Genomic DNA, 576,716 nt, shown 5'->3' on the forward strand with positions numbered 1-576,716 from the left:
ACTACTTAATCTTAAGATGAAAATATTTTGATGTCAACTTTAAAAAACAGGCAGAGGAACAGGAAGAAAGAGTCTGAAGACCACAGACTTAGAGGTCAAGGGTACGAGAGAGTATAAGCAACGGATCGTGATGTTGAGCTGCCAATGGAATAAAAGGAAACTGGAAGCAATGCATAGAAGGTATTTCTATGAGGAGGGCGTGATCATCTCTGGCCAACACAGTACTGCCGAGAGTTTAGCTAAGATGAGGATGGAGAATTCATCACTGGACTTAGCACCTAGTGGTCATAGGTGGCCTTGACAATAGCTTCTTCCAGAGTTGTGGGGAGAAAAATCTAACTGAAGTATGTTCAAGAGAAAATAGCAGAGGAATTAAAAACAGCAAGTGTAGAACAGTCTTTCAAGAAGCATTGCTTTAAAGGGGAACGGCTGGAAGGCAATGAGAGGGCAAACAGGTTTTTTTTACGTTTGTTTTTATTTGTTTAGATAAGAGAAATTAAACATGTTTATATGCTGGTGGCAATAATCCAGATAAAAGGAAAAACACTGGTAATGCTGCAGAGAGGGAGGTTACTGGAGCTAAATTCCTGAGTGGGTGAAAAGAGATGGCATATGGAGGATACAGGGAAGGATTGGCCTTACTTACAAGTAGCTCTTCTGTGGTAAAAACAAGGGGCACCTGGATGGCTCAGTCAGTTAAGCATCTGACTCTTGATTTCAGCTCAGGTCATGTTCTCAGGGTCATGAGATCAAGTTCCGAGTCTGGTTCCTCACTGGACATGGAGCCTGCTTGGGATTCTCTCTCTCCTTCTCTTAAAAAAAAAAAAAAAAAAAAAAAGAAGGCAGATTATACAGATAGAATGGGAAGTTGAGTAGATGTGATCTGAGGTTATGTGGCAGTTCTCTCTGATTGCCTCAGTAATTCTCTTCCTCAGTATAACTGGAACAAGATCATCACCTTACAGCTAGAAGTGGGGAGAAACTTGGGGGGGGTGGTTTGAAGGGAGAGCGAAGCTGTGAAATAATCATCTAGAAGAGGAAGAGTCTAGAATAAGGACATATAGTAGAGTCACTTAAGGTAAGTGGTCCTGGTTCTAAAGTGATGCTCCAGTAAACACAGTTGTCTTTTTCCCTAGCTATGTTCCCTTTTCTCTCTAGCTATAGATAGATACAGATGAAGAGCACGCAAAGAATTGGATTTAATCAATATTGGACCTCGCTAAGCAAGTAGGTCACATGAGAAAGTTGCGAGTGAATGATCAAAATGATGGGCCCGAACTCAATGTAGGGAATGAGGATGAGGAGGAACAATGAAGAGCTCTTAGGACCACTGTAAAATACATTGTAGGTTCTAGTGGGATCAAAGGGTTGCTGAAACCTCCCTGCCCTTCCTCTCTTGTTTTTGCCTTCATTTGTTCCCACCTCTAAATGGCCTTGCTCAAACTACTTAATCTCTCTGTGCCTCAGTTTCCTCATCCTTAAAATAGAATTAGTCTCATTATATTGCTGTAAAGATAAACTATCCCTGTATTTTTATTGTAAAATATATGTAAAACAGTTGGAAGAGTGCTTGGAATCCAGTAATTAGTCTGTCAATGTTAGCTATCAATGTTATTTAATCCTCCCTTAATGCTTTTCTTTCTTTAAATGCTTGTTAAACCTCTACTTTGTTTAAGGTACTGTGAGAGGCACTGTGAGAGGTTACAAAGATGAATAGCACAGGTTCCCTTCCTCTAGGGGACTCACAATGTTGTCGATACTAACCAAAGTGAGTGAATAGAGCGCTCAGGGATCCTACAGAAGTAAGTGCTTAACTGCTCCAGTTGATTTCTTATGGATGAGAAGGAATTAGCCAAATGGAGTGTTTGATGAGGACAGGAAGGGAATCCCAGGAGGACACGAGGGTGGTTTTGAAAGTAATGATTCCTAAAATGGCAATGCTAGAAGGCACAGGAATCCTCATGGTGGGTTGAGCCTGTTCTCAAAAAGGCAAATAATTTCTGAGATTCCAGCATGTGAATGGCTCACATTCCAGAACTGTCCTGATTAGTATACAACTAAAGGCTACTTATTAGTAACCTACTGAGTTATTAAATGTCAATATATTTTGTATATTAGAATTAGCTCATTTTAAAGAGTTTTCTGAAATACTCTAGTATGGTATTATACTGAGAAATCTGGCTTTTAGGAAATGCTTGACAAAGTTTCTGAGCTTCCACTGCATATATACACAAGTAGTCAGAATATTGCTTATTTTTCTTAAGATTTATTTATTTATTTGGGAGAGAGAGAAAGCACAGGCTGGGGGTAGGGGCAGAGGGAGAGGGAGAGAATCTCAGGCAGGCTCCCCGCTGAGTGGGGAGCCCTGCTTGGGGCTCAATCCCAGGACCCTGAGATCATTACCTGAGCTGAAATCAAGAGTTGGACGCTCAACCAAATGAGACACCCAGGCACCCCAGATAGAGTATTTCTGAACAATTCAGAAAAGACACTTTGTTAGCAGTACATCAGTGTTAACTGATCAGTTTCCTCTGCTGCTATTCTTGCAGAACTTTGTATTGGTTTGGGTTTATCAGTTTCAGTTCTGTTGCAAATAATCAACCAATTCTACACTATGTGGCAACACATATCTGTATGTTTGGGAATTATACTTTTCCATTAACTAAACCGTAAGAATTATATGCACTGACGTTTAAATGTAATTCATTTATGTTTCTATCATTAATGAAGATATATACTCAATCTATAAATTCCTAATAATTGACTTTTTCTTGGTGATATGTTAGCTCACACTGAACACTACTCAAAAAACTTGCAACTTATTTCAAGATAAATCGTAATAAAAACACTGGGTAACTTTTAAATTTATAGTGTATTTTGAGGCAGAGAAAGAGATATGACAGTGGAAGAAATCAGAGGGAGATTTGAAGATGCTATACCACTAGCTTTGAAGATGGAGGAAGAAACTATAAGCCAATGAATGTTGTACGTGGCCTCTGGAAGTTGGGAAAGTCAATAAAATATTCTCCTAGAGCCTCCAGAAGGGATGTTTTTCCTGCCTGCAAGTTGGTTTAGAACTTCTGACCTTTAGAACTATAACATAAGTTGTGCTTTTTAAAGCAACTGTTTAAAACTGTTACAGCAGCAGAAAATTCATTCAGTCCAACTTAGAGTATTGTAATCATTAAAAAACTGAGAGGGGCACTTGGGTGGCTCAGTCACTTGGGCATCCCAGCTTCCAGCTCTTGGTTTCTGCTCAGGTCATGATCTCAGGGACGTGAGACTGAGTCCTGCCTAGAGCTGTGTGCTGGGCACGGAGCCTGCTTCAGATTCTCCCTCTCCCTTCCCCTCTGCACAACCCTCCACTCTCGTGCACACGTGCGTGTTCTCAATCTCTCTCTAAAAAATAAGTAAGTAAATAAATAAAAAAATTTAAAAATAACTGAGAACAGTCATGGCAAACATGTTTGAAAGTAGCCAACAGTGAGGCAACAGTGGACCTACTGGACACAAAGAACCATTCGAAGCCAGACTCTGAACCCATCTCTGAGGCTCAGTGATGATCAGTTTCTCTGGGAGAGAATATCAGATAGAATTATGGAATTTGCATCTTTAGATATATAAACACATAAGTCCAGAAATATGGAATCATAAGTTGGTAAATATTTATGGAGTCATCTCTGGTTACGCAGAACCACATTCGTACTCCCATTTCCACCTTCCATGCACATGAACTGAAATAGCAGGTTGGAGAGCCCCTATTCACATCCGTTCCTGAATATGTTTGTTCAACTACATGAACTTTAAATCCAAACACAAGTAATTATTAATTGAATTGCATTATCCATGCCTTTTAGTCGCTCCTAAAAGTGAATAATACAGAGTTACTACACCTACCTTATGGTTTATAAGAATGAAATGCAAGTGGAATATTGTTAAGTAGGTTATTCCAGTAGAAGCCCATAAAAATGCTACTCTGTCAAAAGTCATAAGAGATAGTCTTGGCAACTCCAGTGGAGTGAATATCATGAGGTATAGGTACAAATTTTTTCTAGGGCAATCCTGTGCTCTCTAGCAGTGTTCTCATCTATGCAGATCTACAGATAACTTTAACAAATCATCCAACTTCATTCCTTAAGTAAGGAATTACTGTTTTCGTTTGAAATTTTAATAGTTTAGAGGTTGAGAAATATCTAAATATTGCAAATAGCTTAACCATCAGTCCACTAAGCCTGCAGTAATGGAAATAGCATCTGATTACCTGCTCTGAATGCCTCTATGAACACATTTTAAAAACATTTTTTAAAGTCTCTCCTAGTTGCTTTCCCCAAGTTGAATATTTTAGAGGTATACTAGAGTAACATGTTTTACTTAAGAAGATGGATCTAAATGTGCTTTTAGTGAACAACTCTTTAAGAGTGGCATTACTCATATTCGTATTACTTTTTCTCAGAGATGTGTTATATGCAGTTATTGCTCAATCAAAAGTACTGGAAAACTGACCTTCTATATTTGAGCTGGTGTCTTGGTTTCACGGCAAGTATGATTTGGACACAGGCCTGTCTCAAAGGATGAGCTGGTGCTGAATTTGGCAGTAAAACTTCTAGCTTTAGTCTGTCCGTCATCCCTCGGCAAAGTTGGTTTTGCAAAAGAAAGTAACGTCAGGTTTTTGCAAGTAACACAAAAAGTAACAGTCATATATTACTATGATTACATATTTTATCAAATCATCCCCAAACATGTGGCTCAAAACAACAATTATTTTTCCATGTTCACACATCTATAGATCAGCTGAGTATTGGCTGACCCATGCTGGCTTTGGCTTAGGCTTGGTTCCCTTAGCCAGAGCAAGCCACACAGCTAAGCTCAGTGTCAACAGAATGAGGAAATGCATTGTGTCCATAGTAGGAGGGAAAGGAAAGAGACTATTTGCTAAATGATAATCTAAAATATTAAAGACTCTGATGAACTTAAACCAAAAATCAATTTATTACAAAAATACAATGTAACTCAAAGGATCAAAGGAAAAGCTGAATAATCAAGCTTGAAAAGGAAACAGAATGGATCCACAGGGCTATGTAGGAGGAATCCAAAGATAGCCTCTGTAGGAACTGATCCCTAGGTGGATGAGCGACCATTCCCACTATGTGTCACTCTAATCAAGTTTGAAATTCCAAGGAGAGCACATCAACTTGGCCTTGGGAGATTCATGTGTGTGCTCCTGGGTTAGCTGATCAGGACTTGGTGCTCAACACCAGTGCATTTTCATTTTGTCTTTCTTATGGGCTGTACAAGATGAAGTGTCACCTTAATTTTAAGGAGAGTGCCCCTGGAGTTTGTAGGACTGGCTGTCAGCTTTGTTAGAAGTTACCTAGGTAATTAGATGTCAACTGTTTATATCCTGTGGGAGACAGAAAACTTCTGTCCTACCATTCTAGGCATGCTGGAATTAATTCTGAATCATTGTGAGACCATGGAATTGGAAAATGATGATTTATGCAAAATAATAAGAACCTGTCCCCAGAGTTGGTGATGATGGTCATCTTTTCTCCATTCCTGGATGCTGCATCAGGGAGGAAAATACTCAAATGAACATCTGAATATGTTTATGAGAGGAATTGATACAAGTAAGCAGTAAATTAATAATGTCAATTGCGTGTAGCAATAGCACTGTAAGTTTGGCATTTGCTAAAATCTTCCCTTGTCATTGAGAGATTTATGCAAAAAGTGTACTACAAAAAATACTACAAGAAATACCTCAGTACACAATCCTAAATATTGGTAGAAGAGCACAGATGATAACATTGAGTAAGCCGTACATGGGTTCACATGCCCAAGTTCTCATAGCTGAACAAGGCTTCTCAATATTAAAATATTCATATTACCTTAAAATACATATGTATACTCTCTCTGTCAAATAAATAAATAAAATCTTTAAAAAAATACATATGTATATGTTCTATATGTTATGTATGTCTGTCTACCATACTTACAAACATACATAACATGTAAAACATGATACTGATTCTTTACGTTGGCAACTGCTTGGGCACTGAATGCTAGAATTGCTTTTAATTTTGCTTTAAATAATTGTTACTTAAATATTTTATTTATTTTATTTTTAAAAGGGGGGGAGGGGCAGAAAGAGAGGGAGAGAGAGAATCTTAAGCAGGTTCCATAGTCAGCTCTGAGTCCAATGTGGGGCTTGATCTCAAGACCCTGAGATCATGACCTAAGCCAAAATCAAGAGTCAGAAACTTAACTGACTGAACCACCCAGGTGCCCCTTATTTTTTTTTTTTTTAATTTTAAAATACACCACTTATGTAGCAAAAGAGTGTATCTTTCTTTTAAATTTAATATATAATTTTGAATGTTTTAGAAAAATAACTCCTTGAAAACATAATTGTAACTTTCAATGTTTTTCATTTTCTTTCATTTATGCTTTTGGATGAAGTGTAACATTTTGTGAATTTTGAATAATAAGCTCTGTTTTATTTTTAATTCTTTAGGATGCACAAGTCGAGATTGTGATAGGAAGAGATAACATAAAAGCACAGATCAGAAAAAGAAAATGGAAAATCTTTAAAGGAGTTATCTGCTTAAAAAAAAACCCAGAAAGAATGGAAGTGAACTGACTCTTCTTGAGCATGCTTTGCATAAAATTTGTGATGAGGCATTACACAGTCTTTACTTAATTGAGACTTACTGATCAAAACATTAAAAATAAGCAAGAAATTTTTTTCCCATCAAATCAACAATTTAAACAGGTCAGATGAAATCCCAACTACCTCATGTTCTTTAATAACTGAAAACGTGAATATCAGCCCAAAACAATAAGAATGAAAAAAAGAGAATTGTTCACATCAAATTCACAACTTAGGAGAAACAAATACCACTCTGGTCTCTGCATTAAAGGATGATGAAAAGTACATTTATAAAATAAGCAAATTGAAGGAAAAAGACAAAAATCTCTGGAGTGTTACTGTTTCTTGGATTATGACCCCCAAAATGGCCATCACATCCTTCTGATGGCATGAGAAGGTTTTTAGCAAAACAGAATCTGACTCAAATTAATGATTATGATTTTTTACTTGGATATACATGTTAAAAAAATTAGTACTTAATTTTACAGTAAAATTATTTTAAATGGAGAAAACTGTAGACACTGGCACTTGTATTGTAAATCAATGGCAAAGAATACTGATACTGCATCTTCATGTTTCCCAACTAATCTTTAAGTTTAGCCTTGATCAATGAAGATATCCATGACTAGAGACATGTTTTTGTTTTAAAGAAACACAAAATACCACTTTCCAATAAAAAATAAAAATAATTCACAAATGCAATTACTAGTACTCAAAAAAGTCTGAGTAAACACCAATCAATAAGTAATATTCAGCAAAGATAAATAAATGCCAATATATTAATGCCAATACAGAACAGAATAATATCATATGTTTGATATTAGCTGAGCATAACAATGATTTTGGTGCACAAAGGGAACGATATTTACAGAAAAGAAAGCAGAAAGTTTAGTTTATTAGAAATTATTTCCAAATGTGTTGCAAGCAGAGCTGATCATGTAAAGCAGATTTTAAAAACTGTCTATGATGGTGAAGTAAAAATGAGATTACTAGTTTAATGTGTAATAAGGTAACACAAAAAAATTATAAATAATTATGAAAAGTACATTATAAAAAGTACTACCTAATTTACTTTGTGCCAGGGGCAAAAGTTATATTAAACAACAAGCATTCATTATGATTATTGTTGAGCTCCCAGAAGAAAATAATGAGGTTGATTTCATTCATTTTACATTTCATTCATTTACATTCATACATGTAAAATGTATACATTTTGACCTAAGCACTACAAAACAATTTTCAATTTTCAGCTTTGATATAAAAGATTTTCTATGCCTATGATACTGGTGCTAACATAATTGATAATTAAAAGTGTATACAAGTTAGAATCTGGGCCAAAATCCCAGGAACATGAACAGCATATATAGTTAGATTTCGTTGCTAGGAGACAGAGCCACAGATTACCAATAGTGATGATTCTAATGTTCTTTAGAAAAATCCAGAGACCACATACGGGTTTTGGTTTTGGTTTTGGTTTTAATTCACCCAAAGATGGAACAAATAACTTGATAAACAGATTGAAAACATTGACTGGATGAACACACTTGGACACATGATGATAATGCCAACTAAACACTGTTAAAACAGTTAGATTTCATTAGGCAAGATAGGAAATGTTTAGAAGATGAGAGGAAATTAACAGAAGACTAGTCCTCAAATAAAGAGTGAGACATGATCTTAGGTGAAAATTTAAATTAATACTGAAATGTGCTATAAGTTATTTGTCATGAACTGTTGCTTATTGGTAATAAGGTTAGCAGAAGCTTACCAAAAAAGCCCTGAGGAATCTAAATTTGGCTGTTTTATTTTTAAAAAGTTAAACAAAGTACATATTAAAATTTTTTAGTATGTGTTTTTAAATTTAAAAAACTACACATGAAATATGCAGCAAAAATGACATTGCAACAAAATATAAGATTTTAGAACAAGGAAGAAAAAATATTTTTAGGCCTATAAAGGAGAAAGAATATTACAAATAATCACCAATTTCTCTAGGAACTGTTTTCTGGCCTTTTCTTTTCACTGATGTATTGAGATAATTTCACATACCATAAAATTCACCCATTCAAAGTGATCAGTTCAATGGTTTTTAGTATATTCAGAGTTGTGCGACCATTACCATAATCTAATTTTTGTCATATTTTTAAGTAACAACTTTATTAAGATATAATTCACATACTATAAAACTTACATTTTTAAAATGTACAATTCAGTAGTTTTTAGTATATTCAGAGTTGTGCAATCATGTCCACTATTTAATTTCAGAACACCTCCTCACTCCGGAAAGAAACCTTTGCCTATTCCTCCCTCCAGCTCTGTAAAATACTAGTCTACTTTCTGCCTCTGTGGATTTATCTTTTCTGGACACTTCATATAAATAGAAATATGGCCTTTTATGTCTGCACTAAATGTAATGTTTTCAATTTGCATCCATTTTGTAGCATGTATCAGAACTTCTTTTGATGAACTAAACATATTTAGTTATATGGTTATACCACATGTTATTTACCCATTCATCAGTTGATAGACATTTTGGTTGTTTCCACTTTTTGGTTATTATGAAAAATGTTATTATGAATATTTGTGCACAAGTTTTAGTGTGGACACATATTTTCAGTTGTCTTGGATTTATACCTAAGAGTGGATTACTGGATCATATGATAACTCTATTCTAGCTTTTTGGGGAACTGCCAAACTATTTTTTAAAATAGTTGTATCATTTTACATTCCCACAAGCAATGTATGATAGTTCCAAGTTCTCCATATCTTTGCTAACCCTTGTTATTGTTTGTCTTTTTGATTATACCCAACTTAGTGCTTATAAGTGGAATGTCATTGTGGTTTGGATTTGCATTTCTTTAATGACTAATGATGTTGAACATCTTTTCGAATGCTTATTGGCAATTAGTATATCTTCTTAGGAGAAATGTTTATCCAAATCCTATCCCCTTTATAATTGGATTATTTTTATCTTTTTATTGTTGACTTATATTTCTTGCCCTTTTAAGATTAAAATATAGTCTTTTTATGGAATAAATTTGACATAAAAATTGTGTAAGTTTAAGGTACACATGTGTTACTTTGATATATTTATATATTGCAATATGATTGCCACTGTAACAATATTTATCACATTATATAATTCTAGTGCAATATTGTCTATATTCATTAAACTATGCATTGTATTTCTTTTTGTGTGTGTGTACATTGTACTTCTAAGACTTACTTAATACTCTTTGCAAATTTATACCTTTAAACAACAATTAAAATATAGTCTTGATAAAATAGAATAGAATAGAAATTTGATAAATTTGAACAAATAGCAATGTTCTTTTTGGTTTGCTTTGTAACATCCAACTTTAAAGATTTTGAAAGGACTTAAGTAATACAGTTGGATATAAATATAAAAGATGATGAAATTACAATAGAAATGATAGCAATTAAATACATAAAATGAAAATATTTTAAATATTTTCTGTGATCTGATCATTCATCTATGGGGCCTCTTTATATTGTTTGAACATGACATATAAAATCCATAGCTCTTTCTGAATTTAAGTACTGCTTTACAAAATTTGATGAAGATTTCAGTTACTACTGTTTCTGCAGAGCAAAATTTTTCAAAGAAGAAATTTATACAGGGAAAGAAAATACCTAAACACTATATGGTAATTTAATTTGAGATTACTGTCAGTGATACACAAGTTATGTGGAAATTTTTTACTGTAACAGTATTAGTTAAGGGAAAATGATTTTCTCTCAAATTATGCAATATTTCATGAATTATATATTTTTATTACTAACGTAAACATATCCAGCCCATCAGCAAAGCTCTCAACCACAATCCGTAATAATTAATACAGTTGTCCTTGTTATTTTTCCTTATTTCAATCAATGAAAACCACAGTTTCACTCATGTTTTTTAATTTTGCTGTATTAATGTCAAGGTCAAGATATGAGGATGTGGTATATTTAGTTAACAGTTAGCTTTATTTATAATTTTAAATTATCTATACATGTCCATTTGTTCTCTTGTCCTAGACTAGCCTGGTCATGTTTATTGTTAATGGATTAATTTAACATTTTGTTAAGTGTGAGTGGATTATTATGGTGTATATTTTACAATTATACAAAAGAAGCATTGAAGAGAGGCTAAATATGAGTCTTTCCTTGCTAATCCTAGAAGGCCCTAGTTTGCTACCCATAATTATGTTGAAAGTGGGAGGTGTGAGCATGAGGAAGCAAAAAAACCCACAACCAATCTAAAAGTCTATCAAGAAATGTGAGCAGCCATCACCACATGTTGGCAATGGCACCGAATAGATTAAAAGCCCCTAGAACATTATTAAGAAAATTACACAGAGAAAATATAATCCCAAATTATACATGCCTGAGACTGTTAGAGACTTAAAATGACCTTCAGTCCCCTCTTTTAGGAGGCATGCAGCAGAGTGAGAAAGTCATTCAACCCATAAAGAAAACTTATTCCTATCTAATGCCCATTACAGATGGGGCATCTAGTGTAGAGCCAAAGACCATGGAGAAAAGTAACCAATTTGAAACTCTGCCAGGAAGCAAAATCAGTTTCTAATCAAGGAACATTCCCATTCCATTCTCCCTTCCCAAGGTGGAAGGTCCTCCCCATCTCTGCCAGGCAGGACTTCAGAATTATTGTGGATCAGATTAGTTTCTCCCGTGTACCTGCTCTTCGTCCTCTTCTCAAGTGGGAGAGTTTAGTGCAGTTACTCTGTCCCTGTACTACTATCACGTATTTGGAGAGCATGGAAAAGTAACTTATCTTTTGAGTTCATTAGTATCCAGAGCAAGAGATTCACACTGGAGCTTAATGTGGAGTCTCCTATAATGGACCCAGAAAGCCTAGGCTTCGAGCTTGATGCAATGGCAAAATGAGACCTTTGGACTGACTTCTTTAGGAAAGAGTTGAGTATATTTTGCACATGGGAAGTAGAGTGGGTTGAATATTTGCTGACCTGAAAGTGCTAATCTGTAATGCTGTTCTCTTAAGTATTTCCAGCTTTCGATCTCTTACCACAGGGAGCATTATACATCCTCTCCTACCTGTTGTTGGGTGGATCATGTGGCCAGATCTGGCCCGTGGGTTATGATGAAAGTGGGACGTCACTTTCAGGATGGAGCTTTTTATTGCTGTGGAAAACTCCATGATGACCAGCAATGTTTGAGACAGCAGATGCTCCATCAGCCTGAGACCAGAGAGAGTGACTAAGGATGAGGCAAAGCTCGCTGTCGACCCCCAACAGATAGATAGATGAGAGAGAAAAAGTTTTTGTTGTTATGAGCCATAAAGAGAGGGGAGTTGTTTATTACATTATAGTGTAGACTTTCCCGATGGCTATAGTGACTGCAGTGACTTTTTTTTTTTTTAATAAAAGTAAGTCATTCCTCAAACTAAATGGTTAAACATTTAATGCTTACACTGGTGAGGAAACATTATGAATCATGAATACTATCTCAAATTTATTTTTGAAATTTGTTGGTCTTACTGAAGTTCAGACTCAGAAAAGTGTGATACTTTTCCCAATGAAAAGCAGGTTAACTTTAAAACTTGAGGTCTTTTACTCCATTTACAGTATTTACAGTGACTGCTGGTAGCACAATGATTTTAGAATAATGGAAGCTAATGTGACTCTTTACTCCCAATTTCTCCCCAGGATACTTGGCAGTTTCTCTCAATCTTCTGGTTGCTTTCTCAAAACAGCTGGGACTTAATTCTGAAAAAGCAGAGAGACAACATTGTCCTACAGCTTTTAATTGCCAATTAAGCAGGTTTCAATTTATGAATCCGCCTCATCTGTGATTAAAATGGAGTCTTTTTTAAAAAAGGTTTTTAAACACCATGAGTACTTCTTCCCATTCCTTACTTGAGCAGATAGAGTTAATAAGTTTTAATCTACAGCCATAAATAAAAATAAATGTCTTTATTTAACAGTTGAAGGAAAGCAAACTATCTGTACTGTAATATCTCGTATCTGTGCAAATGTTAATAATATTACCTTATGTTTATAGCAATATCAAGCAGATAGTTACATGAAAAAATCATCATTGTAAATTAATTAAAAGATACTGACTAGGCAAAATGCATAAATATCAAAATATCATATACCTATAAAATATATATATCATATATATGCATATCAGATATATTTGTCAGATATAAGTACACACATGAAATTCTCAAATGGAAATTTTCTTAGAGAAAAAGCAATGGTATACATATGTCTGTGTTCAAAGTAATGTTTTAAGAAGCATTTTTGTAAAGGACCCTTGACTCATATTTGGATTTCATTGTCAGTCTTAAGTAAATTAAATTATTTCAGTCTCTATTTTCCTGTGTGGGTGGGGGAGTGATGTTTATTCATTTAATTGGCTCTGGAGTAAAGATTTCTCATTTGGCTCCTGCTGTACTTCCAAAGTTAAAACATGTATTATATTAAGAGAAAATAATGTCTGAGTAAATTATTATTGAACATGGCTCTCTCGGTTATTAATGGCATATTGATTTGTAGATTGCCCCCCCGCCCGACCTATTTCTCTATGTCTCCATAGACTCCAAATTGGAGGAAGAAAGAGGATTTATTTCTCCTCCCTATATTCAGTATTAAGGCTAGCAAATCCTGATACTAAGACGGTCAGGAAGTTGGGGGGGGAGCCCTGTTTGCTAAAGTAGGAAATCCTAGTATCCGTCTCCACATTCCCCAAGTCTCCTGTATGGGACACCACCCTCTTGCACAGTGGTTCTCAATCTTGGCTGCACAGTAGAGAGATCATGTGGGAGCTTTAAAAAATTCTGATGCCCAAGCACACCCTGAATCAATTAAGTATAAATACTTTGGAGAGTGTGTCAACTTGACTGGGACATGAGGTGCCCAGACATTTGGTCACCCGTTATTCTAGATTTTTCTGTGAGGATGTTTTCGGATGAGTTTAACACTTAAACCGATAGACCGGGTGAAGCAGATTGTCCTCCCTAACGTGGGAGGGCCTCATCCAATTAGTTGAAGGCCTGAATCCAACAACAAAGGCTGACCTTCCCCCGAATAAGTGAGAATTCCTCTTTCATGACTGCTTTGAGCTGGAACATTGTGTTTGTTTGTTTGTTTTCCTGCCTTCAGACTTGAACTGAAACATCTGTTCTTCCCGGGTCTTGAGCCTGCTGGCTTTCAGATTGGAACTCACACCCTCAGCAATCCCGGGTCTCCAGCTTGCTGACTGCAGATCTTAGGACTTGACAGCCTCCATAATTGTATGAGTCAATTCCTTATAATTTCTTATAATAAATCTCACTCTCTCTCTCCCCCTCTCTTTATATATATATATATATATATATATATATATATATATATATTCATGTGACTTTATATAGCCAAAGAAATGTGAGAAGTCATGGTACCTGTATGTCATGTTCAAGAGCCAGAGGGTGAATCTCCATGTAGTTTTTTCCTCTGCTGTAATGATCACAAATGTTTTAGGGACAGGATGCTCAGAGGATCTGGGGGTCCTGAAGTGATGTGAAGAAAACATGCAGTAGAGCACAACTGACCCACAGTGGACATGAAGCATGAGTGAGGGAAGTAAATATTATTATGAGTTTTCTTTAAGAGTTTTATGAAATCGTGTTAAGATACATATATATATCTTATCTACCTGCTTTATCAGCTCTGGGGCCATTCTGCCTCAGAGTGTGTTATGTGAGGTAATATATTTTCTTATGGGATAAAAGATTTGGTCATGGTTTTATGTTGTTTGTATCTATAATCATTCAAATTGTGCACCAGAAATACCCCTCTCAATCATCCAAACCCTACTCATTGTCCTGTCTTCCCTGGCATCACAGGGCAGCATTGTGCTTGTTTCTGTCACACTGCTATACATGTTTTTCTCATCACATGCTTCTGAGTGCTTTCTAATGTCTTATTTTTTATATTGTCTATCTACTGGCCCATGGGCTCCCCAAGGGGAAGATTTATATCTTTTCTATCTCTGTCTCTCTGGTATCTATCCCAGTACCAAGTACCAAACAGGGCTCAATATACATTTTTCTTTTTTTCTTTTTTTAAGATTTATTTATTTATTTGACAGAGAGAGAGAGACAGTGAGAGAGGGAACACGAGCGGAGGTGTGGGAGAGGGAGAAGCAGGCTCCCCGCTGAGCAGGGAGCCCCACGCGGGGCTCCATCCCAGGACCCTGGGATCATAACCCGAAGGCAGAAGCTTAATGACTGAGCTACCCAGGCGCCCCTCAATATACATTTTTCTGAACTAAATCACCTAATCCCTTAATGCTGCAGTGGTAAGATACTTTCTATAAGTGTTGCACGCTGTAGTTACCATTGTATAAGCAGCTGTGCTTTTACTGAATAAGTTTCTTCTTTTACACTCCTGTAATTTTTATCTTTTGTTATAAAGATCATAACCTTAGTTCAAAAAGTTATTTAGAAAAGAGTGTCAAGGGGCACCTGGGTGATTTGGTAGGTTGAACCACCGAATCTTGATTTCGGCTCAGGGCTCAGGCCCTTAGACCTGGTAGTGATTGTATATGATATGGATCCCTCTGAGCTGGTTGTCTTCCCCCCTGCCCTGTGTCATAAGATGGGGGTTCCCTACTGCACAATCAAGGGGAAAGCCCTGCTGGGTCATCTGGTCCACAGGAAGACCTGCACAACTGTCACCACACAGATTAACTCAGAAGACAAAGGAGCTCTGGCTAAGCTGGTGGAAGCCATCAGGACCCAATTATAATGATGGATATGATAAGATCTGCTGTCACTGGGGAGGCAACATTCTGGGTCCAAAGTGGGTGGCTTGCATTGCCAAGTTGGAAAAGGCAAAGGCTAAAGAACTGGCCACCAAACTGGGCTGAGTGGACACTGTTGCATTTTCTGCACATAAGAGTGATAAAAAAGTTCTTTATCAAAAAAAAAAAAAACAGAAACAATAACATGTATAAGAATCATTATATCTATAATATAAAATTTATCTTTAATAATGGATAACATTCAATGAGGACTTTGTGCCTTGCCACACTCTAAGCAATTGACTTACATAAATTCACTTAAACATCAAAATAATCCCTTGAAATAGGTACTATGATGATCCCAGTATTAGAGATTAATAACAAAAAAAAAGAGGAATATTTAAGCCAAGGTCATAAAACTATTATGTTGTATAACCTAGATTGAAATTTGGGCAAATCAAGTACAAAGCCGTGTTTTTAATGACTATACCATAACCACCTTCTAGACATTGACACTGTTTTTAACTTTTTTATTTTGAAATAATTATAAATTCACAGGAATTTTCAAAGACAGTACAACAAGCTCCTATGTACAATTCACCCAGTTTCCCTCAGTGGTTACATCTTAATTGCATGACAGTATTAAAATCAATATGGTACAATATCAAAATCCATGCACACATTTGGTACAGTGTGTGTGGAAAGCTCTATGACATCGATTTGTATAATCACCACAGCAATCAAGATACAGAACTATTTCATCACCACGAAAAGCTCCCGTGAGCTGTCCTCAATGTCTCTCTCCTCCTCCTAATCATTCCTAGCACTTGGCAAGCACTGATTTGCCCTCCACTTCTTTAATTTTGTCATTTTTAGAACATCCCTTAAATTTAACCATATAGTATATGGCTTTTTGGAACCAGCTTTTTCACTCAGCCTAATGCCTTTGAGACCCACCCGTGTTGTTATATCAATAGTGTGTTCCTTGTTATTGTTAAGTGATATTCCGTGGTGGGGATGTATGACTGTTTAACCCTTCTTCTGTTGAAGACCATTTTGGCTGTTAACAGTGTTTGTCTATTACAAATAAAGCTGCTATAAAAAGTTTGTACACAGGCTCTTGTGTGGAGGTAAGTTCTTACTTTGGGGGGATAAATACCTGGGAATGTGATGGCTAGATGGTATGGTCAGTATTTAGTTGTTTTTTTTTTTTTAAGAAAATGCTAAACTATTTTCTAGAGCAGCTGTACCATTTTACATCTCACAAGCAATGCATGTATTCAATTTTTCTGCATTCTTTCCAAGCTTGTTATTATCATTATGTTTTATTGTAGCTGTTCTAATACATGTATAGGGATATCCCATCATGGACTAGCATTGTTTTTGTGTAGACAAGTCTGCTTAGAGGTGGTTCAAACCACTCTAGAAATTAAGGCATCTGAATAGCCATCCTGGCTTTGCCTATTCTTAGTTCTAAAATCTAAAACAGATTTTTAAATTATATGAATTTCTATTTACTTTACTGAAAAATGGGAACAATGACATCCTTGTCACTGTGACGATGAAGGGATGAATTATCTGTGTAAGTATAATTAAATATCACTCTCTCTGGCAACATAATCCCATTGCTTTTAATGCAGGGAAACTTTTAAAATATTCAGCAACTCAGATTTTTTCTTCTTTTTTGTTGTTCCCACTAACCTACCACAACCCAGCCCTTGCCCAGTTTTTGCTTTTCCTAAAGTGAAAAACCACAAACCATTGAAGGCATTTTAGTCTTTGTTGTTATCAATGATGTTAAAATGAAGAAACATTCTAAACACATTTTCCCTATTTGTTCCATGTAGTGACAATAAAATCATAGACTGCTACAGCTTGAATGATATTAGAAGAATCATCTCACCATTTCACAGATCAAGAGCCAAAGGCTCAGCTGGCTTCAATGACCCACATAAGTTCCCATAGCTAATTGAGAACAGTTACAGGCATAACCTCTAAGTGTGTAGAGTTCTAGCTACAGTAGCTTTCTCACTAAAAGCTGTTGGGTCATCTATGACTGTCCCCCTCTTCCTCCATTATTATACTCCATCTACTCTGATTACTGTTCATCTCTTTGTGCACACATTTCCTTTATATTTCTCCTGCACAATTCTGGTTCCCATACCATCCACTCAAAATGGCTGACACCCTTTCTCCCTTCTGGAAATCTTTCCTACACCTTGTCAAATCCTTTTTCTCATACACACACACACACACACACACATGCTCCTCACATTCTTCCCAGTTAGTCTTACTTCCCTTCCTCCAATTACTGCCTTTAGCCACCTTCATACCCTGGTCTTCCTCCTTCTCCATAAGTGGTTCCCCACTCAGGATCTTCAACACCCTTCTCTCTTTCTCTCACAGCCCATAGCCCAAACCCCATACTTATGACTCTTTTTTTTTTTTTTTAAAGATTTTATTTATTTATTTGACAGAGAGAGAGATAGCGAGAGCAGGAACACAAGCAGGGGGAGTGGGAGAGGGAGAAGCAGGCTTCCCGCCGAACAGGGAGCCCGATGTGGGACTCGATCTCAGGACCCTGGGATCATGACCTGAGCCGAAGGCAGACGCTCAACGACTGAGCCACCCAGGTGCCCTACTTATGACTCTTTAAGGACTTTCCCTTCTCCATCCCTCAGTATCTCTGTCTGCAATCCTTAGCCCTACATACTGTTTAGGAATAAAGACTTTTAGTTTTCCTTCTTATACTTTCAATAATGTTATACAGATGGAATAATTCAGTATGTAACTTTTGGTTCTTGACTGTTTTTTCAATTCATAGGAAGATGCAAAGAATGTGGAGGGAGGTCCCATGGACTCATCACTCTGCCTCCCCAATATTAGCATCTTACATATCTAGGGTACAATATGAAAACCAGAATATTAACATTGGTACAACACACAGAATTTATTCATATTTCACCAGTTATACTTCATTTGTATGTGTGTGTGTGTAACTCTAGGCAATTTTATCACATGTGTAGGTTTGTGTATGTAACCACCACCACAATCAACATACTTTACTGAACCATCTCCATAAAGCTCCCTCTTATTACTTCTTTATAGTCGCATCCATTCTCCACCCCCACGTATTTCCTTCACCTCTCTCAACCCTTCTCAACCACTAATGTATTTTCATCTCTATAATTTTGCATAAATATTTTGGAATGTTATGCCTTCTTGGTGGGTTGACCCTTTTATCATTATACAGTGTCCCTCTCTGTCTTTAGTAATTTTCTTTGCTCTGAAATCCACTTTATCTGATATGTATATAGCCCCTCCTACCTTCTTTTGATTGAGGTTTGCATGGTATACATTTTTCCATCCTTTTACTTTCTACCTACCTATTTGTAGTATTTCAAGTGAGTTTCTGACAGACAGTGCATAGTTGAGTCATGATTTTCAATCCACTCTGCCAATCTGTTTCTTTTCATTGGCACATTTAGATCACTTATATTTGGTGTAATCACTGAAATATGTTAGAGCCTAGGTCTGTCATCCTATTTGTTTTCTGTTTTTTTTGGTGGTTTTCCTTTCTGTTTTATTTTTTTTTCCTGGCTTTTAATGGGTTATCTGAACATGTTTTAGAACTCCATTTTGATATCTCTATAGTGTTTTTGAGTATATCTCTTTGCACATTTTTGTGGTTGTTCCAGGTACTACATTGTATAGACATAACTTAGCACAGTCTGCTAATGCTGACATTTTACCAGTTTGAGTGAAGTGCAGAAACTTTACCTCCCTTTCTCCTTACTCTCACCTGTTTATGATACTATTGTCTTCAATATTTCTTCTACAAACACTGAGAATCACATAATACAGTGTGATAATTTCACTTTAATCATCGAACATGATTTAGAAAGTGCAAGGGCAGAAGGAAAATATACTGCCTGTACCTCCATTTTTACTCTTTTCATTGTTTTTTTTCTTTCTTCCCAATGTTCCAAGATTCCTTTCTTTATTGTCTCCTTTTGTCTTAAAGAACTTCCTTTAGCCATTTCCTTAGGGCAGGTCTGCTGGCAAGACAAAATGTTTTCCTATTTTTTCACCTGAGAATGTCTTAATATCCTCTTTCACCATCTGATTGGCATCAGTTAATTGTCTTTTCTCATTCAAATTGTGGTTTTCTCGGTTCTTGGTAGGATGAGTGATTTTTCCTACTGCATTCTGGACATTTTGGTTATGTTAGGAGAATCTTGATCCTATTTAAATCTTCTATTTTAGCTTGTCGTCGCTGTGTTTAGATTTAGCATGTAGGTCCTGGCCTACTTATGTGGACTTTAGTTTTCAGAGGCTTTGCGATGCAATTCTGGTCTGTTTTGCTATCCTGGTGCTGCTTGGGCTCCTGCTCAGTCCCTACTGTGTTGCCTGCAGGAGCTGAAGTAATATCCTGGGTCATCTTCTGCTGGGGGCCAAGGGGAGGGGGCACCACGAGGGGACAGTGGAGAGCCAGAAGACACTGGGCCTGGGTCTCTCATGCCACTGAGTGCAGGGTGGGGAAATGCTGGGTTCCGTCAATGCTTCCCTGGGGGTGGATCAGCTGGCCTGCTGGTGTCCTGATGATTGCACAGCTGCAGTTGGGAGGTGGATCTCAGCCAGCTGATGCCCTAGGTAGGGAGCAGGGGTTCAGGTTCCCCACTAGGTCTCTCTCAGGCTTGTCCTTTCCTGGCCCTATGGGAAAAGAAGGAAAAATGAGGAAACTCACAGCTCTGTCATTCCTCAGTCCTGAGCTTCTCAGCCAGTCCATCTTCTTTTCTTCCTAGCTCTCTGAGCCCTTTTATCATTGCCTGTGGAATTAGCTGTACTTAAAGAGGAGGAGTGGGACTATGTGAGCCGACGCCATCTTGTTTCAGAACCTGAAGTCTCTAAGTGTTTTATGTATTAACTTACTTAATCTCCACAATTTCTTTGAGGTAGGACAATATATCATCTCTTATTTTCCACATATAATAGTTTAAGGAAGAAAAATAAAAATAAAAATTAAGACCCTGGCAAAGACATCCTCAGAATATAAGGTGAAACTTAGGAATGCACACACGAAAGAGTTATCACTGTAATTCTGAATACATTTATCTCCAGATAAAGCTATTTGGAATGAAGGAACAAGCTTTTAGAAGTTACTTTATTTTGATATACTCTTTAAAACGGCATTAGAATTCACATTTAATTTTTCATAATCTTTCATTATATTGCTTGGGCAATCATATATAAGACTATTTTGCAGCTGTGTTATCTTACAATCATAAGGAAGAGCACACAGCTTTGAGTTGATTCTTCTTACACAAGATATGACTAGTTAGCAACACCTGAAGTAGAATTTCTATTTCTTCAGGCATTGTACTGCTTGAAAAGTTAAATTTTTTCTATACTTACAGATTCTTCTTTACATAATGTTTTTCCTAAATTTACATAGAAAATATATTATAGAATCTCCATGTCATTTTAGTGTAAAAATATCCCTTTTGTTTTATTCCTTTTTATATAAGGACAATGTATCCCAAGTCATGAAAGAGAAATGAAAGAATCCCATTTTCCCCTATGGAAAGGAGCTAAAAGGGTTGGCTCAAGTCAGATTATATTCACCCCAATGATTCTTCACTAAATGTTTGTATGTTGTTTTTTGCATTCACCATCCTCAATTAAAAATAGTCACAATGCAAATAAGAATATTAATACATTATTTTACAGTTTATGTAGTTCTTTCATATGCATAGTTTTCATTTTATTATTGTGAATTTCCTAGGATTCATGGATTAGTAAGAGGTCTAGTGCTTTGGCCCCTGGTTGCTTGGGTTGAGAGCCTAGCTTTCTCTACCCTTTCCTAACTGAGCAACCCTATACAAGTTATTTAACATTTCCTGACTTCATTTTACTCATCCCCACAGTAATGTGGGCAAGTTACTCAACATTCTGTCTCTCAACTTCCTCATCTCAGGTAATACAGTTTTCAAGGAGGAGTAAATGAGAACATAAAGTAAAACACTTGGAATAATGCCTGCACACAGTAAATACTTAATAATGTTACTCATTCTTATTTTCATTCTATATATGAGGACCATCTGGTTCAACAGATAAGCACGTGGAAGAAATGGATATGCAACATATCTTGTACTAATTTATTTTATATTAAAATGAAATGAATTTAAATTTTCTTTAAATGCTTTTGCAGAATTGCATTTCAGAGCTGAAGAACTAGAGACAGCAGTAGATAATACTGAGGAAGACATTTACTGCTTGTCACAGAGCAGCCACTTTGGAGCTCAGAGCTTTTATCTTTACAACAACCCTTTGAATTTTAACATAACCCTTTAGGAAACTATGACCTCGCACATCGAATAACCACCTTTTTTGGACTAAGGCCAAGTTGGACCTGTCACATATTTTTTATTGTCAGTGAGCTAAAAACGATTTTTGTATATTAAACTTGGCAGTTGATTTGATGATAGGAAATACTTACTTGGACCCCAATTAAATGAAATGTTATCCCTCTAAAAATAATTCCATAATTCCCATTAAGTAGATCTATATTACAAAAACAATTATAACCAATTGTTATATATTTAATTACATCAGTAAAACATTTGTGGAAATTTGTTTGCTCTTTATTATATTGGAGTCTGCATAATATCCTTAATTTTGCCCATTGGCTTGCAAAGCCTAAAATATTTACTGTTTCTTTACAGAAAAAGTTTGCTAACTCTTCGACTAAGACACTAATGTGACTCTTTCTCTGAGAAAATGGCTTTTTTGGCCATCAGGCAGCCATATACCTTGAACTACAATTTTCTAATGGTGGTTATGAATAGCCTCTGCTAATCAGAGTATTATTATCTAAAATTATAATATTTAGCGTTGGGATTTGAAAATATTTTATTTTGAGTTTATGTTAGACTAGAGCAAATTCTTTGTAATTTTAGCCTGATATTATGACCCTGTAGCAGGAAGGTCAACTTTTTTTAAATGAGCAGGAGCCTGCAGAAAGTGTGAGGGGTTTCTCTCCCTTTGTTCCCAAGTAACACAGGAAGATTTTTTTTTTTTCCTTTCGTGAAAATCCAGGAGGCACATTTTTAGACTTAGTAGAGTCAAAAGATCAGGCAACTAAAAATCATTTACAACAGTATTTCCTTTTTCCTTGATGGTTAAATTCTTGCAAATTTATTTTAACCTCATAAAACCATTAAAATGTTTCTGTATATTTTCCTTTGGGCTCTTCAATGTTAATGTGTTTTTTAACCTGCATCATTGAGTATTAACTATTCCTTTTACTTTTTTTGTTGTTGTTCTTGCCCAAGTATATTATATATTTAATGTTCAAATGCCTCTTTACTCCAACTTTACCTCCCCGAAAACATTTTGGTCTTAATTACATATAGAACAAATCATTACACTCTATACTTAAATGATAGAATTTGAGAAACAGTGTATCGTGATGTTTATAAAATGAGATTTGGGGTGTCAGATCAGAACTCTTATTCCTATTTTGCCACTTATTAAGAACATGATCAACTGAATGAGTTCCTATGAATCCACGTTTTCTTAAGTATAAATAGGGGATCAAAATAGTCTCTAACTCAGATTGTTGTGAGCTGAAAGGAGCTAAGTGTTTGGAACACAGACATTACTTAAAATAAATATATTATTACTAAGCTCTGGGAAGTGTTTATGGTTCAACTGGTCTAATCCCAACATTATATAAATGAGAAAAACTATGGCCAGAAAAATCTAAGGGACATATCCAAAGCTTCCCAAGCATTCCCACTTAGAAGCATATCCAGGTTTTAGACTTTTCATTTTAATTTTACCAAACCACTAACAAGCTATTTTATTATGGCAATGGAAAACCAACTTCACACCTTCAAAGGGTATCATGGGATAGAAGTGTCTTGAAACTAACTGTATCCATCTCTACTCTTTCGCTCATGCAATACTCTAGGCCAGGGCAGGCCTGGTCTTTCTTCTACTCTTAAAGTATAGCCCCAGGGTTTCCCAGAGCTGAGGACAAGAAGTTACCTGATCATTGTAATAGTTAATGGAAATATCTAATCTAGTCTTACAATAGCAATACAATGTTTTAGAAATATTTACCTAGTAATAGCAGTAGTAAGGATGAAAAAAGTGATTCTGCTTTTTATTTAATGAACACTTCGGTCTATGCCAGGCACAGTGCTGTGTCAGTTCGACAAATACTATCTTAATCTTCACCATAATCACGAACAGTGGATATCATTATTTCCATAATATGTAATATTAAACTGGAAAAAAAACACATAAATATGGCAATTTTTTTTTAACTGGCTGAATCATAATAATTAGGGCAGCTTGCTGAGATTGAAGCTCTTTCCCCTTCTTCAGGCCGTTTCTTTGGAAAATGAGCCTAAGCCTTTGTTGCCTCCGTGGGGCTGTACATAAAAATATTTTGGTGCCCCCTAGAGGTTATCGGGAATGTGCGGTTGTCAAATGCCCAGCAAAGAGAAGGCGAAGCCCGCTCAGCAGGCACCGTCCATCACTCAGTGCTGCTTAATTCTCTATACTTAAGTGGCTCAGATGTAACCACAAAGTAGCTCTAGAAATCAGTGGTTCTCAAATTTCAGTGAGCATCAAAACCACTTGGAGGGCTTGTTAGAACCAGATTGCTGGCCTTCACCCCCGGAGTTTCTGATTCTGTGGGTCTGAGGTGGGACCTGAACATTTACATTTCCAGCTGCAGTCTCTGGTCTTTCTGATGCTTCCGGTCCAGGAACCATACTCTGAGAACACTGCCCTAGAGAATCATCTCAAAGTTTAAGCCAACTCCAGAAGCTCTTCAGGTATTAATATCCTTGGGGTGCTGCTGCTGTGGGCCCTAGCTCTCCCCTCCTCTTTTTAGATGACCATAAATAGACCGTGTGGAGAGATGTGAACATCTCCTGTATAATGGTGAGAGTACCTGATGAATTATAGATTCCTTGATCCCTGAGAGTTTCAGAGGGTCTCTAGATATTGTGTGTAGGAGAACCAATTGAAGTTTGAGGTCAGGGAACTCAGGTTCTGATTTCAGCTCTGCCACTTAATCAGACCTAACTGAAGACCAGTGTGTCCTCACCTGAATACAAGTAAAATAGCAACCATATACAGTTACACTGTGGTTTTAACTCCAACAAATAGCTTGGCACTTGGGATGCATGGAAAAATATTTAGTTAAATCTCAATCTCTTTGACTCTGGGGTTCCATATCTGTATTTCAAATGCAAAGATATTGTAAGAAAAATCAGGAAATTAACATGGGCACGTCTTGCAACAATGGAAAATAGCATGAAAGCAGTTAAAGACAGGTAATTATTCTGTTAACTTCGTGAATTTGATCAATGCTATTACTGTTATTATCTTTGTTTTCACTCATATTTACCTCTTTTTCACTAATTCTTTATCTTATTCCCTTCCTCCATAAGTCCCAATTTCATAAAGTTTTTTCCTCCAAAGAAAATGCAAATTGAGAGAATGTTTGCTTTTTATTTTTTTTTAACTGTATGAGGTTTTAATTGTCTAAATTGTTTTCAAATTATCATAGCAACTGGATTTTTTTTTTTTCCCCTCAAGATAATAGGAGACTTGAATGTTGACTCCAGTGGTTTCCACTTCTGTTTCATTCAGGTCAGGATTTATGGAGACCTCATGTGGTGACAAGAGGCACCACAGAAGGCTTTCTTCAAGATGGGTATAACGCAGTCAAAGAGAAATTCAAATCTCATTTGGGAGAACATAATCCAGGAAAATGAAGACCTAGAAGTTAATGGTACTGAAGCATGCAAGGCCTCCAAAAAACACACTACAATAATACTGAAGGATACTATAATAATAGCTTTAGAAATGAGAAACCTGGCCAGTCATGTATAAATTTCCCTTTATTAACTGAAAAGTTGATAACACAGAGAAATTAATGTGCCATGTTGCTCAGGAATTAGTTGCAGTCTTCCTTTTCTTCTTCATGAAATCCTTGGACATAACTTCTAATATAAATGTTCATCAAATTTAAAAATGTGTTCCAAAAGGCATGTTGCTACAAATGTTATTTTCAGTTCTTTTCTTGACTTTACACAGAATGGAAAGTGAAGCAGACAAATAATCAAACTTGAACTCATGTTTATGACTTTCATTGGTGCAACAATATAAATAGCATTTTTTGCAAATATTGGAATGCAAGATATGTTTTTGCAATTAAAATACAGAACAATGATTCTAGGTGGTAGATAAAGTTGAACATAAATACATCTTGTTGCTGACAAGGTATCAGAGTTATAAAATTAAATTAATTAGTGTGGTGTAAACATACTTCAACCACATAATTTACGGGTACAGATTAAAGAAAATTCACTGGGTTTGGTGTAGGGTGGTGGAAGAATCCTTGGTCATTCAAGGCACTTATTCTTTAACTCATTATCTTTACAAGAAAATGTGAGTATGCCTTCCACGTTTTCCTTCTTAAAGAAGTTACATAACAGACCTTTAAGCTAAAATCTAGAAGGACAAATGAGTTAATAAATGTTAAATGTTTTCAAGTCTTTAAAAGAACAGAGCAACATAAATCTATGGCGTTAAAATGAGTAATCCAAAGAGTTCCAGTTTTGTTATCTAATAGGTCCCCTGTCTTTGGAAATGTCCTCAGAATAGCTTAGGATTTCCAGACCTGGCAAAATGAATAGGTAGAGATAGTCTCATTAAAAGACATTTTGGAAAATGTAAGTAGGAAAAAAAGTTAATAGGGATATTCGTGAAATTTCAGGTTGAGTACATTCTTATGATAAGAAAAAAGGGGTCAATTTTCAGGGCGCCGACTATGTGGTAGGCATATTGTTAGATGTTGGAAATACAAAAGTGAATTGGACAGATCCTCTTGCTTTCAAGGGGATGACAGATAATGACACAAATAATTATCACACTATGAGATTGGCATTAAGCTGGGGGCTCGCACTACTTCCTGTGAAAGCTTAGTAAGATGGAATGGGACAAGGAAGAATGAGATGAGGGGCTTTAAAATCAAGCAAAGGAGCTGACACCTCTAGTAATCATTACTCAATAGTCACATTGGTTTTTGCTGGGAGAGTAGTGGGGAGCAGGCGAGTTGTAGCAGTTGCCAGACACCCATCACACTAAAAAGACAAGAGGAAACGAGGAAATTCTCCTTCAAAACATAGTGGGGGGAAAAAATCCAGATCTTCCCCTAAATAAAGGAAACCTTCTGGTTACAATGTGCGTTGCTAGGGATTTAGTTTTCCCTCCTAAGAGAGTAAAATCAGACAGACACATTCAAGCCCTTAGGGTTTTGCGAGCATATTGTATATCCGAGACATCCACTGAGCCTGGTGTTAAGTGTGGGACTATAAAGAAAGGGTTAAACGGAAGGGGGTGGCTCAGAGATGGGAAGGCTGGCGAGAAGGCTGGAAAACTTGCAAAAACTCTGAACTTTTAAGCTCCCAAAAATACACATGTGTGTGTCTGTGAGCGCAGGCAGATCTATTTCGGTAGAATTTTTTTTTTTTTTTTTAAATCACAATCTCTCGGTCTCTCTCTTGCTGCGCTGCAAACACACTGAACAGCCCCTCAGGATCGTGGCAAAAGCTGCAGCAAAGGCACTGGCAGCGATATTTATTTATGAGTCGCGTTCAAAGCCGCCCTCTCCCCATTCCTCCGCTGCGAACAACCAGCTCAGAGGCTGGGGCACCTCCCGGGCCCTGGAGCTGGGGGCGGGAGCCCGGGAACCTCCTTCCTCCGGCAAACTTTGTCGGGGCGTGGGAGCGAGGGAGCGAAGGCGCGAGCCAGGGCGCGCGGGAACGCGCCGCCCGCCGCCGCCTCCGCCTGGCGCTAGCAGCCGGGGCCTCACCTCTCCCCGGCGAGGTGCGGGCGCCCCGCGCGCAGCCAGTGGGCGGTGCCGGGCGGCGCGGGGCGGGGCCGAGGGGTGGGGGCTCCGCTGGGTATATAAGGCCGGCGCCGGCTTAACTTCTGACTTGGGGTTATTTATTTGGGGAGCGCGCGGACGGCGGAGGCTGGCAGCAGCGGTGGCGGCGGCGGTAGCTGCCGCAGACGGTGGTTAAAAAAGGCGGCGGCGGCGGCAGCGGCGAGCGATGGGAGCGCTGTGGCTCCCGGGCGCAGGCGGGAGCTGCCAAGCTTTCCGAGCACGGCGGGAGTGCTGAAGAGAAAGGGGAGCGTCCGGGGGCCCGAAGCCGGCTCCAGAGGCGCGGGTCGGGTTTTTGTTTGGCTGCGCCCAGGGCCAGGCAGCCCGAGCGAACAACTCCAGTTACAACAACAACCCACCTTCCCGCAGCCGAGCGAGACTAGGGCTGCTGCGTCCGTCCTATTGTTTAGACACTTGCCAGGAGCTCGGGAGCCAGCAGAGCCACCGAGTCCCCGTTGCCTGTGGCCGCTTTCCCCCTCCGCCACTTCCCTCCCTGGAGAAGGAGGCGCGGAAAGCAGCCAGGAGAGGGGAAGGGGCTGGAAGGAGACTGGCTGTTCTGGACTGCGGCCGCCGAGTCAGGTGCAGCACCGGGAGCCGGGCGGCGTCGCGACGTCGGCGGGAAGACTGCCACCGTGGCCGTGGGGGACAGGATTCAAAGCCTGGGAAAAGTTCCTGCACTTTGAGAAGGAGGGCTCACTTGCGGGCGGCTGTCCGGGGGGCGGCCGAGGGGCTGCGTCCGCCTAGGAGCCTGCTCTGGTTTCGTCCACCTTTGCCATCAGGTGTCTGCTGCGGAGCTGCGGCGTATCCGGGAGACGCGAGGGGCTGACACACGCGCGCACACAGGACTGCCATTCAGCCGCCTCCTGGGCTCTCCTCGGAGTAGCGGATCCCACCGGCCCACTGCCACCTCGTCATCCCCCAGGACTCCCGGGCAGGACCCAAGACCCGGACACCTCCACCTTGGCCTTTGCACTCCTTCTGGCCTGCCTGCCAGCCAGCCCCGACTCAATCCTCTGAGGAGCTCTGGTCCTCAACTTGGCCTCTTGGATTTCCTCTGTCGGGGTGGTGACTAGTGGATATTGCTGCTGGCTGCGGCGGCCCCATTGCCCTTTTGTCTTTTCTGCGTGACCTCGGGAAAGGCCCTGGTGCGGAGCGTCGCCAAGGACGCTGGGCAGGAGGCGGGATTGCCGAGACGTCCTTCGGTGAAGTGCATGTGTGTTTGCAAACCGCCCTCGGCTGTCGGGAGACGGCGAGGATCTATCCGGGTTGCGGAAGAGCCGCAGGCTGTCGGGAGGCCGCGCGAGTGAGCGGCGCCAGAGCCCCGCAGCACCGCCCCGCGCCCCCCGGGCTGCGCCCCCGCCCCGTGCGCCCCCGCGCGCCATGCCCAGTCGTCCGGCGCGCTCCGCTCCCCGCCCGCTGGGCTCTTGCGCCTTCTAGCTTCGGAGAGCCCACTTTGATCGAGGCCACCATTTCTACTGAGCACCTCTCTTGTCTCCTAGCCTCCCTACTGAAATCGGATTTGCAGAGGGGGTCAGTGGAATCGGAGCACTCCCTTTTCCGCGCAACCGGCCCCTGCATCCCCAGCTCTTTTACCGCCAAGTTGATCTTTCTGAGACAGACGACGCGTGATCTCACCGCAGCTTTGGGGTCTCCTTGTAGCCTTGGCCTGGCCGATTGATCTTCAGGACCTAAAGTTGCCGGAGGAGCGCCTGCCCTGCTGGAGGAGGGTGGAGGGGAGGTGGGAGGCGCGTACCTGTGTCAGCTCTACTGCCCTGAATATTATTACTGTTACTTCCATATTATTTTGTGTACATTTACCCGGACACGCTGGGTTCCTAGCCCCGCGCCAGATACTGGGCCTCAGACACAGCGCGATTCGCGCGGAGCAACGAGCTAAAGAGGAACCCCCCGCGCCGGCGAGCGAGGAGGCGGCGGGGGAAGATGCGTGGCGTCGGCTGGCAGACGCTGTCCCTGTCGCTGGGGTTAGTGCTGGTGATCCTGAACGAGGTGGCGCCGCAGGCGTGCCCGGCGCAGTGCTCCTGCTCGGGCAGCACAGTGGACTGTCACGGGCTGGCGCTGCGCAGCGTGCCCAGGAATATCCCCCGCAACACTGAGAGACTGTGAGTATGGGATCTTCCACCCGCTCCCCCAACACACTGGGTCGCGCGCATCCCCTTCGTCGAGACTGGAGGGATCAAGCGGCACAGGGACATGTGCCTGGGTAGCTCTCTTGCACGCGCATCCTGGGCTAGAACTCCCTGGGAGGGCGAAGGACAGGAGGGCGCTGCACAGGGAGGGGCCGCTGCCCAAGGAGGGGCGGGCCCGCTGGCAGCTGTGCTTGGTCCCTTCTTCCCACACTTGCATCCCAGGGCAGGATACTTCTCTGGGGCTTGGAGAGCCGGGGACGTGGGGACAAGTACTCGCTAGTGCCCCGGGCAAGGGAGCCGCGACTTTGTTCCCCAGACTGTGTAAACGGAGTCACCTTGCGGTTGCCAACACTGGCGGGTCGATTTCAGGGCCAAATCCCAGCTTTTGTCGCCGCGGGGTGGCGCGGGGGGAGATTGGCGGAGGGGACTCAGAAGAGAGAAACCTCTGCTCCCGGCTTAGTGTCACCCTCCTGGGGACGGAGGGGGTGAGGAGAAGGGATCATGGGGCGTCTGGGTCCGCCCAGGGGAGCTTCTGCAGGCCTCAGAGGGAAGGATGCCCCAGGACCTAGGCAGCTCGCTCGGTCGCCGCACGCCGCCCCCGCGACTCTTCCCCCCGCCCCCCACGTCCCCAGGGAGGAGGCGGCGGCGGCCCGCCCCAGGAGACGTGTCGGAACCGGTGATTGAAGAGGAGGACCTTTCCCCTCCCGTGTAGGCTAAGTTAGGGCTGGCTCTCTAACCCGAACCGGCCGAGCGGGGTCCGACTGCTAAGGCGACCCTGCGGCCCTCCGCTGCCCACCCCCCGGCCCTTCCTGCTGAGCCCTAGGGCTCCCGTACACCTTTCTGGCAGTTTCTGCGCCCATTCACGTGGCCTCAGTTCTCCTTCCTTCCCTTCTTCGCGCTCTGCTGCCCGTAGACATCCCCGCCTCCCTGTCTCTGCGAATCTCTAATGAAGAAGTAATCGCAGACCCCGTGTTGACGGCCCACGCGCTCCTTGTGGGGCACTTCCCGAGTTCAGGGAAGTGGAGCATGGAGGCCATTCCCTTTGTGAACGCCGAGGCCGCCGCCCCGCGCTGCCCGAGCGCCCTGGGCGCGCTCCACTCGCCCTTGCGCGTGGGCCCGGCGTGCGCCGGGCGAGGGCGGCGGGGGCAAGCGCGCCCCGACTCTGCTTCCGCGACCTCTGCGCCCCCCGGGTGTGAGGGTTGCGCGCCGCGGAGGGGACCCGCTGGGACCCGCACGTCTCCACCGGCGCGGCCCGCAGCACCTCGAATCGCTCTTCTTATCTAACCCAATTCGTTCTCCCTCAGCTTAAAGGCCAGAGTTGAGCCCTTTCTTCCTTTGCAAATGTCTCCCACACCCCCAGCCTCTCTGGCCTGCCCCCCACTTCAACTCTCTCTAGCGCTGGGCTAGTTGGGGCCCTACCAAGGGTGTCTTGTCAAAATGTGATCTACCACATTTGTCTGGAGCTGTGGGTAGGGATTCATGTTATGTCAAATAGCTCATAAAAGACTCCAACAATTGTAGGAACAAGTTGGTGGTACTTTGCTAGGCATGGAGAGTGGGTTGGGGAGAAAGCAATGCAGAATTCTGTTAGCACTTGTCATTTCGTGCTGTTTAAAAACAGTTAAAAGTTTAGGCACTAACATGTCTTACTCAACAAAAAGGGAATGCACTCAGAACAAAATAGTAATTGAGTTTCGGGTCCTTGAAAAAAATATATCCCTATGAGGGATCAATACAGTTTTCAGAAAATAGTATACTCAGTGCTAGCTTATAGAATTCTATCATTGACAAAATAAGCACTTTGCATACAAATTTCCAAGATGGTGTTTTCTACTCAGAGGTAAAAGAAAACTTACTTCCGTGAAGGCGAACATTCAAACCGCAACACAGCCTGGTTTTACTTGAAATGATTGGAACCAGGGCAAGTTTAGATCTTGACCTAAGATGCCAGAAAAGGGGGTGGTGACTTGAAGGAAACGTGGTGCTGAAATCCGAACAAAAATGTCAGGGCCTGAATCTATTTCCATTATTGCCCCCGCTAGTAGTTTTGACTTTACCATCACAGCGGGGTTCCCTGAGCTGCAAATGAAGAGTTTAGTTTTCATACAAACATAGAATTGTTGGAAGGTAAATGCCTGTAAATGCAAGTCTTTGAAGTGCAGTTCTTTTGATGGCAATATAAGGTTTTTTTTTGCCTTAGGAAGTTTAGCCACCCTGCCACCTAAGGATAGGGTTCTGAATTTTTAAAAATTTCTTCCTGGGTAGTATTAGGAAATTGTTCTTCTTAACTTCCTGAGGGGAACTTTTTCGGGGTGTGCCTAACAATAATAGTTAACTTAGCAGAATACTTGTGAAATTAATAAGCACATTCTCATAAAAACAAAAATTGAAAGCACTCCCCTACAGACACAAAAGAGGACTTCTGATAACATAATCATTTCGTGTTCTTGTCAGATGCCAGTAAGCAAGGACTCTGTAAACTGCCTAAGAATCATTAATATATATATATATATATATATATATATATATATATATGTACATGTATGTATATTTCAAAGCTTACTACTTCCTTCTCTCTTTTTCTTTTACTTTGCAAACTACTTCAGTAACTGGAACTGATCTTTGACTTAAGTTCTTATTAAATTTTTATTTTTCTTTGTTTAACTAGATCTTGATAGAAATAAAATGGAACTTTCATTTTCTTGTTTTTTCTTAGGGATTTGAATGGAAATAACATCACACGGATTACCAAGACAGATTTTGCTGGTCTTCGACACCTAAGAGTCCTGTAAGTATGTTCTTCTGTATTTTGAAGAATTTTCTTTTGTTCTTAAGGTTGAATATTTTGTATTGTTACTGGTCTCAGATTGAAAAACTGTCCCAAGGACAGAAACATAAAATTTTAAAAGGTTTTGGTTTCCTTTCTTTTTTTTTGGTTTATCATTGTATTACAGCTTTTGATGAAAATGTAGGCTTTTATTTTAAGGTTGGATGCTTGCCATTGAAACAATATTATAGAAATGACCTCAAATGTTTGCTATACCATACCCTAAGTGCCTTATGCATATAAATGTGTAGAATAATTGCTTTCACAATATGAATAAGTAATGTGAGACATTTGATACACTTTAAGGATTTGAGATTAAGAAAGAATTTAAGTGGGTCTGCATTTAACTTTTCTAGCAAACAACGCTTAGATGTAATTTCTAACATTAAAATCAAGCAATCCAACTTTCCTGCAGTTTTTGATGGCACATGTTTCTCCTTAAAAATACACTGGTCATATTTTGAATTGTTTATTGTATTTTACATTTCTGTAGTTTTTATAATATTGTTGCACTATGATTACTTCTTTAATTAGTGGGTAAAATTTGTTGTGAGGGAACCATCACTGGAGATTCAATGTAATGTAAAACTGTTTTTACCCACAGATTTGTAAATATTTACATTGCAATGAACATATACTTTTGATCACTGTGTGTTGGGTGTTGATCTTTTAAAGGACACATTTTGGCCATTATGAAATCTTCCAATTTCTGATGTATATCCATAAGTGAATTAAAGTATGTGTATGGTGACATGCTGTATATTGATTCTTTCAGTTAAGAACTCACTCCAAAATCAGTTTACCAAAAATAGCTATCAAAACTGCAGTGTCATGGGTTGCTCCTCAGGATAACTGTAGTGGGAGGTTCAGAGTTTTGACTAGTAAATTTTGTGAGAAACTACATTAGTATTTTCTATCGAAGTTTTGTGATGTGGATGCTGTTTGCCCTCTGTGATTTCTCTCAAATATATCATCATTAAATTTGCTATTAATTCTCAAACCAGAGCATTGCTTAATTTTATAAAGGGAAAGAGGTTACAAGTTTTCAGTTGCTGAACTGAAACTCGCTCAGATGGGGAGTGGTAACATTAAGACCCTATTATACTTTGCATTTCAGTCAGCTTATGGAGAATAAGATTAGCACCATTGAAAGAGGAGCATTCCAGGATCTTAAAGAACTGGAGAGACTGTAAGTATTTTTAATTCCAAAGTTATGACGACATAACTGTATTTTTAAAAAATACTTGAATTTCAAGGGCCATGTCTTCAATTTCATGTCTTAGTCTTTGAACGTTTTACAGAAACAAGAGGTCGAACAAGTGGCTTTCAGGCTAACTTACAATTAGAAATTGTGGAATTTTGCACAAATGGTACTAAATTTTAATAAAGATAAAAAAAAAAAACAGACTTCCTTTCCTGAGACATTGATTTCCTTGTGAATAGCCATTGCTTTATTTGGTACTTAGAGAGGTACATGTTTTCCTTATGGTCTATCTAGTTTTTTATTTGCTTTAATAGGAAGAAAGGTAGTGATTTTATTTGCATTTATAGTATATTCTGGAAAAGAAAAGTTTACTAGTATTTATTTTAATTTTCATGGTGTTGCTTTGTGTGTCATTAAGTGACATTTGAGGACATATTTTAAATTCTTAGTGATACAAATTTGCTTTTTGATATTTATCACTTGTGGTGAACGTTGTTAGTAACAGCTATTCACAACTTTCATTATTTTATAGTAGCTTTCTAAATATTTCTCCTGGAAAAAGAATTTAAAGATTAGTAGAAATGGAAGCAAGAATTATATTATCAAAACATGGTCATTTTAACGTTGAATTTTTTTTTCTTCCCAAGAAGATCATGTGGACTTCAGATTTTAAAATATATTTTATTTTTTCAGACACAAAATCTCATGGATTGGAATATACTACTTGAGGGCCATTTTTAATTTATATCTACAGTATACATCTACAAAGGACAAAATCTTTTGTCTGTAATAATTAAAATAAATTACACACTTTGTAATTTGAAGTATGAATTACATGTCTCATATGTCTTGATAACTCAAGTTTAATAAGTTTGCATTTTATTGCACTTTAAATAACAGCTCTATTAAAAGTAGCAACAATTTCCATGCCTGCTTTAATAGGCACTTTAGGTAAAAATAAAAATTTTATTTAAAATAATGAAATATGAAGTTCATTTTAAGCATAGCACATACTCAGATTCACTAGGCCCAAGGGCAAAAGTTAATTCTGTGTAATTATAAGTAGAAAAAAAATGGCTTGTCAACTTCTAAGATATTTGTAAATATATAGGCTCCATTTTTATCACCACAAGTAAAATTAAACCCAGAGGTGTCTATTTTACTGTAAAATTTTGTCCATGATAAATATTACAATATAGGGAATATATCTGTGGAATTCAAAATAAATGGAAAGTCACTACTTTGAGCTAATTTTCAGAGAGAAGTAAAAACAAGGTAAACATTTGGTTAAGTTCATTACAAAGTTCATAAGTTCATAACCTATCTCTTAGTTTATGAAAATACTCTGAAAATATACTTTGATTACCTTCATAGACTTTTATGAATAGTTAATTCCTAGTGAGTATCTTGTAAAGGTGTTTTTAATTCATCTATTTACAAAGTATCGATATAATTTAAATATTTGGTAAGATGAATAGATAATTTAAAATTATAATTCAAACATTTTTTTCATGAACAATTTTTAGTTATCATATGGAAATATATATATATGCATATGTATATATATATATTTTAAAGATTTTATTTACTTACTTGACAGAGAGAGACACAGCAAGAGAGGGAACACAAGCAGGGGGAGTGGGAGAGGGAGAAGCAGGCTTCCCGCCCAGCAGGGAGCCCAATGTGGGACTTGATCCCAGGACCCTGAGATCATGAGCTGAGCCGAAGGCAGACACTTAAGGACTGAGCCATCCAGGCGCCCTGTATATATATTCTTAAGCAACATCCAACTGAAGGAATTTCAGTGACTTTTCATGCAGTCTCTATTTGGGTTATATTGTAGTTTTAAATATTTTCAGAAATGCTAGAACAGACCAAACTTTTTCATTGTTTTTCAAGTCACTTCAAATATCATTTGAACAAATTCCTTTTTTCTAAAAATTATTAACCAGATGGCTTGTGATCTGAAATTTGATTAGAGTTGTAAGTAGGTACTATTTTTTGACTTTTACTTCTCCTGAGAATGTCACTTTATCTCAGAACAATTTTCAGTTATACTAAGATGCAGTCAGATGTTTCAGAGTGGGAGGAGGATTTGTAATTTTGAATGGAAACTAATATATATGCAGGACTTCTTTAAATCACCCCAGCTGTTGGCCGAAAGCAAATATTTCATATTTGTGAGGAAAAGCTGAGAAAATTCCTTTTGTTTACAACTGCCAAGTCCATCTGATGGAAGCACATTGTTATCTGACAGCCAATTCATCTCCTTGGGACTCTGGAATTCAAAACCATTTCTTAGGAACATTGTGGATACACTTTTCAAATATTTATTTTTTTTAAAAATACATTAAATGGTAGGGCAGTTGTGTTAAAGAATGCATTCAAGTTGTCATGAAATAAACTATTATAAATTTTGTTCAGTATATTATTTAAAAAATAAAAATAAAAAAGCTAACCAGGGGATTCCATAGCAAATTACTATGGCCTATGGGCATATATTCTTATTTTAGTAGGTGGTCATCAACATCACAAAAATTTGCCTTTTTTTCCCAAAAAGTTTCAAGAGACAATGTAAGGAACAGGAAGTGATCAATGAATTAACTTTTAACTAATCAGATATTGTGCAAGCTCATATGATTTTTAACAATTTAGACGTGCATTTTTAAATTCAAACTCTAAATAATGAAAAGGTGTGTAAATGCAGGCTTATGTTACAAATGCCATTCATATAATATTTATAGTAACGTAATTTTCATTCTTTGTGTGAAGAACAAAAAATAAAAATATTAGTTTTATTTGTGTGTAATTTGTGGTTCTAAGTATTTTTCATTTTAAAATGATAAAACAATTCCAAAGTGATATTTTGTGAACATTTCAAAATTATAAGTTTTTTCTTTTTGTTTTATGTTGATAGAGTTTTAGTTTGGTCTAGAGAAAGAAGACAAGTCTGAAAACAGAAGATAAGATCTGTGCCCTTTTAGAAATCCAACTTTTAATCTGTAAGAAACAGATTAGGCTGTTGTTACTGCTGTTGTTAGATTGAATTTAATTTTAGCTTAGAATGAGAAAGTCATTATTTGTAAATCAAAGCATTATTGCTACAAAAAGAAGGATTTATTTCTGCACTTCAAAGAATCAGTGAAATACAGGGTTATCAGTCAAATGTCAAGAAATAGATGGATATTAAAAACCTTCCTCCTAAAAGAAAAAAAACAAAAAACCAAAAAACTTCCTCCTTCCACACTCCCTCCCCTTCTCCTTCCCTCCGTCCTTTCTATTGTGTGGAAAACAACGTCAGATAATAGGATCATCATCAGAATGTGGTTATGATTCACTGTAAAAGGAGTATATCTTTTTTTTTTTTTTTTTTTTTTTTAAAGATTTTATTTATTTATTTGACAGAGAGAGCGAGAGAGCACAAGCAGGGAGAACAGTAGAGGGAGGGGGAGAAGCAGGCTCCCCGCCAAGCAGGGAGCCCGATGTGGGGCTCGATCCCAGGACCCTGAGATCATGACCTGAGCCGAAGGCAGACGCTTAACCATCTGAGCCACCCAGGCGCCCCAAAAGGAGTATATCTTAATCACACTTACACACCATGACCACACATCACTTCCTGTTTCGACAGTTCCGTACTGTACTCCCAGACCTAACGTGTGTGGTGGCAGATTTCCATACTCTCTGTTGCCAGTAGTACCTGCTTATTTGGGAATAAAATGAAGCCTTGAGAAATGTGCCTCATGTAGATGTATTAGGAGGTCTCCCATTTGTTTAATCGAAGTGTTCAACTGAAATCTAATTTAGTTAAGTAACTAGTTAATTCAATGGAAATTCATTAAGGAAAACAAACTACAAATAAACTACAAGAAAGAATTGGAACATTTATGGCATATACTCCTTTATCCTTCAGAGAAGATACCTGTGTATATCTGCAATAAAGTCTCCATGCAAAGTTGTTAATTCAAAGTAATTCTTGGCTGGTGGATAATGTCTTTGAGAGTTAAAAAAAAAAAAAAATCACATCGGGGCTCAGAACATTTGTGGGCTGGTGTAAAATTCTGTTGCTCACTTATAGTTTATGGGATTATGCTGCAGTCATTAAAGCTCTATTTTATGGCCTTTTAAGGAGACCCAGGCCACTTCAGTTTCCACTAGTGAAAATCATCTGCATTTATGGGTTCCTTCCTAACACAAAAGCATGAGTATGAGAAAGTTTTGAAACTGTTTAAGGTTGTCAAAAAAATGTTAGGACATTAAGTCCTAAATGCAGTGGAACACTTATATGCAAAATAAAATGCTGATATTCCTAAATTATGTTAATGAAAACCAATAGTATACCATAGAAGATCTTGGATATTAGGCTTTGCTTTAACTTTACTATCATCTTATACCCTTACGATAAGGAAATTACAGTAGTGATACAGGCAGAGGTTTGGACTGGTTTTCTTTTCATAACGATAACATGTGAGGATGTTCTTTTAAGACAAGTATTGCGTTCAACTCTCCAAGTTTTAGTATCCTTAGATTTGAAATTATATTTTGCCTACTATGTCATTTGATATGCTTTTTTCTTTAAAAAATGAGTCCTGAAGTATTATGATGAAGCCATGTAGGGAATCCTGGAAAAGAAAGCTGTCCACTAAGACATTTTCAAGTTTCTATCAAGGAGATATAAAAAATATACTCATTTTAGTTTAGAAAAGTCTAAATCCCTTTACATCAGAACCTACATTTGACCAAACACTGCACTCCCAGGAGAGGATATCTAAAGGACACATTACTTTTTTTTTAATGTGGTGCTGAATTAGTTCTCCTGTGTGCACACACCATTCATAAGCATGTGACAGCCAGTGGGAGGTGGAGCAATTACGGTGCTCTAGGAATTTTGTTGTAGGTCTCTACACATGAGTTCAAGTAGAGAATATTTTGTGGAACAGGTCTGAAGGAAAGCACCACTTATCCCCTGTTCATCAAGGATGTAGAGAATCCCTCTTCTAGACTAATCCTACAAGTTTACAGGCAACACATAACACATTCCTTTTCTTAAAGTAAGGGCAAACCAATAGTGCTAATCTCCTTGGAAAAGAATGCAAGCTCATCTCAAAAGAATTGTTCTCTGGCTGCTTTATACTACCAAGTTTAAAATCACAGCAGTTATTTTCTTGGAAAATACACTTTGTCTTTCAAGAACATATCAAACTTACTCACAGAGGCCGAGTATATACCCTGCATGAGATGAAATTGCCGTAGATGATCAAGTGTGTATCACTTAATCTGCAATATCTATTAAATGTGAATTATTCTCATTTGTTTATAAGCGATACTGGACTATTTTAATTTACACTGACTGATCATAAGGCTTTAATGCACGTGCATTATGGAAAGTTTAGCAGAACATTGAGTCCATCTTGAAAGGGTTTCTCATGCATCGTTTTTTATGGGTCTTGAAGTTGAACAGTGGCAAGAAGGCCTGTTTGCTCTTTGTGGACCATTTTATACATTCTGAAGCAGCAAGGCTGTTTATTTTTCCCACATCTGTTTTGGGCTCATCCTTTGTGACAGTGTTTGCTGGATGCTGTGTCCTTTATACGTCCTCTGAAATGAGTATTTTAGTTTGCACTGTTACAATGTATTTGTGGAAGCAGTGAATGTCAAATATTTTACATTGAATTCTGTCTTTCATTCATGTTGGATACCTTTCTGCTTGAATTATGCCTGCTAGACGGAATTTCACAACTTTACGTGGAAGGAGAGCTTTTTCTGCATGGACTTTTATATATTGCTCTTATCTTTTTTCAAAGCAATTTATATCTGCCGGACTGCAGGCAATATTGGCGAGAACGCTTTCAGAATGACAGTTTGGTAACAATGGGGATGATTTGGTATTGATGCATTTGGAATATTACTTTACGAGAACATTTATAAAAAAATTATCTGATTGTCATCTTTGCAGTATCCGTCTACTTTGGATGCAGGTGGGTAGTTCTGGAGCCCCCCACTATGTGCTGCTGTTCTAGCTTCTGGCAGTGAGCAGAGGGTGCAGAGAACCTCGACTCCCCTCTGCTTAGGCACTTTGTAGTTTTATATGCTATTGCCTGGCATTCTGTAGAATGTGGCAAATACTCATTGATTGTATTGTTGTTTATGCTCTCTAAACAGACACAAACACCTATACCCCCTTTTAAAATCAGAAACTCTTAAGTGACATCAGAAAACTCTTGCTTTGAGTTAGCGATAATCATGCCTCCGATAAACCTCATTGTCTATTATACTGCTACTGCACAAAACTGGAAAACCTTTGGTTTCAATTCCATCATGAGATATTGATCAGATTGCTTGATCTTTCCAAACCTGTTTCCTCATTTTTGGAACAGAGATAATTATACTAGCAGTCCACGGTTTAAGTAAAATAATGTACATATAGTTTCACAAAATGCTTATCACATGGTTGGCATTTAAAGAACTATTATCATGCATTTCAACAACTCTCCTCTTTTTCAAAGTTCAGTTTAGGCATTATTTTATCTTATTGAGCTAATAAAATGTGTACATAATAAATTTGACTTTTGTACATTCATATTTACTATCGTTTTCCTTCTGATTTTCTTATCATGGCATATGGCAATAGAAGAGATGTGAAGAATGTACAAAACTTCCTTCAAGTTTTGTTTCAGAGTATTTCTCATAATTGCTCTGAAGATGTAGAGAAATGCCAAGAAGTAAGGAGAATGAAGAGGAAGCAATATTTTTACAAAAAGTTTGATTTATCCATCTAAATAATGCATAAATGTTAAAAATCTTTGCCTTAAAAATGTTAGAATAAAAACATTAGAAGAAACAAGTAGAAGTTTACCTGAAAAGAAGGCATTTTTATATGACAAATAGGAGCTTGTACGTGATAAGCCCATGAAGGCAGTATTTACTGAATGCGTATTACAGACTGGGCACACTGCTAAAATACTTTACATTCACAACAACAGGAAAAATTGTTTCCATTTTACATTTTGAATTGGGTTGAAGGCTTCACATACTCATGGAATTGAGGTAAAAGTTGAAAAAATAAGAGACTGTCACTTTTACCAATGGACAAGACATAGAAGCCGCTGACAGATCATTTAAAGCAATGCTTGTCGATGATGCTCAGGCTGCCCTTCGCATTGAGGTTAAGAATCAGCATTTCAGAGGCCAGTGGTGTTTTGTGCGACACAGAAAGATCCTTCACCCCACTGAAGGTCATGCTCAAAAATAGCTGTAACACAGAGGAAATGGTTATTGGGATCCTGTCATCTTTGCCCTAAGAAAAAATGTCTTTGAGATACACTTGACACACCTTTCTGAAGTCCTGAATTGCCATCCAGAGGATCTCAGTTAGCCCTGAGATCTTGTGGGCAGATTCCATCTAGCTGGTGATGGCTCAAGGGCTACATGTAACTGTCTTTCCTTTGACACAATGGAGTGTCCTTGCTCTGAACAATAGGTAACTGACCCAACTGGTCAGCTTAATGGAGCCAATGTAGGCTGGCTCCCATAAATCCTCCTCAGAGATACATTTAGTTCACTACATGCAGTTTTTCTGTTCTGGGACCATCAGATTTTAGTTTCTTTAACTCATTTACATGAGGATTATTATGGCACTGTCCTCGTCAAGCTACTGAGAAGTATTCTGTGTCATTCGAAGATGCTAGCTAGGTTATTTATTTTCCAGCCCTGTTTAGAAATTGTTATGCACCTTAGTGGTCTTTAAAATAATTCTGGATTTTAAAAAATTCCTCTTTAACTTAAGAATTTAATTTCTGGTCATTTTACAAGAAATCCCTGCTTTAAAATTTTTCCCTTCATTGAATATTTTGGGAGAATTTCACCTTTTATTTTAATGTTTGTATTTCCACTTATTCTTAGCACTGATGGAAGAAAGAACAGGAACCCCAAGTGTACTGATACTCATTTATAGGGGAAAAGGATTCGTACTGTGTTTCTATGCCTGTTATCACATCACTTATTATCTGCCCTTCTGGTACACTACCCTGTCTTATGCTCCTGTTTGGTTTAGACAATGTTAAGATCATTCACAATAATTTTCATGAAACGATAAATTACCTGAATTCAGAGAAAATGATTTTATACACATTTTCATTTTTCTCTCAAACTTCAGGCATTTTAAACAGAACTTTAAAACAGTGAGTTGAATATTGAGTTCGTTTTTTTTTTAATTGTTTTTTTTTCGAGTGGTTCATTCATAGATATTAAAGAAATAGACTCTATAAAGCTATGTTTTTCCCAAGGAAAGGTTCATGAGAAGTACAATTTCAGTATTATATTATTTTGAATTAATGTTTAGAAATGTTTGGTGTGTGTCTCTTTGATAGAAGTGATTCAGAGGATACGTTCTCGAATCACCCTACCTGAATTCAGAGTTTAGTTCTACTTTTTATGAGCTGTGTACCCCTCTCCAGGATGGCAGTAACAACAGTACCTACTGTTGGGGTTGGTTCTGAAGAATGAATGAGATAATTCATGCAAACCTCTCAGAACAGTGATCATCACGTAGTAGCTTAGTATATGTTAGCTATTGCTCTTAGAGTGAATTAAGAATGGCTGGGAATATGAAAGGAATAATTAAGAAAAGACACTGCTTGTACCCAATCCAAAATATCTACTTCTCAGGATCTCTGAATTTGTTTAGACATACTGGATTCCTTCCAACTTCTAGATGATGTTGAGGATAGCGGGGGAGGGAGGTTGATGGGAGGGAAAGGGGGTAATTGCTGTATAGGGCCCATGAAAGCAAGTTTGGTGGTGGGGCTTTGGTTAGCTAGAGAGCGGCATAAAAACTAAGGCAGGAACCTCAGAAAGCAACCCAGAGGAAAGTTGGCTGAATATAAAATGCATATGCTAGCGTTTTGCTGAGCTATATCAAAATGCAAAAAGAGAAGAATGTTCTCGTTTAGCATTTCCTAAGAACCCACTGAGTGCCAGAGAATAAGGGAAAGGATACAAAGATGTGGTCTTTATACTTGAAGAGCTTACAGTCTACTGGGAAACAGACGAGTATGTGAATAAATACAATACAATGTTAAGGGCCCTTATTTATCAAATGCCATGGGGGTATGGGGATACAGCCAAGGGAGGAACTACCTCTGTGTAGGGGAATCAGGGAAGCTTCACATAAGATGTAAGAAAGTACCATCTGAAAAAGGAAAGCTCCCCAAACAGCAGGGACTAGGGGCTTGAAGGAGCATCCTAGTTGTGGCTGGAGAATCCTGGAGGATATTTGTTAGTCCAGTGGTTTGGGTGAGATTACGATAGCCCATGTTGCCATTTTAGAAATCGAGATTGGCTCTTTGAATAATGGGAGTCTTTCCAAGAGTAGTTGCTTCCCTGGAAAAATTATAATTGCTACAAATATTGAGTATTTGTAGTTGATTTTTTGAGAGAAAAATGTAACAAGGTCATAATTAAGTTGCATTTTATCAGAATTGTATAATAGTAGATTCTGGAAGTACTCCTTCCTCAGAAGTACTCCTTCCTTTCTCCATGCCCAGCAGAGAAAAATAAATGAGTAATAGCTTTTGGTTTCACTTTAAATTTAACCTTGTTATATGCTTTATTTATAAAAATTAGTGTAAGTGGGAAGAAATTCCACCCTTTCACCACTAATTTTATTATTTTCCCCCTAATTGTCTTGGCATACTTTTTTATGAGTGTGCATTTTATTAAGTGTTGAGAATGTTTCTGTAGGTGATCAACATCTTCATAATAGGAGTTTATGTAGTAAAAGTTACAGTTTTCATCATTGCCTCATGGCATTTTGGAGTTAGAAGAAGTTCTGGAGTTCACCTGGTGCAATTTTTCACCTAATGCAGGATTTCTTTTATTATGTCCTTTGCAGGAAAAACACACAAACAAACAAAACACAAAGCCTCTGCTTGAATATAAGTGGAATGAAGAGTTTAGAGTTTCTCAAGGCAGATCATTCCATTTCTTCTAATCCTTGGAAATTCTCTAATTCTTAGAAAGGTCTCCCTTATCATCTACTTTCTTAAGAGTTTTATAATCACTAGTGCCATTTCTGCCCTCTGCATATTAAATAAGTATAATTTTGCTCCTATCTGATGACCGTTTATGTATGTCAAGATTGATATGCCTTCTTTTCCTGTCCTTTTAACGTTATATTTAAGACTCAAGAAATACCTGTAGTTTCCTCAAAGTGACATTAGTTTTCTGGACCTTCTTACTCTCATCTACAGCTATAGCGACCTGTAAATCATTTAAATGTACATTTTTGTATCAGCTTGTCATTATTTTATTCAAATTTGGGAAAAGCAGAGAGATGGACATTTATTTTTACTGAAATGTTAAATTGTCCACTTAAAATGAATGGGGTTGGGAGATTAGTACATCAGCGCCAGAATCTACCTGCTGTTGAACAAGCATGCACACTCCAGAAGAACTTAGTTACATGGCATCACGGCTTAATTGAGTTAGGGTTGCAATCACGTTTTTTTCCTAAATTCTAAATTTAACTTCATATCAGGCAAACATTTTAAAAAGCATTATCTAAACATATTTAGCCACCACAGTTGGTTATAACCTAGCCTTATCTTCAGTGAAGGCTCAAGAACTGTGGGTTTAGGTTTGGAGTTTGCAGTTTTCCTCTGCTTTCGCCCATAGGGACAAATCGTGCTGACATTTTCTCACACTTTTTTTCCACAACTAAGCAAGATGCTAACAAAATTGAAATTTCCATCTCCCCCACTATGCCTTGGCTGAAAATTTAGGTCATCCAGGACAGCGTGTGAATTATTTTAGGGCACCGTTTACTGTGTACAGCACTCGCCTGACCTAGACACCGGAGTCTGAGTCAAGACATCTTTTTTCATTGTGTGTATTCTGGATGACTGATGTTGCACAGACAGGAGGTTAGGGTTTAGGCCCGGGGAATCACCTGAGTAAGCGTAATGGAAAATTGCTTTTAAAGAGTCAGGTAACAAAAGGTGTAAGCAACTTCTGATTTGCAATGCTTGAATTCTTTTGAATGTCATTTCTTTCTTTCCCGAAATACAGGATGAGGCATGACACGACCAAATCACAGACTCATTGTTGGGTATTTTTTGTGTAACATACGCTTTGTTTTTGTTTTTCTCCAAAGGCGTTTAAACAGAAATCACCTTCAGCTGTTTCCTGAGTTGCTGTTTCTTGGGACTTCGAAGTTGTACAGGCTGTAAGTAAGACAGAAATAGTTACTGTTGCTTTGGGTAGTACCTTGTATTTTATTAAATGTATTTTGGATCTGTTTCCTTGGGCTTTCCTGGAATCTATTCACTGATAGATTAATGGATTAAAAGCTTGCCTTTTTTTTGTCTTATGGAAATTTGATTGGTTTTCCAGTGGTTCCCGTTGTTTTATTTGGTTAGCATTTAGTGGTTTATGTATGGGTCGTTGTGATTGTATTATTCTTTCTGGGTTATGTGATAATGAGGAGATTTACCTTATTTCTTTACGGAAACTTCTGATTAAGTTCTGAAGGGGAAAATTGCCACTGTACTTCCTCTTCAGAGGAAGTTTGGCGGTGTTTTCTTGTAAAGTTAGGGTTCTTAATGTCAGCTTTCTTGACATTGTTTCTGTACTGGGGTGGTGTTTATTAGTCTGGAAATATTATTATAAGGTATTTAAAGAGGGCTGTAAATTTCCTCTTAAATGTTCCCTTTAAAGCCAGAGTTCCAAACTCTGCAATAGGAGTGACTGTAAAGGTTTCCCAACAAATACGTCCTAGACTGTTAACGGAAGTACTTCTTTGGAAGGAGCATAACATGAGTTTTAGGCAGAATTAGTTTTTCCTCCCTGGAATGCTTGTTCTCTGACCTAATATGTAATAGTGGAAACACATTTTCAAAAGCTTTTAAAATGAGATTTTCCACCATATGAGTGATTTTGTGCAGATGGGAGATAAGCTACAAAGTGTTGGAAAAATAAATAACAATGATTATTGACGTTCATGGACATTGTGACAGAACTGTTGGGATATACAGAATAAACTGCTCAGCATGGCTCCCACTGGGATGATGGGATGTCCTGTAGCTTCCTGTTTGTAGGGAAAGTGAGCACGTTGCTTTTTTCCGAATTTGGCTTCATCGTAGCCTGTTAGTTCAATATTGTTGTTATCAGTTCCAGAAGGAGGAACCTCTCAGAGCCCTCCCTGCCTTGTGGCCAGGATCTTTGTTAGGTCCTCCTGATGCCTTAGCTCACTATAGACAGAACTGTCCCAGTGGGCAAATGTGCAGCCAGCTAACACACGCCGTCTCCTCTCTAGAGTTTGACCTTCTTGGTACTGTTCCTCTAAGGATAGCCAAAGTCACCTGGCAGGATTTCTCCTTCTTGTGCTCCCTGCTGGTTAACTGGCTCAATTTAAGTAAATTAAAAAAAAAAAAAAAAATCAAAGAAGAAACCTGAAGATTGACTTTAAGTAAGAATTCCGTAAGGACTATTTTGACCAAGGAAATAGGATCTAGGCTATTATAAAGATTATATATATGTATGTAAGTTGATACTTATATTTAAATATTTCTGCCTAGTTTCCAAGAAGGGCCACAGAGATGGTTTTAAGAGTCATTCTAATTTGTGCTTTAAGTTTTTGTGATTGAGGAGACTGAAGCCTAGTGTACAATGAGGCATATGAAACTACCACTTTGCTGAGTGTCCATATAAAAGCAATCCACACCAGTCTAGGTAATTTTACATTTTCTATGTAGCTATGAAAATATAACTTAAATGAATGACTGTCATCTACAATTAAAAGTATTACGCTAAAGAAGGGAAAATTCTACACTGCCTCTGAGGAACAAGAATATGTGTTTTTTAGTCTAGAAGTACTTGGATTAATTTTCTTAGGAGGCTTCAGGTGGTGTAATCCAGTGCAGAATTCTCTTATCAGCAAATTATATTCTGTTGATCATTTTTTCCTCTTGGACAATATCACATAGTGGACCAACAGATTTCTTTTATGCTGTTGTGATTTTGTAACTTTAGGAAGCCACTGGGTGAAGAGAGAACTGACATCTTCAAGAAGTAAATTATAGAAATAGAACCCATAAAACTCTCAGGCAGTATTTTCTAGTTAATTAAAAGCATGTAAAAAAATGGGAAAATGGGCAACTAGAAAATGCATTCAGAGTTATGATTTACCTGTTTGGCTCAAATGATTTCCTCTGGGTAGTTTTGGAAGATAAAGTTTTATTTCTTAGGGTTAGTGGCAAGAGGGACTCGAATGCTTTGATGTTCCCAAAGTTACAGATTGATGGCTTAATGTTTAATATTGACTGGGAATTAATACCTGACATAAGCACTAAATACATGTGAAACATAGTGGTGTAATTTTTTTCTGCATCCTCACGTCAGGAATCTTCTTTTGAGTTGAGGCACTGTTGTCCCACCTGAATTAGATTTAGTGAATTGTTACCAATGATACTTCTCTTGAGAGGATAAGTTATAAACTACATGTGACCACTTTTTTATGATTAATTGGATTAATTAATTGGATTAAAAAACCACCATTAAATGTGTTTAGTAAATAAAGGAACAAAAGCTTGTGAGCCTAACTGCCTGGCCAGTGTAATTTCCAAGAGGAAGGATTCAAGTTCAGATTTTTCTTCATGTGATATAGGTGCCTAGTAGTTCACCTGAAACAAATGTTCTAACAGATGGAAAAATGTGCATAAATCTACAAACAAAAATGTCCTCTAAAATGTTCATTGAAAAATGAATCTTTCTGGGATGCCTGGGTGGCTCAGTCAGTTAAGCGGCTGCCTTCGGCTTGGGTCATGATCCCAAGGTCCTGGGATCAAGTCCCGCATCAGGCTTCTTGCTCAGTGGGGAGTCTGCTTCTCCCTCTGCCTGCCACTGCCCCTGCTTGTGCTCTCTCTCTCTCTCTTTCTGACAAATAAATAAATAAAATCTTTAAAAAAAATTTAAAAAAAGGAAAAATGAATCTTTCTTTCACAAGAAGGATAAGTGACAGAACAAAGGACTTCTGATAAATAATAAAGAAAATATGTTGGGGCAGGGAAGGTATTTGGCTGGTTGTTGCATATACAAATTAAGCAATCCGTAATTGCCCTGCTAGATAATTTAGTAGAGACAGATACATCTAGAATTCGTGAAAGAAACAAATTTATAATTTATTTTCTCTTTATCAGTTGTTGCATAATTCTCATTAGTATCTCTGTTTCTTTTTCTAACTTACTGTACCAGTTAATATTTTAACCTTATTTAATACTTGTTATCCTAGTATATAACTAGTGAAGAAGTTTACTAGATTATTTAAAGGGTAGCTCATACTATACTGATGTCTGATTTTTATCATTATTTACTTAGATTAAAACTAGTCCGATGTACTGGACATTATGCAGATTTTCTTTGCACTTTTTAACAAATAATCACCATTTGACTCCTGGCTGAAAATGAGATGCCGGGTGAAGAAGCACACATGCTTTTTTTGGACTCTAAATGCAATATAAAAGAAAAAGAGGGTACGCTGTATATGAATTATGATTTGACACGGTTGATTGCTGCTAGCGGCCAAATATGCTTTTCCTTTGCTGTCTGCTCCAATTTCTCTTTGGACGGGTTGAGAAAGCACTACATGTTCAGGTCAAGATGTTTGCTCAGAAATAGTAGTACAGTTGCAGCTGTGTTTGTTGGAGCAGGAGACTAGTTTAAATAGCATTACCATTTATCCAGTCCATTAACAGAACTCTGTAAAGTAATACCAACTCTGCATAAACTACAGGACAGTGTAATAAAATTACAAGCACTTGTTGACAGATGGAAAGTGTAAGTAAAGGGAAAGTAAAGGGCTATAGGTTGGAGGTTAAAAGAGACAGCACACAGTTTCCTTAACTTATGTAGAAACGCCATTCTCCCTTTTACTCCTCCTCCAAAACCGGCATTGCATTTTTATTATCAATTTAAGAGTGGAGAAGATTATTTTTGAAACAATCTGGAGCTGGTTAACTGTCTGAGATTTTAGTGACTTTTGAAATGGGCGATTGTGATTGATTGAAATTTATGAGTGGCAATTATATATATAAGTAGCATAAACAAATCTTCCTGATAAATGTAACCTTAAAGTGATTTACCAGTGAGTGATTCACACTTTTTAACTTGAGTTTGCAGCTACTAATCCAGGCTCGTTAGAGAGGAATTTCATTGGTACTACTGCGGTCGAACATTTGGTTATAAATATTTGTTTTGTGGTTTTCAGTTTATTTCTTTGAGTATCATTATATTTACCCAGACTTCTAACATAAGTTTAAGTATGCAAGGCGTATTGCAGAAACTCATTTTTCACTTGTATCTACTGAAACAAAACAAAACTAACAAATTAAATGCATGAGTCCCAGTGATCCATTTTCTCTACTTCTTTGAATGAAACCTTTTTATTTCTGGTTCACAAGTGGCATTTATTATTCCCCAGTGAGCTTTGGAACCTCTAAATTATCTAACATTATAAATAGTATTTTTAAACTCAAGGACTCTTTTTAGGGCCTAGTGACTACTTACCTGAGACAAATAGATTTTGACCACTTAATTTGATTGGTCAGGTCAATTTGATTAGTCGTTGTCAGATAAGATCTCAGATGCTCAAAATTGTTTCTGATAATAATCGCGCCTTTTTTTTAGAAGAAAACAAATTTTTGTTTTATTATGGTAAAAATGCATTTGTGAAGTAGAACAAATACACAGTGAGGCTGTCTTTATTTGCCTTTCGTCTCATCCCATAGAAGGAGCTTTAGTATTTATTTTTGGTTTTTAGTAGTTATGAGAGTAACGTATCCTCATATTAAAAAGGTTTGGATTCAGAAAAATAGAAAAGAGGAAGTGGAAATTATTCATTATCCCACCATCCAGACATAACCACTAGTAAACTTGTCGGTTATTATTAACCTAGTTTTCATTTTCTATGATTATGCGTGTAAATGCTGACATACATTTATTATGAAAACATGTTTTGTTTTGTTTTGTGTTTTTATGTCCCCAGGGTCTAGTATTAGGCTTGACCTTTAGAAACCTCTCAGTAAGTGTTTGATGTATTGGATTAAATCTCTGTTGGGCTCAGGGTTTGTAACGTGAATGAGCAAACAGTTAACGCTGGGAAGGCATTATGAATAATAGAGAGCCAAATTAAACTTAAAGGGTAACTTGGCTAATTAAATGTTTAGTCCCCTAAACCTTGGAGGGTTTTGGTAGACACAGCAAAATAAAAACAACCCAGTTTTCACTTACGCATAATATTCGTTAACTTAATATAATACTGCATTTCTATAACACTATGTAAGTTAGTCTCATAGGATTCGTGTATCCAGGGATGAAAGCGGCAGAGCCCGTGTCAGAATTCCTCTTGAATTAATTTCTGCCAGCTCTGGTTCAAGTGTGGGCCCCTAGAGGTGTCAGGTGCCATGGTTTCCTGCTCCGTTTTACTCTGGGCCTGTTTGGCCCCTGCCACAATAAATCCGACAGTGGTTGTGCAGGAATTGCAGGTTACGGTTGCTACGGTTACCGTTGTCCGGCCGGATCCACATCATTACTCATCTAGTGAGCTGCCATGATGCTTTCCATGGCTGCGGCTGCCGAAGGGCTTGGTGTGCAGAGGGGGAAGGTTCCTCAGAGGTGGTGGCACTGTGTTCCATTCGGCGCAAGGATACACTCTCTGCGCTGGTAATACCGATACTTTGCAAAGGGGAACAGATTGACTTTGAAAACCAGGAACCCCTCCGTGAGATAAAACTTAGAGACGCGGGGCGCCTGGGTGGCTCAGTTGCTAAGCGTCTGCCTTCGGCTCAGGTCATGATCCCAGGGTCCTGGGATCGAGCCCCGCATCGGGCTCCCTGCTCCGCGGGAAGCCTGCTTCTCCCTCTCCCACTCCCCCTGCTTGTGTTCCCTCTCTCGCCGTGTCTCTCTCTGTCAAAAAAAACAAAAAAACAAAAAAACAAAAAAAAACTTAGAGACGCGTTCACTGTCCTTGATTAAAACACCAGGTCCCATTCTTTGTTCAGTATCTTATTAATGACTTATTATTATTGGGCCCAAGGGACTCTGTTCTTGCCATTTAAAGAATAGAGATATAGGAGGACCATTTAATTCCAAAAGATTCCTATTAGATAACCAAAGGTTTGTTTTTAAGTAGGTAGACAAAAGCCTTGATATACAGATATTAGCCATTACCACTTGACATGAAGAAAAGAGGTGCGACATTAAGTAGGACTTACTTTTGATTTTGTTTTAAAATCCACATGTAGGGGCGCCTGGGTGGCTCAGTCGTTAAGCGTCTGCCTTCGGCTCAGGTCATGATCCCAGGGTCCTGGGATCGAGCCCCGCATCGGGCTCCCTGCTCAGGGGGAAGCCTGCTTCTCCGTCTCCCTCTGACCCTTCTTGTGTTCCTGCTCTTGCTGTGTTTCTCTCTGTCAAATAAATAAAATCTTAAAAAAAAATAAATAAAATCCACATGTAATCCTATGATTTAGAAGTTATAAACGCAAGGAAGATTAACATCGTACTTGAGATTTTTGCCGGGCCCCATGCTGATAGTTTTATTTCAAAGAGATTACAAGTAGAAGGTTTGCTGCTGAAGAAAGTCAGAAGTTGGTAGGTTTCTGCAGCTGCCCACCCACAGAATATACTCTGCGAGTGTGAAATCCACAGCATAATTAATTGCATCAAGTGCAAGAATCTTTCCCCTGCCAGTGTACTTGTTTAAATGGTTGCTTTCTCAAATGTAAATGTTTTTATCTCCACCAACAAGTACTGATGGTAGGCCAGTTTGAATTTGGGGAAGACTGTGATAGATGCTGGTATGTGGTATTTGTGGGCCTCAGCCATTGCAACATCTGACCTGTGATATGTAAATTAAAACTTAGCTCCTCAAGAGTGGTTGTGTTTGCTGACACCTGAATTTAAGTTTATGGTTTTCATGTCAAAAAGACATTTTTCAATACACATCATCAGGGCAATATTTTAAAATTTGGTGGTAAATCATAAAAATGCCACTGCAGTCTCAAGGTTATATAATTCAGTGACTGAAGTTTACATAAATAATTCTAGGAATAAGTATCCATAGGATTTTAGTTCTATTTAGCTAATTTTAATGTATTTACATTAGGTTTTAAGACACTGAAATCAATTAATTTATAGCATAAGAGAGGGGACATAAAGCACTAGTGTTTAAATACCTACTCCGATATTAGCAACTCGGCTATTTTTGGAAATCAGGTGACACCTCTGGAGTCAAGTTTCCTTATCTTTAAAATGGGAATGATCATATTTTCCTCATGGGGATATTTCAAGTCATACTATAGATTCTGTATTCAAAAGAACATTGCCAACTTTCCAGTATGATAGAAATTGTATTGTATGATTATTATCTTGTCTTGCAAAGTAAGATGAAATAATAGTCACACAGATGTCTTTGCAACTTGCCCATAGTCAGCAAATCTCCTTGTTCTGTTTCACCTCTGCCTTGCAATTATTTTCAGTGTAATAACACATACATAAGCATAGCCACATTAATTTTTCTACCACTACAAATTAACATAAAATTTGCACTTGCATCATTTTGTTTCTCCTTACTTGGCCACACAAGGTACATTAAGGCCAGAATGTTCTTAATGAGATCTTTTACCCTCTCCCAGTTGATGATTCATGTGGTTTTAAAATTCCTGTATAAAATGAGTTAGCTATAGGAACAGAGACTGTGACTCAGAAACTAATGTTAATGTACATATTTGGGTGGTTGTTTTAATGATGTTTTTTCCTAAATAAATGAAGTAAAAGTATAAATTAGTTCGAAAAACTGCGTAAACTCCTTAAACTATGGGTTAACTGTTCCAAAAGTTATCAAGAAGATTTGCGCATGTTACTAAAGGACATTTTTATTGCTAATTAAAATTTCAATCTTTAAAACCATCTAAGATAATTAACCCATTGATCTTGTAATATGCAAATATGATGTGATCCGTGGAACATTCTGTCATCTTTACATAAACTGCATATGTGATTGTAAGTGCATTTTTAGATTAAACATATGTCAAAATGCAGTGCAAATTGCAAATCGCTTAGCACTTTGGATTTAAACAATATTTGATAATGAAGTAGATCTGAGCCAGAAGCTATTTTTGTTTTGTTATGTTTTTATTATAACTCCAATACTTTTCACATGTACATAAGCTTTGCAGGCAGAGGCAATGTGATGTATATCCTCTTTATTACCTGTTACCCATAACCAAGTTAATTGTTGTCTCTGAATTCTCCATAGGAAGTTGAAAAATTGTGATAAATATTTGATAAATTGTGATCTGTATAAGAAACTTTTGGGAAGACGTGTTTCCCCCCCCCCCCCTTAAAAACTAAATTCTAGAGAAGGAAGCAATGAAAAGTAAAAAGGCCTGTTGGTGGCAACACCCGTGGTGTAGGGTACGACATGGCTGTGTGAAATGTTATTAAGAGAACATCTGCGCCTCTTGAAATCTCCCCCAAATGAATGTGTACAGCTAAGTATGGCAACTTGATTTAAGTGTTTAAAAAAAAATCTTAAAGAAAAGAGAAATAAATACGTCTGGAAACAGAATGGGAAAAGATAGCTTTACCCCTTCATGATAGGTTTCTTCTACTAGTGAAAGATTAAAGCTTGAAGTATGTGAATAGCTGAGAACAGCACAGAGAAAGGTTGATTGCTTCCCCTCCAACAGTTCCAATTGATTGAAAAAAGCCTAATTTAAAGTTCTGTTTGTTCTATGTCTTAAACCATCAGAATTCTCTTTTAGGACCGGAGGAATGCTCTGGAGGAAAAAGAATCCAAGGATAAAAAGTCATTGCAAGCCAACAATTGTTCCTAATCCTCACAAAATGCTGGAGAAATTAAATTTATTCTTTATTGCTCAAAGTGTTACCTAGGTCACTGGGCGATGGGAAAATTGGACTGGAAGTCGAGTAGGCGCAAGCTTTGTTTTGTGTCTAGATGCTTAACCTTAGACACGACAAGGCATCTTAGAGTGTGGTGGGAACTTGGTTCAGAGCGTTAACACCAAGACTTTTATTACCCCGGATTTATAATAGGCTGTGCTGTCAGGAGATGAAAATGTTGTGTTTACATTGCAGTGTTAAATGATCATTTAATTAACACCTAAGGAAAAAAAAACTTGTGAAATTCTTAGCAGCTTTTATTGTTAGTTTCCTGGGAGGTTTTAATATCCAAGTTTCATTGAGATTTCTTTTTGTAAGTAGGGACACAAAAGACATTATAAACTTTTTAAGGAAGACAAACAGTTTAACCTTGACCCCTTTTTCTAAAATATTAATTTAAATTACATTTTAAATCTGGTGTGCTTATTGAAAAGGTTTCTAGACTAATATATTAAAAATATGTCTTAATTAAACACTTTATTTTTGTGTCAACGTGTAACATTTAAATATTATTTACAGTCTACACTTTCTACTGCAAAACATCTGAAATTGCCCATTAGTTTTTTGTAAGAAGTTTAAATATGTTTAGCCTACTAATGATACAAATTTTTACATCTTTTAAGCCACTGCTGTAGTTACATTATTTTAAAATTTGGGGTCAAAATATGTAATCACAAGCAAGCAAATTATATGGGGAAAAAGGTCTCATTATTATATTCAGATAAAAAAGTTTACGGGTAGACAGGATGAATGACACCATTAATATGAAAATTCAGATGCACTTCATTAATTATGAAAAGATTAGATGTTATCAAATTCCTTAATTTATTTTTGATCTTTTATAAAAAACAGTTACCTAAAAGGAATGTTTTGAGGCAAACTGATAACATTTGGAACATATGATATGTAGGGCCAAGGGCAGCTGCTCACTCACAGTAGTTTTTCTAAAAGTATTACTAGAATTTATATCGTAACTCTTTTCATTTTATCTGTATATGCAACTGCATGTACAGATATATGAAACTTTAAAAATTATTTACAGTTATTTGCTGTTAAAGTAAAATCTTTCTTTATTTTTCCAGAAATAAATGTGCTGTTATAGTGTAGTTTTTCTAGGGACACTACTTTTATTCATATTGAAACTAAACATGTTTATTCCTCTTTTAAAAGTTTAAATTCAGGGGCACCTGGGTGGCTCAGTCGTTAAGCGTCTGCCTTTGGCTCAGGTCATGATCCCAGGGTCCTGGGATCGAGCCCCGCATCGGGCTCTCTGCTCGGCGGGGAGCCTGCTTCTCCCTCTCCCACTCTGCCTGCTTGTGTTCCCTCTCTCACTGTCTCTCTCTGTCAAATAAATAAATAAAATCTTTAAAAAAAAAATAAAAATAAAAGTTTAAATTCAGATGCCTCAGGATAAAACCTGTTTTCTGTATTATTCATGGTAAAAGAGTGCAAGAAGGATTGAATGTTATTAAAATCTCTTAATAGAAAGCCCTGCTTTGAACCAAGAATTACATTCACAAAATACTGCTGAACATAGTATGGGCACTTTCTACAATGTTATATGTTCTCCTTCTATCAAATTTCAGCTTTTTTCCAAAACTTTACTCTTTTTTTTTTTTAACCCACATTGATCTTTTTCTTCTCAAAGCTCCTTCTCAACCCAGAGTCGAGTAACAAAAACCGACAAGTAGGAATATTGCTTAAATTTTATTTCTTCCACATAAGGATCCACCTTTTAGATTGAGGTAGTTGCAAGACACAAAATGCTCAGAAGTTAAAAATTATGAAAGAGAAAGAGAGAGGTAACAAATTTTGGTTATTTAACATATTGGATAGCTAGTATTTTCTAAATGATATAGTTCATTATACTAATAACTATTCCAAGCCAACCGGTGTTGTGTGCTTGTGGGGTGTGTGTGTGTTTGGAAAGTGGGGATAGCTATCAGTGAGAGGTAGAGAATCATAAGCATTTTGTGAATGTTCAAAATGCTTGAGGACTAGAAATTTAAGGAAGTTTTAGGACATTTCACTTAACATAGATAATTATGTTGCTTTTATGCTAAAAAAAAAAAAAGGCAATGTTATGCTCTTATATTGAGAAAGTCAGTGTTAAGGTTTATACATTAATTATTTGGAATCCCTGACTAATAAATAAAAAGAAAGATCTTAGGATTTATCACAGGTAAAGTCTCCAAGTTTGCTTCTTAAAAAATAGGAATAACTGCTCTAAATACAAACGATTATGCTGTAACAAATATATTTGATAGTTATTCTATTGGAACCATTGCATATAATGAGATTGGGAGATAGGATACCTAGAAATACTCTGTATCCTACTCCACAGGGATTGGGTGAGTTAAAATTAACTTCCCTTTTGCATAAAACTCTCTTGCCTGTCTTTCAAGACCAATTATAATTTAGTTCTATATTACTTCTTTCACTTTATACCTGCTATCACAGCTTGCACGCTGTATCCTGGGCAAGCTGATTTTGCAGTTACTCGCCAGAAGTTCTCAGCACATTTCTGGCCTCCATTCTTACCTCCAATTTAGAGTAGCATAGTTTACTTGTTCATATAATAAGCCTCACCTCCTTTATGAAACCCTTCTCAACTGCTTCAGTAAGTTACATCCCAATGATCATTGATTATAAGATAGTGGTTATGACTATAGATTGTTGACTGCATGGGAGTGAATCACTTAATGTGTAGCCTTGAGAATGTCATTCAATTACCTGTCCCATGCCTCAGTTTCCCCTTGTGTAAAAAAAGGGAGGAAAATAGAATTTACCTTATGGAAGTGCTGTATGGAGTAAATTATTTGCTAAATAAACAAGGATTAGTAGGATGCTTGATATACCGGTAAATGTTATATATTTTATGTTATTTTTATTTTTGTTTTATTTTTAAAACTGTTATTTTCTGTGTCCTATAATATGTGGTTACATATTATTCTTTAATCATAGTGTGTGTGTTAACAGAGAACCCTGTGTCATGTTTTACTTATAGGATCTAGCCTAGTGTAGGTTGCTTAATCAGTACTTTCCAACTGAATGCTTGTTGGAAATTAAGCCTGAAAAAGATTAACAACAGCTTGAATTTGGAATGAAATATATTGTGTTGTGAAGAGAACACTGGATCAGAAGTCAGAAGATATCCTAGTTACATTCTTAGCTCTTTTGGTCACCACCAGCTGCAGATACTGAGCAGAGGTACTTGATTTCTTTTTTTGAAGATGAGTTTCTTTGCTTATAAAAGTGTATAGTAAGTCAGATACGAGAGTGACCACATCTGGTGTGTTCACCATCCTATCACCAGAACTTAGCACAGACTTCCTGGTCTCTAGGGGATGCTCAAACATAATGCAGAGAAGGGAAGGAGATTGAAATATATCCCATAATTCTAGCTCTTTTTTCAAAAAATGTATAGGAAACTCTTCACAGGACTTGCAAGAATTATGATGGTGGAATTATTCATGGTAATAAACCAGGAATTAGATAATTATATTGTGGATGAGTGATTTCTAGATTGTTCTCTCCCCTATTAGCAATTTAAAAAATAAAGGCAGTTTCTTTTCTAGATAAATACAGCCTGCTTATATTTTGCATGGCTTTGGTATTAAATGTGAATTGTTTGAAAGCTTAGGTTTAAAAAAAAAAAAAACAATTAAAGGAGATTTTATGGTTATGCGTTATTAAGTGGTTATCCTGATACATGGTAATCCCTCAATATGAGGATAGTGGTGTACAATTGAAGTAGTTTCAATAATCACCTGCCTTTCAAACATCACTAATGGTAGCATGAAGAGACGAGTTAAAAATCAAACAAGGCAAATCAAAGGAGAAAAATGGCGTTGGTCGATGCAGGTTATGTTCTTGTTTGTGTTATCAGCTTTTGATTGTAACAGGTTTGAGAGTAAGAGCCATCATTGTCTATAATTCTGCCTAGTAAATGCATTGTGCACTCTGGACATTTCCCTGACCTTTTGAGGAGAATAGAAGGTATAGAACTTGAATACCCTGAAGGCAACTGAAATCTGGAGTCTTTTTCCAAAAGGCGAGCTCACTTTCTGAGTTGGTATGGTTTTTTTTCCCTGTCTTTAAGCGGAATGAATTCCACACCTAATTAATAGTTTCAAGGAAAGTTGTTAATCAGGTACTCCAAGAGACCACCCTGGATTCTTCTGTTATTACATAGGAACGTGATGGAATGAGAAAGCAACATAGTTACATTACCTTTTTTCCTCTCCCCACCCACCATGTAATCCCCTGGAATTTACTTGATGCGGGAAATTACTGCGGCAAATAGTGTGATTAAAAAAGTGAAGTTGTGTGAACAAGAATAACACTTGTAGTTATAATAATTACTTGAAAAATCATGACATATATCAATTATCATATTTCAGGGCAAGAGTTTTCACCTAAGGGTGTAGGGAAAGAATTTTTCTTCATTCTTTTCAGTCTTACAGGGAAGCCCAACTATTACCAACGTTACTTTTTGTTCTTTTCTGAGTTATCAGACATCTTTCTATTGTCCCAAGATGGGATACTAGATGAAAATCAGATAAAAGCTTGAACTAAGTATGACAGAGGGGCAAAGAAGAACTATAAATATTAACAGAATGTTTTTAAAATAGACAATCTTATTCTCCTTCTTGTTCAGAAACTGTACATTGACTTAAAGAGAACAAAGTGGTTTAAAACAACAAGAAAATCCAGATATTGGTTTATTTTTATAAATTGAGTACGCTGAAACTATTAAGCTGTAGATAAATATGTTATTTCCAAATGTTATATCCATATCATGAGTGTGATGTCTATTGCAAGGTAGTTACTTTTGTTATATTCTTATAAGATGATTCAGGTTTAGATGTTTTATAAGTATAGTTGTTTTCCCCAGTTCTCAAGCATATTTTACTTTAGTGCCTTGTATTTATTTCTACACTGATTATTTTATGTTTATTATATTTCAAAACAGCTATTCCTAATGTGTGCTCTCCAGTGATCTAAGAGAAATGTATTCTGTGGTCAAATGTGTTGGAAAATAATGAAAGTCCTATCCCCTTGGTGACTGCATGTACATTTGTATATTTATCTACAGGGTATCACACAGTAAAGAAATCTTTTTAATGTTTAAAAATTTGCTTCTCAAAGTTATTTGACTATAGGTCCCCCTCTTACCATCCTTCCCCCATTTATACCAATTAATTCAAATAACAACAGCAAGCTGTAGCTTTTCTGAGGAATGACTGCTTTTCCAAAAGTAGTCCAAAAGTAGTTCCAAAAGTAGTCCAAAAGTAGTTCCAAAAAACATTTTTAAAAATGTTTTAGGTACAACTTGTGGATGATCAATGGGCTTTGAATCAACATACAATTTCATTTGTTCAGTATTTCTTTCCAAAACCTATCTCTCTGGGACTAAATGACAAAACAACTTAGATATGATGGGTTAGAGACAGGAATAAAAGGAAAAAAGAATTAATAGTATTATAAATCTCCTAAGACAACTTTTTTCATATATCTGATAGGATCTTATCCTGATCTGTACTGAAAATTATGGTCCCTTCTCTTAGTTCCATGGCATGCTACTTTGACTGCCAATTCTTAATTAAATATTGAGGGATTTCAAAGAAAATACCACGGTATGGCTAAAACAAAACTACTTCAAAGCCTGATATTAAATGGGTTTAATCAAATAATTTACTTTACATCTTATCCAGTATTTACAAACACATTTACTTTCTGGATTTTATTAAAAGCATAAAATAGAATGCGTTTTGTAATAGTTTAGGTTCCGTCTGCCTAAGTAAGCTCAGTACCCTAACCCGCTCTTCCCACTTCTCCATGTTCTTTTTCTCTTTAGGCTCCATCATCACTATCATATTGTATGTTTTATTTATTTATTTGGTTGTCTTTCTCTCCCAATTAAAATACAAATTCCACAAAGGCAGAGAATGGTAGTAGATGCACGAGAAATATTGGTTGAATGAGTGAATATAAGCTTTGCAACAGTCTGCCAGAATTTGAATCCTAGCTTCCAAGCTTCCTGGCTGTGTGACTGGGAACACGTTACTTAACCTCTCTAACTCAATATCCTCTTCTTTAAGATGGAGATAATTAGAACATCAATGTCAGAGAGTCCTTGACAGGATTAGAAGATGTAATGCACCTGCCACAGAGTTCAATGGATGTTAAATATTTTTCATAAATCAAACACTTCTTGAATTGGTTGAAGAAAAATTACCAAACATTTGCCATCATCTATTAAAATCGTGTGTCATTGCTTTCTGGTTTTTAGCTGAGACCCTCCCCACCCCCTACCGCCACCCCAGTTTTAGAATGGGAAAATGAACCATGCAGAGAGACACATTAGAAGCTACTTGTTCTTTCCTTCTTTCTTTTTTCCCATGCTTCATGAGCTCTCCATTTTCAGAGTTCTCTGTCTTCCCAGTTCTGCTTCTGGAATGTTGAAATCACACCTGGCTTTTCCACTACCCAGGCCCTGCTGCCATTCGGAGCGTGCCTCCACCCTGCCTGGTTGGCGGGGGAGGTCCCTTCCTTTGTGGGGCTGTGAAAGACCAAATACTAGCCACCTTCCAGTAGGCAGATGTTTTCACTTACTTTTGGACATGATCGATTCACACACCTCTAGCCTAGGAAATTAAAAGTATTTGACTAAGTCTAGTATATATAATATTTATATATTGTTTGATATCTATATTGTAAATATTAGTTTGTTCACAAAATCACCTCCCTAGGCTGTAAATGCCTTGAGGGCTTGGGCATATCCATCTCTTCACCGTAGAGCAGTATTCCCATATCTGGACACTCAAATACTCATCGGCTGAAGGGAAAGTGCAGATAGTACGAAGGATCCATAGAGCCATCTTTCATGACACATGAGCCTCAGAGAGCATTTGAAGCTTTAACCTCTTAATATGTTTGCATTTGTTGTCCCTTCATAGTGTTTATGTTTAAAGAGAGTAACAGTAAACTTGTTCAATCAATATCTCTTGTATCTCATATCAATATAAGATATGCACTGATACGTGGGTGGCTTTTAGTAACAGTTTACTCACTGTGATATAAAGTGTCTGTTCTATTTATGGAAGCCTGAAAAAAAGATTTCTCTATGCCTTTTATAGTATGTATCATTATTTCCTAATATTTTGACACATTTGTGTGCCTGTGTGATTTTGTTTAACTTGCAAATAAAACAAGAGTGCTATAAAATGGCTACAAAGTTGAAATGGCTGATTTGAAAGGAAGCAACTGAGGCAGCTGGTTTAATGTTGTCACTTTGTATCCTTCCAGGAGTTGCTAAAGCCCAGCGTACATCATTCAGTGCGCTTCCACAATTCTTTGCCATCCTAGAGTGTGTACTTCTGACATTTTTATTAGGCTTTTGTGTTTGGTCACTGTATTAAATCCAGCAATTTATTCCTTTCCACTTAAATTGTCTTCCCTGTCCAAGGAGTGGAGAGGAATTCACAGCGCCTGCACATAAAAGGCCATTATCTTATCTTAGCAAATCCAGCCCTACAGAGACAGTGAATCATGACAGCTCAGCTGGGCACCTGGGAAACGGGGAAGTGCATGAGGGAGGGTAAGGCAGGCGAGGGAGTCAGCGACGAGGCCTGCGGTGTAGGGCACCGGTGAGTCTCTGGGAAGCAGCCCTTTGCTGATCCTGGCCCCGTAGACTATTTAGCGGACGGACTTTGGAAGTTGGCATCCAGGGCGTGTGCTCTGCCTATAATCTTGAGTTAGTTGAAGCTTGTAGAAACTACTTAGGAGACCGTACTACCCATTGTTATTTTTCTGGCCACAAATCAAAGCACTTTTTTTTTTTTTTTAATAGGTTAAACAGAGACATTTGTGTGTATTGCTAGAGGCAGCCTATAGAGCAAATATGTAGAGACTTTGGTGCCTTACTCTCATACAGCCTTCATTCCACGAAGATAAATATTTTCTGATTGGAGGGAGAGATGGTGATGAGGAGGGAAGGGTTGAAGTCAGCTGAGTAGCTCCCAGCTAGGTTCTTCATAGATTGAGTACGTGACCAGAGAGCTCTTCCAAGCACTTTACTCATATTCATAGTTGCTCATTTGATCTTCAACAATATGAACCAAATTACAGATGAGAAAACTGAAACCCAAAAGATGGTGTAATTTGTCCCAGTGGCAGGTAGAGGGCTAGTAAATAAATAACAGGACGATTATTTTTCTCTAAAGCTGTACTAACACCTAGTGTCTGTGGTCTAAACTCCTGCTGTGATCATTCTCATTTCCTGATGTTTTCTTATTATACCATGTACTTGAAGAGTTACACAGGTAAGTTAGCTGTCCTTGAGCCTCTGGAGTTTTGCTTCTGATATTTCCTCCGCCTTTTTCCCCCAGGCAAACTTCTGTTTACTACCCAAGATCCAGACCATGCCTCCTCCACCAGGAAGGCCTACCTGATTTCACAGAGGAAAATGTGACCCCATGTACTCAGTGCCTCAGGCGAATAGCGCTCTCCATTTAGAGTCTCACACACTAGGCTAGCCCACATGAGCCTTCTCCTCTGGAGTGTCTGCTCCTTATCCTGTGCCGCCTGACAGAATATCTCCCATCTGCTTTTTTGCTGGTAGTCTGCCTTGTATCTCAAGAGGATGTTATAGCAGGGGTCATACTTTATTTATCTCACTACCACCTGAGGTCCTGGCCCATGGTTGGAACTGCTTTGTTGGCTAAATGAGCTTACTTTAGGACTGACCATAATGAACTCCAATGTGTCTTTCTTCTGTGAGTCTTTTTTTGGGGAGAGCTTCATCTGAGCCTGCTCCCTTTCAGCCATGCCTCAGAGTCCTTCTTATGCCACCGTTAGTTTTATGGAACAGCTGTTTTATAGGACAGTGAGTGTGTTCTTCTCTCTCCTTGAATTCAAGCTTCTGGTGGCAGGTCCTAAGTCTTTTTCACTTCTGCGCTTCCCAAAGCACCTACCGTAGTGTTAGGTGCATAGTAGGGGCTCCATAAATAAAGTCTATTTATTGTTAAATAGACTTAATGAGGACTTTTCATTCTTTTCCTCCAGGCCAGATTTCTATCATTGAAACAGAAAAATTCAGTCTGAAAAAAAGAGTAAAGTTGAAATAACACTCTATGTGATTTTTAAATAGTTCATATTTGAAACAAAAAACACAGCATGTGTAGATGTTCAGGTAAACAAGTCTTGCAGTTCTAGTGTTTCATCATATTTATTATGGGAACATGTTGTGTTAATTTATTTTAGAATTTTAAAAAATGGCGTGTGAGTCAGCATGCTGTAGTAAAAAGAGCCAAGTTTCAGTGGCAGACAAGATGGTGTTCAAACTCTGGTTTGCTATTAGCAGTGTGCTTGGTGGGAAACACCCTTCTGGCCTGGTTTCCTTACCTGTTAAGTGTGCTTGAAAATTAGAACATTTCATTTAAATTTTTGAAATGCTGGGATGATGATCCTATACCCAGAATAATATTTCATGTCAGCTGGCTTATTGTGAATGCCTGCAGGAAAAGCTCTTTGATACTAAGGTCTTATTTTCTTTAATGTATCATTGAGACATAAATCATTTAAGTATAGAAAATAGGTGGTCATGATTAACGGCTTAGTTATGTGCTTTTGGTTACAAATAACTGACACCTGTCTGAATCTGGCTTCAAAAGTCTTTTTTTTTTTTTTTTTTAAGATTTTTTATTTATTTGCGAGAGAGACAATGAGAGACAGAGAGCATGGGAGAGGGGAGGGTCAGAGGGAGAAGCAGACTCCCCGCTGAGCAGGGAGCCCGATGTGGGACTCGATCCTGGGACTCCAGGATCATGACCCGAGCCGAAGGCAGTCGCTTAACCAACTGAGCCACCCAGGCGCCCTGAATCTGGCTTCAAATAGGGAAAATTGTTATTTCTCAGAGCAGGAATTGCCAAGGTAGGTCCAGCCATAGCTTTTAATTTCTTTCTATTTCTCCATCCTTAGTGTCAGCTTGTCCTACGACTTTGTCCCGGTCTCAGAATGGCCATCCGTGCTAATTAAGGCTCCCTGCTTCCTGGTTCATATTCAATGGGAGAAAGAGAGGGGAAAAAAAAAAGGTGTAGAGAAAAGGAAGAGAAAGTGGGAAATAGGAAGGGAAGGAGATATCTCTCCCACTATCAAATGAATTCTAAATCCCTTTCTTGAATCAGTTGAACCAACTTAGATGAAGTGCATAACTTTAGACCAAGGGTTGCCAAAGAAATGCCATATAGTGATTGTTTTAAGTGTGTTAAGACATCTTTCTGGACTTTTGGATGGTTGGGTGACTGAATCAGATCAGGATTCTATTAGGAAAGAGGAGGGGGTGCTGACTGATGTGAGGAAGTAGCCAACAGTGTGCACCACAGTTAAGAACTTACATTTTAATTTTTCATTTGATTTTACCACAGGAATTAAGACAAATATTGTTTTTATAGCAACTTTTAGTTTAGGTGTGTAAAACTGAACCTTTTAGAATTGTTTATTTCTTTGGGTTTCATTTTCACATATCAGGGTAATAAAACCTACCTTTCATGTTTTTGAGGTGATTAAAAATAAAATTTATGCAAGGTACAGTGCCAGACCCATAACACAGGTTTGCTTTAAGTAGCTGCTATTGTATTTTCTTGGTTAGAATTTCTTTATTTCATCTTTGCCTCATCTGTACTCCAGTTTCCACTTCCTAAGTTTCGTATTATGAATCCACAGGTACCTCATTGCCACATCCTAAGTTAATAGACCCAAGGGAAAACTCATAAAAGTCTTTTTTTTTTTTTTTAGCATAGCAGTTTATAAATATCTGATCATACAGTCTTACAGGATCCTCAGAGAAACCCTGCAGTGTAGAAATAATTTATGCCATTTTACAGATTTTTAAAATCTGTCTTCTCCTCTAAATCTGAGCTTCATGAGGACGGAGATCCTGTTTTCTTCATGGTTGTATCCTCAACATTCTAGATAGTGCATCATGTGTGGTAGACTGGTAGATGATTGATCAGTGTTTGTTGAAGGAAAGGAGAGATGGGAGGGAAGTGGGGGGGCTGGGGGGGTTGGATGTGACCTGCAGAGGTTGAAGGACTCTCTTTGTTCATGACCTTGCACTGAAGATAGAAACCCCCATTCATAGTGGGCCAGTGAGACCCTGTACAGGCAATGAGACCCCTCATGCTTTAGCTTCATTCTGCTTTCTTCACTTTCCTCTCCTCTCTGTACATTCTAGCTGTATAAGCATTTGCAGTCCTGTATGTGTTGCTTTCAATTCCACAGGGCCTTTGCATATGCACATTCCCAGGCCTATCGCTCTACCTACTCAGCCACCTGCTGCCTTCTTATTCCTGGTCATTGTCCCATAGTATCCCTGTTTGATTCTGTTGAGATCTTCATATTTCAGTTCAAACACCACTTCCTCCGGGAAGACTTCTATGATCCTCTAGATAAATCTTCTTTTTATACATCTCCACAGTATAACGATTACCTGGTTTTAAATATATGTGTATTGTATGATTATTTTGTGAATGCTTTTTTTTTCACTAGAGCTTCTTGGAAACAGGGGATGGATTTTTACTCATTATTGTTTCTCTAAAGCTTGAGCAGTGTCTGGCATATCGTTAAGCACTCAGTAAATGTGTTGAATGAATGCCACCAAACATTGCCTTGTCAGCCTATTTTCATGTGTTTCTCACAAGATTACACTTACGGTTTGTAGAAAAGGGGTTAGTGTTCCTTATTTAGTTCCTTATTTTTTATATAGTTCCTTATTTTTCATATGTCTTATTTAGAACCTAAATACTGGAAAACAGTAAAGTCTTCAGGAACGGCCACTGTTTTCCCTGCCTGAAATCCATATCCCCATTTCCTTCTCTTATTTTAGGGCTCCGATTAGACTTTACCTTCACTGGGCTTCGCTTCACTGAAGCTAGAACAGGTGTCCCTCATCTGGGCAGCCCCAGTACCCTGTTAATATTGTCATCACTCATCTGTTTCTCTCATTTGTGTTTCTGTTGACCTGAAAAATAGACTGAATATAGTCCTGAGATGCTTGCCCAGTGCTTAGCATAGTACTCGGCTTGGGTAGGGCCCAGAGAGACTTTTTCTAAACAATTAAATGTATTTCTTGCACTTCCAAGATACTTTCCAGATATCTAAATCATTCCTGAAAAAGCCTTCTGTAAACAGTTGTAATTTAATTCAGTGTCTTCAGTGTGGCATACGCATCCTTCAAGGATTGCTTAAAATAATCTATGTTTTAGTGATCTTACAATTGTGGTGCATATTGCACATTGCATGACAGTGCCTGGCTGATGAGAATGGGGGATGAAATCCAGCCTGCTCCCTGCTACCTGTGCTCTGTCTGCCTCTGAGAGGCTCCTTTAGAATTTTTTCACAGAGGCACTATATGTAATAGTATGGCCCGAGACAGGAAGAAAATGTTAAAATTTTCTATTTAAATCTCTATTTAAAATTTTCTCTCGATTCTGAAAACTTTCTACTTTTGTCTATATTTTAAATATTCATAGTATATTATATATAGACATAGCATATTGGTAAAGTAACACTAATTTAAAAACACATGAATAAGTTATAAATGGGAGGGGTGTGCTCAAAACATTGTACTGATGGTGATCCATGAGCAAAATAATTATGGAGAACTTTGATTTCACGAATAATTCCAATGTCATGGTAGTTTCCAAGCTGATTTGCAGCTTTTTCTTGATGTCATTTTCAGATGCCTTAAGAAAGGGTCGAGTGAGCTCTGGGTAATGACATCCAGGACGTCCCGTGCCACAGTGTGTGTGTGTGTGTGTGTGTGTGTGAGAGAGAGAGAGAGAGAGAGAGAGAGAGAGAGTCACATGTTTACCAGCTATTCCTATGCATGTGCTGTGGACGAGAATGGTTGGACTGTGGCTAAGGTTTATCTTTGATCCACACTCGCATCCATCTCCACGTCTTCCTTTCTGGGAAAGCAGATACACCGATATCAAGATTCATTAGCCAATTCCCCTTTCAGATGAGTAGTTTATGATGAGCCTTTTCTTCCTTGTTCCTTGGCATCCTCTAAAACTGCAGGTGTGAAGCAACTACTTCATTTCTTCTCCGCCTCCGGGACATGATACTAATGCATGGATGGTAGGATTCTAATCATAAAATAGACAGATAGGCTTGGAGTCAGAATATCTGAACTGGAACCATGGCCCAGCCACTTTCTAAAATGTGTGATTTGGGCGACATTATTAACCACTCTCAGCTTCAGTGTCTTTCTCTGTAGTTTGAAAATAATAATTAATTCAAAGATTTGCTATAAGAAAGAAATAAGGATATGTGGAAGTGGCTGGCAGAGTTCCAAGTAGACTGTGTTTATGGAATTTTTTGAGTTTCAAACATATTAATTGCAGAATCCTTTTTCCTGTTTATTAGCAGTAATAAAATCACAACTGTTCGTATGAGGTCTAATGTGATGATTACTGATTAAAATAGAAGTTTGTTCCTTCTCTGTATTATACTAGTTAAAATGTGACTATTTGGTTAGACGATTGGCTAATGGACTAATCTATTTTCCTAGGAAACAACAACCTCCTAATCTTTTTTCGACTACTATTATGTGATTGAGTGATGAGAAGCTCCATTAGTGTCCTGGATAATGTTGAGTCATTCGGGTGCTACAAGGCTCTAGAAGAGTAAAAATCATTTCTGACTGCAGAACTTAGGAAAGCAACACAGGGATTCCATTTTAAATGGATTTCTGTACTTTCCAAAAGCGTAAGAAAAAAAAAGCATTCTTATGAAGAGAATGACATCAGTTGAAATGGTTAAAAGATATGTTTAGCAACTAAGAAAATTTCATGCATTTGTGGTATTGAACTAAGGAGAGGTAATCTATGAAATATAAATTGGAACCATTTTAAAGGCTTTGAAATACTAGGCTAATAAGGACCTCATTCAGACTTCATTTGGTAGGCAGGGGTCATCTGATCAAGGTAATGTTTTGGGGAAGGATTAGGATTGTGACTTGAAGTCGAGAGAGGCTTGAAGCCTGGAGATCAGTCACAAAAATAATGACATATTCCAAAGTCCCAATTCAGGGTAATGCTATTTTAGGAAAAGAGAAAGGTAGATCTTTTATAAAGAGGTATTTACAATGAAATTGCATGTAGAGTCATGATGGTTTTAGGTAGAGAACAAGATTTTAAAATTTTTTAAAAAGCCTATATAAACAACGAAGAAAGCCAATTCCCTAAGCGTTTTGATTAATTGAGTATAAATGATTATCAAATGAAGTTCTTAACCTATAGTAGTATTAATCTTAAAAATAAAATGGCCGGTTATTTTACCAGCAAAAAGTATTTATTCAGGAATAACAGAGAATTGCAGGCAAGCTATGGCAAAACCATAGCCAAGTCCAACAAACCAAGGGGAAGAACCTTATTTTATGGAGAAGAGGATGGAGTTGGGAGGGGTTATTTTGACTGAAAGTCCATTGGAGGAAAGAGGGGGGTTCTCATAGGCTGAGTTGAAGGGGTAGTCGATTTCTTGTAGATGCAATATACATCTTTCCTTGTTGCCGCCTGTAATTGATGATTCTTTCTTGTTGCTTATTCTTCTGTTGGGGTCTGTAATTGACAATTCTTCCTGTAATTGATGTTAGAGTCTACTGCTCCCCCTGTGTCTACTTTAGTGAGTCTTCCCTTTATTCATTTTCACAGTAGCATGAAATAGAATCATGAATAGAAAAGCATTACTGCTGTTTCAGGGTTTGGAATCACTTCTTACCTTTATTCCCGACACATAGACCTATTTCCCTTATTCTGTTGTCCAAAGAACTAGGAGTAGAGATATATTAATGGGTCTTCATTTTTCAAATGAGAATACAAAGATGATATAATTCCCATGCTGAAAAGCACCTCAGAAACTGTGCCAGAAGAAACAGGTGCCAGAAATGTTATGTGACCTGCGCAGGGTTGCCCAGCCTATGGGAGAGGAACCTTCCCCCTGGCTCATGGGTCCAGGCTCCCCATGTAAAGGTCCTCTTGAGACTTTATGCTGTCTGGTCCAAACCTGCTCCAGGGCCCAAGACCCTTTTTCTTTCCTTTTCTTACCATTTTGTACTGTTTTCATTGCTATTTAAAGGCATCTTCCTGAAATTCACAGAATTGTACACGATGCTTATCATTATTTTTTTTGTCTTTAGAAAGTACTTATGTGTTAATGGTGCTGGGCTCTGTATAAAGCCAGGTAAACATACAAAGGCCTTAGCTCTACTGTGTCTCATGTTTCATACATTGAGTTTTTATCCTGAGGCCACTGGGTAAATGTTTAAGTTCTCTCTCATAAATTCTCCATTATTACTTAGAAGGTTTTTGTTTTGTTTTTAATTCTGGCTAATAGTTTTGGCTCTAAGGAAAAGGGAAAGGAAATTCACATGTGTTTGTCTTTCCTAAGAAGCTGTAATACATGGATTTTCAATTTATACATGTAACATGCTTTTAAGAAGGAGCTGTTAGAGGGGCAACTGGGGGTGGCTCAGTGAGTTAAGCTTCTGACTCTTGATCTCAGCTCAGGTCTTGATCTCAGGGTCGTGAATTCAAGCCCCACATTAGGCTCCACACCCTGTTTTATATATATATATATATATATATATATATATATATATATATATATATATGTAAAATAATATATATTAAAAATATGTATATATAATGTGTATACAAATATATAAAATAATATATATTAAAAAAAGGAGCTGTTATATCCCTTAGTTTATAGATGCAAAAGCTTAAAATTGACTAGCCTCACTATAAAAGGTAAAGCCATGTTTGGAATTCATATTTTCCATAAAATAGGCCATTTCATATTGAGACATGACATTATAATATAAACTGAAAGACATTCAGAGAACAACAGAAGGTATCAAAAGGCCTGAATGATATATGAGAATCAACTGAAGAAACTTGAGTTATATAGAAGAAAGAAATAGTTATCCAGTTACTACTTCATCAAAAAAATTTTAAAACCTCAGAGGTGTTATCCTCTCAGAGAAGAATCAAATGCTAGGTATAGATAGCTCAACCAAAGTAATTTGGTGTTGGAAGTGACTGCTTCAGAAGGCCCTTGCAGAGGGATTGGCAGCCACATATTTCTCACTACTCTGCTATTGGAAAATTGCATAAGAACTGTGTCTTAATGTCTTAAATGTTTCTGTGTGTGTGTGTGTGTGTGTGTGTCTTACATGTTTCTAATTTTAATTTTTCTGTCCCTGAATTCCATTTAAAAGTGAACCTGGCATACAAATATATATATATATATATATATGTATGTATGTATATATATATATATATATACACACATATATATATATGACATAGATTAACCAAGATTTCTCTGCAGGAAGGCTGATACAGACACCCCTACTTTGGAAAGCTCCTGAGGCTCTTCTTTGAAACGCTGTGTATGCAACAATCTTAATTTGAACACCTCTGGGGTAAATAATTTCCAAATTCCACTTCAATGGAAAAAGATTAATTTAACTTTAATTTAGAACAAGGTCAATTCGTGCAAGTGACTTTCTTTTAAGTTGAAGTATAATTAACATACAATATTGTATTATTTTCAGGTGTACAACATATTGATTTGACAATGCTAAACATTATTCAGTATTCACCACGGTGAGTGTAGGCACCATATAACATCAACGTTATTACAATATTATTTATATTCCCTATGTTGTACTTTTCATCTCTGTAACTTATTTATTTTATAATTGGACATCTGTACCTCTTAATCCCCTTTATCTCTTTTGCCCATCCCCTCACCTACCTCTCCTCTGGCAACTCTTGATTTGTGCATGACTTTTAGGGAAAATCCTTACTCAGGACTGTACTTGGGCAGAAGACACATCAACTGTCTTAATGGCTAGTCAGTCCAACTCTATTTATTGCCTGTTCAGTCTAAGTCCTCCCTCAAACCCCTTGAAAATTATTTGAGCTGCCCAAGAAGCTTTTTATCTCAATAAAGTGAGAAAGAAAAAAAAATCATCTGCAAAGAGTGAGAGTTTGACTTCTTCTTTGCTGATTCAGATGCCTTTTATTTCTTTTTGTTATCTGATTGCTGTGGCTAGGACTTCTAGTACTATGTTGAATAGCAGTGGTGACAGTAGACATCCCTGCTGTGTTCCTGACCTTAGGGGGAAAGCTCTCAGTTTTTCCCCATTGAGAATGATATTCGCTGTGGGTTTTTCATAGATGGCTTTTATGATATTGAGGTATGTACCCTCTATCACTATACTCTGAAGAGTTTTGATCAAGAAAGGATGCTGTACTTTGTCAAATGCTTTTTCTGCCTCTATTGAGAGGATCATATGGTTCTTGTTCTTTCTTTTATTAATGTATTGTATCACACTGATTGATTTGTGGATGTTAAACCACCCTTGCAGCCCAGGAATAAATCCCACTTGGTCATGGTGAATAATCCTTTTAATATACTGTTGGATCCTATTGGCTAGTATTTTGGTGATGGGAATGCAAGCTCGTGCAGCCACTCTGGAAAACAATATGGAAGTTCCTCAAAAAGTTGAAAATAGAGCTACCCTATGACCCAGCAAATGCACTACTGGGTATTTACCCCAAAGATACAAGTGTAGTGATCCAAAGGGATACAAGCACCCCAATGATTATAGCAGCAATGTCCACAATAGCCAAACTATGGAAAGAGCCAAGATGTCCATCAACAGATGAATGGATAAAGAAGATGTGGTATATGTGTACAATGGAATATTATGCAGCCATCAAAAGGAACGAAATCTTGCCATTTACAACGGCGTAGATAGAACTGGAGAGTGTTATGCTGAGCGAAATAAGTCAATCAGAGAAAGACAAGTATCATATGATCTCACTGATATGAGGAATTCTTAATCTCAGGAAACAAACGGGGGGTTGCGGGAGTGGTGGGGGGGGGGAGGGGTGGGGTGGCTAGGTGATAGACTTTGGGGAGGGTATGTGCTATGGTGAGCGCTGTGAATTGTGTAAGACTGTTGAATCACAGACTTGTACCTCTGAAACAAATAATATATTATATGTTAAAAAAAAAAAAAGAAGTTAGCAGGAGGGGAAGAATGAAGGGGGGGAATCGGAGGGGGAGATGAACCATGAGAGACGATGGACTCTGAAAAACAAACTGAGGGTTCTAGAGGGGAGGGTGGTGGGGGGATGGGTTAGTCTGGTGATGGGTATTAAAGAGGGCATGTATTGAATGGAGCACTGGGTGTTATACGCAAACAGTGAATCATGGAACACTACATCAAAAATTAATGATGTAATGTATGCTGATTAACATAACATAATAAATAAGAAAATAAAAAAGAGCAGTTATCAAAAGTTATCAAAAAAAAAAAAAAAAGATGCTATGATACTTTATGTGGAAAACCCAAAAGACTCCACCCGAAAACTGCTAGAACTCATACAGGAATTCAGTAAAGTGGCAGGATATAAAATCAATGCACAGAAATAAGTGACATTTCCATACACCAACAACAAGGCAGAAGAAAGAGAAATTAAGGGGTCAATTCCATTTACAATTGCACCCAAAACCATAAGATACCTAGGAATAAATCTAACCAAAGAGGCAAAGGATCTGTACTGAGAAAACTATAAAATACTCATGAAAAAAATTGAGGAAGACACAAAGAAATGGAAAAACATTCCATGCTCATGGATTGGAAGAACAAATATTGTGAAGATGTCAATGCTACCTAGAGCCATCTACACATTTAATGCAATCCCTATCAAAATACCATCCACTTTTTTCAAAGAAATGGAACAAATAATCCTAAAATTTGTATGGAACCAGAAAAGACCCCGAATAGCCAGAGGAATGTTGAAAAAGAAAAGCAAAGCTGGTGGCATCACAATTTGGGACTTCAAGCTCTATTACAAAGCTGTAATCATCAAGACAGTATGGGACTGGCACAAAAACAGACACATAGATCAATGGAACAGAATAGAGAGCCCAGAAATGGACCCTCAACTCTATGGTCAACTAATCTTTGACAAAGCAGGAAAGACTGTCCATTGGAAAAAAGACAGTCCCTTCAACAAATGGTGTTGGGAAAATTGGACTGCCACATGCAGAAGAATGAAACTGGACCATTTCCTTACACCACACACAGAAATAGACTCAAAATGGATGAAAGACCTAAATGTGAGACAGGAGTCCATCAAAATCCTAGAGGAGAACATAGGCAGCAACCTCTTCGACCTCAGCCGCAGCAACTTCTTCCTAGAAACTTTGCCAAAGGCAAGGGAAGCCAGGGCAAAAATGAACTATTGGGACTTCATCAAGATAAAAAGCTTTTGCACAGCAAAGGAAACAAGTCAACAAAACCAAAAGACAACCGACAGAATGGGAGAAGGTATTTGCAAATGACATATCAGATAAAGGGCTAGTATCCAAAATCTATAAAGAACTTATCAAACTCAACACCCAAAGAACAAATGATCCAATCAAGAAATGGGCAGAAAACATGAACAGACATTTTTCCAAAGAAGACATCCAAATGGCCAACAGACACATGAAAAAGTGCTCAACCTCACTTGGCATCAGGGAAATCCAAATCAAAACCTCAGTGAGATACCACCTCACACCATTCAGAATGGCTAAAATTAACAAGTCAGGAAACGACAGATGTTGGCGAGGATGCGGAGAAAGGGGAGCCCTCCTACGCCGTTGGTGGGAATGCAAACTGGTGCAGCCACTCTGGAAAACAGTATGGAAGTTCCTCAAAAAGTTGAAAATAGAGCTACCCTATGACCCAGCAAATGCACTACTGGATATTTACCCCAAAGATACAAATGTAGTGATCCAAAAGGGTACGTGCACCCCAATGTTTGTAGCAGCAATGTCCACAATAGCCAAACTATGGAAAGAGCCAAGATGTCCCATCAACAGATGAATGGATAAAGAAGAGTGGTATATATATACAACGGAATATTATGCAGCCATCAAAAAAATGAAATCTTGCCATTTGCAACGACGTGGATGGAATTGGAGGGTATTATGCTAAGCAAAATAAGTCAATCAGAGAAAGACAAGTATCAAATGATCTCACTGATATGAGGAATTCTTAATCTCAGGAAACAAACTGAGGGTTGCTGGAGTGGTGGCGGGTGGGAGGGATGGGGTGGCTGGGTGATAGACACTGGGGAGGGTATGTGCTATGGTAAGCACTGTGAATTGTGTAAGACTGTTGAATCACAGACCTGTACCTCTGAAACAAATAATACATTATATGTTAAAAAAAAAAAAAAAGTAGGAAGGGAAAGGCGAAGGGGGGAAATTGGAGGGGGAGATGAACCATGAGAGACTATGGACTCTGAGAAACAAACTGAGGGTTCTAGAGGGGAGGGGATGGGGGAAAGGGTTAACCTGGTGATGGGTATTGGGGAGGGCACGTACTGCATGGAGCACTGGGTGTTATACGCAAACAATGAATCATGGAACACTACATCAAAAACTAATGATGTAATATATGGTGATTAACAAAATAAAATAAAATTTAAAAAAGATTTTTAAAAATCTTATATTACTTTCAGGATTTTAAGGAGGTATCTACAGACATCCTTACTGTGCACAATGATCTTTTTTCTTCTAAAAATCTTAAATCTATGTTCAGTTGAGAAGGCATAATTGTAAGTAAATCTACTTAAATTTATTGGCTTGACTTTTCTTAACGGACCACTTTTGAGAAGTAATGGAGAACAAGGAAGAACATATATTATTAAATAAAGTGTAAACAGTTACATGCTCAGATTACCATGTTCTTTGATGCAGAATTTTTAGAGGAAACTGCATTTTCACTTTATTTGTTTGATGTTTCTTGTCATACATGAGATCTCTTCAATCCAAGAAAATGTCTAAAACCGGTAGCACATTCAAAGAAATTTTCTTGTCCACTGACCTTTTACATACTCTAGATATTCTAAAATAGCAGCAAGTCAAACAAAGGTCCATCAGTTCCTCTTGTGATGTTTATGAGAATAAACTAGTATTATGATTCACATTCTTTCACATTGAACACAGAGATATTAGTTAACTTATTTTATTACTCCACCTACTTAAAATGTCAAATGTTAAAAAAAAAAAAAAGGTATGGAGAGTGGAATGTTGCATAACAAAGAGGATAAACCAAAAATAAACCAGTGACCTGAACTGGAAACAAGTGGAAAAAATGTATTTTTTCAGTTGCACAATAGTTTCCATGGCATTACCTTTCCTTTTGTGTCTGCTGGTCATTTAATTTAGTAGTTTGAGAAAAAGTGTCTATGGCTGTGTTTAAAATTTCTAATTACGGCTATTGGTAAAAAAGTTTCCAAGTACAAGGGGTATTTGTACAGCACTGGTGAAACTGACAAGTGATTGACGTGTAAACAACCCCACTGTGCCCTTATATTCCATTCCCTGATGCTGGACTATAGATACTGAGTAAGCCTCAGGAAGTTACCACTATCCAAGTTTTATTAAATGTGTGGCTTCCTGGATGTAAACAGCATTGTGCTTGAGCTGCCTGAATGTGCCACTTTCTTTTCCGAGGTCACGCCGCCCTCCCTCAGAGTGGTGGAATATCTGTGAAGTGAACAAATGGGAATTTTCCTTCAATATGTTTAACTAAATTTAAACTCTGAAAAGGAAAGCAAAGTGAAGATTTCATCAAGTAGATTGAAACCACCTAAAAGTGAGTGAAAGGGATAGCTTTTCTAACTTGAGATTTTCTATTTATGACTTGCTGGGGTCAGTGTGAAATTGCCCTTTCTTGTCTGGTAATGTAAAGGTGATAGCTCAGCAGGTGCACACAGCATTATGTTATGAGCAATCAGAAACTCTTGTAATTGTCCTTGGAAGTGGTTTACTCTTAATATATCTTGATTTTCAGAGTGACTTTTTTTTTTTTCCTATCTTGGATCAAGGCTTTTTTTTTGCCACTTCTTTATGTTTAATTCACACACATTTCCTTACTGTACTTCTTAGTCCTCATTTCTTTTTATTTCTTTTTAATTTTTAAAAATGATTTATTTATTTTAGAGAGAGAGAGAGTGCGTGCATGAGAGTGGAGGGGATGGGCAAAGGCAGAGGGAGAGAGAGAATCTTAAGTAGACTGACTCCATGCTGAGTGCTTGGAGTCTGAGGGGGGCTGGATTCCAGGACCCTGAGATCACAACCCTGGGATCATGACCCTGAGATCATGACCTGAGCCGAAACCAAGAGTCAGGCGCTTAATCAACTGTTCCACCCAGGCGCCCCCGTCATCATTTCTTTTAAAATAAGTCTTTATTACAGCCTGCTTTGATAAACTATTTTGAAATAGTTAATAAAAAAGTACTATTATAAATCATGATGTTTTAAATGTGGTTCACATTTTTTGTAATAGATTCAAAATTAAAGGATTTATCTGAAGTGAAACTTTGTTTTCCTGAATTTTAAAGTTTGCAAGAAATTCTTCAGTTTGTAACCATTCTGTATTTCTAAATGTTCTAATAACTGCCTCAGAGTCTGGAGGCAAAATGTTCTTTTTTTTTTTTTTTTTCCCTCTTCAACTTGAATGCTAAGAACTTGGATGTTTTAAATGAGCTATTTGCCAGCAGATGACGATTCATTCCAGATAAAAGAGAAAACAAGTATAGTAAAATCTGTGTTTGCTAACCAGCAAAATCTGGAAGATTACATTTTTGAGATTCCCCAGGCAAAATCCTCAAACCAATACATGTCAGTAGAGCTAACTGAAATAGGGTAGGGTGGCTATGGTGGAATTAGATTAAAGTTGCTAGAGATTTTTATGTTTTCTTGTTGCAAAAAATTATATACCTGTGTAAATCATGGCATTTGCGTTCCTATGCCATCCAGAGGAGGAAAAGTGGGAGGTAAAAAAAAGTTGTCATGAATTGAATCCAAGTCAACTGTAATCTATATCCTGTCTTCATCATGTGTCTCTCAACAACCAAAAAAGTTCTATCAGTATATTCAAACCTTTGTAAGTTATTTAGAATTTGGAACATGTTTTCCCATAGAAACAATGTTGTAAACATTGGTTCAGTTCCCAGGCCAGTGCATTCAGCCTATTTAATCCATATGTATCTAAGATACAGTACCAATGTTTGCTGGAGCGCTGGGTCCTAAAGGCATATGCGCAAGAAGGAGAGCATTGATGGGTATTTTCTCTCAGTTTTCTGGAAAGAAAATGGTCCCGTAGGAATTTTCAGAAGAAACTGATACTTGTACCTGCCTTCTGTGCTGCTTAATCAGCAGTCCCTGAGCCTTCCAGGGACCCTGTCGTGAAGGCAGGGACCACAGTTTTAGCTCACCTGCTCTTTAAAAGGAAAGCAATCAGCTTTCACAGATTCGCTCTTATGTCATGGCATTGGGACCCCTTTACTGCTCTGGACATTTTGATAAGGCTTATTAACCTTAACTTTCTAAATGACCAACTTTAAGAAAAGTAACAAAATAAAGTTAAAAAAATGACTTATGAAGAATGAAAAAAGAAGTAGGATATGAAAGAAATATCTTGATACGTTGCTGGATATCGAAGGTCTTTAAGGCTGACTTGTGATTTTTAACTTTTTTCCATTTTTGTCCCCCTTCAAAATGCCTCATTTGTATAAAAATCTTGTTGTATTTTACAGTAGCCCTCATAAGGATGCTGGTAGAGCCTTTACTGAGGAGAGGAGTGTGGTGTCATGGAGGTTGATAAATACTTTGTTTGCAAATTGGGATTGTAAATTTTTACTTTCACTAACATAAACTTGTTATTCATAGTTGTAATTTCACATTGATTTCAGTGGCTGTAGTACTTCGTGTAATATGCTTCCCCTCCTGCGCCACGTTCATAAGCAACTAGGGATTTTGTCTCTTTGCTCTATAGGAATTTCCACTCTTGTCCTACAAGACCTGCTTGGGCAGGCAGGCTAGACAGCCCTCCCACGGGTGAATCATGGCAGCCATTCCTAAGAGATGTAACTGTTTCTTAAGAAAGATAAACCTCTGCATTGCTCTGAGCAACAAGAATGTACCATTTATTTTTATTTTATTTATTTACTTTTTTTATTATTATGTTCAGTTAGCCAAATATAGTACATCATTAGTTTTTGATGTAGTGTTAAAAAAAACTTCTTTACATATGAACAAAGGTAAAAACAAATTTCATTACAATAACATTATTTCAGACCATATTTTGAGTGTAGGAATAACTGTTCTGTTTTTTTGTGTGTATTTGAAAGGATGACATGTGGGTTTGTTTTTTTTAAGATGATGAAAGAACACAATAACATTCATGAAATTATATACCTCATTTGGACATTTTGTCTATTTCACAAAATTGAAAATTAATTCCGATTTTCTTCAGTCACCATATGTTGATTTTCATGATTTCTTTTTATCTAAAAACAAATACAAATAAAATAAAATAAAATCTATCTAAAAAAACATAGATGTCCAATGTACTTGTAGATCTTTAATTTTGTTTACATTGTTCATTTTGCTTTTTTTTATTATTATTTTTTAAGAACTAGGATGTGATGGCCAAAAATGTGAACTTTTCAGGCCCAACAGGGGGAGCCAATTCCATATTCTATTGAGGTTGCTTGGCATCATTGCTGTTGCCCATTTGTCAAAGCAAAAATACTTTCTTTGCCTTGGGCATTTACAGAACACCGTAACAGATACTCTTCATTAAAAATGATGCAGTATTAAAAAAAAGATGCAGTATTTTATACTGATTATCTTTTAACCTGTAATACTAAAATTATTAATCTATTATGGTCATGCCTAGGAAAGTCTGAAAAAAAAGGTTATTATTTTCAAATGTATGATTTTTTTTCAAATGTATGATATTTTTATTCAAGATAATCTTACAGTCTTTTCACAAAATCAATGTAGAAAATACAGAACATTTTAATGCTAACAAAAGTCTTTTGGATACAGTATATTATGATTAGGTTAATAAGGATAAGAAAATAGTTTTTCTGCTTTTTGAACTCATCGAATTTATAAAATAATTAAAATTACATGATACTGTTATATGAAGTCTTTAAAAACCCACATACTTTGCTTTCTTTACAATAAAGATTTTCACCTGAGTTCAGCGTCTGCAATGAATCATTTAAGGTGGTTTTGAATTTCCATAGTTGTTTGGTTCTGGGTTCTAGTTTCAAGGAAGAAAGTAGAGTAGTTTTGCTTATTTGAATTAGGTTAGGGTATATTTTGTCAAAAAACATTTTCAGAGAATATAAAAATTTCCAGTTTGATATTTACATTTATCTTGATAAAGGACATGAAATTGTGCAAGGACATTGTTTTTACAGTTTAAAATACATGTTTTATAATTTTCTGTGGAAGTATAATTTTTTGAATCTTATTTCACTAGTTATCTACATATCTTTATATTCTAGGTGATAATGTATAATTGTATTTGGATTGTCTCAAATTTAGACATACACACACACAAATACATAGCCTTGTGGTTCTCAGTTACAAAAAAACTTTGGTCTTTATTTCCTTCTTATTTGGTGGTGAACATAGTAATAGATGTATATTAGGTGCTAAATACCTAATTACTTGCTTTTTTAAATTTCAAGAGAAATCTCCAGCTTATTGTTTGATTTTAGCAAAAAAGGAAATTTACATATATTTTCCCCTATAAAACTTGCTTTTTTTTTTTCTTTAAATTTAGCCTTTGTTGTGCCTAGATCTTCATTGGAATATTGTTATGCTATTAGGGAACTAAAATACAATAACGCTTAGTGAATTTGCAGTTTAAAAAAAAATTGGATCTGCTACATGATTTTCTAATGAAAAGATTAGTCTCCTTAGTCTTTGTATTCTGTCAATGTATAGTACAGTGTTGGCCACATAGTGATACTTTGTAAAAGGTGGATAAATGAATGAATGGTAAGTGAGTGAATTCTTACTGGCTGTGGACCTCGAAGAGTGTATTTACCTGTTTTAAATTAGAGGCTCACTGCCCTGTTTGCTCACAAAGTTGTATGAAAAAGCTTTAAAAATTATAAATATTTTAGGGACACCTGGGTAGTTCAGTCAGTTAAGCTTCCGACTCTTGGTCTGGGCTCAGATCACGATCTCAGGGTTCATGTTCAGCCAGGCATCTGCTTGAAGATTCTCTCCTTTTCCCTCTGCCCCTCCCCCCACTCCATGCACATGCACTCTCTCTCTCTCTCAAATAAATAATCTTTTAAAAATTATAAATATTTTATAATTGTGATCGTATGAATAATGATAACACTACAATTTTATGATTCAGAATATTGGCTATTTTGTATATATCTTTATTACAGTCTTAAGAAAGAGATAAGCATATTGTTGCCTATTTAAAGTTTCAATATAAGAATGCCTCCTTTTTGCAGCGTTGCAATGAATCATGCTTATAGGAATGGCCATGTAGATTCATGTTTGCTAAAATGAGATCCCTGTTATATCCAATTACCCTTTTGTTCTTCATGCCTCAGGATGTCATTTTGCCCCAATGGCCAAGCATTAATGGGGCATGCTAACTCTATTGTGCTTGCTACTTATGTAACATTAGTTCCAGACTCCCTGCTTTTAATTGAAGTGCTACATAGTTAAATTCTCATGCAGTGAATTCTAATTCCCTAGGAGAGCTAAGGAAGAGAATTCTATTGAAACCTTCCTCAAATAAGATTTATTTTAAGTTGTTGAGAGTATTTTGAGTAATGAGATATTAATAAGGATGAAGTGTTTTCATTCGTAAATAAGAATTGAGTTTTAAAAAATTGTTTAAAAAGACCATTTTAGAATAATCCTATCCCTCATGAGAAAAGTTGTCTTGACAACAGTACCATTTATAATTAGAAATGATGAATATTTTATTTCTCAAAGGAAAATTCTCCCTAAGTATGCTAGACAGTGATTGGGCTAAATGCTCATCACGCTCAATCATTTCTAATGCAAAAATACACTGTATATCAACTTTTTGACTCAATAAAAAAGAAGGGCTTTACATTTTAGCTCAAGGAAAGAATTTTCATATGCATTTTCATATGAGGAATCTGTGAGGTAAGAAAAGGAAATATTGTTGACCTCATTTTACAGAAAGATTTCATATCTAATAAGTGGCAAAAATAGAACTGGAGAAATGCAGATTAGTTCTTTCTTTTCATCCTTTTGCCAAAGGGTGCAGAAGCATATGACACATTTTAGAATTGTGCTTTCACTCATATTATAGTCTATTTTTTCATATCCTATAATTTATATCCTTTCCATTTGTAATATTTTATTCTAAAGTATATGAATGAAGACTTAGCTAAAGTTAAAATATCCAATACAAATGTCAGTCCTTTTATTGAGTTTTCATGATTTAAGTAAATGACTATTCAAACTGAAAGACAAGATTCAAACTTCATTTTATGCAGTCATTTGTTAGATCGGTCATCAAACATTTATCCCATGCCTATGACATGCCAGGCAGTGTGGACTGTTCAAATTAAATAAAACACAGACCCTATGGGAGGGATGGAAGGACACCTATACAAAACAGTGGTCAACCTTCAGAGTATTGAAATCAAAACTGCGGCATGATGTTGAGGATAGAGCTTCCATTTACAGATAAAGGGTTAATGAGGGCTACACAGAGGAAATGACACTTGAGATGGGTCATGAAAAAGGAGTTGTATTTGTAGAAGGAGGTTAAGGTGGGGGTGTAATATCCACTAGAAGAGATGACATCTGCAATCCGATGGGGTGAGGGAGCAGGAGAGAAGAGCAAGTGATTGGGGAAGAAGATGGAATGTTAAATGGGGCCTGACCCCAGGAGGTCTTGTGTTTCTAAAGCCAACATTTATCATCCAATAAGGTCTATTACCTTACCATGAATTCACTGGCTGATTGAATTACCCAATTGTTTGTATCTGATTACATGTGATATGGAGCTTGCCATGATATAAATTCACATTCTGTCATCATCTATATGACTATGTTAAAAATCCATTCACTTACGGAAATCTTCTAACTACATTACAATTAAAGCTGAATAGGAGACATATTTTATCATTAATTCAAATATACATTTGAAAACTTCAATGGATATATCCTTATGATGAATTTAAAATGAAACTAGCATTATATGGGATATTTTAGTTTTATACTATGTAAGGCCTGCTTTTAATATAGGTTCACTGTTTAGGTTCTCTTAATGAAGATGTCAAATTTAATTCAGAAGTGTTCAGTGGCAGTTTTAGAGAGCATGCCCTTATCTTATCAGCACCCTTGGAAGTCAGCCATCTTGCTTATTATAAGGCATTGAAACAGGTGTAGTGGCTTTTTATATTTCCATTTGATTGATTGATTGACTTTCACTGAACAGGAATTTATTAGCCTCCATTTTTCATTAGAGCACATTTCATCCTAGAGAAACTCTCAGGTCCTAAATTGATATGTAACTACAACTGTGATATTTTTATTTTGAAGATAGTGAAGAAAAGAGAGTACATTTCATAGAAATGAAAGAAATTAAGAGATCTTTTTCTTTCCTCCTACAAACCAAGCTGTATCAATAGAAAATGCCAAGTTGTATAACTGTGAAGATAGTGTCCTCAAAGAGTCTACAGTCCCTGGAAAGGACAAACGTGCAAACCACACGGAACAGCACTGGTGTGATGTTAGAGATATGTTTGCAGCCTGTGTAGGCATATATGTGTGATTTGTTCTTTTTGTCTTTGTGAAGATCTCATAGAAAAGTACTTAAGTGTGGATATGAAGAGAAAAATTACATGTTCCTGGAGCTGAGGACTGGAGAAGAGCATTCCAGCTAGATGCAATGGCAGGAAAAAAGACACGGACCTACAAAAGGGAGGAAGAGGCACGCTGAGGAGAAGTGGTAGGAGATAAACCTGGAAAGGGTAGTTTGAGGGACCTTTCATGACGTGCTCCAGAGTTTGGGTCTCATCTAGCAGGCTGGAGAAAACATGGAAAATACTTAGCAGGGTTGTGACATGTTGAAATCTGGAAAGTAGGAGGGCAGTTTTGAGGGACTGGGGGCATCTGTTAGGAGGGCCTTAGCTGTGAGGGCAGAGGAAGAATTGTGTTCAGTCTCGTGTCACATATGGTTCCTAGTACAGTGTATTCTTCACTACTACTCAACACATGTTTACTCATTGAATGATTGCTGCTGTTCTTCCCCCAACCCTTTTTAAAAGCCCAGCTAGATTTTAGCAAAAAAAAAAAAAAAAAAAAAAAAAAATGGGGGGTGTCGCCTGGGTGGCTCAGTAGGTTAAGCATCTGCCTTCGGCTCAGGTCATGATCTCAGGGTCCTGGGATCGAGCCCCGCATTAGGCTCCCTGTTCAGCGGGGAGTCTGCTTCTCCCTCTCACTCTCTCTCTGTGCTCTCTCTCTCTCAAATAAATAAATAAAGATTTTTAAAATAAAAAAAGATGAAAGAAAGAAAATGAGAGGGCGCCTGGGTGGCTCAGTTGGTTAAGCGACTGCCTTCGGCTCAGGTCATGATCCTGGAGTCCCGGGATCGAGTCCCGCATCGGGCTCCCTGCTTGGCAGGGAGTCTGCTTCTCCCTCTGACCCTCCTCCCTCTCATGCTCTCTGTCTCTCATTCTCTCTCTCTCAAATAAATAAATAAAATCTTAAAAAAAAAAAAAGAAAAATTTCTTTAAGAAAAAAAAAAAAGAAAGAAAATGAGAAAGAGAACTGCAGATTGAACTAAGGACAACTCAGAGGTACTTGTTGGTGAGGGAGAGGGGGAACTTGTGGTAGACTGTTCTAGTCATCCTGAAGAAACACACCTCCCAGTATTCATGGCCATGTGTAGTCCCTTTAGTTGAATCTAAGTTTGGCCATGTGTCTGTCATTGGTTAGTGAAACATTAGCAAGTGAAATGCAAGCAGAGACTTAATAAACACTTGCCTTTTGGAGATTGTCCTCTTGGAATGTTTGTGGTTAAAGTGCGCCTTCATAGAGCAGCTCCCGTGCCATGAGGAAACCCAGGAATGGACGTAGAGAGGCCTGCGTGGAGAAACCCCCAGGTCCCCAGCCAACAGCCCCAACTTCGCTCCTAGCCTCTCGCCTGTCAAGCCTTTCTGCCACTCCAGCCATCCCAGCACCCAGCTACTCCATGGGAAGCATACAAGCTGCCTGAGGGAACCACAGAATTTAAAGAGATAATGATTGGTTGTCATTTGAAGTCCCTAACTTTTGGGATGCTTTGGTATGTGGCGATGTGTAACTCAAAGAGGAATCTAAAAGGATTATAATGCCTTCATTTAGCTATGAACAGAAATGCAAGAGTTGTAGCCCCCTTGCTAGTACACTAGACTGAACCGAAAAGACGAATAAACATTTTTACTGCATTTTAGCACATAGCAGGTACTCAAAACTGTTTGCTGATGCGGCATTGAAAGAAAGCCCTACTTAAGATAATGGTGTGCTGTTTGATCCCTGTTAGACTGAGAACTTTCCAAATGGCTTTCTTTTTTATTTCTGTTTTTGATTATCATCAATCCTTGTGACCTAACATACTGTATAGTAACAGGAAGTATAAAGAAACCACACACAAACACACAGAGCCCAAAAAGGAAGACAAAATACTTGTTAAATTGAAATTAGCTGGATCACAACACAAGGAAAAAAAAGACTTAAGTTCCGTAGCACGTGTTAAGAAGCTGAAATTAATGAACAAACTTCAGTAAAATAGGATAAGCCAGGCTTATCCTTTGTATTTTGTGTAATCTAACATATGCAGAATACCATCTATGGGAAACCTAATCATGAACACAGATTATATACTTGGACTCGAAAGTTTGGGACTCCATTTAAATGAGAGGCAAATGGTGTGTTTGGGGATTGGTTACTGCTTTCTGATGAAAATGTACAACTGACAAGTCCTAAATAAGTTATGATGTCCACATAGGATTACTTACATGTGCTCGACTTTCCTCCTGCCACGTTTTGTATCATTCTTTTACTTTCATTGCTATCAAAATTTCATTTGGCTAAGAGCCAAGCACCTAAAATCTTGGTCATCATGGGAAAAAAGAAGGGGGGGTGGGGGAGGAAGAAAGTGAAATGGTGAAATCAGTTAAATCAGTGAAAAATGAGGAGAGGAATATTTTGGTTTTGTTTTAAACTTCAGAAACTTAAAACAGCAACTGCTGTAAAAAAAAAAAAAAAAAAAAGGGAGCGGGGCAGTAGAAGATTTTGAGTATGTAACCGGGAAAGGACTGGTCAGTGGAGAAAGACATTGGTGTCTCTCAGGAAGCATTTTTGTCTTATTTTTACTTTATTTCTTATGCAAAAGACTCTCTTTGATCATACTCATTTTTTTCTTGTTCTCACAATCCTGCAAGCTGGGGGTGAATGGTTGGTCACATATCATCAACACAAATGGGAAAGGAGACTCACCCATTTAGAAAAATAGCCTTTCCTCCTGTCTCAACTAAATCAGTAAATAGAACTTGCTTCCATGCACAGTATACAATACCAATTTGCGTTTTAATTCCCCTTTCCTCTTGTGTATAACTTTGTTTGAAAATCCTGATAAGTGGAGTAGAGGGGCTCAAATCAGGAAGCATGAGAATTAGTAGCCAGATAATGAATCAAGTGTTTAATTTTTCAATACATGTGCAGGTTTCTTTTCTCTGCAGTTTGTCTTTATCCCGTAAACTTTCTCATGCTTCTTGTGCTTTGGCAAGTCATACCAACCAGTCTCCGGTCCCAGGGAAATCCTTTGCCCTCCTACCTCTGTGCCTTTCTTCACACTGAACATTTTCCCTAGGATTTCCTCTCTTGCATACCCATGACTCCAACTTATAGTCACTTCTTCAAAATTTATTTCAGGTTCCAGATGTTTGGGGACCACTTCTGGTTTCTCCCCAACCAAAGCAGCTGCACCCCCACGCTGGATTCCCCATAGCAGCATCCATGCACTTAGCTTATAGTACTCAATTTTCCACCTTATTAAAAAAAAAAAAAGGTCATCATTTGAACAAAATTATTTTCCCCACAGGATTGTCAATTCTTTGCAGAAAGTCACCTTTCTGACACATGCACACAGAGTTTACTAGAGTTTCTCATTCTTCTTACACATTTGAGCAAGATTTGTTCCATCAGTAAATGCACGTAGCCTCATTTGTTCAATCAGTAAATGAGCTCTTGCCTATCCTGCATTTAGGAATTCAGGAAGGTGGAGGGGAAAGGACAGGAAACTTACGTTTATTAAGTACTTAATTGCATATTAGGGACTCCAATTTCTGAGTTGGTTCTCTTTAGGTCATTGTAGCAACTCTTGAAGATAGGTAATCTTATGTCCATGCAGATGAGGACATGAGGCTCACAGGCAGTAGCTTGTCCAAGCTCACACAGATAGTGTGAGACCCACCCACCTCTCCCCTCACCCTCTCCAAAGCCCACGGTGTTTTCTCTCCACAGCAGACGGTTATTTATTATCTACTATGTGCCACACACTGCTTTATGCACTATTGATTCTACATTGAATAAAATACTGTCTCTATCTTGGAAAGGCTCACATTCCAGCAGGGGAGAGATTAAAGTAATTATTATGATTCTGAGTGATAAGTGCTTGAAACGTGCCCTATGGGTACCAGGCGAGGGGACTATTAGCTCTGCCTGGTGAGAGATGAGCCTCGTGCAGAGCTGGAGGTCAGATGTGGGAGGTGATGGGGCTTTGGATGATTAGCACTTCACCAGGTGGAGAAGGTAGGAAGGCTGCCCAGGCGGAGGCATGAGTCTAAGGTCAGGGAACTGGAGGGCACAGCGTGAATATATCAGTTCACAGACTGGGAGTGGGCTTGACAGTTTGGAAGTAGTGAGAAGAGAGTGCAAGTTGCCCTCACCCTGCACTCCAAGGGGCCAGCGGATAACTGACTGTGTCACCTCACAGTGCAGAGGGTTACAGTCTGTGGCTTTAGGTATCAAGGTGGTGGTTTCTACTGCATCTGCAGGGTCAGCCATGAAATACATGAGAGGAAGAAACATAACATGGTGAAGAAAGCATGGGCTCTGAAGCCAAATAGAAGACCCAAATCCCAGCTCTGACATTTTTTAGCTACATATGTGATCTTGACTGAGAGCCCAACTTCTCTGAGTTTCAGTCATTGCCTTTGTAAAATGGGGATATTAACTCCCTCAAGACTTGTGGTGGGGATTGGAGAACAGACAGATGCAGCGCCCATAGACAGTGGAGTTAGTAAACATGGGCCTCTGTAGAGGCTTCACTTTTCTGCATATCAGTATACTTGTAGAAATATTGGGAAAGCAGTTTTAAGTTTCTGGGCTATATATTCTTTATACTGACACATAAAGTAGTTCCAAGGTGCTAGTTATATACATACATCCATATGTGCATAAATATACAAAAAATGCATATATTTATTTTTATGTACTTTAGTGAAATTCTGATGTTGTAAAAGCCAGAAAGTTCACACGCTTTTCATTTTCTTGCATTTACTAGCATGAAATAAAAGTGATTTTGTCATTCTTCATTGAGTCATATTTTGGGGAGTTTTGAGAATAAGTCTAACTTTGTGCCATTCCTAAGACATTGAGGCTTCTAACAGCAGATTCAACATTATTATCATTATTAACTCAAAATTATAAATTATATGATTTTTCATATAAAAAAATTTCATACTGGCTTATAAGCCAGTTTCCTTGGTTTTCAAGTATGGATAATTATCAATAGTATGGGGCCTGTAACTCAAATAATGTCTCATCGAAGTCCTATTTGAATTTTTTTTTTTAAGTTAAAAGAGTGAACGGTCTTTTTTTTTTTTTTTTTTTTTTAAGAGAGGGAAAGAAAGGGAGGGAGAGGGAGAGAGAGTGAATCTTCAGCAGGCTCCTTGTCCAGCATGGAGCCTGATGGGCGTGGCGGGGGGGGCAAGGGCTGGATCTCACAACCCTGAGATCATGACCTGAGCCAAAATCAAGAGTCCCATGTTTTTGGGCTCCATGCTCAGTGGGGAGTCCGCTTGAGATTCTCTCTCTCCCTTCCCTTCTGCCCTTCCACCCCCCCCCCCGAATACATAAATACATCTTTAAAAAAAGTCAGACGTTTGACTGAGTCCCTCAAGTGCCCCAAAAGTGTGAATATTCTTATTACAGTGAAGCTATCCTTATGTATTTCACAAACAAGTGAAGGTTCTCAAATAAGATACCTGTGAAATTATGCATGTGTTCAAGTAAGAATTCCCTGGGCTAGGAACTTCTCCACACACTGAATGTCCCTACTTTCTATCTCGAATAGAGCAGTGTACCCTCTTTTGCTTATAATTAATCTCTTTTTTTCTTGATGCCCTCTGGTTTATTTCTCACCAATTATTTCTATTTGTCTTTTACTTTTAACTTACTAGTTTTTATGACCTTTTCTCTTCTGCCTGTGCATATGGTCAAGATTCTTCAGTCCTTAGGAAAAGAAAAAGGAAACAGCAAGTAAAATCTCTTTTTTTCCCCAGTGTTTTTCTTTTTGTTAAAACCTTATAGCTGGGGCACCTGGGTGGCTCAGTCATTAAGCGTTTGCCTTCGGCTCAGGTCATGATCTCAGGGTCCTGGGATCGAGCCTCACATCAGGTTCCCCGCTCAGCACAGACCTGCTTCTCCCTCTCCCACTCCCCCTGCTTGTGTTCCCTCTCTCTCTGTGTATCTCTCTGTCAAATAAATATATAAAATCTTTAAAAAAAAAAACTTATAGCTCTCCACTCTACAGCTAGACATGTGGGTATAATTTATTTACTCTATCGACTACCTAATTTCTAATTAATTTTTCAATCCGCTGTGAGAAACCTCTGCCCTTCGCCACACTGCTTCTGCTCTTTTTATATCAAAATCATTGGTAATCTCCCCAGTCCCCACTTACTAAGTGCAGTGACCCAATCTCAGTCTTCATCTGCTACACTGGACATGATTTACCATCATCTTCTCATACACGCTTCAGTGTTTTCTCAGATTTTTCTTTTTTCTCTCTTCCTTTCCCATTCTGTACATGGTTTCTAGACAAGCTCACCAATTTTCAAGTTTTAAACTACTACCATCAACTGAGAGCCCTAAAATGTAACTCTTCATCCCAGAACGTCAGATTCACACATGCAAATAGCACACAAATTTGGATGAAACATGAGCAACTCAAACCTAACCAGCACAAAAAGCTCTCTTTCTCTGTCTGCGCTGCTCTTCTCTTCTTTCATCCTTGTCAAGAATGTGCTCAGTTCCTTGTATTTTCTTTTGCAGTTCCCAGCACCTTCATTCTCAATGTTACCTAGGACGCAAATCTGGGTGTCATACTCAGACTTACTCTCTTTCCCTCAACCAATAAACCTTTGTGCCTGTCCATTTGACTCCTAATTACTCCTTGAATCTTTCTCCTCCTCTCCTATCCTGTTTACTGTTGCCCTGGATTGTTGCACTGGTCCCAAATCTTCTTGCTTGCTAGAGAGATGCTGTCCATCAGTGAATTTGCTGCAGAGTACTGTGTCACAAACCCATGTAAATATCCTGAAAGCTCTTTCATGCTACTTGGCCTCATTGTGTAACTGAATTTTCAAGTCAGTTTCCACTTACAGGTCTTCAAAAGAAGGGAATATGTTTATTATTTATATTCTCAGAAACTATCACAATATAGGTAGTCCATCATATTTAATGGCTATATATATTTATATAATATATATAGGTAGTCCATAAATCCTTGTGAGCTAAACTCAATATTTTATACTAAGATAATTTTTTAAAGTTTTGATTTAAATTTCAGTTAGCTAACATACCATGTAATATTAGTTTCAGGTGTACAATTTATCAATTCAACACTTAGGTACAACACCAGTGTTAATCACAAGTGTACTCCTTATCCCCATCACCTGTTTAACCCATCTCCCCCACCCACCTCCCCTCTAGTAACCATCAGTTTGTTCTCTATGTTAACCAACAGTTAAGAGTCTGTTTCTTGGTTTGCCCCTCTCTCTCTTATTTTCCCTATGCTCATTTGTTTTGTTTCTTAAATTCCATGTATGTGTGAAATCATATGGTATTTGTCTTTCTCTGACTGACTTATTTCGCTTAGCATAATACCCTCTAGCTCCAGCCACATCATTGCAAACGGCAAGATTTTGTTCTTTTTTACGGCTGAGTAATATTCCATACACACACACACACACACACACACACACACACACACACACACACACACCACCCACCATGAAAGACCCTGAGTAGGCAAAGCAACCTTGAAAAAGCAAAGCAAAGCTGGAGGCATTACAATTCTGGACCTCAAGTTATATTACAAAGCTGTAATCATCAAGACTGTATGGTACTGGCACAAAAATAGGCACATAGATCAATGGAACAGAATAGAAGACCAAGAAATGGACCCACAACTATATGGTCAATTCATCTTCGACAAAGCAGGAAAGAATATCTAATGGGAAAAAGCCTCTTCAACAAATGGTGTTGGGAAAACTGGACAGCCACATGCAAAAGAATGAAATTGGACCACTTTCTTACACTATCCCCAAAATAAACTTAAATTGGATGAAAGAGCTCAATGTGAAACAGGAAACCATTAAAATCCTAGAGGAAAACACAGGCAGTAACCTCTTTGACATTGTCTATAGCAAGCTCTTACTAGATATGTCTCCAAGACAGGGGAAGGAAAAACGAAAATAAACTATTGGGACTTCCTCAAAATACTGAGATAATTTTGACAAAAAAGTGAATGTATAGGGAAAGTTGGAACATTAAAAAACAGTTTTGAACTTGAAATTCTACATCCCATTTTCAAACCATGCTGTTATAACAAAATTATCCCTCAGATATTGTGTTTACAGGTAAATATTTAAAACAACTTATTGAATGTATGATGAAATACTGTGGAATATATTTCCATTGTATTTAGATGGTAGTGTTATAAATTTAACATGAGGTAATAGTATAGGATTCAGTGCATTGTAGATAGACATTCTTATTGTATTTTAAATACAAGTTGGCATGGAAACATTTTGATAAGTTTTAAACTTTTTATAGATTTTTTTCAAACCTGTATTACAAACTATTACTGGCAGTGAATAGTACTAGTTTGGTTGAAAGCTTTTGTTGTGTTTTACTATTATAAATCAGAATGGACTATTCTTTGTAGAATATTTAGTAAATTATACAGAATATTGAGGCTTGATTGCTTGCAAAATTCATGTATTTTTGTTTGAAATATACTCTATTAAGTCACTATAAATGTGTATTCAGTGATTTATTTGAATTTGTGCTCGGATGAAAACATATTGAGTTTCTCTGGGCTTTCAATATCAGTTCTATTTCTGTATGACTTTAGCTTTCTAATACAAGGAATGTAATTTGAATTGTTTACTGCTATAAGCCACTGGTTATTTTCAGGCATAATGGAATAATGGTGTTTAGCCACAATGTGGTATTTTCTAAAAGCACATGAGATATTTCACGAATAAGATTAGCGAAAGAATTTAGTCTCATTTTATGACCATGACAGTTTAGGTGTGCAACATGAGAAGTTTGTATTTTCAGAACAGTTTCTCAGAGTGTTATTTTAAAGAAAATGAAACTCTTTCTTATAGGATCAGATATTGGGTTTCCATTAACTGTGTTAAATGTCTGGTTTTAAGTTACAGTATGGAAAATTTAGGTTACTCACTTATTTAGGCATTTTAATGTGAACCAAGAAGAGTTTAATAATTATAATCTAAAGCTGTCATGCATATATGATAGTGTGACTGCAAATTATTCTTTAGTGAAATACTAAGGATTTTATAATTTCATCTTCCTCAGAATGTCTTGGGGACTTTGTTTCTTGCCATCCTCTCTTCTCTCCCCACTTCCTCCTACACACAGTTTCTATGGAAGGTCTGAGCCAGACGGTTGGAGGAAGCATGGCAAAGGAGGGGATCAGTTCTGGGATGGCTGGGCCAGAGGTGAGACTCTGGAACATTCTCTTCTCTAAGGCAACAAGATCTCAGCAGTTTCTTTCCATCAAAAAGAAAATAAGCCTCAAAGAAGCAAAGTTTGATATGTCCTATCATGATTGAATTTTAGAAATGGCAAATTTGACTCTATTTAAATTCTGGTAGTCTGTAAAATAGATGTGTCTCTGCTATTGTGAACATTTTTTAAAAGCACAAAGAAAGAAAGTACTTTTATAAAAACATTCATAAAACTCCTAGAAACATCTTCTGGGAAAGAATGTTACAGCTTTAGTCATATCAGTAGTTTATTAAATTGACACTATTTCATAAAAAGTAAATGAATGCCCTTGTGATAAAATATTAGAATAAATATGAGAAATGATTATTTTATATTACTAGATAGGCATTTCTTTTCATGATTAAATCATATTATGAGTTCCTCATTTAACAAATGGAAAATTGCCTTTTATTTGTCTCATATATACTTCATAACTTTACACTGAGAAGTTATAAACATTTTGTGGTTATGTATTATATCCTTTGAAAATAGGAATGCTTGTATGCCAGATAAATATAAATTATTTTAGATTATCATTTTCATTAACATTTGCCCAACATTTTCTTGAGTAATTTCCATTCATAAAATCATATAGATTTATATGTTATAGTTTTAGATAAAGTTAAAATACATATTAAGAGGAAAAAGTATTATTTAAAGTAGAACTTATAATATTTTCATCTCTCTTCAAATGACAAATTTATAACAGGTTTTCTTGGTTTTTGATAGCTGTTATTCTGGTAGTAATCTTAATGGGGTTCTGTCTATAAGAAATTATGATTTTTGATGCTAAATTTTCAACATAGAGATTACTGTTCAACTAAAATGTATGTGGTTAACATTAACCTTTAATCCAAGCTTTCTTTGTTTTCTAACAATGTTCTTTCACACAGAAGATTGACAAAAAGGAACTCTAACCCTAACCCAAGAATAATGCCAAAGGTTTTGGATTGCCACAGCTAACTGTGTGACTTTTGGATAGGAGGGATTTTCATTCAATAGTGTTAGTCAAATGATTCCATGGTAATATCGCATTTTAGCAGTAATTGTATCCCCTGACCCCCAGACATGATAACCACTGGTGTTTTGCTTGCTCTTAGTTGAGAGAATTGTATTTTGATCTAAACAGAGGGTGCTGAGTCTGGAATGTAAAATTAAAAAAAAAAAAATCCAACGTTTTTGCCTGTAGAAATTTTTCTACCATATCTGCTAACTATAAAAACATAGGTTAACTTGTGATAGCCAACACTAATAATCCCTGGCAATTGTTATGGCAAATAGCATTTAAAAAAATAAAAAGAAAAAACTTAATGATTCCACTACATGAATAAGAACATTCTTGAGTTACAGAAAATAGTCCAATCAATGATAATCAAATTTTATTCAGTAGAAATTATTAAATTATGACACTTAATATAAGTTGGAAGATTTTATATATATACACATACATATATTTTACAACGTCCCTGTAAATAATTCAGATTTAATTTACATACATGCACACAAACTTGGTTAATGAACTTTTTGTATCTTTCAAGTTATTTTAAAATTTATTTTGTAGCCAGAAATGCTTTTAGGCTTTTGCTATTAAAAATGTGTATTTGACAATCTCTATATGATTGTGTTACAATTTGACATGATTAAGATATTTTTCAGTTCTATGATTGGGATAGTGTTTCTGGACTGGTTTGCAGGATTTTGTTCCTAAAACACGTTGATTTAGTTAATCACATTCTCCTGTAGTCTCTTGGGATGAAATTTGGCTTTTTGTAGAGAGCAGCCTTCTGATTGCTTTCTGCCTCCTATTTCTTTTTTATTTTTAAATTTATCCACTTCATTGCTTAAGTGTTTTAGAGCCCATGTTTTTATAGCTATTTTTAGGGCCACAAAACCAAATATTTTATGTATTATGACTGCAAATAGGATGCTATTCTTGGTTCATAGATCTTAGATTATTTCTCAGTCCCAGGGCATTTGAAGTTGAAAATTAGATGATAAGCATATTTCTCCCAGCCCCAGGTCAGATACTCATGCTGAAAGGCAGGATGACATAGTGGAAAGTATCTGTCTCTGTTGTCAGAATAACCTGGATTTATGTCTCAGCTCTCTTATTTATTGGCTGTGTTATCTTGGACAACTTTCTGAGTCTTGATTTTCTCATCTGTAAAACAGAAATAAGAATATCTGCCTCTCAAGATTAAGTGGGATGTTTGGATGTGCTAAAAATAAGACACACAACCTTCCTTCCCATTTGGAAAATGAATATTTTATAGTGTTAGAGGTTGATACACAGTTGACCCTTGAACAACACGGATTTGAACTCTGCGGGCCCCACTTGGATGTGAGTTTTTTCTGATGATACAGTACTGGAAATGTATTTTCTCTCCCTTTGGATTTTCTTAGTGAGCTTTTCTCTTCTTCACTTTGTTTTGTTGGGAGACTACAGTATATAATATATATAACATATAATGTATGTGTTAATCAACTGTCTATGTTATTGGTAAGGATTCTAGCCAACAGTAGGCTATTAGTAGTTAAGTTTTGGGGGAGTCAAGAATTATATGTGGATCTTCAACTGTGTGAGGGATTGGCGCCCCGAACTCCCCAGTGTGGCTCAACGGTCAATTGTGTGTACACAGACAAACACACACACACATTTATTCAACAAATTTTATTGAATAAATGTAAGTAGATATTTACTGAGTTCTTAGTATTTGCCAGCTCTGTTCTAGATCCTTGAGACACATGGTTTAATGAAACAAAGACTCCTGTCCTTGTAGAGATTAATATTTTAGAAAGTGAATATTGCAAACTTCCCTTCAATGTCACTAATGTTTATTTTAAACCATTCCAGCAGTCTTGGCTATCCGTTTCGTTGGTTCACATTATATGCATGTTCCCATAAACTCATGGAAAGGAGAAAATGTAGCACAGGATGGCAGTTATTTATTTCTCATATTAAAAGAGGTCTTATAAATCAATTCAAAAAGATAAGCAGTGAGCATAGTGTACTCAATAAAGGTTCATTTCAACACCAGTGCATTACTGTATGAAAAATGTCTCCAAGGCTGTTCTTCATCAGTGTTTGTGAAGGCAAAAAAATGGAAAAAAATCATAAGTTTTCATCAATAATGGAGTAGTTCAGCAAATTATGGGGAACCCAAAGTATGCAGCATTATATCAATATTAAAAATGATGAATTAGAGCTATCAGCATTGACTTACATGGATATCTATGATCTATGAAGTGAGAAAAGCAAGTGGGATTGTGACAGACTTATTAGTATGACCGCATTTTTGTATTAATATTTCGCTATGTATGGTTATTTCAAATTTGACGATGTTTTATGAACATAGAGAAAGATAGGCAAGAATGTACACAAAGTGTTACACAATTTACCTCATGTGGGGGTTATGGTGGGAGTTGTTGATGGGAGATGGAAAATCACGGCACTTGAACTTCTTTGTGATTTCTTTTTTTTTTTTTAAGATTTTATTTATTTGAGAGAGAGCACATAAGAGAGAGCACGAGGGGGGTGGTGGGGCAGAGGGAGAGAGAGAAGGAGGCTCCCCACTGAGCAGGGAGCCCATGCAGTTTGATCCCCGGACCCACCCCCACCCCAGGATCATGACCTGAACCGAAGGCAGCTGCTTAACTGACTGAGCCACCCAGGCGCCACCCTTCTTTTTGATTTCTACGAGTTGTTACCATTATCATGTAGAATGTTGTAATAAAGAAATAAAAAATACAAAAACTAAAATTTCAAGCTATTAAGAATGGTCTATTTAGGGTTTCATTGGTATATCCCTTATCAGTGTGGAGGTTAATACAGAATCTACTGTAATGCTTTGTTTCATAGCAGGTATTTACTAAATATTTCAAACATTCATTCATTGAAATGTATTGAGAACTCTGAGGGCTTTTAACACATACGTGTATGTAAGTGTATCATTCTATATATAATATTTATTACTTAAGGTTATATATATAATTATACATTATATATTATTGTATATCATTATATTATATAATTATATGTTATATATTTTATGTTATATATAATTGTATATTATATTTTGCTTATGATTATATATTACAAATAATATATATATTACATATTATGTGTTAATATATTATTGTATATTATATTTTGCTTAATATATATATATTACAAATAATACTTTGAGGGCAATTGTTTGCAAGATACCTTTGTCTAGAAATGATTTTCCTGCTTAGTTTGGACTTTTATTTTCTTGGTAGTGGGAGTGAGCCAAACAAGGACAGCAACAGAGCCCATAATAAAGTCACCTCCTCTGGTTTCCTCCTACTCCCCAAAAATGTGAGCTAGGCAAAGCATAATGAACTTTATGCATTCATTCACTCAGTTCTTCCAAGTTTTATTGCTTGCTAAGCCTTGTGGGGGAAACAGATTTATTCATGGGTCTTTTACCTACAAGGAGTTTACAGTTCTGCGGGTTATAAACATGTCATCAGTTCCTTCTCACTTAATTTTTTTCTCTTTAGCATAGATTAAGGTTTTATTACATACTTATTATCAACTTTTACAGAAAAATCAAAAACCCCTTCACTCCTAACCACGAAATACAAACTCAGTGAAGGAACTGAAGCAAGGTGTGATCTCACTCAGAAACAGCAGAAGATATGTAAAAAAAAATAATAAGATACAGAAGGCAGTTTAGGCATACTATCAAAATGGCTATGGGGCACCTGGGTGGCTCAACTGGTTAAGCGACTGCCTTCAGGGGCGCCTGGGTGGCTCAGTTGGTTAAGCAACTGCCTTCGGCTCAGGTCATGATCCTGGAGTCTCAGGATCGAGTCCCGCATCATCCAGCTCCCTGCTTGGCAAGGAGTCTGCTTCTCCCTCTGAACGGCACTCCCATGCTCTCTCTCTCTCTCTCTCATTCTCTCTCAAATAAATAAATAGAATCTTTAAAAAAAAATGGCTATCATGGGCATTAACCTCATTGGGTCCTAATATACTCAGGAGCACATTCTAGTTTAATAAGCCTCCCTTAGATTCATCTGCTAAAAATCTTCCATCTAATAAAAGTTTCACTCTTTAAGTCCAGAATTCTCAGTAGAAGAAAGCATTCTAATAGACAATTATTCCTAGGATTCTAGTGTGAAAGTATTGGCTTTTACTATATTTTTAATTTTTATATGTTTATATTTAAATGTATAGTAACCAAAATATATGTAACATTATATCAAATATTGCTTCAAATAGTTTAAATATTTTCTATAAATTTTATTTTATAAAAGTTATATATTATATATTTATATAACCATTTAATATAATATTTAATAGTTATTTAAAATAATAATAAAATTTCTAGTAAAACCACCTTTTTGCACCAAAAATAAAAAAACAATGTTATCTTTATGTTTATATTTATATCTTATTATATATATTTTTGTAATGAATCTACTAATGCTAGAACAAGTGCTATGATTTTTTTATTTACCTATGCATTCGGGCCTTTGGTATATTATGCGTTTTTAATTTTTGTGAATGTTTTTGGATAGCATTGTTCTCTCTTCTTTCTGGCCAGACTTGCGATTTTTCATTATTGCTAGGAATTCTTCCTGTTTTCTAATTCATTGTTTTTAGTGTATTGTGAGCAAAGAAAGCAGATAACGGAGTTTGCTGAATCATGTTTAAAAGAACTGTTACTAAACCCAGAAGGCGGGCCTGCAGTTTTCTCCTATGTGTGAAAGGCACGGCCTTCATTGACAGAATGTGTGGAGTATTTTGATTGCCAGGGGGCGTGTTATTTAATTTGTTGTTTGCTATTTGTTTTACTTACCAATTCTCAGCAATTTCCTGAAGAAGTAAAGGTAGTTGCCACAGATACATGATATATTATAGGAGAGTTTACTATCTCCTTGAGCTTAAGGTGCTACAAATTGTGAGGTTCTTTCCACGTACCACACGGTATCAGTGATGGCACGGTATATTTAGAGCTAATTTACATACAACGAAAAGGCGCTTCATTGTTGAGCTCACATTTGTAAAGGAAAAAAAAAAATTGTCTGAGAGGCTTCAATTCCCTGTAGAATTTTGCTGGTAACTTATTAAAATGATGTTACAGGAAAGTCTCCTGTCCTCGGAAGGCACAGTGGAAAGGGGAGGTGCCTCAGCTGTAGGTTCCTTCCAGACCTGAGTGGGAATCATCGTTTCTTTAGTAAGTGATGGAGAGTGAGTTACTTAACCTCTCGGAGCCTCAGTCTCTCCATCTGTAAGATGGGCTATCAATACTTCTGAGTGTGTTGTGGAAAATGATACTTGTCACATACGGTTAGCCCTGGACCAGTCCCTGTTTCTGTCAGTAACTGGTGGTTTAGCATTTAGTTAACACATACCGATACTGTTTGTAATGAATTACCACTGTAAAGGGTAAAGTCTGACACTGGCTACGGGAATGGAGGTTTCAAAATCATTCTTTTTCTTCGCATTAGAAGATAAAAAAGCACAAATGGTGAGACAGTCCTAAAGAATGCACATCTCCATGTTGTGACTGATTCTCAACAAAAGGGCAAAGACATTTAAATAAAGGATTTCTACTGGGTTTTTAGCTGTAGACAAGAAGCCGTTTCCAAATCGTGGATATGTTATAATTTAATGATTCGTTCTTTGGGGAGATGGTCCATTTTTTTTTTTTTTTTTTGCGTATTCAACACGGCTCTAAAACTGAGTAAGGATGAAAAGCATGTAGTGCCTGCCTTGTTCTTACATCAGAAGAATTTTTTCTTTTGTCCATATTATGCTTGTTTCCAAAGGCTTAAAATGAAAGCTTTGTTTCTGCAATAATGGCTTAGTGTAGGCTTACATTGTTGATCCCCTCAGTAGATGCAATGTAATCCACTTTGGTAATGTGAATTTTTAAACAATCACCGGCCTTTGCCATTAACCCTTCTCTACTAATGATAATACTCTACAAAAACTACAAAGGAACGCGGGCCCAGCTTAACGTTAGACTTGGAGCACACTTAGCTGAATTTGCATTTCTTATTTTAGTAGCAATGAATTGCTGAGCATATGTTGAACTTCATCAATACCAAATGTAGAATAGGTGATTGTGAAACTAATGTTCAAGTGCAAGCATTCAAATACAAACACGGGAAACAAGAAGAAAATAATGATGAAACGAAGCAAAAGTGCTTTCCAGCCCAAAACTCCCCTTGAAGGGGCTTCGGCTGCTGTGGCTTTTTGGAATATTTTTTAACATGACCTGTTGCTTTGCTTCGTTCATTGTAGTGCAAATGTCTCAAATAAAGCTGTACATGAGTCATTTTTTTTTCCTCCTCAGTTCAGGCTACTTGGATAATAGCGCACTTTGAACACAAGCATGGGAACCTATTGAATGTTTCCTGCATTAAGCCTTCAGAGCTTTGCTCAGCAGCTTGACATGTTTCTTTAGGAAAGAGAAATGGTAAATTAGCTAAGAGTAATTTTATTCCATGACATATTTCCAAACTAACTTTGAGAACACATTTCCCACTTAGTGTTTGGATTCCACTTTGGGGACTTAGAAAAGGTTTCCTGCATTTGGTTAAGTAATATAGATGGTGGATGGCTAAATTAAGATGTTCTTTGGGGATTTGTAGATATTTAAAGTTTTACCTAAAGTAGAGAGGACTTTACTGCAATTCGCGTTGGAGCTGTATTGAAACTGCGGTACTGTATGCCTTCAGGGCTGTGGATTTAATAAACAAAAGATCTGTCACTGAGCTTGGTGCACAGTAGGGGGTAGACGTAATTATATACTTTAAAGGGGAAAAGACTGTTGTTATTATTTTACATTTATTGAGTGCCAACATTTTGCAATGTGCTGTACCTAACATAGAATTAGACACAGTCCTTGCCCAGTGGACTATCTATTTAAATTAGACACAATCTAAATATTTCTCTTAAGTAGTTCCTGTGTTTTCAAATTCGTTACCCAGTGCATTGTACAAGTAGAGAAATATTATTGTACTTGCAAATGTTATTTGAAGCTATAAAGGCTTTCAAAGACAGGTGGTAGAATGAGATGTGATTATTAGACTATAAAATTGCTCATGTTTTTCAGGTCTTTTCCTTTAACTGTTATTATAGAACTGACTTTAAATGGGGAACGGGAGAGGTATTAAGTTCAGGAAATGATGGATGCCTCCTTTTGATTTTTGCCTTGGAAAAAATTGCAGTTTAACGATTAAAAATGCCACTTCCATATTTAGTTCAGTTTGGAATTACACTTATTTGTGTGGATTTTAATTAATTCCAGTCTGAAATTCCATGACGGCCAGTACTCCATTGTCTGGCCCAGCGCGTCGCGCGTGTTAGGCACTCACTAAAAATTGTGGAAGGGTTGAATGAAATGGGTTTGCCAGTGGATTTCCATGTCAGCCATCCTTTTCTCTGCACTCTCTTTTCTGATTATAGAAGCTGAGGAGGCAGGGCTGTTCTGGCTTAGGGCCAGCACTAAAAAAAATAAATAAAAAACAAACAAAAAAACCCCCGAAATCTTCCTGGAAATACCTTCTAAAAGCCCTGGTTTGGAGCGTCTTCTTTCTGATAAAGATGTTTCTCGTCTCTCAGCAAGGCCTAGATCTTTGAGAGCCATGAGAGGCCTCAGAATTACCCAGATCCCTGCCAGTGATCAAAGGGCCCTTTCACCCCGGACGCCTGGTTTCAAGGGAGCTAGCCACCTTTTACAGCCGTCGGCTTACTGGTCTGGGATGCAGACACACACAGTCCCTAGCACCTGTATTACAAGTCAAACTGGGATTAGGGAAAATGTGCAGATGAATATAGAGAAGCATATATAACTTGGTCTCTTTATGTATCTGTCCTGAGTATTGGGACCATTTTCCACTGGCTGCCGAGTCCCCGGCTCCAGCATGTGCACTTGGTCTCTGGTCTCCTATTCATCTCATGTGTTGCCTATCAATTCTCAGCTGCAAGACTGTAGCTCTTCCCTCAGGAAGCAGAAAGGAGGATGCCTGATAAGCACAGTGGAGTCATCCAGTCCTGAGTCTGCATCTCTGGATTGCCACTTACTATCTCTATAACTGAAATCAATTCTTTTAACTTTCTTAAGCCTTAGGCTCCTCGCATGTGCAATGGCATTAATGAGAATACTGAGCTCTTAGAGTTCCTGTGGAAATTAACTAGCTGTGGAAAGTGCTTTGAACATAACTATCATTATTATAGGCAATCTATCTATCTTAAATTGTCATGGTCAACTATAAATATAAAAAATTCTATTGCATGTATCTTACTATTTTTTGCATGTACCTTATTATTTTAATGTAAAATACAAAACGTTGATACTTGAAAGCACTTTTATAAGCAACTATATTTCTGATCTACCAGCAGTGTAAGTGGAAAGCTTAGGAAATGGGGACACAGGTCCCCTTTTGACCACAACATCCACGCCGCCCACACCCTCGTGCCTATGCCACCTGTTCCTTATGTTCATTACGACTCTGCTCCTTCCGCGTGTGCTTCCTGTTCTAGCTCCCACCTGCCCTGAGTCGCCTTCTGACCCAGCGAACCGTGATACTTTTCCACATAAGCCTTGACTTCTTACTGCCAGGATGGGCCTCACTTTCTACTGTGATGAGCATCTGACCTAATTTCCTGAAGTATTTCTTCCATTTGCTTCAAACTTTCTTCTGTGTTCCTCTATCCCTTTTGTCCTCCCTCCTGTTTCAGAACACAGAGTGTTTCTGTGACAATCAAAATTGGTGATTATGTCTTATGTCTTCTGTCCATTGCCCCTGTAGTCTTTGCATGTCCTTTTTCCCCCCTTTTCACCTAGTGTCTCTCTTTTGCTCCCAAGAGTCCCTTGATCTACTTGTATTTCATATACTCATCACACGCTTGCTCTTCTTTCTGCCTCTTGGCTGAGATTGTGTTCCCCAAATTCACTGTGATGTTCTCATCGCCAAGCCTGAGGGTCTCTGTTCTCAACTTGCTTTTCATCACCCTGCTTGCTCCCTGCTCCTCACCCCTGCTTTTGTAAGTTAATGGAAGGATTTTCCTCTTAGCTTTTGAGCTTGCTTTCACTCTTCCTTCAACCTTCACCAACATGTAGGCCTTAAATATCAAGTATTATGTTTATGAACATGATGCACAGAAGTGTACATCCCAGTCCAATCTATATTTCAAGTTCCAGACCTTTTATCTCCAGTGGTGCTAGACGCACCCACCTGTCTGCATTTGAGGTAACTCCTCCCAACCACTTAAAAGCCAAACTTACCACCTTTTTTCCAAACTAGCTTCTTCTTGTGGTTTTCCCATTTTTCTTAATGATCCCCAAATTCTCCTTAGACGAAGTTCAGGCTACAAACCACCAAGTCATTTGATAGTCAATTAATTGCCAGAATTCTCCTGATTTTTCCTCCATATTGTCCTTCGTATGTACTGCTTTCCCTACTTTCTCTCTCACCAACCCATACCACTTCTTGCCTCTGCTGGTCAGCCTGAAATTCCTCCCTGGCCCCTCCATTTCTAGTCTTTGTGGAAAATGAGAAGCCATAAAGTCCAAATGATTTTTACCAGCCATTCAAGGTGCTGGTCTGCAGTGACTAACTTCTGACCCAGTGGTGAAGGGACCTAAATACATGGAGAATATTCCCTAACTCTAGGGCCTGATTAAGCTTCATAGATGAGATACCTTTCTGTGAGAAATCAAGAGAAATACTGTATTGGGCTCCCCACTGGATTGGAATCATGAGGAAGGATTCACAAAGTGTAAGGAACACACGAAGCATCCTCCTCAGTACAGGCCAACCAGATCCCAGCTTGTTTCCAACTCTCCTCTCTCCCCCGAAGCTCTCCTTCACAATTTAGCCCTTTGTGAACATAGGCACCTCTATGCCTATCATGTTATATCCATCTTCCTTTCTGCATTTTAAATCCAATCATTTCTTCGTAACCTTGGCTTATGTCTCACTTCCACAAAATTTCTTTGAAATTAAATCCTATAGTGTTTATTCAATAGTGATACTATTTCTTTAAGAGTGATCATGCATTATTCCCCTTAATCATTGTATTTTATGTCTTAGCCCCAAAAAAGCTCTAGGAAAAAAAAGTCAATGCCCAAGCCCCGTTGCAATTCCCCGTAGTGTCTCCTGTAAGGCTTCTTTATAGTCTTTGATGATGAATTTTCAGGACTATGCAGACTAATGGTATTGAGCATTCTGGGCTCTTTATTACCCCTTGTCAATATGATGTCACCTCTTAACAACCGGCTCTTAGAGACACTATGTTTATAAGAGAGATCTTTTGGGACAGTGGATTAGGTGGATAAGTACCATTTTAATGTCACCTCCTAACCACCAGCTCTTAGGGACACTATGTTTGTAAGAGAGATTTTTATGTCAGTGGATTAGGTGGATAAGTACCATTTTAAAGATGCTTCAGAGTTTGCAAAGTTCTTTCATAGAAATATGTCATTAGATCCTCAAAAAAATTCTGGGATATGAATACTTTCATTATCCCTATTTTGCAGACGAAAGCACTAAATATCATCGTATTTGAAAGTATTATTCTCTATGTGAGAATGGAAGGACAGTGGAGTTTAGACCAGGAATCTCCCACATAGGCCAAGATACTAACAATTCAATTTTTTTCTGTAGAAGATTTCAGCTGAAGAATATAATGTGGCCTTGGATTTCCAGAGTGTTTTATCCATTTCAGGATTCTGATGTCTTGCTTTCCAGGCAAGAGTAGCCTATCCTTTCGAGGTAAATGTTGAAAAGAGTCATAGAAATGGAGAAGAGAATGGATTCTGTCTTTGGATAAAGACATTAACATTTAAAGGATTGGGAAATAAATGCAGATAAATAAATATCAGAAAAATCAGATTGTGAGCAATTATGGGGGAAAATTGAAAAGCAAGTCAAAGTGCAAGAGTAGAGACAAGTGGAGCTTGCTAAAATTATCTGGTTGGCCAGTCATCATGGGACAAACAAACCAATCCGAGGACTGAATCTTGTGGCATTTGAGCTCTCTGGAGTAGAAGCTGTGGAGTCCCTGCCCAGGCATGACAGCTTGGGTTGTACTGTTTTCATGTTCCCAGTGCATAGAGGCTATTTGGATGGCCTGGGATGTTCTATTAGTCAGCCACTGCAGCCCTCACCAGGACTTCCTTGCTCTCCTTCCATTGGTGTTAAAGCACAGGCAGTGATTATGGGGACAACAATTCTTTTTTAGAAGCTCCTTAAAATAGTAGAAAGATGTAACTCAAGGGCAAAAAAACTGCAAGTCCTCAGGAAGTTCTGAAAATAGACTCATGGATTGAAAAGCCAGTGAAAACCAGCCAACCTTTTCTTTCTTTCCATTCTTCCTCCTTCTCTCTTCCTCTGCCTTGCCTCTTTCCTTCTCCTCCCCTTCCTGAGCTCTTTTCCCTCCTCTTTCCCTCACTCTTCTGCCCCTTTCCTCCCTTTCTTCCCCCTTTCCCCATCTTTATCTTCCACCAGGTGCATAGAGAAGCATTGGTAGAAGATGGCTTTCTAACTGCTCTCAAGTTTATCTCATTTCTGCTTGAAGGAACGGCACCAGTTCATTGAGAGTATTTCAGAACATGCTGTGGTCTAAAACAAAGAAAGAAAAACAAACAGAAAAAACCCTTACAGGTCAGTGACTCAGCCCTTTATGTTAGAGAAGGTAGGGATAAGGTGGGACAGATTTTTTTTTAGAAAAGAAAGAAGAAGAAAGAAGAAAAAGAAAAGAATATATGAGTTTGGGCTCAGCAAATATCCTGAAAAGTAGCTGATATACCATCCATTCTCCCAAATTACTATATCAGATTGCCAGAATGAAGCTTACCTACATCATTTGCCTTTATAGAAGTATAACCAGATATTTTGTCCTCAGCTTTATCAAAGTTGGTTATAAGCCCTAAGTAGAACATGTACAGTTTTTGTAATTTTGCTATAAGGATACCATTTATTCTTTAAATTCTGGTACCAGATTACTAAAATGGAGTATACCTGCATTATTTATTTTAAAATGTTGCCTTTATGTAATACACACACACACACACACACACACACATATATGTATGTATGTATATATCTATATTTTGCCTTAAGTTTTATCAAAGTTTAAGAAATAATCCTCACTTAGAGCAATTTCAGTTTTTGTGATTTGGTCATAAAGGATATCATTCCTACCTCACACTGATTGGGATCTCTCATTTAAATATCAAAACAGATTTCTCTTTGAATTCAAAACTAGAAAGAGATTAGCTATTGATGAACTAGTCTTTTTCCTTATTTTGGACCATAATTTTGTACATGCTATGGGATCAATAAATATTTGCTTCTTGATAAATTAAGGAATGGAAGAATTTGTCTTTCTTAGCTTGTACTCTGGCTACCAAAAATCCACTGCTCAGTTTTGTGTTAAATGGCAGTGGCTTTTCTTAGTTAAGTGTTCCTGCTATATTCTTGCTCACCCTCATTTACTATTTTAATGTTCTTTTATGATTTTACTCTGTGCCCTTCAAAAATCTGTTTTGGAAGTAGCTGGTGTATAAATAGCATAAAAATAAACTGCATATTCTGACATTTACAGTTGTAAGGATAATTCTGTGTTAAGGATGATTCAGTCTGCAAGTAAAGTCATTGGATGTCTATCTAAATGTGTTTTGGAATAATTGTGACCATCCCACAGCTCTCCTAAGGCACCAGTGTTTCTTGTTCTGTTGTTGTTGTTTTACCCATCAAAACATTTCTCTCTCTACCCAAAAATGCACGATGACTCAGATTGGCTAATTTTATCAAACTGTTTTGAAGGGCATTTCACTCTCCGGAATCCTGTCACAGGTCCTACATTTTCTTGATTGTACTAGCCCCAGTGTGGATTGCTGTATCCCAGAAAGCATAACTGCCCATCTTGCTCATTTCCATCTTTGAGATTTATTCTTTCTGGCTCTCTTTGCATTTGCTTGCAGCTTTTTCTTAGCTTTTCACCCACTGCGCTTCTGCCTTGTCTCTCAAAACCTGGCTTAGGTCTAACCTCTTTTGGTTAAATTTACTTAATGAACTCCAAGTGACTCCTATTGCACGTCTCCTTGGAATTATCTACTCAGTTTTTACTCTATTAATTTGCCCTTATTTATATGACATGTTGAAAGCATTCTGAAGCCTTTTTTTTTTTTTTTTAATTACGAGAATGAGTTCTGGCTCTCCAGTTAGAAAATTTACTAATTGTTTCTTAGACTGTGTCTTCTTTTCCTTTTTATATTATCCCTAAACCACATAATTCAATGTTCTATGGGATGAAGGAATGCCATTAAATGATGTTGGCTCCTAGACTCTCAAATGAAAACATGGAATATTGATTGTTTGTCTTAACATATATTTTATTAGGAATTAAGATGGGAATTGTTTCCAGAACATTTAAATATAACTCAGAGAGGTGCAGCACAGTGTTGGATATGGTTATACATTCAACCATTTCAAACAACAGTTTTCTAAGCTGGTTTCTTTGTTTCTCCTCTATTATTCATATTCTTTCCAGATTGATGGAGGCATATGGCTTTAATTATCAAGTATATGCTGAGTACATGCAGAGCTACAGCTTTTTCCTGACTTTTCTAATGAAGCTAGTTCCTAACAGCAACATTGGCCAGATTATTTTATTGTATTATGACATTAAACATGGACCAGCAGAGGTCTGGCTAATTGGGAATGATACCTTTTCCCCTCGAACTGCTTATTTATTTTCCAGGAAACTAATTTAGTTTGGTTATAAAATGAAACCTCATAATTCAGTATAAATGAGTTTGGTCATGCAATATCGATAGCCAGGCTGGGTGAAATCCTATAAATAAACAAAGATGCGGAAAAAAATTGTATTTAAAAATGAATAAATGCAGCCTTATTGCTTTTGTTTACTACCTATGCAACTGAACATAACACTGAATACTCATTGCTCTTCCTTCTTTTAATGAATTGGCAAGCATTATTTGTAACTAGTGGGTTAATTATATATAGGCAAAGACTTGCTAAAGTGCTTTAAAATTAAAAATAGTTATTTCATTTCACTGGAAAGTAGGCAAAACTCTTATGCTTAAGTGATAAAATTAAGAAAACTTTTTATAAGTCAAATTCAGATTATAAATGTTTCAAATATAATTTAGATTTATTACGTACCAAATGTTTAAAGTTGCTCAAAACCATACAACCCTTGTCACCGACTGTTCACCCCACTCATTAGCATCATCTATCATATTTTTATTGTGGCTCTCTGACTTCTGTCAAGTCAGATCCTATGTTGTTCGTTTCATATATGTTGAAATTTTAAAATGAGTGATATTACCTTGAAAGATGTTTACGAATTTAGACTTTAATCTTACGGTCACACATTAATTTTATGAACAATCTCAATGATGGCATGAGACATGACATGTTTAGCTAATTTTAGAGCACCTTCTACATCAAAGAATGGTAGCATGTAGGGGCTAGGATGAAGGAATTTGCAATTGTACAGGAAAGACAGCCTAAAAACCGACTGTGAGTGATGGTGATGATGATGACTTAATGGATACATGACTTGGAGCTGGTCCTTGAACTGAAAAGAAGTGTTCCAAGAAGAGTGTATGTGGGTAGGGGAGGGAAAGAAGAAAAAGACAGAAGGAAGACAGAGACACATAGAAATATTGGTTAGCTGATTTGTGGTAATGTTGCTAAACCAAATTATGGAAATTGAAAATAGAGCAGAAAAAAAAAATACAGTAGAAATGGAGATTAGGACATGCCCCAGATATCTGTACCTGGACATATCCAGTAGACAGAACATAGCTTAGCATTCAGGCAAGAGATCAAAGCTGGAGATATTTGTTCGTTCGTTCATTCATTCATTCATTCATTCCATAAACATTATTGCTGTTAACTCTGCCTCAGGCATTGTAATAGGCAGTATGCTAGGGAAGGGAATACAAAGATGAAAAGACAAGGATTATTTATTCAAGAAATATGTAGTCCATCATGGGGACTGACACGTAAACAAGCAGTATGCTTTAATTATTAAGTGATTTATAATAGGGGTGCCTGGGTGGCTCAGTCGGTTAAGTGTTTGCCTTTGTCTCAGGTCATGATCCCAGAGTCCCAGGATCCAGCCGGGTGTTGGTGTCAGGCTCCCCGCTCAGCTGGGAGTCTGCTTCTCCCTCCACCCCTCCCCCAACTGACACTGGCTCTCTGTCTCCCTCTCTGAAATAAATAAATAAAATCTTTTAAAAAAAGAGATTTATAATAAGCAATTATGTGAAATAAGAGAGATAATTAAAATCTGATGTGTAATCATGATAAAATAATTATATGACTTATAATTGTGTATAACAAAATTATATTGCATTATAATTCAATGATGAGAATTGCTTTAATGGAATATTTGCTAACTCTGTTTATTGCATAGGAGGTAGAACAGCTTATAATGCCTGGAAGGCTTCACAGTGGCGGTAGCATTTTTACTGAGGATTGATGGATGGTTTCAGAAGTCACTTCTAGCATACTAATAAAACCTTGGGAGTAGATGCTATCTAAATATACCAATCAAGCATATATTTGGATTGAAAAATGGATTTTGCTCATACCTCTCAGACTTTAAATCCATCATAGACAATGCCTCTGTGGTTCCTGTAGTGGTCTGAGCCGACTTGATAGTATATGCATAGAACAACGCTTGCTTTTTCATGGACAGTGAGGATAATCAGACAGATACTAATTATTTGCCTGCATATTGTGCTTATGGACATAAATAATTCCTAGATGGCAAGCCACTTTTCATTGTATCCTACTCATCTTAAGAAATTACATGGGCTACCTTTCAGAGGGACAGGCTTTTTGTGGCTGGCCCATCTTCTTTATGGTTTTGTCAAGATCTGTGGCCACTCTAATTCTATCATCTTTTTATTTTCTTCTTTGCATCTTTATTTTCCTTTTCCAACTTAGGTTTTTGTTTTGTTTTGTTTCCCATTTAAACCATACACTGTTAGCCCGGCTCCACACACATTCTTATTTTTACCTCTGTGACCACAACTTTTGCAGCATTGGCTCTCCAAATCTAGCTAGATGGTCAGTTTATTTGGTAGTTCTCTTCTCCTCATTGACTGGTATATAGATTTTTCTTTTCAACTAGTTTAATAAATCCGTATTTCAGGAGACAGCACAGCTCATCAAATGGGTCAAGTGAACTCCCCTCATAGAACTTGGTATTGGTTTAAGGTCTCCATCTTAATCTTAAATCTTAATCTTAATCTTAAATCTTAAATGTAATTGTGCAAAGCATTATAAAAATAATATATTTGGTGATAATGATGTGGTTGGTATTAGATTAGCATGATTATGAATTACTCCTCATTTATAATGCAGAATTAGTTTTGGATTTGGAGAAACCAGTTATTTTCATTTGGGTACTATCCTAGAAGATAAAGAGGGAAATAACTTGCTGATTCATGGTATGTTTGGAAGGAAAATTAATTAATAGCTTTAAAGCACCTAGAAAGCATGAATCATTATATACATAGTAATTATATAATCCCCCAAGATATTTATGTTTGTTAGCATATACTCATTAGCTGTAATTTCTCACACTCGGTTCTGGGGCTTTATTTTAGGAAGGGTATTTTCTTCCCTCTTTAAAAAGAATTATGATGTGGGATAAAACTTGTATAGTCTTGAGGATTAATTCATTCTAAAAGATAATCATTCAGAAGTTAAGATGTCAAATCATGACCTTATGGAGTTTAAAAGAATCTTGTAGATCATGTAGTCCAATTTTTGACAAGGAAACAGAAGTCATCAAGTGTAGGTAAATTTATAAGGTTGCAGAGCCAAGACTGGTCCGTCCCCATGCTTATATTAAAATTTGGTCTCGAGTGGCAGCTGTCTTTAAAGTAAGGTTATAGGAAAGTCAGCAAAAACAAACAAAAGCTCTATTAGAGCCAGTGGTTGTTTAGTTATTACTCAGTGTCTTTTATGACACCAGGCATGTTTTATAATGTGTGATTTTCGGTAAAATTCCATACGGATTTCTATACATTCACATAAGGAAAAACATTACAGAGAAAGGAAATTATGATGATACGGGGAAAATACTGTCCTACTTGTAGACAAAAAAAAAGTGTGTAGGAAGATTGTACTTTCTAGATATAAAGCTAATGAAATATATTTTACAAATGTATTTTACAACTATTGCTATGGAATGATATTTATTTGCAAAGCAGTATTATGGATTTCCAAGAGTTAAACAATGGATAAGAATATTGAATTCATCTTGGAAAAGAGAAATTAAATGTCCTATATTAAATTACTATAGTTTAAAAATTAATTTTGAAAAGGGCGCCTGGGTGGCACAGTTGGTTAAGCATCCGACTCTTGATTTCAGCTCAGGTCATGATCTCAGGGTTTTGAGATCGAGCCCCACATCAGACTCCACGCTGGGCATGGGGCCTGCTTAAGATTCTCTCCCTCCCTCTCTCTCTCTCTCTCCCACCCTCTCTCTTCTCCCACCTTCTCTCTCCCCCACCCTCTCTCTCTCCCCACCAAGAAAATTAATTTGAACAAATACATCTCTCTCTCCCCATAAAACTTAATTTTGACAAATACATTTGTTTTCTTTTTTTAAAATATTTTATTTATTTATTTGAGAGAGAGAGTGAGAGAGAGCACAAGCAGTGATGGAGGTGTAATTCACATGCCATATAATTCAATTTTTAGAGTGTATAATTCGTGTTTTTTAATACACTTTTAGAGTTGTGCAGTCATCACCACCACCTAATCTTAGAACATTGTCATCATCAGCAAAAAGAAACCCAGTAACCCATTTGCAGTCACCCTGTCATTCTCCTAACGCGCTTGCTCCTGGCAATCACTTCCTGCCTCCATATATTTGTTGATTCTCGATATTTTACATCAGTGGGATCACATATATATGACCTTTTGTGACTGGCCTCTTTAACTTAGTCTGTTTTCGGAGTTCTTCCATGGCGTAGGCTGTGTCTATATGTTACTACTTTTTATTGAAAAATCATATTCCACCGTATGGATTCACCACATCTTGTTTATCCTCTCATCAGTTAATGGGCATTTGGGTGGTTTCCACTCTTTGGTTTTTGTGAGCCATGCCACATTAAACATTTATGTACATCATTGTTTTTGTGTGCATCATTGTTTTTAATTGTCTTGTATATGTACCTGGAAGTATAATTGCTGGTTTATATGATAACCCTATGTTTAACATTTTGAAGGACTGTTTTAAACTGTCTTTTAAAGTGGCTATACCGTGTTACAACCCAGCAAACAATGTATGAGCAGGGTTCCCATTTATTAACATCCTTGCCAACACTTGTTATCCTCTTTCTTTTTGATTTTAGCCACCCTACTCCGTGTGAAGTAGTATGTCATTGTGGTTTTGATTTTTATTTCCCTAATGACTAATGATATTGAGCATCTTTCCTGTAGTTATTGATCATTTGTATATTTTCTTTGGAGAAAATGTCTGTGCAAATCTCCCCCCCCCCATTTTTCAACTGGGTTATTTGCCTTTTTATTATTGAGTTGTAAGAATTATGATTTATTTGTGTAGTATGGATACAAGTGTCTTATCAGAGATATAATTCATAAACATTTTCTCCCATTCTGGGTGTTGTCCTCTCATTTTATTGATGGTATACTTTTTAGGACATGTGTTTTTAATTTAGATGAAGTCTACTTATCTTTTTTTGGTGGATTTTTAATTGTCATATCTGAGAAACAGTTACCTAATCTAAAGTCAGAAGATTTACTACTATGTATCTGCTAAAATTTTATAGTTTTAGCTCTTACATCTAAGTCTATGATCCATTTAGAGTTAATTTTTGTTTATGGTGGGGAATGGGTTCAAACTTTATTTATCTACATGTTGGATGCCAGTTATCCCAGCACCATATGTTGCAAAGGTTACACTTCTCAACTTAATTGTCTTGGCACTCTTGTTGAAACCAATTGCTTATAAATGTAAAAGCTTATTTCTGGACTTTTAATTCTATTGAATTGATTATGTATATGTGTGCATACCATTTGCCAATACCACATTGTTTTGATTTCTGTAGCTTTGTAGTCAGCTTGAAATCAGGAAGTGTAAGTCCTCCAACTTTGTTCTTCTTTTTCAAAATTACTTTAGATATCCTTGGTCCCTTGCATAGCCACATGAATTTTATGTCAATTTCTATAATAAAGGCACCTGGGATTTTGATCAGGATTGTGTTGAACCTATAAACTAATTTGGGAAATATAATATTAAGTCTGATCTGGGCACAGGATATCTCTCCATTTATTCCGGTGTTCTTTAGTTTCTTTCAGTGGATGTTTTGCTACTTTTAGCGCACACACCTTGCCCTTCTCTTGTTAAATTTATCCATTAGCATCTTGTTCTTCACAATGCTGTTGCAAATGGAATTGTTTTCTTCATTTCGTTTCAGATTGTTCATTGCTAGTGTATAGAAATAGAATTGTGTTTTGTATATTAATCTTGCATTCTGCAGTTTTGCTGAATTAATCTGTCCTAATTGTGTGCATGTATATTTTATAGGATTTTCTATATACAGGATAATTTCATCCATAAATAGAAGTAGCTTTACTTATTTCCTTTCTGATCTCGATGTCGTTCATATCTTTTTCCTTGCCTAACTGCCCAGGCAGACACCCCCAGTATAATGTTCAAGAGACATAGTGAGTGCAGACATATTTGTTTTGTCCCTGATTGTTGCTCTTTTTCACCAGGATTGGTCATGCAGCCACTGGTTTCCAAGCCTACCATGGAGCTGGGAAGATTCTTGCTACTTTTATTAGAAATTATTATTTTGTTCGAAACAAAAAAAAAGTATTAGAGGAGAATATTCATATTGATATTAACTTAATATGAAAGTGAAAGCTGTTAAACTTTTTAGTATATTGTTAAATTCTTCTGGAAAGAAAAGAAATTTTCAATATATTGATAATTGACCAAGACACTTTCTGTGTTTTATTTGGTGAGCTGAGAACTTGGATTTCAGAAGCTTAGAACTTTCTGGTTGTCAGCATACTCTATTTTTAAACAATCAGAATTTCTTTGGGTGGAGTAAACCTGAAGATAAAATTCAGTTTCTTACTGCTAATCCAGAATATGCCCTTGAATCATTCTTTAAGCACTCATTCTTAAATCATCGTATGATTACATGCTCTTCACCTTTCTTTCTCTTCCCTTCCCTCCATTGAGAACAGATTGACTTTGGAACACTGTGCAGTTTGCTTTGCCAGTCACATTCCAGCAGCCGAGAAACTTACTTTGTTCTGAGTGAATCTGAACCAAGAGTGTAGCCTGTTCTCCAAATGTGTTCACTGACAAATGTTTCTCTGTAGTCCTCTGTTGCTACATAAGACAAAGAGAAAAGATGCTTTGGCTAATTGGAGTTGCCAAGAAATTGATTTTCCAATATTTGTTTCAAGCTGGGAGGCACAGAGCGTTTCTTTGTTAATTTGTTTTGAGAAATAATAAAGACCCAGTACCCAGTTTGGTTTCATTTCATGTGTATAGATAATGCTCATTTAGGAGAAAACATGAAGAATGGATTCAGAAGACAACTTGATGAGGAACTAGTTAAAAATATTTTGTCATTTGCATTTATTCAAAATGTTGCTTAATAGATAATAATCGGCTTCAAAGATTGGTGCCTTGATGTTCTCAAGTTGGAGCACAAGGAAGAGAAATTGCTAGTTAAAACAATTCAGGAGCCAAAGGATCAGCATTGGCTGATCAGATTTCAAGTCAGAATAGTAGTACTAGTTATTTGGATATAAGTATATCAGAGAGGGATGATAAAGCCACTCAAGGATTTTTGTTTCAAGGCAAAATTGATTTGGCCCTTTAGACTGAGCTAGACCAACAGATGGGAAAATCAAATGAATACTACTGTCACGGGATTACTAGTATGAATTAGAAATAGAAATAATAATAATAATATAATTAATAATACCTACCGTTTAGGGAGGACTTACTCACCACATGCAGACATGATGCTAGATACTGTATAATTCAGATCTATGATTTTAGATCCAGTTGCCCTTGTGACCTGGAAAAGGAGTTACATTATTTTCCCCAGTTTGCAGATTAGGAATCTGAGGCTCAAAATAGTTAAGTTACTTCTCCAGAATCATACAGTTACTAAGTTTTTGGAGGGAAGGCTGTCACCCATCATTCTGGATGCTGTGTTCTCCCTGATTTGCAGTACCTCCTTCCACCTCTTGCAGTCCAGCAAGCTATTAGTTTAATTCCTATCCCAGTTCACTCATCTCAATTTTAGTGTCAGATCTTACTTGTCACCTTCTCATCCCTGAAGTCAGGGATCCATCCTGGATTGTGCCATGCTGTAGCTGATAACGTTGAAAACTTCTGTTGCCTATGATTATAACTTAGGCATGCATTCACTCAAGCCAGTATTGATTCATCTCCCATTATGTGTTAAGGATCAGCATGCAGGTTGCTTTAGACACAGAATGGACCAAACAATCTCCTGCTGTCCTGTAGAGGGGCGAGACATTGTAAAAAAGTAAACAAATATAGTACAATATCAAGGAGTGGTAAGTGCTAGGAAGACAACAGAAATGAAGACAAGGAATCCTTGGAGATGCTGTTTTAGCTAGATTAGACAGGCAAGGACCTTTTGAAGAAGTGATATTTGAGAAAAGAAAGTATGTGAATATCAGGGGAAGGAGCATATAAGGTTGAGTGAACAGAACGTGCAAAGGCCCTACTTAATGTAAGACTTGCTTAATTTCTCTGCTCACATCCTTAAGGTGAGGACAGTACTGCTGTGCTATACAAACAGCATGCTTCTAATATGTGACAGATGTAGAAAGAGATGGAAAGCTGAGTTTAGCTAACCAATATGCCCTTGATATATCTAGGACAGAGATGATGATGTCAAAAATCCATCGAGTTGTATTCTAACATATAGGGTGATAGTGTCTGCCTTCTCATCCCAAGGTGACATGTAAGCACATCAAGGTTTGCACAGAGCTCACGCAGTTCATCAGCATATTGAGTTTTTGTGTTACCTCTCGAGCCCCCACTTCTCTCTTCTAATGAACTGAAATTAGTTTCCCCTTTAAAATGTTCAGATGTGGACCTATACATAGAAGCGAAAAATACAACTGAGGAGTAGTTTTCAACGTGCGAAAGGGCTGCCTGCTCCTGGTTCACCTTTCAGCTACTTCCTCATTATTACTCTGCTCATTTGTTCAACATCCACAGCATCTTTAATTCAAAAGTGTTCACGCCATTTAGGACTCCGACATTATTCTCTGAACAGTTTTAGTGCCTTATAAATTTTTGTTTGGGGTTGTTTCCTGATAAAGGAATTAAGAGTTTTACACAATTTTTTTTTCAGGGGTCTAGTTCTTCACTGTTTCTCTCACAAGAATTTTCAAGGCATCTTATTAGAATTATTTCAGTAAATGACAGTAATAGAAAATATGGCTATTATTTCACTTTTTAACAAAGGGTAGGTTAACTAGAAAAGAGTTTAAGTAATAGCCACTAGACCAGCTGGGTAGTTAGTTGTAGAGTCAGGACTGAAAATGAGATAACTTGGCATTTAATTTAGTTGTCTTTTCCGGAGCTCAGTGCTAACACGTAATTACAACACCACACAATCAAGCCAGAACTGGATGACTAGATACCATTAGGTGAATATAAACCTGCGTGGGCAAGAAGCAAAGAAGCAATCTCAACAGGCAGCCCATGGCTTCTGTATCCTTTTCATTTTTTCTTTTTTTTTTTAAAGATTTTATTTATTTATTTGACAAAGAGAAACACAGCGAGGAGGGAACACAAGCAGGGGGAGTGGGAGAGGGAGAAGCAGGCTTCCTGCTGAGCAGGGAGCCCGATTCGGGGCTCGATCCCAGAACCCTGGGATCATGACCTGAGCTGAAGGCAGACGCTTAACGACTGAGCCACCCAGGCGTCCCTCTGTATCCTTTTCTCAACTGATCAAACATTGACCTTTTCCTCTTTACTTCTTCTGGGTTAAAAAGAAACAACCCTGTAGAGGTCCCAGTCAATTTATATTTTCAAAGAAAAAAAAAAATGATGCCATGACAATAGCCAGATTTTTCAGTGGATCAAAAACCCTAAGTTCGGAGTGGTTGCCTGAAACCCGCTTAATCAATTAATTGTAAATCCAAGGGAAAGGCAAGAAAACCACTCCTGTGAAAAAAAGATGCTCGTTTTAGATAAATTATTAGGTAATTGTTCAAGGATATCACTCACAAGTAAGGATTTTTTTTAGTGTATTTAAATGATTCATTTTCAGTCTCTCATAAATGTTTAAATTTTGCTCATTCACATTGTCACAGCCTGACAGGGTTGCTCGTAAGGGTTTATCTTCCCTTGTATTAAGATTACAAAGGAAGAAAGTACTTTTAAGTATCTGTTGCTGGGGGGCAGGTGCTGTCTAGTGTACAATGGTCAGTTTTACCCTATCAATACGTTGTGGTCATAGTGACTCCCTTTCTTATGGCAAAAATTACTTTGATGATATTAAAGTGGACGAAGCGGGTGCCACAGTCTGTCCCTAAAAGATTCAGAACATGATCCTTTGATGATAGCTTTGGGGCAGAATATTCCCAGCATCACATTTAGTCAGAAATATGGAGGGTATATGTTAACATGATTTGCATATCTCTCTCCTGTGGAGTCTTGTGGTAAATAATAGAAATGGGCAAGGAGTCCTGTATGAAGGCAAATTCACGTTATTTCCTGACACACACAGTGAAGCTTATTTTGGGATAATGGCTACATATGTTCAGAAAAATTGGGCTCAGGAGCCCACTGTCTGAACGTTTTCCAGAAAAAAAATGAATGTATTATTTGAAAACATCAGGAAGGGGTGCCTGTATTATTTATACACTCCCTTTGTATAAGAACAAATACCAACAATCTATTGTTCCCTTGATCAATAAATGGACTATTGTGACTAATTTAATATTTTGACAAAATGACCTACATTATACATTCCATGTGGATTGCAAATGTTTGTAATATTGAAAAGATAATCACCAGCTCTTTCCCATGGCAATGCAGCTGAACCTGATTTAAGTCTTATTTTAGGGGGTTAGTGAGGTTTCTGAAAAGGCAGTTTAGAATTTTACAGTTTCTCAGGAGTCTACTTGCTCACTTGCTCAAGAAATATTTGTTAAAAGTCATTGCATGCCAGAAAGAATCTAAGTACGGGGGATGTGAACCGTAATTGAACACACTCCCTACTCTCCAGCAGCTCAGATGTAATATCAAGACAGGCACACAAACATGGAATTCAGGAGAAAGGAAGGACGTTCCTAATTCTATTTGTGCTATTTGGAGGGGTCTTTAGAGGAAATGTTTAAAAACAAATCTGTTCTTAGCCAATGAATGCATTTGTATGTGGTTTGCATGTGGTCTCTGGGGCAAAGGGCATTCTAACAAAGGGGGACAAATGCAAAATTAAAGACATGAAATAGCATTACCCTATTCTAGGAACCACAGCGGATTGGGTGTGGTTGGAGCATAGATGGTTTTGAAGGAGTGACAAGGTCTGAACCTCCAGTCTCAAGACAGGCCAAGAACTTATCCTGAAACTGCTTGCTTGTATTCCCTGCCAGCGTCTTGGATTTTGATCCTGAAGGCCCCAAGTCATTGAAAAACTTGGAAATCAGTGTAAAAAATCTCTAGCTGAGGTTCAGAAGTACCATTCTGGTTCTTCCCACATTGCATATTGTCATTATATAACATTGTCACTAGGAGCATGCCTAACGGGAGTGTCAAATGAATCTAAGCATCTTTCTAATCATCCTCAGATTTTAGTAATTTGTTCATACTCCATTGCTAATCCCCTTTCCCGAATTCTGAATACCTTGCCCACTGATCTTGCCTTTTCTAAAACCTTGTTTTCTCCTTTATCCTGTTTCTCTCTTAATCTAAGTTTGTCCCTTCATTGCTACCTTCTTTCTTTCATATTCTTCCAATTCGGGGAGGAGAGGGAGATATGACAACCAAACCCCCAAAATTCCCTTGACATATTCAGTTGTGTGTTACAATTATTCATTCATTGATTATCATCTCTTTTAAACCAAAGGAGCATCTGTATCTTGCTCATTAAATATTTATTGAAAATCTTCTAGTACTGCTTCTCTTTGGATGCTTAGGATGTAATGATGAACCAGATAACCAAAGACGCCTGGCCTCATGGACCTTACTTTCTGGCCAGAGGAGATAGATGATAGACAGGACCAATACGTAAATTGCATAATATATTAGAACATGGTAAGTTCTATGGGGAAAAAAAAAAAAAAGATATTATACTGAGTCCGTGTTTGGACCTCAACTTCTTTTCCCTCAAGCAGATAGTAAACTAGATGCTAAAGCTACTTACACAGCTCCACCTATAGTTTTGTTGACTGTAACTTTTGGAGCCTCATAAACACATTTCCCTGTGCATTTTAATCACCTTGTTTTCAAAGAGACTGAAAGGAAATGTACTTAGGGCATTTGTCATTGCTTATTCGACACAAACCTGGTGCAGGGCAGAAGAGAGTGGATAAATCCATCTAAGAGTTAATTTAGTGGAACACTAGTGAGCACGATTATTTGACAGAAGCAATTACGGCCTGGGGCAGTGTTCAGGCCTTCACTTTATGGTAATCGTCCTGCTCTCTAAAATTATATGAATTTGAAAAATAACAGCAACATCAACAAAAATTTCACTCAAGTGAGTAATTAACTCTTTATTGACAGATGAACTATTTTTTAGAGATTAGTAGGAATTCAGTCTGCTACTTGCCCACACTAAATACAGTTGTGGCTTCTTTTGGTATAAGGTAGATTCTCTCATTTGTGCCTTCCACTCCAAATTTTAAAATCATTTATAAATTTACCGATTTTAGATTTCTGTTTTAGTTAATATGTCAAACAGGATGTTATAATTTTTTGTATAAAATTGCACTTTGTCCAGATAGTTTTCTTCAGTTTTTCTTATTTCAGAGTCGAAATCAAAGATAAATTTATTAGTAATGATATTAAGGTGGAAAGGCCATAGAACAAATTTTGTGTTCAGGGGGTTGAATTCAGTTGCTATATTCTTAGTATAAAAAGGTAGATTGGTACATGACTTTTAGAAACATGTACAATTTATAATTACTAATGATTAATCACATTTCTAGGAAATTAGTGTTTTCTCTTAACTTTTCATCTACTGTGCCTTTAAGTTATATGAACATCTGTTTAATACTATGCCCTAAAATCTATAGTTAATAATGTAGATTGTATAGGAACTGTTTTTCCTGGTTGGGAGAAACATTTAAAATAATGGAAATAAAGGAAAAATTTCCAGTATTTTTGATAATATAATCAATAATTCGATGCTAAAATGACAAAATGAAGAAATATAGTGTTGTTTATTTCAATCTTGATGATAAAGAATAATCAAGACCCGTCACATATGTTAACAAGCTTGTACCACATCATCCTCCCTTCATAGATTTTCTGCATAACTTTAGATGTGAGGAGGGTAGGGTGTAGAGTTTGAACCATACAATATCTAAGTGCAAGCTATATATCATGACAAAATTTCATCAAAATTTCAACAAAATTTCACCAGCTAATGATTAAAGGCTTAATTAGAATTTAGCAAAAATTCTAATTGATCTAGGGTCTAGGACCAGAATCCAAATTTGAATGTGCTGCTTTAAAATAAGAATATTGATTTATTTCATTTTTTTCCTAAGCTTTAAAATAGCTATCTTATGGTTATTGGAATTAGTCCTGCCATTCAGCAAATCTTTACTGAGTGCCTCTTCTAGTTGTGACTCCAGGTTCTGGATAAACAGGCATGATCAATAGCACAGCTGCAGATAGACAGCTAATGATTAAGGCTTAAATATTTAGGGGGCCTGGGTAGCTCAGTCGGTTGAGCATCTGACTCTTGACTCCAGGTCAGGTCATGATCTTGGGGTCATGGGATCCAGCTCCATGTTGGGCTCCATGCTCAGTGGGGAGTCTGCTCAAGTTTCTCTCTCTGCCTCTTCCTTTGCCCCTTCCCGAACCCGCCCTTTCTCTCAAATAAATAAATAAATATTAAAAAGGGTGGGGGAATAGGCTTAAATGTTTGCTAGGAAATCAGTCAATTCTCTATTTCTGATCATGGATTTCATCATCAGAACCACACAACTTTTTCTACAATTTTGCATTGACATTCATTCAGTAATCTTGTTTGTTTGTTTAAGACTTAGTCTGTGCAAAGTATCTTTTCAAACATAATCCAAACCTCAAAGAAATAAACCTAGAGTCTTTTTGCCCTCATAGCTTACAGTCTAGCAGGGCAGGGTTGATGGACATGGAGAGAGCCCCCTCTCTTTAAGGTGACAGTGATGTAAGTGTTATAAAGAGAGAATAACTTGCTATGGATTTGGGAGAAGAGAGACTTCATTCTGATAGGGCAATCTGGGAAGATTCTTAGAGAGATTTTCTTAAGTATTATCCACCTTTCCGTGATCTTCAATATTTTGATGATTTTCTCCCTCCTCACCTCCTGCATTGAAACACTGCTAGCAGAAAGTGTGCACGTTGCCTGGGCAGATGAGGGTTTAGATTTGTAGAATAGCCATATGTTGTCACTGATTGAAGCAGGGAGAGTGGATATATAGTCAACATTTCCTCTTTGCTTTCCTTTTACTGCCAAACTCCGCACACATGGTTTGCATCCTTTGCTTGTTTCCCTCCTTTACACCCTGGGGACTTTCACTCCATTCACTCTAGTGAACTGTTTTCTGAATGGCCGCCCTTGACATCCAGCTAGCCAAATTTAAGAATGTGTAATCATAGTAATTCTGCTTAACTTCTGGGTGAAGAGGCACTGTGGTAATCCGTGGCTTCCTAAAATCCTTTTCCCTCTTAGGAGAGTATCTTTCACATATCTGTTCTTGGCTTTTCTTTTGTTTAAACATGAAAGCTGTTTTTTTTTCTCTACTATAATACATTTTTTGGAAGGAAAAGGAACCACACTTAATTTTATTTCCTGTAATGCCTATCTTGCCAAGAATATAATAGGTGCTCCATAAATACATGCAGATTCATTTTGGGAGGGATTATATTGGTGGCACTCACCATTAGTTATTGCTTGTAGAATGTGTAAGGGACGTGGATAGTATTTCACTCATTTTTGTAAGAAATATCACTGTCTATCTTGAAAATCAAGTTAGAGTTTAAAGCCACATCCCACAAGACAGATGGGAGGTTCAGTCTCAGTCAAGATGCATCCCCCAGGATCCTGTATTAATGGAGGGCATAAGGCAGTCCCAGAGAAATAATGGCAGGGCCTCTCTCTTTAGTTCATCTTGGTCACTGGTGTATTTTCCCCTCAGATCCCGTGGGTCATTGAAAACCTGTGGCTCTTTGGCCCTGTGCCTTAATTAGGGTACACAAATTTTTGCCAATGCTGAGAGCTTGAGTGTCAGGGTCAGCATCCTATTGCACATGTGGACCTTTTCCCTGCAGATGTCCTACCCCTCCCTATGGGTGCTTTAAGGACCTTCGGCCCTTTCCTCACCTGGAATAAACTCTCCTTCCTATGTGAGTGCTCTTGACCCTGTTTCTTCTAGCTTGATGCAGCAAGCTTTCTGGAAGGAGATGCCTAGGAACAAGAAGTCTGCAGACAAATTCTGCATTTGTCCCTGCAACCCCAGGCTTCTCAACCTCAGCCTTATAGACGTTTTGGATCAGATCATTCTTTGTTGTGAGGGGCTGTCCTAGTAATTGTAGGATGTTTAGCAGCATTCTTGGCCTCTACCAAATAGATGTCAGTAGCATCCCCCAATTGTGACAATCAAAAATGTCTCCAGATATTGCCAATATCCTCTGGGGGGCAAAATGCCCCTAGTTATGAATCACTGTTATAATTCAAGCTTACTTAAATATGAAAGACTCTCAATAAACTATATTGTGACAAATATGTAGTTAGGGGATATTCTCCTTTAGAAAAATATTAGAAAATTAGTTGGATTAGTAGCCGAATTGGGGTGGGGGGTAGGTCATGAAAAGGAAGGGGAATAGCATTTATGTGTCAGCAAGATATTATTCACATTTTACAGAACATGGAGAGACTGCATCCCCGAGCTGCTTATTTATTCGGCAGAGGAGGCAGGCTTCAAACCCACATCCATCCAACCTCAGAATTCAAGTACTTTTCATGATACAATATACTATTCTAGCTCTGCAGTTTGCTTTGCCAAATATTTTAGGGCCCTACTTAAGAAGGCTGCATTCTTTGCTTTATTTTGTAATGCTGTCTTTTGTAGTGGGCATGAGGTTACAGGCATAGAAATAGGTCACTAAAGATAAGTTAGAATATGAAAGGCCCATCAGTTCATTCAAATGTGAGTACCAGATCTGCCAGGGAATCTTAGGGGCTACAACTTTTTTTTTTTTTTTTTTTTTTTATTAGGTTATATTAGTCACCATACAATACATCATTAGTTTTTGATGTAGTGTTCCATGATTCATTGTTTTTGTATGACACCCAGTGCTCCATGTAGTACGTGCCCTCCTTAATACCCATCACTGGGCTAACCCATCTCCCCACACCCCTCCCCTCTAAAACCCTCAGTTTGTTTCTCAGAGTCCATAGTCTCTCATGATTCATCTCTCCCTCCGATTCCGCCCCTTCATTTTTCCCTTCCTTCTCCTAATGTCCTCCATGCTATTCCTTATGTTCCACAAATAAGTGAAACCATATGATAATTGACTTTCTCTGCTTGACTTATTTCACTTAGCATAATCTCCTCCAGTCCCATCCATGTGGATGTAAAAGTTGGGTATTCATCCTTTCTGATGGCTGAGTGATATTCCATTGTATATATGGACCACATCTTCTTTATCCATTCATCTGTTGAAGGGCATCTCGGCTCTTTCCACAGTTTGGCTATTGCGGACATTGCTGCTATGAACATTGGGGTGCATATGGCCCTTCTTTTCACTACATCTGTGTCTTTGGGGTAAATACCCAGGAGTGCAATTGCTGGGTCATAGGGTAACTCTATTTTTAATTTTTTGAGGCACCTCCACACTGTTTTCTAAAGTGGCTGTACCAACTTGCATTCCCACCAACAGTGTAAGAGGGTTCCCCTTTCTCCACAACCTCTCCAACATTCGTTGTTTCTTGCCTTGTCAATTTTTGCCATTCTAACTGGTATAAGGTGGTATCTCAATGTGGTTTTGATTTTAATTTCCCTGATGGCTAATGATGATGAACATTTTTTCAAGTGTCTGTTAGCCGTTTGTATGTTTTCTTTGGAGAAGTGTCTGTTCATGTCTTCTGCCCATTTTTTGACTTGATTATTTGTTTTTTGGGTGTTGAGTTTTAGAAGTTCTTTACAGATCTTGGATACCAGCCCTTAATCTGTAGTGTCATTTGCAAATATCTTCTCCCATTCTGTGGGTTGCCTTTTTGTTTTGTTGACTGTTTCCTTTGCAGAAGCTTTTTATCTTGATGAAGTCCCAAAAGTTCATTTTTGCTTTTGTTTTACTAGCCTTTGGAGATGAATCTTGAAAGAAGTTGCTGTGGCCGATGTCAAAGAGGTTACTGCCTATGTTCTCCTCTAGGATTTTGATGAATTCCTGTCTCACATTGAGGTCTTTCATCCATTATGACTTTTTTTATAGAGTATCTGCCTAAGAAACATCAAACTTAGCTCAGAGCCCATGCTATTTACTATTTTGCTAGATTCTGGTTCTTTTAGGACAAGTAAGGCAACTGGAATAGAAAGTGAGGGACTTCAGCAAGCCCAGATTGGATCGTAGAGGACTTTTAAAGGGAAAGAATGGTGTATAGAGATGGAGCAGATGATAACCACCGAGCATGCAAAATGGCACATACAACAAATACAAAGGATGCAACGAGGGACATGAATCTGTAGGGTTTGGAGGTGGGGTCTTTTCATGCTACACTAATGAGCTCTGACTTCATTCTCTAAGCACTAGGGAGCCACTGAAGTATTTTAAGCAATAGTGTTTCATGAACACATCTGTGTTTTAGGGGAAAAATAGCCCCCAACTATTACTGTTATAATTCAAACATTGGATATAAGCAGGCACAAGTCTCCGCACCAAGATAGTGTCAGTGGTGAATCTCCACTTATTTATTGATTGATACTGTCTTTTCTAATTCCCAGGATCTCAGACTTTAGTGTGTGTTCAAATCACCTGTGAAAATGCAGATTCTGATACGGTAGGGTCGGAATGAGGCCCAAGAGTCTGCATTCCTTACAAGCACAGATGTTGTGGGGGTTACCAGTTCATGGACAGTATTGTGGATATCCAGGTTCTAAATGAGAACCGCTGTGCTGGATACTGGAAGGAAGAATAAGATAAAGGCAGATAGTGTTGGCTATGTGGCCCCTGGTGCCTGGAATATGGGTGTTCTGACTCTGTCATTAGGAGTTCCTTTGTCTCCCTCTCCAGCTTCATTCAACCTTCCTTTGTCCGCTGTATTTTCTGGCTCCATGCAGTAGCCTTTTACAGCTCTGGGATCCCTGCCTCCCGGGTTCAAGTTTGGTAGAAATACATTACTTGTCTCTTCCCCAACAGTTGTACTGAAAAGTCTCCCGGCATTGGTTTGGCTCCAATGAAATCATATCTGCTTCTGAACAAGTCACTGTGGTAAGAGGAGTGTGATCCTCCAGTTAGCGTGGCCCGAGTTTGCCCAGGCCTGGGATCAGTAGCAACGTCTCCTCCTTCCAAAGTGCTTGCGTGAAAATGGAGGAAAGTGTGCCAGTCCCAAGGGAAACATCAGAGCACTGAATTGAAAAGGCAATTAGATTTCCACAATATACAGTGATTGGAGCTGTATCAGAAGTTTCCAAATGTTCTTGATTTCTTAGGAATTTTTTCATAGTGCCCCTAGTCCAAAAGAAATACCTAACAGTTAATTTATTTGGTAGTTAGATCCTAACAACTTAACAAGGATTTATGTTGTGACAACTTACTAAAGTTCTATTTATTAAGTAGTTAAGTCCAAACAACTTAATAAGATTTATGTCCCAAATATTAAGTAGCTGTTTGATAAAATAATACATGTAAGTCGAGAGAAAAATATTTTTGTTTCATTCTTTAAAAACCACAATCACTTCCTAAGGGGATGTGTACACCTGTTGGGCTCAACATAACTTCTTGACCTCAGATTAAGATTAGATGCTGCTAACCTCATTTCCTGTTCTCTGTTGACTTTTGTGTAGTGATTTCCCTTTATTCTAAATACCATTCCCTAAATCCCAGCTTTACAAGATAGGATGTCACTGAAAGGAATGTAGTATGAATGCCATGTTCTCGGAACTGTGAACTACCTTAAGTTAAGTGTTGGTGTTATCTCCAATAGATGTTGAGTATCACTATTTCTCTAGAACTTAAAAAAATATCACAAGAGCCCTTGTGAAGTTCCTAAGTACCTTGGTGCATAGTTTAAGAGCCATGGTCTTAGAAATTTTATATTTGAATTTCCGATTTGATGTCTTTGGAGAGATGGAGAGTCAAATGTTTGCTGTATGGGTTGAATTGAGGTAAAAGGTCTGGGCTGGTGGCCCATCTCAGCCCAAAGACCGCTAGGATGATACCACACATCTTTCCCTTTTCTTCAAGAGAAGAGTGACGTCTGTCTCCTCAGCTACAACACAGCTTCATGGTGCCCTATTTTACTCTTTGATGTTCTGAATCCTGAATCTGTCTAATTGATGTCCTCCATGGGGTAGCTCATCTCAGTATTTGCATTTCACGCTTGCATCTAGTAAACTGCACCAGTAGTGATTTTTTTGTCTTCTAAGCTCTGAATTGTTCAGATACTGACATAAATAACAGAGGTGGGCATCCATCATGTATTTTTCATTCAGATTGTAAAGCCTCTGAAGTTTTAGACTTTACCCCTTTAAACTTACCCATCTGTAACATAGGACTGAGGACTGAGTAGAACATGCTTTTGATCTTGAATGATTTTTCCTGCTTAAAGTAGTTGATAGAACATTTTCTCATTGATTATGCTTTCTTCCTTGCTTGCTTATTGTTTTAATGGTGTCGTGCCAACCTGATTTTTAAAATAACTGAAGTGTCATCTGTAACCAGTAGATTTCCCAAAGCATATGCACATTTTGGTTTACTAGAGTCAATAATCTCCCTGGTTTATGTATGAGATATAATGGGTTATCATTATAACATCATTACCTCACTGCAGATCATCTCAATGTTACTTATCATCTCCTGAACCTGTCACTCCTACTGATTGTGCAGAATAACTTCTGTTACCATCTCTTCCCATAGTCCAGAAATAAAATTTATTGAGAATATTAAGTACATCACTGTTATGTGACTATGTAATTTTTTAATTAAAAATCAAAAGCTACTAACAATTATTCAGTTGTCAGAAATACTGGTAAGTTTTTCTCTTTGGATATCCAGATTATGGCAACTTTTACTTATAAAAGCAAAATAATGTAGACCGCTTATTTTTTTCTTTTAAGTTCTCCTTTCAGTGTCTTTTAATCCTGCAAGTAAAATATTTGAAAAGCGATCAGCCCAACATTTATAGGCAATTATAGTAGACTTTGAAACATAACATCATTGTATGTGATTATTTTTGAGGTCTGGTGTAGTTTGTTTCTTAAGTGGCATAAACATTGCTTGGCTATGACATGCAGTCTTGATATTATGATTTTTTTAGGACATGTGTTAGTAATGAGTGTCTGTGAGTACTTATCGTGTCACCTAAACAATGGTGCTTTAATGAGGTGTTGAAAAATACTCCTGCTCAGGGAGCTGAGTTTGTTTGTAATCATGAATGTCAACAGAGTTCCCTACATGATAAAGCAGCTTGTGTTTCGATGACTGTCTTCCCGATGGGGGCTCCTCATAGATGTTCTTATTTCTTGTCTCAGCATTTATTCTTGATTGACATGTGACAGTCACCTTCCTGGGTCCCACTTGTGTGTGTGTGTGTGTGTGTTTATCATGCAGATATTTGCATTTCTTTTATAGGAAGAGAATGACATTGCATCTGTTGCTTGTTGAATAGACTCTCAGCTTCTGCTGGCAAAATGTCAAAGCCGTATGCCTCTATGTATGTTATTTTTCTTTTGTACAGCCATTTCTCCCTTAGCATTCCAGTGATTGGTTGAATGACTGTGTTGTAGCAGGTATTTAAGGTGTCAGTTACTGAACTTCAAATTGTCGCCATAGTTCATCACATGACACTACCCATCCTCTTTTGACCCTGTCACTCCTAGGGCAGAATAGAAGCCCTTCTCACCATTTCTTTTTTCTTACTGTAACAGATATAGTTCCTATGTTTTATGCCTCTGTTTTAACTGACAGTTGATCATTTCTCTGATGTTGTTTATTAGGAGTTAAGATATCTTCTCACCCAGGTTAACACAAACTAAAAAGCAGAGCAGTTTGTTAATGCATATTAAATATTGATCGCCAAGCTGGTGATTTTGATTGTATAAGTATGTCGAATTGGGTAAACAGTGCTTAATATTTTGGCTGTTGGAAAGGGACTATTAACTTCAACCTTCATCTTTACTAGTTTTCAGAGCTTATTAATTTCATAGCCGGCATTGAAAGTCTTGCCTCTTCAGAAATATTTGATTGAGTAAACCCATTTACAACAATACAGACAAAATATTATATACTAAATACCTTTATAAAATCTGCTGTGTGATCAGGAGATGCCACATGAATGTAGTGTGATGTAATAGGGAGAAGAAGCCTCCGTTGAGTCCTCAGAACATGGCACATCCTGTCTTTGTTTAGAGTAGGTTTTTTGACTTAAAGGTGTTACAGTAGGAAAAATAAGTTTGTACGATTCAGATTTGAGAGGCATCTGTGACAGGTGTAGAATTTACATGGTTTCTAACAGCAAGTTAACACTTGGCAAGGGAAAACTTTAGGCCTTCAGGAAAATGAAAGTTTTAACTTTAGAGAAAAAAAAATACTTTTATTTTAAAGCCTGATGAAATTGCTGAATCAGCGCATACTCAATTATTTCATTCTCAACTTGAAGAAGATACTTCCAAAAGGAATCCTTGGGGGAAAAAAAAAGCAAGTAAAATGACAGTGATATGAAGCTTCATTGTGATATAATAATTTTTTTACTGTATCCAGACATGTTATAAAAAAAAATTCTTTCCAAATTGCATAATCACAAAGGCAGAGGCCAGTGCAAATAATGCAGACATTTAAGAATAAAAAAAAAAGACGGCATTTTTACTTGGAGCAGACACATGCATCATTTACTACGCTCTACACAAAATATTTTACGACCCTATTATCGACCGTTTTTTTGCACTTGGAGAGCTCAGGTAAAGACCTCAGGACCTTATGGGTCCTGAATGCAGCTGCAGATAGAGTCTCTTAGAAGAGACAGTGCAGCTGCTTTCCCAGTCTCTTTTGTGCCAGACAAGGAAGTGACTTTCCTTAGAGAAGAGGATTACAGTTATATCCTTAAACGGGGAAACTAGAACCAGATTTCTTTTGCGAACTTGCAGTGGGGATACTGAAGAAACTTTGCATGGAACTTGGGCTTCTTCTAAACTCAAGTCACTAAGATTTTGGTGTAACACTGTACATTCAGCTTTGCAAAGTGATGGGACCACAGAATAATATGCACTTCCATAGCTTAAAAATAATCATGCTCCCTGCCTGGGATAAAATGGTGAGTTATTCTAAAACCAGAAGAAACTGCAAAGAAAAGTGAACACTACATTAGCAGTTACTCAAATATCCTCTCAGTTGTTTCTTTAATTTTTGTAATGAATGTTTGCATTTGCCCTCAAATTAAATACTGGGCAGGAATTATTTTCTCATTTTTGTATATTGTATAAAAGCATGTAATGCTAAATTAAGATGGAAAGATAGTGTTTTACCTTCCCTTTCTGGAAAAAAAAATCAAATATTTATTAACTGCTTTCTATTGTTGTCCTTCTCTTTAGAAAGTAATTTGTGGTCAGTGGAGCCCAGCGGGGAAGCTCCCTTTCCTCCAGATGGCTGTGACATTTGAGAAAACCTTGGAGGATTAAAGGCACTCTAGTGAGCACTCACTGCAAAGTCCTGACACAATTTGACAGTCCTAATCTGGGTCCTGAACTGATTGGATGACCAAGGGCACAAAATTCTCATCCAACTGTGCAATCACCATGCACATTTTTAAGGGCACTAAACATGTCCCAAAGTTTTGGTGACTGTTTTAAAAAATAAAACTTTTATTCATGGCATGTGCTTGGAAAGGAAGTACCTTGCATGGCTTCAAAAAAAAACCAAAAAAACAAAAAACCTGGCAATATTTTTGCGTGAATGAGCACAGCATGCTGTAAATGTCTTTACTCTTTATTAAGTAGGGTTTGCAAACAATCTAAATGGTTAAATAGTAGAGGAAACTATAGAAATTGATCTCAGTGAGCAAAGCCTACCAAATCTAATTATATATTGTCACCATCTGCTGAAATATGATAACAGAATTCATACAATTACTGTCAGAATTTCAAAGAAAAAAACTTTTGAAAGAAACTGCATATGTGTGACGTGAAAGAGAGGAAGAGAGAGAGACAATAATAGGAGCAAGAAAGAACAGCATCTTATATGTTCCTTCTTTTTTACTTTCCTTTCTTTTGTCAATTATTGTTTAAAATATAATTGGAAAGACTTTTCCTAATTTTTGAGTTGATTAAAGTTACCAAGTTTTGGTAATGTGATTTTACTGGTTTGGAATTTTAATTATATCCACTGCAGCTTCCAAAATTACCATGGCAACAGGTGTGTAATTATCAACATTGCACATAGCTTCAATGTGTAATGCATTTCTTCCGGTTGAATGAATATTAAATCATACTGCTTAACACCTCCTCTCCTAGTAAAGAGATAAAGCTTTGGCCATGGTCTGTAAATTGATCCTGCTTCTATAGATTCCTTTTACTACAAAGCCATTGAATAGGGTAATTTGTGCCTTTGAGGGTTTTCTGAATTTATTAGAGCCTGACAGAAAGCTAGTTTTATTTCATTTAGTGGGGAAAAAAAGTGATGTGTTTAATTACTACTCATATTTCCTTTGGTAGAATTTTCTCTGAGAGAATATACTGCTATTGTTTTTGGTTGCAAGGTATGTGTTCATGACTGATGACATCTAAAAAAAAAAAGGCTTTCTTAAGAACACCTTGCATTTTAAGGGCTAGTGTTTGTAACAAATGCAGGTGGTCTTTGTATGAAGCACATAGGAAGTGAAACCTTTGAATTAAAACATAAGATACTGTGTTTTCATTATGTAAAATATGTTCTGTATGATATAATTGAAACATAAATATGTCTTCTAATGCATATCAAGTGTAAGAAGATAGTATAATCCATGATTTTTTAGTGAAGTCTAAACTTCACATTGTTTCTAATTTCCCAGGTGGTCTCTTCAGACTGATTTCCACCTGTAAAGGCCAGAGGGTGAAGATTATCTATCAGATACTGTTTTTTATATACCTCTGCTTGTTATCGAACTCAGTCTTCTTCTTAAATAGCTAATAAAATAGACAACAGTTTACTTTCATTATTATTACTATTATTTTTTGGTCATCCAATGTCATTTAATTTATAAGCCTGTTGTATACATTTGACTGAGAAAAGTGAGACTTTAAAGAGCTAGCATTGCAAGAAATCTACTTATGTTTAAAATAGATAGCTCAAATAAATGATATTATAAATTGCAGTAGCTGTTAATAATATTGTTAAATAGGAAACCAGCTAAACGATTACAAAGCTATCTGTATTGTTTTATTATTCAGTCTCCATTTTTAATGGCCATTTTATTCTGGAATGCCTTTCAGGGACTTGAGAGCATTAAATGAAACATAAGTAATTGATGTTAGAACACAAGCTAGCATAAGTAGATATATTTAAAACTTGGGGTCTAGGCACTTGGGTTTCTAAAAGAAATGATTCTACGAAAGAGTACAGAAAGGCTATAGGCTATATGTGACCTTCTACTCAACTGCTCCCTTTCTATCTCAGCCAAATATCCCAGAATAGAATACCACTTAAGTATCATTAATTTTCATTTTACTCTGTTTCCATTTTCACACTGAGACATGTACCAAAGTCCAGATTACCAGCAGTCCAAGATCAGATCACCTAGTTCCATATTGGTGCTTTGTAAAAGGTAGCCTAACACGCTGTAGTCATAACATGGATTGACAACTAAGGAAGAGGTGAGTGTTTTATTCACACAAATAGGTTGGCCATTGCTGAAATAGTGTCCATTGCATTGAAAGCCATGAAAAGAACAGGGAGACTATACTGATTTTCTCTCAACGATTTTCTCTAGTATTTCTCTATTACTTACTGTAGCTCATATTTAAACTGTTTTTTTTTTTTTAAGAAAGGATAAATACACACACACCCAGTGTATTTCTGTAGACTCCCCTTTAATGGATCTGTGCCAGTGTTAGGCATTGTTTCAGTTGCTTGTGGCTACTCAACTGTGCAAGGTTGCCTGGAAACGCTCCTTCTTCAGCTCAAAGCTCTTCAGCCACTTTCCATACCTCCCAGGCCAGGGCTTAAGGATTCAGGAAATCTAGCCACTGGTGTTTCTTTCGGAAATCTCTTTAGTAAACTAATGATCTTGTACATGTAGAAAATAGCTTCCCCGTTTATGGGGTGTGCATGTTTGAAACAAAGCAAGAACTTTCAAAAATTTTTGACATTGTTGTTACAAGTTAAGGCAAATTGAAATTTTTCTTCTCAAGTAAACTTGATACAAAGTTTTGTGATCCTAGTATTTTGTAGTGTATAATATTGTTTCAAAATATTTAAAATTAACACCTACTGCAATCTCTCCATCTGGAAATTTGACTCTGTTCCCATCAAGGTTGCATCATATCCCCATTACCTCTTTAAGTGGCAAAAGGTTGAAAATCAGAGACTTTGATTTGGAATCTTAATGCTTTTATTATGTTTAAAAATAAGTACCAAAAAAGTACCATTATTAGGTAACAGAACATGATAATTATTCACTTTCTTCCTTGGTTAAATTCGTTTGAGTTAATCTTGAGGATTTTGGGAAATTGGCGTGATGAATAAACAGTATTGATATAACTGTCTTAACTGGCTTCATATTAAGTCATTTTCTCCTTTAAAGTATAACTCAGTCACTTTGACAGCAAATTGAAAATGCTTTTGATTTGAATTTTTCCACTATTTGTCCAAATTCCTAATTCTGAAGTATGAAATGGGAATATTATAGCATCATGCATGAGTTATATGTTACTACATAATACCTGTATACCATTATTAGCTTTAAAAAGAAAGTTTCTTTTTCTTTTTTTTTTTTTTTAACATATAATGTATTATTTGTTTCAGAGGTACAGGTCTGTGATTCAACAGTCTTACACAATTCACAGCGCTCTTTTTTTAAAAGCAGTAGGCAATTTTCAGTCTTTCCATTTTGTTAAACGAAGTAAGAAATTATTGGTTTGTGATACAGGACAAGAAAGGAAAGATGTGCTCTGAAATGTTTGAAAGACATACTATCATTAGATACGTATAACCTAAATTGAAAATTAGTTAGACTTTGGTCTCCTAAGAGTTTTTTCTTTTTCCAGGTTACCTTCAAATTCTGTCAGTAATTTTAATTGTGCAATGTTATTATTGCCAACAATACACCCTTTGGCAGCTATTGGTAAATTACATAGACTAAATTAGTTATTAGATATGGAAATTTCTCTGTGATATCATGTACATTCAAATTTATTTGAAGACTTTCCCCTAACTGATTTATTACTTCTGATGCATGGATTTTAGTTGCTGAATAATGCATCTTAAGGTTATTCACAATGCTAAATTTTAGTTTTAAATGCCTATGTGACCAGTGGTTTACTGATTTGGATTTATTCATTATGTTGTTTCTGAATTTAAGAATTTAAATCATTGGTCAAAAAAATCAGAAAATCAGAAAATCAAATTCTTCATATTCTCTTTCTCTCTATCTTCTTAAGCCTAAGTGTCCCTCAGGATAGATCGTTGGATCTGCTTGTCAATTGCTGATGAAATTTTTTCAGTTAATTTAAGTTATATTTTAGATATCATAAAGTGATCAGATTACAACAGCATATTGGGAGCAAAGCAGAAGAATAAAGCAGAGACATATCGCTACCTGTTTAAGTGTGCATCCACTTTATTTTTAATGCAGAACAATTAATTGTGGGCTACAGGTTACTGTAGTAAATAGAAATGTGGTGTTCTCGTTGTTATTAGGGTGAGAGTCAGATTTTCATGTGAATTTGAATTGGTAAAGCAGTTGGAACATCAAAATAAGCTTATCGTGATGATTTTGAAATAATTATCAAGGAAAAAATGAGAGAAAGAGTTCAAGTACTTACTCTTTGTAAGATGCTCTGTCTCCAATGTGCTTTATTATTTTACCCTGCTCAATCCAAAGAACAGCCCTGTGATTTAGTATTGTTACCATTTTGAAAGTTGAGAAACTCATGCTTACTAAGGTTAATTAAACTCAGATTCCTCCCTGTCATTTCTGATTCCAGAGGATATTAGTTTCCACTACATCTCTAACTACCTCATTAATATAAGAAGAGATGAGTTCTTCCATGGCATACAAAATGATCACCTTAAATAATCTGATATTTCCATGGAAACCAGGAAAAATACTCTGGATCTTTGAGGATCATTATATGCCAAGCCCATAACAAGAGAAGCAGAGATAAGTTAAGACATGGTTTCTGACCCCATGGAACTTCTACTCATGAGAATTAGAACTGTAAAAAGTCATTATAATCTACTATGATAATTGTGAAGGCATGGTTTAATGGGCTGTGGCAGGATGGAATGCTTCATTGAGGAGGTGGCATTTGAATAGGCTCTGGAGGGATGTGTTCACTGGGTAGTGAAAGGAAGAAGGACATTTCAGGCTGGTGCAGAGGCACAGACAGGTTGGTGAGCAGTCCCAATTGCCAACAGAGAGTGTATTTTGGTAGGTCAGGAGAGGTTCCTGGTTAGGTCTGTAGCTTGAGTATCACAAAGGGCCTTGCCTAATGCTGAAATATTCACATGCCACTTTGTTGGATAAAAAGAAGATCTATAAAGCACTTACTAATTATACACTGAAAAGTTCAGATGTGTCTGTTGGGAAGATTGCATTTATGGTAATCAAGGGATATGGTTAAGGGTAAGAGTTTATAGTATATAGTAATATACTATTACCTTTTTCTAAGGATCTTGGGCTCTAGGCAATTATTCTGGGGCTTGAACCAAGCACAGGAATAAAACCAAAGAGGGGTATGTAGAAATCTTTTTCTTTTTTTTTTTTTAAAGATTTTATTTATTTATTTGACAGAGAGAGAGATAGCGAGAGCAGGAACACAAGCAGGGGGAGTGGGAGAGCGAGAAGCAGGCTTCCTGCCGAGCAGGGAGCCCGATGTGGGACTCGATCCCAGGACCCTGGGATCATGACCTGAGCCGAAGGCAGACACTTAACAACTGAGCCACCCAGGTGCCCTGCAGAAATCTTGAATCAAAGTCATTTATATATTTTAAAAACATCTTTGAGTCTTTGCTTTTAATTCTTTGAGGTGAGAGGTTTAGATGTGTCTGAAAGTGGGAGGGAAGTCAGTTCACTTTTGGGCTTGATCTTCCCCTTGGAACTTCCAAAGGGTTTCACCAGCTCATTTTGTCCCAGACCAGTGCAGGAGTGCCTTAATATGAGGAGAGCCTCACAAGTCCAAATTATGGATATAAGCCTTCCTTTTGACAAGCTGTTTTTTAAAAAAATAAAGAGGAAAAAGGGGAAGAAAGAATGAAGGAGAGAGAGAGAAAAAAAGGAGTCTTTGAATGGCATAACATGATTTTTAAATTAGTGTACCATCTCTGAAAGTAGATCCCAGAATCCTGAAAGTTCTGTGACCTTGGTAGGCTGTTTAAACTCTCAGGACCTCAGGGCCCTCTTTTATAAAATAAAGGTAATGATTGTATTCCTATTTTGTGAAATAAGCTTTTTTCTACTCACTGCAAAGTTCTCAGTGTGAAAATACTTTGTAAATTTTAATGTGCTTTAGCAAATGGATTTTTCTCCTGCAGTGAATCCTTAAAGACAATCATTTTGACTTCTTTGTCATCTACTTTAGAGGGAACATAGTGCCTCAAAGAATTCAGGAAAATTGTTGTACAAATTGTGTAAATTATATGAAAGTATATGTGATAAGTTAAAGCCAGAATGTGCAATAGATGTTAGATTTGTTAATATAATTTACTAAAAACTGTGTAATGATACATACTGTGCCCTTAGAAGCAATCACAGTTGCAAAGGATGATACACTTTAAAAAAAAAAAAAATGACTGAGGACCATTTTTTGAGAGCTTACTATGTGCTAATTACTGTTCTAAACACACTGCATGTATGAACTCTAATTTTTATAGTCAGCCTGGAGCTACATCCCTATTTTATAAACAAAGAAAATGAAGGTTAGAAAGTTTAAGGAATTGACCCAACATTAAACAGCTATTACTTATTATGTAAAAATGAATCTGTATTCTCATTTTGTTCATCAATGATCTCAATAATGCTAATCATAGATTATTTAACAAATGATAATTCACATGTTTAATATTTGATATTTCATTTGCCTTAAGAGGCTACTCTTAATTTTTACAGATTATTATTTATTTTAATCTTCAACAGGTATATTAATATAAAGACTCCTTAGGTGAGTGGTTTTCAAATAATGTCCCAAGGATCCCCAAGAATTTCTTGGAGAATATCGTATCTTCATCCAGATTCTTTCCAGGTATATCTGTTTTATATATTAGGTTTCATTATTAGAGCCCATTCCTTCTTTCCTTTCTTTCTTCTTCCCTCCTTCCAGTCTCTGCTTCTGTCTATCATGCATCCCTCCATTCAGCTATCTGTATGCACATCCAGCCAGTCAACACAATCAACCAGCCGACCAACCAGCCGACCAACCAATATAACAAATTTGTATTGGACTCTCCATATATACTAAGCACTGTGTGTGGATAACAGTTGCGTTCTTACAAAAGAAGGGGGATCTAAAAGATTTCTTTAAGTTTTCAAAAACCACAGAGAGAGACTTTAAAGTATAATTTTGTTTAATAAAACTAAGTCCAGGTGAAATATTTTGGAAAAACATTTTTTATATTATACGTTATCCTTTTCATTAGAGTAAAAGAAACACTCTCCTAAGAGGGAGAGGTGTAAGTTGTGTCCTTCTTTGAGGAGTTACATAGCCCTGGGCTATGGGAAAGCAAATGCACTTTCCTGTATGGTACAAATGATAACTTCCCCTTTTAATTTTGTATGTCCTTCAGGCCAAAAAGTGTGAAGTTTTTAAAAAACATCAGGCCTTGATGGTTTGATTGACATGATCTGAACTCACAATTTATCAATCTGAATTGACATGTGGTGGGAAGGTCATTTTTTAAAATGAAAAACAATGGTTTCTGAAGGGAGGAAAATTCAATGAACTATATTTTTACCCTTAAATATCTAAAGTATGTAGTATTTTTAAAAATAAACCTCAAATTGGAGAACAGACCATTTAAAATGTACCATCGCATTAAAACCTTTGGCCTCTCCTGATTGAATATATCACATTGAAATGCAATAGTGAAAAAAGACAAGACAAATGTACTAGCGAATTTTAAAGTAGATAAGACCTTTAAAGATTCTACAACAGGAAAAGTTTTTTGAGTAAGAAGTCTTAAATATCTCTCAATATTTTTTCTTAATATACTTATTCAGAAACTTTAAAGTGATTTTCAGCCTTGACTCAAAATTCACCATCCATGATACATTTCTTGTTTTCTTTTTTGTCTCTTTTCCTGTTCAGTTCTGCCACACTACATTAAGAAAGAAATACTGAGCAAATGGCTGGTTTCCCTGAGCTAAAAGTACTTTCTGAGGAACAGGTTAATTAGCATATGCCTTCCCTCTCCCCCTCTCCCTGCCTCCTCTCTCACACTAGATGGTGACCTCCCTGAGGTAGGTTGAGAGTCTGAAACTACACTTGAGATTGTTAGACCAGAACAAAGGACATACTGATTTCGCATGAAGAGTTACACCATCTGAGTGACGCTGGTTCTATTCACCTAACTTAAAACTTTTGATGAGCTTGGAGTCTGGGAGTGGAGAGTGGGTGAGGGCAGAGGGGAGACCATCATAACAAGAACATGTTACAGAATCTTGGGGAATGCAGTAAGGGTATAGGGTACTTGAGACATGGCGGGCTCTGATTGAATACTTTTACTGGATTCTGAGGATTTGGGGGGAAGATGGATAAGCTTGTTTTTCATGGTTTAATTTTTCTAAGCCAGTTTTCAAATTGTCATAATTTTGATGTGTATTTCAGTTAATTTGTATATTCTGAAAGTGCTATGATTTAATTTTTTGTATTTTGTTTTCTCAACTTTGTATCTGTTTTCAGTCACCAGAAATGTGTATATTTTCTTTAAAAATACACATTTTTATATCTAAAGCTGTATCTAAAATACGTATGCACGAACTATAAGCTTTTCTCGAACTTTATTCTGAAGATTTCGCTTTCCTGTCTATTTTTTATGCATTAATTTATTTCAACCACAAACTCCTGTTATGCAACTTAAATATTGACAGTTTTTTTTCTTAATATTAAAATGTTTCCTTTAAACATTCATTTTCCAAAAGAATGAAAATGTTTGAAAGAGAGATTTGAATGTTTAGAAATCGCTTTAGGACTCGGTCTGTAGGTTAAGTACACCTTTAAGTAGTGAAAAATAATAGCACTTATGGTCTATTAAACTGTGATATATGAATAAAAGCAATGAAGTAAAAACAAACCTGGGAACTAGATTCTGCTTCGGATGTCTTACTAAGAATATGTTTTATTTAGTGGGTAATTTACAGCAAATCTCATGAAAAAGTTAATATAGAGTAAACAATCATGACTTTAAAATCAGAGAATACAAATTTGTGATTTACATTACTTTCTTAATTTGAAACATGTGTATGATCTTTATACAGCAAAAAATAAAAACATAATTAAGCCAGAATGCCATTATCAAAACAAAATGAAGATATATTCCATTAATCTGTGGTGATAATTTAAACATAATTATTTCTGCAGACAAGAAGCATAACTTGGAGAGAATTCGTATCTATATTTGCCTAATTTTGTTTCTGTCCTTGGGTTTCACTTCTGTCCCATGGTAATATGTAAAAGTAGGACCACCTGTTTTCCACTGGGCATTTAGTTTGAGTAAATTCTTACGACACAGCAATGTATTCTTAATCAGAGTTCTTCTGGAAATCTGAGGTAAGTTAATGATAACTATAATAATAATAATAAACTGCAGTCAATAAAATGAAAGTCTTCCAGCAAGACTCTACTCCTCAAAAAAAAAAAAAATGTATGAATAGACACACAAACATGCTTCACAGACTTAAAAAGCTTTATGAATCAAGTTTATGAATAAAGATATCAGTTCACTTCCATAAGGATCCAGAAAGAGAATATTTAAATGTAAATATTGATAGATATGATCTAGACAGCATGTATTTTCCTACAACAAATTATAGGAGAACAGATCATTCTAGAGTAGTGTTTTTAATGAGCTGGAAATATCTCTGTCTTCAAAAAGATTGCTGTAAGTTGCAGAAGGTAGAGGAAAAACTGTTTGTGCTTGACAAATTGCAGCAGTATTTTGGAGTAGTGTTTCCCAGTTTCTATTTTAAGTTAGCAATAGGGGAAGTTATTTTCTGGTATATGTGTCAAAAAAAAAAAAAAAAGATCAGAAAGGCCATCTCCAATTGATTTTTCAACTTGAAAGGAACAAGGAAGGGAAAGTTGGTCTTTGCTCTTGTCCATCAGGGTATTAGTCCTGTCAGCTTGTGTGCAAATGATTTATTCTAAAAAAGTAGACTTTACACCTAGAGAAATACCAAGTTGGAGCATTTGTGTCCCATGGAGTGTTTCCGAATGGAATAATGCATCTGCAAAGCCGGCTTCTTGCTTCCCGTCCACCTTCACTTAGGCGAGTGTAAGCATTCATTTCAAATAATGGCTCAAATAATTGAAAAAAAATAAAGGGTCTGCAAAAAAATAAATAAAAAAAAATAAAGGGTCTGCATTTCAGGATAGTTGGACTATTCATCCATTAACTCTGCACTACAAAGAGGAAAAGAAAGCTTAACAGCCCAGTTTATCATTTTAGCAGTTAATTAAGAATAAGAAAGTTAAAAAAAAATCTTAATTCAAATTAAGTTGTATAACCTAAAGATCAGACAGCAACCGTTTTATCACAGCTTGCTTTCTAGTTTCCATTTCCTTTAATTGGAATTTTTATGCTTAATATTTTAACTTCCATTTTGTGTAATTATATTTGAAATTGTTTCATGTAAGATGCTTTCCCATTCCAGAGGTTATTTTGAGAAAAGCTCGAACTTCATTTTCTCTCACTCAATGCATGTAAATTAGCCAATGCAAGCGAATAGCTTCTGTGAGAAGCCAGGTGTTTTCAGCCACCTAGTGACTTATTCCAGGCTATGAATTTTATAACCTAAATACTCTTCAGTTAATTTTTAAAATGTACTTCCAGGGGTGAATTGAGGGCCTAAGAGGTCACAGAATCAAACTGTTAGCATAGCATACTGTGAAGTTCTTCCTGGTTTACATGCTAAGGTAAGCAAATTTCCGAGAGCTCTTCTCACTCTTGCGCTCAGTTCATCCATGACTATGTCATGTTTCATCCACACATACGTAGAAATGTTATAGCTTGTCTGCTAAATAAAGTTCTACTCCTCATTTGAACCTTAGGTCCCGCACAGTCTAGTGCCAGTCTCTTTCCAGCTCCAGACCACTTAGTTTACTAGACGTTGTGTTATTCTGAGTGGTCGTCCTCAAATTATTTAACAACCTTTTCAGCAGAGGTAAACACCAACAGAACAGACACGTGTATGCCCTGTGAGTGTTTAACTGCCAGATCTCAGCCCTGATTTTTCTCATATATATACTCTGTAGTTTCTGACATCTCTGTATCGGTTAAGAATGATTCATGTAATAGAACCTACAATTTGCTGAATCTTAAACAAATTGATGGTATTTATGTCAGAAAAGTTTAGAGGTAGGCAGTAAGTTCAGGGCTAGTGTAACTCATCAGCAGTGAGTTCAGGGACCCAGGCTCTTTCTGTTTTTATGCTGTACCATCTTGAGTATGTTTGCTTTTGTCCTCATGATTGTTACCTCATGTTCACAATATGGCTGCGGCATCCTGACTTTCCTTCTATATTCCAGGCAAGGGAATGGTGAAGTAGAAAGGGGTAAGAGTAAAGGGTTGTGCCAGCTTGTTATTGTCTTTTTTCTTTGTCTTTTTCCTCTCAGTAAAGTAGAAGCTCTCTCAGAAGCCCTACCCAGCAGTCTTGGGCTCACATTTCATTGGCCAGCACTCTGTCATGGCTACCCCTATCTGGAAGATGGCTGAGGAGAAGGAAATGCCAGTGGGGACTGGCTCACTGAATGAACAGTGCCTGACACACTGCCTTTCACTCACATTCATCCCTCCACTTGGAATGCTCTTTATATCATCTCTCATGTGCCTTTCGTCCACGTCATATGTACATGCTGCCAACCTTCTCCAGTTCCATCTGAGGGCCTGTGAGCCGCTCTTTGTATTTTCCTATAGAATATCACTTTGTAGCCTTCATAGTAAGAGGGAAAATGACTATAACTAGCTATGTGCAGCTGTGTCTTAACCTTAAGGTCCAAGAGTATATGAATCAGAACTTTCTCAGTTGCAAGTATCAAAAAATAATTTTAACTAGATTATCCTGTAATTCATTGGTTCATTTAACATGGAAGTCCAGGAATTGGCTGGCTCTGGGCTTTTCTGGAACCAGAAGCTGAAATGATGTGCCCATTATTAGTAATTGTTTTTATTCTCATTCTCATTGTCTTCCATCCGCCTTCCCTCCCTCCCACTCTTTCCCTCTCTCTACTCTTCTACCTCTCGTTTCTCTCATTCTTTATACTGATTTTTCTGTTTTGCTCCATTCTAAAATAGGTTTTCAACACACTGTGTAAAATATAGCTATTTGTGGCTATTAACTTAACTGGTTTTTCATTATGCCAGAGTCAGGAACCCCTCTTATTCCCAAGCCCATATGTCAAATGTTTCCGGAAGACTATGACCAGCCTTTTAGTGGAAGGACATTACCACCCTTTGACTAGTCACTAGGAGGAGAATAGAGTGTTAAGATTGACCAGGCTAGGCCATGTGACCGTTCTGGTGGCCCAGGGGTAGACAAGGACTGAAATGGATGATCCCACCACAACCATACCTGATGTTGGAGAAAATGCTGTGCAAGCAAAATCATAGCTAGTGTTTTTCCTATCTTTTTTCACTGCATGTGAATGCCTCTGATGAAGTAAGTAGGAGCTTGGTAGGTATTGGAAGAAGGGAATGGATAAATAGAAGAAGAACTGAGCTGACCTGTGGGCAAGAGGAGAAAACTGGGTAGCGTTTCAGTGTTTTGGGAGTTATATTTAGATCATGCAATGCCATTTTATATTTTGAATTCATATGAATTCCAAGTAGATAAGTTATTCAAATTAAAAAGAAATAAGTAAGAAAATGCAGGCCAAAATCACATGCAAAAGTGTTACTTTTTTTTTTTTTTTTTTTTTTTGCTCTTTCAGCAAATATTTATTGAACAGCCTATTCTATGCTAAGGCACAAACTGGAAGGTGCTTTATTCTTTTGGTGAAGGCAATTGAGATGTTTTTCTCTGTACTTAATGAAAATGTTAATTGATAGAGAAAATAACTGGCAACACATAGTTAGCAAGTAAAGTATACCCAGGGAACCACTGGTCTCTTTAAAGCTTCTTATAAAACTGTGCAGTGTTGTGTTTAACTCCAGTGTATAAAAATAAGCTTAGAAAAATGAATTCAGATATTTATTTATTCGAACCCAATTAAAAAAGGCATCTGATGCATTTTTAGGTCTCCCAGAAAGCATCCTAAGCATAAGCATATAACTCCAAATAAAAGAATTTTATATTTGCACATACTATTTCCCTTTACCCTGTTGACCGATTTAGAAGAGTTCTGACATGGAAAATTTGAGCATTTCTTTCTCCTGACTTTTTTCTACTTACCTTGAATAACTCAGTTTGTTCAAGACCTCTGAAGGTTGCCCCCTGTCTTTGCTGTATTTGGGATGAGGAAAGGAAGGGCTTGAAGCACGGTGTCCTCTTTGTCACTCCCCCACCTAGTCAGTATCTCTCCAGAAATCAGGTGGACTCTGTCAGCCACACTCCCTGAGGCTGGACCCATTCAGCCCATTCTGGCAGGGATAATAAAGCTGGGAGTTTATTTCAGTCAGCTGGCCCTGGAACAGCTTTCCTCTTAGTCGTCCTTTGAAGATTGATGGGTTTGCCAAGGGAGACAGATAACACAACTCTCCTTTCTCACTTTCTCTTTTTTTCCCCACTTCTGAGAACTCGATAGTTGTATGCACTAAGAAGTCTTCCTTGGCAAATTTTGTGTCCCTGCTTTATGTAGTTCTCTAAACGTGATTCTTGAAGCTGGGGAACTTTTTTTTTTTTTTTTTTTTTTTTAAAGATTTTATTTATTTATTCATTAGAGACAGAGAGAGAGAAGCAGAGGGAGAAGCAGGCTCCCAAGGAGCAGGGAGCCCGATGCGGGACTCGATCCCAGGACCCTGAGATCATGACCTGAGCCGAAGGCAGACGCTTAACCATCTGAGCCACCCAGGCGCCCGAAGCTGGGGAACTTTTAATGGGACTCTTTAGCTAAGCAGAAATTGCTTATATAATCCAGCTCTGTATTGTTTGCTTTTCTGATTTTTGATATAGTGCAATGGGATAGAAGAAGCTAGAGTGGACAGGGGGCAGGAGGAGGGAGAGATGCCGAGAATTTCTAAGACTTGTCATTTAACAGACTGACTGAAAGTTCTCAGTAGCCCTCTGGGAAGAGAAATTTCTTTTTTTTTTTTTTTTTTTTTTAAGATTTTATTTATTTGCGAGAGAGAGAATGAGAGACAGAGAGCATGAGAGGGAGGAGGGTCAGAGGGAGAAGCAGACTCCCCGCCGAGCAGGGAGCCCGATGTGGGACTCGATCCCAGGACTCCAGGATCATGACCTGAGCCGAAGGCAGTCGCGTAACCAACTGAGCCACCCAGGCGCCCTGGGAAGAGAAATTTCTAAACAAAATTTTTGGCCTTTTTTTAAGGTAATTAAAAATAATTATGTGTTTGTGGTCAACCACAACAATCTCCCTATATTACAGTATTCAAAATAGATGCCACAAGAACGAGTTAATGAGGAGGTGTCACGGCAATAACTTTAATTCTTGTCAAGGAAAAATCAATTCAAATAAATCCAGATAAAATTTGAACACCTACTCTGTGTTCTGGGCTGCTGCTGGGATCTGGAAAATTCCTTTTAAGTCATACCTGTGAATGAAGCTTCAGCCTAGTGGTAGAAGTTTAGAAAAGTAAAGAATGCTCATGACAAACTTTGACAGGGGCTCTGAGTGTGATACATATGAGGAATTAATGGAACCTCTATTTGGATGTCGTGTGCGCTGAGGAAGTATTTTGTATCCTGACCCCAGTTTTAGGAAGGTCCCTGCGAACTTGCAGGATGACAGAAATGGTATTTTTTCTCTTATAATGGCATAGATATTTACACATCACACTCAGACATATAAAAACAATATTCTGTTTTACTTACCAGTGAGTGGGGCCTGCACAAACTGATGGAGAGAGAAAATCATGTTGCTAAATAAAGCTATTCCAGCCATATTTTGTTTCTATTGGTCTCTTTCAGATGCATGCAATTGCAGTTGACTAAACGCTCAGTCAATGTGAAGATTCTATTCTATGTCAGGAATGTGTCTTCTCTCAATGAGTCCACACTCCTCTTTCTTTCCCAAGATGGCATTGAGAAACAGGACTACATTCCCATGTCCCATGATAAGAGAGGGAGATGCTTCTGGTCTATGCACTGTGCGTGTCCTCTTTGTTTTCCTCTGGGATCAGAGATACTGTCTGGTATCGTCTGGAGACAGTGCCTTGTATTGCCTGCAAATATCTTGTATTCTTGTCCATTTGGGGATGATAATTCTTACATGGGCTGTGAAAGATGGAGGTTCTTTTGCTTCTGTTTTTCGAGATCCTCAAAAGAGAGGAGCCTCGTGGTTTATAGTAGAGGTGGGCAAACTACTGCATGCAAACAAAATCTCCCCCTCTGGGCCAAATCCAGCCACACTAATCCATTTACATATTGTCTCTGGCTGTGTTAGTTCTCCAACAGAGGTGAGTAGATTCTACAAAGACTACATGGTACAAAATCCTAACGTATTGATTAACTAGCTCTTTACAGAAAAAGTTTGCCTATCCCTGATATGCAGAGTCCTTGGATTGACCATTCTTTGCCTGCCCTCCTTTTTGACGTATTTCATCTTTTCCAGGGCACACAGGAAGGATTGGGTCTCATGCCCAGCATCCTGGGCTAGACAGGATCAGGGAGCCATGTCAGGTGCATCTGTCCAGAGATGTCCCTGTCCCTCTCCTGCCTCACTGCTTTTGCATCACACCAAATATAAAAAGGAAGCAGAGGACCAGCCAGGTCTCAGCCTGCCCTTCTCACTCATCTTACGTGGGGGGTATTGGAAGTGGCTGTATGTTAAGTTCCTAACCCCTTGGCTGAAGGTCTTTGGGATCTTCTTAGAGACTCATACATCATTTTCAACCCAGCTGTGTCCATTCCAAACTTCCTTCTTTCCATGACAGGCTTTCTACTTTGTATTTGGCAGGTGGTAAGAACTTCCCTTAGATGAATGACCCTCGGTGTTTTCTCTGTGCCAGCAACATCACATCATATGAAAAATGGCTAGAAATGAAACCACTGAGTCAGAGCCTCTGGGGGAGGGGCCCAGCAAGCTGTGTTTCGGCAAGCCTGCCAGGTGATTGTGGTATCCACTGCCTTACACCATATCTGCAGCTAAAACAAGATGATCTGCATTATCCAGGTTTCATTCCTGATATGTGAAAGAGAGCTTTCAAAATGTAGAAAACTCCATTCTCTCTCTACAAAGATAGACTGGAGTAGCCTAAAAAAAATCTGTTTTTTTTTTTAATTAATTTTTTCTCCTTGCATTTCTGCTCTATTTCTCATTCTTCCCGAGGCACTCAGTACGTCTAGTTAAATAGTGATATACACACAGGGAAGAAGCATAACTATCTTAGGAGGGTACAGTGTTTCCGATTACGGCTCCTGAATGCACTCATGACACAGATTTATCTAGATGGAGTACATGCCTGGAACCAGCAGCACTATTGGCTGAGTCAGGAGTTTTGGCTCTAGGCTCTAAGTCTAACAGTGGTTCCCAGATCAGAGTCTTCAGCTTGCTCAATTTCATTTAGACCTGCCATGGGCATCTCAAACTTGGTAGGAGTGAAGGGTAATTCCTTGCCTTTCCCCTCAAACCACCCTGTTTCCTGAATTGCTGACCTTTTGGTGGCTAGCTGTGGGACAGTGACTACAAGCATCAGTTCTGGGGTTGGCCTGATCTAGATTCAAATACCAATTTCATCCTATGTTAGTGTTGTGATCTTGGACAACCAAACTTTCTAAGTCTATATTTTGCTGTCAAAGGAAGGACATTCCAGCTCCCAGGGGTAATTCTGGAGATTTGGAGAAAACATACGACTGCTAAGTGATATTTGGTATCTTAAACGTGCCCCCTCGTCCACATCCTCTTAGTAACCAAATCACTAGACAGTACTATGTGTTCTTTTCCAGAAATACCTTTCCTTTCTGCAAATTGCCACTAGTAACAAAGACCATCTCCATTATTTGGGAGATGGTGTGGTTCTTTCTCCCTCCAGGTGAGTTCCCCTCTTAGACCTCCCAGGTAGGATTATGTAGGCTCTAGAATGCACAAGAGCACCGCATAAAAGGGGCACAGTTCAGATGTCAGTGAGACTTTGTAAAGGTTGTCTACACACACACACACACACACACTCACATAGTGATGCATACACCACACACACTGACGTTGACATTGAGATTCACACACATGTACGCACTCACACAAACTCTGAGATCACCCTACCACACACACCCACTCACACTCATTCACACACACATTTGTATATGCATTATTCACAAATTCTTCAACAGAATACACATTTCTGTAACTGCAGTGAGGAAGGAATACCTTTCTTCAGTCCACATGGAGGTGTCATAGGGGCAGTTCTGCTGTCCTCTCCCCCCTTTTCTTCGAGAGCCTCCACAGTGGTTCTCTGAGATGCCACCACCCCTCTGGGTCCTTTGTACCCATGTTCTCCTAGCGGGCCATGCATACTGCAGTTATAGCCTCTTGTACAGTGTATCGTTCTTACTGTCCTGCCGCTCACCCGAGACTGAACAATCCCTTGAGATTATCCTTGCTACCCCCCCATGGTACCTGACCAAAAGGAAATGTGTAACACATTATTCTCATCCATTGAATGGGCAATGAATATTGTTTTTGGAGCTGTTTTCATTATAGGTGGATTCAGCTAAAAATACTGTGTTCCTGTAAGAATTTCTTAATTTACATGGTGATTGCATATTTACTTACTTTAATTATAAAGGAGGACTTGATAAAACATACCTAACTACTTCTTAGCTTTCATTAATGACTATCCTGGGTAATACATTTTTAGCAAAAAGAAATTCCAGTTCCCCTTCCCTGTTCTCATCATTGTGTTCCCTTGAGTGGATTAGAGGGTTCTGGCTGTCTTTTCTTTCAGCCACTTTTAGAGTCATAATATCTAACATTTACAGGGCCCTATTTATATGTCCCACCCACGATACCAGATAATTTTGAAGACTAATTTCATTTAGTCTTGAAACCAGTCCGGGGGGTTGGGTGATTTTTATTCTCATTCTACACATGGGAACAAAATATTTTGAGAGGAATTTGCTTGATGTCAAATGGTGCATAAAGCGCAGAACTTGACTTCAAACCCAAGTGCATCTGCTTTCAGAGTTTATGCTTTTTATTATCATGATTGCTGGACATTGTTTTTTGCCCTCATTAAATTTTATAAAAGTGGAAAAGGAACCCAAAGAGAAAAGGTGAAACACAGTTTAATATAACCATTCTTTAGACTTTTAAGGAGAGCATGATTTTATATTACCTATAAAATCTAAAAATCTATGTGTATATTGATACTCCTACTTCCACAGTTAACATTGTTTTATTTGTAAATGTAAATGGTTGTTCTGAGTACTGTGTTCTATAGCATGGATCCTGCTTAATTTTGACTTTTATACTGGAAGACATCCTTATTTTCTATTTACGTGCTCCTTGTTGGTATATTTACTCTGTTTTGGCCATTAATTCTGCAAAGCCTGGATAGCAGAAAGCAAAGCATAGAGAAGGAGATGTTTAAGCCGCTTACAGCTTCAAGTCTCATAATGCCAAAATTAAAGGCAAGGAGTTTGATGTTGAGTAGTATTTATCTCTAGAGTTCAAAAGATCTCTTAGATAGTATCTCTTTAATTATGAAACATGAGTTTGTTTTAAACGTGTCTACAGGGGCTCCTTGGTGGCTCAGTCCGTTAAGTGTTTGCCTTCAGCTCAGGTCATGATCCCAGGGTGCTGGGATCAAGCCCCGCTTTGGGCTCCCTGCTCATCAGGGAGTCTACTTCTCACTCTCCCTCTGACCCTCCCTCCCGCTCATGCCCCGTCTCTCTCTCTCTCTAATGAATAAGTAAAAACTCTTAAGGGGCGCCTGGGTGGCTCAGGTGGTTTAGCATCTGCCTTTGGCTCAGGTCATAATCTCAGAGTCCCAGGATCAAGCCCCGCATCGGCTTCCCTGCTCAGCTGGGAGTCTGCCTCTCCCTCTGCTTCTCACTTGTTCTCTCTCTCTCAAACAAATAAATAAAAATCTTTTTTAAAATCTTAAAAAAATAAAAAATAAACATGTCTACAATGGGATCAACATCTTATAAACCTAATAGAGAGGAGAAGTTGCCTTTAAAGGAACTATATGTGGATATATTGAGGGAGCGTGTTTACATGTACAGATATTATTTTCCCATCGCCTGCTCAGTTTCTTGTAAATAATAGGTGCTAGATGCTAAATATTGTTTTCTTTATATGTGAAGCAGAATTTCTACTCTCAAGTCACTTCTTTCAACTAACACATCTGTCCCTGGCCTCTCTCCCCATGGCATTTGAGAGTTGCCAGGGAATTTATAATCAAAATTAATTTGGCAGCTTTCAGAAAGATAGAACTGAGTGTTCCTCGCTGGAAGAAAATCATCAACTGACTCTGCCTCCATTATCACACTCAAGTCAGCAACTTTTTGCCAGAGTTTATTCTGCTGGTGCCTTGCATTAGATCAGCTCCTCTGTATTTCAGTTTACAATGATGTGTAACATGAACCCCACCATTTGAAATGCATAACTCATTAATGTGTGTGATGTTTCATAAACAGTCTATTCCATTTCCTTTGAAGGAAAGTTTTAGAGAAACTGAAGTGTTCCCCTTTTCATATATAAGTCTAATGATGACCAGTATTAAAGTCATGGGATGAGTCGTTTTAATATATTGTCTATCTTGTCATATAGCTAATATGTATGTGCGTTTAATACACGTGGGTCTGTGTTTGTGTTTAATAGAGTTAGCTCCCACAAAACTCCTTAGGGCTTCCCTTGGCATTAATTTACTCATATGACAAATATGTATTGGATTCTTTTGATGTGCTAGCTTTCATTAATGACTATCCTGGGTAATACATTTTTAGCAAAAAGAAATTGCCACAAGTAACAAAGTGGTTCTTTGGAAGATGGTGTGGTTCTTCCTCCCTCCAGGTGAGCTCCCCTCTTAGACCTCTCGGGTATGATTATGTAGGCTCTAGAATGCACAAGAGCACCGCATAAAAGGGGCACAGTTCAGATGTCAGTGAGACTTTGTAAAAGTTGTCTACACACACACACACACACACACACACACACACACACACACACACACAGTGATGCATACACCAGCAAGCTGTGTTTCGGCAAGCCTGCCAGGTGACTGTGGTATCCACCCGAGTTTGAGAACCACTGCCTTACACCATATCTGCAGCTAAAACGAGATGATCTGCACCTTCTAAGCACCACAAATATAAAAACGACCAAGTGTGACCCCATTCTAGTTCTTCCAGGAGCTCAGAATCGACTGGGAGAAACAAACAATTGAATAGCAATGATAATACCACGTAGTACATGCTTCTCTGGAGTAACACACAGAAGAAACACAGCCCCATTCCAGGAAAGACTCTAAGAGAAAGAACAGGTAGCTGGGTCCATATGAGGAAAGAGGGCTTGGGCAGGGGGAACATTGAAAGGGTCTAGAAGAAAGAAGCAAATCTTGCATTTTGTTTTCTAGAAATTGTTGCATCTGTGAGACGCAACATGTATAGTGATTAAACTCGTATACTCTGAAGTAAGTAAACGATGTCAGTTTGAATCTTAGTCCTGCCATTTACGGAATGTGAGTCATTAGCATCACTGTTCTGTGTCTCAGCTTCTTCATTTGTGCAAAGCGGGTTTTAGAATCATACTTACATGATGAGGATTATATATCAGAGTATGTGCAGGGTGCTTAGAAGAACGGACAGCAGGTACATAGTGGGGACTTATACTAGTCTTCCAGGGCTGAGTTTCAAAGTACCACAGACCAAGGGGGCTTAAGCAACAGAAATGGAGGCTTGAAGTCCCAGATCAGATTGCCTGCAGGGTTGTTTCTTTCAGAGGCCTGTGAGGGGAGGATCTGTTCCCGCCTCTCTCCTTGGCTTATAGATGGCCCGTCTTCTCTCTGTGTCTCTTCACATCATCTTCCCTCTGTACATGTCTCTGTGTCTGAATTTCCCCTTTTCATAAGGACCCCGCTCATACTGGATTGGGGTCTACCCCGATGGCCTCATCTTAAGTAATTACATTGGTGACAACCCTATTTCCACATAAGGTCACATTCTGAGATCCTGAGGGTTATCGATGAATTTGGGGGGGGGGGCAGGGGCACAACTCAATCATAACCATGCCCAATAAAAAAGTGCTCATTTTTTATTGTACACTAGGTGAAGGTTATGTTTTTAAGCTGTGGCGGAAAATGGAGATCCGCAATTCCAACCAGCGCACTTGGAGAGCAGCGGCAGAGGAGCTTGGCCGGTGCGCCCTGACTCTCCACCCTCTGACCTCTAAGCCCCTGGAAGGTCAGAGGGTTTCAGGGGCACACAGCATATCGTGTGCTGTAGGCACTCAGGTGCCTCAGCAACTTTTACTTTGCTAACCTCCTTGTTATTTGTATGAAGAGAAAGATTGCTTACCGAACAGATGAACTGAAATTGCACTTTAATTTGTCGCCTTGTTTTACCTTAACTCGTCCATGTTTGTGGACTTTTGATCTCAATTGCCATTTCTCTGTTCTTTGTCATTGAATTAGCCTCTTACTAAGTAGTTCAGTCCTTTTCATTGCCTAAGAGACAATAGTGCCCTGCTGACAGTGTAGCTGATAAATCAAATCTTCGGCTAATTGAGATCTCCTAACCCATTTCTAGTGTTCCCTTCCTGCCCCACCTTCTGCTCCCCTCTCTCTCCCTTCCCCTAACCATCTCCCCTCCCCTTTGCCCTTCCTGTCATCCCTCCTCTTCCTGTTCCTTCCACAGCCAGGAAGTAGGAAGCATAGCTTCAGGCATTCCTGAATTTTTGTGTATTAAGACCTTGAAGAAATTGTTGTATAGTTTCTTAGCTGTGACAATATATAAATTCAGAGTTTATGTACACTCAATACGTTGATCACTTTTCTGCCAGATCTAAAAGCCACAAGTGTCAATAAGCCATAGAGTTGAAATCCATTAACATCTCAGACATAAATAGGCTGTTGTCACATTTGAGATTTAGCCTTTTGTTTCTATTGCAGTTTCTTTTTTTATAGCATCATTAATGTCCTAGTTAGGAAGAATGGAGCAATAATCCATGGAGAAACATTAATTGTGACAGGGCTAGTGTATAAGTGGTTATTAAACAAATAGTCACAATTAGTGTGATTTCCCTAATTTGTAGCTTGAGGAAGTAGACCATTTTTACATTACTTACCGTGCTTTTTCCCATTCGTATTTTAAGTGGTTTAATAGTAGGACACACCTCCATCCGTTGTATCGTTGTTGAAGGAAGACTAGCATCATCAGTCCTTCTGAGGAGTTTTGTTCCTCAGGTTCTGTTGTCCCTCATTGTATGTGATGGCAGAAAATGTACAAAGAAGACTGTTGCATAACTAAAATATGCAGATTCTGTAACAATGAACATGTACAGCTTTGCCTACTTTTATTTTTTTAACCAATTTTCTTTTTCCTGGAATATAGAGACCTGAAAAATATTTAGCCCGGCTTTTTAGAAGACACTGGATTCTTCTATCTGCTTCTGTATCCAAACTGTTGTGATATCACACAACATGTAGCCTTCTGGAAGCTCAACTGTATACTTGTGATAGATTGAGAATGAAAAAGCCATGGCACTAGGGCTCCTGGGTGGTTCACTGGGTTAAGCATCTGCCTTCGGCTCAGGTCATGATTCCAGGGTGCTGGGATCGAGTCCCGCATTGGGCTCCCTGCTCAGTGGGGAGCCTGCTTCTCTCTCTCCCTCTGCCTCTCCTTCTGCTTGTGCTCTTTCTGTCTCTCTCTGTGTCTCTGTCTCTCAAATGAATAAATAAAATCTTAAAAAAAAAAAAAGAAAAGAAAAGAGAAAAAGCCATGGCATCTTAAAAATTTTGTGAAAATAATTTTGAACCCAGGGACCTACTGAGAAGTATCTCAGTGACCCCAAGAGGTTCTGGAAATATGCTTCAAGAGCTACTGTTCTATAATTTTTTTAACATGAAATAATTCTATTGTAGAAAGTGTGACTTCAAAATTTGGAATTTTGATGTATGATTCAGTTATTCAGAATGTCAATTTGACTTTTAATACTGAAATGATAGAAAACATCTCCTGCCTTTGCATCAGTTTTTCTAAGTATATGATGAGTGACAAACTCGGCAAATACTTTTCTTCCATTTTCACCAATTTAAGAAATCTTTTCTGTTCATATATTAGTGTTCTTCACTTGACCATAAGCTCCATAAGGGGAGGGAGTATTCAATACTGTAGCTTATGTAGTTCACTGCTAAAAAATGTACATTAAATGACTGAATGAAAGAAAAAGGGTAGGAAGGAAACAAATGAACATATTCACATACCTTGAACAAAATGCCAAGTCTTTGCTTGAAGTAGTTCTTAAAATGTCTAAATCATTCTTGAATGGAAAAAAAAAAAGTGATCAAATTTTAATTTACAGTAAGTACATGAATAATTTATAGTCTCTCAGGTGCCATTTGAAGAAACCCACTGAAAGTGAATATATCTACTAAGAAATTTCAAATGGAATTTTAAAAAATCTCTAAAGATGTAGAAGTATATGCACCTGCCTGAAATGATGGAAATATTTACTTCTGTATATATTAGGCAAGAGGAACTATTAGTATTATAAACTAATAACCATGAGCCTTATCCTCCCCTGCTAGGCAGACTTGTATTAAGGAATCCATAAAAAGTAAATAAAAAGCACTCATTTCACTTGAAATCAGATTTCCTGGATTTTGGTGTTGATGGCACGTAGCGATCTGATCAGAAACTCCTTATTCAGCCTGTCTGGATTTATGTTTTTCCACAGGAGAACTTTCCAACCATGGGAGCACTTTAAGATGTAACAGCTGCTTGGGAGGGAGATGAATTCCTTACTACAGAGGGGTTCAAGTCCAAGTAGGTAGACCAGACCTCCAGGATGTTGTTGACAGCATATAGGGATCCATGCAAGTTCGGTTGCTCAAAGTCTAACCATTTGGTTGCTCAAAGTCAACACCATTTCTGCCCATTAAGGACAATAGCCAACATTCTACATCAGAGAATAGAGGAATTGGGAGCAGAAACCAATCCACTGTCACCAAGGGCCCTTGAGATGAAACTTACGTTGAGAGCAAAGGAAAACAACGTGTCAGGCCAATGAAATCAGTGTGTAATTTTAAATGTCTGTTATAAGTCTTGTAGAATGAGGGAACCCTGAAGGTGTACATGGGTGAGGGCAAGAGGTACCTGGAGAATCTCTGTACCTTATGCTCAATTTTGCTGTGAACCTAAAAACTGCCTAAAAACCAAAGCCTGTTGAGGAATCTGGGTGGCACAGTCGGTTAAGTGTGTGACTCTTGGTTTTGGTTCAGGTCATGATTTTAGGGTCATGGGATTAAGCCCCACGCCCTGCGTCAGGCTCCGTGCTCCGTGCGGTGTCTGCTTAGCACTCTTTCTCCCTCTTCCTCTGCCCCACCCCTCTGCCAATGCAGGCACTCTCTCTCTCAAATAAATAAATAAATCTAATAAAAAAAAAAAGAAAGAAAGAAAATAAAGCCTGTTAAAAGTTAGGGGAAAATTTCCATTACAAAAAAAAAAAAGAAAGAAAGAAAACTACAAACCAGTATTTCTCATGTATGTAGATATAAAATTCCTTTATAAAAAATTAGTAAATTAGGGGCCCCTGGGTGGCTCAGTCGGTTAAGTGTCTGCCTTGGGCTTAGGTCATGATTTCAGGGTCCTGGATCAAGCCCGCGTGCGGCGGGGAGTCTGCTTCTTCCTCTCTCTGCTCATGTTCTCTCTCTCTGTCTCTGTCAAATAAATAAATAAATAAAATCATTAAAAAATTAGTGAATTAGTATAGCAACAAATAAAAAGGCCAATACATCACGACCAAGTGGGGTTTTTCCTAGGAATGCACGGTTGCTTTAACATTTGAAAAATCAGTCGCGCAGTTCAACATATTAACAGATTTTTTTTTTTAATTTGACAAAAATTAGCACTCATTCATGATAAAACCTCTCAGCTGACTAGAAAAGAAGGGAGCTTACGCAAACTGATAGTGGGCTTCATTGGAAAACCTATGGTTGACATCCTCCAATATTGTCAAATGCTGTACCTCTGAGTTCAGGAACAAAGCCAGTATGCCCACTCCCACCGCTCCTATTTGACACTGTTTAGAATATCCTAGCCAGGCCTGTAAGTCTCAAAAAATAATCACGCAGCTTGGTAAAGAAGCAGCAGAACTAACATTGGTGGTTTTGTAGAAGCTCTAGAGGAATCCTCGAGAAAACTACTCAAACTAAGTGGGCTTATCAAGGTTGCAATATGCGTATGGCTTTCTACTCTCGGATATGTTTCTGAGAGAAGTGAAATTTTTGTCCAGACAAAAGTTGATGTGCAAGTCTTCAGAGAAGCTTTTTAAATATTAGCTGAACAAGAGAAAAGAACTCATTGTGCATCAGCTATCACCATGGTTAAACAAAGGTGACAGTATGTGCAATGGAACTTTACTACACCGTGATAAGCAGGACCAAACTATTGCTACCTATCACAATTCTCACAAGCACGATGTTAAGTGAAAGAAGATAGACATAAAAGATCCCACACTGCAGTTTCATTATATGATATTGTAGGGGAGGCAAAATTATAACGATAGAAGTAGATCAGTGGTTGCCAGGGGTCGAGGGTCGGAGGAAGGATTGATGGCGAGTGGTCATGAAGGACCCTTCCAGGGTGATGGAATAATCTGGCACCACGATAGGTTCATTGGTTACACACCTGCATACATTTGTTAGAACTCTAAATTATATACTTCAAATTAGTTTATTTCTCATGAATTATACTTCTGTGGAGCTAACTAAAAATAATACTTAAAATCTACCTTCAGATGCATCTAAACAATTATATTGACAGAGTGTCACGAAGGGTATTTTTCAGGAATTGGTTCAGAGTTGTTGGCTGGTAAATGGATTAAAGCAAACCAAGGAGAGAGCTTAATATGATTTTAGAAAGCAACTGTTGAAAGATGGTCCTGGAATATAGCACTTAAGGACACCAGTAAATCCTAGCCAAAAGTTTAAATCTTCTGTTATTTAATGAACTTGGGCCAAACGGTGGTACTTGTTAGTAATTATAATGGTGGCAGTGTTTCATAGGTATTTACTTTATAGTTTTGAAAGCAAGTTAGATATGTTACTGTATTATGTGGAAGATCTTAAGGCCTGAGACATGTTTTGACCATGGAAGCAAGAAAATATGTTCACGGGTGTAAGGCAGGCATCATCCGACATTGGAATGCTATTTAGATTGCAAAAGATCTTCTCACATCTTTCCAGTCATTCTGCTTCTGCTGCTCCTACTTTCTGAGCATCTTTTTTTTTTTTGGACAGTCCACATTCTGACTCTCTGAGACAGGATTTGATTGACCGGGTCATTCTCCAAGATAGAGGATACCCACTGAGGAGAGTGTTTGTGCCAGATCTGTTCATTGCCCAGGGTAAGGAGCTGTTTTGGGGACAGTACCTGCTCTGCATAAGTGTGACAAATCATATGGCACAAGCACGATCATGACATTCTATCCATGCCGTTTTTATCAGAAGGAATTATAGCCTGATTGGCATTTAGTGCAGAATTTCATCTGATCCTCAAAGCAGATACTTTAAACTTTTCTTTTTTTAACAGATGAGTCTTTTTATCTCCTTGTCCAGTGAGTGGCTCTTTGTAGGCACTCAGTAAATATTTGCTGAATGAATTTATGAAGAAATTAATGAATGGACTGATGGAAGGACAAACGAATCTGTGAGGTCCACAGATGTTATATAGCTTGGCCAAGGTCACAGAGCCTGGCACACATTAAAGGGAAGGCAGTTAGAATACACTGAGCAGTTAATCATACAGGCGTTGCAGTCAGATCTGGATCGTAACTAAAAAACCTTCAACTTTCTCATGTTGACATAGAAAAAACAATTGTACTTCCCTTTGGATCTTAAAAAGCATTAAGTGAGAAAATGTTTGCAAAACCATCACCACATGCCAGGCACTTAGGAACTACTACATTAAAATCCGGGACCCCTGATTATAATTTTTATGATTCTTGTTACAACATCATGCTTGTGAAATAAGTGTTCTTATTACAAGTACAAAAATGAACAGTTTTCGTCTTAGCAGAAATAAAACCATAATTTCTTTATGTTCCTTCTGCAAGTTTTGCTCATTATGATGTATCTATTTGTGTGTCCTTTTGTGTAAACTTTTTGTCACAATGGGATTGTGGATCTTCTCAAGTTTAGGAAAACCTATTTTATCCGGAAACTATTTATCACTTAATTTCAGCTATTTAAGCAGAGCCAAAATCCAGGAAGTAAGGAAAATAATTAACCAAAAAAAAAAAAAAAAAAGTACTTTCACCTCTCTCCACATAAATGCCATAATGTGTATGATGTATGTGTAAGTGTATGAAGACCCACACATTTGACTCATAGGAGAATAAGTTGAGCTTTAGTCAAAGCTTGTTGACTCTTTTTAAACAAAATTCTATTAAGCTGAATTTGCGGATTTTTCCACACACAGCCAATTGAATCTAGCCAATTAAAAAGAGGCAAGAAAACTGACAACGATAAGAACTAATAATTTTTCACAGGCTATGTTCTTCATTAACCTCAATAATATAATGTTGATGACTTCATTGGATACATAAATATTATTTATACTAAACCTGTTTCTTTGATAAAGGGTTGTGTTTGTGTTAAGCAACATGTACCTTTATATCCATCCCAAACATAAATAACTCTGAGAATACTTCATTAAACAACATTCCACGTTCTACAAATTTAATTAAATGTATTGAAATATGGATAATGAGGAGCCCACAATGGAACTATCTAGCAGCACGATGAGCAGATCTCATTTTTCCATATTTAAACATAATATCAAAAATCTGTTCTTGAGTTCTCAGACACTGATTTATTGAGAACTACTTATAAGCATCATGCAGTCCAATCTCTCTTTAACAGATACTGGGATAGATTGATACCAGTCATAATTTGGAAATGTAAAAATATAAATATTTAAGAGGATAATCTGGGATTTACCACCAATAAGGACCAAAATAATAGAGAGATAACAGTTTTTGTGAGTGAGATACATCGTGACCTCTCTTGTATGTAGTTTTAAGTATTTTGTTCTAATTGGAGGAACTGAAACGTAACATTTTCAGTGAGGCACATTCGGTGAACTCACAGAGTATGTGGTGGGTTTTTGTTATAGTTTTAGCTTCCCAGCCTCCTGTATACTTTTCCTTTGGGGGAAAAAGTGAGTCTTGATGGACTCGGGGTGTGCCTTCTGTGGTGGTCATGTGGTGGTTCCTTTAGTATTTCCAGCTGTCTGCCTTATAAGATAGAACTTCCTAGCTGCCCTTAGGTAGGATGAGTCTGCTACTGGCCAGGCAGATATGAGCAACAGTGATGGGGTCTTCTGAGCCAGACCATCTCATTGCTGGTGTGAGACCTACTAGAGCCTTTCTTAAACTTTTTAATTGTACTTTTGTCTCAGGACCTTTTATACTATTCAAAATTTTTTGAGGGTTGTAAGAAGATTTGGCTTATGGTGGTTATATGTATATGTTATCTGTATGTTATATCTGTATTTACGCTATTAGAACTTAAAACAGAAAATGTTTAATGTGTATTAAATCATTTAAAATAGCAAAATAAACCCATTACATTATTTATGTCATAGTGTGTGTGTGTGCATGTGTGTGTGTGTGTATTACTCTGGAATGAATATATATTATGTTATGTTATCTAGTTATCATATAATTATATATTGTATGATATTATATAAATATATATATATTATATGTATATATATTCTGGGAAACTCCATTGTACATTAATTAGTAAGAAAATAAGAATGCTAAAGGAAAAATGAGGCCCAGCAGAAGAGGAAGCAGAGAGACGTGCAGGCATGAGAAGTAATTAGTGTGCTCTTGCTGGATCTCAGGTATAGGGACCCATGTGCAAGGTGCAGAGAGGGTGGCCCCCAGCTGACACAGCCAGGAAGTGTGAAGACCTCAGTCCTAGAACCACATGGAACTGAACTCTGCCAACAACCTGAATAAGCCTGGAACTACATTCTCCCCTGGAGCCTCCAGAATGGAATTCAGCTCTGCTGACACCTTGATTTTGATCCCGAGAGACTTGAAGTTCACTGGACTTTAGACTTGCAGGCTGTAATGTAATAAGTTTGTGTTGTTTTAAGCTGCCACCACCACCCCCATATCAAAGAATGTAATTCATCATAGTAGCAAACTAAAAAGGAAAACCATACGCTCATCTCTGTACTCATAGAAAAAGCATTTGACAAAATCCGACATCCTTTCCTGATAAAAATCTTCACAAAACCAAGAAACCAGGGGAACTTTCTCAGTCTGATAAATGGGTTTTTTAAAAAAATAAGCAGAACATTATCATGTTTACTGACAGAAGACTGAATACAAAGATTTCTTAGATATGATACCAAAAGCACAATCCTAAAAGACCAAATTGAAACATTAGACTTTATTAATATTTTAAAAGTTCTGGTGTCTGAATGACACTGTTAAGAGAATGAAAACACAAGCCACAGAGTAGGAGAAAATATTTGCAAATCTTGCATCTAATAATGAACTGATATCCACAAGGTATAAAAAATTCAGACTCACAAATAAGAAAACAAATAACCCAAAGAAAGGTAATGACTTGTGAGCTAAAATTTAAACTACACTTAGGTCATTGACAGAAAAACCAGGCGGAAAAGAAAGAAGTGAATTCCCAGAAAGAGGAAGAGCATTAGAAATATTGTGGAGATATGAACATAATGAAAGTTAAAAGACATTTAATTAGTTTGCTATAGCTTGAACTTAAATTATCTGTTCTTGGTCCCCTTATCTTTGAGGTTTGTGTGTGTGTGTGTGTGTGTGTGTGTGTGTGTGTGTGTGTGTTTATGGTGAGTAGCTATTAGTATTTATCTTTCAAAAAATACAGTAATCAAATGAGATCATTTCTGTGAGTCTAATTTATAACTCTATATTGCCATAAAAAGGTATTGTTATCATTAGTATATCATTTTAATTACTATTATGGGGTATTATTATCATCAATGTATAATTGTAATTATTACTGTTAAAGATAAGTTGCTGTATCATCAAAATGAAACAAAATACAGACAGATAACCTCTTAATGTTATTATGAGGATAGTTTGGAACTTGCAGATCCCCAGGAATCCCTGGACTCCACATGATGATCAGTATTCTAGGACTCTTTCTCTCGGACATGGCAACTAGCTCACCTGGCTGTCTTCATTTAGGTGAATACATCGTGTAAGGTCCTCAGCTAATGAATAATGGGGTGCATAGCGAGAGTGAGAAACAAAGATTTTTTTTTTACCGCTGAGATTTGGAGAACGTTTGTTTTTCTAGCATAATCTAGCTCGTCCTAACTGCTACACTTTACAAAACAGAAGTGGAAAGGTCCAAACACCCACTTTTTTGAAGCTTTAGTGGCCAGAGGTGAGCACAAGCCTCATTTGCAGCCTATTAGATATTTATACCCAACATTTTGAGTTTAGAACAGATGTTAGGGAGGAGGTACAGGTAAGAGTTTATCCTACGAGTGTGGTGGCTATCGAATCACCCAGGGACCAGTGACAGCAAAACCAGTGGTACCCACAGCCTTGTTCATGTCTCAGTGATTAGCAGTGGATACCTCCTTGTGGGACATTTAGTGGATGTCTGTTTTTTTTTTTTGTTTTTTTTTTAACTAAACTTGAATATCTTTGTTCTTTTTTTTTTTAACATTTTTTTTTAAGATTTTATTTATTTATTTGACAGAGAGAGAGATAGCGAGAGCAGGAACACAAGCAGGGGGAGTGGGAGAAGGAGAAGCAGGCTTCCCACTGAGCAGGGAGCCCGATGCGGGAATTCGATCCCAGGACCCGGGGATCATGACCTGAGCCGATGGCAGACACTTAACGACTGAGCCACCCAGGCACCCCTTGAATATCTTTGTTCTTACCTGTTTATGAGTTTGGTTCTCCAGTCTTCTGGTAAATTTCTTCCCTAATTAAATTACCCAGAGTTCTATTCTTTGCATCTAAGAACATGAGCTAGCTTTGTACAATCAGATAAATGAGATTTTGCTCTGTAAGAAGTTAGAATTCAAAACTCCCCGGGGATCTCCAAACTTCTTTGATCATATTTCCTATCAGGAAAAAAATGTGAGCATATAACCCCAATATATCTCCCTGCCAGAAAGTTAGATCACTTTTATAGACCAGCAAATCTTGCTTGATCAGTATTCATTATTCTAAAATGTAACCTTACTATTGTAATGAAATACAAAGTCAGATGTCTGATAGGAATGCAGAATGAGGGGGAAAGCTGCAGTGCATTGAATAATTGGCACTATTGATCTAACCTTCACCAAAAAGCATCTTTAAATATAAAATAATACTGCAACGGTTGTGACAAATACTAACACGGAATTTTCCAGCTAAACCTTTGCTGTGGACTATAGGAAAATTGACACAGAGATAGTATTAGGATGCAAGCTGTATTGGCTTTGATATCTTCTGACAGAGGGGTTCCAGGGCATGGACTGAGTTCCTAAAACCGTCTAGTAGTGATTTGAAAAGTCTTTTGAAAAATACATCACAAAGTTACTACGGCACTGCAGGCCAATTGAAAAATGAACTACTTTAGGTTTTTGTCCTATTTTTCAACTAGAAGTAGTGCTTCTTTAACATTTTAAACCTAAAATTTATTAAAAGGAGGTAAAATTAAAGCTTAACTTTGAAAATATCGGCATATTATTTTTCAAACTCATAACTGTTGAACATTTTGAAAAGATTTGTTTTTATAATATACTAAGTTAATTACACTATTCCTAAAATACTCTCAAAGGGTGCTTTTGTTTTTGTTATTTCATTGAAAAGTACTGAAGCTCATTACTTAATTATATGCTACAAAATTCTTAAAACAGTACCTGGTTGCTTTCAAGTTAATTTTCAAGTGAATTGAAACAAAAAGCCCACATTCCCAGAATTCATAATCTTACATAATTTTGTTTCCAGCATTGCACTTTTATAGTACCCATAAATAATCCATTTAAGGATGGAAAATACACTGTACCTCAGGGAGTATCCAGACAAGTTGCTTTTATCATAAATATCTGTTTGGTTCTAAAAACCAAAAAGCCTTTTTGTAAAAACTGTTCGAGTTATCGGAGCAATTTTTTTTCTATATAAATTAAACCACAGAACTTGTTATAAAACCGTACATTGGTTCTCCAGGCTTCTCTTGTTGGAGATAATCTTGTAGGTTTTGAAGTACATCAGCCACAATGCATATAAATATAACCCATCTCAGGAGCATCATGGTGTCCCTGATGCATGAAATGACTCTTTTGAACAATAGGCAATGTGTGGGAGATGGATATGTAACAGACAGCGAAATACACATGAACAGAGGCCACCAAGAGAACGGCTAGTAATTTCACTGCACCAAGTGTTTATTTAACTGTGGAAGAGATCATATTTGGCATAGAAAGTACCTTCTTTACAGAAGCTGACTGCATTGTTCAGCAGATAAATTGCTTTCATGGCTAATACGTTAGACTGAAACTGGAATTTTAAGGATGCAATTAAGTTGTTGAAACCATATTGTTGAAAATCTGAATACCTTAAAGTACATGGTTAAAAATATGTTTTCGCATGATTTCTGACTTATCCAACTGTATAGTACTGATGATAGTACAATGATTGATGACTTGGTTATCTTACTGAATTGTAGGTTCTGAGAACTCCTAAACTGACTCATGTGGTCAAGAGAAGTTTCTGAATGTGATTATTTAAAAAGATAGACTCAGTAAAGATTTCTTGGCATCTCTATACTTCTTTCCTTATTTGTTTTGAAGATACTTAGTTTCACGAAAACATGTTCAAAGCAGGTATCCCAGACAGCACTAGTGTGCTGACCCCTAGAGGAAGAGACGGGGTACTGACTCAGAGGCACGAATGCAGGATTGTAAGGGGTGCCAACCATCATCTCTCAGTTCCACGGAGACTATAGTAAGCCAGTGTTCTTCAGGTGAAATAGATAGTATGCCCATTGTCAACATGACACGTTTATACCTAATAATTAGGAGGCACATATAAATGCTTTCTTGCTCATACTATTTCAGTTTCTTCTGACTTCTTCCATTCTGAGAATCTACAGAGCAAAGAGAAACCTGATTAGATTTCTTTGCTTCTGGTCCCCTCAGTACCCTGATACATGGGAGTGAATATGGAGGCAGCAGGGGGCATTGACCGGATGAATGGGTATAGATGTCTCCTGGCAAAAGAAATGTTGCCATTATTACCTGCAGTTAGCATGTTTTGTCCCGTCCGTAGGTTATTTTTGCTCTTGAATCTTGAAAATCTTTAAAAACCCTGACTATTTGATTTTTTTATTATATTTTCACCCTCTTGGTTGAGTTAGAGAAGCCACTCTGCCTTGTTTGGGGCCCCCCTGGCTCCATGTCATATAGCTGGTGACAACGGGCATGTGTCTCTAGGAATGTAAACTAAATGAGTGAGCCATTGAGTTATGAGACTTCCAGATGCCACAGTGCAGGCTCGCCTGCTTTCATCATGCTCCTTCTCTGCTCATGCTTTTCTTTCCGCAAGAGCTTCCTACATAAGAGGATAAAGCCGTCATCATTTTTTTCGACTTTGAAAGCTTCTTCTCATTACTGACAATTCATGGCTTGTCAGGCTGAACCAGGATTAGCTGTTTTGCCTGGCAAGCCACGTGCATCAACATTTACTATATTGGTGATCACAAGGACAGGGAGCAGAGCTCTTTACTGGGACAGCCCTGCAGGGCTGAATCAATCACATCCTGTTGTGCGTGGATCTGTATGCAGACTGCCTTTGCACAGCATGACTTAATAAAAGATGGTTGGGTGGTATTATTTTATTATAATTATGATGACTTTCCTCAGCTGTATTAGCATCAGCCTCAAGTGCACAATAAAAGAATTCTTGGTGACAGGAGGAGGAAGTGTGAGAACTGCCATCATTTGACTACCTCAGAAGCTATACTAACAATCCTTAGATTAAATTCAGGCAAGTATAAAGGGTTTTTGATGAACAAAACACATGAGAAAGAAATTTGAAAATATATTGCGGCTGAGGAAAATAAAGTTTCAAATTTTTTTACAGCATAAACCCGAGCATGTTGTGATTTTTTAAAAAAGATCTCTCAATCTTTCCTTAGACATGTGTATATAACTTTACTAAAGATTTCCTTTAAATTTTCGAAATTCTGTAAAATCCCTGCTTAGAGTGTTCATTGGATTACTGTTTCAGAATAACAAGGTTTTACCCCCATCGGTGTGTTGACAGCATTACACCTCTCCAAAAAATCTACTAGTCTTGTCTCTTCAAATTAGCATTTTTTAAATAAATTGAAGACTGCTATACACATATCCTTTTACTCTTAAAACTATAGGAGCACTTGGAGAGAAAGGTCCAAACTTTCCTAAAGTACTGTAGCTTCCGACTTTTTCATGCTGCCCAAGATGAAATCCATTAGAATTCTCCATTAGAAGGAGTGTGTTCCCATCCTTCTTGCCTGTCAGCATACTGCATTTCAGTAACCAGCCAGAGGGCATTTTTATAAAAACAGCTTTCAGGATCTATTCTTGAAAAGGCATTTGTATACTCATTACGCAATTCTATCATTTGTCAGTAAAGAGTTCTGTAAATAAAGCACTAAGGTCTCATACTGCAGTAGCTGATGGCAGTAATCTTGGACAGAGTAATTTCTTTTTCTTTGTATATCTTGATAGTTTGTAGCCGGTCATGAAATAATCTCAAGGCTTTGTTGGTGGTGGTGGCGGCTGGGCTTTTTGGATAGTAAACGGTGATGGCTCAGAGATTCTCAGAGCAAAGCGTTGTTTTTTCTTTGCATACCCACCTGTCCACCATCCTGAACATCTTTTACTCAAAGATAAGCAATATGGAAATATGTTTACCTTAAGTTTTTGACCATGTTCCCATTTTAATCACATAATTATCATTTCTTTATATACTATAAACATTAAACATTTATGAGTGGGTATTTCGCTAGATAACATAATTAGAAGGTTATTTATGAGCTGATAAATAGACCTTTGTTGGTCCACTCCAGCATAAGGAGACACACACAGAGATTTGGAGGATGGGGAGAACTTGTGTCTGGGGAAGTGCTGTTTTGTCAGGTGCCTGTAGGGGGCAGTGTTTCTGAAGATAAAGATGATAAGGTCCTGAACCAAAATGTTTTAGATTTTATCCTGTAAGCATTAGAGACCTTGGAGAGACTTTTTTTTTCTTTTCAGGAGATAAGTGATGTGGTTCAATTTACCTGTTAGGTAGAGCATTCCAGCAACAGTATAGAGGTGAGCCATTATTTTAGTCTCTTCCTTGATCAGTTAAATAAGCATTGCATCATTAGTCAGATTGCAAATAAAAATATTTATATTACCTTTGTAATAGCTGCATGTTAGCTCTTAGCATAAATCATTAATTTTTAAAAATTTTAACTGGTTAACTGTTGTCATGCAGACCAGATTTTAACTGTCAAAAATATGAATCCCATATTAAGTCAAACCCTGACCATACATCTTCATTAAAACTCAATTATAGAAGTTTTTAGAAGAAAACTAACAACAACAACAGAAACCCCACACTCTTCCAAGCAATTTATTATATGATTCTGGAATTTTTGAAACAGCTTGGACAAGATTGTTTTGGTTTTTTAATGTCAAACAATATAATTAATTAGTATAAGTAAAATAATATTTTTGAAAGATGAATCATAAGGGTAAACTAACTATAGTAAATATTTAGATGTACTCCCAAACTACATTTTATTGTCCTTGCATCCTTCTATATGCGTACCTTTGAAATAATTTGGCATAGAGCATATAATAACAAAAACAAAAGTAGGTCACGGCTTTGTTTTACCTTTAGATCCCTGACTTTGAATTCAGTAGGTATTTAATAAATGTTTTATGTCTGAATGTATATACTTAGCAAATACCATGTAGGCCTCCACTGTGTGCAAGATACTGTTCCTGGCACTTCTTTAGGTTAATTTATTTAATTAAAAGAATAAATGAATAAAGGTGAACAAGACATGCTAATCAAATAGATCATTAATGCTCAAATATTTTTCCTCATTCTTGAGAGATTGATGATTCTGTTGCCTAATATGTCATACTTCCTATGGACCTCTCAGCTAGTTATAAAGGTGGCTGAAGTGTTTCATTTGGCTCTTTTCACATACATGCCATATCATGCTCATAACAATCCTGTGCCTGGGTGTCGTTATTACCAGAGAGGTTAATAGTTTGCAAAAGAGATAGAGATACAGAGAAGGAACCTTTTCTTCTGAAACCTTATCTTTTATCTTTCTTGTTTTAAATTTTATTTTATTTTAAGGACACAACAAGAGATCTACTCTCAATAAATTTCAAAGTAGCCAATATAGTATTGTTGATAATAGATACAGTGTTGCACAGTTGATCTCTAGAAGTTACTTATCTTGCTGATTGAAGCTTTATGCCTTGATTAGTACCTCCCCATTTTCCCCTTCTCCTAGCATCTGGCAACCATGATTCTATTCTTTGATCTTATGAATTTGACTATTTTAGATAACTCATGTAAGTGTAGTCATGCAGTATTTGTCTTTCTGTGACCGACTTACTCACTTAGTGTATGTAATGTCCTTGAGGTTTATCCATGTTGCAAATATCAGGATTTCTGTTTTTTATAAAGGGTGAATAATATTCCATTGTATGTGTATATGACATTCTCCTTATGCATTCTCATATCCATCTGCCGATTGACATTCAGGTTATTTCCATGTCTTGGCTATTGTGAGTAGTGCCGTGCAGTAAACAAGGGAGTGCTGATATCTCTTTGAGATCCTGATTTCAGTTTTTTTGAACAAATGCCTACAGTGAGATTGCTGGATCATTAGGGCTAGTTTTAATTTCCGAGGAACTTCCCTACTGTATTCCAGCGCAGCTGCACCATTTTGCATCTCGCCAACAGTGTATAAGAGTTCCAATTTCTTCATATCCTCGTCATTAGTTACTGCCTTTGTTTTTTTAGTAATAGCCATCTTGATGAGGTGTAAGGTGGTATCTCATTGTGGCTTTGTTTTGCAATTACCTGATGATTAGTGATGATGATAATTTTTTTTCATATGCCTCTTGGCCATTTGTATATATCTTTTTTGGAGAAATGTCTATTCAAGTCCTCTTCTTTATTAGTCCATTAGTTATGATAATTGGGTTACTAGGGTTGTTTTTGCTATTGATTTATAGGAGCTCCTTATATACTTTGGAGATTAACCCCTTACCACATATGTGGTTTGCAAATGTTTTCTCCCATTCTGTGGGTTGTCTTTTTCACTCTATTGGTTGTTTCCTTTGCTGTGCATAAGCTTTTTAGTTTGATGTCATCCCACTTGTCTATATCTGTTTTTGTTGTCTGTGCTTTTGATGTCACATCCAGGAAATCATTGCAAGACCAATGTCATGAAACTATTCCCCTATGTTTTCTTCTACGAATTTTCTGATTTCAGGTCTTATATTGAATTTTTCAAATCAATTTTGAATTGATTTTGTGGATGGTATAAGATAAGGGACAAAATTTCATTCTTTTGCATGTTGATATGCAGTTTTTCCAACACTATTTGTTTAGTAGACTGTCCTTTCCTGATTGTGTATTCTTGGTACCCCTCTTAAAGAACAGTTGACCCTTTATTTATGGGTTTATTTCTGAGCTCTCCATTTTGTTCCATTGGTCTATATCTCTGTCTTTATGCTGGTACCATATTCTTTTGATTCCTATAGCTTTGTAATATATTTTGAAATCAGGAAGTGTGATGCTTCCAGCTTTGTTCTTCTTTCTTAATATTACTTGGCTATTTGTGGTCTTCTGTGGTTCCATATGAATTGTAGAATTATTATTTTTTATTTCTGAAAAAAATGTCATTGAGATTTTGACAGACATTTGTGTTGAATTTGTAGATTGCTTTGGGTAGTAGGAACATCTTAATATTAAATCTTCCAATCCATGAACAGAAGATGTTTACCCTTTTGTTTGTGTCTTCATTATTTTTTTTTATTATGTTATGTTAATCACCATATATTATATCATTAGTTTTTGATGTAGTGTTCCATGATTCATTGTTTGTGTGTAACACCCAGTGTTCCATGCAGTACGTGCCCTCTTTAATACCCATCACCAGGCTAACCCATCCCCCCACCCCCCTCCCCTCTAGAACCCTCGGTTTGTTTCTCAGAGCCCATAGTCTCTCATGGTTTGTCTCCCCCACCGATTCCCCCCCTTCTTTTCTCCCTTCCCACTATCTTTTTTTTTTTTTTTTTTTTAACATATAATGTATTATTTGTTTCAGGGGTACCGGTCTGTGATTCATCAGATTCACAATTCACAGCGCTCACCATAGCACATAACCTCCCCAATGTCTATCACCCAGCCACCCCATCCCTCCCACCCCCACCACTCCAGCAACCCTCAGTTTGTTTCTTGAGATTAAGAATTCCTCATATCAGTGAGATCATATGATACATGTTTGTGTCTTCATTAATCCTTTTACCTTTATTACATCCCAGGGGAGAGACAGGGACAAAGAAAGACCAGTTCATGGCCCTCTATGGGTGCTCCTTAACAGACTGCTTCCAGGAGAGATTTTCCTTTTTCCCCCACTCTGTATTCTACACAGTATATTATTAGTCACTTAGTTATACCTACTCTTTATTAAAATTAAAATTAAAAGGCCTGGGATTAAACCCTGGCTTGATTTGTGTATTATGTGATTAATTATTTTATTTCTTCAACTCACATTTTCTGAACCTTTATTTTATGCTAGTGGGTGATCCCAGGAATAAAGGATCTATTGGGTAAGACACCACTGTGTACTAAGAATTACTTAAGTGCTGTATGCAGAGACTTAACGTGACAACTTTGGCCAGATCACTCAAATAATCTAAAGCTCATTGTCTTCATTTCTCATTGATAAAATGAAGACAATAACATTTGTCTTCCTATGTTGAAATAGAGTTGTGGTGCTAATTAAATAGGATGATAGATATTTAAAAATCACTCCCTCAATCCAAAAGTGTTGTGTTGAATAAATGATTTAGTAGTTCATTGCTTCTCAGGGGTTTTTGTTTACTAAATAATTTTTTCTCTTATAAGAAGCTGAAAACTGCTTCTCTATGGTTTCGTGTAATGAATCCTGCTTTGCTTTCCTGGGGCCAACTGACACCTCTACCTTTTTCCTCTCTAATTTTATAAGGCAGTTATCATGACTTATCTTAATATTTTCATGAAGACGAATATTTCAAGTGTCTATATCTCTTTTTATATGACATAGTTTTAAATCTCTCACCATTAGCATTCTTTATATTCCTGGTTTTTGTTTTTAATTAATAAACTATTTTTAGAGTGGTTTTAGGTGTACAGAACACCTGAAGCGAACGTATGGAGGTACCTATATACCCACTTCCCTCATGTACAGAGTTCCACATTTATTTATTTTTATCACATGTGGTTGTCACAATTGGAAACATTATTCTAGATACAGTCAAGAACTCACTTTACATGGAGACTAAAGAGAGGGAGGAGTCAGTGATGACATCCAAGCTTCTGGCTTGTCGAATCCTACAGGTGGTGCAATCATTTATTCATATAGATCTCCTGGAAGAAGAGCAGAACTGAAAAGTGTAGAGGATGCTTTCAGTTTCTGATAGATGATGTTTGAGACATCTGTGAGGTACTCCTAGAGACATGTCCATGAGGCACTGACAGGGGTTCGAGGAGCTTAGGCGAAAAAGCTCTTGAGTAAGAGGGGACAGCCAGAGTTATTAGCATGAAAGTAACTGAGGCCCCGGAGGAGTGTGATTTAGCATGGAAACAAAGGGGAGCTAGCAGAGGACCTAGGAAAGGCTGGAAGACAATGGAGGAGGAGAAGGTTGCAAGAAAAATCGGGTTTTTGTTGGTTTTGTTTTGTTTCTTGCCGGGAAGTCAAAGGAGAGAAAGAATCTTTGCATTGGGTTTGTCGGTTCCAGCCAAGCATTCACAGTACAGTCTCAAGTAGGTTCAAGAGTTATGGGATGTAGCATAATCTCCTCCAGTCCCATCCATGTTGATGTAAAAGTTGGGTATTATGCTAAGTGAAATAAGTCAAGCAGAGAAAGTCAATTATCATATGGTTTCACTTATTTGTGGAACATAAGGAATAACATGGAGGACATTAGGAGAAGGAAGGGAAAAATGGGGGGGGGGATTGGAGGGAGAGATGAACCATGAGAGACTATGGACTCTGAGAAACAAACAGGGTTTTAGAGGGGAGGGGGGTGGGGGGATGGGTTAGCCTGGTGATGGGTATTAAGGAGGGCACGTACTGCATGGAGCACTGGGTGTTATACGAAAACAATGGATCGTGGATCACCACATCAAAAACCAATGATGTATTGTATGGTGAGTAACATAACATAATAAAATTAAAAAAAAAAAAAGAGTTATGGGATGTAAAGAAGTAGGGACAGGTGGTACAAATGAGTCCAGAATTTGGGGATTGAAAGGAGGACAGAGAATTAAGTCTTTGACAATGACACTGATTGTCAAGGAGGTAGAAGTAACAGGATGGCCAGAATTTGGGGGGAATGCTTTGTGTAATTTAAGTTGGGCCATCTTATTTATAGCTAGACTTTCTCATGGGACCTGATGCCATAACTGCCAGAGTGTTCTCTGGTTTCCTCACCCAAGTGTGCGCTGTTTTTTAAAATCCCCATTTCCAATAGAACACACTATTCATTTGTATATTGATTCTAGGTTTTAGTTCTGTTTATACATAGATTCCATTCCGCTAGTCTGAGGATTCCTGTGTCAGGCATCAATTATAATTTCCAGAAATCCTGGAACAAGGTATATTTCATTGTATAACACCTGGGATATATTTCAATTCTATTTATGTTTAGCTCAATCAATAATATTCATCCTTTGGATAATACAAAATCCTAATGGTATTATAGACTAGTTTAATTATATTTTTAATTAATTGACAATTTTACCATGATAAATATATAAGGTTATCACTGAATCAAAACATATAACATTAAATAAAGGATTAACTTTAGGATAATACAAATACACTTTGTGGCATATGAACAATGTTATAAAAACGGTAAGTAGCTTAATGTTAAGCTAATGAAAAATATTCAGCATGGTAGAAAAAATTATAAGAAGTGAAAATGTATCAAATGTTTCACTAATGGGAATTGTTAAAATTTATTCTTTTCCTACTATGGCTGGATTATAAAAGGACAGAAGTAAGTAACATAAGTTTTCAATATTAAACTGTTTGGTTTAAGAAAATATTCTGTTCAAGTTGTGAAGAATATTTATTGGGTTAATATTATAATGAGGGTACACACACTACAGTCTTAAGTCCGGAACCGGACTATCTGGGTCTCAATCCTGGCCTTAGCACTTACGAGCTGGGCAAATCACTAAGCATTCTGACCATCACTTTCTGCATCTATAAAATGGGGCTAATAATGGTACCCATCTCATAGGAAGTTATGAATTTTGATTAGATTAATATATGTAAAGTGATCAAAACATATTTGAACATATTAAGTGTTCTGTGTTTGCTGGCATCATAATTCAATTGCATCTATGCCCAGCTCTTTCAGTGTGCTTGTCATTATATGAATATCAATGGGAATAGCATTTTGTCCTTACATGATGCCGTTCTCATGATGGGTAGCTCAAACTCAGGCTTAGAGGACTGAACTGTTTTGACAAATAAAGTTAAATTGATGATAGAGTTCTAAAACTCAATTATATTCTATTTAGAACCTACATGAAGTATGTCTCACATAGTATGTTAGCAGTTAACATGCATTAGTTGAGTCTCATCTCTCCCCTACTTTTCCTTTTAGGGACTCAATCAACCAGTGTTCTTTGAATACCTAATATGTACCAGGCATTATACTATGATCTTAATGCTTAAGACAGGTGCAGTTGTTGTCTTGAGGCAGCTTGTATTCTGAAAGGCAAGAGTTTTATTAAACCAGTGCTACAAAGAAAAAGTTACAGTGGTATTGGATTATAAATGAGGGCATCTCTCTTAGTGCTAAGTCACAAAATCCACCCAAATGGAAGTGCTATACTGTGTTAAGCTGAGATCAAAGAACAAAAGTTTTAGCTAAATTAGACTTACATGTTTAATGGGGGGGTGATTCAATTTAACATTCTGTGTTTTTGAATTGTATGAATGTGATTTAATGAGCATTCCTATAAATCCTATAAACTGTATTTTAATGATTACTCTGACTACTCTGGAAAAATTTATTGATTGGGAGATGTGGATGTGGAGAAAGCAGGTAGAAGGCAATTTCGAAACCCAGGTGAGAGATTATAGCATATTGGCCCAGAAGGATGGCTGGAGGAATGAAGAAAAACCTACACAGATTTCAGAATCTTTAGGAAAGAATTTGTAAGACTCGGTGATTGATGGGTTGAAAAAGAAATAAGTATACCATGGTTATTAGGTTTCTGGTTTGAGCTTATGAAATATGAAATATACCTGATATGGAAATCTGATCAGGTGCAGCTTTGGAAATGGGAACGTTTATCAGTTTAGTACTAAAGTTTATTTTCTCTTCAGATGAGGTCTGGACTACTTACGGAGTAAGCAAAATGTTGAGATGGGTGTATGGTTCTAGAGTAAAGAAGAAAGCTCTGAACTGTCGATCTAAATCTATGTCATAAACATAACAATGCAAATTGAAGACATGGAAGTGGAGGCTGTGAGGGAGAAAAGGATATGGAAGAGTCCTAGGAATACCTGGTGCCTGAAAAAAAGCCAGCATTAATGATTTATTAAAGAAGGAGAAACTAGTACAGGAAGCTAAAGGGAAATGCATGGGAATGGTGTGCCTTAGGTTCTATCAGGAAAGAGTGAGCCTACTGGGTGAAATGCTGCTGATAGATCAAGGAAAAGGAGGGCTAAGGTATTTTCCACTAGATTTATTGAAATGGGTATTGAGGCCAAGTGATGAGAACACATGAGGAAAAGTAATGAGAACAGAAGAAATGTTGGAATAGTGGAATGGGATATTTGACTTTGAAGGAAATGAGCAAACATGAATTTCTGGAAGAGGAAGGGGAATTGAGAAGTGTGCTTTTGTTTAAAGATGGGAAGTAAGATTTGCTCATGTATGGAGAGGATCCAATAGAGAGCCCCAAGACAGAGGAGAAAATTGCACAGTAGACATCTCCAGTATTCTGGGAAAGTAAGAGGAATGCAGAGCACAGAAGGGAAAGAAAAAAGGAGCCATGCAGAAACTGATAAATCCTGCCCAGAGGTGGTGACCATAAATTTTATATAGATGCTAACTGATCCTGAGATTCTTTCATGGACACTCAGCTGCCAAGATGTATGTACAGAGAATGTGGGGAGCTGGATTCATTTAGGGTGAGGATTTTAGGGCATGAGCAACAAAAACTCAAAGGGGCAGGTGATTTTAGGTTATTGGTGAGGACATGGTAGCAAGGATGAACCACTGAATCCAAGCTGGACAGGTTTCATCTTTGTCCTTCTTATCTTTGTCCATCTTCATCTTCTGAATAAAGATGGAATTAAAGTCAGAAAGACCTGTGGAAAGGAAGAAAGTAGAAGACATGGTTGGTAAAGGGTGAATGATTTTCCCATCTCATCATGCCTCTATCACCTCTAGGACACTTTGTTGAAGGAACACTGTCTCTCCATTCAGTTCTTGGGAAGAATTGTAGTTAATCATATTGGGCAGAGCTAGACATTTGTTGAAGCAAATTTTGCTAGCAAGCCAGAATATTGTACCTCAAAAGAAAGAGCCAGTTTGGGCTGATTCTTTTGCTATTACCTACCTTCTGTTCTCCTTCATTTGCTTGCCCTCCTTTTGGTTGAATACTCCCATCCCTGCTTTTCTAGGATTGAGGCAGAGCTGGAGAGGACTTCTCCTTGGCTGGGAAAGCCTTCTTTCTGTGTGCGGACTCTGACCTGCTCCATTCAGCAGACTCACATCCTCATTCCTGAAGCTGGGTGGGTGGGTTCACTTATACTCAGCTCTGTGATGTCTCTGCAAACATACCTGGGAGAGCAGTTCCAAGGTCCAGATTTAGAGTGGAAGGTAAAAGATCCCTTTCAGCCTTACGTCTAAACTTTGTTCTCCTATCTGATGTAATTGGATAGGTTATGAATGGTGTCTATGTCTGCATTCGATCCCTCAATATGGGACTTTGACTAAATTACTTCATTTTAAAAAGTGAGATATTAATGCCTATCTCACAGGTTGATAGTGAAAATTGAACAAGTTAATAACATAAAGCCTTTACCCACTGCCTAGAGCATCATATTTAACAAATATTTTTTTAAATTAATGATTATTTTATCAATAGGTTCATAATGGTGGTTTAGAGGGTATTTAGATTTTTTTTAATTTTTAAATTCTTATTTAAAAATGTTTGTTTTACTCTTTTCTTATGTGATTGGTGATCTTTGAATTTGTACCTCTCCTTTTACTCTGGAGGGAAAGGGGCATAAGCTGGAACATGGGGTCACTCTGAACTGCTAACAGCAGTGGAACAATGAACATCCTGGAAGTAACTGAGCAGATAAAAGGAAGAGACAGAAAGATGGCGCTGAAGGATGGGCGCAGTGAATAGTGTGCTTCCAGTCACACAGCTGGAAGACGTGAAACCCAGAATTTGAATCAAAGACTCAAAAGGCTCTCAAGTCTTTATCCACCCCCCCAATGCTGTTATCAAGTTGTTTTCATTGCACCTAAGAGCATTGAGTTATAGTTAACTGCTTCAGTCAGAAGTGAAAACCAGATTAAATTATCTGTGTAAAACTTGAATCTTTCTAACCAGCTGTGTTTGTTTATTTATTTTTTTTTTTAAGATTTTTTTTTATTTATTTATTAGACAGAGAGAGAGAGAGAGAGAGAGAGCACGAGCAGGGGGAGTGGCAGGCAGAGGCAGAGAGAGAAGCAGGCTCCCTGCAGAGCAGGGGGAGCCTGATGTGGGACTCCATCCCAGGATGCTGGGATCATGACCTGAGCCAAAGGCAGTCGCTTAACCAACTGAGCCACCCAGGCGCCCCCAGCTGTGTTTGTTTAGTTGGAATAAGAGAAAATATAGGAAAAGAATTATAACTATTTCTTATTTAAAAAACAAAATTAGTGCTTACACGTTTCATATTTACTTATTGGTTTTCATTGTTGTTATTGCCATAGCACATTTTTAGTTAGCTATAATGTTTTTAAAATGAATATATATTACTTATCTAATTGAAAAATATATAAGAATTTAGCATTATTGTTATACCAAAAATAAGCCATTTATCTGTGTATGGTGAATAAAGTGGGAGGCTAGTTTTAGCATGCACATTGCCTAACTGATAGAGCTTTTATCTCCTTCATCACACACTTCTATCCTTCCTTCCCTACATAATTCACCTTGAGCCTCCAGGATAATTTAGTACACACTGGCGTATTCATTGCTGGGTTATATACCTCAGGAATGCAGTTAGTAGTCAAGAACTGAGAGACCAGAGGTTTACTCCAGCCTCATCAGTCATCAATAAAGACCACTTCTCACCTTAGATCCTCAATTTTTTTAGGTAAAATGAAGGCAATAACATAACCCTTCACAGAGTCACGATAAAAAGAATCAAATGCCTACATGAAAAGATGCTAGTATGTTTTTTTTTAATTTTTAAGTAAAGATTCTAAATGTGGAAAATTATAAGAGATCATACTTATTAAATCAAGACATAGTGAAGGATTTGATTTAGAAGCTACTTTTTTAGTTTTTAAAACAACAAAATAGTGAGATACTAAAAAATTAATGCAAGTTAGAAGTACTTAGTAAGCTCTAAATCATAAATGCAAGACGATATTGCTAATGCAAAAATATTCATTTGTATAGAGTTCTCAAATTTCTTGGGGTGCCTGGGTGGCTCAGTTGGTTAAGCATCCCTTCGGCTCAGGTCATGATCTCAGGGTCCTGGGATTCAGCCCTGCATTGGGCTGCCTGCTCAGCAGGGAGCCTGCTTCCTCCCCGCACCCTGCACCCCACCCCGCAGTGCTCTCACTCTCTCTCTCTCTCTCTCAAATAAATAAATAAATAAAATCTTTAAAAAAAGAGAGAAGAATTCTCAAATTTCTTAAGAGTTCTATCTCAGTTAATTTCATTTTAATGCCTTTAGTCATTGTTCACACTAGATTCCATTTGGACCTAAAATATGTCGTTTCATAGACATATGCATTTTAAAAGTAGTTGAGGTTGTTAAAAATGAAGGCTAGCTATATTTTATCTTTTGAGGTTGAACAATACACAATTGGAAAACTAGAAAGAAAACATAGTGATTTAAAATACTGCTATTTCATACCATTTTTGCTTAAGTTGGTTCAGGAAATGCAAGTAAGTGCCATTTAATGAAAAATACACATAGATGGTAAGTATATTAATCCAGGTATAAAATGATGCAATAATGCTCCTGTTTTGAGTTACCATGAATCTTTGCTTAATCGCATATATGAAAATGCCATTGGCAAAACACACACCAATTTCCAGGAGTTTCCGCTGGAGACCGTGTGACAAGAGGCCATTGGACTTTACTTTTTTGAACCTTTGTTGTTGGGACATTGGTTTCTGGATTGCTATTCTGTTCACATGATGAACTAATTGACCTAGCGGGACTCCCTATAGACTAGCGGCTTCTGCTTAGTGCATCAGGAGTACAATTTGTTGTTTCATTTCCTCTTCTTGTCCCATTGGGGAAATTGAATTGTGAAAAGACTACCTACTGGGAGCATTCAGTGCTCATGGCTGAATAAGTAACTTTATTTATTTATTTATCTGTTTATTTGGTACTATCTTAATTAGCATAGAAGGAAGGACTTTATTAGGTAAGAATGTGCTGTGTTTTGATACAGATGAGTAAGTGCCATTAGCCAAGCATGTGACTCATAATAATCTTTTCAAAATCAGAGCCCTTTGCCGATACAAAGATACACAATTTTAATTTGCTATTCTAGAGCTGCTTGAGGTTTTAGTGATTGTTAGTCACCCAGTGCAGAAGTTAAGGATAAGTCAATGGTGGATTGACTGGTTTAAAACAAAAATCTTTTTAAAAACATAGTTGTGGAGTTTGGGAGATTTATTATTTGGACCATACAGACTTTAAGTTTTAATTTTTTTCCAATAAAGATGAATTGCTTGTCCATAGCAGTGTCCAGATGTGGCCTCGAACAACTTGTCCTTAAGTTTTAAAGACTTCACATTTTTCATTAAAGTGTGTGCTTTTAGGCAGCAACAAAGATCATTAAGACCTAAACATGGTAATGAACAAAGTGGGATTATATCTTTATTTTACATCTTCTTTAGAATTTAGTGCTAGTTTTGACTGTATCTTAACAAACTCTTAAGTGTAGTCGGGAAATTTTCTGGGATTTAAACATACTCTAAATTAAAACGTCAAATGTTTTCTAGAACACTAGTGCTGTAAGCTGCTTATCCTGGGTAGAGGCAGAATAGTGTAGTGATTATAAACTCGGCTCTGGAACAAGACAATCTTGACTCAAATCTCTGCTCTGTCCCTCACTAGCTTTGTACCTTAGGTGAACACCTTTAATTCTCTGAATCTCATAGGTTATAAGTTAATAAGGATAATGAGAGTTAATACAAGAAAAGTACTTGGAAGAGTGCCTAGCACACAAGAACTGCTCAGTGGGTTTTAGCAGTTATTATGTATATTTATAGGTAATTTAGCACAAAACTGGGTGCAAATTATGTGCTCAATAAAGAACTCATTAATGAATGAATTAATGAATGGGCAAGAGGAAGTGTCTAGAAAACCTAGAATCATTAAAAATCCACATCTGTCCTACACATTGAAACAAAACAGCACATTTCTGTATAGTTATAAAATTATAGACAAATGTAGGAAAGGTTCTAAAGACCTTAAAATCTATATTTAGATACTAGATTATTATCCCTAAATCATTACTATAAATTTTAAAGAATTTAAAAGTTAATTTGTATGTTCTATGAACCTGGATGACTAGAAATAGAATTCAAAGAATACACCATTATTAAAATACTATGAAAATCTTGCAAGAACATATCAAAAACATACCTTACAGTCCCTATAAAAAGAGCTTGTTTGTACATACTTCCCTAATGTCTGAAGTGAGGAGGGTGGGGAAAGACGCTTTATGGACTGAGTTCCTTATCAAATTCTGTGCCACGTACAATGAGTATTAAAACAACAACAGCAACAACCACCACAAAACAAAACAAAATAAAAACAGCAACAACAAAATGCTAAGCCATGATCCTTTCTCCCAAGAAAGGTATAATCAATAGGCAGTTAAGCACATAATATTCTTTGTGCTTGTCTGGCCTGCCTTCACTACTTTATTTTATCTATTTTTTTTAAAGATTTATTTATTTATTTGAGATAGCACAAGCAGGAGGGGCAGAGGGAGAGGGAGAGAGAATCTCAAGCAGACTCAATGCTGAGCACAGAGCCCAACGAGGGGCTTGATCTCATGACCCTGAGATCACGACCTGAGCCGCAACCAAGAGTCAGATGCTTAACCAACTGTGCTACCCAGGCCCCCCACTACTTTATTAATTCATGGTTATCAGTGAAAAAATTGAGATTACTGTTATCACACAGTTAGAAGGTGGTATTGATGTGTGAAGTAGTTCATGTTGGTCACAATGAAACTTCCACAAGATGATACTTGAAAACCAACTAATTTGGCTAGTTATTTTGCCAGCTAATTTTAAAATATCAATCTCTATTTGGGTTTTTCTTAAAAAAGAAGATGTTATCGTTTAATCTCCCCAATGCATAAATAGTAAAATGATTCAGAAAGCATCTTTTCCATATATGACAGAAATTATCTTGGCAGGTGGGGGAACGGGGTAACTGGGTGATGGACATTAAGGAGGGCATGTGATATGATGAGCCTGGGTATTATATGCAACTGATGAATTACTGAACTCTGCATCTGAAACTAATGATACACTTTATGGTAATTAATTGAATTTAAATAAAATAAGATAAAAAGAAGATGCTTCTAGTTCAATGAATAAAGATGTTAGTTGAAAAAAAGAAATTATTATCTTGGCAAATATGGCAGCAAAAATAATATTCACAAATATTTCATTTGTTGATCTTGTGTTCTTACCGTTATTTGGGTCATGTGACTAGATCTGGACAATAGCAGGTGATGGGTGTTCCTTCTGGGAACTCGGTGTGTGTGACACTGTAGTCTCTGTCCCTCTGCTATAAGGAAATAATATTCTTTATAATAAATAGTCCCAGGTCAATTGGAGTTACAATGAAAATATCTGTACTTACTTCTTATTTGAGATATACACAAAAATCAATTTCAGGTAGCTTCAAGATTGAAATGTGAAACCAAGCAATATTTCTTTTTCTTCTTTTTTTAAAGATTTATTTTCTTATTTTTTAAAGATTTATTTACTTATTTTAAAGATTTATTTTACTTATTATGGGGGTGGCGCAGATGGAGAGGGAGAGAGAGTCTTAAGGAGACTCCATGCTGAGCATGGAGCCTGATGCAGGGCTTGATCTCACAACCCTGAGATCATGACCTGAGCTTAAACCTAGAGTTGGATGTTTAACTGACTGAGCCACCCTGGTGCCCCAAGCAATAATATTTCTTGAAAATGTCATAGAATATTTTCAAAATGTTTGGTTTGGCACATGTTTAAAAAAGGAGACATATAAAGAATAAATCTTTAGATTAGAATATTGACAAATTGGACTCTATTAAAACTAAAAACTTGGGGTGCCTGGGTGGCTCAGTCATTAAGCGTCTGCCTTCGGCTCAGGTCATAATCCCAGGGCCCTGGGATCGAGCCCCGCATTGGGCTCCCTGCTCAGCAGGAAGCCTGCTTCTCCTTCTCCCACTCCCCCTGCTTGTGTTCCCTCTCTCGCTGTGTCTCTCTCTGTCAAATAAATAAATAAAATCTTTAAAAAAAAATAAAAATAAAAATAAAAACTTACCTTTATCAGAGATACCATTGCATGAAGGGTAGTGAGAGAAGTATATTTGTTACACATAATAACTGAAAGATTTATGTACCTTTATGTATATTTTTTAAAACTCCTAAAATAGGAAAAAAACCCCAGATAACCCAATAAAACAAAAGAGAGGGGGACAAAGGTCCTAGCAGACACTTCAAAATAAAAATAGGCAAATAGCCAATAAACACATTTAAAAGTACTTAACATCATTATTTATCAGGAAATGATTAAATTAAATTAAATCCATAGAGAGATACCATCACTTATCCATTAATATGGCTATTAAAAACAACAAAAACAAAGAACAACAAAAAATGATTAAACCAAATATTGGCAAGGACCATAGAACTACTGAAACTCTCAAAAATTTCCATTGGGGGCATACATTGGTCTAACCAATTTGGAAAACTGCTTTGTAATACGCACTGAATAACTGTTTTGTAATATCCAATAAAACTAAATGTACTCATTCCCTGTGGTCCAGCAGTTCTACTTCTAGGTGTAGGTGCAACAGAAATAGGTAGATTTGTAGTTCAGAAGATGTGAACCAGAATGTTCATGACAGCAGTATTTTTAAAACCTTCAGTGGAAACAACCTGTCAATCAACAGTGGAACACAAAAAATACATTGGAGAATGTTTATACAATGGATGACTCTTCAGCAATTAAAATAAACAGGCTCTGGCTACATACAACAACATGGACTCTTACCAACATAATGATGAACAAAAAATGTCAAGCACAAAGCAAAAGGTACAGACTACCTGGTGTGATTTATTTTCTATAAATTTTATTTATGGAAAGTCCAAAAATAGACAAAGTCAGTCTACCATAATAAAAAATCAAAATTATGTTTTCCTTTAGGGAGATAAATGAGTCATGGGGGAGGAAGTAACTGGTAGTATTTTGTTTCTTACTGTTGTTACGGGTGTGTTCGTTTTGTAAAAAGCCAGGGAACTGTATTCTTGTAACTTAGGCACTTGGACGTAAATATGTTATATTGCTATAAAACTCAACACTGAATCACTAAGCAACTTATTTATAAAGGCTACTTTGATAATTACACTAGAAACAGCTCCTCTCTCCTCAAATCAGCCAAGTCTTACTACTTTTAAAGTCAGAATTTTGTGTGGCCTAAATTTGGTTCCCATGTGCACTGCTCATGTTCCCAAGATGCTGCTGTCTCTAAATACACAGGATTACTTTCCCAAGATTTCAAAGGGATGCAACGTATTACACGAACACTAGTAGCTTGTTTGGGGATGAGAAAGGCTTTTAAAAGCACAGACCGTCAAACTGTCTTCCAAATACTAGAATTTAATTCCCCAAACCCTGCTCTTCCACTTTAATTTCTGTTTTAGGTTGGGGTTTTGTCTTTAGGGAAAACAAATAAAGGGATCAGTGTGGGAGAAAACGGACAGACATACATGCTTAGATATGGTAACACAGAATCACCAGTTAGTATAATCTGGGTCAAAATACTTATTTTTCCAAGTTGTGAAGCACAAAACTGGACTAAAAATGTCCTAGAAATTTCTGTCACTTTTAACCAAATAATATCTTCTAGTTCCACCATCTTCTCGACTATCCTAATTCAACATTGCCACTTGGCAGACAGTAGCAGGGAATGCGGAATCTCAACAGCGTAGGCTTAGATAAGCCAGCAAAACATCAGGTCACTCGGTTGGCAGGAGCATGAACGTATCTTTAGAGGGGCGAGTGACATAATGTGAAATCTCTGTTTGCTCACTTTTTTTGTCCGAGTCGAGTCAGTGGGCAGTGATTTCAGCAGAATATGAGATGCCCCTTATTCTTTGGCTTTTGATTGAGTTCTGGACTTGGAAGTAGCTGGGGAAAACTAAAAATTTCTTTGCAAAGTTCAAGTTCTTATGTATCCAGTGGAAAAAAAATTAGCATTATAGAGGAGAGCCAAACACCAAAGATTAGATCTCCTGCACTAGGAAAGGCCCGTCCTGTGACCAAAAGCAAAAAACAAAACAAAGCCCTTGGATTGGCAGGGTTTACGACAGCCTAGTCTTTTCAGGCAGATGCTGAGATGGGACTAGAGATTAAAAAAAAAGCAAAGGGACATTAGAGCACGGTGGTGATCAGCCGTGGTTCCTGATACCCAGCTGCATAAAAATAGTAGGTGATCAATGCAAGCAAATTATAAAGTTTGAAATGAAGTGCAGTCAGTTTCAAGCTTGATGTTGTTAATTTTATTTTACTAATTCCTTCAACAGAGACTCATTAAATATCTTCTGACATCAGTGATTAGCTGGGGAGACACAGTATCTATATATAACGTGGCACCTAGCTCAAAGGGCTCACAACCATGCCGTAGGAGAAAGAAGTTGTAGAGAAACAAGTTCTTACCTCACTGTAATGAAAAGAAATATATTTAAAATTACAGTTAATCCACCAAGAGAATGTAGTCCCTGAATCCAGGCTCCTACCCAACATCTCTTTTCAGGTCTCCATCTTCTCTTACTTTCTCTGTTTGAACCTCAGGGCTCTTTTGCACACTCTGGTTTTTATTCCAAGGGAGAAAGTGTGAGACCTCAGCTCCTTTCTCTACTGTTTGTGCCCAGATCTCAGCCTAAGCAGTGCTTGGCCCCAACGTTGACCCTGATCCTCTTTGTCTTACAGGCTAAAATTTCAGTTTACTGACTCTCCCCAGTGCTCTTTACTTTTACTCTCTTCTATTCCTATGAGGTTATAAATTCCTTTGGGGGCAAGGCCATTCTTATTTAATTCAATGAAGAAACCCAGCTTCTGACTCTGGAATTCAATTTATACTTGTTGCATAAATAATGAGTGAGCTCAGTCTAGGAAGCTGAGGGGACACCATGACTCAGTCCACCTGGTAGAGCCAAGGAAAATGCAGGAAGAAATAACTTGTATCATGTAGCTCATGGCATTGCTCTAAGTGTGACCGGTGTCTTATAGGATTTTTGTCCTACACAATACATAGTGGAGAAAAAAAAGAATGCTATCCACCTCTAAAGTATGAGTTATTTTGACTCAGACTCAGCTATTTTTTCCCATGGTAAAATATATGGATGTACACACACATATTTGTGTATGCATTTATATTCAACTCTTGCAAACTAATGTTTCAGTTTTAGATTCCTTGGTTAATAAAAAATTCATAAATGCACATCTTATGGTTTCTTTAAAAACTGTGCATAACAAATTTACCTGCTCTTTGAGTCTCATTTTTCTTATACATTAGGTTTGTTCTGTAACTGAATAAAATTTGGTGATTATGTTATGTGATTAATTTATGCTCCTAATTCATTAGGTATAGTTTAATGTAAACATTTGTTAAAATAATAAGGAAGAGAAAATATATTCATAGTACTGTATGTAAGTTTATTGAAAAAAATCCACACAGGCCAGCTGTATATGAAATGATCTTAAATGATCCTACACTAGAATGTACCACTGGGAGGGACAGAGACATTTTCTCTCTTAACCTGATATTTTGCATGTAGTGGGGTTTGATAATAACTCTCTATTGAAGTAGTATATGAATGAATGAATCTATACATAGAAAGCTAAATAACAAAGCAAACATCTTTTATCTGGTTTAGGAGCGTATTTTATTCCTTGGGTCGTTACTTATTTTCATTCTCTGAAGTTACACAAATAGATAAAGTGATCCGGAGAAGTTCTGAGTGATAATGGAAACTGAGGCAAGGAATCAAAATGTATTGTAGTAAATTTGCAAAATAGCTAAAACACCCATGGTTAACTAAGAACGTGCTATCTGTCATCTTACAGATATATATATATAAGAAAATGTTTTCCTCTGTTATATTTTGCTGAAAATTCGGTAATGCTGCATATTACATTCGCTCTCATTCCAGAAGTCTTGTTACAGGTTGAGGGTAACAATTAGATCTACCATGGGATATATTGAATATTTAGTTTCCTTTTGATATGTCAAAAGTGAAAGCTTGAGGATGATTTCACCAACTCAAACCTGCTGTTATGTGTCACACTGACTACGACATCAAAGACTTATTAAATACCAGTGAATTTCCTGGGAGAAGTAATAGCACATTAGCTTGAAGAACAACCCTTGTAAGTTGTTACTTGTTGAGCTTTGTAATTACTTATTAAAATTATGAAATTTTAATACTTAAATATTCATTTTTAAAGTCACTTCTCATATCTGGCTCAAGTTAATTGTAGGAAAAATAATTCACACACACACACACACACACACACACACACAATGATGTCAAATTAAAAGGGAGAAAACAGATGTGTGAGAACTGTGTGTCGGGAACTTTTTGCTTCCCAGGACATCAACTGGACCCATTAAACCCCAAAAGAAAAAACACTAATTAATGGAATTTCTTCATTAAAAAAAATAACAGAGTATATTACCTTTTCTTTTCCTTAAATGCATGCCATGGTATTATCTCTATTTTCATAGTTCAGTAGCTTCCCAGTAGATGGCACCATTGTGACTCATAATGTTCCATATTGATAAGGAAGCATTAAGAAACACTTTCAATTTGAAAACATTTGTACATAGTGCAATATAGTAACACAGTGTTGCCTTGGAAAACAAATACTCCTACAATATCTAGAAAATGAGCCAATGTAGAAGCCAGTAAATCTCACAAGAACCCCCCCACCACAATTTGCATATCTAATGATTTCATATCTAATGATTTGGTTATTTTAAATTTTAACTATTTTAATTATTTTTAGAAAAGAATATGAATGCACACACGTTTGTTTTTCTCTTCTCTTACAGATTCTGAAACCCTTCACAAAGATTTCTGTTAACTGCTCACATTCTTGCATGTTTTCCAAATACCTGTAGCCATGCATAGGGTAAATGTATGAGGATCATTAACGGTACCATTTTTCTATCTACATTCTGCTTGATTTAGCTTTGTCCTACCTGTATGCACACGAATTACCTAGAGTAAAGAAGGCTTCTAGATCTACAAATCCATAAATCTCTGAAAGTTACGAGATTTATATTTGGTTATCTGTGCTTTCAATATCATAGTAATATCCAATCAGACTTTGCTAGTAACTTAAAAACAACTCCCACATGTTATGTCTTAAAGTTTTATGGGCAACGTTCCTATTTAAAATTTCGTACACATTTTTTTTTTCTCTAGGAACAGCATTTTAATGATTGGGAGGTTGTTTGGGTATTCCATAATGATTTTTTAAGCTGTGATCTGAGAACGCCTCCAGGATTTTGAGACAATAGGGCATTTAGTGGTTGGAAATCAAATGATTGGTGTCTGATAAATATCAGGGGATGTTAGCATCTTCCCAGTTAGCTATTAACTTATTTGCAATTATTTACTTACATTATTTACTTACTCTGTTATTAATTATTTTAACTAAATGAATATTGGAAAGTCACTCAAAGACACTGAAAATCCCCATGGGCTTCAGGGCACCTGTGGCCCCAGTTCTGGGGGCAGGGAAATGGGATAGTGATTCCAGATGTGGACAGCACTGGGCACCAACCCCAGCTCTTCTCCTTGCTCCCTGTGTAACCTAAAGCTCTTGGCTCTGAGATGGAGTTTTTCCGTCTTCAAATTGGAGGAGATGGTACCTCCCTGGCTGTGTTGCTGTTAAAGATAAGAAGTAGACAAGATTTATGTTGTGTGTGCACGTGTGTATGTGTGTGTGTGTGTAGTGTACAAATGTATACACCCAGTGCCTCTTCAAGAGTGGACGTTCAAAACTGATGCTGCATTACTATTCTACTTGTCCTGAAGTGAAGTATTAAAAATAGGAGATTAATTATGGGAGGTTTTATGACCTCACACTGTTTTCTCCATCTTAGAGTAAGTCCCAACTTTCAGAGATTTCCTCTGGCCTGTGTCTCTCCTTTCCTTTATCTGAGTCGTGGGAAACTCTAGTGCTTTGACATAACTCAATGTAACATGCAAACATGGCTCATGGGGGTTCAGTGCAGCTGTCTGTATGGGTCCTTTGAATAAAATAGGGCTGGGCTAGGCATTTTGAACAGAAAATTCTAACAGTAAACAGTAACCACTTTCTCTAATATCCAAAACATTCCACGCTCATCCTTCTTCACTGGGCTGACAATTCATTGCACCATCTTCCTAAATAATTACCAAAGACAAAACCCCACTTCCCCCAGCCCCCATTTACATAGGTTTAGCAACAAGCTTTGGTTAGGGTTTCTCTGTATGTGTACTGCAACTATGGGTACATGACTGTCCAGAGTTCTGACTTGGCCCCATAGGGTTAATGCAAATTTGTAGTTCTGAGGATCCTTTGGGAACCATATTATACCTGTGGAAGTTCTCATTATGTTTCTCTTTTGAAATGCTTAGTCTTTCATTCATTAAGTCATTCAACAAAGATTGAGGGAGGACTTCATATGCCAGTTACTACATCACGCACCATGTGGTGCCCTCATGGTCCTTCACCTTTGTCTAAAAATATTACCCATCATTTGTTGAGCACATACTGGGTGTCAAGTGTTTTACAAATATTACCTAATTTTATCCTTGTAGAACTTTGTGAACTAGGGATTATGGATTACAGATGTGGGAACTAAGAGCAGAAGATAAGAAATTTACAAAAAATAAAAAAGAAGGAAGGGAGGAAGGGAGGAAGGGAGGGAGGGAGAAAGAGCAGAGGGAAATAAGTTACAAAAGAGTGAGTAGTGGTACTACCGTTCCAGTGGAGGGTCCTCTGACACCGGAGTCCATGCCCTTGCCCACTCTGTGTGCTGTGATTGGGCACTCTACCAGATGCTGACATCAAAGAGGTCTTCTGATGTTAGATAGTAAGGATAAGCCATATTAAGTAAGTTGACATGACATACTGTATACATAGATAGCAGCAAAGACATAACGGAGCTAAGTTTATTGAATATACAGGCTTACACGTGGTTGGGAAAGTTACAAGAGCTTTTGAAAATAATTTTTGACCCCTTGCCCTTAAGATGAAGTCATGAATAGGGATCAATAAATGAATAAATGACTGCATACTTACATACATACATATGTACAGCCAAATTATTTTGAAGTCATGTGTGTAAACTATTGTTGGAAGCTGTAACCTAAAGATAGTGCCTTATTTTCAATCTGCTAAAATTTTCTTCCAACATTTTCAAGTTAAGTTTTTTGGCTTAAAGGCAAGAGTATGCATTTACTAGCTGTGTGACCTTGGGCAAGTTACTGAACAGCAGTTTAGTTCTTTAGTTTCCCAGTCTGGAAAATAGGGAATATAATAGGACATATCTCTGAGGGTTGTGGTGAGCAAAAATAATGTCAGTGGATTTCTTCATGGAAACATGGTTAGTATCACAGGAGGGTTAACCATTATTATTATTTTCTTCTTTTATCTTTGAAGGGTGGTTTATTCCATTGCTTGTCTTTAAAATTCTCTCCAGAACATAGAAAAAATTCTCTTATTCCTAAATGTATTCAGGTATTTCAAAGAATTGCTTATAATACATTGTAACAATTATAAAAGCCCCTGTAAGTATGTATAAGACAGATTTTAAAAATATACTTGACCAGTAGACACCAAGATTAATGAGGTTCTAGGCTAGGATAAGCATTAACGTAAAGATTTTATTTAGCCCTAGGGAGAAACAAAGATGGCTACTTTGAAGACAAAGACAAAAAGGAAATGACACAGCATTGTTTGAGGTTGAGAATAAAGTCAATCAAAGCAGAGAGCTGCTCAACAGGTGACAGTTTGATGTTGGGTCAGCTGTTCTAAAGAATCACCATTCTCTGGTAGGAAGAATGGCCAGATGCCAGGACCAGCTTAGGGGATACAAGTTGAGATTGGAAAGTCTAGGGGATATCTTAGATTGGGTCCCTTAGAAGCAGACTCTGACACAAAAATTCATGTGCAATAATTTGTAGGAAGTGTTTTTGAGAGGCGAGAAGGAACTGGGAACAGGATGGGTGAAATATCAAGCAAAGTTGGGCAGAGGATAGCATTGGCTCAATCCCACAGGCGGGCGCTGGGGACATCGTAGGTCTGACCAAGACTGGTTCTGCCCAGGGGCTCTCGAGCTGCAGTTTGGAGTCAGTCATTGGTGAACGACCAGGTACAAGATCCATTCCAGGCACTTCCTGTTCCCTGTGCACACAGGCAAAGCATGTTCTGGCATTCAGAGAACAGTCTGTTGGAAGAGAGTCTGTCGGTTGTGGAGAATGAAAGCATATTGAGGGAGCGCCTGGGTGGCTCAGTCGGTTAAGCGTCTGCCTTCGGCTCAGGTCATGATCCCAGGGTCCTGGGATTGAGCCCCATATCAGGCTCCCTGCTCGGCGGGGAGCCTGCTTCTCCTTCTCCCTCTGCCGTTCCTCCTGCTTGTATTCTCTGGCTCTCTCTGTCAAATAAATAAATAAAATCTTAAAAAAAAAAAGAAAGCATATTGAGAGCTGGCATGAACAAAAATGATAAAGGGGGCCCATCTCAGGTGACATGGCAGAGCACTAATAGCTTCTGCGCCTGAGGGTGTGGCACTTTATGTCTAAATGTGGGGGGAAAACGGTTGTAAGGTACTAAGGAGTCATTGTTACTCCATATACTTTTTAAAAAATTGGCTGTGGTGACTTTTGTGATTCCATTTTCATCCCTAGGGAGAGCTCATTATGTGTTCTTCCAGTTTTTAAGGTATGTCGTTCCATGGTTTTGCTTTGGTTACTAAAAATAGGAATCAGAGAGATCCCTTGGATATGTGTATTAACTAAAGTGCTCGCATACATATTTCCTTCTTGAACCTGTAGCAACTCTATGAACTAAGAAAAACATGACACCCTACTCTCATTTCCTGAGATGAAGTGCTAATAGTTAGGTAACATCTGAGTCACAAATGAAACCCAGAAAAATGTCCTTCCTTGTCCAGCAACTTACGCAGACTGAGAACTGAAGGACAGCTCTAGACAGTGTGAAATGCTTAGTTGCAAGACTTTTGATTATTAGCCGTATTATACATCAATGAGTATAGAATGGATACTGTGTTTATTACATTTTAAATACAGAAAATGTGATAAGATCCAAAGTCTCTGCCAGGATTCTGTCTCCTGAAGCATTTGATGTCATTTATGTAACTCTTCAGGTACTGGGTCAATTTTGTTTTCCGAGGAAATTCAGGTCTGCTAGAGAAACCTGTATATTTTGATTGTTAAAGATAATGAGAATGTTAAACAGCTTTTAGCTGAGACCTTGGATGTTCCACTACCATCACGCAATTGTCAGAAGCCATGTTTCCGCTAGAAACCACTCACTCAGAGCAATATCAACACTTATATTCAACAGTAAGTTTTGTACACTCCTATTGTATCTTAATTTTATATTGTTCTTGTCTCACTTCTACCTTTCCTAAATCTTAGGAGTTTTCATAGTTTCAGCCAGTCTCTTTCCATGTGCTGTGGACTGAATTGTGTCCCTTTCTTCCCCGCCCCATTCAAATACTGAAGCCCGAATCCCGCAGTGTGACAGTATGAAGATGGGGCCTTGTGGGGAGTGATTAGGTTTAGATGAAGTCATGAGGGTGGGGTCCCCATGATGGGATTACAAGAGATACCATCCTCTCTCTCCCCCCATCTGCAAGTCAGGATAGAGCTGTCACCAGAAACCAACCATCCTGACACCCTGATCTTGGACTTCTCAGCACCTAGAACTGTGAGAGAAAATTCTTCTGTTGTTTAAGCCGTGCAGTCTGTGGTATTTCATATGGTAGCCCAAGCAGATTAAGACACCATTCTTGGTCTTCTGGAACTAACTTGGAACCAGAGGGAATGAAAAAGAAAAGTTCATCAGCACTGTCAGCCCCTGGCCCAGATATTAAAGTGGAGATTCCCTTCAGTTCCCTAAATTTAATGGAGAATCTGATGAATGCCATTATATTGAAATATTCATCAGACGTCTTTTGCCTTTTCCAGGAAGTCAAGCACAGCTTTCAAATCTAGAGTATGTCTGAAAGGGACTTAAGTCTGATCATTACATGCCACTCAGAATGCCCAGGCTTGCTGGTGGAACATTTTGTAGTAACATTTAAAAATATCAACATTTTAGGGGCGCCTGGGTGGCTCAGTCGTTAAGCGTCTGCCTTCGGCTCAGGTCATGATCCCAGGGTCCTGGGATCGAGCCCCGCATCGGGCTCCCGGCTCCGCAGGGAGCCTGCTTCTCCCTCTCCCACTCCCCCTGCTTGTGTTCCCTCTCTCGCTGTGTCTCTCTCTGTCAAATAAATAAATAAAATCTTTAAAAAAAAAAAAAATCAACATTTTATTTTTCTTTTGCAGTGAAGAGAGCTGATTCATTATGAATTCCTCTGTCCCTCTCTTCACCATCTGTCTCCTCCTCCGTGTTGATTTCCTGTTGACATTAAAAGGAGCAACACATTTTAAGAAGTTAGGGTGGAAGCTTTAAATTTGATGATTAACTTTTCAAAAAGCATGGATCACATTTTCTTATAAAGCCATTTAAAATGCATTGTGAGTCATTTAGTTCATCCTGTAGAACCTCATACTGTATTGGAAACATCAATATTCCCTTTACCCCAAAAGGCTAAGAAAAATATCATAAACAGATTTATTTCTACAACGTAATGAGAGGAAGGGGATCCTGTGAGAAGCTGATAAGAGTGTTATGATTCAATAACACACAGCCTATCAAATCCAGCTCTAATGTGGAGGCTCTCTTATAATTCCCAGTGGAATGTTTCTCTTGCCTTCCACCTTCTTCCTGTTCCCCATCTGACAGCACTTATGCATGCCCATGCAAGGTTATTTAGCACATCTAGTGTTGGTTTCACATTCATTTTTGTTGGATTATTCATACTTAGAAATCGACAAGAACTGTTTCAGACAATTCTGGATGACAATAATGGATACGGGCATGGATGCCATCACAATATGTTCCTTATGCCCCTGTGCCTTGTCATTAGGAGATAGTCATATTTCAAAGGTCATTTCTTTCTCGTTTTTGATCTTCCTGGATCCTTCATAAGTCCTAATACGTTTTGAATCGTCCTCTTAGTGAGATGGCCCAGATTTATATATCAATATGTCTGTATCACAAAAGGTGTCACAAACTGGATGCTTTTGAGTGTGAATTATAGATAATCTGCTAAGAAAATTTAAAGTATTTTCTCTCCCTCTCCCTCTGCCCCTCCCCACTGTGCGCCTGCTCTCTCTCTCTGTCTCTGTCTCTGTCTCTGTCTCTCTCAAATAAATAAATCTTAAAAAAAGGGGGGGGGGGAGTTCCTGGGTGGTACAGTTGGTTAAGCATCTGACTCTTAATTTTGGCTCAGGTCCTGATCTCTGGGTCTTGAGATTGAGCCCTGCATGGGGATCTATGCTGAGCATAGAGTCTGCTTAAGACTCTCTCTCTCCCTCTCCCTCTGCCCCTCTCCCCTGTGCTCTCTCCTTCTCAAATAAATAAATCATTAAAGTATTTTCTAATTCGTCCACCTGTTAATCAAGATGTCAATATGAAAAAAAATTAATCCAGGCATAAATTAAAGTGGTTTGGATATTTAACATGGATGGGTATAACACTTCAATCTGTCTGCCTGTTTTGGGAAAAAGAATACATGTTAGAGTGAAAATAAATGGATGAACTTCTTATCAGTGATACATTTTTACTCTTTTATACATGTGAATATTAGGGTTTGTTTAAAGATTTTATTTATTTATTTATTTAACAGAGAGAGAGAGAGAGAGAGAGAGTGCACAAGCAAGGGGAGCTGCAGGCAGAGGGAGAGGGAGAAGCAGGCTCCCCACTGAGCAAGGAGTCCAATGCGATCCCAGGACCCTGGGATCATGACCTAAGCAGAAGGCAGTCGCTTAACCGACTGAGCCACGCAGGTGCCCCAGAGAATATTAGTTTTAATTATAGAAAATTGCCAGTATTTGGCCATTTTAACCTAAAAACACACACACACACACACACACACACACACACACAAAACCTGTCAGTTTCAAGTGATTTGATCTAATAAGATGGTACCTTTTAAAATGTGTAATTGCTGTTTGTGCTGTCCTTGGGCTATTTGAATTTTGATATGCAACATTTTTCATACAACCCTAGCTTCAAGATTTCAGCTTCTGAAAAGTCCAATACTAGGAGAACCCATAATTGAAGATGCTAAGTCATAGTTAAGCAATTTGGTAAGGAAGAGAGAGCCAATGAAAACTCTATTCAGTAGATAATAAACAGTCTAAATATTGATGAGATTTTTGCATTTTAAATTACAAATAATGAGTCCTTGCAACATATTGTATTTCTATGTATCATTCTTGTTGGTAAGGAAAATTTGAAGATTTCCCCACTTGTGTTCCTCTCCTCCATATAGATGTAAAAGCAATTATTTTGTTTAATTGTAAATAATATGCATAAAAGTCATAGTTAGTACTTACCTCTTTATTTCCTTCATTCGTATTGTGTGGTATGTACTATTCTAAGCACCAGTCATTGATGTGGATGGATCAATCAGGGATCCTGCTCCCAAGAGTCTTACATTCTAATGTAAACAGCTAAATACATGAAGATGTCTTCTATGTAATGAAGGACAGTGGCCAGCAGGGGGTGGAAGAAGCTCTTTCAGATGAACTGGTCAGGTTAGGCCTCTCTGAGGAGACATTTGCACAGGGGCCTCAAACAGATGGAACAAACCTGCCGCAGAGGTGACTTCAGCTCTTAAGGGATCTGAGACAACAAGGGGACAAAAAAAATACGTTTTAGGAAAGAGAAAGAGAGCCAATGTCTATGAAGCGGGAGAAAGGTGTGAAATGAGGATGGAGGTAGGAGGTTGGAGCAAAGTGGGTGTACGGAATATTCGTTATCTTTCTGATTTCTTTTTTTTCCATCTGGAGCTATTATGTCCAGCAATTCTATTTAAAATGACTTGAAGGGAAGACAGTTTAGATCATGTGTATCTAACTTACTCACCTCGCTTTCGCTTCCTTTCCCTTAAGTCCCTTGATGCTTTCTAAGACATTATTATCCCATTTCTGCTACAGCTCAGCCATCTGGTTTACCCCATGTTCCTTTTGTGTCTCTCTTCTTTTACTCAGAAGTGACTCACAGTCCGTATGCAGTACAACCAAATTTTTAGAGTGCACTCAAAGTAAATTCACATATAAACATAAAAGGAAACATCGAGATTCGGTGGGATCTTTATTTTGTTATATTTCCCCCAAACCGACTTAATTGGGTTGGAGGAGGGATATTTAAAAACTAGAAAAAGAGATTTGGGGCAATGGAAAGATAATAGAAATCCTTAGTGAACATATCACAATACTCATTTTGTAATCTTTTGGGAACATTCCTGAATATTTACCAAAGTAAAGAACCTCTAAAGTAGGTATTCTATAGTTTATTATCTTAGTGTAAATAAAACAGAATTTGAGAAATACAGTGTTTAAAATGTTTATGCAGTTTTGTCATTTAGAATTTAAATTGTCTTTCCAGGTAGAGGAGGAGGACACTGTTCTGATTATAAATAGTTAAGTGGTAGCATTGTCATTTGCCATGGGAGGTCTGCATTTGATTCTCACTGCTCATAATTTTTTTTTAAAGATTTTATTTATTTGACAGAGAGACAGAGATTGCGAGAGCAGGAACACAAGCAGGGGGAGTGGGAGAGGGAGAAGCAGGCTCCCCGCCAAGCAGGGGACCCTGGGATCATGACCTAAGCCAAAGGCAGACGCTTAACGACCGAGCCACCCAGGCGCCCCTCACTGCTCATAATTTGACAGGAGACTTTCCTCTTAAACTTCTAGTGCCATGGTTGACACTTAATTATTTACTACAGTAAATATTCACTTACTGAACGAAGGAATGAAATAGGGGAGATATAACTTACAATGTAAATACAGATGTTTAGTCACCATGCCATGTCTGAAAATTATTTTTGTGAGTAAGGATAGTTGTAAGTTTAATACGTATTTATTTACACCATGAACAAGTAATGGTGATGGGTTTGTTTAAATGTTTGGAGTTCTAAGTGTAACTTTGCATTACATGTCTTTTTTTAAAGGAATGTAATCTTGGCTGGTGGTTGATTTCCTACACTACTTGTATGGGTGAAGGAGCTCTTGGCAATATCTGTCTCTCTCTTTATTGGTTGACTTTTTTAGATTGAGTTTTCAGGCAAAGGTAGTATTTTGTGTTGTTTCATTAGAATTAGTAAATTAAGTGTATAAATGAAACAATTTGTTCATTGTCAAGTTACCCATAGTTGGCATAGAAGTAAGGTAGGTGCATGGACTGATGTTTTATTGGCATAGTGACTACACTCACTTTACAAAAATGTTAAATTGAATCAAGTGAGTATAAACTAGCCATAAAACACTTTTATCTGCTTATCAGCTTCAGAGTACCTTAACTTCATGAAAATGACAAAGTCTCATTGTTCTCTGACAGTTCTTGGTTCCAAATTAGATTACTTACCCATCGTAATGTCTGTGGAATTCTAGAATAAAATTCTAGTAGAGAAAGATTTTGAAAAATAATTTGAGACAATAAGTCATGAAGTGAAAAGGATTTAAGAGGCCCATGAAATTTGTCATAGCTTTAAAAATACCAACCACATTACAGTGTCTTATATAAGAAAAGTTCATATATATGGTTTTTTTCACATATTGTAGTGACCATTTATTCAAATACAGCTTGAAAAGTGGAACTATTATCCAAATCTATATTGTTATAAACTGGTATTTCTTAATGATCAATGGTATGCTTAGTTCTACTTGAAGATCTGTACATGTTATTTTTTTAAAGATCTGTACATTTTATTGTAGATTCATCCATTGGATTTCAATATTTAAAACACCCAAATACTTTAAATTAGCATTTTCTAGCAGTTACCTATTTCAAATATCATTTTATATTATTGGCTAAGTTAATTAAAATATTTAGTATTAACCAAAATACAGTAGTCTGTAGAACTCAGTTTTTTCTTTGGATTTGTTTTAATACAATATTTGTCCCTAAGAAACATTTCTTTTAATTATTTATTTTAGAGAGAGCCTGCATGTGAACGGGGCAGGGAGGGGTGGGGCAGAGGGAGAAGGAGAGAGAGAATCTCAAGCAGACTCCCCGCTGATCCTGGAGCCCTAAACAGGGCTTGATTTCACGACCCTAAGATCATGACCTGAGCCGAAATCAAGAGTCAGATGCTTGGCTGACTGAGCCACCCAGGTGCCCCGTCACTAAGAAACATTTAAAGTCAATGTATTCATCTCCTTTCTGGGCATTTATATCTTATATAAATAGTCATAGAAATGTTGGTTAGGACACTGTGATACACCATCCTGCTTTCAGAAGTTTACCCCGTTTTCCACCTCCAGGTGTGGCTTGGTGGTTATTTTCATATCCATCAGTCCTCATTTGCCCCAATTGCTCAGTCGCTCAAATTTTAAAATAGCAGCGAATGAGACTTTACAAACATCAAATTTGCAAGTCCAAATAAATTATGTCTGTGTATTTCCCTTTGTTCACATATTCTTGTTTAGTACTTCAGTTGATTGGATAAGGTATGATTTGCCTTATGAAAACCTTTGTCTGTTTTCCAAGGAATTTTGTTTGCTTATTTTCTCTGAATATCCTGTGTATTTTAAACACTGAAGTTGGGGATGCCTGGGTGGCTCAGTCGTTAAGTGTCTGCCTTCGGCTCAGGTCATGGCCCCAGGGTCCTGGGATCGAGCCCCGCATCGGACTTCCTGCTCCGCGGGAGGCCTGCTTCTCCCTCTCTCACTCCCCCTGCTGTGTTCCCTCTCTCCCTGTGTCTCTCTCTGTCAAATAAGTAAATAAAATCTTTAAAAAATAAAAAATGAAAAAAATAAACACTGAAGTTCATCATAAGTATTCCAGGAAGCTTTGTTTTAGCTCTAGCTACTTCTACATTGTTAATGACCTTCAGACTTTATGGACTTGAGCAAACTTCATGTTTTTAATAAATAGCTTTTCTTTTTATAGAAAATGATTTTTTATTTTGCCACTAAGTCTTATGCTTTGTTCTAGTTATTGTAATTTTGAAGATTTTTTGTCATTGCTTTGAGGTTTCTTTAATGTCATTTTTTTAACCTGTAGCCCATTTTATTTTCTGAGTTTTTAACAATTTTTAAATATTTTTTATTATTATTTTCTAAATACTGCCCAAGCTTCTGGTGGCTTTTATTTATATAAATGAAATAGTGTCAGGGGGAAATTAAAGGTCTATAGGTGTGTGTATAGGGTATATCTATTGTAGAGAACAAAGTTTCCATTTTAAAATACATTATATTGATTAGATACAATTAAAACTCCTCAGAAATTATTTTCTAAAGATATGTTTCCTAAATATTCCTGTTTATAAATCATTCTGAGAGAAAGAAAGGGCACTTTCAATTTTAAGTTTCTAGGAAGTGCTTAGAATCTTTAAAAAAATCAGAAAAGATAATAAATTTTATGTGGATACTTTATGATGGAAAGTGGCTCTTTGGCTGAAAGCTTAAAGTATTAATATATAGAGAAAACTCAAGTTTGAGTCGACTTCCAGCGACACTGAACCATTTGCATTCCCCAGGTGGCTCCCACATTTTTCATAATGGCTTCCTTTCCCCGAACCCCCCCCCCCCACACAATCCTTTGTACATCCATGTATTTTTCAGGATTCTTTTGGAATATCCCTGACCCCTCAATTTTGGCTTTGATGTCACCTTTGGCGCTTCTCTGGAAACCTGCCTTGTCCCCTGTCATGCTTAAGTGTGAATGAGTATTTTGGTCAGTGCTTCTTTCTAGACTGTGAGCTCCTAGAGGGCAGGAATGCTGTCTTCGGGGTCTTCATCGTATTCCGATACAGTGACCCACACAGGTACTGGATGGATCCACACAGGTAGCGGATGAAGCAGCTCTGAGTCTGGGAGACTGGAGGCAATAAGGAAGGAAAGGACTGTTGAGAGGTGAGCAATGCTGACAAAACCTTCTCTGTGTAGGAAGCAGAAGAGGAGGAATTGTAGAATGCTAGATATGAACTCAGAGTTGAAGCCACGAAAAGAATGAACATAGCAACTGGACCAGGGAATCAGGTTCTTCAGAGAAAAAGGAGTTTAGCATCAAGGAAGGTGGTAGAAGAAAAATAGTTTTCCAAAATCACCCTATTTCACTTGATTTGGCAGGGGGTTATCTGATCAGAGATAACCCGGAGAAAATTCACTGTACAATATTGTGTTAATGGAAACAACTCCGGAGTCTGCCAGGTAGGGTCATTTGTATGCTGGTGGTAACTAAAATTGTAAGGAACAGATAGATAGTGTCACTTTAGATGCTGCAAATTTATTGAAGAGGAGAAGTAAAAGATGGAGAACCTTAAACCGTTACCGAAGGGAAAGGAGCCGAGACCAAGAGGGCAGGACAGGACACTTGGCTGCCCAGCCACTGGTGCAAAATAAAGATTACCTGGTGTTTAGCAGTGATAATGATGGTGACTAAAGAATATATGATGATAAATAGTGTATAGCAAGAGCCAGGCTTATGTCATTTCATTCACGCTTCGGGATCGCCATCTGGGGAAGATTTCATTGTTATCCCCAAAGACATCAGTAGTGGCTGAGAGGCAAGTACCTTGCCCAGGCTCCAAGAACTAGGAAATTTTGGAGTGTCAGGAATGACATCCAGTTAGAGAGTCTTAACCACATTCCATGCAACATTTGTGCTATAGCTGTCCTGGGCTTAAGAAGTATGTTTCCTTTATCTCATTGGATCCTCAGGAAATCAACGAGAGAAGCAGAGAGGTGTGATCATCTTCAACTGAGAGGCAAAGAAACAGACTTAAAGGAAACTGAGAAGTAGCCAGATACCTGCAGCCTGCAAATGCTAGCAGTCCGGCCTGAACCAACCAACAGCTTTTAGTCTGAGTAACATCGCACTTCCCACTAAACCACGCGACCTACCTCCACAGAAGGTGCTTCCACAGGGAAATAGCAGCCACATCGGTATTTTTGTTATAAAAGAATAAGCGTATAGTCTGGTAGATACCATTTCACCATATTCAGAGGTGTTAACCTTAAAAATAAAGCTGTCAGTTATTTTTACCAATAAAACAGGTTTATTGGGGAATAACAGAGAATTGCAATTCAAGACATGTAACCTATGGGAAAAGCATAGGCAAGTCTCGCAAACAAAGGAGAGGGATGTTATCTTATAGAGAACAGGAAGGGAGGAGTTGGGAGGAGTTGTTTTGAACGAAAGCCCATTGGAGAAAAGCAAGAGCTCAGGGTGATGACGGTTTCTCCTTGGCTGAGTTGCGGAGGTACGGGATTTCTTGTAGGAGATGCAGTGTCCACCTTTCCCCATGGCCTGCAATTGATGGTTCTTTTCTGTTGATGATTCTGTTGAGTCTGTCACTGATGTTGAGTGGTATGGCTCCCCCTTCCAGCTTTAACTTCCTGCCTCCTAAGTCCACTTCAGTGAGGTTTCCCTTTATTAATTTAACAGAGGAAAAATTGTATTCTTACATACTGGGTCTGCACATCCAGAGATGAAAAAGGTGTTTTGTGAAGAGTTTTTATCATTGTGGATTGTCAAAGTTGAAAGCACATGGCTGTGTTTTTAAAACCTCTGTACCTGAGGTACTGGGTACCTCATGAGTATCAGGAGTATGGTACTTTGTGTCCTAAGCTGCAGGCCAGGGTTCTTGCAGGAAACTTGGCTGTGTTCCAGAATCACCAGTGTGTTTGAACAAGGGCAGCATCACTGCATAAGGAAAGTTATGAGTTTGCATTCTCCTTTTTAAGTGAAGCCTTACAACAATGTCAGATGGTAACAATAGTCCCTTAAAATTTGCCAATAGTGATTAGATATGATCAGCAGATTATTGCTTTTTCTCTCCAGGTCTTTTTTTTTTTTTTCCCCAATGCATACAGAATGTTCTCTAAATCACTTCTTTTTTTTTTTTTTAAGATTTTATTTATTTATCTGAGAGAGAGAGAATGAGAGACAGAGAGCATGAGAGGGAGGAGGGTCAGAGGGAGAAGCAGACTCCCTGCTCAGCAGGGAGCCCGATGCAGGACTCGATCCTGGGACTCCAGGATCATGACCTGAGCGAAGGCAGTCGCTTAACCAACTGAGCCACCCAGGTGTGTTCTCTACCACTTGTAACCATGTTTCCATTCATGTCTAAGGTTTTTGACTTAAATTACTAACTTGAAGTAGCTAAAGAAGAGAGGGCGGTTGGGCATGAGAAATGAAGAAGACCCATTCAGAGGCCAATCCATGATCCCTGTTGTGCTAATTGTCTTCACATTCATCTAATCCACACCACCACCTGCAAAGTCAGTATTTTTATATCCACTTACACCAAAAAGAAAACAGAAGGTAAGGTAGAACAGTAAAATAACTTGTGCAAAGTCTCCTGGGGAGTAAGGGAGGTAGATTTAAGCCCAAGTTTGGCCCTTGATGCCATGCTTTTTATCTCTATGCTTAAAGACCCTTGCGTTCAAATTCACTCTTGGTATGTATATTTTTAAAGTTCCTATTGTGAAATGTCATCGTGGTTGAAAGTAGCTAATGCCTCATGAAACACACACACACACACACACACACACACACACACTATACATAAAGGTACAGACTGATTTAAAACATACCTAAAGGCCCACCTTCCCAGGAAGAGATGGAAGCCTGTCATCACACTACATGTGTCCCCTGGTGTCTTTTTTTATGATGACACTCTAGCCTACCTGGAGAAAAATAATTTCTCCTAACTCATGGCAATAACTTAATTGTTTTTCGTTTCATTAAAACGTGTTTTGAAGTTTTTGTTGTTACCTAACTAAGAAAACTTAGCTGCGTCCAGGTGAGAAGAACTGATACTCGCTAGGAAGGTATGCAGGAACATCCTTATGCTTATGATACATCGTTTTCTGTTCTCACATTGAAGATCAAGAGTCTTAAACTTGGGACTCAGATGACCATTTCTCAGCCTTTGAGTGCCCCTAAGTGGCCAGAACAAAAAATACAGCATTTTACAACTCTTGGGCTATCCTTCCAGCCAGCAGCTATGTATACTTTCTTCTGGGTTCCTTGTCTCACTTCTACAATGTTCTGCATCCCCCATCTTCCCTCTCTATTAAGCAAGGGCTCCTAGGACTTTAATTTGACTTTTCTTACAGACGGGCATTTGTGCAGTATGAATTTTAAACGGGAAATTGCTGGCATGCTGAAGTGGCCGTCTGTCCTGCTCCCCGCTTAGGACTCCATGAAAGCCTTGTCACTGCAGTTGTTATATCACTTGGGGATTAGGCAGGGGCTGTGGCCCTCAACCTGATGGTCAGCAAATATGCCTTGCTTTTCCTTCGTGTTCACGGAGCTTTGTGTCTTAGGAACAAGTCCATTTGCTGTGGTTTTGTTATGAGCTGTCAGGTCGCCTAATGCCACAGATGGATGTTTTGATTTTTATTCCCTTTTGAAGCTACTTCATGGGGATCAGGCTGCCTCTGAACACATGCAGTTTGTGGGCATTTCCTCGGCATGGGGAGGTAGTTTTAGTAATGGAAAGAAAGTAATTTAATAGCACTTTTAAGACTTATCCTTGGTGGGAATTTATTGGTTCCTCTGTCTCATAATCAAGGCAGAAATTCCTTTTTCATATGTCTCCATGGAGTCTCATATGCAACTCTTATTTTTCTAGAGGCTGAAAAAGTTTATGCTACTTTAAGTTATTACCCTATATTTTGAAAAACATAACCTTTCTTAGTGGGAAATCTGGTTCATTCACCTACTAAGCCAATGTTTATGGAGGGATCTATCATATGCCAAAGTCATTGGCATAAACAAGACAACAAGCTTCCTGTTTTCATGACACCTAAATTCTGTAGCAGAGAACCTAGAGGTGGTGACTAAATAAATGAATAAATTAATATAGATGAGGTAATTCCAGATAACAGTAAGAAATATGAAGAAATGAAAAAAGATTCTTCAGTCGGAGAATGAGTGGGAAGACAGAAGAGCTATTTTCGATGAAAAGCCAGGGAAGTCTGCTCTGAAAATAGGACATCTGAGTTTAGTTGCCAGGGCAGAGTGGGAACCAAGAATTGAGCAGTGTTTGATACAGAGAGACCAGAAAATGCAAAATCGCAGCAGCATAAACATATTTGGATGCATCTGAGAACCAGAAGATGATTAGTGAGTGAAGAAGAGAGTAGTAAGAATAAAGTTGGAGAGTGAAGAGGGACCAGGTCCAGCCCCTTCGGGCCCATGCGTGGTGGTTATTCTGCAGATGGTGGTCCTTACAAGGTGCTAAACCCAGAGGCACCTGTAATCGACCTGGTTTTAAATAAATGGCAGTAACAAATTACATTTTCATTGTAGACCCTTAAAAGAAAAACCACAATTAATACGAAGGTTTGTGAGTTCTTTAAATCGTACAGGATATAGGATGCTGCTTATATCACAATGAAAGAGACACAAACCAAGCAAGCCAGTAAGTACAATATAAGAATTACTATTTTTAGGTTAGCATACGTTTCCTCTTTTTTTTGGTGTTTCTTTCACATTTTCCTTATTGACACGTTCCCAGGTTTTGAGACTTAGACAGTATCTCACGAGCTAGTCTGCTGGAGAGTTACATGTTCACGTTCAACTGTGTGGTCTTTTTCCAGCATAAGTCCTTGCTACCGTGCCCTTAGCTTTCTAGAGGGATGTCCTAAGGAGCTGCTGCTACCCTTGCTCTCATATTTATGTAGAAATGTTCTTGAGGATTATGTACCTTCTCATCATGTGACCTCTTAGGCAGTTATATACTCTGCTGCAGCTTCGAGGGGGAAAGAGGAGTTTTTCCTGGATAGCTGGAATGCTTTTAATCTCAAAGACAGGGTGTGTTTCCTCTTTGCCAGGGACAGAGAACCAAGTCCACCTGTTGCTTGGGACAGGAATGTCTGTGAATGAACATCCTTTAACCTGTTCCACTAATTACCTACCCTCTTATTCATCTTGTTGTATCCAGCACATTTCTGTGAACTACCTAGAATCCTTTCTCATCAGATCACAGAATCTAGAGATCGCATAAAACGTGCTCACCACCCCCAGGGCTGTATTCTCATTATTTTCAAATTGCAGCTAACAGGGACTTAGCACTTTCTTTAGCCCTGTAAATTTCCCTAGTGCAACAGGCCATGGCCAAGGGTGGCGTATCCTTCCCTTTCCCCACAGCCTGCACATCCTTCTCTAGATAGCAGCGGCCACACAGGGTCCGCACACTGACCTCGTACACCAGAGACTGTCGGGGGAAACCCAACCTTCTGTGTCTTCATCCGACTCTGTCACGAGAAAGGTGACAATAAGTCAAAGTACACGCACTTCCTACTTGAAACATGTTAGGTTGGCAGTCTGCTATCCTTACCCGAGGCATCTGCCTTTCCTCTTGTTTGTAACATCTTTCTCAGACCTCACAAAGATGTTCAAGGTGGACTCTCCTCTAACGCAGCATTTCTAAAACTATCTTTCTTGTGCTTTCAGGAACAAACAAACAAACAAAAAAGAACTCAAGGTCGAGACACTATATTATTAATGTAAAAAAGTTGACTTTATATGCCAAGAACATAAAAGACATTTTTTTGTAGGTCAAGTAGGGGGTTGCGGGGCCGGGGGCAGCTAGGAAGACCAGATCCTTGGAGACCGTGGCATCCTGCTTCTCTAGGTTTAAAGCAAATACTTGTTTTTTGGGTTTTTTTTTTTTTGTGTGTGTGTGTGTGTGTTGTTGTTTTTTTCTGAGACGGAGTGGCCAACCCAGAGCAGCCTGCCTGGCAAAAGCAGAAATGGAAGGGCCGAACGCGTCTTTTATGGAAGTCAGATAAATTTCATGCTCTTTAGCATTGCCTCTGACTGCAGGCCTTTCACCACGGTCTGGCTCCCTCCCCAGTGGGAACAAAGAAGGAAAAGTGATTAAAGTTCCCTCAGTAATAGACAGCAGGAGGCAATGGTCTTGGCTTCTACAGAGGGGAGAGAGAGTGTTTAACAAGACTTGTGAGAGTTCTTTGAAGAAAAGAAGTTAAGACTCGCAGGGCTTGGTAGAGGTCTGTAACATTTGTTCATTTCCTCTACTTCGTAAGGCTTCTTTGACTTCCTCCAATAGCGTCACCCTCTTCATTAAAATGTCTGCGATAAAAGAAGGAAAGTGAAGTTGAACTCCTAGCTGAGCCAGGGTTCAGCGTGCTCTGCTGTGAGTAGGAGCGTTCAGAACTTGACTTTTATAAGGCAATCAAATAGATACTAATGATTACTAAATCCTCCGTGTGTGTGTGTGTGTGTGTAAGTGTAAGAAAGAGCCAGAAAGAACATGAAGGAATGAATGAGTATCAGGAGACTATTTGTTCTGTATGTCAGGTGGCCTGGGATTTGGGATGGCCAGAATTGTCTTTCCCTCCATCCAGTGAACTGGCCAGAGTACCCCCTCCTTCCCTCCTTCCCCCCTCCAGGACCAAACCGCTGGACCTTTCCCTTCCTTTAAAAAAAGAGAAAGAAAAAAAGGTTTGCAATCAGTATTCAGACATTCTTATAACTAATAGGATTAGGGACGTTACAAAGGGATTTGAACAAGATAATTAGTTTACTGCTTAGTGGACAGTGGAGCAAGCAAAATCCTTCTGAGAAAAGGCAGACAAAATAGGTCAGAAAATGTGTGGGAAATGAGGTAAGACCTCTCAACGAGGACCCTGATCAACTTGAATATTATGAAAGGGCTCCAGAGCCTTCATTCATTGCAACAGACTGTTTGCCTTTTTTTTTTTTTTCTGAACTTGGCCACCAGAGGTGTGAAGAAAAGTGACTTACTTAATTTTAGAGTTAACGGGTGTTGTTCCTGGACCCAGAGTATTCTGTTTCAAGGGCATAAACGCTGCCTTTACAGTATTTTTCACAACGTGACATAAAGGAAATGTTTTGGAAAATATGAAGAGCTCTTATCAGGCATTTTACAAGCTGGAAAAAATTATACAATTAGGAGAACTCATTTTTTTTTAATTCCTGATTTTCTTGAATAGATTCATTACTTTCATTGCTCCCCCCACCAAAAAAATCTAGCAAACAGAAATGTGAGGGACGTGTTCCTAATTAAAGGGCTTACTTACGTACTTTTGCTCTAATTTGGACCGTTTTCACTCTGGTAGGATATACTTAAGAAACATTTGAATTTCTTAAAAATTACAAGAAGTCATTTTTTTTCTCTTATACTCACATCACATTCTCCCATCTCCTCTCCATCTTCTTAAGAACTGGCATTAGCAACTGTACAATTACTGTCTGTGAATTAAAGAATACTTCCAAAAAAATAGTAGAAGAAAAAAAACAAAACCTTCAGAGTATCTGTGTATGTGGACACCATATACTTCATTTAGTTCGTGTCCGAATCTTTTAGCAACCACTGGCCAGATCAAAGCCACCAATGGTTGTTAGAAGGCTTTTTTGCCTGGCTTTGGCACAGCCTTGACTTAAGGCTGGTAGAGGAAACGACAGGGATCTTTGCCTCATGAACCGTCCATTGGCTCCTGAGATGTGGCTCTACCCAGAGGCCAAAGAAGGCTAATTGACAGACGAACCCGTTGGACAAGGGAAGCAATCAAACCACTCTAATGACAAATCGTTAACATATGACATCATAATTAGCTTAAATAAAGAAGGCCAAATGTCTGTTTTCATATTCCCAGAGTTTGGTGTGTTTATATTCCTTTTTCCTGTTTAGACAGAATGCACTGTATGTTCTTTTCATGCCATAGTAACACATCGTGTTATTTTCCTTCTCCAAATATATGAAGCTATTTTCTGCCATCCTATCCTCAGTCCCTGGTTTAGTTTTAGGATGCAATTTGAAATTACTGTCTTAGGAAAAAAAAGAGTAGTGTAGGCCATTTTGTATGGTTGGGCCAATTACTCTCTGAACGAAGTGCCCAGTTGGCTAGTGGGTTTTTAACTCCAACTTTCCACTGCCGGCAGAAGGAGTGCCTTTGTTAATTTATCTGTGATTTATCTGCCTCTTTCTCATTTACTCAAAGATGCTTTTGAACAGTATGATGGATTTTCAGTGATTGGTACTTATCTTTAATTATTGTGAAAGATACGTATGTTTGGAGGGTAAATTTCCTCGAATAACCAACTCTGACCAAAAATCATTGTATTAATAGATGGTTTCACACAAAGGTTTTCTTAAACTTCACTTAGGACTTAGGACACCAGATAACTACCTAAAATTTAAATTGAATTAAAACCATTATAAACTGTCTTGGGTATATATCCCTGTGTTTTAGACGTGGAGAAATACCAATGTGAAGAATAACAGGGTTCCCAAACTCCAGAGGAAGGCCACATGGAGAAGGCCTATACTGACCTTGTAAAGAATGGCAAGGTGCAGAATGGGATGCACACAGAGGAACAGAAGGAGGTGGAGTGGAAAATTCGGGGAAGGAAGTGCTCTTGTAGGTGGTGGGATTAAAATCCTTGGACTTCACCATTAAAATGAGAAAAAAAGACTTGCAGCTAGTGTTGGATGGGTAGGAGCCTCGGGAAAATGTTGAGGGTTGGTGATGAGGTAGGGGAGGCAGGTTCAGTAAATGTTTGGACTGGATCATGGTTGTATGGAATCTGGCGGACTAGAAGAGGAAATGTAGGATGGACTCATTAGAACAGAAATTTAACTGCCAGGATGCTACTCTGTTTGGAGAACCACTCACCAGCTTTGGAGAAAAGCATGACTCTATGAGGTTCATGTTTAACAAGTGACAGCACAGTCTCTTAGATGCTTTCATTTCAGGGCTGAGGGGTAGAGATTTGAAAGAAACAATTGGAGTTAGAAAGTCTATGTAGGAAGCTAATATATTCCAGGTGAAAAGTGGTAAGGCCTGATAGAGAGTAATGACCATAAAAATAGAAACGAGTTTACAGATGCAAGGAACATCTTAAAGTTATCTAAATTCTAAAACTTGAGGACATACCACATATGGAATTGTGTCTCCCACATATTCGCCTACCATTGTAATATGAGCCCATTCTCCTATTATTAATTATTCTTGGAATTGTTCATTTTAATTATTATCTGATTGTATTGAACTATAACTTATGTATCCTGTCATCTATTAGTAGACATTTAGCTTGTTTTGTAATTTTTCTTTATAAAAAGTGCTTTGAAGAACACATTTACCCATAACATTTTTGGCAACATTGCTCATTATTTTGGGGGCTAGGTTCCTAAGATCATTCATTCATTATTGCACTCATTAGTTGTGAGTAGTACTGTGTGCAGCCTTTTGCTAGGGAATGGATTATAAATGCTCTCTGGAGTCTAAGACATCACAGTTTCTAGTTGGTATGACAACCAAGAGGCCATGCACACCACAGACATTGACTGATCTCTGCATTCAAGGAAGTATCCTGGATTCCACCTGGAGGAAAGATGAAAAACATATGGTTCTGGACTTGAAGGAGTTTGCAGTTTATTGTGACAGTATAATTCTCTACCAAAATGAGTATGGCTTGGAGAATAAATGCTTAGGGCTTTAGAGAATAGTGCTAAAATATTGTAATTAAGTGAATGTGGTTCAAAGAACAAATGCTCTAAGATTTTCGAGGAGTGGCTAAGCATCACAAACTAGAGTGGTCAAAAGGGCCACATTGAACTAGGTCTGGAAAAAAAATAGACATGCTTTCGCTTCATGTACAACAGGATGGAGGAAATTTCGTATGGGAAGAACGTGAATAAAATCTTAGAAATGAGCTGGGGAATTTTTGATTTGAAGAATAATAAAGGATTGACCCTAACTGGATCAGAGAATTACAGATGATGTGGTATAGACTGAATGTTAGGGTCTCCTTCAAAAATTCATCTGTTGAAGCCTGAACCCCCAGTGCGATTATAGTCAGAGGTGGAGCCTTTGGAAGGTAATTGTGTTTAGATGAGGTCTTGAGGGCAGCACCCCCATGATGAGATTAGTGTCCTTAAAAGAAGAGGAAGAGACACCAAAGTTTCTTCTCTCTGCCGCATGAGGAAGGACACAGCAAGAAGGCAGCCATCTACGGGCAAAGGAGAGGGCCCTCACTGTGAACTCAGCCTGTGGACACCTTAATTTTGGGCGCCTCAACCTCCAAAAGTGTGGGGAAAAAATGTCTGTTTTTTAAGCCACCCAGCCTATGGTCTTTTCCTATAGCAGCCTAAGCTGACTAGGACATGGAGCCATAGGCGTAAACAAATAGGTAAAAATGGGCTGTGGCATGCCTGGAAGGTCAGGCTCAATGTAACATTCAGTCTATTATTAAAAGTTGACCAGTGTCGATTTTGTACAGAGATCAGAAATTCAGTTTGCTGGCCATTTGTAGGATAGCTAGGAGAAGAGGGAGAAGAAAAGTAAGATACCATGGAATTGCCAAAAATAACTGAAAGTTAATAAAGGTGTGGATTATAGAGTGAATTGAAAAGCTGAATACAAGATAGTCTGCCTTGAATGAGTAAAGGAACAAACAAATTTCAAGTGCCTGCTTTGTACCAGGCTGTTTGCCATGCTTCGCACAAAGTTTAACTAGGTTGAACCTAGTCTTCTTGGTTTGCTTAGAACCTTTTAACTCATGTGAAACATTCAAATCATACAAGGCCTCTGGATGTCGTGAGACTTCATATTAGGAACAGACATTTTCCAGAGTACAGGATTAAGTACTCACGTCAACACAGTGATCACCCTGAACAAAATGTCTATCAGCATCTCCAAAGACATACCACCTTTTACACAATTGAAGTAAATATTGTGTGGTTGCTGGGCAGGCGGCACTCCAATACATGTACCTCTCCTCCTTCTTCCATCATATTTCCATCCCTAGAATGCTTCTGTATGAAAAATCTGGAGTCCTCTCAGGTAAAGCCCAGCAGGTCATGGTTTGTTTGGTTTTTTTTTTTTTAATGGAATTTTCTGGATTCCGGGATGCCCTGAATCTCAAGACCACCACAATATGAAATCTCTGAAAGCATCTACTTCGATATTGAACATGACTTGCTCACTGGAAAGTATTGCACTCCTTTGCTGAATATTCGTCTTCTGATTTTATCAACATGAAACAACAGATCAAATCAAGTCATTAATTTAGATCAGGGGGTCTGCAAACTACAGATCACAAGATGAACCTGCCCTTCACCTGGTTTGATAAATAAAATTTAATTGGAATACAGCCACACCCATTTTATGTCTAGTCTATGGCTGTGTCCTCACTATGACCATGGCACTGAGAGTAGGGTAGTTGTAACAGGTACTGTGTGGCCTGCAAAGCCTAGAATATTTCCAATCTGGCTCTTTGTGAAAAAGTTTGCTGACCCCTGCTTTCAATACAAAACAATTGCATTGAACTCAGTTAGGTATGATCGGTAGTACTTCTATTCATGAAAAACAGCCTTCTTTGTAAAAGTAGGCAAAGTCTAAAACTTAAGGAGAATGGAAATTGCAAGCTATAGAATTACCATAGGGTTAGCAGCAGGGATTAATGAGATAACATGTAAAACATGGAGAAAGTCACCTGGAATGCAGTAAGCACTTAAAAAATATTAGCATTTTTGTCCCATTCACTTAGTTATCTCATGCAGTTTTTATAAAACTTAAAATTCTCCAGGGCCCGGGGTGGCAAAGTCTGTTGAGCAGCCAGTTCTTGATTTTGGCTCAGGTCATGGTCTCAGTGTCCTGGGGTCAGGCTCTGAGCTCAGCGGGGAATTGGCTTCAAGATTCGCTCTCTCCCTCTGCCCACCTTAAATCAATCAGTCAATCAATCTTTTAAAAAAAAACTTAAATTCTCTAATGACTCCCAAATTTATGTCTCTAGCCAGGCTCTGATCTCTAAATTCCAGAGTCTTGTCCCACTGCCTACCCTCCATCTCCATTTGGATATGTGAGAGGCAGAATCTCCATCTTAATGTGCAAAACTGACTCTGTGGTCCTGCCTCTCAAACTGGCTTTGCCTGTGAATTTTTTTCTTCTCGTTAATGGCATCCTCTGGTTGCTCAAGTCAAAAAACCAGGGGTCATCCTTGACTTCCCTCCTTAGCACATACCCCATATCCAGTCCTGAGGCAAATCCTGTTAGCTCTACATCCAAAACATATCCAGAATCTTACCACTTCTCCTCTCCACTGCCTAGTCCAAGCTGCTTACAGCACTCACCAAGTTATCAGAATAACTTCCTAAATGGTCCGTCTGATTCCACTTTACCTCTTGTTCTATGATTTTCCAAACAGTAACGGCTAATCCTATTAAAACATAAGTTTGAACACGTCACCCTCCTCTGCTCATAACCTTGCAATGGCCTCTAAGCAGCCTATGGTTCCATTATTATGAGGCTGCTAGTCCCTGCCTTATCTTGACCTCCCCAATCTCTCTGACTTCACATCTGACTTCATCTGCTACAGCTCTCACCCTGCTCACTCTGCTCAACAACACTTGCCTCCTTGCTGTTACCACAGTATGTCGGTAATATTTCCACCTCAGGGCCTTTGCACTTGCTGTTCCTTCTGTCTGGAATGTTTTCCCCCCAGTTAGCCACATGACTTGCTACCTCCTTCACAGGGTTTATAAATCTTTATTTTTTCTCATTTTGTCCATACAGACAAAACTATATAAAATTTTGCTTCTTCATCTTCTTGCTTCAGATTTCCCTTCTCTGCTTTATTTTTCTCCATAGAGTTTATCATCTGACATGTTGCATTGTTTACTTATCTGCTATTGTCTGTCTTGTGCCCCTAGAATGTTAGCTCTGTGAGGGTTAAATCTTATTAATAGCTATTTCCCCAGAGATAAAGCAGGGCTCTGCACAAAAAAATGGGGGCAGAGGGGGTGGATGGATTGTTCAGCCGTGTTTGTTGGATGGATTGTTATTTTCTTTGTCACTTTCAAGGCTACCATTTATTGAGTACTAACCGTAGCAGTGGTAATACAGTCCTAACTCAGGCTCAGTGCTGAGGTATTATTTCTGTCTCACAGATAAGACTCTTAGAGGTTAAATGACTTGTTCTAAGCCAGTGTATTAGTTTGCTAGACCTGCTGTAACAAAGTATGGCAAACTGGGTGGCTTAAATAACAGAAATTCACTGTCTCACAGTTCTGGACCTGGAAGTCTGGGCAGAGTTGGTTCCTCCTGGGGGTTGTGAGGGACAATCATTTCCATGCCTCTCACCTCACTTCTGGTGCTGGCAATCTTTGGCGTCCCTTGACTTGTAGAAGAATTACCAATCTCTGCCCTCATCTTCATGTGGCAATCTCTCTGTTGTGCATCTGTCTTTGTGTCCAAATTTCCCCTCTTTAGGAGGACACCAGTCATATTGGAATGGAGCTCACTCTAATGACCTCATGTTAACTTCATTACCTCTGTAAAGACCCTTTCTCTAAATAAGGTCACATTCTGAGGTGCTGGGAGTGAGGATTTCACTGTGTGAATGTGAGGGAAACACAATTCAACACATAGCAGTTATTCATTTCATTAGTAGAGGTGCTACAGTTCAAACTGGGGTCCAAAGCTCACTGGACCAATGTCTGAACCCATATGTGTGTCTAGTCGTATTTATTAAATGCCTACTTTGTGCTCTGGACACTGCTAGGAACTATAGATAGACATTAGCCCCTGTCCTTGAGGAGCTCACTCCATAGCAGGAGGAAAAAACATAAAGATAAGACCCATGGCCTAAAAGCACCCAGAAGACCCCTCGCCTGCCATTTTTAATTATATAGAGTTTTCCATCTATTAGGTTTATTTTGCCAAAGCCTTCTAATGAAATAGTTCCACCATTTAATTTAATTCTCAATGGGGTTGCCAGAAGTGCAATTAATTGATAGAAGTTCCAACTATAAAATTTTGCTTTGGAAAGCAGTCTGCCATATCTTTATATACCATTAAATTCAATCATATGCTTGTCATCTTGGCAGAACATCTTGATATACTTGAAGAAACATGGTAGTGGAGATAAAAAAATATATATATATATATATATATATATTGTCAGTACTACACTGTTGGGTTTCCAAATACAAATGTTAGCCTGATTGGGTTATACCGATCCATCATTAGGTTGCATCTCTCTGGAGCTGAAACTACATCTGAGCTTGGCAAGGATGCATTATCACCAGTCAGAGTGGGAACCATGTGTCAGTCTCCCAAAGAAGATATATAGTCTTGTGTACTCTTAGGATTGGATATGCTTATGTTGCAGACTTTAAATCAATTTCTGAAACCTTTCTACAGATGTTGACTGCTGCTGGTCTGTAAATAGCATAGTGTATTGTGAAACACAGCTGATGCACATAGCCTCAAAACACTGAAATATGGGGCAATAGAAAACAACACAAGAATAAAACTGGGCCGGCACGAAATTTCCTGAAATGGGCTCCTCTGTTTAATGATGTCCTTTAAACGGTATTACCTCCGAAGTTGGAGTTGCCATTTTCCCTGATCAGTGCAGAATCTTTGTGGTTTCTAAAGTCTAGAATATTCTTTTGTGGACCTTATTACTTAAGATGGATTGGATTTGTTTGCAAAGTGTGATATATGCTGATAATTAGATACCTTTCATTTTTTAAATGTCCAAGTCAAACGTATTTAATTGTGCTCTAATATGTAATAAGTATGCTGGGCATACTTTTAGCAGATTTACTAGTGAAAAAGTCAGAATGCCCTAAGTCAGGCCCTTACAAGGAATTTTAACTTCTTTGAACATCTGAACACAGATGTTCCCTTCAGTTAAAATTGTACCCCACACTGGACAAAAAAAATCTAACTTTGCATTGACAAGACTTCTTACTTAGGGCCACAATAGGGTTATTTGAAAGTGGTTGAATCTTCCATATACAAAAAAAATCCTCTTCATAAACAGCAAACTTTTAATTAACAGACAATGTGATCTTAATATAGATTTACCCCCTCAACCACAAACTGGTAAAAACCTGTGGTGCCCAGTGTGGCACGGCAGGGGGTGGGGGGGACAGACAGATCCTGTTCTTTTATGACCTAAATTTTATGTCATTCACTGATGCCTTTTTTACTTAGGTTTTGTGCTCCATGCACAGATAACCGTTTTCTTAAATCAGGTTTCTATGCTTCTTGTGAAGAATTTTCAACCTTTTGTTTAAATTTGCCTCAGGTACACAATTTTAATGAAGTCAACAGCATGTCTAGGTCGGTTTGCTTCCTTACAATATGTATTTGCTGCAAAATAATAGCTGTACTGATAATGGAGGGTGATGCTTCTCTCATCCAAACACACACTCCCTCTCTCTCCTCTTCTCTCTCTCTCTGTTTCTCTATTTCCCCTTCTCTCCCCATTCTGTTCCTTTTACACACACACACACACACACACACACACACACCCATAATCCCCTTTCTGTCTCTCTGAGTTCAGGACAGTATAGCCCTTGAGGGTTGCTTGGAAAAGTGTAACTTCCAAGCTGAAGGAAAGCTTTTTCAAAGTCCTCCCCGCTCACAGGTCACTCACTGTGATTAATTCCCTTGCAGATTATCAAACATTCCATACAACAGTCCAGAACTGTCTTTTAACCATAGATTTTCCACTCTGTAAGGACCATAAAGGACTTTGTCGAAAAAAACATTTTCTGTGTAATTATTATGTCCCAGGCATGATTGAGCCTCGTCAGAGAACCCAACTCATATTAAAAATAATTTTAGTAAAGCAAGAACATCATAACATTAGTAACCACGTAAATGAGTCCATCAAGGGATGCATAAATTGCTATGCAAGACAAAAAGAAAAAAAATGCACATTTTATGGTTGCAGGTGGGGAGGAAAATGGTTGAGGAAAGGCAAAGTGGGTTCGGATGTGGTCTTAATGAGCTCATGGTTTCTCTCCACCGGAGAAAGGAGGTGTGGGGGGAGGGGCAGGTGGACAGAGTAGTTTGTACAAAGGCACCAAGCCAGATGGGGGGAAGCAGAGCACGTTTAGGAGTGGGGACCACTTTTGTGAGGGGTTTGGAGGGTGGATCAGGTTATAGTGTGAAACGGGGGGAAAGGGCAGAGTCACACCCGGCAGACTCTGAAACCTCTGCAGCACAGGAACGAGGTGACTGTGTTTGTGTTTTTCAAGTTCCTTGGTTAGAGATACGGACGAGGAACAAGAGAGGGCATAGATTGGAGGCACCGATTTCACGTTCCGTGTAAGATTTATCTGGAGAGTCAAGAGAAGAGAGTAGCAGGGTTCACTGTATTGCCAACTAACTCTGTGGAATTTTCCCCGCAGTTGAAAAGATGGCTAAATTTTGAAGCCTACTTCCTATTTTTCGAAGAAATGTTTAGACATGTTATGGATTGAGACTTTTTCAGATGAGAGAGATGGCTGAGGAAAATAAATGGAAGTGAAAATTTTGCTAATAACACATTGAAATGGGAAAAGGCAACTTTTCTTGCTTCGGTAGTTTAGAAGTGACTAGAATAAGTCACTTGAATCCAAATCTTAGAATTGATATGGAATTTTGTTTCTCATAGGTCATAGCATGTCTCGGAAATCTCCAAGTTCTTTATAGCAATATATCAGGGAATGCAGTGACATTTTCAGTGTATACTGTTCACATTATTTGTGCATCCACACACACAGCTTTGGTGATTAGAAAGTCTTTTATTAAAAGATGAAGTATTGAGTAGGGCACAGAGGATTCACTCTGGTCTTTTGAAAAGGGCTACTGAAATTTTGACTTACATTTCCCTGTGTGCAGACACAAACAGATTGGATTTAATTTCTTTGCCCATGAGAGATAGCTGCCTTCTTGGAAAAGGCTTAAAATATTTCTTTAAGGGTAGAACCTTGAAAACTTAAAGGTTCAAGAGATTGGTGCTTTAGGGGACAAGGCATGGAAATGATACATTTTCTCATAAAGTTTAAATGCATTTTGGCCCAAGCAGATAACTTTTGGCTCAAGGCGCTTGAATGGATCATTCATTCATTCATCACAGCTTTATTGAACCATGGCTAAAGTATCAAGGCATCAGTTATCGGGGGAGAACAGGAGAAAACTAAAAAAGAAACTAAAAATGTAATTTGGAACGAGACCACAAATAGCTTTGTAATCATGGTTAGCAAGTATTTATTGAGCACTTACTATAGGCAGTCCTGGGTGCTGGTAGTCCGTATTGTAGAAGTCTGCCTGGAATATCTGAGGGTAACTAAAGCCTTGAAAGTAGATGAGGTAACTCACCAAGCTCCACAGAGCATCATGATGCAGCAGTTTCCGTGGAGCCGAGAAACAAATGTGAGATTGAGGCGGAAGAGTCAGTGTGTAAGAAGAGCACCAGGAGACAAAGACAGACATCCAAGGGAGACAAAGGAGTCAAAGGCATCAGAGGCAGGACTGAAGAGTGCGTTGCTTCGGCAGTGACAACAGCATTTGGCTATAAAGGACAAAGGAAACACTAGTTCAGCGCCTGCTGGAGGAGGTCTGAGTTGATGTGATATAAAGAGTGTGATCCTTGCAGCCCAGGAGGAGCGGGGCAAGGCTTACTGCAGGTGTAGATAACGTTTATCAGTGTGGGAAGGGAAGGGAAGTGCTCCCTGAAGGCTTCCATTTTTTTTTAGCAAATTCGAAGACAGCCTTGTTTTCCTGGCTCTAGGAGACTAAGTATAGTATGAGAAGCTTAAAGAGAGTGGTCAAGCGACCCATGGCTGCCAGCCACCACTGTGGCAGGTGGCAAATGGCAAGGACAAGATGGGTTCAGGGAAGGAGGACGGCCAGGGGCCCCCCTGAAAGGGAAAGCCATAAATGTGTCATAATGTTGTTATCTGATTTGATTTTCATCCTCCTGTTTTCCCCACAAGTGGTCTTTTGGGAAAAAAAAAAAATCAACTTAATTGATATTTAAGTTTGTCTTGTTGGTTTTAGGGTAGTTGTGATGGCTTTTCGGATGGGTGGACTTCCTGGTCCCCAGGCTCCAGGATCAGACACACCTGGGTTAGAATCCTGGCGGAAGCTCTAACATGGAAGACTTTATTGGCTATAAAGGGAAGATGTTTTCATCACATCACAGTATTTTCTTTTTCCTTTTCTCCTTCGCCTCCTTCTTCCCCTTCTCCTCCTTTCTTCTTCTTCCTCTTCTTCTTCTCCTCCTCATTCCCCTCCTTTTTTTAAAATATTAGTAATAATGTAACAGTCGATACCCCAGGATAGCACCAGTGCAATAAATGTTTCCTATTGCCTTTGTCTCTGTCATTTTTACCCCCGTCTTTTAGTAATGTAGCGCTGCTTTCTTATTTCATTTTTAAGAGAAAAATTCTTTCAAGTCTCTCTGCTGGCTAATCACTCAATGCTGTGTCTCTGCCTTCTGTGGCATGTAAATATCATTCAAATGGCAGGTTCACTTCCTCCATGAAGCCTTCCTTCTCTGATATTCCAGGGCTTCCAGTGCCTGTGTCTCTGCAACATACCTTGAGGTTTAATTGCATTCTCTGTATGCATCCTAACCCATACTCTCTTTGTCTTTGCAATAGCATCAGCCCCGTTATTTGGACACAGAAATAAGGGTCTTCACCTTATCTAACGCATGCAGAGGAGCTGCCCAGGGGAGACTCAGTAGGGCGCTGGCAACACTGATCGGCCCCAGCCTGCTAACAGTCATGTCCATTCCCTCCATCCTTCTCGCCCCTTTGCCGGCCATTAATGCAGAGAACACTGCACCCAAACCTGTTATTAAATTATCTGCTATTAAAATGATAAATTGGTTTCTGCTTCAGTAATTCAATATGCTTGAAGCCTACTCTTTCCAGAATCTTGTTTTTATATTAATGTGTTACTTTATTTTTTTTATTTTTTAGCTTTTTTTATTATTATGTTATGTTAATCACCATACATTACATCATTAGTTTTTGATGTAGTGTTCCATGATTCATTGTTTGTGCATAACACCCAGTGCTCCATTCAGTATGTGCCCTCTTTAATACCCATTACCAGGCTAACCCATCCTCCCAACCCCCTCCCTTCTAAAACCCTCAGTTTGTTTTTCAGAGTCCATAGTCTCTCATGGTTCATCTCCCCCTCTGATTCCCCCCCCTTCATTCTTCCCCTCTGAAACAAATAATACATTATATGTTAAAAAAAAAAAGAAGATAATGTGTTACTTTAAAAGGAGATATTTCTTACCTGAATATCAAATTCTCCTTTTTATTTACTTTTATTTACTTTTATTTTTTTTTACTTTTACTATTTACTTGTTTTATTTAGTTTTTTAATTTTTTTTACTTTTATTATTAATATTTACTATTTATTTACTTTTATTATTAATTTGGACCCATTTTTTAAAAGATATTTTAAGGAATGTTTTAAAATTTACTTTTTTTATTTACTTTTATTATTAATTTGGACCCATTTTTTAAAAGATCTTTTAAGGAATGTTTTAAAATTAAATGCATTTTCTCCAAGTGAGAGCTAGAAGGATGCCCGTTGCAGAACATGTTAAAAAGGATTTACATAGAATCAGAAGACATCCCCTCCTTTAGACATTGCCACTTCTTTTCGGAGGTATTGTTTTCATCTTGTAAACAGGCCCAGTGTTTGTTGTTACCTCTGTTAGCAGAAGCACACTTCACTTAACAGATGATTTATTGGGATCGGTACTTCACACATCAGCCAAAAACATGTGTATGACCTTGCGGGTGTGTCCATGTGTATTTTTCCAGGATCGGGTCCACAGAATTTGTAAGACTTTCCAAAGGTTCTGAGCTCCCTTTTCTCTCATAAAATATAAGAATACCTGCTCTTGTGGAAAAGACTTTTCAGTTCCGTAAAATTAAGTTCAAACACAAGTTCTACCACTTACTAGTTTGGCAACCTTGGACGCATGAAGTGACTGCCTAATCTTAGTTTCCTTTAGGGTTCCCTAAGGATGTCGTCAGTAGGCTAGAAAATGCCAGGTATGCAAAGCCCTGGCCCATGGTGGATGCTTCATAGACACTTTGGAGATGTCTTCCTTCTAGTCTGAAAGTCATCCTAGCCATGCTAGCGTTGCTCTTGTTCATTCGCCATCAGAGATGGAAGCCAGCTGCTCTAGTCTCTGCGCACAACAACTGTCTGTGTGCTTAAAGTACTTCAGCAAACCATTGCCTCCTTAACTATGGGTTAATTCCTTTGACCCTTCTTCGTAGCCAGTTGTCAGATAAGAATTTTCTCAGTGGTTTGCCCACTTAAGGCGATATATCTCTGGAGGCAGGCAGTTAAAAGGCAAAGGTGGAATTGTGAACAACAGAGCTCAGCCATGAGCTTGGTGTCTTGTTTTCATGTGCTGTGCCCCGTCGCCCAGGGGGTCTCTGCTCTGTGGTAAGGGAGCGATCAACTCAGAATGATGTCACACAATTCCCATCAGCCCCGGACGCCACTGGCACCTAGAAATGGGGAGTAAGTGTGAGGGAATGTTTTTCTTTAAGGGATGCATAATAAGAAAGAAAGAGTGAAGCAGAAATAGTGGGAGAAGTTTGTGGGAAAGGCTTTGAATTGTATCCAGCATTTCCCAGCCAGTCTGGAGCCAAGAAAAGTAAAAAATCAGTATGCAAGCCTAACCATCCAAATACCTCTTTCCTTACTGTCAGAAGTGAATCAGTCAGCTTTAAAAGCAAGGACTTTACAATTCCAGAATTGTAAATTAAGAACAGATAAAAAAATATGAATTATTTTAAATGAATAGCTGCGGCAGAAAAGGCCCCTCTGCATGTTTATCTGTTCAAATAGTTAACTAAATTTTAGATGCAAAATATTACAATCCTAGGGGCGCCTGGGTGGCTCAGTTGGTTATAAGCATCTGACTCTTGATTTCAGCTCAGGTCATGATCTCAGGGTTGTGAGATTGAGCCCCGCCTTGGGCTCTGCACTGGGCTTGAAGACTGCTTGACATTCTCTCCCTCACTCTGCCCAACCCCCACGTGCACATGCTCTCTCTCTCTCTCTTAAAAAAGAATTACAATCCTAAACTACAGACCAGCTATTCATATTATCAACTGTATGTACAGAGAGTATGAATAGGTAACTCCACCAAAATAAATGATGTTCCCAAAATCCAGCCTATACCCACCTCCTCTTTATTATATCAAATGAGAAAATTAGATGAAAATATCTGATCTGTTTTAATTTTTGGTCTGATTTATTGTTAATATTTTTCCAAAACAAAGGCAGGAGAAAATTTAGAGGCAAAACCTAGCCGTCCATGATATATGGGGATTGTGAGCAGGACAGACAAAAAGGTGACCCTGATGAATACTTGCTGCAAGGAGGTGGCTTACAGAAGGTTAAGATATTCTTTCGAAGGCCATCCTCCTTCCATTTGAGTCACACACTATTCATAAGATTCTGACTTCCTACGACTATTAATAAAAACACTAGGGTTTTGGCAACAACTTCCAAGCCCAGCAGTTTTCCCTGTCAGATGGGAAAGCAGTGGGGTCTCTGAAGAACCAGGATGGAGAATGAGGGATCTGTGCATCTGGTGAGCAAGGGAGAAGGGGTCAGGCAGATGTAACTGTCTTACTAGAGAAAGATCCAGAGGTTCTCACTGGGCACTACCATGATCAGTTGTGCGCCGCGTCATGAGTAAATTAAGAGTTACAATAGCCAAAGTGGCTGTATTTCAAAAAATTACATTTTTAAAAGTTTATTGAAGGTTATCCTTATGCTAATATTGCTCTCATTTGAATCCCAACATCCTTTCTTGATTTGGGGAGAAAAAGATGGAGTTAATCACTAAGAAATTCTCATAAGAGGGTGCCATAGTCTATATTTCATGGAAAGAAATGGATTACAGATTGCTGATGGAAGCCAATAGGCAAGTGCTCTGCTCTTTCTGCATGAGAGGGGGACTGAAAAGGAGGGATGAACATCTTTATTTGCCATGGCATGGTTAGATTGAAAGAAAAAAGTAAAACCTAGAAGAATCTGTCTTCCTCCCTCTCTCTCAATCTCAATCTCTCTCACACACACATGCACCTGCTAAATAGCTCCCCCCCCCAAATTCAGAACAATTACTTTGCAATAGTAATACAGTGAAAATCACTGGGGTTCTCAATCACTTTGCTCACTAGGTATTTGAGGAGAAAAAGGGAATGAGAAGTAGTAGTATAGAGATATACAGATCTTCCTCAGTGGGAAGATATTAAGAATGAATCTGAAGAAAGAGAAATCACTAGTCAAAAGGAAATGGAAATTTTAATAGGCTGGGATTTTACCAAGCCTATACCCACACAGTAACATTTGGAGCCCAGGAAGCACATGGACCAATCTGTGTCAATAGACTTAACCTGCTATCCATTGTCTTCCTGAGAGACTTAAGAAATCTACCTATTTCCTAATCTTTCAAAAATATTCACTATTTAGCAGTACTATATATCCAGGTTACGATTTAAAAGTTTGCCCTTTTATATGATCCAGTGGCCATAGTTGTTTAAATATCCCAGAGTATGATTTTTAAGAATTAATTTCCTTTCAAGAGTAACCGGTGGAAAAAATATTTCAACCATTATTAGAAGGGCTTTCAGTTTCTACTTGTGTATCAAATTGTGAAGATTCATTGCTTTTCTTGAAAATTACCTCATTTGCTTTTAACTAGGTAACTGTGAAAATAGTGATCGTCTCTATGCCCAGGAACAGAAAGAACTGTAGGCAGGAGCTTTTGGAAACTTAGTTTAGTTTTTTGTGTATTGGGAAACTTTGTCTCTGAGGAATTACTGAATATTTTCAGTCAATGAGATTCTTTGAAAAGGATAGACAATGTATAAATTTCATTTTATTTCATTGTTTTACAATTTACAGAAAGAAATTTTTTTGTTTTGATTTGGTTACAAAGAAGAAAATAGAACATCCATAATACCCTTATTAACTAGACAATTAAGGAATTAAAAATAACTGATAATTAGAAATTAGAAAGATTATAAGGAAACATAAGTATGGGAGCTAGAGCATTTAAGTTTAAAAATAAAACTATGAAAGCTGTTTTATTTATAACTGTTACTAAACAAATTAAAATATACTCTGGAACCCACTGCTATGATTTATTTTAGGATTGATGTCTCAGTGCTTTTTTTTTTTTTTTAATTCCTGAAAACATGATTTGAAATGTCAGACCTGCCAAGAATATAGTCAATAACTGAGAACCTGTGGCCCTTTTTTTTTTTTTTTTTTTTTTTTAAGTTATCAACATTGGTTTCCTGGATAGAGGCAAAGTACCTTTGATAACGTCTGAACTTGATCAAAATACAGTTGGGCAACTGAATCTTCAACATATGTTAATGCCAATTCTTTTATCTCTAGCAGACCATTAGAGAATCATGCCTCTTCAGTGTCTCCATACATAAAATAAAAATGATACCGCTTCCCCTCTCTAGTGATGCTACAAGAACGATTATGAAATCCCATCATGCCTATGCCCATGTATGGGCCCTATGGTGTTGGACTACGTTTCATTGAATGGAACATTAAAAAAAGAGCATCACAAATACACTTTCTATTAGATTTTTAGATTTTAAACCTCATTTTATATAGTTACAGTTCTATTTTCATTTTATTCTACCTGAATTTCTCCGAGTACACCACTCTAATATCAGAAAGCGCAAATGATACTCACTGGAGCAAAAGGAACCTGGACAGACACTAATTTTGTGTTATCTTAATCTCCTTACCTACTGTCAGAGACCATGTAAGTCACTCTGACGGATAGGAGACCATGTCCTATTTTCAGAGATCTACTCTACCGAAACACTTCTGCCCATATTTCTGATGAAGGAAATCTTTGATCCCCAGCTAGGTTTGCTAATTTTTATTAATTATACAAATAATACAAATAGGATTTTTAAAAATTTTCTTCCAGTTTTAACGAGTCTTTCTGCTGAGTCAAGATGTCATGAAGAATTACAGGAAGGTATTTGCTCATGATGTGTATCTGGAAAAGCCATAGTGTAAATCTGACATTCAATTTGGAAGTGTGTTACTTCTTATAATACAGTGAAAGTTATGCTGTGCATTTGGCAATTTACAATTTAGTCAGTTGCAGCATCTGAATCCATATTTGTGGGATGGTTAACTTGAGTAAGAAAATGAAAATAAAAAGAGAGACCCCAGTATTTGTCTCAGAATAATCTCTTTTAACAGCAACAACAACAAAAGTCAAATTCAGCCAAAGCAAAAGAATAAGAACTTTAAAATACGCAGGTTTGGGGGTTTGTCTATAAATACATGTTTTTTTAAACCTCCACCAAAGGATTTTGTTTTCTTCAGTGTCAGGTGAAGCTGACAGCTCTCCCTGAGCACGTAGGTCACTGGCGTCCTCACAGACCTGGCTCTGCTCCTGTCTCACTGGCCATAGCAGGGCTGCATGTGTGTTCCACATTCCTGAAGTTTCCCCCACTGTCAGTAGCTGTCAATCAGTCCTGCTTTCTGATATGACCCATGGGACTAGGGGGATCAATAAAAACCCCACATATCCCCCTCATTGAAAAGGTTATGATCTTTTTGGAATTAATCCACTGACCTTTTTTTTTTAAGATCTTATTTATTTGAGAGAGAGAGAGAGAGCATGAGCTGGGGGAGGGGCAGAGAGAGAGAGGGAGAGAGAGAGAGGCGGACTCCCCGCTGAACAGGGAGCTCGATGCAGGGCATGATCCCAGGACCCCGAGATCATGACCTGAGCCGAAGTCAGATGCTCAACCAACTGAGTCACCCAGGTGCCCCTATCCACCGACTTAAAAAAAAAAAAAAATCTAGGTCACTACTGCCTCTGCAGATGGTCCCTGTGTTGCCTGCTAATGCAGCTAAAAAATCCTGCCGCTCAAAAAAACATGAGTTAGGACTCATGACTGGTTATTGAATTTTGTTAAGATGGATAAAATTTTCCAAGATCTTGGAAAAAGAAAACCATTCATACTTTGTTGCTTAATTTCTTACTAATACACATGTAAGTGGCACGTATGTGTTACAATTACTTGATTAATGAATATTTCTCACAAACATATACGGAGGCTGAGAACCATTCTCCAGTGTGAGCCCTGAATCTGCTGGGGTTAATTTTCTATGTATAAAAACTAAGTATAGTTTATGCATATATCATTTTATGCAGTACTTTTGTAGCAAATTGACTTAAGTGCCTTTTTGGAACAGTTGTTGGGCAGAATTGATTTGGTGGCCAATAGATTGACTTACACAGCAAAACTGTGTCTGGGTGTATTCTGGCATCTAAATAGAGTTTTAAGCAAATGGAAGGGTCAGTAATGCTGGAGAGCGGTTCTCCATCAAGTCAAACTGAAATACTGTGACAGACGTTATTAAAAGAGATTCAGTAAAGTATGGTGGGTGAAACTACCCACTGACAGCTGGCAACAACAACCCCTCCAAAAAATATATTTGAGTTGCATTAGACATTTTCAAGGAAATTATGTCTCATTGAAATTGTATAATCTGACATGGTCAAAGTAGAATTGATGAGATGTTCTAATTGCAAAATCTCTGTCACAAGATAAGGAAACGTCTTTCCAGAGTGGACAGATGGGGATGGTGGGGTAAGGATGCATATTAGATGCATTTGTACTCTCTTTCAGTGCAAACTCGCCACATCTTTTCAAACCCAGGACAATACCAGCTTGGAGCACTTTGGGTTTAGCTTCCTGAGGGCAGAGACTTTGTTCTGTTCCCTTCTGTGTCCCCAGGACCTGTTACATGTCCCATCAGTTGGTTTAATTTCTAAAGATCTGCTTCCTCATGTAGGTTGGAGATAACCATATCCGCTTCGTGTTGCGAACACTAAATGTGTGATGTGTGTAAAGCCATGGGACAGTGTCTCAGAGTAGAAACACATTCCTACTAAGTATCTGAAAGACGCAAGTTGGGCGGTTGAAACTGTTGGGCTCTGATTCTTTCCTCTTCAGCACAGTTGGTGTTGTCTTGCTGTTTGTTTTTCCCTGCACCTTCTGTCACTGTTTCCTCTTCTCATCTCTCTGATTCTGTCCCTTCTCTGTCACATCTTCTCCTGCCCATCTTCTTTTCTCTCTCCTTCATATTTCCACATAGTTCTCAGTCATTTCTTTCCTTTTCCATGTCTTGTCCACTTCTGTCTGCACTATGGCAGTGTTCTTTGAGTCCCTTCAAGATGGCTGCAGTGAGAAGCACCTACACAGCTGCTGGGGGTGGAGGGCTTCCTGATGGCGGCATGACGCCCACTCCCACCAGCTGTGAAACCCCACCCCGGGGTAACTCACTGAATCTAGAACCGGAAATTGCTTTTCAGATTTTTATATCTGCGGCTAATTCTCTTTTAGACAGAGTTCGGAAATCATGGTATCATGAAAATGGGGCTTCAGATCTCCTCAGTGTCTGCTCGCTGCATAATCAAGGGTGGTTTGTACATTAAGTGGAGACGTTAGCTTAAGATTGCCTTTCAAAATTTATAAAATGGCTTTTTGCATTCAGAGCATTATGACATACTCGGATATGGGTTATGAACCTCTTATCCTTCTTTGTAATTCAGAAACTGTATATGATGAATTTAAATTTCCTGAATTTAAAATGTATCTTAAAATAGCTAAGTGCTTACTGGGATTGTTTTAAGTATTTTTTGATAATGATGGCAATATAATTCCCAGGTCCTGTGTTTAACTATAAAAAAGACTTTACTGTTTTATCCAAAATTGAACTTTGATATAGATATAATGGGCATGCTAAAAGTTTACCTAAATTATGGTACATCTTGTGAAATCTCTTCATTGGGATGTATTTCCATATCGAAATGGTAATATGGAATCTTACTGAATATTATTAGTATGTGTGAGGTCCCGGGTTAAATATTTCATATAATCTTTTCAACAGCGCTGTGAAATGTGTTCTAAATATTAGTTTCACTTTGAAGATTAGGAAATTGAAGTTTAGAGAAGTTAAAATTTTTTTTAAAAGCCCGACACAAGGTCGTAGAGCTAATAAATGGCTCATCCAGGACAAAACTCTTAGATGGTTATAGCAGAGACCAAGCCCTAGAAGTTCACAATGAAGTGGAGGTAACAGACAGAAGCCTGCAGAGTCGCACACAGCTATGGCAGGTCCAACATTTATCGGGCACTTGCTTTGTGCTGAGCTCTCCACTAAGCATTGCACAAGCTTTATTTCAGCTCTTCCAAGCAACGACCGTAGGAGGGTAGTGGTTTTATTTTTGCCATCTTTCAGAAAAAGTGGGTGAAGGGTTAGAGAGGTAGAACAGCTTGCCCAAGTACCAAAACCAGTGAGTGGCAGAGCCTAGATGTGGGTCTAGATGACCTGGGGTGAGTAGGGTGGCTCTCAGACACGGTTCTCTTCTTTGTGTTCACAGGGAGATGTCTGATTGTTCTCACCCAGTGCATGTCACATTTAATTAACATTGAACTCGCCCTTCACAACCATGCTTCCTTTCTACTTCCTGTAGAACTAGCTACCTTGAAGGGAATTCTCAGGAAGGAGAGAAAACATTGAAAACTCCCCAGTCTTATATGAGTTCTTGAAAGGCAACCCTTGAGATATTCCAACAATACCAGATGATTCTTTGACTATGTAGCACAAGACTGTACTACATATAAACTAGCCTTCCTCTTGAACTAATGCAAACATCTCTCCTCTGTGAGACTCATTTTTTCTTTTTTTTTGTTTTTTGTTTTTTTTTTTTTTTAAAGATTTTATTTATTTATTTGAGAGAGAGAATGAGACAGAGAGAGCACATGAGAGGGGGGAGGGTCAGAGGGAGAAGCAGACTCCCTGCCGAGCAGGGAGCCCGATGCGGGACTCGATCCCGGGACTCCAGGATCATGACCTGAGCCGAAGGCAGTCGCTTAACCAACTGAGCCACCCAGGCGCCCGAGACTCATTTTTTCTTATCCTCACACAGCTATGTGGATCTTCAGACACATGAAAATAATTCTCTTCCATTAAATGTATTATTTGATTATATATTATAACAAAGAGAGTTTCATTAAGTAAACTATACTTTTTGGCAAATTAGGGATTTAGGCTGTGGTGACTTTTACAGGTTAACATAGTCGTTTCACACCCACATTTATATTTATTTGCTTCTCTAAGTTAAAATCTGGGCAAATACTCATTTATCATTACTCAGTAGTTTCCAAAGTAGTCCATGGAAGTACAGATTTATGATATTCCTGGTCAGACTCTAAGAAAGGTTAAACCATGGAGGAAAATAAAATTACCAGTAATTAAATTTACAGGCAGGTTTGCCATCAAAAGCAAATTTATTGCTTCATAGCGAAAGATAGTTTAGACACTTTCACATAAAGCGAATCCATTTTTACATGATATAGGTATTATACATTGCTGTTTCAATTTATATAATTAAAATGATATCATTGCACTCTGAGGTTAATGGGATACTCAACTGGAAACCATACGTTGTGAGTAATAAAATAGCAGCATGGCAGTATTGGCTCTTTTGTTAAAAGCTGATGCAGTATTTCAGCACCATTAGATTACATTCTACCTTTTAAAAATCTTTAGAACAAAATAAGAAGCAAAGGCATGCTGATTTTAAAAAGCACACTCTTGAAAGTTGTCTTTATTTTTTAGGAATAGAAGGATTAAATGAGGATCTATAAGGAGTGCTCAGGATGAGCATGTTTGACAATGATTTTCATTTTACCTCCTTTTAATTTTTTTTTCTAGAGACTACTCCAGAGAGTCTAAAATTATCATTGCTCCTTCCTCTCCCACTCCCCCTGCTTATGCTCCTTCTATCACTGTGTCTCTCTCTGTCAAATAAATAAAGAAAATCTTTTAAAAAAAAGATTTAAAAAATAAATTGCCTTCAAAGCCTATTGCATCTATCAACTGAGGAGCAGCAGATAAACAAAAAGTGGTATATCCATACAATGTAATATTATTTGACAATAAGAAAATGAAGTTCGGGTTCATGCTACAACATGGGAAGGGAAAAGGGAATGACTGCTTGTGAATAAAGGGTTTTGAGGCACCTGGCTGGCTCAGTCAGTAGAGCAAGCAATTCTTGATCTTGGGGTTCTAAGTTCAAGTCCCATGTTGGATGTAGAGATTACTTAAAAATAAAATCTTAAAAAAAAAAGGTTTCTTTTAGAGTAATAAAAATGTTCTAAATTTTAGATTGTGATGATTATTACACAACTCCATAAATAATCTAAAAACCACTGAATTATAATTCAAATGAGTAGACCTTTTGATATATACATTATTTCTCAATTAAAAGCTGCTACAGTCTATTGCAAAATTTTTCCTTTTTGGGAGGATCATAATTTGTTGAGATTTGATGTTTGCCAATTTTATTCATAAATTCTTGATTTGCAGGTGTTTGTTTCAACTGAAGCTTGCCTTCCATTGACCTTTTTTTATTATCAAGAATTACTTTGCAGTTGAAATTGGTAAATTTTAAAAGAAGTCCTGATGGTTGACTATCTTTATAGATCACAAGATTTTATAAAGTCAGAATTGAGTACAGACATCCACACTGACTTTTCTTTGACAAACATACATTTAAGAACACCCAGAGGGAGAGAAAACAACACAATTTGTTGTTCTTTTTATTTTTATTTTATTTTTTTTTTTAAGATTTATTTATTTATGAGAGAGACTGGGGGGAGGGGCAGAGGGAGAGAATCTCAAGCCAACTCCTTGCTGAGCTTGGGACTTAACACAGGGCTCAATTTGGGGCTCAACACAGGGCTTAATCTCACAACCCATGAGATCATGACCTGAGCTGAAATCAAGAATCCAGACGCTCAACTGACTGAGCCACCCAGGTGCCCCAAAACTTGCTGTTCTGAAGTAGTTAAATATTTTGCTCTAGTTCTTGCAGATTTCTTTTTTTTTTTTTTTTTTCTTTTTTTAAAGATTTTATTTATTTATTTGAGAGAGAGAGAACGAGAGACAGAGAGCATGAGAGGGAGGAGGGTCAGAGGGAGAAGCAGACTCCCCGCCGAGCAGGGAGCCTGATGTGGGACTCGATCCCGGAACTCCAGGACCATGACCTGAGCCGAAGGCAGTCGCTTAACCAACTGAGCCACCCAGGCGCCCCTAGTTCTTGCAGATTTCTGAAGCCTTTATTTCATCTTGTTTCACTACTTGCTCATCTTGTTTCTTACTGCTAATAAGATTAGCTGAAAGCTTCATAGTCATCTTATTTGATGTTCTGGAATCCCAGCACAATCTCTTTCTTTCCTTCTAATTATTTGTTAAATGCAGCAAAATTTTTCCTGCCTACCATTCACTCCCATTGATGTCACCCTCAGGATACCTGTGCATATTGTCTTCCCACGCTGGTCTCTTCTTTAGAAATAACTTACCTTTTCTTCTTGCCAAACCACCTCTACCATGTTTCCTAAGACCCAGCTCAATACCCCCCTCTTTGAAAAGCATTTCCTGATTTATGTACCACCTCACTCTTGTTATAACTCATTTATTTAATTTTCACATGCATATCATTATTATTCACATATGCATGCCTGGTCTTTCTTACTATATTTGCAGTTATTTTGATGAGAAAATAGGAGAACATTTTTGATGCATCTCAGCAAATGAAGAGTACAACTCCTGAAGCAAAGGCATGGGGTTATGTTCAGGAAATGATTATGTCTTAGTTGGCACCCCTGTTATTTGACTAAAGTATGAAACTCACACATACTCCTGCACCCAATATTGAGAGAATTAAAGGGTTTTAAAGCTCATCAGCTGAGACTAAGACTATAGTTAAGACTGAATAAATGCTTTCAATGACTGGTTTCCATTTAAAATATGTGCTACTTATGCTAACACAATCATTCTAACTTTGCTATTACCTTTATCTTCTTGATCTCAGTAAAGATACTTGGATCACCAAAAACAATATATTTTACCATACAATATTTTATCATATCTTTGGGAGCCAAAGAATAAATAGTACATCATGGTCTTAATTTACCACAGTAGAAAATGGTATTTTCATAAACTATATCCTAAGGAAGACATCAAGTACCTGCAGAGAACGTAAATGTCAACAAGTAAAATACTAGTTTTACTTTGTTTTGTATGTTTTTATTTATGCTTTATTGACCACAGGCTGGCACTATATTAGGCATTGGGGATACAACAATGAATTATTCAGTATCTGTTCTCCGAGAACTTTCAGCTCTCCTGGGATGTGTCAACAAGTAAGGTGTAGCAATTATAATCCAGAGTATCAGTTAAGTATAACATGTTACACAAGCACAAAGAAAGACAATCTACTCCAGTATTAGGATATTTCAGAGAAAATTTTTAGAAGAGAGAATATTTAAATTCTGCCCCAGAGGGATGAGTAGATTAACAAAGTGAGACAACATGTAAATATTCTAGGCAGAGGGAAATACGTCTACAAAAGCTTGACAGGAAAAAATGCATGTATATTAGATTGTGTCTGCATATATATTCCATGAATCCATACCTAAACATAAGAAACACCCTAACAAAAGTCTTCCATTGTTGTCATTTATTTGCTTTTTACTGTCATCTACCATCCCAGAAGTTCAAGCAATGACAAAATGGAGTATTTCCTCCTTTGCTATTTCGGGACTTCATATATTTTTCTACTGTTTTTGTCGGTTCAGGAGTGTGATGATTACCTTACCTGCCTGCTTCTTGAGAGCAGATGTGTCTTATTATTTTTTATTTTGACGACTAGCAGTGTGCTCGGCACACTTTGCTTTTAACAAATAATTTCTGAAGTGAACTGAATTGAGCTAATGGAACTGCGGGAAAGTAACACGTGAGCACCTTTGTGGGCAAAGCACCTCATACCTTCACAGAGACTACATCAGATTGTTCAGTCCTCACAGTAACCCCGACACAGTAATGCTTGGTGGTTTTCTAGAGTTAGGAAAAATAAAACATGATTTAAAAGATCTCAGTAACTTGACTGAGATCACATGGTCAGGTCACATGGTTTTAGGAAATGGAGCTAAGGATTTTTATCCAAACCTGATTCCAGGTCAGTCCCAGTAAGCCACCCTCAGGGATGCCACGTTAGGCATCTGGAAGTGTTTTCAGGCCATTGTGGTTTTACCTGTGTGCTTAGATGTGACAAAAAACATAGGTTTTCTTAAAACGTGGGTTACTAGCTCAATGGTCCTTCTCATAAAAGGTACAAAGGGAGGTTTTTGTTGTTGTTGGTATGTCCATATGAGGTATGTCCTCCTTGAATGTATTTAATAGGAGTATTTATATGTAACACAAATGGCAGCTTAAATACCACTTGGAATGATCAATGTTAATATGAAACAGTATTATGGATACTATTTTGAAGAGAAGAAATAGAAAGAGTAAAAACTACTTACATTGTGAATTCTTTATTTTTTCAAGATTAGTATCCTGGTTGGGGCGCCTGGGTGGCTCAGTTGGTTAAGCAACTGCCTTCAGCTCAGGTCATGATCCTGGAGTCCTGGGATCGAGTCCCACATCGGGCTCCCTGCTCAGCTGGGGGTCTGCTTCTCCCTCTGACCCTCTTCCCTCTCATGCTCTCTGTCTCTCATTCTCTCTCTCTCAAATAAATAAATAAAATCTTTAAAAATAAAAAAAAAGATTAGTATCCTGGTTGTGAGATTTTTATTACATATATTTTACAACGATTGAAAAAATGGCCTCTCTTATCCAACTTTCTTCTTTGTCCAAAGAACTATATATATTCTAGGTTTTAATGGTGCTTCTCATTTTTTAATTTTCTGTTAGCATTCCCACTAGATGCACATAAATGAACACCATGTTTAAAAAACAAACAAAAGCTGGAAGATATTATTTATCAGAGATGGTCCAGTGGGCTGCTAACATGGGGTTCAAAGACAATGGGCATAACAGATACCTAGGAGACTTGTAACGCAGGTTAATGGATATCACCCCTAAAGAGTCTGTTTAGTATTTCTGGAGTGGAGCTCAGAGGTCTAGTTTTTAACAGCCTCTTCAGAGGGTTCTTATGGGTGGTCCTCAAACCACATTGAAGCCACAGCACCAGGGTGATGGCCCCATGAGGAGTTGCCTAACCCCTGGAAACCCTAGTTCTCTGTCTCTAAATGAAAATAAAAGAGTATATCCTGATGTGATTATAGAAAAATTAAATAAACCAAAGTGTGTTGTCTGGCAGTTAGTAACTGCCCAATAAATGTTAGCTTTGACTATTAACCTATTTCATCAATTCTAAAGTGCAAACTCTTCACACTTAAATTTCTATGGAGATTTTCAATTGTCAGTAAGTTGTGTAAAAAACCTTCTATTGACACTTTTTATTAAGAGCAAGAAAGCGGGTGCCTGGGTGGCTCAGTTGGTTAAGCGACTGCCTTTGGCTCAGGTCATGATCCTGGAGTCCCAGGATCGAGTCCCGTATCGGGCTCTCTGCTCGGCAGGGAGTCTGCTTCTCCCTCTGACCCTACCCCCTCTCATGCTCTCTCTCTCTCATTCTCTCTCAAATAAATAAATAAAATCTTTAAAAAAAAAAAAAAAGAGCAAGAAAGCACTGTTATCAAAGTATATTAGAGAACAGAAGAAAAATAGATATCTATTATTACCATTATGTTCAATAAAGCTTTGGTTACTGAGTACTAGAAGTTATTGCAGGTTCTCAGTAACAAAACATTTAGTGGAGGAACAACTAAAAAAGACCATTCATGCATCTTGACAAGCAATGAATCTATTCTATATGGGATCATATAAAGACCTGGAAGAGAAAGGACATATGTAGAAGAGACAGCCCTGCTTATTAAGAAGCAGCAGTCAAGTTGGTGGTTAAAAACAAGATAGGGGCCCCCAGGTGGCACAGTTGGTTAAGTGTCCGACTCTTGGTTTCCATTCAGGTCATAATCTCAGGGTCGTGAGATTGAGCCCCACATCCAGCTCTGTGCTCAGCACAGAGCTGGCTTGAGATTCTCTCTCCCTCTTCCTCTGCCCCTCCCGCCCATGCTCGTGTGCTTGTACGCTCTCTCTCTCAAATAAATAAATCTTTTTAAAAATACCATAAAAAAAGAAGAAGATAGCAGGAGGGGAAGAATGAAGAGGGGGAAATCGGAAGGGGAGATGAACCATGGGAGACTATGGACTCTGAAAAACAAACTGAGGGTTCTAGAGGGGAGGGGGATGGGGAGATGGGTTAGCCTGGTGATGGGTATTAAGGAGGACTGGGTGTTATACGCAAACAATGAATCATGGAACACTACATCAAAAACTAATGATGTAATGTATGGTGATTAACATAACATAATAATAATAAAAATGCAAAAAAAATAAATAAAAATACCATAAAAGAAAAACAGAGAACTGTCACAAAGCAGTGATTATATCAGATTTTATGCTGTCAATAAATACTTTTGAAGGCATGAATGAGAGAACAGAAGGGAGGGTGGGAGAACTCGGCTGACTTTCCCACTTGCAAATAGTGAAATCTTGAGTACGCTTAGCATTGCTTCTTGGGGACGATAACCTGCAAATCCGAAATTTGTCAATGCATACCATCAGAGAGGAGATTTAGATATGCACTGCAGGTTCATTTCTCACCGTAGCACAAGGACTGATTAATCTGTATTTCTTTCTCTGACCTCTTTATTGGCTCTAGTCTCATACGTTCATTGTTTTGTGGAACATTGTGGTGAATTCAGCCTCTTGCATTGCCATGATACCAGTATATATAAAAGTCCTCTCAGAAGTCCAGTTTTATTTCCTGATTTCCCCTCATTGAGTCTACAGTATTCGATGTTGCTACTCATCAGGGCTGCCACCACAGGCTTGTACATAGTGAGCTGTGTCTCTTATTCATATCCATCCAGTAAGTTAATTCTTCAGAACTTCTTTTTCAGTCCCTACCTCCTTTACACAAACCTTTGCTTACTGAATTCCTGTCATATGCCAGGAATTCTGTAGAAATAAAATGAACTAAAATCCCTGGCTTCATTTATCATATTGTCTAGCAGAAGACAGTTATCTAAGAAAAAAATTTCAACTGAAATTTTTGAAATGTTATAATAAAGGTGTGAGCAAGTCGCCTAAAGAGTGCAGAAGAGGGAATGACTGACTCCCAAGTAATAAATAATTATATTTGGTAGTTATGCAATAATTAAATGACATTTAATTATTTAAATGGTAATTTGTATTAATAACAATATTGTCATTTGGACCAGGCAGATTGGCTCTAAGAGATATTTATACTAGCTCATTTTACAGATGAGCAAATGGAGAAAGAAACTAAGTGCCTTGCACAGCATCACATAGCTAATAGGTTTCAGAGATCTTGGCACTAGGTTTAGCTGGGAAATTGGAGAAAATCTATGTTGAAGTAGGTGCCATTTGCTCTGGGTCTTGAACAATTCTTAACTTTCCATTTTTTGGTGATAGGAACTAGGTGCTTAAGACAAAAAAAAAAGATTATGCAAAAGCTGAGAGATTTGGAAAAATGATTTTAGAAAAGATGAATTGAGAACATGGAACTCATGAATGAAGGTCTGAGGTGGAAACAGAGGCAGAAAGACTGTTAGGGGGAGCCCCTGAGTGAGAAAATGTTGAGTTCAAGAAACTCAAGAAGGCCAGTGTGGTTGGAGAAGGGTGGATAGGAAAGAGTAGAAAGAGATGAGGTCAAAGATGACCATGTCAACCAGTGTGTTTGGAGCCTGGTCAATCTTTGTGATGCTCTGTGCTTTCTCTTGTGGTGAGATGGGACATCAGAGAAGTTTTGATCAGTGATGTGGCAAGATATGGTTATTGGAAGACAAGGAGTGAAGTAGAGCGATAGCTGGAAGGCTTTTAAGATCACCCAGACAAGAAGGGTGCTGGCTTTGTCGGGGAAGCAGAAGTACAGGTAGGTCAGATTGTGGATCTATTTTGAAGAGAGAGTTAAGAGGATTTGTTGATGGGTTGGATGTCGGGTGTGGAAGAATATGGAATGACAATGAAGACTGCAAAGTTTTTGGACTGAAAACTGTAAAGATGGTGTCTCCTTAACTGAGATGAGGAAGACTCAGGGAGGAGGTGGTTTGATATGATTTCAATTTTGGAAATAAAACTGGTGCTAATGTGGAGCATGCATTGGAAAGGATCATAAATTAAGTCAGAGATGAGTTTGAATCTCATTCATGTCCAAAACGGTGATGAATGTCCTAGCAGTGGCTATGGCAGTGGAGAATGATAGGATGGGACTTGATTGGAGACACTATTGAAGTAGTTTGGGGAATGGGTTGGATGTAGTAGAAGGGGGAGGATCTAAAATGGAAAACTCCAGGGTTTCCTGGCTGATGACCATGAGGGCCACTACTCTGGCCTGGCTCTGGGGGTCCTGAGTCTTTCCAATTTGCAAATACCCAGAATGTAGAACCTTTTCCATTGGAACGACTTATGTTCACCCTCATTCATATCTTTCTTATCAAGATTAACTTCAGGATCAGACGGCCTTTCCAGCTCTTTTCACTTCCTTGTGATCTTGGAAAGTTGAATAAACCAGGCTTTCAAATTCAAGATGTTCAATATTTTTAATATTGAACATAGCACTTGCAATAACCTTTTTGGGGGGTGATATTTTCCCCAGTTTTATTGAAATATAACTGACATACAGCATTGTATTAATTTAAGATGTACAAGAGAATGATTTGAAATATGTATTTATTGAAAAATGACTACCACAATAAGTTTAGTTAATACCCATCACCTGACACAGTTAAAAAACTTTTCTTGGAAGGAGAAATTTCAAGATCTACTCTCTTAGCAACTTTCAAACATACTATACGGTGTTATTAACTATAGTCATTATATACCCAGAATTTATTAATCAAAACCTGGAAGTTTGTACCTTTTGACCATATTCACCCATTTCCCCCATCCCCACCTCTTCTCTGTCTACCACCAGTCTATTCTCTGTATGTATGAGTTCTGGGTTTTTTTTAGATTCCACATATAAGTGATATCATACAGTAATGCAATATTTGTCTTTCTCTGACTTATTTCACTTAGCATAATGCCCTCAGAGTCCACCCATGTTGTCAAAAATGGCCGAATTCCCTTCCTTTTTATGGCTAAATAATATTCCACTGTATCTTTTTAATTATGTTCATTTCTCCCTCCACATTTTCTTTATCCATTTAATCATCAAAGGAATTTAGATTGTTTTCATGTCTTGGCTATTGTAAATAATCCTGCGATAATCTTGAGAGTGCAGATGCTGCTTTGAGATAGTGATTTCCTTTCCTTTAGATAAATACCCACAAGTGGAATTGCTGGATCATAGAGTGATTGTATTTTTAATTTGGGGAGGGTCCTCCACACTGTTTTCCACAGTAGCTGCACCAATTTATATTGCCACCAACGGTGCACAAGGATTCCCTTTTCTGTACATCCTCACCAAAATCTTCTCTCTTATCTTTTTGATGGCAGCCATTCCAACAGGTGTGAGGGGATTTCTCCTTGTGGGTTATATATTTCATTTGATGTGTACAGTCATGTTGAGGATTTTTTCATGTACTTGTTGGCCATTTGTATGTCTTCTTTAGAAAAAAAAAGTTTATTCAATATAGATGCAAAAATTCTCATCAGAATGTTAGCAAACCGAATCCAACAAAATGCTTAAAAATATCATATACCATGATCAAGTGGGATTTATTCCTGGGATGCAAGGGTAGTTTAATATTCACAAAATAATCAACATGAAATGTCTCATCACTAAGATACCTTTTAATGAGACTGGGTTTTTTTTTTTTTTTTTTTGCCATTGAGTTGTATGTGTCATTCATATATTTTGGATATAAACCCCTTATCAGGGGTTATGATTTACAAATATTTCCTTCCATTCTTAGGTTGCCTTTCATTTTTTGATGGTTTCCTTTGCTGTGCAGAAGCTCTTTAGTTTGATATAGTCCCACTTATTCATTTTTGCCTTTGTTTGCCTTTGCTTTTGGTGTCAAATTGAAAAAAATATCATTACTAGGACTGATGTCAAGAGCTTACCTCCTACATTTTCTACTTGGGGATTTATGGCTTTAGGTCTTATGTTCATCTTTAATCCATTTTGAATTGATTTTTGTGTATGGTCTAATATAGGGGTTTGGCTTCATTCTTTTGTATGTGGCTTTCCAGTTTACAATACCATTTATTGACTAGACCGTCCTTCCCTATTGTATATGCTTGGCTCCCTTGTATAGATTAATTGGATATATGTGTATAAGTTTATTTCTGGGTTCTTCTGTTACATCAGTATATGTGTCTGTTTTTATGCCACTGCCATATTGTTTTGATTACTATAGCTTTGTAATATCGTTTGAATTCAGGGAGTGTGATACCTCCAGTTTTGTCTTTCTTTTCAAGATTGCTTTAGCTATTCAGGGTCTTTTGGGGTTCTATACAAATTTTAGGATGGTTTGTCTTATTTCTATGAAAAATGGCCTTAGAATTTTGGTACGGATTGCATTGAATCTGTAGATTCCTTTGGGTAATAAGGACATCTTAACAATATTTTAAAAAAAGACATTTTAACAATATTAATTCTTGCAATTTATGAGCATGGAATATATTTCCATTTACATGAGTTCAAAATATCACAAAACTAAACTAGTATCCTTGTCTTCAACCCCATTTCTCCAGTTTCTACACTTGTCTTCCCCACTTTTTGCACTTTTGTATTTTGTTATTTCCTTAATCAGAAAATCATCTCTCCCTGAGATGAAAATAACCTTAACTTGCATGGAGGACCTTATATTTGGACCTGAGCCAAACTCAAGTTTATTACTTAATATTCACCAGAAAGAATTTTCTAGTTAACTAGAGACCCACAGTCTCTCTCCACCAACACTGCCCAATACCAGTTCTCTGCCCATTGTCCCTGCCTGCTCCAAAATTCAATTTCCAGATTAATCTTCCTAAAAATCAACTCCAGTCAAGCCATTTTCCTACTCTGAAACACATTTTTACACTCTACTGCCTAGTGATATAATTACAGACTCTTCCCTTGGCAGCTCCATCCTGCTAACTCAGTAGTTCTGACTCATTTTTCTCATTCCACACAGTTCACAGAACAGCACCTTCCCATCAGTAATGTCTCACATCGCCTGCAGTGGTCTTCAAGGAACAAAGTAGTACACTCAGGGGCACATAACAGTCTCTGAGTAAAACAGTTGTATCATGTATATAACCAACACGTCTGTGGTGCTTACTATGTGCAGGTACTTTCTGAGCGTTTTTTATGAGCATTTTAAAAGTATAAACTTGGGGCTCCTGGTGGCTCTGTCGGTTAAGGGTCTGCCTTTGGGTCAGGTCATGATTCCAGGGTCCTGGGATCAAGCCCTGCATTGGGCTCCCTGCTCAGCATGGAGCCTGCTTCTTCATCTGCTTCCTCCCCCACTCCATGAACCACCCCCCCGATAAATAAATGAAGTCTTTAGAAAAATTAAAAAATAAAAAAAGTATGGACTCATTGAATTCACCATACAGTCCTATGCAGTAACATTATCATTATTCCATTTGCAGATGAAGAAACTGAGGCACAGAAGGGTAAGCAGTTCTTCCAAGGGCATGTGGTTAATAAATGGCAGATAGTCTAGGTCTGCACTCTATGCCCTTAAATCCTTTGACATTCTGGCTCTCTCCTTGGATTCCAGCCAACCACTTTCTACCATCCCCTTCTCTAGTACTGAAGGCTGAGAATTACTGAGCTCTGTCATTTTCATCAAGGTTCAAAAAAAATCCCATTCTATTTTGAAAGTGGCCTGAATCCATCTAACCTCCAGTGACTTACTTCTTTGATCTTCTAGATCACCTTTCTCAGCTACCACACATGTTTTACTTAGCATACACTGTCTTTGTTGTCACCAAACTATGTGATATATCCCATCTTTCTAACTGGATTGAAAAACTTCCCAAACCAAACTCATAATGAACACTGCAAATGGCTCTTCTGATTTCCCAATTTTATTAACACTACCTTTAATCTAAGTTCAGAGTAACTTCTGTCTCCTTTCTCTCCCTTGCTGAGTCCATATCCACCTACAGTCTACTCCTGAGTTTTGTTTTTTCATGCATCCCTGATACCACTCAATATTCTCCACCTTTGGGGAGTAGGAGTTGCTGCAGTTATTAACTGGCCCATGGTAAGCAAGTGATATATTTTTGGTTGTTTTATCGCTTGATGTTCTCACTACCCTTTCCCCGACTATCATAGAAGTCTTGTATCTGGTCTTCCAGACTCAAGTCTTTGACTCCACGTATTCATCCTAAATCCCATTGCCAGTTTAGTTTATCTGAGGTCCAGCCTCTGTCCTGCTCCTGTCTACCACCCTTCCCTCCCCACTATTGTGTGCTGAAATAAGAATGCACTTCTCAGTTGGTACCAAAAAATCTACTCATCACACCTTTGACTTAACCTTCTGACCTCCCCTCCTATTACTCTACTGTAGATGTTGCACCTTCTAAGCAAATCAGACCAAAGGCTACTCTCATGAAAAGTTCTGTTTTCTCCCCTCCATATTTCACTTGTGACATTTATTTCACTAGAAGTGCTGTCCTCCACTCCTTCACCTTTACATCTGGACACATTCACATTACCTTTTTTAAACTTAGTGTGCTGTCTTGCTTTTGTAGACTCACGATAACTTGTTTAAATCTCTCAGTTGGCCTTCTGTTTGGCTACTTGCTTATCTTCTTTACTGGATTTGAAAATTCCTGAAGCCAGGAAATAGGCCTTACCCCAGTTCAGCAATCCTGCAACATCAGCCAATACCTTGCATGTAGTAGATCTTAAATGAATATATGTTGGATTGAAATAACTAGTAACCTCCCCTTGATTATATATAGAAAATATGAGTCATTTCTAACACAGTCCAATCTATCATTTTGCAAAGGACATAAACCAGAGGCTATGATAAGTTAAGGAAAAGCCTTTTAAGTTCTGGGGCACAAGAAGGACATATTGAGATTGATTAAGTAGCCCCTTGTGTCATCTTTAGAATTCCTCAAATCCTGACTCAGTATTTATCTGTATTTCTTATATATTTACTTAAACCATTTGTCTCATTGTTTAGAAATAATACCTTACATTTCTGAAGCTTAATTTCCTTTCCTATAAAACCAGGATAATGTTACCTACTTGGCAAGATGGTTATGGGGATTAAAGGAAATACAGATCATATTTGATAATATATTATTTATAAAAAAATAACTATTGCATACTGTAGGTGCTGAAAATGTGTTGTTTCTTTCTCCTGTCATTGATGAACATGGTCCACTTAACTGAAGGGGCCTGTGATCCAGAATTGAAGTTGCCTGCCCTGGTGGACTGGACACAAACACAGAGAACCTGTAAACTAGTCTGGGAAGCAGTCTAGTTGGGGGCAGCCACACATAAACCATTGACCTAGGGGAGTAAAGAGGCACTGAGATTGGCAGTTGACAGTTTCTCATTCTTCCATAAAAAGAAAAGATTGGTAAGTGTTAGCAGTATACAACCCTTCCACATCCTCGAATTCTGCCTATGGGACTCAGAAGCTTCTACTAAAATCCATTTTAGAAGGAATGGTCTTCTGACTGTGCATTTCACTTTCTTCAGTGATATCTCTATGAACCACCTAATACCAGCCCTCTGACTTTCCTCCCATCCACCATCTCCCCATTGAGAACACGACCCTAGGAAAAACTGTGCGTAGAGACTGAGCAGAGCTGAGACTGTAGGTGGCAAATGAAATGGCCCCAGCCAGCTGGATGGAAAGACTGCAGAGCCTAGAAAGCTGGCAAGATCTGAAGAAACAGCTCTGCCATTTTTATCCACCTACAGCCTCCAAGGCAGTCTTTGTCTTAGGAGAAATAGAGAAGCATAAGTGATGAGAAAACATTGACTTGACAGAGACAGCAGTAACAACACCACTGTTGGTTTCCATGGAGCATTGCAGATTCAAATTTGCTTGGGTTCAATGTTTTTTCCCTCCTCATTTCTATTACGTTCTGATTTTTTTTTTTCCAGTGTTTTTCTTTACTTTCTCCTTGCTCGGTAGCCTCCTTTCAACACTTTTTCCAGCATCAAGGCTGTTAAATATACACTGTTAAACATTCTTAACCTGATGTAATTAAGGGAAGGAAGTCAGTCTGGATCAATGACAAGCTGGAGAAATAAGCAATTTTTAAGGAAATGAAGTTTTATTACTCTTAGGGATATACTGAAACCATTGAAATCAGTAACGGAGCTACAGAACTTAGGAAATGGATGACTGCCTTAACTCCTACATAAGCACATATTATAAATTTACTGTTTGAAATAAAATGTGTGTTTTGCTTTTTTCTTTTTTTCCTAAAGACCTTTACCCCTTAAATAGACGAACATTTATTTCTTTACAAATTGCTTAGCAAACATTTTTTATTTGGACGTTGAGAATATTGAGATATGAATGCAAATATCAGTTGTTTAAAACTTGGTGCTAACGAGGTCAGGACCACACACTAAATCTCTCTATCTGCCAATTATCTCTATTGCGTGGCCACAAGTATATGAACGATAAGCTCTGGTCATAAGAAGCGTTAGGGGAGAGGATGGGGATGAATCCATCCCATACACTCCCACATAATTGGAAAATGGCTCTGTTTTCATCAGCTAGGCACCCGTGGTTAGTAGTTCCATCTTTCTTAATGAGCATCAGCTTTCTTAGAATTTTAAAGATAATTTTAGCACCATCATTGTGACTGTAATAATTTGTTTATTTGATATTTCAACTTTCTGCTGTGTGGTAGTGTGACTTAAAATTAGATGAGCATTTCTCTGTTTTCAGTTACATTTCCTGCACGTATATTTATATCCTACTTGTTAAGGCTAATACTATGTAAGCTCATTGAATTTGTCTGAACTCTGAGGGAAAAATAACGATCCGTTTCGTGAGATGAGTGATTTTTACAAACTTCTCACTCCAGCTGAAAAAGTGCTTTATTTCCCCCTTGATTAAAATGTATTTCTCAATTAAATTAAAATGCAAACATAGACAGTCTGTGTTTATGGTTTTAATGGAATTATTTAAAGAAGGTTTTAAATCAACCTGCTGTTAATATTTCATGCAAGAACTGTTGCTTTTATTGTTGGGCTGGTACTGCCGTGTTCCATTTTCAACATTACTTAAAGCGCTGCGAAAACTTAATCATGCTGCCTAGGTTTTATCAGTTTTTGGCTGCTCTTCTCTAGGATGTTAAAATGAACTTCTTTCCTATATACTTTTTAAGTTATGCCAGTGATGTTGGAGAAATATCAAGTACTAAAATTTAAGAACCCCCTGAAATTGAGTTATGAACAATTTACTATTTTTTTGTTTGCTTTTTGTTTTTTGGGTTTTAAAGGAATAGTGTATAACACAGAATTGAATTAACTCAAATTTAAGAGAATCATATTTTATAATTTATTATGAAATTAAAGATCTGGAAAAGTACTTCAAGAAACCACTTAGTTCAACCTTTAATCTGTATTATGAATGTAAATTATTTGTATTAGAAATTGCATCTGATGATACGGATTTAATTATGATCCTGATAGTATTTTTCCAGCTATTTTAAGAGGTGTTTTATTATTTGTCAAGCACATTGATTAAAATAATTTTTAAATGATATTTTATAACTTGACCTTTTCCTTTTTTGTCATTTTCAGTGATCTCAGTGAAAATCAAATTCAGGCAATTCCAAGGAAGGCTTTCCGTGGGGCAGTTGACATTAAAAATCTGTAAGTAATTTTTCCAACTTATACTGTTGTTTTAAAGTTATCTTTAAATTTATATTGAATAATGTGTCAGAAAAAAAAGTGAAAGCCCTATTTATCTTTATGCTTGCTTAGGAAAGCTTGTAATAATAAGTCTTAAATTGTTTTCACAAGCTATCTGGAGAAATTCTCATGTAAAAGATGTCTTGCGTCTGAAGTTGTTATCAAATTCATTCTTCAAACTTTGTGATTAATCTTGTGAAATCTCAAGAAAGGATTTGATTAAAAGGTATTTACAGCATATTTTCTTCATTTTTACTGTCAACTTACATCAATAACTCCCTTTTATGTTGTTATCAGTGTTTATTGGAAATGAAGAATATAAAGCTATTTTTTTCTAGAAAGAGTAGATATTTTCTTGTTAGAGATGCCTGGAGCCTGGAGCTATAGTGTTTTTGTTTTTGTTTTTGTTTTTGTTTTTATCACTTTTAGATCACTGTTTTCATTACATGCCAAAAGTGAGAATGAGAAAATTATGTCTTTCCCTTTGTGTGAATATTTTTCTTACGTATTTTCCCCTCATATCTTTATGAAGGAATATGTGTATAGCCCTCTTTAAAAAGAAAAAAAAGCATGATGTAAAGGAAACCATGTTTCTGAATTTTCCTTTTATAAATCCAGTGTCTTGTGTAGAAGTGTTTTTTTGCAAGTGCCTATTGCTTTGAAGATACATATCAGATTTAAGATTTCAGTAAAAATCCTAATTTTGTCAATATGTATCTTATAAATTCTAAAATACTACACAAGTCTTTGAAAATGATTGTTTTTGATTGACTGCAAATGCTAGGACATAAAGTGTTGTCCGTAGCTTTTACATTACTTTGGAATGTAGGGGGAAAAAAGCCTCTGTGTGCTGAGATTAACTATCAGGAATTCAATATTTCTTAGCTAGTGATAAACAATGCAGGCACTTTTCAAGAATTAACTTATATTCGACATTCTCCATGGTGGGATACAACATTATTTTTCCAGTAGGAAGAGTGAGACAGATGTTTTCCGTCGTCAAAGAGGATGACTGTTTATAAAGCTGCAAGTTTTCGCCTCTGCATCTTCTCCTCAGTGTAAATGATTTTTGCGTTAAATTTGTACTTTCTAAATGTACAAGTAAAGACAGAGAAATATAGACTCTAGATATAAATGTGTGGAGCCCTTAAAATTCTGGCCCTAGGTTTTCATGAATGTTTGCATGTTAAGAGGATTTTGTTTGCTTTCGTTTTATCTGCTCTTGCTAGGGTTTGAGGAGGTCTTCAGGCAAATTCTGAGATGTAAGGTGTTCAAAACTACCTTTGTGTCCTATGTCTGGTCAGAACTATATGAAGATCCCAATACAGCACCTACTCAAGTTGCCTGTATGTCACTTAAAAGGATAATCATGGCTATAGTTGACCACCCTCTGGGAATGCCACTTGCAATCTTACAATAGTATTATCTCTAAATCCTTAAAACAGGTGGCTTTTAATCTTCTTAGTAAAGATATTCAGGGAATCCAAGTCTATAAGTAGCCCATCTTCCATATTTAAGGATACATTTGGTAATGGGATACTAATCATGTTGGGATTCCTCCTTATGTCCTCTTTATTTATCCTTAAAGACTGTGATTTTAGAAGTTTAAAGATAAAAAGAAAAGTGAGATGCTAGCCAGTGTGCTATGAAGAATGCGATATTGATTTAGCAGGATCTTGAAAATCTTTTTTTCCCCTATATGCATCGTTTTCCCTCCAAATTTAAGGGCAGTTAATATGTATACAGAGAGATGGGTTTAGGACTGGAGAGTTCGAATCTCGCTACTTACTGGATTTGTAGGTATGACAAATCAGTAAACTCCATTGAGTCTTAGTTTCACTTTTGTAAAATGAATATGATAATTGCTTGGGTTTGATGTGGTTATTAGGGAAAGAAGATATGTGAAAGGCCTTTTAGTAAAATGCTATAAAATGGAGTGTATTATTTCATTCTGTAAGTATTCACTAATCAACCACTAGAAGTTAGCCCTTAAAAAGATGTAGTAAAGATTTAGGAAAGTAGAACATGAAGTAGTTTGCAATATTGGGCATGGTTAGGGTAGATCCGTGTCTAGTATGGGTCAATTGGACATGGGGCTAATAAGTGGAAAAAGAAAATATAGCAGAAAGTACTAAATATACACCAGACCTTGATTTATAAGCAAGGTATTACATGCTACAGGTGCTGAGGAAAGAGATAAAAAATATGGCTTGAGGTAATCAGGGAATCGTAGGAAAGAGTTCCTGAAAGAAAATCTAAAGGAATCTTCAAGGATTCAAGGATATTGATTCATGTTATGTGTTGGTGAGTCGCAGCAGACAAGGGTGGATTGAGGAAGTTAGAATCTATTAAAGAATCAATGCAAAGTTAGAATCGATTTCTACTATTCTTGCTGCCTTCCACGTAACAATGTCAAAGATCTTTAGAGCAACATTGAAATACCACAGTGCATTTATAGGTTTATTTAATTAATTAGGATCATAGCTACAATTTTATAGAATTTTACAGTTAAAATGCATGTTTCTATAATTGAAACATAGTTCAAACTACATTGTTCCAAAAAAAAAAAAAAATAGCAGTTTCATGGGGCTTTGTATGAAGATGAGTTTAACCATTAAAAGTTAAGCAGATGTCTGGTAAAATATGTTAGAACTGAGGGTAAATTTTAATCCGTATTATTATTCAAGGTAACCATCAGTCATCAAGTAACGACTCAATAAAATGACTCAAAAATTAACATTATTAATATTCAGCGTGGAAGGAGAGGTACAGTACTCTGTCCTATTTATCATTCCACTGTATGCATTTACAGTTTGCATAATCCTGCATAGTGGATGTCTACTGTTCCAACTCATTCCCAGAATAAAAGAGAAAAAAGAAGTCTAGACAGAAGAAATGTGTTCTTTACTGCATTACAACAATATGACGATATTTTGTATAGAGCTGTCTAAATGCCCAGTCTGGTGCACTGTAACAGGTTTATTGGATTTACCACATTCAGGCTTTATTGAGAGCAAATTCCAGTTATCAGAAGATTTTCACTGGAAGCACTTACTCTAATCTTGTGGATTGGCTAAATATGCTCAAGGCAACAACTTGACGATATGAAACTGATGCTGTGAAAATTTTGCAAATTAGCAGATCTTATTCCTCTTCCCCCAGGCAAGCCACACTAAAACTATTCTAGGCAGATGGACATTTATCTTGCTCTTAAACATCTCCAGGGAGGAATTCCCATAACTTTTTGCTTATTGCTATTAATTTCTTAACTGGAATAAAACCCTGTATATTTTATTTTGTTACCTAATTTTCTCTAGCGGCAACTTAAATCGCTTTCTTTTTCCTGACATTTTAGATGGTGAGATCTGAGAATAACAAGATCATATTAAAATACCAACTAAATTATAGTGTTTATAATAGTCACTGGCAACTTTTCCATAGTATTTACGTCTGTTTTTAAATTCCCCACTCAAGTCTGAATTAAAGTATCGATACCATATGATTACCAAGTGATGCCTCACCAAAATGATAATCAAGGTTTATATGATTTTTCCTTATAAACTTTCTATATGTGTTTAATTTATTGAAACACTGATGCAGTAAATCCTTCTTGCCTCCTGATCAAATTTCAAATTAAGACATGTTATATTATTTAAACTATTTTGTTTACAAGTATCTGTGAGGTATTTCCAGTTAATTGAATAATTTAGGAGAATACTTAATTTAAGCCTTGCTTTCTTGCTGAGACTTGTGAGCTTATTCTCTAAGCATGCACCTTAAAGGTATAAAGATTTTCCAAGTCTCTTGTTTTTATGACAAAACATTCCTAGTTATAATTATCCCAAGATTTAAGCAAGAGACTGTACAAATATATGAACTTAAAATTTCAATAGATTGCTAGTTGTTATTCATATCACAAAAGTAAACTTTAACATATTTTTAGTTTCTTTAGTGAGCGCAACATTAACACTTAAAACATTTAAATTCCAACATGTATTATTTTAGATATACTTGTAAGATAAATCACACCTGCTTTTTTCTTCTTTTATTTTGCAGTACGCCCTCAAAATGTGCTCTATGTTCCAGGCAAACTGTAGTGTTTATTGTCTATAAATAAATACATGTCCTTCCATTTGCTTGTACTATCCCAATTCCCTTAACCCTATATGAGTCTTACCCACCTTTTGCAGGAAAACTGCCTCTTATTAAAAAACAGATTAGGGAAAATATTTATATTTATCCTTTTTAAAAATATTTAAATTCAATTTAGTTAACATATAGTGTATTATTAGTTTCAGGGGTAGAAGTTAGTGATTCATCAGTTACATATTACACCCAGTGCTCATTACATCAGGTGCCCTCCTTAATGCCTATCACGCAATTACCCCATTTCCCCACCCACCTCCCCTTCAGCAACACTCAGTTTGGTTCCTAGAGTTAAGAGTCTCTTATGGTTTGCCACTCTCACTGTTTTCATCTTATTTTATTTTTCCTTTTTAAACATACATTAATTTATAGACAAGTGTCAGGTTATAAGATGATTTAGTTTGGTTTTCTTTGAGTGAGTCATCATAGTATTTGGGAAACAAATATGTATGGCCATGACTTTTTAGGAAACAAATCACTCAATTTGTGTTGCAATGATTATTGGAGATAAGAAGATTTGGCAAACGGGAAAGACAGAGTTAATCTGTATGTTGTCATATAGCTATTTATATTATTTAGAAATTTCATTTTTTTCTGGAACTCTGTCATCATCAATTTATTTTATTGATGGATCCATTAAAACCCGTAGAAGGAAAATCTGCCATTCTAGACTAGGGACACAGAAAGACTTCTGTATTTTACTTTATTTTTTACATTTCCCTGGTTTTAAATACTAGAGAAATGAGTATCCCACTGGATACTTCATAACAATAAAGGAACAAGTGTTGCTCACATATTATAAAATCAATATGTGACAATTAGAAGAGTGCATTATATATTTTACCATGCAAATGCAAGATTTCTTTTAGCTGTGTCTTATAAGTTGTCATAATTGCAAATTATCTGCTATAATCAGCTAGTTTTCATGTTTAGTTCATTATATTTCTTACCATACTTATATACTTAATATATTATCATAAAAATAAAATTCATTGATATAAAATTTAAATTGTATATTTTATTCCCCCCAGCTCCTTCTTAGAGTGTTTTCAGTAAACCTGAGGCTGAAGAGACTTTGAAGGGGTGGTTGGTTTCTCACTCAAGGGACCCTCTATCCTTCCCGTTAAATTAAATGCCACAGGTCTTCAGTGGGATGTAGAACCTTCTGAACAAACCTGTAGAGATGGCTCTTCATTTAGATAGATAGTAAGGAACTTAAGTTTCATTTCAATGAACAGAGCTCCTCTTAATATCCAGAATATTGTCTGTAGACATAGGGGTAACCAACAGTTGTCTGGGTACTCAGCAGATGCTGTAAGTACCACGGGAACTGTCCATGGTCCTGTAACCTGCCTGATTTACACTCCCTTGAAAGGAATCCTAAATTGTAATAATCCCCAACAACTATGATCAAGTTTGCTACCAACAGCCTCTCCAACTTTTCTTTTTGCTCTGTCTGCAGGGTGCCTTAGCATTTTTCTTCAATGATATCATTCTATTATGTGAAAATGAATCTATATAACATATCTTCATAAACACTTTGCAAAACAAACAAAACACAAGACTATCTGATTGAGTGACTGGGAATCCAATTCACATATGTATAAAATAAGAATTGGCATGATCTTTCTATGGCTGCCATGTTGTCCTTGAGATAGAACAGATCTTTAGTTTTCTTGGTTCCCCAACCCTAAACAGGCACACTTTGCTACCTCTGAATTATTACAGCAGTCTACTAATTGAATTTTGATCTCCAATCTATAGTCTCATTAGATAATTTTAACATTGCAGACAGATTTGTTTTTATAAAGCATTGTTTTTTTAATCCCATCACACCCTGGCTCAAAAATCATTCAGCTTATCAAAAACAACAACAACACATTGATTTGGCCCTATGGCAAAACCTTGGGGATATGGCAGAATGTTGTGATAGTTTTATAGGTTCTGAAGAATGTAAACTCTTTCCTGAGAAAACAGTGGCTTTTATTGAATAGCATGCTCTCTTTAGATATTCTGCCTAGTCCTAACATTCTGACATCCACCCAGGCTCCCAGCCCCCTCTCCCAGTGAATCTGCCCACAAGCTCTTTGCTCAAGCCATAATGGCCTCTCTCTTGCAAATATTCATTGTGAACATTGTAGAACCTCTGCTCACAACTGTTCTTGATTGGGTCTTTTCCCTCCGCAGAGAATACCCACTTTATTTTCTTTCTTTCTGGATTCTACCTGTTTTTTAAGGTTCAAGATTTTTCCTTCCTCACACAAGACTGCTTCAGCCTAGGGTAATCTGTTCCTTCCCTGACATTCTATAGCACTCTTTATATGCTGACTTCGCCTTTGAAATTTGGCTATCAGAGATTGAGCTGAAGCTTTCATTTGCAGAATGAATAGCTCCTGAATCTCTTTCCCTGGACACTTACTATTGAGTGGGGGCTTCAGCAATACATAGATTTAAATTGGAATTAAGATTTCACTACATATTTATTATCTACTTTGAATAAGTTATTAAACTTCTGTGAACTTCATATTCTCTTCTGTAAAATCAGAATAATGAGAACATTTACCTTTTTAAGTTATTGTGAGGAATAATGAGATAGCATATCTACAGATCCTGCCATTTGCTATGCATTCAATAAATGTAAGCAATTGTTATTGTCAGTTTCAGTTTCTACCACCTTTGATTAGTTTACAAGAGCTACTAGAACATGAAGGACTACTTAATTGTTGTTCCTCCATTTTCTGGTACCATGTCTCTTAGAGCTTACCCTTTGGCTTTTCCCTAATAAATTAGCAAGTGGATATAACTTTATACCATAGATTATTCCAATAAAAACTGAGATTCTTTATTCCTATGCAAAAACAAAAAACAAAACAGAAAACAAAAAACAAAACCCACAACATTTTGCTTGAAAGATTGCAAAAGGGCTAAATTCTCAAATAAATTATTTTGCATTCCTCAGGGGATAGTCCTTACTTTGGCTGTTTCATTCACTCATACCTGGGTTAGCGCCTATGTGTTTTTATGCTGAGGTTAAATGACATGGTTGCTGAAACTTCGGCCTAGGGTGTTCATTCATATGGGTCAATTTATATTATTCTTACGTTCTTTATCCATTATAACTTAAATCTTGTACTTCTTCTTAAAGAGTCATTATTGGCATAAGATTTGTGTATTTACGCACTTGTATTGACTTGAATTTTATACACAGAAGGGAAGAAATAGAACAGATTATGCCCATATCCTTAACATTTTTTTCTCCCATCTGATTTATATGTTTTACCAGGGTTCTTTCCAAATGGCAAAATGTTGTTACTCCCTCCTATTGATTCTAATCACTTTGATATATTATTTTAAGTCAACTAAACTTTTGGAGTTTGCCATTTATAGTAATATGAATATGAACTAAACTTCTATTTCTAGTACCTAAAAAACCCTGGAGAACCAGAGCATAGTTATAATACTTTTGTTGAAATACTGAGAGACTCTGTCTGGCTTTAAAGTTATTTTTTTAAGATTTTATTTATTTATTTTAGAGAGAGAGAGCACAAAGTGGGGAAAGGAGCAGAGAGGGAGGGAGAGGAAGAGGGAGAGAATCTCATGCGGACTCCACGTTGAGCTCAGAGCCCAACACTGGCTCAATCTCACGACCCTGAGATCATGACCTGAGCTAAAACCAAGAGTCTGACGCTTAACCGACTGAGCCACCCAGGCGCCCCTGGCTTTAAAGTTATTAAAGACTTTTTATGTTCAGTATTGTTTCAGAGCTAAGTAAATTTTATGGCGTTCTAATACTTACAAAAAGAAAATCAGTTGGTAATAAGATCTTATTACTTGGACCCCGTAGTGCAACATGAATTTTCTATGGGTAAGGACAAAACGAAATGAAGTTAATTCAGGAAGGTGAGTTTTATATATGTAATTCAAACACAGTATGTATCCAAATTTTAATAACTGAAAACAGGAAATCCCTGAAAAAAGCAGAAAAAGTAACAGAATGCAGTGTCTCCAATTATATTTTGGGACACTAAGTAAGCAAATGTCCAACCTTTCTTTTACTTAATATGCTTATTTCTAAAATTTATACTTAGCAGCATTATATATTGTTTCTCACACCTAGAATTAATCAAAATCTGAAACTAGGCTAAATCATTTTTTGTCTTAAAGAAAATCAGATCTGCTTTGGAAACTTCATGTTTGCGAGGCTCAGAGCAACACCTCTTGATAAAGAGATGCTGCGTTATCAAAGACTAAATTTACCAGGACTAGGAAAAATTAAAACGAGCAATCTAGTGTTATTCTAGAACAACATAAGAGAAGTAGTGACCAATGAAAAGAGAATCATAGAATGTTAATGCTGAAAGAGACTTTGAAGGTTTCTATTCTTTTTAATATTGTCAATTTCATGAAATTAAAGATAAAGCACTTGATTCAGAATGCACACTTACAAACTAAGACAGTGAAGGATCAGATAGAGATGGAATTTGGAACTCAAACAGAAACAGAGGAGGTTGGAGGTAGGAAATAGAGAAGAGAAGCCACAAAATTCTGTGCTAGGATACGTCGGCTGAAGGTCTAAAAGAAGTCGCCAATAATACCATCTATGCCACTCTTTCTTTCCAGAAAATAAGAAAAGTGCTAGCTTGCTTCCCCGTGGGATGTGACCCCCGTACCAGGAAAGGATCCTGAAACTGTCCCTAATGTATCTTAGTGCCCTTATTATCCAAAGATCAACAAATTTACCCTATGTTCGGCTGAACAAATGTAATATTACTTTTTGGAGAAGTGAAAAAAAAAAAACAACTCTCCTCTTACTAATGCCTTAATTCAGAATAATTTCATTGTATGATTGGAAATCACATCTAAACAGAATCAGCCTGTCACTAAATGCATGGCTGAGAACAGATCCTTTCCTGTTTATAGAAAGCAGAAGTGCCTGGGCTTGGAAAGGTAGTAGAGAAGGAAGTGAACTGGGTGAGAGAAACAAGGTACTGAAAAATAGTCCAGAATCCCTGAAATAAAGTATGCTTTTGCATGGTTTTGACACTCTTTATCTTGAACCATATACAGACAAATGGAGGTTTGTGTAGTGAGATTTTCTCATGAGCGCTCAAAGTGGGCACAACACTTTCCTTAAACATTCCTTTCAATATAATGAAATCCACCAGTTGATGAAAAAGTTATTCATTTTGATTGCCCTTACATAGAAGTAACTTTTTCACACAATACCTTCGTTTTCAGAAGATCGATGTCCTGAGACATGATGGCATTCAGAAAACTTTTAAGGAAAACTTTGGTCCTATGAGAGCCAAATATTCTTAATGCTTTAGCACCAAGAAGGACTTAGATTTCTGTTAAGAATCAGAAGAAGCATGTAACCACGAGCAGTGTTGAAGAGGGGTGAAATTACCAAGTTTCCTTCAGTGTCTCAATTTCTGGTGGTATAGGGAAAGTAATCTGGTTTTCAGTCCCTGTAGAACAAGATTTGCTTGAGTGCTTTCTAGCATGCTAGGGCTTCCCTTTTGTGCATGATTTAAAAGAAGCAGTGTCAGCACTGATTTATACATTGACAGCTAAGGATAATAAGATATGGGCAAACATACAGCTCACCCTTTTACAGATTAACCTGGAGACTGCATTAGGCAAATTTGATAGCATTAAAAGATTTTGCCATTTTGTCTGGAAACAATTTCTCTTTTGTAGTGTGTCAAGGGTAACACTTCATGCCATTGTACTAATTTAAATGGCTTTGATAAATTGTTCAAGAGGTTAGAGAATAGTAGTGTAGATATATATTTAGCACTTTAAAATAAAAAGGCTGTTAACTTAATTGTTAAATGAATTTAATCTGTAAAAATCAAAAGTGCTCAAGAATGTAAGTGTTTTCTTGGAACCACAGCAGCCATATTACATCATGAAGCTTTAAAAGTCTTCTTAGAAAATAAAATTATCCTTCTGCATTACTTCCTAATAAGTAGAAATGCTTTAAGCTATTACAGTAGCATGGATGGCACCTATTATTTGGGGTAAGCCTGAGTCTATAAAAGCAATAAAACCATATCTGCTCCAGAGTTGGCCTTCTTTTTAATGTTGCATGTCCTAGATTGTACCATTTGCATGACATCAGGGTAGTCTCTGTCCCCTAGAGACCTTCTTAAAAATGAGATGTATATTTCATGAGACATTCTTTATGTACATAATTTCTAAAGTAAGAATTTTGAAGAGGGCCCTCTGAAAGTCACTGGATTAAATCATTGCACCTTTATTCAGTAGCCTTGTGAGAGAAACCGTTATTTTATGGGAATGTTGAAACAATTCTTTAAGAACACACCTCAAACGTGAATTAGCCCTTTTGGTGAATTTTGCACTTGAAACGAGGACAGGATTCATTTGTATTATGATCATAGTATTAGCCCTGTATATCTGTATTCCCTCCCAATGCATGGAGAAATGACAACTCACCTGACTGTTTCATCAAGCATTTTGTTTCTGTCTCAAGTGAAGCATTAAAATACTTTTCTTTACTGGAATAATAATATCGTTAAGCATCAAGCTACTAGACTTAAACAACAACTGCTTATTTGTTAAAAAAAAGAATTTAAAATAACATAAAGATAGGACAGATAAGACTTAGTACTTAGCTGTTTATTTCAACCAAATAAATGCCTTAACATGGATAAAGGAAATTTTAATTCCAAAATAAGTGGCAGGAAAAAGCTGACTTAACCAAGTTTGGAGTAACTTTGTCTTTTCATCTTTGAATTGTAACAAATGAGTGCTCAAACTACAAGAGAAGATTCATTTGTTTGCATTTTGTACTATTTAGAAGGAACTGATAAGGCTTTTAAACTTTCTACCATAGATACATGTAGTGTTTTAATGATGTTGCTGCAGTATGCATTCTTCGCATTTGCAGCTAAAATTAGCATCTTTGAGAAAAGCAAAAAGATTAATTTCCTAATGCTTTATAACTTATTTTCTGGAAATTTGGGGAGTTTCTTAACTGGAAAGTATGCCATATTTACAGTGCAAAGAATTCACATATAATGACACACGGTGCAAATCATGGAAATAGCGAAGCTTAATGCAGAATAAGGGCTCGCTTTCTAAAGAGTATTCCTGGTTGGGAATTGCAGGGAGGTACGTGGGACCTCATTTCTCTCTCGCTGTTGGGAGTTCTCGAAGGAAAACTGCTTTTAAAAGAAAGAAACCTAAAAGTAGTCTTGCTCTTTTTTCCAAGGATAGTGAAATTAACATGCAGCTGGGCTTCTCTGATAAATGGATTCTGTTAGGTCACTGAGGGGGTGCATGTGACATTAAGTGATTTACAGTCCTTTACCTTAATGAAATTGTTTCAGCAAGATGACGCTGAAAGCTCTTAATGGATAGCTTTTCTTGATGTAATGAAATTGCATTCCTATGGCATTTAATATAAGGTGCAGTTATTATTTACTGGAGCTTTCCAAGGGCTGCTATTTGCACAGACAGTTCAGAACAAAAAGAGATCTCAGTAGCGGCACTAGCGAGGCGAGAATGGCTTGTGACATTCTTAAGCAGATGAGTGTATTTGTGAGAGCATTTCAGTTCTCCCAGCCAGGGCTTCCTAGACCCTTCAGGGAACTTCCTTTCACCCAGCCCTGCTAGTCTGCAGCCTTTTACATATATTCTTCTAATCTGTTTACAGGCAACTGGATTACAACCAGATCAGCTGTATTGAAGATGGGGCATTTAGGGCTCTGCGGGACTTGGAAGTGCTGTAAGTGTTGCTTCTTTCTCTTACTCTTCTGAACAGGAGCTTTGTGTCTGGGGAGTGCTGATGTGGGAGCTTATCTGCTAGCTCAAAACCTTGTGTCAAAATGGTCTCTTATAAAGATACCTTAATAACTCCTGGGGAATACACAGAAGACTTAAAATGTGTGTGCACACAGCCGTGGGTATCATTTCTGTATGCTTAGGTAAAAACGTCTCTTGCAGGAGGACATTCAGATGTTCACAATACTGTCCCTTATGTGTTTCTCCTTATAACAAAATATTCTCAGTCACAGGATTTGTGAGAATTCCTAGAATTATTAAATATTAAGATAAAATCAGTGTGTCGGGAAAATAACAACAAAAAAATAGACCTCTTCAGTCGCTGATAAGTTGAAATATTTTGTAGTTGCCATGCAATGGAAAGATGTTTTCTCATTTTAAGATGTCATTTTTAACTGGATAACATCATTTTTGAAAGGCGATTTTTGAGATCTCCTTTCTAATTGTAATAAGCTGCCCATTGGGTCCATTTTAAAGTCTTCACTACTGACTTAGTAAAGCACAGCACGCAGATCTGAATTGTAATTGGCATCCTCTCTCTTTCCTTGCTGGGTAGACATGGCTGACAGAATGGGTTAGAGACAACTGAGTAATCTCTACAGAACTTTGACTTGGTAAAATAGTTTTAATGAAATTATTATGATGAAAAATAATTTTAATGTAAACTGGAGTTACTAAAGTGTTTGAAGTTGCCTGTACATTTCTGGGATTTTATTCCAGCCAGAGATTCATATGAAATATATTTGCAGATTTCTCCCCCAAGTAAAATATTTTTCTCTGCTACAATTCATCCCTGACTAAATTTATTCAGAATCCAAAATTGAATTAAATTTGAAGAGGTTTTGAATTTTTAGTCCCTGTGGTAAAAGTTATCTGGGAATCATGAAATCCTCCTGAAAAAAAAAAATTCCAAAATTGAGTTTGAGGAACAGAATGTAATTCTGAAAAAAGTTTGATGTTTCGACAAGATGGCTTATTTTAGCAATATTTTCTATATGATTTTGATTTCAATTGCAAGTAAATGCCTAGAATTTCTAGCTGCATCATGTGTAAAGTTACTGATTATTTTTAAGGAGTTAACATATAAGAATTAGTTGATTGAGATAAACTGTTATAAGAATATATACTGTCATCTATCCACCTTTATTTCTGTTGATAACAGTCTAACTTTCTCTCTAGGAAAAACATTCAGAGTGCTTATCATACACACTGTAGTTATAAGACCACTTTTTATTTGTGTTCCAGACCCATTAATATACAAAGCTCACTTTGCTATTTCAGAGTCAGAATAATTAAGATACAACTATGATCTCATGATAGTAGTCTGATGTCAAAACCATAGTCAAAGTCATAAACTTGGTATATGAAGAGACTACCATGGGTGTTATTTAATTGAATGGAGCTGATCAAGCCAAAAATGTGTTACTAAGTCAGTGCTTCTAACTGGAATAGGAATGACACCAAAAATTTTATGGAAAATTTGCTGAATATTTTGGATGGACTAAAATCAGTAAAGTACTTTGTTATTAATAAAAAGAGCTTCAATACTTATTAGATATGAAATAATTCATCTACATAATATATTGAACATATATTGAGTGTGTGTATATATATATATAGGGAGAGAGAGAAAGCTATACATACACCCAAGCACTGTGCTGGGCTTTGAAAATTCTTTACCCACAAATACAATAACTATTCATTTGATTCATCTGCTTATTTGTTATAAACTAAAATCACTGTTTTTAGAAGAGTAAGTTCATGAAACCACAATCACCGCATACATTGTGTTTGTCATGTTAGCAAAATATCTAAAAGATGACTTGAAACTACTATCTTGAAACACACCAAAGAGTGAAAAATGTCTTATGATTCATGGAGTTAAAATCAAAATCCACAGTGTTGGGAACTCTTTTGAGGACCTTAATACATAGGTTTCAAAGAGATATATAATGGTGAGAGTTTGCTAAAAAGAAATAATTAAAAATCAGTACGTGATACAAGAAAATGTGAATTTCTTTTGAAATGACTTAAATATTTTATATCAAAATTTGATAGTCAAGCAGACATTCTTTTACTCTGTGTTAATTTTTTAAATCCTCGTAGTTCATACAACCTTTAAAGGAATTAATTGATGAAAAAGTTAAGGTTGATTGGATAAAGTATTCAAAAGACTAGGATTTATCAAGCCCAAATCTCTTGTCAAGTAAATCAAAAGTTCTTCTATTGTAGACTTTGGTTGGGGGCTTTTTTTATAGAAGGTTCCAGAAAGAAAATTGTGTTTTGCTTATTTTTACCATGTATGACTCTTTACAATATATCTTTTTATGTGAAACTGATGAAGGATTAATTAATTTGCACATCACCTTAAATTTATAGTCCCAATGTTTCAGATTTTTTTTTGTTTTTTGTTTTTTTAATTTTTGGTTCCATGAGCCATTTGTGAATGTATGATTACACTGAGGCAAAACAAGAGAAAATGGAAGTAATCATCCTGGACCACGGATGAAACTTTGTTAAATTAAGATATATATTAGGGTAGAGAGAGTGAATAAAGTTTAAGAAGGAGAAGTCCAGGTAAATGAAAGCAAGGGAAGGCAGTTTATCACTTGTATGTTCATGGAAACCTGGCAAATTGTGGAATCCTGATTGACACAATTCAGAAGTGTTTATTTTTTAAAAAAATGTTTATCTTTTGAATATGAAGATACCATCTCAAAAATAACATTGGAAACTAAATCTAGATCAATGTTTTCTGTTTCTTTGGACAGCAGATTCAGAAATGAAATACATTCCTTAAGTTGCTAGTTTTGTATTTTTTTTCTTTTTCCATAAAATAGGCATAATTTTATTTAACTGAGATGTAGAGATTCATATCGGAAAAATATCAGACTCTCTGCCAAATACTATGCTGAGCACTAAGGGAATAAGAAAAGAATAAATCAAGATCTAAGTCTGAGAGGACCTACATGACTACCAAGACTCACATTTTGTGTTTACACATAAAGATATCCTTTGTAGAAGAATATATTCTCATTACAAAGAGAAAATCTTGAAGTTGAACATAGAAATACACTTTCATATAGGAGAAAGTGTTCACAAATAAAGAAGTACAGTAGATAATTTTGCATTGTTTCAGAGTAGGAATTGATCATGACCATACAGATACATGACACCATACATAATTAACACATATTTATTATTACTTTTAAAATAATTTAATTTCATTGGTTCCACATACTGCTCCATTACCAGGCATCAATATCAATATTGTTTTGCCAACATCAATACTGAATAAAAAACACTAAGATAATTTATTTCTTCAGTTGTGTTATGCAAACTAGTATTTTGAGAAAAGACTCCAAACTTCTAGACACCAGTTTCAGCATTCAATTAAAACTCTCTTTTGTGTGGAATCATAAGAAATTATAGTTCAAAATTAATGCATGTCTGCTGCATGTGAATTACTTTTGAAAGAATGTTATCCCTAAAGTCACATTTCAGTATGTTATGCACTCTAAAGATTTTAGCCATATAAAGTCAGCATAAATTTTGAGGGTGGGAAAAGGGGTGATTTGAAAGCAAATCCCTTTGAGAAGTGAAACCTTTTAGTTCAAACGTCAGGATATATTTTAATGGCGTTTGAAAAAAAAATCTCATTTCACTTGAGTACAGAAAAATGCTACAGGCTTTTAGATAACATGAGGCAACAAATTCAGTGCTTTTTAGGTTCTTCATAAAGTGGGTTTTTTTTTTTTCTTAAGCAACTTAATTCAAATCACTTGGATTCGTTCTTCTATCCTTCAATACATTGCAAAGCTGGGTAAGACAGGAAGTCTGCATGTTCTGGATCTGTAGCCGCCGTGCGCTACTTCGCTGAGAAGTTTAAGTGCCCCCCAACACCCCGAATCACACCAGTAACAACTGCAGCTTCCGGCTGGCCAAAAGTGGCCTGGCAAACCTATCTCGCTCAGTCCAAACAGACTCAGTCCGCAGACTCTTTGAAATATCTGAATTAGTTGCCAGTATTTAAAAATTGGGAAGATAGAGGTGAAATTTTCCATTTCTGGCTTCTCCGGGGAAAATCCAATTGTTTGGCAGCCGCCCGTTACAGCAGAGCAGAGTTCTGCCCATCAGAACTGAGTAGTAGCTGGTACAGCACAGAGTATCCTCGCCAGCTTACCAAGCTCTTCCTTGTCCCCAGCTCTCTGCCTGCTCCTCTCTATCTCTCTTCCCTGTTCTGTGTCCTGTTTCTGTACATACAACCTGTTTCTCTACTTTTATGTTCACTGCCTGGCTTCCACTGGCAAGAGAGTTTGCAAAGTCTACTGCAAACCTTTCTCCATTATCGAATGGCATCCACTGGCCGTGGATCCTGGCGTCTTGCCTCCTTCAGCGACTTGCACGCTTCCCTCACCCCGCCACGCTGTCTTCTCTCTACTAGAATCATTTGCTTCTTTGCCCCTGCACAATCACAGCCCTGGGGTAGCTGTCTTCTCCCTTTCTTGTCACAGCCTGACTTCCCCGAAGGGAGGGGAAAAAAAAAAAAAAAACCTCTTCTTAATCTCATTAACTCTAAATTTTTATAATTTGTGTACTTCATCTCCCCAGTTGGGCTATATGCTACTTTAAGACAGGTACTATGCCTGATTTATTTTTATACCATTCCATGTTGCCCTAAAATTAAGAGCCATTTAGGAAATACTAGATGAATGAATGGCTAGTAGTCGTAGTAGAAATAGCTAAAAAAATACAACAAACAATGCCTGTGTTAGGGGAAAAGTAGGAACAATTTGAACCAAGCAAGAATGATGCTTATTTTCACCATCTCTGCCTTGACCCCCCATCTTCTTGACTCCAGCATCGAGAAACCGGGATCACTACCACACCACAGTGAGCAAAGGACAACATATGTGCCTGGGATGTGAAACTGTTAGAATGTATTAAGCTTTTAATAAACTGCTCCAGCCTGACACTTTATCCCTATGCAATGCAAATACCAGATACAGATATCGTTCTTGCTACTTAAATTTCAGCAGCGGCGCAGCCAATGTCCACAGTATAGAATACTTAACAGGACTCTTTGGGAGATTTTGAATATCTTCATTTACTCATGACTCTGATTACACACAGTGCCCCTCTAAGGAAATGCAACTGTCTGATTTTACTGACTGTTGACTGCCTCGTGTTAATTCCTTAAGCAGTGTCATAAATACACATGCATTCATGCACATGGTGCATAAAGCAACATGTGAATAGTCAAAGATATTATGGCTAAAGACATAAATCTGCCATAAATATTTGGTAGAGCTGAATGCATAGCAATGTGTTAAAGTATAACATTTATTTATCATCCTGCTTATAATATAGGGCATTCTTTATGCCGTCTCTACCACATAGTTGTCCTGCATAAACATAATTGCAAAAGGTTTTCTCTATATTATTAGATAGAATGATCAATGAATTTTCATTATCTAAAATGTCTAACTTTTTTTTTATTCTACAGCACTCTCAACAATAACAACATTACTAGACTTTCTGTGGCAAGTTTCAACCATATGCCTAAACTTAGGACTTTGTAAGTAGCCACAATATATATATAAAGGTCAATTTAATCAGTTAAGGGTTCCTCTAAAGTACTATTTTTTGTAAACAAAGAACAGGATTCATGAGTTCATAATGGGGTAGAGAAGGAAAACGCCACTTTTTAAAAAAAGTGCTAGATATGATATTTGAATAAATGAACTATCATTCTGAAAACATGAAAGCTTTCTTTTAAATGATACACATTATGGGAAGGTGGGGGGGGAACGTTTACTTTGAGCTATTGTGGAGGTCACATTTCATTAAGAAATGTAAGACTCCTTGATTGGCTGTCAGAAATGATAAATGGTAAATCTTTATGATTTTATTACTGTACAGCAAGCAGACCTAATAAAGCTAAACTGAATCTCCTACATTCTTTGTAATGTAAAATTACAGCATAACCCTCCAGTCCTTCTATAACGAAGGTTGTGGCAGCATTGTATTTAAAAATATCTTTTCAGGAGATGAACATTAAAATATTTTAGGTGAATAAAAACTTGTTCTCTAATAAAGCATTTGCTACAGCTATTTTTTTTTTTCTTTTGGGGAAAATTAACTTTAAAGCCCAGGGTGGGGATAGTTAGTTAAAGCATTTTCAGAGATAAATCTCGTTTGAACTGGGTTTAAGAATCACCCTGGCCTCAAAAATATGTTATATACAACATGTGGGAAATGGTGGGAAACATAAGCAAAGCATTGAGCTTCTTGAAAAAAATATGTGCTGCTTGGGTTTTCAAAATAATTTTCAGTTTACCATAGTTTATAACTGGAAACATATTACATTTATTTTTTCTCCTTAATGAAAAAACATTTAATTGCCAGCTTTTTAATGGGTAATACCAATCTAAATGTCCTCTTTTTTTGTCACTAAAATGTGATGTTCTATGTATGATACAACACATCATTATCTTTTCCTTGGAATAAGATTTAACAAAATAAAGGAATTCTGAAAGTATGCAGGTATAACATAAATTCCATTTTTTTGATGCTCCTAATCTGACCAAATGAACAGATCAGTTCACTCAGACTATATTTGATGAAATTCGTTTCTTAATCATTGACTTTAAGCTAATTTTTTTTTAAAAAACACACAGTGGACAACCTCTTTAGTGTCAAAAGCGAGGCCACTAAGAATGTGGAAGTGTCTATCATCTGCATTTCTGATAGTGTGCCTATTTTCCTATAGAAATCCATTACAGTTTGTCTTGCTAATCAGGCTTTATGTACTTGTCTCACTTCAAATTTGTACACACCGAATTGAATCATTATAACGTGCTTGGTTCAGATAAAAATATTTCTAGAACAATGAGGTGGCGTGTGCTATGTGGTTTCCAAAGGATGCCGCTCTAACTTCCAAGCAAACTGAGCTGGAGGTGACCCAGCTTTCGCAAAATGTAGCTTTTTGTTCTGTGGCACGTCGTTTAAGTTTTGATGCAAGACAGTCTGTTCCATATCTTACAGGCTCAAGGAGAATGTAAAACAGTCATCTAACTTGAAATTCCCTTGCTTTGGTTGTTTCATTATTCTATATTATCATTGCTACTTAAAAATTCCATTTTTATGGTCCAATTATCTTTCTGGACTGAGTTCCATGTTTTAATATCCATTACTGTTATTGGGTTAGAATTGAGCACATCAGCTAAAAAGGACTAAAATGGTATTACTGTGTCATAGATGATTCTGGAAATGATGCTTTGATTTATAGCTTTGGATGTCCTTTTCTTTAGTTTGAGAAAACATAAAAGCCAATTTGAAGTCATTTACCTAATTTAGTGGATACATTTGTCTGATATTTTATTAATGGAAAAGTGCTATTTGCCACTTGGAATGGATCCATGCTCTGGTGTGGATCCCTGCCAACACAGAGAGGGGGGCTCTCTTAATTCCTTCACTCCCAGCCATTTATGTCTTTTCATTTCAGTTCCTGCTCTTTGAGAATAGGGTCCCAAGAGCCAAAAGCAGCTAATCCCTTTTTTCTGCTATTAAACAAAAAGAAGGAAATCAGAATAGGGACATGAAAGAAGTGTTTTTTATTGAATTATTATTCTGTCTTGTTCCACAAAAAACGAAAGTGACCCTCTAAAAAGATTTTGCAAGCAGTTCCTCCAGAAACTAACAACAGCAGGACTAACTGATAATTCATATTGGGAGCCACAACTTCTATTAACATGCCCCCACCCCTGCCCTACCTATTACCTCTCCTTTCCCCCACCACCCCAACTGCCTGTCAGTATATTGGGACTGCAGAGCAATTCGCCTTGGACATCTCTCTTTCTTCTTACCCTTTTGAGTGAACATAGAGAAACCATTCTTATGGACATGTTCAAGCTCCTGGATGTTGGCTTAGCTCAGAGGTAAATGAAGAGAAATTTGATTCTGTGGTTTTACACCAGTTTAATTTTTAGAAAACTAATTAGTTTGGGATTTCCTATGCTTTGTCTACTGACATGTTAAGAAATAAAGCTATAGATTATTATTCTTTTTCTTTTTCAATTTTTGAAGTAACCGTCTTCTGTTTTCTTGCTTTAAACTTGTCTTTTTCTTCTTTAGTCGACTGCACTCGAACAATCTGTATTGCGACTGCCACCTGGCCTGGCTGTCTGACTGGTTGCGCCAGAGGCCCCGGGTTGGCCTCTACACTCAGTGTATGGGCCCGTCCCACCTGCGGGGCCATAATGTAGCTGAGGTGCAAAAACGCGAATTTGTCTGCAGTGGTAAGGGAGAATGAACCTTTACGTTGTCGTCTTATTTTACAGAGAACTGTGGAGAATGCATGCTCTCAGAGTTTCCATGTTGCTCACTAACGTGTGCAATTGTGCACTAATCACTCCATGGGAGTCCTCGGTTTTAGCGCCGTTGAGAACAGGTTCTAAGATGTGTGTGCGTGATTGGCAAGGACAGGGTCCTCTGAAGTTAGGATGAAAGATTTCTAAATTTTTACTCCTGGGGAAATCGAGGAAATTCCTAGACTTTAATTCTGTTTGCTGCTTATTTTCCCATTAAGTAATAATGTCCATCTGCTTTTCTGTTAACAATTGGAAATATGGTTAATCCTGGATCGCTGCTGGGAAATTTTAAAAAAGTAGCTCAACTGTAGTTGCAGAGTGGCAAAGTACTTTTCGTGAATGCTAGTGGTTCACGTCTACTTCTAAGAGATAAATGACTAGCTTTAGTGATGAAAATCTGGAAACAAAAATAAGGCATCACCTATGTAAAATATCAGGAAGTCACATTCACTTAGTTCTTTCTATCTAGGTATTTCACATATATGTACCTCATTTCACCTCCCTCATCACAACTGTAGTGAAATGTAATATTATCTTTATACTAGAGATGAAAACGCTGAGAAAAAGATGCTAAGTAGCCTTGTCCAAGATCGCATAGCTGAGTCCAAGGATCTCAACCTAGGCAGGCTGGTTACCAATGCATATATATTGATATTTATGTTTATATTTATATTTATTTATAAAATAATATGTTAATAGTATCTGATACATATTAACATATATCTTATTTTATAAATACAGGGCTGGCTCTGCTTCAGAAGTGTCTGTTCAAAATACAGTAACACAAAATTTTTAAATATACGTAATGCATCAAAATAGTTCCTTAAAGGAGGCACAAGAAGAAGTACTTGCAGAGGATTCTGATTTATTGTTGTCTTTTAGAACTTTTTATGTATTTTTCCACACTTTTTATAACCCAGACAAAATTTTCCTATAATGTCATGGAATGGGAATGTTCTCTTCAGGTCTGATTGCTTTTTTAAAAAATTAAATAATGAAATGACTAACAGTTCGTTACTAACCACTTTTTTCTCTCTTCACTTTTCCCTTCCTGTTTTCTAGATGAGGAAGAAGGCAAGTTCACCTTTCTTTTTTAGACTGAGACTATTTTTTGTAAGGTTTGAGAGCTTGTTCAGAGGGCTTGGGTTAGTAAGGAGCCTGCAGCGTCTCCCTGGCCTACGCGACCGCTCAGGCCCTCTTGCTGCAGATCAGAGAGGGCTGTCCCCTTGCTCCAGTAGCCAAGTGTGTGCAGATGCCCATTCCTACAACACGGCCGACATTCTGTTGTTCGTCATCCCAACAGTGAAATCTCATTTCAAAACAGTTTTGTTTCCAAATACTGAGTAGTAAAAATATATACCTGCAGGTAACTACTTAACGCTAACGTTGTAGACCATGTGAAGCCGAATAAAAGAACTATCTAGATTAACAATTACGGAATGGCATGTTACAAATTATTATAACTTCAAAGAAAGCGCAAATGTTGAACCTCTCAAGACATCCAACTTAGCAAGATCTAATTTTCCCCTCATTTATTGGTGCATGATTACTTACTTAGAATCAACAGTTATACCCTCCAAGAGGAAAATGTTACTGTTTTCCTTTCTTTTTTTGAGGGTAGAGTAAGTTATGCTACTTAAGTTTAATAAAAACCAAACTCTATTTAAGCGTATCGGAAGTGAAATCTAGGTTAGTCTGAAACTGCTGCTTTTTTTGGAACTCAGAATAGCTTTGAATCAAATTCCAGTTTCAGGTCTGAGGTTAGCCTTTCTTAACAATTATTTCAACTCTGAAAAATGATCATTTTCATAGTTTTAAGAATCTCATTTGCTTCATCTGAGTGTTGGCCCAGAACTATAAATGCATGCTGCCTAAAATATATCCTAGAACTACAGGACCAATTTTATGCTCAGATATTTAGAGAAATATATTTGTGTTAAGTAACATGCTTTGGTTGTTTGAGATAATCTCATGTGTTTCACGATCTGCGGTTTCGGGAGGGAAAGTATCATTGCCATCTCTTTCTCTTGCAGGTCACCAGTCCTTTATGGCTCCTTCTTGCAGTGTTCTGCACTGTCCAGCTCCTTGTACGTGTAGCAACAATATCGTAGACTGTCGTGGGAAAGCTCTCACTGAGATCCCCACGAATCTGCCAGAGACCATCACAGAAATGTATGTGCCCTGAAATTTCCTCTCATCTCTCCACCTCCACAGTGACCCAAACCCTGACTTTCTTTAGAGCTTCTAGGTTTCTCGAAGGCCAATGGGATCAATCAGTTTAGACAAATATTCCTTTCAGAATTACATTGAGCCTGACTCTGCTTAATGAAATATCTTGTTGGAGGGGCTAGGGTTTTTCTTTCTCCTAACATAGGTAGAATGAAAAGGAACGTGTTTGAAGGATAAATAGTACTTGCCCTTTCCTTGGGAAGGTGTTACCAGGTTATTTAGGAAAAATAAGAGTAGGTATATGTAGTCTGACCATTTGGGTCTATAGATCTGCTCCTTCTGTCCATGTTTAGCTTTTAGTGAGGAAATAGTAGAAGGACTGAACTGAGGTAATAAATCATAGAAACAAGATAACTGGATGATGTTCTGCCTCCTCAAGAGCTCGCGTTTTAAATGCAGTTTCACTATTTTGTTGGAACTATTGTATAGTCTACCACAAAGTGTAAAAAGGATAAAATTATAAAGTCAGAATATATAAGATTTTTAAATTAGTGAGCATGTTAACCTATGTGACCCAATGGCTAATCTCTATCAAAAGTTAAATTGTTTTGACAAAGTATTTCTATTTTGTATGCAGCTGCTGTGTGCATTTGTTCTTGCCAAATATAAGTCATGTGGGTAAAACAAGGTCATTTAAGATGTAAAATGAACTGCTCTTTCCACCTTGAGAAGTAAGCATTAGGGAAAATCTTTACTTCAATATCTATTAACTAAGACAGCACCTCTTAACCTTTCAGCCTATCATGTTATTGTTTTAGAGGCATTTTAGTTTAAAATGATAAAATAAGCCTAACTTCATTTAAGTCTACATAGTAGGCGCAAAAATTAAGTTATTTTCAAAAACTATTAGTTTTTTGCCAGTTCGTTGCTTTAATTTACTTTATATGAGACTGACTAATTCACAAGACCCATTAACATTATTTAAAGTATCTAATAGGTGTTTAAAAGTATGCTTAGAGCTTTGCAGTGTGAGATCTTTTGCAGTGTAATCTGTAAAGATTCTAGAATCTGTGGAGGTTTGACACAGACATGAAATAACGTGTGCACATAATCTTATTATCATCAAAATTTTAGTTTTGCTCATCGAAGGCATTTATAAGTATTTTTTAGCTGATCTTTGGAAAAAGAATAATATATGGTTTTGGAAGAGGCAGGTGACATTCCATAAAAGAGAATGAAAGACGGAGGTGGTGGGGAGCATTATGTTTTAGAGATTGCACAGTCAAGCCTAATTAGAGTAACAGGTGCATGTTGGGGCATCATGGAAAATAATACCTCAGAAAAGACATAGCCATATAATTTTAAAGCCGCAGATTATTGAAGGACTTTTGTCTTAGGCAGAAGATGTAATATATGTAATATATGATAAACTAGATAGCAGAAAGACATAGTAAGTTTTCAAATAGGGGAATAGTATATTCATCTATTCAGGCAAGAGCATTTATTAAGTAAACCCTTACTATAGAAAAGGCAGCATGAATTTTCCAGAGATTTTCCAAGTGACTAGCAAATTTGATGTGCAAATTAAAAGCTATGAAATGAGGTACAAATTAATAGATGTTTGTAAGAGAGGAAGAAATGAAGTTCAAGGTAGCTAAACAGAGGCGTAAAGTGGAGGTCAAGTTACAGTGGTTAATCAAAGGCAGCAAGCTTTAGTCAGACCCACAGGTCCACCTACCATTCACTGTCTGTGAGACTGTAGGCAAGTTATTTATCCTCTGTGAGACTGTCTCCTCCTCTGATACTAAGGGTTGTTGTTAATTTGAAATGAAAGAACACACGTAGAGCTTTATGTGTTTAGTAAATAGTAGTAATTCAGTAAGTGATAACTCCATCGTCGAAGCCTTCATATAAAAAGTAACATCTGAGGTAGGCCTTGAAGGATGGGCAGGGAATGGAAATGCAGAAATGCAGAAATGAGGAAAGGGCTTTCAAAATGAATAGAATATCAGAAGCATTGGCAATAAGAATGAAAATGCAAGACACAACCAAACAGGAGCTCAGTGTGGCTTTTGGAACCCGAGTGAGTGCAGGAAGATAAAACTGGAAGGGTAGGTTGGAGCCAATTCATGGAGGGCCTTGTATGGTGTAAGGACCTAAGTCTTTATTTGGAATGCATTCGATTGCAGGAGTTTTCATCTGAATCTTCAAGAATTAATCTGACAGCTGTGTGCCAGGGGTTGGCGAAAGGACAGACTGCCAGGCTGAGGCCTCTTCAGGTGGCTATCATGTTGATGGAGGGGCAGGAGCTAAGTAGCAGTAGGAATGATGATGCGGAAATGGGTATGGTAGTTAATACAGGAACAGAATTCATGGGATTTGGCATTTGGTGAGATGAGGGACTAATGGAGAAAAATGAACCAAAGATGATGTCAGAATTTCAAGTATTAGGGATGGGGAATTGGTGGTTTTATCATTGGATAGGATAGAAGAGGCTGAAGGATAGGACAAAAATTGGGAAAGAAGATGGTGGTGAGTAAAACGTGTGAAATCCTGAGGTGCCAATGGGATTTTTAGGGGACGGTAAAATAATACAGACCATAGTAGCCTGGAGCAAGACAAGAACTTGAGGCAAAGATTTTGGAGTAATTAATACTATGAAATAAAAGTTGGTAGTTAAATCCATGAAGTAGTGAATAGAAAGGAGTGCGATAGAAGAGAAACCCAACAGAAGTAAGAGCAACAGAGGGCCAGAGTGAGCGAGGAAGGGGCCGAGTTTGGCTGAGAAACTATGTATGAGAAAGGGTGTTTTGAAAAAAAGACAGTTGTCACTGTAAAGGACAGACTTGGATTGATTTGAAGATGCAGAAAGCTGCAGTCATTAGGTAGTCAGAGACATGGGTTTAGAGAGAGAGATGAGAGTGTGAGAGTTAGTAAGATCTCTGTGGGAGCACAATCGTCCTGGACACAAAAGTGTGTGGATCAAATCCTGATTATAGGAAAGAACAAAACACCGCCGTGGGTTGACAAAAGAATAGTGAGTTGTAGATATAACAGACCGAAAGTAATGTGTGACATTTAAAGTAGTTTATCTCATGTAGTCTATTTCATTTTTTGCAACAGAGCGTTTCTTCTATTTTGTATGCTCTATAGATTTTGTATTATCGTGAAATTTAGTAACTTAAAAGTTATACTAAATAATAATGTCCCATCAGGTTTGCCTGTATTGAGGAGGTGGTGTATCAGATAAAGCTACAATAAATTAAATTTATAAGTAGAGATGACAACATATGTGAAGCTCTAGGTGAATTTCATGTCTCTGATTATTACATTATCAGCTTTATCAGTAGAGCATCTGGTAATAAATCATATTGATCTTCAACTCCAACAAAATACCCCATTACCATTCATTATAGTGGCATAACTTACTGGCTTAGTAACTCATTTCTTTTATTACTCTTTTATTTTTATTAGTATAAAGAACATCAGTTAGATTCATAAAATGTGGAAGTAGAGCTATACAACATCTTTCTTCATTTTTATAGATTCCAGTTTTTTAATACATGATGAGCTGAAAATTAAAAACTCCCCCCATATTTTCAAATAAGTTTTAATCTAGATTTTACCATAAGTTATAAGTAGAATTGCTTTACTGCAGTTTATCAGACATTCCATTCAATGCTGTTGAATTGATTTCCTTCTGTGTGTGGTATGCCTTTATTCCTGCCACTGTCTCATAATAGAATTGTAACAAAAAGAATGTATGTGCTCCATGTAGGAGTGATCTACTGCCTATTATTCTAGGTAGAAAAACTTGACTTATTCTTTTCTTTCTTCTGCGTTGGGCTTACAACCATAATTTCACACTTCTGGTACTTGCTCAAACAATTATTTGTTAAGGTAGATGGGAAACGTTCTTTTAAAGTTAGAATTGGAATAATTTGACGAAGAACAGATAGGAGACCAACATTTATCTAACAGTGTTGGATGCTGTACACACATTATATCATATGATCTTCTCATTGACCTTTTTTTTTAAATTTTATTTTATTATGTTATGTTAATCACCATACATTACATCATTAGTTTTTGATGTAGTGTTCCATGATTCATTGTTTGCGTATAACACCCAGTGCTCCATTCAATACGTGCCCTCTTTAATACCCATCACCGGGCTAACCCATCCCCCCACCCCCTCCCCTCTAGAACCCTCAGTTTGTTTCTCAGAGTCCATAGTCTCTCATGGTTCATCTCCCCCTCCGATTTCCCCCCCTTCATTTTTCCCTTCCTACTATCTTCTCATTGACTTTTGATGTGGGTATTTATGGAAATTAAATAAAATAGGAAAATCAATGCAGGGACATATGCTAGATAAATGTTGGTGGATTTCTCCAAGAGGCCTTATCATCCTAATGATCATACTATGCTCCAGGATCTGTCATCTCATTTGCAGGCTAGGAATCTTATTTTGACTGCACCTAGCTATTACATTTTGTTTATATATGTTTATATATAATATATACGTTACTTATATATTTTATATACATAATATTGTGTATGTTCATCGAAACGTCTGTCTTCCCTACTGAAGTAGAAACTCTGAAGCTTCTACTGAAGGCAGAGGCAGGAATGAGTTCTGTTCTGATCACCACTGAATACCCAGCAACAAATCTAGTACATGGCACATGATAGGCAGATGATAAATATAAAATAAATATTTACTGAGTAAATGGATATTAAGCATTTACAGCAAATTGATCTTTAAAAGGAGCTAGAAGTGGCTGGCTGTCTCAGTCAGTGGAGCATCTGCCTCTTGATCTCAGGACCGTGAGTTCAAGCCCTACGTTGGGCATAGAGCCTACTTAAAATAAAAATAAAATAAAATATGTTTAAAAAGTAATAAAAGGAGCCATATTAAACAAAATTAAAAATAAAAACTGAAAGAACAGCCTTTTCTCTCCCTGTAGGAAAAAAAAAAATGGTGCTTTTTAAGCATACAATAAGTAAGAGAAAAGTTAATTAATAGGATAGTTAATGGAAAGAGCTAAAATGGGCTATAAATATTTAAAATTCATTCATTAAATTTGCCTGTTCCCCATACTGGCTTGGATTCCACTCTCTACAGGTGTCTGAGAGCTCCTTTTTTCTCTCTTCTAGGCTGACCCAGTCAGTATCCAATGGGTAGCCTCCTTCTTTAGATACATTAATTGATTCAATCATCCTACAGATAAGTCTTAGATGTCTTCTTTCTCTAAGGCCATATTTCTTCTGTGATGAAGCCTATAGACATTTGCCTCAAATCCCTCAAAGACTGACAACTTCAGTCTGCTGGGGTTTTTTTGTTGTTTGTTTTTTTGTTTTGTTTTGTTTTTTAATGAAGTCAGAAATGTTAAGAAATCTTGTTCAAAGTGTTAAAATTGTGAAGTGGCTAAAATGGCCTCAGTCTGAGATTTATTTCATTCCATAGCTCTCATGTTCTTTCACTGATCTAGCTGCGAAAGAAAGGTAAACATGGCATGGGCTTGTTGGGATATTGTAGAAGAGAGAATTGAAAAAATCAGAAGAAAAGGCTGACTGATACTCAGGAAAAACAGGGCAAGAAAAGCTTTGAGAAACTTACATATGAAGAGAACACAGAAGGCGCATAAAGACAGGCATTAAAGGATAAGAACGTGTACAAAAGTGAGAGCTGTTTCACGTTACTTTCTACCAACAATTATCATAGTGTCGTCTCTCCTATTCTCTGTGACATATTCTCATACCTCCCTGGATTTTATCTGCATAGAACTTATCATGGTGTAATTTGATATTGGGATTAATGTCAGACTATGCTGAATAGACTGCAAACTCAGGGCAGGACTGTCTATTTTCCTCACAATTTCTGCACCGACACTTGGTGTAGTGGTGATGGGGAAAAGGACAATGTTGGGGACAAATAAAAGCGGTCCAGTGCACACATTCTGGAGAGCCTCCAAGCCTCCATTCTTCATGGTAAACAGAAAATGTGACAAAGGAATACAGACTAATGAAGATAAAGAGGGGAAAATAGAACATGTATAGTATAAAGTTAGTTTAAAAGAAAGAAGCTTTTGCCCTCCCTGAGATCTTCCCAGCACTTTGCTGCTTTGAACTCTGCTGGTTAAAACCTTCTTTTCATACAGATGGAAAGCCTGAGGCAAGTCTTCAGAATCTGGCCCATGGCAACAGAATTATTAGTAGCAAATTGATTTTCTATACATCACATCCTCAGAATTAATTTCTTAAATCATGTTTGAGATATAAAATTTTGAATATGAGATGATGGATTGTTATAAAGTAGACATTTAGTTCTCTTCAATCTAGTTATAGATTTTCCGTGGCATATCACCTGTTCAAACCATTATGCAGAAGTTCCATAAATCATGGAAAATAGTAAGAACATGGGTTGTAACAATTTAGTACATCTTGTTTACTCTTCTGCCCTCCTGCCTTCACTCTTGGTGGCTTGTTTAAGGCTCAGAAGTTGGAAACCATGCAATTCTTTTGTTTAGAGAAGAAGGTCAGGAAGAAGTTCAAATTATGGGAAGGGAAAAGATGGTAGCAAAGTTCTCAGCCCAGGTCTTCTGCGGGTTGTTTCAACGTTTTCTGAGATGGATTGGAAATTCTCAGAAGCTATAATACATTTTCTTGGGCATGCCATTCAAATAGATAAAATGGAAAGGAAGCTCATCGTTGTGTAAACTACTGGTCTGCTTTTACTCTGCCAGCAATAAAGAAGGTTCTTTCAAAGAGATTCACAATGATGGAGGTTAGATGTGAGGTTTGGGAGTACTTTTGCTTCCTTTGTTACCTCTGGATCATTTGCATGCATAAAGAAGTGAAAGAAAAGAGGGCTTCTGAATGTTATATTGTATTACAACCTACATTTATGATGCTGAATATAACTTCTAAAGTGCTTGTTTTTTCCCTCCATTTCTGTTTAGACAAACACTCTTCCCATATACATTTAACCTTTTTGCAGACTATTTCTGTATTTGCCCCTTCCAAATTTTTGAATCCTTAATTCTAATAAATAATACTTGCCAAATTGAATCCACATACTGTAGGTCAAAGTCATCGGACTTTCTATAGGTAGGGATACCGAAGTTTGATTTGATTAACATGTTTTTAAATTGTGCATTCTATACTAGATTATTATGAGAGTTATGAAATCAAGGGTGACTTTTTAATTATTTATCATGCACTTAGTAATGTCCCAGCTAGTAGGACGGCTATCATGTTGTATAATTGGCTGATTTTCTACTCATATGCCAAAATTTTGAAAATAAATTTAAAAAATGCAGCATGCAGTTCAACTAATATTACAGTACCTGTAAATTACCTTGACTTTACTATCTAGGCAACAGAAACTATCTAAATAAAGCAAATGATACCATTTTTAATGTAATTTGGTGTGAAAGAAAGATATAGTCCATAATCTGAGTTTGCCTTGATAAATAAAAAGTAGGTTGATAATTTCAAAGTGGCATTGTTTTCACTGTGAAAGCATTTAATTGTTTCACTATGAAAGTATTTAAAAATTTAGAGATACATCCAACTTAAGGGTTCTTAAGTGCAAGAGAAAATAGGTAGAGTTAAGAAAATATTATGAGTGAAAATTCTAGCAGTTCTACTTTAATTGATAGTTTTACTAGAGCACTTGCTAACCACTGAAGCACTCATTAGCATTTTGCAGTTTTACACATCCCTGATATTTTTCTTACTTCAGACCCACTCACAGAATTGGCTAACATATAGCATGACTGTTGGCTTTAAATTTTATGTTTACAGTTTTGTGCTTTGCAGGCTCACTGATGTGACAGCATTCTCAGTCTATGCCTAGTAGAAATATTTATGACCAAGTACTGTTAAAAAAAATCATCTTGCATTGTAGGTAAGCCTTTTTTATGATAAAGAAACTTCCTTCAGACCTACTGAAACAGAAGGTAGGAAGCTATATGGTCTCTAAAAGTTAGCAGAAACCTTTTAATTCTTTTGTAATGTAGAAAATAATTTTGTAAGTTTTTACACAAACCTAATTTCAAATATGGAACTATCACTCTACATATCTACTTTGATGTAGAAAATTAGAAGTACATTTACATATTTGGTTCTGAGATCCTTCCAGTAGCACAAATTTGGTATATATCTCCCAAATCTCATAAAGAAACTAGCTTTTCTTCTACCAAGTAATAGAATTTTGTCTAGAAATGTCATTAAATAAACAATCCCAAGATCAAAATATAGCCATCATCAAAATATATACATAAATCAGTAATTCAGCTCTGATTATGTGCTAACATAGTTAATGATTAGAAAAACAAAATAGTAGGATTTCTTTCTGACAATATATTTTATGGAATGAGTAGTCATTTGATATAAAAGAAGTTCATGCAAATGTTGTTCATCCTTATTTTTATTTCCTCATGTTTTTGAATTATATTTTCTTCAGTTTTCATACTATGATTCCATCATGAATTAAGCACCCAGAAAAAGACATCATAATTTAGCTTCCTACAGATTGCAGAGAGCCAATTCATTGTTCAGTATACAAAACAAAGATCTCTATCATGTTCCATCAGAACAAATATCTCATTTTCTTGGTTATCAGTAGCCATGCTTAGTGTAATCCCAACAGCAGCTCGCATGGTTCCACATAAGATAAATAATGTAAAATAGATTTATAGATTCAGCTCTACTTGTAGTTCCATAGGCCATTATTGATAATAATAATAATAATAATAATAATAATATTGGAGTGCTCTCATATTTATTTTGGCAGAATTTTCAATTTCATATGTGTATCTTGAACAATCTTTAATTGCTATTGAATGAAATAGTGAAATATCTTTGAAAAGCTACATATATCCATTACATGCACAGAATCAGTTTTTATTAAGAATATGTGTTCATGATAAGAAAATTATTTATTACCTATTTCTCCCAACTTCTTCCCCCCCCCAGTTTTATTGAGGAATAATTGATAAATACAATTGTATATATCTAAAGTGTATGACTTGATAAATGTGTTTATTGTGGAGTGATTGTCAAGATCAAGATAATTAATACATCCATCACCTCACATAGTTAACACAGTTAACTCTTTTGTGTGTGTATGGTGAGAACACTTAAGATCTACTCTCGGTATTTTATTATTAACTATAGTCACCATGCTGTACATTAGATCCTCAGAACTTAACTCTTTTTATAACTGAAAATTTATTGCTTTTGACCTACATCTTCCCATTTCCTCATCCCAACAGCCCCTGGCAACCACCATTCTATTCTCTGTTTCAATGAAATAGGCGTTTTTTTAAGATTCCACATACAATTGATAGCATACAATATTTGTCTTTCTCTGACTTATTTCGCATAGCATAATACCCTCCAGTTTCATCTGTTTTGTTGCAAATGACAGGATTTTCTTTCTTTTTGTGGCTGAATAATGTGTATATGTGTGTGTGTGTATATATATATATACACACACACATATACACACATATATACACATATATGTCACCCCCACATATATATACCACATTTCTTTATCCATTCGTCCAAGGACATTTAAGTAGTTCCCATATGTTGGCCACTGTGCAAAAAGCTGCAGTGAACATAAGGGTACAGACGTCTCTTCAAGATATTAATTTCATTTCCTTCAGATATACACCCAAGAGTGAGATTGCTAGGTCACGTGGTAGTTCTGTTTTTAATTTTTTTTAGGAACTTCTGTACTGTTTTCCAAAGGGGCTGCACCAATATACATTCCCACCAACAATGCACAAGGGTTTTCTTTTCTCCACATCTTTGCCAACATTTGATATCTCTTGCCTTTTTGATAATAGCCATCCTAAAGTTCTGGAGTGATATCTTATTGTGGTTTTGATTTGCATTTCCCTGATGACTAGTAATGTTGAGTTCTCATGTATGTATTGGCCATTTGTATGTCTTCTTTGGAAAAATGTCTATTTAAGCCCTTTGCCCATTTTAAATTGGATTATTTGCTTTTTTGCTACTGAGTTTTATTAATTCTTTATTTATTTTGAATACTAACCCCTTACCAAATATATGCTTTGCGAAAAGTTTCTCCCATTCTGTTAGTTGCCCTTTCAATTTATTTTCTTACCTGTTTGTTATTTGTGCCTAACTTCACAAAAAAAGCCATATATGTAACATATGTTAGATGTATGTATACACACATACTTTATGTGCTTTTTTGTTGAGATGTGTGATCATTTAAGCAGAAAGCTATAATGGCTTTCTTAAGAGAAAGACACAGAAGACTGAATCAAAATTTTATAATATTAGTTAAGAAGTGAAAATAAGTATGGTAAAATTATAAATAGATGGGCAAGAAAGAAATACTAAAACAACTAGAGTGGAGATTAAGGTGGTAAGGCAAGTAAGAAACTCCAACTGGTTTCTCTTAAAAAAAAAAAAAAAAATCCAAAGAGTCTGATGAGTATTATTGCAACAGAAGAAGAACATGTTGAAAAAATAGCATTTTCTTTTCATGCACTACATACTCAACAAAAACTTTTGAGTGCCTACTCTGCATCAGTCATTATGGATGAAAGGACACACTCCCAGTCTTCAGGATGTTTACAGTACAAAGAATTGAAACCACACAAAGAGAAAATTTTAAAACCATGTGATAAGTAATAAAATACACATAGGGAATACAGAGAAAGGAATACCTTGGCTTGCCTGGGAGAATCAAGGAATCTCCAGGCATGAGGATGTGTCTGGCAGGCAGAGAAACTGGGGGCTCCATAGACAGAGGAAAAAGCATGGGCAAAGTCCCAGGAAAGTTAGAGGTAGTATACATTTGAGAAATTAAAGCAGTTTTTAGTAGCTAGAACATAAAGTGGAAGCCTGATCTTGAAGAATCACCTCTCCTAATAACAATAGTATAGTATACAAAGAAGCATTTGGAGCGCGGTAGTAGTGTGATGAGATAAGTTAGAAAAATCACCCTAAGATGGAGTGGAGAATGGTTTTGGGGGAAAGAGTACACTAAGGAAGTGATAGCAACAGTCTGTAGGGTGTGGTGAAGGCGGGCATAGCATCAGATAGGGATGGAAGAGGATCCCAAGAAGTGGTCGATTCGCTAAAAGCTTCTACAGAAAAGAAAATGGAGACCCATCAGAGGTAAAATAAGACCTATGTAGACTTTAACATAAAAATGAAGACAGCTGGTGCATGGTCAAAGTGTTCTTTATTATCAGACAAATCACCAGCTGTGTTTTTTAGGGATTAAGTTATAGATTTATGGTGTATAATCATCTGGAAAGATTAAGTTGAAAATGCATACAGTTCAAATACTACTATTGGCCACATTGTTACCTAAATTCGAGGAAAAAGACATGGATAATTTGGACAATGAATCAGTACAGGGGAAGAAGGGCAATTGCTATCTACTCATTGAGTAATACTGTAAACAAGCGATGTGGAAAGACAATTTGCATAATGTTTTTAAAACTAAAATTATTACCAAATGGGCAACTTAGCTCCATGCCTGACTCAAAGTTAGTGTCCAAAAGGTTTTCATCAATAACGAAAACCAAAGCAGCAGAACATTTAACTATTTTTCTTCCTTGAATTGGTAAAGAAAAATTATATATGAAAGCTTAGTGTTATTGACATTATGAATCTATACTCTGTCCCCCTGAAGTCAGTGAACCATGTGCCTAAGCCCATTTTTCCCCCTAAATCTAAACCATGTGATTGTGCGTTTTGAGTGTATCTTTGCATTTGAATATATATCCACATGAATACCCCCATGAAAATGTTAACCTTCATTTAAGTCACTGCCTGAATACGAAGTCAGTAAGAACACACACCCTTGCGCAGACACACACACATTTGCTTTTTAAATGCTTAAAGACCAAATGGAAGAAGAGTTATTTCTTCTATGAAAACATCAATTGAATTTAACCTCAGGGGCATGTACCCTAGAATGACATCACAAAAAAATAAAATAAAATGAAGGAAATGGACAATATTCAGGAATAAGTCATCCCAAAGCAGGAATGGCTGATAATCAATTAGTATGGACACAGTCCTAATGCAGAACTGCTAGCTATATGCATAATATGTCCCTCTAGAGGCAACTATTCACCAGCTGCTGGAGATATTTATTAAACTTACAAAGTACTAGAGAGACTACAATTACCTAACAGAAATTGTATTTCAATCTAAAATATCTTTCGTCATTTTATATAGACATATGAAGGATTTCAAGGCATACATTTACTGCTAAAGCTAGAGGTAATAGTCCAGAAGTATAAAATACTTACTTTAGAATTATTATGTAATAGGCAAGAGAATCCCTAATGTCAAAGGAATATAGCTGCTTCCTCCTTTTCAAATGTTGGATTGATGTTACCTATGATGAGAATATTTGGCTACACTGAGCAGTCCAAGATTCAGAAGCTAGGGTCATTCCACAACCCCCCCAACACACACACACCCCATTAAATCTATGTTCTATTCTCTGGCAGCTGTTTTTGCCATTTATGTTAAAAGCAGATGGGGAAAATGCAAAGAACTGTCAGTTTTATTGCCATGTATAATCAACATCTGGGCTGTATGTTACAATCAATCCAAACTCATACTTTACTGGTGCTGTAAAACCTTTTTGAGTTCCTAAGACAGTTTCCAAATTTGAGGAAATGCTATATATTTTAATCATGTTGATCATGGAAATTACAACATTATATATTTTTTTCAGCTTCCATGTGAATGATGTATGCGTGTATGTGTTTAATATATAATTGCTGAGTTATCTGCAAATCTGTACCGCTAATTTGTTTAACAATGTCTTTTGGAATCATATATATATTTATTTTGTACTAGAGATCAAATCATGTATCAGATTTATTTCTTTACTATATAATCTATATGTGTGAAACTAACATGTGTTATAAACGTTTTATTATATAGTGCTGCTTATTATATGTGTGAGTACATATATACCCATGAGTATCCTCATATTTTTATTCTTTCCCCATTTTTCATGCAAGAAAAAAAAGTGTTTTTTCTACATCTCATAATTTTTACAAAAACATATTTTACAGGAGGTTTTATTTTCCTCATTTTTTGGAAAGAGAAACTGAGACAAGGAAGCAAATTAATTTTTGCAAGGTCTACAGAGTCTATCAGTGGCTGTAAAGCTCATACTTTTAATCACTAAACCATACATTTTTATCTTTATGTACACACATATATAAAACATAATACCTCTTGGAGAGGTTTCAGCTTTGTCATGTGGATGTTATTTTATATGGTTTGTCAACATAATTTAGTTTGAAAAATATTGAAAATAATTCCTGAGAAATGAAAACTAGTGAGCTGGAAATGTCATTTAAAATAAACTAATATTGTTTAATATCTCATAAATGACTTCAAACCAGTTGGAGTTTTTACTTCCCAGGTTGGACTGTGTTGTATGCTCTACTGATGTGATATCTGCTCACTAATAACCATCATAGAGTATCTTCTGTCGCAGGGCTCAGAGATACCTGTACATCACTTCCATGTTCTAAGGGTCTTAGAGCAGAGAGATTTCTTGATAATTTTCCATTTTCTACAATCTTTAAAATAGGCACCAGAAAGGGGTATATATTGGTTGCAGCTCATTCCCTAGGAACTCTGTAAGTGTGAAGACATGCTTGATTTATTTTTTTTTTAAGCAGTAATTAAAGAACAAGAGAAAAAGATGTATGTGAGTGAGGAGGAAGGTTTTTATTGGTTAAACATACTGTACTTCTGAAATTTTTGATGGGGTAGTTAGAAAATTGTTTCCATTTCTTATCTCATGGAATGTCTAACTAAAATTTCCTTGATTCCGTGATTTTGATGAGGTGGTAACAGCAGGTTGGTTTTATATAAACTATACACACACACACACACACACACACACACACACACACACACACACACAGAGTGATAAAATGTTTTGGAATTACTCACATACATTCTGTGGAGAAAAAGGTTCTGGCTACTTTTACATGAAAAAGATTTCCATATAGATGTAATTGATAGAATGTTCTTCCTCCCTTATTCAGTTTTTTTAAATATATTTTTCCTTTGAAATTCAAAATATGGAATCTTATGTTTATGAAGGACTAACATTTGGAAGTCTCTTAATTATGGTGGATTTTACCCACAGCATGCAAATATATCTTAGCCGTGACACTATCTGTTTTTGTAATCCTGGAATGTTTTTAATTAGATTCTTCATGGAACAATGGATTCAAATTTGCACTCTATAAAATTCAGCAGATTTTATGCTATTAAAATAGAAGATTAGAGGATAGGAAAGACAGAAAATGTACATTTCATTTGCTTCTTTATTTAACCTTCACCTAAATGCTCTAATATATTTCTGCCTTATGTTTTATAATCTGGTTGAAATATGTTTCTGTCTTTTCTATAGGAGTATGAAGACCATTTGAGATGTGTGTTGCTTGTAGTTTTTAAAATATATCCTAAAGTTCTCGTAATGAAAAGTAGGGTCCTAGACATCTGAGTTTAAAGGAAGTAGACATTAGTTTATTGTTTGCCCACTAAAGAGGAGAAAATGGACATTTTGAAACATTTTAAAATTTATTGGTTGACATCTGTCAGTGGTAGAATATTTTCTTGCTTGAGAATCTGTTTGAATGAAGGAGGCAATTATATTTTGCCTTAATGGACTGCTGGTACAGCGCCATAAAAACCAATTAGCTGCTGAGTCAGTGTAAATAACCATATAAGCGCTGTTTCAAATACTTTTTTTTTTTTGAACAAAGGTTGGAAGCAAATAGATAAATAAAGAAAAGCAAGCAAATCCATTTTACATGTCATTGTTCAGCTTTCTGTTGCATATGTTGTAAATGAAATGGTTTTCAATGTGAAGTTTAAGTCATGGTACACTGCAAGAATGAATGATACATACAACATCACTGTATTATCTTGGAATTATTATTTTTGCATGAAAGTTTAACACTATTTCATCATGAATTGTCCTTGTTTTATAATTTTCTGTGCATGCATTTTCTAAAAAATATATAACCTCACTTATGTATCATTTGTTTGCTTTAGTAGGAATATTTATCAATGGCATGAACTGTAGATTAGACACATAAATTTGTGGTTATACTAAAATGTATTTGAGTGCCATTAGGACAGTTAGTGATCATTATAAGAATTCTGGCTTCAGAGATTATAAAATAATAAATGAATTTTAAAATTTCTAAGAAAGCTCTTCAGTTATATTAGATGATAGAATTAGTTTGGCCACATTTGTGAATTAATGTTATTGATATTTCAGTGCTGAATATATCATTTTTAAAAAAGTTTTATTGAACAAATTAATCAGAAGTGTAACTGCAAAATTAGACACTTTATCAATAAAACTTCCATGAGGGCATAAACATGTTTGCTTCTGATCACCATTGAATTCCATTCATATAGTATATTCTGTACAGGCAGAGTACAGAGGGCGAATGAATGAATGAATGAATGATTACTGGTTTTGTTTTCATGAACTTGAAATGATATTTATGAAAAGTAATGATATAAACTAGTTTTGCATTACTGTTGCGTTGAAAGAAATCTACAAGACACTAAGAATTTAAATTTTTTCTCATCATAGCTTTATATTATTTTGAGCAAATATTAAACAAAATTAAATGATATTTCATTGCCCTAGATTCGAAGAAGGTCCTCCAGTCAACAGTGTTGTGTCTGTAGCTTGCTCTCACTGTAATTTTCATTGATTACTTTTTAAACTTCTTAAGATCTAAATACAAGAATGGATCACAGCAAAAACAAAAACAAACGTGTCTCTAAACCATCAATTTATAACATTCTAATCAATAGTGTAACAGTGAAATGATTTAAATGCCCTTTGTTATATTTAGAGCTTTTGAAAAAAAGTACCCTTTCTCAAGACCTAGATAAATAATCCAGATGCCAAATCCATATTTTCTTCATATGATTTATTTCCTGTCTTCTGGGGCAAATCTGCCCCTGAAAAGCCAACAAACCTGGTGGAGGAGAGATATGTGAAAAATGACTAGAATACAGTGAGATAGAGAAGCACAGAGAAGAGAACGCCCTTGGGTATATAGAGAAAGATAACACGTAACCATACCTGAGAAAATCAAGTCAGGCTTTAGGAGGAAGCCATGCTTCAGTCGTCTTAAAATACCTAAACAATACAATTCATAATAACGTAAAATTATTACTAACCTAAATGGGCTAATAATAGGGAATGATTAAGGAACTGTGGTCCATTTTGATAATGAGATGTTATAAAGACCTTAAAAATAACATCTTCCAAAATATTTAATGATATTAAGAAAACATGTACGGTATGATATTTGACATAGGTGTACAACACAGAATTCTCTATACAATAAGACTTTAATTAGATAAAATAAATACGCATACCAAAAAGACCCCTAAAACTCACTGATCTGAGTGTTGCATTATGAGCAGTTTGAATTTTCTTCCTCATATATTTTGTAAATAAACTTAAATTTATCTTGAATGTGAACAAAATAATTTCTGCTTTTTGGAGGAAGATAATCATAACTAGTGTTGCCGATTATAGAGAAAGGATTTTACCTTTTGTGTGAGAGAGGAAGGGATGGTAACTTGGGGAATAACTGGATTTAGAGGATTAGAAAGCAAATTTGGAAATTGAGAAAAAAGAAGAGAACAGAGGCATAGAGTGCCTCATCCATGCAAGAAGTATTGTTATGTCAAATGCTACAATGAGTTCAAGAGCAATATTGTCTGAGGAAACCCATTGCGTATAGAAATAAGGAGGTCAGGGTGAACCCTGAGCCTATTGAAGAAAGCCAGGAACTGTGAGAAGGACTTTGGAATTGGATAAGACCAGAATTTAGGCATTTCTACTTAGCCTTCTGGGGATATTTATTTGTTTTGATTTGATGTTCATTAAGTGTTGGTAATACCTACATGTTCAAGTACTACTAACATTGAGTAAAAATGAACCAATGTGTATGACACAGTATAGTCAATATACATATATATGTAGTTATTGTATTTATACAAAAATATATAAATATGCCAATATAAATATTTATACCTGTCTATATATTTGTATATATGTTTTTTAATCCAGGCAGAAAAGTGAAGCTCCTGCCAAGTATTTTAACAGAGGAATTTAATATGAGGAATGAATTCAGCAGTTGTGAAGGTGACACAGAGAATAGAAAGGTGCTTCTCCCTCCAGGGCTACAAAGATCTAAGAAGAAAAGGATATTATACAAAGTCAGGAGGTGGCCCCAGCAGGAGCTAAAATTAGGAAGGAGATCTGGGGACCACTGCTGGGGACATCCCCTGAGGCAGAGGATGGGAGGATATCCTGGCTTCTGGGCTCATCCTCCCTTCAGTCTCCACCACTGCCTCTCATTGGCCAAATTCCACCAAAGCCAAAGTGAGCCTGGGATATATGGTTCCCAAGAGTCAGTCTCTGGGATACAAAGAGAAGAGGGGAAGGGGATGGGAAATATTTATTATGATGTTTACATGGATAGAAATGAAGCTGAGAGGCAAAATTTTTTGATGGATAAAATATTTACAAAAACACTTAATGAAAGTTATTTCTTTGTGTCTTTCAAAACTAAGTGGGGAAAATTGTGTCTTTCTCGATAACAGAACCAGAGAGTAGAACACTTGTGTTTGAATGCACCTTGCTGCAGTGGTTTTCACACAAAATATACAGAGTCCAGTCTCACTGAAAATACCTATGATACTTAATGGATTTGGAATTTAAGATTTACCTCATAAGAAGCTGCAAAATTATTTTTCTGAGTGTAACAGTTTTTTCAACCCATAATATGCTTTCTGTAGAGGAAATAAAAGGTTTATAAAATTTAATATTCCAGCAGTAATTTCCTTTGTGAAAGAGTTATAGTTATCTCTAAAACATCATGTACATCTATTCAGTGTTACTACATATTTCTCTTTCTGATATAGAGGTTATTAAAATGTACTCTGAAGTTAGTTTCTTACAGGTACTTTCTCTTTTCTACAAAGTCCAGACTTAAATATTAATATTCCTGTAATGCCTAAAAATCAGGAGATTTTTATTCATTGTATAATTGCCTTATTTTTATTCCCAATCTTGCTCCACATTTAGGGCACAGCGTTATTAATTTTAGTAGTCATTTTTGAGAAAAAAAAGAATCACTCATGAAGAGCATCAACTTTGCTTCTTGACATGAATCCTGGGCTTGAATTAAACATCCCTGAGAACTCACGTTTCCATTTAAAAATTGAATTTTTTCATTGCAGACGTTTGGAACAGAACTCAATCAAGGTCATCCCTCCTGGAGCTTTCTCACCATATAAAAAGCTTAGAAGAATGTGAGTGAATAATATTCTAGAATATATGTAATTTTAAAAATTATACAGGTCATGACCATGCAGACATTCACTTACGTATGAATATTTGAGTGTTTGACAACTTAAATATTAAATGATGTGACTTCTGATTGCTGGTTGTATAATACTATAATGTTAAAAGCTAAACTATGTAATATTTTAAAGTTCTCTGAAAGTTAACATACTGATTCACACCCATGTGAATGTATGTGATCAATATAGTATGCAGTCAAATCTTAGATGTTCTATTTTCAAAAATAGGACATGGCATCTCTTATAATAATTTCAGAAAAGAGCCAATAGTTGATTTAAAAGTCTGATTTTTTTAAAATTGAAGATGCTTCAGATGTTTTAGGTTGCAAATTATATACATGTATTGATAGGTGCAAAATCGACACTTAAAGGCAGTAAATAGCTTTCTCTTGCTGTAAATCCTCCCTGATGTTCTATTTAATTTAATCTACCCTATTTCTAATCTTAGTGACCTGAGCAATAATCAGATCTCTGAACTAGCACCAGATGCTTTCCAAGGACTACGCTCTCTGAATTCACTGTAAGTATTGACCACATCACTGAAAGAAAGCAGAATACACGACTAATAATGGTTCCATTTTTTAAAAAATCTGAATTTAAGAAAAATAATCCTTTAATTTTTCCTATGAATTATTAATATATTAATTATTATCAATCTTAATGAATTTCATCATTTTTATGGAGGACTGCTACCTGTCACTAAAATCAGCCTTCCATAAAATCAGCCCATTTTTAAAGGTATATATTTTAGGATTTGATAGTTTTGCTATTTAGAGAGAAGAGTAAGAGCCTCTTTATTATTCTATGTTGATATTATTGACAGTTTTTCTGTTTCTGAACTAAAGAGGAAATGTTTATTTTGGAACACTTTGGTCATTGTATTTATAATCCTTAAGCCAGTAGCCACTCTCTGGGGACAATATCAGTCCCCTTTGGAATGACGTTCAGTGGTCTTACAGAGAACAGTTGAAGATGCCTGGTGAGGGGCCCCCTTGACTCCCTGCTTCATCTCCTTAAGACTTCCCTGAAAGAACCACCTTTACTCTCTCAAAGAACAAAGATAACAAAGTATGACAGCTTTTTAATGTCCAAAGGATTTTCAGGCAGATAACTACATACATTAAAGTGATTGTTAAAAAAAAAAAAAAAAGGATAAATGCTGTTATTCTTTCAAATTTGTAAAAAAATCTTCAGAAGGCCACAAGTAAGGTAAACTGTATTTCAGATTTTAACTTTAAAGTTTGACCATGGAGGGTGGCATGTATTTTTTCTAAGAGTATGCGCTTAGAGAAGGGTTCTTATCATTATAAATGATGGCAGGGCTCTCGAGAATTTCAGAAGTCAGTGGTGCCCAGTGGGAGTTCCAAGATACACATGCGGGAGGCCCAGATAAACACCGGGGGCTTATGTAACGCTTCACACTCACTCATACGTAGGGAGAATTCATCTGGGCACATGGCTATTTCAGGTTGCTGTGCTGGTTTGCTCAGAAAACTACAGTTTTCTTTGAAGAAAGGAATTGAAAAACTATCACTTCACCTTTCACCTGCAGTATCTACTTAGGTTCATTTTTGTTTGTTGTTGATGTTGCTATTTTTTTTTTTTTTTTTTTTTTTGAGAGAGGGAATGGGGGCAGGGGGAGCGGGAGAGAGGGAGAATCTCAAGCAGATTCCTCACTGAGCATGGAGCCCAACATGGGGCTTGATCTCACAACCCTGAGATCATGACCGGAGCCAAAATCAAGAGGTGCACGCTTAACTGAGCCACCCAGGCACCCCTCTTGTTGATGTTGCTTTAGTTAACTAGAGGAAGTCCAAGACCAGAGGAACAATTGTTGGCAGAAAATGCAGAGTGCAGACCAGTACTGCTCTTAGGATGGGCTATTAGATTCTAAAATAACAAAGTTTAATGTAAAACTCAGTTAAATTACTCGAATTGTCCATGAAGTACTGTGTATGCCATTCTGGAGAGTAACATTGTCCAAAGTAAATACAGACCACATTTCAGCCACACAAAAGGACAGAACACAAGTCAAGTCATGGTACCAATGCCTGGTCCTTCAAGTATCTGTGCCTCAAAGAAAACCAGTAAATGTCAAAAGAGAGAGAAACGGTTAGAGAATTCTTATGTAGATCTATTTGCTTGCAGTTTACTATTAAGCTATTGCCTTAATGTTAATTGACACTTTCTGGCTGTGAGAATTAAAATAAATGATAAAAAGAAATAATAAGAAAAATAAATAATAAATAGAACATATAATTTGTTTCTATATTTATTATATTATAGATTATATTTAATATATATAACACATTTATTAACTACTATGTTATGTATTTTATTCTACTATATATTACACATTATTGATATAGTAATGTGTTATATTAATATTATATATTAGATTTATTAATAAACACATAGTTACAACTAATTTTATAAATTATTACATACCTACCCATATAAATATAATAGACTCATAGCAAATAATAAGAGAAATAACATATGTAAAAGAACATACTTGCTGAAATGAGATCTTAATCTTCCTGACCAGAGCGCCATGTACACAGTTTTTTTTCAGAAAGCTGTAACAAAGCGTTATCTTTCCCTATAGAACTGACTTTTAGTCAGGGCGTTAAGTCACTGGGGAATTTCTAGTTCGAAACCTAGCAGTATGCAGAAGAGTAGGAACTGTTTTCCAGAAGTGGAATTACCCACATACTGCCCCGTAACATCAGAAAGCAGATACTTTATGAAGAGTATCAAATAGCTATGCTAGAGTCCACATATTACAGCTGGTATCATTTTCCTCATTGTGTTCAACTTTTGAATTGACCTTCCAAAGATTAATTTATTTACCCCTTCATAAAGTATATAACTCTCCAGACCTGCAATAGCCTTTCTCTTCATTTCACCAAAATCATACATTCCACAGAGATGTGTAGGGACCCTGTTGTGTCCTAACCCTACTCAAGGCTCTGGGGATGCATGAGTGAACAAAGTACAAAAGTCCCTCCCTCATGGAAATGACCAACGATAAACTAGATACTGGTCAGATGACATATTATATCTGATGATTATAAAATGCTGGGCGGCTCACTCGGTTAAAAGTCCAACTCTTGATCTCAGCTCAGGTCATGAGCTCAGCATCCTGAGTTCAAGTCCCGCATGGGGCTCCATGCTGTGTGTGGAACCTACTAAAAAAAAAAAAAAAAAAAATGCTGTGAAGGAAAATAAAGCAAGCAGAAGTGATAGGAGTGCCAGTGGGGAGGAGAGCTGAAACTTTAAACAGGATGGTCAGTAAAGGCCTCCCAAGAAGGTGATACTGGGCAAAGACCTGAAGACTCCAGTTGTAGGAATGAGCTGTGCAGATGCATAGAGAAAGAGCATTAGAGACACAGAGAACAGCTAAATATGAAGACCCTGAGACAAGAGTGTGCTGAGGGTTTCAAGAAAGTGCAAGAAAGGGGTTCCTGGGTGGCTCAGTCGTTAGGTGCCTGCCTTCGACTCAGGTCATGGTCCCAGGGTCCTGGGATCGAGCCCCGCATCGGGCTCCCTGCTCCGCGGGAAGCCTGCTTCTCCCTCTCCCACTCCTCCTGCTTGTGTTCCCTCTCTAGCTGTCTCTCTCTCTCTCTGTCAAATAAATAAATAAAATCTTTAAAAAAAAAAAAAAAAAAAAGAAAATGCAAGAAAAAAATGTGACTGGAGGGAGGCAGAAGGTTGAACTTGAAATTATGCAGAGGTTGAAGTTGTTGATAGCGGCAAGGTCTAGGACACAACCACGAGGATGGAGGGACAAAAGATGTTGACAGATTATAGGTTTGCACGAAAAGAGTGGGGTTGGAGAGCATAATGTAATAGTGAGCCAGGGTTTAAATCTTCCAAAAGGAGTGGAGTGACTTCCAGGGGAGGGTGTGGGTAACTGCGAGAGCCATGCAGATAGGCAACCCTTCTCTTTTTTAAATCAAGTGTTTACTTGTACAAGTTTCTCTCACATGTCTTTCTAGAACTGTACTCACGCACATAGCCATTTTAATGTAGTCACTGCATTTGCTAAAGAAGCAAAAATAATTAAAGGTGATATGATGCCAAATACCTCTAATGCATTTTACTAAATAAAAAGAACTATTTTAAATCGTTACTCAATTACCAAAATAGTATATCTTAGAGAAAATCGGCCTTGATTTATTGAATGTTTTAAAGGTCTCTCCTATTAAGGGTGCCTGGCTGGCTCAGTCAGTAGAGCATATGACTCTTGATCTCAGGGTCATGAGTTCAAGCCCCACTTTGGGTGTAGAGATTACTTACATAAATAAAGGTCTCTCCTGTTAAATAATTGCATTAACATTTATTTTGATTAATGTTAAAATTTATTTTATTACATATTATTACTATATGTTATATTATTGATATATTAATATATTTCATTATTAACTTAATATATTACATATTAATGAAAAATGTCATTCGGAATACATGTACTATTGGATCCTTTTATCCTCAGTGCTTTTTATTGCCCTCTTTGAGACATCAACAATATTTCTATAATATTTAATAATAATTTCTTAGGGATTCAGTATATTAGCATATTAGGCATTGTCTGTAAACATCTTTTACTGTTTTCCATTGACTGGTTGGGAAACATAATTTTATAGTACAAAATAAAGAAGTTTTTTAGTAGTATAGCACAGTGGCTAAGCAAGATAGTCTTTAGGACACTAAGTGGCTGGTGTTCAAATGCTGACTCTAAGACTTCACCAGGCACATGGCTGAAGTAGTTATTAATTTCCTTGTGCCTCAGTTATCTATTTCTAAAATGGGGATAAAATCACTCACTTACTGGCCTTGTTAAAGCACAGACGAAACATTCCAGAAATAACAGAGAGGGCCTTGGCAAACTCTTCTCCTGAATAGATTTGTGTGTTTCTCAATTTCGATTATCCCAGAAAATGTTTTTGCCTCAACATAATAGTTTTCCTCTTATTTTTTTTCATTAACCCCTTGCAAACTATTGTAGTGCTTATTCCAATTTCCCTCTTCACTAACTAGCACCCAGTTCCACAGAGGTCCACAGATGGCTGCATTTTAATTTGATTGCTCTATTAACAATCCCTACAATCTTTTCTTAAATGTTAACCGCCGAGTACTTTACATTTTACTGCTGGTTTTCAGTGAAAATGTAGCAACTTCGTTTTCTCTTTATCATATTATCTTTAAACTTGCTTAGTGTTTTAATTCTCAGATATACATTGTTTTTGATGTATAAGTATAGCTCTCTGACATTTATTTGAATAATGAAGTCTGCCCATAACACCTTTTTCATGATAGCCATCTTACAGGTTTCCGTTCTGAAATTTTTTTTTTCTCTTTAGTAGTAGATCTGTTTTCTGCCAGCTTTCAGCAGGGGAAGGAGATTTCAAAGACCGGCCACCAGCTGTTGGTATCTCCCACTATCTTAACCTTGAAGCTTACAGGGGTGAAACTTGGCTTAGAATTCTTAGCCTTCCTTCTGGTAGCAGGTACAAGAGCTGCTTAAGGTTTCCGGGGGCGCCTGGGTGGCTCAGTCGTTGAGCGTCTGCCTTCGGCTCAGGTCATGATCCCAGGGTCCTGGGATCGAGCCCCACATCGGGCTCCCTGCTCAGCGGGAAGCCTGCTTCTCCCGCTCCCACTCCCCCTGCTTGTGTTCCTGCTCTCACTGTCTCTCTCTCTGTCAAATAAATAAATAAAATCTTTAAAAAAAAAAAAAAAAAGGTTTCCTTAAGATTTCCCTATGGGTCCAATGGACTGTAAAATAATTCTCGATCAGCATACTTGTATACAGTATGCTGAATATAACTTATGTCTAAGAAAACTGTAGAGAAGCTACCCAACTTGTCACTGTTGGCATTTGGATGATATTATCCAAATCTCTTAGGTATTTATTTTCTTTTCAGCTGAATCCATTTTCATCTTTCAATTTCTTTTAAAATTTTCTTTCCCTCATAGGAATGTAGCACAAATTCTCACTGGCCTTCTTGCACTTTATATCTTTATGTGATGACATGTCTTTTCCCCATTTTTATGGATTTTGGCCCTATTTTTTGACTCTCATCCAGCTTCTCTGTCCTGGTCTTTGGATTTTTTATATTTTCAACTCCTTTTTCCTTGTTACCATTTTGATCTCATTGTGTGTAAGAAAACTATACCAGCTCTAGTATTGCTATACCTTTTTGTAGAGAAATCTCATTCCCATCACATTTAGTATTTATTATTTTTATGATTGACAGTCCATATACCCAAATAATGCCTACACAGATTTCCTTCATCCTTTTGTGATATCCTCCCATATTTCCCCGTGTACCCAAATTGTCTGATTAACAACAAACATCTATTTTTTTAACATGATCTTAAAGAAAACAATGATTTATTGGGAAAAAACTAGTTTCACAATATAAATAAGACACACCTCCTAACTCAACCTCCATTCGTGCTATTTGAGCTAAGCTTTAAAGCAAAAGTCCCAAATGAACAACCTACTAAATTATTCATCCCTTAATTCTTTTTTTCCCTTTTATTTTTTTAATTTTAATTCCAGTATAGTTAAATACAGTTATTAATAATATAGTGATTCAACAGTTCTATACATTGCTCAGTGCTCATCATAAGTATGCTCTTGATCCCCTTCACATATCTTACCCATCCCCCCACTCACCTCCTCTCTGGTAACTATCAGTTTGCTGTCTGTAGTTAAGAGTCTGTTCTTTCGTTTGTCTCTGTTTCTATTTGTCCATTTGTTTTGTTTCATAAATTCCATGTATGACTGAAATCATATGTTATCTTTCTTTCTCTGACTGGTTTATTTCACTTAGCATTATACTCTCTAGATCTCTCCATGTTATTGCAAATGGCAAGATTTCATTCTTTTTAATGGCTAATATTCCATTGTATATATAACCATCTCTTCTTTATCCATTCATTTATCGATGGACACTTGGGCTGCTTCGATCCATATTGTGGCTATTGTAAATAATGCTACTAATAAACATAGGGGTGTGTATATCTTTTTGAATTAGTGTCTTCGTATTCTTTGGGTAAATAGCCAGTAGTAGAATTACTGGATCATACGGTAGTTCTATTTTTAACTTTTTGAGGAAACTCCATACTGTTTTTCACAGTGGCTACACCATTTTGCATTCCCAAGAACAGTTCATGAGAGTCCCTTTTTCTCCACAACCTTGTAACACTTGTTGTTTCTTGTCTTTTTAATACTAGCCATTCTAATAGGTAGGAAGTGATATTTCATTGTGGTTTTAATTTGCATTTCCCTGATGAGTGATGTTGAGCACCTTTTCATGTGTCTACTGGCCATCTGTATGTCTTCTTGGAGAAATGTCTGTTCGTGTATTCAGTCCATTTTTTAATTGGATTATTTGGAGGTTTTTTGATGTTGAGTTGTGTAAGTTTTTTAAATATTTTGGATACTAACCCTTTATTGGATATGTCATTTGCAAATATCTTCTCCCATTCAGTAGATTGCCTTTAGTTTTATTGATTGTTTCCTTTACTGTGAAGAAGATTTTTATTTTGATGTAGTCCCAATAGTTTATATTTGCTTTTGTTTCCCTTGCCTCAGGAGACATACCTAGAAAAATGTTGCTATAGCTGATGTCAGAGAAATTGTTGCCTGTGTTCTCTTCTAGGAATTTTACGGTTTCAGGTATCACATTTAGGTCCTTATCCATTTTGAGTTTATTTTTGTGTATGGTGTAAGAAAGTGGTCCAATTTCATTCTTTTGCATGTAGCTGTCCAGATTTTCCAACATCATTTGCTGAAGAGACTATCTTTTCCCCCTAGCATATTCTTTTCTTCCTTGTAGAAGATTAATGGACTATATAATCGTAGGTTTATTTCTGGGCTCTCTATTTTGTTCTCTTGATCTATGTGTCTGTTTTTGTGCAACACCATACTGTTTTGATTACTATGGATTTGTAGTATATCTTGAAATCTGGGATTGTGATACCTCCAGTTTTCTTCTTTTTCAACATTTCTTTGTTATTTGGGGTCTTTTGTGGTTGCATACAAATTTTAGGATTATCTATTCTAGTTCTGTGAAAAATGCTATTGGTTTTTTTGTTTGTTTTTTGTCTTTTTATTTTTTATTTTTTTCAATTTTATTATGTTATGTTAATCACCATACATTACATCATTAATTTTTGATGTAGTGTTCCATGATTCATTGTTTACATTCCGTATAGCACCCAGTGCTCCATTCAATATGTGCCCTCTTTAATACCCATCACCAGGCTAACCCATCCCCCAACCCCCCTCCCCTCTAGAACCCTCAGTTTGTTTCTCAGGGTCCATAGTCTCTCATGGTTCATCTCCCCCTCCGATTTCCCCCCCTTCCTTTTACCCTTCCTACTACTATCTTCTTTTTTAAAAAATATAATGTATTATTTGTTTCAGAGATACAGGTCTGTGATTCAACAGTCTTACACAATTCACAGCACTCATCATAGCACATACCCTCCCCAAAGTCCATCACCCAGCCACCCCATCCCTCCCAGCCCCCACCACTCCAGCAACCCTCAGTTTGTTTCCTGAGATTAAGAATTCCTCATATCAGTGAGATCATATGATACATGTCTTTCTCTGATTGACTTCATTCACTCAGCATAATACCCTCCAGTTCCATCCACATCGTTGCAAATGGGAAGATTTCATTCCTTTTTATGGCTGCATAATATTCCATTGTATATATATATACCACTCTTCTTTATCCATTCATCTGTCGATGGACATCTTGGCTCTTTCCACAGTTTGGCTATTGTGGACATTGCTGCTATAAACATCGGGGTGCACATACCCCTTTCGATTCCTACATTTATACCTTTGGGGTAAATACCCAGTAGTGCAATTGCTGGGTCGTAGGGTAGCTCTATTTTCAACTTTTTGAGGAACTTCCATACTGTTTTCCAGAGTGGCTGCACCAGCTTGCATTCCCACCAACAGTGTAGGAGGGTTCCCCTTTCTCCACATCCCCGCCAACATCTGTCATTTCCTGACTTGTTAATTTTAGCCATTCTGACTGGTGTGAGGTGGTATCTCACTGAGGTTTTGATCTGGATTTCCCTGATGCCAAGTAAGGTTGAGCACTTTTTCATGTGTCTGTTGGCCATTTGGATGTCTTCTATGGAGAAATGTCTGTTCATGTCTTCTGCCCATTTCTTGATTAGATCATTTGTTCTTTGAGTGTTGAGTTTGTTAAGTTCTTTATAAATTTTGGATACTAGCCCTTTATCTGATACGTCATTTGCAAATATCTTCTCCCATTCCGTCAGTTGTCTTTTGGTTTTCTTGACTCTTTCTTTTGCTGTGCAAAAACTTTTTATCTTGATGAGGTCCCAATAGTTCATTTTTGCCCTTGCTTCCCTTGCCTTTGACGATGTTTCTAGGAAGAAGTTGCTGCGGCTGAGGTCGAAGAGGTTGCTGCCTGTGTTCTCCTCTAGGATTTTGATGGACTCCTGTCTCACATTTAGGTCTTTCATCCATTTTGAGTCTATTTTTGTGTGTGGTGTAAGGAAATGGCCCAGTTTCATTCTTCTGCATCTGGCTGTCCAATTTTCCCAACACCATTTGTTGAAGAGACTGTCTTTTTTCCATTGGACGTTCTTTCCTGCTTTATCGAAGATTAGTTGACCATAGAGTTGAGGGTCCATTGCTGGGCTCTCTATTCTGTTCCATTGATCTATGTGTCTGTTTTTGTGCCAGTACCATACTGTCTTGATGATTACAGCTTTGTAATAGAGCTTGAAGTCCGGAATTGTGATGCCACCAGCTTTGCTCTTCTTTTTCAACATTCCTCTGGCTATTCGGGGTCTTTTCTGGTTCCATACAAACTTTAAGATTATTTGTTCCATTTCTTTGATAAAAGTGGATGGTATTTTGATAGGGATTGCATTAAATATGTAGATTGCTCTAGGTAGCATTGACATTTTCACAATATTTGTTCTCCCAATCCATGAGCAGGGAACGTTTTTCCATTTCTTTGTGTCTTCCTCAATTTCTTTCATGAGTATTTTATAGTTTTCTGAGTACAGATTCTTTGCCTCTTTGGTTAGATTTATTCCTAGGTTTGGGGTGCAATTGTAAATGGGATCAACTGCTTAATTTCTCTTTCTTCTGTCTTGCTGTTGGCATATAGGAATGCCACTAATTTCTGTGCATTGATTTTATATCCTGCCACTTGACTGAATTCCTATATGAGTTCTAGCAGTTTTGGGGTGGAATCTTTTGGGTTTTCCACATAAAGTAACATATCATCTGCAAAGAGTGAGAGTTTGACTTCTTCTTTGCCGATTCGGATGCCTTTTATTTCTTTTTGTTGTCTGATTGCTGTGGCTAGGACTTCTAGTACTGTGTTGAATAGCAGTGGTGATAGTGGACATCCCTGCTGTGTTCCTGACCTTAGGGGGAAAGCTCTCAGTTTTTCCGCATTGAGAATGATATTCACTGTGGGTTTTTCATAGATGGCTTTTATGATATTGAGGTATGTACCCTCTATCCTTATACTCTGAAGGGTTTTGATCAAGAAAGGATGCTATACTTTGTCAAATGCTTTTTCTGCATCTTTTGAGAGGATCGTATGATTCCTGTTCTTTCTTTTATTAATGTATTGTATCACATTGATTGATTTGCGGATGTTGAACCAACCTTGCAGCCCAGGAATAACTCCCACTTGGTCGTGGTGAATAATCCTTTTAATATACTGTTGGATCCTATTGGCTAGTATTTTGGTGAGAATTTTTGCATCCATATTCATCAGGGATCTTGGTCTGTAATTCTCCTTTTTGATGGAGTCTTTGTCTGGTTTTGGGATCAAGGTAATTGTGGCCTCATAAAACGAGTTTGGAAGTTTCCCTTCCATTTCTATTTTTTGGAACAGTTTCAGAAGAATAGGTATTAATTCTTCTTTAAATGTTTGATAGAATTCCCCTGGGAAGCCATCTGGCCCTGGGTTCTTGTTTGTTGGGAAATTTTTGATGACTGCTTCAATTTCCTTAGTGGTTATAGGTCTGTTCAGGTTTTCTATTTCTTCCTGGTTCAGTTTTGGTAGTTTATACATCTCTAGGCATGCATCCATTTCTTCCAGATTATCGAATTTGCTGGCATATAGTTGCTCATAACATGTTCTTGTAATTGTTTGTATTTCTTTGGTGTTGGTGTGATCTCTCTACTTTCATTCATGATTTTATTTATTTGGGTCATTTCTCTTTTCTTTTTGATAAGTCTGGCCAGGGGTTTATCAATCTTATTAATTCTTTCAAAGAACTAGCTTCTAGTTTCGTTGATCTGTTCTACTATTCTTTTGGTTTCTATTTCATTGATTTCTGCTCTGATCTTTATTATTTCTCTTCTCCTGCTGGGTTTAGGCTTTATTTGCTGTTCTTTCTCCAGCTCCTTTAGGTATAGGGTTAGGTTGTGTATTTGAGACCTTTCTTGTTTCTTGAGAAAGGCTGTATCGCTGTCTACTTCCCTCTTAGGACTGCCTTTGCTGTATCCCAAAGATTTTGAACAGTTGTGTTTTCATTTGTTTCCGTGAATTTTTTTAATTCTTCTTTAATTTCCTGGTTGACCCATTCATTTTTTTTTTTTTTTTTTTGCTGGTGTTAACTTTTTAAAAAATTTTTTATTGTTATGTTAATCACCATATTATACATCATTAGTTTTTGATGTAGTGTTCCATGATTCATTGTTTGTGTATAACACCCAGTGTTCCATGCAGAATGTGCCCTCTTCAATACCCATCACCAGGCCAACCCATCCTCCCACTGCCCCCCTCCAGAACCCTCAATTTGTTTCTCAGAGTCCATCATCTCTCATGGTTCCTCCCCCCCTCCGATTTCCCCCCCTTCATTCTTCCCCTCCTGCTAGCTTCTTTTTCTTCTTTTTTTTTTTAACATATATTGTATTACTTGTTCCAGAGGTACAGATCTGTGATTCAACAGTCTTGCACAATTCACAGCGCTCACCATAGCACATACCCTCCACAATGTCTATCACCCAGCCACCCCATCCCTCCCACCCCCCACCACTTTAGTAGGATGCTCTTTAGCCTCCAAGTATTTGAGTTCTTTCTGACTTTCCTCTTGTGATTGAGTTCTAGTTTTAAACCATTGTGGTCTGAAAATATGCAGGGAATGATCCCAATCTTCTGGTACCAGTTGAGACCTGATTTGTGACCTAGGATGTGACCTATTCTGGAGAATGTTCCATGGGCACTAGAGAAGAATGTGTAATCTGTTGCTTTGGGATGGAATGTTCTGAATATATCTGTGAAGTCCATTTGGTCAGTGTGTCATTTAAAGTCTTTATTTCCTTGTTGATCTTTTGCTTAGATGATCTGTCCATTTCAGTGAGGGGGCTGTTAAAGTCCCCCACTATTATTGTATTGTTGTCCATGTGTTTCTTTGCTTTTGTTATTAATTGGCTTATATAATTGGCTGCTCCCATGTTAGGGACATAGATATTTACAATTGTTAGATCTTCTTGTTGGATAGACCCTTTAAGTATGGTATAGTGTCCTTCCTCATCTCTTATTATAGTCTTTGGCTTAAAATCTAATTTGTCTGATGTAAGGATTGCCACCCCAGCTTTCTTTTGGTGTCCATTAGCATGGTAAATGGTTTTTCACCCCCTCACTTTCAATCTGGAGGTGTCTTTGGGTCTAAAATGAGTCTCTTGCAGACAGCATATTGATGGGTCTTGTTATTTTATCCTATTTGATACCCTGTGTCTTTTGATTTCCTTTTTGATTTCAACTTGGTTAGATTTTAGTTCTTTTATTTCTCCAGAAAGGGTTTCTCTAATAATTTCCATGCTTTTTTCAAGCCCAGCTAGTATCTTTATAATCATCATTCTGAACTCTAGTTCTGACATCTTACTAATGTCCATATTGATTAGGTCCCTGGCAGTGGGTACTGCCTCTTGTTCTTTTATTTTGAGGTGATTTTTTCCGTCTTGTCATTTTGTCCAGGGAAGAATAGATGAATGAGAGAACAAAATGCTAACAGGGTAACAATGACCCCAGAAAAATATACACTAAGCAAATCAGAAGAGACCTGAAACCAGGGGAAAGGAAGGGGAAAGAATAGAAAAAGGAAAGAAAAAAGTTTAAAAAAAAAAAAAAGAATATGATCAAATATGATCAGGCTGGTGAATAGATCAGTGCCACACACTAGATTTGGGGCATATTTTGGTCTGTTAGAAGAAACTGCCTCCCAAAATTTTAAAGAAAGAAAAGCTTATATATGTACAAAAATAAGGGTAAATATGATGAAGGGATGGAATATGAATGTAAAGATGAAAATTATCAAAGATTTTATAAAAGAATATAAGATAAGAAGTTGGTTAAAAAAAGAAAGAAGAGAAATTAAAAAAAAAAAAAGGAGAGAATGCCATCAGGCAGGAGACTAGAAAAAAGCCATGCACTAGAGATTTAGGGTATATTTTGGTCTGTTAGAAGAAACTGTATCCCAAAATTTTAAAGAGAGAACAACTTACATATATACCAAAAATAAGGTTAACTACTATGAAGGGATAGAATATTACTCTAAAAATGAAAAATAAAAAACATTTTTATAAAAAAGGGATTGATAAGATGTTGGTTGAAAAAGGGAAAAAGAAAAATTCAAAAAAAAAAAAAGAAAAAGAAAAAAATTAACTTTGAGAGACTAAAGAATCATGGGGAAAAAAGCCATGAATTCTATTTGCTGTATTCCCCTAGCACTGGAGTTCTGCCGTTCTCATTGATCCGTAAACTTGGTCTTGGCTGGCTGTTCTTGCTGATCTTCTGGGGGAGGGGCCTGTTGTCGTGGTTCCCAAATGTCTTTGCTGGAGGCGGAATTGCCCCACCCATGCCTGTCCGGGCTAAGTCATCTGCTCGGGTTTGCTCTCCGGAGCTTTTGTTCCCTGCAAGCTTTAGTACAGCTTTGGAGGACGAGAGTGAAAATGGCGGCCTCCCAATCTCCACCCTTGAGGAGCCAAGAACTCGGGGCCCCACTCCTCAGTGAGCCCCCAGAGAAAAGCAGTCAATCACTCCCATCTCCCCGGTCTCTGGCCACACTCCGTGCTCACCCGGCCAGTGACCGAGCATTTCTGTCTCTGGCACACGACCCCATGTGGAGTCTCCAAACCCAGCAGATCCCTGCAGTGCACTCCCGTGCCACTACTCCTGGGGGAGGAAGGGGAGTCTCCCCAGATCTGCCCCTTGTTGGGTCCCTGCTGGAAGATCAGTGGCCCGACTGTGCCGCGGATCATGGTGTATGGCAACCTTGCGCTGAGAGCCCACTCCTTGGCTCCGTCTCTGCAGCCGGCTTCCCTGCTCCAATACCTGGGAGCTCTGCCGCACTCAGGCACCTCTGGTCTTCCTGTGACCCTGAAGGTCCTGAGACCACACTGTCCCAGTGAGGGTTCCACCCCTGCTTAGCCACTGGAGTGACATCCCTCAGTGGACCAGACTTCTAAAAGTTCCGATTTTGTGCTCCGCTGCTCTATCACTTGCCAGTAGCGCCTGACGGAGGCCCCCTCCCCTTGTGGTCTATCTTCCCGAATATCGCCTCGGATTCACTTCTCTGCACGTCCTACCTTCCAGAAAGTGGTCAATTTTCTGTTCATAGAATTGCTGCTATTCTTTTCTTCGATCTCCTGTTGAGTTCATAGGTGTTCAGAATGGTTTGATCCCTATCTAGCTGAATTCCTGGAACAAGACGAAGTTTAGGTCTCCTACTCCTCTGCCATAATGCTCCTCCCGGTATTGTTTTTTTGATAGGGATTACATTAAATCTGTAGATTGCTTTGGGTAACATCAACATTTTAACAATACTTATTCTTTAATTCATGAGCATGGACTATCTTTCTATTTATGTTGTCTTTAATTTCTTTCATCAATGTTTTATAGTTTTAAGAGTACAGGTTTTCATCTCCTCTTAAGTTATTCCTAGGTATTCTGTTCTTTTTGCTGCAATTGCAAATAGGATTTTTCTCTTAATTTCTCTTTCTGCTACTTCATTATTTAGTGTATAGAAACACAACAGATGTCTATATATTGATTTTGTATCCTGCAACCTTATGGAATTTGTTTATCAGTTTTAGTAGTGTTTTGGTGGTGTCTGTAGGGTTTTCTATATATAATGTATCATCTGCAATAAGTGAAAATTTTACTTTTTCTTTACCAATTTGGATGCCTTTTATTTCTTTCTCTTGGTTTGATTGCTATGGTTAGGGCTTTCAGTACTACACTGAATGAAAATGGTGAGAGTGGACATCCATATCTTGTTCCTGACCTTATGGGAAAGAATCTCAGTTTTTCACCATTGAGGATGATGTTAGCTATGGGTTTTTCTTAGATGGCCTTTATTATGTTGAGATGTGTTCCCTGTAAACCTACTTTGTTGAGGGTCTTCATCATGAATGGGTGTTGTAATTTGTCAAATGCTTTTTTCTGCATCTGTTGAAATGGTCATATGGTTTTTACCCTTTCTCTTATTGATGTGATATACCATGTTGATTGATTTGCGAATATTGAACCACCATTGTATCCCAGGAATAAATCCCACTTGATCATGGTAAATGATTTTTTTAATGGATTCAGTTTGCTAATATTTTGTTGAGGATTTTAGCATCCATGTTTATCAGAGGTATTGGCCTGTAGCTCTCTTTTTTTGTAGTGTCTTTATCTGGTTTTGGTATCAAGGTAATGCTGGCCTCATAGAACAAATTTAGAAACTTCCCTTCCTCTTCTATTTTTTGGAACAGTTTGAGAAGAATAGGTATTAACTCTTCTTTAAATGTTTGGTAGAATACACGTGTGAAGCCAACTGGTTTTGGACTTCTGTTTGTTGGGAGTTTTTTTAAATTACTGATTCAATTTCATTGCTGGTAATCAGTCTGTTCAAATTTTCTATTTCTTCAATGAATCATGGAACACTACATCAAAAACTAATGATGTAATGTATGGTGATTAACATAACATAATAAAATAAAATTAAAAAAATTTTTCTATTTCTTCCTGATTCCATTTGGGAGGTTATATATTTCTAGGAATTTATTCATTTCTTCCAAGTTGTCCAATTTGTTGGCATACAGTTTTTCATCATATTTTCTTATAATCCTTTTTATTTTTATGGTATCAGTTGTTATTTCTCTTCTGTTTCTGATTTTGTTTGAGTCCTCTCTCTCTCTCTCTTTCTCTCTTTTTGATGAGTCTGGTTAAAGGTTTATCAATTTTGTAGATCTTTCCAAGAAGCAACTCCTTATTTCATTGATCTGTTCTATCGTTGTTTTAGTTTCTATTTCATTTATTTCTCCTCTGATCTTTATTCTTTCTGCTGGTTTGGAGTTTTATTTATTTTTCTTTTTCTAGCTCCTTCTGGTGTTAAGTTAGGTTATTCATTTTAGATTTTCTCTTGCTTTTTGAGGAAGGCCTGTGTTGCTATAAACTTCCCTCTTAGGATAGCTTTTCCTGTGTCCTAAAGATTTTGGACCATCATGTTTTCATTTTCATTTGTCTCTGTGTATTTTTTTTTATTTCCCCTTTGATTTCTTGGTTGACTCATTTATCATTTAGTAGCATGTTATTTTACCTCCATGTATTTGTGCTCTTTCCACATTTTTTTCTTACAGTTGATTTCTAGTTTCATAATTTGCTCCTTAATTCTTTTATGGGTCCCCCACAATTTTTATGCATCCTATTTCCTTTTTATATTTCAATGGGCTCAAAATATGAAATTCCTTCAGTATTCAAAATTGCTATTTTGGGTTGCTTTTTGAAATAATACTTCATTCACCTCACTTGTATTAGTCTGGTGGCACAAGGGCAAATGATGATCATTCAACAAGTAACAGTTGGATTCAGCTTAACTGGACACCAAGCTTAGAACCTAGTAAAGCTCTTGGCACATAATAAGTATATGATATCTATTGTTAAATTAATCAGTTGAATGATATTGCATTGAATATCCTGAAACGGTGTTGCCTTGATCTGCTCATGTGTGTTTCCGAAAGCCCTCTCGTCTCTTATTTCTGACCTTAAATAATACAATTATTGTTGCTTATCCTTTTTAATTCCCTTACCTCTTTGACCCTGACAGTACAGAATTCGCTCTTTTATTCTTTGATTTTTTTAAATGGCTTCTTCTCTAATGATTTACCTTTTCCAAAGCATCTATATTCTGCACAAGTGAATTTTTTGTTATACTATATAACTATACCACTGGGATCTATACAAATGGAATGCCTCCTTACACAATATAGTGTACAGCTATATTTATTTATTCCCTTGAGAATTTCCTTCCTATATTGTAATACATCCCACCTCTCACTGACATCTTAGAAGGAAACAACAACTTTCCCTCACTCATATTCACTTCTCTTGTATTGTTATTTTCTTCCTTTCCAAACAGAAATCATGTACTGTTGCCAAACATATTAATTATTTAGATTTTATTTCAGCTTTTTCCTTTACATATTATGACATCCTTCATGTCCTTTCCAAGAAATTATTTTTCTCATTTTTAGAAGAAATAAGATCATTGCAGAGAATATAAAAATAAAGAAAAATATATAGATGCAAATTAAAATCACCTCTGAATAGCAAATTGCCTGCCATCCAGAGATTTTCTGCTTTTTCCTATGTATACATGTATATATTTTTCTAAACAAAATTAAGATCATACTATAATATACTACTTTATTATTTTTTTTCAAATTTAACATTATATCAACACTTTCATGTCATTACTCTTCAAAATACAATTTTTATCAATGTGAAATATGCATTTAATACCTTTTTTGGGACTTGGAGACATTTTATTTGTGTGTATTTTTTCATTGTTATAAATTATAGTATGATTAACATTTTGTGCATAAAATATTGTGTCTTTCTCTGATTATTTTCTTAAGCTCTTAAGAGTGAAACGAAGTAAAAATTTTTATAAATGTCCTTACAGCTCTTGATATATATTGCCATATTATCCCCCTAAGGACTATAATTTCCATCTTTTCCTATTCATAATTGTGGTTCCCTTCTTTTGGGGGTTAAAAGTAGATAAGCATCATTTCAGAATTATTGTTAAGAGCCGATATGATGAGTCAACATATTTCAATTCATTTGTTGTTGAAATCCCCTCATTTCACCCAGTTTGTTAATTATTCCTTAATTTGTCCCCTTGCTAATTTATTTCTTCATCTCACTCATCCAACAATGATCACTCATCAATCCAATGTTACAATGTCACTGCATACTCAAATCAACATTAGGCGCCAAGTGTACTTGAAGGGTCTAAGCCATGTGCTTGCACTTGGTGGCTACACTTAGTGGTTGATCAGAGGTGTATACCATGAGGATGCATTCCTGTTCATATTTTTGGAGAAACGTACATTTCAAAAATGTTTCTGTAATCATATTAGTGATCACTTTCTTCACAGATCTTAACATTTCTCAAACATACACATTATGTAGCAAAAACCTTACCTTTATCTAGATTCCTTTCATTTTTTACCAATATGATAAGCCTAAAACTCATCCCTTTAATGAGTAATGAATTCCACATTTAGTGTTCTCCTTTGTTACTATAGTATGCACTCATTATATATGAACTGTGTGTGTGTGTGTGTGTGTGTGTGTGTGTGTGTGTGTGTTGCAAAACATGACAATTGAACAGTGGACATTTCTAAGAAAGAGCAATAAAATTATGAATTGTGTTCATTTTTATTAATTTTTCTTATTTTTTAGTGCTTTATTTTTTTAAAAGATTTATTTATTTTAGAGAAAGAGTGTGAGCAGGAGGAGGGACAGAGGGAGAGAGAGAGAGAGAATCTTAAGCAGACTCCCCACTGAGTGTGGAGTCCAACTCAGGGCTTGATCTTATGACCCTGAGATCATGACCTGAGCCAAAATCAAGAGTTGGACGCTTAACTGACTGAGTCACCCAGGTGCCCCTGTTTTTCAGTGATTTCTAAACTCTCTGCCATAAGCATATATATGATCTATAATCAGGAAAAAACACATTTGCAAATTGAAGTTCGTTTACTCAACTGTAGCTTTTATGATAAATGGAGTGCTTACTAACCTCCTATATGCCTGAATACATATGTGTTGGATCAATTTGTTACGCTGGCTTGATGTCTAATATTTTTTTCATTTAAATCATGTTTTTTCAGTGTCCTCTATGGAAATAAAATCACAGAACTCCCAAAAAGTTTATTTGAAGGACTGTTTTCCTTACAGTTACTGTAAGTATTTGATGGTTTCTGATCTGTTGAACCAAGCGTTATATTTTAGTCAGTGTACACTCTCATGGTTTCGTGGAGACTTCAGAAAAGCTCAACCCCAAATGACATAGTTTAATGAAATGGAAAAGATTAGTATAGTGCAACTAACATTGATGGGTGTTATTTATTTGAAGACATGGCACTTTGAAGTTGTCTTAAAACCTTTCTGTCCACCCTGTCACAAATGTAGGCTTCTTGGCTACTCTGTCATTAAAAGCTTGTGCGGTCTCTGCCCTTTGTGAAACTCTCTGTTTTGATTTGACAATAGTTGGGAAGGAGAGTGACATAGTGAGAGGTTTATCCACCTTTGTCCAAAGCATCTGCAGGAGGGACAATGCTGGAATACCGTGCCCCCAACCCAGAGGTCCCAGAACACAGCAGGAGCACTCCAACTGGTGTTTACTCCGAAAATTATCTGTAAATCCCTGGCCTGCATCTTCTAAAAACCATTCTGCTTAGAGAGTAGCTACCTCTTCTTTGTCTCAAAAGAAGAATGCACCATACATATATGTATAAGAACAAAACTTGAACATAGGTGTTTTAGTGAATGCTCATATGAAAAGGAAATTGGAAAACGCTAGTCTTAAGATGGTTAGTGTTAGATCATCAAATTCTCTTCAAATCACCAAACATACATAGAATTCCTCCTTTGGGGCTGCTGTGGATACAAAGATGAGTATGATGTACTGTCATCTCTCAACTAGTTCATAGTCAGTCTACCTTAAAATTCTCAAGTTTAAAATATTATTTTCTCTTTTGGTGTATACATTTGTTGGTGTTGGGATTTGTATCATTGATTTGGCAAAAATTTACTCCTAATCCCACAGATTTCCCAATTGTAGATCTTTTTCCTTACTTGATCAATGTAAGTTATAATTATATCCTAATATTCATGTTTTAAATTTTCATCATTATCCAGAAACATATTTTATATCACAACCCAGTTTTCCTACACAACACACAGATGCACACAAATGAAGCAAATTGTTAACAAAACAGTATTTACCTTTACTATGTATAGTACTCTCCATTTTACTGCATTCTCTGTCTCTCGCTCTGGTCTCTCTTTTTGTGTCTCTTTAGTACTGTGCAACCCAATAAACTGATTTTACAACAGACCAGTAAGTCATGAAAAATACTGATCCTTATGACCTAATGTCTTTATTTGGGTTTCAAATTATTTTTTAACCTTTGAGGTGGGCTCTGCAAATATTGCTTCTGATCTTTAATAGAATGACTCTATATACATTATACACATTATAGGTATATCTGGATACTATAGCCAGGTATTGCCTGTGTGTTATTTGCTTCTCTGTCATTCTTCTACCTTTTCCTAGCACTATTATGTTTGCCATTTACTTGCAATCTCTTGCTATCGCTTGCCTGTCTAGTACTAACACTTAAATAGTACCTTCTTTTTCCTTCCACACATACTTATTGGTGGCTGATGTAACAACCAAGTTAATAAACCATGGGATCTGTATACAGATAAATCTTACTTAAAAAGCTATCTTTGTCCCTCAGCCTGATATGTTATCTCTAGATGAAGGCCAGTTCCTAAGCCTGCCAGGGCTAAAGCAACACAATTGTCTCTTTCTGGCTAGCTGAGAACTTGGTTAAGCATCTTAGATTTGCTTGAACAGATGAGGTACTAGGGAAAAGAAGAAGGTAAATGGAAAGAGCAAAAGGAAGTAGTGTGTGCAACACTTTCTTTCTCCTACTTTGCTGACCACATAATTTAAAGTAAGTACAAAATGCTCAAAACAGCACTTTCGTCAATTGTCTTCAATGCTCCCCACTTTTTCCTTTTCCTTATTTCTGCTCTCTGACTCCTTCAGTTAGCTGACAGATTGGGGAACACAGTCAGTGTGACCTGTGTTGTGGCGCAGAGTGGAGAAATGGGATTACCAGTCCATACCTGAAACCAGTTCCTAAGCTTTTAAGAAACATTATGAGGACCACAGAGAAGACTAAAATGTCAGGTCCTAAAGGGAGGTTAAAAAAAAAAAAGAGCGAAGAGAATTATCCCGAGGAAGTCACAGCTTTGCATGTGTGTGGATACCTAAAAAAGCAAGTAAAGCAGAAGAAATACCCTATGTTAATTAAAAATAGAGATTCTTGGTGGGCAAAAGGGAAAACATTTTTCAGTGTGTTAAATAAGAAGGCATACAAATCCAAATGACAGAGCACATATTTTTTGAGCTACTAAATATTTGTTTAAGTCTTAAGTATCAAAGCAGTAAAATAAATGCTAATAGAGATAAAAGTATCAAAAAAAATTCTCTGCCCAAGGAGGTCACTAATCCACCTTTGGGCAAACACGTAGGCCTACGGAAAGGAGGTGCCAAGACTAAGTAGCACTGAATAAGTTCCTTAGGGACCTAGGGGAAGAAATACTTTAGTTGGGTAGAAGCTTCTGGAAAAGGTGAGCTTACCGTGCAGCCATGATAGGCCAGAGCGTTGAGGAAGGTGGAGGGCAAGGCAAGTGTATTCCCAAAGGGAGCCCAACATGCATAAAAACCCAGACACGATCCCATACAACCTACAAGAATGGCGTTTGCCAAAGTATGATTTGTAAACCACAGTTCCATAGAATATTGAAGTCAAATATTGATAGCATGTTGGAAAAAAAATGAGTTTGTGGCATATTGTGTTAAACCAAGTTAAATGGGTATTTATACTGCAGAACCAGGGCCTTTAATAGGGTTATGAATCATGTCACTCTCTAAGAGGTTCATAAAGTGTTCATTCAACAACATATTTATGGAGCACCTTGTATGTGCTTGGCACAAACAAAAATGCCTATCTGGGGAGAACTTACAAATGGCAGCAATAATGTAATAAGTAAATCATATGTAACAGAGAGAAATACGTATTTAAGAAAATAGAAAAAAATAAACAGATCATAGTAAAGGAATTGTGTGTGCTAGAGGTTGAGGTGGGGCAAACACAGGTGATGGTATTGAAGAGAGGAGTCAGGGTAGGCTGAATTGAGACAGTAAGATTGCAACAGACTCAAAGAAGCAGAATAGTCAGACCTCAAGGGAAAGAACATTCCAAGCAGAGACCCCCACAAAGAGACATGTGTGGCTGGAGCTGAAGCAGCCAGGGGAGAGGTATATAGAGGTAATATAATTAGGTATTATATTAGAGGTATTAGAGGTATTAGGAGTTCAGAAGGGGGCGCTAATGGTCCTACTGGGCATTGAAGCAATTTGTCAGGACCTTGGCTTCCCTCAGAACAATTTGGGAGTTGCTGCCTGGCTTTGAGAGAAAGTGGCCTGTGTTTTAAAAGGCCACTCTGGCTTCTGTTTTGAAAATAGACTGAATTTCTTCACAGAGCAGCTAGAGAGACTAATGTTCTATGACACTTTTTATGGCATCCTTGACAGGAGACGTTCGGTCTCACCCACCTTTGTCTACTGCCCTACCTCTTCATCTTCCAGAGAATATGTTGAATAATTTTTATTGAATAAATGTGTAAGTACCACTAGATTTAGGCATTCATTAAACCGCATGACCCTTGCTTTATCTGGAATATCTTCCACCTGTGGTACCTAAATTATTCCAGTTAAAATGCTAGTGTTGAGGTTCAGAGAAATGTTATTTCTTGATTTCTTGTATTTCTCAAGAAGGACAGAATCTTGAAGGTGGGTTAACGAGATGCTACACTTTAATTCTGCAACTATTTGATCAAACAGATTATTGAATGCCAACAAGATAAACTGCCTTCGGGTAGATGCTTTTCAGGATCTGCACAACTTGAACCTTCTCTCCTTGTACGACAACAAGCTTCAGACCATTGCCAAGGGGACTTTTTCACCTCTCCGGGCCATTCAAACCATGTATGTATATATGGCTTGGATCAAATATGATGACTGCTGTCCTCACTGAATTTGAGAGTTGAGTTCATTGCAAGTCATGTATAAAAGTGTTCTGTCTGTGTTTCTGAAAGGCATTTGGCCCAGAACCCCTTTATTTGTGACTGCCATCTCAAGTGGCTGGCGGATTATCTCCATACCAACCCCATTGAGACCAGTGGTGCCCGCTGCACCAGCCCCCGGCGTCTGGCAAACAAAAGAATCGGACAAATCAAAAGCAAGAAATTCCGTTGTTCAGGTAATTTCTTACTTCATGTGATATTTCCCCTGTGTTACCAAAAACAGTGATTACGGAGACCTAGAGACTGCTGGTCTTCAGATGAATTACCAAACATTGTAGAATATACTTTTTTCTTCTGTCTATAAAGAACAAAATAAAGGGAGCTATAGACACAATTCATATAGCACTCCTATAGCTAATATTTTAACACTATATCCAGCATAACAAATAGGTTACCAGCCAAGAAAAAATGATGCTTGGATATTTCATACTGTATTTTTAGGGTTCAAACTAAACAGGGGCCTTTTAGCAAGCTCAGAATCCTTTTTATGTCTGTTAAGTCTCATGCCTGTTGTATTATTCTCCACTGAGAAACTTAAGGTAATCAATCATGTTCTCATTTCTTCAGAAAGTGAACTGAGACTTGGTTATGTGATTTGCTCAGGCTCAGAAGTAGGGGGGAAAAATTTCCCGATCCCTTGCTTCGCACACTAAATGTGTTTACTTATTTTTCACCCTCTTATTTTAAATAAGACTTGGATAATTTTTTTTTTGCCAAAAGGCCATCCTTTAGCATTTGGGAATATTATATTTATTTATAAAAAGCCAAATCTAGATCCATTATGTTACTATTATATAAAAGGCTTACCTCATTGAAATTTTCTGTTCACTTTGGTCTCATCTTTTCTGTGTTCTTATGATAAAATACATTCTGTATGTTTTGAGTAGTATGCTATCTAACTATTCCAGGGGTATTTCACATTCGGCAGTTAATTCATACTAAAAAGCTAATATCAAAACAAAGCTGTTTATTGTCCATGGTTCTAGAGACATTTACTACTCACTGTACATTGTTATACTTCAGCCACTGCTGTGAATATAATTCACTTAATTATCTATAGTACCTATAGTCCATTCTTAATCTAATATAACTCATATCTCTGCTTGCTGACATTCAGGTGCATCTTCTATTTTTTTTTCTCTTTTTTTATTTAGCTAAAGAACAGTATTTCATTCCAGGTAGGTTTTGCTCGGTAGTAGGACTAACTGCAGACACCCTTTCCTCACCTTATAAAATATAGCTTCTGAAACTTTGATATGCATGCGTTTGAAAGTACAGTGGGTACTCTGTAGATAGATTGACTTCTGCATAGATCACTTGTAGCTGTTTCCTGAAAACCTGACCTTTGCATGCAGCTTCTGATGTTAGACATATATATTATTAAACCCCCATCTTTTTTTTCCTCTCTCACTTTGGCACATTATCTAAAATTTCTCACAGTAGCTAAAATGTTTGAACCTATAGCCTTCTACTTAAATCATTTTCTCTCCTTATGTTGTATATCTGATCTTTCAACCTGTTTTTAAAATATAGCTTATTGAGCTGGTTTTAAAGACAGAGACCTTTCTGTTGTCAAAGAACTAGTTCTGCATGAAATCAGTTACAAACACACGGAATTCTCTTGTCGACCATGAAATTTACTTTTTTTAATATAATTCTTTATACTAAGAAAGTGTCCCTTACTTTTTGCTTTATTTTGCTTTACTGTTGCTTCACTTTTTATACAAAAACAGCAACTTACTGCTTGTTGACATCCAATTATACATTATTTGTAACATTGTTGCAGACCTGGGGTGATGGTATAACTCCACAGAAACAATACTGCCCTACATCCTGAAAGCCTCAGATGTTCCTGGGCACTAAATGCCTTGAATAATTTAGGCAGATGAATGAAAAGTTTTTTAGAAAAGTAATTGAAATGTTTTACCACTACAATCTTGACACTCTCAAGGCTGATGATTCTGGAACTAGCTCTTTGAAACATGTTTACTTATTTTTTTCCTTGCCTGCCAATTGTGTAAAATGCCTCTTGTTTGTTTTAAACCATTATATAAAAATATGTGTTAGTAATTGATTGGCTACATTTACCATCTCCTGGGGATATTCTAGACTATCCTATATTTTAACAGCTACCAATAAGAAGATACTTATATGGTGTTAGTATGCAAAAACCTTACTGATTTTTTAAAGAAGAGTTCTGGGTTTAGTCTCTATTTTAAGGAGATATGTGTTATTTGCCATTATTGAATTATAATTTGAATAATTTTATGCATATGACAGATTTTGTTTTATTACTTATTTTGAGCTTGAGTGATCAATAATATTTGTATATTACATGGGCTGCATAAGAAAACATGTTGAATAGAACAGTTGATTGGCCTTCAGAGGCAATCTTTAAAATTCATTATTTTTACCTCATTGTTAAGCAGAAAGTCATCTGATAACTATTACTTATCCAGAAAAAAGCCATATTCTAAATACCAAAACACCTATAGGATAAAACATTAATATTACTAAAATCTTCAAATTATGGCAGTTGATAGAATTGTTATCAAATTATTCAATAAATTACATTTAAATATAATGCATTAATAATTTAGAAATTAATATTTCTAATTCACAAATTAAAGATCCAACATCAGATTGTTTTCATAAATTCTGATAGAGTTTTGCCTATTATTGACAGCAGTCAAAATAGGTTTTTTTGGAAACACACTGTATATGTGATATCATGGCTTAATTGTCAATTATTTCTGATCATTCAATTTACATTAAAGCAATAACAATAGAAGTCAGGACTCAGAAGGATTCTTTGGTCCTTCTCTCCTTTTTCTTCCTAGATTATATTAAAATTTTAGCTTACCTATAGAGTCTTCATAAAAGAAACATCATTGTCATTACAATGAATGCAGACTATTTTAAATATAAGATACCTGATGTACCTGTCATTTAGCCCTTTGTTCCCAGTATTTCTTCATTTCACTTTTAAAACGAAAGCTTAAACTACAGGAAAACAGTTCCTCAGTAAATGCCCTGGCATTAACTGTCAAGTCTAATGAAATGATTATATTCAGCTTTGAGATTGTATGAGGTTCTGATTTCATTTCCACTAAGTGACATTATTTGTAAGTTGGAAAGGCCATTAAAAAGCAAGTAAGCCACAACAGTAAGGCTTAATCCAGATGTATTTGTTTTTGAAGATCTCCATGATTAGTTTTTCACTTACGTTTGCATGTTTACTTGCCTACCACCATTCTATATGGCATTCTAGATATTATAGTGATAACTCAACAGAAAATCTATCTTGCAGAGAGCTCATCATTTAGAGGAATCGACAAGAACTTAATTTGTGCTGTGCATCTCGTATGCCATTGCTTTTCCTGTAAGAGCACTGTGCTTCAAAAAAGTACTACAAACATTTGCAAAGCATGACAATGGCTGTCATACTCTGCCATCCCCCCTATAATTGCCATAGTAAGGAAAGAAGGAAGAGACCTTCACTAGTTTTGTATATGTGTTGATTAACCTTAATTGGGATTACTCTTTCTTTCCTTCTTGGTGATCTTTACTTTTGCAGGAATTCACCATTTTGGCTGTAAGTAAAAGTGTCTGATCTGAAACATAATGCCCTCCCTTTTCAATCCTGATGTACTTCTTCTAGTCTCGGTCTTTTGCACCTTTTTTTTTTTTTTTTTTTCCCAAGAAGCAACCACAGATCTTTTGAGCTTCTCTGTTGTCCTTGTAGCTCACCTTCAACTTCTTCCTGGATGTTGTTCCCGAAAGCTGTTGTTTCCATTCTGCCGTTCTGAGGAACAGTGGAGGCACCTTTCAGTGTAGCCCCTTCTTTGTGTTTCCAGGAAATCTTCGGTAGTAATACTCTTACTATGGTCATAAACATTCTGCGGGAAGAATGCATGTCATGTAAACAGTATTACGTTTCCAGAGCGTCTGTAGCTTTTTCTCCTGCTTCCCTTCATCTTTCCTCTCGGTCTTACCCTTGGCCTAGTGGATGGTGTAGTGATTATGTAGCGAGATTTTCTGTTGTGCTTGATCTAACCATGTGGTTGCCAGGTATGAGTAAAACATGGTTCCGTCAAGCACCATGGAACGTCACGCAGCTTTCTACAGCATGACAAGCTGCTGAGGCTTAAATCAGGATTTACTTGTCTCCTTTTATAAAATCAAAATGAAAAAAGAGGGCTTTTTTAGGCATTTCCGAAGATTATGTGAGAGGGAGAGAATAATATAAGACCATAGAAAATTTAAAAACCTGAGTACATCTATTTGCCTTGAAAGCCCTAATTTAAAATGATATATAGGAATATGTTTCTTACTGGATACATTTTAAATTCTTGACTCAGAGAAAAAAATAAACTTTGTAACAATTAATAGCCATTGTATGATTAGCTGTCAACTAGGCTAGAATGGCTCATAACTGGATCAGCAGAAAGTACAGCTGTGAAAAGCTCATCTCTATTAATGTTTTCCTGTCCTGTGAATCTGGTTACTCTTTTTTCCAGCAAATTCCAAGCCCTTGTTTTAACCCTCTCCTGACATCCATTGACCAAAAATTCCCCAAGTTGTCTCCCTGCTGCATAATCTATAGTTATCTTACTATTTTTCTTCCTACAAATTAATGACTATTCTAACCTTTAGACTCAGTATCTTTTTTTTTTTTTTTTGCCTTGAATCCTCAATAGGTACAGAAGATTATCGATCAAAACTAAGTGGGGACTGCTTTGCAGATTTGGCTTGCCCTGAAAAGTGCCGCTGTGAAGGAACCACAGTAGATTGCTCCAATCAAAAACTCACCAAAATCCCAGACCACATTCCCCAGTACACTGCAGAGCTGTGAGTTCATCTCCCAATAAAATCCAGGTTGGGAGGGAGGGAATGAAAGCATCATAGCTTTGCAATTTTTGTCTTTCCCTTTTATTTTTAAGAATTACATTGATTTTAAATAACACACATGGCCATAACTCTTCTTTGTACAAGGATATATTAGAAGCTATCTTACTTCATCTTTCTGGTCCAAGACATGACTACAGAAATTAATTTATGTCTCAAAAATTCAGTTAGTTCTTAATAATGCTAATAATAAGAGCATTCCTTTGATATTTATATCTTGGGTATTATTTATGCCCGCACCCATTTCTAAACATGTAATAGATTTCTAAGGCATATAGTCTTTTGCAGCAACCACATAAAATAGTTGGTGAATCACCATTTTGAATCTCTGTTAATTATGAATTCAGTCAGAGAGCCTTAATTGGCTTTATTACCTCACTGAGTCGAAGGTGGTAGGATTCTGTGATTATCAGGCATTTAAAGCACAGAGGATACTTTTTCCCTGAACAATGGATAGCATTGCAGGAAAAGCTGAAAGGACAACGAGATCAGATTGATATTTATAACCCTACCTCGAGCCTAGCACATACTAGGTGCTAAAATGTTTGTTGAATCATCTATAGACTCTATGCCAAGTATGGTTTGCCTTTAGTGATTTTATTTATAAAAGTCATACTAGTTTTCTAAAAATTCAAGAAAAACTTGGTGAAATCTCATTGTTTTCTGAACATCTTAGCAACGTTTATGTATAGCACCATCTGGTATTTGCTATTAACTGCTTTGCAAAGTTGGTTGTCCTTTTATGCTTGTATAATCCTTTTGTCTTCAACTAGCTTGTAATTCCTTGATGATGGGGATTGCGTTTTATAGTTTATCTCCCACTGTGCCTATACTCATGCCTGTTACTTAATGAATCCTAAGCAATTTGAATAATTAAAAATAATGTAATGCTTTCAAAGAGATGACAGAAACTACCCTGTGGCTATAGTGGTACTTTTTTAAAATTATTATTATTATTCCTGTTAGTTTTTGAATCTATTTAAAAGCTCCAGGGTTTTTGTTTTTGTTTTTTGAGGAATTTTTTTTTTTATTATGTTATGTTAGTCACCATATATTACATCATTGGTTTTTGATGTAGTGTTCCATGATTCATTGTTTGCATATAACACCCAGTGCTCCATGCAGAACGTGCCCTCTTTAATACCCATCACCAGGCTAACCCATTCCCCCTACCGCCCCTCCCCTCTAGAACCCTCAGTTTGTTTTTCAGAGTCCATAGTCTCTCATGGTTCGTCTCCCTGTCCGATTTCCCCCCCTTCATTCTTCCCCTCCTGCTATCTTCTTTTTTTTTTTTAACATATAATGTATTATTTGTTTCAGAGGTACAGGTCTGTGATTCAACAGTCTTACACAATTAACAGCGCTCACCATAGCACATACCCTCCCCAATGTCTATCACCCAGCCATCCCATCCCTCCCACCCCCCACCACTCCAGCAACCCTCAGTTTGTTTCCTGAGATTAAGAACCAGGGTTTTTTGAAATGTGTGGAGACCATGCATGCAGTAAAAGGCCTGAACTCTATTGCTGTGGTAATGCAGGGAGTTTTGTTTATTTCCAATATTATTACAAACAATAATGCAATTTATATCTTTCAGCATGATAACAGCTTAAATAGGCTTACTTGTCAATTAAGAATTACAGCACTAACATCTAATTTATTATTCAGGAAAATGTGTGTGTGTTTTAAGAAATTAAGGATTTTGTAAATTATGCATTTAAAAATTAGTACTGGGAGGAAAATATTTGTAAATCATATATCTGGTAGGGGACTTATATCCAGAATATATAAAGAGTTATTACAACTTAACAATAAAAATGTACATTACCCAATCAAAAAGTGCTCAAATTATTTGTATGCACATTTCTCCAAAGAAGATATACAAATGACCAATAAGCAAATGCTTATTATCATCAAGCTAAAAAATGCTTAGTATCATTAAGCATTAGGGAACCCTAAATCAAAACCACAATGAGAGCCACAAAAACAAACACACAAATAAAAAATTGGACCCCTCATACATTGCCAGGGGAATATAAAAATGACAAATCTTTGGAAAACAGCTTGGCTATTCCTCAAATTATTAAATATAGTTTTACCATGTAACCCAGCAATTTTACACTAGTATAACTATTCAAAGGAATTGAAAACATACATCCTTACAAAAACTTCTACGCCAGTGTTGGTAGCAGCATTATTCATGAAAATCAAAAAGTGGAAGGAACCCAAATATGTATCAGCTGATAGATGAATGAACAAAATTGGTATACCCATACTATGGAATATTATTCAGCCATAAAAAGGAATGAGGTACTGATGTATGCTAAACATGGATGAGTCCTATAAACATTATGCAAAGTGAAAAAAGCCAGGCAAAAAAGCCACATTTTTTTTATGACTTCACTTATATGAAATGTCCAGAATAGAAAATTCCATAGAGACAGAAAGTAGATTAGTGGTTGCCAAGGACTGAGGCGGGGAGGGAAACAAATTGAAAGTGATTTCTGATGGGTATGAGATTTTTCTTTTGGGTGATGAATATGTTCTAAAGTTAGGTAGCAAGGACAGTTGCACAATTTTGTGAATACACTAAAAAACACAAGATTGTACACTGTAAAAGGGTGAATTTTATGGCATATAAATTGCATATCATAAAAGCTATTAGTAAAAAATATATAGAGCAAGTGATTCGGAAAAAATGGTCTAAAATGCTTTCTGGGGTAAAAATACCTTTGGAGGAGGGGCAATAGTGGAAAAAAGGTTTGAAAAACTTTGTTCTACAGATTACTGAATGAGAGCTGGTTTTGATTTTTGATTATTGGTTTTCTTTACTGTGTACTTCTTAATATTTTATTTTGAGCATTAAAATTTGAGTGAAATGGTGAAAAAATTAGTGCTTCCACAGATTTTCTGTGACATGTATTCTGTTTTACTTTAGAATAATCACAAAATGATCTTACATTTCTGTATGAGAAATAAAAATCCCTGGCTGTTGGTGATGAGACTTTTGTTTCTTTTTTCTCTGAGGCGTCTCAATAATAATGAATTCACAGTGTTGGAAGCTACCGGAATCTTCAAGAAACTTCCGCAGTTACGTAAAATGTAAGCTGTGCATTAGCCACCTTTTAAAATTTCTGTGGTGTTCTGTTGTGTTTTTCAAATCCCTGTGCAGTTTTATTCAGATTTCTTTGGAAATTGGAAACTATAAAAGATGTGGAGAAATTTCCGTACAGTGACTACCTGTGACATGAATTTAGGGTAATTTCTGAGAGGAGCCTGAGTAATCACCTCTTTTCTGTGTATTCAAGGATGCCAGCAACCTTTTCTGTAGCAAAGCCCTCGCATCCTACTTTAATTCAGACAGCTGGTTTGTTATGTGGCCACAGCAGGAATTCGGCAATCTAAGCTCATTAGAAATGGGTTCAATAGTGTTTTGTAACTTCCTTTACTATTCCCTAAACCATGCTGTTATATCTCTTTCAGCACATTCATGTCAACTATTTGACTTTTTGCTTCATTAAACTTTCATTAGAAGATAGTCAAAATTAATGATTGGTAAACTGGCTTGATAGCTCATCTGTGTTACTACATATCCACAACTCATATTTTAAAATAAGTTTATAAACTCAGCAGTTCCAACATCAATCAGACAGTATTCTTCTCCCCTGAGGAGGAGGGAGGGAGGGACAGAACAGAGGTCAAGCATGTCAGGCCAATGGAACAACCTTCATACAAGAGAAAACATCAAAAGGAGAAAAGGAGTGTTGCTTTATAATATCTGTGCTTTTCTATGTGTGAATGGCCCACGGTCACATTGACTATCCGTGGCAGAGCAGACTACGTCCTGTTCACTTGACCCCCTTATTATACTGCCTCCCAAAGAGTTTCTTATTGTTTGATTGTTCTCATTTTCAGTGACATTGATTGCTCTTTCGTTTTATTCATACCTTTCGATTCAACACATATTTATGGAGCAACTATTGCATGCAATGCTCTGAGAGGAATGAAATGATCCATAAAAATGACCCTTGTTCTGGGGGCATTCCTGGTCTTGGAGTGAACAATGAGAAAGAGAAAAAATAGAACCTGTAGGAAGGTGTTACCTCACCTGGATATTTTTGCCCTTTGGCCAAGCATTGTCCTGTTTTGTATCATACAAAATATGGACAGTTAAGTTGGATGTTTTGACACATGCTTACAATGAGAGGTTTAACTGGGAACAAACCCATATTCAGATACATTTCTGATGTGATCTAAGTGCTCACACACTTAACCCATCCTTCTTCTTTCTACACAACTGCCTTCTTTTAGTTATTAATTCATTCAATAATTTTTATCAGGGGCACTTATTTTAAAAGTTCCTTATCAAGTTTTGTGCTGAACATTAAGGTTTATACAACTCAATACCAGACCTCAAGAACTTTATATTCCTGGGGACTCTTGCAGGTCATTTTGACATGGATTTGGCTGGTATTTTTCACCACCCACTTTCTCCCTCAGTACTATCAACAGTTTGACTTGATAAAAGAATAGAAAGTGGTGTCTTTACAGAGCCTTGGGTGTGTTGGGCAGTGAAGAGCTTGGAAATTATGAAAGACCTTGCTCCCTAGAAGAAAAGGACCAAACATGTTGTCTCAGTGCCCTCGTTGTTAGAAATAGCTTAAAATCTTGTTTCAACGATTTTTTTCATTTAGAAACTTTAGCAACAACAAGATTACAGACATTGAAGAAGGCGCATTTGAAGGAGCTTCGGGCGTCAATGAAATACTTCTCACGAGCAATCGTTTGGAAAATGTCCAGCATAAGATGTTCAAGGGATTAGAAAGCCTGAAAACGTTGTAAGTATTCTGATCTGCATCGTGACTTTTACCACAGCGTTGTAGTTCACTGGTCATTATAATTCTGGGCTGGGGACTAGTGCGGACTTCTCACCCTCCCATCTCTGTGTCTTTCTCACAAACACACAAACACAAAACACATGCACACACACACATTTTGTGGCATGCAAACATTCCCTGACTCGAATACCCCTGACTTCAGTGTGTTGCTTTACAAAGATCAAAAATGTCTCCTGGCTGCTGCTGATTTCTCAACAAAAAAAGATTGCCCTTCTTCCAATGCTGGTACAGATCCCCCCCCCCCCCCGCCCCTTCTGCCTCAGAATGTTCATCCTCTTGCATTTTCCTCAGCCTCCATCTAACATTCGCTTTTGGCCCCCGGGCTTGAGCTTCAGAATCCAGTCGAAACCCTGTGGCAGAATAACTAACAGTTTATCTGGAAACCACCTTCTTTCACTCCTGTGAAGTCTTAGTGAAAAAGAGAGACTGACTCATGGTAGATCTTGTACTGTCTATTTCAAAGAAACATGCTAAGAGGTATGTCTACTTGTTCAGGGGTAGGGAAGTTAGGAAAAAGAAATTCTGTATGTTTCCAAAAAAGTTGTTGTCCAAAGAGGACAGGGATTGGATTGAATAGCAAAAACAACACTTTGTTACTTGAATTTTCTACAGTGCATATGTTTAGTTTTTATGATCTCTAAAGTATATATTATGTTTGACAAAAGTGGCAACCTAAAAATTGGAAGAGACACAACCCAAAACTTGGAAGCCTTTGGAAGACGTGAAGGAAACTACTTGTAACCAAGAAGCTGCTGATGGTGATTGCAGTGGAGAGAGGTCCAAGCTCCGCCATGTCTCTAAACCATCACCCCGCCCCTCAGAGCCACAATCAGGGTGACTGTAGCCGAGAAGCCCCCTGCCTGCTCAATATCAGATGCAGAAGGAGAAGACCATTTCCCCAGCCAGTGTGGATGTGTTCATAGCTTCCTAAATTCAAATCCTCCTGAAAAATCTCTGCCCGTGAACGTAGACGTGTGCTCCTTGAGCTTCACAGGGAGAGCGTGGCATTTAACTTCCAGTAGGTCCTGCCTGCAACCCTTCCACAGACTAACTTGAGCCCCTTCAAAATGTTATGCAAATATTCCTTTAGCCTTTTTATGGAAGAGATACCGAGGAGAGGGGAGGGGAGAGCAGAGAAAATGCACCCCAGGTGGGTTCATCTACTCCTGCTCCCCCTCTGCCCACAGGGCTGCCTCCGGCAACTCAGCAAAACAGGAATCCAGCAAGCAGAAACCTCCTTTGTTGGATACTAGTTGGGGGACTACTTGTTACGGGAACCTTCTCTTTGGAAGGGGCAGCATGAGGGATGGGGAGAGGTGGGGAAGGAGGTGGAAGGAGTCTGTATCCCACCTACGTTAGTCTGCCTTGGGCTGCCATAACAAGATACCTCAGACTGATGATTCAACAACAGAAATTTGTTTTCTCACAGTTCTGGAGGCCAGAAATCCAAGATCAAAGTGCTGAGAGGGCTGGTTTCTGGCAAGATCTCCTCTTGGCTTGTAGATGGTGCCTTCTCACTCTGTTCTTATATGGCCTTTCCATGTGTGCGGAGAGAGTGAGCTCTTGGTGTCCCTTCCTCTTCTTACAAGGATGTGAGTCCTAACAGATTAGGGTCCCACCCTTGGGACCTCATTTAACCTTAATTACCTCCCTCAAGGCCCTCTCTCCAAATATAGTCACTTGGGGGTTAGGGTTTCAACGTATGAATTTTAGAGCACAGAGTCAAGTTCATAACACCAAACTAGGCAGCTCATTAAAGTGTTTTTTGGGGACTAGTTCCATTTACAGGACTCTCCCTGAGACAAGTCCTCCTTCATTATATTTCTAGAGATGTTATTGTGCCTCATATTTGGCACGTAAGACAGATGCCCCTGGCTGTCTCCTTCAGCCACTCTGCTACACAAGAATAATAGAGCATTTTAGAGCCAAGCTCAGAGTATTCAAAGGACAAAAGTAGGTTTGTCTGGACATATATATTTCTCCAAGTGTTATCTCTCAGCTTGGAACTGTGAAGATTGTGACAAGGCGCCCCACTATCCCTAGACTTCTTAACTCTGTAGGACTAGTAAACCTCTTAGTAGTATGTGCACAGATTTCAGTGAGGCTGAATATTTGACATTGCAGGCATAATGTAGTACCTATGTGTGCTTCTGGATTTTTCTAGCAACAGAAAGCAAAGCTTTCTTCAGCTTCTCCCAGGGGTCCATGACTTCACCAAGATTAAGACCAAGTATTCTTTGTCACTTACAGCAAATGATAGTGCCGATAGAAATACCTTTCTGTTCTGCATTTGCTTCCGAACATAAAATGATGCTTTGATAAGGATGGCATCATTCTTTCTCTCTATCTGTGACTTAGCAGATCACCAAAATTGATATTTCTTATTTATTTCTATAGATAAGATAAAATTCTAGAATTTTAAAGGAACACTCTGTTATTCATTTCTTTTTGCCTGTTTTATATACTGCAATCTTCTAGTAGGGTAGGGTGGTCCACACATGTCTAGAAAAATTAAGGGAAATAACTTTTCAGCCTTATTTCTCAATAAGATTCATGGCAACTATTCATTTTTACATGGGGGTTTTTAAGGAATTTTTCACTCCTTTTCTAAGCCCCACAAATAAATAGTTCAACAGAGAATTAAGAATGGAGCCAAAACTTCAGCAGTGATGAGGAAATGACAAGTGTTAATCCTCTTAATGGCAATGACTAAAAAATGTTTTAAAAAGGTCAGAATTCTTTCAAGAGAAGCCTATTTAAACTTCACTGTGAACGACTGGAATCTGTTAATGATTGCCTCTTTTTAAGTTCCAAACTTTAAAACAATAATTTTCATAAATAAAATAATTTGTGCAAGAATTGTGGGTGCTCCATCTCATTTGGGTTCCCCAGCTCGTGCTAACATGAACTTGGCCTGTGAGTCCTTGAGGTGCCCTCAGTTCTTCATCTGCTGTGACTATTGATTCTTCTCTGCTTCCTCTCTGTTAAACCTCGGATGTAATGCTACCGTGAATACACAGATCACATGGCTTCAAGGGCTCAGAGAGCTGTAGGTGAATTGGGACATTATGTAATCAGGCAAACACAGTTACAGCATCAGAGGAAAGAACATTCTACCCTCATCAGACGGGAGATGGGGCCAGGAGTCCACACGAGGCTCGCTGGTCTCTTCTCTAGCACAGTGTGATCATTGTAAGCTACGCATTTTATTCTCACGCAGTTGTTGGTGTACATCTGCAGTGATTCCTAATGACAAGGAATCATTCAGAAACCAGTTAACGAATGTTGCACATTTGCAAAGAGGGGTTATTTGGGTCCTCGGATAGGCAAAGCGGATTGCTGGATGCTTTCTCTCCATAACCATGTTCTCTTTTCCCTCAGGATGTTGAGAAGTAATCGTATAAGCTGTGCTGGCAATGATAGTTTCGTAGGACTGAGCTCTGTGCGTTTGCTTTCTTTATATGATAATCAAATTACTACCATTGCACCAGGGGCATTTGATACTCTCCATTCTTTATCTACTCTGTAAGTATGAAGGATGGTGTTCATTTATGCATGACTGACCCAGTGTATTATATTTCTTACTTTTATTAATAGCATTTTAATGCATTATTAGGCATTTCACAAAAATGTAATTGAGTGTTTATGGATCGACAAAATGTGTCCATGTTCAGCTTATTTTAATTTTTCTAAAAATATTACCTACTATTTTATATTAAAATTTAGCAAAAATTTAACTATTTTTCCATTGACTCTTCTATAATAATGTGATGTGACGTCATTTATAAATTTTCATTTTATTATAACTTGATGGCACTGCACATCACAGAAATGTTGTAGATTTTCCCTGGTGTTCTCACATTGGAGTCTTTTCAGCCCAAGTATCATAAAAACAGAGCTTGATAGGGTTATTGCCAACAAACTATGCTCAGAAGGATCATTCGCGGTGACAGGAGCTACATTAGGATGACCCAGACCAACAATAAAAACTGTTCACTAGAGGGCATTTACTATGATATTAGGAAAATATTGAAGAAATAGGTTGAGCCTGTCCAAGAGGACATTTTATGTAGACAGTTAGAAAATAAAGAATATTTGTTGGTCTATAGACACTCAGAAGGTGTTTGTTTGTTTTTTTTTAAAGCCCTCTAAACAATGTATTTCAGTTCTCTTAAATGTCAGTATCTAAAAAGCGATATTTGAGATGATAAATCTTATAACGGATTTGACTTCCTAGTAACGATGGCATCTAAATATACTAATCTAACTCAAAAGGTAGTTAGAAAAAAAAATGTCCAACATAACTCAAGTCATTGAAGAAATAATTTGAGGGAAGCATCCATCCATCAGTAAAGTACTTAATCCTCTTTCCACATAAAATGTGACACTTTACATCGAGTGACTAATTTGTGCATATTAAAGATAGCATGTTTATAAATAATAAGGTTGTCAATAGGTTTGTGCTGAAGTGGTGAGATGCCAAAAGTATTGAGATTTGTAGAAGTAAATTCATTTTTATAACTGGCATTTAATCAACTCAGCTGTCAGTTTAGATGGGAAACCTATTCTCTGGAGCAAATAAGAGATGGAAATCTTGAAATGACAAATTAATGAAATAGCTGTTGTCAGGTTAAACTCAATAATATAAGGTAATCAGCCTTCATCTTTATATTAAATTATTGCATTATCAGTGAAGGGAAGTTTGACAGCAAGTCAGATCGCTGATGAGTTTAAATTATCTCTAAATGAGATCTCTATCAGGATCCACTGCATAAACCCCAAAATCGCTGCCTTTGCTTTATTTTCCACATGAAATTATTTGAAGAATTCTTATGTAAAAGTGTTGTTATTTTTTTAAGTTCCAAACATACATATTTTAGCCAAAAAAAATGCATCCCATATGTTGTGTGTGATTATGAATGGGGGAAAGAGATGGGGAGGAGCGCGGGGAATACAAAGAATAAGAATGAATCATTCCAGCAGAAGAAGTGTGGGGAAAAATGGTAGCATGGTGTTTTGAGAAGGAACAAAGTGAAACCCTAAACTCAACCCTGCCTTGTTTGCATGCGGCTCTTAGAAACCTGTTGGCCAATCCTTTTAACTGCAACTGCTACCTGGCTTGGCTGGGTGAATGGCTAAGGAAGAAAAGAATTGTAACCGGAAATCCTCGCTGTCAGAAACCATACTTCCTCAAAGAAATCCCCATCCAGGATGTCGCCATTCAAGACTTCACCTGTGATGATGGTAAGAAAGCCTTGCTAAATCTTCCGGCACCAGGCGTTCACGTGACCAGTCTGATGCTCTGGGGCCTGGCTAGAACAGTGTGTCCTAGTTCAGGCAACAGATAGTTTTGTGCATTTTTTGCTTTTGTTTTGTTTTGTTTTGTTTTAGAAACAGGGCACATACTTCCTCAGACTTGCTTTTACATCCACGTCCCCTTGATTTGTGTTTCTGAATGTTTTATTTAAATTTTCCAGTTTCCAACTTGTGGTTGGTACTGTTTATGTAGTTTCATTTTAACTTTATTATTCTATGCCTCTCTTTTAGTGACTGCCATTTTCAAAGGAGAAAAGCAATTGACTTAAAAAAATAGAAATTCTAGGAAACCTAACGAAAATAACAGTTTTCACTTTTTAATGCTCTGTATGTATCACCATATTTGATTCTCGTAATAGCCTTGTAAGGTAGCAGGTTTTGTTATTACTGCCAGGGAATGGAGAGCCCCTTTGAGCCTTATATTTTAAAATGGGGGGGCCTGTACATTTTCTGCTAAACACTTTAATCTACCCCCTTTATGTCGCTGCATGTCTGTGTCTTTATAATTTCTCCATAATTCAGTGTAAATTTACATATTCTCATTATAAGTGTAATTTGTATAAATAACCTAACAAAGAAAATTACTGTTATGATTGGAGGGATGATATAAATTGTTGAGCTATTTTCTGGAATTCGGCCCTAGGCAATCTGAAAGCGGTGCTGTATCCGATGGATGGCATCAGTTTGTAAACATTCCATGTGCTGTGTGTACTGAAGTGAGCTTGTGGCTCAAGACTCTTGTGTTTGTTAAGCTAAAACCATAACATCCCTTCTTGCATTTTCAAAGCCACACATCTGGGTTTTCCTGTATTTCTTTTGGCAAATCAGGCAATGATGAGAGTAGCTGTTCTCCACTCTCTCGCTGCCCCACGGAATGCACATGCTTGGATACAGTGGTCCGATGCAGCAACAAGGCCTTGAAGGTCTTGCCCAAAGGTATTCCCAGGGACGTCACTGAATTGTAAGTAGAGCTTGCCTTTCTGTTTCCTTAACAATTAATATTTCAACAGGGGAAATGGAAACCAAACAAAAATCTTCAGAGTCTTATTTCCAAATTCTATTCTACAGGCCATTAAATAGTATCATGTAAAACCCTAAACAGATAATATAATAGCCAGTTTAGATACACTTGGGAAATGCTGGTTGTGTGTGTTTCTCTCTTATTCATTGTAGGATTTCTCAGTGTCTATATTATGCTAAGGTGCACTATGAAGCTCCAAGAGAGGGTGGTAAAATATAAGATAGCTCCCATACTTGTTTGTCCCTATAGTCCTTTTCTCATGGACCATCTTGCAAGACTCATGTTCCATCAAATACACCTTGGGAAATGCTGTTTATTTAGTTTATCTACATTGTCTGGGATAATCCATATGGTTAATTATTCTTTACCACTGTGTCCGCTGGGAGAATAGCTTCCCACATGGGATACATAAATATCTAGGATGTAGAAGAAACTGGCATAATCTTTATCCTTAAAAAAGACGTACTGCCCTTTGGACTTGAATTAGAATCCTTTAGATCATGAAGGGTGTGAAGCCAATTATCCCTAACATTTTCATATCTGATATATGACCACAGATGACCTGGTCAGTGTATACTCATCTAGATACCAAGCACCATGCACACTTTCTTAGCTGCCTCGTGTTATAAATGTGGAATGGAATAAATCCAAGAACAAGCTGCTTGAATAATATGATGCATGCGTGCTCCATTCCATTACGTAACTTGTATACTAATGTACCAGGAACAAATGCTTGGTATGAGTGCAGTTGAGTCATTTTGCCTCTGTTTATATTTTTTCTGCGTGGAACTATGCATCAAAAATGATTTAAGTTCCAATGTAATTTGTGCAGATGTGTCCCTGTAATTCATGCCCATGTGTGCAAGCATTCTAAATGAGCAGCTTTGATAAACTTTTGGCAACATGGAACATAGGTAATGACTTTCAAGAAGATGTCACTTCAGTCATCAGAGAACTTATTTGCAAATCATGTGCAGTTCTGTGAACCCTAATTTGGTCCTGAATTGAACACTTAGGGGAAAAGAAGGTGTGATCTTAGCACACATACACAGAAGGTCCCTCTTAGATTTGAACAGCTGTGAAGTGTTCCGTTTCTCTCTTGCACTGCCAGTCACAGTTGTTAATTGACTATAAGCACTACTTTGTGTGTAATTAAATACTTAATTCTTATTTTAATAATTATTTATTTCAGAAGATTACTCTCCATCCAGCTAGATGCCTTTAGAGTATTCTGTATGCAAAGCATTGATTCTGGGAACACCCCAGCCAAGAACACAACACTCAGCATAACCAGATTATCTTGAACTCGGAATCCCTTCTTTTTACCTGGCCCATACCTTAGTGCTTCTCCCCCCGATGCCTATCAAATAATTTTAAACGTTCTTTAATTTCCTTATTAAACTACATCTGAGAACCTTTTTGATTCATATCCTGTCTATGCCATCCATATGTTTCTTCTTTCAGACAGTTGACTCTTCAATCTGTTTCTTTACAAAGTATTAAAAAGTAATATTTTTCTAAAGAAATATGTTACAGAGATGAGGAAGATATTAACTCATCTCTTGTGAATTCTAGTTTTACCTCCCCAAGAGCTTATTCTTAGAATCATACCAAGTCAACAGGATCCTTCTCTACAATCAGGTACATGCATGTATTAGAAAAATTTCATTGCGTATTATATTAAATTACTAAAGAATTTGGCAAAAATGAGGACATATTAGTGGACAGTTTTGAACAAATGGTATCTCTTATTTTTAATCAGTTCCATATAATTTCCCTCTTAGATTGTTTTACATGTAAACATCCATAGCACACATTCTGAATCCTTTTAGCTTTCTGTTATGACATTTTCCAAAATAAAGGGAGAATACTGAAGTCTATGGGATTATGCTTCCCTCTAGTGGTACCAAGAAATATGTAGGTGGAGGAAAGAAAGGAGTCAAAGAAATCCGAAGGCAGAAAATTTGAGCGGGCATAAGTTAGAAGTCATAACACATGCCCTCTTCTTAGTCCCATATTTACTACATATTTTGATAACTTGTGCCTTTTATATAACTTTTTATTTTGAACTATTCGAAATAGATTATTATCTGAGGCAATTTCTCAGCTACTTCTGTATCCAGCAAAAATACAAATAACCTCAACCTTAGATCTCAAGATGGCCCATGACACTGGGGGAGGAGGTGCCCTCTGCCCAGTGGGTCAGAATTGTTTGTGGGCACATCTACAGCCAGACAGCCCACGTTGCTGAAAGACATTTTAACCTTCATCGTCTATATTCTGGGAAAATACAGCCTTGTTTGAGATGGAGTTTATTTTTCTTTTTGTGACATTATGGACGGAACCTAAAGCATTTATTTATTTTTATGCCTTGGTAGTTAACCCAGTGTCTTATCTATTTTCAGATTATCCTGCTGACTTTAATCAGAAAAGGAAACTTCACATATATGTGGTTATTTGATTATTACTTTTACACATATATGTTATATTTGTGCCCTTGATAAAAGTTGTGATTTTCTGTAAAACCTTCTAAAATTATTATCACAAAGCAGATACACAGTGGTTAAAAACTATTTTTAGGTTATTTTTAACTGAAATCTAATTCGAGATCCTAAGTATCTCCTTTAAAGCATCGATTGTTATTTACTAAGTGTATGGATCCCAATAAGGTGGTGAAGAGTGGTCTCGCCCTCAGTAGCAAGGTTCTGTCAGTAGTGAATGCATTTCATGGTATTTTCCCCACGTAAATAAGAGCAGACGGGAGGCTGACGGAAAATATGGCTGATTGAATGAACCTTCTTCTTGATGCACAAATGGTTGGACACGTGACTCGCGTCATTACATAAACCACGAAGAATTGGGCTTACCAGTCTCTCCTTGGTTTTATAATTTACACTAAGTGATTCCACAAAATAATTCTACTGGATTGGACAACTGCACTTTTTTTTCATTTACTTCTTTTAAATAACAATCCCAGCTAGGGCGAACATGATGTCTTAAAGCCAGAATTGCAAAGTGCTTCCTTGCCTCAGTTAAAAGTGAAACTAAGTTATGCCACACCATTGTTCCTTTAAAAAAAGATAATATTGTTTCCTTGTTTTTAGGTATCTGGATGGGAACCAATTTACACTGGTGCCTAAGGAGTTCTATAACTACAAACATTTAACACTCATGTAAGTAACGTATTGTACTTTTTTCCATCTTTGACTTATTCTAGTTCACCAAAGTGGGGGTAGCAAGGGGCAGAAGATTTAGTGAACCTTTCAGATAATATAAATCATTTACAGTTAGATGCTTCCCTCCTTCCTCATTGCGGTTCTGGATCACTAGGTGCATCTTCATTGAATATCAATCAGGCATCTTAGAGAAAGGACCTCCTCCATTCAAAGTACAAATATGATAAAGTCTAAGTATCAGAGAACTAGAGAAATGCAGTAAATTCGACACTTCTACTGATAATGAACATGGGCTATTTTATGACAAGCCAAGAAAAGAAAGAAAGAAAGTAATGGCTTTATTCTTCTTGACTTTAAGCAAAAGATTGTGGATGATAATAACTTTACTCATAATACATTTTATTAGGTTTGATTTTCTTATATAATACACTCTAAGTTAAGTTATGGACTTCCAGTATTCAAATTTAATTTTATAAAATTCATTTTTAATTATACAGTATTTAAGTAAACTTGACAAAGATGCTGACATTCTGAGCATAAATTTCAGACACTGACTTTTCACTTTGCTTTGATGCCCTCGTAAAATAACATCTCTTTCATCAATGTAAATGATTTTTAAGTGATAATACAAGGTTATATTTAAATATACCAACATTTCGATCTAGTTATATGCACAATATTTTTAAAGAGATAATCTTACTGTGTATAATGTCATACTTAGAGTAGCCTTGTTGATAATTGATAAAGCTTCTCAAAAAACAAACAAACAAAAATAAGCAACAGGAGTAAATATAAAGGGAAATACTTTATCTTTAGTTTAAGTCCTATCTTATTTTAGAGTAAATATGGCTGGCTGAGGAGGCCAATTTCTAGTGTTCCTACAACAAGGAGGTTGATCCCTAATTAGTGAATTCTAGAAATGTAAGTCCCAGAAAGTGTTACATTTCTCAATGTAATCTCGGCCCTAGGAAGGTTGTGGTTGGTTAAAACACTGTTAATCCTTTTCAGTTTCCCTTAAACATGTAAGAAAACCACTTTGTAGAAAGTATGTAGGACTGTTTAAATGACAAATGATTAAATTAAGAAAGAGAGAACATCCCCTAAGATGTCTTGTTCTGCCTGCCTCTCGTTACTTATTTAGTAGCAGCAGGAACTGATTACATACATTTTGTTCTGTTAAATAAACCATTAAATTGCTGCAATTTCCAGAGGGTCACTTCGGCAGAACTGGGTCATTTGTGGGACAGTATGCAATTATTTAAGACCAGTTTGGAAATGAAAAATGAGCATTTGTAGATCCAGAAATGGCTTTACCAATGACTCATTATGCTACTCTAGGCAAATAACTGCTGCTCATATAGACACACTTATTTACTTTCTGAATTTAGGGATAGTACTTCAGCAGCCGAGAGGATGGATCATGAAGCTACTATAGCATTCCTATCATTTCTCAAGTTGTATAGGTTCATTTTACTGATATTTTGGTCATTTTAATAAAGGAATGGATAATCTTTGGTTTTTCTGCATTTTACATTTATTTATATATTTTGCTTTAGGAAACAGTAGTGAATATACACACATATAGTGATCATAAACCATGACCTAGAATTTTTCATTTATTCATAAATCTTCCTTTTATTTATGTATTTAGCATTCTGCAGTAGAGAAAAATTAGTGAATATATACATATCACTCTATGACTATGTGTATTTATATACTCACTCATTTCTTCCTATTGCAAAATTGCCGAAGATACATAATATGCCATTATATATTATATATTATTATATTACATTATATTGCAATATAATTATAGTTACAATATGTATTACATATGTCATATCATATATAGTCACAGATATATATAATAAAAAGAAGATCAAGTTCACTGAATATAAATCACAGCCCATAGTACCAGTTATACTCGGCTATAAATAGCCATATAGCATTGGTTATAAAACCCACATCTCTCTTATTTACTTATTAATTAAACCGATATTTATTGAGGACCTGCGTATTGTGTGCCAGTGACTTTGCCAAGGGCAAAATTTTTCATTATGGCATTGCAAATGTAACCAAATGAATGCTTTTAGTTATCAAATTTGCCTGTGTGTACCAGGGAAGCTGAAGAATATGCAACCAATGGAACGTTCAAGAACGAAGGTGTATCTCTCACACGTAAAATGGGTCCATTGTGAGGGGCCTCCCCATGTCTTCGCTCTGGGACCAGGACGTAGGCCCTGGTCTTGCAGAAGAGCGAGCAGAGAGCGATACGGGAAGCGTGAGCTTGTTCTAACCTTCGGTTCTGAGGTGGCCGTACTTCCTTCACTGGCCAAAGCAAAACATTCTCACTTCTAATTTCAACAGGCAGAGGCGTGGATAATTATGCCTATTACAGTCCATCCCAGGCGTTATCCAGCGTTTGGTTATTTTCAGGTAAAAGCTGAGTGCTGCCAGTGCTCCTGTGACCCAGCAAGAAGAGCGCTCTCTTTGGAAGAATCACTAATATTTCACCTCCTCTGGTAACAGTTCACTCCATTTGTTTCTCTTTTCTCTCGTAGAGACTTAAGTAACAACCGGATAAGCACCCTTTCTAATCAGAGCTTCAGTAACATGACCCAGCTCCTCACCTTGTGAGTATGAAAATCTGGTCCTGAGTATTTATTAATTCACTGGACAAAATGCATTTTCCAGGCACTTGGACATTCTCTGTTAACAAGACAGATAGAGCCTGCTCTCAGGAAATATAAATATTGTTGGGAGAAAGAGACAAGAACAACTTCAATTAACAAACAACTACAGATATTTTAAAAACCTGTTGGGTTCCAGAAAAGAAACAAAGAATAATTTACGTTTGTGGTGGGGTTGGGAGAGATCCTTAAGAAGTCTGTCAGCTGAGGGAGGGAATAGTTGAGGCATTAGCATCGGCCGGGGCAGGAAGCATTCTAAACTGTATTTAGAAAGAAATAGGCTGTATTACTGAAAACACAAACAGTCACAAAATACTATATATCAATATTCCCAGTTTATAAAATGCTGAAACAACCTTTTTCTTAGTCTTTTTATTTTTAAAATGACATTTGGCCATTTGGGGGTATCTGAGTAAAACAAATCTGCTATGTATGCTTTCAGAATTCTTAGTTACAACCGTTTGAGATGTATTCCTCCTCGAACCTTCGATGGATTGAAGTCTCTCCGATTACTGTAAGCATCTTATGGTCAACAAAATATCTCTTATCTCAGGGATCTGAGTTTGGGCTTGTGTTTTTTACCGATTTAACTGCTTTTTTGATTCTTGGGCATTTTCAGACATATATATTAGGATTTACTACAAATTTGGAAATAGGAAAATTACATCTTTTCCTGTATCACTACTCTGCAGCCTTTATTTGGACGACACCACATTGTTGCTGTAGTCATTGATTTGGTAATAGATAATAGTAAGATGTATGTTTTATACAGATCCAACTCACTTTGGACAAAATACAAGAAATTTTAATTTCTTTAAAAATTACATAATCAATGAGTACATTTTTACTATTAAAATGTATTTTATTTTATTTTAAAGATTTTATTTATTTGACAGAGAGGGAACACAAGCAGGGGGGAGTGGGAGAAGGAGAAGCAGGCTTCCCACTGAGCAGGGAGCCTGATGTGGGGCTCGATCCCAGGACCCTGGGACCATGACCTGAGCCGAAAGAAGATGCTTAACGACTGAGCCACCCAGACGCCCCTAAAATGTATTTTAAATATACGAAGTGAGACATGATCCCCAATCACAATCCCCTCCCCCAGAATTAATAAACAGTTCTATGTTGTCTTCTGGTCCTTTTTTATATGCATTTGTTTTTAGATGCTGATACACGTATGCCCACAGCTCTACACTTTCTAAACAAGCGTAAATAGGATTTGTTCTTGTTCTGTCATCGGCTAATTTTTATTTAACAATATTCTTTACAGTATTTCCATTCCATCATATAAAAATATTCCTTAGCTGTTTAACTCATACAAGAATATTCCATAGGATGAAGGAACCATAGCTTACTTAATCATCCCCATCTTTAACTCTCATGTGGTAGTTTTTTGGGTTTTGGGGGAGTTTTCTGTTGTTTTTTAGAGAGGGGGGGAAGGGCAGAGGGAGAGATTGAATCTTAAGCAGGCTGAATGCCCAGCACAGAACCCGACACGGACTCAATCTCACAATCATGAAATCATGACCTGAGCTGAAATCAAGAGTGAGACGCTTAACCGACTGAGCTACCCAGGTGCCCCAACTGTCATGTGGTTTGAGTCCAGATTTTCATTATTCCATACAGTGCTGGAATGAACATCCTACACATTCATTGTACTGTCAAGTGTGTTGTGAGGATACCAAAAGTAACTGTGAGGTTTTCCCTCCAAAACAAGAATTTGTCAGTTTACAAACTTATTTTCCACCAACTCTGTTTTAATAGAGTACTGTTACAAAGCACTCTGGAAAATATTGAATGGTATTCTTTCATTTTTGTTCTATGACAGATTGAGTACCGATTTTAATAAAGTACCTATTTCAAAGCACTCTGGCAAATATGGAATAATATTAATAGTTCTATGACAGGTTGAACATTATTTTCCATTCCTGTTTTAATTTGAAATTCTAATAACTAGAGCATTTGTGTATATTTTATTTTTTTATTGATTACTTGTGTTTCTTATTCCATGGGCCTGATCATATCATTTCTGATTTTCTATTGGGTACCTTGTTTTTTCCTTATTAACATACATGTCTTTATGCATCTACTATTTGACTCTAACTTTGCAGGTCTTTTTACAAATGAATTAATCCTTGTATCTTATATATATTGTCAATATTTTCCGTTCTGTTACTTATATGTTATCTTTCATGTTATGGATATATTTTGTGTTGTCAAAAATGTGTTACTCTTTTCCTTTATGGTTTCTGACTTTTATATGGTGCTTTGAAAGCCTTTCCCAGGGCGCCTGGGTGGCTCAGTCAGTCGAGCATCTGCCTTCGGCTCAGGTCATGATCCCAGGGTCCTGGGATCGAGTCCCATGTCAGGCTCCCTGCTCAGTGGGGAGTCTGCTTCTCCCTCTGCCTCCTCCCCCTACTCCTGATCTCTCTCTCTCCCTCAAAAAATAAATAAAATCTTTTCAAAAAAAAGAAAGAAACCCTTTCCCATTCTGTGTTTATAAAAAGGAGCTCTTTCCTGTTTTCTTTTCGTATATTTTTAGTTTTGTTTTTACATTTAGCTCTTCAATCTAGAATTGACTTTATGCATATGATGTGAAATAGGAACTTTTTGTTTTCCCAAATAGATACCCAGTTACATCAAGACTGTGTATTAAATAGATCATATTTTCTGTACTGACTTAAAATGCTTATTGTAAACTAAAGTCTCACACGTGTGAGAATTTTTCTGAACTCTCTGACATGTAAGAAATTTAATACTGCTTTTTTTTTTTTTGCTTTTAGTTCATTACATGGAAATGACATTTCTGTTGTGCCTGAAGGTGCTTTCAATGATCTTTCTGCGTTATCACACCTGTGAGTACCTAGTTCGTGAATGTGGGTTTAGGGTCAAACTCACACACAGTCCTCTGCCATCCCTTCTATTGTCACAACATGAGATGTGGTTGGCTCCATCTTTAAAGAAAATGTGAAGATTTTCAACCTAGCTACAGGGCTTTCTGCAAGATAGCCTTCATTTATCCTTTTGGCCCTTACTCTCTATTATCTAATGGAGTTGAATTCTCTTTGCTTAGCTAAAATTGTCTTCTTACAAACATGGCTCTCCAGCTTCCTTGCTATGCCTTTTCTCTTAATGTTCTCTGATTCTAGAATACCAGCTCCCTTTCCATTCAGTCTGCCCAAACCTTGTATTTTCCAGGTGACATTCTAAGTATCATGTCCTTTATGAAGCCTATCTTGATTTGCTCAAACTGGATCCATTTATTTAGCAAATATTATTCAGTGCTGGCTATGGCACCGTGGAAAAATAAATTAGAGATGGTTTAAGCCTTTATAGTATGATAGTGGGGAAACTGCCAAATCCTCATACTGGGTGAAATGTTTTTTGTTTGTTTGTTTGTTTGTTTGTTTTCTTTGTGCTCTGTCTCATAACAGCCTGTTTGTATCTCCTTATTTTTGGAAAGTACAACAAAACAACATAAAAATATGTCATACACTCTTTTGGGTCAAATTCCATTATTCCATTATTTATAGGGGTAGTGTTGAGACCACAGCAAACCTAGAAGGAGGATCCAGGAACAGATTTAGGATCTAAAACTTTCTTAGCTCAGGTCCAGTTTGGTGCCCCCTGGTGGCAATTATGCTTCAGATTAAATAGCAGGTGCTATCAGTTGCCTACCAGTTCCCCAGAAATTGCCTGCCATATTCTCTCTTGGCTTTCTCCTCCCTCCAAAACCCAACAAATCCCAAGAAGATACGTTTAGAAAATTGAGAAAGGGGATGGGCAGAGGATAGGAGCCAGGAGTCAATCATGCCATATCTGAACGTGCTTTATGGGGCTCTGGCAATCACTGTAGGTTTTGTGTACATCTGTCTACCAGACTCTTTGGTGCCTACTGTTAATATCTCTCTCACTAAACTCTAGGGTCCCAGGAGGCAAAACCTCCACTTTTTTGTGTGTGAACCCCAGCACCTACCTCAAAGGCGACATCGCCCCCCCCACCCCTCTACAAATTCCATGGATGTCATTTGCATGAGATACAGTGTGATTAAGCCTTCCAGCTCAGGGGTGCAGAACTCGGCACTGTCTGGGAAAGTTTGCAACATTAAGAAGAAAGTAGTCATTCTGTTAGTGTTTGGGTGATTTATCCGAAAAGGCAGCTTAAGGAAGGCGCTGCCCGAGCTGAGCAGATCTTTTCCTTCCGTGAGCGCCCCCCACCAACAGTAGGAACAGTTCGAATTGTCCTTGCCATGTGTCTTGTCTGTCCTGTGTTTCTTTTATGCATTTGTCTTTGATTCTCTAGATCATAAAGAGCTCTGCTCCATTCACTTTTTCCACTGCGTCCCTTCACATAGGAAAGACTTAGCAAATGTCAGTAGAGATGACATTAAATGACTCCAAAACATCATTTTGCTCATTTTCAATTTCATAGAAAAGTTTGAATCTGAGCATAACATTTACTACACTCCAATTCTTGATTAGAGTTGGGCATTAAAACTGCTACCATATAAAGTATTATGGTTTCACAAGTATATTTTGGGATTTTCCTCATGAAAGAATAGGATTAATTTTGCTTGGACTACAGACCTAGAAGCATTACTGATCACAAGTTAATTATATTTATAATTAAATCAGAATTAATCCATTTTTAAATGCCACCTTATGCATCTACTACTTGCACCAAGCTTGGCAAGTTTACAAAACCCATAGGTTGACGTCTCTGGCCTCAGTTTCTCAATCTGTAAAATGAATTATTAATACTATTGACCTCCTAGAGTTGTTATTTAGGGTAAAATGGGGTAATTCATATCAAGTGGCTCAGCACAGTACCTGCATTTTGCTGCAATAAATGTTAGCTATCATCTTGATTACTTTTTCTATTACTGCTACTGCTTATGGGAGTGGGAAGCCAAGTTCTAAAATGAAGGACTTTGTAAAGGGACAGACATCTAGTGAAGGTCCAGATCCACTCTAGTGAACTAGCTCTATGTGTCTTTATTATCTCATGCCCTTTCTTATCTTGGTCCCTTCACACTTACTGGTCCTTTACCCTGAAACATCCTTCCCAACCTTTTCCACCTCCTTAATCTAACGATGTAAAAGCTCAGGTTTTTAACCACCAGTCTCCCAGAAAATTTACCCCTCTGTTCACAGTCACCTCGTAAATACTTTTACTGTAGCACTTACTAATGCGAATTATTTGCATGTTTGAGAATGTGTTAATCACTTTCCCAGAAGCAGTTCTTTGGTGTTAAAAATAATGTATTATTTATAATTTGGGGCCCCAAAACCTGGCATAGTGATTGGGTCCTCAGTAAATCATTAGCGAATGAAGGAAGTATTAATCTGCGCGTCGGGTATGCATGTACCCAATATAAACCTGTCTCTGCAAATACAAGAACACCTTGTGGAGCCCAGGTAAATTTTTAAGGCTAGTGACAACCCTCTAAGTCCCAGCTGCCCATAATTCAGGAAAATGAGGAATCCCTGATGTCTCCATTTTCTTCTAAATTGTTATCAATACATCTGTAGGGCTTTTCTCCTGAGCACCACTTTGAGTTATGTTCCTTTAGGAAATAACAAAACATCCATACTGTGTGTGTGTGTGCTTCTGTGGTGTTGTTTTCCAGGGCAATTGGAGCCAACCCTCTTTACTGTGATTGTAACATGCAGTGGTTATCGGACTGGGTAAAGTCGGAATACAAAGAACCCGGAATTGCTCGCTGCGCTGGTCCTGGAGAAATGGCAGATAAATTATTACTCACGACTCCCTCCAAAAAATTTACATGCCAAGGTATGATTTTTAACCCTTTGCCCTCCTGTAAATAAAAGTTCACTGTATTCATTTAAAAGGAAAAACATGGCTGCTAGACCTCAAAGGTACAGCTGAAAAGCCCCTAATAAATCATGGCTAATGACTAATGACTGCTTGCACAGGACCGAGCAGTTCCCTGAGGAGCCCCAGTAAAGAACTGGGCTTTTCAAATAAAAACTGCAGAAGTGATTAATTGGAAATGTCGAAGTTTTCTTTAAAATGTATGGCGAAATGAAGAGTACGCGATTTCTGGAAATTTCTCTCATAGCCTCTAACAAGTACAATATTTTGCTTTTGGCTTGTCTGAACCTGTGCCCGGCTCCCAGGGCTGCCAGGGCCCTGTGGTTTCCTGACGCCAGGTAAGGAGAAGCAAGCCCTCCCAAGTGGTCAGGCCAAACCCTCTGACTCGCCTCCCATGTTGATGTGGGTGTCTCTTGCTTGTTTGCATCCCTCTCTTTTCCCCTTGTTTTATGTATCTGTGGATTCTAAATGGTGCCTTCGTGACAAATACGTTTTCTTCTCTTATTACAAGATAATCCGTGCCCGATATAGAAAATCCAAATAGGAAAATGTTAACGACAACAAACATTGTATGTCTTCGAGAGCTAAAATTATGCATTAATCACAATACCCAGAGATAACCACTACTGAACTTGATTTTATTAAATATGTTTTATGTGTAAAACTATATCCTGGTATTGTGGAACTTAGAGAGGTGTACAGTATGGTCTTGCCTTCCAAGGCTTGCAAACCTAGCTGAAGAAAAACTTTCCACACTTGAACATTTTAGGTAGGAAAAACATCTAAGTAGGTGATACTGTGCACTGGGTCATGGTGTGAGTTTCCAGCTTCACGTTCCGATAGTTAGATAACCTGAGTTTAATAGATTAACCAGCCTGTGCCTCAGTTTCCTCATGTGTAGGCAGAGATGATGATAGTACATACCTGAAAATGTTATTGTTAAGATTAGATGTTACTACGTGTGAAATCAAAAAAAAAAAAAAGAAAAAAAGGTAAAGAAGATGCCGATGTCACAGAAACAGAATAGAATAGATTGCAGGGGTGGAGGGAGGGGGGAAATGGGGAGATATAGGTTAAAGGGCACAAATGTTGAGTGATAAGAATAAGTTCCGAGGATCTAATGTCCAACATGATGAGTGTAGTTAATAATACGATATTACGCTGGAAAGTTGCTGAGAATAGATCTGAAGCGTTCTCACCACAAGCACACAGGGTTTAACTATATGAGGAGGTGGATATGCCAAATACTTGGATCTTATTAATCATTCCAGTGTATGTATATATCAAATCACCACATCGTGCCTTTTAAATATATACAATTATATTTGTCAGTTACTCCTCAGTACAGCTGGGGGAAAAGATTAGTTGAATTAATGTGTGTAAAACACCTTGCCTTGCACACAGTATTACTCGGTATAGGTTAGCTGACAATTTTATTATCATAACACTTTAGAACACCAACAACACTGTGATGTAGGACAAGCAATGTTTTACTGACCAAAGAAGGAATTTCTGAAAACCATATTCCCTCGAAGCATTTTTTTAAATGGCGTCTGATGTTTTTTTCAGAGCTATAAATGGCTGCAAATGATGTATTTGAAGTGCGTTGTAAATATTGACATTTTGAAACAAAACTCTTCCAGGGGCGTCTGTGTGGCTCAGTCAGTTATGTATCCGACTCTTGATTTCGGCTCAGGTCATGAACTCAGGGTCATGATCTCAGGGTTGTGGGATCGAGTGTAGGTCAGGCACTGCGCTGAGGACAGAGCCTGCTTAGGATTCTCTCTCTTCCTCTCCCTCTGCCCCTCACCCCCACCACCCTTAAAGAAAAAACAAAACAAAACAAAACTCTTCCATTATTCTTCTAAATATATTTGATGGAATCTAAATATCACAGCTAACTTAAAAGAGACAAAAACAAGATCCTCTTTAGATTTTACATTGTTCTTTTTCCTTGAACTTCTGTTTTTCTCCTTGAGTTTCTATTTCCAGTACCTTGGAGAATTGTCTCATTTTTTGCTCCAAAAGTATATATATAATTTGAATTTTTAAAATGTCCTTCAACCAAAAATCTTTGAGTTTTTAAATTTTTCTTAAAATTGAATTGCTGTTAATACTCAGGCTCCATTGCTTGGGACAGCATAATTATTTATCAGCATGTTAATATTTTTATTAAAAATTGAAAGTAAACTTAATTGGAAATGCCTCTCTAGGATTATGTGCACTGATTGCAAGAGGCTTTGCAGATAATCAGTGTTTTAAATTATTCTTTTGTAACCGCAGATGTTTCTTTGGGGCAGTGCCCCCAAATTTCTGGTGTGCTGAAAGGCATATCGTTGTTTTGGGAAGTGGAGGAGATTGTCAAATGGGAGATAGGGAAAGAGAAACTGGCATTAAAACTTTCTCTTAGGCATCATCATCGGGCAGATGTATTTTAGAAAGCTGATATGGGGGGGCGCCTGGGTGGCTCAGTTGGTTAAGCAACTGCCTTTGGCTCAGGTCATGATCCCGGAGTCCCGGCATCGAGTCCCACATCGGGCTCCCTGCTCAGCAGGGAGTCTGCTTCTCCCTCTGACCCTCCTCCCTCTCATGCTCTCTGTCTCTCATTCTCTCTCTCGCAAATAAATAAAATCTTAAAAAAAAAAAATTTAAAAGAAAGCTGATATGGGGAAGTTGAGAAACTATAAACTGATTTTGTTATATTTCTTTGTAACCAGGGATGCTTGTTCTTTCTGAAAAATGCTGGTGCTTATGTATGTTTCTCAAAGGTTAGAGTTCCCTGGAGATATTTCTTTTAAAAATATTTCATGATAATATAAATTTGAGAAAAGCTACATACTTGCATTCAATTCTCTGAGGGACATTGTTCACAGTCATTTACTATATGTTCTCAGAAGTCCGACACATACAAACGTACACACATACCTAAGTGACTGTTTAACTCAAGATATAGCTAACTGATTTGACCTTTTTTTCTTTAAGTTTATTTATTTATTTCAGAAAGAGAGATTAAGCGCGAGTGAGGGGAAGAACGCAGGGAGAGGGAGAAGCAGACTCCCCGCTGAGCAGAGAGCCGGATGTGGGACTCCATCCCAGGACCCTGAGATCATGACCTGAGCTGAAAGCAGACGCTTAACTGACTGAGCCACCCAGGCACCCCGACATTTTTTTTCTTTAATAGCCTCTTGCTTAGTTGTTAGTGTGGCATGAATAGAAATATGCCTGAGGGAAAATTAGTCTGGATCAGTGATGCACGATAAGACTTTCTGCAGTGATAAAAATGTTCTGTATCTGCGCGATCAAATACGGTAGTCACTGGCCGTGTGTGGTTGCTGAAAGGTAGCTAATGCAACAGAGGAAGTGGATTTTTCATTTTATTTAATTTAAGTTTAACCTGAAAGAGCCAGGCTCAGCTACCGGCTCCCATGTGGGAGAGCGTGGTTGCTACAAAAGTTCAGAGGAAGAAATTGTGTCAGAGGAGAGTGGCTGTGAACAGTTTAGTGCAGGTGTATCTAAGCCAGTTATTGGGGCGGGATGTCAAGTCTGAGGATGGTGCCACGGGAACAGAGCTGTGTTGTAGGAAAATGCTGGAACTGTGGTTTAGTTTAGTATTCATGAAGTTCTCAAGTCAACAGACTGCATATATTTCAAGCCATACCCTAAACTGGGTAGCAGATAACGTGGGTGTAGGGCAGGTGACAAGAAGTGTAGACATTCAGAACTCAACAAATAGAGTGTAATTGCATTTAGCAGACTAAGATTTACTGTTTTTCTATAACTTAATCTGCTTTTAGAGTGATAGCAGATGTTGAAACTCATAATGCCTTTTGCCAGCATTTCTTGGTAGTTGTCAAAATACTGTGAAGTTTCATTGTCTTATTAAGACTCTTCTAGTTGAAGATTTATGACAGTTCATACGGCATCTTTGCCACTACTATTACCAAGAATAATAATAGCAGTAATAATAACTAACAACAGCTTATATCGAGGGTCTGCATTATGCTGAGGATTTTACATAGATCCTTATCTCTTTTAACTTTTATAGCATTCCCAAAATAAGTACCATTATTTCCCCATTTGGGAGATGCAAATATTATAATTTAGAGAGATTAAATAATTTGTTCAGAATCACTCAGCTCCTAAGACAAGGAGCCAGAATTTTTGACTCACTGACTCCAATGCTTACCACTAAAATTTACTTTATAATTTTCAATAAAAATATTCTCAAAACAAATCAATATAAGTAAGAGTGCCATTCTACTATTGAAACATACTTAGAAAATGAAAGTTTTAGACCACTTTCATATGCTTTGCTAGAAGTATTTATTGATAATAAGTGGATTGGTAAAAGGCAAAGTACTCTGATCTACTAATTAAAATAATTCACTCAAAGAAATCTACTGGGTACTGAGTTTTTGAGCTATCAGGCCTTATGAGCTTAAAAGCAGTAAAATGACACTTCTTTAAATATTTTATAATTTGGCTTTTTAATATTTTAACTTTTCCCATAGTTATGCCAGTTTAATATGTTTTATTTTATTCATGAAAATCATGTAAGTACATGCTCCTAATATTAAGATTTGTAAATATGTAATTTCACATTACAGCAGGAAGATGACTATCCTTTAATTGAAGATGTGCTTATATAGCTATATATAAATACAATTTAAATGTTTTCTCTGCTAAGAAGGGCTAGGCCATTATTTTGAGTAATATATTCAGTTAACAATTTTTATCCTACATTTTTCAGAGTACTTTCCTTATGGTATATTATCATAGTTTCAGGGCACAACAAATAAATACATTGGATGAAATAGATTATCAGATAATATTTAATTAATACCCAGATTAGAACATTCTTGAGTGAGAAGCAAAGTGACTTCTCTTGATAACCCAGATTTCTAGTCTTCATCTTTTAAATATCAGGTGATGCTAGAATGATCAAGCAGTCTGTAGTAAAACAGAGATTTTTGCCTTCCCCGTGGAATGCAAAATATTGTTAATTTCTGATATTCTCTTTATTGCTCTTGGTTCAAAAAGATTTAGCTATACAGATAACTAAGTTGTTCACCTTTAATTTGATAGACATTTATTAAACACTTAAATGTGCCAAAGAATGAACAGTCTAGTGGAAATGAATGATATATTCCTTCTTTCATTCACCAAATGTTCTGTGAGTTCCTGTTACACGCCAGGCACAGTTCCGAGGTTTTAAGAATCTAGTTCATGTCATAAACAGGACACAAAAAGATGCTTGTCTCCATGGAGTTTATATTCTACTGATAAATACATTTAAATAGATGATTTCAAAACAATATGGAGGTTTGGCAATAGAAATATATATAAGATACTAATAATGTGGGTGCCCGAGTGGCTCAGTCGGTTAAGTGTCTGCCTTCGGCTCAGGTCATGATCGCAGGGTCCTGGGATCGAGCCCCCACATCGGGCTCCCTGCTCGGCGGGGAGTCTCCTTCTCCCTCTGCCTCTCCCCCCACTTGTGCTCGCTTTCTCTCTGTCTCTCTCTCTCAAAAATAAACAAATTAGATAATTAAAATTTTAAAAAAGATACTAATAACATATATCCAAATCAAACAATCATGGAATTGTAACTGATACCCCCAGGTCCATTAGGGCTTCAGGAGAGTCTCATAGTGAGTCAAGAGGAGCCAAGAATGGAACACAATGGAGGGGAAGAGGCCCAAATGGACAGGTGTCTGGTAGCCATGAACTTAAACAAACAGGAATATGATGCTCAACATACTTCATTATTTCATTTATAAAAGTTAGATAAAGGGTCAGAAAACCCGGGACCTTTTCATATCTCAAGATTATCAACATTTCACCACCACATGAATCTCTTCCACTAATATTATATGTTAAGATTCCTCTAGATTCTGGAATTCCTGGGGAAAATTCCACATCTCTCAGCAGTAACACGGTAATGCTGTCACCTTTTTCAGCAGGATCAACATCTTCCTTTTGGAGAAGTTCTTGACAATCTTGAGGTCTTTGTTTTGTGTCTCAAAATTATTGGTTGATATTGTCTTTAGTCATTTAGGCAATTAAATAATATAGCCCAGGGGTGCCTGGGTGGCTCACTCAGTTAAGTATCTGACTCTTGATTTTGGCTCAGGTCATGATCTCGGGGACATGGGACTGAGCCCCGCGTCGGGCTCTACCCTCAGCAGGGGTCTGTTTGGGATTCTCTCCTCTCCCTCTGCCCCTTCTCTCTCTCTATCTCTCTCTCTCTCTCTCCAATAAATAAATCTTAAAAAGAATTAAAAAATAATAAAAATATAGCCCAAACTAGAAGTAATGAAAAATTCACTAGATCAGTTTTGAAGTAGTATTTAGAACTTGGTCAAATCCTTTTTACATTTTCAGATTTATTACCACCAGCACATAATTATAATTTTGAAATAAACTTAGCTTTTTGGGGATTATGAATTGCTCACTGGCCAAAGAAAATATTCAGGTTTGTACGTAGTTATTTACCAAAAGCACCATCTTTAAAAAACAAATAAGGACTATTTTTCTTTTCTTTTCTTTTCTTTCTTTTACTAAGGACTATTTTTCATTATACTTTTGAAAACTTAAAACACTGGAAAAATTTTAACAGACATTAATATTAATAGGTGATGAGAACCAACAATTCATATTCTGTTCTTAAATACTGTACATCCATATTCAATCTGGTATGATAAAATTCCATAAAATAATTATTGCCCTTTTCCATTCAGCTGTGACTCAAGAAGTTCATTTATTGGCCTGAGGTCACATGTGTATATAGCAAATAGCCAAGCCTAGTGATCCCAGAGGTGTAATATGCAACATTTGTGTTTTTGTTAAATCATTTATGTAACTCAAATTTATAAGATTTTAACCCCCTATCATCTGTTGACCGTCCCCAACTCTACAGTGAAACTACAGGGATTCCAGCAATTTGCATCTTGCTAATTTCAATGGCTTCTTTTTAGTCCTCTTTGTTTTTCATCTTAGACGTTGGTAGCGACTGCTCCTTCTTGTACATTCTCTTTGCTCTTTCTTCATTCCTTTGCTGACATCTTTTTCTTACATTCTTTAATATTGACATATAGCGGATTCTCTCCCTACCCCTATTAATTGATTCCAATCCCACAGCTTCAAACGTCAGCCATGATTTTTCTAATGAACTACAGATTTAGTATTTCCGTGCAACTAGTGAATTCCTCCCCTGTGTAGGCTTGTAGAAACTTAAAACACATATTCCAAAACATGCCTTTTCATTTCCCACATCCTCTTGCAACTGCATTCTGTAGTTGATGTATACATGTCTCTAATACTGAACTGTAAGTTTTTCCAGAAACTTTGGCATTTCACTTACCTTTGAACTCCCAAAACTTAGCTGACTGCCTGGCACAAAGTAGATCCTCAATAAATATTTGATAACTGAATGACCGAATGATGGAATGTTGTTTAAAAATATGCATTTGATATTAGTGCTTAAGAAATGCAGTAATGTAATAACAAGCAGAGCTTAGGGTTTGGGGGTTTTAAATAAAAACCTCCTTTTAGTTAATTATGCCCAACATCAAATACCCCCTATATTTTTCCTGAGCTGTCTTTGATGTACCTTTGACTTTATACAAGGGCAGTGCTAGAGGATTCTCTTATTTGACTTATGTTTCCAAGGGATGCCAGAATGAAGGCAGACTCTGGGATATAGTTAGAAATTTGTGTCTGGAGCTTTTAGTAATAAATCAAAGTGAGAATGCAATTCTCAGTGGGTGGTGATATTGGTGTCAGGTGTATAGCTAGTGATTTCAGTCAAGTAAGCAAGTCTGCCTACAAGCTTTAATAGATTTGAGGTCCAGCAGTTTGTCTGTTAAAGATTAGAGTAACTGGCAAAGACAAATTGTTAACCAAACTTTTGGCTCATTTTCCCCTTGAATTATTAAGCTAAACACACTTCCAATCCATACAGCTGATGCAAGAGGGCTCTTCAAGACCAAGTCTTAAATCAACCTAGTTATCCTAGACTGCCCTCCTTCATTTCAGTGACATTAGTAAACATCTGTATTCCTGAAGCTAGATTTTTTTCTCCTCTGTGGCACACATTTTACAAGCGCTAATGGGTTGGCAAGAATTTAAAATTTCTTGAGACTAGTTAACTTTGGGCAAGTGGAAAGATTGAAGATTGGTGAGGTTGTTTCAGCAAGCAAGCTGTAGTTTCTTGCCAAGCAGCAGTGTAAGAACAAAAACTCTCCTTCATAATGTTGTAATGTTTCTGGTGGCTGTCCATGCCAAATTTACAAATCACAGTTGCAGTCCTTAAACCCATAAAATCATTAATTCTTGGTGTTGTTACCCAATGGATAATTATCTCTCAGTGCTCCCAGCCATTCCCCCATGATTCTGATAATAATAGTCCCTGCAGTTTTCCCAAATTTCAGCATCTCCTGGCATGGACAGAAGGTACTCAGTGAAACCTAGAATGAATGAATGAATGAATGAATGAATGAATAGCAAGCTCTGGTTTGCCTTTGTCTATGCTAAAATTGGAGCAAACAAGCAGAGGAAGACTTCCTTTCTCCTTCTAAGTGAACCACTCATGTTCTCCTCAGCTACCTACCTTCTTTGGAAGTCTAGGGAAGACTGTCAGAACTTGCTGTGGCTTCTGTGCTTGCTCTCACTGTATTCTGTACTCAAAACTCATGAACATTTCCTTTAATGCTTAAAGCAACCCATTGAGATGGCTACCATTGCTCTAACTCCACACACTAACAAATCTAGATTACTAACTTAGTTTGATGGACCTCAGATTCTCTGTCCAAGATTACTTGCATTATGATAAAAGACTTGTCTAATTCCTATTCCTGAACATCTTTCATCTGGGAATAGTCAAGTGTGCAAAATTGTACCTGTGTTGTTTTTTTTCCTAAAGAGCTGTGCTCTTTTACCATTTTGTTATGACTTTAGCATCACTCTTTAGCTCTGATATCATCTCCTCGTTATAGAAATGGATTAAAGATGTCGTTCCCCTTGAATAAGAACTTTGCAGGAAAGGATCTCAGAGAAAGTGTCCTGGGTAGAAAATAAATCACAAATTGAAGGCAAAGAGAAAATAGAAGGTAGACCTAGAAGAGGAACAATATATTGGTAGGAAGATGAATGAGAGGAGAGAGCCAGATACAAGGGATATAATTCTGAGGGTTTAGAATATAGAAATGAGTAGATTTAGATAAACCAAGTGGATGTTAAAATCACATTATAGGAAGGATGTTTAGTTAGGTGGAATCATAATCTAAATAAGAAAATAAAATAAGTAATAAAAATAAAATAAATAAGAATTATATAATTTTTAAGGTATTTGGGGATATTAGAGACTATTTGGAATTGATAACTCACAAACATCTTTTGAATTACCCTTCATTCAACCTCAGGAACTAGAAATAAGAAATCATTTATGAAGCATTGACTTTAAAAGAAGGGTTTGTAAAAGAAAAAGTGAGTAGAAGGGTAGCTGTGGTAGTCAACTTTACAAACCTGAAGAAGTTAGAACTCAGTATTTTAGAATGACAATCCTAATTTTGATGCCACCAAAACAGTTCGCAGGTTTAAGAAATAGATCAAGAAAAGCCTGTGCATGTGGGAGAGGTTGTTATTTTGATTCCTTTAGATAAACTGACTATATATGAGGGAGCAATGATCTCATGTGGTTTACCCATAAGAAATTCCAGGTAATGAAAACAGTTGAGCAGGATTAATTATATAGGAAACCAAATTTGGTCCTGGAAAAAAGTGCAGAAGTTAGTGCTTATTGGTTAATATATTAGGTATAGTTCAGTGGATATTTATTAAATAAATTTTGGCTCTGTGCTAAACTGGATTACTTCAGTCTGGCAATTTTGTTATCAGCATACTCTATTACATTCTTCAAGATGTATTTAATTGGTTTTCTTGAAACAATCTCTGGCTTCTCATCTAAACAGTCAAACATAATTTTTGAAAAATGTCACATTCCAGAGAATAAACATAGAAACTGCCAACCCTGAACTCCTCTATTCAAACGGCAGTTTTACAAGGTTGAAAGCACAGAAATAGACCAAGAGACAATTTTCCTCAAGGTCTTGGGAAGTGGCCAGATGAGTGTTTACAGTCCTCGTATTTGCTGATGTTCTCTTTTGCTTGTGTACATTCTTAGCTGTTTCCCCTTACGCCTTTTTTCCAAGTTAGATTCTTCTCTCTTCTACCCGAGCTGAGGTACCCACTACTTGCTTTTCTATTGCTGATTCCAAGCATGATAAGGTTAGCAGACACAAGGCTATTTATGGTGTGGTATTATCTTAATTTAACTTACTGCTTTAACTAACTGCCACTATTTATTTCTCCAATTTGCTGAAATAGCTAAATTTACTTGATAAACACGTTGGGGCAGGGGTGAGAAATTAAATGTCTCTGAGCATCACTTTGGTATTGATCCATTAGTTACTCTGGTCACCCAGAAAAAATGAAGGGGACACTGGCAAGGCCTCTCTAGTGACTGAGGTGTCACTAGAAGTAAACACCACCCCTCTCCATTAATGCGGTCATCCCCAGGAGTGTCGTCCACTTCCAGATGGTTAAAAAAGAAACAGGAGGGGTGCCTGGGTGGCTCAGTCGTTAAGCGTCTGCCTTCGGCTCGGGTCATGATCCCAGGGTCCTGGGATCGAGCCCCGCATCGGCTCCCTGCTCCGTGGGGTGCCTGCTTCTCCCTCTCCCACTCCCCCTCCTTGTGTTCCCTCTCTCTCTCTGTCAAATAAATAAATAAAATCTTAAAAAAAAAAAAAGAAACAGGAATCTCTTTGTAGAAAGATTTCAGGGGTTTTGTTAATAGAAAAACTGACCAACACAGAACAGTATCCTCTTTTGGATTTCACTCCATAACCATTAAATCAATGTGGACTGGTATTTTTCAGGGGTAAAGGAATACACAGATATGAAGAGTTCTTATGCCTACCATGATAATTCACATTTTCTTTCTGTTTCTGTGAGTACACCAATAACTCACAAACATAAACTCTAATCTGTAGAAAAATCTGATGAACGATAGTTTATATGAGCAGAAATCCTACAATTGTGGGGTGGAGCTACCTTAGAAAGTTAGATCAGCGATAGTGGGAAGGGGGGCATGCTGAACAGTCAACTCAGATAGCTTTGCTGGAAGTTGCATGGGATGAACTATACAGCTGGGATTATCGCTGCTTTTTCCAGTGAGGATAAAGAACTACAGAAATATTGCTGATGACAGAAATATAATGAATATATTTATGTTATAAAATATGTGTATTTTATATATATTAATATGTCACCCTGATATTGTCCTCATTGGTTGCCAAGAGGCAGTCTAATTAGCTCTCAGAAATATGGCCATAAGTAGCCTCAGTGGAACATAATTTTATCAAAGACAGTACAGTTTCCACATTGTTAACCATTTATGGAATGAATATGTGCAACAAAGGAAAATGGCTGCAAATGAATCTGCCTTTAATCTAAACCTTTCATGGGTCAGGAGATTTTTAAAGTGTGTATCCCAAGAGGTGAGATTGCAAGTGAAGATTATTTCGACAGTATTTTCTTCTTGGAGGGGAAGAAATAGAAATCTCACCCACTACAGGCCTGTGCTAATGTGTTAACATACTGAACCAAAGGGCTATGAGGGAGAATATGATGGAAATTACCTTTTTGGTTTATTTCCAGGTGCAAAAAAGTGGCACTGTTTTCTATCTCCTGTATGAAAGTAACACTACTGGACTAATGATAGGCGAGCAGGTGCATACTACTGTATTTTTAATTGCACTGACTGTTTCTATTTATGCATTAAACTTGTCCACACATCCCCCAACCTCCCCCCCACATACACACACACACACATGCACACACATAAAGTCCTCTTTGGGATCAAAGGTATGCATTTCCATGACAGCTGGCTGAAGTTAAGATGGTGACAATGGCCATGGAATGCATCCACACAGGCTAGTTGGCCATGGGGGGATTGACCCTGGGACACTGGCATCACTAACATCAGATCCTAACCACTTAAGTTCACAGCCCATAGTCCCATTCTGACATTGGGCACTCTCACCATGCCTCTCAATGAGATGGTCTCCCGTTGCATTCTTGAACATTATACGATGATGCTGATTTCTGTTCTATTCATGGAAGACATACACATATAGATAGGTGACCAATATTTTTTATACAAAATCTACTGTTACATTAAGGCATTTAAATAATTTAAGTGAACGAAAAGTACAAAGCATCAATTTCTTATACGTTTTAATTAATTTTCAGGTCCCGTGGATGTCAGTATTCTAGCTAAATGTAATCCGTGCTTATCAAACCCATGTAAAAATGATGGCACCTGTAACAATGATCCAGTTGACTTTTATCGCTGTACCTGTCCCTATGGTTTCAAGGTCAGTAGAAGCTTTTGAGGGAGCCCTGATCTGAAAACATAGCTTTCTTTGGTGGGTCCTCATTATTCTGTTGTGTTTTCTCTCTGTACTGAGATCTCCTTTATTTACACTTGACTTTACTTGGCCATTCCTTCTCTAGGGGCAGGACTGTGATGTCCCGATTCATGCATGCATCAGTAACCCATGTCAACATGGAGGAACTTGCCACTTAAAGGAAGGAGAAAAAGATGGATTCTGGTAGGTCATTAGTCTATAATATTCTGTCTGAAGCATTAGGGCAAGAATAACTAAGTAAACATTCGTGTTCCTTTTCAAATCAAAAGGTGTTATTCTTAAAAGAAGCCAGAAATTTATTCATAAGGACAATATGTATTAGTCCTTCTCAGAGATATTGTAATATGAAAAACAAGACATTACAGTATTCTCAGCTCAGGATGCTATAAAATCAAGAAGTTTTTAAAACGTACGTGCGTGCATTATGATTCATACACTCAGATTAGGTCAAGACAAAGTAGTAGCTCTGTTATGCTAATTAATAGCCAATAGTCTCCTCTTCAAGTCATATATTCATCTGTTGCTTTGTGTATTGCTTTAACAGACAGTTTGTAATGATAAGATGTAGGTCCCACTGAAACAGAAAATTCATGATTTATTTCCAGGACACAAAATGAGTAGACAAACATGCTGTGAACATTTTTAATCTGGAGTTATTTAATCATATGGTACAATTACTTCAGATGTACTTCATGAATTATGAAACACAGTTCTTATAATGACGGTAATAATTTCACATAAGAATGTTAATCTACTACAAAGCTTGTTGGAAATACCACTTTTTATAATAAGTATTCTTCATTTCTGCATTCTGTCATGAAATGGTCTCTTTTTCAGTAAGGCTACTCAAAGATTATTCTGATACCTATCAAGGTCAAGTGTACAATGTGTTATTGTCATGGAAAAATTGTATCTGTTGAGACTTAACGAGAACATTTACATTTTATAATGACAAGGAAGATGTAATTTTATTTTCATATTTCTTTTTTGTTTTGAGACATGGAAGACAGTATAGTTAGGGTAGGAGGTATTGTAATTTTTAAAGTCAGAACCAGTTCCTCTTTATTTATGAGCAGAGAAGCATGAATCATTTTATTAGAGCACAAGTTGAGATTAAGATACCTAGAGCTGTAAGCTTTGCTTGTGTTTTAGACCTGCCAATACATTGGATTTATTGACTTACAAGACCACGGAGCCATTTGCCCTCTTGCAGCCAGCATAAATTTTCTTTTTCAAATTGTTTCTGATTTAGGGGATACTACCTTAAATTCATGCTTACTACATGTCATTTAAAAACATTTTTTTAAAAGATTTTATTTATTTATTTGAGAGAGAGAGAGTGAGAGAGCACAAGAGGGGGGAGCGGGAAAGGGAGAAGCAGACTCCCCGAAGCAGATTCCCCGCTGAGCAGGGAGCCCGATGCGGGACTCGATCCCGGGACTCCAGGACCATGACCCGAGCCGAAGGCAGTCACTCAACCAACTGAGCCACCGAGGCGCCCCTGTCATTTAAAAACATTTTAAAGTTCAGTTTCTTACAGTTAAAACCTCTGTAGTTGATGAGTGTGTTTAGCTTTTTTCAATTTTTGGACCATATGGCTTTAAAATGCAACATGAACATGGGGTGTTTTTTTTTTGCCTTTTCTCCCCCTGGTGTTCAGGTGTATTTGTGCTGATGGATTTGAAGGAGAAAATTGTGAAGTCAATGTTGACGACTGTGAAGATAATGACTGTGAAAATAACTCTACATGTGTGGATGGAATTAATAACTACACGTGCCTTTGTCCACCTGAGTACACAGGTAGGAAGAGTAGGAAATTCTGTGCCATCAATAGTGTATCTGTTCGAAAGCATCACTGCCAATGTGCTGTATATGTGTAGTAAGCCATTGTATTATTCAATAACTGGTAGGTGTTTTGAAAATTAGATGTAATGTGAATAACAGAGTTAAGAGGGTTTCAGCCAACCAAATGAAAGACCAAGCAGGCATCTACATAAAGTCATGCTATCCAGCTGAAAAAGAAGTTATCATTCTGAAGCTTTTCATCACAGGGTTGCATAACATTTTTCATGCAAAGAATTTGTCCTGTGCAAACCAACCCACCAATACACAGGTGAAAAGAGGGGCATATTTTTCACATAGTCGAAACATAACTAAGCATTTGAGATTACTTGTGTCCATGTGTTTCTTCACTAGTGAGTGTTTTCCTCTAATAACTCATGTCCTTCAAAATAAAATGTAATCAGGAGGATACTAAGCACTTTGGATAATCATATAATTATCACTTTTTTTGCTGACATTTTGTATCTGGGGGTAACAAATTTCCTAAGTCTTTCTGAGCTGGTAAACTTCCCTGCACAAACCAATTTGCTGTAAAGGCCATGTCAAGTTTAGACCTACCTGTTATGTCAGAATATCTGTTTTGATTGATTTTGGGGGCTATGAATAAGAAGCAGAATAGTTACAATCTTGTTACTGTAATAAACCACTTCATTTTACAGTTGATAGAGAAAAGGAGAATGTTACACATTTTATTTGTAAGAAAAGGTGGGGAAGTAGATTCTGTCACTCTATTCAAAATTACCATTTTCATTTTCATGGGTATTTTTCCTTAACCATATATTTCCTTACAATTTTAATACATAGTTAAGAATATCAGAGGGTAAAATAACTATGTAGATGACTGAGGTTAACATCTCTAAACATGAAAAGATGAGAGCACATCTGTATGATTCACTTTCCCAGGGATTTGTCAGAATAGCATTGAAATTTAATCTTTTATGGAGTACTCAAACTTTGCATTTTAATAAGTACTTTTCTTGGTAGGAAAATGCTAGGTAAAATAAAAGTGTTCTGTTTTGACATCCCAGATCTGTTTGAGTGCCTTCAAACCTGTCTTTTCCATGATATGTTTTTTTTTTTTTTTTTTTTACACCAGTGAAGCATATAATGTAATATATTGAGTTTCTAGGAGAAATGTGAACATGTTGTATCATAATTGTTCTATTACATATATGCAGCCCTTGGGCCCCTTAGTGGCTAGTTTGAATTCCTTGATATTGTGCATTAATAAAGGATAGCAAGTATATTCAATAGGTACCCATCCTAAAACTGTTGGGAAGTGTAAGTGCTATATAGCTTTCACATTCACACTAATATTACTTGTGTCACACCTCAGACATTTGCCACTGGCCTGAACGCACAGATCCTGGAGCCCTTGGAGCTACCCTGAGAATTACTGGCTGAGCTAAGTTAGACTTGTACAAGAACCCAATGTTTGCACTAAAATCTGTTACCTAGTACCTTCTTAGGATGGAATAATTCTGTTTTCCGATCATTGTTCTAATCATTATTGAAAGGGCTTAATTCACTTAATTTTGGAAGCCTCTTTAAACCTACACCCACACTGACCCGGACAAATTGGACCCAAGCATTTCAAGCACACTTGGGTTAGCCAATGAGCTCCTGAGCACAGAAACAAAGAATTTATGTATATCCCCTGATGAAACCCTAGGCTTGAAAGCACTGTGTATTTAGTTCTTACACACCTTTTTTATGATGATTTGCATCAGGTGGCAGACTCTTCTCGGTTGATTTGGAGGGGTGCACCTGCTTTGGCTTTAGATTTGCTAGATGTTATTCCTAATCCATTTCTTTTGAGCCTTACCTTCTCTCCCTTCATTTTCCAAGCTTCCTTCTAATACCTGCTCCTCTTGAACACATTTTCTCCATCCCAAGTGATTCAGTTCAATGCCCCTCCCTCTGAGAAGTATCATGAAGTCTCATTTCCCTCTGTCAGATCTTTGAAACATATTTAAAAACCCTAAGGCTTAGCAAAAACACTTTTTAACCAAAATATGACATCTATAAAAGCCATCATGCGGGGATCTGCCATGACTATCTGTCCAGAGTCATTTGGCTCTCAACAAGAACTGAGGCTGACATGTTTTTAGTCATAGCTATTGCAAATACCGGTTTGCCTTAATTTGGGCAAAGGAGAAACAAAAACATTGAACTCAGTAGCAAGCTCACAGCATACAATACATGAAGATATTACCACTGTAACTTGCTGGGTCTTGTGGGCAACAAAGAACTTGACAATTTGGCATCAGAGCAGATATCTATACGATGCACATTTGTAACCCATCCATTAGCTGTAGTATTTTTGTTCATATGTGAAATGAGCTCATTTACAAAATATCAAGCAACCATCTGCAGATTTTGAAATCAGTGGTGCATAAGTGGCCTTTAATTATAGGAAAGCATGAATTGGACTCTAGAGTTTCATATCATGCTTCATCCAAGTCTGTAGTGAGGGAGGAATTTTTTTTTTTTTTAATAATGTGGCTGTAATGTTTTAGATTTAAGATTGGAATCTGATTAATGAGTAGGAGACCTGGGAAAAGAAACCCCTGCTGTGCTCAGGGAATATAATCATGTTGTCATTGCTTAAAAATCACTCAAGTCATAAGTTGCTTTTCTGTTTGGAGATGTTTTACTCTATACTGCCAAAGGCAAACAATGAGAAAGGGAACTGTTTAGCAGGAACAAATAAAACTTCATGGGAAAAGGTTGTAAATTATTATGGTGAAAGGTTTTATATTTGGCACCCATGTCAAGAGTCAGAAATGGACATAATGTTAACAGAAAATTCAGAGATCTGAAAGCAGTCCGACAGAGAACTCATGATGTGATGGGCAGGCTATAAAACAGAGCTAAAAATACTCAAAACAAAATGAACCACCATTGGGAAATTAAATTTATTTAAACCCTTGTGACCAAAACATCACAGTAAAAAGTTATTGATTTATTAAAGGAGAAAACTCGCTATTCTTTCCTGCTGCAGGGATTGACAACATAAATTTTAAGGGTCAATATTGTTTTTTATTATCTAATCCTTGCTATGCCTTCCCCACCCAAGCTATCGAAACTATTCTTTTCTACCTAACCCAACCCATTATCTGTCCTTCTGGTTGTATAATATGACCGTTGGTTGCTAGTATTTTTCAGATAACATTAATTTTTGGAAAGTTTAATTCACTGTGATTTTAAATTAACCTTACTATGTTAAGGATTCAGGAAGTAGGACTCTGGAATTATTACACAAATAATTTAAAAATTCACTCTAGGGTTTTAATTTTAGCTTGCAAGATTATTTTTGTTTTTGTTTTTAACCATTAGTATATCCTTCCTAAAAACAGCACATATCTTGGAGCTATATTTTCAAGGAATCCCTCAAATTAAGCTCAAAACCTATAAAAGTGAAAATTGTAAATATGGCATCCCTGCAATGTTGACAAACTTGACACCTACTCTGAAGCTCTGGTATGAACTTTAGGTGTTGAATCGAAAAATATGTTTTTGCAAGTTTCGCAAGTCAGAACCCTGGATCAACTCTGTCATGATGATGTTTCCTAACACTGTTCTCATGGGACCATATACAAAGATGACACAAAATTGATCACAGGATAAACCACGGTAGTATTAATGGGGTTATATAAATTCAGTGAATGAAAGCTTCCATACAAATTGGGCATGTAAAGACTTAGAATGTATTTGGTCAAAAATATCCAGACCATTTTAGTTTTTCCATTTTGTACCATTATTCCTTTGTTTTCCAAATCTCCAACGCCCACACACAAACCATGAAGTGCACATCTTAAAAAGTAGAGCTGCTGGTGGGTAAATGAACTGGTTTAGACACAGACCTCTGGCTCCCTGTGATGGCGTTTACCTTTTGCCTCATTTACTCCATGTTTGTGCGTCTGGCCCGGCTGTAGGTAAGAAATCTAAGGCTTGCTTCAGTTTGCTCTCACCCTTGGCTTCTCTGTTGTTACTGCTGCGCATTGGCTTCGTGTGCTCCGTTGTTGTACTGCAATGTAAAAAGTCTTTTGTCTCTTCTGTCTTTGTCGCTGCCAGCTGATAATCTGAATGAGGTGGAAAAAGGTTAGTTGCCTTTTAAGTCTATTATGATTTTCATTTTAGTTTCCCTCTTTCTTTTAAAGCTACATAGATTTCATTGCGTGTACATGGTAAAAGGAATGTTGGCAAAATCTGAAATCAGTATGTCAAGTCAGGCATTTGGATCCTTGACATATGGATAGCTATGCCAAACACTATAAAAAGGGCATCTGAAGTGCACTTTATCAATTTCTAGAAATCTATGAAAGAAATTCTCTGAGTGGGAAGATGGGGTGGCTAAAAAGAAGGACTAATACTTTATACTTCCTACTTGTTTGTATGCTTTAAAGATATCGCAAACAGGAATTATTTTTACAATGAAAAACATAGGTCACTCAGTATAGTTTTAGATAGAAAAATTTTTAAATAGTGGGAATTTTCCTATAACTCTAAACTAACATCTTTAGTAATTTGAAACATGGAAAATATTGGAAGATGTATATATTTATTAAAACATTTTATAAAATAAGTAATGACAAAGCCAAAGAGGTTGATTTTTAGAATCACATTGTCAAAACATCATAGGATAGCATGAGTATTAGGCAGTATTTTCAAATCATAAAAAGAACCATATCTAATCATTGACATCAACATGGTCCATAGAGCTCCCCAAAAACATCAGGGCCCAGGAAAGGACGTCCTAGAGTAATTACAGTGATAGGCATTTCTGGGGAATTATCATGAAACCTTTGTGAAATTCCATCTTGAAGATTCAGAATTATTACTAATAACATTGGATTTTTGCTTATTCAGCTGACCAGACATCTCCATGTGTCACGTGCAGGCACGGCATCCTAAGAGAAGCACAACATGTGCTTGTCTTGACATTTCCGGTTGTATGCGAAGCATTTGCAGTAGGATGATAGGGCTAACATGGAATGCATTATATAGCAGCTCTCTTTGTCTCTGCATACTACTGATTTCATTATTTTTTCTGTTGCATTATTCAGGTGATATGCTGTGTTTTGTCACTTACTATGTACAGAGTTAAGTTGAAAAACATGAAAAAAAAATGGCTGTGTATTTTAGAATCTTAAAATATAGCCTGTACAGTTCTCAGAGGATTAATGAATCCAATACTATTCTTGGGCAAATGTCCTCTTTTCTTTTTACAAGTAAAGCAATTGGTAGTCTGGGACAGGAATGTTTAAGGTTTGATTCTATCTCAGAAACACAATGGCAATTGTTCTGTTATAGGATTATGTCCTTAAATAGTTATATATACTCTCAGGAACAAGTTTGGCAGTGTGATAGTGTTTTAAATCACCATGTGGTTTCATATGTTGACTAAATTTCATGCTTATGTTTATAAAAGATGCCTTCTATTTCCAAGACTCTGCTGCTGACAGAATTTGTTTGAAAAGCAGTCAAATTTCTCTAGTTTTTAATCCAAAACTTAACTAGAAATTAAATTTCAACTTCTTTATAGCAGAGAGTAGCTTTCTTAAATAAAAAGAAACTCCATAATTAAGTGACATATTGTTAATTTAAAAGAACACTGTAGATGTGAACAATAAGGATCTAAGCAATAACTTGTATAAAATGAGAAAACATTAACCCAAGGATACATACCTTTTAAGTAAGGATCCAAATGCAAACCAATGTCTAACTGACCCCAAGGCATACACTGTGATTTGGGGGGGGGACCTTCCACTGGCATCAGTCCCTTCTTATCTGCTGCTATCTTCCAGTTGGAATGTTTTCACATCCTACAGTAGCTTTGCCTAATCGTTTATGGTAAACAAGCTCTTCTGCTGTCTCTTCAGCTTGCTGTATATAATTGTCTTTTATGTACATTTGAAAAGAGTAAAGCTATAGCCACAAAATTCAGGTGCAGGCAAACAATCTATTTTATCTACACATGAAAAAAAAAAAAAAAAAAAAAGGAAGTGCCTAATCAATACGTGCACAGTTAATTAATTATTTCCCCTGATGATTAGACTACCTTCCATCATGTAGGGCAGGTGGGGTACTGATGAATTTGTGTAGTTAATGGGAAAAGCTCAGGTTTCTTATCCTGGCACTAATATTATCAACTCTGGAATCTCTTGCAGTCTTTGCAATCTTTCCCCCCCAACCCCAGGAAACAGGGATAATGACATCTGTCCCACTTCACATAGGTGTTTGAGAATAACATGGAAGAATGTATGGGAAAACATCTTACAGTGTTAAATTTCTATACTTCAGAAATACCAGTGGCTGCCATTCTAATGGCATAAGAATCCTTAAGGGAATTTTGATGGAGAAAATCCTACCTAAAGTAAATTATATGTGTGAAGGAAATTTCTCTCCCAATATTTTTCAGTATATCTTTCTCTAAATTATTATTTTGTAATTCCATTTTCCATGCACATTTCAAATAGAAAGACTTTAGAAATGTCTTTGGTTCTCTTTACCCCCTTACTCGACTTTGAAGTATAAGAAAATATTAAATGCTGAAGAACTCTTGGATTTCACTGTTTTTTTTTTTTTTTTTAGGCTTTGTGTATATTTTTAAATTGTTATGATCTCTAATTAACAGTGACTCTTTCTATTAATTCTGCCTCAAAATGTATAACACTTTATGTCAAAGTCAATATAGCTACAATCATGCTTGCAGTCTAACTAGAGAGAAAATTCTGGGAGCCTAACAAGATAATATGGTTTGCCTTCATCTTCCTACCTTTCAAAGCCTTCTTAAATTTGAATCTCAGAAAACATTTTAAAGATCCTATTTGCTCTTTAGTTAGTAGGCAGGGCCCACTGAGCCCAAAACAACAGTTTAGCTTAACCAAGCCTTATTCAATCTAATTTGGATTTATTTATTTTGAAAACAGAGTTAGGGCGCCTGGGTGGCTCAGTTGGTTAAGCGACTGCCTTCGGCTCAGGTCATGATCCTGGAGTCCCAGGATCAAGTCCCGCATCGGGCTCCCTGCTCAGCAGGGAGTCTGCTTCTCCCTCTGGCCCTCCCCCTCTCATGTGCTCTCTCTCTCTCTCAAATAAATAAATAAAATCTTTAAAAAAAAAAAAAAGAAAACAGAGTTAAACATTTCTACAGTTTCAGTAGATGTTGGAATTGGCTACATTATTTAGCCCTGATGTTCCAATGAGGAAGTGCTAAGAAATACGTCCTTTTTTGTTTAGTTTGGGGAGAAGTAAGGTTTTCATTTTAAAAATTCAAAAGATATTTATTGAGAAAATACCTTATGCAGGACACTGTGCTAAGCATCAAACATGATTTTGTTAAATGCATAAAACATTAACCTGTCTACCAGGCAAACTGTTTGGCTTTGTTTCTTCACTTCGAGTTCAGTTTGGGTCAGTTATTTCACCAGTACAAAGCCATCCTCTCTCATATCCAAGAAAGTTAGCAGCATAATATAGTTACTTTATTTTCCTTGTTTGAAACATCTTATTATCCACATTTATAGAATATTTTCTTGAGCCTTCCTATTTTGAATTATGATTAACTTTTTCTCATGAGATTACTCTGTGGCAGTGTACCCTTCTGCACGTGGCCCATTTTGCACACCTCTTACATCCAGAGGACATTTATCAGTGTCTATTGGATCTTCAAGAACTCACGGCCCCTCAAGATCATTTCCTTATATAGAAATATAACCAGTGGAATTAATTAAGTTTAGAGAAGTGGGGAGGATCTGGGTAGTTTATTGATCATATTTTGGAGGTCAGTGAACTTTCTAATTGATAGGATGAATTTCAGTTTAGTGAACACAAATAAGAAAGCATCATATTATTAAAAAGGATCCTCAGAAAGAGTTGGCTCTTTAAAAAGGAAGGAAGGAAGGAAGCAAGGAAGGAAGGAAGGAGAAAGAAAGAAAAAGAGAGAGAAATAGAGAGAAAGGGAGGGAGGAAGGGAGGAAGGAAGGAAGGAAGAACAACACACTCTTAGTGAGGAATAAAGTCAATTATTACCATCATCATTGATAAGGATACCAAATATTCAGATTGGAGATAAGGCATCTGTTCATGTTAATGTGCTCTGGTGCCTGGGATTCTCACCTTGAGCAGAAGATGTAACAAACAGGGCTGGACTAGTTCAGCAAAAGAGGAGAAAATAGAAATGCACTTCTTTCAGGTGTAGTTCAGTTAACAGTTCCTGGGATGACTCCCATCATCCCATCCTGCCCTCTACTCAGTTCATCCATGTCCTTGCTACACTGAAACATCTGTGGGAGGAAAGAGAATGTTTTTCTTTATACAAATAAAGAACAAATGGGAAATGCACAGTTTTTTTACAGGAATTGGATGGAATTTTAAAAATGTTGGTCATGAGAAACATTCAGGTCCATTTATCTTACCTTTTCAACCATGCCACTTGAGTGCCGACACAGAGACTTCTACCATTCCTGAATTCACGCTCCCCATTTCCAATCGGAGCGGTCATTCTTTGGTAGATGGGATTACAGGGATATCAAAGAGTCAACAGGCTGTGCATCTAGTCCAGCTTGCAAGGGCGCCCCTCAGGCTGAGGTCTCAGAACACAGATCTGCTGCTGAGTTTCCTTATTCTCTGTTCTTCCTTACATTGTTCTTTATACCACCTGGGTCTCTTCATTAATGTTTTTAAAGTTTTTTTTCCTGTGAAAAGCAATCAAGTAAGTGCTGTCTTTCACATTATTCAGCAGCCATCGAGTATCTAGTTTGTGCCAGGCAATTTGCTAGTCGATGGAATGGGAAGGACGACATGTAAAAATATCAATCAAGGCATCCTTTGCCCTCAAGTAGTATACCTATCAGAAATTAAATCTCATTTATTTCGTCCAATAGATTACTGTTTTTGATACCTTCCCTTGCTGTGCCAATTCAAGTAAGGTAAAATTAGTACCATTTATTCAGGATTTTCTTGAGCCAAGCAAGAAATCTAAATGCAGATATTTGAAGAATGATGCATTTGACCCTCCAAAACTCTGTGTCCTGGGGATGCAATCAGATTTCCTTCCCTGTTACAAGTATATTTGAAAATGTCATAACAGATTAAGTTTAACACTAGAATTCTGGTTCAGTTATTCAGATTGCTGTCATAAGTTCCCTTTCTATTATTACTAATATTAATGATCCTTTTGTATTTAAAAGAAAACAAGTTTGGTTAAGAATTTATAAATAGGAACAAGAACAGCCTGCAGTGTCAGCCCCAGAACCCTCCCCTCCCCCTTCATACATCATGAATCACAGAATGGACTCTGAGCCTTTTTTGGGGGGGGCATTCACAGAAAAAGGAAATCTGGTTACGTTAGCAAGAACTAACAATGTCTAAGTGTTCCAGCAATGCTGTGTACCCATATCTAACATTGCTTTTGTTGTAGAAATCCTCAACCTGAATTTATAACTCTTAACTTTTGGAAAAATTAAAATATGATACTTATTAAATCAAGTGTACTTTTTCCTATTGCTTTATCAGTATAAAACAAATGAATATTTTAAACAGAGTGATTTGAAGTTGAAAAATTTCAGAAATCCTAATCCAGGGACCAAATAACCAACCTCTTTTCTGCTCAGCAGGCTTTGAGGACTGAATAAGCCCAGGTGAGACATGCTGTTGCTCAAATTTCTTGGCAGATAGAAATCAACTAATTGTCCATCTGCTAACTCTTCATAAATATCTTCTTCCTGAAAGCATAGTTTACCTTGAATCCCTTTAGGGGTAATAATGGATTTGGAGACTGTGTTGTAGAGTTTTTAATAACAAATTAAAATAATAAGTCATTCAGCCAGTTTCTAAGCCAGGATGCTGTCCATAATTTAGTCACTAAATGAAACCCAAGGAATACTGGAAAATTAAGCATCTTTTTTTCTTCTCATTTATCCAGATTGTAACTTCTCCAGAGTAAGGACTTCATCATGCATCATCATTCATGTCCTTTAATCATTGGCTGGGACTATCTCAAAATATTTCTCCCCAACATTTTATTATGAAAATTATTAAACTAAAACAGCTTTGTATTTTGATCAAATAAGAAATTCTCACTCCAGAGTACATGTGAATTACTCCCGTTATTAGTGGTTGATTTCCTTAATAAAACATATTATTATTTTTAAATTAATAATAATGTAGATAGTTGGTAGTTATTAACTGTAGCTCTCTGCAAGTTCAAGGCAATCTCTGTATTCATTGTAAAGTTGGTGAAACAAGACATTGGACTCACTTTTCTCCCTCTCTACAAGACACAGTTGCTTGTGATTCTCTTGACCTTTGTCACTTTTAATACCCTAAGGGGAGGAGAATCTTCATTACAGTCCGGGTCCATCTGTCCTGCAAACCCTAACTGTTAACACCAGTTCCCCTTGTAGAGAGACTGAAAGGTTTGGTCCAGGTCCACCCAGACTCAGTGCTTTGCAGATAGACTTCCAGCCCCCACAGCAAATGTAGAGCCCACCTATTCAGCTGTGCTCTGCTGGACCTTGACTCTTGCAGTGCAGAGGTCATGGTCATGGGTTGCTTCCTATCCTTGTGCACCACTTATTCTAAACTCTATTAGAGAATCTCAGAGACCTAAAAGAAAATTTTAAGCCAAGGAGAGGACAGCCACATGAAATGAAATAAGAAATGAGACATAAGAGCCAAAAAGAAAGAAAAGAAACAATGGCATAGATTGAAAGTTTTGTTCCCCACTATAATCCTCTAATAATTTAGCATTTACCACCTGTGTTTGTTTTCTAGTGCTACTATAACAAAGTACCACAAATGGGTGGCTAAAACAACAGTAATTTAGGGAGGTAAGAAGTCTGAAATCAAGGTGTCAGCAAGATTTGTTCCTTTTGAGGGTCCTGAGGGAAGGATCCCTTGTGGACTTCTCTCCTTGGCCTGTGGATAGCCATCTTCTCCCTGTGTCTCTTCAGTCTTTTCTCTCTGCCATATTTCCCCTTCTTATAAGAACATCAGCCATAATGGATAAGGGCCCACCCTGTGACTTCATTTTAATTTGATTACCCCTACAAAGACGCCATCTCCAAATAAGGTCACATTCTGAGCTGCTGGAAGACTCCAACATATCTTTTTTTAGGGGACAGAGAGAAGGAACACAAGTCAACCCATAATACCACATCACTATATTTTAAACTTTTGATTTTGCCCCAGAAAACCTGGTCATTTCAGTATTTTCTATGTCACTGAAAGGTACTTCCTACTATACATACCAGAAACCTAGAAGTCTGAGACCGCTCCTTCTCTCTCCCCTGCTCTCATCCAACCCATCACAAATTCCCACAAATTTTGTTTCCTAAACATCTCCCCAGGCCATTCATCTCATCTACCATCGCCCGAGTGCAAGCTGAGTCATCTGTCATGTCCATTTTTATCTGCCCTTCTGTAGTCCATCCTTCAATGGAGCCAGAATGTTCTTTTCAAATGAGATTATACCATTATCTTTTCAAAGTGCAGATATCATCTGATCATCCCCCAACTTAAAAACCCTTCCATGGTACCCATTGCCTATGGAGTAAAGACCTTCTACCACATGGCCCCTGCCAACTCTGTGGCCTTCTCTGCTACCTTGCTTCCCCAGGCTCACTGCCAGTCTGTCAGAGCTAAGATTTTCTGTGCATACAGCCTCCTGCACAGAGACTCTGCCACTGCTCTGCACTCCCCCTTCACCTTCACCTCCCAGTCTCACTTCTTCTGAAACACTTCCAGCAGGGTCTGTCCCCCTCCTAGAGCACCAGGACATCTTCTGCTTAGCCTCTATCACACAAGCAATTTTATGGTTACTTTAGAAATTATTGACTAATATCTCTCCCCTCTCCCTTTCATGTATGAGCTCCATGAGAATACAAATATCATTTTGTCGTTGTAGTCACAGTTCACCATTTTACTCCTAGAATTAACACAAGTCCTCGTACAGAGTTGACACTCACAGTGTATGGTGATGTTAAAAATCTGATTTGTTACCATCATCATTAGAAAAAGCTATAGGTGTGCCTGGGTGGCTCAGTCGTTAAGCGTCTGCCTTCAGGCCAGGTCATGATCCCGGAGTCCTGGGATCGAGTCCCACATCAGGCTCCCAGTTCAGCGGGGAACCTATTTCTCCCTCTGACCCTCTCCCCTCTCATGATGTTTCTCACTCTCTCTCTCTCTCAAATAAATAAATAAAATCTTAAAAAAAAAAAAAAAGCTATAGGGAGATCACTCCATATGGTATCATGGAAGAAGTTTGTGGAATAGTTCTGAAACTACTTCAGTAAGTTTGGTAAATAAGAAATGTAAACAAAAGGATAAGTTAAGATGCCAGAAGTATAAATGCAGATAAAAGGAAGGGCCCCCCCAAGAAGGAAGGAACATTAAGATCAGCTAGGTTCATAGATCTGAGATGAAGCAGGAGGCAAGGCCAATGCCAACTGCAGGTACCCTTTACCATAACAACCACTGAAATGCATTGGGATTTCTGCCTCATTTTAATAATATCACAGTATCACAACTTCAGAGGGTTCTGGGCATATGCTGACACTTTGTTCTTACCACTGAATGCAATAATGTTTTGTGCAGCTCAGGGTGATGCTCCCTCTGCTAACTTCCTGTCTACATTATCCATCTTTGTAGAAGCTTCTTCCCCCTTTTTTTTTTTAAATATTTTTTAGAGCCACAGTTGACCTTGCACAACTTCCATTCCTGAAGATAATTTTACCAATGAAGAATTGGGGCCCACAACAACAACAACAAAAAAATAGTTCACTTTCCTGCAACCAAGCCACTGTTTTATACAGAATAAGTCACAGAAGGCCATTTTAAACAATAACTCAGCAACCCAAATATCATTTCACCCATTAAGAATACTTACTCCCCAGGATCTCTATGCTGGCTCACTCCTCACTCCAACAGAGCATTAATTCTGATGATCTTCCTTCTACTGTTCCACCTACAAGGTGACCGTAACATTTATCATTCAAGTCAGGGCATCTGTGTGAGTGCATGGGACACTACTGATAATTACCTTGAGACAACAGATAAAAACCAGGACAGTCCTGAGCAAGCCAGGATATGTGGGCACATGACCATTATATAAAATTCTTCAGAAAAATCACATTTACAGGTGTTCAGTAAGTAGCGATCATATTTCCTCCTCAGGAGTGGGCTTTGAGGAGCCATTCCCTTTTAGAGAAGAAGGCATCACTCTTGCCTTGCTCCCTCACAGCTCATACTAGTATCACTGTGGAACTTGTCTATTTCCAAGCCCACCCTCTGCTATACTTACCTGATAGATACAATCAGGAGGAAGTGATCCAAGAACTAGATGTCACTTTCTTACAAAAAAGACACCTGTTTAGAAGATGTGATACCTTTTCTTCACAAGTTATAGCAGATCATTCACTAGCCTTTGTTACTCTGAAGAAATAATCGTAGGCTTCCTGTTGGACCATTTTCCATTTCTTCTCCAAAACATAGATCTCTCTCTCCCCCTCTCTCTCTCACGCAAGCACACACACACACACACATCTTTTTTTTAATTCTCGCAAAAAAAAAAAAAAAAAGGAAAAGAAAAAAGCTTAAAACTCCAAGCATAAGGCGAAATCACACTGGGAACTTCTAAGGGTATAGAGCTGAAAGCAAATAAAAAATAGGATTTCCTGGGATTTAGCAGAGTGGGTTGGAGCTAAATTATGGAATCAATGTTTGTCTAGACCCCTGTCTCTTGAGGGGTTCATGGGCACTGAAATTTAACCAGTATTCAACTCCATTGCCCTTAACCACTCCAGTGAGCTGACTTATCTTTCCTGCTGCCATGTTAAAAATATAAAGACCTGCTTACAGGATAATCGATTATAACATTAACCATGTATAGTAGAATAAAGAACATTCCCACCTTTCCTTTCTATCAGTTCATGCTTTATTATCTCAGGAAGGAAGCTAGACACAGATGATACTGTCTCAGGCAGGCCTTGGACCATCAAAAGCTCAAATACAGTTGCCTTATTTCCTATTATTCTCCCCTGATTTTTTTTTTCACTAATTTGGTACTAGCTGTAACTACATATATACACAAGAAAGAAAGAAAGAAAGAAAGAAAGAAAGAAAGAAAGAAAGAAAGAAAGAAAGAAAGAAAGAAAGAAAGGAGGAAAGAGAGAGAAAGAGAGAGAAAGAAAGAAAAAATAGAAAAGAAAAGAAAGGAAGGAAGGAAGGAAGGAAGAAAGAAAGAGAGAAAGAGAGAGAAAGAAAGAAAAAAATAGAAAAGAAAGGAAGAAGAAAGGAAGAAAGAAAGAAAGAAAGAGAAAGAGAAAGAAAGAAAAAAATAGAAAAGAAAGAAAGAAGAAAGGAAGAAAAGAAAGAAAGGAAGAAAGAAAGAAAGAGAAAAGAAAGAAAAGAAAGAAAAAGAAAGAAAGAAAGAAAAAGAAAAGGAAGGAAGGAGGGAGGGGGAAGGAGGGGAGGGAGGGAGAAAGAAAAGAAGGAAGAAAGATTGCATAATGTTCACTCAATATTGTGAGTTTTAGGAGAAATTTTTCAATAGTAACTAAAAGCGTATGAGTGAATGACTGTTGGTGAATTTTATTTCTATTCTTCATGGAAAACCAATGCAGCTTTCAAATATCCAAACTTTCTTGACTGGTTGAGAAGTAGATATAAATAAAGTTCTCCATTCATCTGTGGAGCTTTCTACAATTCCCATCTTATATTGAGCTCTTGAGTTTCACCACTGTGGGACAGTATTTGAACTTTAAAATCTGCCTTCCCCCAAATACAGCAGAATCCAATATAATTCAAAAACATTAAAGAAATAGTCCAGTGAAAACATTTGTTTTAATAATTGGCCAGAGAAAATTTAAAGTAATATTTAAAGGAAAGTTATAAGCTATTTATTATTAAGATGGGTGATTAATTATTAGGCAAAAATTAAACAAAAATATCTAAATGCTAAAATGAGATCCAAGTTGAATATAGGTCAATAGGATAGAGCTCTAGTATCTTTTTTCAATAACTATTATTTTAGTATGTCATAAGATCATACTTTATAGAGTTATGAAGACAAATATGCCCTAGAATACTGCTCTCAGTGATCTTCCAGTCAAAGAAAGGGAATGAGGTAAACGCCATAATATCCATGACATCCAAAAAAAGGCAGCCTTATTACCTTTCCTTATTAAATGGTTCTCATGAACATTAAGTGACTCTATATTTGTATAATGTTTAAAACTATCTGATATATAGTAGTAAACACTATACAAATATTTATTAAGTCAATAAATACATACATACAATATGTGTGCCGTAAGATAGGCACAGGCAAACATGAAAATTATAGATTGATATAAAAATTGTAGATTGATAACAAATGGTTGAAAAGATCCAGGAAGATTTCATAAAGAAGGGATATATAATGGGTGGAAAAACTGACAACAGAACTTATTAAAGTTACTAAAACAAAAGGAAACATCATTAATCCAGACATGAACTTGAGATAAATTCGTAAAATCATAAATAGACATAGGAGATGAGTATAGCTTGCAAGATTTGGCTTTAGAAGTGAATTAGGCAGTAGTGGGATGTAGAGGATGCTTTTGTAATATTTGTTAGTATTGTAATATTTGGTGACACTTAACGGGAGACAAATCCTTTTTGAAGTAATCAACCAATCTTAACCAGAGTCAAATGTGTAACTATGTATTGGTAACAAAGAACTATCATACATGACTTCAGCAATGGTTAATATTGCTGCTTTGCTATTCTTATAAGATAAATTCCTTATAAAATAAGGAATACCTATTTTATAAGAAATATTGTATACTTATTTTATAAGGAAAAGCTATCAATAGTTTTTTTTGTGGGTTTTTTTTGTTTGTTTTTTGCATTCAAATTAGCATGTTTAGTGCTCGCTTCGGCAGCACATATACAAATTAGCATGTTTAGTCTTAAAGCTGTTGACTAAAGAACGGCCAATCTGTTTAGCCAACAGTTTCATAGAACCATCTCCTTTCTCACTCCTTTCCACATCAAGTTTATGGAGAAACACCTAATGGAAAATAAAGGGTCAACTCTAATTTCTTCTCTTAGAGATTAATTTCTCTTTCTATGTTCTATCTCCAGCTCAGACTCTCTACTGGTTGACTGGGAGCTGACTGAGGGCAGAGTCCATTACATCTGTCCCTGTAGCCTCAGAATCTAGCCCAGCATCATATAGTAAATCCTTAACAAACTGTGGCTTAGGTCGGCTTGATTGGATTGGATTGAGTTGGGTTGGATTGGATTGGATCCAAGTGAATAAGATGTCAAACATTTCCCTTGTTCTTATAATTTTTAAAACAATTTCTTATTTGGGTATAGAGTGAAAAATACATAGAGTATTTTTATCTATTATATATCTTAAATGGTCCCTCTCTATCATCAGTTATTACAAGCTCCTTTGTCTACTACTGTAAAAAGCCTGTATCCAACCGATTAGATTTGATTAGAAAACTAAATATGAATTCATCATGGTAGGCTGATAAATTACAATGAATGAATTCCATCAAGGGGTATTACTTAAAGTAAAACTAATTGGAAGTGAAAAGCTTTAAATAAATGCTGTTTAAAAATAGCTTATCATGTAGATGTTGTTAAAACCTTGTTGTATCACAAATCTAGAGATGCAGATAGCCTTCTTGAAGAAATATATGAGACTTTTGGTGTAATTAGTTCACTTTAAGAGACAGAAAAAAACCTAACTTACCATACACCAAACTGATAGAATAACTGAGTACATTTACATATTTGCATCATGGATACAGATCTTGAAGTATAAATAATATGCCACATTGAGTTGCTAAGCAACTCTTTCTACCAGGTAGCAAAGTTTTTCCTTAAAAGGACAGTCTTACAACAAAGGAATGAGCTGCAAACTCCTGATTTTTAACCAATACTGTTTAAATCCACACACTTTGAATGAATGAAAATTCTAATAGTTCCTTGTAAATGAACAGCTCGGTGTAGCTCTGTCACTTTATTCATTCATTTACTATATATAACACAATTAAAAAGTGATTTAGAGCTAAGGTAGCAAAGGGGGAACTTTTAAATTTTATATCTTTCTAGTTATTATCTCACACAATGATTGGGAAAGTCTCACTGAAAATCATATTTGGCCTAACACAAAATAGACCATATTATTTGTAACTGAAGACATTTAAGAGGTTTTCAGATATGTAATTCAACATAAAGTGTCTAGAATCTGCATGGTTATGCTTTCAGCTCTCATGTATTGATAAAATTTATTCTTTATGAGCTAGCTGATACTCGGGGGGAAAAAAGTATATGTCCTTTATTCCCATTGATTCTCCTTTTGCTGTTTTCCATCTTAGTGGATATAACTAAGGAGTATTCTGTTGAATTGTTGCAATTAAGTCATAAGGGGGAAACAAAGCCTTTTTCTTCCAGACTTTATAAGACCTTGGAGACTATGAAGATATGAGGATTGTTTTTCCAAATGTAAAACAACAGGATAGGCAAGACATAAATTGGTACCTACCAAATGATTTTATTTATGTCACATTCAGAAACAGACACAATTAATATTTGGTCCAGTTAAGATAGTTACTTACCCTTGGGGTCAGACTTTTGGGATGCTGGTGAATGGTGTGTGTCTGGATGTGGATGCTGGTTACATGAGTGGGGTGAGTTTGTAAGTATTCACTAGCTATTCATTTATCCTTGGGGTATATGCTATATACCTCAATAAAAAGCCCAAATCACCATAAATAAAACAACAGAAATGAAAAGCATTCAGATTTCCTTTTCCTCATTCCAATAGTATATTCTAAAGGGGCTCATATTAGTTACAAACCACAATAGTTGTGTTGTCCCAAATCATAAGCCTGGTTAGCAGCATAACCAGCATTTTGGGTCTTCTGCTTCCCTATCTTGTGATTTATTTTTTCCCCAGTCACAAGCTGTGCTAACTTCTGAGGCCCATGACAGTCTGCTGGCAGGAAGCCTGTTAGCCTTTCCCTGTGAACTAACACTGTTTGCCATGTTAACAGGCGAGTTGTGTGAGGAGAAGCTGGACTTCTGTGCCCAGGACCTGAACCCCTGCCAACACGACTCCAAGTGCATCCTGATGCCAAAGGGATTTAAGTAAGTCAGAGCTGTCTGGGGCTCACAATGCGGGACACTGTTTTTCTTCAGGGAACTGTCTTCCTCACCTTCCTTTTAGGACCTCACTTCACACCTTTGCTCAGGATGAAAGGAACATCCTCCAGTGTCAGTGGCATTTTTATAAACATTCCTATACAGCATGGACTTTTTTTTTCTTTTTTTTAGTACAGGAAAGAAAATAAAAGACAGCATTTCCATTTGTTTCCTGGCTCTTCCTGGGAAGTCATACATGAAATAAAGTAGCCTTTGACTGTGTTTACTTAAATGTATTTGAAAGCCAAATAAATTTGTAATATATACTAGGTGCTTAATTATCTGAATGTGAGTTTGTGGTAAGTAGGAAGTTTAATTGAAAGAAACTGAGATTTTTTTGGCCAGCACCAATTCTTAACTATCCAAGGTGAGGAAGGTGGAGGGACCGACCGTATGTCCAAGGATGCCCGGGGACAGTCCCAGTTTATGCTTATTGTCTCAGCATTGTTATTAATAGTACCCCTTTCACCCTACATTTGTCTTGTGTGGGATGATAGAGCAGACAGTCATTCTAGATAGAGGGCTCCCTCAAGTAAACCCAGAACTTTAAAATTACTTCTTTTTCCTCCTCAGTAATCTTCCTGAAATATGTTTGGTATCAAATTAAATTATTCCTTTGCCACAATCCTGAAATAGTTTAAGGGTCTATCAACAGCAACTTCTCTTCTTAGAGTGGACAGTAGTTTAGAGATCATCTGGTCCAAAATCTTCATTTTAAACATGAGGAAAACAGGACCCAGACAGGTCGGTGGCTGTCCAAAGATCTCAAGGTTATTCATTGGCAGACGTGGGAGCTGGGTTTTCTATTTCCCAGTTGGGTGATTTTTCGAATACAGGTTACCTCTAAGACATTTTGTAGTTTATTAACATTACTGTTGGTTTGTTATAGAAGGTAAGTTGGATTCTCAGGAATGACACAATTGGGTTCAAGAGTGGAGCTGTGCTTATATCAGACAACTAGCAAATAGAATGATTTTTTCTTTTACCCAGTATTGATTGAGCACCTACCATGGGTCAGGGTACGTGGTAATACCACCATCTTATGTAGTGTTTTATAGCTACTCACATTCACATACTTTATCTTCTCAGTGAAATGACCCAGGCATAATTGCCATAGGATTCAAAGAATTAAAGATTGCTTGGGTGGGGAACAGTTTTATAAGATGGGAATTGAGCTGGAACTCTAATATTTTGATAGTTGTCCACAGATTATCCCATACTCTAAGTTGAATGGGAGGTAGGGTCAGTATCTCCAGACCTGCTTTTCAGAGATCAATCTGAATAAAATGCTTATTCTCATTTTATTTACAGAATATTTTTTATTCACTTTGGTTTAAAATATGGTTTTAGAATATGCAAACACAGTTCTAGAATATACAAATACAGGGGTGCCTGGGTGGCTCAGTCGGTTAAGCTCCAACTCTTGGTTTCAGCTCAGGTCATGATCTCATAGTGGTGGGATGGAGCCTGGCGTCAGGCTCTGCACTCAGCATGGAGTCTGCTTCTGATTCTCTCTCCCTCTCCCTCCCTCCCTCCCTCTTTCCCTCTCTCTCAAATAAATAAAATCTTAAAAAAAAAAAATAAACAAATATAGTTCAGTACCCATTGATTCCATTTGATACCTTATTGAAAAAGAAAGAATATCTTTGATTCTACTTTCCATTATATTTTAGTTTACAACCCTATGCAAAAACCTGAGGTCTTATTGAAATATTTATTTATACAAGATTCTGCATTGCATTTTGTTCATCCAAGTACTGTACGTAAATTATTTTAACTCCTAATGTCTTTGATCTGCCCACAATTGAATTTAGCAATATGAAAATCCACCACTTACAAAAAAAAAAAAAGAAGGAAAAAGAAAAAAAAGGAAAAGCCACCACTTACATATATAACAAATATTATCATTTCTCAGAGAAATTCGTCAGGAAAGCAAGTGGTTTTCCAGAACTGCTTATCTGCCATGCACATGTCACAGGGCTTTGTGCATCATAATTATAAGATAAAGAATCCGTAGGACTTAAAGGAAACTATTAAAAAATAAGGGAGTTTGTCTTCTAAAAGACTACTCCTTAATTCATTATCTTCTCTTTACCATCGATTAAATTACACACGCAGAAGTGCATCTTACTGGCTTATGTGCAAGCTGATTTGGACACCCATTATTTTCAGCAATTACTTGTGAGCTTGTTTTATAGCTGTATTAGTTTAACAGAACGCAGGTAAAGTCACGGTGTATGCTGTTACTCTCATATTATAAGCAACTGCACATTTTGAGAGAGGGAGTTGCAAAAAAGAAAATGGGCTTAAAACCCAAAACTATATGAAGCTGCTAAAGAAACCTCTACTGACAAATGTTGTTTGGACAAACTGTACTGTTTCTTCAAATTCATTTTCTTATTACTAAGCTAACAGAGCTGGTTTTACTTTTCTTGCTTTATTATATACCTCATAAATCTCCTAAATTACTTTGAGATATTTTTAGACCGTGATTTGCCATAAGCAGTATTTTCAAGCATGCATCTTTCTTAGTCAGCTGTTGGGCTTTTCCACCGAATAACTTATACTTTTTGCTTTCTTCCTCACTCCTTGGCAGATAATAGAGTTGAGGGAGTGGGAGAGGTTTTATTGATAATACAAACCTTAAGGAATTCTTAATTAAATATTTTCTTCTGTTTTGAAATTTGATCTGAGGAGCAAGAGAAAGACAAAAAAAAAATGGTGGTCATAACGTGACTCCAAGTTCTAATGGGCTTGAAAAATAGTATTTGTTGAGAAGAGAATATAAAATAGCTCTTAGCCACTGGTGGTGAGTGTGTGGTTCTCTTATCTTTTACTTTGATTTCTTTTCTCAGATAAATAATTCAGAGTGTTTCAAAGCATTTCTTCTTTCTTTTAATGCCTGGCATTTCAGTGGTTCTGCTCACATTAACATTGATGGAAGCTCTCTCCCCAGACTTTGTCCATCTATTTGAGGACATATATGGCCACTTAAGATCCATTTAACTTCAGATGTGTTGTTTACTTTGCTGTGTTATGATTTAGTATTAAAACCACTGGCTCTCGAGCAAGCATGCTTCTGCAGTGAGCTCATTTTATTTCCTAATTCATACATGCAGAGCTGAAAGTCTATTCTCCTTAGAGGCTATATACCCCCATTTATTTTAATTCATCAGCCCTCTGGTAACTCTTAAATCCTGATTTTGCATTTTTCAGAGAAAACCCTTGGTGTTCAGTAATGTCCACATTCACTTCGGCATTTTTAATTATCCTCGTTCATTTAAATCCTAATGGCTTTGAAATAGAAAACTGGAAAATTAGTCAAGACTAAACCACAAAGACTTTTATAGAATTATGAAGACTTAATAGAATTATTGTTTAAATCCTTACCATTTATTGATCATGCATTATATATCAAACCACTATACTGAGTCTTTTACAGATAGTGTTTTATTTAATCTTTTAACAAACCCATGAGATGAAAATTATTTTGTACCATGAGGAAGATATGAACACCTAGGTTTAAGTAAAGTTAGTCAGGATTGCATAAATGTAGAGATGAAGCCAGGATACAAACCCAGTTCTGTGTAACTGCAAAGTCCAAATTCTATAAAGCTTTAAATAAACTGTAGGTTCCTGGTTTGTTTGTTTTTCTAGAGTCAATGAGCCCTCTCTTAAACCCCAAACAGAAATGCTCATGGAAGCCCAACATGTAAAACTAATAAATCCAACAGGAGAGTGTTGCAGGAGAAAGGAGGGAAGCAGGAAGCTGCCAAAAGCCTCCTTCCCTTCTCTGGTCCCTTATCACTCCTCAGAGCATCCTTTGAAAACCACTGCACCTGACACACTGCTTTTTCCTCCAGCAACTATAGAGTGCTTCATCCTTCAGTGGTTAGAAATCCAGGCTCTCTTGCCAGATTGCTTGGGTTTCCTACCTGGCTGTGGCACTTACAAGTTGAATGCCCTTGGGTAAGGTCCTTAACCAGTTTGTCCTTCAGTTCCCTCATATGTCAAGTGAAATAGTGGACCCTGAAGAAGGATTCAATGAATCCATGACCCTGGAGAAGGATTCAGTGAATCCATGTATGCCAAGTGGTTAGAACAGGGCATGGCACGGAGGATGCGCTCCAAGAACGCCAGGTGTATATTATCTCTAGTTCTTCACCATCAATGAGGCTGGGACCCCTTCTTCCCTTCTGCCCCTAGAGTAAACAAACAAGCTCAGAGCTGTCAGTGGAATTGACCCCAGGAATTTTTTAATTTTTTTCCCTGTCCTACTCCATTAGGTCAGCCCAGCTCTGACATAATGATTATCTGGATTCATTATGAATTAGGGTGTCCAATGTTGACATAAATTTTTTTTCATAAAATTCTATTTTATTCCAATAAATCCCTTCTCTATGAGAAAACAAAAACATTAATTATTTTTAAAATATGTTTAATATTCTTAGTAAATTTTACAACATAGCATTTTTTTTTTTTTTGGTTTCCACTGTTCAAAGGAATCAGAGCAAATGAAAACAGAGGACACTATAGGCAAAAATAGTGGGGACAGAGGGAGGGAGGGGAGAGAGGATAGAGGAGGGAGGGAGGGAGAGGAAGGGAAGGAAGGTGGAGGAGGGGGGAAGGAAGAGGGAGGGAGGAGGGAAGCAGAAAAGCAAACATGATAGGGAGAAGGAAAGAAGGAAGGATGGGTGGGAAGGAGGAATACAGGTGCAATGCAATTCTGTGCTCATTGGGATTGTGGATGCTCACTATCATCAGAGTCCTAACCATCCCTCCGACAGATCACAGTGAGAAATCATGGAATAACTTTTCTAGGCATCCATTAATTTCAGGGCTCTAGCAGTCTGTTCACGTGAGTTTTGCATTTTTTGCTTTCATTTTCACTTATTTTTATTGAAGTATAGTTGACACACAATGCTACAGTGGTTTTAGGTGCTCAAAGGTTTGTAAAGACAGTGCCTATTTTTCTAGATGAAATGCAACCCTTTTACTTACTTTGGCTCAGTTGGGTGTGAAACTATTTACGTGCTTGCTCAAACAGGTGCGACTGCACACCAGGATATGTGGGTGAGCACTGCGACATTGACTTTGATGACTGCCAAGATCACAAGTGCAGAAACGGAGCCCACTGCACGGATGCAGTGAACGGCTATACGTGCATCTGCCCCGAAGGTTACAGGTAAAAGTAGAAACAGAGGTTTGTATTTAGAGTTCGGTCTCACAGAAAGGCTTCAACTCATCTCGGCAATTAAGTAAAAACAATGTGCTATTGCTCTGTTTTCTTTAGTGGCCTGTTCTGTGAATTTTCTCCACCCATGGTCCTCCCTCGAACCAGCCCCTGTGATAACTTTGATTGTCAGAATGGAGCCCAGTGCATCATCAGGATAAATGAGCCCATCTGCCAGTGTTTGCCGGGCTACCAGGGAGAGAAGTGTGAAAAGTTGGTCAGCGTGAATTTTGTCAACAAAGAGTCTTATCTTCAAATTCCTTCAGCCAAGGTCCGGCCTCAAACGAACATCACCCTACAGGTAAGCTGTGCCCCTGGGAGCAAGAGCTGATTTCATCCTAAACCACCTTCAACTTCAAATCATCAATATCAGTGGTAGTTCATGAGTGATTCTTTCTTAAAGAGACAATTACCATCCTCATAACACAAAGAAAATGCTCTCTGTGTGAAAAGCTTTAGTTATTCTTCTCTCCAACATTTGTGTTTTTCAAAACTACAGGGGAACCAGGTATTTTTATTCACTACTTGATTGTGAAACACAGAGAGAACAACAAAACATGTTTTGTGCTCTGGTGAATGGGGCAGGGGCTCTGCAAGGGGTGGGGGCTTTTCTTAGGAGACCTGCAGGTGAGGAGAGCACAGGTGAGACCACACCTTGACAAAATATTCAGCCAGCGCCTTTGAACTCTTTACGCAGAACCTTTAAGAAGTGACATGAGGGCACCTAGGTGGCTCAGTCTGTTAAGCGTCTGCCTTCAGCTCAAGTCATGATCCCAGGGTCCTGGGATTGAGCCTGCTCAGCCAGGAGTCTGCTTCTCCCTCTGTTTCTCTGTTCCTCCCCCCGGCTTTGGTTCTCTCGCTCACTCTCTTTCTCTCTCAAATAAAAAATCTTAAAAAAAAAAAAAGTGACATGAATTGAACAAACTCAAATGTTATTGTAAGACTTTTCACCAAGTCACCTGTCCCTTTGAGCAAGTTAGTCAGACCCGTGCCGAGGAAGTGAGACTAGATGAGGAGTTATGAATTCAGGACACATGGGGCATATTGGGGCTGCATGTTTTTTTTTTTTTTTTTTAATCTGGTAAGAAAAATATTTTAATGTATTTTGAATTCAAATGACTTTAGCAGATTTCCTATAGATGCCACCCCTTATTTGGTTTACCCTGACACCCCAGTGTCATGAGGAATGGGACTCAGGAAGACAGGCAGGCTTTCTTTAAAAAGCCTGTCTCCCTCCCTTCCAACATTTGCCTCACCAGATTGTTACAAGAAGTACCTAGCGGGGTTCAGGTGTAAGTCCCAATTTTTAACAAATTGGTCCTTTAAAAGCCCAAAAAGGCCAAAAAGCAGGAGAAAAACAGAGATTTTCCCCTGTTCATGCCCTCACAGTGACGAATAGGAGCAAAAAGACCGGGTAAATGAAAACCTCCAGCAGAGAAAGTTTTAGGTACGTCCCAAGGTGTTTCCTTAAGTATCTGTTACTGGTTTTGTTTTTTAATTCTTTATGAACTTATCTGCATCAAAATAATTTAGGAACAGGTCACCTTTCAAGTCCTCATTTCCGTCTGCCTTGCATTATTACTTTCTCACAGCATAAGGGAAAAATCAGCTAAGAGTAAAAACCCTGCACTGAGCAGTCTGGCTGCTTTTTGGTGACTGTGCATCCTGCTAATGTCAGGGTTACTTCCTACCAGATTGCCACAGATGAAGACAGCGGAATCCTCCTGTATAAGGGCGACAAGGACCATATTGCCGTCGAACTGTACCGGGGACGGGTCCGTGCGAGCTACGACACCGGTTCACACCCGGCTTCTGCCATTTACAGGTGAAGGTCTCTCAGTTACTGGTAGAGGCGAAAAGCGGTTCAGTGAGAAGCCGTGGCTCCTCTGTTATTCTGTAATGGCGAGCGGAGGGAATAATTGGGCCACAGCAGCCGTTATGATAAGTGTATTACTTACGGGCCTGGCAGGAACAGATGTCATGCTCAAGTTGGATAATGGAGGAGAGAGTCTCAAGGGAAATTCTTATAAAGATTGTTAGCGTACAGTAACCGGGGGGCCAGTAACGAGGGATACAGCTACTCCCCTCCCCATGCTTGAAGGGGTGAGTGGGGGCAGCAGTTATGGAAATCCATGCTCAGAATAGGACTTGTGTCTCCGACTGCCTGGCAGCCGCTGTGACCTTCAATGAAGGGATGAAGTCAGTCCTCAGAGAAGGCACCGGGGTTTTAAATATCCAACCTCACTCTTCTTCTGCCCAACAAGGCCCTGCCCGGGCTCCCCTTTGACCAAATCAGATTCCAGAAAAAAAGGAATCTGCTGATTGCAATAATATAATTTGCTCATGAGCCTCCCAGGGCCCAAAGCAGGGTGAAGACAGGTGGAGAGTAGCTCTAGAGAAGAACCTGCAAGATACCCAGCACAGTGAGTCATTTAACATTACCTTTCATGCACCGCATATTTACTGAGCACCTACTATGTGCCAGGCATGGATCCAGGCTTTAAGGAACAAAGACCTTGCTCTTAGGGAGATTACACAGAAGAAGCCAATGGACACATACAGTATGTGATTGGTAATGTTATTTAATTTGTAAGTTTTCTAATAATTTAATAAGATTGGTGATATTTTGAAGTTATGAAAGGAGTGGTAGCCATGGGACATAAATTTTGCTGGAAATGTGCTTTTGGCATAAGATTAACCTTCAGAGCCCTCTGTTGGATCTCAACACCAATTCACCATCATCTTACACCAAGTTACCTAGTTTACTTATCCACCTGTAGAAGTAACTCACACCAGTTAGAGCAAGGTCACCAAGTCATATACGGTCAGTTTCTTTTCAGGCAGGTAGCTTAAATAAACTAATCAGGCCAGTTGCTACAGAAGAATATGTTCTCATCATTTGACTCTTGAGAAGATCTAACTTTTTAAGTTACATTGAGGTTGGTAACATAATAGGAGCCTTTGTGTCTGGAGTGAACTAAAAGCAAACTTTTGTCAAAACAGGGCCAGACTGCATCCACCCAGTTTTCCCTGAATGCTGCCATGGGAAAATGTGGGCCCCAGTTTTACCAGAACTCTTATTTTTGAAGGAAAGGCATAAATCTGGATTTTTTTTAATATAAAGTATTCCATCCTTTAAGTATTGATTGACATTTTTGTTAAATACCGTATGTGGTGAACAAAATGCATCTGTAAGCCAAACATGATCGGCAACAAATTTCGGGGCATTGACTAGGACATAAAGTTGGAGAAACTGGCCTCTACATTATTGACGTATGTATTGATGTGCTTCAAAAGCCTTCTCATCCTATTTGAGCCTTTATAACAGTTCCAGGAAAGTAGATGCCAATTGGTGAGTCCTTTTGGTGGTGAGCTAACCCACTTGGGAATATATAGAGCATGGAAACAAACACATAATTACTGGTTTCCAAATGGAATATGAATTTCATCTCCAAATGGTGATGAATTAATGCCAACATTTTAGATATTGCTAGGCCTTAAATTATGTAGCCTCAATTTGTTTCAGCCCATCAAAAAGTTTCAGAATATTGATTTTGTGCTCCTTTTTTTTTTTTTTTTTTACTTTTTTGTTCTATTGTATGCAACGGAAGAGCATAGAACTCTCTGAAACCATAGTAAAGGTTCTTGAGGTTGGCTTATTAAAGTTAGTGTTCACATAAAATTATACTTAAAATGTTTCTAGATAAGTTGTAGAAACCCACATGGTTATATCACAATGAGAAGTTACCATAAAGAGCTTATTTTGAGTTTTGAGTTTATATTCTTACCATTTTTGCTTAACAAACAGTAGAGCGTACCATGGGATGTTTACAAAAAAAGAATTAATATCACATGGTACGCTTTTCATTATGAACTAGAAGTCCAGTTCTCTGTTTGCAGATCATCTAATGGAGACATCTTGGTTTATGGTTTATGGCACAGAAACCAAGAAAAGTCATCACATTATTTTTAAGTAAAAGAAAAGTAGCAATTACTTGGACTCAGGTAGAGAGATGATTGATTGATATGGATTATGTATATAAAATGTGCGTATTACATATAGAGAGATATATATAGATATATTCATACACCATTATGGAATAGAAAAAATGCTTCTTCGAAATAGAAGCTATAGAGAACAATTAAATTATTTCAACACACTAGGAGATTTAACCTTTGACAAGTAAAAAAACATAGTGGCTAAGATATGTTTTCAGATCTAGGCTTGGCCAATTACTAGTGGATAAACTTGGAGCAGATACTTAATCTTTCTGTGACTCAGAAATCCTGTCTATAAACAATAATACAGCACATACCTGGTTAGGTCCCTCTGAGGATGAAATTCCAAACTCAGCTCCGTGCTCATTTCTCCACTCACATTGTCCTCATTCTCATCTATGTTATAGCAAGGCAGGAAAATTTTTCTGGTATCTCTTTCTGGAGTATAGCAGAGGACTTGAAAGTGGATCTTCTAGCCTTATACCATAACACGAGAAGTACAGATTGTTTACAATGTCTATAGAGCGCCGTTTGAAAATAACTATCCAGATTACAAATACATTTACTCCCTGACCTATGAAATCCCCCTTCTGGGAATTTATGCTACAGATGGACCTGAAGATAATTGATATGTGCACATGTACTCGCTGTGGCATTGCTTGTAAAAACAGAAGTTAGGAAACAGCCCAAGTTTCTATCTAAATAAACTATGGTACATCCACACAATGGAATGTACTGTTAAAAAGTAAAGGGAGGGAGGGAGGGAGGAAGGAGGGGAAGGAGGAAGTTCTCTATGTAAGATACTGGAAGATTTTCAAGGTATATTGCTCAGTTGAAAAGGGAAAAAAAAGGTGAAACAGTGTCAAAGGTGGATAAATATATATTTTTTTATTTTTATGTATTTGCATAAAGAAAAACTAGGAATAGAGAGGAAGGAGTGGGGTGGAAGCAAGATTTGTATATGAATACCACTTTACATCATTTTGATTTTTGAACCATTTGAATGTCATTAGCACTCAAAACGAAAATTGAATAGGGGCGCCTGGGTGGCTCAGTCGGTTGAGCGGCTGCCTTGGGCTCAGGTCATGATCCCGGGGTCCTGGGATCGAGCCCTGTGCCGGGTTCCCTGCTCGGCAGAGAGCCTGCTTCTCCCTCCCCCTCTGCCTGCCTCTCTGCCTACTTGTGCTCTCTCTCTGTCTCTCTGTCAAATAAATAAATAAAATCTTTAAAAAAAAAACAAAAACAAAAATTGAATAGAAAAGAGCAGATGCTCTAAAGACAGCCTGCCTTGATTCAGGTCTCAGCTCTGCCATCGATTCACTGCGTGCCATGAGTAAATTGCATAAGCTCTCTGGGCCTCACCTGGTAAATGGGTATAGTAAATCATACTTCCATCTTTGTACGATTGTGGTAAGAATTTTATGATTTGATACACGAGAAAATATTTAGAACAACACATACCAAATATTAAACAATGCTAGCTATTAGGATCATAAAGTTAGAATGTCCAAAATGGAGCTCATTTCCTTTGCTTCACCCAAACCCATGTCCCTGTCACATTCCTAATTTCATTGAGAGGCAGCACCATCTTCTTGGGCACATAAGTGTAATGGAGTTATTCTTACTCTTTTTCTTTCCTTTACCTCCAACTTGAAATTTGTTCCAAGTCTTAACTCTGCTCCTACTGTTTTCTGGTATTTATTCAAATGCCTCTGACCTTGCTCAGGACTTACTAAAATGTGACCTCTGATGACAGGTATTACCTCTCCATCGTTATGGAGAAACCCATCAATAACATGTTGCCATCAGCTTCCCATAAATTGCTTAATAATTATTATGTTTGGTTGAATTAAATGTTCGAATCTTGATGTGTTTCTGCTTTACATAACATTATTAAAAGTACACTAATATTTTAAAAGGGAGTATTTTTTACATATTCTTACACCAGAGAATTTGTTCAGTTTAATGGCATGATTTTATGTTATATAACATTGACTTTAGTGAAAACTCATTTTCCAAATTGTGCATTATTTAATGTGCTGTTGGAAAATTGCATATGGGAATAATTTTGTGTATCAGGTTGTCTTTTCAGTTGCCTGGTTACTCTTCAACATGGATGGAAATGGATTTTGTTTATTTTAGTAAATGAAATCTGATAAAATTAGGGGAAAATAATTCTACATTAAGTTAGTTCTATATGTTTTTTTTATTTTTTATTCTTTTTGTTTTTTAAAAGGCTTCATTTTAGATGTCAGTGTGTTAAATGAATTGACGTGAGAACCATTATTTCATGGAATTATGTCTAGAGAGAGTACTTAACACAGCTCTAAGTGTGTTTAAGAGAACCCAAGATGTAGTAATTATTCCTTTTTCCCAGAACTGAAGTAGCATGTGCACATTTTCTCGTTTTATTTCTTCTATCTGACAGAAGCCCAGCATTTCTTACAGACCTGCATACTGCTCACAAGGCCAGCTCTGCAGGCAGGGGTGAGAAGCTATTGTTTTCCAATAACGTGCATCAAAATCACCTGAAAAGTGTGTTAAAGAACAGATGACTGGTCCACCTCTCGTTTCTGATTCAGATCTTGGATGAGCCCCAAAGTGTCATTGTTACAAGTTCCCAGGTGATGCTCTGGTCAAGGGAGCACAATTTGAGAACCACTTGTAGAAAAGGAATATATTTGAGCTGTGCTCTGAGAGCCCGTGGTGTGCATCTCTTCACATATCCAAATTCCAAGACCTCATGCTTGAGGTTGGCCTTGAAACCAGCCCTGCTGGGAAGACGTCCACCGCAGAAGTCCGCAAATGCTCCGAGTCCGGGCTCTTTTTCTTATCTCAGAGAGCCAGTTGTTATAGATTTGCCAGCACCTGCTGTCTAAAGAATCAGCAAAAACAGAGATGACATAAGCTACTTAACAAGTGAATAAAGTAGAATATCACACACATGCCAAATTTTTATAGTGCTTAGCGAATAGCATAAAGAGCAACTTGGTAATAATGCCATGAACGAATGACAGCCCTCAGGGGTGGAGTAACACATTTTTTTTTCTCAAGTAGACTAATAATTGCCTTTCAAAGTGACTTTTTTTTTTCATCTAAATAGGCAGAAACTTTAAAAAAAATTAATAAAAATGGCATGCTTCTTTCTTTAGATTCAGATTAATGTAATTTTCCAAATCAGACAGCTTCTTTGGAAACACGGTCAACTACTGTTTAACAATGAGGAAATCAGGCTTCCGGTTATGGAATGAATAAGTCACGGGGATAAAAGGCACAGCATGGAAAGTATAGTCAGTGTTACTATAATAACGTTGTGTGGTGACAAATGGTAGCCACACTTGTGAGCACAGCATAATGTTTAGAGTTGTTGGATTACTGTTTTGTACACCTGACACTAATGTAACATTGTGTCAACTAGGCTTCAATTTTTAAAAATTAATTAACGTTTTTAAATGTGGAAAAGAGATGAACCATCTTACAAAGGGGCAGGACTGTACCATTCATTGAACAGATTTGGTATTTAGGGAACAGTACAACATCAGGGGACTTTTCCCTGCCAGTTGTTAGGTTTGGTTGGCTATATAGTCTCTGGGTTATGCAATTTACAGGTTTACATTAAAAAAAAAAAAAAAAGGAGGGAGAGGAGGAAGAGGAAGCAGAAGAAGAGAATTGAGTCTCATTGGAGAGACAGACAATAGAATACCCTTGGTCTCATGTCCAAGACACACACTCAGCCATTCTTGAGATGCCATATGGGAAGGCAGCACTGTTTGCCAGCTTTGGAACTTTGAGCAAGTTACTTCACCTCTTAGCGCTTCCATTTCCTCCCCTAAGCAGTTGGAATCATACCTGTTTTTTACATGTGGCTGGGAGAATTGGAAGTAACAAACATAAAGCCCCTGCTGTCGTGCTCGGCACAGAGTAGGCTCACAGTAATTGGTGATGTTGCGGGTTTATGGCTATTCTTGATGCTCAGATATCCAGATAATGAAGAATAAATGCAAATGTTATTGCCTTATGTGGCGCTCTTACTGTATGTTCAAACGTACAAGTCCCTTTTTATTTTAGTGCATTTTTATTTAAATGAGGTAATTTGCCTCAAAAGTACTTATTAAAATGTAACTTGACTTGATCCATCAGTCATGTTGTAAAACATCCTTTTGAAAACTCTTATGCACATGCAATTAATACCTTTAATCCCCTTTGACCTCCTATTCCTTTTGATTTGAATAGGTAGGCAGGGAAATGCTGTATTACCATCCCCACTTCACCTCATCCAGGAGGTAATCAAAATGAGATGACCAGTTGAATTTGTCTGGTGTCTGACAGAATATGCCAACAGACACTTTAAATTTTTAAGGTGAAAAGCTAGAGCTCACATAAGCCAAGTGAACTGCTTCTCTGTATTAAACTACTGAATTACTTTAAGATTTATGCCTGAGACAGAATGATAAAAATGCCACTGTTGATGTGTCCTGCATAAAGAAAGAAAATCAGAGGCAAGTTAGAGCCCCTCTTCTTTTAATCCCTGAGTTTTTAAGCTCTTTTTCTATAGCCAACCACAAGACCAAGCTTTGTTTTCATACATCCACTTAGAAATTCAAGAAACCAAAATCTCTGCTAATAGGTAAGTGTAGTAAAACTAAATACATAATAGTGGTAATAAATTCAATGTACATTCCCAGGGGAAAGGCTCAGTGTTAAGTGGTTCACTTGCAACTCTCCTGAGTCATCAGCTTTAGAGTTCCCTGGGGAGTAGTGAAAGAGAGCTTATCAATATTTCTCAGAAACCAAAAGGATGTTATGCATTGTGAGTGGATAGGTAGGAATGACCGTGATAGACTGTAAAATTGAGGATGGTTCAGTTGTATCATGTAACAACTGGTGTGTCAACCGCTGCTTTTATTTTAAAGGGCATATAGGCAAAGGATTTCTGGACATCCCCTGCTTAATCTCATGCTTTAGAAGACAGCATGAAACACCGATTTAGAATATTCTTAGTTCTCAAATATTCTATTTAGACCCATACACATGCTATTATCCTAAAACACAAAGACTCTAAAAATATTAATTTTATAATACCTATCTGTCAGAAGCCATGGTGAGGCCTCAATTCCAGGGAAATATAAATGGAATCAGGCTTAGTGACAACTCCGGCCAAGTTCAGGAATGATCAGATTAGACATTTAAAACTTTGGGAAGGAAAAATATCTAATCAGTCTAAATTTCACTTATAATTGGGAAAATAGAATCCAAATCCACATTTGAATTCTATATACCTTATATGTATTCTCATAACCTTCAAACACTTATTATGAAATTATTACCTTTTTTTTTTTTTTTACAATTCCATGATTTCTGGTAAATGTACCAATTTGTGCAACTATCATATAAGGTTATTTTCTTTTTTTTTTTTTAAAGATTTTATTTATTTATTTGAGAGAGAGAGAATGAGAGAGAGCAAGTACATGAGAGGGGGGAGGGTCAGAGGGAGAAGCAGACTCCCAGCCGAGCAGGGAGCCCGATGCAGGACTCGATCCCAGGACTCCAGGATCATGACCTGAGCCGAAGGCAGTCGCCCAACCAGCTGAGCCACCCAGGCGCCCCATATAAGGTTATTTTCCATAGAACTTTATTCTTGGGCTATTTGGGAGAAAAATCACCTATTAAAGGCTTGTTAGTGGTGAGAACACATGCCATTGGTATAGTACTAGGTACTTTTCAGGTTTTTTTATTCTAAAAGTAATGCACAATAATTAAAAACACATACTCTAGAAACAGGGATTCCGGCTTCAAATCTCATTAGCCACTGGCTGTGCCACCTTGAGTACCCTAAGTGCCCAACTCTTAGGGCTGTTGTGATTCTTTTTTTTTTTTCGAAGATTTTATTTATTTGACAGAGACACAGCGAGAGAGGGAACACAGCAGGGGGAGGGGGAGAGGGAGAAGAAGGCCTCCCGCCGAGCAAGGAGCCCGATGTGGGGCTCGATCCCAGGACCCCGGGGCCATGACCTGAGCCGAAGGCAGACGCCCAACGACTGAGCCATCCAGGCGCCCCAGGGCTGTTGTGATTCTGAATGAGTTAAGACACATAAAGTTCTTAGAACATTACCTGGCCTGTAGTATGTGTTATGTGATTCTTTGGTCTTAGTATTTGCATTTCCCTGATGAGGAACACAGAGAAAAATGACCTTAAGTCACACCAATCCAGTGTCACACTAATCCAATGTCACACATCTAATGAGACTTGGGACAGGCTGAACAAGATGTACCTCCCAGCATTGCCTTTAGGATATGACTACTGAAAAAATCCAAATTTTTAAATAAAATGCATATTTTAGATGTCCTTCCCTAAGGACATGCTTGAAGCCTCTTGACTATAACTGTAAACTGGCTAGTAATTACTAAAAAAACTCTATGTTATTCTTGGGGCACCTGCGTGGCTTCGGGTCCAGAGACCCTATCTCTGGGTCCTGGGATCGAGCCCTGCGTCAGGCTCCCTGCCCCGTGGGAAGTCTGCTTCTCCCTCTCCCACTCCCCCTGCTTGTGTCCCCTCTCTCACTGTCTCTCTCTGTCAAATAAATAAATAAAATCTTTAAAAATAAATAAATAAAGTAGCTTACTGTGTTGTACTGCACCAAACCACTGTCATTAGTGATGACATACCAAGATTGATGGTCGAGACCAATGTGTGACCAAGAAACCATTTTCCAGTACAAATGGCCTTTTCTTTGCAAATGTAAAGGAAAAAAAGAGGTCCCATTATTAATATTTACGATTTAATCAAGGTCAGTGTTCATAGAGCAGTCCTATAAAACCACTTACATGCTGTATATGATCACAAAGGAAAAGCAGTTGTTCACCCCTCTATATATATCTTCATTTTAATATTTTGCTTAAAACTTTAGTAACTTGAACAAGATATGCCCCCAAAGAAGTTATTCTATTTCTGCCAGTCTTCAGCATTATTTTATAATTCATATCAAAAATCAAGCTAACTAATTTCTTCCTGAAGATACTGAAATAATACTGGATTATTTATATGATGACAATGGTAGTGATGGTGATACTGACATCTAACACTTGACTTTGCACTTTCTATATCTGGATGTTTCACTTTGCACTTCTTAAAAATCATTTTATACAGACCTCAAATTAATCATCGGAGGGAGAAATATTTATTAGCCTTAACTGAAGAGAAGACTGAAGTGTGTAAGCAATTCAGTAACTTATCTAAGGTCAAACATTTCATAAATGCAAGACCAGGATTCAAATCCAGGTTTATCTGACTCCAAAATCTGCATGCTTAACAATTCGTTGATATTCCCATCCAGTATCTTCCCTTAGAAGACAGTCCTATTTAAGACCACTGACAGTTGGTATGCAACTTTATTTAGTAAATGATTTTCATGTATATCGTTTCCTCTGTTGGTTTTACTGGTATAAAGTGTTGGGATAATTAAATTTGTAGAGGGTAAAAATATTCATTGGCATATTAGTATTTATCATTTAAAAAAGATGATATCTGAGACAGGTTATCAAAGATCCCTGTACATGTGGACTCTTACAACCACTTAAGACCAGCGAACTTCAGATGTTTTCACAGTTCTGCAGAATGGTTTATACTGTGGTCGAATCACAAAAACCTTTTTAATCTCTGTTGGCAAACAAAGGAATATTATTAGACACCTGTGGTGAGAACCACACAGAAATGTCAGTACATTTTTCTATTATTTTCCAGGCTTGCCCTATTTGCAAATTTAAGTATCGGCACCCAGAAATTTAAGCCATCATCTTATGTAGGGAATACTAGGTATTCACAGTTTCTTTATCCTATGCTCCCATATTTCCATGTTTGAGCCTTTTTTTTTTTTTCAGACTGCCTAGTCAATATACCAGTATGCTAGCTCTTTAATATTCACTATTTATTTTTGACCCCAACTTCCATTTTGCCGTATTTTTGCCTCCATGGTGAGAGGTAAGTATATCCCTGACACTGCTGTGTATGGATCCTGTTTTCTGCGTTGGTCCCGTGCTCATCTTTGCCTGCTGTTAACACTCGTGTTAGATTTATAACCACACTTCAAAACCATATAGAACCTTCCTGCTAATTGTGCCCAACTTCCTCTTATTTTCAATCCCCATTTTTCATTTACCTCAGTTTCTTAATCTTTTTGTTTTTATGCGTTTTATGAATTTCCATAAGCCCTCTCAAGTTTTAGAATGACTGCTAGACCTGGCCCTGGAAGAATATGATTGGATAGTGATTAAATGTACCCATTTCCACTTCTCCCAATAGGAAAACAAGCTTAATTTGTATCCATTCCTAAGAAGTAGAAATTGATTGTATCTCCCTGAAATATCTTCTATTTTTAAATCAGCTATTGGTCTTTATCTTTATTAATGCTAGGTAGGTGTATCTTTTCCTAAGAAGTGCTTATTGGAGTTTGTATTTTAACTTCTTTGGGTTCATAAAAGGAAAATTGAAGCATCAGCTAAGTTACTTTTTCTTTGTAGTGTGGAGACGATCAATGACGGAAACTTTCACATTGTGGAGCTACTTGCCCTGGATCAGAGTCTCTCCCTCTCCGTGGATGGAGGGAGCCCCAAAATCATCACCAACTTGTCAAAGCAGTCCACTCTGAATTTTGACTCTCCCCTCTATGTAGGAGGTAAGCTCTGTTCCAAATCCAATAAGTCCCCAAAACCCTGTGATTCTCATCATAGACTAACTCTGAAATTGTTGATCCCTGGTGTCATGGCCGTCGACCCATAGTGATCAATCACTGAAAGATGGACAGCAAGGGTAGAAAAGAAAGAGCCCTGGATGTGTGTTAACAAACCTGTTTTGTGTCTGTCTCAACCTATTAATAACCAATGTCATGGTTGGACAGGTTCTTGTGGTTCTTATGATGATTGCAAAGTACCCATCAGCAACAAGCATCAGGAAACTTTGAAGAAAAATTAGAGGTTTATTACTTACAAGACCTGAAAATTACACAGCACACCTGTGGCACACAGCAAGGTCTTAAGGAAGAAGAGAGGAAGTGAGAGAGCGCACGTGTGAGAGCAGGGACACATAGGCCTGGAGGGCTGCTTTTATCGTGTCATGCTAGAAAGAAAAAGAAAAAAGTTCTGTCCGATCTTACCATTCTAGATTGTCTGTGCTACCAGTTGTCAACTCATAGATGGTAGGAATGATTATTAACAAAATCGAATGATGAATGAATGAATGAATGAACAATTGAGTTAAATATTCAGCTTGTATTGGGGGTAACAGGAAGTACTTCTGGTTAGCTAAGACATTAAGGTGAGTGAACAAGACAGAGGGTTGGGAAGGTGGACTAGGGGTTGGAATGATAGAATGAAGATTCTGGACTTTATTTGTAACCAACCAGAAGGCAGTTGAGGAACAGGTGAAGAACAGAGATGTGGGCAATGTTCTGAAGGAGCCCAGAGGAGAAGACCCGCAACGGAGAGAGCTTTCCTCTATTGGGGGAAAGGAGGGAAAATGTAAACTGGAGATCCGGAATTTCACTTTTCAGGCAAAGGAGCAAGAAAGCATATGATGTTGAACTGAGTAGCATTGAATTAAATCACATTGGATTGAGGTGAATTGAGTGATAAAATTAACTCATTTTACAGAGAAGTAAGCTGAAGTTTCTGCACAGGTCAGTGTAACTGATTTGCTCAGCAGGACAGGCATTTTCACAATGTTTGCATTAATTTTCTGCAAAATAGTAACCTTGGGATTCTACATATTTATGTTATCCCTTCAGAGACTTCCTTGAAAGCATTTTTGGAATTATCCTGAAAGTCCAGAGCACTTCCATATTTTTGTAATTTTCAGCATTTGAAGATCTTAACACTTTGAAAGAATTTTGGATTTTTAGAGACCATTAAAAATCTTGGTTCAGTTCCATAAATATTTATTTAGTACCTACCATGTGCTGGAAATGAAGTTAACATAGGTATAAAGGTTACAACGTTGAAAAAGAAATATCCCTTCTTTGCCCAGGGGAGTGGGAAAAGCCGACATGTCTTCAAGGAACCATAGTGCATTGGAATAAAAGTATTGCATACTAAGTCTGCTCAGCAAGTTGACTGATCTCATTGCTTCATGGGAATCACAACTAGGAGATGCATTTACAAACAGCAGCCTCCATTTCTTGCCTGCACTACTGTTAACAGCCATTACATTGGGATGGGTAAAGCAAGTCACACATAGATATATCTGTGGTTTGAAAGAAAAGAAATTATACTCACTGAACACATTTGATGTGTCCAACACAATGCTTCTTTACAGTCTTAATCCTCAGAGACTTTAGGCACCAGGTATGATTTTTTGTTTCATGATCCCGGAGGGACAGCTGCAAGGACTTTACAAAACGTGTCCAAGTTCACAGAGCCATGAAGTAATAGAGACCTCATTTGAGTCCAGGTCTGGTCTGTCTGACCCCAAAGCCATCTATCTGCATTGCCACTCACTCTTTAACATAAAGCAGAAAGGGAAGCAATCTAGGTTTTGTGGCTTTTTGTTTATTTCTGGACTTGTCCTTCACTTGATTTATTGTGCTTTCATCAGAAACAATTTCACTGAATCTTTTAAAACTCCTTTACGATGCAGTGAGGGGGGGTGGGGGGACCCTTCAAAATGGGAGTGCTTAGGTCAGAACATTTCTCAAAAAAGGAAAAAAAAAAAGAGCTTTACATTCCAAACTGAAAAGTGCCAATCTTTCTTAGGATAGAGGGTCTGGAAGAATCCAGATAGTACCTCTGTCCATCCAGGCCTGAAGGAAGCCTCACTGCCAGAGAACATAGTGGGCCCATTTCCTTCCAAATCAGAGTGCAGGGTAATTCAAATTAAAAAAAATACAATGTAATCATAAGATCCCAGCCCTGAATTCGAGGTGGCAAAGGCAGAAGAACCTGACTTAGCAAAGGAGAGGGACCTCGGTAACTAAGCTCATCTTTTTCTCCAAATTTGAAAACGCACATGTCTGAAAAAAAGACCATCCTGGTGTGGACTTAAAGTCCACACATTTATGATGAATGGATATGATAGAGTTAGAAGAACTTATCCCAGAACAAAGAATTTTCTTTTACGTGGGCTTTCCTGGAAATGGTACATTTCAGATTTTTTGAGCCCGCTCTAGAAAGCAACTCTGTTCCCAAGGCCAGACGGACATGGACTGAAAGTCTGAGGTCATGGAAGTTCAAAGCCAAGACCCCTAATTCGGTACCTGTCGAAGCGTGACCAGGGAGCACTTGCATCAAAATCAACCAAGCTGCGTGTTAACATTTAGATTCCTGCACCCACCCCTTCCTACCAGTTAGACTCTCAAGGCAGGAAGAGAATTTGGCCTGGAAAGCCGCCTTCTGAACATGGACCTTCGGTGGATCGCAGAAACAGTTGTTCTGGTCCACCCACTCACGCTATGGATGAGAAGACTAAGCCCCACAATGGTTGGGAATAACTGGCTCGTGCCTACACAGACCAACAGTAAAGACATTGACCTTGAGCCTACCTGGTGGTTTTGTACATCTACCTGTCTGATGTTGGTGCTGCTAGAACCCAAACACGGCTCCTTTGAACAGAGAAGGTGATACAGCCACAGGGCAGGCCCCAGCATTGCTGAGGGTCCCGGTCTTTAGAATCAACCAGCCAACCCTCTGGAGAGTGAGAACAGAGTCTTCCCCAGCCTGTACCCTCCAGCCAGTAGCTCAGAGCCCAGGCAGAGCGAGGGGGTAAGCGCCAGGGGGGATCATCAGCCACCCTGAAGGCCTCTGGCTCCCTCCTCTTACCCCACTGCAGTCTGGATGTTTGCCTCGGGTAGGATCCCATCCAGGAACTATTTCAGGGTCTGGCTTAGGCCATGGAAAGTTTCCTCAGTTTTGCCAAATGAAGGTTACCAGATGACTGTCACCAGTGGAACTTACATATGCAAAGACTGCAAATTCTGTTTTTGGAGGAATTTCTTTTGTATTCCTGATTTCTTGGCATATGAACGTTTCACTCTCAATTAGCAAGAAAATGAAAACGACGTGAATGAGGTGCTGCCATGATAGGAAGCATGGGTGAGCTTCTCAGACGCCGACCAGCACTGCTGGGCTCAGGATGTTGCCGGGGGTGAGCCGGATTGGTTGCCAGCTTCGAATTTGGCAGGGCTGGGGGGGAAGGTCACTGTGAACCCAGATCTCACCCCCTCAGACTGGATGGACGGAACCATGACCCTAGAGATTGCGAGGCTCACTCATCCACTGATCTGCAGCCCGGTCTTACTGGGTGACACTGAGCATGTCGCCCCAGGTATCACTGTGCTTTCTGGAGCTTGGCTTCCAGGGCGTGTGTCCAGGCTGAAGAGGTGGCTGGAGAGAGGGCGGAGCCCAGATCTCTCCTCAATTCCTGATCTTGCCTCTAGCTACAATAGGTCTGCTTTGAGGTTTTATACATTGATGCCTCCGTGTAAGATTTTATTTGAAACAAATGTGAAAAATTAAGAGACTGGCCGCCAATGAACTTAGTTCTTTATTCTAGCTGTGCATTAGAATGGCCTGGAGCATCTTCCAAAAATCAAATGCAAACAAAGAACCAGCCGTCTCTTCTCCCTTCCCCCACGCTGCCCAGATGAAGTAGGTCTGGGCAGAGGTTCCAAGCTTCAGTATTTCTCTGAAGATCTCAGGTGATTCTAACGTGCAGCCAGGTGGAGGGAGAACCACAGGCCTGGAGGCTGATGATCTCTGGTTGTCCTAAAGGAGTGTCACCCTGACTGCTGCCTTGCTGGCAGAGCTCAAAGGGTCTGGGGGGGTGGCGGGCAAATTGCTGAGGATCCCCCCGGCAAAGAGCCAAACCACTGACCCGGTGTCCCTCTGCAGGTATGCCAGGCAAGAACAACGTGGCCGCGGCCCTGCGCCAGGCCCCCGGGCAGAACGGCACCAGCTTCCACGGCTGCCTCCGCAACCTTTACATCAACAGCGAGCTGCAGGACTTCCGCAAGGTGCCCATGCAGACCGGCATTCTGCCCGGCTGTGAGCCATGCCACAAGAAGGTGTGCACCCACGGCACGTGCAGACCCAGCAGCCAGTCGGGCTTCACCTGTGAATGTGAAGAAGGCTGGACTGGGCCCCTCTGTGACCAGAGGACCAATGACCCCTGTCTTGGAAATAAGTGAGTTCGAGCTGCACACAAACACATAAACGCCAGCCCTCAAAGCAAAAGCCAGGAAGGGAGGGAAAGAGGGACAGAGGAAGAAGGGAAGGAGACGAGGGGGAGGGGAGAGAGAGAGAAGAGAAGGAAGTCAGCCCCTTGGCCCATCTCCTCCCTACTCCTTCCATCCCCTTCCTCCATTCTTACCCCCTCTGCCTAATGCGCGTGCGTTCTTGCCTTCCTCCTCTACCGTAGATGTGTGCACGGCACCTGCTTGCCCATCAATGCGTTCTCCTACAGCTGTAAGTGTCTGCAGGGCCACGGCGGTGTCCTCTGTGATGAGGAGGAGGATCTGTTTAACCCCTGCCAGGCGATCAAGTGCAAGCATGGGAACTGCAGGCTCTCGGGACTGGGGCAGCCCTACTGCGAATGCAGCAGTGGATACACTGGAGACAGCTGTGACCGAGGTAAGCCGACCCGCCTGGGCACCACCCTTTGAAGCAAGAGCACCCCCCCCCCACCATCTTTGAAAAGAGAGAGAAAGGGAGAGAGACACACAGAGGAGTGATATGAGGAACACCGGGTCTAGGCATGGCCTATAGTTGCTGCCGTTGATTGATTTCCCAGCGGCGTGAAGGCACCAGATGTGAAGTGTCCTCAACCTCCACGGCCGGAATTGACACGGCCTTCAGTGACGTGCCGTGAAAAATACTCCTTTTTACCTTTTGGTGCAGCACATTTACTTCCCTGCCTTCTTACCTTTACCTGCCATCCTCATCCATTTATATAATTAATTCGTCTCTGGCACAGAGAAGAGGCAGCTCATAATTCTGCTCTAGGTTTAAGACAAAGTCACCTTTGACCTTACAGTCAACTGATTTATCACAGCTCGGCATGCAGGTGAGAGGGATGGAAACGTGCCGACTTGCTGGCCCACCTTTCTCCTTCTCCCCTGTCTGCGTGACCAGAAGGCGCCTCGCCCCCAGCTGGCAGGCCTTGAGGTGGGCGTATCGGAGGGACGAGACCAGAGCAACGTGCCCGTGGAAGCTTTGAGCACATGTCTCTTTTTGAACTGGTTCATACCAGGGTAATTTATGAAGTTAGTGGAATGTTACTTGTATTAAGTAACAGATTGAATGATATTAAACCCCAGGTCTAATAAATTAAATTGCATACTCTCTGAAACGGCTCCTTGTGGTAAACGAAACCAGCTGTTAGTAGTGTAAAAACAGAAGACGCGCATGTCTGCAATAAAGGAAAAGATTTAGGAATCCAATTTTCTTGTCAGTCCAACAGCATAGTATTTACAGTCCACATCTATAGTATTCACTTTGCAGAAAATAAAGGCCACCCCAACAACAACAACAAAAAGTATCTTTCAAGGAACAGCAAGCTGGGCCCCCCGCCCATTATATGGAGTATAAGCAGGCCCGTGACAATCACACTTACCCATGGCAGACAAAGACGGCACCTCCTGAACTGGCTTGTGGATCCACGGCCCCTTTGTTGGGTACTCATAGCGACTGCCCTGAAAATGCTTGTGCTTCTTGTTCTTTTCTAGAAATCTCTTGTCGAGGGGAGCGGATACGAGATTATTACCAAAAGCAGCAGGGCTATGCCGCTTGCCAGACGACCAAGAAGGTGTCCCGGTTGGAATGCAGAGGTGGGTGTGCGGGAGGGCAGTGCTGCGGACCTCTGAGGAGCAAGCGGCGGAAATACTCTTTCGAATGCACTGATGGGTCTTCGTTTGTGGATGAGGTCGAGAAGGTGGTGAAGTGTGGTTGTTCCAGGTGCGCCTCTTAATCGCGCCCCTGGCACCTTGTGTCTTTGGGGAATGTTGTCTACTTCTCGACCGCGGTGGACTCATTAATGCTTCATAGTGGAAATATTTGAAATATATTGTAAAATACAGAACAGACTTATTTTTATTATGAGAATAAAGACTTTTTTTTTTTTTTTCTGCATTTGGGGAAAAAAAAAAAAATGCTTGAACTAACGCTTCCCCGGTGAGAGAGAAGTAGGAAGAGAGAGAGAACCTGGAGGCCTCGGCCCACGGGTGGGAAGCGTTGCGACGCGAATTCATCTTTGCAACATGCTGAAGACGAGCAGAAGCACAGAGACGAGGGAGAGCCGAGCTACTGTGTGCTGCGTGACATCAGCACCCAGACCGTAAAGCCCCTGTGGCCTCGTGCCCATCTCTGTGGCTCACGAGGACACACCGAGCACCTGTGTGGGGTTGAGGATGGTTGAGGATGCAAGGCGGAGGAATGGAACTCGAGAATTCACCGAACACGCAGTTGAGAAATATTCGGTGCAAAACAGTGTCCTTGAAGACCTGGGTTCTGTTCATGAGAGGGATGGGAGAGCTAACGTAACAGGTGTATCTTCTTTTTAAACGTCAGCATGTTAGCCGAAGCAGCACACAGAAGTGTTTATCTACCGTTTTCCAGTATTAATTTTTTTGTAATATAAATGATAAAGGAGATGATAAAGAACCAATAGATTATTGATAAATAAATTAGTAATAATATGAATTTTTGTTTCTATGAGTTCAAAACAGCCCTATACAGTATGCAGTTCCGATGAGAAATATTTATTGTATCAAAGGACATTGTACTTAACATGGTAGGCCATTCTTTTACTGTTTCTCAATGCTTTAATATATATTAATTTATGATTGTCCTGATATTTTTGTATATTTTTCAAACTTAAAAATCAGGATTGGGGTGGGGGGGGTTGGCCATAGTACTAACATAGGCTGTTATATTGGGATAAATATGTGTTGATCGGTTTGTTTACCCTGACATCTGACCACTGGTGTCACCGACCTACTGGCCTCATTCAGGACACCTGCAGAGAGTATGTAAAGTCTATGCGTGAGACGGTCTTTGTACAGAAAGAGGGGCCAGCCCCTCTGCAGTGTGTCCTCCCAGAACAGAAACGGTGTGTAGCAATCGACACTAGAAAAGTAGATATTTTACAAATTAATATTTCCTTGACATTTGTTGCCCTTTTATCAGGGGCGGGGGGCAGAGAAAAAAGGCTGTAATGTCAAGAACTGTGATTTTTTTTTTTCCAAACAATAAAGCTCCTTTATTACCTTAATGTTCCCATGTTAACATGTTTGCTGCTAAATTACAATGTAGAATTGATAATGATTTATAGTGGACTGTGCTCTTCCCTTATGAAAATCCCAGGGTACCCTGTGAAGATGCAGATGTTCCTTTCCAAAAACTTTTTTTACGCAGAAAATTAGATGTACATGTATAATTCAGTGTGCTTTGTCTTTCTCCAGACTAATATCAGTTATACTACTGATGTTTGTAAATTAAACAGATATTTACTTCACTAACAGCTTGGTGATTTTCTTAGAAATTACAAAATATTTAGAGTCCCTCCTTAAGAATCTCTTCATCAAAGTGATACAGAATGGACAGGGAAGAAAACCTGTATTGTGTTGTTGACAGAAATTGTTTTACGATTAGCATATTGTCGGATCGGGGGACTTTGGAATGGCCATATAAAAGAGGTGGATAGAACACATCCTTTGCCATGAAAAAAGTACATATCCAACTAATTTCTTCCAAAAAAATTATAAGGTGAAGTCTAACTAAACTACAAACGGTATTTTTGTTTTTGTTCTTCTTTCCCCTCAATTAGAACCAGATGGAAAACAATGAAAGACAAAGAGTGCCTTTCTCCACAAGCACTGGAGGCAAAGCTTAGAACAGGGAAAGAGCATGGGTTATGTGGAATATTATTACTTAAGCACCATGCCGGAATGTCTTCATTTTCCTGTAAGAAAATCCTGCACATGCGCACACATATGCACGCATGCACACATGGACACAGATGTCCGTTTATTCATTTTTGCTTAAAATGTCTATATTTTCATTGTATAAATATTATATGGTCTTGGTAAAACATTTATTTATTCCCACTGTTTGTTTCATTTTTTTCAAGGACTGGGAATCACTCGTTAAGCAAAGAAACATCTGCAAAGATAACAGGTGTTAGATCTGTGTTTATAGGTATGTGTTATCTCAAGAGCCACTATTTTTGAGGGCTTATTATATTCCAGGCACTATGACAAGGGCTTTACATGAAATATCTCACTCTTCTCTCACTATACACCTATGGGATTGTTGAGCTCCCATTTTGACACAGGCAAAAAGAGCTCAAAGACAGAAGAGCTGAATTCACCCGGGCCTCTCAGACCACAGGGTCCATGTTCAGGGGATAGAGGGGGCATCCTCTAACATGGGACTATTAAACCCTGGAACCTTATTTCCACAGCACAATTATTCTCCCTACCGATCATGTCAATTGAAGTGGTCGAGATTAGAGATGTTTGGTTTTTTGTTTTTGTTTTTTAAGGGAAAAAAAGTGAAGTCTTAGTAGCTTCCTGACTGTATCCTTTCTTCTTCCTGCTTCTAAAGGCACAAAATAGAATTATGATTGCCTGGGATTTGGGCTGAGTTGGCAAGTTTCTTAGGGGATCGTTTACCTCGTGATGAGACTGCATTCTGTACAGGACCCTTCTTTGAGAAAATCCAATAACCAAATAATTACTAGCAAATGAGACAAATTAAGGGCACTTATGCATGTTATAAAAAGCTCCTCACTTATAAAGCTTTGACCATAGGATTCCTTTAAATAAGAAACTAATCTAGAGCATTTCCAACAGAATTCAATAGGTTAAAACAAAAAACATTTTGCCCATTTTGGAATCAAAGCTATTACACACAGCAATGGATGTTTGTAATCTGAAAAGATAAAGTGATTAAACATCCCTAATGTGTTTACTTTAAATTCTCACATGAGTTGAGGCACCATCAGGGGATTTGACGTGTGTTCATTGAATAATAACTATCTCAATCTTTGGAATTTGTGCTCACCCTACCTTTCCTGAAATTATTTCTAAGCAATGATACACTAACCTCAGTTTTAGAATTGCTCTGAGCATTCTGGTTTTTGGGGGGTTTTTTGGATGGTTTGCTTTGTCAGCAGCAGCTCTTTCTAGAGAAATGATTGAAAGAAAGACTGTTGAAATTGATTCAGGTCTTACAGATCTTGAGCATTATGGAGTCCTCTACTCCATAGAGTGACCATTATATTAAAACTAATGTTTGTTAAAGGATATAAGCTATAAAAATATGTGAAGCTTCATATAAAGCTTTTTATAAAGCCAATAAAACAATATAAAATACATAAGCTATATTCATTCTTAATCCCCTCTATATACTCAAAAGTCATTTGACAACACATTTTTATATTTTTATCTCCTATCCTATGCAAGAAACTATGCTAAACTTTCAATATATAGTTCAGACAAACCAGGCATCACTTCTGCCATCTTAGAGCTCACGGCTCTGTGCACTTGGAGTTGAGGCTAAAGTGAGTAATAAATATTATACAAAGGACCAAACTACATATAATTTCAGATTGTGGTTAAGTGCCCTGATGGAAATTATGAGATACTAAAAAAAGCAGAGCAGAGGAATCCAGTTAAATACATATTGGGAGGTCAGTGAATGACTCTGTGAGGAAGTGATGAAGAATAAAGTAGGATCCAGAATAGAGACTGATGGAAATATGTGAGGGTGTCAAAGCTGGAGGTCAATGCAGAGACAGCAACCTGTGTCTCAGCCTGAGGAGGGAAGGAACTCCTATGTGATTAAGGAAACAAAAGAAGTTCGTGTGGCCAGAGCGAGGCATAGATTTCTCTTCTGTGTATAATACAACACAGGCCGTTTTCTGTCTTCATTAACTCACCTTTAATAGTCTATATTTTTCTTTTGATCATCTGTTTGCAGTGATCTTTCAAAATCACAATAAAAATGGATTTCCATTTTAAAACAACAAGTAGTTAGTTTTGTTTAATGTGGTTCCTCAACCTCCAAATGAAATAGCTCTGAAGACACAGAGAATATGAATACTTAAAATAGCACTGAAAATTAAGGATAATATTTCTGGAATCTCCAAGGAATTTTCATGAATTCAAAAGTGCCTGAGGCTAGATTGAAAGAAACAACTGCTGGCCAACCCATGCTTGGAGACTCGTGTGCATTCCTTTCTCTGTACACCAAGACCAGAGACTCAGGAAATGAGTCAACTGGAAAATCATCAAAAAATATTCGTGCATTTAGGTGTCACTTTGTGAGTTTGCCAGAGGTCTGTGCCTCCAACCAAGGAGGTAAAATCTTCCTTCAACTATTAGGATGTTCCACTTCCTGTCAAGGAAACCAAAACAGTGCAAGAAATACTAGAAGACCAGTTGTGTTGTACCGAGTACTGAGAGATGTAGTCCCTGTAAATAAATTATTGTAGATGTGCACTGAGCCTGGAAGAGCCACAGTAGTAATGCTTGCTTAGAATGGTATGGAGGGGCGCCTGGGTGGGACAGTCAGTTAAGCGTCCAACTCTTGGTTTCGGCTCAGGTCGTGATCTCGGGGTCATGAGATTGAGACCCATGTAGGGCTCTACACTCAGCATGGAGTCCACTTGAGATGCTCTCTCCTTCATGCTCATGCTCTCTCTCTCTCTCTCTCTAAAATAAATAAATCTTAAAAAAGAAAAAAGAAAAAAAAAGAATGGTATGGAAAGAGGGAAGTACCTTACCGATTCAGAAGACCAGAGAAAAGTTGCATTATATTGACTCACTATTAAGCTAATAAAATGGTGAAAATTTACAGGCCATATTTGGGGATGAGGTCTACGAAGTTCAGGAAACTTTAGTGGGCAATGGAAGTCTATGAAGATTATCTCAGTAGGAGAATTGTTCACACATGTGTTACAAGAATTTTAGTTGATAGCATGATAAAAAGTGAATTGTTCAGGTGGCTATTTCTTAAGTCTGAAAAGAAGGTAAGAGCCGAGAATAAGAAAGGAAAGAAAAAAATGGCAAATGAATCAGAAAAGACAGAAGAGACTGCACTGTTACGGTGGAAGAATTAATATTTCACGATGACGTTGGGCATGTTTGGCAAGGAAGAAGGGGAAGTCGCGTATACCTCCTTGTTTTCAGCTTCTCTATTTCTGCTGTTTCTAAAGCACAAGAATTGAAATCTGGGTGTATTTGTAGCAGAGTTTGGGTGCCTGCATGAGGTTAGAAACAGACGAGTGGCTGCTTGGGAAGCCCCAGCTTTCCACCCTCAACCCATCCTCCTGTCTGCTGAATGAAACCAATACATTCCTCCAGATGATGTCTTTAATGTCTTTAAAGATCTTAGATATGTTCAATCAACTCCATCTATAGGATTAAATCCAAACTCTTCACTACGGTGCTCCAGATTCCCCACGAAGGGATATTTTCAAGCCTACAATATATGCTGTGAAATGGACAAAATGGTAGGAAAGGATATTTTAAAGTATTTATTTTTAAGATTTTATTTATTTGACAGAGAGCACAAGCACGGGGAGCAGCAGAGGGAGAGGGAGAAGCAGGCTTCCTGCTGAGCTGAACAGGGAGCCCAACACAGGGCTCGATCTGAGGACCCTGAGATCATGACCTGAGCCAAAGGCAGACGCTCAACTCACTGAGCCACCCAGGCACCTCAGGAAAGGATATTTTAAAACAGATGGTGGACTGAGATGTCTAAAACCATAGATGTAGGATTTATCCACACGGAAATGGTAATTGAAGCCCAGACAATAGATAAGTGGATTTAGACCCAAAAGAGTGAACTTGACCGCAGGAATAAGATGCATCTTTCGACAATGCTGACGTCTCTAGGACACCTTGGTCCCAGAATGGAGATGAAGAAAGAGCAGTTTTAATAACGGAGTGATAAGGTAATAGCTGGATAGCCAGGGGTTAGGAATGGAATTTATGAGCTAATACGATGCCCTCTCACTAAGTCTGATAGCAAAAGAAGAGGAGAGTCAGGATAGCAACTGGAAGAGTTGCTGAGGTCCTAAGGTTTGCATTCAACGGGTCAGTAAGTGTCAGTTTATCCCCTGTAGTCACGGCTTGTGAAGGGGTGGGGCAACCACTGCAGACATGTCCTGGAGGGACTACTGAGGCCCAAGATGGAAGAGCAAACTGGGTCATCAATTACGTGAGCTGGTTAAACAATGGGAGGTAAAAAGTGGGGCCCAGCTACAGGGGGGTTGAGGAAGCAGGATGCCCAAGAGCAAGAAACCACAAAATCATCCAGAACGAAGACAGTAATATAGTATATGCAACAATTATTTTCCAAATGAATGTCTCTGCCTCCCTCCTCTTTCTCCCACAAAGGGGAAACAGAGGACACTCACAAGTGTTAACTGTGTCCACAGATACAAAATTCAGCAGAGTGGAAGCATTGTCATCCTGCCTTTGGAGCCAGCTTTGTCTTTGTGTCAGTGTGTGGGCAGCTGAGTTTGGATTCCAAAGAAAATCAGACATAAAAAAAGCACATACACAAAACGAAGGAGTGGGAGAAACAACCACAGAGACAGTCATCTACAAAAACTTGCCATCATTAATCTTCCTTCCTTTCTCGAAGTGGCTAGAATTATTTTCAGGGTGTTTACATAGATTGTGGCAGAGAGATTAAGTGACTTGCCCAAGGTCACACAATCCAGTTCTGACTCCAACCATAATGCAATATTGATTTCACTGAAATTGGTAGGCACCGTCTGTGGACGGCCTCATGAGGTAATGCTACAGGAATGACTATGTCTCAAAGGGAGTTATTTTGTTTTTTTTTTTAAATGCCCATGAATAGCACTCACTTTCCCAATAAAAAACACTATAAAATCTTCTTCATTATCTCTCCTTGGGTAAAGGAAGATAAATAATAATTTTAACTGCAGTTTTGTTCCAGGAACTGAGACTGATCAGAAAGAATGAGTTTTGTGTGGCTGCTTAAGTATTTCTGGTCATCGTTCCGGTCAGGTGTGCCTTGATAGAGTGGGCTGACAGGGAGCAATTGAATTCTGTTGCAACGATAGTCACAAGGACAGGATCGAACATGCCCGAGTCCAGCTGTATCAGTTGCAAAGTCACAGCCTTGGACTCATTCCAGGTCTCAAGGTATTCTTTGTAAGGAAATTAAAAAAAAAAAAAAAAAAGACTTGGAAAAAAACTAGAGAGGAACTTCTCTTTGAATGAGCGCGTCTGATAACATCTCTGTCCACCGTCTCAGAGGCCCGCATTATCCCAGAAAGGAGAGAGATGCACATCTGTGAATTTCCTAATCTCACAGTTACCTGATCCTACTTGGTTTCTGCTCGCAATATTACCATTCAATTACCTTGACCACCAGTTCTTGCTTTCAATTACATCTCCACATTGATTTTTTTCATTCCTATTATTCCTACGTTCGCTACAATTCTTCTCTTCTGATGCCTGGCAGCTCCCTTTTGGAGCTGTGAAAGGAGCAGGAACACGTTTCTGAATGGCGCGCACAATACTCTGATTAGGAAATAGATCTCTTATCATTTGGCAAACAAAAGCATGGTGGTCTCATAGCTCAGGAAAGGAAGTGGAAATCCCTGTATCTCTGTCTCCTCATTTAACCTTCTTTTCCTTTTTTGCCCTTTCTTCTAAATGCTTCTGTATTTTAGAATATTAACATGGGGTTGTCCCAAGAGGAAAGCGAGTCTGAGAACAGAGTTGGGAGTGTAGCGATGGACATCGCAGCTGCATCAAAATGGAGGACACTCACCAGCCAAGCACACGCAGGAGGCAAGAGGATCAGTCAGTTCTGCTCAGTCACCTGGAGCTGTTCCTCAGAGCCCTGATGCACAAACACACACACACACACACACACACACACACACACACACACTGTAATTTCCTAGAACAAAACTTCACTTACACACTCACTAATTCCAAAGTCAGAATCAATTAAGGAAAGCCCTATGATATCTTGTCACCTGAGCCTTTTGCCCCAGCTAAAGAACCTACATTTGCAGATCATTTGAAGGGCCCAACTCACAGACTGGTTGACACGTCAGCTCCTGAGCTGAGGAAGACAACCAGGACTCCAGAAATCTCATCCTCCCTCACATAGGAATAAAGGTAAAATTCCTCAAGGAATAAAGATATTAAATTCCTTGAGGAATTGGCGGAGGTCCAAATCTAAAGGAATAATGGCTGTAGATTTGCATGCTCCCATTTTCTTTACTTGAATCGTTTTCTTTTTAAAAGTAGAATCCTCATACACAAGAGAACGATTTCAGGAATGACTGTCGTGACACAGTGTGGAACCCGACCAGTGGGTCTGTGACAGAAAAAAATGCCACATCTGGAGGCATATCCTTGACCTGAGAACATCAGGGGTTTCCTTCTCTAGGCTCCTTTTCCTCACCTCAGCTTGGATCTTGTTCTTTCACATTATAATTTAAGGGAAGTATGGATCCAACCCCCGTCCTTGGGGTATTACTAGCACGCCCCAGCCAATCTCATGTGATCATGCTATGACATATCTGCTGGAAATACTTCAGGCCCGAAGGGCTGACCCTGTCACCTACTGGACCCTCTGCCAGTAGACAGCCCTCAGCTCTTAGACCCCCATTAGACTTGCCTTGCATGAGAGAAACATTTTTTCCAAGGTCACACATTCTCTCCAGGGTGGTCTCCATGCAATGCCTAGAGGCCACAGGCATTTAAATGCCTGCTCCCCTCTCCCCAGTTTGGAACATGTGTGAAGGACCACCCCAGCTGCAGGGCTCCCCAGGGGTCAGCCGAATCCTTCTTGAAGGTTGCATCACAGTGGGGAGCCTGGGTGGCTCAGTCGGTTAAGCGTCTGCCTTCGGCTCAGGTCATGATCCCAGAGTCCTGGGATTGAGCCCCCACATCGGGCTCCCTGCTCAGCGGGGAGGCCTGCTTCTCCCACTCCCTCTGCCTGCCACTCCCCCTGCTTGTGCTTTCTCTCTCTCACTCACTCTCTCTTTCTCTCAAATAAAATAAATTAAAAAAAAAAAAAAAAAAAGGTTGCATCACAGTGCGACTTCTCCCCTCTGCCCAAGCCTGCTTCCTTACTTCCTTTCCATGGGTGACAATTCTAAGAGCGCTCTTCATAGCCATCATGCATGCAGTGTCGGCTTCCTGGAGAACACAGCCCGGGATACTCCTGTCTCCACTAGGGAGTGAACAGGAGACTGCAGTGGAGCAATGAGATGGCTCTTTGAGGTGCAGAAAGTGGCAAATTTCCACCTCAGGGAAACCGGGGGGCGGGGGGGTAATGGGTGGTATTTCTATAATGAGATCTGATGAGAGTGGCAGGGTGCTTGAAGGAGCCAGTCATTACTGCTTGAGCCCCCATGTGACTAGTGCTCTAGAACCTGGCAGAGATCCCTCCTTCACCTTTGGCCTTGGCCATAGGACTCGCATACCCCTCAATAAGGGATGCAGGTTTTGGTCTTACAGATTCAGAATCCCAGTATTTTTCCCTTCCCTACTCTTCTTGCAAGGTCCAGCATGGTCTTCATTCAGCCTCCCAAATATAAGAAATAATTACCACCCCCTCGCTGGAGAACTAAGCTTCATTTCCCCAAAGGTCCTGAGCTTGGCAATCCAAAGGCGTCCTATGACTCAGGCTGTCTCATTCTTCCAAAAGCAAGGAGGAAATTGTCTGGTGTCTTAGCTCAGGCTGCAATAGCAAAAGACCATAGACTGGGTGGCTTAAAGAGGAACTGAAATTTATTTGTCACAGTCATTGAGGCCAGAAAGTCCAGGATCAAGGTACCAGCCAATTCAGATTCTGGTGAAACTCTTACTGGCTTGCAGATGACCTTTCTCTCTCTCTCTCTCTCTCTCTCTCTCTCTCCATCTTCCTGTAAGACCTCTAACCATTGTGTTGGCCCCACCCTTATGTTCCAAGCTAATACTAATTACTCTCAAAGACCTTACCTCCAAATACTATCACACTGGGGGTTAGGGATTCAAAATATGAAGAGCTTATTCCTCAGGCCCTCAGCCACTTCTAGTCAAGCCTTCGGATGATAGCAGCCCACAGGACCAACAGTCTAGCCCTCTCCCAAATTCTGTACCATAGCAACCGTGAAAGATGAAAATGATTACTGACGTTTTAAGCTACTAAGTTCTGGGATGATCTGTTAGACAATTGTTGACTACACCGTCTCCATGTGAGTATCTGATTGGCCGGAGCAGTAAGCATAGAGCATTGGGCTCATTTTTTGCCCTACCTGTGGCCAACACAAACCACAAAGGATCATAGGCGGCACCAGGCCAGAGAGAATTTGATTCCAGTCTCAGCCTTGATGAGAGATATTAGGATGGAATATTTGTGTTCCCCCAAACATATGTTGAAGCCCTAACCCCCAACGTGATAAGTGGCCTCTACCCTTGTAGAACGTACATTCTAGTGGGGAAACCAGCAAATCGAGTAAACCAGCAAATATACGCATAATTCAAAATTGTAATCAGTTCTATGAGGGATACTGGAATAGAAAATAATAATAGGAAGGAGCCTTTCTTAGGTCAGGGGGTTAGAAAAGGTTTCAGTGTAGAGACAATGTCTGAACCGACCCCTGACGGAAGATGATGAGCTCAACAAAGAAGGAAGCGCATACCAGGAAGAAGGAGAATCAGCCTATGGAGCCCTGCTGTGAGAAAAGTGTGTTTGAGGAACAAAAAGAACGTGTGAAGCTAAGATACAGAGAGGAGACAAGTGATACCAACCGGGATAGCAGAGGGTAGCCAGGGCTGGCCTGCTTGATCATGATGGGCTTTGTAAGGGGCAGAATTTGCAATTTTATTCAAAGTCAAACATGAAGTCATTGAATATTTTTAAAATGAGAGTTTGGATATTAAGTGAAAGTATAATCACTCCCCCAAATATTCCCATTTTAAGAGAAGTTATGGAGAACATCTATTTCCTTCCCTTCAGGAACCCTGCCCTTCCTTTCCCTGCACCAAGTCAAGCCAAGTCTCCTCCCCTTGGAACAAGTATTCTGTGATGAAGTCACATGTTCTTACTGCTTTTCTGGAATGAAATGGAGATGGTAGCAGAATAAAGCTTACCTTTCATTCTGGGGGAGAACAGGGGGGCCAGACTCAGGTCTTAGCACAGCGTTGCCTATTCCTCTAGAGAGACCCCATGAGTACCACCAGCTGCGAGGCACACAAAAGGTGCCCTCACAACACAGGGAGGGATTTCCTCCTCCTTTCTTCTCCTAGCCCAGACCTTACCTGCTCCTGGAGTCAACACCAGCATCATTTGCTCAAAAAAGGTTAACATGCTAGATCAGAGCCTGTAAATTTTTTTCTGTAACTGGCAAGATAGTAAATATTTCTATCCTGGGGCCCAAAGGTCTCTTTTACAACCAGTCAGCTCTGCCCTTGTTAATATGTAAATGGCAGCCACAGGCAATATGTAAATAAAGAGAGGCTATATTCCAATAAAACCTTTATGAGCACTGAAATTTATATTTCATACAATTTTCATTTTCATGTTTTGTGAAAAATTCTTTTGATTTTTTTTTCAAACATTTAATACTATCAACACTGTTGTAGCTCATGGGCCAGATGAAAAATAGGCAGCAGGCGACATTTGGCTCACAGGCCAGAGTTTGCTGACCCCTATGCCCGATAACTGGGATATAAAATAAATAAGCTGTTGTTCTCTGTCTTGGAAGAACTAATAGTCACATTGGAAACATGACACATGACCAAATAATTGCCCCATAAAGTGGTAAGTAAGTACCATAATGGCAATATGGCCAAAGAGACATAGAAGATTAGAGAGAGAATTCTCTTCAATTCAGTAACATATTCTTGCTCCTGGGTCCTCTTCTCTGCTGTCGCCCTGGGAGAGTGTGGTGTCTGGTACCGGGATGATGCCCAATAAATATTAATTGAATAAGTAGATGAGCTAATGAAAAAAATATCTCAAGGAAGCTTACTGGGGATCAAGTAAACAGAAGTGAATACTCTGGGACAAGCATCATCAAGTAATTCTTCGTTTGGTAAGGGAGATGGGTATTTAGGAAATAAAGAATGGCCCAGTCTGATAGGTGTAGGGGAGGCAAAATTCAACCTTTACCCATCTTGGGTTTTTAGCTGGGGTTCTTTAACAAGAAGACAAATTAACAAGAGAAAAATGAAGTTTATTAGTAGGTAGAGCACACATCATGCAAGAGAAACCTCAAGGAAATGTAACTCAAAGCAGTGGCTTAGAAGTTCAGCTTATATGACATCTTCAACAGAGAACAGTATATTTGTAGAGAAATGACAGGACTGTGCAAAGCAGTGTTGGGCTCCCAAGGGCAGCAGACTGTGGGAAGGTAAATAAATGGGAGGAAACTAATAGAGTAAGGTGTGTTCGCAGCTTCCTCTAATGCTGTCGTTAGGGTATCTCCAATAAAAGGAGAATGTATATCCTGCCTATGGGCAGAAAGGGAGAGGGTAGAGAGAGCTCTTCCTGCATTGGCTGCATCTTAATTGCCTTCAGCTCAAAATAATCTTTATATCAAAGAGGCATATTTTAAACTGGTATATTCTGATTTCCTTCATAGGTATAAGTAAAATAATTAGCAGGAGAGACAAGGGAGTGAGTGATAAAGTCAATTGGGTCAAAGAGAGTTAAAAGAGGCTTCCTTTATTTGAGAGAGAAAGAGTGAGAGAGCACAAGCCAGGGGAGTGGCGGAGGGAGAGGGAGAAGCAGACTCCCGGCTGAGCTGAGCAGGGAGCCTGATGCGGGGCTTGATCCCAGGACGCTGGGATCATGACCTGAGCTGAAGGCAGACGCTTAACCTACTGAGCCACCCAGGTGCCCCGGTAAATAAATAAATCTTTAAACAAACAAACAAACAAAAAGAGGCTTCCTGGAGGAGGCGGTATTCAGTCTGGCAGAAATAATGGGGAAAGGAAGTTAGATGTCATTGTTCCATATTGGCACTGAGATGAAGAGAAGGCCTTGGGGTTGGGGTTGACAGTGGGGACAGAGGCCCGTTGTAGGGCAACTGCAAAGGTTGTCCACCTGGGGATGCCAAATGCAAAAATAGATGGGGAAGCCCCAGTCTGTGCTTTTAGGGCTAATTGGGGGTCATATTTCCCAAGAAAAACTAAGTGCTAAGTAAGAGGAAGGTTGTCTTTCTATTGACTTCATCCTACCCCAAGCTCTTAACATTATGCCCCATCACTGCTGCCAAGTTGGGGCCTAGAAATGTAGCCTGAAGGAGTTGGTAAATATATTCGGTGCCTTTAAGAAAGGGTGGGAAATTGATACTTTGAAGATGGACTTTAATTCAGTTATGTTTCCAGCAATATGTCAGAAAATATTTCTTTTAAATCCCTTTCATCACAAAATACCCAATATAACAGAAAAATATACAATTATCCTTTTAAATCCATAGCTGAGTATGTGAGAAAGTAGAGAAAGCACCAAGAGCCAAACCAAAGAGGAAGCTGAGAAAAGCTGTAACCACAGGAGTGCCTTCATGACGGTTGAGTTTTAAATTTGCATTACCTCTCAATAAATTAATTTAAAGTGGTCTTAAGTTGCTAGCTTTCAGGGAGCTTGGCAGAAACAAACACAAATTCCCTCTATAGGAGGAATCCCAGCAATTTAAACATTAGCTGAAAATCAAAATTATAGAGTATAAAACACTAGAGAAAGTAAACCAATCAGTAGGGTTAAAAGGAGTAAGAATCAACAAAATTAAATCCATTTTAGCATTCATATATTTGAATTATAAGATATAAATATGGGAAGAATATATCTAAAATATTGAAGAAATTAAAATATGCATGAGGAACAAGACCGGGCAGGTCTTGTTTCAGAAAGAACTGAAGAAACATAAAAAATATAACTGTTGAAATAAAGCAACAATATGAGTTAAACAACATAGGAGATACAACTTCAAAGAAAATTAATGAATCAGAAAATACATTTGAAGAAACTACCAATGTAAAGAGACAAAGAAAGATAGAAATATGAAGGGTGTGTCATGATAAATGGTTGATAGTATGAGAAAGTCGAACATGTCTATTCACATCTAGCATATCTACTTAAGTTTTTGGGAAAAATAAAAAGAAAGAATTGAAAAAGAGCAAATATTAAAAGAGATAATGGTTAAGAATTTTCCAGAATGGGTCCAAAATATGATTCCTTTGACTCAGGAAACACAATGAATCCCAAGCAAGATAAATAAAAGGAAATTAACTTTGTAACTGTAATCAAATTGTTAAACATCAAAGGCAATAAGAAGATCCTAAACCCAGCCAGACAGAGGAAAAAAGACTACCTACAAGGTATGCAATTATTCACAATTTTCTGAGGGCATTTTTCTCGATGATAATAATGGGATTTAGAAGACAGTGGCAATGAATTTTCCATGAGGTGGGATAGTTCAATTCAATGTGAATAGACTAGAGGTAGAGTGTTGGCCCAATGGAAAATTGTGGGTAATTACAGTACCACCCTCATAGGATTGCTACAAGCATTTAATGAGTTAGATATGAAAAAGCTCTTAGCCCAGAGAAGTGATTTTATGTTTATAATTATTATAAGTAATTAAATATTTACTATTATTAGTTATGATTATGTATTGTAGTCAAAAAGACATAGAAGTTGGAGATGAACAGATCTGGCTTCAAAGTGAATCCCTATCTCCCATTTATTGAATGATTTCATGTTTGTTATTTAGGCTCTCAGATCCCCAGTTCCTCATTCAAAAAATGGTACTTGCAGCCTACATCATAGTATCGGCGTCATGACTCACTAAGGTAGGGTAAGTGAAGCTCTCAGCACAGTACCAAGCTTACAAGAGAGACTCAGTCACCATCACATTTCTTACCCTCCCCTCCCTCCTTTTTAGCTGTCATCTTGAAATGGTATTAATTTTGGGGCGACTGGGTGGCTCAGTCGGTTAAGTGTCTGCCTTCGGCTCGGGTCATGATCCCAGGGTCCTGGGATCGAGCCCCACATCAGGCTCCTTGCTCAGCGGGGAGCCTGCTTCTCCCCTGCCTGCCACTCCCCCTGCTTGTGCTCTCTCTCCCTCTCTCCCCCTCTTTCTCTGTGTCAAATAAATAAAAAAATCTAAAAAAAAAAAAAAGAAATGGTATTAATTTCTCTGAATTTAAGTGTCTTCATCTGACAAAACTTAATAATAGCACCTCCTTCATAAGAATCACTAATTGTTCACTTTAGCCATTCAACACGCATTTGTTGAACATGGACTTCCTTTGTGCCAAGCCCTGTGCTGAGTTCTGGAGATCCAAAGATGATTAGGTGAATTGACAGCCTGGGGACTGGGGGTAAAATGAGGTGAAATAAGGCACGTAAGGTAACTAGCACCATGCCTATCATACGGAAGGCTCACATTCCAGGCTGAACCATCAGCCCTTCCTTTCCCTTGCCCTGTGTGCCAGGCATCATTACCCATCATCAGTAGATGAAATGATGTATGAGACATGGTTCTCCTGCTCAGGACTTGGGAAAGTTTTGCCATGTGGTTAAGAAGGCAGGTCTGGAAACAGCGAGCCAACTTCAAGTTCCTCTTCCCCCAGCATTGGCTAACTGTGTGCATTTATTAGTTTCAATGCTGAAACACAAAAGTTGACACAGATGTTTAGAGGCAAATAGTTTATTTTGGAGGTAACCCCGTGAAGCATAAGAGGAACCAGGGAAATGAGAGAGTGAGAGGAAAATTAAAGAAGTTAATAAGGAATATTTTATGAGCAGGTTACTGCTGGACAATTAAGAGTCACGCTGTGGTCACTCTGACTTTGTGGGGCACATCTCAGAACTGTGGCATGGAGGGACAGAGAATATTGGGTAATTTATACATTGACTCTTGCCCCCTCATTGACCAAGGCTTGCTCTGGGACCATTAACTGAGCTGGCCAACCCTGCTCCCATGGCTGGAAATCTCTCTCAGACAGAGATTCTAGGAAAGTGGTACAGGAACTGTCTGTTAGGGTGTGGTGTGTGGATGGGGTAGAGACAGAATCCCCTATGATGACTTAATCTCACTAAGCCTGTTTCCCCACTTCATAAAATTGACTGAATAATGTATTACCTGTGTTACTTATATTTCCTCTAATACTTGTAACACTGAGTGCCCACCGAACTCTATTCTCTTCTTCACCCCTAGAAAGGACTTGTGCCCAGTGAGACTACATTTCCCAGACTCTCTTGGTGTTGAGTGTGTCTTAGTGACGAAGTTCTGACCAGCGGAATACAGTGTGAAGGATGGGCACCTCTTTCAGATATGGGAATTCAGGTATCAGGCATATTTCCCCCCATGCTCTTTATTCCCATCTAGACAGCTGAAACACAAACAGAGCAGAGACCCAGCTCTAACCCATGCAGATGAGGATGATGCCCTGAGAAACCCAGACGAAAGGACCTGAACCTCTGAAAGGCCACACAGAGCAAAGCTGAGGCAGCCTATCCAGACCCCTTCAATCAGGATTATTACAGGAGAGAGAAATTATACGGGTTTTTTGTTTGTTTGTTTGTTTTTGTTTTAAGATTTTATTTATTTATTTTGAGAGAGAGAGAGAATGAGCGGGGGTGGGTGGGTGCAGAGGGAGAGGGACAAATCAGGCTCCCTGTTGAGCAGGGAACCTGACACAGGGCAAGATCCCAGGAACCTGAGATCACGACCTGAGCCGAAGGCAGAAGCTTAACCGACTGAGCCACCCAGGGGCCCCAGCTACTGTGTTTTGAAGCCATGACATTCTGCAGTCCTGCGTGACAGCACCTTTCCTTATTTTCACCACTGCATTCCTTCATGACGTGGTTTTGGATAGTAAATGAGATAATCCTTGTACATACGGTGCTTAGAACCATGCCTGGTACCTGGTAAATTTCTGGTGAATAATTACTTGTTATTATTATTACTGTTTGTTAAGGTATGATCTTCTAGCATGATCTGGACCACTTAAACTCAGTGGGGGAGGAATGGGACCCCAAAGAAAATTAGAGGTGTTGCTATAAGAACTACAGGCATTAGATGCTGTAGAGACCAAATCAGCAATGTCTGTCACATACTATAATGCTGACAGTGCTTACCATTATCGAGGACCCACTATGTGCCAGGTCCGGCACCAGGAGGCTCATCTATATTATTTTATTCACTCTTATAGCACTCTTATGGGGATAAGTATTCATATACAAATGTTCCTGTTGAGAAACAAACACCATGGAAATAATGGAGCATTAATCTTAAAGGCTATTATCGTCTGGGAAAAAGAAAGAAAAGAAACCCTACCTCAATCAAGATTCTCACTAAACTTTAGAATTTTGGAAATGTAGCTGACTTTTAAGAGGATACGAGAAATGACAAATGTACGGGGAGTTTCTGAGCCATCTGAGGGAATGTTAGGTAACATGCAACATTTTAATTCCATTTTGTCTGGCTCCTCCACAGCTCACTCTTAGGGGATTCTAATCATTAATCACCCAAAGACTTCGTGTCTACGCTCAGGCTGCCTTTTCTGGGAAAGTGATATATCTTGAATTTTAAAGTCACAGTAATGGTCCCCGAATGAGGCCAGAGTACTGATTTTTACCATTACCCACACAATCAATGAATCTAGTCCTACAGGACAGTAGCATTTTTCTCTCCTGGGTTATGACTTTGTATAAATATGCATGTGAACATAATAGGACTTTATAGGGAGAAAGTTTTGCAGAATCACCACACGGACTCTGTATTTTCATTAAGGAGATACCCTGGGAGCATGAAGGCAGCTCTCAACTCTGTGGAGTGAATTCTCTGATATTTAGAACTCAGGAAATATTTTACCAGAATTTTTTTTTTAGCCCTTGTGAGCAAGTCTTCCTTGCTCCAAAGACTTGCTCACAAGGATAAATCCCCAGCTAAGCCTCCCCTCTCCGGGGCAGCCATCAAGCATTCCCACCCCCACTCTCCTTCCTCTACTCCTCTTCTCCCTGGCCTTGGACCAGCCCAGGACAAATGCAACCACTGCCAAAGGAAGTGATCACTCCAGGTTGCAGATTTCTCAGTCTCCAAGAGGGAGAGAAAAGGGAAAAGTTTACAGTCTCGGCTGGAAAGAAACAAGGGGAGTCCAGGGGCCCTTAGGACCTCGCGGCAGTGGCCATGACAAGGACTTCTTCCTTGACCAAACTTTAGTCAGGCTCCTTTGAAGTCCTCTTCTTCGCTAGGACTTGTGTGCCTGCAAATCCCAGTTTTAACAAAGAATCCTGCTAAACCAGTTTATCAAAAACACCCCCCATCCTTGATAGCCAATTAAGCTGCTCATCTCAAACCCTTCATCTCCTACCCCCCCTCCACCTGCAGTACCTAACAAAATTCCACCTGGTAATTTCCCATCCCACCCCTCATCCTGCCCAGTGGCCATGAATCCCCCTTGTTCCTGTCGTATTCAAAGTTGAGTTCAATCTCTCTCCCCAGAGGCAAGAGTCTTGAATGAAGTCTTCCTGGACATTTTTAACCAGTGTCCAGGAAAAATTTTCCTTTTACAGCCTTGGCAAATAGGATTGGAAATATCTCTATTCTGTGGGACTATAGTGGCCTGTGGATTTTGTGTAAACTATCCAGATAATGTATCCTAGACGGACGCTCTCAGAGCCAGGTTATTAAACACCTTGAAGGAATAACCCGAGTTTTCTTCTTCTCTCTTACTGACCTTCTGATACCCCAGGCAAGTTGTTCAACCTGGACAGGTGTTATGACTTTGTTAATTTAACAACTATTAAGTGGAGCACAGGGTGGCCGATGTTGAGTGGCATTCCACAACGAACCACAAGAGATGTTGCCATGGAGAAGTTTATTACCCACAGGAAGTACACGGCATGCTTCCAGGGGTCACCCTGGGAGGGGAGGGAAGACTTGCTCACAAGGGCTATTGGGGAAGTCATGTCAGGAACTTACATTTGCTTGAGACTCTGTGGGCTGCTATCTGGGGCACATGAGGGTCTACGTGAGGGGCTAGTGTCAGTTTAAGGCCCCTGCAAGCAGCTTGGCCACACAAAATGGATGCCAGGGAAGCAGCACCATGGAGTGGCTTACTAAACTCTCAACCACTGGATTTCCTCATCGGTTAGGGTAGGTAAGAGGGGCTGCCCTTCCCAAGTCAGAGAGCTGGTCCTGAGGCTCAGTGAGGAAATCGAGTGAGGCTGCCTTATGAAGACCAATGTATAAAAGGGAAGCTGTGGTATTTCCTATGGAGGGAAGCAAATATTCAGATGCGACAGAGACATTTGGGGAAACCTCACAACCTATTAAGTGAATAAAGCAGGCAACAAAATGGCATAAGCAGTATTATCCTAATTTTGAACTAGACCCTGCAAAGATAAAGGTAGGAAAGAAAAACAGTCAAATGTAAAAAGTGATTCTTTGGTTAATGAGCCTATTTTATACTAGCATGCATTTTCTATATTCTGTTCACTGAAGATTTATACTCTTAGGATGAAAAATAACGAATAATATATGTGAATTGGAGTCGGTGGTTGGAAACCCTGTTTGAGGGGCTACATATACTAGGGCTTAAAAGAGGAGGTTGAATTTCAGAGCTGGCCCTCCTTATCTCCCACCCCTCTCAGCACTTCCACCCTTCCTCTCCTCCCCCACCCCTCCAGCTCCCTTTTGCTGGTCCCCAAAGAGAAGGCAAATGTTCCTCTGTCTGAAGCAAAACTGTTTCCCTCACACCCAGGCCCCTTCCTCTGGCTCCTCTTTAAATCAGTCTGCTTCTTTCCCAAAATGCAATGCCCTTCCAGACATGAATCCTGTTGAATACACTTTTCTCCATCTCATTATACAAGAATATTAATCCATGCACTCCCTATCTCATTGCTATTTTTTTTGCATGTGAATATGAAAAGGGCTATAGCATGTGAAAGCACTTTATAAACTGCAAAAACTACTAAAGTAGAAATTAGCCATTTCTCATCATTCTTGGTTACTCTCATTGTAATCCTTATGATGCTGCATTGGTTGAATTAGAACTGAAAGTTTCCTTGTCTTTCTCCGGTTCCAGACCACAAGTTCTGTGAGTACCAAGGGTATTGTCTTCTCTGTGATACGCTCAAGGCCTGGCATGGGATAAGTGTTCAAAATATTTGTCAAATCAAAGAATCAACATATTTGGTGAAAAATGGAATTTAACCTGAGGATCATTTCCTTCGTAAGAAATGGGATTGTGGAGCAGGTCAGAAGCTAACTGGCCAGGGTTCAAATCCCAGCCCCACCCATGCTGAAATTGTGACCTTGGGCTAGTCACTCAAGCTCCCCACACCTGTTTTCTCATTGGTAAACTGAAGATAAGGATATCTGCTGCCATCCAGGTCATTGTGAGATTATTAATTAAAATACCCCAAATACTTAGAACAGTTCCTGGAACCCAAGTAAGTCTTCATTAAATGGTAGTTTTTATTTTATGGTTATATTTAAGGTTTTAGTACTTTCCCAGATCAGAGACACAGAGGTTCAGACATGCCCCCGCCATCTCCCTTCCATTCCTAGCCTAGACGGCTTCCTCAGAAACCAAAATCAGAACTAATATGTCACACCCCAGCAGCTTCAACCACTTTCTACTTTTCCATTGCTCTTACTAATATATGACTTCTTCCCTACCAAAGGATCAATGTAGTGGAGGCAGGTTTTACATCTGATTTCTGTTTGGATTGCCAGAAACATTTAGCTCAGTGCTTCACACATTGTAGACTTCCAAGACTATGTGATAAATGGGGAAAATAGTGGGTGTCTGGGTGGCTCATTCAGTTAAGCGTCTGCCTTAGTCTCAGGTCATGATCCCAGGTTTCTTGGATCAAGCCCTGCAACAGGCTCCCTGCTCAGCTGTGAATCTGCTTCTCCCTCTGCCCCTCCCCCCTCCCACCCTGCTCATACACTCTCTCTCTCTCTCAAAAATAAATAAAATATTTAAGAAAAAAATTAAAATAAATGGGAGAAGTAGTAATAATGGGGCTGATTTGAGAACCCAAGGAAAGGTAGGAGTAGTTTAGGAATGTGGGTAGGAGATACTGAGTGGGCACCCATAAGGTGATGCAGGTCAGTAGTTTTCACATTGAGGCCATGGGGGGCTGTGACACTGTGGTTTATGATAACAGACATTTAGCTTTCCTCCATTGTTCCTGGCACAGACATCCTAAAACTCTTAGAATATCCTAGTTGATGAGAATGGCAGAGTATCTTTTGTTATGTTAATGAGGTGACTTCAGGACCCCCACCTGAGGATGGGAGATTGGTTGCCAGGGAAACCAACATGTTGATTCAAGGGTTGGAACTTTCAGTCCCACCCCCTGATCTGGGAGAGGAGAGGGGCTGGAGGTTGAATCAATCACCAATGGCTAATGATTTAATCAATCATACTTATATAATAAAGCCTCCTTAAAAACTAAAAGGACTGGGTTCAGGGGGCCTACTCTGAGAGGGCACAGAAGTTCCCTGTGTCTTCCCCATCCCTTGTTCTATGCATATCTTCACCTAACCAATTTATATTCTTTAATATTCTTTGTAATAAACTCACCATCTAGTGAACAAATAAATAGACTCCAAGGTGGGGAGGGGTGTGGGATCCCCCTCAGTCAGAGGCAGAGGTGGCAACATGGACTTGTGACTGGCATCTGATGGGCATAGGGGGCAGCCTTGTGGGACTGAGCCCTTAACCTGTGTGATCTGACACTATCCTTAGGTAGACAGGGTAAGAACTGAGTTGAATTGCAAGATTCCCAGCTGGTGTCCTGAGAATTGCTTGGTGGTGTGGGGCCCTTCCCCCCACACCCTGCCCCCAACCTATGCATTGCAACTGGTTGGTAGAATCCTTAAGGTAGCCAAGGGGGTGGAGGTGGCATGAGGAAGAGGCTGACTTCCAGCACACCGCTCCCATCCTTCCCGCTTTAGTGAAGGCAACGTCATTGTTAGTTTCTTCTATCTCCCTTTATAGAGGCTTTCATACCTGCATGGGAGTCTTCCACTTCACAAACATAGAAGAATGATCATTATCACTTCATACCTAGTCGAGTGCTGGCTCAATTAGATAATATGATCCTTGGGATTCACCTCAAGTCCCCATTGCTGCCTGTGTTGACTTGAGAATGTTGTAAGCATTTATTATCATGGTCTGGAATTAAGGGCAATGTGTGTTTCCAAGGAGAAACATTTCTGATGAATTCACTGTAGACTTTTCATTACTGTTGCAGTGTGATTTTCAAAAAGGTAAATGCAAGTCTCTTGTATAAAATGAACACATGACAGGTTTTATTTAACACGTTAGCTAATGAGGGAGCCTGTAAGATATCAAAACCAGCACATTTCTTTCTATTTATTTGTTTATTTATTTGTTTGTTTGTTTGTTTGTTTATTTAACTGAAGTATAGTCGACACACAATGTTGTATTAGTCCCAGGTGTACACCATAGTAAACCCAGCACATTTCATGTGTTCCAAAGCTGCATGTTGCTTGTGGCAGTCCTACTGAACAGTGCAGGTAAAGAACATTTCCATCATCACAGAAAATTCTATTGGAAATCATTGTTCTGGATCATGGTAAGTTCTATGGATAACTGGCTGGTGAAGGAGGGAGGATGGTACCGGCAGATTGAGGAAGCTGTGTGTGGTTTCTTCCGGGAGGAAGTGGCATTTGAGTCAAATGCCAGAGAGTGCCCTTCAAATATAATGCAGGGCTGTTTACCCTGATAGTTTGTGTCGAAGCTCTGAGTCAAGAAGAGCAAGAAAGCAGGAGGAATAGAAGGAACGCTAGACAGAGGGACAAAAGGAAGGTTCTAAACTTGCATGGAATTTGCTGTCTAACAGCAGCGGCCAAGTTTTTCTTTCCTTCTTTCTAGAAGGGCTCACTTTGGTAAACCTTGCTGTCATGCTCCTATGTCAGGGATCTATTCTTTCATTTTATGGTAGTCCCACATTTTGATGATAAAATCCTAATACCAACGCTGCACACAAGAATGTTAATTATTTAGTCATGTGAAAGAGAGGGAGGGCAGATTTATTGCCCAGGGCAGTGGTGGTTCTGGTTAGCGTGGGCTTTTTTTCTATTCTGAGACATTTGGATTATTCAGATATTTCTAGATTTTTCTCTGGAGGTCTGGCATAGGGAATTGTCCTGGGAAGGAACTGGAAGAAGAGGGGACTGTGATTTGAATGCGGCTACTGATAGGGCTCTAGACATAGGAATGTCCCAATGGAAATATGTGAGATGGAACCTAGCTGAGAAACTTTCAGAGACATGAAGTCCATGTCTCTTAAAAGTTTTCTTCTTTTTGTGTTGTGATTCCCTTACTTACTCTATTTTGATTATTACTTACTCTATTTTAAAGTCTTTAGTGATACCCATTAGCTCTATGTTAACACTGACTTTTGAATAAAGTGTGGTTAAGGCAAACTAAGGAAGGCTAAAGCACCAGGGGATGAAGTAAGGATGTGACCAGGGGCAATCAAGAAGAAATCTAGGACAGTCATCAAGAAAAGGTAATTCTCCTCGGGGCACTTAGTAGTCTTGAGAGGAGGCTAGAATTCCTGCAAGATGGAATGTTACTCAGAAGGCTCTACAGTCTGATGATACTTGAGTTACATAGTAATCATGACAGTAATTACCATGATGAGTAGAATACATCCTATATCCCAGAAGCCATATTTACATGCATTGTCTCCTTTAGTCTCCACTTAAGTTACATAGTAATAATTCCAGTAATTACCATAACAAATAGAACAGCTCCTGTACCCCAGATGCCATATTTATGTGCATTGTCTCATTTAGTCTCCCCAATAATCCCGTGGAGTGGATACCCCAATTCATAGAAAAGGAAATGAACCATGATAAGAAATAACCCCAAATCTCAGAAGCTTTCTGAAATAGAAGTTAATTTCTCACCCAGGTAAAATGAAAGGGGTATTCTTCATGAGCATGGAGTTTTCTTCCAAAGGCTGGCAAGGACCCAGACTCCTTTCACCTTGTGGCTCTGCCATGATCAACAGGCTGCAGTGATAATCCGCATCTCCCTGGAGGAAGGGAGGTGAGCACCGTCCAGGGAGGGCTTTGTGGGCCTGCCCTAGAAGCACTGCCTGTAACGTCTGATGACAGCCATTGGCCAGAAGACAATCTCATGGCCACACCTAACTTCCGTGGGGCTGGGAAAGGAAGACTAGCTGTTTCCTTGGGAAAAAGGAAATGAGTAGGTGAAATGGGTACCTCGTCTCTCCCATATCAGGCAATTGTTCTTGCAGTTGATCTAGAAATATCAGAGGAGGGATTTAAAATGACATCTTTTGTTTCTCTAGAGTCCGCATGATGTTGCTTGTACACATAAGCTTAAAATTGGGGGTTGTTTGGTTTATCCTTATTGATTTGTTGATTTATAAGCCTCTGTTTCTAAACTGGACTTCAGGTAGTTTACCAAATTACATTGATAGCAAAAAGTGGAAAAACAACATTAGCGTTGGAGCCAATAAATCTGGTTTTCTTCATTGATAAACTATAGTGAGTAGTGTGTGCTTTACTGGGTAATTGTTACAACTATATAATGCTTGTAACGTCCCTCAAAATATGCCTGGTACATAGTACAAGCTCAATAAATAGTTGCTCTTCTAATATGATTGTCCTAATCAGATAAATAAGAATAAGGTGAAATGAGGTTTAATTAATAGGAGAGAATCAAAGTATTTAACACATGACTGTCTTAAAACTTTGAAAAATGGTAAAGAGGTTGCACTTAAATCCCAAGAAACCTGGTAGCCAAAGCAGTGGGAAATATGATCACGGCCCACGTATAGAACATGAAAACGTATCAGTTGTCTGGAAAAACCCAGAATTTCCTGACACAGAAGCTTGAGAGAAATTTCAGGATATGGACAATGGTTTGGGAAGTGGGTCACTTTCTCAACCAAAGCCCTCAAATGAGTAACGAATGTTCTAGAACCATCTCTTATTGTCATAATTTCTCTCATGGGCACAATACCCAAACCAAATTTGGGGAGGAAAAAAAAAACCAAACACCCAATTCTATAAAGATGAACAAAATGAACTCCAAGTAGCATTCTGATTATTTCACCTGACCCAAAGACAACATTCAAACATCGACAAAAATGAGTGAACACATCCTTTGTGCCTTTGCTCCCCCCAAAGGGGGTACAAATGCCCTAGAATGTGTGCAAAAATAATCCAGAGGGCAAGAGGAGAAAATATTGCAACTTCCAGCTGCATTTATTTTTATCCAATCCTACTCTGTTTCTATTTGTGTCACAGCATAAGCATTTTCCTAGTACTCCATCCATATAACTTATTAATAAATGAATGTACCAGTATTGGTCAAATATGTTCAAAAGTGTTTCTTTTTAATTTATACGATCAGAACACATTGTGGGCCTCTGTTTCAGTTAATCATCCATAAATACTGAATTTCATTTTTGCTCATTTCATCTTTTAATGAAAATTGCAGAACAGGCCACTAAGGCTACGTACTCTGACCAGAGCCTATAAGATTTTCATTTTTTTTAGTTTCCCCTACTTTGGGGAGACACTACGATAAGTGGAAAAGGCACCAATAATAGAGTAAAATACAGTGGTCATGTTCAAATACCACCAGGGGCAAATACAGGTGAGTGTCCTGAGCTATAGGGAATGATGACGCCATCCCCACCGTATGTTCTTCACATAGTGCATGGGTGGGGTGGTTGGCATTTATGTTAATGAGGGTGGTGCCCTAAAGTGGGTGTTTGATGCATAGTAGGTGCTCAGGGTAGGTCACTTGCATCTTCTTAAGTGTTCTTAAGGACTCGGCTGCTTTACCTCCATCACTGAGCCTCCATCTTATTCATCCCTGGGGTAGCTTCTCCCCAGAGAAATATTTGGCCAAATTTGGCTAACATAATTCTGTTAAGGTGATAATCTCATCATGATATCAGGACCATGCTAAGATGTCTAAAGTCAATATTGTAGAAAGCAGAGTTCCTGTCAGGTAAAAATTAAACACTGTGATAAGGTAATACTCAGTTCTCTTCCTCCCCCTGGAGTGAAGTTCCCTAGTTTATTGTAAGGAGTGCTGAGTGAACAGAAGCTGTCTGAATACACCACTGCTCTAATATGCAGGCTCTGCCATTGTAATATGATGGCTAGTGGGCGGCCTCTGATGTCCAGGGTCTGATTTTCAACCCCCAACTCCAGCATACACCCACCCTGTAATCTTAGGTCAGTCCGTTTACCCCTCTGCGCCTCAGTTTCCTCATCTGTAAATAGCACCCACCCTATAGGGTTGCTGTGAGAGTAAAATGGCATACCATTATGGAGTACTGAAAATAAGTACTTATTAAACTGTCAACAAATCTTAGCTGTTATGATCAGTGATTCCGTCTCATTCCCTATGTAGAGTGTTCATGCTGAAAATGGATTTTTTTTGGGGGGGGGCAGGGGAGAGCTCCTCTCCCCTCAGAAGGGAGATTCCAAACCCGACACGAACACGTGAGAGCATCTTCATCCAGGGCTTTGGTGGCTGATTTGGAGCCACCTCCCCTCAATGGTTTTCTCCTGGATCATGAACAAAAACCACCCTCCTATTTTTCGGAATTTCTGGTCAACAAAGTTGCTGTACTGACCACACGGACATCTGCTTCCTCTAGCGCATTCGGTGCTTCTAATCTTCATCCCTACCACATGTGTTGTTAAGGATGACATGAAGCAGGGGCCCCTTTCTCTGTCCAGCCCTCTGGACCACAATCCCCACGCCACACAGGCATGCTCTCTTCCTTTCCAAACCTCACCCCAAACTTTCCATTTTGCTTCACGTCATGAGGGGGGCTCAGCCCTGCCCGTTTAGACTCTGTGTATTTCTCCTGCTTCTAGACTCTTCTTGAAATTATGTTGGAAGCGTCTCTTACTTCACTCTTCGTAATTTTTCTTTTGCTTAGCTTGACAGTATTTAGAGGCAGTTATTTCAAAAGGCTTCTAAGTAACCCTTTGTCTTTTTCTACTAGGGCCAGGATTAGGAAATATTTTGAATATGAAGTAAGAATTACCCTTAATGGCCAATTAAGTGTCTTGGGGCTGGCTTCATGGAGCCCCACGTGTTGGAAATCCACTGGGCACTCACATCCAGGTCAAGGGCTGGACCACAGTGATCGGTCAGGACACTTCATCTTATAGAACTCAGCAAATTGTAGAGGAAACTTTTAAGAATGTCACATTTTCTTGGGGCGCCTGTGTGGCTCAGTCGGTTGAGCATCCAAGTCTTGATTTCAGCTCAGGTCAGGAACTCAGGGTTGTGAGATTGAGCCCCACGTCAGGCTCTGTGCTAGGCATTGAGCCTGCTTAAAATTCTCTCTCTCCCTCTGCCCCTGCCCCTGCTCACTCTCTCTCTCTCAAAAAAAAAAAAAAAAAAGAAGAGAAAAAGAAAAAGAGAGAATATCACATTTTCTTTAATACCATAATAGTGGTTTCTATATCAAAGCCTTCCCAGTCTGGATTCTCAAACCCCAATATTCTAATTAGATAATTAATAAAGATTCAGAAGCTATGTGAGATTGAGACTTGAGATTCAAATCCCAGGTACTAGCTGAGAAGGGCTGAGCAAGGTTTTCCCCTTACTGAGCCTTGGTTCTGTATCTGTAGAATGGGGATAAAAATGTCTATGTCACAAGACCGGGGAAGGATTAATGAGAGGATGAGTAAGGTGCCCAGAACCACAACTGGCATATAAAAGGTGCTTAATAAAGAGTTATAATTATTTTCAATAGCCCGGGACAGTATAATTTATTTTCCTGCCATGAGTCTGTACTTTCTCCCCTTTTGATTGGGAATTTATGAGCTCAGTGTCCTGACACTGGTTAGCTCATGCTGACCAAAAGCTATGATCAACAGTTATAGATGTCTGTACTTGAAATCAAGAAAATAAATTATTTTGGGGTATACAGTGGAGTGAATCTTTCACACGATGAAACCCATAGGTGAAAAAATTATACAAGTGAGCAATGACAAGTGGGTGTTGGAGTTTTGGAGTCTCTGTCTGACCACCAGCAAGCCTTTGAACTGCTCGGAGATTTGGATTCATCATCTGAGAATGCTGATAATATACTGTGCCTTCCCTGGGGTTATTGTGATGGAGAACATTGAGATAGTATGTAAAGTTCCTAGCCCTGGCCGGAGACACAGCAGGCTCTCCACAAATGATTGGTTTTCAGCTCTCCCTTTGTGGCAAAATGGTGGGAACCAGTGTTCTCTCCCTGTATTCTCTCATGAATGCACACATGCCTGGGAAGGAGTTTTCTTCCTGAGAATGACAGCATCATATATCATTAGTAACAGGTGATTAGGTTAGACTGCAAGCCTGGGTTCAGAAGATTCAGAGCCTGCTCTCATAGATCTAATTAATCTCACAGCGCTGTCCTGACTTCCTAAATAGGAGGCCACTCTCAAAATTCCTCCAGAAAGTGCATTTCATTTTGTTCTCCCACCCACATTTTTAACTTTTAAAATGGACTTTGTTAGCTGAGTTTACCCCGGCATACTCCACTGGCCACCAACTCGCCTCTTATCCTAATGGGCTTCTTAAATCCTCACGAAGCTTTTTTTGTGTGTCCATCAGCATCCACCATCTCCCCTTTCTGTCCTTGAGAGAAAAGTGCTTCTGAGAACTGGGGTGGGGTAGAGGGGGAGGGGGAGTGTGCTGGGGGGAAAGCCTCAGAATTATCCTGGCTGAATTTGGTATTTTCTCCAATCTTTGATCTCGGATGCAGGAAAGTGTCAGCCAGACCAAAGTCATTTTATATATAGGCCTGCATTAAGTGAAGTGGAGGGACTTCATGGTTAATTGATTAAATAAAACGTTCCAAAGAAGGTGCAAGATCAAAGGACCACTCTCTGGTTTTATATTTCTCTGGGGTCCCACAGGCCATGTGGGTGACACAAATGACCTTGGGCGTGAGAGTATTCAGAGGCTGATGTTTGTTTGTTTTATTCCAAAATGCGATTTGTGTTTCCCAGGGCTGCCTGGTGACAGGTTGTATTGTGGGCTCCCCAGGGCCCCCGGTCTGTGTTCAGAGGGGGCCTCATCTGGAACAGCATCCATGGGCAGGAGGGCATGACCTTGTCATGTTGCCACCAGCACCTCTTTCTGCCAAACCCCAAGGAAACAGACTCCATTATGTTACTGGAAGGCAAAGACCACAGTCTTCTCTCTCTCTTTTTTTCTTATTTCCAGTAAGAGTCAAGGAAAAGTTCACAAAGTGCATGGTCAGTGCCTGGCACGGAGACAAAAGAGAGACCAGAAAACTTCCCATTGTCCCAGTCGTCCTGATAAGAGGGGCAGGAATCTGCTGGGCAAACATTTGTGTAAAGGTCCTCCAGTTACAGGAAACTTAGCCCAGAAGGAAGAAGCCATGGGAGAGGAACCTGCCGGCCAGGGGAGCATCACACACCATCTTTGGTGCCACCGAGAAGAAGCCATGGAGTTGCAGCTACCATTTATCAAGTGGCTACTGTCTATAGGCACCAGCTCTAGATGCCACAGACCCCTGGCAAAGTCTCATCTGTCCTCCTTCACGGCAGACAGAACTGATGCTAGGTGTGGGGGTGGCTCCCCTGAGGTCACACAGTCGGGGCTGAGATTTGAACCCACGTTGGTCTGGCTCTGAGGTCCACAGCTCCTCAGTGTCACCCTGTGCGGGGCTGAGTTGTGTCCACCAAAGATTCGTATGTTGAAGTCCTAACCCCAGGATCTCCGAATGTGACGTATTTGGGGATAGGGTCTTTAAAGAGGTATGTAAGTGAAAATGAGGTCACTGGGGGGGGGGAGGCTCCTGACTTGATATGACTGGTCCTTACATAAAGGGGAAATTTGGAAGAAAGACCATGTGAAAGCACAAGCAGAAAAGGGCCATCTGCCAGCCAGGCAGGGAGGCCCCAGATGAAACCAATCCTGCTGACACTTTGATCTTGGACTTCCAGCCTCCTGTAGAACTGTGAGAAAATAAGTTTCTGTTGTTTCAGCCACCCAGTCTGTGGTACTTCATTATGGCAGCCCAGCAGACTAATACACACTCCTAGACTCCATTTGGTTTCCCACTGGAACAACCCAGAGAGACAGGTGCTAGAAAAATGCCCCCCGCTACATGCTCTGTGTAAGACACGCACAATGAAGTTATCAAAGACTTGCTTATTTTAAGGTACTTGAGTATATTTCCTGCTGAAACAACATTGGCTCTTGTATGGGGAAGGCCTGATCATAATATGGGACATGTTGGGTGAGAATTTTACAACCTTTGAGAAGCTTTTCATAACCCTACAACTCCAGAATAATTGAGATGAATCTCTCTCTCTCTTTCTCTCTCTTTTTTGTTTTTTGGTACCTGAAGACCTGGTGCATGCCTCCTTCTTAGAAATTAGTGCCCTTTCCTGCAATTACTCATTTAACTCATTAGGTTAATACAATTAGTTCAGCACAGATAAAGATTCTTACTCTGGAATCAAGGAAACCTGAGTTCACATCATAGCTTCAGGGCTTCCTAGCTGGGAGACTTTGAACAGGTCAGTTTTAATTCTTCAGATGTTAATTCCCTAGACATAGGGATAGATAATAACACCTATCAAATGTGGCTTCTGTGAGAATTCAGATAAAATGTATACCACATTGAGCAAAGCACATGACACAGTGAGCACTCAGTACAAGACTTTTTTTTTTTTTAAAGGTTTTATTTATTTGACAGAGAGAAAGACAGCCAGAGAGGGAACACAAGCAGGGGGAGTGGGAGAGGGAGAAGCAGGCTTCCCGCCGGGCAGGGAGCCCGATGCGGGGCTGGATCCCAGGACCCTGGGATCATGACCTGAGCCGAAGGCAGACGCTTAACGACTGAGCCACCCAGGCTCCCCCAGTGCAAGACTTTTAGGATCATTTGTTATTTTTATTATTTTATCATTACCATTAATTATTCGAATAATAATATCATACTGAGTGACTTCAATATTCAAAGCACTATGATGGATGAATATGAAAATTAATAATATATTTCTTACTCTTAAATTCCTGTTTGCTCAGGCTGCTACAACAAAATACCATAGACTGCGTAGCTGAAAGAGCACACGTTTATTTCTCAGACTTCTAGTGCCTGGAAAATCCAAGGTCAAGGTGCCGGCAAATCAGGTTCCTGGTGAGGACTTGTTTCTTGGCTTGTAGATAGCTGCCTCCTCACTGTGTGCTTGTATAGGCTTTCCTCTGTGCATGCATGGAGAGAGAGGGAGAGAGAGACTGAGAAGGAGAGAGAGATCTCTGTTTTCCTCTTCCTCTAAGGGCACTAATCCCATCGTGCCGGCCCCATCCTCATGACCTCCTCTGATCCTAACACCATCCAAAGGCCCAGCTCTAAATACCATCACGTTGAGGGCTAACGCTTCAACATAGGGATTTGAGGGGACACAAATATTCAGCCTGCAATAGTTACTAAAACTAAAAAAAAAAAAAAAAAAAATTATATCATCCACACCTATGCAGAATAATACAATGAAAACCTCAATATACTATTATCTATTAACCTTTTACTATAAGTGCCAAATTTTCTAAAATCGAACACACAAAACATTTCCCATTTTTACTTCAACTTTTTGCAGGAGGCAGCAGGGATATGCACACTCAGTAGAGACCTATTTTCTTGGAAAATGCAGGATTATTTGGCCATAAGACTAGTTACACTGGCGAAGAGACAGCAAGTTAAGACATCGCAGAACATACCAACTAAAAAAAAAAAGAAAAAGAAAAAAATTGCCAAGCCGGCATATCCACACCAGCCTCTATTTTGATCAGAGCCTAGGATTATTGTTCACCTCTTTCCAGGCTATGCCTTTGCGGGTAAAGTCTTCAGCTAAACATTTTAACAAGTGGTTAAAAAAACTGAATTTTCGAATCTGTGAAGTCATTGCCTCTTCCCAACCCGGAGACAGGGAGGCAGCTCTGCTGTCAGAGGCTCGCTGGTGAATTCCTGGGGGTGGATCTTACAGCTCACAGAGCTATTCATCATTTTAGTGAGCATCCTCAGAGGGGGCCCCGGTGATTTACATGCTCCAGATAAATTATGATGCCTCTCATGATGTTATCATCATTTCGGCTCACGGATTTGAACACTTTCTGGGAGAGGACTTTTTTCACCCTTTCTTAAATGATGAACAACTCCCAGACAGATTATATTGTAGTTGTCAAGTAGAAAGATATAGGTATGTTTTCTCAAAGATAAACAGCTCAGCCACCACAGCTAGTCGGCCTAGCAACAGGAAAACATTGCCCACCGAGAGTTCACTGTTTATCCCACCTGGAAAAGATCGTCAAACTTGCATGGTCTTTTATTCTTACTCTGTCTAATGATGAATTTTCTCCCATAGTTTTAGCAGACTATTCTATCTCTATCAGGGGATGACTTAAATAAAGCAAAAAAAGTCTGCTTCTCTCTTCCAATAAATCCACAAGGTATCAGGGCTCAACTTTGAACTCATTTGACCTTGAATGGACTGGGCTTTGCCTTCAACCCTGTCCACAGACCAGTTAATGGAATGGGCATTTTCCTCTTCTCAAGTGTATGTTGTAAGATTCAGGTGGCTTCCATGGGTGGTACCTCTCATCAAAATCTTTTGAAACTAGACCATAAACTTTCAAAACAAGTATGGCAGATAAAATAATGCCACAAAATGCCCATGTCTTAATCCCTGGGACCTGTGAATGTGTTACGGTACCCAGCAAGGGAGAGTTAAGATTGCAGATGGAATTAAGTTTGCTAATCAGCTGACCTTGAAATGGGAAGAATATCTTGGATTATCCAAGTGAGTCCTTTATAATTCCAGGGGTCCTCAAAAGTGGAAGAGGGAGACAGGATTATCTGTTTAGAGTGATGGGATGTGAGAAAGATCTGATGGGCCATTGCTGGCTTTAAAGATGGGCAGGCAGGGTGGCCACAAGCCAAGGGAAGTGGGCAGCCTCTAGAAGCTGGAAAAGGCAAGAAATTGAATTTCCCCGCAAGCCCTGGGAATGGAACGCAGCCCCGCCAACACCTTGATTGTAGCCCAGGGAGACACATTTGGACTTCTGACCCTCAGAACTGTGAGATAATAAGTTTGTGTTGTTTTAAGTCACTGTCTGCTTTAGGAGACAATGTTTTAGTTTTCTTCCACATCCAAAACCCAGCCCAGTGCTGGCCCCTGAATGAATGGTGTCCAAATGTCACAAAGCAAACTCCCTCTGTCTTTCAGGGACTCTGCTCTTGCAGCTATTGGGTGCTCTCTGTACATGCTTCTAGTTCTCCTTTCCCCTTGCCCAAGGATTGCCTACCATGCCCTGAGCCCCGTGAGCCAGTCTGCTCCCTCTGGCAGCTCAGCCCCTGCCCAGATTCCTTCGATGACCCATCGTTACTTTATTTTATTTATTGGGGGGGGGGGCAGAAGGAGAGGGACAGAGAATCCCAAGCAGGCTCCATGCCCAGGCGGCTCCATCTCACAACCCTGAGATCATGACCTGAGCCGAAATCCAGAGCAGGATGCTTCACCGACTGAGCCACCCAGGAGCCCCGACCCATCGTTACTTGAAAGGGAAGTGTCAATACTGTTCTCACCTCTGTAGCCTCATTCCTACTCTGCATTTCACACTTGGTGTTCAACATCCCTAAGATGCCTGGGGTTTCCAAATACACCATTTGTTTCACACCTCCGTGACACATATGCTGGGTTTTTTGGTGGGGGCCAGAGGCTGAAGAGGAAATTTGGTTTTGATTTTGTTTTTGTGATGTGTATATCCTTATTCTCTCGGTTCATTGGTTCAGGTCACTAACTCATATTTGTCCTTCAAATCATGCAGTGCATCCAGGAGACTTCTTTGACTTTTTAGATATAATTATTCAAATCTTCCTGTTGGCTCTATTTTTAAACTTCCTTATCGTGGTTATTGCTGACTTAGGGTTCACTGTATAACTCTGCTTCATCCTTTTCTTCTCGCTCATGTTAGTGTCTACAACCTCATGTCCAGTAACAATATCTCTTACACAGCAGGCTTTCAATCACTATGTAATGAGTTAATAAATAAGTCTTATTTAGGAATCTAATCTTTGGAATTTTAAAGCAAGAAGATATTTACATCTATATAAGGAAGAACAGACATAATTTTCACATAGGACAGAAAAACAAAAAACAAACAAACAAAACAACTGTTATAGTGCCCTGAAATGGGAAGACAAGACATTTCACTTTATTTTTTAATAGTATGTATTTTTTTCACAAATGCAAATCACCAGTATATTGTTAGGAAAAATTTTGTTTAAGTGTTTCCAGTTGTGAAGTTGCGGTTGAATTGCTTAGAGTATGGTATTTAATACAGAGTAGATGTTTTCTGTGATTAAGATTTTGTGTTGTATGCTTTTGTTTAGTAAAAAGGAAAATAAGAGTTAAAAAAAAAATAGGATTCCTAAAGCTAGGAAATCGTGTTTAATGGAATCAGTTAAAATTATTGGTGTGTAAGAGCAGATTCTGAGAAAAACATTACCTCTAAAAGTTCTCTTATATCTGTTAAAATCTCTTTGAAATAAGCACAGGTTGAGAGGAGGAGGTTAAGGTCAAGTTTATATAAGTGAATCACCTGACTTGATGATTATTTTGGCTGTCCTCATGATTGATTTCTCTGTGTCATTCAGAATTAATCAGGAGAAAACTCAGGTAATCAGATCAGCTGAGCCCGAGTCTGGTTCAATGACCATATGTGACATGGCTAAGGAGTTATTTTCTTCACATGCCATGTCCACTGATCATCAACCAGAAGGGGAATTATTGGGTTTTCCCCATGGAACTGTGATTAAGGAGGGAGAAGAGACTGAGTTTTAGCTGCATTAGAGCATAAAGGAATCAGCAACTATGCACTTTGCAAATGGTCGATATCACAGAGCCTTTTTTCAGGATATTGTGGGTCCATAATTTGAAGCTAGAGTTCATAAGGTACCTCCTGAGTGCAGTAGGCAGTACATCAGTCTCGGAGAGTTCATGACTGCATTATTTTCAGTGATGAAAACATTCCTGTGGATTTAATTATTTTATGCGCATTTATTTTATTTAATTATTTTATGAGCATCTCTTCATTAAAGGAGAATCATCCATGAATCACCTGAAATGAAACTGTTCTTAGTAACATCACTTAAAATGAATTTTGTATTAAAGGAAAGGCCCTTGCCGGAGTAGCACTACGGTTGTCATACTTAGCAAATAAAAATACAGGGCACCTTGTTAAACTTGAATTTCAGATAAACCACACTTTTTTTTAGTACAAATATGTCCCATATATTACATGAGACCTACTTATGGTAAAAAAAAAAATATGTGTTGTTTATCTGATATGTAAATTTAACTGGACTTCTCTATTTTATCTGGTCAACCTCACAAGTACCCTCTGGAACATACTCTTTAATATTTTTAACTGTAATCTTAGCAGCAAGTATGTGAACTCAACTAAATGCCCTTTTAATGACCATATTTAATTATCTGATTAGTGGAGTTATAATTTAAAGGAAATAAATACGGATGAAGGTTCACATGTGTTTACTGAAAAGTTAGTAAGTAGAATTTGGAAAGACAATGACACTAAGTAATGACTCTGGGAATTGCGCTGGAAAAATTTATGACAGGCATGTAGTCCTTTGTATTCTGTTTGATAAATTAGATGGGATTACTGCCATACACTGAGAAGAAAAATACACCTCTTGGATATTTTGGTAGCTATGATGATCGAGTGAACTTGTTTGAGGAAGTGTAGGGGGAGAAGCAGCACTGTAAGGTTGGAGTTCATCAGAATAGCAATTACCCAAGTGGGTCAAATCCTTTTTCTTTTTTTTTTTTTTTTTAGGAAAATAGATTTTGATAATTGAAGTCCAGGAGGGAACCACCTGGTTCATCCAAAATGACCTTCAAAATACAAATACCAAGGGATTTATGTCATTTTTAAACTCTGTATCTCCAGTTAATGGCTCTTCTCTAGATTATTTGGGGAGTAAACAGCTGGCTCTTGTAATTATTATTATGGGATTTGAATTGATAAAGAGAAGACACTGCTCTCCCAAACATTTCTTATGCACCTTCATAGGCAAGTTCCGCCCCGGCCCCCTAGCTATCAATCACTGCTCTACTTTTAACCATAGGCTGGCTCTATAGAACTGAAAAGAGGCCAGCCAAGGAGCCAAATACTTAGCCAGTCATCTGGATATTCTGTTTACAGGATTCCACGTATCGTTTTTTTAAAAAACATCTGGGTGTTTGGCCATAATCAAGTGAGTTGTATCTTTTTTTTTTCATTGAGACTATTTGGCCTCGTAAAGACAAAGACATAAATTCACAAGACCAAAGGTGCTAAAAACATTATCAGAGGAATCCCTTGCTTCTCAACTGGTTAATGCCTAAATTAAGATTTCTAAATAGCAGCGCTAGTGACATTTTAGACCAGATAATTCTTTGTTTGGGAGGTGTCCAGCGCATTGTTCAGCGTTTAGCAGCCTCTTGGCGTCTACACACCGGATGCCTGAAGGCCCTTTAGCTCCTGGTTGTGACAACCCAAAAGGTCTCCAGACATTGCCGAATCCCCCCCTCCCCCCGCCGCCCCCAGGGAGGACAGTTGAGAACTAGTGGGCTAAACTATCCAAGAGTGATAGTTTTATGCCTGTACCATCTAGCCTGGGGGGTGGCAATAAAGTCGAGTCTAGGGATCGTAATAGAACCACAGGAAGGGGAAGAGGATAGGGTAGTGGAGAGTAGAAGGGCAGGTGCAATAAACTGGTAATGGCCCTAGCTATTTCGTTCACTCATTCATCCATCAGTCTTCATTCATTCAATCATTTGCCCATTCAACAAATCTGTACTGAGGGCGTACTAAGTAGAAATAGAGCACACTTAATGTCCTGAAGGCTGGGCATTCAGAACGAAGCCAAAATAGATCCTCTGCTCTCATGGAGCTTGTATTCAAATGGAGTGTGGAGGACAATAAATAAGAAGATAGCTAACGTATCTGGTATTAACAACTGCAATGATGAGAAGTCGTGCAGGAAAACATGGCAGTGCTTAGTCAGGGTCTGGTCAGGGAAAACAGAAAACACAGCAGCCATTTTAACAGTAAGAATGGCATACGAGGAATGGATTAACAAGCTCTTGGAGGATGACAGGGGCTATAAATGTGGAATTAGGACACTGAGGTCACACACACAAACTGGCCCAATGCAGACATGAGCAGCAAGCCGGCAAAAATGGGCCGGTGGCCTCCGCACCTCAGCTGCCTTGCGGCCTCCCTCCAGCACCCTCTAACGATGGAGTTAAATAGGGAGCCAGCCAGCGTAGGGAACAGAGCCCCAGCTTCACAAAGGAGAGTATGGAAGGGGGACTGAAGCTGAGACAGAGCCTCAGAACCAGGGTAGGGAGGCTACCATTTTATATAGGAGTTCCTCAGAGCCTACCCTAGCCTGCTTCGGAGAATGTCTTGGTCATTTTTCTCTGCACATGGATGCGCTCCAGAAGAACCATCCACCGTTCTATAAACTCCTTCAAGGAGTTTATTTATTGTCCTCCACACCTCATGTTATCTCATGTTATCACAAACTGTTTGTTAAGTGAATGAATGAATGAATGAATGAATAAGTGAAGTGATGCCTTTAACATAATGCTATTGTCATTTTCTCTGAATTACTTCATTTGATGGCTACCTCAAGTTTTTAACTGTTAAGTTTAAAATGAAACACAAATGTCATCATGGAAATTAGGCAATAAAGCTGCAATATTACTGGCCTATACCTGTTAAGACTGTGGCATTAGCAACTTTTGCAGCCTGTGTTCTACTGGTGTGTGTGTGTGTGTGTGTGTGTGTGTGTTGTGTGTGTGTGTGTATCTGTGGCCAATTCAATCTCATTCAGTAAATATTAGGCACCCACTAAGTGCAAATCTCTGTGTCAGATGCTACATGGGACCCAAAAGAATTGAACCCAGTCCCTAAAGGACTCAGAATATTGATTTCTATGTGTGCCATCTGGTACTTATCACTGTTTTTAAATGGTCTTTTCCTTGATTTATTGAGACCTCTTGAATCCTGTTATTTTCTGTTTTTAAAGATATTAACAATGCACGTCTACCCCCACCTTACTTCAGCCTCCAGCTTCATCTCTTTTAAGAACAGAATAAAACAGATTTCCTCCCAGAAGTAACCTTTTGGTAGTAATTGTCTAAAGGGAGAAATTAACTCTTTCAGACTCCCAGGGCACCATGGCTAAAGGTTCTGTAAAACTCTTTCCTAATTACCACCTGGAGAGAGACTTGGCATCTGGAGAATAGCATCCAATATGTATACATTTGTTTCCTTCATTGTTATCCCAAAGAAGGGCATGAGTTCATCACTCCAAAGAGAAAGAAGCCTCAGAGGTTCTTATTCATAAATAAGAATAGGATGGGGTTGTGGGCTGGGGAATTACAGTTTCCCAACTTACTTGGAAAGTTTGGCTCCTTAGATATCCTGAGTATTGACCACACCGCTGAAAAGGGCAGAGAGAAAGCCAAGGGGTTGGGGGGCTGCTCCCACAAGGCTATTATGGGAGCCCTGATTGTTAAAAGTGGTCTTCCCTACCTCATCTCCAAAAATACCAACAAATACGTCAGATGCTGCTAAATTTACCCATGTATCTTGCCTCTTCTCTTTGGAGAAGCACTCTATTGAACATTAATCCTCTCTTCCTGTGTTGTTTAAGTACGATTTTAAGGCCCACGAATACCTTGCTCAACATTTGTGGTTTTTAATATTCCTTAGTCTAGGCTTTCAGGGAAGAAGGTCTACAGCATTCTTTGGATTGCTTCATTATGGAGAGTCCCAAGATCTTCTCCACTTATATTATCACAGACCCTAATGCATTTTAAATTCAGAATTTTGCCTCTGAAAGGTCTCAAAAAAATAGCATAATATCATCCATGTCTTGAATGATTCCTAACCGTAGCTCTACCTTAGAATCAGGGCATCCCTGAAAGACCATTATGAACCACACTGAAGGTTTTATACAGGTTAGAACAGGCTAGTGTTAAATACAATCCAAAAAACCAAGCAGTGCTAAAATTTAAATTCTGGGACCCCCAAGCAAATTTTTCTTAGATGGACCATTTTTCTTTACTCTGAGGTAAAAGTCTTCAGCAGCAAAAAAAAATCTCTCTTGACATTTGTAAGCTCTACTAGTGTTCTCGGGAGCAGGAAGCATGAAAATGCAAATGGTCTATTATATGTGGTCAAAAACAATTTTTCAGAGCAGCTCAGCAGATGTATTATGTTATCGTCATTCCCCTCCACTTATTATTTGGTTAAGATAAACATTCCTCGTCAATGCTGATTGCATTTAGCCCGATCATACTCTTTGTACATGTTTCAATGCTGATCCTATTTCCTGCTTTTAACCGTGCAAATATATGACAATAAAGAAAATAATTTTGTTAGCAATTGAATTACAAAATGTGTTCAGTTCTCCATTAATAAAACTTCTACCTTGTTCAACATCCTCAGTAAATAGCCTTTATATTTTTCCTCTCTTCAATTTGCCGGCTGACAATGGAAAGCGTTAACTGAAAGACTACAAAGCAAAAGAGATGGTTAGCTAGTGCCATCTAGTGGGCAAAACAAAGTTTGACCAAAGTTTCTGGACCTTCCTTTTCTTTAGCATAGAGAAATAAATGCTGGGGCTATTTTATCTAATATTTTAAAGTATTTTGATTCTTTTAAATATTTGAATAACAACCCTAATATCCAATACATGATTAAATTTAAATGTATTACTGCACTATTCATATCTCAACAATACTAAGTCAGGTAAGATGATCAATGTGGACCAAACAGTGAAAGCAAAAATTGGCAATTATCTGATAATCTTCCCAGTGGAGACAGCTAATCAAGAATGTTTCATCCTAACTGTATTTGGCTGTAATCAGAAAATATATAGACATCACTGATGAAGCTAACTTAGTCATTTACCTTCACTCTGCTCTTTGGACCCATTCAATTTATTCTCAGCTTTGATCTCCTTCTTTAAACCAGTGTGGGAGCCGGAGACCAAATTCGGCCAGTGCCTTTCAACACAGAACAAGTATTTTAGAGATTCTAGGGGTGGGAGGTAGAGGCTGGGATCACAGATTAACTTTTTATAGAGCTTTGAGACTGCTTTTCAAGGCTGCTCTGCAGGGCAACTGGAATTTACTTCACAGCGTGGAGAAATCTGGTGTATTATTTTCCAGAGAAACGGAACTGAGAAGATGTGTTAATGTACAGATAGTCCCCTACTTATGATGGTTTGACTTACAAATTTTCAATTTCATGAAGGCGTAAAAGCAATGTGCATTCAGTAGAAACTGTACTTTGAGTATTGAGTGTGGATCTTTTCCTGGGCTGGTGATATGCAGTGCAGTACTCTATTGCGATGCTGGACGGGACAGCAAGCGGCAGGTCCCGGGCAGTCAGGGGATCGTGAGGGTCAGCAACCAATTACACTTACAACCATTCTGTGCCCATGCAACCACTCTCTTTTTTCATTTTCAGTACAGTAGTCAATAAATCTTATGAGAAATTCAGTACTTTATTATAAAAAAAGGCTTTGTGACATCATTTTGCCCAACTGTAGGCTAATGTCAGTGTCGGGACACATTTAAAATAAGCTAGGCTGAACTATGATGTTTGGAAGCTTAAGTGTACTAAATGCATTTTTTGACTTACTGTATTTTCAATTGACAATGGGTTTAGGGAGCTCTTCATAGAAACATTTATTTTAAGGAATTGGCTGATGCAATTATGGAAGCTAGCAGGTCTACATCTGCAGGATGGCCTGGCAGGCTGGAGACCCAGGAGGGATCTGATGTGGCAATTCAAGTCCAAGGGCTGTCTACTGCAGAATTTCCTTTTGCTTGGAAGAGGTCATTCATCTATTCTCCTTGGGCCTTCAACTGATTGGATGAGGCCCACCCACATTACGGAGAGCAATCTGTTTTATTCACAGTCCACCAATATAAACGTTAATCTCATTAAAAAATACCCTTACAGGGGCGCCTGTGTGGCTCAGTCATTAAGCGTCTGTCTTTGGCTCAGGTCATGATCCCAGGGTCCTGGGATTGAGCCCCGCATTGGGCTCCCTGCTCAGCAGGAAGCCTGCTTCTCCCTCTCCCACTCCCCTGCTTGTGTTCCCTCTCTCTCTATGTGTCTCTTTTTGTCAAATAAATAAATAAAATATGTAAAAAAAAAAAAAAAAAAACACCCTTACAGAAACATCCAGAATACTGTTTAACCACATACCTAGGCACTGTGGCCCAGATAATTGGACACATAAAATGAACTATCACATCAGGTGAAGTGTGCACCAGGGAAAATGAAGGATATGGGAGAATTTGGGAAAAGCTTTAAAACCTGCTTCTCATCCACCTCAATAAAATGATTACTTTGTGTCTAAACAGCATCTCTATTTGCTACTGACACCTCAAGCAACATTGGATCTGCTGTATCATATGGCCCAAGTCGTAAGCCATAAGTTTACATGGCAGCCTGGACCTGCTTTCTGGGGCCCACTCAAAACTAGCTGCTTTTCAGGTCACTCTGTAAGTGGGCCAGAGTAACACACCCAAATGACAAATATGTTGCCTCCAAAGTCCAAAGAGGCCCAGTAGGCGTTGTGCCTCTTTTTTAGTTGTAGGAAGGGTCAGATGCAACAACTTAACTTCACCTGGGAAGGAATATCTTGACATGCCCCACATCACTGGACTCCTAGAAATTTCAAAGGTCGAGGCAAATGACTTACCAATAAGTCCAGAGTAGTTGCTACTTTTTGTTCACTAGGTCCAATCAGCATATTAATTGTCAGTGTAATAGACCAGTATGCTATCTTAGAGAAGGGAAATGTCCTTGGTCTGAGATCAAGATCCTTATAGACTAAATTATGTCCTGATATAAGACAGTGAAGGTATATTGGTGGCCTTGCCAAATGAAAGCAAACTCTTTCTGGTGAGCCTTACGGAAAGTATGGAGAAAAAGGCATTTGCCAGATCAATAGCTGCATGCTATTGATCCCTTATTGATTCAACATATGAATCTGGGGGGAGATAAAACTCAACCCTCAACAGCCCTCACATTCACAATATGTTCTTTCAGTGTCATCTTTGGCTATATCCCTATAAAACTATGATGCATTATACCTCAATGGAGAGTTACATTCTCCCTCATTTTGATATTGTATTTTTTATAATAATTTAACAGGAACAACTCTTTACCATCAAGGGATAGTTTCTGCTTCTCCCTCACACATGCCTAAATCAGTGCTTCTTAATCTGTAAAATACATTTCCTCATCTGGGGAATCTTGGTAAAATGTAAAGTCTGATTCAGTAGACCTAGGGTGGGGCCTGACCTTCTGTATTTCTAACAAGCTCCCAGATGATGATGATGGTGGTGGTGGTGGTGGAGGTGGTGGTGGTGATGATCTGAGGACTACACTATGAGTAGCAAGGACATAAAGTTTCCTCCACAAGCCATGGATCAGAAATTAAGTTCTCTAACAAACTAACAATTGTCTCGGCAAAAGACTACATTGGGTACTCTTAACTGTTGATGTTATATGGCTGAAGTCATGTGAACAGGTTTTCAATTATAACTTGACATCATCACTATGGACACCTGTCAGAATGTACAAAGAGACAAAGTCAGGGCTTTGCATTTCTTTTAGCCCTGTTGTAAATGACTTTATGAAGGAAGAATCATTAACCCAAGATATAGCAGTAAAAGAATTAATTTCTGATAGACATGTGAGAAGCCCATTCCTTTCTCATCTACCCCTAAACCTCAATTTAATAAGCTATAGTTGAACTAAGTGTGATGAAACACTTTAAATGGTATAGTATTCTGACTGACACTTCAGAATAAAAAAATCTTTTAAAATATCCTAAAATAAATTAAAAACTAATATAATAGTTTCTATAAAAATAGTATTTCCTGCTACCTCATGATACTTTCTCCGTGCAGACTACAGCTGGAGTATTTTATGCCTATTGCCTCAGAGAGGGGGACATCATTATAAAAGTCCTGACAACAAGAGTCAAATTCTTGGCCTTGAAGTTTCAACAGCCAAGTCCCAGGACCAGTCGTTATTTGGAAGAGATGGAAGAATAGTCCATCATTCAGAGTCACGGTCCAGAGCTGAGTGTAAGGAGGCAGTGTGCCCTGCCCTGCCCACTTTTCAGCTGACCCCCAGGACAGTGTCTCAGAACTAATGCCCCCCGACACCCTCTAGATACTCCTGAACCTTGTAGGGCACAGGATCAGAAGAAATAGCCAGGTGATCTGCCTAGGCAAAGGACTCAAAGGCAGTCTTACAGTTTCCCATGATCCCCACTGTGTGGAAACTAACACATGAGTTTTTCTCACTTCAGATAGAAGAATAGACTATTTCCTGGGCACTGAGGAGGAGAGTGGAATTGGCTATGAATGAGAACTTGGAATAAGAGAGATGCATGAACAGTCTACGTGGACAGAGGCTATATGACTGAGGACCAGAAAAGTCTAAGTACTTTTTGGCAGATGGTGACACAGGCAGAGGACAACAGAGGACCCGATGCCTGACCCCTCCAAGCTTCAGCACTCCCTCTCCAACACATCTCCAAGGAGAAGATTATGTTTCCTCCAAAGACAAGAAGGGAATTTGGAAAAGAAATGAAATTCCACTATGAATCATAGAGGAAGTTGTTAACTGCATGGATTCTACAGAGATTCATAAAAAATTAATTAGTTTTCTATTTACATTTTGCATTGACCTTCCAACATCAAATGGTATATTCTACACGAAGCGTGTGCTCTGTAACTATTCAATACACTCCATTTCTTTACTTGGCTCTATGTTTGTACAACTATGTTAGGCCATAGCTCTCTCTTCCCACTCTCCAGTCTGATCACCACCAGCCACATGTGGCTCCTGAGGAATTGTGGCTAGTCTGAATTGAGATGCTCTGTAAATGTCAAATATGTACCTGATTTTGAAGATTTAGTACGATACAAGAATGTAAAATACCATGCTAATATTTTTTGTAATCATTGCAGATTGCTAATATTTTGGACGTGTTTGCCCATTTTTATATAAACAAGATATTCATTTATATAAATATGAAATATTGTAGAAAACATAATATAAAATATAATAAGTAAAATACAGTATTAAACTTAAGTTCACCTGTTTGTTTTTACTTTTTAAAAATGTGCCTGCTAGGGGGTTAAGCGTCCTACTCTTGACTGGGGCTCAGGTCGTGATCTCAGGGTCCTGAGATGGAACCCCGTGACTGGCCCGTGACTGGCTCCGTGCTTGGCACAGACTGCTTGAGATTCTCTCTGCCTCTCCTTCTGCCCCTCCTGCTCGTGCTCTCTCTCTCAAATAAATAAATAAATAAATCTTTTAAAAAAATGTGCCTGCTAGGAAATTTTAAATTTCATATGTGACTCACATTATATTTCTATTGGAAAATGGCGGCCCTTGTATCCTCATTCCTGTTGATCTCCTTTACTTTCACCTAAGTAGCTACTATTACTGCTTAATGTTTTCCATATGGGAAAAATTAAAATTAAAATTAACTTTTCCATGTGGGCTCTTGATGATTATATAATGATAATGTCTAACATCTCCTGACAGGTTGTACTAGAAATAACATTAAAAAATAGCTTATATCTCATTGCCTGATAATTGGGAATGATCAGTTGGTCTGTAATTTGTACAAAAAGGAAAAGATTTTCTTTAAAGTAATTAAGGCCAAACCAATAATACCTCTGATATTTTCTTAAAAATGTTTGGTGACTAAAGAAGTATAATTAAGACACTTTCACAAGTGAAATAGAAATCAAAACAATGAGAAAAATATCTGATTTCTCAGTTTTGATTAGACTTATCTAATTCATAATCTTATACAACATGTAGTGATACATTAAAATAGGATAATTAGGCGAGGATTTATTTACAAAGGGACTATTTATTAAAGTACAGGGTAACTGCAGAGACAGTGCACTAATCAAGGGCTAGTATAGCACCTGAGATTTGGTACCTGTAGTCCTGAATCTGGCCATTTAGAAAGGAACTGTGACCTTCATTCAGGGATATAGCCAGTTCCAGGGAAACTTCTAGAGATGAAGCAGAAGAATAAATCTTCTGATTTCACTCTCCCTGAATTCAATTTATTAAATACAATTTATTGTTAAGTTTCCCCATTGGCCAAACCCAAGTGTAATCCAATGGGCATGTGAGCCTTGTTGATGCCAGTCCATTGTGATCAGCTTCCCAGTATTTATACAGCAGGGTGGAGAGGAGCGGAGAGTAAATCTGTAGGGGCATAGGGGATATACGTAGTACTTACTGTCTTTTCAGAATCATTTGCCATAATCCTAGACACATAGGTCAACCATTTGCTCCCTCTATACTCTCTCCAAATAGAGAATTAAAACCCTGAAACTAGAACAGGATTCAGAGACCCAAGTCTACTACTGGCTTTCCGTTTCTTACACACTTCATGCTCTCCCTGGAGTACACTAAGTACTCCTATGGCCTCAGTTACTGTCTATTCACTGATGACTGTAAAATCCACAGCTCCTGCCCCTCCACACTAGATGGGGATAGCCAACTGTCTTCTGGTCACATTCACCTGGATGTCTCACAGGTTTCTCAAATTAGTTTGTCCAAGAAAGTATCCACCATTTACTGCATGATATCCAGACAAAGCCACAATGCCATTGAAGCTGTTTCTTTACTTTCCAAAATGAAGATAGAAAATTTACAAGAGGCTGATTTAATTACAATTAGGAGAGGCTCACACAAGTAATTGTGGTTATTTTTAAAAATCTGAAAAATCCATGTCACTATTCAGGGTCTCATACTAACACCAAGGCATAGCGTGAGATGCCCACAACACAGTGTACTCCCAAACTTTAACTGGGTTTCACCTCAACAATTGCACTGGCAAATACTTACCAAGTTCTTCCTGTGTGTTAGGAACTTTACTTGTGCTCTTAAGTCTTACATGAACCTTATTATGATGAGGAAATTAAGGCTTAGAGGGGTTAAATGACTTGCACAAGGTCTCATAGCTCGTAAGTGATGGAGTTGGGTTTCCAACCTAGGTGGCCGAACTTCAGAACATGTGCGCTTCACTTCTCTGCAGTACTGAATACAAATTATTCTTACACTCCAGACAGAGGGCCTAAAAGGCCATGAGCTAGGTGTTGCTAAGTCTATCAGTGGGGATGCTAGGTGGGAGGAAGAGGGCAAGGAGGTATAATAAGGCATGGAGAATCTGGAGAAGAGAGCTCATAAGGTGAAAATAGCTAAGAAATAGGATCTTTTTTCTCTTTTTTTAAAACACTACTTAAGCACACATTGTGCTAATTGGGTATAGAAAAGGGATAGAGACAGTTTCAGTCACATGGGGAAGATGGGTAAATTCATCATGAATTTTGAAATTTTAGACTTGTGTGCAAGTCATTTGAAGAATTAGATATACATAGAATTCATTTGTTCGTTTCATTTATTCAAAGAGTATTTCCTGAGTCCCTGCTACATTGTGTTAGAAGGAGAATCGAAGGGAAAAAAGTCACAGTCATTGTCATAAAGAAACCCACAGCCTGTCGAAGAAGCTTCCACAGCAGTAATTCAGGAAGCAAGAACGGAGCTACAAGGACAGGGAGGGATTACACTGCCTGGACTGCTCGGACAGTGACAATTGCATAGTTAGTTGTTACCTGAACAAAAAGTGAAGGTTATGGGATGACAACAGAAGGAATGCAGTGCACAGATCTGAAGAGCTTGGGCTTTTTACTACGACAACCCAAATTGCTTTTGGTGGAATCACAACGAGACGTGCATTTTTTGCAGCATCAGTTTTATTAAAATGATCTTTAGTTAAAAAGCACACGCACTTTATTGAAATATGGATGTATTATGTAGTTGAACACGACGGCATGTGAATTAGAAAGTTAAGACAGGAAACGAAATACAGCTGGGCAGGCAGAAGGCTTTGGCTCCCTCCCCTGAACATCCTGGGGCTGGAGTTCATGGTCCTGAGCACGCGGAGTAAACAGGATTTTAAGTGTGCGAGAAAGTGTTAAAGAGTTAGGTAGGTACACGGACTGGGGAAAGATTGTGGTGCAGGGAATTCGGAGTTTGTGCTCTCCTCTGCTCCCTGGACTTCTCAGCAGTTCTTAAGGACCCTCCACCAGGTGCCCCTTTGTCACCACACAACGCCTGACTAGCTGGAAGCTGCCCTTTTCAACTCCGAGCGCCTCGTTGCCAGGGCAACCCTCTTCGGCTCGGCGCCTCTGCATCCTCCCTGCGAGAGGCTTAGAGGACGCAGCATGCGTCTGACGTCACTGCGCGGCGCCGCCAGATCCGGGCACCGCGCGAAGCCTCATTTTCCCCGAATCCCGGAGGCGGGTGACGGGAGTGGGGTAGTTGGGAGAGGGCGCCGGGCAAAACTCCCACCCGGCGTGGCGGCTGGTGTGCGGATCGCCGCGGGAGAGAGGCGCGGTAGGAACGGGTTGTGGGTGCCCTGGGCCAGGGGTGCGGGGATCCCGCGGTGCCGCCCGCGCTGTCATGGCCCTGCTGGCTTCCTCGCTGGCTTGTTGCTACGGCCGCCGGACTCCGTTGCCAAGGACCTTGGAGCTGCAGAGCGCCGAGAGCGCACCCTTGCTTTCTAGGGGTCTGGCTTTGGCGGAGAGTAGCCCTCGTTGGCCTTAATGGAAAACTGGCCGTCTACCCGTCAACGCCCCCCGCCCTTAAAAACAAAACAAAAAAACTCTCCTTTGTTACCCCCCTACACGTCGTCCTTATTTTCTAACTTTGACAGCACCCTGGCTTTGAACTGTTCTTAAGTATTTGGAAATATAGTATGGTGTTGGAGGGTAAGAGGGTAGGAAAATGGAAAGCAGATTTTAAGACTCTTAATGCTGGCCCTTTGGATTTACTTTACGAACTAAGGAATTGAGATAGGTGGATATTGGGTTCTGTCGCTGCACTTTAGAATTTGAAGGAGCCCTAGGGATAGATCATGGCTTCTCTAGTGGGGTGTCTCTTACACTTTTGGAACTTTCTAAACAATGGATGAGAGAGTAGGAAGAAACGTGGCCCTGCCCCCTGATAATTTAGCAAGCCCTGTAGTGAGGGCAGTGGTCTCAGCGTGGTGCGGGAAGAAAATGCGTATGGGGAAAGAAATAGGATATGTGACCTATCCAAAATAATGAAACAAGAGTATGCTTTCCTATCATTGACACAGATATCCACAGTCCCTTTCAGATGAGCAGATGGGCCACAGCACCTAAGGAAACTAAGGGAGAGTGAGGGTCCCACTGTGGACCCTGCTTGGGCTGCTTGCTCTCTGATATTATGACATAGTTTAGATGTTTGGGTCAAGTGGACTGTAGTGCCTGTTTAGAATCTTTGTATTGTTTTGTAAAAGAATGAGAGGTGACTGATAATATTTGTAGCACAAAATAGTTCTTAGCTCTTCACTTCCTCTCACCATTATTATCTCTTTACATCACCCTCCATGTGTTAATGGAAAAGCACTCAAGAGAGTTAAGTGTAAGATGAATAAAGCAGTTTTCTTCTACAGACAACTTATGTACTAGTCTTGTTGTCAGTGGTATGCTCCCAGATGGATATATTTTTTTAAAGATTTTATTTATTTATTTAGAGTGAGAGTGCGCAGGGGTGGGGGTGGTGGAGAATCTTAAGCAGACGCTGCTGAGAACAGAGCCAGTCTTGGGGGCTCGATCTCAGGACCCGGAGCAGAAATCAAGAGTTGGACGCTTAACTGAGCGACCCAGGCACTCCTGCCAGATGGATATTATTTTTAAAAATTGAGAATACTTAATTTGTAAGGTAAAGGGTGATACTTTTAACAATAAGTGAAAAATACTTGTTTTTTGGAAAGAAGCTCTCGATATAGAGTGCTTTGAAAGTAGACATAGAAATGTTTGCATCGTGTATGTGTGTTTTGATGTTATTGCTGGAAGTTACGTAAGTATATTACATGTAAAAACTGCCCTGTATGCATAAAACCTGTGGAAGCTCAATTTTCTGGCATGTTTTATAAAAATTTTTTCAAATGAAGAGTTTCCATGGCTTTTGGAGCTCATTCAAAAAATAATGCAGCACCTTCCTACTAGTACCTCTCAGGAACAACTTTTTCAGATAAAGGAAGATAGAAATTTGTTGTTCCAACAAAAACTTTTGTAGATTTGGTAGGTAGTGTTGAAATATGTGCATCATGATTTGATGTGGCCAACTCTGCTTTTCTTATGTTTGTGGGTAGGATCTTTGTGCTTCTTTTCAGCTATAACAGTTATTAAAATTTACGATCAAAATAAATATTAATTTATTAGTCTTAATCAACATTAAAAGTAGTTACTGTAATTACCCCCAATTACAGCTGAAGAAGCAGAGACACAATTATTTATTTAAACAGAAACTTAGATCATACTATTCCCATCAGGACCTTCTCAAAACAGAAACCTGGTGCGATAGTAAATACTTGCTGAACATTCACTGAAGTGCAGTGTAGGTCGACATATTTAAAGCCTGCCTTACCTTATCTTAGAATATTATCTGACAAATTCAATGAGGCATTAATTACCATAATTGTGAAAAATGCCTTGGGAATGAGTGTGAAGTGTGATATTGGGAGGTAAGTCATCTGCTGGTAGTAGGATGAGAAAAATTAGGTGAATATATTAAATCAAGAAAATTGAAATTTAAAATTGTTCTGTGTATGAAACAATCTTACATTTAATTTATCCTTACAAGGCACTTTGAAACGGTCACATCATGTTTGAAATATTTTGGGTCTGAATTATGTGGAGTTTCGTCCTTTTGAAGATTTCTAATTTGTCAAGTAGATTAAAATAATCTCATGAGGAATCACTTGAAAAAGCATCAGTGTTTATCCTGAAGAAGAGAAAACTAGGGAGTTGAGAGTCTGTCTTCAACTATTTGAAAAACTGTCATTTGGAAGTGGAAGAAGACTTCACCTGTGTTGCCTTAAAGGAAGATCCTACAGTGTAGTTGAGGGGTAGTTTATATATTTAATAACAATATTAAAGGCTTAAAGTGGGAAATGCTCTAGTGGAAGAATGACTGGAGTGCTGTGCAAGTGAGGGAATGGAGTGATCTAGTAGAAATAAGAAGGAAAGAGTGCAGGAATCAGAGTGCCATGGAAGTGTACATTTGAGAAACAGAGAAAGAAGATCAGGAAGGGCTGCATGCTACTTGGGATTGGAGCTAGACCTAGAAATACCAGCAGGCAGTTGGGTATATGAATCTGGGTGCGTGTGATGGAGGGTTCTTTGGTAGAGATGAAAGTTGAGAAGTAATCTGTTTAATTAGGCAGAAAGTCATCACTGCAAACTAGAGTCCTCCCATTAGCAGAAAAGAGGGACTTGTGGAAGAGGGAGAAGTGAACCATCAGTGGCTGGTTGAGCACTGGATGGATGAGCAACTTATTTACTCCTCAGGAACAGTCTTCATAGACTTGTATTATTCTCCCCTTTTAATAGGTCTAGAAATCTTGAGACTTAGGGAGATTAAATAATCTGCCTAAATTCATAATAGAGATGAGGATACAGACCCTGGTCTGAGCCAACAGCTCCTTCTACCTTATCACACCACATTGATCACATCTGTAGGGTTGAGTGCAGGAAATGAAGGGAAAGAGGATCTTAAATTTTTCAGCATGAGGGACCAGAAGATTGGTGGTACCTTGAATTAACAAGGGGTCCATAACTTCAGTGTGATAACCTTAGTTTTGGTTATGTTCAGTTTAAGGAGCTTGTAGTACATTGAGTAGGAGAGTTCATTATGTCACTTGAAAAATAGGACTTGATATGCCGATGTTAGTGTTTGGAACTTTGGGAATACGAGGCCAGAGAAGATAGAGATGCTAGGGGATGTGCCAACCAGTTTCTCCTTTCAGAAATCTTTTTTTTTTTTAATTTTATTATGTTATGTTAGTCACCATACAATACATCATTAGTTTTTGATGTAGTGATCCACGATTCATTGTTTTCATATAACACCCAGTGCTCCATGCAGTATGTGCCCTCCTTAATACCCATCACTTCCCCTCTAAAACCCTCAGTTTGTTTCTCAGAGTCCATAGTCTCTCATATAGTCCATATTTTCTGAATATAGCCAGAGGTTTGCAATTGAGTTTCTAAAAGCATATTTTGACAGTATGAATGGAAAAGGAAGTTTATTCTTATACATCTTACTTTCTTACAGATTGTTTTCCATTTGCTGTATTGATATTATTGAAGTTGATATAATTTCATATTTTCTCATTGGTCTTTCTGGTATTTGGTTCCATGCCATACCTTTTTTGTGTATTTTTTTTATATTTTCTACTCTGTTCTGTTTTGGTCTTACGTTGTTAATGAATCCCTCATTCCCCAAATTCTGAAATCAAGTTTCATTTGACTGCAGGAGTAAAAGGGAAGCAATGCAGAAATCAGAGTGCCATGGAGGAGTACATTTGAGAAACAGAAAGGCAGGTACAGAACATTGTTTTTTAAATGAAGAGGTGAAGTTTGTTAATGACACATTGTTATGCAGATGGATAAGAGAGAGCTTTATCTCTTTCACCTCTTTTTTTTTTGGTTGAGCTTCTGTTTTTTTCCAGGTAGCTGTGATCAAAGGACATCATCAAGCATACAAATAAAACATAGGACTACAGTTCAAAAAATCAACTCCTCATCGTCAACCAGTTCTCCAGAGACTGCAAGAAAACTTCATCCTCGACCAAGTGATAAACTTAACCCTAAGACCATTAACCCGGTAGGTACAAAAGACATTCCTGACTCAGTAGATTTTTCAAAGTAATAGACATTTAGTGCACTGTTGAATCGTTCTGAATACTGTCCCAAGTTCCTTTTGTTTGTAATTTTTTTTTTTTTTTGCTTACATTTAAGCTAGTGGCAAAGAGCATATGGTAATCATGATGAAGAATGGAAATAATGATGTGAGTGTGGAAGTGAGAAGGTATAGAGAATAACCAGTTGTGGTATATCCTATCACATTCATGGATGAGTGTACTAGAGTATAAAATAAATTGCACATCAGCTTTATTTTTTATTTACTGTAGTTCTGTTACTTCCTAATATCAATGAATAAACTTGTATTCAATTGACTTATAAACTCGGGTTTATAAACAAGTGGTGTGATTAGAATTTTGGTAAAATTTGGTAAAAATTTATAAAAAGAACCCATTGGTAGAAAAAACATTTTTGATAATGTGCAACCTGGAAGATGAAACTATGATTATCTCTAAAATGAGTTGAAAAAGAAAGGAAAGGAATTGCTTAGAATTTCAATCAGAAATTTTGTCATGGTGGGTGTTTTGGAAATTTAGGGATTATTTACATGACCTGTAGGTCCAAAAAGTAAGATCATTTGCTAATAGGTGCTAGAACTAAAAAAAGTGTCTGTGGCCCTAAGTTGTCTTAATTTTGCCCCCATTATAAGAACATTTTTTCAAGTTCCCTTATTTAATAAGATTACATGAAAACAGTTTTTAAAACATACTTTTCTTAGTAGGAATTATAATTAGATGAATGAAACATTACTATTTCTGTGAATTATTATGCAGAATGTGGATTGAAGTTTGTAAATGAATCTTACTATAATATTGTATGATACTGAAATTTCATCTATGTGTTTTAACTTCAAACATGTTTTTCTGGAGGAAAATATTTTTTAATTACTGCATGTGATTTAAAAATATTTTGTAGCTAGTTTTATCTTTAAAATAGGCTAATAAGTTTGTGTTTTGTAATTTAGACAACTATATTTCATTTGATTATGTTCAAAGTACCATGTGATAAAATACTTACTTTTTGTGCCTAACTTATCTGTGTCTCTGATCAACTGTATTGAAATTATGTATGCTGTGATTGTTGAGCTGTTGTGCTTGATCACCTCTTACATGGTCTTTGGGAATAGAGTTAATTTATTCTTAAGATAATACATAGACAAACTGAAAGGTGTGAAGTTCTGTATCTGAGCAGATACATCCAGGCATATGTTTGTGAGAGCCTTGCTCTGTCTTCAGTTCTATCACCCCTGCCCATTCTAAGCCTTTCTTTTTTAGAGAAGCATAAAACGAGTTTGGGGAAATTACAGGTTCTCTGGCCATCCAGACATCTGTATTTGCCTGGAGGACAAGTAGGAGATGTGCTGGAGGTTGGAAACAAATCTGCTTTCCCTATACTTACCTCTTCTTCTCCATGGACCCCTCACCTTGAAAGATCATAGTGGTGGAGAGTAGAAAGATGTATTGCCTTTATTATATTTATTTGTGATGTTCATTCTTAATAGTATTTATCTATATTATATTTACTATACATGTGATTCCAGCTGCCTTCAAGCCTCCCAAAACAAGTTAGGGGTATAAACGAAATATAGAATGTGTGGTTGTGGTTCCAGTACTGAGAGGATTGGTAATTTTCCTCAGTTGTGTTGCTGAGTAGAGTGATGCACCTGATACCAGTGTCATGGGCTGAAAGTCAGGATGTCCATTCGCCTCTGACCTCAGCAGGATTAAAATTGATTAGGTATCATCACAAAGTGGAGGTGATAGTATATTTATCGTATTCTTGTCATTTTTTATTTCAGTTTGGTGAACAGTCACGAGCTCCTTCTGCATTTGCAGCCATTTACTCTAAAGGAGGTATTCCTTGCAGGTAAAATCAATACAGGTTATAACTGACCATATTATTCAAAATAATTGAGTAAAACCAATAACAGTAGTTAGTTTAAATGTATTGAAAATTTTATTTACTAAGGAGGTTGAAATAAAGGTGACTTATTCATGCTTTGGCTGTTGGACTGGTATAGATCGTGGGACATTGTTGAAGAAGATCTTTTTTTTTTTTTTTTTTAAAGATTTTATTTATTTATTTGACAGAGAGAGACACAGGGAGAGAGGAAACACAAGCAGGGGGAGTGGGAGAGGGAGAAGCAGGCTTCCCGCTGAGCAGGGAGCCCGATGTGGGACTCGATCCCAGGACCCTGGGATCATGACCTGAGCCGAAGGCAGACGCTTAACGACTGAGCCACCCAGGCGCCCCTGAAGAAGATCATTTTAATTCCAAAATAGAATTACCAATAGATCTATAATTTAAGAAATTGAATGAGCCAGTTTCTGAAACAATATAAGCCTTCACAGGCTTGGGCAAGTTGCAAATAAATAGTCCTATTTTGTTTGTAAACTGAAAGTTGACAATTTAATGAAACTGTTTCATTATTTTTTGAAATGGTATTTCAAAAATTTCAAAAAATTATATTTCTAAATAAGTACATAATGGCTGTTTTTGCTCACTTTTCATACAGTTCTTGCCACCTTTCAGGGTACACATCAGAACTGTTTTAAAGAAAACATTATAGTTACTAATAGAGTGATACCATTTTAAGATTTCACTACCAAGAAACATTTATTTCTTCTAGGTATATCCAGTTTTAGACTGTTCTAGATGATGGAAAGTGTCATTTTCATTGTGAAAAGAGTGATCACAGCATTCTGTTGTTCTAAAATTCAAGAAATGTAGTTTTAATGGTATTTGCAGATTTGGAGGAATAAGCTCAAGAAGCACTCTTCATTTTATTGTTAGTATTTTTTTATTTACATTCTGAGTTGAAACTGTATTTTAAGGTTCTTATACCCCCCTTTTCCCACTCCAAGCAATTATGGTTGCTAAAATAGTAAAAATGTTACCAAGGCCTCTTGCTATGAAGAAAATGATGCTAAAGAAGGTGTCAAGAAGTTGAGAATGTTACAGAAGTGTGAGGAAACATTTGAGGGTGATGTATAAGTTCACTGTCATAATTATGATGATGGCTCATTGATGTATTCACACATCAAAACTTATATTAAATTTTACACTTTATAACCATGTGCAGAGTTGGCCGGTTAGCTCAGTTGGTTAGAGCGTGGTGCTGATATAACCATGTGCAGGTTTTTGAATGTTGGTTATTTTTTAAAGATTTTATTTATTTGAGAGAGAGAGAGAAAGCACAAGTGGGGGGGAGGGAGCAGAGGCAGAGGGAGAGGGAGAAGCAGATTCTCCGCTAAGCAAGCAGGGAGCCCAACAAGGGGCTCCATCCCAGGACCTCAAGATCATGACTGAGCCAAAGGCAGACGCATAACTGACTGAGCCACCTAGGCGCCCCTACTGAATGTTGGTTATGCCTCAGTAAAGGCTGTAAAAAAAAAAAAAAAAAAAGCAGCAATGACTCTGATTGAAAGGGCTACCACTTTGTAACCTTGTGTGGGCTACTTAACCTCCTGCCCTCATTTTTCCTCTGTTTTAGCAGGGCTAAAATCCGGCTTGTCTTCAGATCATTAGGGTTAAGTGATCCATATCTGAAAAATAATGTTCCATATAAAACAAGTTACTATTTCTCATTATCACATTTCTTTGCACATCTGTAGATTATCTATTTTGTTATAAATATGACTGAAACATGTCAAGTGTAGCATTTGTATTAAGACTCACAGACAGCAGCATGCTTGAACTCTGAAACTGTAGGCTTAACAAATATGAAGTTTAGTTTTGCCATCAAACAATTTTGCTGAAAGGGTAGGAGTTTGTGGGATTATAGACATGGCTGCATAAGATGTCTTTGTAATATCCTTTCATAATTACTGCTTAGCATGTAATTACATTGTCCATGTTATGTTCACTGATGTTTATTATTTTAGATTGGTCCATGGTTCAGTGAAACACAGATTACAGTGGGAATGTCCTCCTGAAAATCTTCCATTTGATCCTCTTCTTATTACTTTAGCTGAGGTAAATGTATATTCCATTTTTCCTGAATGTTTATGGAAAAAAAAACTTTAAAAATTGTATTAGATATTATTTTTTAATGCACCAGTGAATCTTATTCTTTACTTTTGAAATAAGAGCCATGCAATAGTCATTAAAATACCACACTCCCTTAGGAATTAATTATCATCAGTATATGTTTATTAGGAACTGATTAATCGGGTTTATAAACAAGTTCGTCTACACAGAGATTTGTAGATAAGTGGATGAAATATTCATACTTAATTCCAAAAATAAAAGCACTTAGAGTCATATGGAACTAGTCCTATCAGGAGAACAGTAGCGGTTTAACTTAAACTACATCAGATAACAATGAGTGGTTGATCTATTTCTATACAACCAGTCATGCTTAATGTGAACGTGATGTTTCTTAGGGAACTGATATTAACTACTTAAACGTCCTTTTGGAGAATTCTCTGGACTTTTGCCTGCCTTTACATTTTGAGTAGAATATCATGGACATCATTTTGATAGAGGATTTTAGGAAAACTTCTGATAAATTCCTTTATATTATTTAACATTTATATCAGGAAAAAGTTGGCAGAGTATTAGCTTGAGGTGAATCAGTGATCTCTTCTGTGAAATTTATTCCTTTTGCTAGAGTCACAAGTTGAGAAATGAATTAACCTGTTGTCTTATATTTAAGTAATAGATATTTGTCTTTTTTAAGAGCTAAGGATCATTTTTGTTGTCTTTTATTTTTAATTTATTGCAAAATCATTTTGGTATGATAGCAGTGTATTTTTATGGGTAGCCTATTTTGAAATTCAATTTTGATTAAAGTCTTTTAAACTTGGTATTAAAAGCTTAATATATATCAGTATTTCATTTGTTCTTTTAAGAATTTTAAACCGTTTTTTAGATGAATCAGTACCATAGTGACACCTTTGAAAACATGCTCTAGCTAACCACAAGGGGAGGGGAGTGCTTTAATTTGGGGAGTCCCTACAGGGAGTCTGTGTTTAGTGAAGATCACATAAAGGTCAGTCCTTTAAATAATTATTTTCCAAACACCCAATGCCTTTATTTCTGTGTTGGGTAGATTCTTAGCCTTCCCCTCTACTCATTTAATAATGGGGAAGTACTGACAGGACCACCACTATGGGAATCCACTTCACCTCTTGACCTGATTCCTCATCTCTAAAATGAACGGGATAGGGGGATAGGGGCACTCTTAAGATGCTAGAACCTGTGGTCCAAAGTGGTGCTGGTGTGCTTGGCAGCACAGTTTTCAAAAGCATCCAGGAAAGGAAGTGTTTAATCACTATTTGGAAGCAGATAGTTTGGTCCAAAGGACAAATTGGTTGAAAATTAGTATTTTTAGGCATGACTTTGTAGCCAGTTATACTTATTCACAGAAAATAATAAGTCCAACTGAGGGAGTATTGCTGTTGCTTTTTTTGTTTGATGTTTTTAAAAAAAGCCAGATGGCCCTTCTATCTTGACTCAAAGTGGTGGGTTAAATCATAAAAAAGAGTACTAATAGTTTCTGATGCATTTAGGGTGAAAGAAATGATACAGGTTTTTTTCATATTTTTATTTCACATCCCAAAGTTAAAAATGACATTTAAAATCTTACAGTGGTTTTTGAACATAGGAAAAGATGTTTTAAAATACCTTAATGTAAAATATTTAAATATGAAGGAAATATAATACTTTAGAAACTCATTAAACAAGTTGCAAAGTCACCATAAAGGTAGGAGATCCAATAATTATGTCCATAAAGTGGTGGTTATAAACCAGCATTTGAGATTGAGTTGCTGTGCTTTCAGGCAGTATTTGGGAGTATATACAAAATGTTTTTAATATCTTAGGGTTTCTTTTTCTTTTTTCTTTTATTTATTTACCTTTCCTCTCCTTCCCTCCTTCCTTTCTCTTTCTTCTTTATTTCCTTTATTTTTCCTTTGCTTTTCCTTTCCTTTTTCCTGTTCCTTTCATTTTTAAAACATTTTTCTTCCTTGCTGTGGGTAGAAATTCTTCCTGTCTCATGTATGTCCTTTGTTCCACAATTTCTGGGTTTAATTGAAATCGTAATTACTGAAATTATAAATCATGATTAGGAAAACCATAATAAAGCTTGATTTTCATTTAGACTAGTGAGGATTTAATTTTGTTGTTAGCATAACCAGGTGCGTAGTAAGTCTTGTTTGTTCGTTTTGTCTTTGGCAGGGTTTGAGAGAGACTAAACATCCATACACCTTTGTGTCAAAGGAGGGTTTCAGAGAATTACTGTTGGTCCAAGGAGCTCCTGAGAAAGCTGTACCTTTGCTTCCAAGACTGATTCCTGCGCTAAAGGCAGCTCTGGTAATCTTCTATTCCTTTGGACTTTCTGTGGTACATTTAGAGTATTTTATGTCTTTTTTCTTCCAAATTATATGCAAATTGGTCCTTTACCTGTGATTTTGATGTGCATGCAAAATTAGGCCACCATTATTCAGGGACAGATGATTACTTATTTGAAGACGCCTTTAGAGGATATAGGAAAGATAAAAGGGGACATTTTGAGTAATTAGAGAAAGTAATGAACCTCACATCAGGCTTGCTGCATGCTGCAATATGGTTTAGCTAGTGTTTCAGTCAAGCCGGAAATTTATTTTCTTTGTTTCTAGATGGTCTGGCATTAAAGGTTGATTCTGGGTTTAGTTGCTTATCTTCTGATTTTGAATGTTCAATCTTACTTTTTTCTGGTTTGACTTTTCTTCTTACTTAACTTTCCTTTTCTCCTCTTTCCTTTCCTGTCCCAACTAACCCCCCAGGTCCACCTGGATGATGAAGTGTTTGCAAGAGGACTGAATGCTCTCGTGCAGCTGAGTGTCGTTGTCGGTCCTTCTCTAAATGACCATCTTAAACATCTGCTTACAAGTGTAAGTACTGAAAAGATGAGAGAATGGTTGTGTATGTGTATCATGCACTATCTCGTCATGATTCAGTGGTTTCAAATTAATCATTAACTGATTCAGAAATCTTAAAAGAAATCTCATCATTCTTTAAAAAAATATAGATAAGACCTAGTAGTTCATAAAATATCTCACAAATGTACAGTATTCTCTTTAATTTTTTTTTAATGGAAAGCACCTACATGAGCAGAATTTAGGATTGTAAGAAAAACCAAGCAAAAGTTGAATGGACAAAAATTAATGGACAGCACAATGGTATTATGCCTATGTTGATTAGCCGTGAATTATGAGGACGGCTTATACACCCTCCTGTGTGCTTGTGCATCGCCACAGCCATGTGTTCCATCTTTTTCTTCGGTTTTTCCTTCTAAGTTTTTTAGTGAGTCTATAAATAGTATTCAGGATGAGACTTTTTCCTGTTGTGTGTAGTTTAATCCTGAGGACAAGTACAGAGTGGGATATTGGACAGTTCAGGAGTTTCCCAAGACCACCCTTAGGTTGCTAGAAGGACTCATGAAACTCAGAAAAGCTGTTATTTACTGTTTCAGTTTATTACAGTGAAAGGATACCAGTTAAAATCAGCGAAGGAAGGAGGTACATAGAGCAGAGCCCGGGAGGGACCAAGTGTGGAGCCTCCAGTTGTCCTTCTTCCCAGCGGAGTTGTGTGGACAGTGCTGGCTTTTTCCAGCAGGGATATGTGGGAACACACATGGGGTATTACCATCCTGAGAAACTCACGTTAGCGTGGTGTCCAGGGTTCACGTTAGGGGCCTGCCGTGCCAGCATGACTGGCTGCTTGCATGGCTGACCTTAGTCTTTGGCCTCTCTAGACGTTGAGCTGAGATCCTGTGGCCCAAGGCCCCCTGGGGAAACAAAGATACTCTTATCTGGCAGGTCATACCAGAGGCTTAGAAGTGTCCATCTAGGAGCCAGGGACAAGGGCCAATCCTTTCTTTAGGCGAAGTTAATCCTTTACTGCGCACACTGATAAACCATTAAAGTCCTTGCTGGAATAACCCACAGCTGGCATTTCTCTATGTGCATCCTTCTGTAGTTCAGAGCTGAGGCATGTATTTTGATCATAGTTCCACTGTTTTTTCCTAGACACATTCATCTGAGAGATCCTAGAACTGTATTGTTAACTTCTTACTCTTCAGAGAGACTAATACACCCCAGAAACATCTGGCCAAGCCTATAGAAAGTAGGGATGGTAGTGAATCTATCAGGATTGTTATGCTGGGGTTAGGAATGGTGGGAGATGAATTCCCACCAGCACCAGGTGTTTGGCGGGGAAAAGACACAGTGGAAATAGACTCTCAAATAATATGTGGGAAGCCTTTGGAGAGAAGGAAGAGAATCCTGGCAGGTTTTTGCTTGTAACGTTTAGGTCAGCAAGTTGTACCTGACTAACCACAGGAATTTCACCCTAATAAATAAAATGACTCATTTTAGATTGATTGCTCCAGTCAGACAATCAACATTTTAACAAATCTGTTGCCCTCTGCCCTCCCGTTTTGTGCCAAGTATTATGCTATAGGCACTAGGACTATAATGCTGAACAAAAAACGATATGCCCTCTGCCCTTGTGGAGATTGGTTTTTGTTTTTTGGAGAAATAAGTAGCAAGGATATCCACTGAGAAGGTTGGAATGAGGTGAAGGGGATGTGATATGCAGAGAAAAGGAATCACGCTGGATCCTTCCCCGCACTCGAAGTTGAGCAAGGCCAAGAACCTCTGCTTCCTAAATAGCCTCCCAGTCCCACCCACCAGTGCAGAAAGATAAAGGCCAGATTAACAACTAAACTATGTAAGTTTGTTTGTTTTAATTTTTCTGGGGCAGTAGCATTAATGTTTGGTCACTCACATTCCTCCCCAGAACCCTGCTTTTTCTTACACTGGACTGACTTAAAGGGACCTTTCACCTTCCTGGAGTGTCAACACTTTGGGGAGGATCTGGATACCACACTGGCTTTTGTATGCCGGTTGGATTCCATAGAAGAGAGACCCTCGGCAATAGGCCATGTGGGATTAAATCTTGGTCTGTTAGCTACACACCACCATGAGACAGGCACCCCTGAGGATCCATTGAGGTGCTTTGGTACTCCCTCCTTACCTCACTTACCCCTCTTAGCCAGAAAGACTCCATTTTGATTTACATATTTTTTGTTTATAGACCTCTGCATTAGATATTATTTGAAGGGTTTCCCTGACTAGAAAAAGAATTTCAAAACCAGTTACTGAGCCCATATACAAATCATTTCACTCATATTCAAAATAAGTCAAATCCTTTCGTAGCTTCAGCTCAACTTCTACTGACCCTGTGGGAAAGAGGAAATAAATCACCTGGGAATCTTGATAAAAATGCAGAAGCTAGGCCTTTGCCCTGAGATTCTGGTTAAGTAAGTATCGGGTAGGACCCTAGAATCTGTAATTTTTGAATGAGTATATCGGGTGATCCTGGAGGTGGTGCTTCATGGATCTGCCCATAAGCCACTGCTCCCAGGTAATGGGGTCTACAGAAAGCAAACCAGAGATCTGATTTTGCAAGAGGCACTTTTTCTTTTTTCTTTTCTTTTCTTTTCTATTCTCTTCTCTTTTCTTTTCTTTTTTTTTTTTTTTCCAAGTAAGCTGCATGTCCAGCATGGAGCCCAGTGAGGGGCTTGAACTCATGACCCTGAGTTCAAGACCTGAGCTGAGATCAAGAGTCAGAAGCCCAACTGACCGAGCCCCCCAGGTGCCCCAAGAGGCACTTTTTCTTGTCCATCCACAGGGCTACCTGTCCTCTCATTTAGAGTTGCTTTTCTCACATTTTTTTCTTTTTCTCTCTCTCTTTTTTTTTTAAGATTTTATTTATCTGACAGAGACACAGTGAGAGAGGGAACACAAGCAGGGGGAGTGGGAGAGGGAGAAGCAGACTTCCCGCAGAGCAGGGATCCTGATGCGGGGCTCGATCCCAGGACCCTGGGATCATGACCTGAGCCAAAGGCAGACGCTTAATGACTGAGCCACCCAGGTGCCCCATCACATTTTTTTTCTTTTGGGGGTTTTTCTGACCCTCCCTCATCTTCATTGACCTGACTGAAGGGCTTGCTACTCAGTGCTCAGTGGTGGGAAGCAGTCCTGGGTTTCTTCCATCCGTGTGAAGAGGAAGAACCAGAAACCAAGTCTAGGACAGGCCCATATAAGTATTTGATCACTGACTAATTCTTGCCTGGGCTTCATTTATATTCCCAGAAAGTGGAGCCATGAGCACGTCCTGCTCTAGGCTGAAATGTTTAGTGGGGGAGTTGAGTAATGTAGACATTTGGTGGGAGAACACTATTATAGGTTGTGCCTGATGATCTCAGCTGCTGTTCTTCCCTCTTTGTTCCTATGATTCTATCTTCCCTCACCTTGTGCTCTCCCTTTTCAGTCAGACTTCCACCTTTCTACCTGAAGCCCATTCAAGCCATGCCTAGGGACAGGTGGTCTTGTGGTTTGTAATCTGAATGTCCTAACTATCACTGTTACAGAGTTGTTCATGTGAATGCTCTCTCCTTTTTGTCTCTTCCCTTTCTTACACTATAGGAAACACATGTGTTTTAAGAGGCTTCGCTTTCCATCATGGTCCTCCAAGTGCTCTTGCAAAATACAAAATGGAAAAGTACGCAGTTTCATAGAAAACTTACTCTGGATACCATACTGTAGCAGGTTTTACAGGATTTGTACAATTTGAAATGAAATAATGTGAATTCTCTTTTAACAAATATATGGTGTCTATTATATATAAATTTCAACGAGATATTTTCTAAAAGAAGCCTTGGTGTCTAAAACATATTAAATAGTATATTTAATATTATTATTATATTATAATAATAATATATTAATAAATACTTCCATACAGTAAGGTCTCAGTGGTTTTATTTCTAGTTAGCATACTTTTTAGTGAAGTTTTACTTGTGCCTATGGTGAATATTGTTACTTTTCAAATCATTTCATTCTCCCAATCTTACTTTAAAAGCTTTCCAAGAGACTGAGGGATAAGAAATTCAAAGAGCCAATCACCAGTGCTTTACAGAAGCTAGAGCAGCATGGTGGAAATGTAAGTAAAACATTATTCCTTGTCTTATTTTTTTTTACTTTTACTCTACAAAATTGTATAACGTGTATTATTTCAGCCACAAGTAATCATGTGGAGTTGATATTATTTTCATTTGAGAGCTCAGAGTTTCTGTCTTGCATAGGTCACAGTTTGTAAGCATTGGGATTCAGACCAGACTGTGTAAACGCTGGGCCCCTACACTTTCTCTGTGCTTTCTATACGACACTCCATGTGGTGCGGATTTGCAATTTTTTTTTATTTTGGATGTTTTTGCTTAGACCATAGGAAAGTTCAGAAAACAAAAGGATTAATATAAAAGAGCTCATTGAAGAACGTACTTTTTTTTTCTTTCATTTGCCATCTTTTTTGTCTAAAAAATTTACAATTTTCCCATCTTCCAAGATTAAATGAGATTTCCAGATGGCTGTGATACCATGTCTGGAAGTGCACATGTTCATGTTCAGGAACATGTGTGTGCACACGCATACACACGCAAGAATGAATCCGAGTGTTCTGACTTGTAGGAATGTGCAAGAATGGGGGAGCTCTCATTAGTATCTGTGTGGTGTCAAATAACTAAGTTAATTGAATTTTCATCGTTTAAAGAAGTGTTCACATAATCTAGTCTTGGAAGTATTTCTGTAAAGCAGTGATTCTACCTTGTTTTAGAGATTACATTTAATCAGATCTTAATGATAGGGTTGCATGTGATTATTTTAACACTGAAGAACTTAGTTTCATTGGAGGTACTTTCTAAAGGTAAAGGAATTATATAGAAAATAATTTGTGTGATCATATACAATTTTAAAATGGCAGATGTATTAGTTTAGGCTTTGTCTAGATTACCTAATTTGACCAATTCCGGTCACTGTTAAAATACATTATATTCTTTCCATGAGGAATGCCTAGAATAAAGTTTAGGAGGAAGAAGTAAGTCCCTAGACCACTAGATAACAGATTTCTTTGTTGTGGAGGATTAGCATTCAGACACCTTGTTGAGATGTACACAGCCATCCCCCAGCCAATCCAGTGTCTCTCAGTAGAAAGAAAATTCTTTTTGCTTGCAAATGCGCTTCTGAGAATTGGAATGCAAAATAATTTGTCATTGTGAAATGCAAGTAAATAGATGCTAAATATTGATGGCACAGCTTTCAATCTGAAACTCTCCCCAGGATATTTTCACACGTTCTGTGGAATGGGGCAAGACGAAAGGGACAGGCCCAACATGTTAGATTCCAAGGGTGAATGTGCAGAGGAGGGCATAGTCTTCAAGTAAATAAACTTTAGAAACTGCATTCTGAGATTTAGAGGGGAACACAGAGGGATGTCGATCTCCAGCCCAGGGCCACAGGGTAAGCTAGCAAGGGAGTTAACTCTTACTGCCACTCAGTCTCATTAGTTTTGAATCCTGCTAATACACACAGAATTAAAAACATTTTGAAGTTAAGTATTGTTTATTCCTTCAGACTTTTTCTCTTCTTGTTCATCTAATGTCTTACATGATATTTTAATAATTTAATAATAATATTTTATCAGAGATTTTCTGTTGGCGTACCATTAATAAAATAATTGATCACACTTTCTGGTGGCCTAATGACCATTATGCTTGCTTTTGGTACTCTGTAATCCCTCATGAAATTAACAAATGCCCTTTTTTCCTTACTAAAAACTTAAATGTCTATATATCTTTCTCTTTTTTAAAATAAATAGAGATGAGTCTTTAAAAGAGTCTTCTCAGTATTGCAGTTTCTCCTTCCTTGGGGCTTGTGTGTCCACCAATGATGGAGACACTCAGCCTCTGGGAAGACAGGAAAGTCAGCTCCAGGCACAGTGTCATTTTCTTAAAACTGATCAGTTTACTACCTGCCTTAAATAGTAGTCAGTTCACTCTTACCTTGATATAATTTTCATCCTAAGTCATAGGCACATCTGTCTTGGAAAAGGTACATACTTGGACACACCCCAATCTTGATTGAGCACGTGGGAAGTGATTACATGTCAGGGACTCAATTGAGTACTTTTTATTTTTATTTATTAATTTATTAAAAGATTTTATTTAATTATTTGACAGAGAGACAAAGAGAGTGAGTGGTGGCTAGGGGCAGAGGGAGAGGGACAAGCAGGCTCCCCGCTGAGCAGGGAGCCCCACACCTGCTTGATCCCAGGACCCTGAGATCATGACCTGAGCTGAAGGCAGATGCTTCACCAACTGAGCCACCCATGCGCCCCTCAGTTGAGTACTTTTTGGACGTGAAAGTCATTGAATCCTCACTGCAGCTCTCAGGGGTAGATTTTGTTATTATCCCCTTTTAAAGATCTAGAAACTGAGGCTCAGAAATAATTAGCCCCAGATTTGACAGTGAAGTGACTGACAGAAGCTGGATTCATATACTGGTGATCTGGTTCCTAACTACTTCTCTAATTAAATATTTTTTTAAAACATTAGTAAGAGACAACCTATACAACCTATATTTTACTCAACTCACAAAAAAGTACCACTTCTCCTTCCATCATTTTGTTCTCATTCCATTTTGTTTGTTTTGAGTTTCAGATACTTTTTTAGGCAGGCTCTTATAGATGTAATACCTATCAGGGGAACCCTACACAATACTAATGAAGCTAATTTTTTTTCTGTTGACAGGGAAGCCTTATCATCATCAAATCTAAAATTCCAACATACTGCTCCATATGCTGTTGAAGAAGGGAGCCCACAAAAATCTTGTTACTCCCTGGTGACAGGTGTTAAATGCTGTCCGTGGGTACCTAGGGAACCTTTTCAGATTCACTTCCGTTTATTCTTTTGTCAATCACAGTCACCATTCATTATTTCCTAGATTAAGATGAGTATACACAGTTCCACTGAATCATAGTAAAAGTTATTCATCAACAAAAAAAAGAATGGTCAATGATGGAAAGCTATTAAAAACAGTTCTATAATAGTACAATTTTGTGGGGTTGGTTTTTCATATTTTTACAGTTTGGTGCGAACAGCCATTATTGGGTTTATAGTAGATGTGTTTGTATTTATTTTCCAGTGCCTTTTATTTATAGTATCCCTTTCACAATCAGTTTGTAGCTATGCACTTATTTTTAAATGTTTTGTCATTTCTTGGGTTTTATATTTATCAAGGCTATGGAAATTTAAAGTAGTGGACAGCCATTTGTGAATTCACTGTTAATTATTGTCTGTAAATATGTATTTTATGATATAGAATACTTGGAAGAATTTCATACCAGAGTATTCTAGTTTAAGACATTTTTTAAAATGTGTAAATTCTTTTGTAAATATGTTATTTATTACAACTCATTAAAACTACCTGAACTTTAGGTGTTAATTATATTTAATTATACTTAAGTAAATGTTATTTTTGTAACCCATAGTCTGATATTCATTTCATGAAGATATTCAGAAATTAAAATCTTAAAACTCTTAAAATGTACCCAGTGATTTTGTTGTGTTCGCTTATGTTTAACAATTAATTTAATTTAAAAAGCTTTTAAAACCTACTTTACAGGCATAGTTCTCAGTGATGACATTATAGAAGCTGAACCTGGATCATTCTGCAAGAGAGAGGAATAGAGTGAGAAAGAGGAAACAGGAATAAGATTTTCCATCCTATGGGCAAGAAGGGAGGCCATAGGGACGTGAGTAGTCACACCAAATCCAAAGCAGACATACTTTTGGAGGGATGGAGATCAGCGGTCACTCTTTTATTTGGGGGAACAGCCATATTATATATATCTCAGCACCACTGAAGAACACCTTCCTTGCTCCATCCCTCAAATATGTGGAATGACCTCTTTGTAATTCTCATTTCAGATACAGTCTCACAGCTGGAATTTAAAAGAGTACAAGTAATTTCTGAACAATCATAATTGCAGAAATGCCTGTGCGTCCCTCAGAGTTCTTGTCCTTCCTGGCCCTCCTATCTGGGATATTCTTTTCTTAGGTCTCTACTCACCTGTCACATCCTCAGATCCTATTAGCTAAAATGTGTGCCTGCCCACGGGCCTTGCTTTTACTTTTCTTCATTGTACTTAGCACCACTCTAAGGCAAAGATATGTACAATCCTACAATGCCGTAAGGAAAACAATATTTTTAATCTAGTACTTATAAAATTTGTTGGAATAAATACCTATAACATAGACAGTAGAGTTATAAACATTTTATTTGCTTTTATTTTTTCTTTTTGAAATACAAAATGCACATTGAGTTTACACAAACACGCGATGGCAAATTTCAGTGTACATGTATTGTACTACTCTTAATTTCTACACTGGTGATAGCAGGGCAGCTTTCAACATCCTATCTCTACACCAGAATAGATACCTGATTTATTGTTGCAAAGACAGTTGCAAATTTCCTCCTACTGTAGCCTCTTGGTCTTTATGAGATTTCTGCAAAACAGGGAGGGTATGTGTATCCTTAGTAGTGTTGTGGCAACTTTACAATTTTGGCTTATGATCATTAAAAAGAATCTGAATTATTGGAGTTTTATGATGAGCAAAATCATAATACAGTCCAGATGAATTGCTTGGCATTTATTTTCATTTTCAGTGAGGTTTTGGTATGGTAGTTCTTGATAGAATGGACTCACTGATGGTTTTAAAGTGAATTCTGCTTGCTCTTTGTTCCCTGTAGGCATTGGGGTAGTCCAGGTCTCTGGCCCTGAATGGCATGTAAAAGAAAGGTACCTTGAAGGAATCAAGGGAAAGGGGGCGGAATAGGTCTTCAATGCTGTTAGGAATTACTTGGCATTAAGTATTACCATGTACTGGAGGGCAGATATCTTGACCCTTTGCATATGCCTATAAACATCTTTGCTTTCTTCCACACCTTCTTGGACTTCCACTTAATGACACAATAGAAAACAGTCAATCTGTAGAATTGGACAAATCCAAAATTATATACATCATGTAGGCCTTGGCTGTAATATGTATTATGAAAAATTAAGAAATGCTTATTAAATAAGCTTTATTAGGCATATGCTGACATCTGGTGATGAACTAATTTGTTTCATGTTATAAAAAATGCCAGATAAATGAGTATCTTTAACAGAAGGTGGCAAATCCATAGAAACTGGGACTGTGTGTTTGTTTGTTTTTTAATTATAGTAATCTTGTTTTGTTTACTTAGTGTATAAATGGAATTACAGCATACAAACATGAAAATTAATTTCTGGAAATTAAATGCAGATGCCAATATTTTAGAAAACCATTTAAAATCCTGGGGCTGAATACATCCAGTTGAGTAGCAAAAAACACTGATATTTTAAAATTACTGATAATGTGAAAGCTCAATAATCCCATGGCTAAAGAATCAATAAAACTATATGCCAGATTCTATTACTTTTGAATAGTCACAGGGTATGAAATGACTTAGAACATCCCATGAACTCAGTGGCATTATGAAAAGGATGCAAATTTGTAACTGGAAAACTCAGATCTTTTGGGGATTGCTTTATATTAAAACAAAGCTTGTTTGCATAATATGCCTCAGTGTAAAGCTGAGCAATCTATGCTAAGAGTGGTAGCTCCAACTTTAAGTGTGGTAGATTAGTTCACATTTGTCTGTTTGATTGAGGATGCATTTGACAAGTTAAATCACATTTTCAAAGAGCTGCATGGAGCGCATTATGTTTTCATCCTGTAAGGGAGAAACACAGTGGGATTAAATTAAGTATCTCTGTAAGGGAAGGGACACTGTTTTTTGCCTCTAAGTACTGCACCACTGCTTAGGCCAAAAGCTCGAATACTAAGTGTTTGCAAATATAAATATCATCCTATCCATTTTCCATATAGATAAGTATGGAGAGCCCATTTTACATTTTGTTGAGTCTGCAGGCTTTAAATATTTCATTTGAATCTTACTTGGTGTTAATAGAAAATATTTCTCAAATTGGAATGGCAGAATGAAAACTAGAGAGGCGCCAAGGGTAAGACCAAAAATAAGTGAGCAAATGCAAATTTTGGCATTCCAGGTAGATCGCGGGCCAAGTCACAGAGACTTGTACATGTAGGAGGAAACAGGGTTTGTGTGTGAGCTAAGAGGCAACTCCATTGAGGATTAGAGGTTGGGGCTTGGGAGACATGTCTATAGTCCTTTCACCTCTCTCTTTGGGTCTCTTAGGGCTAAATCTGTAGGGCCTTCAGGAGCCAGAGAGGGGATTGTTTGAGAGCCACCTTGGGCCAGTGGCTGTGTTCAATTTAGCGTATTCCTTAGAAACAAGGGGACAGACTTTGAGCATTATAGAGGCACTTGGAGATTGTGAATGGCACTTGGTGAGCTGTTTATAGTAATGGTAAATAGTAGCTAAACTTGTGCTGACTTCTGGTGCTAGAAGCCAAGGAACAGCATCAGCAGGTTGATGTCACCAAGTTAACGCTCTTAAAGACCACCACATCGAAATAGGAGTTTAGAAGCAAGCAGGCACCAAGAAAGGGAAAGTATATCAATTTGAAAATAAAGAGAAAAGCTAAAGTATCAACAAACCTCATTGTCTCTACATTTATCTTAAGTATTTATTCTTAATTGTGGCTCTACCCAGGCATCAAATCAAACAGTTTTAGGTAAGCTAAAACTGGTCTCCCACCAGATAACGGAAAACCATTTGGATTTCTCCTCTGCATTTTCCACTCTTTATTTTTTATGACCGAAGACCTTTACTGGTTCAACCGAAAAGCCATTTCTGGTGCTCATACATTAAAGCAGTATGTTTCCTTCGGAAATTGAATGCAAACTTTGCCTGTGATGTATACTTTACTGTACTGGAATTCTAAATCTATAGAGATAATATGTTATATGCTCAGTCTGGGCAAAGAGCAATTCAAATCTCACATATGTTTTAACCCTCCGTGATGAATACTCTCTAATTAGGAAACAAAAATGCAGTATATGTGTAACATTGGTATGTTTAGGGCTTTCTACGTGGCTCTCCTCAAGGTAGGCACTCTATAAATGTTAATTAATTGAATTATAAATTGATGCCTGTTTTCAGAGTGGTAGGCTTCTCTTAGCTGTGTACAAGTGGTAAGCTTAGGTCAGCGTTGTGCTTTGCTCAGTTCATGGTGGCTAGCTGACTCTACTTAGTCTGACTATTATGAAAGCAAAAGGGACAGTTTCTTTACTACCATTACTTACTTTTTGGCAACTTTCAATGAATTCATCTATGGTAACAACTCCATCTTTATTTTTGTCCATTTTCTGTTCAGGAAGAAAAGAACAAAAAACTTCATTCAGCGTTCTCCCTTGGTACCCTCCTTTGATAACCTCCCTTGATACCCTCACAGCTGAAGCTGATGAAGAGTCCACCTGCCTGTTTTACAGGGAGGATCTGCTTCAGAGCACGAGCTAGTCCTTTCTTAGTGATAAGAATCTTATGGCCAATGTAGGGATCCGAAGGGGTACGTGCACCCCGATGTTTATAGCAGCAATGTCCACAATAGCTAAACTGTGGAAAGAGCCAAGATGTCCATCGACAGATGAATGTATAAAGAAGATGTGATATATATATACAATGGACTATTATGCAGCCATCAAAAGGAATGAAATCTTGCCATTTGCAACAAGTGGATGGAACTGGAGGGTATTATACTGAGCGAAATAAGTCAATCAGAGAAAGACATGTATCATATGATCTCACTGATATGAGGAGTTCTTAATCTCAGGAAACAAACTGAGGGTTGCTGGAGTGGTGGGGGTGGGAGGGATGGGGTGGCTGGGTGATGGACACTGGGGAGGGTATGTGCTATGGTGAGCGCTGTGAATTGTGTAAGACTGTTGAATCACAGACCTGTACTTCTGAAACAAATAATACATTATATGTTAAAAAAAAAGATAGTAGGAAGGGAAAAATGAAGGGGGGGAATCAGAGGGGGAGACGAACCATGAGAGACGATGGACTCTGAGAAACAAACTGAGGGTTCTAGAGGGGAGGGAGGTGGGGGATGGGTTAGCCTGGTGATGGGTATTAAAGAGGGCACGTACTGCATGGAGCACTGGGTGTTATACGCAAACAATGAATCATGGAACACTACATCAAAAACTAATGATGTAATGTATGGTGATTAACATAACGTAATAAAATAAAAGAATCATATGGCCAACTGCTGTTAGGCTGTTCCCTTTTCAGTAGAACGTGGTAGACCTCTAGAATCGCTGCCCTAGATAAAATCTGGCCCTCTAGCTATGACAGTTCAGGCAGTTTGCGGACACTTTCAGAGTTTTGGTTTTCTCATCTGTAAATTGAGGCTAAAGAGTATTTATAACCATAAGGATTCTTTTGAGAATTTATTGAAAACAAACATAAAAACATGAAAAAAACAGCAATTCCTTAGTGTTCTGTCTAGGATATAGTGAATGTTCAATAAGTGTAGTTATCGGTATTCTAATAAATTCAAAATCAAAATTACTAAATTAGTATGATGGTTAATATTCTATTGCTTTGTCCCTTCAGTAAAAGTGTTTTTTTTCTTTTGCTTTTTTTTGAATTATCATGACACTTTGCAAGCATTAGGAAATTTACTCTTTTTCACTCCCTCTCTGACTTCTACTTGCATTCCTACCTGGAAGAATGTTTCGACGTGTTGTCTAGGAGCATCTTCCTTGAGGACAGGATATGTGCATTTACCCATCATATCGTATATTGCTTTCATTATATCAAGCATTTCCTGAAAAGTAAAAGGCACACACATGAGGCTGCATGTGCTGTATGAAGAAACCACTCTGACAGATTATTCCTACTCTATTTCAAAATTTTTTTATTATTCATTAACTGCCTTTTGGTTGTCCCAGAGGAGAAGCCAACAGTTTTGTGCCTTAAAAGCAGCAGGGTCAGAATGTAAGAATTAATTTTGATCTTGGTTTCAAAATGAAGTAAGTAAATTCCCACATATCCAAGATGATTGGAAAATTGCTCTGGTTTAATGTTTGGATTTCCATAGACTTCCTATAGACTGTCTTTGTTTTATTGAGTTATTATATATCTTATATGTTGATCATCAATTTCCTTTTACTGAGAATGAACTCCATATCAACTGCATTATACGAAAACTGATAAATTTCAAAGCTTATTAGGATTTTCCTTTTTTCCTACTATAGCTTTAAGTAAAGAAATTGCACATGTAGGTTAGTCAAAATAGTATGGCTATATTTCATTGAAATTCCTTGGGAATTCCTTGAAATTTCATTAATTTTTTAACTAAAACAAAATCTAGTTTTTGACTTGTCATTTTCAATCTCAGTAAAAATAATATCTAATTATCCAAACATTCAGATTTATTATTTCACATTTGTTTCCTTCATATTGAAATTTCCATATAAAAGTCTAGATTAAGTTGATAATACAGATGTAATATACATTTACTTTTGAGATTATTCAATTCTCTTATTAATGATAAAGTAGTTTATAGCATGTAAGTCATAGGTAAAACATTTTAAGATGTTTTGAGTTTAGCTAAGTAGCAAGAAGTTTGTCTGACTTCAGAATTCATGAAATGTGTTATGTGTAAGACCAGCATGTTTGTGTTAAACATAGAGATAGGGATGGAAGGGCCAAGAGGTACCTAATATTTCCAAGGCATCCGAGTACTAAATATTTACTGTAGTACTGTACACCAGTTACAAGAGGCACTAGCTATTCAGGATATATTCAGTATGCATAAACACTTAATATTCATGAGGTCTTCAGCCATCCATTGGTGCAAAACATTCTGGCCCTATGTATCTTCCGCTCAAAAAACCCAAAACCTATGGCCTTTGATCAGGCTAATTGTCACACTATACCTGTGGCCAGGTGCACTTTCTATGTCTCTCATCGAGTAAGGTCAGGTCAGTAACCCTGGGTACCTTTTGTTTGAGGGTCCTCATGCTCAAAACTCAAACTTCCGGAAAAGAAAGTGAGTCAGGGAGAAGGGACATATGAACATTGAGGATCCCCCAGGATTCATGTAATGTCTTTCAACCCCATTTGGACCCTATCCTAAATTTGTTAACTTACCCCATCCCTTTTCCCTTCTCACGGTGTTTTATACTGGTTTAATAAACCATTTGATATGAGCTTCTTAATTTGGTCTGTGGGCCTTTTTTCTTGCATAGCCTGCCTGGCAGTGTTTGGGGGCCCCACCACTCCCATCAGGTCACGTTCTACACAATACAGGTCATTGCAGTCTCTGCAATTTTAAAATTGTATTTCTTTCCACATTATATTAGAAGAAAAAAAGGTCACAGGCCAAATATTCAAGCATGATTTGTATACATTTTCTTCCTGATTCCAACCATAGTCTTTATCCAATTTACAGTATTTATTTGAATGCCATTAGGAAACAGGGGTACAATCCTTATGTGTTTTATATTTACTTTGAAGATAGATGTACCATAAATTATTCCTAGCCATTGCAAGTTTTTTATTAAGAGTATTTCACCACCACCACCACATAAAATACTTCAGATTTCTTAAAAATGCAATTTTCAAATTAATAGTTTCAATTGTTTAACATCTGAAGTTAGAAAAATGGAAAGAGTCCAAAGGAGAGTTGTGTTGGTGAGGCATTTCTTACTTCTTTAGTGATGTAGCCATCTTTATTTATGTCATACAAATTAAATGCCCAGTTGAGTTTTTCTTGAACTGTCCCTCGGAGCAAAATGGAAAGACCCTTGATGAAATCCTAAAAAGAAATAAAAGTATAATTTGATATGACATTTCTAAAAAAAATAAAACACCAACTATGATAAAAGTCTCTCTCAAACGATGGAAGCAAGGGTTACAACCCTCCGGGTTTTTGAACCATTATTTAGTGAGATAATGTGTTCTTGGTCCTCTGTTTCTTAGAGTTCTCTGTGGGCATAAACCACTCCTTAGCTTTAACATTCTCATCTTTGACTTGGGAACTGACTTAAATCACCTGTGGAACTGGAAATGCTATGAGGACAGACACCCAAACAGCAAGATGGATGCTCTAAGTGGTATTGGCTTTCTACCACAACTGCACACAATTTCTTTTACTGAAAAGAATCTGATAACACTATCTTAAGAAATACAAGCACATACATAGCATACTTCCCATGAAAAAGATCTGCTAACAAGAAATATGGTCTGTCTTTAAGATATGGGCCAACTGTAACTGTTACCTAGAAATCAAGTTATAACACACATGGGGCAGTGGTGAAGAGCCTGGAGTTTGAAGCCAGACTGCCTGACCTCAAATTCCAGTTACGTCACTTGACAGCTTTGTGTCCTCCGACCATTTAACCTCCTTTTGCTTCAATCTGCATATCTGTAGAATGGGGATAATAATACTTACTTCTTAAAAGTTTTTGAGAGGATTAAAAGAGTTAAGCTATAACAATGTCTAGCAAGGGCATTGGTTATGTGTTTACCAAGTAAACGAAGCCCTTAGCCAGTATCATGGTTAGGCTGGTTTGATTGAACTTGATCAAATTCCTATATATTTGTTGTCTTGTGGAGCAGAGATACCATCACAATGTGGTAATTCTGAGCTCACGCAGATCCGATAATCCACTGGTAGATGGGAACGGAAGAGCCCAAGGGCATGCAGAAGTGGCTTTCTGGGTGAATTTGCTTTTTCTCTCTGCATTTCTACATTCCATCATTTTATAGCTGTTTTCCTGTCCCAGTTTTCTTAATTTTAATGTTTTCTTTTTTTTACTTTGAAAAGTAGGTAATATTCACATAGTTCAAAATTAAAAATATGTAAGATGTTTGGTGAAAAATCTTCTGTTCCTGGACCCCAGCTACCCTTTCTTTCTCCCCGGGCAGCTGGCATGGAATTTTTGTGCATATACAAGTATAAGGCATATTTATTTATATATATTCCATATCCCTTTGCACAAATAGTCTGAGAGGCTGTTCTGTACTCCCCCCCCACTTAACAATCTTAGAAATAATTCCAATCTTTTTCACATAATGTGTATGAATGCACCATAGTTTATTTAACCACTCTCCATTGATGAGTATTGAAAGATTTCCAACCTTATTAAAAACAATGTTATGAAGAATGACCTTATATGTACATAATTCATACTTGAACAAAAATATCTGTAGAATAAATGCTTAGACACGGGATTTCTGGGTTAAAGGATTTGAACATTTGTAAACTTTAGAGTTATTTCCAACTTGTGTTCCAAACTCCCCTCTCAAAATCTATATATGAGAATTTTTTATGTATAAGATTATAGCTTGTCAATACTATATAGTATCAAACTTTTATGTTTTCCAATTTCATGGGAAGCTATTTCTTTCTCAAATTACTTATATTTGTATCTTAAATAAATTTTCAAATGTCTCGATTTATAGAAACTCTTCACGTATTAGTGAAATTATCCTTTGTCTGGGATATGTCTTCCAGTGTTGTTTCCCAGTTTGTCGTTTCTTTTTATTTTTTTTATATTGATTTTTGCAAAGTAGGTATTTTTTTATTCTTATATTCTAGTATTTGTCAGTCTTTTAATTTATGTCTTTTGGTTTATGTCATATTGAAAAGGCTTCCCCCATTTGAAGTTATAGAAAGATACTCCCATGCTTTTTACTACTACTTCATAAGTTTAGTTTGATACATTCAAATCCTTATTCCATTTGGAATTTATCCACTGTTTTTAGATAATTATCTGGCTTCACACTATTATTTGTTACCCATTGTTTTGAGATGCAAGATTTATCATATCCTTAAATCTTTTATATATTTGTTTATATTTCTGAAATTTCTATTTTATTTCATTAGTAAATCTGTTTATCCACCTCTACTACATCGGCCCAAATATGAAAGTGGCTGTTAGGGCTATTTCCTCCTGGTCAATCTTTTTTTTCCAGCTATTTTCTCTTGCTTTAATACTGCACATGACTTTTGAAGGGTTTGAGGTAAATTTACAGATCAGCTTTGGCAGAATTGACAACTGCATGTTGGTGAGTCTTCCTAATCAAGACTATGAGAGACCTTGCCCTTGTCCAAATCATTTTTGTCACTGAACCTATTTATCAGTGTTCTCCTGGCTACTGTAATAAATTACCACAACTTTAGTGACTCAAAATAATATATGTTTATTATCTTAACAGTTCTTCATGTCAGAAATCTGAAATGAGTTTCACTGGGCTGGAATCAAGATGGGGGAGCACAGGGGATGTAGAGGGAGAGTTTGCTCCCTTGCTTTCTTGAGCTTTTAGAGGCCACTTGCATTGTTTGGCTTGTGACCTCTTCCTCCATCTTCAGAGCACAACACTCTAGTCTCTGCTCCCTTTGTCATATCTTTCTTTTCTTACCCTGATCTTCCTGTTCCCTCTTACAAGGACCCCTGTGATTACATTAAACCCACTTAGGTAATCCAGGATGATCTCCCCATCTCAAGATCCTTAATCACACCCACAAAGCTCCTTTTACCATGTAAGGTAACATATTCACAAGTTCCAGAAATTAGGATGTAGACACTTGGTGGGCTATTATTCAGCATACCAAACTCTGGTATGTTTTAGACCTTTTTGGTTTTTTTTCCAAGTTGTTCTTACATGTTTCTTAGTATTATTTATTTCTAGGTATGTTAATCCTTTTGTGCTGTTTTAAATGAGGTATTTTTTTCTATTACATGTTCCAAATTACTTTTGTTTGTATATACAAAAGCTATTGATTTCTCTATAATAATTGTGTATGCTGCCAACTAACTGAGTGTTTCTGTTGTATATGATAGTTTTTCAATTGATTCTCCTGGGTTTTTCATGGATGCAATCATATTAGCTGCAAATGGAGTTAGTTTTACCTCTTCTTTCTAATTTTTATATTTTTAATTACTTTCTTTTTTTCTAAATGTAGTGAATAATATATCCAAGACAATATTATATAATAACAATAATAATAGCCATCCTTATTTTGTTACTGAATTTAATAAGACTGTTTCTAGTGTTTCTACTTTAAGCATGATACTGACTTTAATCATGCTAAGAAGGTGTACAGTTATCATTTTATTAAAAAAAATTTATCAAGAATAACCATTTAAATACCCATCACCAGGCTAACCCATTCCCCCAACCCCCTCCCCTCTAGAACCCTCAGTTTATTTCTCAGAGTCCATGGTCTCTCATGGTTTGTCTCCCCCTCTGACCCCCCCTTCCTTTTTCCCTTCCTACTATCTTTTTTTTTTTTTAACATATAATGCATTATTTGTTTCAGAGAGGGCACGTATTGAATGGAGCACTGGGTGTTATACGCAAACAATGAATCGTGGAACACTACATCAAAAACTAATGATGTAATGTATGGTGATTAACATAACATAATAAAATTTTAAAAAAAAGAATAACCATTGACTTTCTTGCTGAAATGGAAAAGCTGATCTTCAAATTCATATGGAATTGCACAGGGCCCCAAATAGCCAAAACAATATGGAAAAAAAAAAGCAAAGTTAGAGAGCTCAAACTCCAATCTCAAAACTCACTACAAATCTACAATGTAGCACTTGCATAAGAATAGACATATAGACCAGTGCAATAACGTTGCAAATCTGGAAATAAACATCTGTGACCATTGATTTTCAACAAGGGTGCCAAGATCATGCAATGGGGAAAGAGTCATGTTTTCAACAAATGGTGCTGTGACAATCAGATAACCATACCCTACTTCCCATCTTTATTCAGGGTAAAATGTAAAGTGAGAGAAAAAGAGAATTCAAGAGAAGGCCACAAAGGATTACAGTATTTGGTAGGCAGAGAGAAAAGAGCCCGGCAAGGGATCTTGAAAATAAATTGCTAAGGAAGTATGAGAGGTCAAGTGAGGAGTTCATTTTCCTAGAAAAGGATGGTTCATGGTGATACAAGATGCTGCTGGAGAATGAAAAATGTTCATTGGATCAACAAAATGGAGGTCACCAATGAGTGATGCGAGAACTTTCCGAGGAGTAGAAGAAGCAAACAATGACAGAGATTAGAAGAAAACTCATGACTCTTGGCTGGCCACGATGATAGAGAGCCGGCTATATCTGAAGAGGAATATGGGAATACAGGAGAGATTTTTGAAGATGAGCACTTTGATTACTGGACGGAATTCTCTATGAAGAGATGACTAAAGGTGTGTGTGAGAGAGAAGGAGGGAGTACAAGAGATGGGCTGATCGTTCTGGGACCCAAGTGCAGGTAGAGGGTTGAGCTCTGGAGGGAGGAGGTGCATTTCCTCAGTTAACACAGAAGAAGGGGGACATGCTGTGGATGCCAGCAGCTGGTAAGAGCAAGAGGATGAGTGAGTCCCTACCTGACAGCTTCAATGGATGTCATCTGCTTGGGAGTGACAGATATAGCAGAAAGGGCAAGAATCAAAGGTTTAAGTAAATAAGGAGGCAGCCATGGTACTAGACAGGTGACTTGTGCCAATTATGAGAAGGTGGACATCCCTCAAAATACTTCATGCTATCTCCTGGAAAGTTGTTGTAATATATATAAATCTGAAATATATAACATACTATAATCAAGAGTTAATGTGCAATGTACAACTGGTAAACTATAAGCTTTGGCTTATTAGAAGCTACAAAATAGTCACTGCCGAGTATGGGAAGGTAGGCTTCTCAGAGAAAGATTGCTGAGGCCAGATGAGGTTGATGACTATCAATATAAACCTTATCCATTGCTTCAAATCACTAAGTAATAGTTATGTGCTCTTAGTTGAAAAGGGGGACTGGATACAAAGTCTTTGAAGACATGCTTAGAGCATTGGTTCTCAAAATTTAGCTTGCCACATAATCATCTGGAGGGCTTGCTAGAACACAGCTTGCTGGGCTCCACCCTCAGGATTCCTGATTCATTAGGTCTAGGTTGGGGTGCAAGAATATATAATCCTAACATATTCCAAAGGGATACTGATACTGTTGATTCAGGAATCACACTTTGAAAACAACTGGCCTACAGAAATCATCAATGGCATTGACCCTATCACCAAATGGAGCAGACAAGAGCATCAGTGAAAAGCACTTTTAAAGTCACATATGGACTTTTGTTGGTTGCCTTCCTACTAAGCCCCCACTAATTTCCACTTGGTGCTTCATCCAATTCAGAAGTGCTCTCCACCTCTAGCTTTAGTGATGGAGCTGTGACCTGAGCAAAGTCAAGAGGCTCATATTATCCCTTTGGTCAAGGCAATTGGATCTGGGTCGGCATACAACTGAACTCAGTCCACGTCTGCTCGACATGAACAGTCAAGCTTGGAGCCAAGGAGCGGCTGGCATTTTTTGTGACTACGGGAGAGCCCACCCTTAGTTGTAGCCATCCTTATCTCTGGACTTTTTCTTTCTGTGAGCCGATGAAGTCATCACATTGTTTTTGTTAGTATGTGATTTTCTATTATTTGTAAACAAAAATATCCTGATTTACAAGCTGACAGCTGATTCACATCTTCCTCTTAAGTACTATGTATCCCGAAACTACTTACATTAAAAGATGGCTGTGGACCTTGAGCACCCCTCTACCTTGTGATATACCATCTTGCAGGATGATATCAATAAACAGTTATTTCAAAAGAAGAATGATTCCTTACTTGTGGAAAAGAAAAATGAGAAACTCAGTGTGTTTTATGTGGTTTTTGCTCCACGCTTTTCTGAATGGTAACTGAAATCTATTGATTAGGAGACACAATGCTTAAAAAAAAAGGAAAAAGAAAACAATTCTCGGAGTACTTTGCATAATTACCTTTTATCTGTGAAAAAAGCTTGCATCTGTTCCCTAATGCACAAAAATGATCGGTACTGAATTGTGGTTTCCATTCTCTTATGATCGAAGCAAAAGAAGGAAAAAGGCATAAAGATTTGACTTTATAATATCCCAGCCTTGTTCAGTTGTGAGCTTTTTGGTATCTATCAAATTTTTGCTTCGTGCCTTAGTTCTGGTTGCTATGACAGGGACATTAGTCTTCCTCTGTCAGAGGAGGTCATCAAGAGGACATGACCATTGCTTGACCCACAAGCTGGCCCAGGCAATCCAAGGCTCTTACCCCTTCCCTGTCCTTGGAATGTATGGTCTGCCCACCCTTTCTGGACAAGGAGCCACTTCAAGGATGTAGTCTTGAGAAAGTAAGGTCTTGCTGAGACCATCTGGACTGTATATGTGACTGAATCCCATTAAGGCCTCCATAAAATTTTTTAAGGTTCTGGTGGGCAGTACAGAGATTTACTTGTCTTGGAGTCGCCCACGACAAGCCTCATAGGTAAGTTCCCTTACTAATTACACCTGCCACCTACCATTCTGGAGTGGCCTCTTTCTTCAGTCTCTCTTTGCTGTCTGAGTGCAGGGGGCCAGTTTGGAATTTCACCAGAGGAACTACTGAGGTTGAAAACAAACATCCTGCCCCCCTACCTGCCACTCAAAGAGCAATATGGCTTATAATCATGTGTTTAGGGTATTTGCAATAAATAGTCCTGTTTATAGTTGGGAAAACAACATTAAGTGACTTAGCAAAGGTTAAAAATATTAACTAGCTAGTTAGTGACAGATTCGGTATGGACAATCATACACGTGTTTGGTATATTTCTAATTTTATGCTTGCTTACGTATTTTCATGAAATTTTTAAAGGTTGTTTATTTTCTCTGGTATGACCTCCTGTGATTGGAATTAAGCTTCCACAGTAGTTGAACCACTTTTTGAAGTATTTGAAAGACACAATTTCAGGTACTATCTGAAGTTTGCATCAGGCATCAATCTGTCTAAAAAGTAATAAGTAAATTTTCTAAGATTTGTGGCCTGATTTTGTCATGCAGAAGGGATAATGTACTTACCTCATTTGATATATAATATTGTCTATTTAGCTACTTTAGTGTCTTAAAAGGTGATGACAGACACGTTAAGTTAGAGGAAAGTTCTTTGGTTCGATCTCACTAGAGGCCATTAAACATTAATAAACTTTTAAACAAAAATGAATATAAATACATAACAAATGTATACATAAATATGCTTGATTTACGTAAAAAATTATAGAAAACTATACTGAAGAAAATTGCAATCACACATAATCCTATCACTTATACAAAATAAACATTTCCATTTTTATGCATAGCATATCTATAGTAAAGGTCATGTATGTATATATAATAATGTATATTTCACTTAAAATTACAAGCATTTTCCCACATCACTGAAAATTCATTGTGACATCATTTAAATTACTACATATTAGGTTGAACCCTATGAAATTGCTGATTTTTTTTTTCCAGCATGGAGCCCAATGTTGGGCTTGAATTCACAATCCTGAGATTCAAAACCTGGGCTGAGATCAAGAGTCAGATGCTCAACCAACAGGGTCACCCAGGAGTCCCAAATTGCTGACTTTTTTTTATCATATTTGCAAGAATATTAATTTCATATGGTTTAATCTAATGATACTATCACAGTGGTTTTTGAACACTTTGGACCCCAAACCACAATAATTACATATTAAATGGCAACCTAGAACATACACAAACACACACATGTACACCAGAAAGTAATTATTTCCATTTCTCTTCTATTAATTTTTTAAACATTCTTATCATTAATCTCTAAATTAATTTTACCACGTATTAATGATTGTAATTTGGAGTTTAAAACACTGCTTTGTCATATGGATATACTGTGATTTACTTAACCATACTTTCTATTGGTGACTATGTAAATAAATTAAAATTTTTCTTTATTATAAATGATGCTGTGTAAACATTGTTCTCTATTTCCCATCATTTTGACTTGTTTCCTTAGGAAAGGAGTATAAGTCCTGGGTCCTGGGAGCACTGAAATTTAATAGTAATAATGACTACAGTTTATGGATGTGTGTGGGCCCCTGTGTTAGGCAATTTCTGTGCATTATTTCATGTCAGCCTCATGCAACCATAGGGAGTAGGTACTGCAGTCTTTATATTGTAGAGAGATGCTCAGAGGAAACAAGTGACCAAGCCAAGGCATAGTCAGTGAGCAGGGAGCTAAAAATCAAACCCAGACCTCTGACTCAAAGCCCAGGCCTCATTTTGACTAGAATTGAATCAATGGGCTGTGGTTATACACAACAGTATGATATAAACACAGGCCATATCTCTTCTCTTGCTACTATAGGACAGAATTGTGGGGTGATGTGAAATAATGACTCATAGTGATTTGCAGTTCATCTACTTCCTAATAACATTTGTAGAAAATTAGGAATGCCAGGAATTCATAATTCTTGCTATAAAATTAATTCATAAATGCATTATAAAATAGCCTTAGCTTCTTAAAAAAAAAGTGTGTCAGTATGCAAATATATGTGTGACCATGAAAGCTGTAAGAAGATCAGCTAAGAAGCCCAAGAGTTACATGTCCAGGAACACTGAGACTGAGAGAGATCAACTCTCTGAGACTGACCAGATGTCAGCCAGGGTTAACATTAACTGAGCATTTTCTATGTGCCATGAAACTTTCAAAACTCTTTAAATCCATCATTTAATCATACAACAATTTTGTGATGTATCTATCATGATTATTTCCAATTTACATTGAAGAAATTCAAGCACAGAGGGAATGAGGAACCTGCCCAGGCGTCAGAGCTAGAAGTGGTAGTATCTAGATTTGAACCCTGTGTCTGACTGAGAAGCATGTGTTCTTTTAGATGAGAAGAGACTTCTGGAGCTTCCACAGAAGCTGGATGTTAAAGTTGGAGATTAATTCAGGACTGGGGCAGGGAAGACAAAAGATGAGCCTGAAGCATCTTGTAATGCCAGAAAATAAGGGTCTGATGAAAGAAACACAGCAAAAGAGAAGAAACAACCACAATGATAGGAGAATGTTGAAGGGACACAGGAGTTGACTGAAACATCTCCCAGTTGCCAAACTGTAACAATTTGAGCAACAAAATAAATAGGGTTATATTGGATTACAACTCAAAAGACAAAATAAATCTCCATTAGTCCATACTGATATAAATGACTTCTTGAATAAATTCATCAGTGGAGGAGAAGAAACAAATATCCCAGGCAGAAGAATTCCAAGTAAATTATGTAAATTATATTCTACTCTCAAGGAGGTGGAACGTAACTCCCCCAGCCTAAAGTGTGGGCTGTGCATAATAACTTTCTTCCAGAGTATGGTTTGGAAAGAGGGGAAAAAGAGTTAACTCTACAGTAGAGGAATAACCAACCCTACTTCAACCAGGTGACCAACGTAGAAGTCAACAATGTTGATAAAACGTACTCTTGCTTTTATGTGATAAAATATGGCACTTTAATTCTTTGGGCTTTCTCCCCAGAACATACCTCCCTGGCCTAATTATGAGAAAAAAAAATCAAGCAAATCTGATATTCTACAAAACACCTGACCCATACTCCTCAAAACTCACAAGGTCATCACAAACAAGGAATATCTGAAGAACTGTCACATCCAAGAGGAGCCTAAGGAGATCTAGTGGCTAAATTTAATATGGTATCCTACATAGGATGGACAAAAAAAGGACATTAGGTAAGAGTTAAGATAATCTGAAGAAAGCATGGACTTTAGTGGATAATGCATCAATATTAGTTCATTACTTGTAGCAAGTATTCCATTTTAATGTGATACTAATAATAGGGAAACTAGATGAGAGGTATATGAGAACTATCTGTACTATCTTTGCAATTTTTCTCTAAAGGTATATCGGGTCTAAAATTTAAAAAAACTTTATTTAAAAAATGAATTTTAAAAAACAAATCTGACCTGTGGTCTGTCAGATATTTATTGTATTCTTTTCTTGTCTGTCTTGTAATAATCTGCTGTTACCCCACATTGTAGCATGTGCTATGAGAGGTTTAAAGGACTCGCCCTTAGGGCCTACAGGAAATGGTAAGCAAATGCAGGAGGAACTGAGTACCCCCATGGCAAGACTAGGCAAGACCACAGGGAAGAAGCAGGCCAGAATGATGGACGACAAGCAAAAACCAGGACACATGTGGCCTGGTCAGATTCCCTGGGAATCAACAAAAAGGTATGGATGGGGCCCAGGGCAACAGACCCAACTGTGAAAACAGTTGGATTCTATGAAAATGGGAGACTATAAGCTCCATGAAGACAAAGATTTGTGTCTTTTGTTCACTGTTGTGTCCCCAGCCAGCACTTTGAAGAGTGTTTGGCACATAGTCATGCTCAGTAAGTATTTGTTAGATGCATAAATGAAATGAGAAGACTTCTGAACCTACCTTTCACTTTCCTTTCAATAGCTCCCTGCAATGGGCACTAGACAAGAACAGAATTATGTGTACAGGTTGTGTAAGTGTGTGTGTTTGTGTTAAGAGATATAAGAAGGATAAACCCTAATGATTAATAAATGTGATAAAATCAGAATTTTATACTTATTGGTAACATTGCCTAAATAATTTCCACTGGTATCTGACATCTCAAAAGAAAATAGCTATTTATTTTTTTAAAGATTGTATTTATTTTGAGAGAGAGAGAGCACACAACTGGTGGGGTAGGAGAGGGAGAGGGACAAGCAGACTCTGGCAGAGAGTCTGATGTGGGGCTCAATCTCAGGACCCTGAGATCATGACTTGAACCAAAATCAAGAGTTTGGTGCTCAACCAACAGAACCACCCAGGTGCCCTGAATTAGCTATTTAATTTGATAAAATGATTCATCCTAGAAAGAAAGTTTTGCCATAACCATAAATGATATTTGGGAGAAAAACATTTTTTTCTTATCACTGTGAATGACGACGAGATTACTTTTTTGATTTATAACGTCTCCAGGCAGTGCCACTCCCATTTCATTCAGTATGAATTGGATTGTCAGTGAATGGTGTTTTCTTGAAGCTTTGAACCCTAGCTCTGATGTCACCTGTAGGAAGCAGGTATAGCTATTCCAGAATGTTATTTTAAGTCAGCCTCAATAATTCAAGTAAACTTGCCATTCGGGACCTGCTCAGAGGTATGCATTGCCCTGATGGTGATAATGTTTGGCAGATGGTAATTGTTGAAATGGTGGTAAAGGTTCAGAGTTGATCGTGTAGCCAACAATTGTGTCAGTAACCAGTGGTTTTTGTGGATGGGATGGATTGAATGCGAATTGTGAAAGTTGGTGATAATATTCAGTAATCAGATCATAGAATGCCATCTTAGATGTCATCTAGCAAACACTGTGGCTCAAGCCCTCAGGAGGAGGCAATCTATTGTAATGGTTAAGAATGGGGTTTGGAAAACTATGGTCTGGGGAGCCAAACAGGGCTCATATTGTTTTGTAGACAAAGTTTTATTGGAACACAGCAATGCCCATTTACTTAGGATTTGTGTGTGGCTACACAGCAGAATTGAGTAGATACAATAGAGACTGTAGGGCCCACAAAGCCAAAATATTTACTATTTGGCTCTGAACGGAAAAGTTTGATGATTTCTGGTTAAAACCATAGGTTTTAGAGACTTAGGCAGAGCTGCGGTTCAATCCTGGTTCGTAAATTTGAGTGCCAAACTCATTAGTGCCAAAACTTGAAGTGAACTGACATAAAACTATTTTTAATCTATTTCTAATTATCTATATATTTGTCTATCTATCTACCTATCTACCTATCTATCCATCCATCATCTATCAGTCTACGTATGATCTATCATCATCTATCATCTATCTATCATCTAATCTGCCTCTATCATATTAATCAGAGGACACTAACAGCTGTACCAACACTTTCAAATCTTAGTCACTTGGCACCATATAAACTAACTTCACATACAGTGAAATGGGGAGAGTGCTCTGTTCCATGCAGTCATTCAGAGATCTGGGCTCCTTCCACTTTGTTGCAGGGCCAACTGAAATATGTGAGCTCATAGTCCCCACAGATAGGAAGAGAGAAGAAGGAGATGTGGTCACTTCTACTCACATCTCATTGGTAAATCTCAGTCATGGCTCCACCTAACTGCAGGAGAGGCTGGGATTATGGCCTATTCATGAGATCACCGAGCAGAGCACATGGACATTGGTCATCAATAGCAGTCCCTGCCATGTTTATCGTGTATCATATTTCACTGCATGAATATTACACATTTGATTATAGCATGCTGCGGACGCTACCAGAGACATTAAATAATATGGACTAGTGTGTGCAGGGTATTACTTGTCTAAATCTGCAGGGCTGTGAATGACAAAACTCAGCTGGCTCTGAGAATTTCAGATGAGGGGCTGGGGATCTATATACATCTCTCAGGCAGGATAACAGTTGGTAAGAGATGCATTCTGGTGCCAGACTGCCTGAGTTTGAATCCTGGCCCTCCTACTTTCTAGCTGTGTGACCTTGGGCAGGTTGCTAAACCTGTCCATGATTCCCTTTCTTCATTTGCTAAAAAGGAGTTAATAATGGTACCTGTGAAGATGAACTAAGCTGGTATATATAATGCACTCAGCACAACTGCCTGACTCATGAGTTCAAATGAGTTCTAAACAAGAGTCAGTTATTATTACTGTGTATAGCTAATACTATTTTTAAACACTTAGTATAAGTGACTGACACACAGGAAGTACTTATTATATGGTGAGATGCAGAATTATCTTTCATACCATCGTGGACAGAGCGATCATGTAGCCGTTGAATGAATATGTTCAATGATAGAAGATTACTGTTTAACAAGATGACCAATGTTGTTATTAATTGGCTTTGTTAGAAAAATGTCCCGTGTAATAACTACTTTGGTAACACCTTATAAATATCAAGCATGTATTTGGTGCCAGGCACTGAGCCAAGCCCTTTACTGATATTAGTACATTTTCAGTCTTACATTCCCTGTAAAGTAGCTTTGCTTGCTGATATTTTACAGAGATGAAAACACTAAGGGGCCTAGAGAGTTTAAATTCTCAGCCCGGGGTCTCACAGCCACTGAATGGCAAGGAGGGGATTAGGCCCAGCCACGGGCTAGATTCAGGTGCCACCTCACTCCCCTGTCTTATTCACTCTGCCCTTTTGGGTTTAAGCAAATTAAGTAGAAAACTTCCTTTTCTCTTTATTGTAGAATCAGAATGGTCTCTGCTATACCTCCCAGAATGCTACTGTTACTCAAAATATGTTCATTGCCTAATCATTTCTGTTTTCTAGAGGTTTTCGAGGTAGCTAATTGATTTTAGAAATTATTAGCTAATACCATACGATCCAGCAATTGCACTACTGGGTATTTACCCCAAAGATACAAATGTAGGAATCCGAAGGGGTACATGCACCCCAATGTTTATAGCAGCAATGTCCACAATAGCCAAACTGTGGAAAGAGCCAAGATGTCCATCGACAGATGAATGGTTAAAGAAGATGTGGTATATATATACAATGGAATATCATGCAGCCATCAAAAGGAATGAGATCTTGCCATTTGCGACGACGTGGATGGAACTGGAGGGTGTTATACTGAGCGAAATAAGTCAATCAGAGAAAGACATGTATCATATGACCTCACTGATATGAGGAATTCTTAATCTCAGGAAACAAACTGAGGGTTGCTGGAGTGGTGGGGGGTGGGAGGGATGGGGTGGCTGGATGATAGAAATTGGGGAGGGTATGTGCTATGGTGAGCGCTGTGAATTGTGCAAGACTGTTGAATCACAGATCTGTACCTCTGAAACAAATAATGCAATATATGTTAAGAAAAAAAAAAGAAGACAGCAGGAGGGGAAGAATGAAGGAGGGGAAATCGGAGGGGGAGACGAACCATGAGAGACGATGGACTCTGAAAAACAAACTGAGGGTTCTAGAGGGGAGGGGGGTGGGAGGATGGGTTAGCCTGGTGATGGGTATTAAAGAGGGCACATTCTGCATGGAGCACTGGGTGTTATGCACAAATAATGAATTATGGAACAAAAACTAATGATGTAATGTATGGTGATTAACATAACAATAAAAATTAAAAATAAATAAATAAAGTCAAAAAGAAAAAAAAGAAATTATTAGCTAATTATTTTAGAAAAACAGTTACAATAGCCTAGTGTTAAATTTGATTTTGATTTAACATTTATTAATTCAGCCATTAGTTTGCTTTTAAAGGAAAAGACATATTACCAACATGCTTATAATACATAGTCATTACAACTAACTTTCCAAATTATAATCAACGTTCATCACAATTACCAGCATTTTACATAAATATTGTAATGGCAATGTTATGCATGGTCCCATATCATTAACACCAGACTAAATTTACATGTTGAAATTAGATACAATGTGCTATAGGTAATTGATGGGACATTTCTGATACAAAAGTAATTTCAAGTAATGAAATCATTAGTATTTTTTACCCTACTCGATTTTTGCAAACTAGCTATGAAAGATTTCATTAGGTGAACTGGAACCATTGACTTCGATGTTATTGCTACATTAAGGCTGTGCTGGAATTAATCTTGGTTGGTGAAATGCAGCAAACGCTAACACCAGATTATCATGGGGTGATCCTAAACTGCCATCAATGGAAGAAATGTTACAGATGCTACCTGTGACGCTCCCACATGTCCCCCATTGCTACTGCCATATCCAGGACAAACCCAACTGCCCTCGCCTTCACCACTGCAGGCTTCTTGGTCTACTGGACCTTTGACTCGGTATTGCCGGCTTCTACTCTTCTCTCCGCAGTGCTATTTCTTGGTTAAGTTAAAAGAGATGGCATGTTGAGCTTCCTGGCCTGGAGTCTTTATTTTAGGTGCACTCAGTTGCAGGAGCACCTAGTACATGCGTGGAGACACTTTGCTGCCCTGGGAACTCTGCCTCCTGGGGCCACTGACTGAGTGATAGCTCAGAAGGTGGTGCTTTCTTCTCTTATCCTGATTCAACGAAGCCCCTGCTCCCAGATAGCTGGCAATGTCTACTTGGACTTCCCCCCTTCTAAACATGGCAAATTCTGTTGAAATATAAGTCTATCAATTTAATTTTAATATCTCTTAAACTTGTCTCCTCCTTCTCATCACCAATGCCTCAATTGTAGTTTGGCTTAAGTTAGCTCCTTTCAGCATTCTTGGAATACAGAGCTACTAAATGAACTTCTTGTTTCTAGGAACATGGTCCTGATCCCATGACTTCCCTGCTGAAAATTCCTCAAGGACTACTCACTTCCCACAAGAGAATCCAGCCTCCTTAGCATCCTGCCTCAGACAGGTCAGGAGCTGGCCTCTGCCTCCTCATCTAGTCTTCCTTGTTGGCCTTTTCCCTTTGTATTCTAACTTCTAGGTGATTTACAAATGCTTTCTCTTCATTCCCAGGCTTCTGCCTCTGACTCACTCCCCACTGCTTCTCATCCTGAGCTCTTATTCTCTTAACTAGCTCGTGCTTGTCCTTCACACCTAGTTAATCAAATCCATGGGCAGGCTTCCTTCATACAGCCTTATAAGTACCTTTCCTTATTGATCCCATTTCATCATCTGCCCTTTATCATGGCACTCACTGAAATTTCTGCTTACATGTAACATGCACCTTCCCCTACTCCCCAAAAGTGTACCACCCCCAATTACCTTGTCTCCATGATATATATTAAAAATTCTGCGTCCAATTCCAATGTAGTGTGTGTGCATGTGTGTGTAATTGCCCCACACCACCAAGCAATTCTCTAACACCAGCTGGGTGTCCTACAATTTAACTTAGCTCTGACCTTTTCACAGCTCTGACCAGATCCCACAGGTGAAGGTCTCAGGCCTACAAGACTGACCTTCCCCAATTCAAATGCCAATTGCAAGTCCAGGTTGTCACCTGTGCTTCTGAATGATGGGGTTTTGAAAAGACAAACAAAATTGACAAACTCTTAGCTAGACTAAGAAAAAAAGATAAAAGACTCAAATTAATAAAACAATCAGAAATGAAAGAGGAAACATTGCAACTGGTGCCACAGAAATCAAAAGAATCATGAGACTACTATGAATAATTCTACTCCAATGGACTGAATAGCCTAGAAAAAAAAAAAATGGATAAATTCCTAGAAACATACAACTTACCAAGACTGAATCATAAAGTCTGAACAGACCCATAATGAGGAGATTGAATCAGTAATCAAAAATCTCTCAACAAAAAAAGCCCAGGACCACGCGGCTTCACTGGTAAATTCTGCCAAACATTTAAAGAACTAATACCAATCCTTTTCAAACTCTTTCAAACAATTGCAGAGGAAGGAATATTTCCAAACTCATTTATGAGGTTAGCAATACCCTGCAACCAAAACCAGATGAAGGTATCACAAGAAAAGAAAACTACAGGCTAATATTCTTGATAAATATACATCCAAAATCCTCAACAAAATTCCAACAAATTCTAACAGCCCATTAAAAGGATCATACAACATGACCAAGTAATCTTTATCCCCCTGATGGAAAGATGGTTCAACATATACAAATCAATTAATGTGATATCCCACATTAACAGAATAAAGAAGAAAATCACATGATCATCTCAATAGATGCAGAAAAAACATTTGACAAAGTTGAACGTTCTTTCATGATAAAAACTCTCAACAAACTAATAGAAGGAAAGCATCTTCACATAATGAAGGCCATATATGACAAGCCCACAGCTGACAACATGCTCAATGATGAAAAACTGAAAGCTTTCCCTCTGGGATCAGGAGAAAGGCAAGGACACCCAATATTGCCACTTCTATTCAACAGAGTACTGGAAGTCGTAGCTAGAGAAATTAGGTAAGAAAAATAAATCAGATGACATGATATTATACATAGAAAATCCTAACAATTACACCAAAAAACTGCTAGAACTAATAAACAAATTCAGTAAAGTTGCAAGATACAAAATCACATACAAAAATTACTGTGTTTCTATATATCAACAATGAATTATCTGAGAAGGAAGATAGGAAAACGTTCCCATTTACAATAGCACCAAAAAGAATAGAATAAAAAACTTAGGAATAAACTTAACTAAGGAGGTGAAAAACTTGCATACTAAAAACTGTGAAACACTGATGAAAGAAATTAAAGAAGACACAAACAAATGGAAAGTTCATGAGTTGGAAGGCTTAATATTGTTAAAATATTCATACTACCCAAAGCTATCTGCAGATTCACTACAACCCTATCAAAATCCCAAGTGGTATTTTTTACAGATAGAAAAAATTCATATGGAACCACAAAAGACCACAAATATCCAAATCAATACTTAAGAAAGAACAGGGCTAGAGGCATCACAATTCCTGACTTCAAAGTATATTACAAAGTTATTATAGTAATCAAAACACTACGGTACTGGCATGGAGACAGACATATAGATCAATGGTACAGAATAGGAAGCTCAGAAGTATATCCATGCGCATATGGTCAACTGATCTTTGACAAGGGTGTCAAGAATACACAATGGGGAAAGGGAAAGGATAGTCTCTTCAACAAATGGTTTTAGGAAAACTGGATACCCACACTCAAAAGATTGAAATTCCATCCTTACCTTATCCCATACACAATTATCAATTCAACATGGATTAAAGACTTAAACATAAGACCTGAAACTGTAAAGCTCCTAAAAGTAAACCTGGGGGAAAAACTTCATGATATTGGTCTTGTCAATGATTTCATGATAGGACTCCAAAAGCACAGGCAACAGAGTAAATAAACAGGTGCTAAACTAAAAAACTTCTGAGCAGCAAAGGAAACAATCAGTGGAGTGAAAAAGCAACCTACAAAATGGGAGAAAATATTTGGAAACCATGTATCTGATAAAGGGTTATCTCAAAAATATATAAGAAATTCCTTCATCTCAATAGTAAATATCTAACAACTCACCAAAAAATGAGCTGAGGACTTGAATATACATTACTCTGAATATATCCAAATGGCGAGCAGGTATATGAAAAAATGCTCAACATCCCCAATCATCAGGGAAGTACAAATAAAAACCACAATGAGATAGCACCTCACACCCATCAGGATGGCTATTAACAAACAAATGAAAGATAAGAAGTGTTGAGGATAGGGGTGCCTGGGTGGCGTCTGCCTTTGGCTCAGGTCATGATCCTGGGGTCCTGGGATCAAGCCCCTCATCGAGCTCCCTGCTCCGGGAAGCCTGCTTCTCCCTCGCCTACTCCCCCTGCTTGTGTTCCCTCTCTTGCTGTCTCTCTCTCTGTCAAATAAATAAATAAAATCTTTATAAAAAAAAGAAAGTGTTGAGGATGTGAGTAAATTGGAACACTTGCACACTGTCGATGGGAATCATAACTGTGTAACCACTATACAGAAAACAGTATGGAGGTCCTCAAAAAATTAAAAATAAAAATACCATGAATCCTACTTCTGGATAATTATCCAAAAGTATTTGAAATCAAGATCTCAAAGATATATTAGACTCCCATATTCATTGCCGCTCTATTCACAACAGCTACCCTGCAATATGCAACAACATGGATGAACCTGAGGACATGCTGAGCCATCAGAGAGAGACAAATACTGCATGATTCCACCTACATGAGGTATCTAAAATAGACAAATTCCTAGAGTCAAGGAGTGGAATGGTGGTTGTGGGGGGCTGGGGCAGGGAGAAATGGGCAGTGACTAATGGGCGTAAAGTTTCAGTTAAGCAAAAGGAATAAACTCTAGAGATGTGCTGTACAGCATTGTACCTGTAGTCAACAATATTGTAATATACACTTACAATTTTGTTAAGAAGGTAGATCTAATGCTCAGTGTTCTACAATAATGGCAACAGTGATAATAATAAAGAAAAAAGTCTCAGAAAGAAAAAAAATGTTATTAAACCACCCAAACTCAGATTTTCCCTATAAATAGACTAAATTTCTTGCAATGTGTCTAAAGTCAAATCATATATAAAAAAAAGTCTATGACTTACCTCAAAACTCACAGCTCCATTGTGGTCCGTATCAAACGCATTAAACAGAAAATGCGCGTATGTTGTCGAGTCTGAAATGTTGAAAAGGGAATATCATTAAGGCAGCATTTCAATACCCTACTGAAGACTGGCATAGCATGCCCAAGCCTCCTTCTAGTTAGGAAAACTTACTCCGTCTCCTCTACTTGTGCTTTCTTCCTGGCTGTGCACCTTTGTTCAGTAGAGGATTATAATTTGAGATTCATGAGAGTGAACTCCTCACACAGAGGCCATTGATGATACACATTCTCTGTAAGGTTGTTGCTAGAAATGCTCTGAGCATCTGGGAGTCTTGGGTGATGTTCCTGGCACTGAGATGAGTAATGGTACCATAGATGAGTGTGAGGATGAAGTGAGATGCATCTGGAAATTGTTTAGTGCTTGGCAGGGGCTATCTTTACAAGTAAAATAATAAAAATACTAAGAGTGCGGGATGCCTGGGTGGCTCAGTCATTTGGGCATCTGACTTGATTTCCACTCGGGTGGTGATCTCAGGGTCATGGGATCAAGTACCCAGGTGTGCTCAGCGCTCATCGGGGAGTCTGCTTGAGATTCTGTCTCCCTCTCCCTCTGCCCCTCCCCTGCTCTCTCTCTCTCTCTCAAATAAATAAATTAATTAAAAACAATACTAATAGTGAGACACACATGAATTGACACTTTTAGTGTTGTGATTATGAGGTTGTTCGTCATTTTTACAACTCAGATAAAGATAGGGACTCAGAGAGGTTAGGAAACTTGCCCAAAGTCACACAGTCAATTAGTAAAGAGGGATGAAACTGAGTCCTTCTGACTGGAAAACTAGGCTAGCCCACAGCCAGTGAAGTGGTCTGATGAACTGAGGACAGGGGTCACTTGGGAAGTTTCTGTGGCCATGGTAGGAGTGTGGGGTCCTGAGGGCCCCTGGGCCTTGGGTGGGATTCACGGTTCTGGGTAACCCTGGGCAGTTTGGGACGGGGCTCATTCTCCAGCACCTTGCAATGCCGCCTGATAACCCCGGAGTATATCTGAGATCCAACACATCCACTGAGCTTGCTTCTAGGGGGTTTTCCCATTTTTCCTCTTTTACTTTTTCTCTGTTGTCTCCCTTCATCTCTGAGCTTTCTGCTTTTTCATGTTAAAAGTATATTTTTTCTTGCTATTTTCTTTTCTTAGTGCAGTTTTCATTTTTCAGTGCTTCTGTGCTTGACCTTGATCAAATTTACTTGATTATTTTAGATGTTTCATCTCATGGTTTTAGCTTTTTACCTTAACCTTTTTTATATTAGAAAAAAAAAAATTGTAACCTTTTAGCTCATTGGCTCCAGCCTTTTATCTTCTGTTTAAAATCTCATCTATTTCTATTTTATAACTTTTAACCTTTATTTTTTATTGGGATTGAACAAAATTTCTTACTCACCTTTTACTTTATAAATTGCTTTTTAAAGGCTGTCAAGAAACTAAGTCATAGTAGCAGTGGGAGAGAATCGCCCTTCCCAAATAAGGGAGGTCAGAGGTCATAGAAATTTCCCTCCCAGCTCTCAAGCACCCATGGCCCACTTATGGATGGTTTTTCCTGAATGCTTCACCCAGTGGTAAATGTTATTGAAGGCCATATATTTTACAAGGTAGACTGTACACTCAATTTCTCAAAATGATTGTGGCATTGTCTTTTACCTCTTACCTTTAAATACGATATATGAAACCACTTATTTTTATTTATTTATTTATTTATTTTTAAAGATTTTATTTATTTATTTGACAGAGAGAGACACAGCGAGAGAGGGAACACAGGCAGGGAGAATGGGAGGGGGAGAAGCAGGCCTCCCGCTGAGCAGGGAGCCCGATGCGTGGCCCGATCCCAGGACCCCGGGATCATGACCCGAGCCGAAGGCAGACGCTTAACGACTGAGCCACCCAGGCGCCCCGACTGAGCCACCCAGGCGCCCGAAACCACTTGTTTTTAAACATAGGAATTATTAACACTGTTCTCTATGAACTAATCAGGGACCACAATTGGGTCTAAACAATATGTCTTATAATTGTACCTAGAGTGAATGTCCACACAGTATTGATGAGTTGCAGAAAGAAATCCTTTTAAATATGGGTTATTACCAGGGATTTGATTATAAACAATTTAGTGCCATTCTTGGGAAGTTCCATTATAGAGTTGTCAAGAATTGGCAGCCTTTTTTTATTCACATAGTTGTTTTGCTCTCAACAGTGCTGTTACACAGACTTCTTGAACTATTTAGTGCCCTGTGGTGATAGGAATTGACAGATGGTATGTTAAACTTACTTTCCAAGGGAGAAAAAAAGAGATTTTGCATATTTTACAATGAGCTTCATTAAGCAGATCTCTTGGTATCCTATTTGAAAATCAGTGTACATGCCTTTACCTTAGCAAGCAGGACTCAACATGAATAATGGCTCAGAACAAACAATGTTGGCAATTTTTTTTTTTAAATTAAAAAAATAAACTAACATGAACATACAGTAATTAGCTTTCTTCTTAAATGGGGTCACTCTAAGCTTGACACATGGGACAGACACTCTCAGGGTTTGCCCTGATGTGGTATAGAGGACTCCTTGTTCCTGTAAACGTACCTTGGCAATTCCCCTGGAAGTTAAACCAGTTTTCCAGCCCAGATATACTGTGTGGACAGCAGTTGTTACTAGTGTAGTGAAATTGGACTGCCTGGGTTTGAACTTCAGCTCTCCCAAACATCAACTGCATGGCTTTGGGAAAGTTGTTTAACCTCTCTGGGACTCAGTTTCCTCATCTACAAAATAATAACACCAGTATGTACTTTGTAGGGTCATCCTAAAAAGATTAAATGAGATACTAATATGCAAAGTGCTTAGAACAGTCCTAAGCACATATTAAATTTAAATTCAATAAATATTATCTATTATAATTATTGTTTCACAGACAACCACCTTAAAGAAATGTGAGTAAAATTTTTACAGATATAATACATTTCCACCTGAAAAAGTTCCTGTGGTTTTTTTGTTTTTGTTTTGTTTTTTGTGAAATCTCTATTGTGTGTCTAGGTGACTGGAGTTCTTCCTGCTCTATAAAGACCAGTAGAATTGTATCATGAAGGGTTATTGTGGCTTCTGCTGGAGTATGGATTTTTTGGACAGGCATCTGGAGACTGTGAAAGTTTCTGAAGAAGGGGAGTGATGTTCTGAGCTTTGATTGGATGAGAGGAAGGAGCTAAGGCACTGGAAGTATCTGGCTGGGCACAGAGGTAGATACATGAACAAAAGGGAAACTGTCCACAAAAGCATCTATGGTCAGGTCTCATCTGATGGTTGTTCTTTTTAGATACTCAGTACATATTGACTTACACAATGAATAACTGGCATCCTGGATTCTAGATTTCAGTACAGTTGGGGGCTCAAAGATAGAACATTGATCTCTCTTCTCTCCACATTACCCGAAAGTCTTCTCTGACCACGTTTCCTTACACATAGCAAAAACAGTTCCTGAGTTTGATATGCTGAGATTGCCTCAGTTTCTTACAATCTTACTTGTGAAGTAGAAAATTAAATGTGGAAATTTTGTGGTTGGGGGACAAAATTTATGGATGCTTAGGACAGGAAGGGATCTTAGATACCATTTAGTTGTTTATCTACATTTAACAAAGGTGGAAAACAGTTGCATGTAAATTCAGTGACTTAACTAAGATTACCTAGTTGGTTAATGATAGAGCTGGTCATGAAATCAAGACATTCCAACATCAGCTCCTAGAAATAAAGGATGTGTAGAGTAGAAAGAAAACAGGAATTTTTGTTCTACATTTTATAGATGATATGAAAGTATTGCTCCACAATTTACAGAGGAACAACCTGAGGCCCACAGCAATACGCCATTTGAGTCACCTGCCTTGGTGGTCTTACAGTCTCACAAACCCAGGACTCAACTTAGTCCAATGACTTTAACCCAATTATTTCCAACCCCCATCGATAATACCAACTAACCCCTTGATTGAAAAAGCTATCAATGCACATAAATTTCAGAGAATTTGAACAAATACACTTGATTATCATGATCCAGGTCTGTGGATTGAAATCAATCTGGCTGATTTTTTTCTTCCTACTACAAATCCCTACTCCCACTTGAATTCAAGCCCAAGGTACAGAATTAGTTTAATGCATTTGAATATACAATTCAAAACACTGTTGCTACGGGAAGGCAGGTTCGTATACATGAATAATAGTTTCTGTTTGATAAGGCCTCTATAAATCACCCTGAAAATCCTTAGAAATATTGTTCTAGGACAAGAAGTATATTCCGTGGGTGGTGTTATTAAAAAATCTTTATGCCCTTGACCCCGTCCAAGTGCCTCAAGTGCCTTGCACACAGTGACAGCTCAATAGGTGTTTGTTGACTTAGAGTCTTCTGGCTGGAGCTAATTCTTCTGTTCCTTCCATAGCTAGTAGGTGCCTGGCACAGGCAAAGTAAGTGCAGAATCCCTACAGCATGAGCAGGAGGAGCCCAGGAAACTGCAAGTTTCACAAGCTTTAAAAATGCTCAGTGAACTTAAGAGTGTCCATGCTAAAGCTTCCGCTGTACATGGCGTTGAAAAAGTATTGCTGTAACGATATCAGGAAGGGCACCAACCAGCCATTCATTTCCTCTCAGCATACTTTATCCCTCACAAACCAGAAGCTTCTGCTCACTCCATTTGTGCTGCCATCCAGAACATCAAACAGGTTGTGCTTGGTAAACCATCTGGCTAAGCAGTAGAGAAAACTAAGAGCCTGACAATACAAATTGCACGAAGTTCTGTAGAGAAGACAAAGTCTTTTCCTAGAGGAACTGGTGAGATGTGGTGATTTATGGACCCATCATTGTTCGTGCTCATAATGAGAAACCTGTTGCTTTCAGATCTAGATAAATGACTCCATAGAAGTGTGAGGATGGCCATGACATGAATTTGCCTCTCATTGGAGATTGTGTTCTTCCTCAGGACATTTCCCCCCTTTCTAGCAGCACAGCAAGATACAATTTGCATGTGTGATATTAATTTTTTATTATTTTATTTTATTTTATTTTTTTATTTCCAAAAATGTTTTATTGGAGTATGGTTTTGAATATGAGTTTTTTTTTGTTTTGATATAATTTTTTTAAATTGTAAGTCATCGTTCTTTAAAATATGTCATTTCCTTCAGTAGTGCCTGGTACTTTTAGATTTATCCATTCAATTAACATGAATAATCAAAGAATTTTTAAGAAAGCAAAAGTGATATTTTCCCCTCAAATCCCATTGGATTTTGCAACAAGAATCATTTGCAAAGGATTGTGCTTAAGTAGATGTTCTCTAATGCCAAAATGTTATTTTTCAAATAAAGATAAATATTTAATGTGAAGCTGTATCCCATTTGTAGCATGTGGTAACTTTCACTTGAGATAATAAAAAAATAACTTAAAGACTTCTACTTGTGCTAGATCTTTGATACTCTTGTTTATCAATATGCTGACAGATACTTAGTTATAATGTAAACATGATTTTTCTTCAGAAATGCCATGTTTTTTCAATAATTTAGAAATAGATGAGTTAATCAAATGATATTCCAAATTCTTTATTAAGGCAGACAACGGACCCATTACAATCTGGGCATCAAGCCCTATGACCAATAGCTGTCTTTGGGCTGTTAGTAATGAGATGGGGTAGGGGGGGAATTGTCACCCAAGAGATATCCAAATTCATGTAATAATGGGTCACCTTGTGTTTTCTCAGAATTCTTTTTTTTTTAAGATTTTATTTATTTATTTGAGAGAGAGAGAATGAGAGAGAGAGAGAAAGCACATGGGGGGGGGGGGAGGGTCAGAGGGAGAAGCAGACTCCCTGCCGAGCAGGGAGCCCGATGCGGGACTCGATCCAGGGACTCCAGGATCATGACCTGAGCCGAAGGCAGTCGCTTAACCAACTGAGCCACCCAGGCACCCTCTCAGAATTCTAATTTAATTCTTTTTAAAGTTTTAGAGTTTAAACTTTTTAAAGTTTAAAGAATTTAATTCTTTAAAAAAATTGTTTTTAATTTAATTCCTTTTAAAGGTCATCATGAATGAAAATGTCTATTTTGGCAATTCATGCACAGAATTGTCTTCAACCGGCTGAAATATCTAAAACCAAATGGATTAAAAACCAAAAGAGAAGCTAATTTTTGTCTGAAACTAATATTTAAGTGTTGTATACTTTCAAAATGCCTTTTGCAGATATTATTCCATTGTACTGTCCCAACCACCATGCGGTTTCGTGTCACTCGTTCATTCCTGCTTTCGCTCATTTATACAGTGCGGTCGAGTCCAACTGCTCAGTGACTTTTCCACCACCTGTGAGCACAGCAATGAGCAACACACAAAACCCTTCGGTCCCTGGAAGAAGACATTCCAGTGAGGAAAGAGACGATAAACAACAACAAAAAGAGATAAAATATGTATTATTAGGTGCTCTTGAGTGCTAAAGAGAAACATAAAGCTGGCATGGAGACAGCCGAAGGGGTTGGAGCTTAATATAGGGTGGCCTGGGAAAGCCTTGCTGAGAAAGTGGCATCTGAATAGAAGCAAAGGTGGTGGGCTATTGAGATGGTTATTTGGGAGAACAAGAACCCCAGGCAGAGGGAAGAACAGGTTCAAAGGCCCTAAGCAGCAGCCTGAATGGTGTGCCTGAAGAATTACAAGGAGGTGGCTATGGCTGGAACATAGGGAGCCAAAGGGGGAGGAGGGTGGGGGAAGGAGGAGACAGAGAGGGACCAGGAGACCAGGGATCGCAGCTTACAGGTCACTCTACAGGTGTGGCTTAGACTCTGATGGAATAGAACGTTCTGAGTAGAGCAGGGACAGGAGCTGGCTTATACCGAACAAGATTATTCTGGCTCCTGTTGAGAAGAAACCACGCTGGGGGAGCAGGGAAGGGTCAGAATCAAAGACTAGTTTAGAAACTATTGCAGTTACTTTGGAGGGAAAGGATGGGGGCTCCTTGAAGCGGGAAGCAGTCAAAAAGGATGACAAGGAAACAGTGAGCTTCTCTGCATCTTGGTTTCCACATTTATTAAAAGGGGAGAGTCACAGCTAGGATAGTTGGGAGGCGAGGGGGTACTGCGTGCCTGGGCTGGGCACATATTCGATGCCTCAGGAGTGGCCGCTACTACAGCTCAGGTCAGTTTGTCTGGATGCCTTCTTTTTTATGTCCACCCTGTCCTTTAGCTGGTCTAGTTGTGTCTGCATAGTACTCTCGTTAATGCTATGATTTAAACCCCTATCTTCACACTTAACGCCTTATTTTGACATTGCCCATCTGCAGCACTAAACTGGAACATTCTTTTGGGCAGGTACCACATCTTCTTCCTCTTTCATTATCAGCACCTAACACATAGCTGGGCACACAGGAGACTGTGTTTGAGCTGGGCCTCTTGTTGAATGAAAGAGAACCTATAAGGTCCAGGGACAAATAGATACCTTCGCTCATCTCTAAAAGGTATGTGTTATCATTATGCTTTCTTTGTTTCCTTTCCAGTTAAATTAATATTTAGAGTGGTATTAACTTTCTCAGATGGGGGGGGAGGGGTGATAGCAAGAGGTCCTAAAAGAGAAAGAGCAGAAAGAACACTAGGTGAGGCTCTAGCAAAATCTAGGTTCTAAGCCATTATCTGCCACTTGGTGGATGCATGACCGTGTGCTAACCATTTAACTTCTCTAAAGCCCAGATTTCACATCTGAAAATTGACAATAATTATATTTGTCCTGATTTGAGAGTAGGGAGAATCAAATGATACCTACAGTGCACGCTAAAGAGCTTTGTGGCATATCCTGGACCAAGCCATCATTGTCCAAAGGTGCTGTGCGTTTGAGAGCCACAGTATGAGATACACAGTAATACTGCTTTTTGTATTCAGCTGAAGGAGAAATCCTGGCTATCTGACAATTTGTAAGGAGCTCACTTTTATGATATGTTGGAAATTATATGCACTTGCATGCTGTGTATTAATTCTTTTACATAGCGATTAAAAATGTAGAATCATGCCATAAAAGATTAAGCCAAATTCAAGATTGCAAGCATAATTCTAATGGACAGTACGGTAACAAGTCCACATTTGCACTTACCTCCCTGTGGAAAGAACTGTGAGTAAATCTCTTTGAAGGTTTCTTCATTAACAACACCACTGGGACATTCCTAAAGAAAGTGGTAGAGAAGCAATATGAGCAAAGTGTTCATAAAACTGATTTTTTGCACATTTTGAAACAGAACTGTCTACTGCGCAAAGCTGTACCAAGGAAAGGGAACAATCCATCCATTTTTCAAAGAGAATAAAAGCACACAATAAACTCTTCTTTGTTCCAGTTCTCACAGAATGAAAACAAAATTACAGATGTAAAAATCTTTGCATATTATAAATATTAAAGCTGGGCTGACACATGAAAAAACACACTGTCGCTTTTAAGAACACAAATGTTTATTATCAACAAAGTAAGAGGAAATTACGTTGTTTTTCATATAGCAATGGTATTGCAAGATGCTTATGATGTGCTCTTTGCTGGATATTGGTGCCATGTTCCTCTGGCGATTTGCTGGACCCACATTATCTTTAGTTCAGTGAGAAAATGGTGTGCTCCACCTGGGAGTGGCCCAAGCAGGAATAGCTACTAATTTCTGTTCCCAGTGTGTTCAGGAGTGCATAACAGCATGGTTTGTGACAAGTGACCTTGAGTGAGATAGGACCGCAAGATCTTTTTAACTTCTGGAGTGGAGGGTCTGAAAAGAAAGAGGCCTGAACGTAAAGAATTCCCATTTTTGTTCCATGGCTGGAGTTACTTTTTAAGACTGATGGATACTGACCTTGGGAACTCCACTAATGTTGGACCACTGACCTGGTGGGACAGAGGGCAAGGCTACCCGCCCCAGAGTGGATTGGGCATTTTCTACAAAAGGAACTGAAATCTAAAATTTTAGAAGAGGTCTGTCTTGGTGCTGAAAAGGAGGACTAAGTAAGAGAATTGTAGACAAAGATGAGATCAAAACTTCCTCCACTCTCTGGAATTAAAGAATGTTCTGGTCAGGAGTCTGAGGTGAAGAGACTAACAATCACGTAACAATCCAACGTCAAGTCACATGTGGGATGTTAATTATACGTTGACTGTGGGGAGGTGATAAGCTCTCTCCAGTCTTTTTGAGTGGCTCCTCATGAACAGACAGACCCACCTTACCTGAAATCCCCTGCCTTAGGTGTCATGGTACTCCCATGCTGCCTGGCTCTCCCCAGAATTCACTGGGGAACATCAGGGGTGTGCCAACTTCCCTGCCCTGAGACACAAATATTCTGTGTACTTGAAATTTGACACTGTTCCTGGGATCTTAAAAAAATCATTTGATGTGGTGTTAAAGCTTCTCTTAACCCTTAAAATCATTGCCCCCTCATGAATAAACTTGATTTATTAACTTGATCTTTCTTTATTCCAATGAGCCAGTTACTCACAATTATAAGGTACCTTACATGAGAAGTTTTCTATTTTCTCACTCATTGGTTTGAAAGGTAGGACCTTTGATATATGAACACAATTTAAAATAATGGCTTCCATGTGAACTTGTGTTTACAGAGCTTGTCAATGTATATTTCTCCCATTTGATCATTATAATTGACCTATGACTGAGGGGGTCTACATTCACTGAGGCAGAACTGGAAGTTCTGTGGTCACGTTCTGACCAGTGGGGGGAGCTGGAATGTGGGCTTGAGACTCTCCAGATCACCTCAAGGTTTGGGATTAGATGACCTTTGTAAAAATAATGACTCCAAGGACCTAAGAGGATTGGAGCAAAGAAAAGGCAATCAAAAACAAATGAGAAGAAAAGCAAGCAAGCAAACTATTACAGTTAATTTTATGTGTCAACTTGTCTGGGCCATGATGGCCAAGTATTTGGTCAAATATTTTGGATATTTCTGTGAGGGAATTTTCTTATTTATTTATTTATTTATTTATTAAAGAGTGAGAGAGAGAGAAACAGCATGGAAGGGGAGAGGGTCAGAGGGAGAAGCAGACTGCCCGCTGAGCTGGGAGCCCGATGTGGGACTTGATCCCAGGACTCCAGGATCATGACCTGAGCTGAAGGCAGTCGCTTAACCAACTGAGCCACCCAGGTGCCCTGTAAGGGAATTTTCGATGAGATTTACATTTAAATCAACAACATTTGAGTAAAGTTGATTGTTCTCCATAATTTGGGTGGACCTCATCTAATCAGCTGAAGATCTAAATAGAAGAAAAGTTAATCTCTCCTGAACAAAAGGGAATCCCACAGCATACTACCTTCTGACCTTATCTGCAACACTGGCTTTTCTTGGTCCTATGGCAGATGGTCTTTGGACTCGAACTACAACTTTTTCCTGAGTCTCCGCTTGTCTGCCTCGCCCATCAGATTTTGAACTGGCTAAACCTCCACAATCATGTAAGCCAATTACTTAAAATAAATCTGTTTCTATATAGAGATACGTCTACTGGTTCAGTTTCTCTAGAGAATCCTAAGATATAAATGAATAAACAACCACCAGCTATAACCTCAAAAGGAAAAAAAGATGGCATGTACTAGCTAATCACTCAAAAGTTTTGACTACATGACTCTTAGTTGACAGCAACAGAACCAAATTCAAGAGCAAATAAGCACTTTGTAGTGAGCCTCTGACACATGGAAATGGTGATTTATTGGCTATTTAACTCTGAGCCATCTGCTTGGGATAGTAAGAAGAGAACAATTAGATGACTCTGCCATCAGGTGTGAAAGGTCAAGCTGGAAACCTACCTGGGAGGTAAAATGAGTCTTGCAAGAGGTGAAGATGGGAAATAAAGGGACATCTGCCCTCAACAAACTTGTCAGCTGCCATTGATCTCCAGCCATGTTTGATAGATACATCTTATAATGTGAAATGAAATTTAGAAATTGTCTCAGATGTGTTTATATTCAATCACATGTCTGTGTCAGGCAAAAACCTCTCTGCCATCTCGAAGCTCCTGGCCAAGTTTTAGGGTGGTCAGTCTTACCAGGTGAACTTGTCTTTATCCATCTTGCATTCATTACATAAATTTACATCTTTAACCGATGCATATTGTATGCTTATTTTTCTGGAACTTTTCAAGAAAGTGGGGCAGCAGCAATAAACCCATCAAAGGTCTTGCCCTCATGGGGCCTACATCCAAATAGAAGAAAGTTCAAAAATAAGTCAAAAGAGATAAAAGTCCAGAGAGTGATGATCTTTTGTTTATTCTAAAGAGTTCTTATGGAAAAGCAATGCATTTTACTACCTTCAGGTGAGAAAAATGAACCAAATTCTATAAGACTCTAGAGATTTATGAAATGGTACAAATGATCTATTATCTAACTTTTCCCTCACCTCTTTTATGGAATAGTAACTCCACCTCTCCATCAAGAATGGATTTGATTAGGCTGTGTGTGTATATATATATAATATATATATATTATATATATTAGGCTGATTATAGCTATATTAGGTTAACTCTTGCTGTAGTAAGGAGTAGCAAACAAGCCCCCAAATATATAACAAGTTTAAAAGAATGTAGTGTATTTCTTGCTCATCTAACCATCTAACTCAATGGTTCTCCCGAGTCTTAAGGGACTGAGGCTAATGAAAACTTGGCCATCATAGTGGGGCTTTTAAAGTCTCCATGATGGTCTCAAATCCAGAAGGAGAAAAGGACCCTTGAGGAGTGTCCATGGGAGGTGTCTATGGGCCAGGTCTTGAAGTGCAAAGTGCTACACATAATTTCCACTCTCATTTTGTTGGTTAGAAATCATTTAATACATCCACCCTAAACAAAGAGAGCAGTCTTGTTGCCCAGGAAGAAGACCAGACTGTGGATTTGGTGAATGGTTAGCAGTGTCTGTCTCAGAGGCTTACTTGAAAGATGCTCTATCTTACTGTGTTGAGGCATCTTATTATTTTTTTAACTCAACAATACATCCTGAACATTTCAATTCTCATAATGACATGAGAATTATGTGCCCAGTGAATTTAACATATTGTTGGCTATTGAGGGCATTTCAGCATTAGGGGACTACATAGGAATAAAGATGTAAATAATAGTCCAGCACATACAGCTGATCGCACCTAGGGTTCTTTTTTTATGACTAACCCAGAAGAAGAATCATAAGACCTAAAGGTTTAAGCAGTCATAAGGTTCTTCACATGCACGATTGCACTGCTTTCCAGAAAGGTTGCACCGGTCTGTACCCCTGCCACATGTTTTTGAGAAAGCTTCGCATCTAGATAGGCTACTGGCCAGAATCACATGGGGATTTGACATGTACCAAATCCCAAAAACAAACAGCAATAATTTGCTTCCCTCATTCTGAAAGTTACCAGAGAGCATCAAGGCATTTGCACAGATCCCTCCAAGGGATAAAGTGATGTGTTTGTTTTCATGCAGACAAGGATGCTTTGAGGGCAATCTGTTGGACCACGTTACCACCGTCACAGCTGTTTACCGAGTGTGTATTCAAGGCCTTCTTACATGAAGTGTTTCTTTTAACATTTTCACTAACCCTGAAAGGTGGTGATTCTTTAGAGATGAGGAAAGTGATGGTTGAGAATTTAAAACTAAGAAACTTGTTGGAATCACAGTATTTCACAGAGCCACCCATTTGCTTGTTCTTTCAACAAATACTTATTTAGTACCTTCTATGCATCAGGCACTGTTCTAGGCATTGAGGACACAGGACTGAGTTTAAAAGATTCCAGTTTGCTCTTATGGAATTTAAAGTTTAAAGTTTAGTGGAATCAAACTCATACTTCCCTGACCTTTAATTGCAATGTCTTGCTTTCTGGATTATTATTCCTTTTTCTTTTTTCTATTAGGACTGAAGGAGTGGTCTTCTGGTGATCCATCCGTGAAAATACTTCCTTTGGGAAGACATGCAGTGTTTGTTTCCTCCCAGAGCCATCTGTCATGGTTGTGTTGAAGACAGCCACATGTGAAAGGAAGCCATTCAATCAAAACCGGGGACACTGATTACAACTATACACACATGCATGCACATATATAGTGAAAGTGTACTTGTGAGATTTGTGGAAAACGTTGTTAGCTTCTTTTTTTTGGAGAAATTATTGCCTTTAGTCCAGGAAAGGCCTGCACATGTCTTCCTCCTCACCATGTACAATTTACTCTAATTGTGAATGGCTTGACACTAAAGTGCTTTGGAAAAAGTTCCAGTTTTTAAGACAGGTTAAATGAACTACTTCATCAAATGTCAAGGAGTTGGAGTTTCCTGGCACTCTGCTGGCTGCCACATTAATCTGCTCTGACCAGCGAGTTTCCTTTATTGCTTCTTAAACCCTTCACTATGATATGATCAGGACGCAATAAATGTAGAATGAGATTTTCTTAGCACATAACTGCCATACATTTGTCAGGTAGTGAAGACACTTGCCTTGCGGGGCCTTACAGATGCATTCCCTGGTGATCCTTCTCAGTTCTCTTGTATAGGGCCATGATGCATGTGAGTGCCAAAATCCATTGTAAATGTACAGTGACTATTTTGCTACTGCTAATATCAATACTAATGAAGTAGTGCTTTTTATGACAATTAACACAAGGATGATGATAATGGTGATCATGAGAAGGACTGTGATGATAGGCAAATACATGAGCACTTTCTATGTTCCAAGCACTGTCTTACATGCCTTACATGGATTATCTCCCATGAATGGATAGATGCTAGGATTACCTCCATTTTTCAGATGAGCAAGCAGCCTGAGAGAGAAACTGACCATTAGAAAGTGGCAGAGAGTCATCTCTTGATCAGAATCAGGAAACTTGAAAGTTTAAGCAACTTTGGAGAAAACCTCGTTCAATGGCTTCATTTTAAAGGTGAAGAGATTGAGGCTGAGCTTGTGGGAAGTGCCCCTTAGCCCCACGGTGGGCTGCTGAGCCTTACCTTGTGTCTGGGTTTCTCAAGGTCTAAGCTGATGCATGGACTTCCGAAACCCCTTCATGTCCAAACAATAGCTGGCATGTTCTGCCTGGCAGTATTAGAATAATCTAGTGAAATGCTTCTGCTTCTGGGCTCTGGACTTAAGTAGAACTGGACTGAACCCTTGCTCTGCCACTTCAAAGCTGTATAGCTTCAGACAAATGGTTTAATCTGAGTCTCAATGTTCTCTCCTGTAGCATGGGGATAGCTATTGACATCAGAGGGCTGTTACAAGAATCAATAAGATAATGTATGTTATGTGATTATCTTAACCCCCCTCTTTGCATATCCTATTTGCTCATTAATTGGAGTTGTTAGTACAGTAGTAATAATCTCAAATCTGGTAAGCAGAAATCCATTATACAGAGTTACTATAGCATCATTGCAGCAATACCAGAGTTAAATGGTATTCATCAAAGCAGTTGAACCTACAATAGTGTAGGTCTGCTATAATGCAATGAGCCCATAAAGCAGATATGAGTTATGCTTCCTCCTCTAACACTATAAGTTGAATGAACTCTCTAATATCATCTCAGTATACCCTCAAAGGCAGGGGAATACTGCAATTATAAATGACAGCTGAGAAGAATAATGGTCACCATATTGGAAGTAAATGTTAGTAGAAACCCAGCAAACTTTTATTCATTAATTTAAAGGAAAGCTTTCCCTAGTAATGCTTACATGAGTACATTAGAAATACAGCAGTCCAGGGGTGCCTGGATGCCTCATGTGGTTAAGTGTCTGACTCTTGGTTTTGTCTCAGGTCATGATCTCAGAGTCATGGGACTGAGCTCAGTGATGGGCTCTGTGCTCAGCAGGGATTCTGCTTGAGATTCTCTCCTTCTGCCCCTCCCTCCCACAACTTGCATGCACTCTTTTTCTCTCTAAAAAAAAAAAAAGAAAAGAAATACAATACAACAGTCCATGACAAGTGTTGGGAAAGTATCTCCGAAAGAAATCCATGCAGGTATAGGAAATTGCTAAAGAAATTATTTTCTGAGGTGCATCATGAGTCCTTACACGTTTACCTCACAAGAAAGCCTTTCAGTATTTCCTTGAAAGTTGTCAGAACTCTGGTAGAATGCTCTAGCAATGGTTGCAGTGATATGCAAATCAGATTTCTTTTCTCAGTGATATTTGTCCACTCCACTGGCTGCAATCTCCTCTTCCCATAAATCATCCTGCTCTGGTGTATGTCATCTCCTCAGGTTCAGGACTTTTATTAAACATTTCGACATACCTCTTCAAGAATCCAAAGGAAGAAGTATGGTACAAAAATATCATGAGAAAAAACTAAAACTAAATGGCCTTGTGAAAGAAATAGTTCCATGGTGACCCTTTTATGATGTCTATGATGTCATATTTTTTAAGCATCCATGTATTTCATCCACTCTTACGTCCACTCCTGTTGCTAAGGAGAGTATACATGATGGTGGTTGTGAGGTGCTTACACTGCAAATCCCAGGTTTCTATCAACAGAAATGTCATGCCATCCATGTTTTGCCCAATGCCTGTTCTTTCAGTTGTTCTCCCTGACAAAGGAAGTAGACTGATACGTGTTTGAGAAGTAGCACAAGCAGATTGTGGACAGAACTACCAAAGAGAACACAAAGGCTGGACACCAGACACTCAGATCAGAGAAAAGAAAGAGGAAGACTCACATCCCTACCCAAATAAGGTGAGCATCCATTCATTCCTCTGGCAAGAAGAAGGTGGCAGGTAAGTTGGCACTTCTTAGAAGAAGTTACCTTCTTAAGCACTACAATTGTTAGTGACCATACTTACAATGAGCTGTGTGCAAGTTCATAAGCAGAGACCAGAAAGCATCCTGGACACTTAGAAGAATGTGGGGCGTTAACTCATCAGCTACACCAAAAGGAAACAGCTGAAGCAGACAAGGCAGGGAAAACAGGATTTCATGTGTGGTAGACTTCAGGGCTATTTATCATAAATGTATAAATAAGAGGATTAGCCCTTCAGTTTTCAGAGCATAAAAGTTGATCACTAAGAACTAGAAGCTGTTTTAAATTTCTGTTCTTTTTTTAAAATTTAAATTCAATTAATTAACATATAGTGTATTATTAGTTTCAGAGGTAGAGGTCAGTGATTCATCAGTCTTATATAATACCCAGTACTCATTACATCACGTGCCATCCTTAATGTCCATCACCCAGTTACCCCATCCCCACACCTCCCTCCCCTCCAGCAACCCTCATGTATACCACATGGACTCTATCCAATTATTATAGTTAAGATTCTGGTGTCTGCAGTGTCCCCAAATCAGATAAGAAGTCTCTTCACAGAGGATTCTTTAACAAGTGTATTTTTGTCTGGTTGTATTATTTGCTACGGATATATCATAACATTTGGGAAATATCGGCTTTTGTTTTCTTAATTTTCAAGATATGAGCATATCAAGCTGAGTTATAATTTCATAGCCAAGACAACTTTTTATCCTTTGAGTTTTTCTTTCAGATTTTCAATTCATTAGTTGATTAAATTGTTAAAACAGCCCACCACCTCCAGTAGGGATGACTTTCACAGACAGATAGAGTGAACTCACTGATACAATAAAAATGAAGGATGGAGTGTTTCATTTTTAGAGACCTGCAAGTGGAAAGCATGACTGGCTTTATATATTATTCCACCCTGCTTAATACCTAATCCAATTGGGAAAGCATAGGTTCTTCTAAATTAAATTCTACTCCCCACTTCCCTCGCTTGGAACGGGGTTGCTCAGAAAAGTCACTCTCTTAGTAGCATGAAAATTTAAACACGGCCTGCATTTCACAATTATGGGAGAATTTCTGAAAGTTTAAATGGTGCTATGCCATGACTTGTACTGCTAATATCCCCAGATTCGGTATGTGGATTTCTCTGTTCCTCTTAGACTTGGTAAATACTCTGTAGGCAGGGACTGATCTTTATAGAACCCAACAGTGTTTAGAACAGAGAGTATTACAAATGTTTATCTGAAACGGATAAACGCTCAACCAGCTCTTAGCTTTTTTTTTTTTTTAAGTAGGCTCTACACCCAACATGGGGCTTAAACTCACAACCTTGAGACCAAGAGTCACATGCTCTACCAACTGAGCCAGCCAGGTACCCCTTCAACCTGCTCTTAGCTTTTAAGAAATTAGAAAATAGGGGCACCTGGGTGGTTCAGTTGGTTAAGCGTCTGCCCTTCGGCTCAGGTCATGATCCCAGCATCCTGGGATTGAGCCCAGCATCAGGCTCCATGCTCAGCAGGGAGCCTGCTTCTCCTTTTCCCTCTGCCTGCATGTCTGCCTACTTGTGGTCTCTCTCTCTCTGTCAAATAAATAAATAAAATCTTAAAAAAAAAAAGAAATTAAAAAATAAATTTGCTCTGGCTGCTTCTTTGAAAAACTTGTGGGCAAATTTTTGAAATGCCATACATTCCGAAATACTTTTTTCTCTGTAATTTGCTGTTCTTCTCTATTTAATTGTGCTGAGGAACACTTTTGATGACTTGTGTTGTATTTTTGAAAAAGATTTATTTATTCATTTGGGAGGGGAAGGGGCAGAGACAGAGAGGGAGAGAGGGAGAATCTCCAGCAGACTCCCCACTGAGCATGGAGCCTGAAGCAAGACTCAATCTCAGGACCCTGAGATCAAGAGCCTGAGATCATGACCTGAGTAGAAACCAAGAATCTGACACTCAACCGACTGAGCCACCCAGGAGCCCCAGATGCCTTGTGTTGTATTATTCAAAGTCCCAGTTTTCTCTTATATATATATCTCTGTCCCTAACCACCACTAAAGACCATTAAATGGTTATGAAGAATTTTTGAGGTCAAAATCTTGGTTCCACCCCCTACCCTCATCACTGTTTATCATAAACATGTTCATAGAAATTAAGAGGAAACCACCAGGGTCAGAAAAAAACATTTCTTATTTCAATAAAAATTTTAAAATCTTTACTGTATTCAACAATTGGGCTGTAAAAAGCTCATTTAAATAAGAGGACTGGCCCTTTAGTTTTCAGAACATAAAACCTGATCACTAAGAACTAGAACTGGTTATAAATTTCTGTTCTTTTCTTTTTTTAATTTAAATTCAATTAACTAACATACAGTGTATTATTAGTTTCAGAAGTAGAGTTCAATGATTCATCAGTTGCATGTAACACCCAGTGCTCATTACATCACATGCCCTCCTTAATGCCCATCACCCAGTTATGCCATCTCCCCATCCACCTCCCCTCCAGCAACCCTCAGTTTGTTTCCTATAGTTAAGAGTCTCTTATGGTTTGTCTCCCTCTCTAATTTCCTCTTGTTTTATTTTTCCTCCTTTCCCGTTTGATCCTCTGTTTTGTTTCTTAAATTCCACATATGAGTGAGATCATATGATAATTGTCTTTCTCTGATTGACTTATTTCACTTAGCACAATACCCTCTAGTTCCATCCATGTCATTGCAAATGGCAAGATTTCATTCTTTTTGATGGCTGAGTAATATTTCATTATATATGTATACCATATCTTCTTTATCCATTCATCTGTTGATGGACATCTGGGCTCTTTCCATAGTTTGGCTATTGTGGACATTGCTGCTATGAACATTGGGGTGCAGGTGCCCTTTCAGATCACTACATTTGTATCTTTGGGGTAAATACCTAGTAGTGTAATTGTTGGGTTAAATTTCTATTCTAATGTCATTTATTTTCTTCCAGTCTAAGTTTCCTCACCTGTAAAATGGCCTCTAAGAAACACTGACATCACATGTAAAAAACAATAGAAAATTAAAATAGTGTATGAAAAAGAAAAACTTTAAAAACTGGATACAACCAACATGATGGGTCTATTTTGCTGCTTCCAAAATTTGCATTAAGAAACTTCTGCATTCTCTAATACACTCTTTGGGCTAAATATAAATTTCATATCGAAAAAAAATTGGAGAAAGACTTCCCTCCCTAATATTGGAAAAGACACAAGTGCTGGGTGATAATCAAGATTCAGTTCAGTTGTTTGAGTGTGAGGGTACAGGCACATCCTGAGCCCAGTGAGGTTCCCCAGTCACCCAGGGTGATGGAGAAATCCCAGGCACAAGGCAAATTTTCTCTGCACCTCAAACTCTCTTTTCCAACTCTAAGGAAGAGGGAAATTACATGAGATTTACAGCCAAAAAAAAAAAAAAAAAAAAAAAAGAAAGAAAAGAAAAAAAATCTCAAGTTCCAGCTCTACTAACAAAGAAATCATTGAAATGTCCAGCCTCTGAGTCTCAGTCTATAAAATGTAGAAAGTAATAGAATTTTACAGTGAGGAAATGATAACTCATCTACAATATGTATATAAAGATCCTAGCACTATTCTAGAAACTCTACAAATGTTGGATGTCTTTTAATATTCTCAAGTCACTTATCACTTATGCTGATTTTGCAGAATGAAGTTGTCCAAATTCTGTAGGAAAAGCCTTTCTGGGATCAGGCCCAAGTCCTAAACCTTTATTAAAATGCATGTAGTTATTTGATTTAAAGAGTCTTCAGAAAAAGATTTCTCCAACTTTATGCAAAGAGAGGGTTTATTTGGTCAAAACTCATTTTGTCAATTACAATAGAGTTAAGTTTTTCAGGTATCCAAAACCATTGGGGGTGAGGGGGAAAGACAACAGTGACTGAAGAAAAGTCCCATATATTAGTTCTATTGTTGCACAAAAAATTGCTCAAAACTTAGTGACTTAAGACAACACAAGTTTATTATCTCAGTTCTGTGGGGCAAGAGTCTGTCATGGCTCAGCTCTGTTCTCTACTCAGGGTCTCACATTCAACATGTTAGCTGACTGGTTCTCTTGTGGACCTGGCCGTGTTCCTCCTAGCTCATTCAGATTGTTGGCAGGATTCTGTTTCTTTTGGTTGTAGGACTGAGGTCCCCATTACATGGTGGACTACCTGCTGGGTGCCTTGCTCAGTTTTCTTCTCACAAGTTCTGATTTCACTTATCTTTTAAAGGGCTCATGTGAATAGATCAGATCCACAAGGATGATCTCTGTATCTTAAGTTCAACTGATATGGGACTTTAATTACACCTGTAAAATCTCTTTAAGGCAATACCTCGATTAGTGTTTGGTTGAATAACTAGGAGACAGGAATCATGAGTGGGCCATCTTTAGAGGTCTGAAAACTACAGTCTGCTTCTTCTCAATATGAGTTGACCTCAGTTTTCATAGCAGTTTCTGTTTAAGTGTCTTTTCTATAGTAAAATTCACTACTTGGAACCCTAGTTTAACTAGATTTGAAAGGAATCCACCCTGTCAAGGCTGTGCTCAGGAGTGCACAGGACCAGCATTGACTGCAAAATTGAATATTCTTTTCATGATTGCTATGACGCAATATTGCTATGAATCGTATTCCATATGCTGAGGGGTGTCCTGTCCTTATTCTTTTCTGCTCTATATCATCAAGGTCATTATGCAGATTTTATGAATTGATTAAATCACTTTCAAATTGGCATGACATCAGCCTACTGATATTGGAAAAAGAAAACACAACTGAAAAGTAGAAAAAAATTCTACTTAAAATAATCGTGCAATGTTTCAGTTGGAAAGACTAAAACACCAATATGATGATATACACGTACATCCACCACACATATATATTTATGTATATATATATTATGATTATAAGAAGATGTATTTTTCTGCAGCTTTGCAGCAATCTTATCCTCAGTCTTCTTTTCCTGACCTACTGCATTGGCTAGATTCTGGCTCTTTGATGACTTCATTGTGCCTATCTTCTTTTGGCTTCTTATGTGAGATCATACATTTTCCTCATTGTGTAAGCCATTTTTATTTATTGGTTTTCAGTTACTTAGAGTCAAAAACACCCTAACATATGCAATGACCCTGTTGTCATTTTATTATATCTCTCAACAGAGGGGGGAAATGGAAATGAGCTCACTTTATTGTTTACTGACAAATTTGGTGGAAGTTCTGCTGGACAAAGAAGTATAATCTATGAGATTGCATATGGGTGTGTCTATGTATGTAGATACAGTTGATTTGACTTGTCTAGATTGTAGAAAAATCTGTTCTAAAATATATTCAGCTTTGAGGGAATGCAGAGGGTGCAGGATGAATAAGAGTAGCAGTTAATGGGGGGCGCCTGGGTGGCTCAGTTGGTTGAGCGACTGCCTTCGGCTCAGGTCATGATCCTGGAGTCCCAGGATCGAGTCCCGCATCGGGCTCCCTGCTCAGCAGGGAGTCTGCTTCTCCCTCTGACCCTCCCCCCTCTCATGCTCTCTCTCTCTATCTCATTCTCTCTCTCAAATAAATAAATAAAATATTAAAAAAAAAAAAAGAGTAGCAGTTAATGATCACCCATGGTATGCTGGGCACTGAGCCAGCTTGTGTAGGAGATGCGTGTTCTCATTAAGTCCTTATAATAAGCAAAGGAAGTAGATATTTTCTTACATGGTATGTGAGAAATGAGCTCAGAGAGGTTTAAGAAACTTCCCTAAGTTCAAGCAGATATTCAGCCATAGGACTGGGATTTGAACCCATGTTTGGCTATAAAGCTCTTTTATCTTACTAAGTTGCCTCCATGAAAGGCTGTAGAAAAGAAAAATAAACTCATGGGGAACTTTTATCCAATATTTTTCAAACCTATTAATTCACACTCAAAAAAGAAAAATCATTAATCATTTATTCAACAAATATTCCCAGGTCAGCAAGCATGGTCCCCACCCATTTGGAGCTTACAGTCCATGGGGAAGACAAGCATTCTTCAAATATTCACACAAATAAATTCATATTAAAGCCCATTAGGGCAGGCAGCGGAGTCCATTGACAATGGCCTCTAACTTTAAGAAGGCAAGCATGGCATCATCTGCCCAGCAAAAAAGGATGAGTCCTAAACCAGAGCTTACTAAAGAGCAGAAACAGGAAATCCGGGAAGCTTTTGATCTCTTTGATGCTGATGGAACTGGGACCATAGATGTTAAGGAACTTAAGGTGGCAATGAGGGCACTGGGCTTTGAACCCAAGAAAGAAGAGATCAAGAAAATGATAAGTGAAATCAATAAGGAAGGGACAGGAAAAATGAACTTTAGTGACTTTTTGACTGTGATGACTCAGAAACTGTCTGAGAAAGATACCAAAGAAGAAATTCTGAAAGCTTTCAAGCTCTTCAATGATGATGAAACTGGGAAGATATCATTCAAAAATCTAAAGCGTGTGGCCAAGGAGTTGGATGACAACCTCACTGATGAGGAGCTACAGGAAATGATCGATGAGGCTGATCGAGATGGAGATGGAGAAGCCAATGGGCAGGAGTTCCTGCGCATCATGAAAAAGACCAGCCTTTACTAAAATCAGTCTCTTCATATTTTTTTTTTAAAGATTTTATTTATTTATTTATTTGACAGAGAGAGACACAGCGAGAGAGGGAACACAAGCAGGGGGAGTGGGAGAGGGAGAAGCAGGCTTCCTGCTGAGCAGAAAGCCCGATGCAGGGCTCGATCCCAGGACCCTGGGATCATGACCTGAGCTGAAGGCAGACGCTTAATGACTGAGCCACCCAGGCGCCCCTAAAATCAGTCTCTTCATATTGTGTGAAACCTGGGTTTTGAGAACATAAACTATTTTCTCCTACTGACCTCCCTGTATAACTTTAGTAACAATCTTGAATCTCTCTTAGGTATTTTGAAAGTGTTCTTTGATATTTAAGTTCTTTGTAAGGTGACCTGCTGATTGCTTCAATTCCCCAGAGCAAAACAAAAGCACATTAGGGTGGTGAAAAGGGTCTTAAAGCTTTCACGTACCTGCATCTCTGTCTTGTATCACCTCACTCTTGTCATGGCTACCCCAGAACGACTTCTTAGACAAGCACATGTATCCATGCCACCAGAAGCAGGGGGCATCTGTTATAACTGACACATGAGTGCAGCTTTCTCTTTTATAAAACCCAGTGAACTTACTCGTGCACTTGGATGTGTGTTTATGCTATTTGTTTTGTCTTAAAAATAAAGCCTTTCTTATTAAAAAAAAAAAAAAAAAAAAAACACCAGGGCAAAACAGCATGAAAAATCTAACTGCTTTTCATAAATTAATTCAAATGTCACAGGTGAGGAGATGCAGGACAGTCATTTCATTTGCTTTCATGAGGAAGGTATAGGACACGGTCAAACCCAGCCCTCAAATACATCTTATTATATATTCCTTTCCCTCTCTTTTCTTGTTCTTAATTCTGAGAAAAGAATTCTTTGTCCCTCTTTCAGGTACTTGCTTCTCAGCAAGTTGTTGTTTAAGGAGCAGCCCTGAGTCTCTGGAGCTTGGCTACAAGTCAGAGGAATGTTTATTCTGTTTAATTAAATTCTGTTTGCTGCAAATACTTAAGAAGTCTTACCCTTCTTTGCCTCCAGTGATTCTTCAGAGGCTCTTCTCTAAAGGGGACAATTAGCAAGGGTCATTGCCAGGGAGGACAGTCCTGCCTTGACTCGCAATGCTTCTAGGTTCCCCACTGTGGGCACAGTGGCTCAGAAGGAGACTGGGGACCTACCTGGTTACTCTCAGTCAGCTGCCCAGAGAGCTTCAAAGGGGTCTACAGAGCTCAGGTGATGCGCCGGATCAGCTAGCCGGCCTCGAACATTCTGAGTGTTTTATTACAACATCGAGGCACAAGGGGGCAGCAGTGTCCTCCATGATAGCAGGAAATCTGATTTCTAGTTCATATTCTGAGAGTTCTTTCCCTAAACTTGTTATTGGTGTAAGTATGACTAGATTTCTTTCCAGAAAGATATTTTCCCTTTATGAAAGGGGACTGTGAGCTCCTGTTCCCGAATTTGGTATGTAGAATTTCATTTTTTTTTAAGTAGGCTCCTCGCCCAGCATGGAGCCGAATGTGGGGGCTCAAACTCATGACTCTGAGATCAAGAACTGAGCTGAAACCAGGAGTCAAACACTTAACAAACTGAGCCACCCAGGCGCTCCCCAAATTAGGTATATAGGAACATTAACTATTTCAGGGAAAGGGGCCCAGAAACTATTAACTCCTCTATTCTGGATATTACAGTTGGAGTAAATCAGCCTAAAATTACAATCTCTTTTTTGTAATTGAGCCACCCCTAACTTTAGTCATTAAAAATCTGTAGGTTGTAGGTCTAAGGAAACAAGTAAATAAGCAAGACAACAACAAAAATCCCAAGTCTGAAATTCGAATAAATTTGCTTTTAAGTGCATGTGGGTTCTGAAGTCAGATTGCTTGGGTTTGCTTGGCTATATTACTGGGGAAAATTTTAAATCTTTAAAACAGAAATACTGATAATACTTATCTTGGAGTTATTATGAGGTTTAAATAATGATAACCCATATACAATGTTTAGTACAATATCTGGCATTAACTGTGATGAGGATGATTTCTATAACAGTGGGGGTGATTATTATGACCCTGTTCAGTTTTTGTTATTTTTTTAACTTAATGGAGGATGTTAGATCCTTACTAAATACTTTCTGTTTATTTAATCATAAATCAATCTTCCTTTTTCTTGTTCTAAATTGTTCTAAATTGTAGTCTCTGGAATTTGTTAGCCCCTGGCTTAAAATCCACTCATAGCACTAGTTTTGGGACTTCGAATGGGTTAACTTCAGCAAGCCTGGGTTTTCCCATCATTCATTTATTCATCAAATATTTTTGAAAACATATTATATGTCAGAGAGTGTAGTAAGTGTTGGGGATAAACAATCAACAGGACAGACGAAGCCCTCTGGGGAGTTTGGAATCTATCAGAGAAGGAACATATGAAATAAGGAGCTCCAGGGATGATCATTTTGGTAGAGCAGTGGTAAGTGCTCCAGAGCAAGAATGGGAGACCAGTCTAATCCAGGAAAGGTTACAGGGAAGACCTTCTTGAAGAAGTCACACTTAAGTGACTTTTTTTTTTAAAGATTTTATTTATTTATTTGAGAGAGAGAATGAGAGACAGAGAGCATAAGAGGGAGGAGGGTCAGAGGGAGAAGCAGACTCCCTGCCGAGCAGGGAGCCCGATGCGGGACTCGATCCAGGGACTCCAGGATCATGACCTGAGCCGAAGGCAGTCGCTTAACCAACTGAGCCACCCAGGCGCCCAACACTTAAGTGACTTTTAAGCAGAGACCTGAAGGATGAGAAGGATGAGAAGTTCACAAGAGCTGGGGGAGAGGTCAAGGGCATATGCAAATCCTGGCATGAGTTCAAGTCATAGTGATAGTCTCAGCCCTAGTTAGTTAATTCCTGGCCCACTAGACATGTCAAGGATCAAGATCTTTACCATTCATATGATGAGGATAATATACCTGTTTTATAGGGCTCTGGAGAGAATTAAGTGATCCTTTACACAAAGTGCCCAGTAAAAGGGCAAATCACATTCTACACAATCAATATTGCTCTGTTTCTTTTTCTGTCCTACCAGAGCTGAATTTCTAACTTTGGTATATTATTTATCCAGTACATAATTATTTAGCATCTACTACAGTGTATGAGGTTCTCTGCTTAAGCTGAATAAACAGAAGAGAAAAAACAGACATGGTCTTGCTCTGGTGGAGGTTTTCCACCAATCAGCTACTATGTTCTTTGTGTGGGTGAATTTATTTCACCCAAACAAGAGTTTCAACATAGCTGAGGATTAAGGTCTCTTGTTCCCATCTCTGTAACTGAAAAAAAAGCAAACACACAGAATAAACTCTCATTGCCATGGATTACACTGCAAATAATTTAGGATTATTACTTTGTAGGAGTTATTTCTGAATCTTTCTTTACTTTTGACAATAATTAATAATAATGATGATGATAATTTCTACAATGCATACTTGTACATGGTGCACCTGATTAGGATGGATCTTTATACTATTATAAGTGCTAATGAGGCCTCAATGATACTGTGTTAGGAGCTAGCATCTTTCCAGAGGGTTGGAAGTCCAGCACCCTAGTAGATGTAGCTCTACAGATATGTTTACCCTGATAACTGAAATAGTCTAACTCTTATTATATTTAATATATTAAATATTACACATATATTTATTTAATATATAAAAATCTTGACTTCTCAAAAGTATTCCAGGCATAGAAAAGAATCATCAAATCACAAAACTACCACTTCTACTCTTGATTTATGTCTACACACTTTTCATTTTTAGAGCTTGTCAATATTCAAGACATTCATTTTGCAAATATGGTAAAAGCATTTTTTCAATCAGCAAGAGATCCTCTTCAAAACTCATGTTATGTAAGTTTGTGATAACAATTTTTATTCTCTCTAGTGAGGCATAAAGCTACAGGTTTTATGTTCTTGCCACATAATGAAGTAAAAACAATACATGTTTTATTTAGTATCTTACAGATGTTTTCATTTTCTTGTTCATCAGCTGTTAACCTTACTGCTTCCCAGAGAGAGATAAATGTTTGGATTTAAGTTACGGGAGATTTATCTCAAGTCTTCTCTGGGTTTTGTTGTTGTTGTTGTTGTTGTTTTATGTGTGTTTTTTGTTCCTTTGTTTTGTTATTTTTGTTGGAAGATGAGAAGTCTAGGATGGTTTGGCCTCTATATAACCTCTCAAAATATTCTAGACATCTCTTATTTTTTCACAGCCTAACATACCTAGTAAGATAAGGAATGTTTCCTCTGGTAGTTAAAATGCACAGTTGAAAAAGAACACTTTTCCCCAGAGAACTGGGATAATTGTATTTTATCTATCATTTCTAATTATACTTTCATTCTTATAACTAATTTTGTCCTTCTTTAAGAATTATTTCCTTAATTCTACCATCGGAAAATGATTTGTCACATCTTTCCATAAGTGTTCGATTTTTGCATTTTTCCATTTTATGCCTCTGTGTCAGGCACCGTAAGCAAACTAATCCAGGTCATTACTTCAGAATAAAATGTGAACCAAATATTATTGTAGAGTATAAATTATTCACTAAGAGCACAGTTAGTACCTGTATTATGATTTCTTCATTTTGTGACTTTTATAGAGAGTAATTGTGAATGAATGGAGGCATTATTCTTTAAGATCAGAATGCAGACAAATAGATAGACTTTCTTTGGTGGGGGGATGTGGAGGGAAGTGAGTTATGGGGAAAAGATGGAAAGGTGGATTAGTGCTGTTTCCGACAAATTGAAGTTTGAAGTATCTGATGGGCATCTAGGGGGAGATAGAGTCAACAATCAGGAATCAGTCTGGGGCTCAGGTAAGAGGTCTAAGCTTATATCTATGGATTTATGTGCCTTTAGCACAAAAAATCAGGGAGCTAAATACACTGTCTTGGGGAACAACAACATTTAAGAGATGGGCATAAGAGGAGTGGTCCAAAAAGGAGTAGTCAGAGAGGTACAAGGAGAAGCAACAGATAGTGATGTCAAAGGAACAAAGGACATTCAAGGAGCTCATGACTTCTAGCTCCAGACTCAGCAGAGTTCATTTAGGTCTCAAGAGGTCATGAGAAAGAGGGGATAAAAGCATAGACCCTGGAACCAGACTGCATAGGCTTGAATTCAGGCTTTACTATTCATACTATCTGTGTTGCCTTGGGCAAGTTTATTAACTTCTCTGTGCCTTAGCTGCCTTATTTGTAAAATGGGACTAATAGTAATATTCTTACCCCATAGAATTTATATAAAGATAACACTGGCCAATAATTGTAAAACCTTAGACCAATCTTTGGTTCATAATATACACTAAATACATTTACTAAATTTAAATCAAGCAATTATTTCAAGACTGGAAAGTATTCAATACATTTGCAAAGGAAAAAGAGTGTGACACACACATAACTGAGTACAGGGAAAACTGGGGAAATTTAAATGAAATCAATGGGGAGCTTCAGTGTCAGTGTCTTGATTATGATAGTACACTACAGTTTTGTAAGATGTTATTGTTAGAATAAAATGGTAGAGGGAGACCTCTTTGCAGTATGTCTTGCAACTGCATGTGAAATCTACACTTATCTCAAAATAAAGGATTTAATTTTTCATAAACACTCATAACCATGAAAAAATGTTTTGACCTAAGGAAGAACAGTTTAGATGACATAGGAGGGACAAAGCTTATAGCTGGGGATTAGGTTGGAGGTGAGATATTATAGACTGAGTTTTGGTCATTCTTTTAGGAATTGTGTAAGAACAGTATAAGAATAAAATTTGCCAACAGAGAGGCCAGTGTCTGCAGATAAGTATTGTTGTTTGTATGGTTTAGAGTATGTACTCTTACATATTTTTCTAAATGTGTAAGAGACTCGAGAAGGTTTAGAGGATATAAGGAAGCAGCCAGAAGAGACAGGGGGTTGGGGAGAAATTAGAGATACAGAATAAAGAGGGAGCAAGATATCAAAAGGAATGGGATTAAGAATACAGGGAAAAATGGAACATACTTTTGTATTGGAAGGAATAAGACAGTAAATAAATATAAATCAAGTGCCAACTATGTACTAGACCTTGTTCTAGGAATTAAGGATGTGGTGGTGGAATCAGGAGAGTTTTAAATGATGTAAAGGTATTTAATTTTAGCTAAGTATAGATGGAGAGACATTTGATTATGGATAAGTAAAGGGGATATCAAATTGGGTATAAAACTTGTGAATTAATGGTGACTCTTATGCCTCTGATTTTCTCCTTCTGGCAAGTAGTAGAAGAGGAAAAAGATACTGGTTGACTTCAGAGTAGGCTTTTGCTATACTGACATTATAATAGGTTAAAAAATGGTTCCCCAAAATGATATACTTACTCTAAATCCTGGAAACTGTTAATATTACCTTATATTTTAAAGATGTGATTACTTTAAGAATCTTGAGATAGGGAGATTATACTGAATTACCCAGATGGGCTCTACATGCCATCACAAATGTCCTTATAAGACTGAGGCAGAGAGATTTGATTCACATGCAGAGGGGGACGTGATGTGAAGATGAAGCAGAGAGATACTGGTCTTAAATATTGGAGTGATGCAGGCACAAGCCAAGGAATGCTGGCACCCGCCAGAAGTTGGAAGAGGCAAGGAACAGATTTTCCCCTAGAGCCTCTGGAGAGAACTTCTTGATTTTGGCTCAGTGTTATTGATTTCAGACTTTTGGCCTCCAGACTGTGGCAGAAAAATTTCTGTTGTTTTAAGCCACCTTATTTGTGGTATTTTGTTAAGGCAGTCATAAGAAATCAACACAGGTATGATCATAGAACAAGAGTAAAGGAGCAGGAATGCTTCAGAGGTGTTTCATGTGATCAAAGCCATATGGTCTGGATTAATGTGAAGCCAGTGAGGCTATAGCAGGAATGGTGATGACAATACTCTGGTTTTTAAAGTCAGTAGCAGGAGGTAGTGGGAGACAGGGCCCAAGGCATTCGAACAGAGGGGAAGTTGTGGTTGAAAGGGAGAGACCTAATTTAAGATTTCCGGAGTGGCACACTTTTAGGTAATTATGAGGTCCAAAGTCCAAATTATGCCCATCAGAGTGAAAAGTGGAATAGAAGAGAAAATAACGACATTCAAAAAGCTTGTCAAGAAACTCTGAAGTTCAGGTAGGTTTCTATTAGGTCAGTTTCATGGATGTTGCATTAAGGCCAGGAAATCAAGATTTTTAAGTCAGAGAAAGAGTATGAGATAGTGACTCTGGAATGACAGCATGAGATACGTTGATTCTGACTCTCCCTGGCTCTGCTCTATTCTACTCTTGTCTGCTTTAGGAAGTTCCAGTCTTTCATTTCACATGATATTGGTGAGGTTCTCAATTCCAATACCCTTTGTTTTCTGAGACCACAAGGCTAGGTCAATGTTACAGGCTTGTTCAAGAACAATTCTCCATCACTCAGGTCACAGTGATTGGTTCAGGTATGTCATGTGACTAAATCCAGATCCTTTCTTGCTGGAGCTATCAGGGTTTTCTCTGGGAAGGCAGAAGAGAGAGAATCCTGATGATGATATTGTTGGAGCCCCAATCCAGCTGTGCCTGATGCTATTAATGTTTCTCTAAGTTATATGAGCCAATACAATTTTTAAAACTTTAAATTATGCTATAAGGACTAGAAATTGTGCAATAAGGCATGAAAAGAAAATACAGATTGGGAAGGAAGACATAAAACTGTCTTTGTTCTCAGATTATATGACTGTCAATGTACAAAGTCTCAAAGAATCAACCAAACAAACAATAAGCAATTATAGCAAGGTTGTAGGATATAAGGTTAATATACAAAAGTTAACTGCTTTCCTGTATAGTAACAATGAAAAAGTGGAATTTGAAATTAAAAACACAATGTCATTTACATTACTGCATCCCAAAATGAAATATTTAGATACAAATATAATAAGATATGTACAAGTTCTAAATGAGGAAAATTGAAAAACTCTGATGAATGAAATCAAAGAATAAAGAAGTGGAGAGAGATCCCTTGTTCATGGATAGGAAGACTCAATTTTTCCAAGATGTCAGTTCTCAGCTTCATCTGTAGATTCAAAACAATCTTAGTCAAAATCCCAGGAAGCTGTTTTATGGATAGCAACAAAACTGATTCTGAAGTTTATACGGAGAGGCCCAGAATAGCCAACAGGAGGCAGAATAAAGTTGGAAGGTCGATGATCCCTGACTCCAAGACTTAATATAAAGCTACAGTAATCAAGACAGTAGGGTCTTGCTGAAAGAAAACACAACTAGAATAATGAAACAGAATAAGGAACCCAGAAATAGACCCACAAACAGTCAACTAATCTTTGACAAGGTGCAAAGGCAATACAGTGGAGCAAAGATAGTCTCTTTAACAAATGGTGCTGGAACAACTGGAAATACACATGCAAAAGAACCACACAAAAAAAACCAAACAAACAAACAAAAAAACAAAAACGAAACTAGACACAGACCTTACAAGCTTCACAAAAACTAACTCAAAGTGGATCACAGACCTAAATGTAAAGCACAAATCTGTAAAACTCATAGAAAAGTATGGGAGAAAACATAGATGACCTTGGGTATGGTGATCTTTTTAGATACAACACCAAAGATGTGATCCCTAAAAGAAGTAATCAATAAGCTGGAATTCATTAAATTAAAAACTTCTGCTCTTAAAAATATTACTGTCAACAGAATTAGAAAATAAACCACATATTGGGGGAAAATATTTGCAAAAGACACATCTGGAAAAGGATTGCTACCTAAAACGTACAAAGAACCCTTAAAATTCAACAGTAAGAAAATAAACTGATTTAAAAATGGGCCAAAAATTGTAATGCGCACTTCACCAAAAAGGATATATATGTGCAAATAAACATATGAAGAGATGTTCCACATCCTATGTCACCAGGGAAATGCAAATTAAAATGACAATGAGATACTGTTATGTGCCTCTTAGAATGGTCAAAATCTGGAACTCCGACAACACTAAATGCTGGTGAGGATGTGGAGCACAGAACTCTCATATATAGCTGGTGGGAATGCAAAACCATATAGCCACTTTGAAAGACAGTCTAGCAGTTCCTTACTAAACTAAACACACTCTGACCATACCATCCAACAATCATGCTCCTTGGTATTTACCCAAAGGATTTGAAAATTTATGTCCACACGAAAACTTGCAATGTTTATAGCAGCCTTATTCATAATTGCCAAAACTTGGAAGCAACTTAGACGTCCTTCGGTAGGTAAATGGACAAATAAACTGTGGTACATCCAGACAATGGAATATTATTATCAGAACTAAAAAGAAATGGGCTATCAAGCCATGAAAAGACATGGAGCAAACTTAAATGCATATTATTAAGTGAAAGAAGCCAATCTGAGAAGCCCACACACTGTATGACTCTAACTATGTGACATTCTGGAAAAGGCAAAACTATGGAAGTGGTAAAAAATCAGTGATTGGCAGACATTAGGGTGGAGAGGGATGATAAATGTTGAGCACAGAGGATTCTTAGGGCAGTGAGAATAGTCTGTATTTTATTTTAATGATGGCTATGTGATTAAAATATACTTGAGCAAACCGATAGAATGTACCAAACCCACAGAATGTACAACACCAACGTGAGCCCTAAAATAAATGATAGACTTTGGGTAATTATGATGTATTCATATAGGTTCATCCTTGGTAACAAATGCACCATTTGTGTGAGTGATGCTGCTAATGAGGGATACTATGTCTGTGTCAGGGCAGAGGGTATATTTGAATCTTTGTACCTTTCTTTCAATTTTGTTGTAGACCTATAACTGCTCTAAAAAAATAAAGTCTTAAAAATACTTTGAATTAGCTGTGGTGAGCGGTGAATTGTGTAAGACTGTTGAATCACAGATCTGTACCTCTGAAACAAATAGTACATTATATGTTAAAAAAAGAAGAAGAAGAAGAAGATAGCAGGAGGGGAAGAATGAAGGGGGGGATATCGGAGGGGGAGATGAACCATGAGAGACGATGGACTCTGAAAAACAAACTGAGGGTTCTAGAGGGGAGGGGGGTGGGGGGGATGGGTTAGCCTGGTGATGGGTATTAAGGAGGGCACGTTCTGCATGGAGCACTGGGTGTTATATGCAAACAATGAATCATGCAACTCTACATCAAAAACTAATGATGTAATGTATGGTGATAACATAACATAATAATAAAAAAAAGAAAAAGAAAAAAAATAGTTTGAATTGGGTTTTTATTACATGTATTTCAAAATATCCTAATCTATTTCAGGTTGGTATATTTTCCCCAGCTTTTTGTTCTTTTCAGGATAGGCTACAAAGGAATAAATGTAGTCCCCGGTTTCTCTTGGTGTGTTTTGATGCTTCAGGAGATAACAATCAGATAAATGAGGGAGAGTTCATATTTTCCTTGGTTATTGTTTTAATCTCTGACCCCAGGCACAAGAGATGATATATTAGTCTATTTTATGAACTTCATTTTCACAACCAGAAGTGTTTGAGCTCTAGAGAATTATTTCAAAGACCAGCAGGAAGCTGAGATGATGTCAAAAAAAAAAGCACACACATACACAACAAATGAAACAAATTAATCTGCAAGAACATTTGAGATTTCAAGAAATTTTAATTTCACGGTTGTTCTTACTCATTCAAATCGAATCTATTTGACAAATCTCTATTAAATTCCTACTGTAAGCCAGGCACATATAAATGAATAAGATGAACAATTTGAATTAACTTTTCACTGTGGCCTAATAATTACATAATGTGATGAATTTATTTGAGAAGCAAAATGTGATAGAACACTGAACCAGAAGCACTAGGTCTACCATAAATTAGGCATAGTGAAATATAGTGTGTTGATACGAATAAATATTGAGGATTACATAAAAATAAGATTCTGTAATAATTACAATTCAGATACATCTTAATTCCTTACATTATCTGATAATTAAAAGAGGCCAGGTGTTATTATTTAGAAACCACAAAGGATCTATTCCATTAACACTTTTTTTGAGCCCCTACCTATATGTCTGGCACTGGGCTAGGCCCTGGGAATACAATTGTGAAAAAGGCAGGTCCAGTTCCTGCCCTTAGTGCCCATCAAGGGACCCTCTGAAGCATCATGGGGATTATCCATGTCACTCTTGACATTTAGTAAGTGATAAAACTCACATTTAAACATGAGTGTCCTAAAACATTACAAAGGTCTCTCCGAAATGGTCTCACTTTTATTTTACTCACCACAAAATTGAATTCCTAATTCCTGTCCAGTGTGATGTTTACATAACTGATCATTATTTCCAGAACATGAGTTTGCTTGAGTTAGAAACACTCATCATGTTCAAGTGTGTCATTTTTAATCTGGGGAAACTAGCAAGGGGTGTCAAATGATCTGCTCAAGGAAGAATAAAATTCTCTTATTACTCTGAGCCTGTGTTTGTTCCCCTGAACCATACTGTAAAAGACAGACATCAATGAGGAAATATAAGGTTGCCAGGTTTAAAATCCTCTTTCTTTCTTCCCCAAATATACAAGTCATGATGGGAAATACGTTTTTTTATATTTGTGGTGATGAGGCTACTGAGTAGTCAAATTTAGGATGACTCATTCTATAAGACTGGAACTCTCACTGTAGAAGTACTTTGAATTATTAAAGACAAATCCATCCTTTCTTTCCTTTTTTTCCTTCCTTTTCTCCTTCATTTTTTGTACTTTCTTCCCTTCTTTCTTTGATTATTTTATTACACAATCATTTATTCTACACAGTTATTCGATACGTAGGGTGTGTGTCCTGGGCAAAAGGGACACAAACAGGAGCAGGCACGCTCCCTGTTCTCAGTGGCTCACAATCAAGTGGAGGAGAAAGACGTGTAAATGGATCATTATAAAACAGTGTGTGGTGAGTGTTAACCATCCTTCGTGGAAGGACTGTTCACTCTTTACTGGGGAAGGGATGTGTAAGTGCTGGTAGGCTGGGAAAGATTTGTGAGAAAGAAAATGCCTGAAGTCTATTTAGGGACTTAACCAGATTTTGAAATAAGCAAGGACATTCTGAGATGAGGAACGGCCACCTGCAAAGGCAAATAGTATTTTCTGTGGCTTTCCCCCATGCCTGCTCCATGGAATCAAGGGGTATATAATTAGGAAGAGAGATGCTTGGTAGAAAGAAAACACCACTGGGCTATTCTGGCATCTGTTTTGTAACTTTAAGGCAGGGCTAACAAAGCATCTTAATAACAAAGGATTAGGATGGGGGACGAGGCAGAAATAAGGCAGAGAGAATGAGCAAGGCTAGTAGGAGTTCATGATGTTGGAGACATAGATAGGACCAACTGGTGGCTCTGTTAATGCACACTGCTTTCTGTACGATTAAAACTAGCACTTTCCTTCTTTGCTTTTTCTGATACCACGCTTCTTTGACCACTGCTGCCAATCTTGGAAATGGATTAATGATTCACTTGTTTCTCAAACAGCTCTGTAGAAACCACTTCAGAAGGTGGTATAAAGCGGTATGAGTATTCTCAGATGGAGGAGCAATGCTATCCGAAAACAAACATCTGGCATGATCTCTACTGATGTATCTGGCAATTAATTCAGATCATTAGAAGTTGATTTGATAACACGTACAATTCTCAAGTTGAGTGAGACAATTTCAGAGCACAATGAGGGTAATATATTTTATTTATTTAATGTGACTTTTGGATGAGGTTGCCAAAAATGACAAGACTTGGGCTGGTTTTTCAACGAAAATAACAATAAAGGATAGAATGTAATTAGTAATTTTTAATTTTCTTCATTATGGTCTTTGATATTTTTCCATCTTTCTGTAATGAACATGAATTAGTTTTGTAGTTAGAAACACTTAACAGTGTTATTATAAAAAGAATAAAATCATCACCACCATCGGCAAACTTACCTCGGTAAGTTTCCATCATGTTCCCTTATGAAAGGTGCAAAAATTAAAAAGACTATTTCCAGGTGCCTGGGTGGCTCAGATGGTTAAGCGTCTGCCTTCGGCTCAGGTCATGATCCCAGAGTCCTGGGATCGAGTCCCGCATCGGGCTCCCTGCTCAGTGCAGAGCCTGCTTCTCCCTCTCCCTCTGCCATTCCCTCTGCTTGTGCTCTTCTGTCTATCTCTCTGTCAAATAAATAAATAAAATCTTAAAAAAAAAAGTCATTAAAAAAAAAGACTATTTCCTGCTCATCTAGAACTGACACTGAGTTTCTGGTATGTGTGACCATTGGCAATTTCTTGCAAGTGTTTTTTTCATACTGGGGATATAGTGGATGGACTGCAAAAAGAGGTGCCATGTGGTTGGGAGGGACAAGTATTGGACTAGAAGTCAGGAGGCCTAGATTACAGCTCTTTTATCTTTCCCTGTCTATTATATGACCTTGGACAATCTTATACTATTGAACCATCTGTTTTCTCAACTAAGGTGGGACTAATAATGCATCTTCCATCTACCAGACAGTGTGGCTAAAAAGAAGTATAAATATTTTGCAGGCCATAAGAGGTTCTACACATGTAAGTTGTTTTTAAGATCAATTACTCATAGTCCTAAATACTGCTTAGAGACTCAACATAAGGGACCTTGTTCTGGAGATCTAGTTATTGTGCAACTGGCAAAGAGGTCTTTTTGAAATTATGTTAACATATATGTGGGCAGTTTAGGTATATGTAACTGGAAATGGTTGAACTGTAATACCTGTCCTTCCTCACATTTTATATCTGGAAAGGCAGTTTTCAGGTTTCATAATAATAATGACATTTACATCTATAAATTCCCTTTCAAATGCTTACATCTTCCAAAAGATATACTATCAACAATTTCCTTTCTGACGGTTTTACTCAGAGGACAATTGTTTATTTGAACACTTTGAGTTGCTGAGAATGTTATAGAAGTATTAAATACTGTATTATATTTCTGATGCATTTTGAGGATTTTCTTTTCTGCCTACAATTTATTTTTCATTTTAGAAATTTTCTCCTGCTCTTCTCATATTGATTTTATTTTGTAGCACCATTAAGGAAGTGAAATGAAGGTAGGTAAGGGTATATCTATACTACAGGCATTTTTTCAATGCATTTATTTTAGTGTAAGACTACTTGGAAATATTAATTTGCTGCTGAAATTCTGTTTCATGTTGAATCAATAAGCACATTTTATTGATTTTTGAGCATTTTGGTCATTAATGGTTCAATGAATGTTAGCCATAATTCACCTTTAAGTTTAATGTTAAAATTGTTTAAAAATAATTTGCTTTTGTTCACAGCATAATTTGTTTTTAATAGAAATTCTCATTTGGGACTTTTTTTCATTAAAAAGCAACTGTGAGATAATTGAGTGTCTGGTTACACTTTCTTCCTTAAGAAGGTTTTAATATATGGTTATATCTGAAAATGGGTTATTCTGTAAAGTGATCATTTTTCCCCTTATTTATAGGGATTTTACTACATGCTTCCTCCATGGTATTTTATTCTTCTCTGAAACACTTTTTATTTGGTATTGTGATAGCTCATTTACATATATACAAACACACATGTAATCACTAGATTGTAAGCTCTGTGGGGAAAGGAAATTTTCTCATATGACACATTCACTGCTCTATTCCCACATACAGCAAAGTGGCTAACAAGTAACATGCTAGTAAGCATTTTGAATGAATGAATGAAGGAGTCATAAACTGCAAGAGACAAGGGAAGACGTGGACATATAAATACATGAGGATATAATCCACATGACAATCCACATGAAATGTTATGTTAAAAATAAAACCCTAAAGTTTTATTTTTTTAATGTGACTTTATTTTATTTATTTAATGTGACTTTTGGATGAGGTTGCCAAAAATGACAAGACTTGGACTGGTCTTTTAACCAAAATAACAATAAAGGATAGAATGTAATTAGTAATTTTTGATTTTCTTCATTGGGACCAAATATTTAAAAATATTATTCAGACCACGTCATGATTGTTGTTTTTCTATGTAACGAAGAATACCTTGGACTGCAATCAGCAAACTAGTCTTTCCACCAAAAGGAGCAGAATTTTGTCTAACCTATCATTGCAGTGAGTGAAGGAGGATGAGCAGAGAACACACAGGGCTTGTACCTCTGAAGGAAACTCAGCTCTGAGAAAACAGAGAAGGTAGTCCCAGCACAGTTGATCATGTTGGAATTCAGCATCTTATAGAGGAAACTGATGGAAAGCAAAGGCTCTAAATGATGTAGTTATAAATAGTCTATGTTTACAGAGAACTTCAAACAAGTGCAGAAGCAAAGACTATGGATCTTCGGCAAATAGTTATAAGTCTCCAATAAAAAAATAAAAAGCCCATTATGATTGTCAAGAAAAGGAAGAAGAAATACCTAGAAAATAATTCAGTAAGTAGTTAGTGAATTCAGAGCAAACACAAATGGAAAAATATATTTTCTTAGCCACACAAAGTAAAAGACTTCTAGGTGTTTAAATTAAGAGTTCCATAGTGAGAAGAAAGAAGGAGTCGATATGAGCACTTCCGTGTCATTGAGTAAAATACTTTGTTTCTATGAAGACTGTAGTTAATGAATAAGGAGCCATGCATTAAGGCCTCCCTCCATAGTGTGCATTTCATGCTCAAAGATCCCCAAGTTAAACAAGCAAACACACCTTCTACATGTGTTGTTATAGTTCTCTACTTAGACGTGGTAGACAGATCTTGTCTGTCTATTATAATTGCAAAGCTGTTGCTCAAAGGGAATAAAAGGAAGAAAGAAGCCTCCCTTCCTTGACTTCCATCCATCAAAAATACTTTAACAAGGGCTATTTCCTCTTGTTAAAAATCTTCTGCTAGAACACTACTACACCAGGTCAAGAATCACATTGGTCAGTAAATATTGACCAGATTTTGTTACGTTTGTACAATTTCTATAGTCTAAGAAGTCTCTAACAGATCCAGAGTTCATATATTTAAAATTTGTCTTAGACAACGTAAGAGAAATAAGGAAAGTGAACACCTTCACAGACTCAAAAGAGAAAGACATTCCAGATAGAATAAAGGGAAAACAATCTTTTTTAAGGTAAGAAAACATCTTCATGTCTTCAAAGTAGTACTAACTGTAAGTGCCAGATCGCAAAAAGGTCACAAATCCCTCTTCCCCTAAATCCATGCCCTTGGGAAGTCCCTTTCACAACTGTTTAAAGCAAAAATAGCAACAGTGTTTTTGAGTTTGTACTATATTTAAAAATAAAATGTATGAAAACAACAATACAGAAGCCAAGAATGGAGAAATATAATGTTGTAAGATTTTTTAACTATATGTGAAGAAAAATAGTATCACTTTGATGACAGATTGTGATAAATTAAATGTGTGTGCTATAAACCCTAAAGCAACCACTAAACCATACAACCACTAATAACAAAAGAAAACTTGATAACGAATGGGATGGTAAATTTTATGTGTCAATGTGGCTAGACCACAGTACCCAGATATTTGGTTGAACACTATTCTAGATCTTCCTTTTTTTTAAAGTTTTATTTATTTATTTGTCAGAGAGAGAGAAAGAGAGAGAGAACACAAGTGGGGAGCGGAAGACAGAGGGAGCAGCAGGCTCCCCGCTGAGCAAGGAGCCTGATCCTGGGATCATAGCCTGAGTCAAAGGCAGATGCTTAACTGACTGAGCCACCCAGGTGTCCCTCTAGATCTTCCTTTGAAGGTTTTTTTGTTTTATTTTTTGAATGGGATTAATATTTAAGTCAGTGGACTTTGAGTAAAGCAGATTGCCTCATCCAATCAGCTGAGGCCTTAAGAGAAAATCTGACTGCCTTTGAGATTGAGGGAATTCTGTTAGCAAACTACCTTTGAACTTAAACTTTTCCCTGGATCTCCACCTTTCCAGCCTACCCTGCAGATTTTGGACTTGCTAGCCTCCACAGTTGTGTGAGCTAATTCCTTGAAATCTTTTTCTTTCTTTCTTTCTTTCTTTCTTTCTTTCTTTCTTTCTTTCTTTCTTTCTTTCTTTCTTTCTATTTCTTTCTTCTTTCTTTTTCTTTCTTTCTTTCTTTCTTTCTTTTTTTTCTTTCTTTTTCTTTCTTTCTTTTTTTCTTCTTTCTTTTTCTTTCTCTTTCTTCCTTCCTTCTTTCCTTCCTTCCTTCCTTCCTTCCTTCCTTTCTCTCTCTCTCTCTGTCTCTCTCTCTCTAAATACACACACACACACACACACACACACACACCCTATTGGTTCTGTTTTTCTTTTTTCTTTTTTTTTAAAGACTTTATTTATTTATTTGACAGAGAGAGACACAGCGAGAGAAGGAACACAAGCAAGGGGAATGGGAGAGGGAGGGAGAAGCAGGCTTCCCGCAGAGCAGGGAGCCCGATGTGGGGCTCGATCCCAGGACCCTGGGATCATGACCTGAGCTGAAGGCAGACGCTTAATGACTGAGCCACCCAGGTGCCCCTGATTCTGTTTTTCTAAAGAACCCTAACTAATACAACTAATAAGCCAAAAAAGGAGATAACTTAACTAATAAAATTACTGAATTTATACAAAAGGATCATAAAAAGAGAGACTTCCTTTTTATCTTCTGTGAAAGGAGCATCAGTAATTACTCAGTGTGGCTATGAAAATCAAGTCATACAGATCTATTAAAATGGTTAAAGCCTTTAGCACTAAATAATGCAGCAATTCTTAAAAATATTTTTTTCATTACTATCAGTAGCTATGTCCTAGTTGACATTCTAATTTTTCAAATCTACCCGTTTCCTATGATTATTCTCAATAATGCAGTCTTTCTCTGAGTCATAGCTTTAGAATTCTTGGCTCAGTGACTCAAGCAGCATGTCTAATTCCTCAAATTTGAGAGAAGTTTTTGATGTAGAGTAAATAAGAAAGATGGAAGTGATTTAGAATTTACAATCCCTAAAGGTTTAGGGCCCCAAACCAAAATGGTTTTAAGTGAATGTATAAAATGCATAAAACAGGCCCAGTGAGTAGTAATAGATGGGAATAATCTATGTTGCATCATAGGTTGGTTTTCCAAATAGCAAACTTCTGAATAAATAGCTATTTAATAACATTTGTGTTCAAAGAATGCAACACTTTGTGCAAATGCAAAATTCTGAAATCAACAAGTTCTGTATTTCCCATTTCTCATGGGCAGGCCATGAGATGACCTCTACTGCTCTAATATAGAAGATATGAAGGCAGGCCCTCCCACCCTAGCCGGCTCTGTTGTGTAATAATGTTTCCTTTTGCCAACACTTAACCATGAATATAAAAATTCAATTTTGGTGATACAAGCTGAAAAAGGCTCCAGTGTCACTGGATTTTTCTAAGGGGATATTTTCTGGTTTTGTCTACATTTGTATTCCACTCATTTAATGGAGGGAGGTAATAGGATTTTTCTATTTGCTCTAGACGCTATTTCAGAAGTACATAGATGCAAGGTTAGACAATACATTTTAAAAGGCCACAAAGGGAAAACAAAGTGATCTATTATTGGTTTTGAACCCTAAGGTCTTCCAACATAAGAGTCAAGCATGCCTGGGAACGTCAAATGGTACCTTCAGAGTAGTGTGTGCCTAGAACCTACTGTAGCTGAGTCTTCCATAGTATGGTAGAAAGCATTCTAGTGTGGCTCCCACAATTTTCTGCCCCTTTGTGTGCATGCCCATGTATGAATTTGATGGACTTTACTCTGTGATTAGGTAACATTATATGGTACAGTTGACCAGTTAACCATAACATTGGAAAACTATCTGGGTGGGCCTGAACTCATCATTTGAGCCCTTTAAAAGCAGAGAGCTTTCTCTGGCCGATTGAAGAAAAATAAGCCAGAAATGGGAAGCAGAAAAAGTTAGATTCACCATTTCTGGCTTAAAGAGGGAGGGAGCTACATGGCAAGGGATGTCTGCAGTCTTCCAGCTGCTGAGAGCAGTCTGTCCTTGTCAGTCAGCAAGGGGACAGAAACTCACTGATGTAGCCACAAGGAACTGAAATCTGCCAACAGCAAGAATTGGCTTGGAAATGGATTCTCCCATAGAGAAAATAACTCGGCCCGGCTGACACCTGGATTTTGGCTTTGTGATTTTCTTAGCAGAGAACACAGACTTGCTACGCTGGATTTCTAAGGCACACAAATGTCAGTTAATAAATGGGTATTGTTTTTAGCTCCTAAACTTGTGATAATTTGTTATGCAATAATAGAAAACTAATACACATGACTTGGATCTCACCCAAAGCATTTTTGATCATTATTTTATATTCATTAGTTCGTTTGTTCATCTATTCATTCATTTCTGAATGCATTCATTAAGTGCCAACCTAGTGCCAGGCTCTAAGCTTTGTCAGGAGTTTCAAACTTACAAGGCAATTTAATGACCCAAATCCTGAAGACTATGTTATTAGGATCCTGGAATGTGATCTCATCCACTCTCTCCAAACATGATCATGTACAGATAGTGTGAACACTCTGCAAGTTGGGACACCTGAAAACAGTTCAATATGTAGTTTTGTGGCTCACTTAGCAAGTGTGGTGGGCCTAATAAAAAGCCAGAAGTACTGACCATATGTAACAAATGAAGGCAGTAGATGGCAATATTTCAGCCTAATTATTTTGGCTGTCCTCGCAGACTTACTGAAATTGCCTCATACTTTTCCAGATAGCCAATGATTATCATGCCTGGAAGTTCCAAACACAGTGTCCCAGGCCAATTAATTATTATTACTATTTTTTTTTTTTTTTCTGCAGAGGTGGGGAAGCAAGCAGGAGCCTGCCTAGAGACTGCCTTCAGATCATTCTTCCAGCTGTGCCAAGGTCCACTCCATCCCTTATGCAAATCACATGCCTTTGGGGAAATGAAATCCCTGGCCTACTCTGGGTTTTCTTATTAGACTAGGGAGAGCAAATTAACACACCTCAGCTCAATGTAAAGCTTTATTCCTGAGCAAGAGAAAAACTTTGGTGGTCCAAGGCCAGATATTTCATAGCATCTGTAGGTACCTGAAGAGACAGGGTACAAATTGATTCCTGCACTTATACATTGCTAATCATTGTACCCTGGCTTTTCTGGAAAACATGGAATGTCTCCTCTTTCTTTTTCTTTCCTTGCCTGCTCTGTCTTCCTTCTCTCTCTTTTCCATTCTTTCTTTCCTCTTCCCCTCCCTCCCTCCCCCACTCCCTCCTTTCCTTCCTTCCTTCCCCCATAACTCTTCCTCACCCCCTCCTTCCCTCCCTCCTCCTTGACTACTCTCTTTCTCCATCTCTTTCTCATTTCTTTTTTCACTTTTAATTATCCCAAATTCTAGTTCTGATCTTCTCCCTTCTTTAGAGGTAACCAACATTTTATGTTTGCTCTGTATCCTTCCAGGCCACTAATTTAATGTCATTTAATTTATATATTCCTGTAGAAAATATAAAACATTGCAGACAATAATAGTGTTGGTTGGGTAGGATGTGGACCAACAGAACATTTATGTCCTGCCACTGGGTGTACACTGCCACCATCTCTTTGGGAACCACTCCAACCTACCATATAAAATGTGCAAACACCAAGAGCCCGAATATCTTTTTTTCCTTGGGCAGATATTCTAGATGTAATCTTACTTATGTGCACCAAGAGAGATGTACAAGAATTTTCAAAGCAGCCTAAGTCACAAAAGCAAAATGTTGGAAACAACTCACATGTTCATTGACACAAAGATGACTACACAATTTTGGTCTGCTGATTTGATAGAATACCATACGGCAGAGAAAATTAGTGCATTGCTTCACACATACATTCATTCCTAGAGCTCCTGTAACAAGGTACCATGAACTGGGTGGCTTCAAATAACATAGTTCTGCAGTCTGGAAGTCCAAAATCAAGGGCGATGCTCACTCTGAAGGCACCAGGGACGAACTATAACATGTCTCTCTGAGCTACTGGTAGTCTCAGACATTCCTTAGGTCATAGATGGTTGTCTTCCCCCTGTGTTGGTTTTTCCCATGGACTTCTCCCTGTCTTTGTGTCCAAATGTCCCTTTTATATAAGAACACTGGCCCTCATCTTAACATGACCCTATTTCTTTTTTTTAAAGATTTATTTATTTGAGAGAGAGAAATAAGGAGAGACAGAGTGTGCATGCACACAAGTAGGGGGAGGAGCGGTGGGAGATGGAGGAGAGAAGCAGACTCCCCACTGAGCACAGAGCCCTGATGGGGGGGTTGAACCCAGGACCCTGAGATCATGACCTGAGCTGAAATCAATAGTCCAACGCTCATCCAACTGAGCCACCCAGGCACTCTAACATGACCCTATTTCTAAACAAGGTTACCTTCTGCAGCATTTGAGGTTAGAACTTCAACATATGAATTGTGGGGTGGGGGCACAATTCAACTCATAACAATGCATGTATATGGATCAATATCACAAGTATAATATTAAGCAAAAGTGAAAATTACATAAGAATATAGACAATATGATTCTACTTACATAATGTTTCAACTATACACATTGAGGAACTATAAAGAAAATGGGGGGGAGAATAGTCATCACACAATCTAGCACAGTGTTTACCTGTGGTGTGAGGTGGGGGAAGGGCCTGGAGAAGGGCAGTCAGGGTGGTGCCCTCTCCTAAGCCAGATGCTGGGTAAAGGGGTATTTATTGTATTACTATTATTCATTAAATTGTACACATGTTATAGATACTCTTTTTAAGACATCTTTCATAATAAAATGATGAGGGGAGAAAAAGAATCTCAAATAAAATATGTAGTTTTGTTTTTGTGGTTTCTTCATAAATTATCATAATGCATACATTCTGAAACTTGCTATTTTTAACTAAAACTTTTGGATCATACATGTATCCACACAGAGATCTAGGTCATTTATTTTCTAGGTTGTGTATTTGTCTATTTTTCCTATTCATGGACATTCCCAATGTCCCAATTTTTCCCTCTTACAATTTTGAAGGTTTTAATGATGAATTTTCTTTGAGTAACAAGTTCTTCCAGAGGCCTGGCAATGACTTCCATCAGTCACTTAAGTTAGTTTTTCTATGACTCAGTTTCTTTTTTTGAAAATTAGAGCAATCTATACCTTCAACGCCATCCCGATCAAAATTCCAATGACATTTTTCAAAGTGCTGGAACAAACAATCCTAAAATTTGTATGGAATCAGAAAAGACCCCAAATCACTAAGGAAATGTTGAAAAAGATAAACAAAGCTGGGGGCATCACGTTGCCTGATTTCAAGTTATATTACAAAGCAGTGATCACAACAACATGGTACTGGCACAAAAACAGACATACAGACCAATGGAACAGAATAGAGAGCCCAGATATTGCCCCCCAACTCTACAGTCAAATAATCTTCAACAAAGCAGGAAAAAATATGCAATGGAAAAAAGACAGTCTCTTCAATAAATGGTGCTGGGAAAATTGGACGGCTATATACAGAAGAATGAAACTCGACCATTCTCTAACACCATACACAAAGATAAACTCAAAATGGATGAAAGACCTCAATGTGAGACAGGAATCCATCAAAATCCTAGAGGAGAATATAGGCAGTAACCTCTTTGACATCGGCCACAGCAACTTCTTTCAAAATACATCTCCAAAGGCTAGTGAAACAAAAGCAAAAATGTACTTTTGGGACTTCATCAAGATAAAAAGCTTCTGCACAGCAAAAGAAACAGTCAACAAAACAAAGAGGCAACCCACAGAATGGGAGAAGATATTTGCAAATGACACTACAGAAAAAGCACTGATTTCCAAGATCTATAAGAACTTCTCAAACTCAACACCCAAAAAACATATAATCAAGTCAAAAAATGGGCAGAAGACATGAAGAGACACTTCTCCAGATAAGACATACAAATGGCTAGCAGACACTTGAAAAAATGTTCATCATCATTAGCCATCAGGGAAATTCAAATCAAAACCACATTGAGATACCACCTTATACCAGTTAGAATGGCAAAAATTGACAAGGCAAGAAACAACAAATGTTGGAGAGGTTGTGGAGAAAGGGGAACCCTCTTACACTGTTGGTGGGAATGCAAGTTGGTACAGCCACTTTGGAAAACAGTGCGGAGGTGCCTCAAAAAATTAAAAATAGAGCTACTCTATGACCCAGCAACTGCACGACTGGGTATTTACCCCAAAGACACAAATGTAGTGAAAAGAAGGGCCATATGCACCCCAATGTTCATAGCAGCAATGTCCACAATAGCCAAACTGTGGAAAGAGCCGAGATGCCCTTCAACAGATGAATGGATAAAGAAGATGTGGTCCATATATACAATGGAATATTACTCAGCCTTCAGAAAGGATGAATACCCAACTTTTACATCAACATGGATGGAACTGGAGGAGATTATGCTAAGTGAAATAAGTCAAGCAGAGAAAGTCAATTATCGTATGGTTTCACTTATTTGTGGAACATAGGAATAGCATGGAAGACATTAGGAGAAGGAAGGGAAAAATGAAGGGGTGGGGGAAATCAGAGGGAGAGATGAACCATGAGAGACTATGGACTCTCAGAAACAAACTGATGGTTTAAAGGGGAGGGGGGTGTAGGGATGGGTTAGCCCGATGATGGGTATTAAGGAGGGCACATACTGCATAGAGCACTGGATGTTATATGAAAACAATGAATCGTGGATCACTACATCAAAAACTAATGATGTACTGTATGGTGACTAACATAACATAATAAAACAAAATTAAAAAAAAAGAAAATTATTTATATGAACTATGTAGCACTTTAGTAATTAGCTAATTGATTTTGTAAACAGATTCTACTTCCCTCTATTTCAAGCAGAAGAAGGAAGGCCACAGAGTCTCTTTTATGAGTAGAGTTTTAAAGAAAAAGACTATCTTATTCAAAATGTCTGTGTTAGTGATACCTATGTTCTATTCTGAGCTTTCTTCTCGTTTTCACATTTTCTCTCTTATTAACTGGTATGATTTCTATCCCTTATATTATAATGACTCCTTAAATTTTATCAGTCTAGACATTTCTTCTTACAAATACAATTATCTGCCATCTCAGTAATTCCCCCTTTGTGCATCATAATCGTGTTATAAGCAAGGTAAGGCATTATCTTGTTCCTCAAGGTAATCATCTTGTCTTTCGCAAACATTCTTCCTTCTCCTCCCTTCCCTGCCTCAGTGACTGCCTGTTACAATCAGAACCCGGGACTCAGCCCCAAATCCTTCCAACTCAGTTCATCCCTTCTTGTTCTATCTACTCGGCACCCAAACCTACTTTTTGTGGGTTTTTTTTTTCCATTTTTATTACCGTTTCTCTAACCTAATGTTTTTCAAAGCATGGTTGCTGGACCAGTAGTATCTACATCCCTGGAACTTGTTAGAATTGCAAATTCTCAGACTGTACACCAGACCTGAGTCAGAAGTTCAGGAGATGGGGCTGTGTCTGGTGGTACCATCATATCTCACTCTGACCTCTAAATCCATCTCTCAGCCACTAGAGTTCTCTCTCTCTCAGAAGTGCAATCCTAAGGTATCATTCTCCTGCTTAAAATTGGATATTGGCTGTCCAGTGTCTTCTGGGTAAAACAAAAAGTCATGACTTCAAAACTACTAGGGATTTGGCTCTCACAACCTCTAGTCTCTCTTACCTCACCTCTAATCTCCCACCTCTCAGAACACAAGATCATCCCACACTCTGGCAATAAGTACAGATGTATATTTCCTGAGTGTTCATGCTCCTATGGATCTCTGGGCTCCTTTCAGGAAGCAATTTTGTTTTCTTCCTCTTCCATAGCCATCTTACATCAGGTGTTTCTTCTCAAGGGCTCTCTGTCCCCCTATGTCTTACCAAAAATCACACATTTTTATATTAGCCCAATTGGTTTCTTGAAAGATGTAATTTTGAAATGTAAAAAGATAGCATTTTTGCAAATGAGCAAAATTCAAGGTTTTCTGGAAGGAAACACAAGACAATATTCATGGTGTTTTCCTCTGGAGAGAGGACCAGGAAGTTGGATTAGGTTGGGAAAAAGATCTACCACCTGTACTCTTGATTTGTTACCATAACCATGCCTTATTAACCATGCCTAAAAGTAAGTTTAAAAATTAGAACACATTAGTTGCAGGGCACATAAGTGTGTGTGTAGAGGGGAGGCAGGGATCTTAAAGGGTAAGAAATTGCATAAAGAACAAAAGTAAGTGTTGAATGTTTAGGGAGAGGATAAAATGCATGTCCTCATAACTACTCTATAATTTTTTTATCAAGTTTGAGAAATGTATGGAATTATTTTAAAGGTATAATTTTCTCTTGATTCTCTTCCTTGTTTTCAAATTATTTTTATTATTCCTCAATTAAATATGTATAAATGAAGAGCTTGATAAAATATATAATTCATTAATCTTAATTAGGAGGTGGCAGGACTGGATTTTGAATCGAGAAATGTGGATGTTGTGCAATGTTCTTACACAGATGCAAGACCAAGCCAAATTAACAAGCTACACATAAAATTACAAAGCTAATTGATTTCAAACTAACAACATTTACTTAATATGATGAATCCTGCTGTTTTGCTGAAAGGAAATTGCCCCACACAGTGTGATTATGGAGTAGAATTCCATTCCATGTGGAACACACTCACGTCCTTATGAATTTGCATCCTTCTGCCATGGTGGTAGGCGGTATGCTAAGTTAATTCTCTTCCACCTTTGAGTGACTTGAAATCTTCATTTGTAGAGTTGCTCCTATGACACTGGCCTTTACTTAGACCAAACATGTCATTTACAGGTACTGTTAACCTTCTTTATCTCCTCACTACCTCATGTCAGTGCAAACAGTACAAACTGGCACCAACACATACATTAATACAAACACGAGTGTGAAGACCCTGTAATCACATGGCAGTTTTCAGAGATAAGTAATCCAGTGACCCTCCAACATGAGTCAGTAAACTATGGCTTGTGGACCAAATCCAGGTACCCTTATTTTTGTAAGGTCCATGAGTTAAGAACAGTTTTCACAATTTTATTGATTGATTGATTTTATTTATTTGAGAGAGAGTGAATCAGAAAGAGAGCATGAGTGGGGTGGAGGGGCAGTGGGAGAGAGAGAAGCAGACTCCCTGCTGACCAGAGAGCCAGACGTGGGGCTCGATCCCAGGACCCCAGGACCATGACCTAAGCCAAAAGCAGATGCTTAACCAACTGAGCCACCCAGGTGCCCCAGTTTTCACAATTTTAAAAGGTTGAAAAAAGAATATATGACAGAGATGTCTATACCACGAAGTCTAAAATATTTACTATCTGGCTTTTTTATAGAAAAAGTCTGCTGATTCCTGTCTTTATGTAATTTTTAAAAAGATTATCATGAGATGAAAACAGAAAATGGAAGGGGCGCCTGGGTGGCTCAGTCGTTAAGCGTCTGCCTTCGGCTCAGGTCATGATCCCAGGGTCCTGGGATCGAGCCCCACATCGGGCTCTCTGCTCTGCGGGAAGCCTGCTTCTTCCTCTCCCACTCCCCCTGCTTGTGCTCCTGTTCTCACTGTGTCTCTCTCTGTCAAATAAATAAATAAAATCTTTAAAAAAAAAAAAAAGAAAAGAAAAAGAAAACAGAAAATGGAAAATACATTTTAGAAAGCTTCAGGATACCTGGGAATACATTTTCAGAAAGCAGGGAGGAAAACACATTTCTACTTATTGGAAAATGTGGTTGGTTACTCATTGCCCAATATTTGGAGATAAAAGCACAAATAGACCATTGCCCAGGAGAAGCACAGACATTCTTGGTACTCAGAACAGACAGAATTACTCCCAGGATTGTCATAAAGAGGACACTATGGAATGGAATGATGTCCTCTCTGGTGTGTAACAGCAAGCTTTACAGAGCCGCTTTATATAACAATCCTACACATAGCCTGATGACATCATACCAAAATCTGATTCAGTAAGGGCAATTTTCAAAGGACTGGAGTTGGGTGAGGTAGTCAGCCCTTTATTGATCTGGTTTGATATAAGACAGACTGTTGACTCTGGGAGTATGGAGTGACTGGATGCCCATGGGGCAAATCTCTCTTAATATACTTTTTCTTGGATGAGCTGTTGAACACAGGAGTAAACACCCTGATACACAACTGAAGGTCAGCTTATCTATGTCACCAGGTAAATTCATACCCATTTTATATTATTACTATGAAGAACACAGCATATTACTGGGAGCATGGCAATGCGAAGTTCTGGGGATAAGATTAAACATATAAATAAAATACTTAATCATGATATGAAAGCAATAGGTCAACCACTGGAGACAACTCCTCTGTTCATATATTGCAAGAATGACAGAGGACACATCAGAGACCACAATCCATGTCAGTAAGTGTTGAGATAAAATCTCTTCCTCCATTTAGAGGCAGTTCTATGTAGTCCTCTCAATCATTGTATTTTTTTAATCCCTTTACTTTAAAATAAGGGAAAGACACTGGGCATATATGGCTCAAAATCCTCTGCCCCCAACACCCACTAATTGCTCTTCCTTTATTGTTGTATGTTTACATTTCCTTGTCATTTGTGGAAAAGATTCTGAGGCATCACCTCCAAAATCTAAGACTCAGAATAAAGGATGGTACAACTGGGTCTCTTTAGTGGGTTAATGGCCCACAATAGGGGTTGGCTCCAAGGGAAAGCAGGGTACTGAAACTGGGAGCTTGGTGGACCTGGTTGGGTGAGCATGAAAAGGAGAAAGGAGAAGTGAAAGGGGTTTTACGGTTTTACTCACATGAGGGTTCAGCAGAACTTCAGATGTTAGGATGGAATTGCTGGTAGTTTAACCAGATAGGCGTGTTTCTATAGTTTCATGAATGCCTCTCTCTGAAGCTCTGTGATCTCTTGCATTCTGACCCCTATCCTCCAAACTGGCTGAAGTTTATCTACTGTTCTTCCATAACACACTGTCCATACCTTTACTACTATACTTAGTACCTTTCATTGTAATGATCTCTTAAGTGTAGATCTTTCTTACTACTCTGAGCTCTTTAGGGAAGGAGGGCCAAATATTACTTCTTCCTGCCCCTTGCAGCTAGGGCATGGTCATGTGACTAAATGCTATCAATATTTCTGTCAGATGTTCCCTCCAGGTCTTTGCAGAGAATGGCACAAAGACCTCAGGACAATTAAGAGATTATTCCCAGCAGTAATGGAGCAATCAAAGATTTAGCGGAGGTATTGGTGAGTGTCTACTGGTACTTCCAAGGAGACATATTAACTGGATAGTTGCTGTGGTATGTCTTGGCTGGGTTGTGTGCTGCCTGGATGCAATGCCAGAAAACCTGCCTCTTCCTAAACCTGGTTTTCCAGCCTTCCCATTGGTTCTTTGAGCTACTTAATACAAATGTTAATAAACTTCTTTTCTGCCCAATGTAGTAAAGTCATTTTCTGTTGTTTGCTACTAAAAACCTTGTATGTATGGTGACTCTCCTAAGATTCTTTAATTGTAAGCAACAGATACTGGTTAATTGTAATAAAACATTGTGGCTGACTCCCCATCAAAATAAGATAAAATAATTATTCACATTAATTTATTTATAAACACAATCATTTATATTTTATTTGTAACTGTTTAGTCACCTGCCTTGTCATATTTTATGCTAGTTCAGCCAATATGATGAGATCAGAGCACCTATAGCCCAAATGCTCCTCTTGGAAAGTGCCCTGATAAACCCCAACTCAGTGTTTATTAAAGGAGTAGCAGTTATAATATGCTGAATTGGCTGACATTTGTGCCATCATTGATTAAAGGTCAGCTATACTTTGGATTCTATCAAACAGGTCCACATCCAGAGTTAATAAGGGTGAATTAGTTATGAGAGGATTTCAGAACACTATTTAGAGCCACTCACCCCCATTTCCACCACTGTGTGCAGTACTTTTTTTTCCTGGAAGCTCCATTCAACTTAGTTTTTAAAATTAGCTGTCAGTGATTTACCCAGCATCTACTGTTCACTGCCTTGTCCTCTCTCAGCCTAAACAAAGTTAGCTCTTTAGGGGCTGACGTTTGTATTCCAGCAGCCATCCCAGTGATGGAGTAAAGCATCTGTTCCCCTACACCTTCTGTACTCAGGAAACCTTGAGCAAAAACAACTTCTGCCTTTAGTATTACAGTCTTTCAGGGGTGGCAAACTCACATTGAGTTGTTGAGTAGTCTAACCTCTTCAGTGACAGTAGTATGCTATACTCTGCAAATCACTGGGATTTGGGAGTCACTCAGACATATTGTGACCAAGGAATTTTGTTAGAAGAAGCAAACAAAGAACTGGAAAATGCACATGTGATTTTGTGCCATTTGGCAGGTGAACTGGGTGGTTAGAGGGAGTTAGGGCTGGGAGGGAGGAATACTTGGGGACTTTAGAGACTATGTTTTTGTTGTTGTTTTCTGACCTGCTTAAATCTCTTCATACACCGAGAGGCCACAGTACAAGCTATAAAGTACAGGTTAATACTGGAGGAACTTTGTTCTGGAACTTCTCTGTCTAGATATCGACCTGGGCTATTGCTCTTCTCTCCCCACCCTTCTCTCTGTCTCTCTCTCTTTCTTTTGCTCTCAATCTCTCTCACTCTTTCTCCCTCTCTTTCCATTCTTGAAATGAGTTTATAAATTTTCAATGACCTCGTTATACGTTTTCTGCCTTTCTTGGCCATCGACTGCATTATCAGGATGAGTTTCAATCACTGTCATTCTGGAAGTCAGAGTGTACAGTATCCTGCTTTCCCATATCAGGAAAGTTTGAGTAATAAGTTCACTCTCTTGGAGTTTCATATGAAATTTTCCTTCAACAGAAATCTGAAAGCATGAAACCTTACACATTTGGGGTTGTCCCATGAAGGTGGCATGCAGCTGCTACTCATCTCAGGAGTCTGCTTGTATCTACACTGTTCATTCCAACCTTCCTATTCCACAGCAGGTTGAGACCCTGCCTTGGTTCCTAAATGGGATATCCAGAGGCTACTGCCTGTTGGAGTGCTGGCAGGTTGTTTAGGGCGGGAACTCAGAAGCTAAGGTGGAGAAATCTGATTTCTTCAGCAGCACTCCTTTGGACATAAATTTATGTGAACTCCACATGATTCACTCGAGCCAAGGTAAACACTGATGTCTGTGATCAACTGCAGCACTCAAGAATATTTGCCCCTCTTTAGCAACTGGGGCCAATCTGCTTCTCTTTAGCTCCCAGCATGGACAGTTCATCACTTGAGACAATTTTCTTCATTGTTGTTGTCGTTGGAGAACAAAGACTGCAAAAGCAAACCATTGTTCAAGCTGAAAGTCATTTTGTGTAGAAAATGAGATGCTTGGACCAGTCTCTTTGTCCTTTATTTTATTGTCCCCTCTGGCATCCATTTATGGATCTGGTCTGATTTCTATTTTCATTTTGAGTCTTTTTTCTGTGACCTCAGGTCAGAGACAATATCAAAAGCAATGTGTTTTGGTGGGTTTATTTATCTGAGTCAGTGGAAGAAGAAAAAGCCAACGGAAATGGAAGGGGAAGTGAAGGAGATAGAAAGAGAGAGAGAGACAGAGAGAGAGACCATCTGAGACTAAAGTTATGTCTGTATGAAAAGGAAATATGACTACAGTTGGATCTGGAATTCTGACTATTTTCCTAACTAATCCTGATGCTGTTTTCAGTGTAACAGTCAGCTTTAATCTTTAACATGGACACAGTTGTCACAATCCATTAACATTTTATCCCTATACTTGGTCACCAAGATGAATGGAAAAGGTTGGAACTGGGAGGGAGAACGGGGAAAGAACCAACAGCAAGAATAAGCCAGAGAAATTGTCTTTTGTCATCGAATAGTGAGTTTTTGTAGTATTTTAAATATAAGTTGCATGCTTGTTAAATCCCATTGCATTTGGTGCTTCCAGGGATATAAAAATTGAGCATGCTGGGACCAGGGCATAAGTAGAAGTGGCTGGTGCATATGAAGTGGATAAAGAAAATGAACTCAACACATTGGGGGAATACATCAAGTGGCCACCTGGGCTGGTATCACTATTGATGTCACCAGCAACTCAGAAGGAGTGAACTTTACCTTAATTTACAGAGGAAAAGTAAACCACAGACCATAAGTCTTCTCAAATATTAGGTACTCAAACTCCACCATTTCTAAAATATCCATATGGAAAAGCAAATGATCTAGTGTATTTTGTTCAAAGATAATCAAAGCAATGATGCAGAACTCTCCTTTATGTGAATTAAATTGTTAACAGGGAAAGTTTTTAATAAGCCTTTGACCCAGTGATACTTGGTCTAGTTCTCAACTCTGCCTTTGAGACTTCCTTGTCCCATCCCCATAGAGAAAAAAAATGAAAAAAATTAAATCGATATAATGAATGCTTAGACATTAGAAAAATAGGACAACTCATTCTTAACTGAGTCAGTTTTTGCTTATTAAGAATGATATAAAGCCATGGCTCAGACTTCACTGGGTATTTAGGATTGCTTTGAGTGCATATTGAAAATGTACATACCCAGCCTAGGTCAATCTTAATGATTCTGATTAAGTTGGTCCTGAGTGTAGCTCAGAAATTTCATTTTAAGGAAATCTCCCAGGTGATTCTAATGAAGGTGGTACATAGACCACTCTTTGAGAAACAGTTTCATATGATGTACACATGGTGTGTGTGTGTGTGTGTGTGTGTGTGTGTGTCTAATGGGGAGATACATTGGAAGGACTTCAAGTTAAAAAATTGGTTTGGGTTGTTTTGTGAAGGAATTTTACTGACATGATAAGGAGTTCATGTTTTTAAATAAGTAACTACTGTGATCAAATTTGTACTTTTAGATATACAACTCTGGCAGCAGGTTGGTTTGGAGAGGATAGAAGGAGTCAAGGAACCAGTCAAGAAGTTTCCCCCCCACCAAAAAACAAAACAACAACAACAAAAAAAAAAACAAAACAAAACAAAAAAAGAAGTTTTCCAAGAGAGGAGGGCTTGATCAAAATTTTGTCCCACATACTATGCAGGTCATAATTATGAATAAGAGACATGGACCCTTTCTTCAAGTTGCTTACAACCTAGTAAAAGAAGATCCAATACATGAGACCACAAAGTGATCATGGTGGACAAAGAGAAAGAGAGAGGAAATGGGACCAAGAGAATCTGGCCTCGGAAAGGAAAAGACCAGAAAGCTGAAAAGGATGGATGACTGACTCTACCTGGCACTTCTGAGGTAGGCAGGAAGCAGCAGGAGAAAGGGAAAGCATTGACGAGTGAAATGATTTAGACACTGTAGGTTGCCATTCGGAAGCCATACTGCACCTTCTTTCTCAATTTGTAGAAGCCGAGTGTGTAAGTTTTGTTTATGTGGCAGTGTGCTTATGGAAGGTTGATCCCTCCCCAAGTCCCAGAGGATGAACCATGGTTGATCTAAACTCAGCATGGTTAATCATTCCCCTCCTGGGTGACCAGGGGTTGGCAAATGACAATGTTTGGGCCAAATATACATTAAGGATATCTCTACTGAGGATGCTTTAGGGAATTATTTTGTTCCATGATAAATAAGTTTCCTTCCTTGAACTTCGTAGTATGAAGTCATGATGCTTGGAATGAGGGAGCCATCTTGTAACCATGAGGTAGAACCTAAGGACCAAGAGTTAGATGCTCAGGATGGAGGAAAAAAATCTGGGTCTAATGACAACATTGACTGAGTATATTACCTGAGGAACTGCTTGCCCCCACACTCCTGTTTAGAGAGAGTTTTATATTCTTCATTGTTTAAGTCACAATAATTTGCAATTTCTGATTTTACAGTAAAAAATATACATAAGTGACTGTAGGAAAATTTGTGTCTACCTTTTCACTAAAGTGAAAGAGGAAGACCTCTGCAAAGAAGGATGGAGGCACATCTGGGATTTGGGTTTGGGATACGTGGAAATTATCTGGGGCCACCACTGAGGATACCGAGAGTGATAGCTAATGAGATAAATCAAAGGAAGGCAGCAATAAAGCATACCCAAAACAAAGGGGGACTGGGTGTGGCCAGAAAGCCTTCCCAACATTTCCAATCTCCCCATGAGGGGCAAAAGAAGAGAAAGTCTGGATCAAAGATGAGTTGAAGGTGGGCACTAGAATGCAACATCAACCTAAAGTCAAGGGTTGGGTGTCCACGGGGAAGAAAGGGCAGTGTGGAAATGTCTCAAGAAGGGGTCAAATGAGTATTCGATAGTGTAGACTGTGCTTGGTCACCTCCAATGACATGGTTTGCCCTCAGTTTCATCACTGCTAAAACAGCACATAGCTCCTAGGTTTTTGTGAGGACAAAATGAGATAAGATGTGTAACGATTTTCCATTTTATCTAACATATATTATACACCAGTAAATATACAATGATAATTAGGCCCCGAGCTCCTGCCAAAGCCAAGAAAGGGAGCACCAAAAAGCCCACACACATCAAAATAATGTCAAATAATGACTCCTGAGTGCACTACATATTTTGTTTTTAATCAGCAAGATGTATAAAAATTCCACTCACCATGCACATTAGTTTCTCCAAAGTTGAATCAAAGGAAAAAGAAAAAATTTCTGGCACAAAACTGTGTATCTTAACAAGACAAACTTCGAATAAACTGGCTGCTGCAGCACCCCCTGATTATTTGCCAACCATTTTTGTAGCCAGCACACGCTCTTTATTTAGCTGGGCCAGCAAGTTCCTGTAGGTGTCGTTGCTCATCCTGTCACTAGACGGGAGGAAAGGCAAACGCAGAGGAGCGAGCTTGCCAAGTAAGCAGCCCTCTGTGCAGCTGCGGGTTAGGTCGAGGGAGCTACAGAAGTCTTGCTGCTTTTGATTGCCTGGTTCTTTTCCACATGGTGTGTTCCTGGGGCAGGATCCGCAGCCTCCATACCACCTGAGAATTTGCTAAGAATACAGACTTTCAGGCCCCATCCCAGGAAAACTGAAGCAGAATCTGCCTTCTAATAAGACTTTCTGAGAGTTGTGTGCACATTAATGTTCTAGAGGCACTGATCTTAAGGACTTGTCTGAAGCCACCTTGTGTGATAGGCAGATAGTGTTTCCCCCAAAGGCCCTCCCACTTCCTTGCCATCCTTTTGTGACATGGGATGTGGCTTCTCAGGGGAGGCCCAGCTTCCCAAAGTCCCTCCCTGTTGTGCCCCACTGAAGCCAACCCTGAGTCACCAGGGAGCACCAGGGGTCTAACATTTGGATTGGAGAGCAAGAAAGTCCAGGGAATAGTATGAACTTGGGTGCTAGACAGGCTTGGCTTTATTCCAGGTTCTGCATTGTGTCAGTTAATTGACCTGGGGACAAATTAACTAAACTCTGTGTTTGTGCCTCCTGTACCACAATTCACAAGCAAGACTCTGCAGCCCTCTTTGTAACTGTTAACTCTTTCTTGATGCCCATCAGTGAGTGGAACAGAGGAGGGCATTACGGGAGGGCACCTAAAACAAGATTGCTCAGTTAGCTTTACTCATTGGAACTTCTGGATTGGGAAATCAGAGACATTAGTTGTGTCTCTCGGTATTTGAGCAAAGAGGAGCTGTAGAACACCTGGGGAAATTATTTCTGAGCTATAGGCTCAGAGACGCCAAAAAAAAAAAAAAAAAAAAGAAAGCAGAAACAATATGATCTGGAAACGTGAATCTTAATTCCTGATAGTTTTCCAATTTGGGATGGATCCTAATTTCCACTGAAAATCACTTGTACTTTCTGCTTTTGAGTTCCTTTAAATACCTTTTACTCATCGGGTAATCAAACTCTCTTTTTCTCTCTGCCTACACTCGCTTAAATTCCTTAAATCCACACAGTCCTGACCACACAATAAATTTTAAGTGAATGGCAGTTATAATTATTTTTATTGCTACTACTAGATGATCAACGTCATTATTATTGTTGTAGTGCTTCCTACACCAGCCTTATCTTTCCATTCAAATTTAGTAGCTGATAATTAATCCTCAAAGCTGTAAGAAAACCAATCATCCGAATCATGACAAAAGATAAAGAAATACTGTCTTCGTATATGTTTATCTATTCACTGATGGATTGCTATTCAAAGAATTAACTGAAAAATTAACGAAGCCTACAATTGCTGAGCATGAACGGCAGCTGCCATATAAGCGCACATTTTCTGTGTTAACTGCTGTACCAGGGAGAGAAGGAACTGCCTCACCCTTCAGGAGGGTCATGTGCCAAGTTCTTACTCAGATTTCACAGGAGTCCTAACTGAAGTCAGAAAGGTAAACCCAGCGACTTAGGTAACAAAAATAACAAGCTATAAAATGAAGCATTCTAGGTCCCCCTTGCTGTCTTGGTGCTCACATAGTATAGTCTGGGTTTGAGCCTGCAGATCTTGACCTCAGCGAGCAGCCAACCCCACAACCCTACCTGTCACGCTAATCTGAATCCCCCTTTTGAGATACTGACTTCTTGAAAACCCCCAACTGTTTTCATCAAAGGATTGATCATTGAACGTGTAAAATACTCAACCTTGTCCAGTGGAAGATACTTATTATCAGCATTAATGAGAAACAATAATAACCAACATTTGGATGGTAAGGCTTACCAAGCTGCTTTTTGAAATACAACAGTATTTTGAGTAAGGCATCATTTTCTATGTTTTAGTAGAGACGAGGGTCACTTGAAAGGGGATATAGCTTTCCCAAGGTTTCCAGCCCACCCTCTGAAGTGACATCACTGACAAATATGGATAAGCCTGTTTAGTAAACACACTTGGTGATGCTTTTAGAAATAATTCTTTAAGTAGAAGGCAAAGACTTTCTGAAGATGCTGTCCCATGAAGTTTTATATGCTTCTTTCCTAGAAGGTGGAGAGAATGTTTTAGGGAGAAACTGTTCCTTCTTCAGAGCTGTGACTGATAAAAGGGTGAAGGGAACTGGGGACACTTCCCAACAAATCGAGTCCTGTAAGAAGCAGATCCAAGGCAGGACAAAAGTCCTCTCCAGATGCCATGGAATGAAATTCCTCAACCCTGGAAATGCCTGGCTGCCAAGCAGAACTCAATATGATTTTCTACTGTATCGAGCTGGGAAATTGTTTTCAAAGAAAACTGACTAGTTCTTGGATGAAGAGTGGAAGACCCTTTAGCAGGTCTCTTATCTTGAGGACTTAGTTATTTGATACTTTTGTACCCAAGGAAGGGCAGATTTTCCTTTTGAAAATAATTGGAGTTTTCTCTACTTGAAAGTTTTAAGCAAAATGAAAAGACTGTGGAGACCGTATAAACCATTTGGATTTTTCACAGGTCGGCACAGACCTACTACTAGAGACTCTAGAATGAATTTCATATTTTCTTAGGAGAGGGCCAGTTCTGGTGCTTACCTACCCATTCATTTCTTTTGGAAATTGAATTTGCATTGGCCTGGGGACTTAGACATTGGATTGTCCAAATAATTCTATGCAGAAACAAAAATTCATGCTCTTCAGATGTTCAGGCCAGTTTTGTAGACAGTAGTGATTTAGAGGCATTCAAAGCAGTTTAAGGGGAGAAGGAAACAAGTCAACATTTTATTCATTCCAAACATGAACCGACACCATTAGGTCAAGAATTTTTTTTGTGGGAAAATAATGTTATGGAGGCTCGACCATCACTAGGAGAGGAAAAGATGACACCATTTCTATGAGTCAGTCAGAATTTTAATATTTGTCATTCTGGAGCCACCACTGAGCCTGTGAATTAGCCTAAGCCTTATCTTTGTGGGAAGCATCTTTTACCTCAAGCCAGATTTCGAATTCTGCCTTCAGGACAAATTCCTAAACCCTTCTTATGAACATAAATCTCATGATATTCTGGCTCCAATATCCTCTAGCTGCTACTGGCTGCTTCTTCACTACGAGCCCCACACCTCACATGAACTCAACTCCATGCTGCTCCTGCCTTGCCTTCCGGGTCATTCCAATGGCTGCAACGCTCCTTTCCTGTCTAGGGAATGCTCTGTGATCCTTTAAGTCCTGAGTCAAGTATCACCTTCCCCAGGTGCCCTTTTCACTCCTCTCACCCTGCTTGGCAAGTTTAATTGTTTTCACTTCTGTGTTCTACCTTTACTATTGCCTTATTGTGGTTTATCATGGTAGCTTGTTTTACCATTTTTCTCTCCCTCTTGATTACAAGCTCTTTTAGGGCCATTTTTTTATTTGCCTGGCTAATGTTCAGTATTTACTAAATGATTGGATGAACATGTCAATATAATAATGCAATTACTGTGGATTTTAAAAATCTAAAAGGAAATTCTCACATTTGATATATACTCAGATATTGCCTTTGAAAAGTTATTCTTTTTCCATCCAATGGCTCATTTGACAGTTGGTGCCAGGCGATGAGGAGAATGGGTAAATAATTAAAGAAACAGCTGAGTCTCAAAAATAGTCATTTGAATTGTGAAAAAAAAACCCACAGAAATTACTCTCTAGATCCATGTACATGCATTCCTGATGAGTTACCATTCACAGGCGTAAACGAAAATTAATGATACTGCTACTGAGCACTATGGATTGGCCACAAGTTGTACGGCTTCCACGGTATAAGATGCTTATGGAAATGACTTCTAATGGTTGAAAAATGCTGCATGAGACGTTACTTGCATTTTAGAGAGGGGGGATTTTGAGGTTCAGAGGTGTTCAAATGATGTTTCGAATATCAAATCACTAAATAAATGCTGAAACTACAAGGGAGTCCCTCAAAAACCGATTTCTTAATCAGCTCAGGCTGCTATAACAGAATACCATAGACTGGGTGGCTTAAACAACAGAAATTTATTTCTCACAATTATGGAGGCTGAGAAATCTGAGATCAAGATGCCACCAGATACTATGTCTGGAGAGGGTCTGTTTCCTGTTTTGTAGGCTGCCTTCTTGTAGCATCACATGGTGAAGAGCAGAAAGAGGAAGTAAGTGCTCTCATGTCGGTTCTTACAAGGGCACAAATCCATCATGAGGACTCCACCCCCAAGATCTGTTTACCTCCAAAGACCCCATCTCCTAATATCATTACACTGGGAGTTAGATTTCATCATATAAATGTTGAGGGGGACAGGAACACTCACTCCATAACATCCTATTAATAGCAATGCCAGAAGACTAAACATTACTGTACAGGGAGGAAGTGTTAATGTCAGAGACATTTAAAAACACAACAATCTAAATGTATATCCATTTTGCTGATCCTCACAATGGACAAAATTAGTTCTTTTTCCTGTTATAAAATTGCATTCTAAAGCAAATTTAATTTGCTGGAGATGAAATTTACACTAAGAAAACACAAAAATTATCCTGGTTTAGAATGACAAATTTGTATAGAAAGTGAAAATGTGATACAATATTTCTATTTTTGTGGTCCTTTTGAGTTCTTGTAGTTGCATGGTGTAATGACTTTGGAGGTAGAATGCTCCAGAATAGGTAGCATCAAAAGATTGTCATGTCTTACTGGCTTTCATAAAGGTTTTTTTCTTCTATTACTACCTGGTACATATAAAAGATATATAATCACAGATAATTCAGTTCTCAAGAACTACTGGTACACAATTAAATATATCATTGCACTAAACGTGCTTAGATCCTGTATTTAAAGTTACTGATTTCTAGCTGCCATATGCTCTGAGGATTTTAATTTATTTTAAAACAAAATATGAAAACATGAATTTAATAGTATTTTTCTTCTGAGTATTGGACTCAGACTTTCATTAGTATCTCAGCTCTTTTCCTCAATGGTTTACCAGAGTAAACTTCTGAAGCAGACAGAGTGGCTTGGCCCAAGGACTTGAGAAATTTTGTCTCATTGACAGAAAATGGAGTTAGTAAAGAATCAGTTTCAGTAATGATTTGCCCTGGTTGGTTTTCTGTTTTATTCTAAGATCTGCTGTTGGGATGGAGACTAGATTTTGATTAGAAGATAGAGGTAGAAAGACTAATTAGAACATTCTTGGCTACTTTGTAAGAGTAATAATGTAGACTTGAGTTATGGCATGCTGGGCTGGACTGAGAAGGGAATAAAGTTAAGAAAGGGAAATATGACAGAACTTGATGGCTGATTGGATATGGATCATTAAGGAAAAGAAAGATTCAAGGATGATCCCTGATTTCTAGGCCAAGTAATTGGGTGGATGGTCATGAACCTCAAAAGATAGAGAATGTAGGAGAAAATGCAATTTGGGGGTATGAAAAATGGCATGTTTCATTTTGGACATACTACATTTGGAGAGTCTATGCCAGAGTTAAGCAGAAGTGATGAGTAGATGGGGAGCCTGGGTGGCATAGTCAAACTCTTGGTTTCAGTTCAGGTTGTGATCTCAGGGTTGTGAGATCGAGCTGGGTGTCAAATAAATAAAGATGAAGTGATGAGCAAATAATGGGACAGACAGATTGAATGAAACACCTGGGCTGGAGATACTGGAGATTTATTGGCATATGTGGTAGTTGGTTCCATGAACATGGATGTGCTCCTCTTAGGAGAATACAGATGAAAAGAACAATTGGTTAAGGACAAAACCCCAAGGAAAAACAGTGTTTAAAAGATGTATGTGGGAAAAGAAACCTTTGAGGAGGAAAGAATTCTGGAATAGATAGAACACCAAAGAAACCAAGGAAATGGACAATATTTTCAAGGGAGAGGGATATTTATTCTATATTGGACATGTCCAGTAATATAAATACTGAAAAGCTTTCATTACATTTTTAAAATAAGAGGCTATTTATATATATAAAATATAACATCATATACCTATAAAATATATATTATTTAGGGCAGTTTTATTGGAATGTTAGGGATGAAGCATATTGTATTTTTTTTTAAAGATTTTGTTTATTTATTTGACAGAGACACAGCGAGAGAGGGAACACAAGCAGGGGAGTGGGAGAGGGAGAGGCAGGCTTCCCGCGGAACAGGGAGTCCGATGTGGGGCTCGATCCCAGGACCCCGGGATCATGACCTGAGCCGAAGGCAGACGCTTAATGACTGAGGCACCCAGGTGCCACTGAGCATATTGTAGAGTATTGAAAAACTAATCCTAGGATATGATGTGGAGATAGGGAGAGAAAACCCCACTTCTAAAAATTCTGATGAGAAGAGGAAAAGAGTAATATTATGGAAGAGTATACTTTGGAAAACTTTGAACCAAGGTGGAATATATTTTGGGACCAGGAAAGGTATTTGTCTAAGAGGAAGGAGCAGATAGAGTGGACTGTTTAAGATGACTGCAGAAAAATGTCTTGGAATGAAGGATGTTTTGAGGTTCAGGTACATGAATTTTCTTTAAACAGGGAAAAAATTCTTTCCTGTCAAAGCCTGGAAGAAAGAAGCAAAGGAAATAATGGATATTATCATATGGTTTTTAGTAGAGGGTAGAAAACTCTGTTTTTTAACACCAGATGGTGTCAATGTTCCAACTGAAGTAGGAAACAAGGTCTTCTAAAAGTGAGCAGGACAGATGGCCAGTAGAGGGGCTGAAGAGAATTGTGCTGTTTGACAGGGCCTGTGGTATGTAGTCTCCATTGAGGGCCACTGTCCATTTCTTCTCCGTTCATCAAGAGGTGGAATTTATTTCTCCTTCCTTTAAAGATGGGCAGGCCTTGTGACTGCTTTGGTCAACAGGATACAACAGAAACAATGTCATGCAAGTTAAAGGCTAGTTTTTGCGAGCACTTTTGGATTTCCATTTCTTCTCTCTTGGAAGTCAACTACCATTTTTTTAAGAAGTCACTTGCTTTGAAATCACTGCACTGTGAGAAAATCCAATCTAGCTTATTACTTTGCTAGGTCTGCAGTAACAAAATACCAAAGACTGGGTGGCTTAAACAACAGAAATTTATTTTCTCACAATTCTGGAGGCTAGAAAGTCCAGGTTCAAGGTGCTGGCAAGGGTTGGTTTCCTCTGAAGCTTCTTTCCTTGACTTGCAGATGGCCACGCTCTTGCTATCTCTTCACATGATTGTTTTTTGTACATGCACAGCCCTGGTTTCTCTTCCTCTTTCTCTTCTTATGAGGAAGGAATCCAACCATATTGGATGAAGGCCCCATCCTAATGCCCTCATTTTAATTTAATCTCCTCTTTAAAGACGTTCTCTCCGAATACAGTTGTATTCTGAAGCACCGGGGGTTAGAACTTCAACTATAAGTTTTTTGAGGTGGGAGAGGGGTCAGGCATGCCCTTCTATCTGGAATGCACACACACACACACACACACACAATTTACATCTCTTGATGGAAATAATTTGACACGTGAAATGATTTTTTTAAAAAAATATCTAGCTTGTGAAATTGTGCTACTATATATATATATATAAAGGTAATAAAATAACCTGCTAACATCACTGGCTTCTAATACTATTATAACATGTAATGGTTAGGCAGAGCCCACTCTGTGTATCTGTTTTTCCCTGGATTTACCTGAAATAATTTGGAGAATAAAAGGAATTGAAACTGCAATTTCCCTACACCTTTATAATAGGCTTTGTTTATTCTTTGGAAAGTTCACAAATCTGAAACTTTACCATCTATGGAAAGTCAAATGTTGCCAGTTTAAGTAATTGTGTGAATAGATCCATCTTGCTGTATGCAACTAATATTAAGTAATGTACAGAGAGAGGGGACTAATATTCAAATAAAATCAAGATCATCTACGTGGAAGGGTAGAAGACTTGATAAAATATATTTAAATTTAAATAAATACATTTCTCTGCATTGTAATTAGAACTCCAAAACATTCCCCAAAGCTGAATCCTTCGCTCTTATTCTTTTTTTTTTTTTTAAAGATTTTTTATTTATTTATTTGAGAGAGAGAGAATGAGAAAGAGCAAGCACATGAGAGGGGGAGGGTCAGAGGGAGAAGCAGACTCCCTGCCGAGCAGGGAGCCCAATGCGGGACTCGATCCAGGGACTCCAGGATCATGACCTGAGCCGAAGGCAGTCGCTTAACCAACTGAGCCACCCAGGCGCCCCCTTCGCTCTTATTCTTTTGTTTTCTAAGCAATGTGTTCCAGTTTCTTCTATTTCATCCTTTATTTCCTTATGCATCTTGTTCATTGAATTTTAATACACACACACAAACATGCAAACCTCTCCACACCTACAGGGTTTTTGGTGCATGAATGTTGGACAAGGAATAAAGAATTTTAAGCATTTGTAATAAGACAGTGCTCAGAAATAGGAGAAATAGGTTTTTATAATGTCCAGACTTGCTGGAGAGGAGACAATATCCTAAACAATGTAAATATCAGAAACTTTCCTTACTGCCTCTTTTTTACCATCTCTAGCTTTTCAATATAGGAAGTGGTTGTGCTGGTGATAACAGGGGCAAGGGAAGGTAAAATCATAAGAGGCTAGAACATACATTCTAAAAATGGGTGAAAGTTCATCTTTAAAACATTGTGAAATTTGACTTTTCTGAGCTAGTTTAAGGTGAGAGTCCATTCTTTCCCTGTGGGGCCAGCTGCACAAATTCTAAGAGACAAACTAACCTCTGTCTTGTTTGGCTTCGGATCACAAAAATAAGAGGAGAGTCCTGGCCCTTATAGCACTTTTTTTTTTTTTTTAATTGTAACTGGTATTGTACTCATTTTTCATTACAGTTACATTGCATTACAATTCATTTTTGTTATTACCACAGTTACTGCTGTTTATCATCCTTGCTAATCTCAAACTTGACCTACTGCAGTAGGTTTCAAGCTGGTCTAACAGCCTCTGCTCTCGTTCTTACTCGGCTGTGTCAAAGGGATGTTTCTAAAACATAAATCTGACCATATCTTGTTCTTGTTCCCTTGGCGATCTCATCCAGTCTCATAGAGATAAATGTGATTTAGATGTCAAGGTCACCAACATTTCTTTCCCAGACTGGACCTCTCCCCTTGAACTCTAAACATATATATGTTATTACTACCTATGGCATAAGTAGGCATGGACATCTACAAGGAGTCCTAAATCCCCAAACAAAATGGGGTTCCTGACCTCTTCTCCAAATGTGGCCTTCTTTCAATCTTTCTGAATGTCAACCCATTCTTCTGATTGCTTGGACAAAAAGGTCAGTCATCTATGAATAGGAACTGAGCTACAGAGAGGCTAACTGACATCTGTAAGTGAGTAAGTAGCAGAATCAGGATGTGAACCCAGGCAGTCTGACTCCAGAGTCTAAACTCTTTACCCATATGTTAGGATGTTTTACCACCTTATCAACCCCTTTTCATGTAATCTTGAACTTCATATGGTACTTGCATAACAAGTATCCACTATGCACCTCAGAGGTGGCTTGATAAATCAAATGAGAACTATAAATTCTGGTTCTACCTAGTTGTCACATAAAAGAGCTGAAAATTCTACTTATTTGGGGCCAAGATTTAAAAAAAAATATTTTCACTCTATTTTTTTAGACATTCTGTGTGCTCTTATTGGGATACTAAGCTGGGATTTATGGATGGGAACTCAGATGTGTCTGTCATAATTCTGTCTCAGCTACTAATTAGCTCCATAACCTTGGGAAGTTTCTAAACCTCTTGATGTTATGATCACTCTGCCAAAAAATGCTATGCATGTGATAGATGGTCCAGGCTCCACAGTAATAATGTAGAAAAATAAATAACTCAAGTTACAAGGTCCCTTCACTTCTTGAGGACAAGAATCACATCTATTTGTGCATTCTCCATTTCCTAAATGTTTATTGCAGTTCCACCTTCTGTAGAAACTCAATAAATTTGTGTGAATGACAGGTTGTATTTCATGATTTGGTATGTTGTATGGGCAAGGTGACTGAGAATTTCAGAAGCAGTTTGTTATAGTACCAAGAGTTCTGCACTGAGAAGCAGAAGACCAGGTTTGAAGGCAAAGAAGGAGATACTTCATTAACTCATTGATTATTTGGCTTCAGGACAAGTAACCATCACATAGGTCAAGTCTTCAGATTTGTCTCTGCAAAACTTGGACAAAATGGGATTAGTTGTTCTCAGAGGTGTATTAGCATAGATCTGACTATATAATTTACCTTCACCACAATACCCAAAGAGTGTGAGCATGGGACATTTTTGTTTCTGTTGGTTGTATTCATGGAAGGGCTTAGGAACACAGCATCAGTATCTATCACATATAAACATCTCCACTTATAAATGATTTCTTTTAGATTCCTCACCACTATTACGAGTAGATAATATTATCCCCACTTACAAATAAGGAAGGTGAAGTTCGGGGAAGTTTCTCAGGGTAAAAAGACTAGCAAGTATCAAAGCTGGGGTTGCAGTACTGGATTAGATGGCTCTTAGTTCCCACCTTTGCACTGACCCACATGTCCTTGCTACATTTCCAGTATTAGTAATGAAGGAAAGAGGGCAGTAGAAGGTACTGCTAGAGATTGGCTTTCTTAAACATCAGGTTTATCCAACTCTAGCAGCGAGTGCTATGATCAACTGAAGAATATTCTAGTCACATAAAACTCTAATTAATTAGGGAAAATTGGTAATTAACTGCATGCTCCCATTCTGTTTTCAATAAATGTAATCTATCCAACAAATCAGCAGCATTTATTAATGATAATACAAAGTGTGTTCAGTAATAGGCTTGCCTTTCATTAGTGAACTAATACGGGGTTTTATGTGGGGTTCCAGAAGAAACCAAGTAGGCATTACTAGCATTCACTTCATTGTGCAGATTACCGTGCTTGCTTCAGCAGCACATACACATTGTGCAGATTACATGGTGCCTTGATTCTGCTGGTGACAAGCAATAAAAAGTCAATTGTATATGGTGCATTAAAATGTGTTTAATCTACTATTAGTTCCATGAAAAACATTATTTCCCACCCAACTTCCAATCACCACTGATAACATATGGGGTCTATGCATCCTGAAATAATTACAGACCACAAGCTGTAGCAATAAACCACAAAGCAACTTAATCATATCCTTTCCTGGAATTTATTTCAAATAACGTTTAGTGCTTTTCTTTCTTTCTCTTTTTCCCCCCCATGAAACTCTGCATTGGACTACATTTCTGGTAAGAAGCTCCAACTTGGATTTAAAATTTTTTTTTTTTTTAAGATTTTATTTATTTGCGAGAAAGAAAATGAGAGACAGAGAGCATGAGAGGGAGGAGGGTCAGAGGGAGAAGCAGACTCCCTGCTGAGCAGGGAGCCCGATGTGGGACTCGATCCCGGGACTCCAGGATCATGACCTGAGCCGAAGGCAGTCGCCCAACCAACTGAGCCACCCAGGCGCCCTCCAACTTGGATTTTAACTGCAGGAATTGTGCTATTTATTTTCTGGGTGATAAGGCAGGGAATTACTGCTTGGAATATTTTTTGTTCTTCCTTTCTCTAGATATTTCAACAAATAATATTTTATGATCTCTTTATGGGATAAGGAGGTGTATAATGATGTAGAAAGGCTACATAACTAGATAGCTGCCTAAAGATGAAGTGATGTAACCACGTATTATGCTCAGAGGACCAAAAAAGAATTTTAAAAAATAGGAGAAACTGTCATTGGCCCATTTATGCAAAGCCAAAGCAAAAAAAAAAAAAAAGAGAAAGAAAAGAAAAACAAAACAAAAAGAAAAGGTGAATACTTGGTTTCTGAGAAGGTAAGGACTATAATGCCAAATTGCAGTAACTCTCTTGACCTACATTTTTGGAAAATAAAATTTTCTCCTTTCCTCAATGTTGTGGAATCTATCGTGTATATTGGTCATATTATATGTGTCTTAAACAAATTTCAGAATTTTTTGATGATCGATAGGTGATATATTAAAAACAAAAATAGGTGGGTAAGAGGATGGGGTAACTGGGTGATGGGCATTAAGGAAGGCATGTGTGTGATGTGATGAGCACTGGGTTATACGCAACTGGTAAATTATTGAATACTACATCTGAAACTAATGATGTGCTATATGTTGGCTAATTGAATTTAAATTAAAAAAAAGAAAATGCTTGTATTTTCATGAATAAAAAAATAAAAACAAAAATAGAAATTAGGTTGTGCATTGGCCTACCTACAGTGGTTTAAAATTCACATTGGAAAAAAAATTATTTTGTTTATTTCCTTATTGACTTATTCAAATGCTTAAAAGAACATGTCCACCAGGCAGAAGGATTTGGTAGGTGCTATTTAAGCTCACTCTAAACATTTCTCTGTTAACCAAGGATTTTTGAACAATAGAAGGAAAGGGTTCAAGAGGATCCTGAGTTAATCTGGAATAATATCATCTACTCTAGTGAAATGGTCCTTTGATGTTCCTCTGTGGTTTTAAAGGCACTCTTTCTTTTATTATTTATAAATTATAGTGTTCAAAGTTTTGTGCATGGTGAGTAGAGGTTGCTATGGCAAAATGAACTGGAAAAAAAAAAAAACCCCAAACTACGTCTGAGTCCTGGTTCTGTCACCAAATGGCTTGTCATTCTGTACATTAGCAGTAAATGTACTGCCCCTTGTTTCCTCTTCTACAAAATGTCAATATTTTTCTTGATGTGGCCTTAAAATGATATGACCTAATGTGAAAATGGCCTGTGTGTGAAAGCATTTTATGATAATGCATAGTGCATAATTCAAGCATTATTAACATATTAATAATATACCACATGTGATGACGTGGTTCTTTTTCCTTTTTGATAGTTCAGTGATGATTCTCAAAATCTTTAAGGGTTATATTTGCACCCACTAATGCTCCAGCTTTGCCTTTCTACTCCTGAAGTTTGCCATACTTTATTAACTCTAATATATTTCTGTCCATTTCTCTAACATGATCTTCAGTACCATGTAAATTGGTCTTTTATGCAAAATAATTTATATGGTAATTACTTTATCAGATTGGCTCAAATACTCTTGTCTTGAATTGCTAACCTCTTATCTCACTCACAATGAGGCGAACAAGCTCAAAAACACTGCTTTTAAAGTGTTTAGTAGGGCTTTGCAGGAAAATTTTTAGACTCCTTTTTACTTCAGTAATTCCATTAGTAGTGTTTATTTGGTGGTTAGATTGTAAAGCATTTGAAAACAGAAGCACTGTTTCCTTAATCTTTGTATCCCCTTGTTTCATTTTTTTTTTTTTTTTTGGCAGACAAGCAAAGCCAGAGAAGCACCCCCAAATGAGGTGTTTGGGAAAAGGTGGGGGTTCCTGCTCAGGACTGCAGGTGCTAGAATCTAAGGATACCTGGAACATAGCTGGTGGTAGGATCCAGAGTCTAGACCTCCACAGAGAGTTCACCTACAGGGGTGGCACAGAACCCAGGACAAAGAAACAAGAGGGAGACCAGAGGTATCATAACATGGGAAGCAGGTCTAAAGGAAGAATTAGCCAGGACAAATTCCCTGAGGGTGAGATTTAGTCCTGGGGGCCCTTTGCAGAGTGCACACAGTCCTGCTCAGGGTTAAAGAGGGAGTCTGAGCAACAAGTGCCTATTAAGAACATACTGTATACCAAGAAAAATACCAGGTACTCGGTATATGTGGGTAAGCCCAACATCAGTGGCCCGGCCCTCATTAATGTCCCATCTCGTAGGGATTCAGTGAATAAATAAATTATTATCACAGATGATGATAATGCTAAGAAAGAAACAAACTGAGTGCAGTGACAGAATGTTTTGGGGAGTAGGTGTTTGATCTACTCCCATGTGATCAGAAGAGGCAGGATTTAGGATGTTACTGGAACCATCCATACTAAATAGGAGCGAACGTTTGTCCTGGGAAACAACATTTGAAAAGACCCTGAGAGCAGAAAAAGCCAGAAGCTCTTCTCCACAAGTGATTTCTTTTTCCAGCGATGTAAATAAGAGTAACGTGTGTATAAGACTGTAGTTAAGACCACCATGGAAAGTTGTTGGGGGGAGTGCCTGGGAAGCGGGACTTTAGGATGAGTAGAGAAGCAGTGCAAGGACAGGGTTTGTAGTGAGCTCTGATTCTCCCAGCCACGCACAGGCTCCGCCTCCTAGTTTCCTCTGGCAGGTGTCATAATTCAGTTATCTCCCTGGAAAGAACATGTGCTTAGGAAACTGACAAGAACCCAGCCTGGCTGCAAAGCAGAGAGCGAGGGGTGCTAGACACAGCTGTAATTCTAGTTCAATATTGTGCCCATCCCCATTAGTTTACTTCTGTTTACCTGGAGCTTTCCAGACACTTTCCCTTGCAAGACCAGGGTGCTCATGTTTTCCTTCAGTTCTGAGAGCTGCCCTAGATCTCTTCCAAGCACTTCTCTTTCTTCTCCTGTCAGGCTAGGTTTCTGCTGCCCACCATCAAAAAGTCCTAAATGATAGCTATTTCTCTGTCCTTTCCTTTATATCTCAGCTAGCACAATTTTTAGTCCAATTCACTGTCACATATAGGCCAGACTACTGCAGTATCTTCCTTACTAGTTTCCCCTTCCTCATTCTCCCTCCTTGACCAAAACCATTATCTGGCAAATAGAGTTTTTAAAGAATATAGGTTCTATCACTCCCCTACTTAAACTATCCATGGCTTCCTACCACAGAGAATCAAAGCTAGCCTGCAAGGCTCTGTGTGACCTGTTCCATGCCCTGGATGGTCTCATCCCTTCTCCTTCAACCACAGCCACAATAACTTTCACTATTCCCTGGATATTATAAACCCTTTCCTGCCTTAGGGCTTTTGCACTTGCTGTATCTTCAACCGGGGATAACTTTTTCCTTGCTCATGAAGAGTTGTTCTCTCTTTAGGTCTGAGATAAAAACCCTTGACTAAGGAAAGCTTTCTGTGTCAGTCAGGGTTCTATGGGGAAACAGAACCAAGAAAGAGGGAGAGAGAAAGAGAAAAGGAGAGGGGAGAGAGGGAGAGAGAGAGAGACGGAGAGAAGGAGAGGGTGGGGGGAGAGAAGGAGAGAGAGAAGGAGAGGGGCAGAGAGAGAGAGAGAGAAGAAGAGAGAGGAAGAAAGGAGGGAGGAAATGAGGAGGGAGAGAGAGAATGAGCAGTTGATGTTAAGGAATTGGCATGGCACTCACAAGTCTGAAATCTGAAGGGCGGGATGGCCGGCTGAAAATTCAGGCAAGATTTCTATGTTACAATATTGAGGCAGAATTCCTTCTTTTCCGGGAAACCTCAGTTTTTGTTCTTAAGACCTTCGACTAATTGGATGAGGCAGACCAGGTTATCAAGGTACGCTTCACTTAAAGTCAGCTGATTGTAGATGTTAATCACATCTACAAAACACCTTCACGGCAATATCTAGATTAATGTTTGCCAAACAACTGGACACCAACGCCTAACTCAGTCAACAAATAAAACTTAACCATCATGCCTTCGAGGTTCCCTGTGCCCAACTGAGTGTCACAGAATTCTGTCCTATCATTTTCATTGAATGTACCACAATTTGCACTTAATTGGTTTTTTCCTTTCTTAAGTTTGCATTTCCTGCACTAGACTCCAGTGTTTATGAGTTGAGGACAATTCTCTTTTACTCATATAATATGTATCCAATACGAGTGAAGTACCTGGAACATAGTAAGTACTCGATAAGTGATAGATGCTCCATATGTTTGTGGAAAGGATGAATAACCAGGAAGAGCTTGACATGAGAAGTTGTGACTCAAACTCCTAAAATTCTATGGGAGTTGAAATGTCACATATTAGGTCTAATTCATTAGAACGTGCATAGACAAAAAAAAATTACAGATTCTATGTCATTTCCTTTGACACATTTCTTCATATTTCCCTCAAGTTAAATTAATCCACACAGATTTAAGAAGATTTTGAGTCTCACACATCAACTCAAATGTAGCATTGAAAAGACTTCCAAAGTTTTGGCACTTATTTTATTTTAATGAAGATTTGAATGCCTGCCAGGATCACTAAAATAATTGCCAGTTGGGCTTATATTAATGAACACATTTAAGTGGGAACTGTAAGAAAAATGGAAGATGATCTGCTTTTATGAGGTCGGTTCACTGCCAGCCGCTTGCAGTGATGAATGGTACCCTGGATTTGTTTTTAGTGCTAACCACAAAACTTCTAAAGTTGCACAGCAGGCTCTTTGGGGAACATGCGCTGAATTCGAAAAATTATTTACCAGGGAAACATTTGTGTGAACAAGTTAGTTCTTCCAAAAACAATGAGAAAGAGTAATGCCATTCAAAGTTGATGCACACAGAAGTCTTACCACCTCCTGGTTAGTTTTGAGTTAACTTTGAGTCCTCAATTCCTCTCATCTTTTCAATCCAAACCATCAAAATGGCCAGTCAGCTCAGCCTCCAACACACCATATTTTGCCACCATCCTGGTCTAAGCAACACTTCTTTCCCTACTTTCCTGAACCTTCTTTCTCAAGGGTCTTCCTGTTTTCTTTGGTTCCCTACACTCAATTCTTCTTAGAGCAGCCTGACAGAGTCATCTTTAAAAAATCATTACCATATACTATATCTGACCCTTTTAAAACCAGTACTTTCTCAGTATCTTTAGAAATAGTAAAATAAAATGAATAATCCAGGTTCCACACACTAACCTCACCTCTGCCTCAGGATTCATGGTTGTTCTCTCTGCTTGGAATGTCCTTCAGGTGGCTGTGTCCTTCTTGATATTCTAGATTCAATTAAGAGCCATATCCCCAGGGAATTCTTCTCTAACCACCCCATCAAAAGAAGCTCTCTCTTCTGCCTTTTTATAATATATTTCATCACAGTTCTGATCACACCAGGGATTTCCTTAATTGTTTGTTTATTGTCTTATCCCTCCCCTTCACCACCCCTGCCTCCCCCAGCTCCCACTGGAATGTAAGCTCTAAGAGAACTTACCCATCATTTTAGTCAATGCATCCTAAATACCTAGTTGAGTGGTGGGCTCATATTCAGCACTCACAGAATGGATGATGGAAAAAAATTATGTTGAGGTAAAGTCTAAGCTGCGATGTGGAGAGGGTATAGAAGTTTGCCTCATGAAAGGTAAGGGAGTCATGGGGAATAGCATTCTCTGCAGGAAGAAACAGGATCAAGACTCATCAGAGGGAATCACATCAATTGCAGGCAGTTCTTTATGGCTGAAGCAGAATGAATAAAAGATAGTACGAGATGAGACGGGGAAGGTAAGCAAGAGCTAGCTGGGTCACTGTAGTACAGAGAGAATCTAACGCAGGGTTGGACTTATAGCAGACACTCAACAAATACATGTTGATGAGTGCATAAGGCTCTTGAGTTTGTCTTCTAATGGCAGTGGACAGACATTAACTGGTTTTAAGTAGGAATCAACAGGGTCCTATTTGTGCTTTAGAAAGATGCTTTCAGCTCCTCTGTGCAGACAAGTTCAGAGGAAGATAAGACTGGAGTCCTGGAGATTGGGAGGCCATGTGGTAATGCAGATGAGAGATGACAGAGAGGCAACGGCAGTGTAGAGGAAGAGGAAGAGGTAGATGGGAGAGATATAAAGACTAGAAAACTGACTGAGCTTGGAGATTAATTAGATGCAACAGGTTCTAAGGGAAGAATCCAGAAAGACATCTGATTTCTGGGTGACTGGATACATGGAGAGGTAACATTTATTGAGAAAAGTCAGGTTTAGGAGAAAAACAAGCGTTAAATATCCTGCATATATATTCATTTAATGAATGTACAAGCTATTTTAAAAGTGAGGCATTATATGGATGATGCAAGATGACTTTTATCTGTTATCTTGGTCTAGTAGTTTTATTCTAAAACCAGATACTGAGTGGTACAATGGGCCACACATTTGGAATTAGGAGTAGAGAATATCAAGATGAATCAGGCTCAGGCCATGGTCTTTAGGAAACTCATAGGTTAAACAGAAATAAGGTCCTTAGTCCACTTTTTTTTTTTCTCTCTCTCTCTTTTTGTTGGGGAGAGGGGCAGTTGTGGATACTGGTGTGGTGAAGTGTTGGCATAGCCCTTAAAAAGTAAATCCCTCTCTGGAGCAGGGGCAGGGTAGAAAGTCAGTGCAGAAACTACTGTCTCCCCTATGGGGATTCCCAAGCAATCAAAGAGGAGGCTGAGAACTGGTGTGCTAACCCACTAGACCAATTACCAGGTCAGGCTCAAAGTGTCCCCAAACAGGAACTCCTGACCAACATGTGTTTAATGGTTAGCTGAAAATAAAATTAAATATTCACAAATTGCTCATTGCTAGCTGTAGGATATATGTATTAACAAACCCAGTTGTGTCAAAAGAATCCCTATGCAAAAAAATACCTAGGAGAGTAAAGAAGAAAGTTAAACATACTTATCTCCAGTGAGGTGGAATGAGGAGTTGATTGTAGATGAGACACTTAAGTGCCCCCCACATGATTTCAAAATTTATGCCCCCCACATGATTTCAAAAATTAAGCATGATGCTTAGTTAGTTTAAAATAAAAAAAACCCGGGCGCCTGAGTGGCTCAGTTGGTTGGGCGACTACCTTCGGCTCAGGTCATAATCCTGGAGTCCCAGGATCGAGTCCCGCATCGGGCTCCCTGCTCAGCAGGGAGTCTGCTTCTCCTTCTGACTCTCCCCTCTCTCATGTGCTCTCTCTCTCTCATTCTCTCTCTCAAATAAATAAATAAATAAAATCTTTAAAAAATAATAATAAAATAAAATAAAAAAAACAAATAAAGAAGAAGCATCCAAATGCCACAGATTTTGTTTAAAACTCTTGTGTAAGGTGATATACTTCAAGATGACATTCCAGAATGTTCACTGTGATTTCAGTTACTTCTGTACTTAGTAGAATGAGTTGAGAAGAGCTGAAGGGCTCCAATGTCTACTGAGCACACTCTCAATGAAAGAAATTATGCAAAATATTTTTCATCATCTTCTCACTTGTGTGGGCATTAATAGCCTGAATCTTCGAGGAGAATTTAATATCCAGAGAAGTTAAACCACCTGCTCAAGGTAGAAAATGTGTCAGTTGAAAGGTTTGAACCCAGTAAAGCACTTGTATCATGCCAGTATTTGGAAGTCAGAAGGGCAGCCATGTTTATCTGCTGAGACCTGTAGACAAACTTCTCAGAAAACCCTGCTTCCTAGAAGTCTGACAGAAAATTCTGCTGGGGCATAGAAAATAATATTTTAACTCTGTTCTTATACCTTGATTTTAAAGTACATGAGTAATACTTTGCGCTTAAGGAAGATCTTCTATCTGAGTCTTTCAAGAGCAGAACAAAACCAATTATTACCCACCCCCCTTCATGATTGGAAGAGAAGATCTTAATCCCTAATTTGCTGACAGGGAGACAGAAGCTGCCAGGGATGAAGTGATTTACTGAAGGTTACACAATCAGCCTGTGAAGCCTCAAGAATAACTCTAAGGGCTCATGATAAAAGAGCAATTGCCTTATGCAATTAGCAGCTTATTTCTCTATCCTAAACACCATATCCCGCTCTTTTTCAAGCATGTGCTAAAGTTCTCCTCTCTCCCACCCTACCATAAGTGGGATTTAGTGCTTTTTATATAAAAGTACTTTGTAAAAAATGTAGACCCCTATAATTTCATCCTCACTTCCCCTCATCTATTTTTAAAGATGCAGTGAGTTCTCAAACTCTTCAAGTGGTGTAGGAAAAAAACCCATGAAAAAACTTTCATCTCCTGCTGGTTCCTTTGGCCACATTAAACCTCTTGCAGAAATCAAGGAAAAGTTTTGTGCTACTATTGGCAAAATCCCCAAGGAGAGGTCTGGATTTTAGGTACAACACTGAGGGTGGGGATTAGCCATGCTTCAGATGTGACTTCAGATTTAATTTAGCTGCTTGGGTTGCTGGCTTCTGGGGTTGCTGTCTCCTTAGGAACACTGCTGTGATGGACACACCCTATGGTGACTCCTCGTAAGTCACATTCTTTTTAATCTCCTTGCCTTGAGTGCTGGGACATACAGAGGTGGTAGGATGAGATGTCATGCCCATGACTATATTACATTATATAAGACTCTGCCTTAGCAGACTAGAGAGATTCTCCCTTGCTGACTTTGAAGAAGTGAGCTACACGTTATCAGAGATTCTGTGAGAAGGCCATGGATGGGCAAGGGACTACAGGCAGCCTCCAGGAGATTAGTGGCCCCAGGATGACAGCCAGCAAAAGAGTGGGGATCTCATAAATACAACACAGGGACATGAATTCAGCCAACAACCATGTGTGCTGGGAAGAGGATCCCAGGATCCAGAAAGAAATGCAGCCCCAGTTAAGTTGCTTCTGGACTCCTGACCCTCAAAACTGTGACATGATAAATGAGTGTTTTTTAAGCCACTACAAATGTGATAACGTGTTACACACAATTAAAAAACCAATACAGACATCCTTCATTTTTAGGTAGAAAGGATATTAACACTTAGCATTTTTAGGGAAGAAGGGCATTACCAAGCATTAAAATGACACCTTAAAGATATATTTGAATCTAATGGTTACTTTGATCTATTATAATTCAAATTAGTGAAAGAAAAAGAAGCGGGGAAGGATTTGGGGCAGGAAGGCACCAGGTGTCCAAAGCAAATAGATCTAACTTCTTGTAACTTTCACGTCCTGCCTTAAACAATGGGAAGGATATGCTGTAAATTATTAAGTAATGAAAGTAAATGTCAAAGAGGCATAGCCATATTAAAACTTAATGCCTCAGAAGACCATTCATGATCACCTAAAATTGAACTGAAGTTATGCTTGATTTTGAAAGAGAACAGCAAATCAAGTTTATGAATCATGTGTATGGATACTTATCTGACCTGCCGGGTCAGTGGTTACCAAATGTGGCTTTCTGTTAGCTATCTATTAAATGGGATTTTTTTTTTAAATTAAGAAGTTTAGAAAAAAATTATTGAGCATCACTTCAGATTTAACTGAGTCAGAATCATCAGAGGTAAGACTTGTTACCCACCTACACACACATTTCCCCAAGGGGTGGAAACCCACAAAAGACCTCATAAGGTTCCAAAGTAGCCAGTCTAACCATTGGTATTCAAGACTATGGGACTCATCACAATTAGGTCAACTCTTTTTGTGACAGAAGCACCTTATGACTAGGATTTTATGCATCTAGTTCACTGGTTGTCAATCTTAGCTGCACATTATAATTACCTGGAGAGCTTTATAAATCCTGATACTCAGGATTGCTTCTTCCCAGAGCAATTACATCAGAATCACCAAGCATGGTACCAACCTATTTGTAATTTTTAAAGGTCTTGGCATGATTGCAACATGCAGTTAAGTTTGAGACTGCTGACATGTAGAGAATACCTTGTAGGTTTCAGCATCCTTTCTAATACATAGGTACACAGCTCAAAACCCAAAACACTGTGGGGGAGGATGTAGGCCAACCATGACTGGCCACTTCAATGGAACACAAAACTAAGTTTTGACTATTTGGAGATTTACTATTATAACTCCTTTTTATTGAACTTCATGTTTATTATCTTAATTTCTCAAAAACAGACAAAACTCAGCCAAAAAAAACACCAAAAATCAGGCAATGTAGGCATCACTATCCCAATTTATAGAGATAAGGAGGCACAGACCACTGATTCAGAGACAGCTGGCTAAACAAGTAAGATATGGACCTGCGTCTGAGTGACCTGAAGCTTATGATATCTTCACAGTGATTCTTAGAGTGTGGTCCCCAGACCAGCAGCATTAGCATCACCTGGAAAATTATGAGAAATGCAAATTCTTCACCCCAATCTCAGACCTACTAAATCATAATCTTTGAGGCTGGGGCCCAGCAATCTGGGTTTTATCAAGTGGCGCGAGCCAAGCTACTCATGCTGTTTGACAAAGTCCAAGTATGGGGGACGATCCTGAAAACAGGAGACTCCGCAGCTGGCTCCCGCTATTCTCTCTCATTTTGTTTATGGCAATCTTTATAATTGTGGGAATATTTCTGGGGTTTCATGATAAAGTGACTACTCATCTTAGTTACGCCTATCTAAGCAATCATAATGAAACTAATTCCACGAGGCCCCCCAGGCGCCTCAGAAGCGGCAAGATTCTAAGAAAGGAACAGCTCAGGCTGTTCCACAGTTCACTATATTTCCTGCGCTATAGAACAAAATAGCAAGACGGTCACGCTCTCTGTCTAGCACCTTTCTCCTTGCGTATTGTTTTTTAGTTTTAGCGGAAGTCAATAAGCGGAAATCAATAAAGGTCATGTTAATCATTACAAAGGAAAAATAAAAGAAGGCTATGGCTGTAATCCAGAAAATGATCTAAGATTATCTCAGTCAATTGTGAAAAAACATAATCACATGTTACAAAGTATGGAAAAACAAAAAAATCCTAACATATAAATAAAGTTCCTCCAAGGCTGTCAGGAGGAGATGCTTGCAACCTGATCCTGTGTCTGTGTCTCCTCATTCGCCGACGCCGTCCTTTCCTACGAGAGACCCACCCCGGCTGGAGCTGGACTCCAGCAATCAAGCCTTCAGTTGATTCCAAGGCACACTAAAGATGGAGAAACCCTATGCTATATTCTGCATTTCTATCAGCTGCCTACTTTTGGAAACTCAGTTCAGCAGGTGGTAAGAGAAATAAAAATGTGGAGGTGACTCAGAAGGTAAAACAGAGTGACAGGCTGAGAAATTTTCTCTTACTAGCATACCTTTCTCCCATTCCCCGTTTTTATTAATAATCTGTGTTGGATATGAGGAAATGCTATCAGGGATCAGGTACTGAGAAAAGATTGTGGGGCTCTGGCAATCTTTACAAACAGGGGTGATTTGCCATGGTGAGTTTCTTTATATCAGTGTGACTGTCTTAAGATGTTGGTAATCAGTTTATCCTTTTAATAAAAATATAGGGAGTTTTAAACGGTTTCATTAAAAATAAATAATCCAATTGGTTCCATGGAAATGACTTTTTGATCTTAAGAACTTGAGATAATTGTTGTTCAGGAAACCAAGAGTAGTTGGTTTGCTTTCTCTGACGCTAAGCTGGTTCAGATTGCTGCCATCCTGTTAAACATGAGTGTCACTGCCTTGCTTTCATGCCTCTCTTGATATAATTCAGGATATATTTATTAGAGTTGGACATTTGACTAGGGGGGAATAACCACAAATGAAAAGAACAGTTGTATTTGATTTATCAGAGACATCAATTAATATTTTCTGAGCAAACTGTGGACTTCTTTCTCATAAAGGAGTATGTGAATATGCTTTGGGCACACTCAGGTCTGATGGACATTGATCTCATGGCGCAGGATTGGGGGACAGAAAAATTGATGCAGAGAGAAGAGAAAAAGAGAAAGAGAAAGGAAAGGGAGGGAAGTGAAAGAAAAGAGACAAGAATTGATAAGGAGAAGAGACAGAGGAGGTAGAGAGGAGGGAGAGAGCACAGGAAGAAGAAAAGAGCAGGGATCAGGAGGGTAAGAAAAGGGGAAAGCGAAGGGGCCTGGAAAAGAAGGAGGAGAGGAGAAGAGGAAGAAAAGAGGACAAGTAAGCAAAGACGAAAATAAAAGAGAGCAATAAAAATGAAAGAAAATAAAAGACAAAAATAAACGAATGCAGACCTCAGAGTCTGGGCAATTTCTGTGAAGTGCCACTTGGAGAAGACAAACCTGCAGAGATGCTGCCTCTGGAGGTTAACGATGGCAGTAATCATGACTTCAATTTGCAACAAATGGTACACAAAGCAGCCTGACCCCAAATGGAGAGACCTTCCATCACGGCAGTGGAGCGATAACATAGCAGGGATGATGAGAGGTTGGATGAAATTCTCCTTTATTTGACAACCATTTTGTATCTGATTGCTACTGCCAGTGGTCATTCCAGCTGTTTTTCGGTAAGTGTTTGCTCTCTCTGCATACTGTGCAGCATAGACATAACTAATAATTCTCTAGCCTCACTTCCAAAGCCCCTTTCTCTTCATGCATGTTTATTTACATGTGTTATCTTGATAGATTGCACATCAAGACTCCTTTTAATGAGAGTTGTGTCTGGTGGAGCAAGTGCCTATCCCCATGCCATCTCCCCTCTTCCCACCCAGTCTACCCCCACAAAGGCCTGGGTGTTAGCAGAGAACCAGGTTTCAGAGTAGTAATGGGGAGAGAAAAACTTAGAAAGCCCAGGCAAGGAGAGTGGTGAGAGCAGAAATGGGGTGGAGAGACACCCCATGGAGTCAGAGATGGTGGAAGGTTGTGTGCAATATGCATGATGGAACCCTATAAAAATATTCTGAAAAGTCAACTAGCGTTACATATTCTCTGAATAAACTTTTATGTGCATACTGTGGAAGAGGCAGAGTTTGTCATTTGGTCTGCATGAGGTTGCACTGAGGTAGCAATTGAGATGGTCAGATTTGAAGAGGCTGGAATTAGCAGAACTCTTTGGACACTGTAGAGTCTACAGACCATGGAATGGGGCTGTTAGGGGGAAGACTTGAGGAGGGATCAATGCAATTTAATTTGGATCTCAAAGGGTACCTACAGTGTAGCTACTATGGTTTACATATGTGTAAGAACATAATACATCTTGGCCCATGTATGCCATTTGATTCACAATCATTTGACACTCTTAAGGACGAAATGCCTTTTTTTTTTTTTTGTAAAGTAGACTCCATGCCCAATGTGGGACTTGAAATCACAACCCTGAGACTGAGTCGCACGCTCTACCTACTGAGCCAGCCAGGTGCCCCAGGGATGAATTGCTTTCAAATAAATTCATGACAAGTCTTCTCTCCCTATATAAACCAGAAGTGCCTTGAATATCTTCTCTAGCTTTTGAATAACCTACAGAATCTAGCTTAATACTAAACACATACCAAGTATCCAACAAGAATGTGTCCCTGATCAATTGTTTGGGTCACTCATTGTCTCTCATCCTCACCTTCTGGTATGCATGAACTATCACTCCTTTTGAAGATGATTCCCTCAGAAAGGAGGTGCACCTGAATCACAAAGAACCAGATGCAAGGACTACCTACAGACACTTATGGTCTAGAGTCATTGGTAGCATGTTTATTTAGAAACTTATAGTGACTCTTCTCCAATGTCAGGAATGGTGTTCCTTGATGGGCCTTAATCTATAGTCAAGATTCAAGTCAAACCTAAGACTATCGTTCAATAATGAAGTGAGAATTGAAGCTTACTGAAATGATATCATTACAGCCAAAACCAACCAACTAAACAAAACATACCAAGAACCGAATTGAGTATGCCTTTTTCTATACTTATCCTTGTTTAATGTGCACCCACATTGTATGAGCATTGGTGTGCCAAAGTGACTCAAAGTCTAAATGGATATTGACAATATTCATATCTAGGAAAGATCCGTATGAAACATACATATGATGGGGCTCTCACAGAATCATATGTTTCCCCTCCTTCCTTCTCATTTCTCAATGCTCTGCTGAGAAGAGTATGAAGGTAAAGTCAAAAAGGAAGTTCTTACATTCTTAAATCCTCTGTAAAGAATCTGGAGTTCTTTCTTGGTAAACTTGCTCTGGGCTTCCAGAAGTTCCAGAGCCTCAGGCCGATGCCGGACGGTGGCCATCTCCAGTTCATCTTCCACGCTGTCTGTGGAGGAGAACCAAAAAGAGGCTGAAGAACAGTCATAGGTCACCGATGCTTATACACAACAACACAGGAAAACAGTGAAACATTTACTGGATGTCTGCGATTTTTCCAGAGGAAGGATTCTGATACCGCCTAAAGTAGTCTTTACATTTCCCCAGAGTTTACATAACTAAGCTAAGACAATTCCACATAATCTTTTCCCCCCACAAACTCTAATGATTAGGTATTACAATATTAGCATTTTTATAATACAGTTTGAAGAGTGCACAAAATCACGAATAACCTTAAAACCTGGAATTGGTGTGTATATATACCAAGTATGGGTTAGAAAAATGGAATTTCAGTTTAATGACAATCAGTATTACCCTATGTATCACACAACTGGGAGGTAGGACTCTGCTAATACTCTCTGAGGATTCCACTGAAATCAAATATTTGGCCTGGGGCTATAAATAAAGTAGCCAGGTCAAGTGCTGAAGTGAGTAATCAGCTGCTGATTTGACTGGTATAAACTCAGTGTTCATGGGTGCACTCTGGATGGACTGGGCCTGAGGAAACTTCTGGCTAGACCCTACTCTGTTAGCCAAAGGAGTCTATAGCTACCGATAAATTCTAAAACATTGTACTTTCTTTTGTGAATTATATTTACACTATAATTTCTCAAAGATGCTCTATGTAAAAAGAATAAAAATCTGGGAAATGCTGTAAATGCTAACATAGTTTGGGACCAAAAGAGTGGAAATTAAAGGTTTCCAGAGGATGTGCAACAAACAATTCTGTTTAACTTTGTTTAACCCAATTGACCCCAAAGTGTATTTGTCCAAAGAACCCTTTCTCCCCACAAGTCACATCTGGTAACCTATACATATTTGCCCTAGGGTCCTGTAGAACACTATTTGGGAGGTGTTGGAATATATTAGGATCTGGGTGCTCAGGTCTCAAAGTATAGGATCCTTGATTAATTTCAGCTTTTTTGCAGTGGGGCCCAATGGAGGCCTAAGACATTCTTCTTGCCATCTGCCAATCCACACCTTGGCTAAAGAACTCAACAGGAATAGAAGCATCCAGGCCCAGCCCTGAAGCCATGGCTTGCTAACCTCCATTATATTCTTTCCTCTTAGCTACAGATTTCCAACTCAGATAAGTGAAGCTCAGGAGAAGAGCTTTTTCTCATCAACTCTGCACCCAGGGTGTTCCAATTCCATGTCTTATGTGTCAGTTGGAAATATAGTTATCGTTGCCAAAAGTCACATCATTCTGATACTCAGTGCTGCCTTTCACTAACACCTGTACCTACTTCCTTCCCTGTCTCACTAAGTGCAGTGATGGGCCAGCGCTCTCACAGAGCAGGGATAAAGAAGTTTCCGCAGAACCCTAATCCTGGGGTGTCCTAATGACTGCCCTCAAGTTTACAAAAGACCAATAATGGCAATGAAACAGGTACTTAGAATTGTCATGTTTGTCAAAATGGGGAAGAGGGGATAAAAGCAGACATTTGTTCTGTACTTTTTATATTGTAATAGTTTATTTTGAAACAGTGAGATGGAAAAGCTGCAGGATAGTGATGGATGGAAAAGAATAATAAAAGGGACATGAGAAGATGGGAAGGCCAAGAATAAACTCGACCTGACAAGCATAAAATTGATGCGAAAGTAAGCGAGATATGCACCTGAAGGATGTGTAGAGGCCTACGGGTGGCTGGGGAAATGGCAGCTAGGCATTCACAAATTGACCTCAGGTTGGACTTTACAGGGAAACTCAAAAAAGCCCAAATGGGGCTCCTTCAATTTTCTCCTTCATTCACTGGAACATTTGAGTAGAATGGGTTGATTCTACTCAATAGGTCCTGAGCTTAGGGAGGAGGTAAGGTAATCCCTAAGATTGCTGTTGATCCAATGAATTGGACTATGCTGTTGTTATTGTAGTTGCCAATGCAGAAATAAATGCCCTGGAACAGACTTGATGTAAATAGATAATACCAGATAGAAAGACTCTGCTTTCTTGAAAAATACCTTCACGTAAGCTTCTTTTGAGTCGATTACAGTGTAATTCCCTCGGCTTAAAATGTTCCTTTTTCTTCTTTCTGCCTGTTGAAATGTATATATCTCTTATGATCTAATTTAAGTATTACTGCCTCCTCTTTGAAGCCTTTCCAGATTGCTCCACCATACAGAACTGGTAGCTCCCTGGACAGAGTTCTCACACCCTACCTACCTCTCATGAAGCATGCAAAACATAACATTACGAACTGTTCATGCCTGCCTTCTCCATTGTGAGTTCCTTGAAGACACGGGCAATGTCTTACGGATATGTATATCCTCTGGACCTAACAGATTCTGGTACCCCATAGTCACTCAAGAATTATTTAGTGTATGAATGAATTAATTAATGGTTGAATGGGTCAATCAGCAAACAAATGATGTTGCTACTAAACTTTCCATTCCCCTGGGACCCCTTGAACCTTAGCAACCCTCTAGAAAATTATTTCTGAAACTGAGGTTTGTGGACCATTGGTAGACCTTAAATGCCTTCTTTGGAATCACTGTGTTCTCCACGCCTTGTTCTGAGAAACACAGCAAAAGCAAAAGCAGAGGAAATTTTAATCAGATTTTCTGAGTAGTCTTTCAATCATTGCACAACTTCTCTAGACCCAGTGACCCTTCCACTGGAAAGAAACAAAACAGCGCATTCATTCTTTGGCCTTTGTAACCACACAGCAATCTGAGCCACACCACCAACACACTTTTCTTCCTCCAGCTGTCACAGACTTGCTGAGGCTGAGACGGAGACAAAAGACCCAGAGCCGGAAGGTCAGTGTAATTGAATTAAGTGTGTGATAGGATGAGCAGCATGCACAATATTCAAAGCACCACACTTGAAGCATCTGTGGACTCTTGTTTTCCCAGCTGACTAGTACCTTACTTCCTAATGACTCCTAACTGCCAAAGGGCTGTTTCTATTTCTAGGAGGCTGATAGGCTCTAAAAACCTGAAATCATCAGCAATTCACCAGCAGACAGTAAAAAAAAGCAACACCACCTAATCCAATCAAGACTGATTCCTGGAGGCAAACTCTGGAGAGCACAGCATGATTCTGCACAGGACTTGAAATCCACGAGTTGACTCAACCACCTTTTAGGAGCATGCATTTAGGGGGATTTTATTTTATTTTATCTTAAAGATTTTTATTTATTCATTTGAGAGGGAGAGAGCAAGCATGGGGAGGGGGAGGGGCAGAGGGAGAAGCAGACTCCTCGCTGAGCAGGGAGCCCGATTTGGGGCTCCATCCCAGGACCCTGGGATCATGACCTGACTTGGGATTCACACCCAAGTCTCTGTTGCCAAATCTTATGTTCTTTCTACTTTGTCACATTCTCTCTCAACACCAACAGAAATAAGAATGATAAAAAAAACATATTTATCTCCTCTCCTTTTCTGCATTGTCAAATGTCTCAGAAAAGTTGACTAGATCCACTGGGTCCATTTTCTATCTCCTGCTTCTTCCTTTATCTCCTACAGTCTGACTTCTGACACGATTATGGGTGGAATTGTATCACCTTAAAATTTGTGTGTTGAGGGCCTAACCTCCAGTATGGTTGTATGTGGAGATATGGCTTTTAAGGAGTTAATTAACATTAAATGAGGTCATAGAGACCTTAATCCAATATAACTGGTTTCTTTATAGGAAGAGAGAGAGATACACACACGGAGGGGAAAGGCCAGGTATAAGCACAGCAAGAAAGCAGCCATCGCAAGCCAATGGGAGAGATGTCAATAGAAACCAGCTCTGCAGACATCTTGATTTTGGGCTTCCAGTACTGTGAGAAAATAAATTTGCTGTTCAAGCCATCTAGTCAGTGACATTTTGTTTTGGTAGCCCTAGTAAATAGATACATCCACCTATATTCAAATGACACACAACACTCATAAAAGCAAGTCTTATTGCTCACAGAATTTGCCCAGAGAACACTGGATGGTGGGCAAGCCCATTATATCATTTTATCTTTACGACACTGTTCAAGAGAGGGATTTTCATTCCCATTTTAGGGATGAGACAACAGAGGTTTGGAAAGTCTAAGCAACTTGATCAAGCTCAAATGGCTAGTTAGTAATGAGGCACACAGGTGTCTTTAGCACCCTAAAGTCCAATTTTTTAAGCATTCTGCTGGGATTGTTAATAAAAATCACCACTGTATAGAGAGCTTTTGCTCTAAGCCTGGCTGGGTATTATCTCATTCTAATACTGACAAAAATGCTGTGAGAGACCTATTATTGCCCTTATTTTACAAGGAATAACTGGGACTCACAGAACTTAAATAATCTACTCAAGGTCACATAGCAAGTAACTGACAGAACTGGGATTTGATCCCTGGTTTTTTAACACCAAAGATCATGAGCTCAGTCAATATGCTATTTTAAGAGCTGGAAATATATATATAAAAGTCCAAAATCTCTCTATATATAATTCCAAAATCCTAGGGGAAAAAAGATTTTATATATATATATATGTCCAAAATCTATCTATCTATCATCCATCTATCTATCTATCTATCTATCTATCTATCTATCTATCTATATTAGTCTAAAATCCTAGGGGAAAAAAGATTTTAGACTGCCACTGAACCCCCAGTGCCTCAGGGGAACCATGCCTGGGTGCCTTGGAGAGATCACCGTGGTGGCAGTCGATGCTGTGCTGATTTAGAAACAAATAGAACAAGGTGTGGGAGGGATGCTATCTCAGAGCTGGAAAAAACAAAAAGACTGTGTGCTTTTATACATTTTACCATCGAGAAATGTGTGTGTAAGATTAAAACCAGGACCAGGTGGGACCCTGGCCACCTGAATCATCTCCAGGCCTCTACCAAGATTTAACTCCGCAGGCATCTTGCTGAGTTGCTAATTCAGTGCTGCTTTTGCATCCCAAGACAAGCTGAATACAAATAGCATTTTAATTCATGTATCTTCTAACAGATTTAATTTTAATCAGACAACTAATTCCCAAACCCAGACACCCTTGAGCTTCCCAGCTGTCTCTTTGTTATTTGTTTCTTAGATTTAACTCTCTCAGGGCCAAGGTTGTCCTACGTCTGAGTAAACAGTCCCCTCAGGCCATGACACAGTTGGGCTAGAAATTAGAGTTCAAATCACCTGGGAACAACAGAATGAGGTTTAAAAATAGGCATCTTTCTCCTCTTTCTCACAACTTGTCTTCTACAGCAGAAGTTTATTACAGCCCAACTTATAATTATGCGAATTTCACTCTATCCAAGGTCAAACCATACCCTCCAGAACATAACTATAGAACATCTTGCTTTACAAACAAATATGAGTGTGAGGTCTGCCTTCCTAAAGCAAGTGTTTGTAAACAAGGCCTGTGATGCTGAAATAAAACCATTTTATAAATAATGTCCCTCCACTTGGAAATTTGGTTTAGAACCCAGGCTGGGTACGCAGAGAGGAGTACTTGCTTCATCATAGCATGGGACACCGGGAGGCTGCTGCCTCGTTCCACCTAGGACTGGCCGGACCCCTGGCTGCATCAGTTTGACAGTAGTGTGCTAGTTTGGCACACTAAATATGCTCAGTAAAAACATATGAAATCAGTGAATAACTACTATAAGCCTCCCAAACATAATGGATGTATCTACATGAGGTCCATTTTGCAATACAACGTGACCCTTCTTTACATAGTGTACCCATTTTTCATTATAAAAGATCATAAACACTATTACTTTAAAATCCTATTTGAGCTGAAATTGATTTGTCTAGTCAAAGATTCAGCTGGCTTGACTTACATTGTTTTATCTCATTTATAAAAATACCTTTTGAGTCTTTATTCCTAGTGTTTATGCTTTATTAAATTGGTTTAATAGTGACTTAATCAGTATGGCAATAAAATCATGATGAGGATGATTACCTCCTAATGATATGCTGCATCTGATTTTAGAGGCTTTGTCCAGTGGCAGGTATTGGAGGGTCTTTTGGTGAATTTTGCCCTAGGTTTTAGATTTACACTAAACATCACTGGGAGATTCTTGACTATAACCATAGAAAACAACTTGTGAGAATGTCTAGCATAAGGAATAGATGCTACTGTTTGGTTAATGTTCATGTCTGACCCAGCAGGACAAAGATCAAGCTGTCTAGGTGAAGACTTCAAAAGCTATTGTACATGGTACCGATGCAATTTGTTTCCTCTCTTTCTTCCTACTTTGAAAACTTGTACAGGCATTGAGAGAATACCATATACACAGAGCATTCCATTCCTTGGCTCCAACCCTCACTGTCCTCAGAGCGGTTGGCATTATAATCAGTTGAGGACACTGATTTTCAGAATTAAGGAATTTGCCTAAGTTCACACAGCTGATAAGTGGGGTTGCTGGGAACTGACACAAATCTATTTTCTGTTCAATCATTTGACTTCTCTCGGTGGAGAGTTCAAACCTGGGACAAGCACAGTAAGCAACTGTTTAAACTTTGCCAAATTTAAATACTTTATCTCAAGAATCCAAAGGCCTGGGAGCCCTCCTGACTCTTGCTGTGTTCACAGCCATGCACCTTTCCACCCACCAGGAGCTATTTTCAGGTGCACATAGAGAGTACATGAGCAATTAACTCCAAGCTGATGGAGCACAGCCCACGAGTAGAAAGCAATCAATCCCTCCAAAACACTGCGGGAGTCCTAGCACACCCCAGACCACCCTAAACAACTAGAACCCCCCCAATTTTTCTTAATCAGATGTGTGTCTTCAGTTCTGGTCCTGAAATTATGTTAGGACCAAAAAAACCCTTCATAATTAGTACTTTATTCTATTTAATATTCATATATCACATGGAAAATGAAAAGTATTTTGAAAATGGCCAATTATTTTGAACATCTTTTGTTAGAGGTGGTTGTTGACAATGACATTAAAATTTCCATTCGAGGAGAACTTGAATTACTTTGCAATTTCATGACTGGATTCAATCACTTAGAAAATATAACTACTCAGGAGACGATTGCTGGAGCTATTTCTCATGGCACTCATGAATGGATCATCTCTACCTTATTTACAAGCATAAATAATAACTCTTCATGCAAGCTTAGATTTTAAAATATAATCACCTAATTGGAATGCTTGTTATTAGTGTAGCCATATTACTACCGGAGCAAATCATGTGTGACTCCTTATGATGGGAGCTATTATTTCATAGCTGGTAGGGTCTTACTTGCTTTTTGGTAAATAAGCAACGTAAAAATTATATTGCAAGTCATTTTACACAGAGAGAAAATCTACAATAGAAATGCTGGGGTTTGGTAAGAAGGAAACAAGGAATATGATTGAACTTACACATCAAGATAGACCCAAAAGATTGATAGTCTAGTCAGGAAAGTCAACAGCTGAGAGGGAATACAATCAAAGAGAAAATATTTAAAATGGTGAAACATGGAGAGAGATAAAGTAAGATAGCCCACGATAGCTCACTAAATTAAAAATGCCCTAACAAAAGAGTTTCTCCTCAAGTTTGATAGACTTTCTTTAGTTTGTCTTTAAAATCAAATAATAATAACAAACCACTTTTTTAGCATTTGCTCTGTGTAAGCGCTTCACTTATATTAACTCATAAAATCCCCATCAGCACACTATGGATAGATACTAAATTATGTTCTACAGATGAAGACACTAGCCCAGAGAGATGAAGTAACTTGCCCATGGTCACACAGTAGCAGGGCCAGAGTGTGAATATGAACTCTGGATACTCTGGTTGCAGGATTCACGTCATTAACTATTCTGTTGTTCTGCCTACCATAGAAGAGGAAGGAGGATCGTGCTCCACTTATCTGGAAATCACACATCCAACCTAGAATCAGGAATTGAGTAGCAAAAGGGCTCTAGGCAGGAAATAGAGTTACCCTAGAACTGAATGTGGTTTTGAATCCAGCCCCTTCACTTTGTAAATTTATATTCAACTATAAAGCCTTAGTACCAGCGGTTGTAAGTGAAAGGCCATGGCGCACACAGCAGCAGATCTGGGCACAGACCGGGCTCTCCTTGACTCCTAGTACAGCGCTTTGCCAAATGCCTGTCATGATGTCCTATCTCAATAAGAGTGTCCCCATGCTTACTACACCCACAATTTTAATAAGCTTCCCACTCCACTTTGGAAGCAGCTGGGGGTGGGAAAGAAGGGGTACAAACTAAAAGAAGCCCATGAGTCACGGTAATGATGCCTAACATTTGACAGCTGACACCTTGTAGTAAACAGAATTCTTTCACTTTCGTTATTATAGCTAAACCTCACGATTACCCTATGCGCAAATATTCTCACCCTGCTGTTACGGATGAGGAAATCAGGGTTGGAAGTAATGTAACTTATGAAGGACATAGTAACAGGAAGCTATGAGTGACAACTTAAACCTAAATGTACTGACTCTAAAGTCTAGAAGTGACAGCTGATTGCCCGAGGACAGAGGAGGGAACATAAAGTTGAAAAGGCACATGAGCCTATTATAGCAAATAATACAACAAAGTGGTCAATGACCAACTTTTGATCTGGGTCATTAAGAACAGGCTTTGTTCTCTTCATTTCAGAAGATAAAATGCAGGTGATATATTTTTAAAATGCTAATTTAAAGCCTAATGTAAAAGAATAAACATGGACATTTTATGTATTTATTGTTTATTTATTTAGATATACTACTTTTAGCTATATAACATAATGATTCGACATTTGCATATTTTGCAAAATGATCACCACAATAAGTCTAGTTAACATTCATTAATGGATATTAGCCAGACGGATAGAAATTTTATTTATATAAAGTATAATGTTTGATTCATAAGATGTTACTGGGTAGTTTGATTCATAAGATGTTACTACTTACTAAGTAGACAGTAAATAGCTGGAATCTATTATGTAGGGAATTAGAAAAAGTTTGGGTAAGTTTAGTAATAAATTTTTGGTGGCATATCAGGGGGATGTTTTGGGGCTAATATCAGGGATGCCAGTAACATTTATCTGCCATGGTCATATTTAAAATTTATTTATTTGAAAATGTAATCTCTACGCCCAATGACTCATGACCCCAAGATCAAGAGTTACATGCTCTTCCGACTGAGCCAGCCAGGCATCCCTGTCATGGCTTTATTTAAAACAGAGCATTAGGAAAACCGAGCAGTGATCTAGGTTTTGTTATGCTCTTTCTAGGTTTAAGCTAGTTTCTTGCTTCAGAGAAAGTTAGATTGCTTAGTTCAAATGTCAGCTGGACATTTACATGTGACTAGGGTAAGTTAGTAAGACTCTCTGTGACTTAGTTCTGCCGGATGTCCAATGCCATAAAGATGAGAGTAAAATCTAACCTGATATTATAGTATAGAATGACTCTGGACATAAAATGAGCTGGTACGTGTGACTAGGACATAGTGAACAATCATAATATTGTTGTTATTTGCAGTAATATTAGTATTAATTATGGTGACACCTATTGCCACCATTACAATAAGAAGAAAAGTGCCTGGGAGCACTCATTCTAGCAAATTATTCAGTTGCTCCAATTATTTTCGCCTGGGTCTATTTCTCAATTCTGATACTGGATGATGCGTTTGACCTCCCTAAACCTCAATTTTAAAGTCTATAAACTAGGAATAATACTAATATCAATTTCATAAAGTTGTTTTGAGAAATTGTTTGAATGATATACTGACATACAGTAATTGATATACTGACATACAGTAATTAACCAATAAAGGGCAGCAATTATAATATTAATAACTACTGCACACTTACTAGTGAGGCATTGTTCTAGAATCTTCAGGAGTGAGGGCTCTGTTATTATACTTCTTGAATTTGAATCCATTTGCTGACTCTTGTTAGCTCTGTGACCTTGGACAAGATGTTTAGTCTCTCTATGCCTCAGTTTCTTCATCCATAAAGGGGGATAATAATAGGACTTACTACAAAGGGTTGTTGAGAGGTTGAAATGAAATAATGTGTAGAAAGCACTTAAAATAGACCTTTTATACTCTTCCACTTTGGTATGGACAAAGGAATAGGACTATTTTTTGGAATGGAATTTGAAACAATAACCTAGTTTTACCGCTTGTCATTTCCTCCCACACACCGTATGACATCATGTCTTGGACAATTTGCTATTCTCTGAACAAAGCCTGCATTGTCAACTTTAATCCTTTTGTTTGCACCATCTCCTTCTACATAGATCTGCCTTTCTTCCTCCTCAACTTTCTCTCTTTATTCTCTTTAAGGCTTATCTCAATGCAGACAGGGCTTCACAGAGACAAGTCTCCTCAGACTTCCACCCAGCATGCATGGTTGTCTATTGTCTGCTCTGATTGCTTTATGTATCATTGACCTGATTGAATATCTGTCATTTCTTCTGTGATGTGAACATCTGGAGACAAGAGATCTATCTCAATTATCTTGTTACCATCCATGCCTAGCATGGTTCTGGATACTAGAAACAGTTCATCATTCATTCATTCATTCATTCTTTCAATTATTTATTGAGTGCTTATTATAAGCCAGGCCCTGTTCAAGGCACTGTGGACACTAGAATGAACAACAACAAAATCGTTGCTCACATAGACCTTAATTCTAATGGAAGAGTCACTAATTGGACATCCAAATTGTTTGTTTTTTTGGTGTTGAGTTGTTAAGTTCTTTATATATTTTGGATATTAACCCCTTATTGGATATATCATTTGCAAATATCTTCTCCCATTCAGTAAGTTGGCTTTTTGTTTTGTTGATGGCTTCCTCCACTGTGCAAAATCTTTTTTATTTTGATGTGGTCCCAGTTGTTTACTTTTGCTTTCGTTTCTCTTGCTTAAGGAGACATATCTAGAAAAATGTTGCTATGGCTGATGTCAGAGCATCAGCCATAGGCTCTCTGTTCTGGGCTCTCTATTCTGTCCCATTGGTCTTTATGTCTATTTTTGTACCAGTACCATACTCTTTTGGTTACTACAACTTTGTAATATATCTTGAAATCTGGAACTGTGATATCTCCAGGGTTTTTTTTTGTTTTTTGTTTTTTGTTTTGTCTCAAGATTGCTTTGGCTATTCAGGGTCTTTTGTGGTTCCATACAAATTTTAGGATTATTTGCTCTAGTTTTGTGAAAAATGTTGTTGATATTTTGATAGGCATTACATTGAATCTCTAGATTGCTTTGGGTAATGTGGGCATTTTAACAATATTAAGTCTTCCAATCCATGAGCATCATCTTCTATCACTATTGCCTTATATTTAGGCCTTTGTTTTCTCTTGTAGGCAGAGAAGTCTAGTGGTGAAGACTTAAAGCTCTGGCATTATGTTGTTCAAGATCAAAGCTCTGCTTTAACAGTAATTGGGAGATCTTGGGTTAGTGATTTAATTTCCTTGTTTAGTCTCTCATCTAAGGGGGGATTATAATTTTGCCTTCTTCACTGGTTTACAGTAAATGTTTGCAATAATTCTTTAGGCTTAGAATAATGTTGTTCTCAATAAGAGTTAACTGTTGATATTGTTTGTCACATAGACTTTTTAAAAAGTTTTCCAACTGATTTTCCTCTTGTTTTTTTCTCCCTCAACAATTTACTTGCTTTCTGATTTTTTAAAATTTATTTTTGAGTCATTTTATCACTCTGACTCTTTGTTGGTTCCTTGATTTAGAAACCAATACCCAACTAGTTTTTGCTGATTGTTTTGATACTCTGTATCTTGTCTTCAAATGTTGCTCTTGATCCTTTGCCAATTTTTTCCCTGGCTGCAAGTTCACCATCAACCCTTCTAAAGTTGGACTTGTGCTCAACTCCCTTGACTATTGGCTGGCTCTAGCCATCTGAAAACCCAATCAAGAAAGGAATCACTTCCATTTTGATACAAAATCCCACTTCTGGGTATCTATCAAAAAAAAAAAAAAAGATGCAAACAGGACATTGAGGCAATATCTGAACCTCCATATTTATTGCAGTATTATTTATAATAGCCAAGAAATAGAAACAAGCTGAGTGCCCCTCAATGACTGAATAGATAAAGAAGATGTGGTATAAAGATATAACAATATTATTCAGCCATGGAAAATAAAGAAATCCTACCATATGTGATAGTACATGGGCATTATGTTAAGTGAGATAAGCCAGACAGAGAAAGACAAATACTGTATGATATCATTTATATGTGAAATCTAAAAAACACAAAATCAAAATTATAGAAACAGAGAGTAGAAAAGTGGTTGCCAGCAGGGTTTGGTGGTGGAGAAAACAGGGAGAGTTTGGTCAGAGGGTACAAACTTCCAGCTAGAAGATGAATAGTGTTTGAACATCCAATGTAAAATATGGTGACTACATTTAATAACACTTATTGTGCAATTGACGTTTCCTAAGAGAGTTCTGTCCAAAAGCAAAAACAGACAAACAAGAACAATATATATGCGAGGTGATGTACGTGTTAATTATCTAAAGGAGGGGAGTCCTTTCACAACTATACAACTATCAAATCATCACGTTGTACACTTTCAATATCTTACAATTTTATGTGTCAATTGTAACTCAATAAAGCTGAAATAAAAAATAAATAAATAAGAGGCTTGGATGTGATTCCTCATTGCCTCCTTTTATTAGTAAAGTCCAGCGTTGTGTTGGTAGTAAGAACCTTCAGACTCCGGTCACAGCTCACCTTGTTTGGTGGCTTCTCTTCCCCACTTCTCACTCCTCCTGACTGTCTTAAGCTTCATCTTTTCAACTACCTAGAACTTTCTTCCTCTTATTTCTCCTTCTAGTGAAATTATTATTCTCCAAAGGGCCCTGAAGAAATATTACCTGTTTGTGAAATGCACTTAGGTGGGATTTAATCCCTTCTCTGTGTGGCTATAATTGTGATCATCATTGTCCTCGTGGAATAAGAGCATCAGCAGCTAACACTTATTGGCCACTGTTGTAAACAGTTCACATGCTTATTTACTCCTTGGGGGAGTATATGGAATATTTACTATTATCATTTCCACCTTTCAGATGAAGAAATTGAAGTTCAGAAAGAGTAAACAACTCACCTAAGTCTTCTATAGCTAGTTAGTTGGTCACAGAACCAGAATTTGAACCAAATAGGCTAGTCCCAGAGTCATCACCCTTAACTTCTTAACACTAACACTTTCCTCATATTGCTTCTCACAGCATTTACCTGTATTCATTGTATCTGAGTGATGTCTATACATATTGGTTTATTTCAGTACAATGTCAGCCTTCAGAGGAAGTGATTTATGTGTTCCCCTGTTCCTGGAGCTATTACTTTTAAAAATAATTAGTGCTCCATAAATGTCTGCCATGTTGAAATGAAATCCACTAAACCTGCCAACAGGAGACAGCTGTCCTGGGACTCCTGTCTCTGTCTTTCTTACACTCAGACTCATTCCTGGTTTAATGAAGATTCTTGGCAAATATATGATGGACCAGAAAAAAGAATGCTCATCTTTCCCTTTGTCACTAAATACTTATGTGGCTTTGGACAAGCCACTTAATCTCTCCATTTTTCAGTTTGCTAAATGGAGAGTATAACCCTTGTGATCTGTCATTCTCTCATGAATTTAACGAGGATAAAGTGAGATAATCAGGGTAAAGAATTTTAAAAACTACAAAAGACCATAAAAACGCCAGGGACAAGTATCCTAATCAGTAAAACACGTAGTTTACAGCAAGTAAATAGTAGTGCCGACTGGTATGCAATTTGGGTTAAGTGTTGAAGTTCTAACTTTCCCCACTTCCTGCTTCCAGAGGTAGTGAAGTGCCATAAAAGGAGGAAATTTTATGCTAGCTTTGAAACATCTATCATTTGTCATAGCCAGGAATAAGAAGTGCCATCTTATTGGCTCCTGCAATGCTAGATCTGGAAGGAGAATTTGAGACACAGTCTGGGCTTCTCATTTGTAGATGGTGAGACGGAGGTCCAGGGAGGGGAAACAACTCATTCAAGGGGCTACCACCATCTCTCTGGACAATATG

The 576,716-nt window shown here is 38.0% G+C and overlaps 4 protein-coding genes across 10 annotated transcripts in view; 3 read left to right on the forward strand and 1 right to left on the reverse strand.

Moving 5' to 3' along the window:
- The first annotated feature begins 28,825 nt into the window (after positions 1–28,825).
- On the forward strand, positions 28,826–389,570 carry SLIT2 (slit guidance ligand 2). Of its 4 annotated transcripts, XM_032400092.1 has the most exons (38): positions 28,826–29,509; positions 32,253–32,324; positions 33,481–33,552; positions 44,717–44,788; positions 239,390–239,461; positions 251,328–251,399; positions 256,962–257,033; positions 259,592–259,755; positions 260,890–260,901; positions 261,861–261,999; positions 280,330–280,401; positions 280,901–280,972; positions 299,648–299,719; positions 303,460–303,603; positions 303,714–303,877; positions 304,856–304,879; positions 308,402–308,552; positions 311,637–311,711; positions 313,304–313,447; positions 316,889–317,032; positions 318,585–318,751; positions 319,652–319,784; positions 322,949–323,017; positions 325,582–325,653; positions 326,153–326,224; positions 328,494–328,565; positions 331,341–331,504; positions 343,859–343,983; positions 344,123–344,220; positions 345,698–345,837; positions 363,939–364,032; positions 369,134–369,271; positions 369,380–369,620; positions 371,014–371,144; positions 381,836–381,990; positions 386,195–386,486; positions 386,721–386,932; positions 388,027–389,570. In XM_032400092.1, the coding sequence occupies exons 1-38, from the start codon at positions 29,331–29,333 to the stop codon at positions 388,266–388,268; spliced, it is 4,605 nt and encodes a 1,534-aa protein (XP_032255983.1). In that variant the 5' UTR covers positions 28,826–29,330; the 3' UTR covers positions 388,269–389,570. The 4 variants fall into 4 exon arrangements, with proteins under 4 accessions (XP_032255983.1, XP_032255985.1, XP_032255987.1 ...); XM_032400094.1 differs by lacking the exon at positions 260,890–260,901; XM_032400095.1 differs by lacking the exon at positions 304,856–304,879 and having other exon boundaries at positions 28,827–29,509.
- A 46,268-nt stretch (positions 389,571–435,838) lies between these two features.
- PACRGL (parkin coregulated like) lies at positions 435,839–455,306 on the forward strand. 2 transcript variants are annotated; one of them, XR_004298486.1, is made up of 9 exons: positions 435,839–435,921; positions 439,873–439,940; positions 440,069–440,223; positions 442,060–442,127; positions 444,146–444,236; positions 446,442–446,576; positions 447,029–447,136; positions 450,737–450,812; positions 451,170–451,250. XR_004298486.1 is itself a non-coding variant. In XM_032397251.1 (9 exons), the coding sequence occupies exons 2-9, from the start codon at positions 439,889–439,891 to the stop codon at positions 453,946–453,948; spliced, it is 747 nt and encodes a 248-aa protein (XP_032253142.1). In that variant the 5' UTR covers positions 435,839–435,921; positions 439,873–439,888; the 3' UTR covers positions 453,949–455,306. The 2 variants fall into 2 exon arrangements, 1 of the variants encoding a protein (XP_032253142.1); XM_032397251.1 differs by lacking the exon at positions 450,737–450,812 and adding an exon at positions 453,892–455,306.
- A 96-nt stretch (positions 455,307–455,402) lies between these two features.
- KCNIP4 (potassium voltage-gated channel interacting protein 4) overlaps positions 455,403–576,716 on the reverse strand; it is a 1,108,185-nt gene continuing 986,871 nt past the window's right edge. For all 3 annotated transcript variants that reach the window (XM_032397241.1, XM_032397227.1, XM_032397233.1), the window contains 7 exons: positions 562,619–562,743; positions 489,125–489,194; positions 480,994–481,064; positions 461,809–461,916; positions 459,817–459,921; positions 458,393–458,455; positions 455,403–456,898 (listed from right to left, as the gene is read on the reverse strand). In XM_032397241.1, the coding sequence (XP_032253132.1) occupies positions 456,851–456,898; positions 458,393–458,455; positions 459,817–459,921; positions 461,809–461,916; positions 480,994–481,064; positions 489,125–489,194; positions 562,619–562,743 (590 nt within the window). In that variant the 3' untranslated portion in view covers positions 455,403–456,850. The remainder of the gene's footprint in view (positions 456,899–458,392; positions 458,456–459,816; positions 459,922–461,808; positions 461,917–480,993; positions 481,065–489,124; positions 489,195–562,618; positions 562,744–576,716) is intronic.
- LOC116627493 (centrin-2-like) lies at positions 502,676–503,320 on the forward strand. The gene has a single exon (XM_032397267.1). It carries the CDS (start codon positions 502,802–502,804, stop codon positions 503,318–503,320), a length of 519 nt encoding a protein of 172 aa, XP_032253158.1. The 5' UTR covers positions 502,676–502,801.

Source organism: Phoca vitulina, unplaced genomic scaffold (assembly GCF_004348235.1).
Source record: "Phoca vitulina isolate PV1807 unplaced genomic scaffold, GSC_HSeal_1.0 scaffold3, whole genome shotgun sequence".
In the NCBI taxonomy this organism is placed as follows: domain Eukaryota; kingdom Metazoa; phylum Chordata; class Mammalia; order Carnivora; family Phocidae; genus Phoca; species Phoca vitulina.

Coding starts and splice junctions, on each gene's coding strand:
- PACRGL (XM_032397251.1), top strand. CDS start 439,889: ATGCAGAAATCAGAGTGCCATGGAGGAGTACATTTGAGAAACAGAAAG. Junction 447,137..451,169: donor TTAAACATCTGCTTACAAGT/GTAAGTACTGAA, acceptor TTACTTTAAAAG/CTTTCCAAGAGACTGAGGGA. Junction 451,251..453,891: donor TAGAGCAGCATGGTGGAAAT/GTAAGTAAAACA, acceptor TTCTGTTGACAG/GGAAGCCTTATCATCATCAA.
- LOC116627493 (XM_032397267.1), top strand. CDS start 502,802: ATGGCCTCTAACTTTAAGAAGGCAAGCATGGCATCATCTGCCCAGCAA.
- SLIT2 (XM_032400092.1), top strand. CDS start 29,331: ATGCGTGGCGTCGGCTGGCAGACGCTGTCCCTGTCGCTGGGGTTAGTG. Junction 29,510..32,252: donor CCCCGCAACACTGAGAGACT/GTGAGTATGGGA, acceptor GTTTTTTCTTAG/GGATTTGAATGGAAATAACA. Junction 343,984..344,122: donor CCTGTCCCTATGGTTTCAAG/GTCAGTAGAAGC, acceptor TTCCTTCTCTAG/GGGCAGGACTGTGATGTCCC.